Source organism: Sminthopsis crassicaudata, chromosome 3 (assembly GCF_048593235.1).
Source record: "Sminthopsis crassicaudata isolate SCR6 chromosome 3, ASM4859323v1, whole genome shotgun sequence".
NCBI lineage: Eukaryota > Metazoa > Chordata > Mammalia > Dasyuromorphia > Dasyuridae > Sminthopsis > Sminthopsis crassicaudata.
The window spans coordinates 6,269,134-6,845,849 of NC_133619.1; the positions used below are offsets into that span (position 1 = coordinate 6,269,134).

At 37.7% G+C, this 576,716-nt stretch overlaps 1 protein-coding gene across 12 annotated transcripts; it reads right to left on the reverse strand.

Annotated features, from left to right (window-relative positions):
• Positions 1-229,096: 229,096 nt before the first annotated feature.
• On the reverse strand, positions 229,097-471,130 carry TPRG1 (tumor protein p63 regulated 1). 12 transcript variants are annotated; one of them, XM_074297889.1, is made up of 8 exons: positions 471,058-471,090; positions 423,972-424,110; positions 372,761-372,832; positions 349,138-349,367; positions 337,779-337,870; positions 300,169-300,345; positions 242,513-242,666; positions 229,097-232,077 (listed from the first exon to the last, which is right to left on the reverse strand). In XM_074297889.1, exons 4-8 carry the CDS (start codon positions 349,357-349,359, stop codon positions 231,883-231,885), a joined length of 840 nt encoding a protein of 279 aa, XP_074153990.1. In that variant the 5' UTR covers positions 349,360-349,367; positions 372,761-372,832; positions 423,972-424,110; positions 471,058-471,090; the 3' UTR covers positions 229,097-231,882. The 12 variants fall into 12 exon arrangements, with proteins under 12 accessions (XP_074153990.1, XP_074153989.1, XP_074153992.1 ...); XM_074297888.1 differs by lacking the exon at positions 471,058-471,090 and adding an exon at positions 433,929-433,983; XM_074297891.1 differs by lacking the exon at positions 423,972-424,110 and having other exon boundaries at positions 471,058-471,130.
• Positions 471,131-576,716: the final 105,586 nt, after the last annotated feature.

Consider the following 576,716-nt stretch of genomic DNA (forward strand, 5'->3'; position numbering starts at 1 on the left):
GAAAAATTACTTCAACCAATGAACTTGCTCCTCCTAAGCATGCAAGCTCTTCCCCAGAAATTCACAAGTAAAACTCCCAGTAAAGGCCTGAACTAGAGAATTGTCAAGTACCGACTTAGCACTTAGTAAGAACCTAACAGGAATAATGGGTTTACCTTCTATTCAACAGCCATGAAGAAAGAGGCCAAAATGAAACCAAATTAACTGAATTTAAAAGTTTAAACCATCAGCTCTTCTTTTACATTTTGTTACAAATCAGTTGTTTAAATGAATTCAAATGTCAAGTCCGCCCTTGCATCTTCATTTTTTGAAACAGATTTTACTTGTATGAGGCACCTTACAGTCAAGGTCGAGAAGGAAATTAGATATTACTAAAATATCTGATGGGCTTGAAAACAATATTAAGGCACGTTGGTCATGTCAAGTGTCTAAGAAACTATTTCTACTGGAAGGAGGAGTAAAAACCATTGTCTGTTTTGTGTTTGCACTATGTGAGATTTCTGAAATCCTTTCTCAGAGAATGCCACTGAAAAGCCATTTTTTTCACTTTGTTTTTTTCTTCTAAATGTCTAAATCTGACTGGAATGGGATGTCTGCTTTCATAGAGCACCTGTTTGGGGGATCAAGGTTCATCCCTTCCCCATCAGACCATTCAACTTGTGGCTAATTGTAAGCTGTAGATGTTGGTCATTTTTTTTTTTTCCCCCCCCTGAGGCTGGGGTTAAGTGACTTACCCAGGGTCACACAGCTAGGAAGTGTTAAGTATCTGAGATCAGATTTGAACTCAGGTCCTCCTGAATTCAGGGCTGGTGCTCTATCCACTGCGCCACCTAGCTGCCCCCTGTAGATGGTTTTTTGTAGTATTTGTTTTTCTGTAGTATTGACAGCATCTCACATAGCCTGACACAATATCGACTTGTGGAATAAATAAAGGAATGAATGAGTGATTAACTATGAGATTATGTCCTAATGGAGGATCAGAGGTATCATGTCTATACCCAGCAATGAGGATTACACTAGCATTTCAGTTTTTGCATTATAGGCCTGGGGCTGACCTTAGAGATTATTGGTTCTAACATCCCTCATTTTATAGAAGGAGAAACTGATTCTGAGGAAAAAAATAGTTTCTCAATTAGTTCTGCATTTCAGAACTGCAGCCTAGATTCTTCTGATTACTAGTAACACACCATTCTTCCATTAAAACCATAGTAAGACTTTATCCATTTATCCATTTATCCAAGTGGGAAGGGGTAAGTTCATTCCATGGTATTTGGATTTCAAGGGCTTGGTTTCAGATTGGATCAAGGACTCTATAATACCTTGTGATACTGAATAATTAACTTAAACTCTCACAGATTTATTTCCCTCTTCTGAAAGAAGGGATTCAAATGGATGGTCCTTTATGATGCCTTTGTTCTCTAAATTCCAAGATGTAGTCTATTGCAAAGATATGATGTGGGGGGCATGAGATATAGTTGATACTAGAGGATCAAATTTCTAATTCCACTTCTTCTTACTGACTGGTTGATATCAGGAAAGTTCCTTAACCTCTCTGACACTCTATTTTTGACATAAAAAGTGAGGGGAGTGAATCAGGTGATATCTAAGTTCCCTATTAGGTTGCCTCCTGTGACCAATCATCTAACTAAGCATCTCTTACTTTCTCATGTCAAAAGAAGCATGATGGATGGCAAGAGAAGAATATATATTTTTTTTTTATGAAGTAATGAAGCAGTCACCAAGTGATGAGCAGGTAAGTGTTTTTTCCAAGATCCAGTGATGAGTTGAATTCATATTAATAACAATCAAAGGGAAGAGAAGCTACAGTAATAGGATGACCAGATAGAAAGATAGAATGGCACATTGGTTAGAGACTTAGAATTGGATTTAAGAAGCATTTAGGTCCCACATCTGACACTTCACATCTGTGTGACACTGAAAAAGTCAGTTATGTTTTTGAGCTTTGGGCAATCCCCAAGGTCAAAGAAATTCTAGCTCCCCATGGGGTGGGATGTGGGTAGTTCAACATTCATCATCTACATAGGGTCCCTCCCTAGCTGCTGCTGCTACTACTACTATTACTACTACTACTACTACTACTACTACTACTACTACTACTACTACTACTACTACTACTACTACTTCTGCTGCTGCTGCCACTAATGCTACTGCTACTGTTATTGCTGCTGCTAATATTTTTGCTTCTGCTACTGTTGCTATTGCTACTATTGCTATTGCTACTATTATGTGCTGCTGCTGCTAATATTTTTACTGCTGCTACTGCTACTTTTGCTGCTACTATTGCTATCATGCTGCTATTATTGCTGCTACTGATATTGCTGTTAATCTTTTTTGCTTCTGCAACTATTGCTACTGCTACTCTTGCTGTTACTACTATTGCCACTCTTACTCCTGCTGTTACAATTATTGCTGCTGCTGTTGCTACTATTTTTGCTGCTGCTAGTGCTACTTTTGCTGCTACTGTTGTTACCTCTGTTGTTACTATTGCTGCTACTGGTGTTAATATTTTTGCTGCTGCTACTATTACTGCTGTTGCTAATGTTGTTATTACTATTGCTTCTGTTGCTACTTTTTTTTTTTTTTTTGCTGCTGCTACTACTACTATCATTGCTGCTACCTCTGCTCCTCTTCCTTATGCTGCTGATATTGCTACTTCTATAACTGTTGCTGCTGCTATTGTTACTTCTAATGCTACTCTCACTGTTACTTCTGCTACTATTATTACTATTGAGTTGCTACTGTTGCCATTCTTGCTCTGATGGTGGTTGCTGATGGACACAGTCCATAATAATGATAGCAAAAACCTTGGGAATAGCCAGGATTCTGACCCCATATCCTCAACCATTGTCCTGGGAAGCACAGCCTTTGGAACTGTATCGTGGACTTGCTTGTGTATGTGCCAGACTACACTACTCAAGACCCAGAAAAGAAAGTTCCTGCCACAAAAATTACTGGCCCCATCAAAGAAGTCTACATCTCGACTTGATTTGATTTTAACAAAGGAAATGGAGAGGCTTGGCCAGCTTGGCCATCTGCTTTCCCACAATACCCCAAGCACCATGGAACCTTTCCTCTAACTTATAGCTGAACTTTCCTTACGAGTTGTCTCTCCCACCAGAACGTGAGTTCCTTGGGATCACAGACTCCCTTCTTTCAGTACTTATATCCTTGTAACTTAGCACAGTGCTTTGTCCCACAGTGAGCTCTCCATAAATGCTTCATTCATTCATGTTTTTATGTTTCATGAGTTACCATACCTGAGAACCAAAACTCAGAGGCCATGCAATACTATTTCATTCACAGTACAGGGTTTTCATATTGAAGAAAATCAGAAAGAAGTAAGGGAGGAAGATATGGTGTGGTAGAAAAATAATAAATAAGAAACCAGGGACCTTACATCCATTTCCGACTTGGAAGTCTATCTGCTGCAGGATTTGGAATAATTTGCCTCCTCTCTAGACCTCGGTTTTCTGATATATAAAATGAGGGGTCCAAAAGGAGACAATGCCATTTCCAAGTCTCTCCCTTATTTCACTAACATTACAAGTACTGGTTTTACTGGTTGGAGCTTGCAGGTTCTCATTTTCTTCGGCCCAGTGTTCATATAGCTGGAGTTTGTCCACTGATGCAAAATTGAAACTATTATGTAGTGTGACAATTGGCTTGAGAGAGATTTACTCAAGAATCTGCTTTTTATATGGTGTGAATTGATTTCCATAGAAGGAATAAGAAAGCAAACAATAAGACAAAGTTTCAATTTGCCTTTCCTCATTTGAAAGAGGCAACAGTTCCTACAATCCCAGGAACACAGGAAACCACACGACACCCTCCCCAATGTGGAGACTCAATTCTCACAGCCACTCATTGGCCCAGCATGCTCTTCGTTCCACAAACAAGTTCTATTTGTTGTTTGACAAAGAAACACACTGGCCATTGAAGTGTAAGCTGATTTGTTGACAAGTTGTAAAAGAAATCAGTAATCTCTGAGTCAACAATTAATGGAACACTGTCATCTCTTACTAAAAAATAGAGACAGTCTTTCTTTGTCAATAGATTTGGAGCCAGGTCAATATAATATGAGATGGAGCACTCTGATAAAAATACTGTTTTCTGCCAAGTCAGAAAGAAAACAAACAAGCTGAAAAGTGTTTACTTTATTGAGAGCAAGCGGATATGGTAAAGCAGCAGGAGGAAATAGTGGAGGAGTCTGAGGAAGGCCTTCCTTACTTTTACCTTCAAGGGTGGAGAATGATAGGGATAGGGTGAAAACACAGACTCTCCCCCACCCCAGGCCTTGGTATACAACTAAATTAATAAACTAAGAGTAAACAGAGGGAATCCTCATTTTGCAAAATAATCTTTGTCTTTTCAAGAGGGTTCATTAGAAAATCCCATCATCCACTGCTTCCCTGGTTTTTGTTTGTACTATTGGGCTAAATACTATTGAATAGGCAAAAATCAATTTAAGACTGTCTTCATTCTGGTCCTCAGGAAGCTTAGAAGCTAAGGAATAATGACCTGCTTCTCATCAGGAAGTAAGGATACAGTGTACAAGCTCACATGGCTTTATGCCTTTGGGGTTCTTAGGTAAACCCTCTTGTACATTCCCCATGTAATCTGTACTCCCGTATAAAGCAGGCCTTTCTTTCTTTATTTTTGACACACCTGGATTATTAATCTATTTGTGTGTATTTGTTACAATGCATTTAAAGAGGAAACGTTAATGTAATCATGATAACCTAGAGGAAAATAAAGTGGTAAAAATATGTAACATTAAGTCATAGAAGGTTGAGCTCAGTATGGAGTAAACCATAGGAAGTATCTGAACCATGTTCAGATTTGGGTTGGTCAGAAATAGTAAAGAAGAACAATGTCCAAAGAAATGCAAAAGAATGGATAAGTGACTTCAGTTCATATTATAAGGAAGAATTGGAGGCAGCTGAGATGTCTGGTACAAGGAAGAAATTGGAAAATGGATGAGACTTCCTCTAGTAGGCCTCATGAGGCAGAATTAGGAGTCATGGGAAAATTTGTTAGGTTTCCAATTGAGGCTTTAAAGCCTTCCCAACATTTCAGCACTTGTTCCTTTGGTTCAACCTCCCTGGAACTTTGTAAACAAAATAGATGTTCTTTGGTTGCTTCAGTCATGTCCAGCTCATTGTCACCCCATTTATGGTTTTCTTGTCAGTGGTTTTCTTGGAATGGTATTCCATTTCTTCTCTGATTCATTTTACAGATGAGGAAACTGAGTCAAACAGTATTAAATGACTTGTTCAGGATTATACAGTTAGTAAATGTCAAAGGATAGATTTGAATCAAGGAAGATTAAATATCTAGTTGAGTCTAGGCAAGTTAAACAGGTATAGAGGTGAAAATGGAAACTGGGTGAATATTGAGATTAGATATGAAATATAATTTAATATACACAAGTTGATTTTATATATAGTTTGGGGATGATTTTTTTTTCCCTAATAAGGTGTCAGAATTATCAGGAAATTCTAAAACTTACTTGTTGCCATCTAAATGAAGCAGATCTGTTCTTCTAGATCTTTCATTCTTCTGAAAGAGAGAAGAGACTGACCCTCAAGAGATTTCACTTTCAACATAACATCCTTGGCTGAACTGTGACTCAATGTAAACATCCATCTTGCCTCATTTGGCCCAGGAAAGTTCTCTGGCCTTCTCTTATCCCCACAGGCACACCATGATGAAATTCAGGGGGTGATGCAGGAAGCAAAAGTTTGATTGTCCAGATCTCTGTGGTGGAAAGAAATCTTGCTGTGACTCACAAAATGTCCTGACTTGAGAGGGAAATGAGTGACAAACATCACCTCATGTCCCAGGGTCTTGTAATGTGACTCTGGGATTCTACTCCAAGATCCCAGTTTGAATGTATCCCAAGTAGGTAGAGACACAAAGCTTCTGTTTCTGATATGACAGAAATTGGCAAGAGATCCCGAATCTGATCCCAACGGACAGGTGTCCTGGTCATCAAATCTCTCTTGATATTTGAACCAAGAAATCAAGGCCTGAGTAAATCAGTAGATGGACCAGTAATGACCCTCAGGGCAAGTGGTTTAGAAGCAATATATCCCTACTGGGCCAAATGCCAGAGAAATCTAAAACTTGCAACGAAATGTATTCTATTCAACTTTATAGTGTTCAGTGAATTTTAAATTTGGCTCTGTTTATAGGATAAAAGATTATCATATGGAAAATGAGGATTTGTACATACCAATGTCAAGAATGAATTAAAATTTGCTCTGCTTGATTTGGGAATTGGGAGAGATCCACAAATTAGAAGACTTGGTTGAATTCATTCCACAGAAGCATGGAATTTCAGAGCTGGAAAGGAGAACATTAAGTAACCAGGAAAATATATTCCCAAACACCACACCCAGGAAATGGCAATTCATTTTTCTGGTCAATATTTCCATTGAAGAAAACATGATGTATCCTAAGCAGGCCATTCTATTACTATGAAGCTCTCAATTAAAAAAAAAAAAAATCTCCTTGTAGAAAAGATAAATTTGCCTCATTTTAATTTATGTCTATTGTTCCTAGTTCTAAGCTTTCAGGCCAAAGATAATAGGTTTTATCCATTTTCCATATGAAGGCCCTTAGAATTTTTTTTAATTTTCTTTTTTTTTAAAAGCTTTTTATTTTCAAGCTATATGTATAGATAATTTTCAACATTCACCTTTGCAAAACCTTGTGCTCCAAAAATTATTCCCTCCCTTTCCCTCTCCTCCTCTCCTAAAAAGCAAGTAATCAGATATATGTTAAACATATGCAATTCTTCTATACATATTTCTGCATTTATCATGCTGTACAAGAAAAATAAGATCAAAAAAGGAAAAAAATGAGAAAACAAAATAAAATACAAGAACCAACAACAAAAAGTTGAAAATGCTATGGTGTGATTCATACTCACTTTTCTCTTTTCTCTGGGTTCAGATAGCTCTCTGAATCACAATATCTTTGGAACTGGCCTGAATTACTTTGCAGTTGGAAAGAGCCATATCCATCCATCATCATATAATCTTGTTATTGCCCTGACCAATGATCTCCTGATTCTGCTCATTTTACTCAGCATCAGGATGCTCTGAAATTATCCTGCTGATTGTGTCTTATAAAACAATAATATTCCCCAACATTCATATACCATAATTTATTCAGCCATTCTGCAACTGAGGGGCATCTCATTCAGTTTCCAGTTTCTTGCTACTACAAAAAGGACTGCCACAAACAAAAGGACTGCTACAAACATTTTTGCACATGTTGGTCTCTTTCCCTCCTTTAAGTTATTTTTGGGATATAAGCCCAGTAGAAGAAACATTTAAAGAACAATTAATCCAATATTATGCAAACTATTTCAAAAATATAGCAAAAATAGGGAGATTTTTTTTTTAGTTAGCTTTTTAAAATCTCCTTTTGCATCTGTTCAGTAGAACTTTTAAATAAGAACTTTGTTTGTTCAATTTCTTTTCCATTTCACAAATTCTGTTTTTTCAGGGGATTGCTCTCTTTTTCCATATAGTCAAATCTATTTTATAAGGAGTTATAGGCTTTTTCCATTTTGCTAAACCTATATTTTAGGAGTTTTCTTTTTTTTTCAGATAACTTCTGTTTGCTTTTCCAAAACTGTCCTACAAAGTTATCATTTTCTTTCCCCCTTTTTCCTCTCTCTTTTAATATCCTTATTAAATTCTTCCAAGAAAGCCTTGTGAGATGGAAACAAAATTATATCACTCTTTGGAAGCTTCATCTGGAGGTGATTTACCTTTAGTGTCCTCAGGGTTTGAAGTCTGTTTTTCTCTGGTTCCACAAAAGCTGTCTATGGCCAAAGCTCTTTTTGGGGGGGCTCATTTTTAAAAGTTGAAGCCTGCTAATCTTAGGGCAGAGGGGAGATTGTCTCAATTTTCCACAAGTGACAGTGGCTTCACCTTATCCTGAGGCTAGGCTTCTTTCATATGCTGTGTGGGACCAAGTCCCACATTGTTTTGGAGTTCCAGGGCTCTCTATTTGCCTTTTATATTTTCATTGGATGTCTCACAGTTAGTCTGCTGATCCACTGATTTCTGAATAAGGACAAAGCAGCCAGCACTGCTGTATTTTGGTTGCGTCTCCCTGTAGATTCCTGCATTGTGGCCTGAGTCCCTATGCTGAGTCTGTGTTTGGCAGTCACCCCCATTCTCCCCATCTCCTCTGTCTGATTGAACCAGACATTTTTCTAAAGTTCTTTCAAAATGTCTTCTGCTGGAAATTTGTTGCACTCCAAATATTTATAGATACTGTCACTCCAAAATCAGTTCAGAAGCTTGATATGACATTGAACTGAAAGAGCTCAGACAAAGACCTGTCTACTCTCTGCCATTTTGCCTCTGGCCCAATATTTAGAATTCTTAGATATAGCTAGAATATACTCCTTACAGACACATATACATAAACACAAACATAGAAATTCACAACCCAAATCTTCTCTTCATTACATTAAAGATTCCCATTCATTTCCATCTCTAATGAAGCATTCAACAAGCATTTGTTACATGTTTATTAGGCATCAGGCATTGGGTTAAAAGTTGAAGATGCAGAGAAATCAATGGCAGTAGATCCTTAGGTTGTTTGGTTAAATCTGAGATGAAATGAACTGAACATTTCTCCACCCTGATCACCATACTCAAGGGACTTTCCAGAAAATCCATATTATTCTTCAGTTGTGATATCCATTAGTAAATCTACTCTAGTTAAATCCAATCCAAAAATATACATTAAAGGTTTTATTTAGGATTATATTAAATATAGCCTCAGTTTCTGTGAAGTCATAAGATTGGCCCAGATGATTTTTTCTGGCCTGTACAACTCAAGATTGATGATCTAATGAGCATATGAGAAATAACATATTCCCTGTCCTGAAGGCTGGACACAAATTTGCATTATACTTGGTAGGATGAGATAAGGACAAGCAAGAAGAAGATTCAGGGAGTGTTCACTAGAAAACATGAGAGTCATTTAGTTGTAGGGATCATAGAAGCATCTACAGCACAAAGGAAGAAGACTCCAACAAGTACAGTTGAGGAAGGAAGAAGTTCCAAAGAATGGCAGGAGAAGATATTCTTTGTGGTTGTACAGAGAGAGGAGAAATGGCAGAACAAGGTGAGTGGAAATCATCATTACCGACCTCCATCTTCTGAGCTTATCTGCTAAGAGATAGTGAACTGTATGTGTGTATATATGTAAACCCATAGTAATTTCCATAGAAGAAGCTTTCTATAAAGAATATTTTGTTAAAGATTGAAAAAATAATTGAAGAAGGATGGTAGAAGGAGGTAGAAAAATAAGAAAAAAACATGACATTTTAAGACTGTCACGTAGATAGATTGATGACAGAATGTAGGAAGAGAAATTGGTCTCCAAAAAGGAATCTCTCAACTATGAAGAACTGTAGTTGGAAATGTTAAGAATTTCCATTTCAGGCAAGTGGCAAAAGATTGTCACAATATTCAGATGAGCAGTAGCAATCTTCACTGGATTGTCAATTCCTGAGAAAAGGGTAGGAAAAAATAATGCTAAGTAAGAACCCTATCATGTTATTAAGCTCCCTTGTGAGATCTCATGGAAAAAATGGACAAGAGTGGGATGAGATGTGGCATGTATCACTTAAATGGTAGAATGGAGATTAGAATCCACACTAATAAGTTTACAGATTCATCAAAGGATCATGGGATGGTGGAACTTAAACAAAATTTGTCTCCAAAGTAGTCCTGTAGCCTACCACCTATAGATTTATATAACACCTCTCCCTTTTTTATTTTATATTATTTTATTTTATTTTATTTTTGTGGTGATCAAAAAGCCTGAAGGTTTATGAGGAATGGTTTTCCCAATTGGGGAATGAATGAACAAATTGTGTTTAACTATATATTAGTGATTACAGATACATAGTATTTGACTATGCTATAAAATGAAGAAAAATATATTTCAAAAAAACATGGAAAGACTTGGTCAAAATAGGACAACAATTTATATCATAACAACAGGAAAAATAAAACATTTTGAACTACCTAAGGACTTTGATCAACCGAATCTTCAATTGTGGTGCCAGACAACTGATACTTATCTCAAGATAGAGAGATGATAAAATAACTATGTAGAATAAGAAATGTGTTTGCATTCAACTAATGTGGAGATTTGTTCTGCTTGACTTCGTTTATGTGATAATGTGGCTTTATATCTCTTTCTATCTCTCCTTTCCCCTTACCCAAGTAGATAGGGGATATGGGAAGGAGGAAATAAATGAATGCTAGTATTTGAAAAAGAAAACGTGTTAGGTTCAAATTTCAAAGGTATGCTGCTTCTATGACCTTGGATAAATAGTTTCAATTCTCTGAATCTCCTCTTCCTAAAATTAGAGCATTGAACTCCAACTCCTTCTAGCATTCTACTAAAATTATAAAAAATCTCCTTCACTTTCAACATTCTCAGATGTAAACTGACAAGTATGTTTTCTGGAGATCCTTTACAGATACATATATGAAATATATTTCTTCATTTGGGCCATAGTATCTGTATACATATAGACATGTATACATATAAACATACATATATGTATATAATATAAGGGTCAAACTATGAAACTAGTCTTTATAAAGTGTATTAAACTTTTTGAATCCCTTTTGCAAACACATCCTCTTATTTGATCTTCACAATACCATTGTATGGTAAGGGCTATAGGTGAGGAAAACAAATCTCTAAAAAGATAGGGGACTTGCTCACAATCAGGAAGATAGGATTTAAGGTTAATTTGAACCCAAGTGTTTCTTGTAATCCACTACACCATGTCTTATATTATATACTATTACATGATTACAGGAGTGGAATGGAGATAGATTCTTTCCTCCCAGATGAAATGGTGAGAAGGTGGGGATGGAACCAGGTTACAACAAACAACTCTTCAGGTACAAATTACAAAGTGGACATGGGGAAAGTGGCTATATTATAGCCAAGAACAGCTCACACATACCCTGGAACATCACTCAATTCCTGTGAGAAATTGATTGAAAGAGAAAGTGAGAGAGAACCCTGACTTTCCTCATAAGATTGAGTCATCAAGTCTAGCCTAGGATATAAAATGTTGAGCAATAACGCTGATTGATCCTGGAATTCTCAATGAACCATTTTATTTTTGGTGTTTGAAATTGCAAAGAAAAAGAAATCTTTGTGCTCTGGGGCAGGCTTAAAAATCTGGAAAAAATATTTACCCAGGTGAATAACTCAAAGAAAGCACAGAATTGGGATGCTCAGCCAGTTTTTTGGGAGAGGAACCTCTATCCTGTTTCACTACCATTAAACTTTGTTGAAAACAAACAAATAAATTTACAAACTTCAGTCTATAATATTTCTCTTTTTCTTCTTCCTTTTCTACCAAAAAGCATCAGAAAGAAAGTATCCAATTCCACATCTCAAAAAAGCAAATAAACAAACAAACCTTCAACAACCAAAAGAAAAAAAAAAAAAGAAAAGAAAAGAAAACTCCAACCCTAAGACAGAATCAATCTATAACCCAAACACACTCCCATAAACCATAATAATACCAAGGTGGTCCAGTGGTTTAACCACAGAGTTACTGGCTGCTCATAATAGGGCTCTCAGTTTACAGTGCTGTTATGGAATATCTTGGCTCTTGGAAGCCAAAAAGGGGAAGGAAATTCTGGTAGTTGAAATCCTGATGTGACCAAATCTGAGGGTACACTTTGGACTGAAACACTGGCTATTAAGAACATGATTTACAAATTATTGGGGGAAAGAGACAAGGGATAGCTATTGGTTTAGGTTTGAATACAAAAACAGGTGTATGGAAAGACCAAGGAAGGAGCAGAAATATGTCTGGTTGCATTAGCAATTTTGGGTAAACTAATTTTGATCCCATGAAGTAAATATTGTATCCACTAATATAGTTTGAGTGGTCTTTTCTTTGTGTTTCATATAGTAAACTGTTTCTCCTCTTATGAAAACATTTGGAGAAAATAGCCATCCTTCCTCAACTCTGAAACCATTAGAACTTGTTCCAAGGCAAAAATCCCCTTTTTCTAAAATGAGAAGTTTGCTTCTACATTAGGGGGTCAAAGCCCGAGTTTGGTAGATTTATTCTATAAAAGCACTAAAATTCTCTGAGTCTACCCTACTTTCCTTCCTATGCACTTTACCTCCTGTTGGTCAGACCTGCCATATTCACATCTCAGAAACTCCCTTTACTCTTTAAGGTCTAAGAGAGTACTGCTTTTTCAAAGCATTATATTTTATTCCTACAAAGAAGTGACCTCTTCTTCTTTGAAGTACTCAGTATCCCTTATTTTTACTTCTCTAAAATTTATTTTTTGTACATTGTTCCATATTTGCATAAATGAGAAACATTTGAGGATGGTGGAATTGGGATTCTCTAAGGAGTTTTTAAATGCTGATTTGCAAAGCACTATTGTTAGATGCTGGCAATATAAATACAGAAATGAGAAAAACATTACCTTCAAGCAGCATATATCTTACTTCATGGATATAACATGTTTGGAAGTGGAGGAAAAATGGAAGGAAAAAGCCAGAAAGTTGACTGAGCTTTCTCTAATTTTCCTCAGAAACAACTTTAAATCAAGCCTTTAAATATACTCTGAAATAACTCAGGAACTATGTGAACATAATCACAAAACACTTTTCACTCAAATAAAGTCAGATCTAATCAACTGGGAAAAAATATCAAGTGTTCATGGTAGGCTGAACTAATGTAATAAAAATGACAATATTACCTAAATTAATCTTCTTATTCAGTGCTATACCAATCAAACTCCCAAGAAATTATTTTACAGAGCTAGAAAAATGAAAACAAAATTCACCTGGGAGAACAAAAGGTCAAGAATTTCAAGGGAATTAATGAAAAACAATGCAAATGAAGGTGGCCCAGCTATAGCAGACCTAAAACTATATTATAAAGCAGCAGCCATCAAAGCTATTAGGTATTGACTAAGAAATCGAGCAATTGAGCAATGGAATAGCTTAGATTTATAGGACAAAATTACTATAGTATTCTAGTGTTTGACAAATCCAAAGACCTCAGCTCTTGGGATAAAAGCTCACTATTTGACAAAAACTGCTAGGAAAAGTGTAAATTAGTATGGAAGAAACTAGGCATTGACCCACACCTAACATCCTATACAAAGATAAGGTAAAATGGGTGCATGATTTAGATATAAAGAGTGCTATTAGAAGCAAATTTGAAGAAGGATATTTTACCTCTCAGGTCTTTGGAAAAGGAAGGAATTTGTGGCCAAAGAACTAGAATCAAATAGCAAATATCGGATAATCAAAATAAACAACAAATTAAAAAAGTGAAAAGTACTTTAGAAAAAAATAGATATGATAGACATCTAGAGAAAATTGAATGAGGATAAAAAGAAAAATCCTTTTCTTCAATTCAATTCAAAAATTGACTATGCATTAGGACATTAAAAACTGACAATCAAATGCAGAAAAGAAGAAATATTTAATGTATCTTTTTCAGATCATGATATAATGGAAATTATGTATAATAAAGGGACATGGAAAAAAATTAAAAATGAATTGGAAAGTAAATAATCTTAAGAATGAGTGGGTCAAACAATAAATCATATAAATGACTAATGTCTTTAAAGAAAACAACAATAATGAGACAATATACCAAAATACATGAGATGAATCTAAAATCGTATATAAGGCAAATTTTATAACTTTAAATGCTTACATGATCCAACTAGAGAAAAAAATCAATTAATTAGCTATGATAGTTCTAAAAAAGCTAGGGAAAATTAAAATCTTCAATTAAATACTAAAGTAGACATGAAAATCAATAAAGAGATTAACAAAATTGAAAGATATAGTATGTTTACAAATAAGTATTTGGCTATCGAAACAATAATGGGAATGAATTGAATACTGACTTGCAGGTATGACCAAAGGTTTCTTTAATTGAGGACTGAAAAGAGTGAGGCATTAACAGAAATTGATGTAGGGTAGGTGGATATTACATTATGCAGAAAAGCCTGTTCAAAAGCTCTGAGACAAGAGATGTAAGATTGACTTACAAGTGTTCCAGTTGCTTGAGGAGCAAACTAAGGAATGGGTTGTAAAATAAAGTTGAATCAAGGTGTGAAAAACTTTAGATGTTAAAAAAAAGGACTTATTATTTCATGAAAGACACAGGGAGCCACTGAAGATCCTTGAACAAGAAAGTCACATGCTTGAATTTATACTTTAGGAATATAAACTTGGCAGTGCTGCATGCAAGACAACTATTAAGAGGATATTGGAATAATCCAAGCAATATGTAATGAATTTCTGAAAGAAGATGCCTAATTTGGCTCGAAGAAATGGAAAAGATTTGAAAATAGGTGAGGACTTAGACAAAAATTGTCAATTTTGTGCGTTTGTGTGTGTGTGTGTGTGTGTGTGTGTGTGTGTGTGTGTGTGTAGATTGATTTTCTGGATGCAAACTTGGGTTCTTAAAAGAATGATGGCAATCTCAATAGAAACAGGTAAGGTCAATAAAAGGATGGGTATTAGGGAAAGATGAGTTTGGTTTTAGATGTGTAAAGCAGATTTGTCTATGGTACCTCCATTGGGAAGATGGAAATCTAAGACTGAAATTGAGGGAAAAGAGAAGGACTGGAGATGGAGATCTTTAGGGAAATGATAGTTGAGCTCAAAGAACTTGATCAAGACATAAAATAGAAAGGTGTCTTGGTACAGAGTTTTTGGATCCACTCATGGATGTTGTAGGAACATGAAAGATCACAGTACTGTCAAGGAAACTGAGAAGTGTTAGACATGTAAATAGGGAAGCAAAATGTGATAACATTACGGAACAAAGGAGTAAAAAAGAATAATCAGGGGGAATAGATCAATATCATCAAAAGCTAGAGGGAGGACAGAAAAGATGAGAACTGAGAAACCATCATAAGACTTAGTATTAACAAATCATTTATGACATTGAAACATTTCAGTTGTGTACTGAAAATGAAAGCCAGATTATATGTAAGTTACTGATGAATGAGTAGGAAGCAAAGTGAAGGCAATGACTACAATATAGATAACATTTTTGAGGAGCTTGACTATGAAAGGAAAGAAATGTTGGATAATAACTTGAGGGTTATGAATTGAATGTTTTTTCTCTTAATAATATCTATAGGTATCAGAGAAGTAGCTAGTTGATATGGAAAAATTGACAATTAAGCAGAGGGGAATGAAAGAAGAAACACTCTCAAAACAGGTGGAAAAGGATGGAATCAAAGACACAAAGAGTGGAATTGGTCTCAGCAAAGAAAAGCATAATGATCCCCAAAGCCCTTTCCAGCTCTAATTATCAGAGAGTGAAGTGAGGTATTATCATAAAGGAATGAAAATCTGGAAGCAATATAAATGAAATAAAAAGTCAGCAAGTAGTCATGATTTAATTAAGGAGTCATATTAATGAAGGAGAAATGAGAAGTATATAAAATCCATGAGTTGGCAAAGATTCTGACAATTACTGATCTTCCACAACTACTCCAGTATTGACTCAGAATATACGTTTTAAGAAATCAAACAAGCAGCAAAATTTTCCCAATATATTTTTATTTTGGTAAAAATTTCCAAATTACATGTAAACAATTAACATTCATTTTTAATTTGAATTTTAAAATAGCTTTCTTTCCTGTCTCCCTTTGAGAAAATGAGTAATTTGAAATCAATTATACAAAACAGACATTTTTTTCTGATAATGTACTCTATACAGGATACAGTGTTAGGGTCTGCAGATAAGAGAATAAAAGAACAGGATAGTTTCTAACATCAAATGATATATTTTATCTCAGGTGGAATAATACTTACACATATATAAGAATAAGCAAAATCAATATGAGGTTGTTTAAAGATGGAAGGTCTCACAATGGGACAGGGTGCAGAGGGGATCAGAGAAGATTTCATGTAGATGTTTGAGTTTCAATCAAGTTTTAAAAATAAGGAATGATAAGAGGTATAGATGAGGAGGGAGTTCTAAGGAGGGTGGGAGGGATTGGGGATAACCAGGACAAAACAATAGAGACAAGCAAGAAAAAAAAAATATTGAATGGGCTGTTGAATGAGAAGGGAAAATATATACAATGAGGCTGGAAAGACAGGTTGAGGCCAGGTTGTGAAGGGTTTCAAAGAAAAAGATTAGATTTAATTCCATAGGCAATAGGGAGCACAGTGTTTCCCAAGCTGAGAAGTGATGTAGTCAGATCAGCATTTAGAGGAAATGATTGAAAAGAAATGAAGGGAAATTACTGTGGAGGCTTCAATAGAGAAAGTGCTTATTCTGGACAGATAGGATATATTGCTTAGTCATGTAATAGACCAACACTCCAATCTTGGTCAATCCTCAAAGTGATAACATGCAGAATTGTGAGCTCTCTCTCTTTCTCTTTTAATCCACTTTGGCTCCACCTTTCAGTTTTCTGACCTGGGATCATGGTGTACCCTCCACTCTGCCAGGGTCTATCTGCCTGGGAGATGATATGCATGGCTGATCTGGGCTTTGCATCCTCTTACTATCTTTTACCCTGGATCCCCTCAGGCTCACCACCTGCCACAGATGCTCAAATAATCTCTTCCCACCCTGCCTGTACCTTGGCCCACTCCCCAAAGCAGTTTTGCCTGTGTAAGTGGACCAGCACCTGTTCTAATTCTCACCTTCCTAGCTGCTGGGCCAAGCCTTGTTGCTGCCTTCCTGCTGTCTATCTGTCATCTGCTGTGCTGCCAGTGGTGATTCAACTGGAGTTGTGACTACTTTTGCTGCCTTTCTTTTCTGAATCCTTTTTCGTTGCCATGCAGAGAAGTAGAATAAAAACAAAGAAAAATCTGCCTAGCCGGTGTTGGGATGATCTACTTGAATGTGGCCAAAGGAGGAAGCCTGAATTCTGCACATACTATTAAATTTACAGAAATAGAGTAAGGGATTCATTAAAAAAAACTCTCAGCATATTCTGGTTTCCCCCATTACCCATGTTAATCTAGAGAATTTTGGACCCCAAAGTCATATATACTAGACTTAATGAGCACAATTTCCTTGGCATGAGCCATTCATCAGAATCCTATTGTGTCCTTCAAAGAAATGTTTCTGGAAGGCCTGCAAAAAGACCATGGGAATTTATCCCAGATTGTTAAATTAAAAAAGAAAATCCAACTCAAACCCCAATTGGTTTAGGAAGCCCTTTCCCTCCCTGTTTCTTCCTCTCTTTCTTAATGGATAATAACCTTCACTTTAAGTTCTTACAAAGAGTACTTTCTTCTTAGTTGATTTAATTTATCGTGTAGTTATATGCATTAAAGTTATCTGTGTGTAATTCCTGTCACACTTTTGGAGGTCAGCAAACAGTTCAAATATCCCAAAATCACTGAATGGGAGAGTTAGATAACCTAATGGTCATCTGTTTCTTTTTTAAATTTAATATTTTATTTTTACCCAGTTACACATAAATCACTTTTTACATTTTCTTTTAAAACGTTGAGCTTCAGATTCTTTCATTTTCTCCTTCCCCATAATCCCATTGAGAAGAAACATGTAAAGTTTTGCAAAATTTTCCATATAAGTCATTTCAAGAAAAGAAAACATAAATTTTCCCCTAAAAATATCCTTTAAAAAGTATGCTACAATCTGCATTCAGACACAATCAGTTCTTTCTCTGGGTATAGAAAACAATTTTTATCAGTAATCCTTCATAGTCTTAGGCTGATCCTCGAAGAACATTGATATTCCTTTGCACACATGACCTCATGGATGACTTTCCAAATTTTTCTGAGAGCATCCTGCTCATCATTTCTTATAGAACAATAATATTCCACCAAAATCCCATACCACAATTTATTCAGCCATTCCCCAATTGATCCTCTCAATTTCCAATTCTTTACACTAAGAGGTACTATAAATACATATAAGTCCTTTTCCTTTAAAAAATATATCTTTTGGGAAACAGGCCTAATGGTGATATTGTTAGGCCAAAGGGTATGCATGATTTTATAGTCCTTTGGGCATAGATCATATCTTTTGATCATTTATAAATTGGGCAATGGCTCTTAGGTTGGTTATTTTGTCGTGTTATTCTGTTATATATATATATTTGATTCAGTTACCTATACATTTGAGAAATGAAGTCTTTATTTTTTTATTAAAGTTTTTTTTTGTTTTCAAAACATATGAATGTATAATTTTTCAATACTGACCTTTGCAAAACCTTGTATTTCAATTTTCCCTTTCCTTATCCCAACCCCATCCTCTAGATGGCAAGTGATCCAATATATTCATACATATTTATAAAATTATTTTGCCACACACACATACACACAAAATCAGATCAAAAAGGAAAAAAAATGAGAAAAAATAAAATTGAAGCAAACAACAGAAAGAGTATAAATGCTATGTTGTGATCTATACTCAGTTACCATAATTATCTCTCTGCGTGTAGATGGCTCTTTCATCACAAGGTAATTGGAACTGGCCTGAATTATCTCATTATTGAAAAGGGCCAGAGCCATCAGAATTGATCATTGTATAATCTTGCTGTTGAAATGTACAATAATCTTCTGGTTCTGCTCATTTAATTTAGCATCAGTGCATTTAAGTCTCTCTAGGCTTTTTTGAAATCATCCTGCTGCTAATTTCTTATAGAAAACTAATATTCCATAACATTCATAGACTATAACTTTTTCAACCATTCTCCCAAGGTTTTTGTTTGTTTGTTTGTTTGTTTTCATTTTGCATTTGGCCAATTGAACTTTTACATGAAGTGTTTTGTTCATTGCATTTTTTTCCATTTAACAGATTTTGTTTTTTACTGAATTGATTTATTTTTCATATTTAAGGATTTTTTCAGATAATTTCTGATCTTCCTTTTCCATACCCTCTTGCAAAGATCTCATTTCCTTTCCGCAGTTTTCTTCTCTCTTTTAAGATCCTTTTTGAATTCTTCCAAGAGAGCTTTGTGAAATGGGGACCAACTCATATCACCCTTTTGGGTTTCATGTAGAGCTGATTTGCCTTTAGGAATCTCAGGGTTTGAGGTCTGTTCTCTCTCTCCATGAAAGCCTTTTGCTTTTTGGCTCATTTTAAAAAGGGCTCAGGTCTGCTCTTAAGGCACTTTAGTTTGCCCTGGAGTAGTTCTGCTAACTGACTTCCATGCTGGGTAATGACACCCAGGTCCCACATTCTTCCTTGACTCAGTGGCTTACAATTTGCATTTCGTATTTGCTTTGTGGTATCTCACAGTAAATCTGTTCCAACCACTGACTTGCAATCAGAACAGAGAAGCCTAAGAGCTTCATTTTAGATTTCCCAGTGTTTAAAGTTCACAGGCTTAACCTACTACCATTGATCTGAGGGAAGCTTGAAGGAGGTCAGTTAGAGATATATCTACTCTCTGCCATATTGGCTCCATCCCCAAGTAATGAAGTCTTTCAAAGAAACTTGCTTCAAAATAATTTTTGCAATCACCATTGCTAACTGTATTTCCTGCTTGCCCATTCATTCTATTCTCTCTGTTCTTTCACCCTGTCTCTCCTCAAACGTGTTTTGCTTCTGACTAACTTCTTCCTCATTATCCACTTTCCCTCCTACTTTCCTGTAGAGCAAAGATATATATCTACACTTGTATTGATTGTGTGTTATTTTCTCTTTGAGCCAATTCTGATAAAAGTAAGGTTCACTCATTCCCCCTTCCCCTCCCTTACTCCCCTCCACTATAAAAGCTTTTTTCTTACCTTTGTGTGTGTGTGTGTGTGTGTGTGTGTGTGTGTGTGTGTGTGTGGCAGATAATTTGTACTACTCCACCTCCACCTTTCCCTTTCTCCCAATTCTTTGATCTCTTATCCCTTAATTTTACTTTTTAGATATTATCCCTTCTTATTAAACTCACAACTGTGCTCTTTGCTTTTATTTACTCAATCTAATTGCCCAAATAATGAGAATGTTCTTATGAGTTATAAGTAACATTATCACATGTAGAAATATAAACAGATTAACTTAAGTGCCTTATGATTTCCTTTTCATTATTATCCCCCTCTTCCCTTTATTCTTCTTCTGTGGCCTATATGTGAAAGTCAAATTTTCTATTCAGCTCTGGTCTTTTCATCACAAATGCTTAAAAGTTTTCTGTTTTATTGAATGTCCACCTTTTCCCCAAAGGATTATACCGAATTTTGCTGAATAGGTAATTCTTGATGCTAACTGCATTGCTCTCCAGAATATTTTATTCCAAGCCTTCTGATTCTTTTTACAGAGAAGCTGCTAAATCTTGTGTTATCCTGAATGTGACTCCATTATACTTGAATTATCTCTTTCTGGGATGCTTATAATATTTTCTCCTTGAAAATATTCTGGGAGTTACAGAACTTAGCTATAATATTCCTGCGGGTTTCCATCTTGTGATTTCTTTGAAGACATGATCAGTAAATTATTTCACTTTCTATGTTGCCACCTGGTTCTAGAATATTAGGACTGTTTTATTTGATTATTTCTTTAAAAAAACAATGTCCAGGCTCTTTTTTGGATCATGGCTTTCAAGTAGACCAATAATTTTAAAACTATATCTCCTGCATCTATTTCCAGATCAGTTGTTTTTCCAATGAGATATTTCATGTTATTTTCTATTTTTTATTCTTTTAGTTTAGTTTTATTAGATTCCATTTGCTCAATTTTAATTTCCTCAGTGACTTTTGTAATTCCTTTCTCATTGGGACAATTTTGCTTCTTAAGGCATTCTTTTCCTTACTGGCTTTTTGAATTTTCTTTCATCACACATTTCTCTTCCCATTTTTTCCATCTAATTCTTTCAAAATCCTTTTTGAGTTCTCCCATGGACTAAGACCAAGTTTTATTTTTCTTGGAGGCTTTGGATATAGCTGCTTTGACTTTGTTATTTTCTTCTGAGTATGTAATTTGAGCTTCCTTGTCAGTATAATAATGTTCTGTGGTCAGAATCTGTTTGCTCATTTTCCCAGTGTATTACCTGGCTTTTGACTCTGTTAAATTAGGACTATGCTTCCTGGATAGAGGATACAATGTCCCAAACTTCGGGGATTTTGTGTAGCTATTTTCAGACTTGTACTGTGAGCCAACCCTGCAATCCAGCTCTAAGGATGGACAAAGCAACATAATCCTGCTTCAGAACTAACAAAGGGACTGCCAATGATTTACTTATGAACAATTTTTCTTTTTCTTTCTTTTTTTATTATAGCTTTTTATTTACAAGATATATGCATGGGTAATTTTTCAGCATTGACAATTGCAAAACTTTTTGTTCCGATTTTCCCCTCTTTCCCCCTACCTCCTCCCCCACGTGGCAGGTTGACCAATACATGTTAAATATGTTAAATTATATATTAAATACAATATATGTCTACATGTCCATACAGTTATTTTGCTGCACAAGAAGAATTTGGACTTTGAAATACTTTGCAATTGACCTGTGAAGAAAATCAAAAATGCAGGCGGACAAAAACAGAGGGATTGGAAATGCTATGTAGTGGTTCACACTCATTTCCCAGAGTTCTTTTGCTGGCTATGGCTGGCTCTATTCATTATTGAGCAAATGGAACTAATTTGGTTCATCTCATTGTTGAAGAGAGTCACATCCATCAGAATTGATCATCATATGGTATTGTTGCTGAAGTATATAATGATCTCCTGGTCCTGCTCCTTTCACTCAGTATCAGTTCATATAAGTCTCTCCAGGCCTTTCTGAAATCATCCTGTTTGTCCTTATGACCAATTTTTCTTGACCATCTGACCAATGCTGCCCATAGACTGAGACTTCTAGAAGCTATCACTGTTGCTGCTATTGCTGCTGCTCTCACTACCACCATTGTTGTTGATTCAGTGGCTCCCACTACTATGCTCTTAATTTGTGGCACATGTGCTATTACCAGCTATCTCTGGACTCTCTCCTGGGGGCTGTATTATAGTATCTCTCCAGAGGAAGATGATTAACACTATCAGAAAGTTTGAGACCACTTTATAGAAAGACTGATATAAATCTTAGAAAATATATATACCTTGGAGAGGAGAAACCTGGGTTTGGGGTAGGAGGAGCACCTTTACAGTCATCTTCAAGTCTTTAAGGGACTTCCACATGAATGGAGGTGGCTTGGGCATGTTCTGATTCACTTGTGAGAGCAGAATGGGGAGAAATAGGGAGGAGTTTCAGAGAAACACATAGAATAAAGGCTTTTGCACTCAGAATTCATTAGTTCTCTCTCTCTCTCTCTCTCTCTCTCTCTCTCTCTCTCTCTCTCTCTCTCTGTGTGTGTGTGTCTCTGTCTCTCTGTCTCTGTCTCTGTCTCTCTCTCTCTCTGTGTGTGTGTGTGTCTCTCTCTGTCTCTCTGTCTCTGTCTCTGTCTCTCTGTCTGTGTGTGTGTGTGTGTGTGTGTGTGTCTCTGTCTCTGTCTCTCTGCCTCTCTGTCTCTGTGTGTGTGTGTGTGTGTGTCTCTCTGTCTCTGTGTGTGTGTGTGTGTGTCTCTCTGTCTCTCTGTCTGTGTGTGTGTGTGTGTGTCTCTCTGTCTCTCTCTCTGTCTCTGTCTCTGTCTCTCTCTCTCTCTCTCTCTCTCTCTCTCTCTCTCTCTCTCTCTCTCTCTCTCTCTTTCTCTCTCAGTGAATTAGCACTTTTTAATCATGGATTCTTTGGAGTTATCATGGATCATTGTATTGATCAAAATAACTAAGTCTTTCACAGTTGATCATCTTTTTAACAATCTGGGATAAATTTCCATGGTCATTTTGGAAATCTTCCAGAAGCATTTCTTTGAAGGACACAATAATAAGATTCTGCATATGATGAATGGCCCATGCCAAGGAAATTGTTGTGCTTATTAAGTCTAATATAAATCTTTTCAGACTAACATGGGTAATGGGGGAGACTGGAATATGCTGTTTTTTGTTTGTTTGTTTGTTTGTTTTTTGTTGTTTTTTGTTTTTTTGATGACTCCCTTACTCTATGTCTGTAAATCTAATAGTATCTGCAGAATCCAGGCCTGCTCCTCTGGATGCATTCAAGTAGATCATCCCAATGGCTAGCTGTTACTGAGTCTAATGATCTGGTTTTACTCATTTCATATAGGTTTTGTTAGTTTTCCCCCCCCTGAAACCACACCTTTCCTGGTCGTTTTTTAATAGCAAGGTTTTTGCACTTCCAAGGTGGTGTGATCCTGGGGAAGGAACTGAGACAGGGCACCTGCTTTAATGGGGAGATGTGAAAGAAGAATGAAGATAAGCATCTTATAAGATGGAAAGACATTGATGAGTAGTGAGGGTCATCAAAGGAAATAATATCAAAATGGATTCCATCACAAGTCCATTGGGGTATTTGAATATTTGTGCAAGGGAGTACTTCCTAACTATGTGGGCTCAGCCAACATGAAAGCCATGGCTTGGAGAACTGGTGGGTTTTCCCCTTCTGAGAGGGCATAGGGTAAAACCTGATGCCCACTTGCCTGGGGATGTTACAGAAAGAACTCATTGCTCATTTTTCTAGCTAGACACAGAGGTCATCTCTGCATTGGCACTCTTTGGGCTCAACCTGGCACCAGCCTCAGAAACAAGGATGGTCCTTGAGCAATTCCTAGGCATCCAAAGCAGAAGGGAATCACTACCAGAGTTCATTTCATTAGTGATCCCCATGTCATGTGATTGAAGTTTGTATTTTGTGAATACTAAAGCTTCACTTCCAGTTTTCCTCAGTGCTCATTAACCCAAGCAAGGATTTCTCCTTATTTAGAAAAGGCCCAGGCACACTCTCCATTCTAATTCTCTAGGAGAAAGAGGTTGACTTCCCTCCAGCTTCATTTGCAGCCTCTGCTTTTTTCTTGTCCCTTAAATGGATTACTTCCCTTGACTGTCTGCATTGGACCTCAGAAGATATCCAATGTTGCTCCCATTGTGATGGTTATTTCCCAGAACTCACTTATATAGCCACAGATACAAGGATTTTAGGCCTGGGCTTTAAGTTTAAGGAACTTTTTTTTTTTTTTTTTTGAGAGGGTAGAAGGGGGGAGATTTCAACATCCACAGGTTGGGTAGACAGACATATTTGTGGAGAAGCTTCAGAACTCACTCTTCTCCTCTTCTTTCTCCCTAAGGGAAATCCCAGCTGGGATGTGATAACATCTTTTATCTTGGGTCTAAGAGGCCTATAGTCCTGTTACCTCATCACACCTTCACAATACCTTATTGAGACAGAGGAAGCATCTATCTGGCCTGTGTTATATGCGTGGGCTATTCCTTATCAGAAGTACTTGCTGGAGGACTTAGCTACTGGTAGGCAGTATCAAACTACCTACACCACTTTCTTTGTATATTGTTTTCTGATCTGGAGAGGTAGAGGGAGGTGATACTTCCATTGAACTCTGTCTAGAACACATTTGAATTTGTGTTTCTTTGTTTTCTGGTAAAGATTCTGCAGAAAAAGACACTTCTTTGTGTTAATCTTATATTCCATAGCTAAGAGAATTAAATATTTAGAATTATAAGGAACCTTAGAGTTTAACTACAACTAGTAGTAGTAGTAGTACTACTACTACTACTATTACTACTACTACCATTACTACTACTACTATTATACATTTATATAGCACTTTAAAGCTTGTAAAGACTTTTTAAAAATGTTTAAAATATTTATTTATTTTAAATATTCTTTTCTTTTAAAATTTTGATTTCCAAACTCTCTTCCTCCCACTCAGGTCATCTATCATCCATTGAAAAGCACTATGACATCAATTATACATGTGCCATGATACAAAACACATCTTCATATTAGCCATTTTTTAAAAGAAAGAATATTATACTCAATTTATACTCAGAATTCATAAGTTCTCTCTCTCTCTCTGGAGGTGAATAGCACTTTTTATCATGACTTCTTTGGAGTTATCATGGATCATTATATTGATCAAAATAACTAAGTCATAGTTGATCATCTTTATAACATTGCTGTTACTGAGTCTTCTTATTTCACTTTGGATCAGTTCATATAGAGTCTGTTATTATTTTTTTTTTCACTGAAACCATGCCCCTCCTGCTCATTTCTTATAGCAAGTTTTTTTTTTCTTGTTCTTTTTTTTGTTTTGTTTTGTTTTGTTTTGTTTTTTGCATTTCTAAGGTGTTGTAATCCTGTGAAAGGAACTGTGACAGGGGCCCTATTCCCTTGTCACTGGCCCACAGTACTGAGCTAAGTACTTTTCTGTCCTCAAACTCAGAATGTGTACGGGAAATAAAATGGTTAATCATTGTCCAGGATATTGCATGCAAGTCCCTTATATTGTTGTTTCTGATTAGTTATCTGACCCACCAAAAACTAAGACCAGTAACCTTACTCAGTTTTTACAATAGATCCTGAATACAAGAGGAAACATTTTATGTATTAAAAAAATTAATCAAATGAGACCAATTAATTAAAAAATTAACTAGGGTAATATGATTTTTAATTGGAAAAAAGACAGGGACTTTCTAAATTGGAAGGGTGAGAGTGAACAGGTACAATTCCCTGAAATGGGGTGGGGGGAACATCTGTAAAGAATCAAAATAATATGGCAACACAAATTGACTGATGAGCAATGGATGCATTTTCAGATAAGACATATGAACTGTTTTATTTTTTATTTTTTAATTTTTTTTATTTTATTTTATAATTATAAAATTTTTTGACAGTATATATGCATGAGTAATTTTTTATAACATTATCCCTTGTATTCGTTTTTCCAAATTATCCCCTCCCTCTCTCTACTCCTTCCCCTAGATGACAGGCAATCCCATACATTTTATATGTGTTACAATATAACCTAGATACAACATATGTGTGTAAATCCAATTTTCTTGTTGCACGTTAAGTATTAGATTCTGAAGGTATATGTAACCTGGGTAGATAGACAGTAGTGCTAACAATTTACATTCGCTTCCCAGTGTTCCTTCTCTGGGTGTAGTTGTTTCTGTGCATCATTGATCAACTGGAAGTGAGTTGGATCTTCTTTATGTTGAAGATATCCACTTCCATCAGAATACATCTTCATACAGCATTGAAGTGTACAGCGATCTTCTGGTTCTATTCATTTCACTCAGCATCAGTTGATATAAGTCATTCCAAACCTCTCTGTATTCGTCCTGCTGGTCATTTCTTACAAAGCAATAATATTCCATAACCTTAATATAGCATAATTTACCCAACCATTCTCCAATGGATGGACATCCTTTCATCTTCCACTTTCTAGCCACTACAAAAAGAGCTGCCACAAACATTTTGGCACATACATGTCCCTTTCCCCTCTTTAGTATTTTTTGGGGGGATATAAGCCCAATAGCAGCAATGCTGGATCAAAGGGTATGCACAGTTTGATAACTTTTTGGGCATAGTTCCAGATTGCTCTCCAGAATGGTTGGATTTTTTCACAACTCCACCAACAATGTATTAGTGTCCCAGTTTTCCCACATCCCCTCCAACATTCATCCATATGAACTGTTTTAAATACAATTTAGGAAAATTCCTTGCATCAAAATGATCTGTTTTTTTTTTTTTTTGCCCATATGGGGCTAAGTTCAAACAATTGCAATAAGATTTTTCTCTCCATTCTACAAATGAATAAAGTTTTTCACAAGATGAATATTGGAATGGATCTATAATTGAATAGAAAGAATTGAGTCACAAGATGGAATTAGTGTGGTTCGCTCAATTCTCACAATTAACCATTTTATATCCATTAATTCTGCAAAGGAATTACTCTAAGTTGTTTAAAGTGGCATTGTGAGAAAGTTTAGTTGGATTACCTGCCATCTTCTTGGTTTCTATTTCTCTGGTCATCTTCAGAAAAATCATAGAAGATATATGCTATTATCATTCCCATTTTATAGAAGATGAGCTGAGGTAAATAGAGGAAAAGTAACTTGCCATGAATCACACACTAGTAAGTATCTGAGGCTGTATTTGAACTCAGATGTTTCTGACAGTGAGTGTAACACTATGAATGGTGTCACCGGACTGCCTCAACTAGTTTAAACTTTATTTTACAGAAAAGGAAATTAAGGCTCTGGAAGATCAAAATGATATAGGATTGTCAATTTAAAATTGGAAGAGACTTAAGGATTCATTCACATGATCCAATCTCCTCATTTTACAGATAAATTAAATCTTAGAGCAGTATAGTGATGTGCAAAATTTTGATTTGAACACAGAGCCTCAAAGTCAAACTCATTCCATAGCATCCTACTTCTTCCACTGATTATGTCACTCCTCTACTCAAAAATACTCTTCTGTGGCTCCTCAATGCTTAATAAGGAAAATGTAAGTCTTGACTGACATTCAAAAGCCTTGACAATGTGGTCCCAGTCTTTCATCTTTTTCTTATATCACCCCTTTCCTCTTCATTTGCTCTGTGTTCCAGCCAAGCCAGTCTCTTCTTTAGATTCCCATTCTTGGTTGACATCTCCCGGTGACAGACCTTTGCCAATATCTTCCTGATTTCTGATTTGAAATTTTCCTCATGTCCCCTTTCTGTTAAAGATTCTCCTTTCCTTCAAGAACTCACCTGAGTGGCAGTTCCTCACATGAAGCCACTGTTGATTGACTCAGGGGTAATTATCTCTTCAGCTCTCTCTCTCTCTCTCTCTCTCTCTCTCTCTCTCTCTCTCTCTCTCTCTCTCTCTCTCTCTCTCTATATATATATATATATATATATATATATATATATATATATTTCTTTATCTGCTCTAACTTATTCACATCATGAAGATTTAGGGATTGATGTCACTTTCTCCAAAATAGTTCCTTCATTTTTCAATATTCCAGACAGCTCCCTAAACCACTAAGAAAAAAAAAATCCAATCTATATTAATGGAAGAAGGGTTTGCTTAATCTGGGAAACTCCTATGCCAGTAAAATCACAGTCCTCTGAGAAATGAGTCCACAGCATATGAGTGGTAGTATTTCCAGAATTTATTAACAAAGTCCACAAGGAAAAGATGCTGGTAATTTGAAGAGGAAATTTGAGAGAAATTCTGGGATAGTAAAGGAGAATAAACTCTGGCAAATAAAGATCCCATCCTGGACATGGAGATTATTCTATAAAATCATAAGATACAGCTTTCTAGCTTTCTCTTCTCTCCCAATCTGCATTTTACTCCAGAACCATAGAAAGGGATGGGAAGGTGGGAGGAAGGATGGCTCAGTGGAAAGAATGTTGGCCTTGGAGTCAAAGAAACTGAGGTCAGATATTATCTCTGTCACTGGCTACCTGTCACCCAAGGCAAGTCACTTCTTCTACCAAGTTCTCTTTATTCTTATCTAGAACATGTAGGAGTATGATAAGTTGACTTTGAGATTGTCTGCTGCTTTAGGCCATGATCCTATTCACTAATGATTGGAGATTATTTTGGAATATTCAAGGATTGTACATGTCTCTACATGACTTTTTGTCACCCTACAAGCTCAATGAAAATATGGGATAAGAAACAATACCAGTAGATGTTGACCAAATCCTATGGCCCTATTCCATTTAAAACAGGGAAATGTGACAAAGATTTTCTTTGCTTGCATCTGCCCATATTCTTAGATCATCTCCCTGATGCATGGGTAGGAAGCCACACTTGTTCAGTAGCAAAGAAAAAAAAATCAAATAAAACAGGTAATCCTTGAGAAGGAGACTTCAGTCTTTAGATCTGATATTTGAGATTTCAAAAATTATTCACCAAAATGTGAGGTGCTGTGGTTGAACTGTCTAACCTTCATTAGTCAGGAAATGAAGGAGTTTAAACACCTGGAAACACATGTGTCTCTACATTGAAAGAAATGGATCCTATTCCTGTGGTCTTTCCCTACCTGTACACTTTGGGGAATTTAGATTGTAGAAGAGAAAAAAGCCTACAGACAAGAGGTTATTTGTGATACTGGTCAGGTTTTCTAGACTCCAGAGCAAACATTTGTTAATTGCAAAACTTGTTCATAAACACATAAACTTCCTGAAGGGCTGAGATGAGTCCTACTTATGATCATAAAGATGGAAAAAAAAAGAATCTGGCTTCCTTGTCCCAAATATCTTCTGCATTATTATTATTTTTTAGATTATTCCAGTGCTAACTAGTTCCATTTGTCAGTAATTTTCAACAAGATAAGAAATAAATCCTAGTAATGGTAGTCTGAACGACTTCCATGAAATGGAGACAGATTGATATAGACATATATACATATATATGTATATATACATGTGAATATATTCATATGTAGATTAATTGGACTATCTATCTAATCTATCTAGTTTAGACCAGTTATTTCATCAATGTAGAGATTTGATGATGTGGGTATGTCCTCTACCCATGCAAATAAACTTGAATATGACTTATGACTAAGAATTGCTTGGGTCTTTGATAAGTTAGATGATTTCCATATGATGACTGGTACGCATCAGAATCAGTCCCCATGGCCCATCCTATATCCACTGTATAGCTGCTTTTTAGAAAGACTTTGAATGAAAAACTAAATGAATAGGAAAATACTTATTAAGGAGATACCATATGTAAATCACTGCATTAAGTGCTGAAGACATACATTTAAAAGGAATACAGTTCCTGATCTCAAGGAGCTTATATCTGAATGCAGAAAAATAGTTCATATAAGATATTTCAGCATCCAGAAATACGCAGGGTTCCTTAAAATACAATGACAAAGCAAGTGTTAATCCATCTTCTTTAATGAAATGGGATATGTTGGAACTTTAAAATACCATAGAAGTAGCAATTATTAAACTCTGAGCTCTTTGAAAGTTGGGTATTTTTTTGGCCTTTGTTTTTTTTGTTTGTTTGTTTTTCATATCCAACACTTAGTAGAGTGTCTGACTTAGCAGGAACTTAATGTAAACTGGTTCACTTGATGTAATACATTTGTTATAATTTTATTTAATGTCTTCTTTACTGATAAACCCATAGCTTTATTTGACACTAGACTGTTTGAAAGTCCCAATGGCTTCAATGGTGGGAATTTTCTTTACCAGGTCTGTTTTTGTTAGTGTTGCTAGAGAGGTAGGGCTGAAACATCTGAAAAGGGAGGTATCAAGTCACAGCTCCAGATGATTTATTACTTTGGATGGTTTATGATTTTGGATGTTATGAGATCAATTCTTTGAGGAACATGGGTAACTACTTTGGCAATGCACAGAAGTGGAAAATCAAAGGTCACATAAAGGAAACAGCTAATAAGCTTGTTGAACTTGAAAGGAGAGTGCATGACAGAATAATTTGAAATCTATATAAAAATAGCCATGAATCATATTTTAAAATGCTTTAGAGAGAAAGCTCACTATTCTGCATTATATACAGCATTCTGTATATAATATATCCGAGTGAGCAGAGATGGGAAGAGGAAGAACAAATAGGAGGTCATTACAGTTAAGCTGAGAGGTGATGAGTGTGTGTGAATAGAGAGAAAAAGATAAATGTGAGAGTTCATAAAGGCAGAATCAGCAAGATTTGGCAAGTGACTGGGTGTAGAAATATGGGGAAAGAGGAAAGAAGAACTAAAATTCTACAAATTTGCCAGACTTTGCCAGATGGTGATATTCTGGCCAGAAATGAAAAAGTCTAAAGGTTTGGGGCATGAGTGGAGGCGCAATAATAGATTCCATTATGGACATACTGAGTTTAAGATGCATCATTGACTCACAAGTGAAGATATCTAACAGGCAATTGTTGACATGGGAGAGAGATTTTGGGTACATATTTAGACTATTTGTATTGAAGTGATTAATGATCCCTTGGAAGCTAAAGAGGAAACCAAAGAAGAATGTGCAAAGACTGAAGAAAAAAGAGTAGAGTATAAAGCCTTGAAGGTAATACCCAAAGTTGCTGGTGGACACAGTTCTAACATAGAAATTGAGAAGTGGTAACAAAAGAAAGGGGAGAAAGGGACAAATTTGGCCTCAAGGACAACTTTCAAATGGCCTTTCCCAAGGTCTAAGGGATTTTTGATCTCTCTCTCTGAGTTAGTAGAGAGAATATCCCTGCAATAAAATCATGAATCCAGAAAATATTTCAGTCTTGGTCTTCAAATTAATAAGCCACTGATCTCTACAGACCCATGGAACCCTACTTGCACCTAGGGAGACTAGAATATCTCTTCATCTGTTTGAACCACTATGGGGCCTCCAGCCCACCAGTGTTATGCAGAAATTTTAAATACAAGTCTTTAATTTAGCACATCCACCCACAAGGTTCCAGAAACTTAAGTCAGCATGAGCCTTTGGGAAAATATCACTCTGGAAAAAAATAGTTCATGTGCGAAAAACACTGTGAATTTAGAAGCATTTGTTTTACAAACTACAGCTGCAGAGTGAAGGAAAATGCCAGCCAAGCTGGAGCTGAAGCATTCCGACATCACACATTGGCTTGTCAACATGTTGCACAGTCATTTCCAGCTCACCCTTACAGCACCCTCAGCAGCAGATGGAGAGTTGATCCAGCTGTGCCCATTTTACAGATGGTAGAAGTGAAAACACCCTGAAATAAAAGCACTTTCTTAAGTGGGCAAATGAGTTCATAGAGCTTGACTACTCCCCTGGGATGTGCCTGTTTGATGTGCTGCTTACCAGATGCAAACAAATAAACAAAAACCATAGTTATGTTTGCCAACAACTTAGGGTCTTCCAAACAATAATTCTAATAGTCATCAACCAAATAAGAGTATGTCTTTATTAAAAAAAAAATAAAGAATGGAAGAAAGGCAATTGAATGACATTATAAATCCTTGTTATGTTCGGTTTGCTTTGTTAAAAATTTATCTTAAAAAACATTGCTTAATTTGTTTTGTTTTGTTTTGTTTTTATCAAAAAAGAAAACCAAATTACCAGTATCAAAAATGAAAGGGATTAATTCATCACAAATGAAAAGGAAATTAAAGCAATTATTAGGAGGTATTTTAATCAATCGAAAGTCAAATCTGACATTTGAAATTAAATGAGGGAATATTTACAAAACTATAAATTACCCAGATTAACAAAAGAAGATAAAGAATATTTAAATAACCTCATCTTAGAAAAATAAATCCAAAAAGGGATTAATTAATTCTCTAAGGAGAAGATCTCCAGGATCAGATGGATTCACAAGTGAATGCTACACAAAATTTAAAGAACAATTACTTCCAATATATATATAACCTATTTGGAAAACTAGAACAAGAAGGAGTTCTACCAAATTCCTTTATTATCCAAATATAATGCAGATTCCTAAATCAGGAAGAGCAAAAAAAGAAAAAGATAGACCAGTTTCCCTGATGAATATCAATTCAGTGGAAAAAAATAAAATACTACCAAGAGGATTACATTATTATGTCACAAGGACCAAACACTATCTTTAGGTTGGTTCATATCAGGAATGCAGAGTTAGATCAACATTTAAAAGAATTCACAGAATTGACCATATCAATAACAAATCCAACAGAAATCATATTATTATCTTAATGGATGTGGAAAAAAGCCTTTGACAAATTACAGCACTCACTCCTATTAAAAACTCAAGAACGCATAGAAACAAATGGAACTTGCCTTAATATGATAAATTATATCTACATAAAATCATTAGTAAGCATTATATATAAAAAGAATAAGTTTTCCCTATAAAATTGGGGTAATAAATCATCTGGAGGTGTGACTTGATACCTCCTTCTTCAGGTGCCCCTTATCACTATCATTATTTAATATTTCACTAGAAATGCTACAATAGTTACAGTTACAAGATAAGAAGAAATTCAAAGGATTAAAATAAATAAACAAAGAAACAAAATTATCACTCTTTGCAGATGATATGATGGTACACTTAGAGAATTCCAGAGAATCAACTAAAAACCTACTTGAAATAATTTGCAATGGGGGCAGCTAGGTGGCGCAGTGATAGAGCACCAGCCTTGAATTCAGGAGGACCAGAGTTCAAATTTGATCTCAGACACTTAATACTTCCTAGCTGTGTGACCCTGGTCAAGTCATTTAACCCCAGCCTCAGGGGGGGAAAAAAAATTTGCAACTTTAGCAAAGCTCCAGGAAATAAAATAAACCACATAAATCATTAGCTTTTCTGCATATTACTAACAAAGTCAAGAGGCAACAGATAGAAAGAAAAAAAAATCTTTTAAAATATTTGTATATGATACAAAATACTTGTGAGTCCATCTGCTAAGAGAAAGCAAGAACTTTAGGAACATAATGACAAAAAACAAAAACACACACACACATATACACACACAAAACCAAAATCAAAAGCAAGTAAACAAAAACTTCACATAAATAAAGTAAGATGTAAACAACTGGAAAATTATTAATTACTCATAAGTAGGCCAAGGAAATATAATGAAATGACAATTCTATCTAAGTTGATGATATTCAGTGTCATAGCAATGATATTACAAAAAAACATTATAGAGCTAGAAAAAAATATTAACAAAATTCATCTGGAAGAAGAAAAAGTCAAAAGTATTAAGAGAATGAATGAAAAAAATATAAATGAAGATATTCTAGTGTACCAAATCTCCATTCTGTACTAAAAAACAATCTGCCTCTGGATAAGAAACAGAGTGGTGGGCCAGTGGAGTAATTTAAGTACACAAATACATTGTTATAAATGATTGTAGTAATTTAGTGTTGGATAAACCAAAGATCTAAGTTTTGATGACAAAAACTCACAATTTGACAAGAATTTCTGGGAAAACTGGAAAACAGCATGGGGGAAACTAAGCATAGACCAACATCTCACACCATATACTAAGATTAATTCCAAATGGGTACATCTTTTAAAAGTAAAGAGCAATACCATAAGCAAAATAAAGGAGCATGGAAAAATTTATCGGTCATATTGATGGACAAAAGAAGAATTTAGTACCAAACAAGAGATAGAGAGATTACAATGTATAAAATAGATCCTTTTGCTAATATTTAAAAGGTTTTGCATAACAAAATCAATTCAAACAAAAATAAAAGGAAAAAAAAAACCTGGGTGGGGAGGGGGTAATTTGCCTCAAATATCTCTGATAAAGGTGTTATTTCTCCAATATATAAAGAATTTAATCAAATTTGTAAGAATGCAATTATTCCCAAATTAATAAAAGATCAAAGGATTTGATAGGGTAATTTTTAAATGAAGACATTAAAGCTATCTATAGTCATATAAAAGTGCCTGCCAAAGTTTATATGTCACTTAAATGCCAACCAAATCCAAAGTAACTTGTAGGGGCAAAGAGGGAACTAGACCATGTTAGTGAACAGAAATAGAATGAATTGGTATCTAAATGAGAGGATATCTCTAGAGAGAATAGTATCTTTGACCAAGAGTTTATGGAAATCCTACCTACCAAAGATCAGAATTAGGTACATAGCTCTCTACTAAGCTCTCTAAACCTCAGTTTCCTCATCCTTAAAATGGGAATGACCATATAGATAGTCATCACTTCGTAGGGCTATTGTGAGTGAGACTTAGATGAGGTGACATAAATAAGGCTATTTGTAAACCTTAAAGCCTCCACACGTCATCAATTGTTGCCATTTGTCTATAATATGTTTTAAGAATCCCTGTCTCCAAGACTGAAATTTAGCAGACACTGGGTCTAAAATTAATCCCCACCCATTCACCTTGGTCTTCTCTTTGAAAGAGGAAAATAGCAGTTCCCTAGACGTCTCATCAGGAGTGTGATGAGGACAAATGAGGTAATTTCTCCATGTAAGCCTGAGAAGGTCCCTGGGAAACCTTAAAATGATTCAAAAGATTTCTTGCTCTAGAACTCTCCTAGGGCTTGTTTCTCTGTGAAAAAGAAAAAAAAAATAGAGAAGGGAATGATTCCCTTGAGGCTTGGGTTTGTGTGTTTGAAGGCCCCAGGGTGCTTTGGGTCGCTCTATAAAAGAAGGTTAACTCCCGGGTTCATCTGGTTCCATTTCCAGAACCAGAATAGTGATATTAAGGACTATAAATAGTATATTCTTCTCATGCCCAGGGGAAATAATTTGGTCCGCCACAGAAATGATTAATGAAAAGGGGAACGTAATACCCCAAGGAACTGAGTGGAGCAACTTTAGAGACCTTTTCCATCTCTTTCAACTTGGGGGGTTCAACCAGTTACTGAAAGCAGTCAATCCCCAGCTGACTGGCGGCTTTGACAGCTGCTGTTATCAGGGTGTCAGCATGTAATCTGTTATCCCATTTACCAATTTAAAAATGAACTGAGACATATGTACTGTCAATCTCTCACTTTGGCTCCTGCCTTCAGCTCCATGCTCCCATCCCCATCTTCCTCTTCTGTGTTCCAAGGCCCTTCTTCCCTGTCCCATGTTGAAAGGTTCTGTATCCATGTAGATATTAACTCCCTGGCCTCCAGCTAGAAGCTAGACCAGAACTTCTTGAAAGAGTCTTTGCTTTTCCAAGGAAAAAGACAGGATCAAATTGAGGATGGCTTTTCTTTTTTCCCTTTTAAATGACAAATGCATCTTTTCTCTCAACTTTGCCAATGGAAAGTGATATTAAAGGGAAAAGAATAATAAAAGGAAGGCTCAGAGCATGGGTGTAATTAAACTGAAGAGATCACACACGGAGAGAAGAAAAAAAAAACCCTTTGCAAAGACTTCCTCTCTGGCACGCCCCTGTACACCCAGACCTCACCTTGGAAAGGTATGTACGCTTGTCATTGTATCAGAGGGCAAACACCTACTCTTTCTTCCATCTGTATCAGGGAAAGGAGCCTTACCTCAGAGAGTCTCCCACTCTTTCAGAGCACATGTTACTTCAGGGGAGACACAATATTACTGACTCTGTCTACACATGTTAGTTACTAGGCTGGGGGGGAGGGGAAGGCAAATGATTAAAAAAATAATAATAATGAATTAATGTAAAGGATGCCAACGATTTGGATGAGATGCCAGTGAGGTTATGTCTGATCATGGCTCACTTACAATTTTAATTTATGCGAGGAAGACCTAGAGATACAGTTAGATAAAATTTGATATTTTGAAGGATTCTCAACTCTACCCCTGGTGGATGGACCAGAGAGCTAGCTCAAACCTTCTCATTCTGCAGGACTTTGGGCATCTTGTAAATCCTCCTGGGGAGAGAGGGGTATTTATTAGAAATAGAAACATTATCAAAGCTAAATCTAGAATTCCCCTCTTCCAATCCTAGCACATTTGGAAAATTTGTGTCGGGTACCTGAGATAGAAGCTTAGAATTGTGTAGCTTGCTCCAGGAGACCTCTCTCATATATAGACACTGTCAGTCATGTAGGAGCAGGCACAAAACTAAGCATCTTTTTCCAGGTGAGATGGTTTCAAGCTTTCCCTTCCCCCTCTCATCCCAGTTGTGTTGTTTTTCTTCTCATTGTTGAAAGTTGTTCTAGTTGGTATCTTGAGTAACTCCCAAAATCCTATCTAGAGTTTCTTGCTATAGCCATCTAACTTTGCTTAATGACCTCCAGTGAGAGGGAACCCAGTACTTCCCAAAGCAATCCATTCTGCTTTGCTTCCTTTTGATGTTTTTATTTCTTTTCCCAACTTTGAGTATAAATGGATCTGTCTTCAACTTCCCCTAATCAGTTTTTAGTTTTGCTCTCGGAGACCATGTGATGTGATCCCTCTTTCATGTGATGTGACAGCCTTTCACATTAAGTCTTTCTTAATTAAGTCTTCTCATTTTGTACACTTCACTTCTAATTTCTTTAACTAACACTCCTCTGCAGAGACTCTACCATTCTGCTGCCCCAATCCTACCCCTCCCCACATATCAGTGTCCATCCTCAACTAGGAAGCCTATTACTATATCCAGAATTATAGGGAAAAGAACAACAGTAGCCTGAAATCAGCCTAAAGAAGTGGAAGCAGACTCTTGGTGAATTCTTACAATGCATGGAGCCCTGTGCATGCAAGGGGCTGTTTACTTTATCATCTCTTCCAGCCTCAGTATCTCTGTTTTATATCTCTCTGGGTATCTCTCTCTATCTGCCTCTCTCTGTTTGTCTCTATTTCTGTCTATGCGTCTTTTTTCTCTCTTTTCCCTCTCCCTCTCCCTCTTTTTCTCTTTCTCCTTCTTCCTCTATCTTTCCCACTTCTCTCTCTGTCTGTTTCTTTCTCTGTGTCTCCTCCCACTTTCTCTCTCTCTCTCTGTGTCTCTGTCTCTCTCTATGTCTCTGTCTATGTTTCTCTCTATCTCTCTGCATCTTTGTCTCTCTGCTTCTGTCTCTATCTCTCTCCTCTTTAATCCTGTGGCTAAAAAAAAAAATAAATAAATCAATTTCCTCTCTCTAGATGGGCCAGGATTGTCAGAGAAATATATACTCATCTAAAACATTACCCAGATTTAATATAGTACTCAGTGGGTCAGCAGTTAATAAGTGTATATTAAGTATTTAGTATAATATGGACACTGTACGAAGCATTAAAGGTCCAAAAAAGGGTCAAAAAAAGGTTGTCCCTATCTGAAGGAGCTCACATGGCAATGTGGCAGACAACATGCAAACACTTTTGCATATAGCAGATATGGGGAGAGCAGATGGAATGTGTTATCCTTGGGAAAGCACCAGCAGTGGGGAACAGGGGCAGGGAGAGACATCCTGCAGAAGATCAGATAATTCTTGAGCCTTGAGCTCAAAGATGATGAAACCTGCCTTTCTCAATTTTTCCATACAAGAACTTTTCAACCTGCTTCTTAATGAGTAAATCAAAGCTTGATTTGCTAGTTAATAGTCACTCCATAGTTAATCCTCTTGACTATAAACTAAATTTCCTCCAACTTTTAGAGTGTTTATACCAGGTAGGAGATGGGAAATATTAGTTACTGCCTGACATAGATTTTTTTTTTTTAGTTCAGAATGTCTTAACGAAGGTTCCACAATGGCTAGATTAGGTACTGAAAATTGACCATAAGAAGAAGAATCTTTCTTACTTTTACTGCCCTGACTCTAGTCTCAAAACTCCATTATCCCAAATCTTGCCATCTTTTGAATTTCTTGGGAATGAAAAAAAGAAATCCTTGTTTGAAAGTTTAGGACTTCTGGCGGAATGGCAGCCTACAGGAAACTAAATAATTTGTATTTTGTTCCTGACCCTAGCATACAAGGGAGACAAGTGATTTCTACTGAAGATCACAAGAGACAACTTTTCATTTAATCTCTCTAGCCCCAAGTGGGCTCTACTGAGTGGCCCACTCCTAAACCACACCCAAACACACACTGGTGAGAAACACAATAGAATGCTTCCTTTAAAAGTACTCAGACCCACCCCTGCCTGGACAAAACCTGCTTGTCCTTGCCTGAAGCTATGGGACTCTTCCAAGTCCAACCCTTCCACCCAGATCATAACTTTTGATTATCCTTCATGCTATACTTTAAGTTCTGTGTCTCAATCTCAGCCTTTCTCTTTTCTCTCTCTCTCTTTTTTTTTTCCATGTATTTTCTCTTTTTATCTCTCCAAATTTTGTTCTTTACTTGATTGATAAATTCCAGGCTCAATCCATGATTCCATGGTGGGATGCTAGTGGGACCCTCTCAATAACCCTTTCCTTTTCAACTCATTTTTATGTGTTGTCTCCCTCTCTATTATAACATAAGATCCTTGAAAGTAAGAACTGTCTTTGTATGTGTGTGTGTTATGTGTGTGTGTGCAATATTTAATACGCATTTTATCAATATTTCATCATTCCTTCCCACCTCCCCGTCCTCCTTCTCTGTGTCTCTCTGTCTTTCTATCTCTGCCTCTTTGTCTCTGTTTCTCTCATTATTATATGTTATATTATTATTTATGATTATATAGCATGTATTACATTATACATTATTTTATGTAATATTAACATATTATATTATATATTATAATAATATAATTAACTACTTTGTATTTATGACCTCCATTCCAGAATTCAATATTGCAACAAAGTCATTTACCAAACTTAAAGATCTACCTTTGATCTTGTAGAAGGCATCTGAAGTCTCTGCCAAGAACTTGAACTTTCTTCCTCTCTGATTTTTAGGACTCTCATCTCCTCTTAAGGGTCAACTCAAGTGCAGCCTCCTACAAAAATCTTGCCCTATTTATTTATTTTAAAATTTTCCTCATTTTTTCCTTATTGGAGATTTATCTGTACCCATGCTATATTTCCACCTCTACTGTTCCCCACCTCAACTTTAAATATATATATATATATATATATATATATGTATATATATATATATATGTATACATATATATATGTATGTATACATATATATACCTATATATGTATATATATGTATACATACATACATACATATATATATATATATATGTATATGTATATGTTTCTTGAGATCAAGGTCATTATTCCTAGCACATTGCTTGGCACAAAGTAGTTGCTGAATACATGTAACTTAAATTAGAAAAACATTTTGTACACTTCACATAATAATTTAGGCCACGAAGGCGGGGTTCTCCTTGCAGTGAACCCACAAGAAGCACTGGGTGCTTGGTTCTCATGATTGAATTGTTGGAACTAAGAAATACAAGAAAAGCTTCCTCAGTTCACAAAAAAAAAACAAAACAATTAATCCTCAAAGAGTTTAGCAGATGATAATATTGCCAAATGTAGCTAAGGGGTAGAATTTGACTCATTATTCCAAATCTTTGAGGGATAAAGATGTATAATGCTCTATTTTAACAGTCAACTGATAAATGTCGGTTGCAAAGTCTTCATGCCAATGTGATTTCCTTCTAGCTTCCCAGTATGCTTTGAGCTTGGCTCTAACTAGTCTTCAGTAAGTCAATTGTTATCCACATCAATGTTCTCCCTCTTTGGTACAGATAACTGAGCCAAATGTAGGAAGTAGAACCAACATATAATTGAAGAAAGGACAGACCTGTTGACTCATGGTATAACCTATAAATCCTAATGTTTTCATGTGAATGGAATCTGGTACCTTAAATATTACTGAATGCCTAGTGATAAGGAGAAGATCTGGGATCGGAAATGACAAAATGTTATTATTTGTGGATCCAGCAAAGGGAAGGAACTAACTCTATAAACATGGAACTAGCTGCTTCACAAGGGAGTTGGATCCTCCTTCAAAGTATTTGGACAGAGGCTAGACCATTTATCTACTATATTAGAGTATTAATTCTTTTGTATTTGGGTTGGATTAGGTAACCAATAAGTCCCTTCCAGTTCACAAAATCCCCTATGATTGTTTTAGTTTAATAAGAAGTGCTAAGGATGTGGTTTCATAGGAAAGCAAGTTATATAAGCTGCTTTTCTTCTGGATGATTGATCATTTCCTTCTCCTTCTCTTCTGGAGCTATTCTGATTGGACAGTTCTAGCACCCTGATTTATAAAGCAATGAAAAGTCTTGCCGACATGGGATCCAGGGAAACGGTGCTGATTTTCTGCATTCTGGGGTCAACCTAGACACCTATAAATATAAACAAGCTACAATGAACGTGGAATAATTGGGACCCATTTCCTGACAGATGCTGAAGTATATTCACCCTTGAAGTCAATTTTTTTTTAGTTCCTCTACCCTTATCACACATCTTATTAAAAAAGAGAAAGAAAGAAAGAAAGAAAGAAAGAAAGAAAGAAAGAAAGAAAGAAAGAAAGAAAGAAAGAAAGAAAGAAAGAAAGAAAGAAAGAAAGAAAAAGAAAGGAAGGAAAAGAAAGGAAGGAAGGAAGGAAGGAAGGAAGGAAGGAAGGAAGGAAGGAAGGAAGGAAGGAAGGAAGGAAGGAAGGAAGGAAGGAAGGAAAGATAAGGTAGAGAAAATACAAAATTCTCTAAATTAAGGAATATAAAGGGATAACAATTTGGTGCCATGGCAGACACTGGTTATATTCATATTTTGCAAAAACTGAAGCATGATCAGGGAAAATCATTTTCCACAAGTTCTCTCACTTTCCACAAATTGAGGCTGAAAACTGTTTCTTGTGCTAACATTCTGACCCCATGGTCTCACTGTTAATTAATTTTTTCTTACTCCCCAATGATTCTTTATCAAGAAGGCACAAAGCACCCCCAAGCATAGCTCCCAAGCTGTGCTGCTGCTCTATTCTAGCCTGGAGCACATTGTCTCCTCCCCTAAGCTCCACCTTGCTACTATGGGAAGTTTGCTTTATTGGGATGCCAGAACAAACAGGCTCCAAAACCACCCCTAACATCACTAATGGGGATGCCCATAAATCAAAGAGCACCCTGGGGTCAGAGGCACTCAAACGCACACACAAACACACACACACACACACACACACACGCACACACACACACAAACACAGACACACACGCATTCCCCAAAAATTTATTACAAAGGGGAAGGTGTGTCAGAGAACTGCAGATAAAATTACTGTGTGTATATAATAACACCTGACATTTATGGGTCCCTTTCATCCAGCACAGTCCTCAGAAGGGCCAGAAAGTGCTATCTTTTGAAAGCAAGCCAATGTTTTGGGGGAGAGAAGGAATGGCTGCTTATAGAGTCTTGGAGAAGTCATCTTATTCAAATTCATTCTTTTACCTTCAGGAAAACCTTGCTTCCTTATCATTTATTGTTCCCATGAATCATATACTATTATAGGCCAGGTCCTCATGGACTTACTACTGGATTATTGCAGTTAATTACCAAATATATTTATCCCCCCCCCCCCCCATTACTCCTCTTTTTAAGCTAGTGTCTACATACAGGTTAAAACCGTTTTCCTAAATCATAAGCCTTACAAGCTTATTCATCTCCTCAAGAATCTTCAGTAGCTTCTGATGCCTCTGAAAGTTGCCACTGAAAGTTCTCTATAACGTGGCTCCGATCTCCTTTGGAAGAGTACCTTCCCAACCACCCTTTCCATGCACACTTCCTCAAATTATTCATTGGAAATTCTGTCCTTTCCCAATCTCAGATTTCTCTTTTTTACCTCTATATTTTTCCACTGGCATTTCCATGCTTGGAAAACCCATTCCTGAATCTTTTACTTCTGAACATTGTTACTGAAGCTTTATGTAAGGCTCAGCTCAGGAGGACCCTCAAAAAAAAAGGCACAGCCTTGATTTTATGACCTTCCTAGTTTTTTATGCTTTCTTCATTCTCCCCAAATAAATAAATTTTAAACGATTAGTATATGCCTTCTTTTGGAAATTTAATCTCCTTCAAAACAAGATCCATCTTTTTGTTTGTTTGCTATGCCCTTGTATCCCAGTGCCTAGCGTGGTGCTTTTTCCATTTAAAAAAAAAAAAAAATCACAGAAACTAAGATTTCATTGGTGTGGATTTCCGATCAGAAAATTCTCTCAATGTAGGTCAGTAGCTATTCTAAATCTCAGTGTCTTGGAGACTTGCCTGGGGCTTTGAGTGCTTTAGTAACTTGCTCAATTTCACACATTCGTATATCTTTGAGGTGGAATTCGCACCCGGTTTTTCCAAGTTCCATTCCTTCCTTTTCACCCATTACTTCGCACCATCTTTCATTTAATAAATGATAAGTAACTAAAATACCCCTAAATGGATTGAATGAAACTGAATTGAATTGAACAGATACCCGCATCTTAGGTGTGTTCTATTATGACTTTTCAGGATTGAATGGTTTGGTCTCATGGGCTATAGAGGTCCCTTCGAGCTCTGAAATTTTAATTCTAGAATCCTCCTTTTAAAGACTGTCAATATCTCCTTAGCTGTCCATCAGTGACCTCTATTATTTGGGGATTATAAGCAATACCTTTTCTGGAATCTGCATTTGGAAGTTCAAACCCACATAGGCTACTCTCTTCTTCCTTGGTTGAAAAACTGAAAAACGGAACTTGATGCTCTCTTAGAACCATTTGCTAGGACTTAATTCAATGGTTCATGGGTTCTTATTTTAAACTCTTGGTCTTTGTTCCAAGGTTTTTAAGGGAATACTTTATCAATTCAATATAGATTTAAAGCACCCATTGTATTCTAAAAACTATGCTAGACACTAGGGATACAAGTATATAGCCAATAATAAAAGTCTTTGTTGTCAAGGAGTTTACATTCTGTATGATCAAGGATTGGGCAGGGATATATGGACCCAGATACCTGAATCTAAAATATGCACCCAAAAAGGTAGTTTATGAGAAGAGATTGAACATCAAAAGTGAGAGAATTCTGGGAGAGCTTTTAGTAGGAGATGGACCTCAGCTGAGACTTAATGGACCTGAATATTACATGAAGTGGTAGACTATGCTTGACATGGAGGATAATCTGGTAAAAGGCATATAAAACCTGTCAAATACAATGACAATCATAACAGCAGCAGTGGCAGCAGCAACAACAACAATGATGATGATAATAATAGTAGGATTGTAGGGTGAGAAGAACTCCTTGACTACAGAACATTATACAGGAAGGTCTGATAATAATGATCTTAAGTTACTTAGTCAGTCAAATAGTGCTTATGAAGTGCTTCCTGTGAAACAGGCACTGCACTCAGCTCTGAGAATACAAGGAAAGGCTAAAACGGAAGTTCTGCCTTCAAGGACCTTGTGGTCTAATGGGAGAGACAGCATGCCTTAAACTATATATGTGAGAGTTAGACACTGTTAATGGGAGATAGTTTCCAAGGAAAGGCAGTAGGAGTTTAGGGAAGGGACAGAAAAGGCCTCCTGCAGGACATGGGATTGGGGAAGAGTCTTGGCAAAAACTAGAAGGCAGTGTACTGGGTGCATTATTCTGGGCAAGGATAAGAGACAAGGAAAAGGAATGGAGATGGAGGATTGAATGTCATATTCAAGGAACAATAATGAGGTCAAAAGTTGGATCATAAAGAATTCAGGCTGGGTCACAAAGTCTAAAAGGACTTGAAAGGTAAGAGTTTGTTGAGTAAGAGAGTGATCTATTCAGACTTAAACTTTCTGGAAATCAGCTTGGCTGCAGGGATGGAGTAGAGAGAGATGAATCAAAGACAAATTCTTAGGAAGTTATTTCAGTAGTTCAGGTGCAAAGTAAGGAGGAACTCAGGATGTTGGCAAGCAGGGTAAAGAGAAAAGCACATAAATGAGATGCTGGGAAAGTATAAAACTGACTTTGAGAAGTGCTTATATATATAGGATGAATAAGAATAAAAACTAAAGAATGGCACTTCATTTTAGCATAATTAAAGAGACAAACAGTAGTAATTTTGTATTTCTTCAGCTCCATTGGTCAATGTCTTCACTCTAAGGATCCCTTTCAGTCTTCCAGAATTCTATCTCATCCCTCATTGCCCTTTTACTTTCCCTGGACACCAACTCAGACACTTTAGAATCATCAAAAGTTCTAAATAAAAAGCAACTTTAAAAGTTGTTTAGACTCAAAATCCTATAACTTTTGAATTAGAATTGTTTATATCTTTTAGTATTTTCCCATAATTATATTTTTATTTATAAATTGTTATTAATAACCTTCATAGAACTCTCTCTCCTGTCATTGCCCCTTGTCAAAATTATATGTCTAATATTCCTGCCGGTGGGATTGGAATTACTCTGAGGACAAGTACCAAATATTGTTGGTTTTTCTTTTTTTACTTATTTAATTTCTCCTTTTGCCTCTACCCAGAGCTTGGCTTGTGGCAGGTGCTAAATAATCATCAGTCAAGTAAAATAATGAATGAAAGAATGAATTAATGATTTCATAGATGAATGCTCTATTTTCCCTAATTAATAATTGATATCCATTCCCTGTAATGTATATGGTCAATATTGGTCTTTACAGGAATGATTGCTTTTGATTCCATTTTGGTGTTTTTCCTTGAGTAGCATACAAATATTGAACATATGACATATTGTTCCCATGCCTAGCTTCCTGATTGCAGTAGCTCTTTTCTCCATCAACTGGCACTTCTGAATGTGAACATGAGATTGTAAATAGAGGATGCTGAGCTGTGGTTCAGTCATTCTAGTCAAAAAAGACTATTCATGACCCAATTTGGAATTTTTTTCAGCAAAGATACTGGAGTTGCTTAACATTATTCTAGTTCATTTTATAAATGAGGAAACTATAACAAAAAGGGATAAATTACTTTCCCAGGGTCACTCAGCTTGTAAGAGAACTCAGGTCCTCCTGACTCCAGATCTGACACTTTATCTACTGTGCCATCTCACTGTCCAATAAATTGAGGAGTCCATGTGGAGAGGCCCAAACTGGTTGACTGAGGGATTGACTTGAGACCCTTTTTTGAGATGCTTTAGGCAAAAATGGAGAGCCCTGATCAGCCCATCTGCACAAAGAGGCCAATTTCATTCTAAAAAAGATAAGGTGGGTGGAATGAGAAGTCCCATTTGTAGATAATTCTCAGGTCCCTGAAGCCAAAACTACACTTCAAAGAAACTGCCAAGAGTCTGAGCTTCAAAGGATCCCTGCAGGGTCAATTAGCAAGCAGAAAGGGTTATCTAAGTAGTCACTAATGGCAGTTAAACTCCTGTATAGTGTAATGAGAACTGACAGTCCCAAAGCATTCTGGCTGTTTAAATAAGGAGTAGGGTTTACAAAGCAGACTGTGGGTGCCACTGAGGTGTAAATTCAGAAGCAGAAGCTTAGGGCACCAGGACAAATTTCCATCAGTGAGAAATGTTGTCTTATGAGAGTGACAACAGAGCCACGGTCCCAATTTTACAAGTAGCATAGTATGATGAAATGATATTGGGTCAGGGCTCACTGAAGGCCTTTTGGCAAATACTGGATGAACATTTGTCAGTTAAAAAATAGAAGACTTTCTTGGAGATTCCAGAATAGACTAAATTGCTGCATTAGGACCTAGAATTTCAGATTCTAAAATTCTGTTTTGTCTTAAATGTCCTAAGTCTTTCTTTCCCATATTAGAATGCAACTCAAAACATATCTTGGAAATCAGGGGCAAAATCAAATGAAATATTTTTTGTTTTTCTTTTGTTTACCACTTTGGTAAGTCCCAAGTAGTCATAACAATGGACATTGACACAGAGCTCTTTAATGTGCCAAGGGTTTCATAAATGCTATCTCATTTGATCCTCACAGCAATCGTGGAAAATGGATCCTATTATTTTCCCTCTTTTAACAGATGAGGAAACTGAGACAAATAGGGTTTAAGTAACTTTCTCAGGGTCACATAGAAGGGAAGTATCTGAAACAAGATTTGACTCAAGACTTCATCACACCAACACTAAAACTCCATGTCCTCTACCATCTGCTATTTACCTCAGAGATTATAATATCAATCTTTGTGTATATATACATTTTATATATTTAAATATATCATATAGCATATATGCACACATAGTTATATATATTATATATATGTGCACACACAGACATATATATGTCATATATGTTTGTGTGTGTGTGTGTGTGTGTGTGTGTGTGTGTGTGTGAATTTGGGGGAAAATAGTCCAATAAAGGTTTGGGTTTTTTTGTTTGTTTTATTTGTTTTTTTCTTTTGCTATTGAATCCATTGTTCTTTTATTTCCCTTAGAGAAGTTTAATAAAAAGAGAGACAGAAGTTCCTAGTGATTCTTTGAAACATCATTCCTGAGTCCAACATATAATTCTGGATAATCAGTCAGCTAGTCAATAGTTATTAAGTGCTTTCCAATGTTTCTGGCTCTGTGTTAAGCATTGGAGATACAAAAAAAGGCAAAAGACAGCTCCTGTGCTCAGAGAGCTCATAATCTACTGAGGGAAACAATGTGGGAAAAATTATGAACAAACAAGCTGTAGACAAGAAACAATGGATAGAATTAAAATAGAAAAATTACAAGTCAGGTTAGAAATGCAGAAGGTCTTTGTTTGGGATGCATGTGAATAAAACAGACTTCTGAGGGTCCTCCCTCATTTGAGATTGCATTATTAAACAAAACAAAACAAAAATGGACAAAATCCCAGGGTTCTTACCTGGGAATTCTTAGCTGGTAGATCTGGTTAGATTAGAGATCGACATCATTTATTTCTCTGTTCTTGTTAAGAAAACTTTACCTATGAAAACATTTATTTTGAGTTTGGTTAAGCCCTTAAAAAAAACCTGATTATGGGATCATAAGAGGAAAGCTCTGGATAATCCCTAAAATAGTTGGTCTGTCAGTGTTGAATAAATGCACAAAAAAATATGCAGAAATGAACCAACTTGGTCTTTCTTTATTCAAGGGAAAAGTCAGTTCCAACTTCCGCCTTTTGTGGCTTTCAGAGTGCTGAAATAGATGACTGGGAACCAGGAACTAAATGCTGGATAATAATATTTAATAGCAATTTTTAAGAGACCTAGGGTGCATTGAGTTTGTGACTGTCTGCAGTTGAGATTTAACAACTGGGTCATTCTTTTTTCATGGACATCTCAAGACCTTTTGGAGAGATTCTGGAGGGGGTCAAATGGCATTGTGAAGGGCATCTAGTTTATGACTTATAAAGGGTAGTGGAAGAAACTAAGAGCATTTAGATGGGAGAAGAAAAACTCAGGGCTACAGGAGAGCTGGTTTCAAAAACTTAAAAGACAGATATGAACAAGATTTGCTCTACTTGGTTCTCAAATAGAGAATAGACCAATTTAAACTTGATTTAGGCAGGGAGAAGGCTGGTCATACTGATTAGAACTGAAAATAGAATGGGCCAGATATTTGGATCTTCCCTTACCTGGAGGACTTTAAGCAAAGGCTGAATGTTGGATGTTGTGGATGATTTTATTTCGAATATACATTGGGTTCAGTGATCACTGAGATGTGTTATAATTCTGAAATTCTATAAAGTAATAAGGGCAGAGACTAAGGCTTGGCACAAGGTCATGCAGGGGTAGGCTGGTGGCAAAGTTATAATTAGGGATTGACTGGAGATCCGGTAAACCTCTCTCTAAGCTAGGATATTCCAGCCCATTTAAATAATGATAGTGTTCGCACTGGTTTTTTGGCTCTGGGTCAGAAGGTCACAGTTTCATCAAATGTAAAGCATGAAAGGATCTCAGAGATCATCCAAGATCTTTGACACCATCTAATCCTTCATCTTCTATCTCCAACCCAGCTTTGAGAAAAACAAAAACAAAACAAAACAAAACAAAAACTCTAAGGAAAACATGGAGTCCCTTATCAAGGTGAATAATTCACTATTTTTTTTTTCCAACTGAGTTGAACAAGGTGGCCCCACTGGGAAAATTTAATGGGTTGCATTTTCAAATGGCCAGTACATTTTCTCTTTTTAATTATAGAAAATAACAAACAATTGTTTATATTTGTAAGATCAACACTGTGTTTCAGAGTAAACGCAATAACAAAACATTTGGAAATCCATCTCTACAAAGTAACCGACTAGAAGTAACAATACAAGCCATCATGTTGGAGACTAGGCAAGGACTCTGAGTCATCATGTCCTCACTTTCACTCTGGCTTAGCTGACCCTTTCAGGGCATATATTGTCAAGAGTTCCCAAAGCACATGTATTGGACTGGAGTCAAGGTCATGTAGGAGCACAATCTTTGAAACATCCTTCTTGGAATGGAGAGTTGCCCTTTAGCGCATTTCATTATTGACTCAGGAAGGTGTCAGTCACTCTTGCCTACAAGAGTACCACTCAAGACAGACCTGACCTGTTTGTGGGACAGTCACATAATATTTACTTTCTTAATCTCAATTCAATTTAATGGCCTGGGGGAATGCATCAGGAATTGCAGTTAGGCTGGGAGTAAATTCAAACCTTTCCCAAAGTGATGAGAATTCTCCAATTGTAGGACACCATAAAACTCTGCTGATGGACACTAAAATATTTATCTATGCTGTACTCTCCCTATAAGAAGCGAGACAGAGAGAGAGGGAGAAAGAAAAAGAGACAGAGACAGACAGACAGACAAAGAAATAATGTCTGTCCCAGCAGAGAACTCAATTTCTTTGGGGAAGCATTTCAAAGCAGTAAAAACAATAGAACTAGGACTACCCGATAGTTCAACCCAAATTTGAATTCTCTCTCTCTCTCTCTCTCTCTCTCTCTCTCTCTCTCTCTCTCTCTCTCTCTCTCTCTCTCTCTCTCTCTGTCTGTCTCTCCTTCCTTCCCTCACTTTCTCTTTTCTTTCTTTCTTTCTTTCTTTCTTTCTTTCTTTCTTTCTTTCTTTCTTTCTTTCTTTCTTTCTTTCTTTCTTTCTTTCTTTCTTTCTTTCTTTCCTTCTTTCCTTCTTTCCTTCTTTCCTTCTTTCCTTCTTTCCTTCTTTCCTTCTTTCCTTCTTTCCTTCTTTCCTTCTTTCCTTCTTTCCTTCTTTCCTTCTTTCCTTCTTTCTTTCTTTCTTTCTTTCTTTCTTTCTTTCTTTCTTTCTTTCTTTCTTTCTTTCTTTCTTTCTTTCTTTCTTTCTTTCTTTCTTTCTTTCTTTCTTTCTTTCTTTCTTTCTTTCTTTCTTTCTTTTCTCTTCTTTCTTTCTCTTCTTTCTTTCTTTCTTTCTTTCTTTCTTTCTTTCTTTCTTTCTTTCTTTCTTTCTTTCTTTCTTTCTTTCTTTCTTTCTTTCTTTCTTTCTTTCTTTCTTTCTTTCTTTCTTTCTTTCTTTCTTTTCATTTTCCCTTTTTCCCTTGTTCCTTCCAGCTTTCCTTCCTTCCTACCTTCCTTTCCCCCTCTTTCCTTCCATTTTTCCTTCCCCCCTCCTTTATTCTCTTTGCTTCTCTTTCTTTGTCTCTCTGCCCCTGTTTCTGTCTCTCTGAATGCAAGCATCAGGCAGCTAGCTCAACCACTGTAGAATCAGTGAAAACATCTCCACTACATCAATATTAGCCTAAAAGATGACAAGGATGAAATTTGTCTTACACTATTCCTACAGGACATTGATGTGTTTGGTGAGGTCACAATATTTTGTAATGATATTCTTTCTTTGCCTCTGGAGATTCTGAGAACTCAGTCTGGTGACATTGATTAAAAACAGTTCTTAAATCTGTTTTATGAATCAATCATATGCTTGAGTAATTTTACCTGTGATTGCAATGTATTTGTTCCATTCTTAAGGAAAGTTTGAGGTCCGGGATTGTTTACACAAAACAGTAAACTTTTGACATGGAATTCTAATCAGGTCATGTATTGCTTGTATTCAGTAGGTGATGCATGTTTACAACCTGCCAAAATGTTTTATGTCGTTTCTTTGATTCTTTGCATAATCTATATCTGGGGGTGCTTAAGGATAATTTTCTCCAAATTCTAGTGGCTATGCTGCTATGATAATTATTACAATGTTTTATCTCCTCATATTTTAAAAGGGAATTAAATAGAAATGGCTTGGTACAAATCATTCTTCTTTATACTTGATGTTTTGTAGCCTACTGTACAAAAGGGTCATTATTCTGAGCTTGGAATTAGGAGGACTTCAGGACAATCCAACCTCAGATACTTAGCAGATGTATGAGCTGGAATAATTTTGTTTACCTTATTTCCTCATTTGCAAAATGAGGGGAAAAAATGGAAAATCATTCCATTATCTTTGCCAAGCTTGAAAACATCCTTGCTAGAATTCCAGAAGCAGATAGAATGATGAAGATGGGATGGACCTTAAAATAATTCCACATGATTTTGATTTGTTCTGAATTATTTGATATTGTTCTGTTTTTTGGACAATTTGTTGTTGTTCTGTGCAGCTCAGAGAGTTAAAATACTGTCAAATTGTATTTCTCTTCTCTTGAATGGGGGCAATATTTTTGACTGTGATAATCAAGTTTGTCATTTCAGTTTTGGGGGTTATTTTAGTCTATATATTCAGTATGTAACTTATTGGAAGAGTATGATCTTCCTGTGTTCCTGACTTTAAAATTACAACTACAATTACAATTGCAATTGTGCAGTTATAAGATATGGAAGTTATAGAGGTTCTTAACTGATGTTTACCTTGAATTGCATGAAGTAGGCATAAAATCATCATAATTAATATCTTCCCTTCGGAATCAATAAGGTTTATCGCTGCTCCAGAAAAGTTGGCCCAGGCAGAACCATTAGACTAATAGAATGTACAATTCCAGGGATTACCAAAGAGAGATTTTTTTTTCTTCAAAACATCTCTATAAAATTTATTTTGCAAAAGAAAGCATAGCTTTCCCACCCAACAACAACAACAACCAAAAATCAAATCAAATAAAGTAAAAAAAAATGCTTCAATTTGTATTTAGACACAATCAGTTCTTTCTCTAGGACAGAATCTTTCATCATAAGTCTTTCAGAATAGTTTTAGATTATTGTATTGCTGAGAATAGCACAGTCATTCTTAGCTGATCCTCCCACAGAATTGTTATTACTTTGTAAACAGTCCATTTCATTTTCCATTAAGTCATGGAGGACTTCCCAGATATTTCTGAGAGTATTCTGTTCATCATGTCTTATAGAACAATATATTACATCATAATCCTATACCACAATTTATTCAGTCATTCCCCAACAGATGAGCATCCCTGCAATTTCTTGTATAGTCTATTATTTTAATTCCTACCATTTTTGTCTTTTCTCATTCCCATTTTTGCATGAAACATTTCCTTGATAGCTTTAATTTTTAAGAGAGATACATTGTCTTTCCTATTCTATTGTGTTCTTCTATGTCTTGATTTGCTCATTAAAAAAAAAAAAAAAAAAAACTTTTTATAGGTTTTTCATAGGAGGGAATGAGGGGGAAGGAGAGTGAATAAACTTGATTCTCATCAGAATACATACACATTCAATATGGATATAGAAATCTATTTTGCCCTCCAGGAGAGTAGGAGAGGGAGGGGATATGAGAAGGGAGAAAGGTGAAAAAAGACAGGACATATCAGGGGAGCAGGTGGTCGAAGCAAAACACTTTTGAGGACAGACAGGGTGAAAGGAAAGAGGAATAAACAGAAGGGAAATACTTTTAGAGATAATAATTGTGAAAAGAAAAGAATTTTGAAGCAATTTTGATTGGGCCTTATTTCTCAAATGTACAGGGAACTGAGTCAAATTTATATGTGTCTCACACACACACATATATCCATACATATCTATAATGATAATATGATTAGTGATCTAGAGCCAGATATCATAGAGAATGAAGTAAAGTGGGTCTTAGCAAGCATTTCTAACAATATAGCTAGTGGAGATGATACAAGTCCAGCTGAATTAGTTAAAATTCTAAAAGACGGTGTTGATAAAGTGCTGCAATCAATTTGCCAAAAAATTTTGAAAACTCAACAGTGGCTGATTTTTTGAAAAATACCAATTTGCATCCCAATCAAAAAGACAATGCCAAAGAATGTTCCAATTAGCAAACAATTGTGCTCTTTTCACATACAAGCAAAGTTTTGTACTTAAGATTCTTCAAGTGAAGCTTTGGCAATAGGCGAACAAAAATTACCAGAAGTGAAGGTTGACTTGTGATGAGACAGAGGAACTAGAGAACTAGGCCAAATTACCTGTATTATGGAGAAAGAAAGGAAGTTCCAAAAAATATACCAAACAAATAAACAAAAAAACACTTCTGCATCAACTACACTAAGCCTTTTTACTGTGTGGATCACATCAGAAGGTAATAAGTCCTCAAAGACACACAAGTACCAGATAATCTTTCTTGTTTCTTATGGAACTAGTATATGGGTCAAGAAGCAAGTTTGAAATAAACATGAAATAACTTATTGGTTTATGATTGGGAAAGGAATACAAGAAAGGGTGTGAATTGTCACCTTGGTTATTTGACTTATGTGCAGAATCATGTGAAATGTCAAGTTGAATGAATCAAAAGAAAAAATTAAGTGGGACAGGAGAATTATAAACAATTTTAGATATGCAAATGATATTCTGATGGTAGAAAGTGAAAAAGGATTAAGAAAGCACTTAATAAAAGTAAAACTGGTTAGAAGCTTAAGACTAAAAAAAAAAAAAAAAAAGATAATGGCAACTTGTTCCAAAACTTCCTTATAAAAAAAGAGAGAAAAAATGAAACCAGTGTCAGATTACTGCAGATGTTGATTGTAACCATGAAATTAAGAGATTCTTGCTTCTTGGAGGGAAAGCTATCACAGAGGAGCATTATACTAAAAAGCAGAGATAATGCATTTTGAACAAGGGTCCATATAGTGCAAACTATGATTGTACCAGTTGTAATGTATGGCTTTGAAAGTTGGACTACAAGGACAGTTGAGTGCCACAGAATCTACACTTTTGAATTAAGGTGATGGAGAAGACTTTTAGAAGCCTTCCCTGGATAGCAAGGATTTCATTAGGAATTGTTTAAATAAATTAATTCAGACTCTTTCTTGGAAGAACAACTACCAAAGTTGAGACATAAAGATTTTGGCCATTAATGAAAAAAAACAGGACTCATTAGATACTTGTTTCTACATTAGTACATTAGTAATATATTACTAATATACATTAGTAATGATTGAAAGCAAAAGGGAAAAAATGGCACATGATGAGATAGACAAGATTGTGTCATACAAATAATGAGCAAAATCTTGAACTGACATCAGGAAACAGTGAAGGATAGAAGGGCCTGATGTGTGATGGTCCATAGGTTCATGACAAATTGGACATGATTGAATGGCTGAACAACAATAACATGTAGAAAGAAAGAAAGAAAGAAAGAAAGAAAGAAAGAAAGAAAGAAAGAAAGAAAGAAAGAAAGAAAGAAAGAAAGAAAGAAAGAAAGAAAAAAAGAAAAAAGAAAGATAGATGTGATTAAAAAAAAACATGACTGAAAGAGAAATAGATACATGATAGAAAAATGGATGACAAGTAAATGATAAAGGATAGATAGTCAATAAACAGTATTTTCTTTTTTGTTTTTAGCTTTTTGTTTTGAAAATACTTGCATAAATAATTTTCAACATTCACCCCTGCAAAATGCCGTGTTTCAAATTTCATTCTCCTTTCCTTCCCCTACTTCCTCCCCTAGATAGTAAACAATTCAATATATGTCCAACACACAATTCCTCTATACATATTTCCATAATTACCATGCTGCACAAGGAAAATAAATCAAAAAAGAAAAAAAAATGAGAAAGAAAACAAAAAGCAAGTAAACAACAACAAAAATGTTCCCTTGATTCTATTCACTTCACTTAGCATCAGTTCAAGTAATTCTCTCCAGGACTTTCAGAAATCATCCTACTGATCATTTCTTATAGAACAATACTATTTTATAGCAATGTATTTTATATACAGAATAACTTATTCAAGCATTTTCAAATGATGGACATCCACTCAGTTTCCAGTTCCTTGCCACTACAAAAAGGGTTGCTACAACCATTTTTTGCACATGTGGGTCATCTTCCCTTTTTTATGATAAAAGGGTATGCACATTTGATGGCTCTTTGGGCATAGTACCATATTACTCTCCGGAATAGTTGGATCAGTTCACAACTCCACCAACAATGTATTAGTGTTCCAGTTTTCCCACATCCCCTCCAACATTCATCATTATCTTTTCCTATCATCTTAGCCAATCTGAGAGGTGTGTAGTGGTACCTCAGAGTTGTCTTAATTTGTATTCCTCTCATCAATAGTGATTTAGAGCACATTTTCAAATGACTAGAAATAGCTTTAATTGCTTCATCTAAAAATTGCCTGAAAAACACTTATCAATTGGAGAATGGTTTGAATTCTTATAAATTTGATTCAATTCTCTATATAATTTAGAAATGAGACTTTTGTCAGAACCCTTGGATGTAAAAATTTTTTCCCAGTTTTTGCTTCCCTTCTAATCTTGTCTGCATTGGTTTTGATTATACAAGAACTTTATAGCTTAATATAATCAAAATGATCAAATCTGTATTTCATAAAGATTCTGTTTCTTCTTTGGCCACAACTTCCTTCCTCCTCTAGAAATCTGAGAGGTAAGATATCTTTTATTCTTCTAATTTGCTTATAGACTCTTTATGTCTAAATCATGAATCCATTTCAACTTTATCTTGTTATAGGGTGTTAGGTATTAGTCAATGCTTAGTTTCTACCATATTATTTTCCAATTTTCTCAGCAATTTTTATCAAATAGTAAGTTATTATCCTAGAAACTGAGGTCTTTCTATTTATCAAAAACTAGATTGCTATATAGCCATTGAATATTGTGTTTTGTGAACCTAATCTGTTCCACAAATCAACTATTCTGTGGTGACCGCATTAGCACCTTGGTTACCTTAGAATCAGCAGGAGTTAGGATAAGCAAAAGTCTTTATTCTAGGTCTTTAGCAGTAGAAGTGAAGAGAGTGGCCGGGTAGGATCTCTATGACCTCACTGCTCTCTTGCAGTCTCCCTGCACCTCCTAGTCCCTCTCAAAATTCTCTGTATACACCAAATGATTGGGCCAGCACAGGATAATGGGAAGGGCAATTTTCCAAGCATATTCTTACAAAGTATTGTCCAATCAGTAATTAGCCTCAAGTGCTCGATTATCCAACCTTAGTGCATTAACTCAAGAGTTTCAGCCCCTTACACTACTCTATTTCTTATCCAGCACGAAATGGTTTTAATGACCACTGCTTTATAATATAATTTTAGATCTGGCACAGTTAAAATACCTTCATTTGCATTTTTTCATTAATTCCCTTGAAATAATAGAGAATATTTTCTTTTTTTTTTTTTTTTTTTTTTTTAAATTTTTTATTTTATTTTATAATTATAACATTTTTTGACTGTACATATGCATGGGTAATTTTTTACAACATTATCCCTTGCACTTACTTCTATTCAGATTTTTTCCCTTCCTCCCCCAACCCCCTCCCCCTGATGGCAAGCAGTCTTATATATGTTAAATATATTACAGTATAATTTAGATACAATATATGTGTGTAGAACCGAATTTTTTGTTGCACAGGAAGAATTGGATTCAGAAGGTAAAAATAACAGTTTACATTCATTTCCCAGTCCTTTTCTGGATGTAGCTGGTTCTGTCCATCATTAATCAATTGGAATTGGATTAGCTTTTCTCTATGTTGAAGAAATCCACTTCCATCAGCATACATCCTCGTACAGTATCATTGTTGAAGTGTATAATGATCTTCTGGTTCTGCTCGTTTCACTCAGCATCAGTTGATGTAAGTCTCTCCAAGCCTCTCTGTATTTCTCCTGTTGGTCATTTCTTATAGAACAGTAATATTCCATAACATTCATATACCATAGTTTACCCAACCATTCTCCAATTGATGGACATCCATTCATCTTCCAGCTTCTAGCCACTATGAAAAGGGCTGCCACAATAGAGAATATTTTCAAGAATTTTTCTGGCTTCAGATATTGTGCTAAGTGTTGGAGGTGCAAACAAAAGCAAGAAAACACTCTGCCCCCAAGAAATTTCTGTGCAACAGAGGGAAAGTAATACATACCAGTATGCTAAGAAAGGATGGGAATGCAGCCGTGTGACATGTAGAATAAGTAACAAAGAAATATAGAGAAGTTGTCCTCAGCAAAATAAATAAAAAGCTAACCTCTCAGAACTGAGGGAGCCACATTTAGAGCTCATATTCTAGGAAGGTAAGTCATGTATTTTTAAAACAATTCTCCCACTTTGGTCAAGCTTCACAAACTGAAATCACAAGTAACTTGGAATGGAAAATTCATTAGGGACAGAAATAATCCACAGAGGGTATTAAAAAGTAAAATTTCTAGGGCAGATTAGAAAGGAAGTTAGTAGGCTTATATTAGAAAAAATATAATAGTTACTGAAATATTGTGAATGTTGGAAGTGTTCTCTAAATCCCCATATTTGGAGGTAAAGGATTGGTTGGACCACCTTAGTTAATGCTCTTGACCTCATGCTCATTCTGGTTCATCTTCACTTGAAGTCTTCCCTGCAATTTTCTAGACAAAGTCTGAAAGACCTAGCTCTTCTTAGACTTCCTCTCTTTGTCATGGCAATATCTCCCCCCACAACAGTTTCACATTGGAAAGATTTAGGTGGATTTGACCCATAATTTCAAACCATTCACTCAACAAATTTTTAGTTCTCAAAGAACTTTTGAAAATTCCAATTGTCTTGAATTGGTCATTTGTGTTGTTTTTTGATACAATATCTTCTTTAAGATTCTAATACAAACTCTTCTGTGTAGAAAGGTTCCTCTTATTAGACTCACTTAGCTCTTGACATTGTAATTATTTATAACAATGAAGAGCAGATACAGGGCAAGTATGATTGAGAAAAAGGACTCCCTTTAGAATTAGAGTACTTGCATTGGAATTGAAATTCCATCTGGCCCTGGAGATTTTTTCTTAGGTAGTTCATTGATAACTTGTTCAATTTTTTTCTTCTTTTCTTCTACCTCTTTTATATGATTTTTTTATTATTCAAGAATACACTTTATATTTAATCTGCATATTAACATTTGCTACACTACTTTCATAAGCTTATAATATCAACAAAACAGTAAATCCAATCCTAACTTGTGACATTTCTTGAGTTTCGAGGTAGAAATACTCACATTGAAAATTTAACAGTTGGTTCTACTCTCAGTAACCTATCAAGAGTTTGCTCCAGTACACCTTAGACCAAGAGTCTAATTTTAAAAGTGACCGAACTGTTATAAAAAAAATATATATTTTTTTGTTCAGTCATTTTTCAGTCTGATTCTTTGGGATTCCATTTGGAGATTTCTTGGCAAAGATATTGTATTGCTCTATCATTTCCTTCTCCAGCTCATTTTTTCAGATGAAGAAGGGTTAAATGATTTGTACAGAGTTATACAACTACTATGTTTCTTTCTTTTTTTTTTTTTTTGAGAATGTTTTGATCCATATTCAGACTCAATCAGTTTCTTCCCTGGGTATGGATAGTAATTTTTATCATAAATACGTGAGAGTAGTCATGGATGATTGTACTACTGAGAATATCAAAGTCATTTACTGCTGGACATCCTAGAACATTACTATTACTTTGTATACAGTATGTTTCATTTTGTTCAAGAAGGACTTTCCAGATTTTTTTTTCCTTATAGCATCCTGCTCATCATTTCCCAGAGAACAATAATATTCCATTAGAGAAACTTGCTTTGAATTTTTTTTTACAATGACTATTGCTAATTATATTTCCCCCCATTTATTCTCTCTCCCCTTTCACCCTGTCCCTTCTGAAAAGTGTTTTGCTACTAATTACTCTCTCCTCCAAAATGTCCTCTCTTTTATTACTTTCCCTCCTTCCCATCCATGTCCCATTCCCCTCCTATTTTCCTGCAGGATAAGATAGATTTCTACATCTCTATTGAGTATGTATATTATTTTTTATTTGAGCAATTCACTCACTCCTCCTCTCTTCCTCTTCTTGCCCTCCATTGTAATCTTTTTCTTATCTCTTTTTTTATGGCAGGTAATTTGCTTCATTCCACTTATCCCTTTCCTTTTCTCCCAGTATATTCTTCTCTCAGCCCTTAATTTCATCATTAAAAAAAAAAAAAAGTTATTATCCCTTCATATTCAAATCACATCCATGCCTTCTGTTATATATATACTTTCTAATTGTCATAATTATGAGAACATTCTAATGAGTTACAAAGTATCATCCTCCCATGTAGGAATGTAAATAGATAAACTTTATTAAGTCCCTTATAATATAACTTTCCTGATTATCTCCTTATGCTTTTCCAGAGCCTTGTATTAGAAAATCAAATTTTCCATTCAAATGAAATTTCCATTTCATTTCCATTTCAATTCTATTCTTTCATCATGAATGCTTGAAAATCTTCTGTATCATTGAATCAGTTTTGCTAGGTAGGTGATTTTTGGTTGTAATCCTAACTCCATTGACCTTCAGAATATCATATTCCAAACCCTATGATGCTTTAATGTAAAAGCTGCTAAATCTTGTGTTATTCTGACTGTGGCTCTACTATACTTGAATTGTTTCTTTCTGTATGTTTGCAATATTTTCTCCTTGATCAGGGAGTTCAAAATTTTGGCTATAATGTTCTTGGGGGTTTTTTTTGGGGGGATCTCTTTCAGGAGGTAATCACTCAAATCTTTCAATTTCTATTTTACTCTCTGCTTCTAGAATACAGGACAGTTTTCTTTGATAATTTCTTGAAAAATGATTTTCAGGCTCTTTTTTTAAATTATGGCTTTAAGGTAGACCAATAATTTTAAAATTATCTCTCCTGGATCTATTTTCCAGGTCAGTTCTTTTTCCAATGAGATATTTCACATTTTTTTTCTATTTTTGGATTTGTTTTATTTTATCTTGATTTATCATAAAAGCATTCACTTTCATTTGTTCAATTCTAATTTTTAAGGATTCCTCACTGAGTTTTTGTACTTCTTTTCCCAACTGACCATTTTTGCTTTTTAAGTCATTCTTCTCCTCATTAGCTTTTTGCATTTCCTTTTGTACCTCTTTCAATTCTTTCCCTAATTTCCCCTCTCTCTCTTACTTTATTTTAAAAGTCCTTTTGAGCTCTTATGTGGTCTGAACCCAAGTCTTATTTTTTCTTGGAGGCTTTGGATGTAGGAGCTTTGACTTTCTTATCATCTTCTGATACTTCTTGTGGCCATATTAACTTTCAATCATCAGAAACTTTTTTTGTTGTTGTTGTTTTCTGCTCATTTTCCTAATTCTTTGTTAAAGTACATCTTTGTTTTCAGGGTTAAGAGTGAACTGTCCTAAGCTTCAAGGGTTCTGTACAGCAATTTTTCAGAAATCTTTCTATGAATCTGACCACAAGCACTCCTTTTTTTTTTTTTTTTTTTTTGCCCTGGAGCTGTTAGGTGTGTATCTACTACTACTATAATTTTAAGATCTAGTGGGCTTGTCCTGGGTTAAAGATCTGCTGATGGGGTCTATGTTGGGATTACACACTAGAATCCCACCTCATTGCCACAGCTCCTCTTCACTGACCTTCTAAGTCCTCCCTGGTGTCCCTGAGCCAAGAGGTCCAGAAGCCTCTAGCACTACTGCTGATTCAGAGATCCCACCTCACTGATGCTGGGGTCTAGGAGGGAGTTGCCATTGGCTGGAAAATTTCTACTTCATTTTTTAGGGAATATTTTGATGCTCTAATGTTTGTTTAGCATCATTATTTAAAGGAATTTGCACCAGTCTGGGCTAGACATTGGGCAAATTCCTGCCTTTACTCTGCCATCTTGGCTCCCCTTCTTATATGATTCTAAAAAAAAAATTTGAGATCATCCAAATATTTTTTTTGTTATCCTCTTTCGAGTTTCTGTTTTGATTTTCCTTATCACTATAATTTTCTATGATCACAGTTCTATTTTCTGTTTTTTTTTTTTTTTAATTCATTTTAGCCTATTTTATGACTTGAAGTTGAGCTGTGCTCCTGGGTCACAGGGAACAATGTCCCAAGCTTTTTGCACTGGTGGAGCTAGGGGTCTGAACACTGACTTTTTGTGTTGAGACTTCAGGTTCTGGAGGCTTGCCCATTGTGTTGAGGTTACCCAGCCTAGTTGGGTTATTTCCACATTGGGGCTGTAGGTTTCATAGCTGGCCTGCTGTGCCATTGACCTGCCCACTGAGCCAGGACTGAGTAGTCTCAATTGCTGATCTGTGCTAAGGCTAAGGGTTTCCCACTAACTTGTCCAGAAACTCTCTTGATTGTTTGTGCTTCCCTTTTACCTTTCTTGAAGTCATCCTAAGTTATCTTTAGCTAGAAAATTATTTCCCTCCATCCTTTTCTGGGTTCTATCACATCAGAATCTGTTTAATAATTTGATTTAGCATTGTTCCTGAGGAAAACTGGGGAGAGCTCAGGCAATTTTCTGCCTTCTCTCTCCATCTTGGTTCCATCACCTTGAAATTATCATTTATATCCCCTTTTTATTATGAAAAAAAAAGAGATCTTTAAAGGTGAAGATGCTGGCCCAAGGTGACCTGTCTATATAAAAGGTCAGAGCCAATACTAGATCAGAGGATAAGATAGTTTCTGGCTTTCAGCCTACCATTTTTCACACACTTATTTCTACATGCTCTGATTACCATTAAACTATTTCTCTCAAGGAAGTGTGAAGAAGCTCCGACTTATTTTAAACCTGTGTTGAATGGAAAGAAACCTTTGCAAAAGCAGCTGGTACGGTAGGTATGACACTGCCTCAGCAGCCGGCCTCCAAGTCCATGATGTTTTTGACATTCTGTAACCAGAAATATAGGGATGATGTAAACCTCCCATGATGCATTCTCAAGCACTGAGATACTGTTAATTCCAGGAGTGAGGGAATATCATTGGCTGGGGTGGGGAAAACTCAGGGCCAATGGGCTGCCTCAGAGTCAGCAGAGATGCTTAGTTACTGCCCTTAAAGTGTCCGCATGCTTGGATCCCCATCCTGTTTGCAGTAACACTAGAAAGGCAGTTTGAATTTGCCACTAGATACTTTACTAAAATATCCCACATGACCAAGAGTGAGCTGTGAATCCAAGAAAGAAGGATATGCTTTAAAGTGATTTATAACCCTTGTGTCTTTTTATTCTGGGAAATGGGTTCTGTGTCTTATAGACCAAAAAATAAGAGACAGATTAATATAGTGGACAGAGCTTTGTCTTTAGAGACCAAATCAACTGATAATCTAATTCTGTGATTTTCTATCAGATTTACCTCAAGTTAATTCATCTCCTTTAGTTTTTGGTTCCTCCCCACAATGTGAAAGTTGATTGAATAGTATCTTAGAACTCTTGAAGGTTTAAATCTATGAGTCTGTGGCCCACAGACCATAGACAGGAATATAGAAAATACTGTTTGCATCCAATATGATTTTCAATATATATACATACCAGCACAAACATACACACACATTCTCATTACATATATACATGTACATACATATATACATATACTTATATGCATGTGTTTTATATCTAAGATGGGAATTTGGTTTTAGTTTTTCAGGATGGTTTCTTTTTTTAATTTTGACAATAGTTTTTTATTTTTTTTTTAATTTTCAAAGTTCTTGCAAAGATAGTTTTCAACATTCACCCTTATAAAACTTTGTGTTCCAACTTTTTCTCCCTCCATTCCCCTACCCCTTCCCCTAAGCAGCAAATAATCTAATAGCTATTTAACATATGCAATTCTTGGAAATATATTTCCACATTTAGTATACTACACATGAAAAATCAGATCAAAAAGGGAAAAATGAGAAAGGAAAAAAGCAAGCAAACAGCAACAAAAAAGGTGAAAATACTATGTTGTTATCCACATGACAGATGGCTTCCTGCATCATAAGTCTATTGGAATTGGCTTAAATCATCTCATTGTTGAAAAGAGCCAAGTTTCAGGATGCTTTCTGTAACTAACTCTATGATCTTAAGACTTTTTCAATGTTAAGGAATTTCCAGATCTAAAGTCCTATTTCTGTTCTTATCATGATCACTGGGGTTAGTCTATTTTGGGTAAGACAAGAAGGATTTCTAAGAATTATTTTGTCTTCTTTTACATGGGGAAAAAATGAAAATAGTTGTATATAAAAGAGAAAGTTTCATTTACCTGGAAAATAACTTTATATGGAAGAGCTACACTCTTCCCCCATCCTCTATTCAGACTTGCTCTGTAGGGCAGGGAATTTCATGTTTAGAGCTTTACAGAACAGTCCCCTTTGACATTGTGTTTATGATTCCATTTTTAATTTTTTTCATTTTGCATTGGATCTCTATCCTCCAATGAAGTCCATATCTCATCCAAGTTCCTCCAAATTGTAATATATTATTTCATTAAAAGAATTTTAAATTCTTAATCAAAGCTAAAATCATTGGCAAGTTCATGTTGTAAATGTCTTATTGCAAAGTAAAAGTAGAGCTTTTGAATTTTTTTCCCTCTGTATTTTCCACAGATTTTCTCTTCCACATCAAGTTGACCTTCATTTAGAAAAGGTGCCTACAATCACAGTCCTTAGATCCTCTTCTCTGTCACCACAATATAAGATGTCAGTGATCTCTAAACAAACTTTTAGTACTTGGAAGTATCATGGTTCCCAAAGGAAATTCCCCCTAATATTTTTCCCACTTGAATCATCATCTCATAATGTATACTATGATCTGTTCAGATTTTATTACATTGCTTTTTGTGACATTGAAGTTTACAATTTAAATAAATTTAAAGGTTTTTACATTTGGAAGATCCAAATATATGCATACATATATAAGAATAAATACACCTCTCTCTCTCTGTCTGTCTCTCTCTCACTCTCTCTCTCCTTCTCTTCCTCCCTTTCTCTATCTGTCTCTGTCTCTCTGCCTGTCTAGTTCTCTTTTAGTTGCTTTCTCTCTTTGCATTTTCTCTCTCTGTGTCTCTGATTCTCTGTTTCTCTTTGCATCTCTCTATCTTTTCATCTGTCTGTTCGTGTCTCTGTCTTTCTCTGTGTCTGTCTCTTTCTCTGACTCTCTCTCTCTCTCAGTTAAATAGAACAACTTATGAAAGCACAATATACAACAAAAAAATCTTGCTATTGAAGTCTTCCAAGCAACCTTAATAATATGAACAGACTGAAAGCATAGAAGTTGTTGCCATAGTCAAGATTTAAGGCTGTATGGATTGAATCACATAACGACTTGTGGGTTTACTAAAGGGACACAAGATCAATTGAATCTCTCAGTTTCCTTGACTAAATTACAATATAGCAGATTTCATGTTGTCCAGCTAAGGTGTGTGATCATATCAGATTTTGAGTAGTCACCTTTGCATGTGAAAGGAGTTGAAAACTACCACTGAGAAGGACAACTAAGAATAGATTATCTGTGCTTTTTCTCTTTGGAGTTTTATTTTTGTTTTTGTTTGCATATTCTTGTTTTGTTTTGTGTGTGTGTTTTTTTTTTTTCAAATGGGGTAACTAATTCTCAGTTAGTAGAGAAAGCAATGAGATCAAAGTCAAAAGAATTTGCTTCTACCTTTTGCAGAATGCAAAGGGGTGGTGGTGGGGAATTTATTTATTTTTTTTTCTCCTACCCTGGCAATAATCTTATAGTAGAAACATGGTTATAAGCATAGGTATGCATATAGAATATAGCATTGGGAAGGATTAAAGCTTCCTGTTGCTAGAGATTACATGTACTTGCATGTAGCCTAAGAGGAATTCAGAGCCATCATTTCAAGAACCCTGATCTTCTTCAAAGAGAGTCAGACTAAGGAATATTTGGAGCTGGACTCCTGAGGCTGAGAAGATGATAGTCCTGGGAAAGCATCCTTGTTCCTCAGTTAAAGAACATGACTATTCTCTGGCTTATCCTTTTTAAGGTTTTCTGCTAATGCAAAAGCTTGAGGCAACAGACATCAATAACAACCAGCAGAGCTTCAGGTCCTTTAGAGAGTGACCCTGGTAGAACAATATGTATGCAGCTAAGTTGTCTCACCCTAGGAGCAGTTGCTCAGGGGAAGATGCAAAAGTTCAGCCATCGCAAATATCTTGTGTGTGGGTCCCATTATGCATGTTCCAATCATTAATCAATTAACATTTATTCAGAAAATATTATGGGCCAGGAACAAAAAGAAGCATTAGACTGTCCCTGTTTTCAAAGAACTTATAATAGAATAGACAACATGCAAATAAATACATGTGAATCAAGTTATAAAAAGAATATACAGGAAATATCGAAGAGAATGAAGGTTCCACATTTGATAACTATCCCCAGTGAAGGTATTGGTGATGGGTGTTTACATTTCTGTAAAGGAAAAAAAATATATAGATAACCCAATGGGGCATGTAGAAGCATATTGGAGGCAGGGAGGGAAGATTAAGGAATTTGCAATCTATTTCCTAGGATGGGATATGGGTGGGAAGTGGCAAAACAAGAAATCATCCATAAGATGAGCAAGAGAGATTCACCTGATGGTTGCCATCCCTGATGTGTCCTATAGGAATACCCTATAGTATCGAGTTGCTTCTTTGTGCAGAAACATAAAGAGGAACTACATAGAATGACAAGCCAAAACCAGGGTATTTTCATTCGTAAATAGTGAGAAAATAGGCAAATCCATGAGATTATGGGTTTGTTAAAACTCTGAAACTTTTCTGCAAACACTTGCATATCAATGAATCTGATAATATCAAAAATCCTCAGGTTGCTTCATCCTATTTAAATACAAAACTAGGGATGAGGTAAACTTGTGAAAGTAAATGAAAGTCATCAGGAAAAACAAGAAGGGATTTGAAAAGGGAACCTCTGATTTTGTTCCCAAGGATGGAGCCAGGATTCATTAGCATAGGGAACACCCAAGTGAGAGCATTTCCCTTTTCAAGAAGGATTGACCAGTCTGATCTTAGATTGCTGCTTAGAGCACCAAAGGTGTAAGTCACTCATCCAGTCTCATATAGTCAATATTGTTAAAAAAAAAAAAAAAAAAAAAAAAACTGAAATCAGATCCATCAGGCTGCAAACTTGACTGCCATTCTGTTTCTATTCATAGTTCTCAAGAAGAAAAAAATAACTTAAATACAAAGTAAGAAAGTGAAAATAAAATGTTTTTATGTGCCCAGCAGATCACAAGAAACATTCAAAATAAGAAGCCATAAATTTCAATTTCAAGAAAGCTTTTGTAATAAATACCTCACATTGTGTTCAGAGCTGGCCATCTTTGCTTTGCTTTATCATAGATTTCTTCTCTACTGTGAACTTTTTACTTATTTTTTCTCCTTTCTCCCCTACCAATTAAATTACAATTAAGCATAGATGTAGACAGAGAATCACACAAATATATGTTTATATACATGCACATAAATATACACATACATCATTATCTTTACCTATCGTCATATGCATATACATAAGAGTAGATTATGCTCACTTCTACTTTGTTTCTCTTAAGGAAAATAGCATTTTCCTTCATGACTCTAAGTCTTTCCATATTTTTTCTATATACTCCAGTTCTTCATTTCCTAAAAACAGCAATTTTCCAATGTGATACTATCTAGTTATTTTAAATAGTCCAAAAATATTTATTAATACGCCTGACAAAGAGTGTAGTTTTCTTATTTTTCTATTTCAATTACCTTTATTTTAATTTTGTCTGAGATCAAGATTACCATCTCTGCTTTTTAACATAATAAATTGTAATTCTGATCTTTATTTTATGTGTGTATCTCATTTTTATAACATTTCCTGAAAACAATATATTGTTGAGTTAAATTTTTTTTAAAATCTATTTTCATTTTATAGGTGAATTCATCCAATTCGCACGGTAAGCTACAATTACTTGCTGTTCATTTTCCTCCTTCCTATTTTCCTCACATTCTCCCCCATTCTTAACTCTCATTACGCCTCTACTTAGTTTCCACTGACTACCTTGCCATCTTGTTACTTAATTTGTCTATCCCTCCAAGAATCCCTCCCTTTTCATTTCCCCCAGTCCTATTGCCCTCTTATTTCTCTCTGCCTCTATAAGACTTTTATATATACATTATTTATATCTATTATATTATATATATATATTATATCATATATGTATTCTTCTTTTTTAACCCATTCTAATGATAAGTTTTTATCACCACCTTCCTTTTCTCCACTAGCCTTATTTTCATGCTTTTTTTACATTGTTTTACATGTTAAAGATTCTCTTAAATTATGCTATTTCTGTCATTAATCTTTCAGTTCACTACATCTCTTTTTTTCCCTTTCCGAATTATACTTAACTCTGCTAGGCAAGTAATCATTGATTGTAACTGCAGAATATATTATAGTATGGAATTTAGTATACCAAGAAAAGGTCCTTCAATGTAATAGCTACTAAGTCTTATGTAATTCTTAATTGCAGCTCTGCAAAATTCAAGTTGTTGTTTTTTTTTTTTTTCTTTCCTTTTGCTTCCAATATTTTTTTAACTTGTTTGTTTTTCCTTGTTCTTCCAATATATATATTTTTAACTTGGGACCTTTGAAACTTGGCTGTGGTATTCTCAGTTTTTCCCTTGGGATTTCTTTCAGGTGGTTATTAGTGGATTTTTTTTTTTTCTGCTTTACTCTTTTGTCCTAGAAATTTGGGGCAATTTTCTTTATAATTTCTTTTAATATTGTATCAATTTTATTTTATTAACTATTAATTTTTGGTTAAATCATAATTTTTGGTTAGTTTGACTATTCTTACATTATTTCTTCTTGATCTGTTTTCCAGATCAGTTGTTTATCTGTTATTTCACATTTTTTAATTTTAAAAAAATTATTATGATTTAGTTTTATTATTTCTCTGTGTCCCAGAATATCATTAGCTTCTCTTTGCCCAATTTTATTTTCAATGAATTATTTTCTTCCTTGTAATGTCTGAGCTAGCTCCCTGAAGGGCTCAGAATCAGCCAGAGTCAGGATAAGCAAAAGTCCTTGCCCCATGTTGGGCGCCAAAATGTAAAGTTCTGTTTTCTCTAGATTGTAATCCTTCTCTAGGAGGAGATCTCTTGAAGAGCTTTTGGGGAGGCAGCCTTAGCTTTAGTTCCTGTCAGAATGTCTCCAGCCAGTTTCAGTCTCTAGCTCCCTCTGAATCCCAAACCTCCAGTCAGCATGAAGTTAGACGTGGGAATGAAATCTTGACTCTATCCAGACTGCCCTTCCCCACTCAATTTTGGCTCCTTATATCCTCCCAGAGAATTGGCTTGTGGGTACTCCATGGCCTTGTGGGAACTCCTTAAGGGGCTAATGAGTCAACTCCTTTAAAGGTGTGAACTCTGAACTAGAGAATTGTTAAATAGACTTAGCACTTAGTAAGGATCCTAACACTTCCTTAAATTTTTGATTCTCTATTTCAAGTTGGTTGACTTTCTTTTCATGATATTCTTGGATTGCTCTTTTTTAAAAATGTGTCATCAGGTAGCAAGGTAGCTTAGTTGCTAGTTAGTTGGTACCTTAATTGCTAGTTAGGTAGCAAGTTGATCTCCCTCATTTGATTTTTAAAGTTCTTTGAAAATTCTTTTAATATATAAATAGAAAGTTACCTATAGATATAGATATTGTGCTTCAGATCTTTTAATGTTTCTCATTCAAAAGGGATATATTTTTTATTGATTCCCCAGAGCTGGCCTGAAGGTTTTTGCACTTCACTCAGATCAAACCTTTATCCTTATAGATCAGTTCCTTCCTGGAGTCTTTTTAAGTTATCTTATGAAAGCAACTGTTTTACCTTGACTTTTGCTTCCTTCTGTTGCTCCACAGTCTTTCTGAGGCAATATTTCATCATTTTCAGTGGAAGAAATTTGGGGAACTTAAATTTTCCCAGAATCCTCTCCCCTCAAGAATGTTTAAATGACTAAATGATTCACTGAGCCTGCATGCTGCTGCCTTTCAGGGCTGTCCTATTGTAAATTTAGTCTAGACAACTTTAGAGGCATCCAAGCAAGGAAAATATTTTGAAGGACACAGAAATCAAAATCCATACTGGCAGCTCTATCTGGGCATAGGAGAATATGGTGTAAAAAAATACTGTTTAAAAATTGTGGTTCAGAGTTGGAAATGGGATTAATACATGAAATATTTATGAATCACTCAATATCCTAACTGAAGAATCAAAAATTATTTCTTTAACAGGATAATGAACAAGATAACAAGAAAGAGAAATTGACTACTCCTTGACAAGAATCCATCCTCCTATAGCCACTGTCACAGCAATTGTTTCAGAGTAAGCTGTCTGAGAGCAGTTAATTGATTATTGGGAGAAAAACCAGAAAGCCAACATCAAATGAGAAGAAGGGATATGGATGAGAGGGCTGTGGATCATATCAACAACTCCAAAGGGATCCAGGTGTTCAGAATCTTGATGCTGAATAACATGAAATGGATCAAGATAAAACTGATATGGATGGTCATTTCTAAAAAAATATTAATACAATGCCTCTGCTAGGAAAAAGCCAAAAGAACTCAGTGATCAAGCAATCAAATACATGTTTATTTACATTTATTACAAACATGTCAGTGCTATTGACTATAAGCTCCTTGAAGGAAACAACTCTGACATGTTTTTGTCTTTTCACTCCCAATATGATCCCTACCACATAGAAGACATTCTTGTTGAACTGAATTGTGAGAGCCTTTTAGCAGAAGTCACAGAAGGGCATGGACAGGAACTGATAAGGCTGAGATGAGATCTATTTGTCCCATTTTTTCTCCACATCCCTACAAAGCACATATATTTGGAAAAGAGGGGTGTTCAAGAAGCTCTGATGGCCAAAAGCCTGTGGTCAAAATTTTGAGTTACAGAGTGCCATCTCCAAAGGCCATAGAGCTACAGAAACCATGGGCAGGAAAAACAGGATTTACTAGATGGGAAGCATTATATGTAACATTTGGTTCTTTTCTAAGAGCCGGTGATAATTGCAGAGGACAAAATTTTACTAGGTAGCAAGTATCCCCATCCTTTTTATCAGCTTGTAAAACTTAGAAGCCCATCTGGAGGATTTGTGTAGGTGGAAGCTCTGCCACAGGCCAAAGGTTTTGTCCCATTTCTAAGAGGGAGTAATCCATCACCTCCCTGTTGTGTTGCCACCATGGGTTAAGTGTCTGTGTTCCCTTTCCCTCCCCCTTCAGCAAGGTCTCTTGGTAAACTGGGATAGCAGCGGATGAAAAGTAAGAGGGAGCATGTGTGCAGGTTGCTGGGTTTCACCCATCATGCTAACAGCTGCCAAGTCCCAGAATGGGCAAGAGAGCGTAGGCGAAGACATTTGTTTGCCTTGGGCCACATTCCCCAGGCACAGTGTCATGGGCCTAGGATGGTGACCCTCTCTCATCTCCGCTGAGATCATACATCGGCCAGGTTAATGCTGAGCCCGCTCTTCCAAGGCAGCCAGATCCCCTTTCATCCTAGGAACGATTACTCATTTGTGCATTGACACCGGGGAGACATTGCTTCCCTCTTTTTCCCAGGAAGCACTGAGCTTAGAGCAGTTTAAAGGAGACATGAACCTAGACCAAATTACCTTAACACTGAGGCCATGTAGCATGGCCCTGGCACTGACCATATCTCTGAACCTGACTTTGATTGTTCTGTGACTAAAGTAGAGTATTTGATGAGATTTTATTAGAAGCTGTTTGTTATACTGGACACAGAGATGACCTTAAAACCAGGAAGAGCTGGATTCAAATTCTGCATCTGACCTACTGACTGTCTGCCAGTGGGCAAGTCTGCCTTGGTTATGTCAACTTATCCTGTCTCAGAGAAAGTGAGATTGGCAGATAAGCAATTAATTGGAACCCAGAAGGTATCTGCTTTTAAACTTGAATCTCAATAGGTTCCTTCATCTCCCTGAGCCTGAATTTGTTCATCTATAAAATGAGGGGGTAAAAATCAGTGACTGCAAAGATCTCTCCTTTTTTTGAGAATCAGGTGCTACAATTAGCCTATTTTAGCTCAAGTAGGTATACTTATTATATTAGGTAACCTTTATAAAAAGGAAAAGTACAGACAGAGAGAGATCTAGGACTCGTCTTCATAGAGATGACAGTTGATTCCATAAATCTGATGAAATTATGAGGAGGGGAGAGAAGAGCCGTGAGGTTCTTCCACATAAATGAATGACACATACAAGATCCAGAAGAGAAAACTGCAATGGAAATCAATAGATACTATATGGACACATTAGCATACATATGCATATATGCACAGAAATTTAGTTTATATATATATATGAATACATATAAGTCTATAGATATATATATATACACATGGGGTATATTTTATGTGTGCCTATATGTATATTCATGTCAAAGATGAGGCATATTGATCATATCTATACTACCAGGGCTTTATTATTTTCATTGCCCTGGACATTGCACTGTCTTTCCAAATTTTTCTTTGGATCTCCTCAAGTGTTTAAAATTAACATATTTTTAATTTGATTTCTTGGATTTTGTGACACTTCTGTCTCTTAGTTTTTCTACCAGACATTTTGTCTCTTCCATTGGCATGACATCATACATATTAGATATATTTTATATATTTCCTTATTTAAGGTATATGTTTATATTAGTGATAGTGGATTCCTATGAGCATCACAGAATACATATTAAACATATTTTATATGTTTACTTATTTAATGTATATGTTACTTGTTACTGTTTTATATATATACATACAGATAGAAACATAGATATATATGAATGTACATACATTACATACATATCTACATGTGAAACAAGTTTCACAACAAGCCTATTCTCCTAAGATATAAACTACTGGTATTATTATCTACATTTGAGGTTAAATTAATCATCAAGGGTCACAATCCAGTTTTTAATCAAAGGCAGGATTTGGATTGAACATTTCCTGACACCAAGAGTATAGAACTCATGTCCCAAGTTAGTAGTAAGTAGCAAATGAGACACATATAAAGTTGTTTTTTTTTTCCCCCAAATCATTAAGTACAATGAAATGTTTTCTATTTTATTATCCAACTGAGAGTTTGTCCCAAAGTCAAAATTTCTTCTTTCTTTAACTGATAGTCTTAGGAGAATAACACTATCTTTTAACAGTGTTATGTGAAAAAGTTTTGGGGATGGACTCAAATATGTTGTGAATGTAGAATTCCTCGATAGATGGTAAATCCACTTTCTTTGGATCCCATTGTAGACCCAATTCCCTGTACTACCGTGTTTCCCCGATAATAAGACCTATCCTGAAAATAAGACACCCACATACTCTTTAATATTCCGCTAAAATAAGCCCTCCCCCGAAAATAAGCCCTATCGAACTTACTATGAAAACGGTCATCATGGTGATCCCCTGCGCTATATGCTGCGTAGCGGTACCTTCAGTAAGCAGCGCCGCCCTCCCCTCCCGGGTGAAACGCACGTCGCGCTCCGAGCTGCATCCAATCAGAGCTGCAGCAGTGAGCGCGTCATCCTCTTCTTCCCTGGTGATTTGCTTGCTGGCGCTACTGAGAGCAGCGCCACGGAGTAGAGCTGAGACAGGACCATCTAAAAACTCGGTAAGTTCAGTAAGCGATGGAGAATAAAATAAGCACTCAGGGGGCATGATGGAGGCTAAAAGGGGCATGATGGAGGCTAAAATGGGCATGATGGAGGATAAAAGGGGCATGATGGAGGCTAAAATGGGCATGATGGAGGATAAAAGGGGCATGATGGAGGATAAAATAAGCCCTCCCCTGAAAATAAGCCCTCTGGTGTTTTTTAGTCCCAAAAAAATAATAAGACAGTGTCTTATTATCGGGGAAACACGGGTATTAGGGGAATATGTTTTTCTTTATTTCACAAAGCAACCAATCAATTAGTTAACCCATTATTATTCTCAGTATGTTCGAAGAATCTATAGTGTACTACGAATGGTCCTAGAGATTGGAGATAAAAAGAAAAGTATGCAAAAGCCTCGGATTTCAAAGAATTTATTCCATTGGGAAAATAAGGAAAACCAAGAGGGGGAAATCTCATGGAAACTCAGAAATGAAATAGAAAAGGTGAAACTTTTAAATTTATAAAAAGAGCCAAATAAGCATTTGGAGAACAAGTAGAATTCCTAAAAAGTATGAATCAAATGAAGTTTCAGTATCAAAGGTACAGTTAGTAGTAGAGCTCTTGTTACTTTTCTTGTTTCCCCTCCCATTTATTGAATCATTCTGTAATTCCCTTTTTTTGATCAACTCTACTCCACCCCTTTCTCTGGAAGGATTCCAGGAATTTTCTCTTCCCTCTTGGTTATTTCATCAGATCTCATGAAATTAACTTATATCTCTACATCAGTGTCTCATCTCTGTCTCTGTTTCTCTGACTCTTGTCTTTCTGTCTCTTTGTCTCTCTCTCTCTCTTTCCCCAAATCCATTTTTTTATCTTTCTCTGTTTTACTCTTTGTCTTTTTGTTTCTCTTTCTCGCTCTCTTTGTCTTACTTTCTCCCTTATTTCTCTTCTTTTTTCCATCATCTTTTTTTTCTTCAGTTTCTTTATCTTTTTACTTTTTATCATCTTTCATCATCTTTTTCTTTCTTTCATTACTCCCTTTCTCTTTCACATTTTCTTCTCTCACATTTCCCTTTTATCTCTTATCATTATTACTTTCTCTTTCTTTCCTTCCTTCTCTTTTTCTTTCTTTCCTTCCTTCTCTTTTTCTTTCTTTCCTTCTCTTTTTCTTTCTTTCTTCTCTTTCTCTCTCTCTTTCTTTCTCTCTCTTTCTTTCTTTCTTTCTTTCTTTCTTTCTTTCTTTCTTTCTTTCTTTCTTTCTTTCTTTCTTTCTTTCTTTCTTTCTTTCTTTCTTTCTTTCTTTCTTTCTTTCTTTCTTTCTTTCTTTTCTTTTTTCTCCCCCTTTAACTTCCTCTTTCCCCCTTCCCTCTCTTTTTCCTTCTTTCCAACAGTACAACTCCTAGCATAAAAAGTATATTTTCTGATGTAGGGAAAGCACATTTGTATTTCCTGGAGTCTTTGCTTTTTTTAGGCTAAAGAGATATAAGATTGTCAAACAATTCTTATATGGAAGTGATCTATCACCTCATCACTTTCTTGATTGTCATACTCTATCTCTAGCTTGCCAATATCCTCCCTACAATATTTGATACAGAATTGGACTAAATATTCTACATTTAATCTGACAAGTACCGAGGAGAGTAGGATAATAATTTCCTTATTCATGTGCATTGTAGCTCTCAATGAAACCCAAGGTGACATTTGCTTTTTTTAAAATTCCCATTTCATGCTGTTTAAATTAAATTAAACTTAGAATCCATGGAAATCCCACATTACACAATGCAGACATCTATACACACATACATACATGTATGCATGTATATATATATATATATATATGTATATGTGTGTACATATGTATGCACACACATGCACAAAAATTAATGTAGAGCAATGATTTCTTCATTTTGTCACTGTGAAATTCATTTTTTTCCATGCAAGTATTATACTTTACATTAACTCCTTTTCAGTGTTCTCTTATTAGATTTAATACAGTTCAAGAGCTTTTTAAGATCGTACTGGATTTTGATTCTGCCAATCAGTATGTCAATGATTCTTTCCAGACTTGCTCAATCTATAACTCTCATACTAATTTCACATATGCTTTGATCACAGTCATTGTGATCAAACTTTTAGGACTGTATAGTTTCTAGAACTGTTCAAGTACCTCCATCCATTGAATTAATGGCCTATTTTCTAATGTTCTCAGTGGAACCCCAAATTGTCTTTCCTCATGTATTTTCTCTTGAGTTTTAATGTAGGTTATCTCCTTAATTCTACTGCGAAGATCTGATGACACAATGTAACCTACTATATCAATTTTTCTCTTTTAAAGAAAAAAAATATGGAATTTTAAACAGCATCCTATCTCTAGTGACATTTTTTATGTTAGTTTTATTCAAAGGATAGAAAAAAAATTACATTGCCTCTTAAAACATCAACCTATCCCTCCAAATGATGAATGGCAAAACCCTTAAAGCTCTTCTTGGAATTTACATGCCCTGGTACTTACTATATCCTGTAAATTGGAACAAGTATCAGCACTAGTTCCTTGGTAACTAAGGTTTGGAAAGTTTTGTTTGCTAAACAGTGATGACAGAACAGGAAATTAATGTAAAAAGTCACAGAATAGGGTGTACAATTTGGATTATGAGATGCCCCTATTATCAGCCTGGAATTAAAGGTAGTTTCAAAAAAAAAAAAACAACACTCAGTTTTGTGATTGAAATATAAAAAGTGATGGAGGGTTGCAGTTCCTGGGACCACCAAGAATTCTTGGCATTAAACTAATACAGGGAAAAAAGGCAGAGTGGCCTGAGAATAGAATGCCCATTTATGGAGTTCAGATTCCTGACCCATGATGATTCACCTTTAGCCATACTAAAGGAAATCAATGTAAAGTGAAAGAAAAGGGAAATGACAGGGATGGGGGTGGGAAGCTGGGTTGATGGTGAGAGTAATCTGAATAAAAGGCATTTTTCTAGTTTATTAGTCAGAAAGCATTGAGTAAGAGCTCCTTAGACCCAGAAAGGACTTCAGAGGCTATTTGATCCTATCTTTTTATTTCATAGGTAAGGAAATTGAGACTTAGAGCTGTAAAGGGGAATAGGAGGGACTGAGAGAAACCAGAGACAGGAAATGATCTGCACAAAGTTTACTCTTGACAAAATCAAGAGTAAAATTCAGACTTTCTACTTCATCTCAATAACATTACTAACTGAACAGAAAGTGAGCTAAGAGGCCTTCAAGCCAAGAGAAGTAAGGCAGGAATTGTTTTATTTTTGTTTCTGTATAACAGTACATATTTCAGTATAATTCATGATAAATAATCAGTCCCTAAGATGCTTTTTGAATGAGAAATGGCACTGTGACAAAAAAAGACTTCCCCAGTGCAATTGCCTTCCCAGGAGATTTCAAAGTAAAATTGAAACAAGAGCTATTAAGTATCATCTCTTGACTAGGAAAAGAAATGAGTCAAATAACCCCTAGAACAACCCTCTGGTCCTTTAAGTCTGTTCTATATCATAAACCAGTTATTTATTCACTTGTGTAATTTACTTAAGGGTTAATTATGCAATGATTACAAAGCTTCTAATGCTTCTGCAGAAACACATTTGTCATTTGCAATCCTTACCATATTTTCTACTATGAGAACACTTACTATGAATCCTTACCACCTTTTCTTACTACGAGAACACTTACTATGAATCCTTACCATATTTTCTTACTATGAGAACATAAAAGACCACAAGTCTTAGGACATTATATTTTGAAGAACAAAGAAGCTGAAGTTGTATCCAAGAATAACTTATCCAGCAAAATTGATTATAATCCTGTAAGAGAGAGGAAGATATCCGATGAACTAAAAGACTTCTGGGTATTTGTTACTCCCCAAAACAAACAAACAAACAAACAAACCAAAAAACAAAAATCAAACCAAAATAATAACAGCAATCCAAACTAAATAGAAAATCTGATATAAAAAAGCCAGAAGAAATATAGGGAAATCATTAAAGACAAATTATCAGGCAATAATTAAGATCAACTTGTTAACCTAGAATATATGAAAATGTTATTAATATTAGTAATTATTAGTTATCAATAGTAACAATAATGCTCTTAATGCCAATATCATCTAGTTTGAAAGAATGGTATGTGTTGAGTTGTATAGGATGAGGTGATTCTGAAAAAGAAAATTGGGTAGGAAAAGATTAAAGGGAGAAAATATCTCATGAAAATGGAGTGTGAAAGGAAAAACAAATATAGGAGTAAATGAGAGTAGGAGCCTGGCAATATTGGAACCTAATTCTTATCTGGGTTGAAAAGGAACTATATCTCTGAAGAAGTTTAGAAGCCTCCTAAAAGCTTTATTTTTTTATTTTACTTTATTTTTAGAAGATTATATAGATTAAGATTAAAAAGGTGAGGTTAGTAGATAAGGGAAGGACCTTTTGAAGGGTGGCTAAAATAAGGGATAAAAGAGGAAGGTAAAACTTAAATTTCCAGAGATAAGTTAAAAAGCAATTAACAAGGAAAATTGTGAATAAAAAATAAGATGAAGAAAATTCATGAATATTAACTATAACTTTAAATGTGAATTATAAAGCAGTAATAAAAAAATTCATTTAAAAAATACAAAAAGTCAAGAATATAGAAAGAAATAATGGAAAAGGTATAAATAAAGAAAGGAGTACTAGCAGTACTAGATATTAACATATGTTAAACTTGACTTTTTGTTTTTGTTTTTGCAATATGGAACACCATGCAATTTCCTGGCAATATAGAAATATGTTTTTCATGATTCCAAATGTATGCTTAATATTACATTCTCTCCCTTCTCAATGTGTGAAGGAGAAGCATAAGAGGAGAGAATTCAGAACTCAAAATTTTTTTGACAAAATGAAGTCATATGAAAAAGTGTTCTAAATCACTATTTATCAGAGAAATGCAAATTAAGACAACTTTGAGATACCACTATACACCTCTCAGATTGGCTAAGATGACAGGAAAAGACGGGCAAATATTGGAGGGGATATGGGGAAATTGGGACAGGTTGCTGGTGGAGTTATGAATTGATCCAACAATTCTGGAGAACAATTTGGAAGTATGCCCAAAGTGATATCAAACTGTGTATTCCCTTTGATCCAGCAGTGTTTGTACTGGATTTATATCCCAAAGACATCTTAAAGGAGGGAAAGGGACCCACAAGTGCAAAAAATGTTTGTGGCGCCCTCTTTGTAGTAGCAAGGAACTGAAAATGAGTAGATGCCCATGAGTTGGAGAATGGCTAAGTTATGGTATATGAATGTGATGGGAATATTATTGTTCTATAAGAAATGAAAAGCAGGATAATTTCAGAGAAGCTTAGAGAGACTTACATGAATTGATGCTAAGTGAAATGAGTGGAACCAGGAGATAATTGTACACAGCAACAACAAGATTATACAATGATCTATTCTGATGGATGTGGCTCTTTTCAACAATGAAATGATTCAGGCCAGTTCCAATGATCTTTCAATGAAGAGAGACATCTGCACCCAGAAAGAGGACTGTGGGAATTGAATGGGGATCACAACATAGTATTTTCATTCTTTAGGTTGCTGTTTGCTTCCATTTTGTTTTCTTTCTCATTTATTTTTTTCCCTTTTTATTCTGATTTTTCTGTACAGCACAATAGTTATAGAAATATATTTAGAAGAATTGTATGTGTTTGACATATATTGGGATTACTTTTCATCTAGCTGAGGAGATGGGGGAAAGGAGGAGGAAATTTGAAAAACAAGTTTTTGCAAGAGTGAATGTTGAAAATGATCATGTTTTGAAAATAAAAAAGCTTTAATAAAAATAAGGTTAATATAAATGATTTAAAAAATAAATGTTGGTCAAAAAACTTACTTTCTGCCAAGACAAACCCAAGTATTATGTGAACATTATCAGAAAATATTTTGCACACAAATTAAATCAGATCTAAACAATTGGGAAAATGTCAGTTGCTCAGAGGCAGGATGAGCTAATATAATAAAAATGACAATTCACCCTAAATTAGTCTTATTGTTCAGTGCCATACCAGTCAAACTGCCAAAATTATTTTACAAAACTAAAAAAAATTAATAAAATTCATCTGGAAAAATAAAAGATCAAGAATAGCTTTTTTTCCCTCTAAACCTTTTTATTTTCAAAACATATGCATGGATAATTTTACAATATTGACCCTTGAATAACCTTGTGTTTCATATTCTCTCCTTCTTCCCCTTACCCCCTCCCCTAGATGTCAGCAATCCAATATATGTTAAACAGGTTACAATTTATGTTAAATCCAATATGTAGAGACATATTTATACAATTCTCTTGCTGCACAAGAGAAATCAGATCAAAAAAGAGAAAGTAAATGAGTAAGAAAACAAAATGTAAGTGAATAAAGACAAAAAGAGTGAGAATGTTACATTGAGATCCACACTCAGTTCCCACAGTCCTCTCTCTGGGTGTAGATGGTCTCTTCATCCCAAGATCATTGGAACTGACATCAGTTATCTCATTGATGGAAAAAGTCACATTTATCAGAATTGATCATCATATAATATTGATGTTGTTGTGTATGATGATCTCCTGATTCTATTGGATCTTCCTGGTTCTTCACTCAGCATCAGTTCATGTAAGTCTCTCCAGGCTTCTCTAAAATCATCCTCCTGATCATTTCTTTTAGAACAATAATGTTCCATCACATTCATATACCATAACTTATTCAGCTGTTCTCCAACTGATGGGCAACCACTCAGTTTCCAGTTCCTTTCCACTACAAAAAGAGCTGCCACAAACATTTTTGCACATGTGGGTCCCTTTCCTTACTTTAAGATCTCTGTGGTATAAAGGCCCAATAAAAACACTGCTGGGTCAAAGAATATGCTCAGTTTGATAACTTTTTGAATGTAGTTCCAAATTGCCAATATGTCCACAACTTCACCAACAATGCATCAATATCCCAGTTTTCCCACATCCCCTCCAGCATTCATTTTTGTCTTTTCCTGTCATCTTAGCCTATCTGAGAAGTGTATAGTGGTATCCTAGATTTGTGTAAATTTGCATTTCTCTGATAAATAGCAATCCAGAGCACCTTCTCATATGATTAGAAATAATTTTAATTTCATCAATTGAAAATTGTCTCTTCATATCCTTTGACCATTTATCAATTAAAGAATGGCTTGAATTCTTATAAATTTGAGTCAATTGTCTATATATTTTAGAAATGAGGCCTTTATCAGAACCTTTAAGTGTAAAAATGATTTCCTAATTTATTGCTTCCCTTCTGAAGATCAAGAATATCAAGGGGATTAATAAAAAACAAAATACAAAGGATGATGACTTAGCAGTACCAAACCTAAAACTACATTATAAAATACCAGTCATCAAAATCAAATGGTACTGGCTAAGAAATAGAATGATGAATCAGTGGAATAGATTATATATACATGACAATAATCAAAGCCTACAGCAATCTAGAATTTAATAAACCCCCATACTACAGCTTCTGGAGTAACTCCCTATTTGACAAAAATTGCTTGGAAAAATGGAAAATAATATGTCATAAACTCAGAATATACCTATATCTCATACCCTATATCAAAATAAGAGTCAAAATGGGTACATGGTTTAGGTATAAAGTATGATACCATAAATAAATTAGGAAAGCAAGGGATAATTTACATATTGAATCTTTGGAGAAGGCAGGTATTTATGACCAAAAAGCAAAACAAACAAACAAACAAAAAAATTAGGGAACACTATGAAAGGCAAAAGAGGCAACTTTGATTACATTAAATTAAAAAAAGGTTTTAATTTAATGTAATCAAAGTTGCCTCTTTTGACTTTCATAGTGTTTCTTAATTTTTTTTGTTTGTTTGTTTTGCTTTTTTATAAACAAAACCCAGAGAAACAAAATGAAAAGAGAAATATAAGTCTGAGAAAAAAATCTTTAGAGCCAATGTTTCTGATAAAAGTCTAATTTCTAAAAATATATAAAGAATTGTATCAAGTTTATAAGAATACAAGTTATCCCCCAATTGACAAATGGTCAAAGAATGTGAACAGATAATTTTCAGATGATGAAATTAAATCCATCTATAGTTATATGAAAAAATGTTATATATCACTAATGAATAGAGAAATGCAAAGTAAAACACTTCTCAGATTGTCTAAGATGACAGGAAAAATCTAATGATAAATGTTGGAGGGGATATGTGAAAACTGGGACACTAATGCATTGTTGGTGGAACTATGAAATGATCCAACCATTCTGCAGTGTAATCTGGAACTATGTGCATATCCTTTCACCCAGAAGTGCCTCTACTGGGTCTCTATCACAAGGAAATCATAAAGGATGGAAAAGGACCCACGGGTGCAAAAATGTTTGTAGCAGCTCTTTTTGTGGTAGCAAAGAATTGGAAAATGAGTAGATGCCCATCAATTGAGGAATAATTGAATAAATTGTGGTATATGAAAGTAATGGATTATTATTATTCTTTAATAAATGAACAAGCTGATTTTAGAAAGATTTACATGAATGGAAGATGAGCTAAACAAGCAGAATTGGAAATATATTGTACACAATAAAAAGTATGTGTGATTATCAACTATGAAAGACTTGGTTCTTCTCAGTGGTTCAGTGATCCAAAGCAATCCCAATAAATTTTGGACACAAAATGCCATCTGCATCCAGAAAAAGAACTATGGAGAACTACAAGTCCCTTAAATCTTACATCTAAACAATATCAGCTAGCTCCAATACAACATGCCTAAAATAGAATTCAATGTCTCCTTCTCAAAACACCTCTCTTCTTATTTTCTCTAGTTCTGTGAAGGATTTCATTATGTTCCTTGATTTCTCACTCTTACACATTCCAATCTTAGGATCCACTGAAAAATCATGTTGTTGTTGTTTTTTTTTTTTGTTTGTTTGTTTGTTTTTTGTTTGTTTTGTTTTGTTGTTTTGTTTTTTGTTTTGTTTTGTTTTTGCATTTGCAAATCTCTTTCTACTTACTCCTTGTCTCCATTCACTTAGCAAACCATGGTTACCTCTCAACAGGGTAATTGCAATAAATTTTGGATAAGCCACCCTCTATGAAGGTCCATTCATATGTAAGAATTACTTTCTTAAACCCAGAATGATTTTTTTTTTTTTAAACAACACTATACACAATCTTATCACTCCCTTATTCAATAAATCCCCTTGGCTTGCTTTTGCTTCTCAAGAGCCTAATTTTTATTCTCCTGTACAGCATTTAAAATCCCTCATATGTAATTCATTTTCTACATTTCCAGTCATGTTATGCATTAGTCACTTTCATGTTCACTATGTTGTAATTAAATTGTCTTTCTTACCATTCCTCGTGCATGCTACTTCGTCTCTCATCCTCTATTAATATAATGAATCCCTTTAGCTACAATCTTTATCTTTCAGGCTGTAGCTCAAGCCCTTACCCTTTTACCAAGTCATTCCTAATTTCCCCAATGTCTCATGACCCTCCCCACATCCCTTCAGATTGATTTGGCTTTTTCCCCCATTTTGGGAGTTATCAAAGGTTTTTTCCCCCACATCCTAGTGTGTTTGGAGTTTTGCTAAGTTTGCCTCAGATTCAGTAGAGTTTACTCTGGTGATTGTCTGGAGAAAAGCATCATCTGTTGCTGTGACAAGGTTTCTTATTCTTCACAAATAATAATACTATTCCATAACCCAAACAGTTTGAGACCTTATGTCGTCTCCTCCGGTACAATGCAGACTCTCCAAGGGCAATTTGTTGTTGCCTTTGTAGGCCCATTGCCAAGCACGGTGGCCGGTACACAGTCAGACCCTAATAAATGCTTGTTAATTAAACGATTGATTAAGTAAACAACTCTAGGAATTGTGATAATATGGATCCATCTTTGGAACCCTGTTTGAACATGAATTCTTGCAAAGGGCTCTCAGATTCTTTCTCAGCACATTCTCTCATGTCCTTTGCCCTATCCAATAAGTGCCGAAACCATTCGGAGCATTTTGTACTTAACCCTGAGGAATGCCTGACCCATCACCAAGCCTGGGAGAGGCCCCATGCCCAGCACACACTCTTCATTTCTTCTGACATTAATTACAGTGACATGATTGACAGGTTTGCACGCTATTGGGTTTGGGGGGAAAATCTGGACTTGTAATGATTCTAAAAATTGAACCGTTAATACGCTGGCATCTTGCTATAATGCTGTCCCTGCCTCCTACATGGAGCTTGTTATGATGCTGCCCATTCCTCGTGCAAAGATAGATTGCACTCCTCAGATAGCTGACGGGCTTTAGTACAAGAGAGAGATAACTTCTGCTTGACCCCATGGCACAGAACTGGAACACATAGATGGGACTTGGAAGGAGAAAGATTTTTTTTTTTAATTGAGGGAAGGTTGGAAGTGATTGAGACCTCTGATTCATTGATAGAGAACCTTTCTTTCCATTTATGTAGATAACTCCTTGTGAGAAAATTTTCTTTCTATATATCTCAACATCTCACTCCCACACACATTTTTACTTTTAAAATTATGTTTATTTATCTATATTCACATGATTAGCTTCCTGTCGGAATCAGGGTTTTAACTGATAACTTCTTGCTTCCAAAATTGATGCTTTATTATCTCTATTGTATCTCAAATAAATATAATGTTTTATTGTTTTACAAAGGAATCTTTACACCTGTTTTGTGACTTAGCATTTCCCCCATGCTTCTCTCTCTAAAGTTAATAATGATCTCTTAATTGCCATATCCAATGGTCTTTTCTCAAACCTCATTCTCTTATATCTCTCTGCAGCCTTAGGCAATTGATCACCCTCTCTTCCTTCATATTCTCTTCTTTCTGGGTTTTTGGGATGTCATTCTTTATCAGTTTTCCTCCTACCTATCTGATCATTGTTCGACAATCTGTCTCCTTTGGTGGATCCTCTTCCAGATCATACAATCTAAGCATAACTATTTCTCAGGTCTGCCTGAACCTTCTCTTCTTTTTCTCTACTTCAATGAGTGATCTCATCAGCTCTCATAGATTTAATGATCATCTCCATGTTGCTGATTCTCAAATCTACCTAACTCACTCCAAGGTCTCTGGTATCTACCTGCCTTTCAAACATCTCCAACCTGAATGTCCAAATATTTTTTTTGCCATGAATTTACATCAAATTTATTAGTTTATACTTTGCACAACTTACTTGTGTTTTATGTATACATATTTAAACAATTATCATGCTGCACAAGAAAAATCAGATCAAAAAGGAAAAAAATGAGAAAGAAAACAAAATTCAAGCAAACAACAAAAAGTGAAAATTCTATGTTATGATCCATATTTAGTTCCCAAAATTCTCTCTGTGAATGCAGATGGTTTTCTTCATCACAAAATCATTGGAAATGGCCTCCATCATCTCATTGTTGAAAAGAGCATTATCCATCAGTATTGATCATCATATAATTGTGTTGTTGCCAGGTATGATGATCTCCTGGTTCTGCTCACTTCACTTAGCATCAGTTCGTGTAAGTCTCTCCAGGCCTCTCTGAAATCATCCTGCTGATCATTTCTTATAGAAAAATCATGTTCCATCACATTCACTTACCATAACGTATTCAGCCATTCTCCCATTGATGGCCATCCACTCAGTTTCCAGTTCCTTGAAACTACAAAAAAGGCTGCCACAAACATTTTGGCACATGTGAATGAATGTTCAATTCTTACAATAAATAAATCCAAAACAAAACTCATTTTCTTTCCCCCTGAAGCTTCTCTTTCTCCTAACTTCTTTGTTACTATAGAGGACATTATTATCCTTCTGGTCCTTCAGAATCACAACCAAGTAATCATCCTGGATTTCTCACTATCTCTTGCCACCTATATTCAAGTTGTTGTAAAGACTTGGTGATTTCACTTTTTGAAAAATCTCTTGAATGTCATCTTCTCTCTTTTGATATTTTCACCACTCAGTTACAAATCCTCATCATTTCAGACCTGGATAACTGCAATAGCATATCAATAGGTCAGCCAGTCCACCTTCTCTTCAGCCATTAAAGTGATTTTCCTCAAAAGTAGGTATGATTATGCTATTCATGCCTTACTCTCCCCCCCCAAAATACTTTAAACTCCATGGGCTCCCATTGTCTCCAAGAGCAAATAAAAATGCTCTGGTATATTCCAAGGTGTTCATAAGCCATCCCTCTCTTACTTTCCCAAGTCTTCTGACACCTTACTCACTAGCACATGCTCTTCTGTTTGCTGACACTAACCTCTCAGTTGCTCCAGGAAGAAGAAACTCCATCTCTTGGCTCTAGACATTTTCTTTAGCTATCCCTCATGTCTAGAATTACTTTCCTTCCTCCTCTCCTTAACTCACTTCCTTAACTTTCTTTAAGATTCAACTAAAATTCAATTTTCTATAGGAAGTTTTCCCTAAATCCTCTTAGTTGCAATTACTTTGCCTTTTTTGGATTCTTTCCTATGTATTTTGTATAAAGCTTTCTTTGTGAATATTTGTTTGCATGTTGTCTCCCCCATTAAACTGTAAATTCTGTGAAAGAAAGGAATTGTCTTTTGCCTATTTTTTATCCCTAGCACTTAGCATAATACCTGAAATGTAGAAATTAAATGGAAAATTAATTTGATCTTTTATATATTAATTTCATATGATCCTCATATTAATATTGTAAGTACTTCAAACAGTTTGAATTCCTTTTATATAGGAGGAAACTGAGGTTCAGAGGTGTCACATGGTCCCATAATCACTAAGTGTCAGAGGTGGGCCTGGAAGCATTAATCCTGATTGGAAGCCCGACTTTCCCTCTTCTTTACCACAATCCTCTTCACTTTAGTCTTAGAGAATATTTAATATACCTTCAGAACTCAGGTCATGCATTACCTTTGACCTGAAGCATTCCCTATACCCCTAGACATTAGCGTCCTTCTAATAATCTTGCATTTCTTTTGGGGAAAGAATGTACATATGTATATACACATTCATACATACAAATATACATAGGCATATATATATTTATATGTGTGTATATATATACATATTATATATATATATATATATATATATATATGTGTATGTGTGTATATATATGAGACGACAGACACACGAAGATTGACAGAGAGATGTAATAAGAGATATGGAGGGAAAGAACAGAGAAAGAGATAGACTTATATATACATATATATATATATATATATAATGTGTATTAATACACGTGTGTGTGTAATTTATATTAAAGTTTGTGAAACACTTTTGTTTCCATTGCTTAGTCATTGCCAGTTTTGTTCAATTCTCTATGACCCCATTTGGAGTTTTCTTGGTGAAGATACTAGTGGTTTGTCATTTCCTTTTCCTAGCTCATTTTACCAATGAGGGAAATGAGGCAAACACAGTTTAGTGCCTTCCCTGGCATTACACAGTTTGTAAGTGTCTGGGGTTAGAGTTAAAAAATGCAAGTCTTCCTGACTCCAGATCTGGAACTCTACCAACTATGCTACCTAACTACTCTTTATTTACATTATCTGATTTGGTTCTATGTTTTTTTTTTTTTTTATTACAACTTTTTACTTACAAAACATATGTATGGGTAATTTTTCATCACTGACCCTTGCAAAACCTTCTGTTTCAAGTTTTCCCCTCCTTCCCCCCATCCCCTCCCCTATATGACAGGCAGTGCCATATATGATAAATATGTTAAAGTATATGTTAAATCCTATATATATATATATATATATCTACATATATATATATATATGTAGATATATATATATATATATATATATATATATATATATCTCCAATATATGTTGCCATGTACAATGATCTCTCTGGTCCTGCTCATTTCCCTCAGCATCAGTTCCTGTCAGTCTCTCCAGGCCTTTCTGAAATCATCCTGTTGGTCATTTCTTACAGAATAATAATATTCTCTAACATTCATATATTAAAATTTATTCAGCCATTCTCCAACTGATGGGCATCCATTCATTTTCCAGTTTCTAGCCACTACAAAAAGGGCTGCCACAAACATTTTGGCACATACAGGTCCCTTTCCCTTCTCTAAGATCTCTTTGGGCTATAAGCCCTGTAGTAACACTACTGGGAAAAAGGGTATGCACAGTTTAATAACTTTTTGAGCATAGTTCCACATTGCTCTCCAGAATGGTTAGATCCATTCACAATTCCACCAATAATGTACGAGTCCCAGTTTTCCCACAACTCCTCCAAGATTTGTCATTATCTTTTCCTGTCACCTTGTTGGTTCTAGGTTTTATCTCACATAGGAAGTTTTTAGTATGTGTATGTGTATGTCTGTACATACACATTTGTATGTATTTGTAGAATTTAAATATGTATCGATAGACATATAACATGCATGTAAGTATATGTATGTATAGAGTGTGTAATGTTTCCCACTCTAGTTTTACCCCCATCCTATAATTTGATGAAAGCTCCCTGAGGGCAGTAATATTTTTATATTCTCATACCTAGGATATGGCAGATGCTCAGTAGAAGCTTGTGGATTGGCTGGTTGACTGAAGGAAATTATTCCTAAGAGTTGGAAGGGAGAATGAACTTTTGCCTATGTTTATAGATGTCAAGCTACACGATCCCCTATATACATCATGTATGTCCAGCATCCTCATTTTAGAGACGTTGACCATAATGCTCAGAATGGTTTAGTGCTTTGTCTACTGTCAGCCAGCTAAAATCCTGCGGCAGGATTTTTTAATGAGGCTTCCCTGATTCCCCAGTTCCCCAAGCCAGAAGTCTGCCTGCTGAGTTCTCTGCCACTGGAGGTGTTTAAGAAGCCAGCCGCCCACTTGCCAGAAATCTTCTTCTAGGGATTCTTTCTTACATAGGACATGAACCATAATGGTTTTTGAGACTGCTGAACATTTTCTTCAGGATTTAATGATGTTATGACTACTATATGGATGAATGCTTTAGAATAAGCAGTTAAACTTTTCAGGGACAGAATACCCCAAATGGAGTCCAAAATTAGCCCTCCTTGGGCTAACTGTTATGTAACAGTTAGGTTTCAGTGTAGTGGTTTAAAATGATGAAACCCTACAAGGATAAGATTTCACTTCAGGGAAAAATCAAGCCATCGGACATATATCATAGGTTGGCCATTTCAGGGAAGTGAGCAGTGGAATGTAGACATCTATTTTAATAATGTAAACCTTCATGTAATCACGGACATGGGACAGATAAGAACTGGCCCATGGAAAAATTACATGCTGGGGGTGAGTAGGTGGGACTATACCCAAAGGCTAATATTTAGCATCCCTTTATAGACTGGTTAACCTCACACTGTTACATTACCACAGATCTCAGTCCTAATCCCAGACAGCTGTCTCAAAAGCTAATGGTCCCAAAGGAGACTAGGAAAGAGGATATGAATGATGCATTGCCAATCCATCACCACTGTTGGAGAAGAAGAAAGTACCTGGGAATGTGCACACTGAGTATGGGAAAAGACAGCATCTTGGGAGAAGGGAATCCATGTGTAGGAATGGTCAATGAGGTCTTATTTTAACCGAAAGGTGAGATTCTGAAGTAGACATATTCTTGTAGTAATCATGTTAACTGGATATAGAATTGGAAGGAATTTTAAGCAACATGAAGTCCAAATGTCAATTTTTACACATGAGAAAACAATTTTAAGTCACCCAACATCACAGAGCCTATAAGTGATAGAACTAGGTTTGGAAGCTTTGAACTCCAAAATCAAAGTCCCTAATCTATCAGAAATACCACTAGGTTAGTTCTCTGCCTCTCTCTCTCTCTCTCTCTCTCTCTCTCTCTCTCTCTCTCTCTCTCTCTCTCTCTCTCTCTCTCTCTCTTTCTCTCTCTCTCTCTCTCTTTCTCTCTCTCTCTCTCTCTTTCTCTCTCTCTTTCTCTCTTTCTCTCTCTTTCTCTCTCTCTCTCTCTCTCTTTCTGCCTCTCTCTGTCTCTGTCTCTTTCTCTGTCTCTCTCTCCCTGTCTCTTTCTGTCTCTCTCTGTCTCTTTCTCTCTCTCTCTCTGTCTCTGTCTGTCTGTCTGTCTCTGTCTGTCTTTCTGTCTCTCTCTCTGTATCTCTCTCTGTCTTTCTCTCTGTCTCTCTATCTCTATCTTTCTCTCTCTCTCTCTCTTCCCCTCTTTCTCTCTCTCTCCCTCTCTCTATATATTTCTCTGTGTGTCTCTCTTTCTCTGTTTCTTGCTCTCTCTCTGTCTCTCTCTCATCCTTTCCTCTCCTCCTCTCATGTTCTTTTCATAGATCCAAACAGTAGCATATGGATATATTATTGTATATGAATCTATATGTCTACATAAGCACACATATGTTATTGTTGCTCACTTGTTTCAGTCATATCTTACCCTTCGTGACACCTTTTCAAGTTTTCTTGGCAAAGAAATTTGAGTGATTTGCCATTTCCTTCTCCAGATGATTTTTACAGATGAGGAGACTGAGGCAAACAAAACTAAGTGACTTGCCCAGTATGACACACCTAGTAGGTGTCTGAAACAAGATTTGAAATCATGAAGAAAAGTCTCCCTGACTCTATGAGCTCTTTGCACTGTGTGGCACACATATATGTATATATCCATTAAGAAAATTATGAGGAATATAGCCAGGATGTGTATGTATATATATATATATATATGTATATATATATATATGTACACACATACATATATGTATACATACATATATGTATATATACACATACATATGTCTATATACATATATATGCATATAATAATATACATACACACAAATATGTATATGAATATATATCTTCACATACACACCTGTAGATAGATAGATAGATAGATAGATAGATAGATAGATATTGATATAAATATATAAATTCTGGATATGTTATTTCTCTACTCATAAAGTAGAAGCGTCTTCTGATCCTTCTAGTACAAAGTCCTAGGAGCCTGGATCCACTAGCATTTGAGGTTCTGTTCTTCTCTTCCCTGATCTTCTTCCCAGCTTTTTTTGATTTATCTCCCATGACCCTGATAAACCATAGTGTCCTATTTGTGTTTTCTTATTCAGTCTAACTTTCACTTAAGCCCATCACATAATTATATAGATGTCACAGTGGGAAGGGCACCAGAAGAACTCTCTCACAGACTCTCTCAGGATTCCTAAAATCCCCACATTGTTCAGAAATTGTGGTTAAGGCTTTGAAGGCCGTTGTTAAAATAAAAATGCTGCCTGGAAGTGGTAACTCACGGAGTTGTTATCAGTCCTCACAACTTTAGCTCAAATGAATTCATATTTCTAATGGAACCCATGTCCGGGAATTAAGGAAGAGAGCAGAGAAGTACATTTTGACAAGGTGCAATAAGTTTGGGATCAGGATACTTTCTGATTCAGCCCCAGTAGAGAGGCAAAGGTTTGCCATGGCATCCAGGCACAGGATGCCTATGGGTCAGTACTAAACAAAAAGAGGGCATAGAAAAGGGAGAGAGGGGTGCTGAAGATAGGAAGGCAGGGGACTTCTTGTTCTGTCAACTTGCCCCTAGATCACGAAGATGGAAGCAGCTGTCCCTCAGTCCAGTCCTGGCTGGTAACAGACATACCTAAGTGAATGGTAGGTCAAGAAGCACAGGAAAGAATGAAAGACATTCAGTGGGGCCCGAATTTAAAATGTTTTAGGGGACTTCTTCAGAGTGCCAAATCCACATGACACTAAGTGACCAGCAAGCAGCAGAGTCTATTGGACACAAGAGGGGTCACCGTAGCTCAGGCCCCTTCTCACCCCCCACTGATAAATGTCAGAACATCCTATGCTTGACTGTGGAAAGTCCCCTGAAGTCACTGTGACACACACAGGAGCATGTGTCTGTGAGTATAAATATAAAATACCTCATTGAGCTTTTGCAGCAACTTGGTCCTAATCTGTCAAAAGCTACCTCAGCTGAGTCCTTCCACATGACCTAGAGGTCAGCAGGGGGAGGGAGAGCAAGAATACACCTCCGTTCCATCAAATGGTCCAGACAAAAGCACACGGTCATTTATAGAAGAGAACTTGACCCTGCAAGCCCTCTTTTCCAGACCTTACCATGGCCATCCACCTATCCCTACTCTGAGGGAGCTCAAAGCACTGCAGAGTTTAAGACTCCTTGATTTCAAGGGAATGTCTCCATGATGACCCAAGTATGGCTCTTAATCTTCTGGTTTGACTCAAATAGAATGAAAGAGTGCCAGGTTCTCTAATAAAAATAAACAGGAAAAAAACCAAACATTCTGGTCCTGGGATCTAGGCTCCAGAATCAAGTTCTGCTTTTGAGTGATCATGGCTTGCCATGACTGGAGAGGCCATTCGAGTTCATTTAGTTCAAAGCTCTTATTTGACACAGGACTAAGCTGAGGCTTAGAGACAAGAAGGTGTTTGTACAAGGTCACACAACTAGTAAAAGTTGGAGTCCAAATCCTTTTTCATTTCCTTTGAAACTCAACAAAGGTTATGTTGATATTATTACAACATTCACAGGTTTATCTTCCAAGCTTTACCAGTTACATTATCACAATTAGCTTGGTAGCTCACTCCAATGATGAAGCATGACTCTTCACTACCCATCCCACAAAAATCAGGGAAAAGCCATCAATACATCGATACATTGCATCCCCAAGGGGTCATGATGTTCTAGGGGCAGATGGAAGGGAGCTAAGAAGGTCTGTGTTAAAATAAGAGTTCAGACAACTCTGAGATGTGGGAACCAGAGCAGGTCACTTAACCTGCCCCTCAGCCAACTGCTGAAGACTGTACATGGCAGAAAAGGCAATGATCTGCCCCTATAGAGGAATGTCATCATTGGGGTTATCCTATAGTTCACAGGTCAATCCGATCTAATGCAACAAACATTTGAAAAGTGCCAACAATATCTCAGGAACTGTGCTGAACACGGGAGGTATAAATAATAGAAAGAAAGACAGTTCTTGCCCACAAGAAGCTTACAGTCTAGTAGGGAGATACACATATAAGGAAACAGAAAAAGGGGGAATCCAGAGAAGCACAGGGACAGCTGGTTAAGTACGGTTGAAACCAGACAGAACAGCAAATGCAAAATGAGCCAAGCCGTCCATTTTCTGTCTTCTGTAAAGGAAGACACTGTACACCTCCCGTTAGCTTTCCAGAGGGAAGAGGAGGTTGAGAGTGATAGTATCAATCGAGACTTGATGAGATTTGAGAGAATGAGCTTAATATGGAATGGACATCTGGAACTGAAACTAGAACAGCAGAAGATTGATTGAGCAAATCTAAGTGCCCAGCCATGTGAATATAACACAAAAGAGTCCTAGCCTCTGCCTTCAAGGAAATAATATTCTCTAAGGGGTGACAATGTAAGCATATAAATATAAGCCAAATAAACCCAAGGTATCTTGAGAGTAAGATAATAGCAGCCAGGTCTCCTAAAGGATGGGGATATTTCAAGTGAACTTTGAGGAAAACTAGAGATTCGAAGAGACTGAGGTGAGAAGGAAGGACCTTTCAAAGCTAGAATCCACCCTGTGTAAAAACAACAAACCATTAATATTTCATATGCTCAAGATCCTGGTTTGGTCACCGAGGATAGTATTTTTAAGAGATTTAGAGTTGTGTCCAGTGTGTAGCAACTGCAACCCAATCTATAGATGAGGAAACTAAATTTCAGAGATATGAAGTAACTTAAAATAACATGGATGGTAAAGGGGAGATTTGAACTCAGGTCCTAATATTTCCAATATGTATATATTCTCTAAAGGAAAATTTTAAATAGAGTGATGAATGTCAAGTTCATGATCACATTAGTTAGACTATAAATGATCTTTGGGGACCTTGGGGATGTCCCCATATTAGTGGGTCTACCAGTAAAAGTCAAACATTCAGATCAGCACAGACAGATCCTCAATCTGGGGAGATAGAGATGATCTGAAGAATTTCAGCAAAATTCAAGGTCATAAAGAAGCAAAAAAAAAAAAAATCAAGAGCAATGAAGAATGAGAAGAAATGAAGCTGGGCATGATAACATTCTTTTTGTTTTCTTATTAATTTTCTTTTATGTTTCTCTGTTTTTTATTTTTTAGTAAACATTTTTTTAAAGTGCTAGGTAGGACACTGCAAAATGAAGTGAGAACAAAATTTTGGGGACTCTTCAATCCTAAAATCAAATAAAATCCAAGAGGAAACATGACAAAAATAATAATGCATGTGATTCCCAGGAAGAGATGCATTCCTCCTTTGTTACACAGACTTTTATCCACCAATCCAGAATATTTGGTTGGTGTTCATCTTATCCCATGTTTTGGGGTTCCTTTGTCCCGCACTTTCCTTTAAGTATAGGTTTCAAAACATAACAAAGGAACTGAGTAAAGTGATCTGGAGAAAAGGAGGCTTCTGGATGACATAACAGCTTGCTTCAAATGCTTGAGAGGCTGTCATATGGGAGAGAGAATAGAACTGTTCAGTTTGGTCTGAAAGCAGAACCAGGAATGATGAGTAGAAGCCACCAAGAGGAAAATTTGTATTTGATGAAGGACAAATTTCCTAACAAAGCTTTCCTAAAGGTCATGGCCTGCCTAGGAAGTGGTAAATCCTCCTTCCTGGAAAACCAGTGACTCAATGACCAGTTAAAGATCATATATAGGAGATTCCTATTAAGTTATGAAGGTGGTACTTGGTGCCCTTGGGAGTCCATTCCAAAAGTGAATTCTATGATTCTGTGACTACAATTACAATGCTGGTCTTTGAACTTGACAGGAACTGATCATTCTCAGGATGGTATTGCAAAGCACAGCCCAGTTTAGTTCTCAGTAAGATGAGTCTAAACAAGCATCATGATGGCAAACTTGTTGCTTACCTTTGTATCTAAGAAAGCCCATGACCTCTTTGAGGAGAAACCAGAGAGTTCAGGAGAGGTTGCCTATTAAAACATGGGATATCTTGGAAAAATAAGGATTAAATCAGATAGAAATAAATCCTCCTCCCTCCTCAAAGCTGCTTTGTCTAGGGCCAAACTCATCCTTTCAGACACCGGGAAATTGGAGAATAGAGTACATGTGTCCCAGAGTCTGAAAGGGCAAGAAACCACAAGGCTGGTTCAAAAAAAAATTCTGAGCTGAGAAATGAACCTGAGTTGGGGATAAATCTCGCTCTGACATCATCCCGTGATACTAACATCATGCTATTCCAGGCGTGTGATCTGCCTGGTCCATGGACCTCGCCAAGGCTTGGCTTCTTATCCAAAGAGCCCATAGCTTATCTATCCTCATTTGATCTGAGCTCATCTACAGACCACAAGGATTTATTTTTGGTCATAAAAATGATGCTTCAGTGGGATGCTGATGATTGTCTTTTCAATGACTTCTCTGTGATAACCAGTATAATAGGAATTCAACAAATGCTTGTTGGTTGGTTAACATTTTATTATATTTGATTTATAAACTCCATATAAGAAGTGTGTAAGGGAGAGGGAAAAATGAAGAAAAACTCTTAGGAGCATGAGCAGATTGATGAGTACGAGAATATGATAGAAAGATCTCAGAATTCTTCCCTTCAGCTCCCAAATATAGAAGACCATGAGCAGTACTACATTTGCAGTCAGGGACCAATAACAATAACAATAACAATAAATTATTTTAATTAACTAGAAAAGGAGATACACCATCTTAAAGATGAAAATAACTTTGAAAGTTATAAATATAACAATAAATTATTTTAATTTTTTATTAATTAAATTTTTTAATATCTCTGATATTGGCCTTTATGTGTTAAATTTTCTACTGAGTTTGGGTTTGGCTGAAAGAAAATCTGCAAATTCATTGAATGTCCACTTTTTTCCTTTAATAATATGCATAATTTTGCTGGATATGATATTCTTGGCCACAGGCCTATTTCTTTTGATTGCTGGTATATATGATTCAAGGACTTGCAGCCTTTTATTATGGCTGTTACTAAATCTTGTACAACTCTAATTGTAGTACCAGCATATTTGAATTGTATTCTTTTTCTTTTTTTCTTGAAAATTTTTCTCTTTGATCTGTAGGTTTCGGTATTTGGCAATAATATTCCTATGTGTTTTCCACAAAGGATCTCTTTGAGATGGTGATCATTGGATTTTTTTTTTTAATTTCTACTTTTCCCTCATATTCTACCAGTCCAACAAAATATATTTTGGATTATTTCTTGCATTATTGTGTGAAGGTTTTTTTTGTTTTGTTTTGCTTTGTTTTGTTTGGGAGGGAGGTTTGGTCATAGCTTTAAGGTAGCCCGAATATTCTTATACTTTCTCAATCTGTTCTCCAGATCAGTTATTTTTTTTATAACATGTTTTGAATTCTGTTTTATTTTTTTTTTCATTCTTTAAATTCTGTTATTTCTTGATCCCGTAAATTTACTGACTTCTCCTTGCTTAATTATAATTTTCAAAGTTATTTTCATCTTTAAGATGTTGTATCTTCTTTTATAATTAATTATTTTTTTCATAATCTTGTTATTCCTACATAGTTTTTATATTATTTTCTTCCCTCATTTTTTCTCATTTGATTTATTTTTTTTTTTTTTCAGTTCTGTCTGGCTAGGGAGCCATTACTTTTTCGAAGTAGAAGCTTTTTATTTTATTTATTTATTTATTTTTCTTCTGTGTCCTCCTCTTCAGATAAACCCCAGCCTTCCCTATCCCCCTAGTAGGTTTCTATGGCTGGGATCTTTCTCCTTTGCAGGTTATTTTTTGTAATGAAAAGTATTAGGGGTGAGGGGATGGTGCCTCTACCTTCACTTCAGCTCTCCTCTCTGACCTGGAACCTCAAACCAAGAGCTCCCTCTTCTTGCAAGTGCCTGCAGCCAATGGCTTTCCTGTTCCACTGACTCTGCACTGACAGTGTGCTGGTTCCTTATCTCCTAGAGCAGTGTCTCTATAGCAGAGCTGGTCCTAAGATTCCTGATCATCCAAGGTTTCCTCAGTCTTCCCCCAGACTAGGATCTCTAACTACTCAAACTGTCCATGAGGTAAATGTTTTTTGTGATTCCTGCTTAGGTTTTAGTCACTCCCAACTCACCCAGAAGTTATTACTTGGTGTTTGTACAAAGCTAGCCCAAAGATGTTTGTTCTTCACATTGGTTAATCTGAGTTCTGGGAGAAAGAAAGTAAAAAAGAAAGCTTCAACATATTCTTGAGTTATACCCTTCTTCCCAAGTCTTCTTTGTGTTTCACCAGTCTATTTTTGCCCTGAAATGAAAATTTGTACTGCTTGTGAGGGAAATCTGGAGAGTTTGAAATTTACTGACCTACTCTGCCATCTTCCCAGAAGCCTCCCCACGCATATTTATTATTGAAGACTGTCTCCAAGGTATAATCAGCCCATCTGATTTCATTGATGGCAGAGCAAAGAGGGACTCCTGAGCCAGGACAGGAATTAAAGGGACACGGGTAGTGAAAATGGAAAGGAAGTGCTGGAATACATCAGGAAATCCTAGAATAAATTTCTTGGATACAACAGAAAAGTTATTGGCCCATGCTGACTTCCTGAATCATTCCCAGAGAAACATTTGGCATCAAACTTCCTAGAACCAAGGGAAATATTTGAAGATAATCAGGAGGGAAAAAGACAGAGAAAGTGAGAGACAAAGAGAGACAGAGAGACAAAGAAAGAGACACAGTGAAAAGTGTCTGCGCACAGACACTAAGATTTGGATCTCTGAAGAGAAAGCATGTGTAACAAGCCCCTCCAGGGAACCATGAAATTGCAGAAACAGAAGATTAGGAGTTCTGGGGTCATGTCAGACACTCAAGAAATGCCAACTAGCAGCAGGGAATTTCTGTAACCAGAAGAAGAATTATTAGACCAAACATAAGTAAGGTTACTTAACTCTAGAGAATGCCACAAAGAACAGAGATACTGAGACCAATAATCAGTCTGAATTTCCTGGAGACAAAACCTTCATATCTTTGAGGAAGTGGTAAACAGTGGCAGCAACTGAGCAAAAAGGAAATTCTTGACCAGGCTGGGAATGACATAACAGGTATAACGATGGAGTTAGAGTAAAAGAAAAATGGAGAGGTTCAGGTCTAACCCTCATTAAATTAGAGGAAGAGTTTCTGGACCAAACCGTAAATGCCAAGGAACAGTATAGGAGACAGAGCTATGATACAGAGTAGGTCACCTTGTGCTACAATGGCACTGTGAGTTATATGAACTTTACAGTCCTGTGAAAGGGGTCACAAGAAATTTATTAAAGGGAAGGGGCTCTGACTACTGAGGAATGCTATTCTGGGAGGATTGTAGAAGTCTCTGGAGGACTCCAGAGCTCTAGAGGACTCAAGCTCCAGGAAAATGGGTTGCTTGCCCAATATATTTTGCTCTTGCAAGTTACAGTGTTGGAATTCACAGAACTAAACTGTAAGTAGAGGCCTGAATATAACCATGGAGCTCAAAGGAAAAGGAAGGGGACTTTCCAGGCTTGGCTGCAAGTTTTTTGCATTTTTACCAAGAACACTTGTCTCTATTCAATGTCATGTTAGTCTGAATACTTGTCGCATGACATTTCCCACCCTATTCACCACCATTTAGACAAATTCTGATGTTTCTGGGGAAAAGCCTAGATGGCAGCAAAATCCAAAGTAAGATCCTTGGAAAGCAAACCAGAATCCTCTAAATTGACCCTGGTTCTGGAGCCACAAATGTCTGCCGCTCCAGACTTAGTATCATGTCTGCCACATAGTAGGCACTTTCTCATGTTTTATGTTGGCTAATTGTTCGAACTGGAACACAATTCATATGGAGACCCAAAACCTAAACAGAGTTTAGCATAACAGCCTTACAGGCCTAGACATCAACTAAGGCTACAAAGATCACCCCAGAGGCCTTCTGCCTTAGATCCATACACAGTGACCCAAAGAGAGTAGCATTTGCTTCCCTCCTTTTTCTGGTTCTCTTGAACCCTTACCCAGTAACTATGCAATTCTTCTGATAAATTAGAACTTCCTATATGAGGATCTTAATGAAATCAGTGGGCTTTTTTTTTTTAATTTCTTATTGAAGATACCTCAATTTCCTCCATGAAAGAACCCATGATCCCAAAGAAGGATGGAAGGAGGGGAGGGAGGGAGAGAGAGAGAAAGGGAGGAAGGAAATTAGGAAGGATAGAAAGGAGGGAAGGAAGGAAAGAAAGAAAGAAGGGAAGAAAGAAAAAAGAAAAAAAAAGAAGCTGTAATTATTTTAAATTTTAATTATTATAAGTTCTTCCCATATGTGAAACATTATTCTGAGAACTGGTTATACTAATAGAAAGTTCAATAATGACTGCAATAGACCTTAATTCAAATAGAGGGAAGGGTCCTACATTGTGGAATAGTGCTGTTACTGGTGGTAATAGTATTCCTGGAGCTGCTGGTGTTGCTAGTGCTAGTAGTACTGATGGTGGTGGTAACAAACACATACACCACACACACACACACATATGCACCCATAATCACACTCATTTGTGCACATTCACCACATTTAGACACTTATTTCCACAAACACTTGAACTTTTGCAATCACATTTATAGACAAACCTTCATCCTCACATTACCACTCACAGATCTTTCTCACACTTACACACTCACACATATCCAACACACTCCAATACAGTCAAACAAGATTTGCTCTAGGGACACATGCACACACAAATACACACACACACACACACATATCTAACACACTCCAACAGTCACACACAGTTCGGTCTAGACCCAAGGCCAAGGCCAAGCTTAGTGGGAGCATAATAACTTTGGTCACCACTCATTGCTGTCTTGGACCGGGTCAGGCTAAAGGTGCCCAGCACTTGTCAAAGGGTCCCACCTTCAGGAAAATAGTTTGCGATTGTCCCTTACACAATGGTCTGGCTGTTAGCAGGGAGGCAGACCAAAAGAATTGGGGAGAGGGGGCGACTATTTCCTCAGGCCCAGGGCTATTGCTGCTGCTGAAAGAAAGCTGTTGCTGGCAGCTCCTTCTGACAAGCTCAGGCAGGCTCCCTTGAACAGGACATCTGAACAGACGTAGGTTGACTCCTTCCAGTCCCTCCCCCCAACTCCTTGCTCCTGCTTCAGACAAGATTTTTTTTTTTTTTGAGGAGAATGGATATTAAAAGATATGGTTAAAATACTTAATGTTCAGACACTCAGTATTTCTCTTGGTGGCTTCCTGGGATTCCTATCTGTGTATGCCCCCATTGAAGAGACATCTCCAACTTGAACCAGGGCTTATTTAGGGGGCAGACTGGGAATGGCCCTCAGGGACTGTGGATTTTAACCTCCTCATCTAATGATGAAAGACCTGAGACTTAGCATGACTAAAGTCATTTTATGGCAAGGCTGGGGCTCATATCCAAGTTCTCTAACTTTAAAAGCAGCACTAAGATTGTACTTGACATTTAGGGCCAGGGTTTTTCCACAGCTTTGATATTAACAAGAGTTGCATTTATATGGCATTTTAAGGTTTGCAAAGTACTTTACAAATGTTATCTCATCTTATGATCTTATGCTCATAACAACCCTGGGAGTTGTGTGTATGTTTTTTTTTTTTTTTTTTTTTTTTTTTTTAAGATTTTACATCTAAGAAAACTGAGGCACAAAGAGATTAAATGTGTTCCAGGATACCAGAAATAATAAATGTTTGAGGCTGAAGTTGAACTTATGTTTTTCTTTCTTTTTTTTTTTCTTTCTGACTCCATTTCTAAAGCTCTATTTCCTGAGACACCAAACTCTTTAATAAGAACTAAGTTTCCTAGGATTCTGGGAAAAGAAACTAGAGACTGTATTTTCTTTGAAGGCTATTTATTGCTGCTTTCTTTTACTTGTATTCACAATACTTAGCTGTGCTCAGCACAAAGTAAGCACTTAATAAAGTCATCTCTCTCTAAGTCTCTCTGTCTCTGTTTCTGTCTCTGTCTCTCTGTTTCCCCCCTTCTTATTTATGAAAATAAAATAGAAATCAAATACTTGCAGGCGTTTATCAAGTAGCTATTGTATTCAGGACATTGTGTTGGCTATGAAGGTAGGGAATTAGAATACAATGATGAATATAAAACAATTTCTAACTTCTAGAGATTTAAGCCAATGCAAAATAGAAAAGTAGAAACGTAGAAAAATGTCTATGTCTATGTCTGATTACATACGTATATAATACAAGTTTAATAGCAGCATCTATAGATAATTTGGATAATTATACTTTGTTTTGAATGGGAACAGACTCTTAGGGACAGCATTATTTTAACTGAAGGAAATAACTTTTCATGAGAGAAACTGAGACACTGAGAGAAATGATTTAAGAGGTTTTCCTTCCGAAAAGTGGTATTATCAAAGAAAAATAATCTAAAGATGCATGTTCTGAGAAAACTAAATTTCACTTGTATTCTATGAAGAAGATATTCTGAAGAAAATTCTTGATTAAGGAAACTAAAATATTGGCTTGTGGAGTAAATGTTCTAAATGGTTAGAGGCTCATCTTGGTTAAGCTCTTTCTTACACATAATACATTGTGGAAAACTTAAGTATGCTTTTGTGTTGTTTATTAGGCTGTTAGGATATGATATAACTACTGAGGCAAATATTTGAGGAAGCATTTCAGCCTGGGTTTTGATATTGAAGAGGGGACCCCAAAAACTCTAAAAAATCCTTAAAGGAGAAAATCTTCTTCGACTCTGCCTCAGTGAGGGGACTCCACCCCATAAACAGTTTCATCTAAAACCCATAGAATACAATTTAAATTCTAACCCTGAACATGCATGTGCATATGCAGCCAGGAGCCAACCTGGGACTCCTCCCACAAGCCCCCTTCAGCTTGTAGCCAAAACCCCCATTATAAAAGAGCCGGACTGGAGCCCTCTCTTTGCAGAGGTTCCAAACATGCTAGCTACCATGCTTGGAGCCCCAAGAGCCTCTGCCCACTGGAATACTGTTTCTGGTGCCCTCTTCTCTTTACCTAACACCTTTTACTAACTAAACTTTAACCTTACTTCCAGTCCCCATAATAAACCTATTTTATTAACCTAGGTTTTCTGGTCTGTAAATTCTTTTACAGAGAACTGCTTGCACCACCACAGGACTTCATCAATATCGAGAAAGGGGAATGAAAACTTTCAAGAAAAGAGATTTCTTTGGTTTCTTTATAACTGAACTGATGGCAGAAATAATAGAGTAACTGCTGGGCACCAGTGTTAATATATTAGAAATTATCAAGATATATTTATTCCTTGAATGTCTCAAAACAAAGTCAGAGAATTATGAATTAGCAGCAGAGAGAGTAAGGTCTTTTTTGGTGGTCAATGAGCACAGTCCCACAGAAACTATACACGATCTGTCATCCCTAAAGTTCTGATATAAAAATAAATACAAATATTTACAAATTGAATACAAATCAATTTTGGGAAGAAGGGTACCGACAACTCTGTGGTATGTGTGTATACGTGTGTGTGTATATGTATGCATATGCATGCGTATGTATGTAAGAGTACTTTTATTGTCTCCCTTATACAGATGGGGTAAGACTTAAATGGGATCCAATATACAAATGTTCATATATGGCAGTGATCATTGTCAAGGTCACATCAAGAGAGATTCAATGGATTTCAGAAAGACAGCACCCAAATTTCTGGCCTATGACAAGCTCAAGAAATTGGAAGTTTTTCTGTTAATCCAGAATAGAGTTTAGAGTTTATAGGAAATTAACATATCTTATTTATCTGACAGGAATCATTAATTAGAGATTTTTCAAGAATTATAATTCAATAAAATAAACAGACAACACTAAAAGAACCCTGAGCCCGTAGTCATTCAATCACTCTTTCTTTTGATGATTCAAAAAAAAAAAATCTTGGAAGGATAAAATTTCCCCCTTCTTCCCTATATCTCCAAGGGCTATTTAAGTCAAATTAGCTTCAGTACTTTTTAATCCTTCTGTTTTGGAAAGGATGGAAATCTTCTAAAGAATAATAAAAAAATATGCTAAACATTGCCAGAATTTGTTATATAAAGTGGGTGGGGAAAAAAGGAGACTGCAAAGTTGATGTATTCCAAATTCTCCCTTTCTATTAGGGTTTTCTTGGCTGAGAAAACCACCCAAATATTCTGACGCACTCTCACCACCCAACTTAGCCTCCTGTCACTTCTTACTTGGACTATCATAGAAAAGTGGATTTGCTTTCCCTACTTCCAGTATTTTTACCTTTCTAACCCGTTCTTCACACAGCTGCCAAAAAGATACAAATAAAGCATGTCTGACCATGCTTTCCCCCCTTCCAGCATCATCACTGGTTCTTTATTGCCTCTATAACAGAATAAAGATTTTTCATCTTGGCATTTAAATCCCTATACAACTTGCCTTGAGGCAGATAAGTGGTACAGTAGGTAAAGTGCTAGATGGCCTCAGAAAGACCTGAGTTCAAATCTGCCCTCAGAGACTAGCTATGTGACCATGGGCAAGTTTGCCTCAGTTTCCTGACCTGTAAAATGAGGTAGAGAAGAAAATAACAAAAAATATTCCATTGTCTCTGCCAAAAAAAAAACAAAAAAACACAAAATATGATCACAAATAGTCAGACACAATTGAATAAGAACAACAACAACCTGCTTCCCACTAACCCTGGATTTGGGGTCAGAGGAATTTAGTTTCTGCCAATTCTGCCTTTCCCGATGTAGTGTCCCTATCAGCATGCCACTGATGGCACAATTCCTACAGCCTGGTGGTTTGATAAAGAATGCTGGACTCAACTTTGCCCCTGTTTTAACTCAACCACTTAGCAGCTGTGTGATCCTTTTATTATTCACTTTTGACCTAGACCAGTCTTTTAGCCTCAGTTTCCTAATCTTTTTTCATCATTAATCCATAGACATCACTAAATTTAGATATAATTTTGTTATGCCTCAGTTTCCCTGAATTGCTCTGCCTCAGTTTCACTCTTGGCAATTCCATTTCCTGGCCATTAGGACTGAGATAATCAGGGCTGTGGAGCTCTGTCCACTCTACCATTCCAAAGAATCAGAAAACTCCAGATGGCTTATCTCAAATGTTTGGGCATTTCCTGGGTCCAGACTTCCTGTCTCCTAGCTACTTTACTTCCAACTTATGAGAATTGATGATCCTTCCTTCTTCACCTTCAATCTGTCAGAACTGAATTTATGGTCCTTTCCTAGAGTTCCCACTCACAGTGCTCTCCCCCACCTTGCCTTTGTATCCCTGATTGCTGGAGCCCTATAAAAATCTCTAGAATCCCTTGGTCATGGTTGGATGCTTTGAGACAAGAGTCCCATCCACATAACTGGGTGTCAGACATGGATCCTGTTTGGCTGCCAGTCCAAACTCTCCACTATTAAAATATTAAAAACCCTCTAATCTCTATCTAGCCTTAGTTTCTCCAGCATTTCACTTATTTGTTAAGCACATACTACGAGCCAATACTAAGACGGATCCAGCTCTCCAGGCACTCACATCGTGATATTCATGTTGGGTTTTAATATTTGCAAAACACTTTGCATACATTGTCTCATGTAATCCTCATAGCAACTGTGAATGACAATAGTAATGGGGACATAGGAGTGTTCAGGGATCTGTAGCACCTTTGGTGAGAGAGCTGCTGAGCCCTTCGTGGGGATATTCATTGATTTTTGTATCTATCTTTCATTCAACTCTCACCTATGGATTCAACAAGCTGCAGCATGCAAAGTCATTATGTCACAACAAACCATGTCATGAAACTCTACCTTATTTAAATCCAATTTACAGCAAATCAAGACATTACCTGTAATGTGATTGTTCTTAAAAAATTGAGGATGAACAAAATAATAACCCTTATTCCACTGTATTTATAAAGATCACATGAGAAAATAGGTAGAGTGTTTTGTAAACTTTAAAGTATTATGCAAATGATACTGTGTATAAGTATGTTTATATATATTCATGTATTATTATATCATCATCATGATTAGCAATCATTATAGCTAATAATGTATATAAAGTATATATATATATATATATATATATATATACAAGTATTGTATGTATAAATAAGCATTTTAAATATTAAAATAAAATGTGTGTGGGGGGGGCTTCTCATCTCTAAAAAGAAAAGATTGGATTAGATGACTTTGGATCACCAACTCCAAGTGCATTATTTGGAGTTTTAGATTTCCTATGACTTCCTTTTGTATTTTGTTGTTGTTGTTGTTGTTGTTGTTTTATCTGGTTGTTTTTGTTGTTTTGTTGTTGTGCTGTTGTTTTTATTATTGCAAAGCAACTGGACTATAAGGTTGTTCTCTTTTTACTCATCTCAGTCAAGTCAAACTTTTTGCATTTACTCATCTCTATACATGCTGCCTCCATCCTTTCTCTATGCAAGAAGAGTGAAGTCCAAGCCATACCCAAATGGGAATCCTTATCACTATATCAGATCCAAATGTTTATGCAAGCATTGTTTGATCAATTGAAATAAGAAAAGGGGAAATGCCACCAGCTCCCAGAGGAGGGATCTCAGCAGCTCTGGAGTAAGCCATTCCTCTTTAAGATAAATGTTATTGAAATTCTTATCTTAGTTAATGGGCATCTAGAATAAAAAGCAATTCAGGACTCTTATTATGGCCACATTTGACAATGTATCTGATAATCTTTATTTTTTAATGGAAAAAAAATACTTTAGAACTTGTGTTGCCTGTCTTGCAAAATATTCAGCAAAAAATGTGCTAAAGAATTCATATGTTATTGATTTATTTGTTTTTACTATGGCTTACATTCTCCAGTATGGTCCCCATCATTCACACACCCAAAGAACAATCTCTTGTTAAAAAAAAATCTGGGGAGGGAGAACATCCAGTAAACCTACTGAACATATCCACAGAACCTTACCTTATGTGCAGTTTCACATCCATGCTTCCCCATCTCAGAAAAGAAGCATAGCAACCACCTCCTTGAACTTCATGAGGAAGCATGGGCACTATGATTTGAGAACATTTCAGTTCTTTTCTCAGGCTTGGTCTTTCTATTGCTATTGTTATCATCCATGTGTCTGTTATTTCCTTGGTTCTATTATTTTTAGTTTTCGACTGGAAAATAGAAAATTTCCAATATATATTCAAAGTTTTCTAACATTTTGTTCATAGATTTGCTTAAAGTTACTTGTTTGGGATCAGAAAGATGACTGGGGAATCAAACAATCCAATTTTGTGTTGAATGGTAGACTTCCTGCTGCAACACTTCCAATGAATGTGAATTAAGGTTCTTTTGGGCTATTTCCAGAGTTCCTCCAGTGAAATTACTCAGTAATGAAAGAGAAAATCCATTTCCTTTATTAGAGAGGTGCAAATACTAGTAAATTCTTACAAGGACTTACCCAGGTTCTTCACAATGTATCTGATAATTTTTTTTTTAATGGTAAAAATACTTTTCCCAACTTTTCCTTTGGGTACAAATCACTCAGTGATTTGCCCAATACAGGGAATGGGATCTCACTTTAATAATCACTCAAAAAATCCTTTCCAATAGCTTTCTCTCGCACCTGGAACCCCTAATACACCTTTAAGAAGTAAGGATCTCATTTTAGCATTTCTCTGTACCTCTAGGGCTTAGCACTTTGTCTGACCCAGAGAAGTCATTTATTCAAAGCTTGTTGACTTGACTTGGTTTGACTTGACTTACATGTTGGTCCATCCATCAGGAGACAACTTTCTGGCTCACACATAGGTCCTATATCCACAAATCTCTGGTGCTATTTCTAGATGCTTAACTGCAACATCTGCCCCTCTTTTCATTCCCCTTCCTCCATACTTCAAGTACGAATGAACTTTAGAAGAGTTTGTTCACACAGAAAAATCAGTTATTACTTGCATATGCATAGATATGCAAATTAGTGTGTCTAAATGTGTGAAGAAGAATACATACTTATAAGACACAAAACATGGCAAATGGATACTTAGATCACAGAAATAAATTGATCATTGTGCATAGGAATATTTGGGAAGCTCCAAACCAGCAAAGCCTGCCTATTTTTAAAATCAGCATTCCCCCATGACCAGGTTGTATGTCTATGGGAAAGGCACAGCACCTCTTAGAACCTCACTTTTCTCATTTGTAAAAAAAAATAAAAAAAAAAAAGAAAGGCAGGGGGGATTATAGTACTTACATCATACAGTTGCTGTGAGGCTTAAATGAGAAAATGCACTTACTTTGCTTATATTAAAATGCTATTGGATATCACCTTGTGAGCTCCTGGAAAGCAGGGTCTGTCTGAACACAATGTTTGACACATAGTAGATGCTTAATGCATGTTTCTTGACTGAATGAAATGAAATATAAGTTTAGTGAATTGTGTGAATCAGTAATGATGATAAAAGTTTAATCATTTCATTTATACCATTTCCTTGGTCATATATGGACCAAAATCAAAATATACTTAATTGTAGTTCCAACAATGGGTGAGCTGACAGTTTTTACATAACAGAAATGTTTACAGAGCACAGTAACTTGTGCCCTTTCTCACTACCAGTACCATGGCACCAAATCTGGTTTTCCTCATGCTTCAAAAATGGGTGACAATCTTCAGATTGAAGATGATTGTCATTTTTTCCTAAAGTTTTTTTTTTATTTTCAAAACACATGCACAGATAATTTGACAATATTGATTACCTTGTATTTCAGGTTTTCTCCTCTTTTCCTCCACCCCCTCCCCTAGATGGTAAGCAATTCAATATATGTTAAACATGTTAAAATTTTTGTTAAATCCAATATCTATAAACATATTTATACAATTCTCTTGCTGCACAAGAGAAACCAGATCAAAAAAAGAAAGTAAATGAGTGAGAAAACAAAATGCAAGCGAACAACAGCAAAAAGAGTGAAAATTCTATGTTATGATCCAAACTCAATTCCCACAGTCTTCTCTTTGGGTGTAGATGACTAGATGCTTTTCAGTTCATCAATTATCTTTTTTTTTTAAATGGGGCACTCAGGTAGGAACACAATATTACAGATATGATCTGAATGATGAAGACATTGCTGTCCTGTGCTAGCATCTCTCTCAGAAGAGAAGTCATGCTTCTTTTGATGAAGCCCAGGATAGAATGGCATTCATCTAAAGGGTCACCATGTCATTGTGCTCATATGAATGAAGGACAATCATGATTTATAGCATTAATATATTCCAGAAACTGTCCTGAATAGTGGGGACATAAAGACACAAGTTAATCAATCTGCTCTCAAAAAGCCTACAACCCATAAATGGGGGCTGCTGCCCAATGGAAGGAAAATTGAGTCTCAGATGATCACGATGATGAGTGGAAAAACTGAACTATCAAACAAGATACTCTTTCCATAAGCAATGGTCATAATGACTGTTTTACTGTCCTCAGAGAAAGAAGTGGAAAATAAGGGTGAAGGAAAGAAGCATGCATAGAGTTCCAGGACAGAAGCTGTAAAGATGGCCAGGATGGAGCATAGTTGGGTTTGGAGGGTGTCCCATCAATCATAAAAAACAAAACAAAACGAAAACAAAACAAACAAACAAAAAACCACCAGGATGGAGCTTCTAAATCTCATTGTTTCAACTGTCTGGACTGTTATCTCTGGAGGTCATGTTCTAAAAAACTAGTAAGTGGCAAGGTCGATTATGAGAAATGACCAGTGATCTTGCTCTTCTCCAACATTCCCAGGTATTTGTCATAATCACATAAACTGTTGTCTAACTATCTCATCTCTTCCTCATCTATGGAGTTGGATTTTAAATCCAAATGCATTTTTTTTCATTTATCCCCATTAAATTTTGTCATATTAGACTTGGCACATCATTCTATTCTGTCAAGATCTTTTTGGAGGCAGACTCTGCCAGTCAACATATTAGCCATCCCTTCCAGCTTTGTGTCATCTGAAAAGTGAATAAGCATGCCATATAAGTCCTTATCCAAGTCATTGGCGGCAGTTACAGTGGAGGAGAGCTTGCTGCTTTGTGAGGCAGTCTGTTCTTTTTCTGGACAGCTCTAAGTTAACACGCTCTACAATCTGGCTCCAATCTCTCTGTCTAGTCTTATTTCACATTATTTACATTCACATAGTCTGCCTTGCAGTTAAAATGGGCCATTAGCTGATGCTATAAGTCATTCTGTGTTTCTGTGTTCATACAAATCATCCCCAGTGCTGATTACATACTGTCTTTTCATTTCTGTCTTTTGGAATCCTGCTCTGCTTTCAAGGCTAAGTTCAGGTGACCCTTCATTTGGAAAACTCCTTCTGATTACCTGCTAAGTTGCTCTCTCCCTTCTCAAATAATCCTAGAGACATCTCCCTTTTGTTTCTTTCTTATTTAAAGTGATATTATACTTCGCAATGTACATATTGTATCCCTCAATAGAATATTAGTTCTTAGTAAATAATTTCATTCATTTATTTTTCCTATCTATTTACTCACTCATGAATTTATTTATTCATTCATTTATTCATTTGTGTTTTTTTTATACCTCTGTCTATCTACTATCTGTGTTCATTTAGATGTGAGAACTAGAACTGGTTATAATTAATATAAGCTTTCCTTCATATGACAGCAGGAAAACAAAGAAGACTGGAGTTTGCTCCATTTCTCCTCTTCTTCAATGCTCTCTCTAGTATGTTTATATACATTGTTTAAGATAACATTCAGGACTCAGAGTCAGGAAGATTTGAATTCAAATCCTGTCCTAGAATTGGCTAGCTGTGACCTTGGTCAAGTGATTTCATTTCATTTCTCTGTATCTGAATTACCTCATCTCTTAAATAGGAAAAACAATATTATTTCATGGCATTTTTTTTTCAAATGAAGATCGAATTTAAAACACACATATAAATATATCTATATCCCCCCACACACAGATTAGACCAGTGTCACTGGGAGCTGCCATTGTTCTGGTCATCACTATTCACATCACACTTTTTAATTGGATCAGTCCTGTAACTTTTCATTCAAAATTCTGAAGAGCAGTGCTCCAGGACTGCTTTCCCTCCACCTATATTCCTATTTGATCCAAACTTTTTGGCTCTGATTCTTTACAGTGATGAGCCTCAGCCAGACCGCAGAAATTTCTTGGAAATGGGAGTGTTTCAGAATAGAGAGAGGGAAGATTGAATATCTCAGTTAGCTGCCACAGGGCTACCAGTGTTCTTTTCATAGAGCAGTGATCTAAGGAAAAGCACACATGAGAAGGGGTTAGATATTTACTAAGGATACCAATACTAAAGCCTCATTAGGGCATGGAGGTGACCTTCACCATCCAACCAAGCTGGAAAATCTCACTTAAAATAAATTATCTTCCTAGCCTCCCCAATCAAACTTGGAAAAAAATCTACCACAGATCTGAGGCACTTTGTGCTTTGGTATATACCCCCAAAACAGCTCATGGCCTTAAGGACATCCATTCTTTTTATATGAGGACAATTGGAGGGGATAATAGTTTAGAGCAGGACATTAAAGCAATACAATCACAAACAAGTGACAAGGATAGTTCCTATGTACATGAACAGGTACCTATAGGTCATCAAGACAATTGGAGAATAGGATCCATACAGGAAGAAAATTAACTGACAAAAACATATGAAGGGTCTCTCTGTATACATATAAATATACATGGAATATGGAGAAGGCAGTATGTAATCAGCGCTGGGGATGACTTGTATGAACCAGAATCATGAAATGACTTATAGCATTGGCTAATGGCACATTTTAACTGCAAGGCAGATTATGTGAATGTAAATAATGTGAAATAAGACAAGACAGAAAGATTGGAGCCATATTGTAGAGCGTGTTAACTTAGAGCTGTCTAGAAAAAACATATATATATATAATATGAAAAATATTTAGGCAGGAGGCATGCAAAATAAGTCAAATTCACTGTCCCAATGCTGCCAAGTCCCTCAGGTACTCTGGGGATGGGATCATGCTCCGTTCTTCTCTGTGTCTCTAATTGTACCTGTGCATATCTGCTGAACATTCTCTGATCTTTATGAAAATCTTCTGATCATTAGCTGGCATCTAGTTATTTTTTAGATGATGTTTATTCATTACCTCCTATGTGCCAAACACTGGTTTATTTGCTGAATTGCTAGAGCAGCTGCTAGGATTTCAGCTCTGAAAAGTTAGTACTTTAGACAAGTTTGGCTCCTTTGATATATAGAGTCTTTTCATTCCTATCAATCAGAGAGGCCAAAATCCAGAGAAAACAATGTCCCTATGGATGTGTCTATCATTACGATCTCTTCCATCCACTCCTATAACTTTGTAATTTCTCTAGTCATTGGCTAATTCGATGCTGTCTCCACATACTCCCACATTGCGCCCGTTTTTATTTTTGAACATTTTATTGGATCTACCGTTCTGTCTAAATATCACCCCATATCTTTCCTCTCTTTTTTCAGTTCAATCGGATGCCCTCTACTCTCATTCCAATCCCTGCATTCTGACTTCCAGATTCATCATTTGACTAAGACAACTGTCCCAAAGTACTGGTGATTTCTTAAACACTGAATAGAATGATTTGCCTTTTCTAAATCATCACTATTCTTGACCTCTCTGCATCATTTTACATTACTGATAAAATCTTTTCCTTGATATTCTCTCCTTCCAAAGTTTTCACCCTGCAATTCTCTCCTGTTTTCCCCTCTGTCTGACCATTCCCAGTTCTCCCTTTTTAGCTCCTCATCTACATCATACCCACTAACCAAAGCTCTATCCTGAGACCTCTCTTTCCTCTCATGTGTGGAAATATCATGTTTCCATGGATACAATTATAATTTCCATGCAGATGCTTTCTAATTAAATAAAGCCTCATTCTTTGACTGGTTATGGCACAAATGATATTGATGGACTGAGGCACCTCCTAGATCTAGGACATATATAATACGCTTTTATGTCCCCGCCACAATGGTGACTCTTGGTTATTCACCATTGTGGAACTATTCCTTCTTATTATTTCTCCAGCCATTCTTCATGCTTTTAAAATGATTTATGCCTTTAGTTCTTTTTTTTTATTCATGGCAAACTTGTAATATATCTTTTAATGCACACACATACACACATATGTATGTATATATCTATATGTATATGTATTCTATGTATACAAAAAAGCCAATTATATTGAAAAAACAGTCATCAAAATAGATATTTTGCTTAATCTTTAAATAAACTTTTACTTAATAATTCATATGTTATAACAGGATGCCTCTAGAGCTGTTGCCAAGTTCTACTGATAACTGTTTCCACAATATCCCACATGAATGGTCTTTACTGCTTCTCAGGTTCTGGTGCTGGAGTAGAAGTTCATCATTTTTCATCTAATATAATAGCAATGACCAGTCTTATTGCCTGAAGCCTGAATATTTTTCCAGTATTTCCTTTCTATTGGAAAGTGGTACAATGGGTAGTGTTAGACTTCAAATAGAATAATGTGATTTCAAATCTGTCACAACTTTTCTTTGCCTTAGTTTCCACAGATGCAAAATAAGGATAATAGCACCTACCTCCCAGGATTGTTGGAAGGATCAATTGAGATAATTTTAGTAAAATGATTTGCAAATTTTAACTCACTGTACACCACTATTACAACCACTACTACCCCACCAGTACTACTCTTTGCTGAAAATCATACAGTGGCTTCCAAGCACCTCTACGACAAAAGATGAGCTCGTTAGGCTGTCTCATTCCATAAGGATAGCATTGTATCCCATCATGCTGACCTTTTTTCTACCATTCTTTCTCTCCTTCATATACCCTACATTCTAGACATAAAAGATGGCTGCATTTCCTCCACATCTATTATGCCATCACCCACTGCCCTGTGTTCACATGGTCAATCCCCTAGATTAGAAATGTTCTTTACCCACTTCTTTTTCAGCATCCACATCATTCTCCAAGATTTCATTCAGTTGGCACCTTGAAATTAAGCTTTTCCTTGTTACTAATTATCCTTTTCCTTTATTTTTCATTCAGTTCTCCTTATTTTTCCTCTTCCTATTATTCCTAAATTCTTTGAAACTCTTCTTTTCCTCCAGGTCTACAGAACATTGTGGGTGGATCCCTTATACTGACCCTTTGGAGGGATAGATAGTTATATGGACAAGAGTTGCCTAAAGTGGGCAGGTCTGGATAAGTTGCAATATTTCTCACTAGAGAAAATACTTTTGTCAGTGACAATAAAGATACTGAGAATTTTTGTTCCCATATTATCTATAAGCTCCCTTTTTTATTTTTATTTTTTAGTTACACCCCCACAGAATCCAGGCTGTGTCATTTTTTGGTTTTGTATCCCTAGTACTAAGAACAGAACCTCCCCTATAATAAGTGCTTTAAATAATATTTGTAGAATAAAAAAGAAACAAACATTTGAATTCCTGTCGCACATTGAAGGCAGTAGCCAACTCAGTTGTTAGTTAACATGCATTTGTATCTTTTTTTGGTGAAGATTTGGGAAGGAGTGTAGTTTGAACACAAGACCACAACCTAGAACTTAGAGTGTCTTTTGTAGAAACTTTTAAAGCAGGCTTTAATAACAACAAATGCAAAAGACTATTGTCTTTTATTATTTTTGTACCCGGCCAGACTATTGGGAACAGAAATATTTCATTTAGGATATCATTCAATAGTTGCTGAATTGGATGATTTCAGAAGCTTTTGCAGTTTGTAATCTTGGAAGGTTTACTTAACTTGATGATGTTTATCTAATCCCCATGAAGGACAGTAGGTTTGGTTTATTCATGACCCAAACCTCTGCCACTCTATAGACAACCATGAATCTTCCCATTGCTCATGATCTGGAAGCTGTTGCAAATCTATTGCTGTGAATCAATGTCAATAAAAACTCATGGCGACTGACGAACTACAGAGTAAAATTGGAGAATCTCAGAAGTGAAAGGGATCTCAGGGAATAACAAGTCTAAGCCTACTATCCATGAATATCTGGAACAAAATTTTAAAGAAAATAAAAACCTTTACTTGAGGATCTCAAATGAGTGATATTTTGATGATTTTGAATTTGAGGAAAGGCTCTCTTACATTGAGTCTAAGTTGGACTTTCCCCCCTCCCATTTTCACCTAAAGTTCCTAGTCTTGTCCTTTGGGTCAAGGAGCACAAGGCTCTTATACATAAGAACCCTAAATTTCCTTTAAGCTACATATTGTTCCCTTCTTATTTAAGAATAATCTATCTGTTAAATAACCACAGATCCTCTAATTAGTATGTGTGTGTGTGTGTGTGTGTGTGTGTGTGTGTGTGTGTGTGTGTATCATGTTTTCCAAGACTTTCGTAATTTTGGTCCTAGAATTGCTGTAGTACGACCCACACGGAGTGTAGTGGAATCATAAGTTCCTTTGCTGTGGATACTATGGAATGGAACTACCTTTGGGGTCTACCATGTTCTATTGAATCAAAGTGAACCATATTCTTCATATCTGCTGTTCATCCATAACTTTATTCACCTTTATGATAATGACACTGATTTTGAAACCCAAACATAAATATTTATATTTATTCCATTTAAAGGTTATCTTATTAGATCCAGTTCATTATTTCAAACTGTCAAAATGGTTTTTTGTTTTTGTTTTTGTTTTTAGTCCAGGTATGTCATCAAGCATCTTAGTTATTTCTTTAACTATTTGGTATTCTAAAACGTTGATTTGTACAATATCCTGAATCTAAAACATGGCTAAAAATGACAAAATGCAAGGCCAGGGGCAGATTCCCGAAGCATTTTTGTAGAAGACATTCATAATTTGAAATCTGTCCATCAATGCTGACTTTTTATATCCATTTCTTCCATTTTATATACCATTTCTTCCAAATCCTCCTAATTGCAGTAGTTTACATCTCTCCAACATGGCTCTGAGGAAAGCAACAATGATTTTGCCAACTGCTTTATCAACTCTATGCCATTAGAAAGGAATTTAATCTAAATTCCCTCTGTGGTTCCTTACATCTCTGAAGTGATATGATTCTATAATTTATACCTAATTCATATGCCATTAACATTTTCATTTTTTTTAGTAGCACGCATTTATTTAATGCATTAAGGTACACAGCTCTCATCATTTTCATTTTTTCAAATACAATTGGTTGTATATATGCTGTATCCATTATCAAGAGCCCAAATACATTGTAAATACTGAAAGGGAAAAGATCATACTGTTATTGTTGTGATAGTAACAATAACCAGAACAACAATAACCAATCAGCCCTTCTACTCAGCAGAGGACTATGAGGATATTTTAACATGTTTAAGATCAGTGTGGGTACTTACTCCCTTCACTGATGATGGCAAGCTCTGTAGACTGGTCCTAGAATAAATTATGAATAATTCATCATTAGACCCATGTCCATAGCCTTTCCGGCATAACAGGACTTCATAGGCTCATAGATTCATAAGATTAAAGGGAAATTTTAGATCATCTAGTCCAAGCTTCTCATGATACAGATGGGCAAGCTGAGTTACAAAAAATTAGAGTGACTTGTCATAGGTCACACAAGTCACCAGAGATGGAAGTTGAATTCCAGTTCTGTAACCTTAGACCCATTGCTCTGAGTCTACATTTGCAATGCCCTGAGTCCATTTCATTTCTTAAGCAGTCTTGGAGAATGATTTTAATGTTCAGCAGTGCACATTTGTCAAAGTGACTTTGCTGTACAATCCATTTGTCGAGCATTAGGAAAATGAGTCTACTTTGTCCAAATGCTAGCGTGACATTTAATATGGCCATTCTTTATTTTACAAAGAAAGGACTGCTTCTCTGATCACACACACACACACACACATACACAGATGGATGCACATCTATGCACATGTACAAATACATACACACATACAAACATACATACATAGACCTTTTTTGCAATTCCTTTTGGAGAATGTCTCAGCACTCTGAAGCTGAGAGAACTGCTGGCATGATTCCTTACTTCCCACCCCACCCACAAGCAATCAATCAATAAACATTTATTTAGTACCCACAATATCCCATTTAGAATCTCATATGCTCTGGATCTAAAGACTAGAATCAAATGAGCCATAAACTCACACAGGCACTTATACATATACAAATATTTATTGACACAAAGATATACTCAGGGAACAGGCATGCAGAGAAACACACACACACACACACACACACACACACACACACACACACTTATTTGGAGGGGAAAATGGAGCCTTGAAGCCTCATCCAGGAGGAGGAGTGCCCCTGGAAGAATCAGTGTGGCAGAAGACAGGAATGATAATTCTCTCAATGAATTTAATTTACAATTCCACTGAGTTCATATGGAGAGAGACCAAATGCTTATATTTTTGGAGCACATAAAAATGCTTGTGAGCAACCTTGAGAAAGGAAGGAAAAGAAAGGGAGAAAGGAAGGAAAGGAAAGGAAAGAAGGAAGGAAAAAGAGAAAAGGAAAGGAAGAAGAGAAGAAAGAAGGAGGAAGGAAGGAAGGAAGGAAGGAAGGAAGGAAGGAAGGAAGGAAGGAAGGAAGGAAGGAAGGAAGGAAGGAAGGAAGGAAGGAGGGAAGGAGGGAGGGAGGGAGGGAGGGAAGGAAGGAAGAAGGGAGGGAGGGAGGGAAGGAAGGAAGGAAGGAAGGAAGGAAGGAAGGAAGGAAGGAAGGAAGGAAGGAGGGAAGGAGGGAAGGAGGGAAGGAGGGAAGGAGGGAAGGAGGGAAGGAGGGAAGGAGGGAAGGAGGGAAGGAGGGAAGGAGGGAAGGAGGGAAGGAGGGAAGGAAGGAAGGAAGGAAGGAAGGAAGGAAGGAAGGAAGGAAGGAAGGAAGGAAGGAAGGAAGGAAGGAAACGAGGACAAGAGGAAAAGTGAATTTCTATATTGTGATTTGATTTTTAGACAAAGCTTGTGATAGTTTGGTCTTCTCCAATAGAGTTGGCCTGCTAGGGAAAGGTGACAGCCAGGATATTTAGCCTGAATTGGTTTACCCATCTTTTCTGGGACTCATTTTCTCTTTGTATCCCACTGGTTCAGAGCAGGTCTCTTAGAGGAACAATGGAAAACCTGAGTCAAGGAGATAAACCAGGAGAAGGTTTAGGCTGTAGAGAAGAGGGAATGAAGAAGTGGTTGGACACACACCATGTCCTTGCCTAACCAGATGCAGAAATTTTAAAAGTGCTAAGAGTTTTACTGTGGTTATAAGAATCGGTTGGAGGAACATTCATGTTTTGGATAATTGGGCATCTAGTTTCTACTTCCTAAGTACTTGAGTAATTCTTGTTTGTCTTCAGTTTGTAGTTTTCCTTCCTAGAAATGGCTAGGATGACTTGAAGGGCCATTTCAGGCCACTGAGGCATCACCAAGCAGCAATTAGTAAAAACCTCTACAATTAGACAGGCAAAAATGCTTTGGGTAAGTGTCCAGGCCTCTCTCTTCAGCAATAACTGATCTCTTCCAGAGCTTTCTTCCCCTTTGATTTCTGTAGGCCTTCTATTCTTCCTCAGTCACTAATCAAGACAGCTCTAGAGAGAAAAAGAGTTTTGTGGTTTGTGAGACTGTCCCCTAAGCAGAGGAGGGAAGCTAAAGGTCTTCCTCCAACTCATGATGATAAAGAATAGATACACCATATGAAAGTTTCTTTAACCTCTGGCCCACATGGAAGAGACAAATCCTCTGGTTGCCTTTATGTATGTAAATAATAAGAAATTAAATAGGAATTATTGTAAAACTTGATAGTTGGGTTAAAAATTTTCAGCCCAACAAATATGAAATAAAGGAAGCTTTCTAGACGAAAGTTTTATAAATGCATGTCCCAGCCCCATATGGACTCTCATAATTGAATGTGGGGTTCATGAAATTATGGTTTATTAACAGCAAACATTTGGTTTCTATACCTATTTTATATATATATATATGTATATATATATGTATGTATGTATGTATATATGTATGTATGTATGTATATCTGGGGTCAGAAATTTCTCAGCTGAAAAGGGGTCCCAAGTGGACCATTCTAGATGACAACATTTTTTTGGGGGGGACGATTTGGATATCTTAGTGACTGGCAAGCTCAATATGAATTAACAGTGTGATAGGGAAGCCTACCACACAGGTGGTCCTATTTTTTCCAGGAGGTGATAAGCCTATTGTTTTCCTCCATGTCTACTATGTCTCGATCACACAGATAGTATTAGGCTTGATTCTGAGAATGATATTTTAAGAAGGATGGTGAAAGACCTCCTGATAAATGAGTCTTGATTGAAGGAAGTAGTTATATGTATAGAGAAGAGAAGACCTAGGGGAGGTTGGACATAATCATTGTTTTCAGAGATTAAGGGGAAGAAGAGGAAGTAACATAATCTAGTTGGCCCCAGAAGACAAAACTAAAGAATGGGAGAAAATTACAATAAAGACAATTGAGTCTGGATGAAAGAAAATCTTAACCATCAGTCATCCTAAAGGAGATGATGTTGCCTCTGGGGGGATCAGATTTCCCCTCACTGGAGGTCTTCAAGCCAAAGATGGCGCCTTGTCAGAGATTCTGGTTAAGGATTAGTAGCGAGCACTCTTGAGAACCCTTACAATTCTGTGATTCTATAGGGTTTTTTAAGCATCAAGGGTGTTCATCTATAAACCCGAAAGTCCATATATAAACAACATCTGGATGTAGCTACTTCAGTGGCCCTGATACTCAAAGTCCCATTTCCTAATTGGAAAAGACACAAAAAGCTGCAGGCCCATTGCTGTATATCTCATCCTCCAAACACCCATCCGGGGAATAGAATTCTGCTTTTTTGGCAACAAACCTCCATCCCAGCACAATGTCTGGAGCACTCTCAGAGTGAAAACCCCAAGTTCAGAACAACTTGTGCTTTGAGAAAATGTCTAGCACTGCTTGAGGGGGTGGATGAGAGGGTTTTGTATTTTTTTAGGAGAGACAATTTTAGAATTTTAGAAAATTGGGCTCTGATTACAGAGGCAGAGGACATAATTACTTCACTAATGAGTTCTCTTTAAAATGAGAATTATCATTAAGAAGAGGGAGAAAAAATACACTGGGTAGAAATCACTCTGCATAGGAATGGTCATCAGTTCTACTGCAATTTGCTAAGAGACACTTGTCTGGAGAAGTCCATTAGTTGACTGGATCATCTCTGAAAGAAAAGCTGTTCTATCATTGGAAATGATCACATTGAGCTTTTAATAGTATTGTCTTGATATCATTTGGGTTTATGATTCTTTTGCTAAAGTTATACCATTTCTGGACAGTCCCTTGAGGTCTTGAGACTATAAAGCCCTGAATTTAGAGTCAATAAAATTAAATTCAAAAACCTCCTTAAAATACTTATTAGCTATGTGATCTAGGTCACTAATAAAACTTCTCTCAATCTCAGTTTCCTCATCTGCAAAATGGGTCTTATAATAGTACCTAGCTCACAGAATTATTGGGATAATCGAGTAAGATAACATAAGTAAAAAACTGGGAAAATGTTGAAGAACTATATGAGTTCTAGCTATTATTGGAACCTTGTTTCCATGATAGAGAGGAGACCTTGGATTTAAGAGAACCAAGTCTTGCCTCTGACACAGCCTCATCATATTATATAAAGTCAAAAATCACTGAACTTAAAAATTGGAAAGGAACTCAAAAGTCAAGAAATTGAAACCATTTCTCTAAAGATCTCTTTCCCTACCTTTGCTGAGAAATCTCTAAGGAGAGAGGCCTATCATGTTTCTCTGTGGCTCATTTCACATTGGGACAACTCTCAATGAGACAAAATACTTCTTGACATCCAAACTAGATTGGTCTCTGTAACTTCCACCAATGGCTTCTGACAACATGGCCTTGGTGAATGGGAGCTGGGGTAAGGTAGCACGCAAACACAAGGTCAGGTCTCCCTTCCTAGTAGATGCTCAAACCTGACAATCAAGCTTCCCTTCCCATGAGTCTCATCTTCTCCAAAAGAGATGCCTTTTGTTTTGACTAGCAGTCCTCTTAAGCTATGGATTCAATGCCTTCGGCCATTCTGACCACCCTTTTCTAGACAAGTTCAGCAGTATCACTGTCTTTCTTCAACCACCTGATAGAAAACTCTCCATGTTGTGTGATCAGGACAAGCTAATAAAACTATCTGCTTCCTCTTTATGGAAGCTGGAGGCCTCTTAATGGAATCAAAGATAACAATAATGTTGATTGCCATATCACTCTGCTTGTATTGCTCTTCTAAAAATCTCAGTCTCTAAGATCTTTTCATGCTCATTTTTCTCTCTCCAAGACTTCCCTAACTTATATTTGGAAAATTGCTACTTTTTGGTACCCAAGTTGAAGACTTTATAATTCTCCTTTTTGATGTTTATCTTCCCAGATTCAGCCCTAAGTTCTAGTCTGTAAAAATGTCAGAGCTGAACTCTTTCTTTCAGCTTGGTTTCAGATTATATTTCCCAAGCTTGCCATCTTTGCCATTTTCCCAGTCGTGAATGTAAGTGATAAATAGCATACAACCAAGCACAGATCTCTGTGGTAATCCAGTGGAGATATGCTGCCACATTGGCTTTAGCCCATAAAGCCATTTTCTGAATCTGGCCTTTCAACCAGTTTTGAATGCATCTTATTTTATTCTCATCTGATCTCTCTCACTCCTTGTCCACCAGAATAGTATTAGATACTTTATCAAATGCTCTGCTTTAGCTATCTATAGGTTTACTGACCTTACTGAATAGGCTAGCAATTAGAAGAACAAGGAGAAGGAAGAAAAAATGGATAAAGAGGAGGAGAGGAGGAAAGAAATTAATTTAATCCAATCAGCTCTCTTCCTAATGAACTCAAGCTGACTCTTTTTAATTATAGATTTCCTTTATCCTATATTATAAGGGTTGATAATTCAGTCTTATCATTCACTCAAATATTTTTCAATTAGTAAGATTTTATTGGCTAGAAACAGTGTGTGTATGTGTCATCACAAATTAAAAGCTCCACCCTCCCGCAAGTGCCCACAGACAGCAGTGTCCTGTCCTACTGCTTTTGTATTCACAGGCTATGCTGGTTCCTTATCCAGAGACACTTCTTTGAAGCACAGCTGGGCCTGGAGTTCTTAATAAGCAAGCATTTGCTCACTTTAATTCAGATTCAAACCCCTACATATACTATCTGAGAGGTGAAAGTTCCTGTAGTTCTGGCTGATACTTTCTCTGAACCTAACTAGACCCAGGGATCCCCATTTGTTTCTGGAGGTGTTTACACTTTATACTGTTTAAACTCCAGTCTTAGGGTATTTCTTTAGGTCTTTTCTGGTTGTCCTAGGAGGACCTTTGTATTGCCTAATTTGTTTTTCACTGGTTTGTGTTTACTGGGAACACAATTTTCTTTTGTTTGTGGGAAAAAATATGGGAAACATGAAATTTTCCTGACTTACTGTACCATCTTTCCAGAATCCTTTGAAGCTTTTACATTTAAAACTATAGAGCTTACATTTTCCCTGGAGTCCAAAGGAAGTGATTGAAGATTTTTGAGAAGAATAAGTATTGATGATTCAGAAGTATGTTTTGAGAATATATATTTGTCAATTCCATGGAGGATGTATTAGAGAAGGAGAAGGTTAGAAATAAGAAATAGAATAAGGCCTATAACTAGCGAGTGGCCACAGAAACAGAGAGAAGGGAATAAATGGAATGGATTTGGCAACAGAATCAATAAAATTTGACAAATAATGGGATTTTGAGAGAGGAAAGAGACAAGCAGACAGACAGAGAGATAGAGATCGAGACAAATATACAGAGAGAAATAGAGACATATTCAGAGAGAGATAGAAAGACAGAAAATAAGAACAAGGAAAGGAGAAACAGGATGTGGAAGAAGAGAAGAAAGAAGAGGAGGAGGAGGAAGAATATGAGAAGAAAGAAGAAGAAATAAAAGACAACAAGAAGAAATAGAACAACAAGAAGAAGAAATAGAAGAAGAAAAAGAAGAAGAAATAGAAGAACAACAAGAACAACAAGAAAAAGAAAAGTAAAAGGAGGAAATGGATGAGGTGGAGAAAGAAGAGAAAGAAGAGGCAAAGAAAGAGAAGAAAGAGGAGAAGCAGCAAGAATGACATTGAGGTGGTAAATGTGGGTGACTACATAGATGGTAGTGTCCTTGACCAAAAAAGGAAATGTGGGGGAAGAAGAGATTTTAAGGAATCAAGCAATTGTTCCTTTTTGGACCTGGTGATTTTGAAATACTGAAGAGGTATAGATGTCCATCCAGAAGTTGTCAATGTGAAGTGAGAAATTATGACTGGCTCCATGGCTTTGGTAATCATTTATGTAGGGATGATTATTGAATCCATGAGACCTAATCAATGGGATCACCAAATGAGATACTTTAGAGAGAGAAAAGAAGAGGCACAGAGCAGAGACTTAAGGGGCACTTCTCTTTTTAGCAGTGGGAGACAAATGAAGTCCCAGCAAAGCATCTGAAATGGAGGAATCAGACAAATTGAATGAAAAATAAGAGAAATATTTAACATGAAAACCAACGATAATAGATTTAAGAAGTAGTAGTGGCCAACATTGCCAAACCCTTCAAGAAAATCATGAAAGATATGGCCAGTAAAAAAAGGAAGTAGATTTGGCAGCTGGTAGATAATTGATACTTTTGAAGAGAGTATTTTCAGTCAAGTTTTAGTGTTGAAAACCAGATGACAAGGAGATGAGCAAGGGGAATAATTGATGGCAATCAGTATAATTGGCTTTTTCCAGGGGCTTTGCAATGAAAAAAACGTCAAGGAAAAGTAATTGAAGGGTGTAGAAAACCTAAGCATGTCTGTGGGCATCAAGGAAGGAGCCAGAATATGGAGCTAGAAGAAATTGAGATATATAGAGAATAATCAGTGAGGGGGATTTATTGGGGAATAGAAAGGGATGAGATTATGGGAACAAATAAAAGAACTGAATTTGACAAAGGTAATAGAGGAAGTTCGGTGACAATAGGAAATGGTTTAGATGGTTTATGATATGGGGAATAAAGAAGAGGAACTTCATAATGGATGGTTTAAAGTGTCAAATTCTCAGGAAAAGGAATGACATCAAAAACTTGAGAACAGGACAAACAAGCATTGGGTAGCTACTACAGATCCCATGATCAGTGACATGGGAAGAATAGTGCCCTTGCCAGAAAGCAGTGAAATCCCAGGGGAGACCACGTGGCTTACATTTGTAATGTACCCAGGTGTGTACCTTTCTCTATCAGCGTTTGATAGTACGTCAATAGGAAGAGAGAAAGGCAGATGGTGGGGATGACCTAGGATTAGACAACACAAATCAGGAATTCAAGGTTAGAAAAATACAGCTCCTCACCAACAAGAAGGTAAAAAAGTTAAGCCAGAATTAAGGAGATAGAGAACTAACAAATGGGCAGAGATCAGAGGTCACTTGGTTGAAGAGAAGAAAGGCAGAAAGATCTATGGAAAGAGAATAAGAGAAAAATGTGGTATGCCTGTGTGTGTGTGTGTGTGTGTGTGTGTGTGTGTGTGTGTGTACACATGTGAAATCAACAAGAACAATTTCAGGGCTTGAAGTAGCCTTCTACAATGCAGAAATTATATTAGGTACTGGAAACACAAATATATGAAAGAAAAGTGGTCCTTGCCATCTCTGAGCTCACAACCTAATGAGGGAAGGGGATATGGTACCCTCCTGGGGGCATGATGAAGAAGTCCATAGCAATGCAATTTGGTGGGAAATGAAGGTGCAAGGAAAGGTCTAAGCCAATGATGGATGGAGAAGGCACAGGTTTTGAGGAGATATCAAAGTCCTACTAATCACAAATAGAGTCCAGTTTATTTACATTTTGGTTCCCTCTCATAAATCTAAGCTTTGATCCTCAATTATTAGGTCAAAAAAATCCTGGGTAACTTGAACATACATATTAGCAATCTTTGTGGGGGAGGCAAGAAGATTCATAAAAGATATTTTTGATTTTATTAACTGGAAACTATCATTGCTTAGATTTTTAATAAAGCTTCAAAGATTGAAATAATTCACTTCATGACAAGCCTATGTAATCTGTAGTATTTTCTTATTTTTGCTTGACATAGGAGGTTAAATGAAGCATAAAGAGCCTGATATTACTAAGTAGAAGAATTAGAGATATGAATAGACATCTCCTGGCTCCAGAATAAGTCTTTAATTAATATTAGGGAATTGTGTATGTTAAAAAAAGGCATTTTCCTTGGGGAATGCCAATTTTATGCCAATATCTTAGGGTAAGGAAAAGAACAATTTGCTAATTTATTTAAATCACAGTATAAATGTCATTTAATCATGAATGTCTATGCAGGTACATGGTATACTACCATAATAAGATCACTCAATGAAAATGCATAGGAGTGAATACTGACAGTAACTCTAAGGAATGGAATTCAAATTTAACTGATCTGTCTATGTGGGTCTTCATGTACTCTTTATTCTGTGTCTATATGTGTCTCTTATCTTGTCCATTAAATATGAACACTTTGTAAACAGAAATTGTTGGGTTTTTAACTTTGATCTCTAAGCACCATCTCATAGGAGAGGGGCAAAAAAAGCCAATTGGTTGATCGATTGATAGGTTCATGTCTTGGAATCCAAATTTTGTAATTTTATAGATTAGGAAAATGAATCTTAGAAAGGTGAAGTTAGTGGCCTGAGATCACAAAGGCAGTGACAAGCAGAACCAGAATTTACTCTCCTGTCCTCTTCATCCCACTTCAGTCTTCAGGAAAAAACAAACAAACAAAACACAAACAAAACAACTCACAAAACAATAACAATTTAAAAAGAATCACAAAAATTTCTCTTGAGACAAACATTTCCACACTTCCATTTATCCTCTCTTCTCTGGGAAACTTTTTTTTTTTAAATAACATTATCCCTTGTATTCATTTTTCCAGATTTTCCCCTCCCTCCCTTTACTGCCTCCCCTAGATGACAGGCAATCCCATACATTTTACATGTGTTACAGTATAACCTAGACATAATATATGTGTGTAAATCTAATTTTCTTGTTGCACGTTAAGTATTGGATTCCGAAGGTATAAATAACCTGGGTAGATAGACAGTAGTGCTAACAATTTACATTCAATTCTCTGGGAAACTTCTAATCTAGATTTAAGAATCTGCCCTCACTGTTCCCAGCAGCTCTCTATTGTCTCATTCAAGGCCCTACCACTCATAGGCAAATGTCTCTCCTCCACATCAATAACAACTTTCTGGCAGATAAATCCAATATTCTACTTTTCCACAGACCTCTTTCTCATCCTTTTTGATCTCTTTGATATATTTGATATTACTACTTCACTAGCACTGTGGATAATACCCTTCTCTAATGTCAGGTACCATTCCTTGGTTCTGTTCTCACATTTTTCATTTTCTGCTTCATCCTTTTGATTGCAGCCTCAGATCCCCTTAAATATGAATGTTGCCAATCAAGGTTCCATTTGAGGATCTCTTTTCCTTGATGTTGGTTCCCACTCTCTTAGTTCTTTCCACCTTTTCCATGGCTTTGTTTTCCTTTCTCTGTAGATGACTCTTAAATCCCTCTCTCCAATTGTAGCTTCTTCATCCAGTGCTCCAATACAGCTTTTCACTAGTCTTGATCTAAATGTATTGCCACCTTGAATGTAGCATACCCTAACTTTTTCACCCAATGATCATCCTGCCCCCATAAAGCTTGACTCTCAGACCTCTAATGTTCTACTTTTACCTCCTATTATCCAACCCCTAACTCAAAGTTCCTTCTTTCTTTTCTCCCTCTGTCTCTTTCTGTCTCTTCTTATAAAGCCCCTTCAAATGTATAAATCGATGCCTAGCTGTACCTGCCCATCCTGTTTGACTCTTGCCCATCCTTTGCCATCAGTATGTCAAAGGTGGTACGTCCATTGCCTTCCTCCATATTGTCTAATATTAAGAAAGGTGAGTGTTCTGGCAGTCTACATTTTGTCCTAAGTAAACCAGATGGTATAGTGGATAGGGTGCTTAACCTGGTGTCAGGGGGATTTGAGTTCAAATCCAGCCTCAGGTATTTACTAGCTGTGTAACCCTGGGAAAGTCACTTAAACATTTTTTTTGACTCAGTTTCCAATGAAGACATAATAGCACCAACTTCATGCACCATAGAAAACCCTTAAAGAGCCATCTACTAAACAAGACATCATCCCTAATTTGCTCTTCTGGAGCTGCTTACAGCTTTTACCTTTTATTTTTGTTCCATTCATGTGCTCTACATTCCACTCAAACTGGACTATTGTTCTTTATTACCTCCCTTCCAATTATTTATCATCTCTGTGGTTTTTGCTTGTTTGTTTCTTTGGTTTTATTATTGCACAATTCCTTATTCCTACAGTGGATTCCCACCTTCTTATACTACTCTTCCATCTAACTAGGTTATTCCCCTTTCTTCCTTCTTATCATCCTGGAAATGAGTTCAGGAAATGATTCCTTATTTGGATTCAGAAGACTTGGGGCTGAATTCTGGGTTTGCTAGATTCTAACTAGACCTTTAGCTTTTTTGAGCCTTATTTTTTCTCACTTGTGAAATGTTTTCAAAGGAAGGTAGGGTCCCTTTCAAAAGCAAACCTAGTGTTGCTATGACCTCTTTCAAGAAACATTCTCTAACTCCCACCCCCACCCCCAGGTGAAAATGATCTCACCCTTCTCAGATTGCTCACTGCCCTGAACTGGGTCTCTTCTTTGTACTTATCTCCTTGTCAATTGTATCATAGTTATTTATATGCATATCTTCCTCCTCTTTAGCACCCTAGCAAATTCTTCTGAAAGCAGTTTCTATCTTACTTCTAAACTTACATCGCTAGTGCCAAGCACATAGTAGGTACAGAAAAGCTGCTTTTGAATATTTCATTGAATTGACCATATGGTCCAAATCCTAATTTTTAAAAGAAATTGAGAAAGTTAGAACTTAAAAAGCTAAAATAGCTTGACCAAGTCATTCAGGAAATTAGAGGGAGGGATGGAGTGGAAGGGTGGGAGGATGGAAAAAGAAAAAAACACATATTTCTTTTGCTTTAAAAAAAGTAAAATGTTAAGAGCAGTCGTGAGAAAAAAGAAATTAGATGATTTTTTGCTTTCTAATTCAGTCTAGTGCTCTTTCTACAGATAAGTTTAATCAAATGAGATAATTCATAAGTTTTCTAAGTCTTTATTTAGGAAAATGTAAAGTTCAGAATTCCTTCTGTCTTTGTTTCTGTCTTTCTCACACATATATGTAGTAGCGAGAACTCATGGTTAAAATTTCTGTGAGCGTAATTACACTTTAGAAATCAGCAAACAACAAAACGGGGCTTGATTTATTGTTTTGTTCATTTGTTGATTTTCTGGATAGAAGAGAGTGCTGGGGAAAAATGATAAAATTTAGATTAACCTACAAGTATATTGTGGCATGTATAACCTATAACAGATTGCTTGCTGTTTTGGGTTGGGGGGTGGATTTGGAACTCAAAAATCTTATAAAAATAATGTGGAAAACTATATATGTACATAATTGGGAAAAAACACAATTTACCCCCCAAAAGTGTGTTGTGTACATATTACTACTCTACCCCCTCATTCCAGTCTTTTGTTAAATATTTGCCACAGTTCATAATGTCTCCCTCTATTCCCAGTAGGGACAGTCTGGTAATAAAATAAAAACTGGAAATAAAATGTTAGAAGCAAGCCATATCTGGAATTCCTAAATAATTCATGCTAGAGGTTTTGGCAGATATTTCATGTATAGGATGAGCATGAGCAAATTTTAAGCTTTTGTAAACATATGGGGCAATTGAAGAGAACACCACGGTGCCTTTATCACCCCCATCTTGTCAGAACTCTTGGTTTTCCATTGGCCGAGGAGGGAAGTAGGCAAGTTGAGACAGCTGGCATTATTGAGATTGCACCAGTGCATATAGCACTGGAGACAGGATACCTTAGTTCTCGTCTCAGCCCTATGGCTCGGTGGGGTCATTTAGGCTTGGGTTATCACCAAGGTATGACCCATGTGTGAAAATCACTGAACTTTCCTATGCTTCAGATTACTCATCTGGAAAATGAGGGTCAGGAGATCACTTTTCCTTCCTTGCCTGCACTTCAGGTCATCAGACTGTTAAGCTCACATGACCTACAATATTTTCCCAGCCACCCACAGGATATTCATAGACTAAATCTACCCATAATCCTCTTTGGGAGCTTGAGTTGTAAAATGCTTTGCTCTTATTGATGGCTTCCTGTACTTCCTGTCTCCTTCTACCTCGTGCCTTCCAAATGGTTAACAATCACAGAGAAGATGAGATACAAAAGTCTCAGAACCACAGAATCCTAAGAAATTTGAACAACCATTTAGTACAACACTTTCACTTTACAGGGGAAAAATTGAGGTTTAGGAAGATGTGAGAGTGGAAAGAAAGTTGGGAGATAGAGGACAGAAATTTGTATCCTAGATATGGCACTTACTACCTAGGGAAATACAATTGACCATATCCGTAAAAGGAGAAGAGTACATCAAATGACCTGGAAAGTAACTTTGGGCTCTGGATCTATGCTCAGTGACTATGTCATGTCACTAGTTGTTGGTTTACCTGGAGCTTCAATCAAGGTCTCCTGCCTTCTAGTTCAAGGTGCATTTTACATTTGAGTTTCTTCACACAAATAAGACATTTGTTATTATTAATAACCACCGAATATACTTTTCACAATTGGCAATATTCCAACTAATCATCTCAAAACACATGAAGGGTTAAAAGCTTGGCCATCTGGTGAAACACTAGACCAGACTCAGCTGTTCTTCAAGTGATATCGCCTTGGGTCATATTTATCTCTTCTCCCCAGCCCATCTGCTCCCAGCTTGTCATGGTACACACTTGTGAGCAGCAAAGCGAAGGGGACACAGAAACAGAGGAGGAGCATCTTGGAGGTAAACTCAACAATGATATCAGAGCAAAAACAGTCCCGGCCTCCCCCCTTCACCCAATGCTCAGCACCTGACACCCGATGGCCTCCCAATCCTTCCCTTCTGTTCTCCACTCCTTATGGTCATATTCCAGCACAAAGGTCAGGCAGAGGGTACACAAGGAAATCAGGCAGTAGGAATAATGACAGACAGACAGAAGAGGCAGGGGGAGAAAGATAGAGAGACAGAGAAACAGATAAACAGACATACAGAGACTGAGACAAAAAGACAGATAGAGAGTTGGAGAAAGGAAGAGAATAGAAGAGAAAATGAGAGATGGGAACAGACAGAGATAGAGAAAGGCAAAAAGAAGTGCAGGACAAATTCCTGGTGACATATCCACATGTCCATAGGTTTTAGTTCCCTGCTTATTTCCATCTCCTCATTTTCCTGGTCTCCTTAAGTTCCCACTAAAATGTTGTCTTTTATAGGAACCCTTCCCAAGTTCTCTTCATTCCAGTGCCTTTCCTCTGTTCAGTATTTCCTATTTAGAGTTTATTTTGCATCGGCATGTTTACATTTGACCCATTAGACTGTATGCTTCTCAAGAGCAGGAACTTCCTTTTGTCTCTTTTTGTATCCCCACCACCTGGCACGTTTGTCTGATAGATAATAGGTATTTAAATTATTTTCTTGATTGATTGGTTGATTTTAGCTGATTTCATCTAAGCTGATCCCTGAATGAAAGTAACCCAGAAGAAAGAAAGAAAGAAAGAAAGAAAGAAAGAAAGAAAGAAAGAAAGAAAGAAAGAAAGAAAGAAAGAAAGAAAGAAAGAAAGAAAGAAAGAAAGAAAGAAAGAAAGAAAGAAAGAAAGAAAGAAAGGAAGGAAGGAAGGAAGGAAGGAAGGAAGGAAGGAAGGAAGGAAGGAAGGAAGGAAGGAAGGAAGGAAGGAAGGAAGGAAGGAAGGAAGGAAGGAAGGAAGGAAGGAAGGAAGGAAGGAAGGAAGAAAGGAAGAAAGAAAGAAAGAAAGAAAGAAAGAAAGAAAGAAAGAAAGAAAGAAAGAAAGAAAGAAAGAAAGAAAGAAAGAAAGAAAGAAAGAAAGAAAGAAAGAAAGAAAGAAAAGAAAAGAAAAGAAAAGAAAAGAAAAGAAAAGAAAAGAAAAGAAGCAAGGAAGGAAGATAGAAAGAAAAAAAGAAAAGAAAAGAAAGGAAGAAAGAAAGGAAGAAAGAAAGAAAGAAAGAAAGAAAAAAAGAAAGAAAGAAAGAAAGAAAGAAAGAAAGAAAGAAAGAAAGAAAGAAAGAAAGAAAGAAAGAAAGAAAGAAAGAAAGAAAGAAAGAAAGAAAGAAAGGGATGGCATTCAGAAGGATTCATGGAAATCATGATTGGATATCCACAGTCTAGTTCATTCCAACCCAAAATTAATGTCTCAAGAATGGTTCAAAGAAAACCATTGACCATCCTGACCTCGCTCTGAGCTGTGCTTCTCATATTCGGTCATGTTCTTCTCTTCATAAGATATGAGACATTATGACATCAGCAATGACAGACAGTTATAGAAATTTTCAGATAATTTCCAAGTCTCATCTACTTGACATTAAAAATAGCTGACATGTGTCCATCTTTTAAATATGTGAACGGGGATTTAACAACTTTACCTCATTTGACTCACAACCACTACCTCAGAGGCATTGTTATCTCCATCTTATCAATATAGAAACTGCAGCCCAAAGATATGATGTTCTTTGTGTATGGGCACACAGCTGACAAGTGTCAGGGGTGAGATTTAGATCCAGATCTTCCTTAGTCCAGATCTAGAATTCTCTCTGTCTCTGTCACTTTTCTTCCCATGTATTTGAACAGCAAGGCATTGTTTCTTTCTCCTTTCATGCTTCAAGGATAGGTGATTTCTACGTCATAGGCCCTCCGTCTCCCAACAGGGATCCCAACCTCCCATTGCCTTAGGAAATGGTGGCTGTGAGTTGTTGTAGGGCAAAGAACATAATTACTTGGAGCCCTATCCTCCAGGCCACAAGTAGCAGTGAATGAAGATGTTTGTCCTCTGGCTGATCTCCAGAGAACATATGGTCTGTTCTATAGCCACAGTGGTTTCTAGACTGGCATGAAGACAATAAATCTATTCAAATTATTTCTCACTTCCAATTACCATCTCCTGATTGATGCACATCACTAGGAATCTCACTGGCAAACTGATTTTCTCCATACTGTCCTCTGTTGAAAGTGATCTCTTCTTCCCCTGCCCTGTCATCACATTTTAGAACATATCTATAACATTGTGTTTTAAATTGTACTTGTGTTTCTACTGGACCTTAAGTTCCTTGAAGGTAAGAATATTGTCCTCTTCTGGTATGTATCTCCTATACAACATAAATTGGTTTGTCCATGGTAGGTGAACTACCAATATATTTCCCATTGAATTGAATAAATTGAATTACTACCAAAAAATGCTACCAAAAATCCCTGCTTCCTTCTTTCCCTCCTTCCCTTTTTCCTTCCCTCCTTCTCTCCTTCCCTCCTTTCCTCCTTCCTTCTCTCCTTCCCTCCTTCCCTCCTTCCTTCCCTTCTACCTTCCATTCTTTCCTTCTTTTCCTTCTTCCTTCTTTCCTTCTCTCCTTCCTTTTTTCTTCCTTCCTTCCTTCTCTCTTCCCTTCCTTCCTTCTCTCTTCCCTTCCTTCCTTCCTTCCTTCCTTCCTTCCTTCCTTCCTTCCTTCCTTCCTTCCTTCCTTCCTTCCTTCCTTCCTTCCTTCCTTCCTTCCTTCCTTCCTTCTTTTCTTCCTTCCCTTCTTCCTTCCTTCCCTCTTCCCTTCCTTCCTTCCTTGCTTCCTTGCTTCCTTCCTTCCTCCCTCCCTCCCTTCCTTCCCCTCCCTCTTTTCTTCCTTTTTTCCTTCCTTCCTTCTTCTCTTATACATTATGAGCAAAAAGAATACTAGAGGTATTTTAGTATTGTAGAATACTAGAATAATATTCTGGGGGGGGGGTACAATACAGAAACAAAACAACACTTGTCCTTAAAGTGATTACATGCGTTTTGAAGGGAAAAAGGAACATGAAGACAGAAAAATAAATATAAAGTACAAGTAAGTAGATACAGCATCATTTCCTGGGCTGTATATTTAGAGGCTGTATATTTAGATGAAGACATCACAAAGAAGCAAAACAAATGATAGACATTATTTTAGTCGCATTTGATTAAAGTTGTGAAAGCAGTTAGGGAGTCTATTAATGGAGGATTCTGAAAAGGGAGGAGAGAGGACATTTCTGTCATGGGAGACAGCCTAGGCAAAGGCATAGTCCATAAGAGTTAGAAGACTATGTACAAGGAACAAGGAGGAGGCAAGCTTGATTAGAATATTGAATATAGGAAATAGAAAAATGGTTGATAAGCCTGGAAAATTTGGCTGGAGCCTAACATATAACCTCCAAGAGCAAGTATAAAATCCTTGGGTTGGCATTCAAAGCTCTTCATAGCCTGATCCTTTCCCCCATTTTACCCTGGTGGTTCATGTGCTCTGCAATGCAGATCAGTGACTCGGCCTTCTTCACGTTGCCCCTCTTGACTCTTATCAATATGCTCTGCTGTCTCACCCCTACTCCCTGCTTGGAATCCTTCTCCCCTCATCTCTTCTACCTGGCCCCCTTGGATTCCTTCAGTTCTTAATTACAATACTATCAAGAAACCATTTCCTTAATACACAATCTTCTTCCTATTCCTTCTTTCCAATTCATCCTGTATTGAGCTCATTTGTACATGGCACTTACATAACATCACCCCCATTTTGATTATGAGTTGTTACTGGTCCAAACCCTTAATTTACAGATCAGGGAAATTGAGGCTTAGGAAATTAATAGACTGACCAAGATTCTGTAGGAAATTAGAAGAAAGTGTGTGGGTGCATTGCTGACACTAGTAAAATCATACACAGCTGATCATCCCACAACATTTCTATTACTCTGTACACCAGTACATTTCACTTTAGTTGAGCTCAGGGAAGATTTGCCAGGTTTTTCTTTGAGCATCCTGCTCATCATTTCCCATGGAACAATAATAGAATAAGATCTTTTGGGGAGGATATGTTGAGTATGATATGTTATGATATATTTTGTCCTAGACAAGATGGAGCTTTGCAGTGAGGACTTCTTAAGTCCCTGTTCCAAAGTGGTTGCTCCTACCTAATGTACATAGACTTAACGTTTGGAGTTTAAAGAAACTCAAAACTCAGCTCCAAGACCTCCTTTTGTGAGAGATGGGTCATGACCCTCTCCTTTCTCCCTTTTCCATCTCCTTTTGTGTACATAAAAATGAGTTGTTGCAAAATGTCCTTTATATTTTTAAAGAAATATTCATTAAATCTCTTCTACCTCAGGGAAACGCCTTGAAGACAATCTCTACTGAATGTTTTTCCTCTTCTAGCACCCAGCATTGTGTCTTATTTTGAGTAGTTGCTCAATGATTTTTTTGTTGAACTGAATGACTCCAGCATAAATCACAATTAAAGTTCCATCACCTTCAGGGATCCTGACTTGCACTCTCCATGAAGGTCAGCTCATCTTTGCATCTCTTCTGAGTCCAGCTGCTAATAGAATCTGTCAGCTGTCTCCCTCTAGTGACCAAAGGTCTCTGGGGTAAGTTGTCCTAGAGCTCATGGGAGGAAAACAGTGGGTGGAATTCTGATCAAAGCCAGGAAGACACTTTGTTCTAGGACTAACAGATGGGGTATTTGCCTTTTCCACTCAATGGTCTCCTTTGGTTTTCTCAGCATTTTCAATATTTCCATAGGACATGCAATAGATTTGGATATATTGAAAAGAGAGCTGGATTTGGCTTTAAGAGAGATCTGAGTTCTAATCTCTACTTTAACACATTGGCTCTGACCATGCTTAATTTACTTTCCCCTTCTTAGTCTCAGTTTACAAATCTGCCAATTGAAAGTAATAAACCTTCTAATACTCAGCTCAGAAGATTTTGTTTTTAATAAGAATGAAACTAGGTAATGTTTTTGACAGTGCTTTGTGAACCTTAAGGTGATATATGAATGAAATTATTATTTTCACTCACTTCTCAGATAAAGATGCCAAGGGTAAAAAGGATCTTGGGGTTTGCAGTAAAAAAAAAAAGGGCAAAACATAACCCTATCAATTTAGAAGCTGCACCTCTCCTTTGATTTGTACCAACATCAGAAAATCTCTGGAGTGACACTGTCAAATATTCAAGTTTGAAGCCTCATTCATCCCCCACCAATTCAATACTTCAATAAAACCATAAGCATTTATTAATCTCTAACTGTGTTTGAGGCACCACGTTGGTCCTGAGGATACAAATTGAAAGAAAGATATTCTCTACGATCAAGGAGCTAGATGTTCACAAACAAATAAGTACAGGTGCTCGTGGCAGTTGGAACACTATGGAAAGGCTGTCACTCTAGGAAATAATATGTCAATTCAGACTTGAAAGAAGCTAGTTCTGAAGGCTCCATATATAAAAAAAAAAAACAACAGGATATTCCCAGCCTATTGAATAGCCATCACAAAAGTATGGGGGAAAAGACATGGAATATTAGATACAGAGCTTGGCAAATGGGCCACTTTGTCTGGAGGGTAAATTCCTATATATTCCATGTGGAATGATAGATTGTTACCCAGAGTTCCTTGCATCTGTGATGCCATGAATGCCAATACTGTCTTCACTGGTCCAAATCATAGACCATCTGTTCTTTCCCATCTAAGGCCTCCCATAAACCCAATCCACTGAGAGCCAGCCCTGGTTCTCTGGGCATTATGTGTGCAGCACTGGAACACAGAGATATCCCAGCAGTCATGGCTTGCTTCTGCTGTATAACTGGCCTATATTATCTTGTGATCATTCATAGCATCCTTTAAATCACTTTTGGCACATGATTCCCCTCCTCCCCAGGTGTAATCTTTTCTCAAGGGTTTGACTGATAGAAATGGACATTGTGTAGCTTCTACTAGTGATGGAAAACTGCCAAAAAAGAGATTTCTTTTCATTGTATACTTTTAAAGAAATGGGCTAATATTTAGCACGGGGTCTCAGATAAAATTGAACCTAAGAAAATTCTGAGTTAAGGCATTAGCAAGACCTTCCTAAATGACAACAATAACAACAGCAATGCTGTCTTAAGGCATTTCTATGAGGGAATTACCCACCCCCGGGGCAAAGTCAGCCACAAGGTAAAAAGAAGATGGAAAGAGACATTTAGCTGGTCTTTGAGCCCAAGAAATCATGTCTAGACTGAGACCTACCAGGACTTAATCATTAAAACCCCATCAATACTAGAGTATCAGCGTGTCTTTTTGGAAAATTACCAAATTTCAGATATTTATCCATATGCTCCTATGTCTATAAAACATATTTATTTGATTTTTCTATATTTACAATTCCTGGTCTAATTAGGTGACTGGCAAATGACAACTCTTGTTGATTGATTCAGTGACTGATGAGTTGAACCACTATAAACAGAGGATGTGAATAAGGAGAGATGTGCCAGTGTGCTGTGCACTAAATGGAAATTGTGAAAAGCCCCAGCAGACCTGAGGCAGGAACAGAACTAAGAACAGACCACATTGGGCAACCGCCTTAGAGATGTGGAACCTGGCACAGAAATGCCCTACCCCTTTCTCTCTCTAACACAGAGGTAAACTTGGAAAATATGATCTCTTGTGGCTAAACGGGAGGACTGAGCCAACCACCATGCTTAATCCCAATAGCATCCTTTTCCCCTAACATGGTATTGAAGATGAGAACAAGAAGCCGGGCTTAGAGAACGGATTAATTTTCACCTTCTGCCTGGGAAGTCCCTCCAGTCTCCGGCTTCCATTTCTCAGGTCATTTTACCCAGCTCTCAATGCAGCTGCTCTCATCATTCCAGACCCGCAAGCTTTCTGTGAACAGCTTGTTTAGCCATAGTGGTTGTAAGCAGACATCCAGACATCAGGATCTGACCACTTTTATGTAACCCCAAGACAGAGACCACAAAAAAGAAAGATTTTAAAGCAGATGGTCTTCAGCCTGTCTTTGGATTTCCATCAATGGCCAAAGCAGGATCTCTAAGAGGCTGAGATTTCAAGCAACACAAAGAAATGTCCACTGACTAAAATTGGAGTCCTTCCCAGGACTTGTGGATGAAGCCCCATAGAGGAACAATTCTTAATCTGGGAGTCATGAATCCCTGATCGAGTTCAGGGAGGTCTATGAACTTGGATGGGGAAAGATATATCTTTTTGCTCAGCTCTAATTGAAATTTAGCATTGAATATAGCCACCAAACTTTTCTGCTGAGATGGGGTCCATGGGCTTTTCTTGGTTGTCAAAGGGATCCTCAACCTAAAAAGGTGAGATCCCTGTTGTAGTCCAGCCCCTTAATTACAGATGATAAAACCAAGGCCCCTCCAGATAGGGGAAGGAAATTGTCACAAGTGCCAAGGTCACAAAGGAGATGAGAGGCAGTATTGGATTTGTAACCAGAGTTCTCTAGATTCAACTCCAGGGGATTTTCTCCTGGACCACCTCCCTTTGGGGACAAAATGAGCCTTTTCAAAAATCAAAACATCCTAAGCTATGTCCGGATGATGAGCAGGGAGAAAAATTGGAAAATATTGTTTTTCATTTTCAGTATTTGCTTGTTTTCTTAAAGATGACAAAATTCAAGATTTAACCCTAAAATTGCTCAATGGATTTTCTGGTGGGAGGATGGAAGTTTCAAATCAGGACAGATGGCATTTGGGGAGCACTCAACAATTATGACAAAAAATTTCCCATTCAGTATTTTAATGTATTTCCCTTCCAGGGCCAGGGGAGGGGTGCATGCAAAAAAGCCCAGGAGGGAGAAACTGGATTTGGAAGAAATAAGCATCATCATGTCCATTTTCCAAAAAAGATCTCAAATTTCCATCTCTACCTAGGAATTCTCTCCCCAGATGAACTCAAAGGCCATCTCAATATTAGCCTGATAGAGTGCAATGGGGAGGTGGGGCCCAGTTTAAATCATAGCCCTGCCAGGGATGACCTTTGAGACACTGAGTAAATCAACCTTTCTGAGTCTCAATATCCTTCATCTGAAAAGGAGGAAGTTGGAGCAGATGCCCTTGAGGCTCCATTTCACTTCTAATCTATGATGGTGTGCTCTACAAAGCTCAGAGTGATTAACTAACTTACCCAGAATCACACAGATCTGACAGGCTGAGTGAGGAACAGGGAAGGTTCAGCTCTTCAGTGCTAACTTTCTACTATACCACTTGACACACACACACACACACACACACACACACACACACACACTTGTATATGTGTGCACATATGTGTTTATATATTATATTTAATAATTTTAGTTTATTTTATTTTTTAATTTATGGGATAAAACAAGTATTTTTCTAATAGTACAAATAAAAATGATTACACATAAAACTGCAAATCTATCATGTACCAACTTGCTATTCCTTTCAAATAGACAACAAAATTATGGTATAAATTTCCATTTTTTTCTTTTCTCCCTCTTCCTCTCCCTTAGAGATGTCTACCATTAGACACAACTAGGTATATAAATGTAAAATTATCCCATCAATTAATCAGTTCCTTCTCTGGGTGAACATAAGGTCTTTCTCCATTTGTCCTTTATATTTAATTTCAGTATTTATTATAGACAAAGTGACATATTCATTCAAAGTTATTTTTAAAACAATATTGCTATTATCATAGACTATATTCCCTTGGTTCTGTTCATTTGCCTCCCCATTATTATGTGCAAATCTTTCCATGTCTTTCCTAAGATGATTGAACTCATCATTTCTTATAGTACGATAGTATTCTAAAACAATCATATACCACAACTTGTTCAGCCATTCCCCAATTGATGGGGGAATCCCTATATTTTCTAGTTCTTGGTCACTACAAAGAGAGTTGCAATAAACATTTTAGAACATACAGATTATTTTCAATTTCCCTTAAGTATCTTTGAAAATAGGCAAAGTAGTGGTATTTTGCATCATAGTGTATATGGAGTTGAATAATTCTTTGGGCATAATCCCAGATTGATCTTTCAAATTTTTCAATCAGTTCACAATTCCACCAACAATGAATTAGTGTCTGAATTTTTCCCACATCCTTACCAATATTTGTCACTCTCTCTTTTTATCATTTTATCCAATCTGGTAGGTGTAAATGACATCTCAAAATTGTTTTAATTTGCCTTCCTTTGATCAATAATGATTTAGAGAGCTTTAATGTGACTATACATTGTTTTGATTTCTTATTCATAGTACTGCATGTTCATATCATTTGACTTTTCATCAATTGAGAAATTAATCATAGTCGTATAAATTTAACATGTTTTTTAATGTATTTTGAAAATGAGACCTTTAGGGGCAGCTAGATGATGCAGTGGAGAGAGAACCAACCCTGAAGTCAGGAGCACATGAGTTCAAATCTGGTCTCAGATACTTAACACTAACTAGCCGTGTGACCCTGGGCAAGTCACTTAACTCCAGATGTCTCAGCCAAAAGAAAAAAAAAGAGAGAGAGAGATTTTTATCTGATAACCTATCAATAAAATCATTCTGCTCCCCCTAAGCTTGGTGCTTTTCTTTTGACTTTGGCTACATTTATTTTATTTGTAAAAACCTTTTTAAATTTAGTGTGATGAAAATTATACATTTTATATCTAACTTTGCTTTCTATCTCTTGTTTATTTCTAAATTGCTTGCCTATCCATGAATCTGATAAGTAAAATCTTCCATCTTATCTTGTAATATCTCTTTTTATATCTACCCATGTATAGAAGATATTATTCTATTTCCAGGTCCCACCATATTATTATTGTGTTTAAACGGGGCTTCCCATGTTTCCAATGATCAGAATCTGGGGTTCAGGGTAACACTTGACTTATGAACCTATTAATTTAGGGACTGAAATATCTGCCTTCTTCAGTCCAGGAAGATGAATGACATCTGCTCCTATACAGTCCCTTCTTTCTCCTCCTTGGAATCTCTTTGTTTTTATTTTTGGTTTTTGTTTTCCTTCAAGACTTAGCTCAAATGACATTTTCTTTTTGAGGCTTTTGTTTGTCGTTACATTCCCCCTCTCAGGGGCTAATACCTCCTTCTCCCTCCTTTATCTACATCTACACAGTTAGGTAGAACAGTGGATAGAGACTCAGATTTGGAATAAGGGGTTCCTAAGTTCAAACGTGCTCTCAGACACTTACCAGTCATGTCATCTTGGGCTAGTCACTTAATTCTGTTTGTCTGCTCCTCATCTGCAAAATGAAATGGAAAAGGAAATGGCAAACCACTCTAGTATCTTGGTCAAGAAAACCCCCAAAAAGGGGCACAGAAAATTGGATATGACCAAAATGACTCAACAACAAATTTATATATGTATAGTTATAGTTGTATATATTGTTTTTATTGTATGTATTGTATATAGTGTATATATAGTTGTATATATAATTGTATATATTTATTTCTTTATAAGTATATATTTATATATAGTTATATATACTTTTATATAAAATTATACATAGTTTTGTATACAATTATATAGTTGTAATTATATATCATTTTATAATATAGTTATTATCCTCTCCTCCATTAGAATATAACCCCATTTTTGTGTCTATATACAAGTTTCATTCTTAGTATAACATAACAGAGTAACTGGCACATCATAGGTACTTAAATAATGTTTGTTGTTGGATGGATTGATAAGTTATATAATCCCTCCACCCAGAACATACGGTTTTTGTTCTTAGGGAGTCCCTGACTTTTGTTTTCATTCACGCCTAGCACATAGTAGGCATTTCATAAATTCTTATTTATTTGCTCCAATGGAGAAAGAAGAAGTTGCCTGGATGAACAGTCTAGTTGTGGTCATGGGACCTAACAAAGAATTGTAGAAGGCACTTTAATGGATGGGAAATAATGCTAGTTAAATTATTACCACTGGCCTAACCCTCACCACCTGCTTTGAACTGTTAGCCGGGACAGACGTGCCTCCTTCAGATGATGACACTTCCAACTGTGCTGGCCCATAGCAACCCCTGACCTGCCAAATACTCAGTCTGATCTTGAGCATCAGGTTGTCTGAACAGAGACTACGTGCTTCTCCTTAGCATGGACATGTCTGCTTGTACTTTGCACCATTTATTTGCTGTATCCCCAGGATAAACACTAGACCTGTTTTATCCATTTGTGTAGGAGGAGCAGATAGAGCCCATGTAGTGGAAACTGGAGATCTTGCTACTGTCTCCTGCTTGGTTGACTAGGTTACTCAATAAACATCTAGTAAGGGCTTATTATGTGCTGCTCACTTGGCTAATTTCTGGGGCTATGAAAAGATGCAAGAGATGGTCCCCACATTTAAAGGGCTCCTGATCTAAGCACTGGTACATGGATTCCCATTGATTCCAGTGTGTTTGAGACTTTGAGCACTGAGACACTGTCATCTGTGAAATAATGAGTCATGAGAGGATTCCATGGGGAAACCATAACAGGATTGAAGTCGTCCAAGCGTTCCGATGAAAGATCTGGTGAGATGTACGAGGGTGCTCTGAGGACTCGATGGGTACTGGGGCTCTCGAGCCCTAGGTTCGGGATTGGGGTTGTTGCCATTTCTATTAGCATGTTCTAATGAGAAAAAGGAGGACATTATTATAATTGCTGTTTGTGAAGTTTTGCCATATGTGACACTAGTGGTAAATTAAAGTGAGAGGAGTAGAAAGGATATTTGGTGAATTCGGGGCTTGGAGACCCTACTGAATTTAATTAACAAGATCTGAGTCATTAAAAAACTTTGGTGGTGGAACGATGGTATGGTTGTAAGTATTTGACAATCAGGTCTCTGAGGCTGGAAAATGTCCAGAGGACACACTTTAAAGTTAAAAGTACATTAGTAACATTTTCTCCATTAAATGTTCAGTTCTAGACAATGGACAAACCAAGTCCACATTTATAGTCTTTGATGATTTCTGAGATAAACATAACAATATTGAAAAAATTTAAAATTTAGCTTGTCAGTGAGTATAGAACCATGGCCAAATTGATCTCGGCACATCTCTGAATTATAGAAGCTACCAAACTGAGATTATATGGAGCTACTGAGGCTCAAAACTAAAAGTGTCATCAGAAAAGTTTAGTTTTCTTTCATAACCAAAAACCATTTCTCCTAAAATGACAAATAACATTTATAAATACCTATTCCTAGAAATACCATGACCCTATGGCACATTTTATCATGTATGTGGACATATGCCAAGGGATATGGAAGAAATCTCATCCATGAATGGAGATTGGCCTCTTGCATCTCACCTATCTTAGTGAGAGTAGTGGGGTGTGGTGAGCAGTTGGCTAATTTGTCCCTGGCCATTGTCAGGAGTTGGGGCAGCAGGGCTGCAGACCAACTCTTCCCAGATCTGAAGCCACATTGTCATCCATCATGACGCAACCCTTCTCATCAACACCCACAGATTCACGGAATGGAACACTCCCAAAGACCATCTCTTCAGTCCTCTATAGGAGCTGGTTATGTCAACTAGTAATAGATTTGAATCAGGATTTGAACTGATAACTTCCAATTCTATATCCAAAACTCCTTCCCCTACAGCACGTTGCCCTTTCACCAGGGCCATCTCTGTCTGGAAGCCCTGCTTTTAATAGGTAGCCCAAGGAGATGCCATTTCCCCAGGTCATTATGGATTAAGACAAGGGATTCCTTCCTAAACTTTGCCTATGATTCATGTCCTCTGTATGCTCCATTGAAACAGACAGGTAATGAGAAAGCACCACCCAGCAGACGCAGCCAGGGTCAAATGAATGGCTCCGTTTCTCCCCAGCTGCTGTTGCCCTCCCAGGATTTTCTGGAGTTTCTTGTTGAATAAGCACAAATTCCCCTGAAAAGAGGAAAATGCCTTCCTCCAGCCCGGAATAGATTTCTTTCTTTCTACAGATTAAGAGCATATGCTCTACTGCTAAAAATAAGCTAGTCACATTCATTTTGTGCATTATGTGTGTATTGGAAAGTGGGGAATGGAGACAAATTCTTTCCTGACCACTGTTACCACACTGCAGAATTACTCAGTGCCCCACCTTCTCTTCCTGTTAAGATACATAAAAACCCAGTGGCTTCTGGGTCCACTCGATTGTCTCATCTCTCTTCACTTCAGTTTAATTCAAAGAACCTTTGCTAATGTATGTAGTAAGTAAAATGCTGAGAAGACTCAGGCAGGGACACATCTAAACAAAAAAGAAGTGGCTCCTCCCACAAAAGCACTGGGATATTTTAGTTTTGATGGTAGAATGAATCCAGGTAACTTAGTACAAGTTCTGGGCAAAGTAAATATAAAGTCATAGAAACTAGTGAAAATGAGAGCAGGAAAAGACAAATGGAAAGGCTGATAGGAAGTTAGGGAAATGAAAGGAAGGATAAAAGAGGATTTTATTGGTAGTGGTGGTTTGGTGGTGGTTTTCCCTGTTAATTTAAAAATGTGAGGTCAGGAAATGGATACTAGGGGAAGCAGCAAATAGGGCAGTGTTGGTTGTAAAAAATACCTGAAGGACCATAAGAAAATACAGACAAGAAGTCAGAAAGGAAGTCTAGAGGGAGATTGATTTCAAGTCTTAACAGAGGTATTCATTTTTTGTCAAATTTTTACTTATTCTATATTTATGCGAAGTAGATTCTAAAAGATATTTACCTCTCTCTCTCTCTGTGACTCTCTCATTCTCTCTCTTCTATCCATCCATCCATCCATCTGTCTATTTTCTTTCTTTTTTCTTCCTTCCTTCCTTCTCTTCCTTCCTTCTTTCCTTCCTTTCTTCCTTCCTTCCTTCCTTCCTTCCTTCCTTCCTTTTCTCTTTCTTTCTTTCTTCTTTCTTTCTTTCTTTCTTTCTTTCTTTCTTTCTTTCTTTCTTTCTTTCTTTCTTTCTTTCTTTCTTTCTTTCTTTCTTTCTTTCTTTCTTTCTTTCTTTCTTTCTTTCTTTCTTCCTTCCTTCCTTCCTTCCTTCCTTCCTTCCTTCCTTCCTTCCTTCCTTCCTTCCTTCCTTCCTTCCTTCCTTCCTTCCTTCCTTCCTTCCTTCCTTCCTTCCTTCCTTCCTTCCCTTCCTTCCTTCCTTCCTTCCTTCCTTTCCTTTCTTTCTTTCTTTCTTTCTTTCTTTCTTTCTTTCTTTCTTTCTTTCTTTCTTTCTTCTTTCTTTCTTCTCTTTCTTTCTTTGTTTTTTTCTTCCTTTCAAGTGGCCACAGTTCTGATTTAAATCTGATCTCAAACACTAGCTGACCCCTGAGCAAGTCATTAAGAATTTTTGCCTCAGTTTTCTCATCTATAAAAATAACCTGAAGAAGAAAATGGCAAACCATTCCAGAATCTTTGCACAAAAAATACTAAATGGGCTCATGGAGAGTCAGACCTCACTGAAAAAATGACTGAAAAATATGAAAGGATAACTACTATGATATGAAATCCCCCTACCTAAATTTCTGTTTACAAGCCCATCTCATTATTGTTGCTGTTCTCATTATTGCTATTGTCATCATGGCTGTCATCTTCATTATCATCATAGTTGTTGGGGTTTTCTTGGCATGGGGACCCCCTGCTTAGGACACTTTCTCAATCAGTGGTACTGCTCTGTGAGCTAGTGGGTTCATCCAGTGATACTGCTCATAGAGAAGTGCCTTGGGGTCAATCATGATCAGGTCTATGACATCACAATGGCCAAGAACCCAATGTCTCATTCCTCTTCCCCCTACTGTGTCATTCTGAAGCTGGACTGAGCTGCCTGGGCTCAAAGCAATGAGGGGATATGTTTCTCGGAGACCTGTTGCTGTTAGCTCTGCAAATATGATTATTTTCTTGGTCCATTGCCTTTTTCCCCAGAATCCCCATACCCCTCCTGAACCTGATTAATAAGCTAGCTTCTTCTCAATAAGTACCATTTAATTGATGACCTCCTCTTTTTCAAAAGGCAGATCTCTTTGGGTACCCATAAAAAGCATATTGCCTTCTGCACACAGTATGGCCTTCCCATACTTTCTTCAGCTCTATACCAAACTTTTTTTTTTTAGTTGTTTTCAAATTCAGTCACAGCAACTATATTACCATACCAAAAAAAAAGTGTTTAATGACCACATGGTTTTCATGGTCCAGTCCTTGAATGTTCTATCAAAGAATAAAAATTAAACAAAAATAGCTGACACAGTGGCCACATCTGAGAAATGATGCAACCTTCTGCGCCCATCATTCCATGCCTCTGAGCTGTAGAAGGGACATAGGTTCCATTATCTCCCCCCAACCAAAACTGATTGTGAGAATTACCCAGAATATGGCATCCTTTTAGTGAGTTTTTCATTTGTGTAATGACAAGTACCGTCAGCTTTGTTTTGTTGTTGTTGCTGGTTTTTTTCCCCTTCAGCTTATTTAAATCTGTGTCAGTTCATTTTAAAACTTTCTATGTTTCTTTGAATTCCTCATCCTCTGTCTTCATTTCTTCGTGTGCAGGAACGCTGCACTGTATTTATGTAAAAGGTTATCCTTTAATCAGCAGCCAGTCACATTTTTAGGTTTTTTTCTTCCCATAAGAAGGATTTTGATGGATATTTTGGTGTATATTGAAATGTTTTATCTTTAAATTCCTTGAGATTTTCTAGATCAATGTGTGTGATCAGGTTAATCCCTCCCTCCTTTTTTTTTTTTTTTTTTTTGTATAATCTTTCAACTGTTTTCAAGAATGGTTGAAGTAAATTATTTGTGGCCCTGTGACTTATTTTCGTCCAGCACCCATTTCCTTGGCCCGGTCTGTACTTGGGCTCCAGTGCTCAAGACCACCTTCCTAGTTTCTTGAGCTCAGAACCAGGGTGGATTCCTGCCTGAGCTTTGGATACCAGCCAGTCTCCCGAGATGTATTGGGTGCTTATGAGTAAGTCTTTGGAACACCTTCTGCCTGAGGGGTAGAGGGGCAGGCTGAAAGCAGGGTGTGGATCAGAGGTACTTCAGTGCAAATCACGAAGATTTGTTCAGCATGACAGCTTGATTGAAAGAAAGGGAAATCTGGAGACCCATTGTCAAGGCCATTGCCAATGGGTGGTGCTCAGGGGAAAGGCTTTGATCACTCAACCAAGTCAGCTTAGGGAGAGCAAAACTCCAGTAGGCAGGTAAAGACCTCAAAGGAACCTGGGTAGACTACCAGCATGGAGAAGAGAAAATGAAAGAGACATCCAATGACACACTGATGGCCCTTTAGAGGCTTTGTTGTCTCAGACAAAGAGCTTGGCAATGAGGCCGCCTCACTAATGATTCAGGCGATTGTTGGTATTTATCCCCACTGTACAGATGAGCAAAAGAGAGTTTTGAGAGATTAAGCTACTTCCCTCAAATACTAGTGCCTACTGTTTACCATATTCAGACCAGTATGAGTGCTCATTCCCCCATTTCTGAGCTCATCAGTGCTACTTCTGGGCCCTGGGAGGCAACAAATAGATCCCCATAAATCTGTATGAAGTGTCAACACTTTAATGACTTTTTATTGTGACAGATTGTGTACTTGCTCTTCCTACAGAGCTGTCACTTCTTCTATGACTTTGTAGCTATAGGATTATGGATGATAGAGCTGGATCTGGGGAAAAAAAAACCTCAGAGGGCAGAGATTCCAATCCCTCAATTGGCTGATGATTGACTAGCCTGTGGAGCCCAAATGCTAAGTGGCTTTTAGGGCCATCTCAGGCTAAAATAAGAGTTTAGTCTGAAAAGATGGTCAGAGTTAGTGCCAGTAAATTGTAAACCCTTTCTCCAGTTATTGGGCTATTGGGTGAACAGAGATTAAAGGATAAATAGACTTCCCAATCCTTGTGGGGTTGTAAAGTGAAGAGTGGTTATAAAGAGCTCTCCCTCTCCAACTCCTAAGTGTTTTCTCCCATGTTTCATCTTTCCTTGATCTATAGACATTTAAAAATAAGAATAAACTTATCTCTATTACCATCAAAACATAAAATATAATAATTATTTTTATATGTATTTATATGCATATGTGTACACAATATGTATTATAATTTTTACTTGTAATTTTTTTTCTCCTTCAATAGGATTTGAGATCATTGAGGGTGGAAGTATTTTCATTTTTTTTTTCCTGAGGCTGGGGTTAGGTGACTTGCCCAGGGTCACACAGCTAGGAAGTGTTAAGTGTCTCAGATCAGATTTGAACTCAGGTTCTCCTGAATTCAGGGCTGGTGCTCTATCCACTGTGCCATCTAGCTGCCCCATTTTCATTATTTTTAATGTAAAAGCAGTTTTCTTTGGATCACCTAATGGGATTTTTTGGGCCACTATAGAAATTAAAGACATTCTTGATTTCAGAGCGCATGGGGTTTTGAGATCCCATAAATAATTCATTATATTAATATCACAGACTAGCAATTAGAGATAAATTGGATTTTTTTATTTTTTTTATCATCCATTAGCTTCTTATCTCTGGTAGTTTGGAGTAAAACATCCGGGGTTCAATTAGGGATAAAAAAAAAAAACAAAACAAACCTGTACTTGTCCATCCCTTATCATCCCAAATATTACTGATCTGAACTCCCCTTAAAGTAGTGTTCTTGTATCTTTTATTAGAGGAAACTTATGTGAGGGGGAAAGCCTTAGTTAAAAGGCAAACATTCTATGGATAGTGAATCATCAATCATGGAGTCAGAAAGCCAATGGACCCAATGATCTTGATCATTATCAATAACCTTCACCAACTCCCACTAAATTTGGCCAGTCCTGGAAACTTCACTTCAGTATTATGTCTTATCATTTAAAAAAAAATAGTTTGGAATACTTGGAATAAGCTTATTATGACATCTCTGTATGATTTTGGCTTTACATTTGGCAGATTCATACCACGTCAGTGCTTTTAAGTTTTTTCTACCTAAGGCTCAGAAAACTGCCATTATAGGGATGCTGAGCTATTTATTTAAACACTGTTTTCTTCCTATATCTTAGAAATTATTTTTTCTTATTCTGTAGAAAAATAAAATTTAGGATCTGAGATAAATTTAATGGAATATAGGACAAGGCTTTTTTTTTTCCCCCTGAGGCAATTGGGGTTAAGTGACTTGCCCAGGGTCACACAGCTAGGAAGTATTGTATCTGAGATCTGATTTGAACTTAGGTCCTCCTGACTTTAGGGCTGGTGCTCTATCCACTGCACTAATTCACCAACTAGCTGCCCCTGATAAGGCATTTTTAATGCAAATGAAAAATTTGGGAAATACTTCTTGAGCCTAGAACAGAAGCACATACAATTTCATGATTGTGAATGGTCTCAATGGCATCCAGACTTAACCCCCAAAGGATGTCTTCTACAACATACCCAAATGGGTATCCAACTCTTTGGTAGAAGACTTTCAAGAAAGGGTATCCCCCAACTTCTTTTGAAAATCTCAAATAATTAGGAAGTGTGTTTTTGTTTGTGTGTGATGCTTTCCTTACATCAAAACTTTCTTATTGATAGTTTTGAATCATTTCCCTTTTAGATACAAACAGAACATATGTATTATTGTCTTATTTGTTCATAACAGCCTTTGAAAATCTCTTCTTCTCCATGTGAAATTCAATTTAATTCAGTGAGCATGTATTAGGAAGGAAGGGAATTTGCATTTATTAAGCACTGACTATGTGCCCGGCAGTATACTAAAGCTCGTTGTAATTATCATTCCATTGTATCCTCCCCAAAACCCTGGGAAAGGTAGATACTATCATTTCACAATTGATGAAATGGAGGCACACTAGCTAAGTGACTTGCTCAGGATCACACAGTTAGCGTCTGAAGCTGGATTTGTCAGTTTTTTCTGACTTGATAACTGGACCCCCTCACTTCTTCTTTTGTGCCTTCCATGATTAGTGCAATGGATCATACAATCCCTGATTTTTTTTTTTTAATCAAGCTAAGTGGGAGATCCTATGAAGCTTGGGGTAGACTAAAGTCCTTGGGCACCAATGGTGGGTCACTCAGAAGGATTTCAAAGAAAAGAGAGGGACAAGATTCTGAAGACAAATGCTCTCAACTCCCTTCTTTTATGGCTTTTTTTCTGGCTTCTTTTATGATGAAGAGAGCTCAGAAATCCAGTCGAATTGGGATCTTTTGGCAATGTTCCTTGCAGCCAGGAGGTGAAGAGAGGCTTTCCCCACCTTGTATTGCTTTACTGGCCCTCCCCTTTGGAGTGAGTCAATCTAATCCCATTAAGTTCAGAATCCAGCACACTCTTTTGAGCCTTTAAGCTCAATCCATTATCAATAGACTATATTTGAACCTGGCTGGGCTCAATTCATGGAAAACCACAGCTGCTCAGACAACCGTTCTCTGTGGTTCTCTGTGGAGAGCCACAAGATTCTGCCCCTGTCCCCAGGGACAACTCACCTGGGGCGGGGGGGAAATCATCCTCTGCTTTGGCTGGCAGACTCAGCAAAATCAGAGACATCACTTTCTTGGCCCAATTTTGAACAGGAAATACAGAGCAATGCCTAAGCAACTATGCTGCTGACAAGGTGACTATTTGGCACTGGAGGCCAAATACAATTAAGCAGTTTGGAATCTGGATCTTGAGCTCAAGAAAGACTTTTATTTTAGCCCTAGGGGGTGGGGGAAAGGGAAAAAACCAGATTATGAAAGCCATTTCTCTTTAGAGATTTCCCAGTATCCCCATGAGGTCATTCTGGGGACCCCACCCTGGCCCATCCTACTGGATAATACCATAGACTCAACCTCTTTAAATTGTTGGTATTAAGGGTTACTAAAGTAGAAATGAACAAAATTCAGTGAAAGCAATTTCATTTTGGCTTGTCGCCTGATGGGACCCCTTTCAATTAGAATTGCCAATTCTTCTTGAGTATTACTAACTGTATGACCCTGAGCAAATGATTTTACCTTTCTATGTCTTAGCTTCCTCTTTCATAAAATGAACATAATTATTGCAATGCTTATTAGATAAGTTTGTTCACTGATTTTACATATATATATATATATATATATATATATATATATGTGTGTGTGTGTGTATATGTGTGTGTATGTGTGTATGTGTATATATGTGAGTATGTGTGTGTGTATGTAGTAAGAAATCCTTTGTAATCTTGCAACAACTATCCAAGTTTTAATTATCATTACTATTGGAAGAAGTCTTATTGTGCTGTTCTCCCATCATCCCTTTCTGAAAAATTGAGAAGGACAGAAAAATGATCACGTTCTATTGGGTTCCCATCTCTCCATCTGCAAATACAGCTCTCTTCTGCAGTTTTTTAGTTGAACACAAGAGCTAAGCCCCTCAAATGTGTGGAACATTGCCCTCACTTCTGGTAAAGGAAGAAGACATTGTCAAAGAATCACATAGCATTAGAGCTGTCATCATCTTTCCTGCAAGAAAGCTGAAGTGCTCAGAGGTTCTAAGATTATCCCAAATGGCATAGTTAATGGCAGGACTAGTCCTCCAATTTAGGCATCTGACCTTCTGCAAAAGTGTTCTTTCAATGGGATCCTGGGACAGTTTCCTAAAGCCTGCCTACCCACTCATGGTCCAGTTAGATTCACTTTCATTCCATTAACTTCAAGGAAGAGGTAAACATTTGTGAGCTAAAGGATGACAACAAATCATTTCCATTTTGGACTGACTCGAACTGCAAAAAGTTCCCCAGGATCAACCTGGAAATTAATTTCATCATCTAGGATACGAGAGACCCATTTTAATGCATCATTGACTTTTTCTTTCTGTTGTGGTGATGATGGTGGATACCCAATTTTGGGTACCAAATTGCACCAAATTTGGGGGTCTGATCACTTGAAGAATTCACAATGGCCATTCTTCTTCGCAAAAGGTGAGAGGTTACTGATACAATACAATAGATACCAGGAATGGCAAATATGAAATAGAGTACCAATGGAAAAAGGAAAAATGGCAAGTTCCTCATTGGAACTAGCTAGCTGGCAGGCTAAATCTTGAAAGGGACTTAGCAGCCCAAAAGAGCTAACTATAAGGAGAAGAAGTGGGGTCAGGAGAGACACCACAAGACATACTGGGGTTGGGGGGATTCCTCACCTAGTAGGATAAGGGGAGAAACCATGTGCCATGGAGGAAGGGAAAGGGAAAAACAAAACAAAACAAAACAAAAACAGCAGAGTGCTAGTGGCTGACTGATCCAAAGGAGGGCAGTAGTGAAAATATGGACCATGAATTGGGGAAAATTTATCCTTAGAGATTATGTCCAGAGGGTGGAACCATATGTTAATATCCACTTAAGAAACTCTTAACCAGAGACCCTAGCTATGAACCATTCCCAATGGGTCATTATTCAAGCAGAGTGTGTGACTATTTCACTGCAAAAGATCTTTTAGAACAAAAAAAGTCACACTTAAGTCTTTCCCAAAGTGGAAAGTCAGGAATTATCACTGAGGGACTGTTGTAAGCTTCTCATACAAAGAACAAAGGAACACATTTACAATCCATGTTCTCTTGTTTTCTTCTACTTTTGCATCTTTAGTGATATTTACTGAACTACCCCGTAGATTTAAGCTCCCTAAGGTAGGGTGGGATGATTCCATTTTTGTCTTTAGATGTTTTATTATGTAAGATACAACAATTTCATGAAAGAAATGTCCCAAGTATAATTGTTTCTATTTTACAGACATAAGATCATAGATATTGAGCTGGCAGAAAATTCAGAGGCCATTGAGTCTAGTTCTCCCATTTTATAGAAGAGGAAACTGAAGTACAGAGATTTAAGTGACTTGTCTAGAGTACCCAGATTATAATTGACCAAGGCACTATTTTAACTTAGGTCTTCCTGATTCCAGGATCAAGATGTCACCCCACTATACCACTTAAGGATGAACAAAACAAACAAAAAGCCACCAAAAACATTTAAGATTTTCCTAGGTTCCCAAAACTACTAAATATTAGGTGGGTATTTAAACTTAGACCTCTCCTAACCATAATTCCTGGGGTTTTTTTTTTCCCTCTTAAGAATTATAGAAAGGACCTAATAAGGTTACCAAGATTTCAGTCACACAAATCTATAAGAGAATGGATGGAGTGAAATCTAGAAAATAACAACAACAAGAAGAATTGTAGCCTTTTTTTGGAGGGGGAGAATATACTTCTATTATTTGAAATACTATTGAATGGAAGTTCCATTGGACTTATTCTGCTTGACCTCATGGGTTAAGTTAATAGTAATGGCAACACATTATGAGGTAAGTAGAGCCTCAACCTAAACATAACTTGGAATTAGAGCCTTCCCAAATTATAGTTTTTTGTTTTTTTTCAGTTAATAAACACCTCAGTTATTGGAAGATTAAGAATAAGAGCAGCATGAAGGCAACTTCTCAAACTTGTAAACCTGAAGGTAAATTCCAATCTCATTTCCACAGGAACTCTCACAACCTCTTCTCTCATTTCTCATTCACTTATTCATTTATTCATAAATTCAATAATCCCTCAAAAATAATCATTCTTCTTTGACACTGTTAATCTTGTCTTTTTGATAGATAGTATCTCTTCCTACCTAAGCTGTGTTTCTCCATGTTACTGATTTCTTTTTTTCTACAACCACTTAATATTGATCAAAGGAAGATCCTTCCTTTGACTTCTTTTCTCTCCTCTCCTCTCCTTTCCTCTCCTCTCCTTTCCTCTCCTCTCCTTTTCTCTCCTCTTTTCTTCTCTTTTCTCTTTTCCTTTCTTCTCTTTTCTTCTCTTCTCTTCTTTCTTTTCTTCTGTGCCCAATTGACAACAAAATGATCATGTGCATTTTCTCTTCCCTTTCCTAGAGTTGGCTACCACTAGATACAAATTGTGTGTGTGTGTGTGTGTGTGTGTGTGTGTGTGTGTTGTGTGTGTGTGTGAGAGAGAGAGAGAGAGAGAGACAGAGACAGAGAGAGACAGAGACAGAGAGAGACAGAGAGAGACACAGAGAGAGAGATTGAGAGAGAGAGAGACTGAGAGAGATTGAGAGAGAGAGAGAGAGAGAGAGAGAGAGAGAGAGAGAGAGAGAGAGAGAGAGAGAGAGAGATTGAGAGAGAGAGAATTCCTTGAGAGAAAGGATGGAAATTCATCTAAACTTTGCATCTCCCACAACACATTTTTCTGTACACATTGAGTTTTTACTTGAATCTGAAGACTCTAGAATGATTTTTTCCCCACATCAGATATGATTCCATTAAATTTAGAAACTCCTGTTGAGAAAACTATCTTTCCCAGTACAGATCATCATTTGTGCTGTCCCTTATAACCAGAGATGAGTTTCTTGGAGGTTCTGAGAGTTGCCTAAAGATTCTCAGGTCAATAGGGTGCTTGCCCAGTGTCCTCTAGTCAGCATATGTCATAGAAAGGATATGTACTCACATCTTCCTGAGTTCAAATCCCCAACACTACATCCACTCTAACATAATGCTGCTTAAGAAACTTTTATTGAATGATCTCCCTTTGATGTGGTTTCTAGTTTTTAGAGTCTAGAATTCTCTATGGCTGTATTTCTGGGTTTTTCCCCCTTCAGTTCATTTCTAAAAGAATAGAAGACTGAAATGATAAAGCAAAGTCACACATCCCCAGGTAATGCTCTCAAATTATAATTTTGTACCCAGTAGTCATCATTATGAAGAACATAGCTAGGAAACTGTGTTCTCAATAGCAGGGAACAAACGTTGAAAGCAGAAGACTGATATGAAGGGAATTTGACAATTACAATTTAAATAGCACATGGGAATGAGCAAGTGGGTGGTGATGAGGATCAATGAGCATTATTCATGGGAAGCTCGGGAAAACTGAAAGATGCTATGGTGATCAATCAGCCAAGTGCTTACTATGTGTCAGCAATTGGGAATCCAGATCCAGACAGGAAAGAGGCTTGCACTCAAGGAATTCACATTGGAAAGAAGGAGTGTTAGTAGAATCACACACACACACACACACACACACACACACACACACACACACACACACACACGCATAAAACCACAATTGAAATAAAAAGAATGCACAATTATTATGATAAAGAAGATACTAGTAGACGAAATAACCAGTACAACGACATAGACATGAGAGATGAAATTCCATGTGTGAGGAAGAGCAAAAAAGAAGAAAAAAAAAGCCATTGTGCCTAGATGAAAGACCATATGGGGATGAATAATATGAAAGAAGATCAGAAAGACAGAGAGGGGATAGGCTGTGAAAAGGCTTAAATACCAGACAGAGGAATTTGTATTTTAATCTTTGGGATAATAGAGAGCCAGTGCATAAACTGAGTATTGCTAGGGATGTGTGACATTTCTCACTCTTCACAAGATCTCTCTTTTTCACAAGAAATGGATCCCTTCTTCATGAGCAGTGGTTTAGAAAATCATTGTTGTGCTCACATGGAACATGGATTGGAATGGGCAGAGGCTGGAGACGGAGAGATCAGCTGGGGGTCCATCACAATAATCCAGGTGAGAAAGATGAGCGCTTGAGTTAAGGTGACGGCTGGGTGATTATAGAAAAGGGGTTGTATGAAAGGTCTCCTGTTCATGGGACCGGGTTAACATTTCAGATAACAATGTTTTGTATAAAGTTTATATTAAAGGAAGATCCCTTTCTGTACCTTAATGTAACATCAAGACTCTGGGGATAAAGAAGAGGAGGGACTGACAGCAGAAAGAGCTTCACTAAGCTCTTCTCCAGTTGGCCAGAAGCAGAAAATAGCATGGGAACCTGTCATTTTCCAGAATAAAGCCAGCAGGAGTCAGATGAGTCACAAGCTGAGGGGCAGGAGGGTATTAAAGGTCAGGGCAAGCCAAAAGCCCCAAATCCAGACAGGTAAGTGGGAAGGAATAAGACACCAACAAAGAGAGTATTGTGTTGTGAACCTTCATCTGAGGTCACACCTTCATCAGAAGGTCCTAATATACACATTCCTTCCATGTGATCTTGGGCTTGAACACACAGGTATAAGCAATTGACGCCTGTAGGTTTAGGTCTAACTGGCAAAGGAGGAGATAAGAAAGTGAACATTCTGGAGCTGGGTTACTGAACAGCTGGGTTCATTTAAAATAGAGAGTGGCTTCATATTTTGAGGGATCTTGGGTGCCATTAATATCATTTCAACATCTGTCAAAGCTCATTGTCTATCCATCCACAGCTAGCCTCCATCTGATTTTATCCATAAATCCCTCCATAGAAGAACTACCCAATGGAGTCATGGATCTTTAAAAATCCTATAGGCAGGGGACAGCTAGGTGGCACAGTGGATAGAGCATCAGCCTTGAATTCAGGAGGACCCGAGTTCAAATCTGGTCTCAGACACTTACATTTCCTAGCTGTGTGACTCTGGGCAAGTCACTTAACCCCAGCCTCAAAAAAAATAATAATAATAATAAAAAATCCTATAGGCAACCTTTCTGTGATTCCTCTTTCTGGCTGCGAAACTGAATCATATCATTTCTCACACGGCCTCTATGGTTACTTTTGAAACAATGAAATGAAAGGGGGGGGGGGAAGTATCATCAATAATGATTGTTGATATATAATACAGCTAGATCATCCTTGGATAGCTGAGTCAGTAAGACATCTTTCTGAGTTCAGATCTATCTTCATATACTTACTGTGTGACCCTAGGCAAGTCAGTTAACCCTGTTTGCCTCAGTTTCCCTTCTGTAATATGACTTGGAAAAGGAAATAGCAAACTGATCCACTATTTTAGACAAGAAAACCCAAAAAATGGTCATGAAGAGTTACTCATGATCAAAACACCTCAACCACATGAGCTTATTACAGATGTGTTATATGTAAATACATTGCATTGCATCCTTCATACATGTATGTATGTAAGTGTTTATATACACACACCAGAGTGGAGAGCCACCATCTTGAATTTTTTGAAAAGCAGACTTGAACCAATCACAATGATGACTATCTACCACCACCTAGTGACACTCTCTCTGAAGAGCAGGGAAAATAACCAAAAAACAAAACCAACTTTTGGCACTCATCTTGGCAATGAAAGGAGCTTTGTGACAAATACATTAGATAATCATAAAGAAAACAAGCTAAGTTAACATTTTATTTGAAAATTTAAGAGTCTTAAAATCAACATCATTAAGGGTCAACTGAAATCAAGAGAAACATTAAAAGTTGTTTTCTTTTAAAAAAATTTAATTCTTGCCATTTTGTTTTCTGACAATGGGAAACAAAGGATATGAAAAATCTATCAGTTCTTAAATTAAATAAATTATGAAATTAAATACTGGAGGAGGTACCTCTGAAGTTTTTTTTTCTCTTTCAAAAAATACATACATAAGTGATTTTATCACTTGCTTAGATTTGTTAATTATAATTCAAAGTATTATTTAGCATTTCAACATCAACAGTCATCAAATCCTCATAATTAAATTGAACTCATGCTCTTACTCAATTTAATCTCCCTGGGTAAATGTTACCATACTAAGAATTCTGATTACTTTTTTTTTTGAAAGACCATTCAATTTGAGTTGTATTTTTTTTTTTTTTTAACTCTGGGCATCATTGAGACAGTATATTTGTCCATATTCCTTTGTTTCTAGGTTGCTCTTGATGCTGGATATGTAGAAATACTGAACTTCTTGATATAAAATTAAGGTTTTGCTGCAATCCCTCCAATGTATGTCTAGATTCTTGAAACATGGATTGGCAGAATATAAAAAACTAACAGTTTTTGCCAAATTAGAAAAGCTCTAAGGACAATCCTAGTAGTGGCAGCTGTGTACTCTTCAAGTACTTGACTAGCTAAGCAGCCAGAATTTTGTTTAGCCAAAAAAAAAAAAAAAAACAAAACAAAAAAAACCCAACACACATGAAGCAGCTGTAAGTATATCTGGAGATAATAGATAGATAGATAGATAGATAGATAGATAGATAGATAGATAGATAGATAGATAGATAGATGATAGATAGATAGATGCATGGATAGATGGATAGATTTAGAATATACAATGAAATATACAATTTTGCATAGAAATATATGTTTATAGGCATTCTCTGACATCACCATCACAATTGCTACTTAATTTATCAAGTTGGGTCTCCTCTAGTTGGACTCCTCTGGATTACATTCCCTTAGTTCTCTTGTGTTTAGCTTGAAGATCCAAAGGGCAAGGTTAACAAGGAACAGTAGGGGTGTTTTTGAGCCTCAGCCAATATGATTCCTATGAATATTGTTTCTATCAATTAATGTCATGCTTAACTTTTATAACAATATTTTCTACAGCCATTTTATAATAAGAATAATTGTTACAAAGCAACCCACTGAAATTGTGGGATACACTCTCCCACTTGTATAAAAGAGTCCAGAGGAAAATGGGATCAAATCCAGATAGCACTTGTGATGAAGAGGTAACTCAAGAGGTCCTTGGAGTATTTTTTCTGGTGTCCTCAAAATGTTTAAATGTGGTGAAGATTTTTGCTTAGATTCCTCTTAGAACCTTGAATCTTTCTTTCCAGTTAATTTATAGTCTCTTATAAGCTCACAATTACTATTGTTATCCTGGGTATGATGTAAAAATGTATCTCCAACCTCACATCTCTAATTACATTTCAGACATTTTGAACTCAAAGTTCAATAGACATCTTAAATTCAAAGATCCCAAATTAACCTTGTTATTTTTTTATTTTTATAATTTTTTTTGTATTTTTAAAATATATACATAGTTTTCAACAATCACCTTTGTAAAACCTCTCCAAATTATTTTTCTCCCTGCCTTTCCTCACTCCCTTCCCTAGCTGTCAAATATATATTGATGCATATATGATGCATCATATGATATATGATAAACTATATGATATGCATATGATGCATATGTTAAACATGTGCAAATTTCTATACATATTTCCCCAATTATGCTGCACAAGAAAAATCAGATCAAAAAGGGAAAAAAAGGAAAAAAGAAACAAAAAACAATCAAACAACAAAAAAGGTGAAAATGCTATGTGAGATCCACACTCAGTCCCAATAATCCTCTCTCTGGATGCAGATGGCTCTCTTCATCACAAGTCTACTAGAATTGGCCTGAATCATCTCATTGTTGAAAAGAGCCAAGTTCATCAGAATTGATCTTTGTATAGGCTTGTCATGCATAATGACTTCCTGGTTCTACTCACTTCACTTACCATCAGTTCTTGTAAGTCTCTCCAGGCCTCTCTAAAATCATCATTTGTTGTTTCTTACAGAACAATAATATTCCATATATTTATATACCAGAGTTATTCAGCCATTCTTCAATTGCTGGGCATCCACTCAGTTTCCCGTTTCTTGCCACTACAAAAAGGACTGTTACAAATATTTTTGCGCATGTGGGTCACTTTCCCTCCTTAAGATCACTTTGGGATACAGGCTCAGTAGAAACACTGATGGATCCAAGAGTATGCACAATTTTGATAGCCCTTTGGACATAGATATATATTGCTCTCCAGAATGGTTGGATCAGTTCACAACTGCACCAACAATGTATCAGTGTCCCAATTTTCCCTCATCCTCTCCAACATTCATCATCATCTTTTCCTGTCATCTTAGCCAATCTGAGAGGTGTGTAGTTGACTCCATTATTTTGAAACATCTCTCTAGTATGCATCTTCTTTTCTCTGACATTACCCCACTAAGTCCTTATCATTTTATATTTGGACTATTTCAGTACCTTACTAGTGTGGTCTGTCTGCTCCAAATTTCTCCCCATTCTAGTCTATTCTTCATTCAGCCACCAAAGTAATTTTCCTAAAGCAAAATTCTGACCGTTTTATTCCCTTATTCAATAATAAATAGTCCTCTGCTTGTACTTCAAAGTCCCTCCTCCTTTGCCAGTCTCATGTTCTTCTCACTATTATTCTTCCACCCATGACACTGCCCTCTTTCTCTTCCATGAGCAATATACTCTAGACCTTCCCTCTGGCATTCTCTAGAATGCTTTCCTTCCTTATCTCTCCCTAGTGGATACTATGACTTCATTTAAGTCCTGACTAAAATCCTCTCCTCCACAGGAAGCCTTTCCCAACATCACTTAATTCTAATTTTTCTGTTAATTATTTTCCATTCATACTTGCCCATTTGTACTCTCCCCCATTAGATTGCAAAGTTCTTGAGGCCAGGGACTATCATTTGCCTCATTTTATATTTCTAGTGCCATAAGACAGTGCCTTACACAAAGTAAGCACTTGATAAATGTTTATTGACTAATTTATTGAAAAAATGTTCATGGGAAAATCAGGACTTGAAAATCCCTCTGCTCCTTCAAACATTATACTCCAGCCAAAGTGTAAGTGGGGAGAACAGTTAGCTGATATTGAGGCATTCATCTCTCTCCTCTCCTCCCTCCCTCCCTCCTTCCTTCTCTCTCTCTCTCTCTCTCTCTCTCTCTCTCTCTCTCTCTCTCTCTGTCTCTCTCTCTCTCTCTCTCTCTCTCTCTCTCTTTCTCTCTCTCCTTTCAGCAGCTTTTCTTGAATGTTTTCTCTTATTTTTTTTCCCTAATTCAAATCTCTTGTGTTCTGACCCAGCTCTCTAGTTTTATGTAAACTGCATAAGGATGTTCCCTAGCAACCTAAACATGTCTCCTGTCACACCTGGGGAGCTATCTAGGCCATCTTAATACCTAATGAATAATTAACTAATAAGTGGATCTAATTCAAATGAGGTATGGTGATTTTAACCCTGCCCTATCGTACGGAAACTACATATATATATATATATATATATATATATATATATATATATATATATATATATATATATATATATATATATATATATATATATATTTGTATATATATATTTGTATATATATATATATATATATATTTGTATATATATATATATATATATATACAAAAAAATTTAGATATAATAGTATACATATTCTTGTAGAAATTTATGTTTATATAGTTTGTTACTCAAGCCCTGAAATGCTATCTGCAATCATGATGTATACTATTTTTCCTATAGTATAAATTAGTAAACTGAGGCTTAGAAAAATGAAGTGACCTAGACAAATCTTGAAACTCATTCCCTCAGCTTAAAATCAAATGATTTCTCTATTTTATTGAAATGTATGGGGACCTCAGCATTCATTTTTCTGGACACTATATCCCTTAAACGTTTCTCTGTTCACTAGTCCCTATATCATAAGCTGAAAAAAAAAGTCTCTCCCTTCACATAAGGCTTAGAATGTAAAGAAAACTTCCATGGAAAGTCTAAGAAAAAAGATTTATGAAGGCCAAGGCTGTCCCATAGTCATCCAATTTTAGGCAAGCTTTCAGAATTTCAGTAAGCCTGTCCTGGTGATTTTTAATGCCATACCATGTAGCCCATAAAAGTTTGCATGCTTATGTATTTGAAGATATGTGTAGAGTCAATAAGGCATAGTGCCGAGAGAGATGGTTTAAGACTCAAAAAGGCCTTTGTCAAGTCTCATCTTAACCCCTATTCAGTTGGGACCTTAAATCTCAAGTCATGGACATTTTTAGTGATCCATGGGAAATAATAAGTTGAAGGGAAGATGCCAGTTTTCACTGGTGGGGATAAATACTCTGCCAATGAAATCAAGGCCCAATCTCTATCCTTGTCCCTTAGTATTGATATGGAATATTGAACTTAGAAGCAAAAGCTGACCTACAGCGTGAATGAAAGAGGCATGACCTCATGAGACAAATCTCCAGAAGCCCCTCTTGCTGCCCCCCAGCTGCCAGGGCTCTTCTCCCTCCTCAAATTATAGGACGGGCAGACACCAGGAGCATGGAAACTCCTCAAGGGCTGAGTGTTGTTGTTGTTTTTTTTCAGGTTACCCTTTATATTCCTAGGGTCTTCTAAATCCCCATTAAACTAAACAAAACAAAACAAAACAAAACAACAACAACAACAAAAAAAAACAGGCTATGGTTGCTCCTACACATGACTCCTCTACAGGTGGGAGTTCATGACAGTTGTAACTCAAAAAAATTTTTTTTTTACTTAAGTGACTGATTTCTTTAATGCACACTATAAAATTTCCCTAATTACGAGTAATTACAGGCAAAATGAATCTAAAATGACCTGCTCTCTATCAGAAAATGGCTGTGGGAAATAGAGCTTTTAAAATCTATAGAGATCATTTTCTTTTCTTCCTTCCTTCCTTCCTTCCTTCCTTCCTTCCTTCCTTCCTTCCTTCCTTCCTTCCTTCCTTCCTTCCTTCCTTCCTTCCTTCCTTTCTTCCTTCCTTTTTTTTTTTTTTTTTAACATGTTGAGCATTCTTTCTTGGATCTTTCATTTGTTCAACAAATCTCCCTGCATCATTATGGCAAATACAAACCCTCAGAACTGCCCAAACTCTATCATTTGGAAAAAGCCACTCTACAAGGCTCAGAGTTTTGATTTATTCTGTGGCTAGCCAAGCTGTCGTGCTAAAGAGATATTTCATTAAATTGTACAGTGGCCCCAGATTTGTTGTTTGCTTTCCCCCAGATTGTCTATATTTCACTGTTCCCTTTGGTAGACTTCCTCCAGGTGGGTATTTCTTTTTTGACCCACCCATGTTGAAATGTTTATCTAGAAATTTAGATGGCGACTAGACATTCACATAATGAACCAGCATCCATTGGCTACTAGACTAGAAAGCTCAAGTTCCATTTCTTGGTGTTGGATATTAATCTTTATTAAGAGGAATCCACCCTTTATGGAACAGAAGGAGGATTGTGTTAAAATAAACTCTCTAGAGAGAAGCTATCATTGGCAACATCAGTTACTTCCGTCCCTGTCAGAAGTTTGTATTCTGCCTCATCCTAAGTCACCAAATATCCTCAGAGATTCTTCCAATGAGGAGATTTATTTAAAGGCCACTGAAAGGGATTTCAGTTAATTTGATGTTGCATTTCTGGGTGATGGCTGGGAGCCAGGATATCTTTAAGGCACCTTTCTTCACCCATGGTTCCAGTTCTAATTTGGTCCCCCGGTTGCTATGTTAAGCACCAAGTCCCAGATGAGAAACTCTTTATGTTTCCCGATGTCCTCTCACTTACCCAACATGTTCCCCACTCTAAAGAAAGGACCAATGCACAAGAACTTTCCAAAACAGGTACTCCAAAGAGTCTAATCCAATATTCTTAAAATTGCTGCTTTTAATAAATCAATGTATTTTAGTAAGATCTTTTAATTTTGTATCACTTACATTTCCTCATATGCTCCCCATGGAGTCATTCTTTATAATAAAGAATTGAAAAGAGAAAAAAAAGTTCAAGAAATCTAACCAAATCTTCATAAGGCAAAACACCGTATGTCCTGTTCTAATTCCATATTCCGTCTACCTCTGTGGAAAAGGAAAGTACCTTCTCATATTCTCTTTTTTAAAGCCAGAAGTAGTTATTATAATTTCATAATCTATTTTTATTGTCTTTTTGTTCTTGTTTTTTTTTTTCTTTTTTCTTTTACATTATGGATGTCATTGCATATATCATTTTCCTGGCTTTTTTTTACTTAGCTTCATAATAATTCACAAGTTTATAAGTAATATATAATCAAAGAAGCAGTACATACATGAAAGAGTTTCTACCAGCATACTGTATTGTGATCAGTTCTATGACAAGAGTATGGTGGGATGGTTTTTGGGTGTTAATCAAAAAAAAAAAAAGTCTGCTATTAATGCTAATTAATTAATTAACTTTGGCCAACTTTTGTTTGTGCCCTCAAGCACTTTCAATTGTTTAAAAAAAAAAAAAAAAAGAAGAGCTCTCCCTCAGACTCCAGATCACAAGGACAATTATTTCAATATATTGAAGAAGAATTTCTGTAGTGTGGGTATGTATTTAGGTTATATCCATTCTGCACTGAGTGGCAATCAACTGAAGTGACTACATGGGCCAACAGATCCCTTCCATAGATGTTTATGATAGCACTAAAAGGTTTTCATGTGGCTCACTATTCCTTTCAGTGCTGAGATTGTATGGAGAAGGCCCTTCTCAGTAAATCCATCGCTGCATTTCCGATATTGTGTTGGTTTGTTATCTATATGACTAAATGGGGATATCCCCAAAAGTCTTCACCTTAGACTTTCTCCTCAAATTACTATTATTTCATTTCATGATTTTATCAGTTTCCTTCAGTTTGGCTATTAATTTCTCTGCAGGGAATTCTCACATTTCACATATGTAGGATCATCTTCATCCTCAACTCCTTCCACTCATTTGCCCTATGTATCCAATCCATTGCTAGGTCCTGCCATTTTTGTCCTTATATGTCTCATAGATCTTAGTCAACAAGCATTTATTAATCCCCTACTATGTGCCAGCCCATGTGCTGAGCTCTAGTGATAATAAGAAGAGCAAAAAATAGATCTTGCTTCCAAGAGTTCATCGTTATACCCAGTTGAGAAGGACCTGAGTTCAGGCTGTGCCTCCTGGCAGCTATTGCCATCTCAGTCTCTCCCCATTGCAACCCATCATTTATTAGACTTCCAAGTCTAATTTATCACAATCTGACTGTGTCATTCCATTCTTAAGAACTTTCAATGGCTCCCAATATTTCTAGGACAAAACATAAAATACAAGTACAGGTTTGGCACCGGAAGCTCTATAATCGGATTTCTTCTTATCTGAATAATCTTATACTTTGTGTTCTCCCTCCACTTTATGATCAAACACTCCTGGGACTGATTGAATTGCCTTCAACACAACACTGTAGATAGCTTTTTTGTGCCTTTGTACTAGCTTTCTTTTATGCCAACGTTCCCCGTCAGTTCTGTTCTGTTTCCTGCTCTTCTTTAAGATTCACCTCAAGTTCCACCTTCTACAAAAGGCCTTTCCAGCCCAGTAGCTGCTAGAATCAGACCACCTTCCATACTCTGAATATTCTTGTATGAATTAGGTTCTTTACATCTTCTCTCTTGACAGAATGTGTGCTCCCCAAGAACAAGGGCTGCATTAGGGGACCTCTCCTTAGGGATTTATTATTATTAACTTTGTGATCCCATTGTATAGTGCATGTCACATAGCAGGAGAATGCTTACGGTTTGCTGATCAACTGACTGACCATCCTACAGAGCTGCTTATGCGGAAAGTACCAAGCCCCGACCTTGATGGCGATCAAAAGAGAGAGACAAAAACTAAAAGCAACTTTCTCCATTAGCTTCCCCATAGAGAAGTGTTTACAAAGTCATAGAATGGGAGGAATGAATTGAAAGTGATTCCAGTAGCCATTGGTATCAACCTGAAACTGACAAGAACACGTCTGAAGACATATCTAGTAAGTAAACCCACATATGTGTGTGTATGTATGTGCACATGCATAGTAGTGGTAGTAGTAGTAGTGGTGGTAATAGTGGTGGTAGTAGGAGTGTAATGGTAGTAGTAGTAATTGTAATAATAGTAATGGTAGAGTAGTGGTATTAGTACTAGTGGTAGTAGTAGTAGTAGTGATGATAGTGGTGGGAGTAGAAGGAGGAGGAGTAATAGTGGTAGTGGTAAGTTAATTGTAGTAATAGTAGTGGTGGTGGTGGTGGTGGTAGTAGTAACTACAGGAATAGTAATATTGGTAATAGTAGTAGTAGTGGTAGTAGTTAAGGTAGTAATGGTTAGTGGAATGCTTGTTAGTCTAGTAGAGAAATGCTGTTGTTCTCGAAGAGGACCATGACATCAGGGAGCTGCTGCCATGCCATGCAAGTCGGATTTAAGTGAGGGAGAGTTTTTCAAGGTCATCTGCCTTACCCTCCTCTCCAGAGTGATCTGGGCCCAGTGGCAAGATATAAATCAGAATAACTGGAGATGGATGTGGTTGCAATGGGAGACTTTGGTCTTTTTAAGCCAAGGTCTTCAATAGGTCTCAGATTAAATGAGTGGTTAAGGCTAGGTAGCAACTGAGGCAAAGAATCTCCTCCAAAAATGACCAAATGAAGACTTGGCCTGGGTGTGGAAAGATGGAGACTGAGAAAGAGAGAGATGACAGTGAAAGACAGAGACAGAGACAGAGAGGGACAGAGAGTGAGAGAGGGAGAGAGAGAGAGAGAGAGAGAGAGAGAGAGAGAGAGAGAGAGAGAGAGAGAGAGAGAGACAGAGAGAGAGAGACAGAGAGAGACACAGAGAGAGAGACAGAGAGAGAGAGAGACAGAGAGACAGAGACAGATAGAGACAGAGACAGACAGGGATAGAGAGAAAGATGAAGACTGAGACTTAGTTTTGTTTTATAAGTTTGGTATTTAATATACTTAGGAGAAAGGAAGATGTTTAACGAAGTGAGGGCTGACAAGGGAATAGGCGAATATCATGAAAGGCTCATGGGACATGCTAATGAGGAATGGGATGGATTGGATGGCATCCCCCCAGGAATAGGAAAAAGGTGAGAGTACTCTCATCCTCAACATAGCCAAGCCGCATTCAAGTCGGTGATAAAATATGCAGAATTTCAATATATCTTTATATCTTTTCTTTCTTCAAGTCAGTGAGAAACCAAACAAAGCTGACATGGTTTGTACTTTTAGATAAGAAGACTGTGTTTATTCAAGGCTCCAGAGGCCACATCTCCTTCTCAGACAGAGCATAGGGTAACTTAAATATCCATATGAGCTCCTGGAATATTAAAAAGGCCATGGAAAACCCAGTTCTTATGAATAATTCAAGTGACCTACAGGGTATGTAACATTTTTTTTCTGCCCGTAAGTTTTTAAGTATCTAGCCCATTTCTATAACCAGCCAGTCACTTTTTTAAAATCAAGTTTTGCTTTGTTTTTCCATAGGCTCTCAGTAACAATCTTTTGTCTGAGGGAACCCTGTCCAGCTACATCCCCAATCTCTAGAAATTGGAGACTTTTAAAGATATAAATCTGACCATTCACCCCACAAAGAATAGCACACCTGAAAACAGGACAGAATGCAAAGCTTCTCTGATTGCCCTTTCTTCACTTTTTAAAACACAACTTTGATTTTATCCCTATATGAGTGCAGACATCCCAAAATTAATAAGAGGAGGCTATTGAATGTTTTTAAATATAGCTATTTTGTATATTTAAGCTAGGGATTGAGTACTCCAAGGTAGTCAGGCCAATCACATCTTCAATTGGTTTGTTTTGTGCCCTTTTTATCCCTTTTAATTTTGCCATCGTATGCATTGCTTTCAAAAATCTGAAGGATTCAGGAAAAAGGAGAACAGGGTCAGGAACTGGCCTTTTTGGATCTCTCAATGAGTCAGTCCGCAGTGAGGTACAAGTGAGGATGGAGAGGAAGCTGTTCTTAACCTCTTTGGTGAAACTATTTTATGTTTATAAAAAACAACAACAAAACAGATTTGTTGGGAAATCATGTGAATTAAAGAACTCAAGAATCTATTCAGCTGAAAAATGCAACAACAGCAGTTCCTGATGAAGGATGTTTGCTTTTTCCTTTCCTGGAATCAGTACCGTGAAAATGGGCAAAGTGGGTGCTGTCTTTATTGCAACCAATGCAAGGATTTCCCGACCTTTTATAATAGATGTGATGAAAGGAAAGGAGAAGTTTTGGCAGGAGTCTTAAGATTTTCCATGATTTTTTTTTAAATTGTAAATGACAAATGCTGGAGGGAATGTGAAAAAAAATGTAGGTACACTAATGCACTCTTGGAGGATGTGTCAACTAGTCCAACCATTCTGGGGGGAAAAAATGGAGCTTTGACTAAAGGACTATCAAACTGTTCATCCAGAGGCCTCAGAGATACTGCTGCCAGGTCTATATCCTAAAAAGATCAAACAAAAAGTGAAAAGGCCCATATGTACAACATTTTTGGCATCTCTTTTTGTAGTAGCAAAGCTTTGGGAACTGTGGTTATTGATCAGTTAGGGAATGACTGAATAGGTATGATGGAATATTATTTTGCTGCGAGGAAAAATGAAAGAAATGATTTCAGAAAATCTTAGGAAGATTTGTATGAAATGAAGAATGTGAAACTAAGAGAACCTAGAGAAAAATTTACAACAGTAATATTTTTAAGATAACCAACTGGGAAAGGCTTAGAAATGCTGGCCAACAATATAACTAACCACAGTTCCAAAAGACTCAAGGAAACATGATATCCATCTCTAGATGAAGTACTAAAGAGCTCAAACTGAATACTGAAACACTTTTTCTACTTCTTTTTTCTTGATTTCCTTTTTTTTTTCTAGGAGGAGGAGAGTATAGTTAATGTGGAAATGTGATTTATGTAACTAGACATATCATGATGAGTTTCTTCTTCTTACTTTCCCAGTGGCTAGCTAGGGGAGGAGGAAGAAGAGAATTTGAATTTAAAATAAAACTAAATGTAAAAACAAAATTATTTTTGGGTGAACTTTGTTGTTGCTGTTAAATCAGTCATATCCAATTTTTTTGTGACCTCATTTAGGATTTTCTTGGAGTGGTTTTTCATTTCCTTCTCCAGCTCCTTTTATACATTAGGAATAAATAAACAAGGCTGAGTGATTTTGCCAGGGTCAAACAGATAATTAGTTTCTGAAGATGGATTTGATCTCATGAAAATAAGTCTTCTTGATTCCTAGCTCAGTGTTCAACCCACTTTATCACCTAGCTGGCCAGTTTTTAGTGAATTAGAGTTATTTAATTGGTCCATCATGATTTTAATTGGTTATCCAATCATGATTGACCTTATACATTGCTCATTTATTTTTTGGTTGATGGATACTAGTTAATTTAATCCATTTGTTTTGTCCTGGTGAGCAAAGTCTCTGAGTTTTTGTCCCATTGATGAGAATATGAAAGAATTAGGATTAGGGATACAGAGGAAAACATTTGTATATCTCATTTAACTTAATCAACCATCAGACACAAAGACACAAAGAGACACAGAGAGAGAGAGAGAGAGAGAGAGAGAGAGAGAGAGAGAGAGAGAGAGAGAGAGAGAGAGAGAGAGAAAGAGAGAGAGAGAGAGAGAAAGAGAGAAACAGAGAGAGAGAGAAGAGAGGAGAGAGAGAGAGAGAGAAAGAGAGAGAGAGAGAGAGAGAGAGAGAGAGAGAGAGGAGAGAGAGAGAGAGAGAGAGAGAGAGAGAGAGAGAGAGAGAGAGAGAGAGAGGGAGAGAGGGAGGGAGGGAGATTATTTGATTATTTTCCTCATGGAACCATTTAGATAGGATGCTCTGCTCCATTTAAACAGTTTAAGTCACATTTCCCTCATCTTTTCCTTCCAAATACAATTAATCCTTACTGTTAGAAGATACACTCAGATACTTAGACTAATATTTTCCCTTTCTTGACTTTATCCCATTACTCTCCTGTACCATGGTAAATAATTCCTCTCCCTCCTTGGTATTTACATCAGCCTACAAGTATCTGAATGGCATCATTGCCCCCAATTAGTCATTGCTTAGCTAAGCTGCCTACATTTAGCCTGAAGGACTTACATGCTTTTTCTCCTTCAAGCCCATATAATTTATTTAACTTCATCTTAAACTAGTGTCTCCTCTTTTTGTCTACTGCCTCTCTTCTCTTTCTGGTCCTTGAGTATCCAGAAGGAAATCAGGACTAGCGACCTGGCTGGACCATGATAGATATGGCCTAATATATGGCTTATAGTTACAGATTTGACACCTGTTTAGTAGGACTTGTCTTTTAGGCTGGCTATCTTGTTTCAGATCCTTGTAGGATTTGTTCCCCACTGTCATTCACAGATCTATTTCATCATAGTTGCATAACTTTGCAAATAGCCACTGGACACTCGCAAAGGGTGATTGATGATTTGGACAGATGACTGGCAGAGAACACTGATTGTGGGTTTATTTTCAAATAAAAGCTATCCACGAATTGGGTAAATCTACATTTCTGTATGTCTACGTGTTGCATTTATATACAGGGGAATGGTAGGTGGCAAAGAGAAAATAAAGGTTTCCTCAGAAGAAAATGGCCTCATCATCTGAGAGTTTACAGTAGTCAAGGAAGAGACTGTATAATTTTTGGAAAGGCGGTTTTGAAAGGTTCCTAGGAATAATTAAAAGCAGCCTAGCCCAGAGATTCTAAAAAAGCACAGAGGAGTCTTAAATATGAAATTCTGACAGAGAACAATCTATATCTATGATGATAAAAAAGAAAACAGGGTGCCTGGGACATTGTGATGGTTGTTCAGGAACCTTTAGATGAGGTGGAAATGGACTGCATGAGAGAGATGAAGAAGGAGAATAAGAGGACTTCCAAAGCTATATTCAAACAAATATGCACAATGAAGGGATGGGCCCTTTGGCTTTGGGCACATACTGTCATGGCTTTTTTCCCCCTCATTTTTTTGTAAATAAGCATTTTTAAACAACTTTCATGTATCAAGTACTATACTTTGAATGACAAAAATGCAAAACTAAACAGAAACAAACTTGAAGGAACTTACTTTTTTTCAATTATCAAAAATTCTTTTTCTCTGAGTCTCTTCAGAGATGGAAGAAACCTTTCTGTGAATATGCAGAGTGAAACAAACTAAATCCCTGTTTTGGCCATATCCTAAAATACATGTCTCATCCTGTATCATAAGCCAACATCTTTCTGTCAGGAGGTGGGGAGCATGATTCTTCACTGTTTTTCTTAAGGGGAAAAAAAGAATTTTTGTTAATTAAAAAGAGAATGTAAGCATTTTAAAGAAGAGTTTGATTCTTCTTCAAGAAGAGTCAGAAGGGAAGGGAATAAGTATTTATTAAGTACCATTTATGTGTCATGAACTGTGTTAAGTGCTTTGTAAATGTAATTATTTTAATTAGTCCCCATAACAACTCTGTGAGTCAGATATTATTATTATCGTTCTCATTTTACATTGAGGAAACTGTGATGAAAGAAGATGTGACTTTCTTAGTAGTACACACATAATGGCTGAGGAACGATTTGAACTCAAGTCTTTCTGACTCCAGAATCAGCATTCCATCCAATGTGTCACCTAGAATCCTTTAGTCTTTTGTTTTATCAGTTAGTTCTGTGAAACGGAATTCTAAGGGGCTTACCAGAATGGAAAAGCAAGTCCCAGCTTCGCCAATATGAATGTCTTTTGTTTTTGTTTTTGTTTTTTTTTTTGGTCAACCTCAAATTTGCCCCAATTTTCATTTATCTATTAATAATTTAGGATATTTTCATTCAGTTGTTGAAACTATGTATATCTCTGTTTGATAAATGCCTATTCATATCCTTTGTGGATGTTTCAACTAATGAATAATTATTTTTAAATCTACAGCAAGCAGTTCCATAAATACCTTGAAAATAAGATTCTTATTAGAGATTTATTTTTCTCAGTTAATGGTTTCCTTTCTAATTTTAGCTTCATTGGTTTTAAGTCATTAAAATCTATCAAATTTTTTTTCATAATATCTTCTCTGATTGTCTCTAACTCATATCTGTTTATGAACTCTCCACTTAGCAATAATTCTGACAGGAAATTTCTTCGTAACTACTCTAATTTGTTTAATATATTAACCTTTTATGCATGTCATCTATCCATTTAGGGCTAATCTTGGTAAAAGGTAGGAAGTCTGGCTTAAAACTAATTTCTTTAGATATTTTCCCTAAAGGTTTGTTAATTAGTGAGTTCTTATAACTTACTTTAGTAGTTTTTGAATTCATTAAAAATAAAAGACTTCAGATGTTGCTTTTTTAATGTTATATAAATTATTTCTCTGATTAGACTCTATATTTTTAATCAGTACCGTTACAAATGATTACTGTTTTATAACATTGATTGAAATCAGATACAGTCAGAACAACTGCATATTCACTTTAGATTCTCTCTTTCCTTTCTCTCCCTCCTTCCTCCCTTCTTTTCTCCTTCTCCTCCCTCCTCCTCTTCCTCCTCCTCCTCCTCCTCTTCCTCTGCTCCTCCTCCTCTCCTCCTCTTCCCTCTTCCTCTCTCTCTCAAATGCATTTAATTCTCTTAAACATATTTCCTTCCACCACCACCATAACCACCAAAAAACAAAAGAAAATGGTAAATATATTATGTTTTGATTCAGTCTCCATTCCCTGGAGATTGATGGTATTTTCTATCCATGTCTATTGAATTGTCTTGAATCACCACATCATTGAAAAGAGCCAAGTCCATTACAGTTGATCATCACAGAATCTTGTTGTTGCTGTGTACCATGTTCTCTTGGTTCTGCTCATTTTATTTTTCAAGTTTTTCTGAAATTAGCCTGCTCATCATTTCTTATAGAACAGTAATAATTCATGACATTCATAGGCCATAATTTATTCAGCCATTCCTCAACTGATGGGCATCCACTAATAAAGATGAAGAAGTTTTTCATATAGAAATGTCCTGATTCAGCATTGTAGTATAGTTAGATATGCTTAGATATATCTCAGTTCAATGTCATTTTTGGAAGAAAATCTCCAGTGGAGCACTTGTCAGTGCTTGACCCTATATTTTTAAAAACAAAATCAGTGAGTTGAATAATTGTGTAGATGCCATTCTTATGAAATTTTTTGATAACATGAAGCAGGAATGGAGAGCAAGTACTTTGGATGCCAGAGTTAGGATGTAAAAAGGTTTTGGCAGACTATAAAATTAAGTGAAGTTTAATAACATAGTCTAATAAAGAATTATTAAGTGCTGACAAGTATTATGATAAGCACTGGGGATACAAATAAATACAAATGAAAGAGTTCCTAGTCTCAAGGTCTCCAGTCCTAATAAAGGAAGCTAACTTAAAAAAAAAAAAAAAACAACCAGTTAAGAGAAGATACGGGATGTAGATGGCAGTCAGTAAAGAACTGGAGAAGCATGAATGGTGAAAAGGAACAGATAAAGGAATGGAGTAAGCATGGCTTGGGCCTCTCATGAAATGGTAGTACTCAGATTAAAAACAAAAGCAAAGATTGAGTTTGAATGTATAATATAGATGAGACATGATGGAAATAAATTTCTTTGAAAAAAAGCATATAGTTTTTAGAGACTGGGATTATAAATGAGTCAATGGTATGTCCAGAAAAAAAAAAACTAATAAAATGAAAAATTGTATTTTTGTAGGCATTGGATCCAGGGCTAAATGCACTACCAGAATAATCCTATGCTCTAGCTGGGCAGATTATTATCTGGAAGACCATATTGAATTGTAGGTGAGCCTACAATATGGAAATAACATTATCAAACTATAGTTTCCAGACAAGGACATTTGTGGTGATTAAGGACCACTAGATTATTGTTATTGTTCTCTGTCTTTCATTTTCAGAGAATACCAACGGCATCATAGGTGATGACTTGCACTTGAATTGGGGTTAAATGAGGCAGGATTGCAGAAAATTGTAGCCTCCCTCTTCCAGTCCACAAAGTCTATTTTTTAAATTTTTTTTAAAAATTTTTAAATTTTTTAAATTTTATAATTATAAAATTTTTGACAGTAGTATGAGTAATTTTTTTATAACATTATCCCTTGTAATCATTTTTCCAAATTTTCCCCTCCCTCCCTTTACTCCCTCCCCTAGATGACAGGCAACTCTATACATTTTACATGTGTTACAATATAACCTAGATACAATATATGTGTGTAAATCCCATTTTCTTATTGCCCGTTAAGTATTAGATTCCAAAGGTATAAGTAACCTGGGTAGATAGACAGCAGTGCTAACAATTTACATTCACTTCCCAGTGTTCCTTCTCTGGGTGTAGTTGTTTCTGTCCATCATTGATCAACTAGTCCTCAAAGTCTAAAGGCAAAAATCAAAATGGCTGACGATGGCCCAGGATGCAATGGATGATCTTGGTGTCTCTGAGTGCTCCTTGTCAACTACTTCAGCTACTTTCATGGCCATTGCAACAAATCGTTTTCCCTGCCCATTCAGCCAGGAGAAGTCTTCACATACCTGGTCTCCTCCATTCAAGATGGTTTTGAGGTCTGGTGGTACCCCTCAACCTGATGTAGTTCATTTGCTGAGACTGGAGCATGGTTGCTACATCTACTACGGCTTCTTGGAGCCCTAATGTGATAGGACATGTTGAAGGAAATGGTTATATTGAGTCGGAGGACAAAATATTGGGGACAAGAAAGCTAAAGAGCCACTATGGCATAAAGGGAAAGTCAGAGGATCTGGTATCTCTGATATCTGATAGCTATGTGATCTCAAATTTCCATAAGGGCAATGAACTCTTTGGCCACTGAGACATGTTTTGGATTTAGATTCAAAATCCTATGATGCCATAATCAAGCTTTCTTAAACTAATAGAAGGATGTGGATGAGAGCCAACATTATAGATAGAAAACATCCAAGTCAAAACTCTCATTTGGTGGCATTTTCATTGATTCTAAAAATAGTTGAAATACATCATGTACAAAAGGTTGTACAAGGAAGATTTAAAAAAAAAATAATAACACTTTGTCTTTGTTTTGGGGATCTTACAATCTAAGACTCAAACATACTTAAACCACAATGTCTAAATAAGCAGTATAGACTGGACTGAAACTTTTATAGGATTTCTGAGAATGTAAAGTGGAGAAAGGTATAGAAACTATAGAGGCAGAGAAGGGAAATGAAAGGGACCTCTTGGCCAGGAGATATGATATGAAAAGTCTTAGAATCTAGAATGGATTTGGAATGTTTAATTAATAGGACAATCATGGGACCATCTAGAACTTTATTGTAAGCAATCATTGATAAGATTAAAGTCCCACCTATGGGCAAGTACAAGACTGAAGAGGAATTGAAGGCTGGGGGCTTTATCCTGTAAGTAATAAGGAGCAATAGAAGGTTTTTGCCTGGAATAGTTACTGCACATTGAACAGTGAAAATTTGTTACAGCCATTGTTAATACCTTTATTATGTGACAAAAGATGGCACTAGTTTTGTTTGTTTGTTTGAAGCTTCATAAAGTTGTATTTTAGAAAGTTTTACTTCTTCAAGATGAATTAGAGAAAAATATTACCATAGTCAAGAAGGTCAATTAAGGTACCCTTGCCCTAGTCCACATATCAGATGATCAGGCCCTGAACTGGGCTTGTGGAAATGGAATTTGTTCAAGAAAGATGGACGAGACATTTCAAAATCTCCAAGCTTCAATGACTTATTGTATTTAAGGGAGAAGAGAGAAAATTTTCAAAGGACAAAAGGGAACTCGAGAGATGAAAATATTAGTGAAGCAAATAAGGACTTGGAGCAATTGTTTTAGAAACATGATGGGATTGTTTGGGGATATATGAAAGAAAAGGGCAATCCCTAAATGGAGAATTTCCACTGGGAGCTGAAGATAATAAGAATGGAGGTCAAGGCTAGATATCAAGGCTGTTATTTTAACAGTCATCAACACAAAAGTTGAAACCTTGGGCCAGAATTAATTTGCAAGTGGAAAAGAAAGAAAGAAACAGAGATAAAAGAGCTAAAACCTCTGCAGTCCCAACATTGGACTCACAACTATTGCTTTTGGAAGAGGAACTCTGTCTCCAGTAAAGGAGACAAAGTGTCAGCAGCTATCAAGAGCTGGACTAGAAAACTGAAGCATGATGGAATATAGGGAAATGAGGGCTTTCAAGAGAAGATTGTAGTCAATAGCATGGAATGAGGCAAAGGCAGCCAGGAGGGTAGAGAGCTGATGCTGGATGTCGCAATGGGGCAATAGTATTGACTTTTTGGCCAAAGGACAGAGCGTGCTGTTTGCATCAGCATGCTGCATTCTGGATTTTAAATTCCAAAGGATTAGGTACCCTGTCTGTCCAGTGGAGTGTCCAGATGGCCATCCCTCTGCCTCCTGTCTTTACTACATGCTACTCCTTTGTGTGGTAAACAAGGACAGATGACAAAAGATCACCAAGGACACAAATGCCGTCTGAATCTTTCCCCATTAAGATATTGATCCTAAGTCAGGCCATTGTCTGCTCTTTCTATCATAATTGTCTAATTGCTCTCCTCTTTTTGGTTTCTTCCCTCTCTATTTAGTCTTCCACAGTGATAACAAGATAATTCTCTTCCTCTTTTTAGTTTCCTTCCTCTCTACTTCCACAATGATTCCAAGACAATTCTTTGAAAGTCCAGAGCTGTCTGTATCATCCTATTGTTCAAGAACCTTCAATAGATCTCTATTGCCTTTTGGGATAAAATTTCACATCCTCAGCTTTGTATTTCAAGTTTCTTTCTTTCTTTCTTTCTTTCTTTCTTTCTTTCTTTCTTTCTTTCTTTCTTTCTTTCTTTCTTTCTTTCTTTCTTTCTTTCTTTCTTTCTTTCTTTCTTTCTTTCTTTTCTTTCTTTTTTTTCTTTCTTTCTTTCTTTCTTTCTTTCTTTCTTTCTTTCTTTCTTTCTTTCTTTCTTTCTTTCTTTTTCTTTCTTTTTTTTCTTTCTTTTTTTCTTTCTTTCTTTCTTTCTTTCTTTCTTTCTTTCTTTCTTTCTTTCTTTCTTTCTTTCTTTCTTTTTCTTTCTTTCCTTTCTTTCTTTCTTCCTTCCTTCCTTCCTTCCTTCCTTCCTTCCTTCCTTCCTTCCTTCCTTCCTTCCTTCCTTCCTTCCTTCCTTCCTTCCTTCCTTCCTTCCTTCCTTCCTTCCTTCCTTCCTTCCTTCCTTCTTTCTTTCTTTCTTTCTTTCTTTCTTTCTTTCTTTCTTTCTTTCTTTCTTTCTTTCTTTCTTTCTTTCTTTCTTTCTTTCTTTCTTTCTTTCTTTCTTTCTTTCTTTCTTTCTTTCTTTCTTTCTTTCTTTCACAGTCTGGTCCTTATCTCTGCCTCTAGATGGAGTCTTCCTTATTTCCCTTCAAGTGTTCTGAATTGGAGTTCTATTGAGAGATCTGCTTTTCCATTTCCTGCTTCTGTTTCCATATCTTTCAGCAGCCTGACTCCCATGTCTGCAAGGTAGTTCTCATTTCTACTTCTTAGAAGATGCAGATCTTAGAAGAAATATACTCACAGAATTTTAGAGCATTTCCTCAAGATCCAACAGATTTTGTGGATTACTGTCACTCAGGTCAAGAAAGCTTAGGTCAGCTCCAGCACTTGTTCCACCATTCTCTCCAAGCTTCAGTCACAGAGATCCCCATATTTCTCTCTGTACTTAAGTTGTGAGATGCTTCAGCCTCCCTATTGTCAGCTATGGGAATGTCTGAGGCACAACATTAATTCAGCAAGCTCTGGAGGGCACTGCTTGAGAAAGTGGAGCTTGACAATTGCTGAATACCCTAGGACTGCCTCCTTAAAGGAAGGGCCTTTTGCATTTGTGTTTTTAAATTTTCAGCATCTTGAGTGATCAGAGGGAAAAGGAGGAAGGGAGAAAGGAAAAAAAGGCCAGGGAAAGAAGTCAGGGATAACGTTCTATGTTTCAGCATTGTCCACTTCTGGTACACTTAAGCCAACAAATTAAATTCCAAGGTTTTTGCAATCAATCTGGAGCTGACTTTTCCCCCTTTTCCCCAGGACAGTGAAATGGTCTTTCAATTTCCATACAAACTGCCCAAGTTGGAGGGAATCTATAATTATTTCCCTTAGCTTGCATTAAGCCTCTGCTGGCTACCAGGCCGGAGGCAGCATTTTACAGTGATTGTCTGAGATCAAATGCTATCATTCAAATCTTGATCCTCTAGGCAACGATCTGAGACTGTCCATTAGTGATGAGCCACTCATCTGAATGGGCAACACAGTTCCTACCTCAGTAATTACCCTCTGCTTTTAAGGTCATAGGCCCAGATCCCTCTCCATTTCTATAAAAAAATGGAAATGAGATGGGGAAAGAATTAGGTATTCAATGACAAAATGAAAAGCGATACCCTTTGAAGTAATAACTTCCCTGCAGAGTCTTAGACTAGAGAGATGAATAGGAGTTACCAATTCAGTTATCCATTAAGTACTCATTCACTATCTATTCTGATCCAGGAGCTCCCAAAGAAACAATAGCTTGAATTGCGAGGCAGAAGAAATCGAGCTTTACATTATGTCTACAATATTTAATCATTGGTCTCCGTGATCAAATTTCTTACCATATCAGAGCTTCAGTTTCTCAGAGAGTTGGCACTCTAGGTTGTCTTAAGAATAAAAGGAAGCAATAGTTGCAATTAAGTCTCGTCAACCCGAGAGTGCGTTCTAAATGTCAGTTCCTATTTTATGGAAAATTTCATCAGAGGGGACAAGTTTGGGCGCAAAGGTTTCGCTCCCCATGGAAGTATGAGTCAATGAATTCCCTTTCCCCAAGTGTTTTTGTCCAGTGTTTAGACACAGCCTTAGTGATTTCCAGCTTGGAAAAGATGTGAGCTTTGAAACAGGTGTTCATGGCCTGGCCATCTCCCTGGATACTCTATGGACACCCAAGCTCCTTAGCCTATTTCTTTGATCCTTTTCTTCACATGTGGATCAGAGCAATTAAGAATCCTTATTAGATTGTTCACTTTCTGGAACGTGGGGCAGTCTTGTGGGGGCGGTGAAATTTAGGGCAAAGGATGAAATTCGGCATGTTCTTGGAGAGGGTCCCGTGGGTCACTCTGACACCTCCAGGTCCAAGATTAGTACCTTTCTGATGGAAACGGATCCTGGGCTCTGTTGATGGTGTGTATGTTGGTTACTACAAGTATTGACAGTTTTGAGGCCTTTCCACAGCTCACATTTCCCTGGGAGCTGCCCCACAGTGACCCAGACACAACACTGACAGCTGGGGAGTAAATAAATAAAAACAGAGTATTTTGATCCTGATGGTGGGGAGGGAGGGAAAGTGATGAGGCAGGGAGGGAGGGAGGGAGGTTGGAAGGAGGCAGAGGCGGCCAGAGCAGACTAGCCGCAGCTGTGAAAAGAACAGATGCTCTGTTGGATGAGGCTGAGAACAAGGGGAGGAGGATAAAGAACAGAAGCTGGCCAGTGTGAGAAAACTTGGAAGCCAAGGTGGTGCTGATGGCTAGGGAGGAGCTGCACATGGTGCAGACAGGTGAGGATTGTTTACTTTAAATTAGAAGGGCCATTTACCCTGTGACCCAAACTGACCCGAGCCCGGGGCCCCTTCTAGGGCTCTGGAAATTGTGATGGATTCAAGAGTCTTCACAAAGAATCGGGATGAGATGGCTCACGGGGACTCATCAGCATGCTGGGATTTAACATCCCCTTCAAGGCTTCACGTCTCCCGTAAGAGAGCAAGTGACTTCCTTAAGTCCCTCAGAAAGTGCTCACACTTGCTAAACAGATTGCATCCTAAGTTCACCCTTGCGCCATCTGCTTGGGGCTGGCACCCCAGCTATCCCCAAGTGCTCTGGTTACCTAAGCCACTTCATGGATGCTGCAACACAGAGGATTGTGTACAAACTGTCCCTCTGGGAGCTGTGGCAACAGATGGGCACAGAGTCTTGGCACTCTTAAGTTGAGATTTCGTTCTGGAATGACTTTGCTCTCCCTCCTCTGCCTCCCTTCGGCATCCGAGCTGCCCGGAGCCAAGGCAGGAGCGGGATTCTTGGGGCAACTTCACAGAATCACAGAATGTCAGAGCCAGAAAGGACCTCAGAGAGCCAGGAGCTCCCCCCGGAGCATTGTAACACAGCTCAACAAACAGCTTTTCAACTGTGTTCCAGGCAGGGTGCTAGGGCCTGAGGATACACAGAGAAAAGGAGAGGGGCTCTATCCTGAAAGAACGGCCATTCCACTGGGAAATGACTTCTCTGTCAAGAGAGGGGCCCTGGTTTAGCCTAAGTCCTCGGGAGTCCTGCTTGAGTCTTCCGTTGAGCACAAGTTTTAAATCCGGTCATGATGTCCCTTGCAATGTCAATGCCATGTTCAAGAAATCATGGAAGGGAATTGTCTAAGCTTTTTAGAAAAGGTGAGGAAAGTGAAAATAGAAAGAATTCATTGTTTATTTCCTGAATGACACCCTAAAATGACAAATGCCTGAAATGCCATAGGCCGTGTTCAGAGCTTCTAATTTAAGGGGAAAAAATTACCTTGAGGAGCTAATCATCACCATAATCATAATTGTGATAAATCAGAATTTACAATTATATGTTCTATCCTCATAATAGACTTCTGAGAGCCTTCAATACAGCATTTCACATGGGGAAAATAAAGGATTATAATGAAGAATAACTCAACAAGGAAAAGTGATTATAATCTATAAGGGAAAAATGAAATAAATGATATCCAAGCTTTCATAAGGGAAAGACAGAACTGAGTAGAAACTCTGAAATACAAATGCAGAAGGTAAGAGAAGTGTGTGTGTGTGTGTGTGTGTGTGTGTGTGTGTGTGTGTGAGAGAGAGAGAGAGAGAGAGAGAGAGAGAGAGAGAGAGAGAGAGAGAGAGAGAGAGAGAGAGAGAGACAGAGAGAGAGACAGAGAGAGAGAGACAGAGACAGACAGAGACAGAGAGATAGAGAGACAGAGACAGAGAGAGAGAGAGAGAGAAAGAGAGAGAAAGAGACACACAGAGACAGAGAGAGAGAGAGAGAGAAGAGAGAGAGAAGAGAGAGAGGCGAGAGAGAAGCGAGAGAGAAGAGAGAGAGGAGAGAGAGAGAGAAAGAGAGAGAGAGAGAGAGAGAGAGAGAGAGAGAGAGAGAGAGAGAGAGAGCAAGACTCTATACATCTTTAAATTTTGCAGAAAGTCACATACAAAGAGAGTTCAGACTTTGAAATCATATTAATATTCAGAGTCTGTGATTTCATGGGGGTGATGAGTTCTGGAGGAAGAAACTTCCTGCACCCATGGCTACTCACCATCTCTACCACTGAAAGCTGAAGATTTGTGTCCAGGGTCATGCAGTCATGAAGTCGGCAGGGTTGAGACTGGAACCTGTTTCTTTCAGCCTTTGAAGCTTCCTTTCTCTGGCTCTACGCATCCTCTCAGAAGTCATTAACAGGACTTACATCATGTGGTTCTTTACATGTTTCTCAAAGGTTTCACTCCATATCATTTCATTTGATCTTCAAATACCACTATGAGGAACAATACTAGAGAGCTGGGTTTCCAGCTGATGTACAGACCCCGCAAGTAGTAATAGATGAATTCAAATCCTTTCTCAAATACTAACAGTGTGACCCTGAGCCAGACATTGTACCCTTTTGTCATAGCTTCTTCATCACTAGAATGAGGATAATAAAAGCATTTACCTCATAGGGTTGCTGTGATGAACAAATGAGATGATGTGTGTCCACAAAGCACTTTCCAAAACTTAAGATGTTATAAAATGTATTGTTCCTCTTAGGATTCTCATCATTATAAATTAACAGGACAGGTATTCTTCACAATTAAAAAATGACTTAATGTTCTTTGATTTATTCACTTGCTCTGTTTACTGATCCCAACATTCCTTTGCATTGAGTGATTATTGCCAACATCCCCATATGGTCACCGGAAACCATGAAGTTGAGGCCCGACCTATAGAATCAGAGGTTTCCCATTGGGAAACCAGCCATTGGGCTGGGCTGTCCATTGAGGATGAGGATGAGAGTTGGAAATGGTATTCAGCTTCATCTCTCTGCTAACCTCATAACAAGAAGGCCTTCTTATTGGTCTTTTTTCTCCCAAATACTTGACTTCTTGACTCAAAGAAATGACTTAACCTTTTAGTGGCCCAGGCAACTGTCTAATGATTTAAGATTCAGAAAAGTTGCCAATCTACAGTGAGAGTAGAATTCCTTCACATGGAATTTCTGATGTCAGTTTATAACTATTTGAGTATTTTTATTTGAAAATCTGTTTTCCCTCAGGTGTTCAGATCTCTCTGGGTTTCTCCTCAAACTACTTTTCTCTATGTTTCTCCCATAAATGCTCTTTTCCTGTCATATTAGAAAGGGGACAATACATTACATTTTCGAGCTGGAAGGCCCAAAGAATCATAAATTAAAAGTTAAAAATGTCTTTAGAAACTACCCAATATCACCTTCTCTCTTATCAATGAGAAAAAAAGAGAGAAAAGAGGAGAAACAACTTATTCATTGTCATGTAGAACAGGAAAAAGCCTCAATTTAAGACTTAGGGCTTGGATAGCAATTTGACATTTTTATATCCACAAACTGATTATTATTAGAGTCTTTGAAATATAGACAAAAGCCGTGGGGCAGAGAAATGATGAGTTATAGAATAAGTTCATCCAGTATATTCATTCTTTCAGTTCCTTGATTCTCCAGTGCAACCCTCGGCCTATATATATATATATATATATATATATATACTAGTCTCTCACTCTGCTTTATATCCAGTGGGTGATAAATAAATAAATGTGGTTTGAAACAATGCTTCGTATGCAGTTGGTGCTCAGTGTCTGATCATGAGATCATAGAATTTCAGAGTTCAAATTCTATCTAGGCCAGCCTGGGTTTCTGCAGGAATGTTTCCCATAAGATTTCCAAGGCAGGCAACCCTCATCTGAAAACCGGAATATTAGAACACATTAACTAATAATTCCAGCCATCTTCTTTTTAAATAGTCCCAGTTGGAAAGATGTTCTTTTCCCTTATATTGAGCTGAGATAATCTTTCATTGTCAGCCATTGCTTCTATTTCAGTTCTGTGTATCTAATCAGAAGCAGCTCATTCTTGCTACTACATGAGATCCTTTCAAGTACACAATCCAAGCTCACATGTCCCCTTAGATAATGATCTTCCTCAGGAAAAAACAAAAAACAAAAAAAAAACATCCTCAACCCCTTCAAAGCCTATGGGCTCATTTCCATTCCCCTCTCTAACACCAAGCACTTTAAAATTTCTCTAAAATGGGGGCCCTGTAATTAAAGGACTGGCTCCAGATGAGGGCTGGTCAGGGCCCAGTACGATAGCTCTGTCATCTCCTTAAGATCCCATGAGCTTACTACTGGGCTTATATCCCAAAGAAATACTAAAGAAGGGAAAGGGACCTGTATGTGCCAAAATGTTTGTGGCAGCCCTTTTCATAGTGGCTAGAAACTGGAAGATGAATGGATGTCCATCAATTGGAGAATGGTTGGGTAAATTATGGTATATGAAGGTTATGGAATATTATTGTTTTGTAAGAAATGACCAGCAGGAGGAATACAGAGAGGCTTGGAGAGACTTACATCAACTGATGCTGAGTGAAATGAGCAGCGGAGATCATTATACACTTCAACAATGATACTGTACGAGGATGTATGCTGATGGAAGTGGATTTCTTCAACATAGAGAAGAGCTAATCCAATTCCAATTGATCAATGATGGACAGAATCAGCTACACCCAGAGAAGGAACACTGGGAAATGAGGGTAAACTGTGAACATTGTTTTTTGTTTTGTTTTGTTTTGTTTTATTTTGTTTCTCTTCCCAGATTATTTTTACCTTGCGAATACAATCCTTTCTTTGCAACAACAACAACAAAATTCAGTTCTGCACATATATATTGTACCTAGGATATACTATAAGATATTTAATATGTATGGGAATGCCTGCCATCCAGGGGAGGGGGTGGAGGGAAGGAGGGGAAAAATTCAGAACAGAAGGGAGTACAAGGGATAATGTTGTAAAAAAAAATCTACCTATGCATGTTTGTCAAAGAAAATGTTATAATTATAAAAATTAATAAAAAATTAAAAAAAAATAAAATTAAAACAAAAAAAAAAAGATCCCATGAGCTTTTTGGCCACCATCTTTTCTGTTGATTCAAGTAATCCTTCAATGACTTGTAATCCCCACATTTTTATCTTGATTACTATCTATCTATATACAAGTCTCCACCTCCAACTTCTCTAGATTCTACTATTTATATGCTACTAAATCTATCTTTAAAACCCAAATCTTGCGTTTCATGCTGATTACATGTAAATTTCAATTTATTAGCCAAGTAATTTCTTCCAATCCACTGAACACTTATTGGATGAATAGTGTGATGAACTGGGAGTTAGGAAGAACTGAGTTAAAATTCGGCTTGAGCTACTATCGCCTAACTGTATGATTCTGGAAAAGTCAGAAGTCAATTAACTTATTTCACTCTTAATTTCCTCATTTGTAAAATGAGAATAATAACAGCATCTACCTTCTATGACTGTTGTGAGGATTAAATGATCTTCATGTCATTATATTACTATATAAATATCAGTTATTGTTGCTAACATTATTGGATGTCATTACATCTCTTCAACAACAGCAGCAGCAGCAGCAGCAGCAATAGCTCCAGAAAATACTTTACCACAGCCACCTCTGAAAGCCATACTGAAGCTTTGTGAAGAGACAGCTGTTCTTTCTGAACTGATTTGGGGCTTTGGAAGAAGGTGTAGACAGGCTAGACATCCCCTGTCCATCCACCCCTCTCTGAGCCCTCAGGCAGAAATGGAACAACCTTGTCATGCTTCTCCATGTTCTTATTGGGCCAGGGAGGGATGCTGGCTAGAAATTGTAAGGGAGGACCCAGCAGCCCCTTGGGCAGCTCAGTATTTTCTTTTACAAGGAGCACAATCTGTTTTCTTTGACAAGCTGCATCTGATTTTCAAACTTGTCCTTAAATCACCCTACTGAGAACTGGTTCAGCATGGAAAAGAATGAGAGAACAGATAGACAGACAGATGTAGAAAGCTAGAAAGACTGAGAGCCACAATCTGGACATGGGGTTCATTCTCAACTACCAATAAAACAGAGAGAAAGCTCAATCCCCCAAGTGATACTGCATGATCGATAGTACAACTCCATGCATACCCATGATCATTAGTTCCCAGAACACTCCATGAGACTCCATGAGTTTGTGGGCCTTGAGTGCCACAGCCAGCAATGGAGCCATCCAAGACTTGGAGGAATTTTTAAAAGTCCAGGCCCTGTGTCAGCCCTCAGGGGGAACTGCTGGAATGTTGTTTGTTCTCAGACGGTAACAACTGGTCCAGTGTTTCCCAACAGAAAGGCCCTTCCTAGATCTCAGACACAGAAGGCTCAGAGCGACGATTCCTGAAATAACTTTGGCTCCTGCCTCCTCCTCCCTCCTCGCCTCTGATCCTGCCCCCTCACACCCTCAAGCCCTCCTATTTTCCACAAGGAATCATGATGCTGTCAGGGCCGTGACCTTGAAGGAGACCTATAACTGTTCTTTGTATCCCCTGCCAATACCTGACACACACTAGGTGCCTCAGCCATTGCTAGGCTGAGATGAGAGCAAATGGACCCCCATTCACTTCTGGAGGGAGTGGGGAGTATTGAGTTGCTTTTTTCTGTGAGTTTTACTCACTATGTTCATGAAGATTGCCTTATGAGGTGACTGAGTGACTCATTTCATGGAACTCAAATACATTTTCTGATTATCTCAGAATTCTTCAGTGAGCGAGGAAAGAAAGGGCTGATGTTCCAGAAACCCAGTCTTAGAATGGAGGGCAGAGGATTGTTCCTGGAAGGGCAGGCTTCTCTTCTCTTGTTGGTGTTCTCAGCCCTCTCCAAAAACCAGCTTGAATGATTGAGTCTAATTTCTACATGAAGAATTCTTTCTTATTATACCCACCCAACTTGTACTTGAAGCACTCCAATCAGGTGAAACCCACTATTTCTGGAGGCAGCTCATGCCTTTTGTGTGTGTATAGTTTTCTGATGTTACAACCACATTTCCTTTATGTTTTTAACTGTTTAACCCAGTTCTCCTAGTCCTGTCTTCTGGGGCCAAAAAGACTAAACTTTATTCTTTGTTGATATAGTATCCTTTCAAAAACTTAAGACAACTATCAGGTTCCCCCTAAATCGTTTTTTGGAGACTTCTTAAATATATCCTCATAGAGCCTGAACGTGGGGCTCTTGACCCTACTGGTTTCATGACTATGAGTGTTCTCCAGTCATTTTCCAGTTTCCCAATGTTCTCTAGTCTTTTAAAATAAACTATAGTTCCAAGAACTGAGCAAGTTGTTCCATATGTAATCTATCAAGAGAAGACAATGTAGAGATACTGCCTTTTCATTCCCTGAGTTTGTGACTTTATATACCCTGGAAATGTCACGGGCTTCCTTGACCAACCTAGCACCCATAAGCTTCTCTCCTTTCAATAGAGCCAGAAGCATGGGGATTGTCACTCTCACAGACATGGTAGAAGACAAATTTAAATATTTGGTCCTGTAATTAGAAAGGAAAGATCCTGTTGCTCTATCTCTATAGAGATGAAGCCAGAAGCTACCCCCAAGGATTGGGCTCAAAGTTGAACCGAACTGGTAGAAACAGAAAACACAGGACTGCCCCTTGTACCTCCTTTCCCCTTTAGAGAATTAGATTTTCTATGTGCACAGTCTTAGATTTGCTTTCTCCAAGTGGGGGATAAATGGCAAGCCAAAAAAATGAAAAAAAAAAAAGCTTTCCAAGAAAAATGACTTCTTCACACTGAGCCAGAATGCAGGATCTCTGGTCCTCAAATCAGCCCAAACTAATTCCTTATTTGATTTGGTCAGTCTTGCTTTCTCCTCTCACCTCTGGGGCAGAAAAAGAGCAACAGCTCAGAAGTCTGAAGAGTTGGGTTTGGGTTCCAGTTCAATCTTGCTCTAAGCTGGTGGACTCTGGATCACTTTATTGCTTTGAGCTCCCTTTTCCTTCTCTGTACATTAAGTAGCAGCCCTGCCTCTCAGGGATAATGCAAGGAATGATGGGTGAGATAGCAGGGCAGGACTCTTACTAGAAGGCATCAAACATCATGGAGTCGCTTAATCACTTCTTTTCCCAGTTTTGTTCCCTTTGTATCCTCAGCACCTAGCATGGCGTCTGTTATACAGAACCCTGGAGAAGAACCTGCTAGATTTAATTGAATCCTGTTGTATTTGCAGGTCCATATCCATCAGTCTGATCAATTCACTGACTAGATTAAACACATCATTTTGGTTTCTTCAGTTGGTTTTGTTCTATTGAACTATCTCTTGAGAGACAACTAATTGAACAGGAAGAACTTTGTACTGACCAATCTGCCAGTTACTCAGGAAATCAAGAGAAAAATACAACCTTCAGTATTCTCACAATTGTATCCTGGTGCAGTGGAATCAAACTCAAAGAGAAAAAGGCAGTTCAGCATGATCCCTGTCAAAAGCACATTGACCACGAAAGCCACATTTGACAGTGTCTATGTTCTATTGTATTGTAGGGAAGGAAAGAGGAAAGAGAAGGAAGGAAGGAGGGAAGAGAAGAAAGGAAGGAAGGAAGGGAAGGAAGGAGGGAAGGAAGGAAGGAAGGAGGGAAGGAAGAAAGGAAGGAGGGAAGGAAGGAAAGAAGGAGGGAAGGAAGGAAAAAAGAAGGGAAGGAAGGAAGGAAGGAAAGAAGGAAGGAAGAAAGGAAGGAAGGAAGCAAAGAAGGAAGGAAGGAAGGAAGGAAGGAAGGAAGGAAGGAAGGAAGGAAGGAAGGAAGGAAGGAAGGAAGGAAGGAAAGAAGAAGGGAGGGAAGGAAGGAGGGAGGGAAGGAAGGAGGAAAGGAAGGAAGGTAGATATTTCTCAGTTGCACATCAATCTGGTTTGGCTGCACTATGTTTAACAGGTCCTACAGAGTGGCTAGCATTGGACTTGTGAGTAAGGGAATAATGGGTTCAAAGCACACTTGGGAATTTAATAGTTGTGTGAGTCTCAGCAAGTAACTTGTTCCTTCTGTACCTTATTTTACTCATTTGTCCAATGCAACAGCTAGACTTTATGAACTTTCTCTTCCATTCCAGCTCTAAATCTGTGAACCTATCACTGTGGTCTAGTGAGCAGATTGCTGCATTCAGGCCCAGGAAGACTGGAGTTCATATTCAGCCTGGAAACTCATTCTAGGCCACATATCTTCTCTAAAGCTAAGTTTCCTATTGTTGAAAATAGTACTTTCCTAACAAGACTGCTCAAATTAGAACATCTATGTCTTGTGAGTTTTAGAACAACATGTCTCATGAAGACAATAATTTATTATTCATCCATTTTCTATTCTTTCCCGAAGCCTTGTCTCACTTGGGCTCTGCCATCTACGGATAGAATTCTTTTGACCAGGTGCATTTTCTGAGGGCAGTGTGTTGGCCAACGATCCTGTTAAAAGAAATCTTAGTTCATGTCTTATGCCAGTCAATAACTCCTGCACATCAAAGTATCAAAAATTGGCATTGTATATTGGGTCATAATACAGCTGGATCTCCCCAGATTACAAGCCTAGATTTCACAAGGAGGAACTTCATTTATTCGTTGAACTTGCTCACCACCAAGATTCCTCCTCCTCTGGATTCCTGGAACAAGAGTTCAAAACTGATAAACCTGAAGACTCTGCATGTTGACATAAGAACTCATTATTTGACAAAAAAAAAAAAAATGCTGGGAAAGCTGGGAAAATGGAAGAAACTAGGCATAGAAAAATATTGCACCCTCTACACTAAGATAAGGTCAAAATGAATACTTGATTTAGACATAAAGAGTAAGATCACAAACAAATAAGGAGAGAGGAATAGTTAACCTCTCCTATCTATGGAACAGGGAAAAAGACCAAACAAGAGAGAGAACATTATGGAATGTGAAGTAAAACATTTATTACATTAAATGTAAAAGGTTTTACACAGACAAAGTAAATGTAACCAAGATTAGTAGGAAAGAACAAACCTGGGACACAAATGTTCAAAAGTCAGTGTATCTGACAAAGGCCTCATTTCTCAAATATATAGAAAAATCAATCAAATTTATGAGAATACAAGTCATTCTTCAATTGAGAAATTGATTAAAGGTTATAGTCACATAAAAATGTTCTTAATCAATGACCAACAGGAGGAATACAGAGAGGCTTGGAGAGACTTACATCAACTGATGCTGAGTGAAATGAGCAGAACTAGGGGATCATTATACATTTCAACAATGATACTGTATGAGGATGGATTCTGATGGAAGTGGATATCTTCAACATAGAGAAGAGCTAATCCAATTCCAATTGATCAATGATGGACAGAATCAGCTACACCCAGAAAAGGGACACTGGGAAATGAGTATAAACTGAGAGCATTGTTTTTTTGTTTTGTTTTGTTTTGTTTTGTTTTGTTTTGTTTTGTTTTGTTTTGTTTTGTTTTGTTTTGTTTTGTTTCTCTTCCCAGATTATTTTTACCTTCCGAATACAATCCTTCCTTTGCAACAACAACAACAACAAAATTCCACATATATATTGTACCTAGGAGATACTATAAGATATTTAATATGTATGGGAATGCCTGCCGTCTAGGAGAGGGGGTGGAGGGAAGGAGGGGAAAAACTCGGAACAGAAGGGAGTACAAGGTATAATGTTGTAAAAAAAAAATTTACCTATGCATATGTACTGTCAAAGAAAATGTTATAATTATAAAAATTAATAAAAAAATATTCTTAATCACTATTGACTTGGATAATGCAACTTATATTATCTCATGCCTATCAGATTGCTAAAATTAAAGAAAATTAAAGAAAAGGAAAATGAGAAATGAAAAGGTGTAGGAGAATTGCAACACTAATATATTGTTGGTGGAATTGTGAACTGATCTAACCATGCCAGAGAACAATTTATAACTATATTCAAAGGGCAACAAAACTGTACACCTTTAATCTATTAATATCACTACAAGTTTGTAGCCCAAAATGATAAAAAATGGGGTAGAGGATCCACATATACAAAAATACTTATAGCTGTTCTTTTGGTAATGGTAAAGAATCGGAAATTGTAGGGATCCCCAGCAATAGGGGAAGAGTTGTACAAACCGTGCTATATCGATGTAATGGAGTACTATTGTTCACTCAGAAATGATGAACAGCTAGATTTCAGAAAAAATCTGGAAAGATTTACATGAACTGATACTAAATGAAGTGAACAGAACCAAGAGAACACTGTACACAGTAATAACAACATTGTGTGATAATCAACTATAATAGACTTAGCTCTTCTCAGCAATACAGTGATCTAAGACAAGTCCAAAGGACTTTCCATGGAAAATAATATCTGCTCCCAGAGAAAGAACCATATATTCTGAATGCAGATTAAAGCATATTATTTTTGTTTGTTTTGGTCTTCCCTTTTGTTTTGATTCTTCTTTCACAATGAGAATAATGTGGAAACATTTGACGTGATTGTACATGTATAGCATATATCAGATTGACTGCTGAGAATAGTGAGGTAACAAGGGAAAAATGTGAAACTCAAAATTTTACCAAAATTAATGTTGAAAACTATCTTTACATGTAATTGGAAATAAAATAAAATAATATACTATTAATTGCAAAAAAAAAAAAAAGTCTAATGGCTTGCCCAATGGTCATACTATTAGAGGAAGAACCATGCCCTCCTGGCAGTTACAATACTAGTCTATCCTAGGCCCAACAGAGTACCTTTGACCACTGACCTTTGCAGTGTGAACTCTACCCGGCTCGTCTCCTCTGAGGCCTTCAAAGGTCTCTGGCCCAATCTCTTGAATCTATAGTTTATAACCGGTAGCGCGCTCAAGAACAGCCACGTGTAATCTAAAAGCTTTTATTATACATACTCACATAATGCCCTGACTGATGCCCTGACTTGTTGGTTCCCTAGTGAATACCTGGTCAGAAAACCCACGTGTTCACTACCAAAATCTACTCTCTTGGATCTCCTTCCACTCCATCTAAGTCTCCATCATTTGATTGTCATCCATTTTATACTCTCTAAATGTAGGTACCCCCCAAGACTCTATCTATCCTGAGCCCTTTTTTTTTCTTTCTTGGTGATTTCATAAGCTCCCAAGGATTCAGATATCACCTCTATTTAGATGATTCCCCAGAACTCTGCCTCATGCCTTATTCTCTTTCTTATGCTCCCACCTCCCATTAAATATTGTCTTTTGAATTATTTGGAGATGTTCGCACGTCCATCCCAATACATCCAAAACAGACCTCATTATCTTTCCCCTGAAACTTACTCTTTTTGTAAATTCATCCATCAAGGTTGCCCTCACCCCTTTTAGTTATGGAGATTCACAGCCTTTGTCAATAGGTGATCCATGTATTGTGGGGAACCTGTTCAAGGATTTTTCTCTTCCTGACCCCTGTCAACTTCCAGGCAGCAGATCCCAGAGTTTGTGATATTCCTATCTCATCAGCCTTTGAATAATGCTTATTGTCTGGATGCAGATACTTGATTCCCATGCCTGCAGGAAATCCAGAACTCAGATTCATTCTGAGATCATAATCTCATTCCTATTAGCTATTGTCTGAAGAAAATTGTGATTCATTAAAATCCTCCCAGAAATATGACAGACTACAGGAACTCATCACCTGTTTTAGGGCACCCAGGGAATAGAGTACAGGATCTGGAGTCAGGGAAATCTACCTTCAAATTTAGACTCACATACTAGCTAAGTAACCTTGAACTAGTTACTTAATCTTTTTTATTTTTACCTCAGTATTCTCATCTGCAAAATGGAGATGATAATAACACTTTCCCTTCAAGGCTGTTGTGAGGAGCAGATGAGTTAATCATATTAAAGCACTTAGTTGAATGCTTGAGATCTACAAAGTATTATACACATTTGGCTGCTGCTACTCTTCCTCCTCCTCCTTCTCTTCCTATTATTCCTCCTTCTCCTACTACTCCTACCTTTTCTTATTCTTATTTTTCTTTTCTCTCTAAGAACCACTGGAAGTTGAAACCTATGGACTTGTTGGCTTTGAAATCTCCCTGCAGCTGCATCCTCCTTTATGTGGTCTCACCACTACTTAGAACATGACCTCCTTGAAAAAAAGACTATCTCATTTTTTCTATTTTTCCCCCAATTTCCCATTGCTTAACACAGGGCTGGGCATATACAGCACTTTATAAATGCTTTTCTATCTATCATATCCTCAAAACCTTCATCTTCCTCAGTGTACATGGCTAAACTGTTGTGATAGGTCACTGCTTCTTCCTCCAGTCAGTCATTAAACAAACATTAAGTCTCCAAAAAAGCCCTACCTAAGTAAGCACCTCTCTATTCCCACAGACAGTAGTACCCTAATTTAAAACCTCTCAGCTGGTCTATTAAAATAACTTCCTATTTATCTCCTTGCCTCAATTCTCTTTTCTTTCCAATTCATCTTCCACTCAACATCAAAGGGATTTTTCTAAAATGATCTCTGTGTCTAGTGACTCCCTGTACCTTCTGAGATGAATCTTAATCCTTTATGTTTGGTATTTAAAAACCTTTACCACTTGAATCTAATATGGTTTCCCAGCATTTTGATATATCGCTTTTTTCTATATGCCTACGGTCCAATTAGATTGGTGCTATTCCTGTTTTTCATACACAACAAGCCCTTCCCTGTCTGGGACTATTTTTCTCTCTTCCCTTCAATATTCTTAAAATGTTTGTTTCCTTCAAGTGTTAGCTCAAATCGCATCTTCTTCAAGAGCCCTTAATTATCTCCCCAGATGTTAAACCTCCTTCCCCATCACCTTGTATTTTACAGACATTTCACATACATTCATTATATGTATCTGCTATTTCCCCTGTGTGAATGTAACGCTAAGGGCAGAGATTTCCCATATCTGCTGTTAAATCCCCAGAGCACTAGGCATCTAATAGGTGCTTAATAAATATTTAGTGATTTAATGTTCAGACCTAGAAGGCAAGTCTCTTGACTTGAGCCACAGCTTGTGTTATTTGAGCCTCTTCAAAGTCAGTCCAGCTTGTTGGCTTTTCCCTCTGGGATTTGGGTAACTGCTATCTTGTGATTTTTTTTTTTCTTTTTCCTTCTCCCTGGTCTTCTTTTGAATTCAGTTCATAACAAATTCAAGAATTCAAAAAGAATTCATTAAACATCTAGTATGCACCATGTACTGTGCTAGGTACTAAGGAGAGACATGTAAAGCCATCCCTGCTTTCAGGGAGTTTATTTCCTACTCAGTAGAAAAGCATATGTACTGACTTAAGGGAATATGAAGCAAATAGGAAGTAAGGGGGGGAAGGGAGAGAGAGGAAAGGGTACTAGGGGCAAAGATAGGAAATGGCATATTCCATCTTCAATTTGAAGGGACATTCTAGATAACTGGGGGCACTCCTCTCGTTTCACAGATAAGGAAGCTGAAATCCAAAGAAGATATAAGAGGTTACTGTCAAAGGAGATGTACCTATATAACCTATGTCAGATTTCTTGCCCTCTTGGGGAATAGAGGAGAAAAAATGGGAATCTTATAAAAGTAAAATATATCTTTATATGCAGTTGGAAAAATAAAATGGAAAATAAAAATAAATTAAAAAAAAAAAAAAGCAAAGAACATGTGCCATTCAGTCCTGGTCTAGTTTCCAAACTCTTGGCGTTTGCCTGTTTAAAAGAGCAATTTAGGGAAATGACAATAGGCCCACTTTCAGAACCACAGAGCCAATGAGCTCACAAAGTTCAGTGGAAATGGTCAGGACATGGGGACAATTTTGGTTTCTATTGAACTTTCTGTATGCTGATGAAAGAGGAGAACCATCATAATGATACCAATTCTGATGGATTAGCTTTTCTTTGAAAACTATAAAGTGATCAGAAGACACTGGAAAAATAGCCGTTTTCTAGATTGTTTTTAAAAAGCTTCCTGGTCATTGCTTTGATTGGAGGTTTCATTTTTCTTTTTTTCTTTTTTTTTTTCTTTCCTTGTTTTTTTTTGTTTGTTTGTTTGTTTGTTTTTTTTGCTGAGGTAATTGGGGTTAAGTGACTTGGCCAGGGTCACACAGATAAGAAGTATTAAGTGTCTGAGGTCAAATCTGGCCTCGTAGTTTTAAGAAGTGGTTCAGGGCTGGTGCTCTATCCACTGTGCCATCTAGCTACTGCTAGAGCTTTTGATTTTCAAAATATATGCATAGTTTTCAACATTCATCTTTGCAAAAGCTTGTGTTCAAATTTGTTTTTTCCTTCCCTTTCCCCCACTCCCTCCCCATATGGCAAGTAATCCGATATATGTTAAACATGTATAATTTTTCTATACATATTTCCACAAGTATCATACTATACAAAAAAAAATCAAAAAGAAAAAAAAATGAGAAAAAAAAAAAACAAAAAGCAAGCAAACAACAACAAAAAATAAAAATACTACCTTGTAATTCACATTCAGTCCCCACAGCCCTCTCTCTGGATGTAGATAGCTTTCTCCATCACAAGATTTTTGGAACTGGTCTGAATCACCTCCCTGTTTAAAAGAGCCACGTTCATCACAGTTGATCATCATATAATCTTGTTGCTATGTACAATGTTCTCCTGGTTCTGCTCATTTCACTCTGCATCAGTTCATGTAAGTCTCTCCAGGCTTTTCTGAAATCCTCCTGCTGGTCGTTTCTTACGGAATAATACTATTCCACAACATTCATAAACCATAACTTATTCAGTCATTGTCCAATCGATGGTCATCCATTCAGTTTCCAGTTTCTGGCCACTACAAAAAAAGGCTGCCACAAAGATTTTTGCACATGTGGGTCCCTTTCCTTTTTTTATTTTCTCTTTGGGATACAGACCCAGTAGAGACACCTGCTGGATCAAAGGATAGGTAGTTTGATAGCCATTTAGGCAGAGCTTCTTATTGTTCATTAAAATAGTTGGATCAGTTCACAACTACACCAATTATGTATTAATGCCCTAGATTTCCCACATCCCCTCTAGCATTTAACATTGTCTTTTCCTGTCTCGACTGGAATTTTTAAACTTTACACTAGCACTATTTGTTTTTCCTGAATAAGGAGATAAATAGATGCCTTATAGAAAGATAGATGAATTAAAGAGTAGATAGCTAAATAGATAGTAATATAGATAAGTAAATAGATGATAGATAGGCTGGACAGCTAAGTGACATAGAAGATAACATAATGAGCTTAGAGTCAGGAAGACTCATCTTCCTGAGTTCAAATGTGGCCTCAGACACTTATTCACTGGTGACCCTGGTCACTTAACAGTGTTTGCCTGGGTTTCTCTCAGCTGTAAAATGAGCTGAACAAAGAAATGATAAATCTCTCCAGTATTTATGCCAAGAAAACATCAAATAGGGTCATAGAGTCAGTTGCAACCGAAAAAACACAACTAATTTGACAGAGTAGACAAATAGGAGATAGATTGGGAATATTATCCTGGTTTCTCTTTTTACCTTTATTCTTTTCTCTTCCTAGGTGCATGGAACAGAAAAAACTTTTAGGCCATGAATTTGGGTGATCTCCAAATATCTCAACACTGGTATCCATCCTGGAGGCCATTAGCAACTGAGGCCAGGGTGGTATGACCTGCTTGATCCAACAGGGATATAAATTGGATTCAATGGTCAAGTTGTTGTTTTCAGGTGTACCTTCCTACATTTGTTGGGTTGCCCATGGTAGTGAACTTGGTAGGGTGAATGCTATGTAGCCATTGATCTAAAATTGAGCCTACCCTTACCAGGTAGAAAGGGGGCAGAGGGGACAGTGTACCCCTGATTCAGTGGAAAACATTTGTAATTCTTGCTTTAACTTGTCAGTAAATATTTCTTTTGTAAAACCAACAACTCTTTGTAAGTTAAAAAAAAAATCAATGTCAATAAGTTAAATAATATTAGATCACTAGTCAATGAAATACTCTATTATGTAGGTAGAAGAGATATTAATTATAAGTAGAGATAGTAAGGAGAACGTACTAGAATGCAGATATGAGCTGATGGGATTAGAGAAAGTTGATGGTGAAATATCCTTAAATGCTTAAGCGTAAATCTTGTCTCTGTTTCACATTGGTTTTACGACTCTGAGCAAGTCAGTCATTCTTTCATTGTATCAATCAACTCTCAATATTATAGGCTGTAGAAAAGATGCAGCCTCATCATTTCTCATCAACGTCAACCATTCCTCGGCGATTAATATCTTCTCCATTTCCACTATCTCCCCACCATACCTTTGGTGTATTTCCAGAAAGTGGAAAGTCATTTTCTTATAAGCAAAAGCAAAACAATTATTTAGCTTAATCTCCTGAAAGAAAGGAAAAATGCAGACAGATCTAGTACAGCATTTTTCTCTTAATCTATTGCTTTGGCTATAAGGACGCCTCATTCCTCTCTACAGCTAGAGATAAGTGAGGAATGTATGGAACAAACATTCAACTGGCTTCTCAGACCAGCACCAAGCCAGCCTCTGATAACTGACTGCAATACCTGTTGGATTGGCAAGTGTTTAAATGGGACAGGCAGTTGGCAACAAACAAGCAAGGAAGATGTGGGATAAATAACATAAATAAGTGGTTTTCCTTCTCAAAAATGAAAAAAAATGAAGGCATTAGTAGGCTGAATACTTATCATAAGCCACTGGTATTATCAAATAACTAAAGCAGTTGGTGTGATGTATAAACCTCATTAAGAGTCATTAAGAACCTGGTAAAACACAGTAATAAACATCCCACTATGCTCTGTGTTGGCCCAAACCAAGCAGTTAATGTTGTTGGGTACTGGGGCAGTTAAATGGCATTAAAAGGTAGGAAAATATTCTGATTGTGAGGGTCCTCATGTCACATGGTACCTTTTAGAGGAACTGGGAATAAGAACTCTCCCCAGTGAGAGACCTTAGAAGGTCAGGGGGTTCCTTTCACTAGTCTTCCATGCTCAAAAAATGATCTCTTGAGATGTGTGTGTGTGTGTGTGTGTGTGTGTGAGAGAGAGAGAGAGAGAGAGAGAGAGAGAGAGAGAGAGAGAGAGAGAGAGAGAGAGAGAGAAAGAAAGAAAGAAAGAAAGAAAGAAAGAAATAGAAAGAAAGAAAGAGAAAGAGAGAGAGAGAGAGAGAGACAGAGAGAGAAAGAGACAGAGAGAGAGAGAGAGAGAGAGAGAGAGAGAGAGAGACTCTTTCAATTTTACATATAGGCTAGACAAATTGGTTATTAGAGCCTGTTTTAATGATCCAAACATCGGAAAGCCAGACAGACAGAGGCAGATAGACAGAGACACACACAGAGATAGAGTAAAAAAAGAGAGGAAGGAACAATAGCAAAAGAGTCCCTCCCCAAGAAAAAGAGAAAGGAGAAGAAAGAAAAGAAAACAATAGGAGAGACAGAAGATGAAAGAGAGAAAGAAGGCAAAAAGTAAAGAAAAAGAAGGAGAAAGCAAAGGCAGAGTAATAGAGAAATAGAGAGATAGAGGGAGAGGAAGAGGGAAACAGAGACTGAGAAAGAGAAGTAGGGAGGGAGAGGAGAAAAATTGAGACAGAAGATGCAAGAGAGAAAGAAAGCAAAAAATAAAGAAAAGAGAAGGAAAAAGCAAAGGCAGAGTAATAGAGAAATAGAGGGAGAGGAAATAGGAAACAGAGAGAGACAGAGGGAGGGAGGGAGAGAAGGAGAGAGAGAATACTATACTGTGTTCATCTTTATGCCTCAGGCTGTGCTTTTATTTATTTTTCAGACTGGCACACGTCTCCTTCATTTTGAATAATGGAGATAATTATACATTGATGGGATAACACTTTAAGCCCACTGTGCAATTAAAGAACTCTTATTGCATGCAATCATGAGAAAATGTAAGAGGGATTATCTCAGAGACAATGGAAATCACAAGTCTTTTTGTCCCTTGTTAAGCTTAGAGACCTAAGCAGACTTTTCCTTTCTTTCCCAGGGTTTGATTGTTGATAGTTTCACCTTCTCTCCCAGCAGGGAGGCTGTGGTCTCTACTAAATCCCAGTCTTCTAACATTCCCTTGAAACCAGAGATTTGACTAAACTCCTGTCTGATGACACTTTGATGGTCTCTTTTGTTTTTGTCTAGGTTCTTTTGGCATCTCCTCTCACAGTGGTGGCCAATCACATATGCAAGCAGCTTCTTTGGGGAAAGACAAGAGACCCCAGTGACTCACCAGCCTCAGTCCTTGTCCCCTTTCATCTCCAATCTCCCTTCAAACTTGCAAATCCTTAGACACTCCTCTCCTCCAGCTGCCTGCCTCTGACTTCCACACAGGGAGAGGATAGGCAGGAAGAATGGGGAGGGAGCCTTTGGGTTCTCGTCATTGGATGATGTTAGGAACTTCAGAGACAGAGTGTAAGAGGGTCTTTGTGAGGGTTGTGAGGGTCTGTCTGAGCCCCTTCTCTTTCCTTCACTCCCAACTATTATTGGTGTTTGTCCTTTATTCTCAGAGAGTACCATGATATCAAGAAGATGATGCAAGTAGGTTGCAATATACAAGTGCCATGGATTTGGGTGAGGGAGGGTTATACAAGAGTCATCTGCCTCACTTTCCCATCCAGAGCCCTCCGGGTCCATGGCCAGAGAGAAATCAGGATGGCTGGAGATGACCCTGGATGTAGTGGGAGACACTGACCTTTTTAAGCTAGGGTCTTCAATAGGCCTTGGTTTAACTAGGGTGGCACCTATTCAATGATTGAGGTTAGGAAGCAATTGAGGTTAGGAAGCAATTGAGACACAGATTCTCACATAGACAAAAAAGCAAAAAACAAAAAACAAAACAAAACAAAAAAACAAAAAACAAATAACAAAAAACAACCCTATATAAATAAATAAATATATCTAAGGGAAGTCCCTCAGGGTTTCTTGCCAAAACAGAGATGATTGCTACTTACATTCAAACTGAGCCACTCACGACCCAAAAAAGAGAATCAAAGTGGTTTTGATTTAAGCTATGGTCCTTAAGAAAGGAATCTAGCCAGTAAACCCCAAGATATGTTGGGGTGAGGAGAAGGTTCAGTGATCCAGAAGGGGAAAAAAAAAAAGCTTTTAATAGCATCTTTAGGTAAGGGTATTATACTCTATATGGACAGCTACTTAAATGATGGTGGCTGAGAAGTCATGAATGAGATAGGGGTGTGTGTGTGTGTGTGTGTGTGTGTGTGTGTGTGTGCCTGTGTGTGCCTGTGTGTGCCTGTGTGTGTATGAAGATTAGGATCAGATGAAAGTCAGAAGTCCAGTAGTATTCCAGCTGTAGACAACATGAGGAAAGCTGAAAACAGAATCAAGGAAGTAGGCAATTCTAATGTGCTTAGCCCCAAGGGCACACATATCAACCAAGAGGAAGAAAGCTTCAATCTTCAAGAATCCAGTGGGAGAAAACCATACAAAAAGGGAGCTGAAAATGAGAGGAGTGTCCAAGTAGGTGAGTACAAAGGTGGGCTGAGGATGCCCATGGGGAACTGTAGTGGCCAAGGTTGGGGTAACTGAGGCAGAGCTAGGAGGAAAACAAAGCTGGATCCATCACTCCATGAAAAACAGAGCTTGTGGGTGCCCATCCTTCCCACCTATCAACGCTGCACTCCTTCCACAATCTATTTTTTAGCTTCTAGTCTCTTGTAATTACATCCAGGGTGGAGACATGTATGGAACCTAAATTGGATGGATTGAACATGTCATCAGGTAAGAGGGAATAATAATGCAGTTCTCTCTAACTTTCAATCTTGTGAAGTGGTTTCCATTGGCTAGCTCATTTGGTACTCACCACAAACGAAGGATGTTGATGCTTTTGATAACTTCATTTCTCAGAGGAGGAGAAGTGAAGTGAAGAAAGATTCGATGACTTATACAGGGTTCCATACCAAGTGAGTGCCTCAGGATTTGGCACATTCTAGTCACTTAGACATCTAGCTCCCTCAAAGGAACATTCAGTCACAAACCCGATCATCCTTGGGATAAAGATTTGTTGTTGCTATTGAGTCATTTTTCAGTCATGTCCAAGTCTTTATGACCCTATCTGAGGCTTTCTTGGCAGAGATACCAGAGTGCTTTGTCATTTCCTTCTCAATCTCATTTACATATGAGGAAACAGGGAAATAGGGTTAAGTGACTTGCCCAGGGTCACATAACTAGTAAGCATCGGTGACCAGATGTGAATTCAGGATGATGAGAATCCCTAAATCAGGTCTGGTCTGCTATCTGCTGTGCTGTCATGTCTGGGCTAGCTTTCTGGTGGCTCTCTGGCCGGGCTGTGGTTTTTAGGTGGAGAACTGATGAAGGCAAGGAGAGCCCCCACAAGGCTGGTCAAGTCTTCTCTGTCTGTGGCTGACATTCTTCTGTGATTGTTCCCAGTCCTTTCAGCCCTTAAACATTTCAGTACGATTACATCACTACAGCAACTGAGCATGTGCAACCATTACATCACCATATTACATTAAGTATATGTTTATAGAGAACCATTATCTCACACCCAGTAAGTGCTTAAGTATAAGCACCCTGCTGTCCTGATTCAAGAACACCTTTTCCGAGTTCCAGCCCTCTACACTGAACCACATAGCTGCTTACTAGCTAGCTAGAAGTGGAGATTAGAGGCAGTAACACACCTTTATTGATTGATTTATTGATTCATAACAATGAATGACAACAGTAAGGATTCCAATTCCAAGCCACCTCTCTTTTCTCCCCCCCCCCGTTTTTTTCCTAGATTTTCCCAAACAGGACTGATTTCAAATGATTTTCTCCAACACAAATCAGAAAAAAAAGAATCTTTTGTCAGATAACATATTATTTTTTTTTATCCTTTAAAACCTATATTCACTGTCTTGATCTGAATTGGATCTGGGCAGAACTGGGAAGAAAATATGGAGAAATGAGTCTTCTTGGCTACTTATATGTCAAACTTTTCCCTGAGTCTTCTGGAGACTTGCCTCACCTCAAAAAAATAAGGTGCTAGAAGAATGTTTGTGGCAACTCTTTTTGTGGTGGCCAGAAACTGGAAACTGAGTGGATACTCATCCATTGGAGAATGGCTGAATAAATTGTGGTATATGAATATTATGGAATATTATTGTTCTGTAAGAAATGACCAACAGGATGATTTCAGAAAAGCTGACGAGACTTACAGGAACTGATGCTGAGTGAAATGAGCAGGACCAGGAGATCGTTATATACTTCAACAACGATATTGTATGATGATCAATTCTGATGGATGAGTTCATTTTCAACAATGAGATGAGCCAAATCAGTTCTAATAGAGCAGTAATGAACTGAACCAGTTACACCCAGTGAAAGAACTCTGGGAGATGACTATGAACCACTACATAGAATTCCCAATCCCTTTAATTTTGTCTGCCTGCATTTTGGATTTCCTTCACAAGCTAATTGTACACTATTTCAAAGTCTGATTCTTTTTATACGGCAAAACAACTGTTTGACATGTATACATATATTGTATTTAATTCATATGCTAACATATTTAACATGTATTGGTAAACCTGCCATCTGGGGGGGGGGGAAGGAGGGGAAAAATTAGAACAAAAGGTTTGGCAATTGTCAATATTGTAAAATTACCCATGCATATATCTGCTAAATAAAAACTATTAAAAAAAAAAGTAAGTGATACATTTGGTGGCCTGTGCCAAGTGTTAATTTTAGATAATTTTTGTTTTAATTACCCAGGCATATATCTGGTAAATAAAAATTATTAAAAATTTAAAAATTAAAAAAAAAAAACAAAACAAGGTGCTGGGAACTAGCAATCAGAAGATTCAAAAATATTTAGTTAACCAATAGGCATTCAGACACAAGGTCAATGTTTGTTGACAATTGATAGTTTGAAATTCAGCATTTCCATAAAATCCTTACCTCCCTTGACAACTTCTTATATGAGTGCTTTGTGCTCTTTCCCGACCCACAGAAACCATCCTTTCCCCTTCTTTGTTTTATTGCTGCCAATTACCGAGAGCACGATCAAGAGGAAATCTACCTTGGAACTCACTGTAGGCAGAAATGTCATTCTGGCTTGTATTGGGTTCCATTAGAGACAATCAGCCACTTGGATAAGCTCGGTGGGAGCAGCTGTATTGTTCTCCAGCAATCACTCAAGGTCTAATAGTAACACTTTCCTGTTTTTCACTGAGCTAAGAAAGACACTTTAGAGGACAGAACAACAACAAAAAATGTCCTCAGACAATAGTTGAGCACATGATGCCTGTGGTCAGGTTGGTATTTAGTTCTTATTCTCTTACATAAAGGCTTCATTACATAAGCGAAAGACTCCGCTTTCATGGCATGTGTTCATGGTTTGCTGCTGATTTGTAATTCTTCCTTGATCCTCAGGCAGAAGCACTTATTTCCCTTTTTGAATGATCTAAGTTATATGTAAAGTAACCCCACAGCAATCAATGGATTAATGATTAATTGGCTTTGACCAGCACGTGATGAATGTTCTGTATTAAGTTCTACTCACAATCACTGGGATCCCTTGTTGAAACCTTTTTATGGCCTTTTATATCAGTATTGTCAAGATTCTCATCAGGATCCAGCCAGGAACAGCTGGAAAATGTGTGTGTGTGTGTATGTGTGAACATACAACCTCTCCCTCACTGAGTCCTTTCAGGTTGCTTCACCATGCTGGAAGAATAATGAGGTAGTCTCGGCTTGAAAGTCCTTAGACTCCCTAATTTCAAGTTTAAAAGTATTGGGAGGAAGGTATAAATGTTCAGCCTCATTCTCTGAGAAAGGAAAGGGTATGGCATCAGGACATTTCTTGTGACTCCCAAATGTCGACTCCAAATTAAGGCTCTTAATGAATATGCTCACAGATGCCTTTAAAGCAAGCTCCTAACTCCGATCTCTCAGTATGACTTTCAGAAGATGGACAGATGTTAGCCAAGGAATATTGGGTTACATAAGCCCTGAAGTTATTTCCAGGAGAGTCTATTGAGTCACAAGCAACTAGGACTTAGGGTCACTTCCAACACCTTGAACTAAGAATAAAGAACACAAAAGATGATACTGAAAAGATCAAATGCCACTAATTTGTTCCGCTTCAATTAAATAAAGTTTTTATTTCCTTTTTTTAGACAAAATTATCTTTTATCTATTGAGAACAATCTTCGGTGGAGAGAATTATGATGAGAACTGTTTCTAGTTACATACGGGAAGAAATATTTACAGTAGGGATAACATATGCTTAGGCTTTATTTTACTTTCTTGCCAAAATGACCTTTTTGTGCCATTTCCTGTTTATGATCTTCTGCCTCTAAGTATTTGCTTAGGATACATAATCATCCTGAAAGTTTGGGATCCTCTCCCTCAAGATCTCTTCTTGAGAGAATTAGATCACTCCATTTGACTTATTCCCTAAGACCTTTCCTAATTCCTCCCATTGTTAGTGATCTTTGCTATCCATGTCCTCAAATTACTTCATATTTACTCTGCATGTATTACTTGTTTATCACTCTACATTTTTTCTTTTACACCAATATAAAAATAAATCACCTATCATCCATCCATCTATTCATCCATCCAGTCATCTATGTATCCATCCATCCATCCATCCATCCAGTCATCTATGTATCCATCCATCCATCCATCCATCCATCCATTTTTCTATCATCTTGGGTAATGATACTTTGTCTTTCCCCTGAGAAATCCGATAGCCAGGAAAAATCTCTCCAGGAGGTGCTAGGATAACCTTTCACCTTCTAGCAAAGGCATTTATTCCATCTCTAATGATCAAAACATCTTCCTCCCTATTTGGTTATTTTTTCCACTTTAATTAAATTTCCCTGTCATAAAGACACAACACACACACACACACACACACACACACACACACACACACACGCACGCACGCACACACGCACGCACACACACAGCCCATAGTGAAATTCTGACACCATTTGATTATAGTTCACTGCTTGAGAGGATTACAGAGAGTCCTATTCAAGTTCAGCTTGGGAGGTATGTTTTCACAGACACCAGAGCTGAGCTGAGGATGAAGCAAGAAAATTCCAGAGAGTCAAAGAGAATATTTAACATTTCTGTTGAATGTTACAGATTCATTTAGGACCCATACATTTCTTGATCTGGGAAATGTGACCTGGGACAGCTCCAGGAATGAGTGGACCTGGTGGGTAGCCACATCGCCTCCTATCTGTGAAGGTAGAACATACTGCGATTTGCTAGGACCCACAAGGGGAGTTGCCAGGGAATTTCCACCCACATCATGAGGATAAGGTTCTGACATATGGGAAAGATGGTCCCCTGCCTTAGGGAAGACTGACAGTTTGTCCTGTTTTGTGCACTGTCACCATTGTGTTGTTATGTCTGCAGATGCGGTATCCCCACAAGAGAATTAAAACCTTTTATGGAAGATTATTGTTGTTATATACTTGGTGTCTCACAGTGGTTTAATAAATGGTTATTGAATGGATGAACAAAAACAGCCTGAATCTCTGGGTAAAGACCTAGACATGACCACAGAGGCCATTTAGTCCCACTCCCTCATTTTGCAAATGAGAAAACCAGTCCACAGAGGGTTTCAAAGTCATATCTTGTGACTTCACATCCAGATGACTGATGACTTTTTTTCAGAACAATTTGACATCATCTCAGAGAGACCTTTGACATCATTAATGCTGACCCTTATTTTATGGGTTTGAGGAGATGAGAAGATATCACCTGGGATATTGGCAGCAAATCCCAGAGTGGAATCCAGGTTTCCTTCTCCCCCATCTCAGGCTATTTTATTTTTACACTTCGTCTCAATAGACCCAACAGCCACATCCTTTGTCCTTTCACATTATGTACTGATTTCTCCAATCCATATTTTAAAATAATTCTCCCTCTTTTCCCAGTGCAGGACTGCCACAATCCCAGGACAGAGAGATCTGATAGAAGCAATGTCCCCAGCTCCTGAAAACTGCACTGCAGCAGAATCAGCCTGCCATGTGGGATCCGTCAGTGATTAGAATTCTAACCTTGACTGGCTTTCAGTCAGCCTGTCACTGCAGCAGGGATTATCTGCTTTTTCAACATAAACATCAACAGCATCAATGTGATGGCTCATGTCCTTGGCTGGGAAGTACTATATAGAATGTTAAACATCACACCGTGCAGACAGGAAGGATCTGAGGGCTTAAGGTGCCATAATTACAGAAGGCATCTTAGCTTCTGTCTAAACCTCCAGGACCAAGTGCCTGAAAGCTTGGAGAAATGTGGTTTAGTTTCAAGAAAACAGCTGCCTGCCTCCACATTTTTTTTCAAATTATTATTTTTCTAATTATCAAGTGTTTTTTTTTCTTCCTATCTTTCCTTCCAAACAAACAACAAAAACTTGTTTAAAAAAATATTCAAATTCTCTGATTTGATGAACTGCATGTCTTAGCAAGGCAGATGAGAAAGCATGGGTCATCCCTCAATTCCCCAGCCAGCATTGAATTGTGATTATAGTGTTCAGGTTCTAATCCTCCCTCTAATACTTGCTACCAAGAGGATCTCCCTTTCCTTCTCTGGCTCCCTCTCTACTCCTTTGTAAAAGTAAGGGGTTTATTCAGTAGATTGTTAACATCCCTTCTAGTGCTATAATCATGGAACTTTGGAAAGGATTAGAATCAAAGGCATTGGAGCTTCGAGAGACTGTTGAAATCACCTAGTTCTAGACCACTCTTATGCCAATTAAAATTATAACAACTAGAGGAATTTCATAAGAGACAAACACAAGTTGAACACAAGAGGGTTTTATTTGCTTCTTCTTCTTGTTGTTGTTGATGTTGCTTGTTTGGTTTTTTTTTTTTATGAAAACAGTTTTATAAACGATCCCTGGTCAGTGTAGAATAATCCACAAAAAAGAATCAATTTATCATGATGACTCATTGTTCCAGGGAGATACTGAAAGAGTAAAAGAAGATTTGCCTATAGGAGAACAGAAGGAAAGAATAAAAAAAGCAAAAAGGAAGGAGAGAAGGAAGGAAGGCAGGAAGGAAGGAACGCAGGAAGGAAGGAAGGAAGGAAGGAAGGAAGGAAGGAAGGAAGGAAGGAAGGAAGGAAGGAAGGAAGGAAGGAAGGAAGGAAGGAAGGAAGGAAGGAACAAGAAGGAAGAAGGAAGGAGGGAAGGAGGGAAGGAAGAAAGGAAGGAACAAGAAGGAAGAAGGAAGGAGGGAAGGAAGGAAGGAAGGAGGGAAGGAAGGAAGGAAGGAACAAGAAGGAAGGAGGGAAGGAAGAAAGGAGAAGGAAGGAAAGAAGGAAACAAAACATTTATTAAACACTTAATATGTGACAGGCACTGTGCTAATAAATGGATCACCCAGCATTTTTTGTTTTTCCTTCCAAATCACCTATTATTTAACCACTTTGTCTTTTTGTACATATTCAAATATATGAGCTTTTTATGTATATTAAGTATATATATATATATATATATATTTGTTTGAGTGATATATGTTTTTATATGTACTTCTGTCTCTTCTATTAAATATAAACTCCTTGAAAGTAAGATTTTTTTTTCCCCTTCTTTCCTCCCCTCCCTCCCCTACTCGCTTCTTGATCCCTTCAAATCTAGTTTGATACCCAGCAACCCAGCAAAGTTAGTTGATCCAAAGTTACCACCTTGGAAGTGATGGTTATTTTTCAGTCCTCAATCTTGGCAGCTTTTTATTTTGTCAAGTGTTCAATCACACTAATAATCTTATCAAAACAAAAATAAGGTTAGTCTGGATTAATTTGTTCTTGACAAAGCTAGTTGGGTTTCTGTATTCATTACTTCTATTTCTAAATGTCCATAAACCATCTCCTCAAATGCAAGGATTTTGCCAAAAGGAAAACTTTGCCTTTAATTAGCAGATTCAATATTCTAAAAATGCTGACAAACATTGAGGAATCCATTGAACTGAATTTCAAAAATCCAATGAAAAGAATTATATCCATAAAGAAATCAAATATGCCTGCATACAATATACCCGAGGCACATACATTCACTTTGGAGTTTGAAAAATCAGTGGAATTTATTCTTCAAGAGAGTTTATATGAGAAAAATTTAAAAAGAAAAAAAAAGGAAAATATCCTATGAAAAAAGGTAGAAAGTTTTGTGTTTATATTATAACAAAATCATGAATTCTTACAATTGAAAAAAAAAGTCTTCTAAAGCCATTTTAAAGCAATTTTGGTAAGTATCCCAGTAGATAAACTTCTAGTCCTGGGGTTAGGAAGACAAGATTAAATCCAATCTGAGACATTAGCGATATGATCCTCAGCAAGTCACTTAAACTCTCTGCCTCAATTTCCTCCACTGTAAAATAGGGATAATGCAACACTTTATTCAGGATTTTTGTAAAGATTTGATGAGATAATATTTGGAAAAACATTTATCACAATGCCCAGCATATTGTTCATAATACAGATTGTTTTCAATTCTCCCCATTGCCATATATCTAAGTGGTTAAAGTACTTGACAAAAGAGTTCTACAAAAAAACTACAAAGAAAGAAAGAAAGAAAGAAAGAAAGAAAGAAAGAAAGAAAGAAAGAAAGAAAGAAAGAAAGAAAGAAAGAAAGAAAGAAAGAAAGATAAAAAGAAAAGAAAAGAAAAAAAGTAGAAAAAAATGCAAGCTATTATCAACTATGTGAAAATGTTTCACATCACTAATAAGAACAATCACAATAATTTTGAGGTTTGAGAAAAAATATTTATCTCCTATATTATTAACCAATTATTAAAACTTTGATCCAGCAGTGTCTCCACTATGCCTGTATCCAAATCAATTATATAAAAGGGGAAAGAACCCACATGTGCAAAAATGTTTGTAGCAGTTCTTTTTGTAGTAGTAAGGAAGTGGAAACTGAGTGGATGCCCATTATTTGGAGAATAGCTGAATAAGTGATAGTATATGAATGTTATGGAATGTTATTGTTCTATAGGAAATGATCAAGAGGATGATTTCAGAGAAGACTGGAGAGACTTCCTTGAATTGATGCTAAATGAAATGAGTAGAACATTGTACACAGCAACAGTAAGATTATGTGATATTCAATTTTGAAGGACTTTGCTCTTTTCAATGATGTGGTGATACAGAACAATTCCAAGAGACTTAAGATGGAAAGAGCCATTTGCATCCAGAAAGAGGATTATGTGGACTGAATGGAGATCATAACAGTATTTTCACCTTTTTTTTTTTTTTTTATTGTGCTCATTTACTTTTGTTCTTTCTCATTTTTTTCCCTTTTGATTTTTTTTTAATTTTGTGCAACATGATAAATATGGAAGCGTTTGGAAGAATTACACATTTAACATAAAAAATAATCAATCATTAAATTGGAATTAAGCTTTTCCTTTCTATGTTCTCATTTAAAGCCCAGTCCTTATGAAAGAAATTGCTAATGAAACTGTCCAAATTCGTTGAGTACATGCTTATCAAACTTGAGTGGGATCCCACCCAACTAGAAAACCTTACAATGATTGTTATGTAGATGGAAGTTTTACTCTACAATTGTTCATCATGGAGATGGATGCTTTTGTCCAGATAGCTGGAGACTATCTCATCACATCCTCAGCATAAGGATCTGAAGGCTTTCAGTCTACCTCCTTGTCCATGATGTCATTAATTGTTAACCAATCAGAGTTGATTTCTACTCTTAGATACAATACCTTTCTCAAGGGATTTTTAATCATTGAATATTCTCCAGGGGACATGCTAGGTTTATGACCTCATTTTATTAATTATTTGCTAGTCCTACCTATTTAATAAAATTGATTATTAATTACCCAAAAATTATGTCTTGGGCTTTTTACTCGTTACAAGTTTCATTCTCACCAGCCTTGAATTCAGGAGGACCGGAGTTTAAATCTGGTCACAGACACTTAACACTTCCTAGCTGTGTGACTCTGGGCAAGTCACTTAACCCCAGCCTCAGAAAAAGGGAAAAAAAAAAAAAAAAGAACAAGTTTTATCCTTTCCCCAACAAAATTGTCAAAGAAGACATAAGCAATCCATGTTGGAGGGATCATGGAAAGATTGACTCACGTCTGCATTGTTAATGGAGCCATGAATTAGTTACTATCATTTGAGAAAGAAATTTATAATTATGCAATTAAAGTGACTAAAATAATCAGGTCCCTTGACCCAGAGAGTCCATTACTAGGCATATGTCATTCAGAGATCATTAATACAAAGATACCCCCCAATACTCCTTCCTATAGCAAAAAAATTAAAATAAAATAAAATAAAACCACCTGGAAACAAAGTAGGTCTTTATCAATTGAGGTATGACTAATGAAACTCTGGCACATGAACATAATAGAAAGTTAGTGAGCTGTGACAAATGATGGATATAATGAATACAGACAAGCATGGAAAGAATTACATGAACTGATGCAAAGTTAAGTAAGCTGAGTCAAGAAAACAATATATACAATAAAGCAAATGAAGGGAACAACTACCACATAAAAAAGGGGGAAAACATGAATCTTGCCAAGTTACAAAGCACTAACATGACTTCAAAGAAGAAACATGAGAAGGTACCTTCTCCTAGTCCCTTGAAGAAGTGGGAGGTCCACAGGTGCAGGACATAACATGGATTTTCAGATTTTTCCATTGTGTTTCTTGGTTTTGCGGCTTTTTCATCTTCTTTCTCATTTGTTTTTCTCTTTAAAAATGTCTTCTTCTGTAGAATGGCTCTCTGGGAGGTGAGGAGAGGGGAAAACTTAGGTTATTAAAAAGAAAATATTTTACTAAGCATTTCTTTTTTAGAAGGTATAGCACCAATCACTACACACACACACACATATATATATACATATATGTATATATATATATTCTAAGATCTGCAAAGTATTTTACATACTTTTAAACTTTATATTCCTACAATAGATATTCAAATATTATTTCCATTTTAAGAAAACTGAAATTTAACGTGCTTTAATCTCATGATCATAAAGTTTATAACTGTCTAAGGCAAGATTTAGACTCAGATCTTCTTGATTCCAAATTTAGCATTTCATCTACTATGTCATATTCATTCTACATGAACATAAAAAAGGCATTATGGGATAGTAGAAAGATGAACAGATTTAATAACAGAGGACTGGGATTTATATTCTCTCTGATACTTAAGATAAATGACAGAGTGGGCAAGTGGCTCTATCTCTAAGAACCTACATACTAAGTTTTATCTCCATCTCTGGATCTTTTCATTGTCTCTTCTCCCATATCTAATATTGACCTCAGAAAAGGCTTCCTTAAGCCTTGAGCTCAACTGCTACTTCTCCTAAATAGCTTTTCCAATTCTTCAAGCTCTCTTCTCCAAGAGAGAGAGAGAGAGAGAGAGAGAGAGAGGGAGAGAGAGAGAGAGAGAGAGAGAGAGAGAGAGAGAGAGAGACAGAGACAGAGGCAGAGAGACAGAGAGACAGAGAAAGAGAGAGAGAGATTCATTGTATATACTATTTAGTGTCTATCAGATATAGAATCACAGATTTAGATCTTAAAGGGTGTTAGATGGCTTCTAATCCCTCCTTTTAAATATGAGAATAATGAGGCAGAGCATCATTCAGTGACACAGCTAGTAAGAATTTGAAGCAGAAATTGAGCTTATATTTTTCTGACCATTATTGCAAATGTTGTGTCCTTCTTTAGAATGTAAGTTCTCTGAAGGAAGAAGCTATTTTTTTTTCCTTTGTATACTCACTGCTTACTTCAATAGCCTACAAATAGACAGGACTTAATAAATGCTTGTTGAATGACTGATTGAGATTGAGAATTCTAAGACTTGATGACCATGAATATGAATGAAAACCTCAATGCACTAGAAAAATGATTCTTATTCTCCAGAGTTGAGAAGATCCTAGAAAACATCTTAAAATATCAATGATTTTCCCAACCAAAGCCAGTTTTTTATCCCAACAAAAGCTAGTTATGTTTTATTTTTTCCTCCCGGGAAATTGCATCCTTCTATTTCTTTACAATGGCAACTACTGATCAGCTGTGAAGTTCAAGTTTCTCACTGTCTCTTTCTCCATCTCCCTTTTTCTCTGTACACACACACACACACACACACACACACACACACACACACACATATATGACTATATTTTAAAAAGGAAATATGTATCATATATATGTATATATGTGTATGTGTGTGTTTCTTGGAAACCATCTCTATTGTGAAATAAAAACAGAAAAAAACAATCATTTACTTAAAGACTGACTCAGTTCTCCACCTCAACACTAAAGATTTAACATTCTTTTCCTAGGAGACTTATACATGACTCAACTCTTCAGTATTTTGAATAAAATGCCCGGCAATATAACTTCAAAAGTTGAAGATGGGGCTTTAACTTGACAACAATTTGAGAGTTTTAAGGAACTATAAGCTGAAGATAAGTTAACAATGTGATGCGATGGTTTTCCCAATCGTTGGTCCAATCAAGTGAGAGACTATGTTTAGTATTGAGAGTTGATACATCTGAGGTATTGTTTTTATGTATGAATATCCCATTTTAGGAAAGATAGAGATGACCTCATATGTGCTCAGAGGGCAACCATTTTGGTCAATAGTTCTAGAGATCATGTCATATTAAGTTTGATGAAAAGAACTGAGTATTTCTACCTTCAGTAAGAGAATTGGGGTAGACTTGGTCAGGAAAATTTAAGTTCAGTTTCTGTTTCCTTCTTCCTTTCCTTCCATCACTTTCTTCCTCCCTTCCTTTTATTTGTCCCTCCTTTCCTTTCCTTCCTTCCTTCCTTCCTTCCTTCCTTCCTTCCTTCCTTCCTTCCTTCCTTCCTTCCTTCCTTCCTTCCTTCCTTCCTTCTTTTTTATCTGGATTAAGAATACAATTTAACTGATACAAGAGACTTCTTGGTAAACTAATAATGCAAATGCCACCTCTTTTATGTCTTATAGTCTTAGAGAGAAACCTAGAGTACTGAAGTTAATTGATTTACCCAGGGACATACAGTCAGGGTGGATGAGAGTGGGAATAAACCCAGATCTTCTGGACTTTCAGGCCAGCTTTCCATTTTGAGTGTTTAGTGTCTAAGCCACCTGGGATAGTGAAATGAGTACTGAACTAAGAATCTGAGTGCCTACATTCTAGTGATGGCTCTACCACTAAACTTCACCTTCCTCATCTGTCAGACGTGGAAGCAAGAACAGATGTTCCTTCCAATTCTCAGGGCTATGTGGTGCAGTGCAGAAAGCACCAGGTGTATGGTCAGGAAAACTCATCTTCCTGAGTTCAAAGCTATCCTCAATCATGTGACACTGGGCAGGTTGTTTAACCCTTTTTATCTTAGTTTCTTCATCTATAAAGTGAGCTGTAAAAGGAAATGGCAAATTACTCTAATATTTTTTGCCAAGAAAACCACAAATGGATTCACAAAGTATTAGACATGACTGAAAAGGGACTAAACCAGCTCCAAAAGCCAAGGATTCGAGCAATCTATTTGAAAAGAAAATAGAAAATTAAAAAGAAGAGGGAAAAATTATCACCCAATGGCTAAGTCTATGTGACATTGATATTAAAGAGTCAATTAACGTACCCATATTACCATGTGGCTATAGAACCTGAAGGACAAAAGGTGGGGTGGAAGGGGTGTTATTAGAAGGAAGGAAACCATAGACTCTGGAGGAAACAGCACCATGAAATGTGACCTGCAGACTTGGGGTTTAATTAATAGGAGGCGTGAAAAGCCAAGTATCAGACTCACATTCTCTGGATGCCTGCTGTGGCACGCTAAGGCCGTGGCCTGTTTGTATGTCCTCCAACTGTGGTGGGGGGGGAAGCATCTATTTTAGAATGTACTCATTGTTAGGATGCTTTATCACAGCTGTGGCAGCTCATTAAGCCACCGAATGTCACTCCATTGAAGCAAATGGTGCTTTTCTTTACATTGAAAAGATCCAAGATGACTCCTCTACTAGATACTCAGAGGAAAATCAAAATAGGGTGGGCCTGTGGATATGTGGAGATGATTGGGGATCAATAGCATGGGAAGGGGACCTTTGTCTGAGCAAGGTCATTGGAAATCAGAAGAAAAAACCCAGGCTAACAAGCAGAGGAGAAAAAGGTTTCCGTGGCAGCTCCACCCACTTAAATAGTCATTCAGGACCTGGTTCCATCCATCAACGTTCTTTCATGGCTAGAAAATAACCCTAGAGGTCCAGACCCATGGAAAAAATTTGAGGAAGAATGAGGCAAGTCAATGCACCAAGATCACACCCTTTTCCTTGTGGAATCTTTTACTGTTAGACGTTTGTCCAGGGCCCCACCATGAAGTGCTGTTACTGTCTTGCTCCAAATGGTTTTGAATGCCCTGCCCTTCTTCCCTGGAAGATCTGTCTGAGTTAAATTGAGCCCCTAGGCTCTTGGAAGAAGGCCATCATCATGGAAATGGAAGTCATGTCCTAGAGTATCCGTGTTGTGACTCACAAGGAAATCACTGAAATATAGAGGGAAACGAAGCACCTGTGAAGTCCTAGTCAGTCCCTCCCTTGAAGAGAATTGGAAGATAAAGCAAATGCGACTCCAGGAGAAAATGAAAGGGGATGCTCAAGAATGTGTTCACCTGCTTTCAGAGCTAGGGGAGGCAAAGTTAATTCCAAGTGAATTGCCTGTGATGCTATTACCCGTCTTGCCTTTCACTGGGTTCAATTTGATCCCATGATTATGGGACATCAAGGAAATACTCCTGTGTGTAATATTTCTCCTGTATCCTTCCTATGTCTCCCTCCCAGAGAAGCTTGGACTTTTGGTTCCTGACTCTGTAGCAGAAGCACTTCCACAGCACCGAGCTAATTCATAGGGAGGTGCAACCCCCTTGATCCTGTTGACTGAGTAATCCATTGCCATTCCACCTGTATTATCCCTAGTTATGGTTAAGAATGGCTCTATTTTGATATCACCCATCAAAATTATCTCTTGGACCAGTAGAGGAACAGGCTACTACAATGGATAGAAGTCTGGACTCGAGTTCAAACCCAGCCTCAGATATTTACTAGTTGGATGAACTTGGGCAAGACACTTAATTTCCGTCTTTTCTCACTGTAAACCAGGAGTGGTAAATGGAGAAACCTCCCAGGGTTGTAAGGAGCAAGTAAAAGGTTTCTTGAAGTGTCAAGTCCACCTTGAAGTGACATGCTCAGACTCATCAAGCCAGATATGTCAGGGGACAGAGCTGCAGCCTGATCTTCCTTGCACTTGGGTTCTCCCCTTCTGTCCATGATGTAATACTTCCTCTCTGCCACTTGAGATGATTGATTTAAATGGATCTCCCTAACAAGCACTTATGAAATATGGATAGAACCCATTACTTTTATCAATTCATAAATCATCAGCTTATTGGCACATAGATTTAGAACTGCAAAGGATTTTAGAGATCATTGCGGCCAGTCTGCACAGAGGAGAACCACTTGAGAAACTTGGTGGTGACACAATTTGGCCAGGATCACACAGGTCCTGTTACAGGCAGAATTTGAAATCTGCTATTCTTTTTATCTCTTTTTTACTCTTCCTATGAGTGTCACTGATGCAATCAGGAGAAAATTCACAAAATTTCTTTATTAGACAGAATCTAAAAGACCTTTGGGCAGCTAGGTCGCTTAGTGGATAGACCACCTGAACTGAAATCAAGAAGACTTATCTTCTTGAGTTCAAATCTGGCCTCAGACACTTACTAGTGTGTGATGCTAATAATTTTTTAACTATTTGCCACAATTTAATCTGTATATATGTACAGTATATCTGTAAAATAAGCTAAAGAAGGAAAAGGCAAACCATTCCAGTATCTTTGCCAAGAAAAGCCCCAAAAGGATCATAAAACATCAGACAAACTGAAACAAATGACTAAGCAGGGGCTGTCCTGTCCAGCTTATACCTGGGCAAGAATCTTTTCTTTCCATCTCTAATTAATGGCCATCAAGCTTCCAACTTAAGAGTTAGAGGGTGGAAACTCACTACTACCTAAGAAAGACCATCCCACATGTCTTCATCTCTCCTTGGAGAGGGTTTTTTAATTATTAAAATAAATCAGAACTGAACAAGCTTTCATTATAGTAGGTAGACTGTGAGGATGAATGTTCTCATTCTTTCCCCTAACTAAACCAATGGGACAAAAGCTTATGTGAGGGTTCTGGTTGGTTAGTGTAGAGAGCTCTGGGTGGAGGACCTCTTTCCACCAATCTGATCACCACCAGCCCATGATTTTTCAGAAGTCATGGGGGATGGGGTTAGGTAACTTGCCTAAAGTCATGCCGGTGGGAAACACCTTGGTGTGGATACAGAACAAAGCTCTCCTGTGTTGTGCTGGCCCTTTATAAGAGCATCCACTTTCCTACCAAAGACCCTGCTATCATTGATCATGAGCCCGGGTCCCTGAGGTGTACATGTCATCAGAGAGGGCTACACAGGTGCCAGTTTCTTGTCTTTTCTCACTGGAATCAATGGCTGATTCATAGGGAAGGGTAATGGTCAAGGAAGCAAGAGATAACTAAATGTAAAACCCTCTGATTCGAAGCACTTTCACCACAAGGGCTATGAGCAATAACCATGACTAAAACCACTTCTGATATTGTCTCAGCTCATATTTACACAAAGGACCTCATTTGAGCCACAATAACTTTATAAAATTGGTAACGATATTCTCATTCAGATGAAGAAAGTGATACTCAGAGAGATTGAATGATTTACCCAGAATCACCAGCAAGTATCTGAGGGACTGAGGCCATGTCCAGTGTTAAAGCCTCTGGGTGACCTTGGGTCTGTTTACTTATGTTTACAGTGTAAAAAGGTAAATTAGTTCATCTCCAGCTCCAAACACACTGCATGGTTTGATAAAGACTGAGTCTGAGAGGAGTGGGATTAAGCATAAATGATGCCCCTCTCTGGATGTACAACATATATCTGTGACCCTGTGAAGTGCCGATATGGCAACCTCCAATTTTTCCACTTTGGACAGACCTCCTCATCTTAAACATGCTCTCCCCCCAACACATGCATCCCTCACTCTCTGCAGACAAGACACAGCCTGGACATAGCCCCATGTTGCTATGTTCTCAGGCTGTAACCAAAACAAAGTTTCAGTGGAAGAAACATTTGAGGAAACCATTGCATCTTCCCGATGACAGGACCAGAAGTGAAATTTGTCAGCTCAGCTGTGAACCAGATCACCTGAAAGGCTCTGGGTTATCAGCAACAGAGACATATGCTACTAAAATAGGAATGGGTTCAACCAATCTGCATTGACCCTAGTCAATAAATCACAGGCCACCGAGGCCCTCAGTGGTAGCATGTCTGAGTTCAGTGACTAAAAGAAAGCAGAATGTCCAGATCAGCTGGATTCCTTAAGAACAAGAGGCCAGAAAGGTCATCCATCTAAGAGATTTCAGAACAACTGTTCCCAGTCCCCAAGAGTCCAATCCCCTCTGAGCACTCCAACTTCATATCACATTTCTCCTTAATAAGGTCTCCCCGATTCAGCCTAAATGAATCTATTTACTGGTCTCCATGGGCAAGGCAGTAGTTACCATATCAGAACATTACAAATGATAATCCTTATGCTTAGAATTCCCCATAACGCCAGCCACCCATCCACGGCATCTTGCTTCAAAGCTCTTTCTGGGAAGCTTTCCCCAACTAAGAAATGCTATCTGATTCCTCCTTTCCCGTATCTCCTCAGCAAATAATTCCATCCAATTCACTCTTATCTCATTCAATTTAGCATCTGTTATTCACATATAATGTATAAGCCATTTTGCTAGACACTAGGGAGAGAATCAGAATTAAAGGGTTAGCTACTTCTTATTATTATTGAAATGGCTTTGCTTTAAGAAGTCTCAGCTCCAGATTCAAGTGTGTAGATTCTATTCAGCCTTTGGAAAGCTTGTATTCTAAAGAAATGGAGTTGAATTTCTTCATCACGTTTTCAGGATCCTTATAATCTATCCCATAGCTCCATATGCAAATAAAATTACATAAGACTTAAGTTTAGTTCTTGTCAAGGATTTCCACAAAGGGTAAAAGGAAGTTGGCGTTAAAATGTATTTATTGAGCAATAGCATCAGATGTAAGACACCTATTTATTTCCTCCACATACTCCAGAAGTACCATTTAACAGGGGGGAAAAAAAAAAAACCTTGAAAAAAAAAAGATAGCTCAAAGACAATTATTTTATACTCGCCCAGAAAGTTGAGGCATTTTGCATGTCAACTCGACTCTGCAAAGTCCAAATACTGATTTCCAGGACCATGGGCTGGGCTCATCCTGCTATCGATAATCTTCTCCCTTAAGAAACACTGATTCTTCCAAGAGTACTTCCTACACTGCATACTAGCTCTCCTGATCTCCCAAACCCAATGAGTTCCCTCTAAACTTGGATACTTCCCATGTCAAGACTGACATTTAATCATCCTACTGGAAACTCTAATAGTGAATTTCAGGTTCATGTAGATAGAACATGTACTGTAACTGTCACATGCTCATAACTGTTATGAATTTAGAGTAGAGAAAAGCATCATCCACTGACCTCAGGAATAGTCCTGATGTGACCCGAATAGAGGAAGAAATGAGAATTCTGGGGATCCGTTTACTTTTCAAAAGATAAACTGAGTTAATGAAACTTTCTATTCATTGTTCCAAATTACAAATCCTTTTCAGTGGTAATATATATGTATGTATGTATATATATATATATATACATATATGTATATATATATATATACATACATACATATATATGTAAAATCAAAATAATAATATATGCATATTACATATAATTGATATTGATATTGATATATATTAATATATCTTTAGAGTCTGCAGAAGTTTCCAATGGAGCTGATCTATCTTCCCTTCCAAGCTTCTTTAAAAAAAATAATTTTGACTTATTCCCTTCTCATCTTTGTTATTTTTTAAAAATCCCTTTTGATTTATAAAATACAGAGGCAGCCTGATAAGTAACAGTACAGCTATGCTATTTTCTCTCGTGTCAGTTTTCATCTGTTTGTTGTCTTCCTGTGTACGCTATTAATGCTTTGAAAATAAACTTGTTAGTAGTGATGTTATATTTGTCTTTTACCACAGATTCTCAGAAAAGACCTCAGTCATCATACAGTTCAACACATTCCCAAAGCTGGATTTTGCATCACATTTTTTGGCAGAATTATTTACCCTTTGACTACTTCTTAATGTTCTTACAAGGTGATGTTGATCATAATTTTCTACTCAAAGTATTCTGTAATAATTTGAAATGTAATTTACATTTTGAATCGGTGCTGCCATCAACCATGATATCTCTATGCTTGGGCACTTTCTGAGTTCTCTTGACTTTTCCTCCCAAATTTTCCCATTTTGGAGATTGGTTTATGTCAGTTCAAAAGGTAGTAGTCTGTGTTTATATAAGTTCCTTTGTTGATTTCTCATTTTGACATCAACAGCATTTTTTGATTAGGCTTTTGCTATTGCATATAGTCTCTCTTTATAGTTATTCTTTTTATTTGTTATTTTGGTTTTTAAGTTTAATGATCTGTGTTATTCACCATTTCCCTCTTTGGAATTTAGGGTTTTGGTTGTGTTTTGTTGTATCATTTGTCATTTACTTTATCCTATGTCCTTCAAACTTCTTGAAGAAAGGGTTTATGCTTTATATGTAAGCACATTCTTTGTAGTCTGAGAACTTTGAACCTCTTTAATGTCTTAGTTTTGGACAACATATATATATATATATATTTTATTTTTAAAGCTTTTTTATTTTTAAAACATATGCATCAATATTTTACAACATTCATCCTTGAAAAACCTTGTGTTCCAATTTTTTTTTCTCCCTTCGTTCCTCCTAACCTCCTCCCCTAGATGGCAAGTAATACAATATATACTAAACATGCAATTCTTCTATACATTACTTCCACAATTACCATACTGCACAAGAAAATTCAGGTCAAAAAGGAAAAAAATGAGAAAGGAAACAAAATGCAAGCAAATAATAACAATAAAAGTGAAAATACTATGTTGAATCCATAATTAGTACCCAAAATGCTCTCTCTGGGTGAAGATGGCTGTGTTCATCACAAGATCATTGGAACTGGCTTGAATCCCCTCACCACTGAAAAGGGTCACATCCATCAGGATTGATCTTCATATAAAGTTGTTGTTGTCATGTATAATGATCTCCTGATTCTGCTCACTTCCCTCAGCATCAGTTCCTGTAAGTCTCTCCAGGCCTCTCTGAAATCCTCCTGCTGATCATTTCTTATAGAACAATAATATTCCATAACATTCCCATACCATAATTTGTTCGACCATTCCCTAGCCAATGGGCATTCATTCAGTTTCCAGTTATTTGCCTCTACACAAAAGGGCTGCCACAAACATTTTTGCATATATAGGTCCCCTTTCCTCCTTTATGATCTCTTTTGAATACAAGCCCAATAGAGACACTGCTGGATCAAAAGGTATGTGAGTTTGATAGCCCTTTGGGCATAGTTCGATATTACTCTCCAGAATGGTTGGATTACTTTACAACTCCACCAACAACATATAAGTTTTGGACTATTTTTTTTACAATAAGTTTTTTACTGATGTCTTGTGCTTTACATTAATTTTCCTGATACCCCTCCCATTCCCAAAGAGACATTCAACATTAGAGATACAATAAAAAAAAAAAAAAAAAAAAAAAAAAAACAAGAAAAAGAGGGAAAAAAAAGTCAGCAGAACTGCTCAGTACATTGAAGAAAGTCCCAATGATGTACAATATGCAACATTCATGGGTGTCCTTCCTCCAAGAATGGGAAAGTCAGGGGTGTCCTCTCATACATCTCCAACCTCACCACCCCCACACCCCACACACTTAAGATCCCTTATATGTTGCCTCTCTAAGGAAAAATTCATAATAGCTTCTATTTGTATAGTACTTACCATGTGCCAAACACTGTACTGTTTATACTTATTGTCTCATTAATACTCTTGTGATAGACATACTATAGTTGTACCCATTTTACAGATGGTAAAATTAAGACAAACAAATTAAGTGACTTTTCCAGGATTCCACAGCTTGTAATTTTCTAAGAATAGATTTAAACTCCAATCTTCCTGACTCCAGGCCTGGACACCCTACATATTGCACAATCGTGGCTGTCCCTTCTATTTAACTAAAACTGTTTTTTATCTTCCAGTTCCCTTCAAATACAAATCTGGTATTGATATGATTTCTTCTTGCAACAAACTGTTGGACATTGGGCAAGAATCTCATATTTAGAGTATTTCAAAAGGTCAAATGTTTTAAGATCTGTGCTTCTGTCAAAGTATAATCATTCTCTGACTGTAGCCTCTAAGTGACCTTAACAAATAACTCATTCCATTGAGATAAGCCTGTCAGGAACCCTTGCTTGCATAGTGGATTGGTCTCAGAGTACAGGAAGGCTCTCAGATAATGGCTATACAACCTCGCACTGGGCTCCACTACTAGGACCAACAGAGTTTTTGCTCCATAGGCCTAGTTTTCAGGAACACTAGTTCCTTGCTCTTGCTCGAAAGCCACAGAAAGAGAATTTCCCTGCCGAAGACTTGGAGACCCAGGGCTGAGCTGATTTTGATGTATGGCCTGAGGATTATGTGATTATTGGTTGCTCTTCTGCCTTTTTGCTGCTGTGCAGCCACCAACCCTAGAAAGGACTGCTTAGATCATTTGTCTTTGTTTCACTTGTTGAAATGGCCACAGATTTGTCACCTACTGGGCCAATGCTGGCGAAGAGTCCCTCTGCGTTTAACTAGGCCAAAGATACACTCAAAGCCTTTCCAACTTGGTAGAACTTGCCAGAGAATCTGTTTAGTTTTTTTGGACTTTGAAGACCAAGGGTCACCCCCAGTGGGATGAGAAAGCAGCTAAAATTCTGCAAGGAGTGAAAATGTACATTTTTCCATATATTTGAGAGAGCAGTCCAATTACTAAGGAGAAAAGGAGGGATCACAAATAGAAATAAAAGGACCCACAAGACCATTGTTATTACCAACCCATCTGCCTTCTCTCAGCTCTATAAAGACTTTATGTGGATCATCTCCACAAATTCTTGAGATATAATTGATGAGAATGGAAGTGAGATTAGGCAAACTTTTAAAAGAGGAGAGATAATAAGAGAGAAGAATCCATTTCAATTAGAGAGACAGAAGGAGAGACAAAGACAGACACAGAGAGCAATCAGACAGATAGGACGAAAGAAAGAGAGAGAGAGAGAGAGAGAGAGAGAGAGAGAGAGAGAGAGAGAGAGAGAGAGAAAGGAAGGAAGGAAGGAAGGAAGGAAGGAAGGAAGGAAGGAAGGAAGGAAGGAAGGAAGGAAGGAAGGAAGGAAGGAAGGAAGGAAGGAAGGAAGGAAGGAAGGAAGGAAGGAAGGAAGGAAGGAAGGAAGGAAGGAAGGAAGGAAGGGAGGGAGGGAGAAAGGGAGGAAGAAAGGAAGGGAGGGAGGGAGGGAGAAAGGGAGGAAGGAAGGAAGGGAGGGAGGGAGGGAGAAAGGGAGGAAGGAAGGAAAGAAGGAAGGAAGGAAGGGAGGGAGGGAGGGAGAAAGGGAGGAAGGAAGGAAAGAAGGAAGGAAGGAAGGAAGGAAGGAAGGAAGGAAAGAAGGAAGGAAGGAAGGAAGGAAGGAAGGAAAGAAGGAAGGAAGGAAGGAAGGAAAGAAGGAAGGAAGGAAGGAAGGAAAGAAGGAAGGAAGGAAGGAAGGAAAGAAGGAAGGAAGGAATGAAGGAAGGAAGGAAGGAAAAGACAAAGACACCTAGAGAGTGAGAGAGAGAGAGAGAGAGAGAGAGAGAGAGAGAGAGAGAGAAAGAAAAGGAGAAAGGAAGGAAGAGGGAGGGAGGAAGTCAGGGAAGGAGGAAGGGAGAGAGAATAGTGATTATAAAATAGTTAAATGACCTTGACTTTGATTTTTGGCAAAATTTTAGAATGTATTATCAAAAGGAAGATAAGCAAATAACTTGAAAGGAAGCAGGAGGTAATGTAGCTTCATCAGGACCAGGTCATGCGAGACCAACCTATTTCCTTTTAGAAAGTTATTAAGAGACAGTCCTAGTATACTGAGATTTTAGCCTGTTTTCAACAAATTACCTTCTGTGAGGCTTTTGGACAAAATGGAGAGCTCTGGGCAGAAGGATAATATAGTTGCTTGATTTTTTTCTTGCTCTTGTTCAGTTATTCACTCATGTCTGAGTGTTTGGAATCTCCTGACTAATTAAGTGAACACTTATAATTTTTCCTTTCCACAGAAATATTTAGTAAAGGACTGATATGATCTAAAAAGAAACTAGAATATGAAAGAACTTGGAACTGGTTAAATACTGAACTCTGAGTAATCATTAAGGAGGTAACTTTATAGAAAGAAGGAGAAATTAGGTAGAAGCTCCAAGGATGTGGAATTGTGTAAGGGCAGCATATTTATCACAATCCCATGTTAGAAAGTTGGGACATTCAGGTAAAACAATGGATGTCAGAGATAGGATCTAAATATACACATATACACTTATACAGACAGATAGGGATCAATGGACAGATGATAGACAGATAGATAGATAGATAGATCAATAGATAGATAAATAGATAGTCCTAAGACAAATTTAAGAAATATAACTCAATAGGATCGAATTTAAAGTTTCACACAGGGTTAAAAATAAATTTCACACAGCATTAAAAAAAAAAGTCTTTTTCACATGTATCACTTGGGGGAGGTTGGGTAGAAAGCCAATTTGTGGGATTTGAGAAATGAGTGGGATGTGAGGAAGTTGAGGCAAAGAATGTAGCTGATGACTACTCTTCAGGTATGCTATAGATGAATATAGATTTGGACTAAATAGGTTATGTAAATAATATGGTGTTATGAAAAGAGTATTGGACTGAAGTTAGAGAGATGTACATTGAAATTCATCTCAGATACTTATTAGTGTGTGACCCTAGACAAGTCATATAATCTCCATTTCCTTTTATGTCAAATGGGTTTAATAATAAAATCAATCTGTGACGGGTATTGAAAAATCATGTAAAGTGTTTTGCAAATCTTAAAGCTCTCTATAAATGTCAACCATTATGTATTCCAAAGTCTAATTTATCTTTGAGATTTTGGGTTTTTTAAAAAGAAGATGTTTTTTGGATGAAATCTGCAGGGATTAAGGAAATCTTCTTGGAGGAGGTCGTGCCTGATTAATATTTAAAAGGAAAATCAAATTATACCTCAAAATCAACAGTTTCCATATCATATTCTAGAAGCCCCATAAAGATAAAAGGATGAAATATTCAGGAAATGTTGAAAGTCTAGGAACAAGAGATGAAGAGTAATGGTGGGTAAACTTCTGTAATCAGTCTTCCCTTGGCTTCCAAATGGTTCTTTAGTATGCTTCAGACTTGCTTTCAATACCAGTTTTGAGATTCTTATACCCTCTATTCCTTCTGGACAAAGCCGAGATGATGTGGACATCAGTGGCTTCCCGGTGATAAATAACTGCACCTCAAAAGTGTTGATTAAGGATAGTAGTAAGAAAATGAAAAATGAAAGAATTCTGTAATGTCACTTGACATACCGAAGAATGATAAACGTGAACAATCATTGTGAAAAGGGTTATGAGGAGATGGGTCTTCAAGCACAGTCAATGAGGCTCAGATAACAATTTGTGTATCAATGTGTTATTCTGAAAGACAAGTGACTAAGCTCTCCATATACTCTGACCCAAGTATCCCCGTATGCCCCTGGTCCCCCACTTTGGAAACCATTGCACTCCTCTCCCGTTTGTTGGCAATGTTGTAAAAAGAATTCCTAACATGGGTGGGAGGTTGGACTAGATTACCTCGACCATCCCTTCCAAATCCAAGATTCTCTGAAAAGGGAGTGGGGAATTGAAGGGAAAGGAATTATTGAAATGTAGGGGAAATACAATATGGCCTTGGACTTAAAAGACCTTATCTTCCCTGATCCGAGCTGTCAACATGAGTGTCATTCCGTCTCCATCTATCTGTAAGAGCGTACTGTTAACCCCCACAGACATAGAAGGGCCCAAGCCAATCGGAGGAATTCATGAGCCCGGACCTCTGCATTCCACCGAGCTTTTCTGAAAAGATGTCTCGGGTTTTTGTTTATTCTCCGAGCATCTTCCTCATCTTTCCCCAGTGACATACGGACACTCCGCGTTTCCTTAAAAAACAAATTCTTGAATTTCTGACAATTTAGGCAGGTCTGAGTTCTGTCTCAGGAGGGTAGTAATGACTTCCCTCCTCAGATTTCACATTGGCTGGGGACCTGAAATATTGTACAACTCAAAGCTTGAGGCTTTGGTTTCTGGGCTGGAGAGAGGATTGTGCAAAAGGTATCTTAATTCCTCCTTGTAGCTCAGAGTTATCCTAAGGGCACATGTTGGCCAGAACAGGGCAGTTTCAGAATTCAGGGTGGACCTCTTTCTAAGCCCTTCGACAGCTGGTCCCCAGAGCCTGAGAGGTTATGGAAGCCAATGGCCTGAAGGGTCAAACCTTCACCACGCCACAGGGTGGGCACTCACAAAAGGGCAGTTTACACCTCACTGATTGCAGCTTCCTGTCGCCCAAAGTAAGAAGTCACTCATGAGCAGCGTCCTTAAAAACCACAGCTCACAGGATGTGGCTCCAAGCCTTGTGTAACTCCTGGCACGCTGACAATGGGCCTTCATCCTTCTTCAAATACATGTTGTTTGTTGGGTTTTTTTAGGTTTTTTTAATATATAAATATTTGAAAACCACAGGTATTAGTCTCACTCGAACTTCCCTTTGGCACGCGGCAGGCTCTGCTCTCCGACCAGGGACCGGAGTTGGAAAGAATCTCTGATGAGCGTTCGGCCCCGAACTTAATACAGAGTCCCTCCTCTTTGCCAGTACAGAGAGCCAGACAGAGGTCAGGCTTTAGGACAAAGGATGAGGGCCAACCACGGCTCTTGCACATTCCCCCGCTTGCTTTGGCTTCTTTAATCAAACAAAACCAGAGTGGTGGATGGGAGACCTTAAGCTTTTAAGAAAATAAAAGGCATTTTGGGAAATTCCCTCAATTCACTGCAACATTTCTCCCCTTCACTTCTGAAAAAAAAACAAAACAACTAGTGACTCTTTTAAAACAAAGTTAAGAGCAAACAATACAACAATGTGAAAAGAAAGTTCTTTTTCTCTGTGATCAGGAACAGGCTGATGCTGGGTTGGAATGACCTCCAGAAGAGAGGGTGAAGAAATTCCCCTGAGAATAAAAGTTTCTAGGTTTTGTTGTTTCCCTCTTCTATGCAAAGTGTTAGAAGGGATCCAAAGACACCCCTGAGCAGGAGTAGCACCCCTTCATCTTTTCCCACAGGAGAGGGCAGTGGGAACCACCATCTGCATCCATGTCAGGCTTTATACCACTTCAGTCCTTGTGCTACTTGGTGACCAAGGCGGGGGAAAGATAGGACTCTGTGGATAGACAGACATTCAAATAGATAGGTAGATAGATGATAGATGACAGATAGAATGATCGAGGATAGATAATTGATAGATAGTTGTTAGATAGATGATAGATTGGTAGATTGTAGATAAATAAATGAGAGATGATGGAGAAATAGATAAAATAGATGATAGGCTGATGGATAGAAAGATAAACAGAGAGATTGATAGATGAGAGATACATAGATAGATGATAGATAGGAATAGATAGATGATAGACAGGTGGATAATAAATAAATGGTAGATAGATAATAGAAACATAGATTATAAATAGATGACATAGATTGATTGATAGATAGATAGATGGTAGATACATAGATGAAAAAGAGATGATAGATCAATGGAAAGGTAGAATATTTATTAAGTACTTACTTTATGCTAGGTAATATACTAAGCTTTGGGTATTCAAATGTGCAACATGATGTCTATCATCAAAGAGCCTTTAAATCCAATAAAAATAATTCATAAAGGGATAATGAATAGAGAGGGAGAGGAGATGGGATTTATATGTCATAGCTTGGAAATGGAAGAGGAGAAGAAACATGGAGACCTGGTATTAGGAAACAGAAGGACACAATCAGAGTTCATCAATAAAATGGCATGGCCTAAGTCTTTACCAAGGCATAGATTAGGATAATGGTCAGAATATGATGCTTTCTCATCTGTCATCAATTGAAAAAAGCTAATGTCCCAAAATCTCTCAATGGGCCGTGCCAGATTTAAAGAGATAAAAATTAAGAGAAAATATGAAGCATGACACTTAGATTCTTTTAAAACGAGTTCCTTAGGTCTACAATTAAGGGAGATTCATGGTCCACTGTCCATCTGAAAAGAAAGGGTTGTATTAGGATTTTTACAAGGTGCTGTTGGTTGTTTAATTTAGCATGGTACTTAACTGTTCTCTAGTTCAGAGTTCACACCTTTCACACCTTTAAAAGAGCATATAAAAGGACAAACCCACTGGAAGCTCAAGGAGATTCAGAGTCAAGATTCATTCCCACTTCCACCTTTGTGCTGGCTGGAGACATTCGGACAAGAGCTCACGGGAACCAAGGAGAGGGAAAGGCCTCCAGAAAACTAGCCGAACCCCAAGTGAAGGAGATAAGATTTTGGAAGAGACAATAAAGGATTTGGACTTTAACTCCTGGCTGCATTTGAGGTGATTATTGAAAATGAACTGAAAGGAAGGCTGCCTCCAGAAGCTCCCCAAGAGATCTGCTCCCAGAGAACGATTATAATTTAGAGAAGAGAACATTACAGGTCGCAAGTTTTAGAGGTTTGTAAGTTCATTGTGAAATAATCATGTGATATGGCCATCTAAAGATGCAATCCTCTCATTGGCTGCAAGATGAGACATAATTTGCAGGAATCCAGAGTTACATCTTGGATGTTCCCTGTCCTGGTCAGATTACACCTGTTACATTATGTTCCGCTCTGGGACATTTTAGAAAGAACCCTGACAATTGAGAATGTTTAGTTAGAGAGCTAAGGTGGCGAAGGACTTCAAATTGTGCTCATATAAGGCCTAGTTAAAGGCATCAAAGCTCAGAGACAGCATAATATGTCTCTTTGTATTCTTAAAGGGATGCCATATAAGAGACAGATTAGATCTGTGCTGTTGGCCCTAGAGGGAAGAAATGATGAGATGGGTAAAATTTGGAGAGGTAACGTGATTAGTTGCAGTCCACTTTCAGGGAAGAAAATTCAAATCCGTGAGGGGACACTGTTAGGATTACAAGGTGATAACTCGGGTTGTCTAAACAATTCTCTAGCTCAGAGTTCACACCTTTAGTTCACACGTTTAAAAGGAGTTTACACATTTAGGCTTCTGAAAGGAGTTTACACAACCTTTAAAAGGAGCAAGTTCATTGGTTGAAGTATTTTCCCCCCAAGCCCCTGAGTTCTCACACGCCCTTATTCTCTGGGAGGATAAAAGAGGAGGGCAGTCAGGCAAGGAAGGAGTCTAGACTGGGAGATTGAGTTTAGACGGCAGTCTAGAAGGAGAGAGTCTGGATTGGGGAAGGACAAGAGCTGGAGGAGATTCAGAGTCAGGACTCAGGAAGAAGAAGAAGAGGCTGGCTGGAGGCTCCAGAAGCCTCCCAAGAAACCTGCACACAGAGAAAAGGATTCACAGAGAAAAGAAACCTCCTCCCAGAGAAGGATTACAACTGAGAGATGATAATCATTTGAAAAGAAAGAATAATCTCCTGACACTAATATAATATAATAATAATATATATTAATATATTATAATGATATATATATATATTATATTATATATAATAATAATACTATATAATATATAATATAATATAATAATAATCTCAAATTTCAATGAGGTGCCTTGGAAGATAATGTTCTTCCTCTAAAAGGAATTAGCCTAGTAAGGCCTGGGATGACCCCTTTTCAACTCATTAATAACCCTCTGTTTAGGGACTGCTCTGTGAGGTTCTTTTGTTTCTGGTGAGGGTAAAATTAGATGGCTACTGAAGTGCCTTCTAATGTCACCCTCAGTTCAAGGGCCTCATACCCTTCCCATCATTTGGGATGAAATATTAGTGACTATTAATTCATGGGGAACAGGAAATTAAAAGGGTCTTAAGGAGCCCCTGTTTTTTTTTTTTTTTTCCTTTATCATGCACAAAAAGACCAATAATATCGTATCTAGATGTGGCTTTTTTATCATTTGGAGACTCCACATGTGTAGCATTTCCTTGGATCTCAGAAGGGCTCTGATATCATTTCCCTGTTCCTCGGGCTAGCAGATTAGAAAGAGTAAAAACCATGTAGAGGAGAGTGGCTTCCATGGGATGAACTAAGCCTCATCCAGATGTTACCACATAGTATCACTACCTGTCCTACCAAAAAGGGTTTCCTTATATCATGTGGGACACAATGCAACTCAAAGATGGGTCATTTCAGAGATTCTGGGGAGGGGGGGATGTGGAGTAAGATTGATACCCTCCCTTTGACCCAGTAGTGTAGTAGTTGTGGAATGCATCCTTGTCAGGGCTATGAGGATTTGGTATCTGCCTGTCACTTACCTCTCACATGTGGCTCCAAGAAGCTGCAGTAGCCATAACAGCCAAACCCTGGTAAAACCAGCTTGACAGATGGCTCTCCTGGGCTGAGGGCAACCAATGGTCTCATACTCAGTGGTAACTCAGTGGAAGGTCTACCTCAAACACACAGAGGCTTCCCTTGGTAGAATGGGCAGAGGAGAATCATTTCTTCCAACAGTCATGAAGGCTGCTGAAGCAGGCTCTGAGGAGTGCTAAGATCTAGGTTACACACCCACTTCCGTTCCAGGATTTTTTCACTTAGCTTTATTGGTTCTGCTGTTGGATTTCACTGACTGCCAGTAGAAAGAGTGAGGCTGACAAGTGTCTACACTTAAATACAATTCAAATTCAAATCTAAGACCATCATCCACTATTTTACCTTAACATCATAATACAGTGTTCCTTTTGAGAAAAAAAAAAAAAAAAATTGAAGCTAAAGTCTATGCCATACCTAGATGAGTCTTATTTAAATTTAATGCTTCCTTCCTTCTTTCTTTCTTTCTTTCTTTCTTTCTTTCTTTCTTTCTTTCTTTCTTTCTTCTTTCTTTCTTCTTTCTTTCTTTCTTTCTTTCTTTCTTTCTTTCTTCTTTCTTTCTTTCTTCTTCCTTCCTTCCTTCCTTCCTTCCTTCCTTCCTTCCTCCTCCTTCCTTCCTTCCTTCCTTCCTTCCTTCCTTCCTTCCTTCCTTCCTTCCTTCCTTCCTTCCTTCTTCTTTCTTTCTTTCGTCTTTCTTTCTTTCTTCCTTCCTTCCTTCCTTCCTTCCTTCCTTCCTTCCTCCTTCCTTCCTTCCTTCCTTTTCTCTTTCTTTATTTCTCTTTCTTTCTTTCTTTCTTTCTTTCTCTTTCTTTTCTTTCTTTCTTTCTTCCTTCCTTCCTTCCTTCCTTCCTTCCTTCCTTCCTTCCTTCCTTCCTTCCTTCCTTCCTTCCTTCCTTCCTTCCTTCCTTCCTTCCTTCCTTCCTTCCTTCCTTCCTTTCTTTCTTTCTTTCTTTCTTTTCTTTCTTTCTTTCTTTCTTTCTTTCTTTCTTTCTTTTCTTTCTTCTTCTTTCTTCTTTCTTTCTTTCTTTCTTTCTTTCTTCTTTCTCTCCCTCCCTCCCTCCCTTCCGTTCTTCTTTCTTCCTTTCTTTCTTTTTTTTCTTTCTCTCTCTCCTTTCCTTCCTTCCTTCCTTCCTTTTCTCTTTCTTTCTTTCTTTCTTTCTTTCTTTCTTTCTTTCTTTTCTTTCTTTCTTTCTTTCTCTTTCTTTCTTTCTTTCTTTCTTTCTTTCTTTCTTTCTTTCTTTCTTTCTTTCTTTCTTTCTTTCTTTCTTTCTTTCTTCTTTCTTTCTTTCTTTCTTTCTTTCTTTCTTTCTTTCTTTCTTTCTTTCTTTCTTTCTTTCTTTCTTTCTTTCTTTCTTTCTTTCTTTCTTTCTTTCTTTCTTTCTGATAACCTTGTGAGGAAGATACACCTGAACATAGCTAATTATTAGCAACTATTCTAGCACATTTGGGAGAAAATGAGGAGCAATGAAAACGGATATCCTACACCATGGTTGGCTCTAAAGAAAATACAGACCTGGAGAGACAGTGAAGATATGCAAAGAGAAGGGGAAAGCTAGTACTGAAATCTCACAAATTGCTTTATGTTTGATGATTTTTGAGGCATAATATAAAGTGATTCCAGCTGGGAATCTTAATGCAATCATCTCCTCCCATGGAGATTTAAGGTAAGAGACTCAAAAACTTTTGTGATGAAAAATATATTCATGAAAATTTTCATAAGTGTCTTCCAATTGAGTTTTCTACATTGAGATCTTTTGAAATATTTGGAGACCATTCATACTTACTTTAAAATGGGCAGGCTTGGAGAGAAATGCCAATGAGAGAGATGTTGAGCTTTGAATGGGAACTTAGGGAGGTCTGGTTGGCCTTTCATAACTCGCTCCCAGCAAATTCCACTTTCTTGGGGCAAAGGGATGGGGGAGGATGTTCATGCTGCGTTATTACAATAATCTGCCAATTTTGCCTGTATGTGAACTGCTGCCAAAACAACGCAACAACATTTCATTCCATCCTTATTGACAGGACAGCTAAGTATTTCAACATTTCCTTTTGCCATCTCAATAGAAGTTCATTGCCCTGGGGACCATAACAATATTTGACACAGTAAGAAAAGATTTGGGGGTTGGGAAAGAGGAAAAAAAGGGGATTTAGGGTCGGGTAGATTTGTTCCAGAGTGGGGATTTGTATTTCTATCCAAATATGATATTTTGTATATGGAACATTGAGGGATAAATCTGAAGGAAAAACAAAATAAGTAAACAAATATTTTCAGAACAAACTTTTAAATTCCTTTAGAAGAGCCAAAAGGAAGTTAGCCAAAGTCTGCTTTTTTTGTTTTCTTTCTGAAAATCAACCAAGTTTTCCCAACCTCAAGAGGAGAGATGGACAAGAAAATTATGCTGTAATTCTTTGTGGTCTATGTCCCATATTTATGGTTTCTGCAAAAATAAACAAAACCCAATCTAAAAAAATAATTTGGATCTTCAAAGATTGGCAGAATCTCCTAAGGACATAGTTCCCCTTCACTGGAAACCCAGTTTGATGGCATTAATCCTGCAGAGTAGCAGGCATCTGGAATCTGTTGGGGACCATGAGTATATCTTCCAGCAGTTGTTATGTTCTGTCCCAGCCACTTCCAAGGATCCACAGCCTGGGAGCCTGGGTCACAATATCAGACAGCACCTAAACAGGAAGGCCCCTCTATACATCCTTCCTGAAAAGCACATATCTCTAACTTGTTCATACCTACTGAACCAGATCCCAGCCATGGAGAAAGGTGTAGATTTGTTATGACCCTCTCATCAATTCAGTTGCCAGACAGTACACTGAGATAATCAGAAAAGCAGACAAGGAACCTCATGACTGTTTTAGGGGCAATAGATGACTCCCATCAGGTGAATGTGAGGCAGAAAACTGATTATCTCCTCCAAAAAATACCAGACAATTTTTTTTTTGTTGTTGTTGAAGGTTCTATGATTCTACCAATTATTTTCAGTACTAATTTCAGTTCCTCATTTTTACTCATCCGACAGATACAGTCACTTGCTAAATTCCATCATTCCACACATCTCTTTACATAGTCACTTCTATGCACTCACACATTCCCACTGATCCATAGCCCATCACCTGGACTAGTGTAACAGTCTCATAATTGACTTAATTTTTTTCCAAGTCTCACTCTAATCCCATCCACTCTGCACTTAGTTACCATTCCTCAAGCACAACCCTTTTTCAGCAGCCTCTGGCATTACAAATGGAATGGGCTGAATCTTCTTTGTATCACAGTTTCCAGATGTTTGAACTTTCAGAGACCTGATTTTGCCCATAGTATGTCCCTGGCCATGCTTTCTTGTTGTGTTTCTTGGGACCAGACTTCGTTTTAGTAGAGTAATCACCACGAGGATGATGAAGATGGAATGAATGTCTCTCCTTGGCTCTGAGAGCTTGAGCTCCCATCTCCAGTCCTCTGTCTTCTCTGACTCTGACCCTGGCTGAGTTTGTCCCAGCTTATATGCTCTATTATAGTTAGATCATTTACAGTATACTGAGTATAAACTAATCATTATATCATTAGAGAACCATTATTTGTGGAAAGATTAAATCAATCATACTGAACTAGAGAACTATTAATCACCATGCTAAACTAGATAACGATTATCTTATCAATTTCTACACCTTGTTAGAATCCTTGTTTCAGAGTTCTAGCCCATAACACTTTCTAGACTTAATTTTCTAGCTCTGTCTTTTTGAAGCGACACTCAATTAAAAACAGTTATACCAGACAGACAATGAAATCTGTTGTCTACAGTCCTTCCTTACTTTCAGCCAACTCTCTCCATTTTCAAGAAATTTAGTCCCTGGATCACTGTCCATTACCCTTGCCCTTACTTTTTGGAGGATTTCAGCCTTCATGCTTCTACTTAATCAAACATTTCAACCTCCCAGTTCCTCAGTTTCTCAAATCCTATGACCTACATTTCCAGTGGGAAGGGGTGATCCCAGCCTGGATCTCAATTCCCCCACAAGTAGATAACTCATAGGACACAAGTTTCTGTTAATGCTCTGTATGAGCATATGGCCTCCTATCCCCAAAGTCAAAGCATCATAGTTCTAGAGCTAGAAAGAATGCTTATGTTTTTCTTTGTACCTTAGAGATTCACATAATACCTGGAATTTAATGAGTATTTCTATGAATGAGAAATGTTATAGAAGAGTAGAAAAGGGATATAGATGGTTAGAAAATTAGTAATGATATGTTACTGTAGTATGAAAATGGAAATCTAAGAAATTATTTTTAAATATTAATTTGGAATTTCAGAAATCAACAGGGGTCCCTGAGTAAAAATGTGAATGATTACAGAATAGAAAAGTAGGAAAACTGACATACTCACAAAACTTGATTTTCAATCTTCATTAACTGGTCTTAAGGTGAGAATATCATTCAACATTACCCAAAAAACTAAAACAAAAGTTGTATTTAAAGTAAGAAGAGGCTTAAACATCATTCTAACAAAGCCGTTATTGCAATTTTTATTTTTCCTCCTGGGCTCCCCTGTTGGGGAATTAGAAAAGCTAGCAGCTTTGTTCAATTTTTAATGGAATAATCCTCCCTGAAGACAATATTTAAAGATACTCTCTCAATCCCATCCAAGTCATGCAAACTATTGGCAGAGACACATGCTATGGCTATTTTCTTATTCTTTATAAAATGATTTAACCACTAAAAATAGGATATCATAGGGCTTAAAGTAAAATAAAATAAAACAATTAAAATAATAAAATAAAAATAAAATAATTAATAATAAAATAATTAAAATAAAATAGGGAATATCATAGGATATTCATGTGGCAGGCTTGAGGAGAGGCATCCATGATGAGTAGTCCGGTGATAAATTAAGTCTTTATCAAAACTACCCAATGAGCGCTTGGGGTTTGTATAATCTCCTATTTTGTGACCTATTTCCACCTTTCTTCCATCATGGACAGACATAGTGCCTTCATGTTGCTAATAAATGCCTAGCATTCTCATTAGAATGCCCCACTTAGAACTGATTCTCCAGGACTTGATTATTTGTTTAGTTTCCTTTCTTAATCCAAATAGACACATCATTTGTTTCATTGATTCAGGACCCACTTTTCCACCATGCTGATTGGTTAAATGAATCCATGTGATTGGAGATTCACAGCTTTTATGTATTTATTTCCTTTCTGAAACATATATATGAATAGCAACTTTCTGTAGACGATGCCCAATAGCCAGCAATGTTTTTTTAATTTAAATAGCTTTTTGTTTTTCAAAATAAATACAAATATCTTTATATTTATATATATATATTATGTAAATATACATACATATCTTTAAGTATTCACTCTTGCAAAGGCTTGTGTTTCATTTTTTCTCCCTCCCTCCCTTAGCTTCCTCCTCCCTTAGATAGCAAGCAATCCAAAATAAACTAAACATGTGTGATTCTTTGGAACATTTTCCCACATTTATCATGCTGCACAAGAAAAATCTGATCAAAAAGGAAAAGAAAAAAATGAAACAATGAAAAAACAAAAAAGGTGAAAATAATATGTTGTGATTTATTCATTCCCCATGTTCTCACTCTGGATGCAAATGGCTTTCTCCATCATGAGTCTATTGAAAGTGGCCTGAATCACCTCATTGTTGAAAAACACATGTATCAGAGTTGATCATCACATAATCTTATTATAACTGGGTACAATGTTCTTTTGATTCTACTCACTTCACTTAGCATCAGTTCATGTAAGTCTCTCCAGGCCTTTCTGAAATCATCCTGTTGGTCATTTTTTATAGAAAAATCATATTCCATAGCAATCATATGCCATAAATTATTCAGCCTACTGATGGGCATCCATTCAATTTCTAGTTCTTTGCCACTACACAAGGGGCTTCCACTAACATTTTTGCACATGTGGGTCCCTTTCCCTCCTTTAAGATCTCTTTGGGATATAAGCCCAGTAAAAACACTTCTGGATCCAAGGTTATGCACAGTGTGATAGCCCTTTGGGCATACTTCCAAATTATTATCCAGATTTGTTGGTACAGTTCACAACTCCACCAACAATGCATTAGTGTACCAGTATTCCCAAAATCATCTCCAACATTTATCATTATCTTTTCCTGTCATTTTAACTAATCTGAGAGGTATATGTGTTACCTCAGAGTTGTCTTAACTTGCATTTCTCTAATCAATAGTGATTTAGAGCATTTTTTTCATTTGCCTAGAAATTATTCAGCAAGTTTTTAGAAACTTGGCAACAAATGTCTCATGGTGGGCAGACACTAATAGGGATACAGAAAAACTTATATGCAACTATAAATTCTTCTACTCATTGTGTTTTGCTTGAAATTATAATGTCTTTAGGAAGATCCCTGAGATTTTATTCACCTAACCTAGATATAGGATAAAAAGTCTTGGTGGCTTTGGTTTTGCAGCACTCCTCAACTTCTTGCTGCATTCACTATCTTTATCACCATCACTCCACTCTAACTGCATCATCAGTTATCCACTATCAGTGCCAATCAGGATTGGTATATTTCCATTTGCTGGTAGCTGATGTTTACCCAGTGCTTTATAAATGACATCATTTATGGGCTTTATGAGTCTTTATAGCAATGTGATGAGAAAGTCAGAATAGGTACCCTTGTCTCTCCCTTTTTACAAATGGGAAAAGTGAGGCACAGAAAGTATGATGCACTTGCCTCAAATCATATGACTATTAAAAAGCAGACAAAATCCCAAGGTTTCCTGATTTAATTCTTAATGTTCTGAACTATGCAATACCTTTTGAGATGACTAATGTAAATAAGACACTAAGCTGCGGGGATAAGAGGAAGTGCAATTTCTGATACCTACTCTTAAGGGCTTATTTACATTCTTTTTGAAGAGATAGAATACATACATAAAAATGCAAAATGCCAGCACAAAGGGCTATGGCAAGGATGAAATGACTTACATAGGGAATCAAGGCAGAAACAGTTGAAATGAAGCTGTTCTGCTCAAACATGAAGCTATTGGTGAGTGGTCCTAGAGAGGAGCCATTGTGGCTGAGCTGTACTTTAAAATGCAGGGTTCAGACAAGTGGGAAAAAACACAGGGAGTCCCTCCAGGGAGGAAGAAGGGCACAAGCAAAGGCAAAATCATGGGAACATGCATGTGCTTCTGACACTGTAATGTCAGGAGAGCATTTGTGAAGAGGAAGAATGTTATGAGAAACTGGAGATAATATTATGTCTTCAAATGCTCAAAGTTTTCTGAGCAAGGAGTTTCAAATTCTGAGACATTTATTAACTGTCTGATCCTGGGAAAATCATTATCCTCTCTCTGGCTCAGTCTCATCATTTATAAAATATGGATAATAACAGGGTTGTTGTGCAGAACAAATAAGATAACATAAATTGCCTCATTTATCTTAAGTTACTATATAATAATTATCATCATCATCATCACCACCACCATCATCATTTGCAAAGGGAATGCCTTGGGAAGATTAATGAAGTGACCATATAATGATAGGCTTACATGGGATCAGTGAGTATCAGATGGACAATCAGTAAGATGGCCATTAAAATAATTTAGATGGGAAATAATAAAAATATATATTAAGATCATAAAATTATAAATTGGAATAATTTTAGAATTTATCAAATTTCAAACTATCATATTCATATGAACATATTGAGGTACAGAAATGAGAAAGAACTTGCCCAAAGTCACAAGTAAAGTTTGAATTAGAATCAATTCTAGAATTCAGATACATCGATTCTGACTCCAGTGGCCTTGCCACTAAACAACAGTGCTGTGGAAACACTATATTTTCTTTGCAGAACATGTTGAGTTTGAGGTGATCTGGATATCCAGGTGGAAATATCTATCAGACATTGGGAGATGGGGTAGAAGAGAGAAGTAAGGATGGAGGCCATCAATTTGGAAGCCGATTACTAGAGCCTTGGGAGATGACTGAGATCCGGAGAATGGATATACCTGCACAAAAAGTTAAGACTGGAAGAGAATGTATTTGTACATAGAACTCACTTCGTATTCGGACACTAATTTGATGATGAATTTCTACTTTAATTATGTGTTATCTCAAATTTTGTATAAAGGTCTAAAACACTATTTTAGTTTATGCTACTTTCATTCTTCTTGGTAAAAATTAAGCAGCCCAGAAAATATGTCTGTATGTCATAAATCTTATTGGATGGGGAAGAGGGAGGGGCGACTGTAAGGAAAAGTGACTTACAGAGCTGCAAAGGAAAATAGCCCAGGAACCCTAAAATGACTTCATGTCTTTGGATAGCCCTCATTATACAGGAATGGGATTCTAAAATCCTACACTGCCCCGGGCCAAGGAATAACCCAGTTTGTTGCGATTCCCAATGAATGACATCAGACCAGTGTAGGTCTCAATGAGAATTGGTTCTGCTGAGACCAGGACTCCTTTTCCTCTTCCAGGTCCTGAGGAGGTCTTGTGAGCGTTCTGAACAGCAGGAACAAGTTTAGCTGTAAATGCAGACATCTGGGGAAACAAAATAGAAAAGACTAGAGTTGAGAGAGAACAATAGAAATGTTCTTAGTGTATAATAAGAAAGGGTTTGCCCAGGACACCAGAATTCAGAGGGTACTTAGAACACTAAATGAGTCCAGAGAGCATAGTTGCTGCCCAAGGTTTTTATGGTAATTATCTAATTAAGGCACTAAAATGTGCGTCATTGGACAATCTGAACCACCGAAGAATGAAGACTGTCTCTCAGGACTTCTTTGGCAACTATGCAGTGCTGTAGATAGAGCACCAGACCTGCAGTCAGAAAGAACCAAGTTCAAATCTAGCCTTAGACTCTTACAAGTTGTATGACCCTGGACAAGTCACTTAACTCCTATTTGTCTCTGTTCCTCATTTATAAAATGGTGAAACCCTGAAGAAAGAAATGGTAAGTCACTCCAGTATCTTTGCTAAGAAAACTCCGTGGAAAAATCCATAAGTCTTAAAGAGTTTGATTACATTGGCAATAGCAACTAGAACATTTACACTCTTTTAGGAGAGTAGAAACAATAGAGTTTAGGATTTGGTTAGTAACAATAATTCATTAAAATAGGAAGCACACAATAGTTTGCCTAGCTGCGGAAGCCCAGGGGAACCCATCCCTTGTCCCCTCCTCTCCTGCAACAACTTCTCCTCAGGTGATACTAGGTTTAGCTGGAAAGCCCAGTGATCTCTGGCTCCTGGCAAGACATCCTATTGGTGTCTGGGTTCCCTGGGATCTCTTATTTTATCCAATTCAATTTAGCTTGCAAGGACAGCTTGCGGCCATTTGCTGTGCCTATTCTTTCAAAGTTCATTTGTGATGTTCATCTCACTTGTTAAGTTTGCCGGTTCTGCCACAAATCTATCCCACCCCATATCTGCCCATCTCAGCATTGTTGTTGTTAATTTTATGGAATAAAAGAAGCAGTTCAATAACAGCGGCAGCAGAAGCAGAAACAGAAACAGAAGAAGAAAAAAATGATGATGATGATGATGATTGTACATGAAATTGTAAATCTATTATGTACAACTTGCTATTTCTTTTAAATATATTTAATTTCTTTTTTCCCATTTTCCTTCCCTTCTTCCCCTCTCCCACTCTAGAGATGACTTCCATTAGATGCAAACGTGTATATATATTCTCCACATACTTCTATTTGTCAGTTCTTTCTCTGAATGTAGATAACACCTCTCTTTCTATTGCCTTTCTGGTTAATTCCAGGATTTATAACAGTCAAAATGACTTAGATGCTCAAACATTTTTTAGAACAATATTGTTTACTGTATACAATGTTCTCTTGGTTCTGATCATTTTACTCTTCATTATTTTGAGCAAGTCTATCCAGACTTTTCTAAGCTCATTGAGCCCATTATTCCTTACAACACAATAATTTTCTATCACAATCACATACCATGACTTGCTCAATCATTTAAATTGCCAGCAGGTGAGTAGTACTTTGCCACTTCTATGAACTCGTGTATCTCATTGTCTCCAAAGTAACCAAGAAGATATCACTCAAGGTAGAGATACTATTGGGCAAAAGGAAGTGGATGTTGATCTGAACAAAGAGCTTTGATTTCTGGTTCTGATCCTACTGTTTGTTAGATGTGGGATCTTGTAGCTGTATAAATATGTATGTGTATATGTTGAATTTAACATATATTTAACATATTCAACATGTATTGGACTACCTGCCATCTAGGGGAGGGGATGGAGGGAAGGAGGGGAAAATTTGGAATAGAAGGCTTTGCAAAGGTCAATGTTGAAAAATTACCCGTGCATATGTTTAGCAAATAAAAAGCTTTAATTAAAAAAATTGTGGGATCTTGTAATCAACCATTTTGTGCCAAATGTCTTCATCTCTAAAATGGGGATCATGAAGCCTGCTCAACTAACCATGAAGTATTCTAACAAAAATCCCATAGGATAATAAATGTGAAGCTATAAAACATAGTACAAGGCTTTAAAAACACATTTGCTTGTGGCTGGGGTTTTATCTTAGTTCTCTCCTGGATGATTGTATTTCATGTTCTTATTTTTACCCATCATTCCTATGCTTACACAATGGCTGAGCTAATGCAACTTGATAGGTAAGTCCTAAAGGGCTTCATCCTTCAGTCAGTTAAGATCCTTTTGATAAGTTAATTAATTAAAACATTCAATTAGCACCAAATCCTAATTAAAACACTTTTTAAAAACCCAACAGTTATGTGACAGGTACTCTGCTAAGCCCTAGAAATCCAAACAAAAGCAAAATCCTAAACCAGTAGCTACCCCATGGAGTTCACAGTGTAAAGACAGAAACAACATGCAAACAAGATTTATAGAGGATCAGTTAGTGATTATTAACAAGAGGAAGCACTAACAGTGGAGGAAGGGAATTGGCAAAGTCTAGTACAAGATGGGACTCATGACTTGAGGGAAGTTTGGAAGACTTGTTTTGGAGATGGGAAGAGAATCAAATTCAGGTATAGGAATGACTGGAATTTGAAAATGTCTGGAGTGAGGAAATGGAAGGCCTTTCTGATGGAAAAACCCGGAGGTCAATGTCACTTGATCAAAGAGTATATGAAGAGAAGTAAGGTATGAAGACTGGAAAGGTTAGAGAGAGAACATTATGAAGGTCTTTGAATATTAAATAGATGATTTTGTATTTAATTCTGGAAGTGAGAGATTATCTTTTTTTTTTCTTATAGTATATGGATTTGATGCCCGGAACATAATAGACATATAATAAGTGAATAAGTACTTGCATTTGACTGACTGACTGGAATAGCACCCCCAAAATAGTGTGAGCATTGCTAATTCCTCCAGATTCTCTACCCAAAACTCTCGAAATGCTATTATTATATCTTTTATATTATATCTTATATTATATTATATCTTTTATTTTTTATAATATTTTATATTATATCTTATATTATATTATATCTTTTATTTTTTATAAACATGCATTGGCAAAGCCTTCCTGTCACCCATGGACATTCTTCTATTTGACACCAGTAGTAAATTTTCAGCCCAATAGCATTCAGAAGTCAAGAATCAGAGAATCTCAGAGTTGATTTCAACATCCGAAAAAGAATTCTCTCTGCCACATCTGTGACAGTATTTTAGGACTTTCCTTTCACTGGCCAAGATGTTAGATTAGCAAATTTTGAAATTTCCTCTGAATTCAAGACCAGGTACAATAATGGGAAGAATGATGGGATCTGTGGCCAGCGATCTGGATTCAAACCCTATGTGAATTTGGGCATTCCCTTCTCTGGGTCCAGTATCTTTCTAAATAATATAAGAGAGATGAACCTGATGACCTCAAGGGTCCCATTCAGCTATAAAACTATCTTTCTAAGATCTGAATCTTTCCGATGTAAATAACATTACAACAACATGCTCCAACAATGAGGAACGCAAGAGTTGAGTGGTTGTGTAATGATACTGAAATAATAAACTTAAGAAAGAGTGAGAAGTGAAAAGGGGGAAAAGAGAAAAAAAGAGACAGTTATAGAGAAGCATATTGGGAATAAATTCTTTCTTATAATGAGCTCTCAGTATTTTTTCTTCAGCAACAGTCTCCATAACCTGGATTAAATTGTGGGTTACAGTTCATTCGGAGTTCATTCAAGCTTAACAAGCACGCTCTAAAAAGACCCATTGTTCTGTCCAACCACCCAGAAAGAAGCTGGTTCTGGTTTTCAGAGCTGAACCAGAAGTGTGAGCATCTGATGAATCAGAGAGCTCCAGGTGGATCCATCTTGTGACCCTTGCCACAGTCCAAATTTTCATCCAGATTAAGTTTTGGCTCTTGTATTTCGTCCTCAACTGATTTATTACTATTCCCTGTTATTATCTGGGTATTATCATGATTCACAATATTCAGAATTTGAAAAATCACTGAGACGCTTTTGGCTCAACTCATTTTTTTTTCCTGTGAGTCTTATCCTAAGGGAGAGACGCCCTCAATCAATCACTCAACAAGTGCTTAGTAATCATCTACTTTGTGCTAAGCACTTTGTGAGATTCTGGGGATAATAATATATAAATAAGGAATCTCTTGCCTTAAGAAGATTACCTTCTAATGGGTAAGACAATTCTACACATGTGTATAAAGAGTAAATGTAAACATAATCAATAAAACTAAAGTAGATAGATAAAAGGCAGTTGTGAGGGGAGGGCACTGATAGTTTGGGGCAGGTCGTGATAGATTTTATGTATAAGATGGTAGCTAATTTAGGTCTTGAAGGAAGAAAGGGAATTGATGAATTGTAGGTGAGAATAGAGTATAATAAGAATTGGAAACATATCTTAGATACTGTTATTTTCAGAAACTGGGAGTGTGTTCACGATGGTGAGATTTGCTTGCCATTAAGAGTTTTCACAGCAGAAGAAGTCAAGATGTGTCTCCAGCCCTGCCCCCTCCCTGGTCCCCATTCTAGGACAAACCTACATTCTGAGTGGCTGGCAGGAAGCTATCTTGTCCCAAAGCCAACGGAAACCAGTGATGCTCATGTGGGCTGGGGGAATCCTGTGAGCTAAATATTTGTGGTATACAGACTACAGAATGACTTCCTGTCTTCCAGCCACAACTGAGCTTGCCAGTCTAAGAAATCCTTCTATTTGGAATGCCAGATGAAGTGTGTTTTTGTTTTAGCGTCCTAGAAGAATAGATGTCGAGATGAAAGGGATCTGGGATTCATCTCATCTGACTCTCAATTTACAGAAGAGTAAACTGAGGTACAGGGATGCTAAATGACTTGGCCAAGCTTCCATAGGTAATAGGGGACAGAGTTGGGTTATTTGATGCTATTTCTTCTGACTCCAAAGCCAATGATCTCCATTTACAGTACAGTACAGTACAGTACAGTACAGTACATACTACTGTTTATCCTATAAAGAATGCCTCTACAAAGTCTCATGCAGAGTTGTCCTGACCTGAATAAAGTTGGCTAAGTGATGGATCAGGAGTGAGGAACATGTGGGTTCCTGACATGTACAGACAATGAGCATGGGCATATCACTTCAGATCTCTAAGACTAGGTCCTCATATGTAAAATGAGATTGTTAAACTAGATGGTCTCTGAGGACCCTTCCAGCTCTAAATCTGTGATGCTATGACAGGATGAGAAGGATATAACCATATATGATTTGCAAAAACTACAGAACCAATGGGAAAAATCCAATAGAGTTTGTTTTCATACTTAAAGTGTTTAGTGAAAACATGAATGAATTAATGAATAACTGAGTGACTGATTCATGGAATAAGAGAAAAATCAGAGATGAAATGGTCCACCATGTGATAGAGTGGCTGGGGGCAGGGAGTAGCTGAAGAATTTGTAGAAGTTATCAAAAGTGAATTATCTTGCAGAGTGATTTCTGAAAAGCCTAGAGAGACTCACAGGAGCTGATGCTTAGTGAAATGAACAGAACCAACAGAACATTGTATACAGCAACAGCTAGATTATGTAATGATCAACTCTGAGGGATGTGGCTCTTTTCAACAATTCAGGTCAATTCCAATAGACGTGATGGAGAGGCATTGGCAACCAGAGAAGGGATTGTAGGGACTGAATGTAGATCACAATATAGTGTTTTCACCTTTTGGTTGTTTGCTTGCTTTTTATTTTCTTTTCTTTTTTTTTCTTTTTGATTTGACTTTTTTTGTGCAACATGCTAAATGTGGAAATATGTACAAAAGAATTATATATATATATATTTGACATATATTGGATTATTTGTCTAAGGGAGAGGGGAGAGAGGAAGAAAAATTCAGAACACAAGATTTTGCAAAGGTAAAGGTTGAAAACCATCTTTGCATATATTTTGAAAACAAAAAAGCTATTATTTAAAAAAACTAAAAATTACTCTTGAAAAAAGAAAAAAAAAGAGTGAATGATTTTCTCTCAGACAATGGGTACATCAAACTCCACGTGCAGACTTCACTGGGCACCAAATAATTTCCTCCAAAAGGAGGATCTAACTCCTCTAAATATAATGTGCTTATGTTAATAATCAGTCTTCTTTGCTTGTGTGAAGCCCTGAATTCGATCCTCGGCATCTCCACCAAAAAAAAAAAAAAAAATCAGTCTTGACCCAGAAGTAAAGACATGTTGACATGGATATGTAATCGAGTGAATATAGAAAGCCGATTGAGTGGGGGCAAAACTTGGGGCTGGAACTAAAATCATACAAACTTCCAATATAATTCTCAGTACTTGACATTTATTTATTTTGTTTTGTTTTGTTCCTGCAAGGTGTTATGAGAAGCTATTCTGAATACTAAAGGCAATGCTATAACATTATTGTTAACTGTAGAAGAGATGGAGAGACTTAGTGGACAAAGAACTGGAATTCAAGTCAGGAAGACTTGGGTTCGATTAGGGGCCTCTGTATATTTACGTGAGTCTGGATATGTAAATTAACTTTTCAGTTCCCTGAGAAGCTCTTGAAGATTTTAAGTTGCATAGAAAATGCTGATCTGCCTTGGTAGATAGAGTTTCCTCTTCAGGGAGTTCCCTTTATTAATGATATTAGAGTCACAGACCTTTCAAAGAAGGCAGAAGGTCACAAGTTCTTTGGAGGCAGAGTATGATGAAAAATAATGATTAACACCCTAATGAATCTCACTGTTTCAAGCCTCTTCCCTCTCTACTTCAGCCTCCATTCAACTACCAAAGGAATTTCCCTCAAGTGCAGATATGATCATGTTATTTCTCTATTAAATAAACTTCAAGGGTTCCTGTTTAGCTCTGAGATCAAATGAAATTCTTTGGGAGTCCTTTATGAGCTGTCAGAAATGGGTCAAGTGAACAACAACAAAAAGATCAGATAGTTGAATGTCAATGATTGTTTAGAGTTTCCATTGAGAAAAACAGTGGTCCAATGGAAAGTGGTCTAGTAGGCAGAAACCTTTCTCTGTAAAGTTATTGTATATTGAATATATCTATTTGTTTCCTTGTTATCTCCCATTCAAATGCAAACTCTTTGAAGGCTGATAATCCTCAAGCTTTTTCTGTTTATCTCCAGGAACTAGCATAGTATTGAAAAATAATAAGTGTTCTATGAGAGCTCATTGATTTAGTTTGATTACTCACTCATTATCAATGGATCTACCAAGTGGATATTTGTTTTTCTCAAGCAATGAATATTTCCCTCAATAAAAGCCAAGTAATCTCAAGATCTGAGAACAAAAACATCAAGATCAGCTGCTACATTGACAATTAATTATTTCATTTGAAAAGGCTTCAAGCCCAGACTAAAATCAGGAGAGAATTGGTGCATGGCTTTTTATTTACAGAGGATTGTGCACTTAATGAAGTCTCTGAGACTGAGATGCAACCAGATATGAACCAATTCTCTGCTGTTCGTACTTAATTTGGTCTAACAAGAAACACCAAGAAAATTGAGGTTCTCCACAAGCCAGCACTATCCATGCATCCATAGATGCATCCACTACAGCAAATGGAGAAATTTTGAATAGTGTGGATAAGTTCAATTACTCTGGCAATTTCTTTCTAGAGATACCTACATAAACACACAAACACATAGCGTTTTCTGGACAAGGACATTGTAGTGTTTTATCTATTTTCTTCTCTGCCTCATTTTATAGATAAGGAAGCTGAGACAAAAAAAAAAAAAAAAAAAAAAAAAAAAAGGATCAGATGACTTGACCTGTCTCAGGCCAGATTTGAATTATAAAAATGAGTTTTCCTGACACTATATGCAATGTGCTATATACTGAACCACCCAGCTGCTCATCTCCATTTATCTAAATATATAGATCTATGTAGATGAAGAGGATGAAACATTTGGCATTTTTGAGGAACAAAATATAATGTTAAATTCATTCAACTGAAGACCTGTAAGAATCTAAGGCTGTGTTTTCCCCTGAAATTTAGGCTTCATTATAATGTGCCATCATCTCTGAATAGGAGATCAAAAAAGAAGATAGATACACTTTCTCCTGCATCAACTTTGGCACTTCCTCAGAGGTCAAATATATTTAATTTTGAGCAATTCAGCTTTGCCAATTATGCACAAGGAAGTTAATGGGAAGGAGGAGAGAAGGGGCTCATGTGGATTGTGAAGAGGGGAGACAAAAGCTCTCATTTGGAGAATTTCAGGCAGCTGCACTCAGTCTGGGTGACAGGAAAGTCATGTAACCTGACATTAATGCCACTAGCAGCATTTTTGTCTGAAATCCTGCCCCCTTCCCCTCTTTCAACAAAAGGGGATCAAGTTATAACAACTCCGGCTGCATGCAAGCTGCTGGGTGGTTTGGGCCTTTTGTTTCTGTACGTCTCCCGTCCATAACCTCCATTGTTGCTGGGCCCTCCACAGGGGCTCACTTCAAATGCCAACAAAGCTCCGAACGCGCCGTCTCCCCTTTCACGGGCAAAGCCACCCCTTACTTCCTGTTGACACAGGGTGACAAGAACAGGTTTTATGCCCAGGGGTCCAAATTCCCTTGTTGGGTGAGTCCTTCCAACCCTCTGGCCACAGGCTGCTGCCACGTGCAGGTTGCACAATAGGAAACATTACCAGGACCTGTATCTCCAATGAGTCAGGCCTTCACAGTCTAGACTTGAATAGCTCTTATTCCCTGTGTGATTATTTCCTGTGATTTTTATTATAGAAAGGAGGACCTTCAGGCACATGGGCCAAAGAAGAGAAGAGATAGCAGGAAGACAAGCAAGTGCTATGGAATCTAAATTGAAATTGAAAATTAGTGTGTTATTGTAGAGAGAGCACATAGCTTTAGAATCAGAACTATGCTTCTACTCTCCCATCTGAAAAATGGGAATGGTGACATTTATCCTATGCCCTTTAAAGGGTAACAGTGAGGATCCATGGGAAATATGGAAGTGAAGAATGACATTTGCTCCAGATGTAGGATTATATCAAGGTGAGGAAACACCTATAATAGAAAGTGCTTCCACCAGAGCAGATCATCAGCTTTTTAGCATTATCAGTAACACCAATGGAGTGTTTCTTGGAGAGCTTTCTAGGGTTTGGAAATCCTAAGCTGATTATTAACAATCACTTAGCTAGCATGTATCAAAGGCAGAATTGTTTGAACCCAAATCTTCTTGATTTCAATGGACAGATAGGCTTTGATGCATCCCGTATTCATTCATAACATCCTTCTCCCATGAGAAGCCCCTAGAAGTGTATCAAATAAGCTAAAAAGAAAATAAGGATCAGAAATATTTAGGTGTCATTGGTCATTTATAAAATCCATAAAGAAAGATTAATGGCCCAAAAGAAAGAATACTGAACTGCGCGGAGGGGAGTGAAGGAGTGAGGGAATGAGAGGAGAGAGATTGTGAAGAGAGAGAGAGAGAGAGAGAGAGAGAGAGAGAGAGAGAGAGAGAGAGAGAGAGAGAGAGAGAGAGAGAGAGAGAGAGAGAGAGAGAGAGAGAGAGACAAACAGAGACAGACTTGGATACTAGCCCTGGACATTTTGCTTTGGATGAGTGAGTAGAAGGATAGGTATTTTCATACATTGTTAGGGAAGCTGTGAAAAGGCATAACCATTTTTAGAAAATAGCTTGTAATTATGCAAATTAAATGATCAATATGTCCATGCACTTTGAATAATGATTCCATTATTATGGTTATACCCCAAGGAAAGTCTTGCTTAGGAAAAAAAAAATTCTTCATACACTCCAAAATATTCATTGCAATGCTTTTTATGAAAACAAATAACTAGAAACAAAGTAGATGCCCAGTGCTTGAGAAATAAAAGAAAAAAAATGTGTATGTGAATATAATGAAATGTTATTGTGCTTAAAAATATGCATATGATAAATACAGAGAAGCCTAGAAAGATTTATTGAGCTGATGCAGAGTAAACTGAACAGAACCAAGAAAACAGCATACACAATAGCTATAATTGTGTAAACAAAAAGAACAATATAATAGCAAATCAAAAGTAAATGTAACAAAAGTGTAGAAGTCAAAGAGGCAAGAGAAGAAATCATCAACTTTCCTCTTTGTGAGGGTGGAAAGTTGATATTTCTGAATTTTTTGAATGTACTGATCAGTTCTAACTGTTTTTTCCCTCTCTAAACAAATATTTCCCATATAGCAAAATTCTCTGGAAGGGGGAAAAGTGGGATATGTGTTGGAATAAGTATGTTGATGTAAAAAACAGAAAATATTGATAAAATATTTTTAGAAGTGCAGACATCAGGTTAAGTAGTCATGATCCAATTCAACTCTTCGTTCCACTGTTGTGGAAACTGAGACTCACATAAAAGAAAGAGTATTTCTAAGGTCAAACAGGCATTAAGTAGCACACTGAAGGTAGGATAAAGTTAAATAATCTGAGTATATTCCTTGATCATCTACTGTTTCTAGCATCTATGTCTTTGGACATGTTTGGTTTTTGAGATTGTCTTTCCCAAGAGAACCATCCAAAGTGATACCTACCTTGCAAATTTCTTTGAACTTTTCACTGCTATTCTTCATGGGGTGCTCTGTAAAAGTAGCATAAGGAACTTCTGTGGACCAAGGATTCCAGCGGGACCAGAGGGACTGATCCTCACTCTTTCCCCAAAAGATGCGGATGCCTTCCCCCTGCCTCCTGAAAAATGAACGGTTCAGCATCAGATTTAGAAGGCTAAAGGCCAAAGGAAGATATTTCAAAGTGAAGTTTCTATAACTTAAATGTCCTTTGTTAGGGATAAGTTCCTCCAGTTACAAATAATAATTCTGTGAATATTTAATATAATAACAGTTGTAAAGGATTTGATGGACATTGTCTTGCAAAGTAACTGATATCACAGCCCTCGTTTTACCAGTACGAAAACCGAACTGGAAGAGATTTAGCTACTTGTCCAGAGTTACATAGTGAGGAGTATCAAAAGCAGGATTCAAACTCAAATTTCTGACTTTAAGTCCAGTTATCTGTCCATGACATTGCCAACTTCTACCCTTTTCACCAAAACAAATAAATGAAGGAACAACTAAACGAATGAATAAATGAATAAAAACATTTTCCAACCTAGGGACATTTTGTTAAAAGCACAAATGGCATCAAGAACAAGCTCCTAATGAATTCAATCTTCTTAAAATCTTAGAAATGGAATGTTCCCAATGTGAATTTAAGAAAAGTCCCTGAATTTGGAATAGTGATACACATCTATAAACTCAGATCAAGGAGAAATAAAGTCAAAGAAAGCTAAGCCTGAACTAGACACTTTGAGTTGTTTCAAATAAATATTGAACAAGTCTTTCTTGCATGACAACTCTCATTAAATGGCTACCCCAATACAACTATGTGCCTTTTTACATACAGAGAAACTGATGCACAGGGAAATGAAGTGCTTGGTTAAGAGTCATGCAAGTAGTTGGCAGCAGTTCAAATACAGTGCTGACGTCAAGTATGGGGATTTTTCCATGGCATGACTCTTCTTTCTTTTTGATCTTCTATAACTCTATGTGTTTTGTCCCCAATGCAAGAATGAACATCTTAATTCATACATTCTAAGTAATATTTATTCGAAGCATGCTATTCACAAGGTCAAAGGAGCCAAATGGACAGAATAGAAAAGTATGGTTGTTGGTGAATGATCCTAGACCAAATGTTCAAAAATACTTAGACTCCTTCCAAACCATTGGGAAGATTGGGAAGCAGAACTAGTGGAGTCTGGTAAAAAAAAAAAATAAAAAAAAAAGAGAGAGAGAGAGAGAGAGAGAGAGAGAGAGAGAGAGAGAGAGAGAGAGAGAGAGAGAGAGAGAGAGCGCCCAGCTTTCTTCCCTCTTTCTTTATAATCCTTCAGTCACTGTAAATAAACTCAGAGACAAGCTTGGATCCTACAAAGGAGGAAAGAAGAAGCTGGGAATGTTTTACTTGGAGACAAAATGATTTAGATTAATTGCCTCCAAATATTTGGAGGCTGTCTTGAGGAGATATTAGAGCCATTCTATTTAGCCACAGGATACAGAACTGGTGTCAGTGGGCAGAAGTTAGAAAGATTTGGGGTCAAATTTAAGGACCCTTTTTTCCACAATTACAATGGAGATTTCGAAAGATGAGTGGGCAGCTTCAGGGTAGGAGTGTGAAGAAATATGTTGCTTTAGGACAAGTACTATGAAGGCAAAAGACACAGATTCAAAACTTGGCTTTTTACCATGACTTTGGGTAAATCCTACCTCTGGTCATCAGTTTTCTTAGTTTCCTCATTCTGCAAAGGAGTTATCGATGTTTTTCAAATTCCTTCTCAATTCTATTTCTGTTAATATAATCATTCAAGTTGCTATTAGATGTCCAACCACTTCTCAGCAAGAGTTGAGAAGGAAATCCAGTTCATAGTGACCTAAGAAGTCCCTTCCAACTCTGAGATATTGGTTCTACAGGATCTCCTGGTGTACAAAGTTTATGATCAACTCAGTTTTAGGACTCGTTCCACAGTTATTTTTAATCCCTTTTTTAGGAAAGGGAACGGAATTGTACTATTGCAACAGATATTTGAAGTAGAGTATAGTGGATCAAAAGCCTGCCCTGAAGGAAAGAAGATTTGGCTTCCAGTGTTATCTCTAACACATTCTGATTATGTGATGCCAGACAAGTCACTGACACTTTCACTGAGAGATGATGGGGACTAAAAAGATAAATTTGTGACCAACAACATTTCCCACATTTTCTAAGAGCAAGATATTCTTGGATTTGCTGCAGCTGTTATATGCAAAGTGCTTTGTCTTTTTTTCTGCCCCAGATACAATTCAAAATCCATTTCTATTCTTGATGGATGCGATTGGCCTGGTCTTTCCACTTTTGGCATTCCCCATTGCCTACAGATGAGACCCGTGCATAAAAGCCATCTGTATTGACTTCTTTAACTGACATCAGCTTTCTCTGCTGTGGTTGTAGTATTTCATCTACGTATCAAAGACGCCGCAAAGGAATAAGAGGGAGCTTTAAATTATTGGACAAATTGGAAAACAGAGAGGGAAAAAATAAGGAATCCAAATGTCAGAAAAGATAAGATGATCCTTACTGAAAGTGGGAATACCAGGAAGGATAGTGAGGTTTCTGCTACTAGGACATGGTTTTTCATAGATTTTGAGTTTCAGATGATGGCAAGACTTGTAGGTAGAAACACTCAATAGTCTTTTGGAATATGGAGACTGGTGCTTGGAAGAGGAAGCAGAACTAGAGATAACTATTTAGCAATTATCTGCATTAGATGAGAGTTGAAATTTTAGCAAAATATGAGATCTTAGAGAGGAAAGTGTAGAAAGGGTACAGAAGAACACAAATGTGATGAATGCACTTTGAAAAAAATCCCCATCCCCACATGGAAAGTAAGAGGAAAAAGAGCTCAAGAAAGAAGGCAGAGTAGAGATACTTGACGAGGATATAAGGGGTATTAGATACACAAGGGACGAACAAAGTTGCGAGTTTGTGTCAGTTGTCCTCCAGAGATGTGCACTAGGATGGAGATCTATTGAGGGAAGACAGCTGGGTTTGGCGATGAATTTGGCATTGGTGACCTTCCAGAATCACTGTTGATTCATCTTGCTTCATGACAGCTACTTTGGTACTCTGCTCTGATTTCTCCTTTAAATAAATCCAGCTTGATAAGATTCCATCCCTTTTTGTTAAGTGTCTACTTCATGCCAAGTGCCATGCTTACTTGGCACTGGGGATACCAAACCATAGATGAAACAGCACTTGTACCCAAGAAGCTTGCGTTTTATTGGGAAGTGAGCTGGGTAATGTAGGACAAATACACTGAAGGAGTAGAATATAGTCTAAGAAAAGTAACAGACGTGAGAGAGAACACTTAAAATTAGGGAATTCAGGGAAAGTTTCAAAAAGGAGGAGGAAATATAGCTGAGGCCTGAAAGAAATAAGGGGTTTGAAAGCTGGAGAGAAGGAGTGATTATAGTTCAGGTAGGGAGGTCAGCTTGTATGAATGAATGCACAGATGTGGGTGAAGGAATGAATGGCAATCCATTCCATTGGTGACAAAACTATTGTATTTCCCCCTTTCCCCCCCCAACTTTGATTCTGATTCTGATTCCATACCCAGCACAGGACGGTCCATCTCCCTCTAGCACAGATCTCAAAGACCCAGGTGCACTGGGCGTGGTGCATTCAGCATTGCCAGAAAGATTCCATTGATAAAAGGGAGCTGGATTCGTGGCAGGCTTGTGGGGAGTGGAGGTGGGGGGGCACTGAGTAATCTGACTAGAATGTCCGTGGGTTTTACTCTTGGCATGCATCTGGCAGAAGCTGTGGTCTGCGGTTTCAGCCCTCTTGGATGCAGAAATGCCTGAAGGTTAATCCAAGCTCAGGGGCTTTGCACCCAATTGGGGCTAAAACAAAAAGCCTGAAATTCTAGCCATCCAAACCAAGTACCATGGAGGTCTCATTTCTCTTGGAAACCAAATCCTGGGATTTCTGGAGTGAAAAACTGAAGCTTAATGGTGATGCCATCCCAAAGCTGTCACTTCCTGAGTTTGTCAATTTGGGGAAGGGAGACTGTTCTGGTTGCTGAAAATGCAAGCCACTTTCTGCATGTGTGCATGAATACACAAACTTACACATACATACACATACACACACTGAATACGCACTTCAGTGGGTGCAACACAAAAATTTGGCTACTTTGTTCAATAAAGAATGAAGGAGAGCATTTGGCACAGGCTCCCACCCTGTTCTCAGATTTTGACAATTATTTTTGAAAGCTGAAACCTAATCATTTTTGTACTTAATCCTTTGGGGGAAAAGAAAGAAGCAAAAGAAAAAAGTTCTTAAAAAAAAATCTTGCATACCTCTAAAGTCTCCTTCCTCCCTCCCACCTCCTCAGGTGTTGCAGACATTTCTAAACCTCCCTGCATTATGCTGTTTTTCCCCCCTTCTTGCTTCTCCCTTCTTTCTTCCTTCCTTCCTTCGTTCCTTCCTTCCTTCCTTTCTTCCTTCCTTCCTTCCTTCCTTCCTTCCTTCCTTCCTTCCTTCCTTCCTTCCTTCCTTCCTTCCTTCCTTCCTTTCCTTTCCTTTCCTTTCCTTTCCTCCTTCCTTTCCTTCTTTCCTTCCTTCCTTTCTTCCCTCATTCCCTCCTTCCTTCCTTTCTCTTCCTTCTTTCCCTTTTTTCTTTTTCTTTCTTTCTTCCTCCATCCCTTCCTTCTTTCCTTTTCCTTTTTTCCCCACTTTTCTTTCTCTTATTTCTTCTTTCCTTCCTTCTTTCCTTTCTTTCTTTCTTATTTCTTTCTTTTCTTTTTTCTTTCTTTCCTTTTTCTTTCTTTATTCCTCTCTTTTTCTTTCTTTCCTTCCTTCTTTCCTCCTTTTCTTTCCTTCTCTTTTTCTCTCTATGCCATTTTTCTGTCTCTGTTGCTGTTTTGCTGTCTCTCTGTCTCTGTTGCTATCTCTCTCTTTCTCTCTCCCTCTCCCTCTCTTTCTCTCTGTCTCTGTCTGTCTCTCTCTTTCTCTCACCTTCTTTTTCTTATAACAGAATGCAAACTCAATGAATATTCTATGGATATGTGGTTAATGGAGCATTTTGGCTCGAGTCCATTAAAACATCTTGCACAATGGAATTATTTACTGCTTCATATGTCAATTTATGTGCTGTGTGCAAATTTGCTTCTATCCAAAGGGGATGAAAATTTGCCAAGCTGGCTGAAGTAATTACACATTCTTTATTACCCCCCTCCATAGTTGCCCCAAAAGAAAGTATAAGGATGAATGCCTAGGGATATAATAGAGCTAATGGTCTGTTTGTCTTTCTGATGCTCTCTACCTAAATGACAGAATCTACCAACAACTTCTGTTTTCTAAACTGCAGTAGTGGGATGACGAGGAAAAAGGTCATTCTGAGGTCTTTGGACATAGCATTGAATCATTCATTGTATATATTGTGCTTTTATTACTTTTGGCAATTCACCACCTCCTTGGGTCTCAGTTTCCTCATCTATAGAATGAAAGCTTTGAATTACATGATTGTTAAGATCCTTTTTTTATTTCTAGATCTGTGGTTTTCAAGGAACCCTGTCTTTGAAGGCTGTCATGGACACTGGTGGGAAGTCAGTTCCTGTGTGACCAAACAATTCACTTTATGTCTACCATTAGTATTTATGAAGATGCTCTTGGGAATGGGTTAGACTGACAGACAACTCATACACTATAAGTGCAAGAGACAAGGTTTACTATGATGTCCATGGGGTACAGATTTGGTAGGAGGGGCTACATCTATTTAGAGATTTAGATTTGAACACAGTTGAACTGAGAAGACTTTTCAGTAAAGCAGAAAGACTGAGGATCTTTTCCAGAGCCCTGATTCTAATGCTATGATGGACCTTAAAGATCCTTTCATCGAGGAAGTGGATATCTTCAACATAAAGAAGATCCAACTCACTTCCAGTTGATCAATGATGGACAGAAACAACTACACCCAGAGAAGGAACACCAGGAAGTGATTGTAAATTGTTAGCACTACTGTCTATCTACCCAGGTTACTTATACCTTCAGAATCTAATACTTAACATGCAACAAGAAAATTGGATTTACACACATATATTGTATCTAGGTTATATTGTAACAGATGTAAAATATATGGGATTGCCTGTCATCGGGGGAAGGGAATGGAAGGAGGGGGAGATAATTTGGAAAAATGAATACAAGGGATAATATTATAAAAAAAATTACTCATGCATATATACTGTGGGAAAAAATTCTAAAAAAAAAAAAGATCCTTTCATCGAACCCCTATTTTTCACAGATGAATAAATTGACCAAATAGACAAGCAGAGTCAGGTCAGCTTATTTGGACCTGAATCTAAAGGCAAACTCCTATGTGGGGGAGGCAAAGTGGGACCATTATAGAGAAAATCAATCCAGGAAAACCACACCAAACCACAATGGAGACATGGAATGATGTGAAATGAGTATGTGGAAGCATTATGGTTGGGAGTCAAGGGTTGGACTAGACCAAGACCAAGGAATAGATTGGAAGAAGTAGTCATGAATGCTGGAATTCTTTCTTCCCTTTGACCTTAGTTCTTGGCAGCCTACCTCACCCACAGATCCTGATTGTGGACGTCTATTTCAATATCAATGCCTTTGAAAGATCTTTGGTCTATAGGATGAGGCTAGAAGAGCATGTTGCATAAGTCATAAGAGGGATTTTTTGTTTTGTAGGGGAAGGGTGAGTGATGTGAGATGAATCAGATTATTACTGAATCCTCTTCCTCTTCTCAAATGATGGGATTTTGTGAGTTCTGGGATCAGAAATATAGAATAAGAGCTAGAAGGAAAATCAGAATGCAACTAGGCAGACAGAAGACAGATATAGAGATATACACATACAAATATACATTTATATATGTTTTTATAGATAGACATAGATATAATCATACATATATGTGTCTAGATGTGTGAAATATATTTATATATGTGTTCACACATAGATGTGTTTTATATATATATGTATTTACATACATATATATATATATTGAATATATATGTATATATATATATATATATTGCGGATGGAATTAAGATAATATATATTTCACTGCTAGGGTAGTGTATGCGTGTATGTGTATCTTCAGTAAGTAGTCACCTAACAGAAAGTCACTATTTCTGAGTTCAAATCCCTATTTGGCCATGCATCTGGCTTTAAAGTACTAGAGTGATTTTTCTAAAGTATCATCAGAATCAACTCCCCTGTTATTTTTCTATTTTTTGTATACTTGGGCCATGGCCAGAAGAGCCATGAGCTCCACATACTCATTTCACATCATCCCATGTCTCCATTTTGGTTTGATGTGGTTTTCCTGGATTGATTTTCTCTATAATGGTCCCACTTTGCCTTATTGCATCTCCAGGATTTGTTATACACTAGAAACAAGAGAAAAAGATGAGTATAATTCCTAACTTAACAAGAATTCAGAACCAGTTCAGAAAGATGTGTGAATAAGGAAAGCAAAGATTAAGCAATAAATTCTGAAGCATAATGGCATTAAAATATCTAGTATTTTATCAGTCCTTAGGGATTAATTGAGTGATTGATTAAAAAGAGCTCTTTCTGGTCTGTTTTCTCATCTCAACATTCAAGGAGAAGTCTAGAGCATAATTGATGCTCCATTAGGTGCTGGCTCTTACTTTTTCTTATAACAGGATATAATGAGCTTTCTTCCCCCTCCCCATTCCACTTCCATTGTAGCCTTCACTGAATCTCTTCCCTCAAACACTGTAAGTGGGAGAAAAAATGACTCAAAATCTCAGCTCTCCAGGAAGAATGGCAGCCTCCATTATCTCAGCGGACTACACCTCCTTTCTACTCATCTCAAATCTCGAAACTCAACAATAGAATTAAAAAAACATAGCTTAAGGCACCAGATCCCAATTTATGAGGAAGCACAGACATTAACTTCTGCTCTAAATGTTGGGTGTGTGCTTGTAAGTCAGAGTGAGCAAACAGTGTGTGTGTGTGTGTGTGTGTGTGTGTGTGTGTGTGTGTGTGTGTGTGTGTGTATGGGCTAAGAGAAGGAAGAAAGAAACAGCTCAGAGGGGACACGCTATTTTTTCTCCATTCTTTTACAACTCATGCTTATTGAAAGACAGGCTTCTGGGACTTCATGAAATGTTAGCCCCTTGTTAATTTAATTAGCACAAAAGAGGGCACTGAGTTGGCACCTCAGAGGGTATTAAATGCTGCTTTGCTGACTATATGACCTCAGACGAAATATTTTCCATGACAGGAACCCCAAAGACGCTGGCACCGAGTCAGAAAAGAAGGTTTTCAGAACGTGTTTACATTCTGTCCATGGCCCCCGGCTGTTCCAAACCCATCAGCAGGTGCTGCCTTTCTCTGTTCTTTGCTCACCTGGCTCAGGACCAGAAGGTTCCAGGGCCTTGGGCTCAGCAAGCTTAACCATTTATTGACATGGGTGGCCCAGAAATTCAATAGACTGATTTATTCCACACTGGAAGCAAGAGAGAAAATCTAGCACAATTTCAGGATTTGGAAAGGATCCACAGGAAATCTATAAAGAAGACTTAAGGTGGGAGGAATAACCTAAATAAAAAGATCCAAGGGCCTTGGAGTATTCACATTGATCACAAAAGTATAATTTAAAGTCTTTATAATGTTCTCAGAGGATATGAAAATCATATAAAATCCTAGAATCTCAGAGTTGGAATAGGATTCAGAAGTCAATATGGTGGACCTCTGTTTGAATTGAAACTGTCTCCAAAAGACTGATGAAATATAATTATGTCATGTCTTCTTGAATATCTTCAGTGATGAGGAACTCACTACCAGATCCATTTCCTTTGGGGATCAGACAATCATTGGGCAGTAGTATTTTACATCAAGCCATCCCAGCTAGGCTGCCTTTCTCATGATCATCCTCAGCAGAAATAGATCCAAGCCCCCCTTCTACTTGATAGCGGCCCTTGATCTTTCCTTCTTCCCAAGAGGAACCATGAATGGTTCCGTGAGACTTGGGAAACCTTCCAAAGTCTATTGGATCTGCTTGTCCTTGCCAAGGAAGAGGTGCTGCTCATTATGATTCAATAGAGCAATCTGTGATTTTTATAGGAGAAAATGCATTAGAGAAGTCACCTGAAGAATCTACAGGGCAAAACCTTCCCAGAAAAGGGGCCCAAACCTATAGTGAGAGGGAGAGAAGACCAGCCCCAAGACGACCCAGCTGCTACCTGTGGCTTCCTCATCACCCGCATCCAGAACCAGCTGGGAACTAATGTTTCAAGGATTGCAGGTGAATCCACAAAAAAAAGGGGGAGGCTCTATGGCCTGACACGTGGGGAGAACGGCACAGAGGCTGTGATGGCATGATATACCCAGAGGGCAATCACGGAGCCACAGAAGCATTTCCTGAGTGTTGAATAAATGATAGAAGAGACCCATTCTCTGCCCAGTGTCTTAAATAAATACAATTCACAAGTGTATGACTTTAATGAAAAGAAAGCACTTCCACCTACTTGAGCATTCCAAGAACTGGGGGAGAGGCAGGATGTTTCTTGGGAGGGGGGAGCAGTGTAATGACTAATGGGTAGAGAAGGTGCAGCAAGGCAATGTAATAGATATTCCATTGGCCCAGAGTCTGAAGGTTTAGACACTTACTAATTGTGTGATCCTGGGCAAGTCACTTAACCCCTGCCTACATAAAAGTGGAAAAGAAATAGCAAATAAGTAAGTGCCAAGAAAACCCCACAGTTGGTCCACAGTATCACGAAGAGGTGGTTACAAAGGATCTATAATTGATAAAGACCTGCCCTCAAAGTCCTGGAAATCAAGTCAACAAGCCTTTATTGAACACCTTCTATGTTCCGATCACTATGCTAAACACTGGGGATACAAAGATAACTTGTCATCTACATTGGACAAGTGAGTCAGGAAGACTTTTTATTTTTTACTACTTCCTTTGTGTGCAATCTGCGATGTCACTTCTCTGGGGCTCTCCCAGGGCAAAAATCCATCCACTGAGGCAGAGAAGCAATCCGCTTTCACCGTACAGACTCTGAGAGTTACCTGTGGTCCTAACATAAAGAGATCTGTCCAGGATCTCCTGGCCAGTGCATGTCAGTGGTGAGTCTTGAACCATATTTTCCTGACTGACTTTCCACAAGCTCTCTACTTGGCCTGACATCCTGTTTCCTCAGGAAGACTTGATTGGTTTTTCATCAACGGCAAGTCCTTTCATCATTGGCTTTCAGAGTGATATCTCAAGTATGAGATAACTACATTTCCAAAGTTTATTGAGCTAGAAACAGCCTGTCATGGAAATCAGGGCTCTGTGTATGCACTCTAAATGTGGGGCAGAGATCTGTGTTGGAGGCCACTGAGACCACTGATTTCCACGTTGTACAGTATAGTTCTCTGCCTTTCCCGCATATTTCCCTGCATCCGTATTCCCCACTGAGAACTCATCCATCAGCCATGAATACAGGCTTCTGGAGAGGAAGCCTAATTTTCTTTCTCACACTTCTCTACATACTCCAGACAAACCCCTTTAGGCTGTACTTCCTCTCTATACACTCAAGGATGTGCTAGAAAATTCGTTTCATCAGTCTGACTACTTAGGCAATGGGACCTTAGGGATTGTGTACTAGATCCAGAGGGAGAAAATGGTGTTTGAAATTCTACTTCTCTGCTAAGAGACCATTGTGAGCTTGGGCAAATCCTGGCACTTTTTAGCTGCCATCTCTTCATGTAAGAAATGAGGAAGTTGTGATCCAGATTTTCCAACTCTGAATCAGTGATCTATTGGGATAACTTTCACATTCAAAGATGCCGTCTCTCTTCAGGTGTCTAAGCAAATTCTCTAAATTATAAAATGAGAGATTTGAAATTGAGGTCTTTAAGACTTTATTTCATCTCTGAATTTATAAATCTATATTCTAGATAGTTAGTCTTTCCAGAACATATGGTGACTATCCAGATCGGGGAGCGCGTACTCAACGATCCTCCATTGAATGAATCCATGTAATAATTGATTCGTTGATGTCTGCTTTTCTGAGACCAACCTCGACTATTTTTGCCATTGCTGTCTATTAGAACATAAGCTCCATGGGATGAGACTTTATGATTCCAGAAGGCAGTGTGGTAGAGCCCAAAGAGTTCCATATCTGGAATTAGAAGACCTGAGCCTACCTTCTGTCTACACTTCCTGTCAGACTTTAGAAATTCAATTTGTCTTCATGTGCCTTAGTTTTCTCAGTCACAAAATGATTAAGTCCAATGGCTCCAAATGGTCCCTTTTAGTACATTCTCTCTGTGGTTATGATTTTGCATGAAAATCAAAGATGGCCCTGGTTACCCTCTGGATCACCATGAGAGGACCTGGCCAATAATTCTTGAAATGGAGTCATATGAAACTGGCATCACAGCCAATCCCGGCCCTCCTTGCCCTCATCTAATTTATAAGATCCATGGATGTAGGGCCTTTTCTGCTAATCTGCCTCAGTGCACTGCACACTACAGGTGGCTTTTCATGGTCTTTGAATTGGCCAAGTTATCATAATAATTGTCTTTAGAGAAGCCCTCTGACATCAAATGGGCCAATCCTATTGCCACAGGTGGCTGCTGTTCTTGCCCTGAGTTCATTTTGCTGCAGACACCATTTGCCAAGCACAGGTTGGGTCACCGAAATGCCAACTGCTGTGGACTGGGCTTGGAGAAGGCAGCCAAGCAAGCTCCCTAAGGAAAACAAAGCAAGCTCCCTAAGGAAAACATGCTTTCATAAAGAAAACATTTTAGGGCCTACCCTTTAAGTAAAATAAATCAATGGAAACATTCAGCAATTGGTGTAGCCTCCAGGGCTTTGCTTTCAGTGTTGTTATTATTATTTTTGCTCTAAGCATGGAAGAACCAAGCCTGAACATGTTTGACATCTCTAAGGAGAGGGAAGAAAGATTAAGTTCTAAGAAATATTGTTGTTCCCCCTCTTTGCTCCCCAAATTTAAAATGGAGCAGTAAAAAAGGAGATTATCTCACTCACTGTCTTCTCCTGTACTTCCCAGAAACAGCTGGAGAGTGACATTGCCTTAATAGGCCACTTGGGATTTTGCAACAAGTGCCTTTAGTGGTAAATAAATAAATTCCCTGAAGACAAGCCACTGATTGTTCTGGTGTTCTGTTTCCCCATTGTTTCTCCAGTAGGGAGCCAGTCTCACCACCCCTCCTCGTTTTTTATTCGTTTTTTATTTGAAGAACCTGAGGCATTAAGGTGAGAAGTGACTTTTTTTAATGTCACACACATTAAAGTGGCAAAGGCAGGATTCGAATCCAAGATCTCAAGCTTCAAATCCAAATCCACTCCCTTCCAATGTTTTTCAGGAATTACTTAGCCATGAGGTGACAGAAGGACATTGATCTTGGAGGACAGCTAGCCCAACTTCTCATTATACAAGAATCCTACCTGCCACAGAAGAGGCACTAGGGGGCACCGTAGGGCAAGAGCGCTGGAGTCACCAACACTCATCTCCCTGAGTTCAAATCCAGTCTCAGACACAGGCAAGGCAGGGACCTGCTTTTTCTATTAATTTAGATTCACAGAGCTTAGCATGTAGTAGGTGCTTAATTATTACTTAGTTGACTGATAAACAGATGAGCAAAGGCCCATGAAGGATAATCGGCAGACTAAGGGTCATCTAGGTAGTGAGATTGGCAGCCCGGCCCCTTGACATCACAGTCCTTAATCTTTGCAATGTTATCTCAGATCAGAGACAGACAGTTCTGCTCTGATCTCTATTTGGAAAATATGAATTTGTTCCAAAATGATCGCTCTATTAAAGAGTAGCCTGAGCAGAGAATTTTGTATTTGTCTACTCTTCATTTGATTTTCATGAAAATGGAGGGACTTGCATAGACTAGTTTGGAGAATGGGAGGATAAGCCCCTCAACATACAGAGGAGCCTGCAAGAAAACTTGATGTCTCATTCCATCAGGGGCTTCCTTCATCCCGGATGTGGTGAGAGCTGTTGGGGGAAGGATGTAACCCTCAGAGGAGTGAGAGATGGGGGCCTAAAATAGGAGATACAGGAAGGAAGACGGATGCTCTACAGTGGGGAATAAAGGGGTCAGGTAATCTAGGAATGCTGTGGCATATTAGCTCCACAAAATGAGCACAGCTCTGTCAGGGTGTCCCAAGGGCATTGGTGGCAACCCAACAAAGATCCAAAGGTTGCAGTCCAAATTTGAGTAGTGCCATTAACTTCATCCTCCACCCCACCCCAAACCCTATGATTTTGAGTGTAGGACTTTATAAATGCAGGTATTCTTTCTTCCCTCCCTCCCTCCCTCCCCCCTCCTTCCTTCCTTCCTTCCTTCCTTCCTTCCTTCCTTCCTTCCTTCCTTCCTTCCTTCCTTCCTTCCTTCCTTCCTTCCTTCCTTCCTTCCTTCCTTCCTCCCTCCCTCCCTCCCTCCCTTCCTTCCTTCCTTCCTTCCTTCCTTCCTTCCTTCCTTCCTTCCTTCCTTCCTTCCTTCCTTCCTTCCTTCCTTCCTTCCTTCCTTCCTTCCTTCCTTCCTTCCTTCCTTCCTTCCTTCCTTCCTTCTCTCTCTTTTTCTCTTTTTCTCTTCCTCTCTTTCTGTCTTTTTCCCTCCCTCCCTCCCTCCTTCCTTCCTTCCTTCCTTCCTTCCTTCCTTCCTTCCTTCCTTCCTTCCTTCCTTCCTTCCTTCCTTCCTTCCTTCCTTCCTTCCTTCCTTCCTTCCTTCCTTCCTTCTTCCCTTCATTCCTCCCTCTCTCTACCTATTTATCTATTTATATATGCATACAAGTATCTACCTATATATCTCTCCACCTATGTATCATTGTACTATGTATATATACACATACATTTATTTCTATATCCAGTTTCATTGAGCATATTATTTGAATGCCTGTCCTGTACAGAAGAGAGAGACAATGAGCCATGATGCTGAAAGGAACCTAAGACAAATCAGACTGCTTACGAAAAGCAGGCTCATAACTCTGCAAGGAGACTCTGATAATTGATGGATTTGTTAAGATTGTAGTATTCCATTACTTGTGCTCATAGCAAATTATTGGGAGAATACTGGTGGTAAAAATAGATGAGCCCTTGTTTCCCAAAGAAAAGAGGTCATTAAAATAAGTTTTCAATTTCTCAAAGACAAACTGACCCATTTTCTCTCCCTAATTCAATCATGGGTCTCATTATTTGTGTATTTGCAGCCCAGAAACTGACATTCCCATAGCACATTAAAGTTTCCGAGACCATTTGCCTCTCAGGGGCATCACTTGGGGCTTGTTGTTGTTCATTGCTGTCCAATTCTTCTTGACCTCATTTGGTGTTTTCAATTGGGATTTTCTTGACAGAGATACCGAAGGGTTTTGGCATTTCCTTTACCAGCTCATATTACCGATGAGGGAATCTAAGACAAACAGGGTTAAGTGACATGACTTGGCCAGAGTCACCTAGCTAATAAATATCTGAGGCCAGATTTGAACTCAAGAAGATGATGAGTCTTCAAGCATGGTACTCTGTCCATTGTGCCACCTGGCAGCCTCTACTGAGCAACAGTTGGATATAATGAAATATATCTGTTTTATAAAAAATGTTAAATATAAAAAAAATCATCCTTCCAAGGGAAGGTCTTCCTGAAGTGATAGAAAATCAAGGAGTGAACCAAAACAATAGCACCCAACACCAAGTAAAACCCAAGGTAAGTAACTCTGTAAATACAAGACTCGGGTCAACTTCGATGGTCATCGAGGTCAGAATCATGTTGTTTCTGTCCAAAGACAGCTCCCCTTTCTGTAAGCTTCTGCTGTACTGCTTTAAGGGAATGTAATATGGAGTGTGTTTGTGTAGGCATTTGCTGGGAAATGTTATTCACTCCAAAACAAAACATATCCATAAGTTAACAGCAGAAACAAAGCTATGAGTCGACAAGGAACAGAAAAATAAACAAACAACAATAACGAAGCATGTTGTCTTGTCAGATATCAGCCCTCAGACTCCCTGATCAAATAATAATAATAATTTCATATTTACTTTAATTAATTCTGTCTTTGCACAAGGGTCCTCATCATCATTGAGTTTGAAACCAAGAGAGGAGTGAAACAAAACAAACAAACCCCCTCCTCGAGCCTTCTGGGACTTAGCGGAAGAGAACACTCCAATCTTTCTCCCAGCACATCCCCAAATATCTCTTCGCTGGCCCGCAGGGAAAAAGACTCTGCTTTCAGTCTCTGTTTCAGAGACTGTGCCATTCTCTTCTCACAGTCGCTTACAGATCAGTGGGCCAAGGTGCGTTCTGAGATCTGGGCTGTGCCTACTCCTGTTCCAAGTTCAACAAGCTCCAAAAGGTAACTTAAAACTGCTTCCAACTGAAAAGGATGAAGAGGTTTTAGTCTCAGGACAAAAGAACTAAACTGGATGCTGGCAGGAACGCCCACCCTCGAGCCTTACTTTGCTCCCTTCCCAATTATTCTTTTCCTCATGTTTACTCTCTCAAAACCTCTCCAGAGGTTACCTAGCTTTTAATTACCCCAGCCCCCAAATCCTGATGAGCTCCCTGAAACAGTTGTCTGAAAGAATGCTGCAGTTACCACCCCACCCTGGCAGGGCTCCAGCACCAATTCTGGGGAACGAGAAGGGGGCAAGGGGGCCAGGAGGCTTAGCAAAACACTGACCAGGCCCCTGCTCTGTTTACATTGGGAGCTGTTCTGAGAAACCTGGCCCACTGGCGTCATCTCATTTAACACAGGGGAGACAATAGGGAAGTCATGGGTGGTACGGGAATCTCTCCCTGCAATCTGGCTTCCAATCACTGTCTTACAGACTTTAAATTCCTGATGAATGACATGGAACAATTAGGAACCTGCTTGTAAAAGCCCACCATTAAGGGGGGGAGGGAGACAGGCGTGGGGTGGAGATCTCCAAACCAGGATCACGACAAGGGGGACCACCGCCATCAGAAACAGGATACTCCGGCGGCTGGCTGAGTCTGGGGTCGTCCTGGAAGCCAGCTGCCTTCCCTCCATATCACACCCCCCTCCCCTCCAGGAGACCTGGCGCTGGGCCACCCCACCCTCAAGGATGCTCTTGCAGACAATGCTTCAAAGTCCCCTTTCCCTGATAATCCAGTGGGGCTTTGCAGCTCAGTGCTGGCTAGCATTTTAATTACCAACTCCTGCAGGAGTCATCCACTAAAGGAGAGAAGGAGGAGAGAAATTGTCTCCCTGGAGATCCTGCTCCATTTTTTTTTCCAGGATTGGGTTAGCTTGTCACCTCAAAGCTTGCTTGCTCAGGTGGGTTTGAGAATATGCATGTTTTATACCCAGGAGAATTTAGAAACAACAGCCCCGACATTTTTCAGCTTGAAACAACTTGGTTTTAAAAGGTGTTAGAGCAGGAAGTGCAAGAGCATTGCTGACCTCACACACTGCTACAGAGAGATAGACATTTACACATATTCAGTCTCTCTGTCTCTCTCTGTATCTTTGTGTCTCTGTCTTTGTCTCTCTGTCTCTGTCTCTCTGCCTCTCTTTCTCTATATTTGTCTCTTTCTCTCTGCCTCTCTCTGTCTCTGTTTCTCTCTATCTCTCTCTGTCTCTCTCATTGTACCTCCCTCTATCTTTCTCTCTGTCTCTCTCATTGTACCTCCCTCTATCTTTCTCTCTGTCTCTCTCATTGTACCTCCCTCTATCTTTCTCTCTGTCTTGCCTCTCTTTCTTACTATATCTCCTTCTGTCTCTCTCTCTCTCTGTCTCTGTCTCTTCCTTCCTCTCTTTTTTCCTCCCTCTGTCTGTCTATCTCTTTGTTTCTCTTCTTCTCTCTCCCTCCCTCTCTTTTTTCTTCCTACTTCCTCTGTCTATATGTCTCTAGCTCTGTCTCTCTCTGTTTGTCTCTTTGTTTCTGTCTCTGTCTCTCTCTGTATCTTTGTGTCTCTGTCTTTGTCTCTCTGTCTCTGTCTCTCTGCCTCTGTCTCTTTCTCTATATTTGTCTCTTTCTCTCTATCTCTCTCTGTCTCTCTCACTGTACTTCCCTCTATCTTTCTCTCTGTCTTGCCTCTCTTTCTTACTATATCTCCTTCTGTCTCTCTCTCTGTGTCTCTGTCTCTCTCTCCCTCTCTTTCTTCCTCCCTCTGTCTGTCTATGTCTTTGTCTCTCTTCTTCTCTCTTCCTCCCTCTCTTTTTTCTTCCTACTTCCTCTGTCTATATGTCTCTAGCTCTGTCTCTCTCTGTCTCTTTGTTTCTGTTTCTGTCTCTGTGTCTCACTGACTCTGTCTCTCTGTGCCTCACTCTTTCTGTCTCTCTGTCTTTGTGTCTCTCATTTTTCTTTGTCTCTGACTCATTTTTCTCAGTCTCTGTCTCTCTCTTGCTGTCTATTTCTCTGTCTCTATCTCTGTCTTTTTTCTTCTGTCTCTATCTCTTTCTTACACACACACACACACACACACACACACACACACATTCCAGAGTTAATCATAACTAATGCTCCTTTAGTGGAAAAATGATGACATCTCTAGCCAATCACTCTCTCTGTCTCTGATTTTCTCATTTGGCTTCTATCCCACGCCTTCATTCACTCACAAACCACAAAACTCTCCCATCTCAAGCTTGTCTTTGGGCTTGTCTCCTGGACATGCTTACATTATCAAGGACCAGTGGTCACTTTAGAGTCCAGAGGCTTATCTTATCTGCCAGGCAGGGATATGGTATCCTTTCCTTATTGTCAATCCTATGAAAAAGGTGATACTTAAACATCTGAGTTAACATTCAATAAATGCAGATTTTCTGATGATAAATATAGTGCTTTAAAAAAAATTACCTCTTGTCAACACAACTAAGAAGTTTACTTATTAAGCTTCTACCATGTTTTAAAAATGCTACTGATTCCACAGAATTAAAAGATATGATCCCTCTCGTAGACCATGAGGTTAACCCTATCACCTCTATGAACAGTCTAGAAGGAACTCAGACCGGTTAAGCTCAAGTCACAGAAAAATGGCCAGTCCGGCAGATTCGAAGTAGACAAAAAGAAGAGCTGGTGAGAAAAAGGAAGAGTTGGTACGAAACTTCTCCCCAAAAGTGTGTGGAGTCCAAGGCAATGGAGTCCAAGGGAAAAGAGACTTGATCGTATGAATATGGCAAAGGAATATTCAAGGTACTTGAACTTTGAAGTTTTTTTTGTTGTTTTTGTTTTTTTGTCATAATCATGGAATATCCAAAAAATGACCCATAAACTTGGCTTGGTTTCCTTGCTATGAATCTACTTATAATCCTGCCTTGATCCCAATATAAATGCTGCTATTAGGTGATCTTGGGATGCATCAAAAACACCAGTGGAACCCTGGGAAATACTACACCCACGATTCATCCCATTCAAGCTTGCAACGTCTTTCTTTGGTCAAGGGAATGTGCTAGTGGGAGTTGGGGAGCAATGGAAATCTAAGCCTAGGGCATTCTTCTAAGATGCTTCTTCCTCCGGAGTTTGCTGGAATATTCTTTGCTGGAATATTCTTTCCCCTGGTTGACTACACTATAAATCTCCTTAATGACCACTAATTCAATGCTTCATTTTCCACCACTCTGTAATCCTTTAGAATTCTCCATCTTGCACCATATATATATTTCCTCTCATCCCTTTCTCCTTGCTTTCATGTATTCTCTTCCCACATTCCCACACAATGTTAAGATCGTAAACTCCTTGGGAACAAGAACTATTTTCCTTTTAAATATTTGTAGCACCGGATTTTAGCAGAGTGGACCTTAGTAGCTAGGGAACTCTTAGTAAATGTTCATTGAGTGATTGACCTTTATACAGGGTCCATTGCATGTGACATAAATCTCTCAGTCAATTGAACACACTTCTGTCAGTGTCATTCCGTTACATTCAAAAGGTCTTTAAAGACATTTCCAATCTTGTGTGTAATATTTTTGAGATGGATTGTTCATCTTCTCACCTGCTTTAAAGGGGACAGAAATGACTTGATTGACTTATTTCTTCATTTCACCTCAATTTTCTTAAAAATAAGAACTTGATAACATATAAAGTCCTTCTGAATATGAGTATTCCATGATCCTATAATGGGAAGCTGAGATGATCCCTCGTGCTTTAGGATTCTCTTCTAACACACCTATAGATTCCCATAAATTGCTTTATCATGTTCCCCATATTTTTTCAAGGGTCGGAGTTGTATTCTTTTAGCACAGAGATCAAGAAGCCGAGCATGGTGGGTAAAAGAGGATCCTTCTTCTTTTGGGAGACAGATTTCCAATCCTGCTTCTGATCACTTATCCATGGATTCTCTTGGGCTAGTCCCTCCTCTATACTGACCTCTCATTATATCTAAAGTGAGGGAGTAAGACTAGAATGAATTACCTGAAAGTCCCTTCCAACTCCAAATGTATGACTTTATGGTTAATGACCTGTCACACAAAAAATGAGAAACCCATGAACCCATTTGAGCTGATTAGGCAGCCAATTCATATTTCCTCAAATCCCCACAGGATGGGGATGCTGGAAGGCTTTCTTGTACCCCAATCTCCCTTTACTAAGCTCAGAGTGTCAGCCCCTCATATCCCTCCCTCAGAGAAAGATAGGAACAGTGAAAACAGGGCAATTTCTCCTCAAGATCAAACTAATCGTGTAAAGGTTACACACTCCAGTATGCTAAGGAAGCACCTTTATGATTTTCGAAACTCTAATTTGGTTCCTGGTTATTTTCTCGACATATGATTTGGAGGCTCCTGATCCACTTAAGGTAGAAGAGGGAAAGCTTCCTGTTATCACCAGGAATGGAAGTGCAATGGCTCAGAACTCTCTAAAAATCAAATGCACACACACACATAAGACACACAAACACACACAGACACACACCCACACACACCTCCCATTGCCCGTAAAATATGTGATATTTCCATTTTAAATGTTTATGCTGTTTACCTAGTGTAGAATTCTTTCCAACAACTCCTCCACCCTCATTCAAATTCTGACCTTTAAAAAATTTGCTCCTACTTTCTCAGTAATAACATGTGACATTTATATGATATTTTGTTTTGAAAAGTAGTCATCTTATCCATAGGTAGAAGGAAAGACAGATAGAAAGAAAGATACATAGACAGATAGCTTGTTATCTAACCATCTACTAATTACCTCACAGGAATCTCACATAAAAAGGTACAGAAAATATCATTAGACCCATTTTCCACATAGGATGCTGAATTTCAATGGATAAAGTGATAACTTCCCCACCTGATAGATTTTAGTGAATTGATTAAAAATTGAATAAATCTCTGGAATCTTTTTTTGAATTCCTGCTAGAACTACACCTGCATATATGTATGCAGGTGCCGGCATCATGGTAAAGTTCAAGCAAACTCCAATCCAATCCAAACTAACCTAGTGGAGTTAACTAGTCTCTTATTTAGAACCTTCTGCAAGCCAGGAACAGGGCTTGATATTGGCAAGGAAATTAGGATAAGTCATTTGGGTATAAAACCGGTGAGAAGTGGAAGGCTTCCTAAGGAAAGAAGTATGAGGAAGATAATGATGGTCGTTGGTGTTGGTTTGTTCCAAAAGCCAACAAGGGATTTTACTTTGGTGATGTTTGAAAGGCTGAGGGTTAGAAATATAATTAGGGTCGTTATGATATTGATGATGAGGTTCAGTATTCAAACAGTCCCTCCCCTTAAGGAGCTTACATTCCACTGAAGCCATCCCATTTGTGGACTAATTGTTTCCCTTGTGCACACAAGGATCCACAAAATGTGTCTACCCTTCACAAATGGGAAGAAGAAAATGATCCCAAATTTATACTGAATACTAGAATTCAAATGAATTAAATAAGGCTCTTCACCATGTAATGCTAGTGACAAATTCCATGCGAGCAGACAGAAAGGTAAAGTGACATTTCATCCTGCTTAAATCATCAGTTAACTGAGAATTGTCCCCCTGTGAATTTCTTCCTGTCTCCCTGCAATTTCCCCACTTGGGATATATTTTGAAGCTTGACAGCACTTGGGCATCATTTTTCTAGGGAACAAAGACAAATAATAATCCCCTGTGAGTGAGGCTTGAAGGATTGACCTTTCCCTGGCAGGACTGAGTTGTGAAAGGATCACCAAGAGACAGATGAGTGACCCTCCTTCCAAACAACTGCCCAGAATCCAGTGCAGTGACACACACTGATCCCTGACTGACACTTGGGGAAGTGAGGCTTTCCGGCACGAGTAGATATGACATGTTAGGGATTAATCATAGCCAAAGTGGATTGTGGACATTCGGAAGGAGCTTTGAGATAAAAGATCGGTGCCTTCTGTACCCATCCCTCAAAGGTCAGCCTGGTGCTTCATTACAACAACTCTCTTAATTCCATCAGCAATTTCTTCTCCCATGATCTCATACTTAACATAATCACTCAGCCCAATATTGAATATATGGTTATGGAAATGGTGTGACCTTTTAGAAGCCAAGATCCTTTGAAAGCTCCCTAAGGTTCAAAAGGTGAGATCTTGAAATTATCCTAGGTTTCCAAAATATATTCTTCTTGAGGTGGAAAATGTGTGTGTGCCATAAACATGAGCTTCTCCACAGAAATGAATGCTGTGGCTCACCCAAGGGCACAGCAAAAGTGAGCAGGCTGCAAGGCATTGCCAATGAGAAATTGGAAGAAATTACATAAAATGTATATAAAAATATATGACCATAGGAAGAAGGGAGTTGATCCAATAGCAAGGATAGGAGACAACCTATGGACAACATTGTGCTATACATATTCATATAAACACATCACCAAACAAAACAAAATCTCAAGGGAATCCACCAGATCAATGGGTGATGTTCAGGAGCACAGAATGCCAAAGTAGGTATGTGTAGGCTGCTATCTACACCATTGCTGGGAGTACTCAGAGCAGTAAAGACTATATGTCCATTGCAGCTTCACAGAGTGTCTAGAAATTGAATGAAATCAGCTAAAATATATGGAGAAATATTCCTACTTATGCGTTTCTAATTCTTAGATCTCCAGCTAAATATAGTTATCCAACCAAACCAGTAAATATATCTCAGCAGACAGAACTTTAAATCCTCTAGTTAATTAATACATTAACAAGATCAAATGGTATTTTTAGCAACTATTTTAGACACAGCAACAAACAAGTGGCTAGAGGCGGTGCAGGAGATGGGCAAAACAACTCAGCTCTTGAGGAGTTTACGATCTGTTATGGAAGACAAAACATTTGCTGCCTAAAGGGCATCATGGTCATTGTCAGCATCTGAGAGGGTGGAACTGGAATTGGAACTGGAATTGGAAGGAACCTCAGTAGCCCGGTTATACAACCCATTCCCCCATGATCCCTTAGCCAACACAGCTGCTATTCTTTCCTTAGTGGCCTAGCTTAGAGATGTCCTCATTTTCTCTTGAGGCAGCCCGCTCTTCCTTTTGATCGCTCTACTAGAGAAGACATTTGTCTTGACAGTGAGTCTCCATCTTGCTCTCTCGGCAGCTTCTTCTCGATCCTAGCTTTGCCTTTTAGGGCCTAGCAGAATAATTTTCTTTCATAGGAAGGCAATGAAAATATTTAAAGACAACTTTCATGTCCCTTTGAGCTTGCTTCATTAGATTCAAAAATGGGCTCAAAAACCCACTCTTAGATATAAAAGTGGAAGCACTTTGTCAAACCCACTCTCTCCCTGCCTTTTAAAACAATAACAACCATAACACAACACAAAACAGAACTATTACAACGAAACTAAGACTTAGAATGATTGATGATTTACTCAATTTCACACACATTAATGGGGTCATAGATTCGGAGCTGGAAATGGATTTTGGAACCACTGAGACCCAACTCCCTTCAGAAAAGTAAGGCCCTCCCCAGGGACATACAACTAAGAAGACTTTGAGTTGAGATGGGAATCCATGTCTCCTGCCTCTCAAGCTAATAGCTCATCTTTTTAGCCACTGTAGAGCTGGGATTTGAACTCAGGTCAACTGAGTCTCCTAATTCATCACGTTTCAAGTAGTCCTCATTTTCTTTCTCAACATATGGCAGAAGGTAGAGTAGAAGGCAGAGAAGATCACTGAGAAAAATGGAAATATCTGAGTAGAAAATACATTGTTTCAGCCCCCAAAAGGGCATTCTCCCTTTGCAGCCAAGGACTAAAGAATGAGAGCAGAACAAGAACTCTGGGTTACAGATGACATTCGCTCCAATGTTTTTCTTCAACTCTGCTGAGACAACATTTTTTCCACCTTAAACTGTGTAACCCATCCTGGCAGTGTCATAATCATGCAATTAAACCCCCAAAGGAATGGAAGGGGAACAAAATCAATTCTGTCCATTTCACCAGACTCGAATGGGAAAGGCAATGGATAATGTTTAATTAAGTGAGGTACGAACACATTTAATTCCACTGGGGAAGAGATTCTTTAAGAGCTTCCTTTTAAAATATGCATGGTTTCTCACTAATAATAACGAGAAAAGAAGCCCAAGATTCCCCAGACACAGCCTCACCCTCCCTCAACCAGCCCTGGCATGCCAGCCTTCCCAGGATTAACCCACACACCAAGATCCTAACTTGAGGTTGTGGGGGGAGGAAGGGCTGGGGCAGGGCTTTCACTCTTCAGAGGCAGAAAATCTTATATATCATCCAAGCTGTCATTATTCTTTCTTGCCCCTTTTCCTCTTTCTGCCCAATCTTCCTCCCCTCCTCCCCCAGCAGGCCAAGAGAAAGGTAACGATTTGCTGAGTGGATCATGATTTGGGGTACAAAAGGAAGCCAGGCATGTGTGCTCCTTCTGAGTGATCAAAATAGTGAGTTAGGAAAGTCGCCCAAGGCACTTATGTAGAAATTCCAGAAAATATTCTTCCATTAAAGAAGATGTTTTACACACAAAACACACACACACATACACACACACACACACACACACACACGCACACACACACAATATGGAGTGCATTTTGAAATGAATTGAATAAGGCTCAAAATAGGCTGAACCATGTCCTATTTTGCCTTTTAATAATAAGCATAAAGAGGCAGTCCGAGAATATTGAATAAGAAAGTTGCGATGGAGCTGAAGGCACAGAAGGCTATCCCTTAGATGGCGGGATGAACCATGGATCCTGGATGGCCCTCCAAGTAGCTCCTTCCTCCATCCATTTGCTAAAAGCTGGAAATCCTTTGTTAGGACTTCTTTTATTTTGCTAGATCTTCATCACTTATAATAAAGTTAGAAAAATGTATCCTGGAAAAGTGGCCCCGTTTCGGGTTCCAAATGTCAGTAGGGGAGTAGAAATCTTATTTGGCTGGGATGGGAAGATGCTTCCTTAGGATTTTGAGTAGCGGGATTAGGTTTAGGTACAAGATGATCCTAACAGAGAAAAGTCTTTCTTGCCTTGGCAGATTGAGAGATGAAGAATCCTTGGATCTGGGTTCTAGTGGACAAGCTCAAGGTTATCTTCACCACAGATCCTGGGAGGAGGATAGCCACTGAGGGGAGGATGCTATAGATGAAAGGAAGAAGAAAGCCTAAGCCAAGGAAAGGCATGAGAGAAGATCCAGACAGGAGCTGAGTAGCCAGCAGATAGAATTGAAAGGGATATACATGCGACAATTCAACAAAATATTTCAGGATATTTTATTTTAAATATCAAACTCCTAGAAAAGGATATTGAGTGACTCTGATTTGTTTTAAATACTCTGGGTTTTTATACATTTAGTTCTTTAAGCTGACCTTTGAGGCTCTTCGTCCTCCTGGTTATCCCACTCAGAAAACTCTTGGCTTGAAGTGATTTTCTAATTATGTTTCCAGAAAGGAAGAGTCTAGATATACTCTGCTCAGGATGGAGTACAAATCACAAACCTGGCACAAGATCATGGTATAATAATGATGAAAGATCTCTCTGTCTCTCTCTCTCTCTCTCTCTCTGTCTCTCTGTCTCTCTCTCTCTCTCTCTCTCTCTCTCTCTCTCTCTCTCTCTCTCTCTCTGTCTCTCTCTCTCTCTCTCTGCATCTCTCTGTTTCCTTTTCCTATTTTTCTCTTTCTCTTCCTCTCAAAGACATTTCCTTAGAGGAAGTCAGGTCAGGTGGAATAAGTTGTCAAAAAAACAGATTTTGGGAGTCATAAAGGAAAAAAAAATAAAAAGGAAACATTAGAGAGCCTGATATGGATGCAAAGGGTACTCACCAGTCAACACAGAGAAGATGGAAGCAAGGGCAGCTAAAGGACGTTGGATACAAAAGCATTCTACTGTATTGTCAGAGTTCTTTCAAGACCACTAATTCTCAGAATGAGCTGAGGCTGATGGGAAATGTTAAAGAGGATATTTATTTTTTCAAATGTTATTAGAGTAACATGAGATCCCTGGCTGGGGTGGCCTGTATGGCCTGTAGGGGAAATCTATATGCATGCATATAATCACTACAAATGATAATGAATCATGGAGAAAAGGTACAGCGATTTATCTTATATTTAGTTTCTATTTTCTCTTCTGAGGAACCTTAGCTTAAAAATAAGAATAAAAGCATGCCTACAAGACAGCTGATAACCAAATGATTAATGAAGATGTAGTAAGAAAGCCTAATGAGAGATAGTAAACAGAGACAGAAGAGATTACGGAGATATAAAAAGAGAGCATCTAAGTACCTTGGATGACTTTAAGGGATTGGGACGGGGGTGGGGGGATAAATATAGATATAGATATAGATATATACATATATGCATGTATATAGACATATATGTATATATATTCAGGGATTCTGAAGGAGTTTGATAGGCGTGATTGCTTCGCCATTGTCCTTGATATTTGGAGACTCATAAACATTCAGAAAAGCACTACATGGCTGTAGGCAAAAGTTGTCCACATTTTCAACAAAAAGGAGAAAAATAGAGGCTTCACATTATAAGTTCAATAAGTTTGAATTTGACTCTTATGTAATGAAATTTCCAGATATATGTAGGGGCAATTAGATGGTACAGTGGATAAAGTACCAGATATGGAGTCAGGAAGTCCTTCTAGCTAAGTGACCCTGAGCAAGTCATTTAATCCTATTTACCTCAGTTTTTACCTGGGGATTTTTGAATAGACAGGACTAAGAAGTGATCAAAGGATCAACAAAGGTTGGAGGATATTGGAAAAATCTTTCTGTTCTAGAACTGGTTAACCAAATATGACAAGCTGGTCAGTCCTCTGATTTATTCAATATGAATTTTGGATTGAAGTTGTGGTAGATTATGTTTTAAAGGTTACATACGAGTGTGGAAACATTGTGTTGTCTCTAAGTTTCTCATTTCTAATTTAATGAATTAGCTAATTAATTAAATTAGTTTAAATCCAAAATTGGTTATTTTAAGCTTCTGGTTTGTTATTTCCGATAATATTCTAAAGCTAACTTTCCTCTAGATAAAGCAAAGATCTCTATCGGTTGTTTGAGTCATGTAGATTGTTAATGCATTTAGAGAGTAATGCAATAGAGTATCAATGTCTAGCCTCAAAGATCAAGAATTTAAATAGGTCAAGAACTGAACCTATAGTGATCATCAGGTTTTGCTACTTCTCAGCTGTATGATTTTAAAAAATGATATAATATGTAAAAAAGATCAGAATAAGGATTTAAGTGGATCCGAGGCCCATTATCCGAAAACTAATATTGGGAGTCTTTCATTTGCTGAATCCAGATCAGTTCAAATGTTGGCACCTTAGGCAAGAATTGCTAGCTTTTGATAGGAAGTAGGATGAAGAGGATGGTAACCAAAGAGCCCATTGTGAGGATGGCCAGTGGGAAGAGAGCGGTCCCTTCCTCTTTTCCTATGGGAGAGCATGAATCAAGATTCATTCACTGTACTAGAGATGACGAATAAATACCCAGTTTTGGCCATTGTGAATATATGGGTTTGTTTTGTTCAACTGTTTATTGGTTACAAGGTAAGATTTTATGTTTTGTTTTGTTTGAGAACAAGACTCAAGGAGGAGATGGGGCAATGTCAGAGATGTAAAACAACGATAAGCCCATGAATGAATCATTTTTTCAAAGTGCACAAAACAGTCAAAAAGAAAGTTTAGAAAGAAACACAGATAAATAGCAGCATTGCAACTCGGGTAAGGAATGCATTATAAAGGTAACAAAAACAAAGAAGAAAAAAAGTTATGAATAAGACAGTTAATGGGGATTCATCGCGTCGCTTTTTTGTGCTTTCCTTTTGTGTTTCTTTGTGTCTGTCACATTCAAAATAAGACAAAACATTTATGTTACCAAATTCAATCCCTGTCATGGTCTTTAGAAAAATAAGGATCCCTAAGCATGCAACTCAGAGAGATTAGGCTAACACCACCAAGTTCTAGATGTTGTCCCCTGTACAAGCAAACATTTGGTATCTCAGGGAGTTACTTGTACTATTTATATTTAATGGATTTATACACACTCACAACACAAATACATGGAGAGACAGAAACACTCTTCAGGTAGTATTCGTGGCACAGACTCAGATATACATAGGGACACTACACGGGGATACACAAAGCCCCCTTATCTCTTGGAGCCAAATCCATATAGACACATAATTCTTGCCTCATATTTTGTTAGTTCCTACACAATCTACTTTAATCACTACTCCAGGCAAACCACAATATTTAATATAAATTCCAGCCAAAGATGGCTTTGGGCAAAATCTTGAAGTGTACAAGGCTCATCTTCGGGTCTTCCTTTTTTGGTTTTCCTCTTTCATGTTAAGACCTCCAGTTAGAGGCCTAGTTAGCCCATCATCAATGACCTTTCCTCCCTAGCCCAGGGCTAGCCAAACACATTGGAGCAGACACTCACCTTTCCTGTTTCTCATATCTACCAGACCGAAGTTCTCAATGGGATAATCTGGCAAATCAGCCAGTGCAAAGTAAGGAAGGCTAAAGGGCATCTGCATTTTAATTATTATTTTCTGGAGAGACTATGAGCCCCAGTGGAACACTTATTAGAACTGTTACAAAGAAACTCAAATCCCAACTACAGAATCATAGAATTTCAGTCAACAAGAATGCCCGCAGCCATCAAGTCCAGACCATACCTGAAGTGGGTTTCCATCTCCAAAATTTCCAATTAGAAGGATTATCTAACTATTACTTGATGATTTTCAGAAGCACTTCTTCAGTTTTAGTATTTTCCAGACACACTCCTCAGTTATTAAATAATCTGGTCGCTAAAGTAGCCTGCTGTGAGCCCTGGGAACGTATGTACAGCAGCTACCCAAGAGAGACTGAGGGAAGAAGCCAATAGAATGAGGAGTCCTTAAACTTTGGACTAAAGAAGTTCTGTTTTAAAATCTCCCTTAGACACTGGAAAATCACTTCATATTTCAGTTTCCTCATCTGTAAAATGGGGTTGATACTAATAGAGTCTTTCTCACAGATCAAATGAATTAATATATGTAAAAATCACTTTACAAATCTAAAAGCATCATATATATGTTAGTGATTATTATTAATTAAATTTGACAATCTATACATTTCACTTGTTAAAACTATAATAAATGATTCTGCCAAAAACCTTGCTGAAATCAGTGTACTCTCTGATGATCCCATCAACCTGATCCTACACCCCAATAAGTTTCTCACCAAAGGAGATGGAGCCAGTTTAGTTCGGTTTGTTCTTACCCTCTGCATAATGATTCCTGGTGGTATTCAGTCCCTTCTTTAAGTATTCGTTCCCATGCTGGGAACATTTAATGACCTAGGAGGGAATTTTGTTGGGATCATCATTAATCCTATTGATCTGGAGTTTCAAGGATTTACTAAAGATCTACTTATAGTTTTACTATGTTTGATTGAAGTTATTATATTTATTTTCTTTTGAAGAATTAAGTTCTGCATTAAAGAATCAGGAGGTTATGCTATCTCATACTTATTTAAATAAAGTAAATCAACCACATCCACCACACCAGCAGTCAAAATTGGCTATTCAAGGTACTAAGAAGAACCATCTGAGGTAGCCATCATGCTAGCCTTTCTTTCAGAAGATTTTTATATATGCAAATATATGTACATATATGCACAAAATCACAAGTACATAGATGGCAGAATCAAAGTCACACAAGAAATTTCCCCAAACTTCCAGCCCTAATTTACATTTAAAATAAATTCAGGGAATAGTTATTAAGGTCCTACTGCCTGCTAGGTATTTTACTAGGTGTTGGGGGAAGATAGAACACTTGAAAAAGACATAATCCCTGTTTTCATATCAATATAACAAATAATTTATTTGTTTATATATATGTATATATGTATTTTTTTCTTTTAACATCTCAATTCCAAATATAATCTTCTTTATCTCCTATCTAGACAATCACATCTTTTAACAATAACAACAAAAGAATAGCGGGTCAGCCAACCTACCAACACATCCACCAAATGTGCTGATCTATGAACCATTCCATATTTGTAGATCAACCCCTGCTGAGAAAAGAAGGACGTCTTCTCCTCTCTTTTTGGGGGACCAAGCCTCAACAGGCATCTATGGAATTCTGACTGTATACAGAGAGCTACAGTAGAAACTGGAGATGCAATGGCCAGAATGAAATGTTGCCTATTTCATTATTTCCAGATATTCATAAAGCCAGTCAGAAGTCACTGAGTTTCTATGAATGGCACCAATAGGAGAGAATCACAGAGGAAGGGTGTTGGGTTTGTGTAGGGTTAAGGTAAGTCACTTGTTCAAAGCCACACGAGCATGAGGCCAGAACCTAGCCCCGAACTCCCAGACTCTTTCCTTTACCCTACAGGTTCAGTCATTCTTCAATCACATCTGATGCTTTGGGAGTCCATTTGTTGCTTTCTTGGAAAAGTTGCTATTTGCCCCTTGATCTCAACTATGACATCAGGGAAATGATGTTAATCTGAGAGTGAATTGGATTGAGGGAGGGAGGACTGGGCAAGGTCACCGGGCTCACTTCCCCTGCAGAGCCCTCTGGGGCCAGTGGCCAGATATAGATCAGAATAACTGGAGATGGCCCTGGATGCAATGGGAGACCTCCGCCTTTTTAAGCTCAGGTCTTCAACAAGTCTCAGTCTGATTGAGGCAACACCCATTCAGTGATTAATGCTGAGACAAAGAATCTCCTCTTTTACCCAATCTCCCAAAAATCTGAATAAATAAATGAATAATCAATGAATGAATAAATCTGGGAGAAAAAGATTCTTAGGATTTCTGGCCAAAGAAGAAATGATTGCTGTTTTATCATTTGTCTCCAGCTCATTTTATATTTGAGCGAACTGAGGCAAACAGGATTAAGTGACTTGCCCAGGGTCACCCCAGTGGTGAGTATCTGAAGCCAGATTTGAACACAGTAAGATGTCTTCTTGACTCCAAACAAGACTCTGTGCAACCTCGCTGCCCAGCTCATACGATTCCCATTCATGAAATCAGAGTATGAACCTATGTTCAGTTAACCAACCTGCTTTATTTGGGATAGGGGATGATGGAATTGATATTTATTAGGGAGGTCTATTAAGATTGTAATCAATCAATGTTTTACAATGAACTCTAACAAATGTCATAGAGGGGAGATTTGTTTTGACATCTGGGTGGAGGAGATTGTGTCCAGGAGCTCTACTCTACTCCTTTGACCTCAATCTGTCCTCAATTGAGCCCCAGCTGACCAGCAGTGGACATGATCAACAAGCTTTGCCAGGTTCATTTGAATGCTAAGACATTCTGATTTATTGCTAAGCTGCTAAGTAAAGTGAATAGAACCAAGAGATCATTGTACATTATGATGTTGAAAACTTTTTGCATGTATTTGGAAAAATAAAAAGCTATTTTTAAAAATTAAATTAAATTTAAAAAAGAAATCTGGTCTGTTACCTGTCAAGCAGACATTTTTATAGAGCACAGTAAAAAAAAAGGAGAGGATTTTGTAAAGGAGATGCTGTAGGACTTGGGTTGAGGGGGAGGAGAATAAGAAATCACTGGGATAGGGAGGTCTGATGGGCTGGAAAAATAATAATCCTTGCAGAATGAGTCCAGGTAGGTTATCATTGACCAAAGCCATTTGGCCTCCAGCAGCATTGTCCTGCTGTCCACCACACCTTACAAGCTCCTGGGATCACCTTTGTCCAATGTTTTTGTCCTATCCGGTCCTTTGGGTTTTGCACATTTATCCACATAGAGTGTATCTGTGAAAGCCCAGCCAGGTTTCAGTGCCCTTGATTCAAAGACAGGGCAATTCCAGGGAATGATACTGAAGCAATAATGATATCGACACAGAATTATGTTCAGATTGATTGGAGATGTGCAAAGCATATTGTTTCTTAGATTAACAAGTCATAGAATTTGCTTGTTCACGGACTCAGAAACCATATTCTCTGTCTAAAGTTGATTAATGACAATTCCTCCCGCTACCCCCATCAAGTGGTAAGCCATACGGCTAATCTCGATTTATTTTTGTCTTTTTTGCAACCTGAGGAATTGCTAGAAGCCTCACAGTAGGTCACAGAAACTCCTGCTTTCCTGCCAAAGGCTTTCACAGAATCCTGAGTACCTCTCCTCCCCTGATCAATTCCAATTAGTAAACATGATCCCTAGATGGTAGGGACCTGAGAACCAAAGCCCGCTCAGTAGGAAGGAGGCTGGGATGGGAGAAAACAGGTCACTTGGCCATGTTCAATGTACATTCCGAATTGGCTTTAAGACAAGCAAAATAGCAATTCTACCTGGGAACATGCAGATCTTGGCTAAATTAGCCATTTATTTGTACTGGTCAACGGGAAGAGCTTGGGGGCTGCTTCCAATATGTCTAGGCATGTTTTAGAATGAAGTGAGCAGGCAGAAATGCATTTTTCATAACTGGACTCCAATTTCATGTTAGAGTGAAGCAAATGAGAAGCTCAGAACCGAGTTAAAACATTGTGTTCCATCCTTTTCCAATGAGGTCTGATTTCCTGCTCCAGATTGCTGGAAAGGAACAATTTTTGACCAGCTCAGTTAGGGAAATGTTGAAAGTTCAGGAGAGCCCTCAGAAAAACCTGAGAAAAGTCTTTTCTAATAATTCTTCTGCCCCAGGGTCAAAATTCCTGCTGAATCCAAAGAAAAAGTCATTAATTCGTTGTCCTTACCATCCTATAATTGGTGCCAAGGGAAACTAAAAGATACAATGGATAAAGTGCTAGGTCTGAGGTCAGAAATGCCTAAGTTTAAATGGGGTCTCAGAAACTTACTAGCTCTATGACTCTGGGCAAGTCATTTAATCCTGTTTATCTCGGTTTCTTGATATGGAGAAGGAAATGGCAAGCCATTCTAATATCTTTGCCAAGAAAACCTCAAATAGAATCACAAAGAGTCTGCCATGACACAAATAACTGGACAACTTGGTTAATAGATAGAGCTATCATTTGAGGACTGTGCCTTAGCAGCAATTACACAGAGAAAGCAATTTCCTTAGTCCTTCACCAATGACCAGCCATTTCAAGGGCCCTTTCTATGACTAATGGACACGACTATGGGCTTGAGGGGTGTTTACAAAAGAATAACAACACACCACTTGATGTTCTTAAATTTAAAGATGGAAGAGGTCAAGACCAGTGGCTTTTTTTTTATGTTTCCTTCTCACCCTGGAATACCTCCTCTGCCTCAGGCTTCCATTTTGAGGAAGTACCAGGGCAATAAGGCTTATTCCTTTGTCCCCTTCCAGCTTTCATCTATCTGTTTTGTGTTGTTTGCTCTCATTAGCTCCTTAAATATAGGACTTTCTATCTTTTCCCACCTACTTCAATGGATTGTTGTAAAAACCAAATGAGATCATATTTGTAAGATGTCCCTAGCACAGGACCCGGCCCCCAGTAGCTACTATATAAATGCTTAATCTCTTTCTTTCTTTCCCCTTATATTTGCATGATCTGAATTTAGCAAAGTGCCTGGCCCAGAGTAAATGATTTAAAAAGGATTGCTGACTTCATTTGAGCATATGAGACTAAAGAAAATTGTAACCCTCTGAGGATTAGAGAAAGAAAATCATTTTTTTCAATCTGGTTTTGCCTTAATATTTGCTCAGGCATTCTGCTCTAATTAAATTACTTGCCCTTTCATTTATTATTTCTATGTATTTTATGATGAATATGACACTGAATGTGGACTCAGCTATTATTTCCCAATTATTATTATCCCCACATATTTCTACACTGAACCTATGATCGATTTGTAAAAAAATTAAAATTAGAAGACACTATAAAGGAGCATAGGATAGAATTTAGAAGTGGGAAGGCCCTTGGAGATAAAACTTGTCCAAAGACTTTATCTTCCAGGCAAGTAAATAAAGTTCAAAGATAAAAAAAAAAAAAAAAAAAAAAAAAAAAAAAAAAAAAAGGCTTGCCTCTGCTCCCTCAGATTATACGGACTATAGTTGGCATTTGAACCCATCTTTTTTGTTTTGAAATTGTCTTTTAATACATAATGCTGTGGTCATCATTGGGGCTGTTTTTACAAAAGTTAATTTATCCATAGAATACTCTAGGGCTTGAAAATGGATGGGACCTGTCAGATCGAATGTGATTTTAAAAGTCTGGGGATTGGTTATATCCAAAGGAGAGTCAAGGACATTTTGTACAACAAATAAAGGGAAAAATAACTCCATAAAAACTATGATATCCAATAAAGTTGATATCTACATAATTTAAAATTTTAGAGGAACAATATGGTATCATTATCAAAATTTCCTCAAGGAATTCTCATTTTTGCTACATGATAGACCAGGGCACTGGGGAAGACTGTGTAGAAAATACTATTTTAGTCTAACCCCTGATAAAGCATTATATGAGTGAGGGTTGTTATTAACATAATTGTTGTCATTATCATTGTTTTCATCACCAGCATAATTTCCCAGACTGGGAAGCTAAGGCTAAAAGTTGAGAGAACTCACTCCAGGATTCACAAACAACCAATCAGTAATCACTGAACGTTAGCTTTTTTAAGAAGCATAGTAGTGACTTGAAAAGAGAATGTTCTTGGAATTAAAAAATCTAGGTGTGAAATTCTGTCTCCTCCCTTTCTTAGAAATATCACCTTGACTAAGTAATTCTACTTTATGGGACTCAATCTCCTCAAACATTAAACAACAACAACAACAAAAACAAAACAAAACAAAAAAATAAAAAACAAGCAAACAAACAAAAACGATAAATGTCCTTCAAGATTCTTCTCAGCTCTAAATCTGTGACCCTATGTCACAGTAAAAGGGACTTTTCCATTCTGCTGTTTGACCTCTATTACTAATGGCATGATCATGGGCAAATCATTCTTTGTTCCTGGAAGATGACTCTAAGCCATTATCTCTAACGTCCTTTCCAATCCTAAAAAAAAACCATCACTTTATAGACCAAAACTAAGACATCCTGCTTTTAATCGAAGAGCTCTTTTGACCACATCAATGGTTAAACAACTCTAGTCAAATCTGTGACTATAGGCCTTTAGACATATCAAAGCATCAACCGCCCTCATCCCTTAAAGAGTATGCCATATTGTTAGATGATATATTGGATCTGAACTCAAGGGCATGGCCAGCCTATGGCTGAGGTAAACCCCTGACAGAGGGCTCCTCTGCTTTTTCTCAACTAGACCAATGACTTATTGGTACTGACAAATTGCCATTGTATTATCTCACTCGAACCCAGGCTGAGACATTTTTCAAAGTATGTTTTCAAATATATAAATGCCATGTTGACTCAATGTAAGAAAATGTTTCCAATTTAATGTGTCTCAGTGTGAGGAATCTAGCACCATCCTAGAATATCATAGATTCGGAGATCTTTGCGGTTTTCCTGAGCCATATTTTTCTACACATTAGAGAATTGAAGCCCAAAGAAGATCCCCAGCTCTCTGAATGCCATAGAACACAACTGAGACTCTATCACAGATTTAGTAGCAGTCAGAACAACACACATTCATTTTGTGACATTTCTTCAGTAATGCTCCATCATAAAATATTGATGGGTATGAAGGAATAAATCTGGTGCTTCAGTGGATAGAGGACTGGACTTGGAGTTAGGGATGGTCATCAGCTTTTGTCCAAATCTGGTTTCAAACACTTACTATCTGTGTGATCAGACAACTCACTTAACCCTTTTTATCTCAGTTCCCTCAGCTGTAAAAAACGATCTGGAGAAGGAAATGACAAAGCAAAGAAATATCACTTTTTTGGCTAAAAAAACCTTCCAAAGAGGGCATGAAGATTCAGACATGATTGAAATGACAGAACATCAATAATATGGAGTAAAGCCACAGCAGTGTCTCTATGAGTCAGTGGGGTATTGTGCAAAGATTGCCAGATTTTGTGTCAGAGGGCCTAGGTTTTCTATAGAACCATCTGACCACGGACAGAGCACTTGCTCTCTGACCTGTTCCCTCAACTACACAAGAAGCTTTAATGATCTGCTTTCTCTGAGGTTCCTGTTGTCTCTGAGGTTCCTACCCTATCTGAGGTTCAGGCTAGGCCTGAATACATGCCATTGTGATTCTATCAAGTGTATCCACGTGATGGCTTTCTGCTTCCAGCAGCTAAGATACCATTCTTCTAAATGGGACTTCAGGCTGGGCTTTGGCCACCGGCCCAAATAAGAAAGCAACCACATCACAAGAACTCAGTGACAGAAGGAACAGGTAACCATATGCAGAAAAGGCATGTTCAAGGCAGCTTTCAATGAGGAAATTCCCTCCTGACCTGCACGAACCATGTCAATCTGACCACAAGAAAGGAGCCGGGCATTCAAGGCCCTTCGCAATACGGGTCCCAACACACTTCTCCTTAATCCCCATCCCTCACTCCTAATGGGTCTGCTCGCTTCAAGCATTCACTGTTGGATGTCTCATCTCTGAGCATTTGCAGAGGATTCTCTCCTCATCTTTAACTCTTAGAAGCCCTGATTTCCTGCTAAATTCAGTTTATTTGCCAATCCTTTGCTCATCCCTGATTTGCTGTTTCCCCACTCTGCTCTTTGCCACTGAAATCCCTTTGTAAATAGCTATTCTATCTTATATTTGCTCATACATAGACATGTTTCTTTCTCCAAACCGAATATAAACTCCTTGAGGGGAGGGCGCTTTGTCTGTGGAACCCCATTATCTACCATGGGATTGAACATAGAGTGCTTAAGAAATGCTTGTGGGATAAATAAATGTCTCCCTGGGAGACTCTGAGTGATTATTCAAGAGATAGTTCAGTTAAGGCCACATTGGAGGGGCCATTCCACTTTTCAATGAACTGACCAGAAAGGGTTGTTGTAAAAAAAAAAAAATCCAAAATTATCTCCTCTTTCCAGCTAGAATGATGCAGACTAGCTCATTTACAGATTGGAAGGAGATTTCACTCTGCCTTTTCTAATTCCTAAGGGCTCCTCACCTTTAAAGGACTGATGACTTGTTAGGGAGTGAGGCTAGGAGTCCCACCTACCAGCACAGAGACCCATGTCTCTCCACACAACTTGTGAGAGTTGTTCTGGTTAAAAAGGTCACCATTCTCCTCTGGCCGAGCTGGTGATGAACCTTCTCCAAACAGAGTTGGGTTGGACCTCGGGCCATAGACACATAGTCTCATGCTCGGCACGTCCTTGAAACCCTGCCAGACTGCTGGGAGCTGTTGGTACTTGTGCCTCCTGGAATGGCCTCTTGGGATGCAGGGAGCACCTCTGGACCCCAGGGACGAATTCAGGGAGAAGTTTAGAGGGACCTAGTAAGGAAGGAAGTGCCCCCTTACTGCCCTCCCAGGCTTAAAGGGCAGTTCTTTCCCTCTTTCTGGGAGACAGGAAGAACACTCAAGGACTATCTGAATGCTGGGCTTGGACCAGCTTCATCAGGAAGGGTTGGCAGGACTAAATACCGGGGCACTGGTTTGAGCACATCTGCTGCCATCCAGCAGCTGCCCAGGGAACTGCATGGATACCATTGAGGTGTCATTTAAACAGAGAAAGTTGATGGGAAGAAGTAGTTCTCTGAGAGAGGCAGACAGACACAGAGATGGAGAAAGAGAGAGAGAGACAGAGACAGACAGAAAAACACAGAGACAGAACAGAAAGAGACAGACAGACAGATACAGTGACAGAGAAATGGAGAAAGTTACAGAGACAGAGAGAAATAGAAAGAAGCAGACAAACCAGAGATGAAGGGAAACAGAGACTGAGAAAGACAAACATAGAGACCGAGAAAAAAGAGAAACAGATACAGATAAAAACAGACAGACAAACAAAGAGTATTAAAGAGAGAAGGGGAGAGAGAGAAGAAGAGGGAGAAGGAGAGAAAGAGGGAGAGGGAGAAGGTGAGGGAGAGGAAGAAGGAGAGGGAGAAGGAGAGGGAGAGGGAAAGAGAGAGGTCAATGATGCTGCAAGTTAGCCCAGACTGTTCCATGCTGTGTATCCAGATCCCTGAGACCTCTTTCCTCTCCCAGTGCTTGAGGAAGCTGGTTAGCCACTACTTGCCCAACATGAATCATTGATTGTGAATATATCAAACATTAGCATGTAGCTACTCCTGTGGAAGTGCAGTACAAGAGGAGGAGTGTGGAAATTTTCACTTCTGGGCTGTGTGGACTTTGCTAACAATTCTGTATGATCTTAGGCAACTAGCTTAGCCTCTGTGGGGTTCAGTTCACTCCCAAAAGAGTCCAGTAAGAGGCTGTGTGGTACAGAAGAATCTAGAACACAAATATACATAATGTGGGTATTTTAGAGCACAAAGACATGTAATCTGGGATAGCTAATCTGGGTGATCTAGAACACAAAGACATATAATCCAGGATGGCTAATCTGAGTGATCTAGAACACAAAAGCATGTAATTGGGTTGCTAATCTGGATAATCCAGAACACAAAAACCATGTACTTTGAGTCCTCTAGAACCTAAAATACATAATCTGGTTGATCTAGAATGCAAAGATACATATTTCAGGTGACCTCGGATGCAAAGGCATGATATCTGGGATGGCTGAGTGATCTAGAATACAAAGATATATATTCCAAGTGATCTAGGTTATCTAGAATAATCTGGGTTATCTAGAATGCAATAAAGCATATATTTTTGGTGATCTAGAAAGGAAAGACGTATAATCCAGGATGGCTCATCTGGGATGATCTAGAACACAAAATACCTCACCTGGGTAATCTAGAACATAAAATACATCTATTACATGTGATCTACAACACAAAACACGTGAGCCAAGATGGTTGATCTGGGTGATCTAGAACATAGGGGACATGTATTTTGTGTAATCTAGAACACAGATATGTTTTGGAGTGGTATATATCCCTACTAGTATTTTGGGTGATCTACCATGCAAAGACAGATAATGCAAGATAGATAATCCAGGTGAACTAGAACACAATTCCATGTATTTTTGGTGAACTAGAACACAAAATGTCACCTGGGTGATCTAGAATGCAAAGATCTGTATTCCAGGAGATCTAGAACACATAGACACATAATCCTGGCATAGCTAATCCCAGGTGATCTAGAACACAAAGACATTTATTTTAGGTGATCTAGAACATAGAAACCATGTGCAGATATAGAAAGTAAAGGCATGTATTTTGAGGTGATCTAGACCACAAAGATGTGTTTTTGGGATATCTAGATCCCCACCAGTATTTTGGGGTGACCTGGAACACAGACATGTAGTCCGGGATTAGCTATCCCGGTTGATCTAGAACACAGAGGTGTGGTTCATGTGATTTAGAACACAAAACACATAATTTGAGATGGCTGATCCAGGTGATCTGGAACACAATGGCATGTGTTTTGGGGTGATCTAGAACTCAAGCAATGTAATCTGGGATGGCTAATCCAAATAGTCTAGAATGCAAAGACATATAATCCAGTTTAGCTGACCCAGGTGATCTAGAACACAAAATACTTAATCTGGCTGCAAAGGTATGTATTCTAGGTGATCTAGAAAAAAACACAAACCAGGCTGGCTAATCCTGGTTGATCTAGAACATGAAGTCATGCATTTTGGGTGATCTAGAACACAAAGACATATTTTGGGTGATCTATATCCCCACTAATATTTTTGGAGTGATCTAAAACTCAAAGACAGGTAATACAGGAAAGCTAATCCAGGCAATCTAGAACACAATTATATGTATTTTCGGTGATCTAGAATGCAAACCACATAATTTGAGCAATCTATAATGCAAAGACATGTATTTTGGGTGATATAGAATGCAAAGACATGTGTCTTGGGTTAGCTAATCTTGGTGTTCAGGAATAGAAATACGTTATCTCAAGTGATCTAGAACACACACCCACATAATCTGAGCAATCTAGAATGCAAACATATGTATTTTGGTTGATCTAGACCATAAAGACATATAGAGCTCTAGAATGTAAAGACATGCATTTTGGAGTGGTCTAGAATACAAATGCATATATTTTGGGTGGTCTAGAATGGATTACCCAGATTAGCCATCCCAAATTATCTGTCTTTGCATTCTAGAAGAATGTCTGCTGTTTTGGGAATCAGGAAAAATGAGTTGAAATCCACCTCCATCATTATGTGACCTTGTACAGATCACAACTTCTCAGGGCCTCAGTTTATCATCTGATAAATGAGGATCTTTCCAGCTTGAAATTTGTGGAAATGAAAGAATTATTTTGGATAATTGCAAAGTCCATTGGGGGCCAAGTCGATTACTAAAGATCACACAGGTAGGAAGGAAGGGTCAGAGGCAGCTCTCTTTCTCTCTTTCTCTCTTTCTTTCTTTAAAGCTTTGTTTTATGTGTCAAGTCTAGAGAGTTAGGATCCAAAGACCAAAAGGAAATGGTTTCTGCCACGTGGGATAAGAGTATATAAGATGTACACTTGTCAATAAATCCTATAAATGGAGTGAAGGTGGGGAGCATCAGGGAATTGCAAGAAATTTAGCACAGAGGTGAAGGCTCCCAAGAATTCTGAAATTCTCAGTGGTCCAGACAATTCTCTAAGAGGGTAAGTTACAGAGAGTTACTGTTCTGCATCGGTGGAGAGAACTACCACACTGGGATGCCTCCATACAGATTAGCAGCACAGGTGAGGAGCCAACTCCAAATTCAGAAAATCCCAATGACCATGGCCAAGTCTTTAAGACACTGGAAGGCTAGTCTGTCATCTGCCCGAAATCTCCCCAGAATTATCCATTCAGACACAAGCTCCTAGTAACCAAATATTTATGCGATGGAAATGGGAGCCGCCGTGTGCAATCTGGCACCCGGGGTCAGTCCTTTGCCCAAATATAACAGGACTGTGGAATGTGGGATGCGCCCTGAGAGAGAGCTGCCAGGAAATAACTCCACAACACTCCTCTTGTCCACACCCCACCCCCACTGGAGGTCCAGTCATCACACCCTGCTGGCCATTAATAGGGAACCGCACCCCACCCAAACAAAATTAAGGGAATTCTTGGCACAGACCCCCCCCCCAAGCAAGGTTACGAATCCTGTACCCAGTCCTGCTGGGTTGGTGCTATGTCCACTGTGGCATGTGATGGAACACGATTCCCCGCTTGGCAAGGGGGAAGATTGGCTTCCCATCCCCTCCCCCTCTGCCCAAGTCTAAAGCCACCTCCCTCCACAAAAGTCTGAAGTTATTAATTAAAGTTAAACTTTAGAGACTTGAATCTGTCCCTGAAGCAAAGACTCATGGGATCACGTATCTATGGCTCTAAGGAATCTCAGTGGATGACCATACTAATTCCTCATGTTATAGATGAAGATCCTGAGAACTGAAGGCAAATTAGATCTGGGGAGTGGAGTCAGAGAATTCATCAAGAACACAGGGCAATTAAAGACAGAGGTAGAGATTTGAACTCAGGTCCTTCAGCTGAGTCTGGAACTTTAAATGAAAAAATTGCTCTCAAAGGGGGGAGGGCAGTTCTCTAAAGGTGAGAAGGGAACTAGAGGCATGTGATTCTGTGTCTCCTAATGAGAGTCTGGGAGCCACTCTCAGTCATGCTCTGTGTCTGTATAAGGAAAATACAACAAAGGACTCTGGAATCACTCAATTCACTGCTTCTGAGTGTGGTGAGGGGAACAACCCCCCCCCCCCGTCCTGGGTCTTCACGTCTGCCTTTACTAGATCCAATTTCTCAAGTCTTGGGGGTCTGGTTGTCACCCAAGGCCTCTGACTTGCTCACACCTTCCTTCTGGAAGCCACAGGTTGGAGAGGCTGACACACCAGCACCAACACCCAGCCTGTAGGTGTCCTAGATGATTACTTAATACCCATGATTCTTTCCTAAAGCAAAAGGGAGCTTTGAGACATCTATTCACCATCTCCCGGGCTTGGAGATCTCCATGGTCCTTTTGTTTCATCTCTGGGCTACTCTTCTACGGAATGGGTTCCTTGTGCCCAGTAAACAATATGAAAAATAGGGATTCCCTGTTGGACGTGTACTTGTGCAACATCTATGCAGATCACATTCTCTTTCCAACGTACATCTTCTCTGATCTTTCTGTCATTATGAATACATTGGGAAAGATGCTTATGGTTGGCACCACCATCTTGGATCGGGTCCTTTTGTTTTTGTTTTAATTAAATTCAAAGAGCACTGCTCATATATTACTCACATCCCAGTCATTGTCTAGAAGCTGAGCTTATAAAGACAAAAAATAATTCATTCTTGTTCACCCGGGGCTTATCTGCCACCAATGTTGATGACATCACTAGGAGTGCAGGGGAGGATAAGAGCCCAGGGCTTGGTGGGGGGGGATTTTCCTTGCTTCTAACTCCACATCTTCCTCACTTGTCATTGTCTACACTTTCTCTGATAAAAGGAACCTGGAGAGAGGCTCAGGGGCCTGGATTCAAATCTCTTCTGCTACATGTGTCCATGTGGCCTCAAGTTAAGTCACATAAGCTTTTGGGGACTCAAACTTTCTTATCAAAAAAAGTGAAGGGTTTTTTTAAATGCCTCTTCTAGTTGAAAATTTATTTTTAATATTTTGATTTTATAGATAAAGACACTGAGATTGAAAATCATAAATCTAAATCTAAGAGGGAAGATGAAATGAGATATGATATTTTAAAGCATCTTGCAGACCTAAAAGTTTATATAATAGCAAATTATTATTATTATTGCTGATGATGAGAGTAACTTAGATGTGATCCCATCAAATGCCTTCATTTCACAAACGAGGAAACTAAGGTTCAAGAGGTAGAAAGTGACTTGCCCCATGGGATGCATCTGTAAAGAGCCTGGCTGGGATTTTTACCCATTCTCCCAACATCAAGCCTAGGCAGGGTTCTTTCCTCTGCGCCAGACAGCATCTTACATGGCCTAAAGGTTTACAAAGTTCTCTTCTCTCCAAGTTTTGTGAGCCTCATTTTATAGATGACAACACTATAGCCCAAAGACATGAAGTCACCTGCTCAAGGTGCCATAACTTCCAGATGTCAGAGTCTGATTTCTGAGCTGTGTTTTTCTTTTCTCCAAATGCAAGGCTCTTCTCATGTACCACCCTGCCTCCAAGGCCCTTCTCCACTCCCCACGGGTGCAGGTGCAAGGTGCTATTTGTGGCGCTCCTGAGTCAAGGGGACCTCAGGAATGAGTGCTTCCCTCCAAGGAAGAAAGTCACACATGAGAGTATCCAAGAGGCATCTGGGCTGCCTCTTGGTCCTGACATTGGGAGGTAGTGGAGCACACTACAAAATCAGAGAGTTTGAGATGAAAGGATGAGAACTCTTCCCTACCTCTGTGACCATTAACCTTTAACTTAATTTTCGCAGTGCTTACCCACATCCTTATCTGTAAAAGTGGGTACTGGACTTAGCCCCCAAATACCTTCCAGTTCCCAATACAGAACAAGTTCTCATCTAAGGAACATCCTGGAGCTCACGGATCACTTCTTTCTGACTAACAGGAACTTGTTCCCAACCGCTGGTTCCAATGACCAGCTCAGCCCTTTCCATTTCCTCTTCCCAACTTACCTATTTTCTAGACATTCCTGCACCTGACTACCCTAATATTTAAAATACATGAAAATAAATGTGAATAAGATCTAATTTTCATGATAGAAGGAGATGGCATTTTAGTTTACTAGTACTGTCGAGGCTGGAGGAAATTTTTTCACCTTTTTTGTGGATATTTAGTCAGATAGATACTGTGTAAAGAACTGCAGAAAGGACCCTAGCTTGACAGATTAGAACCTGGTCAGTAAGATACTCCTTCCTCCTGAAAAGTTCAATACTTTGGATCTCTTGGAGTCAGATATCTCTCCCCCGACACCCTGTGATACAGAGCACAGATATACGAGCCTACCTATCCTGAATGATGCTTGTTATTTTCCTATGAGTTTGTGAGAGGAAACCATTGCAACGCAGACCAGTGGGCTGGGAACTTTCCTTTTTCTGGATTTGCAAGAACACAAGTAGAAGAGGCAAATTGTTCCTCAGTAATTATTCTTGTTCTGTATCAAATCCAATCTGAAATAGCTTTTAAAACATGTTCTTCTTCTCCCTTTTTCATACCTCTCTTCTTCTCTTTCCCTTTCCCTTTTATTCTTTTTCCTTCTTTCCTTTTTTCTTCCGTCTTTCCTTTGTTCCTTTGTTCCCTTCTTCCTTCCTTCCCTCCTACCTTAATTCCTTCCCTACTTCCTTATTTCCTTCTCTCCCACCTTTCTTCCTTGCCTTCCTTCCTTCCTTCTTTCCTTCCTACCTTCCTTCCTTCCTTCTTCCCTTCTCTTCTTTTCTCCCTCCCTTTTTTCCTTCTCCTCCTCCTCTTCCTTCTTCTTCTTCCTCCTCTCTCTTCTTTTCTCCCTCTCCCTCTCTCCTTCCCTTCCTCCCTCCCCTTTCTCATGAACACATATATAATTTCTTTATCTCCTCCTTCCATTTCCCCCCAAAACATGACAAATTCAGTTCAAATTCCTCCCCCCACAAAGTTAAGTTTAAAAGCAATGTTTTCTCATTTTGTAGACTATGTTCAAATTCTAAGGTGCTTATAACTTAATTTTTCTTACATCTTCCACATGAGGGGTCAGTCACACAAAGAGAAGAAAAAGAAAAGGAAAGCAGATTACTTTTCTGGACAAGATTATAATCTTACACTGTGATATTCTTGAGGGCAGGGACTCTATCTTCCTTAGTGATGCACATATAGGAGATGTTCCATGAATGTATGAAATAGTGAATAAGCCAACACATGTTTCTTTTCTTAAAAGCTCCTTCTCGGATTCCTGTGGCCCTGAGGGGTCAGCATTACCCAGAGATCCCTTGTTCAAAAACTTTTATCAAACCTCTTTTTACTTCCACTTCACTAATAGAAGATATGTTTGCACTAGCAAGTTACTATGGGGAGAAACTTTTTGGAAGACCAGAGGCTAATAATAGCAATAACATTTATACAACACTTCAAGTTTTACAAAGTGACTTCCAAACTTTTGTATTCATAGATACATTAAATCATCACAAAAACCTTATGTGGTAAAGGCTATTTATTATTATCCCCATTTTACAGGTAAAAAAAATTGAAGCTTAGAGACTGGTTAAGTGACTGCCCAGGATCACACAGCTAGAAGTCTGAAGTAGAATTCTGACTCTGACCTCAATCACTCTTACTTTAAAGTAAGTTGTTTTAATAAAAGTAATAATTAGCTTGTCAGATATAGTAGAGGGCTGTTTTGACCAGCAAAGAGAAATGATATATAATTTATTTCCTTTGCAATTAGTGGGGACCAATTGATAAATGGTCAGAGGATATGAACAGACAATTTTCAGATGAAGAAATTAAAGCCATTTCAAATCACATGAAAAAATGCTCTAAATCACTATTGATTGGAGAAATGCAAATTAAGACAACTCTGAAGTACCACTTCACACCTCTCAGAATAAGGAGGACAGATGTGGTAAGAGATTGGGAAAACTGGGACACTAATGCATTGTTGTGAAATGTTCCAATGTGGAGAGCAATTTGGAACTCAGCCCAAAAAGCCATCCAACTTTGCATATCTTTTGACCCAGGAGTGTTTCTATAGGGTTTATATCCCAAAGAGATCCCAAAGAAGGGAAAGGGATCCACATGTGCAAAATGTTTGTGGCAGCCCTTGTTGTAGTGGTAAGAAACTGGAAACTGAGTGGGTGCCCATCAGTTGGGGAATGATTGAAGAAGTTATGGGATGGAATGTTATGGAATATTATTGTTTTATAAAAAATGATGGACAAGATGACTTCAGAAAAACCTGAGAAGACCTACATGAACTTATGTTAAGGGAGATGATCAGAACCAAGAGAATATTGTACACAGTAAGAACAAGATTATGTGATCATCAACTGTGATGGATTTGGTTCTTTTCAACAATGAGGTGATTCAAGGCAATTCCAATAGATTTGTGATGGAAAAACCCATTTGCATCTAGAAAGAGAAATATGGAGACTGAATATGGGTCAAAACATAGTGTTTTCACCTTTTTTGTTGTTTGTTTTTTCCCTTTTGATTAAATTTTCTTGTGCAGCATGAGGAGAATGCAAATATTCTTAGAAGAATTGCACTTAGGGAGGGTGGAGGAAAGAAGAGAGGGAGAAAATTTGGAATACAAGGTTTTACAAAGATGAATGTTGAAAACTATCTTTGCATATATTTAAAAATTCCTATTTATATTTAAAAATATATATTTTACTACAATGTTTTACCTTATCAAAAGATACACTATTTAAAAATGGAAATTAGTGGGGAGAAGATAACCGCATTGATTATAGGATCAGAAATTTAAGGTGAAAAGAAGCCTTTTCGTGTCTAATCTACCCCTTTTTTGCAGCTGGAGAAAGTAATGTCAAGATTGAAGAGGGGAGCTGGGCTCCTGACCCTCTTATGCCTTTTCTCATCTTGAAGATAAAACTCTCATCACAGGCAGACTCCCATGGGAGAAAGTTCTTTGGAGTAGCTCTAGGAAGGGAAATGAAGAAAGTTCCCCTCCTCCCTTTTTATTTGCTTCATCTTCCCTTAGTAAAGGCAGTCACATTTCTCTACCTTTTGTAATCCTACAGTTCCCAAAATGACTAGAGAGAAGACCAAGGTGATTCCTGACAATAATGGCCCAACTTTCTCTGTCATTATCTATAAAGCCCAGGATCTCTTGTGCTTCTTTCTCTTGAGAGTTGACGTGTGTGTGTGTGTGTGTGTGTGTGTGTGTGTGTGTGTGTGGCTCCAATGTTGTTTCATTGCCTATTTTCTCATCATACATGGCATTTATTTCCCACAACCAACGAGGTAGGGTAGTACCAAGATTAGTGGGGGTGTGTACATTTTTAAATCTAGAATTCAAGCAGACAGTGAGGCTGCAAGCATCATCACCATATTATAACCATTTCCCTTCCCCTTTCCCCTTTCACACAGACTCAGGGTCAAGCTCTGAGCTCATCTAGGGGGACCATGAGAAAACTCAGTCCTATTAGGAGTGCGGCACAATGCTAAGCGCACTGGGAATGCAAGACTTCCTTCTTCCCTTGAAACAAAAATAAACAAACAAAATGGCCTTTATTCTCTAGAAACTTACAGTTTTTATTCAGAGGAAGAAAACATGAAACAAACTCTGTACCAACTGTCTCTGGATGGGATAGACCAGGGGCAATGAACAGAGAAAAACACCAACATGAAGGGCAGGCAGCAAAGGCTGCTTGCAGGAGGTGGGGATTTAACTGGGGCTTAAGGGAGGTCTGGGAAGTCAGGAGACAGAGCGGCACAGTGAGACGGTTCCAGGAATGGGGACAGCAATGAAAATTCCAGGCTCAAGAAATGGAATGTCTTGTGGGAGGAAGAACAAAGAGCCCAGTGTCACGGGAGCTTGGAGTTCATGGAAGGTCATAAGGCAGAAGAGTGGAAATGCAGGAAGCAGCCAAGCATTGAGTCCATGAAAAGGCAAACAGGAATGGATTTACACGTGATCTTGAAAGGAATGGGAAGACACTGGAGTCTATTCACTAGAGGGGTGGACTTGTGGTTATTAAGTGGAGAGGACAGGACCATGATGGGTCCTGCTCAAGGAAGACCAGTGGATCTGACAGCTGAGGGAAAGACAGACTAGACTGAGGAGATACTGGAAGTAGGGAGCTATTGGCATTGCCCATCCTTGAGGTAATGATACACCAGGGGGATGGGAGTGCCAGAAGAAATGAGGGGTATAAAGGAGAGGTGATAGGAAGGGAGAATTGAAAGGATTTGACAACTGATTGGATATGTGGGTGTGAGTCGAGTCAATAAGGAGTCAAGAATGATACTGGGTAAATGGAAGGATGGTACATGCCAGTGGCAGAGAAGTGTAGAGGAGGGGAGGGCTTTTGAAGAAAAGAAAAGGCCTTGGACATGTTAAATCAAGACTGAGATTGGAGAACAGTCATCTGTATAGAGATCCTAATGAATTTATTGATTGATCATGTACAATTTTGTAGAAGGAGAAAAGAAAAAAAGTATAGAACATGGGGACACCCAGAGTTGATGAGTAGATAAAGATAATGAGGAGCCATATGATGTATTACTAGAAAATAATAGTGTCATAAAAACCTGCAGAGAAAAGAGGATCATGGAGAACAAAGGGATAGTGTCATAGGTTACAGATAGATTAAGAAGGATATCTTGAATAATTAAGGTACTTGTCCAAGGTTATATGTGTACTATATATGGGTCAAAAATAGGATTTGAATCCAGATCTTCAGATGCAAAATCCTGCAATCCTTATTCATTTTACTGCACCATTGTGATGCATTTAATTTCAGAAACATCCCTAAAAGATCACTTTGTCCACTTAGGCTCCCACACAGAAGTGTCTCCCCCATCCCTTGTGAAATAATCAAGATTGTGTTCCATTCCCCCTGTTTATACCTTTCCTCTGGCTATTGTCCCACCTGGTGTTTTCTGCCTCATCAATTCTGTTTCCCTTCTTCCTTCAAGACTCAGCTCAAAACCCATCTGGTGTAAAGAAGCAGGAGCTCGAGATCTTTTATTTACATCTCTTCTCCCCCATTAGAATAGGAGCTCTTCTAGAGAAGGGCTGTGGTTTTTGTTTGCTTGATTATTATTTGGACTTCTTTCTTATACCATGGTACTCAGCCTTGTGCCAGGAATATATTAAGCATTTAAGAAATGTTGATTAAAGGACTGACAAATATAATCCTATCTTGTTTTTTTTGAAAAATATAGGTAACAGTTGGCAAATCCCTGGCAAATCTTCCTCATTTGCTAGCTCTGAACTGTGGAGTTTGGTAGGATGCCCTTACAATCTCTCCCAGTTCTAAATCTTCACTCTGATAATTCTCTGACATAAATTACACCTAACTTGAGACATGGAGTCAGGAACATCTGAGTTTGAATTCTGCCTTAGAGATTAGATTTTTAATCTACTGCCTCAGTTTCCTCACCTGTAAAATGAGATTAATAATAGCATTTACCTCCCAGGTTACTTATGAAAATAAAATGAGATGAAATTTATTAGGAGCTTTGCAAATTTTAAAGCACTGTGTAAAGGCTCGGTGTATTTTTCAAGGACAAAACGCTTCCATGGTGTCTAGTGATCTGCACCTCTGGTGTGGAAAATATTCTTTGGGGTTAAAAAAAAAAGGAACCAAAACTCTAATTGTGACTCTTTTTTGCCAGATTGACTATATATCTAAGGAAATTCCAAGTCCTAAAGTTTGCAAAATATGCCTAAAAAGTTCAAACCTCCTTCAAAGCAAACAGCAAAATGGGAGATTGTGAGGATGGGTGATGCAGAAGGGGTTGGAGAACCCAGCTCAATTCCAAGATCTGTTGGATAAATACTCTTAATCAAAATGCCCATAGCCCTCCAGCAAAGGGCAACTTCCTAGAGCCAGCCACCTGGTAGGAATCCAGTGGGAGTCTCTTCTAATCTCTCCCTTCAACTTCTCCTTCCCCCAACCCCAGTTAGGCAACATTTGGGGATTGCCCACAACAGCTTCAGCTGTGTGCTCTGGGCTCTCCTCATTAGGTTGTCTAGACAAGAGGTGGGGTTGTGGCAGGAGGGAAATCTTTTACAAGAGTTTCCACAGCACATCAGCCCTCCTGGGGATCATGGCGTGCTGACAGATGTCTGTGAGCATAGTGGGATGAGACTTGATGAGAGGCTGCATTACCTGGAGCAGCAGGTCTTTGAAAGCTCCTCCCTCTGAGCCAGGGCTGTGCCAACGGAGGGCAATGAGGGCTCTGATGCAGGAGAGGCAAGGGGAAGAAGATGGATCCCATCTCATCCTACCATGACTCCGACAAGCTCTGGGCAACCCATGGGAAGAGGCAAGTGTTGATGGTGGTGCTTACGAGAAGGATGAAGGATCAACAGAAGAATATTGATTAAAGGCTTCCTATGTGTGTTGAGTGTTAATGATTCAAAGAGAAATTGAAACAATCCCAGCCCTCAAAAAGCCTACATACGAATGATGATCATGTTGATGCTCAGAAGATGGATATTATCTCCCCCGGAAAATAATAAGCTTTCTGAAGGCAAGGATAAGTTTGCTTTCATCTTTATAATTCAAAAACTTAGCACAATGCCTGGCCCATAATAAATGTTATATGCACACACATGGGGAGGAGACAGACAGATAGACATAGACATACATAGGGACCACAGGATAATATAATATAACATTATGCTATGTTACATCATATACTTTAAATAAATTGACCTGAATTGAATTGAATTAAAAAAAAAAAGACTGAGCTTATGGAAGCCACATGAACAAGAATTAAATAAGAAGACCATAGATCATTGGCTTTTTTTTTCTATTGCAAAACCTTAACATATACTAGACAGAAAAAGACAGGCATCTCTCAGATTCATATTCAATATGGCCCCACCATTCCCACATGACTTGTCTAGATGTCTCTATACAACAACTATGGCTGTTTTCAGGTCATAATTTCTTGACTCCTTTTTGTGGTAGGAACAGAATGGGCAAAATATGCAATTTAATTCATTAAATAGCATTTCTTCTGGAAAATGAAAAAAAAAAGTCAAGTATCCTATGACCAGACATTTCAAGACTTCCACTGCAAAAGGCGAAATCTAAATGAAAGCCATACTGGCTTTTTTATGATGCACATATGGACATGCATGTGTATTTTGATGGACATTTTTTTCAGAGCAAGGAACTCTATGGATTCCCTCTTAGAAGTGAATTTTTAAAAATAATTAAATAGCATGCTAAATTTCAGATAGAATTAAGTGGGAAAAACATAATTTTCCCATTGAAGTTCAAAAATTCACGGAATTGTACCCATGGAAACCGTGATGATCCATAAATTTCAAGTTAAGAAGACCTCTTCAGTCTTAAATTTGTTCAGTGAGCTTACTTGAAATAGTTGATTAAGCATCACTAAAATTATGGTTCCAGATGTGTTAGGCAAATATCAGAAAGAATCAGTAAAACTGATTGAGTCAAAGAAATTAGTAAGTCATTAAATAAGTAATTAAGTTTCTAAAATATTCAAGATTGTGCTAGATACTGTGCTCACAAAGACAAAATGAAAACCAGTGCCCACTTTTAAGGAGTTTATATCAAAATCACAGACAAAAAAAATAACTATTAAATGCCTCCTAGGTATAAAACATTGTACCAAGTGACAGGGAAAAGAAAAACAAAAGAAAGATGGAAGTCAACAACAACAACAAACAAAACATAGGGGATCTTTGGGATACCTGATATGAGAATCCTTCCAATAGTTCACAGTATTTGTCCAACTCCTCCCTGAACCTTCTCTGGACTACGTAGCCCTACAGATCCACATCCAACATGGTTTTAAGTTTTATCCTGATCTCTACACCCGACTTTGGGCCAACTCCAGATGACCAGATGCTCATTCTACAATGCCCAGAAAGAAGCAATATGCTCTAGATGTGGCCTGAAGAGGACAGAGGACAACAGAATTACAATCCCACATTTTCTGCTTTAATACAAGGATTTTCATTTCCATCAATGAGGGCCCTCCATTCATTCCCTCCTATGGGAGTGGGTAAAGCCCACCATACTTTAGATTAGAAGATGGTCTTTAAGAGGTATTGTCCTAGAATTCCATGGCCTCAGATCCAGCCTGGAGATGTTGCTTTGCACTTGTCCTGGTTGGTCATCAAGGCTTAAAGATGCATATAATTCATAATTGCACAGTCTTCTCAATCAGCACTAATGCACTTGTACTATTTTAGAGTTGGTACAGAATTTTCCTCATTGTTCCTTTATGAAATTGAAAGAACTAGTTCTGTTAAGCCTCCTCTCCTCCATTTCTTTATTCAGGAAAAATAATTCATTCCATGAGTATTGGGAACTCCTTGTGTGAGATGGATATTCACCAATATAGATTACCATCCCTGTATAATTAGTCTTAGAGAGCCTGTGTTCATACTGCTAATGGGAGTCAGAGGTAGGACTTGAATTCAGAGCTCCCCAATTCCTAAGGCATCTCTATATTCATTTCACCAGACTGGCCTTTTAAACTCACAAATAACAACCATCTATCTTCAAAATCCTTTATAAAGGAGGAATCTGTACCTCAGAGAGGTGAAAGAACAGTGGTTGTCTCCTCAAAAAGGACACACACACACACACACACACACACACACACACACACACATATACACATATACCAATCACGCAAATATACCAAGAGCTTAAAGGGTTCTCCTTGCTTCTTCCATTTTTCTGGAACTTTAAAAGGAGAGGAGAGAAAGGAGAAATCAATTCATGATTTGGATTAAATATCCTAACTGTGTCTTATAATCCTACAATTCAAAACAGCCTCTCCTATGAAGCCTTTTCACCTTTGGAAGACTTGCCAAAGATTGTGCTCCATGGTGAGTGCCTTCAGGATCACTCCACATGAGGAGCCACCAAGGAAGGGCCAACGGAAGCTCTGCGCACTATCGTCCATCAAGGAAGCCTAGGTGATGCTAGCTTTTTGTTCACTGCCATAGGACATTCATTATTGATGTATCTACATTCTCTTCATGTGAGTTACTATTCAATATGATCTTATTCATCCTATACCTGGGCTATTGATTTTTTAAAAAATGCAAAGATATTCCATCCTGGAGTATTCGCTTAACAGGCCTAGAATATGGGGATGATTTTTATATCAAAATTCTATCATGCAGTGTCCTAGCTGTCTCTTTTCTCTGTGTGATATCAATCAATTGCCGAGCCAATTAAAGAACCCCTGAAATGTGCCAGGAACTTTCAAAGAGCTTTATATACCATCTATTCCTTTGTGTGGGACAAGACCACTGGCTCAAATTAATCAAGGAGATTTCTCAAGGCAAAAGCAGAAGAGACTATTACTTTAAAGCTCATAAGAAAGGACGTCTCCCTCCCCACAAGTCCAGGCAGACAATTCTTCAAAGCTTATTAATCAGAGAGATAAATAAATAAATAAATAAATATATATATATATATATATATATATATGTAATGCTCATAGACTTGATACAAAGGACACTCTTTGAAGTGCCTATAGTTTTCTCCAACAAGATCTACTGAGATATAAATGATTAAAACCTGGATCTTGGTTAATTAATCAGTGATGCAAATAGTTGAGATACCCAGTAAGGTTTATCATATCAATGTCTCAAGTATCTTTCTCCCAAATGCTTTTAGTCTCTATTGCGGGCTTTTTTTTTTTCCTGTCCTAAGTTCAAAGTTCGCCTTTAATCCAAAAAGTAGTTGCATTTTGCTTGAGGTGTTAGATGATTAATTTATTCTATTGACAAGCAGTCTCTGCTATTTCAATAAGGGACTTTTGGTGAGTCAAGTTATTGTGAGATTCAAGACTTGGAATGGATTCTTACCTCCTGCCCCTCAAAATGGCATAACCCTCCCCATGGGCTGGATCTTGGCCCTGATTAGCCAGGACAAATGACCTCACATTCTAAGTCATAAATGAGGAAAAACTTTCAACCCAACCAATGTTTAGAATTACTAAATTACCTGATGGGGGAGTTTCAGTGCCAAGGTGGCCCCAACTTAATCTCACATAGAAAAGGGCCCACTCCTTGTAAACCATGTGATTTCTGGGGAAAGAAACCTGGCCCTGGCACCCAACCGACTTTCATTCAGTCTTTAGAGCACTGTCTCCATCTTGTGAGTGAGCTTTCACAGTTCACTTCATTCACCTTCATCCAAATCATTGGTAAAATGTTGGAACAACATAGGGCTAAGCTATAATATGGTCATAGGGTCTATATCTACTTTTAGAGCAATCAATTCATGTCCTTTATGAGGAGGCCAGATTATTCCACAGTCTCTGGACCTTCCTATTTAAACTTATCCAACAACTCATATCTTTCTACCTTCTTTGTATGGATTATGGATTGTCATATGTCTTACTGAAAACCAAGTATTTCAACACTATGCTATTATTTCCATCTCTCTACTAGTCTAATTAACTGTAGTTGAAGTAACTATGCAAACTTCATGGCTGCAAACCAAAAGCTCTTTTTCATTAGTAAGCATGACTAATGAAACATGGCCATCCACCGGAATGAGCTGGTGGCCCATCTATTATGTTAACTCATGATGGAAAAGCCACACCTTGGGAGGGTCCAGTCTGACTCATGTCCTAGTGTCTTTAGCCTTGAAGGAATAAGCATGCTACTCTGCTAGAAAAGACTCAGATGTCAAGGAAGGATGCAAAGTATCTCTCATTTTTTCCTTCAGTCTGATTCCAAGGTCTGCATCCTCAGGCTAGTATGGATGGAGAGCTTTCTTTTCAAAACTCTCTAAAAGGATTGGGTGAGAGACACAAATGGATGATAAGGAAAGACTTAATTAAAGGCTGGGAAGGTTTCCAATTATGCTAAGCAGAAGAGAGAGGGCTTGTATCCCATTTGCAACCAGATAAACTAGAACTCTAAAGCTATGTTCTCCTAGCATGGAGGCAGGGAGGGACCCAGCAGGAATAAAGGCACCCATTCACTAGTTCCTTGTTCCTCCTCTTGTAGAAGCCTTTTATCTAAAGAGGATCTGCCAGAATCACACTCAAGTAAATGAGGCAGAGTCTTTCCTTATTTCTACCCCTCCACATACACGCCCCATTTCCTTTAAGCCAAAGGCAAGTGATGATTAAAACAAAACATCTCTGTTTCCTAAGCACCAGGTACGTGGGATGTGCTGAAGCTTGTCTTTGGCACAGCTCAGATCAGACAGCAGTTCCTAAGAGGAACAGTGGCTGCCTCCTCAGGAAGGTACTAAAAGTGCACACACACACACACACACACACACACACACACACACACACACACACACTCAACACAAACATACAAATACCACCAAGGACTTGAGAAAGGCTTGTCCTTACTTCTTCCATTTTTCCAGAGCTCTAAAAGGAGAGAGGGGAAAGGAGGACAAACTATTCTGCTGGAAAGTTTTCCTCTTGCTTTCCCTTAAATGAGGTTTAAATCTAAATAAACATCAGACTCTTACTTGATAGACACTGAAGCGTAGCTTAGAAACTAGGTCTGTGGTTCAGGAAATCAAAGCATTTTAACTCTGGAGTTCGAAGAAACCTCAGAAGAAACATGAGCAAACAGAGACTGAGAGGTTAGGTGTCTGGTCTAAGTAAATGACAGAAGGAAGGAAGGATTGGAAGAGATCCTTTCCTTCTCAGGGCAGCTTTCTCAATCACCGTACTCCACTCCTGTTTAAAACCAATGCTTCCTTTCCATATTTTCCAGTATCATATCACATTCATCATGAAAGTTAATGGGCTGATAGAATAAGAGAGAATCTCTACTAAAACATAAAACTGAAACTCTTTGAACAGGGTCAGACCCTGTTCATTCAGAAATCATTTATTAAGCCAGATGTTTAAGAGACCTTGTATTGTACTGTTAGTTTTTTAAACACTGATCATAACAAAGGAAAGAAAAATCAGCCCCTGGTCTCAAGGAACCTAGATTTGATTGGCAGCAGGGGGTTGGAATAATGAGAAAAAACAATATATATTCAAAAAAGTCAACATAAAATATGACCATTAAAATATATTTTGTTCTAGTAATTTCCTAAGGTTTTTTTAAGGTTATCTATTGAAGACATTCCAAATTAATCTTCATAGATTGACTTTACAGTTTCTATGTGGGATCTCATCACCCTATTTATATGTTTATATTTCACTTATAACACATGACATGTAATATATGCAAGACAAGGAAAAAATATGGCTGGCTCTATGTCCAGCTATCACCATAATAGGAAGGAGATGGCATACAGAAGTGAAAGGGAAGTCAGTTTTATGTACAAAGAACATTCATTCCAGGATAATTTATACATCTCTGTGTAGGTATATATGTATATACATAAAAGCTAGGTGATGTAGTTGATATATCCTTGGGTTTGGAGTCAGGAAGACTCATTTTCCTAAATTCAAATCTAATCTCAGGCACTTGCTATGTGACCCTGGGCAAATCACTTAAGCCAATTTGCCTCAGTTTCCTCATATGTAAAATGAACTAGAGAAGCAAATAGCAAACCACCTCAATATATTTGCCAAAAAAATAACAAAACAAAATGGAATCCTGAAAAGTTGGTCATGACTGAAACCACAGAACATTTTTAACACCTTTGGTAAAATACTACCTCTTTACCCTCACTGATTATATGAGTCTGGGGAAAGTGATTTTAAATTTGAGTTCTCCAAACAACTCTCTAAGACCAAAAGTTACAAAGAACCCAAGAACCTGCTTTGGTAAAGGGGGTTTTCTTAACTGGAAGTTACTTCAATAGAATGGAAAATTTTCTATTTCCTATTCTTAATCCTATAGATGAGTGGAACATAAGATGGCATCCCACTCTTATGAGGATGGTTGCTTTAACTCTAACAGGATTTCTGTCTATGGGTGCTATAATGGCTCCTGCCCTTATATAATTTGTTCTGGATTGCTCCAGGACTGATCTTCTATTTTGTGAGTTGCCATGGAGTAATACTTTCTCCTTTTTCCTGCTGTTAGCTTCTCTGTGAGCATCCTTGATTCACCAAATATTTCAATGAGGAGGTTGAATCAAGATAAAATCATAAAACAACAATAACTACCAAACTCTAATTGTTTTACCCGTTAATTTATTCATAGATATAGGGAATATGAAGTAATACATGGTTAAACTAAAATCATTTGATTAATGCCTATACTTCAATATCCCAGGCGTTGCCCAGAAATGATGGTGCTTTGCTTTAATAATAAAAAAAATAAGACTCAGGACTCTGACCCATAAGCAGACTCCAAAAAACAAAGCCCAAGCTGTCTGTCTGCTTCTCCACCAGCGCCTTCCGAACCAAAATAGTTTTGGGGGACAAGGAAGAAATAGTAACAAGGCACTAATTCTCACAAAAATCTTAGGAATTTCATTTTTCCTTCTCAACCATAATCCTCTTCTCCAGTACAATATTCAGAAATGGAAAAGCAGCAGGAACACAACACCACTGGGTCCATGAAGTCATTAAATGGTCTAGACTGAGAGTAATGACCCTTTATGGGTTGTGCAGAGTGTTACAGACCCTTTTGGCAAGCTGGTAAAGGCTATGAGCTAATCATGCTCCCCAATATGGGTTTTTGTGTATAAAGCAAAATTTGCAGGAATAAAAAGGAAATAAGTTATACTGAAATGTGAATATCTATGTGTATACATGTGTGTATATAGATATATATGCTTATACATACATATATTTATACACACATGAATATGGATATATTTAGATATATTTTTATGTATGAAGCAAAAAAAAATTAAGCTCACAAACTCTCAGAAGAAAACCCCTGGAGAACGTCAGAGCTCAGAGTAACCTTAGAATGTAGAATCAGAGAAAAGAATCTTAGGCATCAGATGTTAGCTCTAGAAGTCAATTTAAAACACGGAACACAGATATAAGAGCTAAATATTAGGTCATAAAATTAGAATGCTGGCATAGAAAACTTAGTTCAAAAATGAGACTATCATAGCTTAGGAAGTTCTTTAGAACACACAATGTACACACACACACACACACACACACATACACACACACACACACACAAAACGTCAGAATTAAAAGTGGTCTTAGAATATAGAACATAGAATGAAAGTACTGGTTTTGACCAGAGCATAAATCATGTCAGATTACAAGGGGCCTTAGAATATCGAATTTGGAAAGTCAGAGCCAAAAGAGAATTTCTATTGTGAAGTACACTTCTACAGAATATTGGAATTCTACAGAATATCAGAATTCTTAGAACCTAGAACCCAGGGCATTTGTGCTGAAAAGGACACTAGAGATAATGTCTCATCCCTCACTTACTGGCTCAGTATTCACCCTTGAAAGGGCTTGTAATACCCATGGTACCATTGCAAGTCACCTAAGCCCCTACCACATCCAGGTTGAGTCAAAGGTACTAGAAAGAAAAGGGGTACAAGACATGGTCTTCCCTTTGGGGGTCCACAAGGGAGGAAGGACAATTCCTTTAGAAGACAGACACTGGCAACAATTAGCACATAACCATGACTTCAGCAAACCAGAATTAGTTCATGAGAAGAAAGGGTTTAGTCTGAAGGTTTTCTGATTCTTGGTATCCTTGTCTTTTTCACTAGTTCATTTTGTTTCTCTCTGGGCTCCCATGCAAGGTCTGGCCATTTCCCTCACAATCCCCAAGCCTGCAGGGGCAGAGCAGAGTACTTACTTAACCAAGGATGTCCCAGGGAAGGCAAAATTGCCCAGACAGATGTGACAGATGCTACTCAGGGGGATGCGTTGAAATTGGACACAGCTAAGCATGATGAAATCATATTTGCAGATCAGCAAGGTGTTGTCAGTGATTGCCACCACCTTTTCCTTCTCGTTGTTCCAATGGTCCACTCTGCAGGAAACAATGGGATGTAATGAGAATTAATGTAGCTCATCTTGTCCAAATAGAGAAGGAGAGTAAGTAGCACAGAGGGGATCCAGGATCTACAGATGCTGGGGAAACCTTGAGCATCATATGCATGGTTACAAGATGAATTATTTTTATGGCTTTTTCTGGTTTGAAAACTACTTGATGAGCATTATCATGTTGGGTCCTTGCAACAATCCTGTGATGTAGCTACAATGCTTATAATTATTGCCACTTAGCAACCTAAGAAATAGAAGTTCAGAGACCATACGACTTGTTCATTGATTACACACAAATCAGTGGTGTAGGGGGGATTTGAACTTGGGTCATCTTGAACCTAATGCAATATTGACCTAAGAGAGGAAGAAAGTAGAGATGAGTTCCAATGAAGCTCCGAAAGGAAGGACCACAGCTGGGTATGAAGTCTTAAATACCCCAAGTTTTGCAGATCAATATGCTCCTAGAAAAGGCTGTCTTTGTATAGTGTATTTTGCACAAGGGTTTAAGCTCTTTGTTAGGCAAAGGGTTAGTCTTTGTGGGTTCCCTTGTCTATCTACTTCATACTCAGTGTGGAGAAGCATGCAGAGGCATTGTAGTTGAGTGAGAATCAGTAAGCTTTCATTAAGAACTAGCTGGCATTCTGCTTGGCACTGAGGGTACCAATATGGAGGCAGAAGGGAGTCTACCATCAAGCAGCTTCCACTCTTCTCAGAGAGACAGCATGCATGTATATAGAATACATGAAATATAAAATAGGCTCAAAATAACTTTTGGGGGAAAAGCCACCAGTAACTGGGGGACACAGAAGGATCTCTTACAGAAAATAGCTCTAGATCTGAGTTGTCAATGAATTTAAAAGGGGTAGAGAAGAGGGAGCTGATTCCAGTTATGGAGGCCAACCAGCACAAAGCCACAGAGTCAGAAAATGAAGTGTCCCGAGGACCAGTGAGGAGGACACTTTGGTTCATCTAGAGCATGACTTTATGGGACCAAAGAGGATTATGGCTGAAAAAGTAGGATATGAGCAATTAGAAAAGAAATATAAAGGTAAAAATTAAATAATCATTTGGGGACACTGCAATCTATTAATGGATAGGAAGGTAACAAAGTCAGCTCTTTGTTTTAGGAAATCACTTCGAGATCTTGGAAGATAAAGTGGAGTAAAGAGAAATTTAAGATAGGGAAACTAAATATTAGGATATTTCAAAATGGAAATGGAAATATTTCAAAATTTGGAAATGAAGAGATGAGGATCTGTTCTTGGATAATGGCTGTGTGAGGAGTGAGCAGAGAGAAGAAGCAAGAAATAGTGAGATAAAAGTCACATGATTTGTTATTCATGTAAGAGTAAGAAGGAGGGATTGACTAAGACCATGTATATTCTGAGCATGTATATTCAACAGTGATAATTCCAAAAGTCTACATCGAGGTTGTAGCAGCCCAGCCCTCCGTACATGCTCTGAAGGGCTGATTTCATTGGCCAGGCTCCCATTATATATCAAATAAGTCAGATTGAAGAATTAAATACAATAATAAGTTCAAGAACCTATGGGCTTGCAAAGAGGATTGAATGTTAATCTTGAAAGAGGATTTGTAAGGAACCATAATAGTCTCTCTTCTGGATGTGACGAAATCTAGATGTTCTGGGGACATCCAGTTTGAAATTGCCCAAGACAATTAGGGAGGTGAAACTGGAGCTAAATAAACTGACTAGAACTTAGTATTCATATGTGAATGTCTTTCACATATAGATGATAATTGAACAGATGCTGGAATGATGAGATCCCCAAGCCAGATAATATAGAGGGAAAGGGGAAAAAATGGTGCTAGAGAGAATACTGGGATCTTCCCATAGTTAAAGCCATGGTAACATGGTAGGGAAAGAAAAAACAAAGGTTTGAGCTTCTAATCATATCAATTTTTTAAACAGTGAATGCCAATTAGTGATAAATCAGGAGCAGGTTTCCTTAGCTGAGGACTAGATTCCAAATGTAGGAGACAGATGTTCACTCATTAAAACAATTAATCAAATAAAAGCAATCAATAGAAAGAAAATAATTGAACAGATGTGAAATTAGATAATTTTGATTTCTAATTGGAGGAAAGATTAGGGACTTTTCAAGTTCAGATAAAAAGAATGAACTGCTGCAATTACCTGAAACAAATCTAAATAATAAATGAACAAACAAATGAATGGATAGATAGATAGATAAAAGTGTTTCACTCTTTGCAAATTACTATATAATAATAAATAATAACAATAATAAGTGGGAACAATAACTGATTAACCAATATGGAGGCAGCTTCAAGAAAAGACATAGGAGTTGCTTGGCATATATTATTGTGTGAAAATTCCTTGTATCTGTCTTCAGACCTGATTGAGTTTGTGGTTAGCATAATAAGGTTTTTAGTTGAGAGTCTCTAAGCAGCAGATAGAGGGGGCCCAGATTCCCAGTCATGTAGGGCTAGGATCAAACAATAAATTAAAGTTCTCTCACAATTCCCACAATTAAATAAAAGTTTCTCAGAAGACAGAAATTGAACTAGATCTATAACTGAATAGAAAGATAGCTGAGCTAGCTCCAGAATTGTCATAAAATGGGATTAGAGTGGTTCACTCAATTCTAATCCCCTCAATTGCCTTGATAGTTATAAAATTTCAGCAAAGGAACTTGAAAAAGAGTGAATAGACATATTAAAGAAGAAACAAGGGAGATAAGTGAGTGTCTCAAAAATTGTGAAAGAATAGAGTTTCAAAGAACAAATGGTAATCAGTAGCATAAGATTTTTGAATGGTTGAAAAGCATGAAAATAGAATAAAAGTCATCCATTTAGCCATTAAAACCCTTGGTAATTTTCCAAGAAAGAAATTTCGACTATTGGTTCAGAAATAAGAATTAAAATGGTTTAGAAAACTGAAAGGAAAGGAAATGGAGGAAATATGTGCAGACATGGTTCAAGTTGGCGTCAGAGGGTTGTAAGATGAAAAGAAGAAAAGAAGCCTCTCCTTAGAGAGAGGCTTCCATTTTCTCAGTAAAGTGTTAACAAAAGGTTTTTATCTCAGAATATGGAGAGGGAGAAATCCCTGGAGAGATTCTGATTCTTTTAGGAGCGAAGACCTAGAAATGCGAGCCACAATTTTGTTTGCTTGGGTTCTTTTTGCAGTTCTATTAAAATACTACCTTCTTCCTAAAGTCTACCTTCATTCTTAAAATTCTCACTCATCTTTCCTTTACTAAATCCTTTTTGTTTTTGTTTGAGATCATATGACCATCTAATTGTGGACGGTGTTATTCTTTGGTTATCCACACTCCACATAGAATTATATATAGGGAACTATATCCATATAGACACAATGACACTGGATTCTTTCACTGCCTTGTCTTCCAAGTTACTGGCTAGCTCCCTGGAAGGCAGGAACCCTGTTTCTGGCTTCTGTCACAGCCAACACAAAGACAGACTAATAAGATTTTATCTTTGTTTCATGAGGTCTAACATCAGCTGTCATTTGGTATAGGGCTAAGATTTCCTTCATGCTGAAATTTTCTTCTGCTGCCTCGCAGGTTGGGCTGGGACCATCATCTCCTGAGAGCCCAGTCAGGAACCCACTAGTCTTGGCAATTGCAGCCCATTATGAATGAGTTTGGGTATGGCTGCAGTTGGACCAACCTCACCAAGGTCACAAAGACTACTGGGAGGATGAACTGCAGTCTGTGTCACAGGAAGTACTAGCTACCCACAGCAACAAAAACACATGTCTTTCAGCATTTATTAATCTACAAGACAAGCACTGTCTCCCACATTGAAATTTATGCTCCTTGAGCACAAGGAATAGTTTCTTTGTTTTGTCTCTTTTAGTGTCGTTGCATCTGGAACAGAGTAAGCACTTTTTAAATAAATATTGACACATATAAATGTGTGCAGTCCAATGGACAGAATGACAGGCCTGAAGGCAAGAAGATTCATCTTCTTGAGTTTAAAAGAGGCTTTGGATTCTTACTAGCTGTGTGATCCTGAGCAAGTCACTTAACCTTGTTTGCTTCAATTTCCTTATCTGTAAAATGATGTAGATGCTGGTATAACAGCAACCATTCCAGTATCTTTGTCATAGGCACACACATATAAAGAAAGAAAAAAAAAGAGAAGAGAAGAGAAGAGAAGAGAAGAGAAGAGAAGAGAAGAGAAGAGAAGAGAAGAGAAGAGAAGAGAAAAGAAAAGAAAAGAAAAGAAAAGAAAAGAAAAGAAAAGAAAAGAAAAGAAAAGAAAAGAGAAAAGAAAAGAAAAGAGAAAAGAAAAGAAAGAGGGAGGGAGGGAGGGAGGGAGGGAGGGAGGAAGGAAGGAAGGAAGGAAGGAAGGAAGGAAGGAAGGAAGGAAGGAAGGAAGGAAGGAAGGAAGGAAGGAAGGAAGGAAGGAAGGAAGGAAGGAAAGAGGGAAGGAAAGAATAGAAAGCAAGCCCTCTTGGTTTTTCTGAACTTTACATGTCCTATCAAATGGCTCCCCGAGTCACCCAAAATAGATTGTATCTACTTAGCAACAAGTTGAAAGCAACAGCCTGGTAAACCAGACTTCTTTTCCATCCAAAAGAAAGTCAATCATAAGTTAAAAGGGCTGCACAGAACATTTCCTTGATTCATAATGAGATTTATTTCCAAAAGGTAAAGATTCAGAAAAGAAAGAATTCTTTTTAGGAACACGGGGGCTCTGTTTTGACACAGACTCTGTCTAATTTCCATATGAGGAATGTGGGAATCAGATTAAGCCACTAGCTTATAAATAGCTGTGAGTCTGCAGCCTGAGTCTCTGGGTTGTTTGTTTATTGATGCATTTAGACTTCAGTCACCCCATTTCCCCCTCACCCCCAAAGCTTAGGGTGAAACCATTTCTTATACAGTCTTACTACTTGGCACTAGGAGTGAGCAGGAGCAAATATGGTTGTACAGTGGAAAGGCTTAGATTTGTAGTCCACAAACCTGGGTTCAATTCCTGGCTTTCCCATTCACTGTGTCCCTAAATCTTTTTGGACTTTACCATCAAAGCTGCCTCTATCATCTTATCTGTTAATGCAACCCCCAGGCCTTACAGTGCACACCACCTCTGCTCCATTAGGACTCCTGGGCTTTTACATCAATCTGACAAATGAACTTTCTTTATATGTATATCTCCCCAACTACATAGAGAGGAAGAGTAGAGGGAGGGAGGAGGGTTCTTTGAACACTGAAACCATCCCACGTTCTCATATTTCTATTCTCAGAACTTAGCAGAGTACTTGCAACAGCTAAGAACTTAATATTTTCTGCATTCATCTGCAAACTGGGAATATTGACCTGGATACTTTAAAATCCTCCTCCAAATTAAAATCTTTGATCCAAGGATGCCAGAAGGAGCAATGAACAGAGTACTTAACTTTGAATCTTCCTGATTATAATCTTAGCTTAGAATCAAAAAGATTCATTTTCTTGAGTTCAAATCTGGCCTTAGAAATGTACAAGTTATATAATCATAAGCATGTCACTTAATCCTATTTATCTCAGTTCCTCATCTCTAAAAAGAGATGGAGAAGGAAAAGATAAACCACTCCAGTATCTTTTCCCCCAGTGGGAATATGAAGAATTAAAGAGTAGGGCATGACTAGAATGAATGAGCAACAACAATAAAAAGACCCCTCTGTCCTATAACTGATTATTTTTTATTATTTCATCTTTAAGCCCCCTGGTAAAATGTAATTTGGTGAAATAATTCACTAAAAATTAGAATTTAACAAATGGAAGTGAATGACTCAATGGGATATCAAGGATCAGTGAAACAAAACCAGTTCCTGATATAGATTATATCCCTTTGTGAAAGAAGGCTACACACTTCATAATCATTTCTTGGTAAACTGGGAGGAGTCTTAAAAACATTTCATCTTATTTAAATTCTTTCTTTGATAATGAAAATTTAGGCCTACAGAGTTGGAATAAAAAACCATAAGGAAATTTGTAAAGAGGCACCCATTGATTAGACAAAAATCTGCAACTCTTACAATTCCAGGCTGCAAAATATCTAAGGGAAGAGGTTTTAATTGTTCATATCCTATTATAGGGGATAGTATTGTGTGTTACAAATGAGCCAGTATATGTATATATATATATATATATATATATATATATATATATATATATATATATATATATATATATATATATATGATATAAGAAAGAAACAAGAGGAAAAATATCTCCAGATGAAGTCTCAAAGGATGATTATAAATTGGTCTCCATCTCATAAGACAATCTTGGAAAAATTAAAAAAGGATCTTATAAGACAGTTAGAAGGAAAATGGGAAAAGGAAATGATAGCTCTGGAAAAGGAAACACAGAAATAGTCTGAAGAAAATCATTCCTTAAAATAATTTTCATGAAATGAAAAAAAAAAAACAACAACTTGAAAAACAATTTGTTAAAGGGAAAAAATCCAATTAATAAAACATTTAAAAGTTCAATTAGCTACATAAAAAAGATAAAAAGCTAACTGAAGAAAATAATTCACTAAAAATTAGAATTGAATAAATAAAGTGAATGATTCAATGAAACATCAAGAATCAGCAAAACAAAGCAAAAAAAAAGAAAAAAGAGAGAAAGAAAGAAAGAAAGAAAAGAAAAGAAAAGAAAAGGAAGGAAGGAAGGAAGGAAGAAAGAAAGAAACAAACAAACAAACAAAAAGAAAAGAAAAGAAGAAAGAAAGAGAAAAGGAAGGAAGGAAGGAAGGAAGGAAGGAAGGAAGGAAGGAAGGAAGAAAGAAAGAAAGAAAGAAAGAAAGAAAGAAAGAACGAAAGAAAGAAAGAAAGAAAGAAAGAAAGAAAGAAAGAAAGAAAGAAAGAAAGAGAAAGAAAGAGAGAGAGAGAGAAAGAAAGAGAGAGAGAGAGAAAGAAAGAAAGAACGAAAGAAAGAAAGAAAGAAAGAAAGAAAGAAAGAAAGAAAGAAAGAAAGAAAGAAAGAAAGAAAGAAAGAAAGAAAGAAAGAAAGAAAGAAAGAAAGAAAGAAAGAAGTTAGAAGAAAATAAAAAACGCTTCATAGGAAAAACAACCAACCTGGAAAATAGATCCAAGACAATCTAAGCATTATTAGACTACCTGAAAACCACAATGAAAAAAGAGCTAGACAACATCCATCAAGAAATCAAGGAAAACTGCCCTGATGTTGAACCTGAGGGTAAAATAGGCATTGAAAGACTCCACCAATCACCTCCTGAAAGAGACTCCAAAATGAAAATTCTAAGGAATAGTATAGCTAAATTCTAAAATTATCAGATCAAGGAGAAAATACTGCAACAGGCAGAATGAAACATTTCAAATATAGAGGAGCAATAATCAGGACCTAGCACCTTCCACTTTAAAGGATTGAAGGAATATGATATTCCAGAGTATAAAGGTCCAGCAAAATTAAACATTATCTTTCAAAGATGGACATTCAATGAAATAGGGGATTTTCATTTATTTTCGATGTTAAAACCTGAACAGAAAATTTGATCTTCAAATCCATAATGCAAAAGAAGAATAAAAAGGTAAAAATTGAAGGAAACAAACTATAATTTTAAAGTTTAAAATGTTTATATATCTATATGGGAAGATGTTGTATTTAACTCTTGAGTATTGTATCTTTATTAGGGATATACTTGGAGAACATAGGTATAATTCGACTTCAGTGTGATGATATAAGAAAGAAACTAGGGATTATAAAGAAATTTAGTAGAAGAAGAGGAAAGGGGAGGTTAAAATGGGGTAAACTGCATAATATGGAAAGGCAAAAAAGACCTATTACAATTGAGAGAAAGAATGGAGGAGGATGAGCATTGTGTAAACTTTAATTTCATCAGAATTGGCTCAAAGAGAGAAAATCAGACATATTTACTTTAATATAGAAACTTGTCTCATTCTATAGGGAAATAGGAGAAAGAAGTGAGGAAAGGGAGAGGTAAAACAAGGAGAATAGAAAAAGAAGAGGAAAGGGATGAGAAAGGGGAAAGGGACTGTAAAAGAAGAGAGAAGACTGAGTCAGAAACAAAACATTAGAGAGGAGGAAAAGGGGGAAAATAAAGAAAAAATATAATTTGGGGAAAATAAGATGACAGGAAACACAGAGTAATTTTAACTGTGAATGTAAATGAGATGAACTCTTCCATAAAACAGAAGTGAAGAGCAGACTGGATTAAAAGCTAGACTCCTACAATATGCTATTTACAAGAAACATTTTTAAAGCAGAGTGATACATACAGAGCAAAGGTAAAATGATGGAACAGAATGTATTATGCTGCAGTGAAGTTAAAACAAAAAAGCAGGGGTAGTGATCCTGATCTCAGATCAAGCAAAAGTAAAATAGATCTAAATAAAAGAGATAAGGAAGGAAACTATATCTTGTTAAGAGTATAATTGATAATGAAGTAGTATCATTATTAAACATATATGCACCAAGTGTTATAGCATCCAAGTTCCTAGAAGAAAAGGTAAGAGATCTGCAAAATGAAATAGGTTGCTCATCAGAACTACATAAATCAAACCACAAAACAAACAATAAAGAACTTAAGGAGATAAATTGAATTTTGGAAAAGTTAGGAATGATAAACCTTAGAGAAAATTGAATGGGGACGGAAAGGAATATATATATATATATATTTTTTTTTTTTCTCTGTAGTACATTGAACCTACACAAATATTGACCATATATCGGGGCATAAAAACCTCAAAATCAAATGCAGAAAGGCAAAAAGAGTAAATGCATATTTTCTAGATCATGATGCATATATATATATATATATATATATATATATATATGTAATAAAGAGTCAGAGAAAAATAGAGCAAAAATAAATTGGAAATTAAATAATGTAATCATGAAGAATGAGTGAGTAAAACAACAATATAGAAATAATCAATAATCTTATCCAAGAGAATATCAATAATGAGACAATATACCAAAATGTACCGGATATGGCCAAAGCAGTTCTTAGGAGAAGTTTAATATCTCTAGAAGCTTATTTGAATAAAATAGAGAAAGAGAAGATGAATGAATTGTGCATGCAATGAAAAAAGTTAGTAAAAACAAAAAAAAAATTAAACCCAATTAAATAACAAATTTGAAATTCTGAAAATAAAATGGGAGATTAATAAAATTGAATTTAAGAAAATTATTTAATAAAGAAAACTAAGAGTTGGTTTTATGTGAAAAAACAACAAAATAGATAAATCTTTATTTGATTAGAAAAAGGAAAGAAGAAAATTAAACTGCAGTATCAAAAATGAAAAGAGTGAACTTTCCACTAATGAAGAGGAAATTAGCCCCATAATTAGGAGTTATTTTGCTTAACTGGAAGCCAATAAATCTTATAATCTGAATGAAATGGATTAATACTTACAAAAATATGGATTGCTTAGACTAACAGAGGAGAAAATAACTATTTAAACAGTTCCATTTTAGAAAAAATAAATTGAGCATGTTTTTAATCAATTCCCTTTAAAAAAAGTCTCCAGGATTAGGTGGATTTACAAGTGAATTCTACCAAACATTTAAAGAACAATTAATTCCAATAAAATGCAAACTATTTGGAAAAATATGGAAAGCAGTCCTACCAAATTCCTTTTATGACATAGATATAATGCTAATATCTAAACTAGGTAGCGTCAAAACAGAGAAAGAAAATTATAGACCAATTCCTCTTATGAATATTGACACAATAATCTTAAATAAAATATAAGCAAAGAAATTACAGCAAGTTATCCCCAGGATAATCCACCATGACCAAGTAGGATTTATACCAGAAATGTATGGCTGATTCAATATTATTAAAAGTATTAGCACTATATCACTATATTCACTATGTAAGTAAACAAATAAAAATCTAACAAAATCATATGATTATCTCAATAGATGGAGAAAATATTATTTGACAAACTCTATCACACATTTTATTAAAAAACTAGATAACATAGGACTAAATGAAATTTTCCTTAAAATGATCAGTAGTATATATCTAAAACCATTAGCAAGCATTATATGTAATGGAGATAAAATAGAAAAATTCCTAAAAAGATCAGAGGAGAAACAAGGTTGCCTACTATCACATTGCTTTTCAATATTGCATTAGAAATGCTAGCTTATCAAAATGTGCTTACCCTTTGACCTAGCAATGTTTCTACTGGGCTTATATCCCAAAGAAATCTTAAAGGAGAAAAAGGAACCACAAGTGCAAAAATGTTTGTGGCAGCCCTTTTTGCAGTGCCTAGAAACTGGAAAGTGAATGGATGCCCATCATTTGGAGAAATTGTTATCATCTTCTGCTGTGCTACTTGGCAGATGATCCAGGACATTGTAGCCTCTATTGCTGATCTGTGCATTAACTAAGATCCTTCTATAGGCTTGCCCAGACACTGTATGAGCTGGACCGCACTCCCCTTTTATACTAGTGAGACAGATGTTTCCTGAAGTCTTTATAAGTAAGTTTCACTACATATTTTTGCGTGCTGTTTTTTTTTTTTTTTTTCAGAATCCATTTAGTGCTTTAATTTAAAATTGTTGAGGAAAACTGGGGAAAGATCAGGCAACTTCCTACTTTTTCTCTGCTATCTTGATTCTACCTCCTAACCCTTACTCTTTAGCCTTCTTTACCACTTTTCATCAAATCCATTTTTCTTTGCAAATGGCGAAGGAATATGTGGGACCCTTTCACCATGGTAACTATCATAACATGAATAGGGCAATACCTATGGCAACTGTATTCCCTTTAGAAAAACATCCACCTGGCTCCAGGGACATAATTCTGAACTTTATTTTAACAGTATTTTATTTTTTCTAATTGTATGTAAAACAGTCTCCAACATTCACTTTTATAAGATTTTGAGTTCCATATGTTATCCCTTCTTCCCTCCCCTTCCCTCCTCTCCAAGATAGTAAATAATCTGATATATTTCCTACTTGTAACCTTAATATGATTAAGCATATTTCTACATTAGCCATTTTGTGAAAGAAGAATAAGAACAAAAGGGGAAAATCACAAGAAAGAAAGAAAAAAAGCAATACTAGTATATTTCAATCTGAATTCAGACTCCATCGTTCTCTCTGTGGATGTGGATAAACATCTCCTGCTTCTGCCCACTTCACTTAGCACCTGATTCTCAATTTTAAGTCTTTAAACAGAAGTTCTACAAAGGATACCGTGGATCCAGCATATTCACAGGGCCACAATCCAGAAAAGCTGCTACTGATGTTCATCTGTGGATACAGTTTTTACACCAGAAATTGCCAGCATCTGCCTGTGAAATCTGTTTGGGTCACCAATAATCAAAGCCACATTGCTGTAGGATTTTCTATTTTACTAATGATTCCTCAACAAGTTCTATTATATAACCAGCCCCAAGTGCCTTTTAAATAGCTGCTGATTCAGGGAAAGATGCTTCACAGAGGGCTTGTCAAGGACCCCTTCATTATATAAGGGAAGGTCTGTGATACTTTGTCTTCCTGGCAATCACTTCTCTTCTGGCTATCTCTGGCATACCCCAATCTATTCTTTTCCTTAATAAGGAGATTTCAAAAGCTGTTGACCACCATTTTTGTTCTTAAGTCTTCTCTCTTTCCTTGGTTTCCATGTGGAAACTTTCAGGGTTCTCCCTCTGTTTACTCCTGCCCAGAATCCTCCTCCCACCCCTAAAACATGCAAGTTCCACCTTGAGCCTTCTTCCCATCTGTCTCTTTCCTCTTGTTGGGGAGCTCATTGATTGCCTTAAAATTGATTGGACCTTTCAGTTGACTCCCAGAGCTCCACTGCTCACCCTGCCCCTAGTTCTTCCTAGAGTTCCATATTTCTATCACTGCCTACACATCCGTGATGGCTTCCCAATCTCAACACGTTTAAATCTGGATGCCTCCCGCCCTTGAATCTTGCTATACCCAATACCCTCTTCTCCTTCTACTGTTGTGCCTCCTCTTCCTTTCCAAATACACAAGCTAGTAAACTGGGAGTCCCTGGGAGTTTTATTCTTTGCACGTCACCCCCTCAATAGTTATACTTTAAATCAGTTACCAGTTCTCATCTTGTCTACTTCCACTTTTTTTTTCTTAACTAGCCCTTCTACTTAACTAAATCAAAAGAGCCATCCCCTTGATACAGATCCTCTTCTATCTAAATTGTTTTCTGTTACATATGCCAATAATTGGAATTGGTCCTTCTTCCTCCAGTTTCTCCCCTCTCCAAATTATGCTTCTTGCAATGACAAGTCTTATGATAGCCTGTTTGGATCGCATCCCTTCTTAGGGAAACATCATCGCACACATAAAACACACACACACACACACACACACACACACACACACACACACACACTCTTCCAGTTCCTACTGAATAAAAGACTGATTCCTTATACTGGTATTCAAAGTCTTTCATATTTAGGAGCCAATATTCTTTCCCCACAACATCAGTTAAAGTTAAATATATAGAGAGGAGCTTCAGATCTATAATCTACCCGATTTCACTCCAGAGATTCTTCCCCACATTTCTAATTTCATCAAATGAGGCAATGCTAACATTGGATGCTCTGTCCCAGGAGGCAGTAGGTTGTTTCTCACGGATGAGGTAGAGGGCATCCCTGTTCAGGTCCAAGTTAGCACAGCTGCCTCTTTGGGTCCCTTCCTAGGCCGAACTTATGGGATACTGTAGCCTGGGGGATTCTCTCCTGTATATGTGCAGCTCTGCACTGATTAGAATTGGAATCCCCTTCCTTTCCTCTTGAAAGGGAGAGTTCTCATGAGTCTCTGGCTCTTTTAGCATCAGACTCACACATACCAGGAGGAAAAACAAACTCTTAATAGTGCTGAAGCTCCATGGCTTCAATGGGAATACAGATCTTTTACCAGCAGAGGGCAACAGCTGACAGGATATGGCTGATGGAGTTTCAGGCAGCTTGCTTGTAGCCTCCCCTCTGGACAGTTCAGGTAGCCAGCCTAAACCCTGCTCTCTCTCCTCTTCAAGTACAACAGGGAAGATATCAAAGGCTTGAAAGAGGACCCTATTATTGAAATGAACAAGCCTTGTGCATTTTCAATCAGTTGTATGTGAATAGTAAACTCAATTGCTTTAATTTAGTAATTTTCATATTTTATATAAATTGTATTTTATATAATTTATATGTATTTCTATATCTGATCTATTTACGTGAATTATATGATGATTTGTATATTCATTTATATGTTTGAAATGGGTAAGAAATCACAACTATTTCTCCATTCACACAAATGTAAGGATTTGGAGATTTCACCCTTTCTTAGCCCCATGGGTAATGCCACAAATTAGAATGACACTTGGAGTCATTTTGCCGAAGGGTAGTGATGTAGGAGGCCTTCGAGGTCATCTTGTCCAGTAGATAGATGGCCCCCAGTTCTGCACAAGATTAACAATGATGCAGCGAGAAGGGGAATTTGCCAGAGTGATATAGTAATTGCCATCTCTGATGCCATTTACTGAGACATTGATAATCTATTGCTTGAAAAAGGATTTTTTTTGTTTGTGCCCTCCTAATAATCCTTTCTTCAGTATTTCAAACTCGCAATGAACCATCTTTATTTCCCTATGATGTGGAGCATGCAATGTTTATAAATTCTATTTTAAAAAGTGAAAGATGATTTCAAAGTCCGATTCTTTTTATACAGCAAAACAACTGTTTGGACATGTACACATATATTGTATTTAATTTATACTCTAACATATTGAACATGTATTGGTCAACCTGCCATCTGGGGACGGGGGAAGGAGGGGAAAATTAGAACAAAAGGTTTGGCAATTGTCAATGTTGTAAAATTACTCATGCATATATCTGGTAAATAAAAACTATTAATAAAAAAGTGAAAGGTGATTAGGCAACAGGATGCTGATGGAAGAACCCCAGAGTTATTGTGACACAGTCTGCTTCAGTCACCAGAGGATTTCAAGGCAGGATGGGAGACTATTAGCCACATTGGAGAAGAAATGAATTTGCTGCTGTGGGAGTGGGAGTCCACAAGGAGGGGAAGCATATTTTGTATTCCTCCATCACGGTTTCCTAGAGAATAGTCCCATTCACCTGCCAGTTACACCTCTGAATGCTGTTGATCCAACCAAGCTAATAATACATTATATTGAAGAGCATCAACTTCAAACAAAATAAATAGAGAGAGCCTGAATAAGCAGAATCTTCTTCAAGATTCACTTTGTAAACAGGAAAATCAGTCTCTACATTAATACCCCTTAATCTCCCCTTCATATTTCATACAGTACAATCAAACTGACCTTATTCACTGTTCCTCAGATAGAACATTTCCCACCTCATGTCTTTGTGAGGGGTATTCACTATTTTTTTATGCAATGGCAAGATACAGGTAATAAACAACATATCTGAGATCCCATGTTAGGTACATTGATCCCCAAATCTTGGCTCTTTCTACTATGTGCTCAAGTTAGTTTTCATTTATAAGAGTGAAGGGAGTCATAACTATTCTGTTCAGATATACAAATCTGATGCCTCAAATTAATTTAATTAGTTAATTCAATTTGGTTTGCTTCACAAACAGAGAAAATTAAAAATGTATGAACCTTTTTGCTTTAATAGAGTCTTCTATAAAACCCATGACAACCTTCTCAATTGAGATAATCCAATATTCTTCAAACTCTTCTCTTGAATTACATTTTCTAGTCCTTTGGTTAAACTGTCCCTTGACCCTCATCATCTTTTTAAATGTCGAGACCCTAAATTAAACCTACTAACAGTGTCTCTTATGGATTTAGAGTAGAGCTGTCTAGGTGAGCAACAACAGGATGGCAGACAAAACATTATCTCCAATTCCCACAACTTTTGAAACCTCTTCAAAACAAAAATTATGAACCACAGATAAAGCCACTTCAGTTGTTTCCATAGTCCAGGATAGCCAAAATCCAAAATTAAGTTAAAAAATATTCTCCAAAGAACAGGAACTGAAGCTCACTGATGTGTGCTCACTCACCTCCCCTCATCCTCCTCCTATTATTGGCAGTGAGGCCCAAGGACACACACCTGGTTACATAAAAACCCACTCCTGCATCCTTTCATCCCTCTTTCTCCACCCCTCTTTCCAGTACCTTTGAGATTTTGGCTCCAGGCTATGGAAGTTTTCTCAGGCCTTTACAATCAAACAGATTTTCTGGAGCAAAAGCATATTAAAGATTGCAAACTAAGGCATCCATCCCAGAGAAAGCAGGCTTGGCAAGTGCTAGAGAAAGAAGGCTCTGTAATGCTATTGTTAGAGCAGAGAACTAAGGAATAGTGGTATTGGTACAGGTCATCAGAATAGGACATTATGCTGTGGGGAGTTGCATAACACCCTACCAAGCTTGAAGGGGAAAGAAGAACATCCAGTCAGGGTTAGTTCTGACCATCCCACTGTCATTTGTGGTGTGTGTGAAATTCCCATTGTGGTAGGAGGCTAGGATAATTTGAGATCCAGGCTCTAAAGAAATGACAATTAGAAGGGAATGAGTCAGGAAGTGAATGATAAAAGGGAGGAGTGCTCAATTTCAGGAAGAATAAAATCCAAGGACTTTGAACAAAACCAGATAAATCAGCAGGAAAAATAATGACAAATAAAGGAAGTGTGGCCTCCAGACCTAGTAAAGGAGTTCAAGCATCTATGAATAAATACTGAAAGAAAAAGAAAATGTTTTACAATACTTGATGAATGCCTGTGAAATTTGGGGAAACTGTGCATTCTCAATATTCTGTTTCTGAGTGTTTAAAAGATAAATTTAGAATTATGCGAACAGAAATTATATCTGGAATTATGAAAATAATGAGAATAGGCAAAAATGAATTTGCAAAGGAAAGTCTCATCAAAGTAACAAAAAAAAAAAAAGAGAAAATAATAATTTGGTAATGCACATTCATAAAACTGAAGAACAACCAGAAGAAGAGAAGCAGAAAAGCAATTAACATTAAATAAAAATATGGTTATTGTACAAGCAAAGACAGGATACACAGAGACAATGAAAGGCTTCTCCCAGAAGGTCAAGACAGGAATAAAAAATTAAAAAATAAAATAAAATAAAAAATTTCAACATTATAAATAAGAAAATAATAGAAAGAGAGCTGCCCAGAACTCCTAAGCATAGAAAATGAAATTCCAATTGAAATAATCCACAGATAAACTTCAGAAAAGAAATTAACAAACAAAAACAGGGCTGCAAACTCTAAGACTCACAGTGGTTAAATTTAGCGATTAATTGGAAACAACAAGTTTGACAATCCGTCAGAAGAAAATTATCAAATACAAAGGAAAGAACATTTAAAACAACAGCCACCACAAAAGAATATTATTAACCCATTAAAAAAATTAAGAGAGAATGGAATGATGTTTTCCAAAAAGCAATGGAGCTTAAGATATAGCCCAGGATTACCTATCTTGCAAGTCTGAGTTTAAATAGTATAACACATGAGTGTTCAATAGGAATATAGGGTTTAAGATATTTTCAGGTTAAAAAAAAAGCTAATAATGACAGAAATGCAAGTCAAAACAATTCAAAACCCTCATCTCATACTCTGCAAAGATGACCCCCAAAATAGTAATACTTAATGTTGGAAAGGTTGGAAAGGTGGAACAATAAGCACACCAATACTTTGTTGATGGAGCTGCAAAATGGTTTTTAAAAAGGGAAAATCACTTTGGAAAATAATTTTGAATTATGCAAATAAAGTGACTAAAATGCCCATACCCTTTGAATCAGAGATTCCATTACTGAGCTTATGTGCCAAGAAAGCCAATGTTAAGGAAAAGAAACCCAAAATTTTCATATGTAGAGGAACAAGGAACCTGAGACATCTTTAAGTCCTACTAGCTCCATTTCTAACTCAACAAGGTGAGGTTTAGAAAAATGAAGTGATTTCTCCATGGTTTCAGAGCCCAAGTTTTCACATAATTCTTCTGATTCCAAATGTAGAACTTTTTCCACTGTAGCATATTGTCTACGAATTTTTACCTATAATCACCACCCATTTACAATGAATGAGTGTTTTCCTTTCCTTGGACCTTGGTTTCCTTACCATAAAACATCTAGAGTAGGGGTTCTTTCCTTTTGTATATATCTTAGATTCCTTTGGCAATCTGGTAAAGATGATGGACCCACTTTAGAATGATATTTTCACATACACAGGATGTTGAAGTTATCAGAGCTAAGATAGGATCTATAAAGAGAAGAAATAATATCAATGGGGAAAGAAAATGTGGCCTGAAATGAAATGTTTAAACAAGATATGGAATTTTATTTTTAAAAAAGGAAATGAACAACAAAACCGATGCTGGTATATAAATTAATGCTATGAGACTAAAAGAATCCAGACAGGACCATAATCAGCAAAAATGTGAATTGATAAACAAAGAGATATCTGTGAAACACAAGATTAGGTAAGGTTATAACTGTTATTTTAACTTCTTTTGAAGAAAAAATTAGGGACAATTATGAGCAGTATCATCTCACAAAGAAAAAAAAATGAATGTAGGATAAAATCACTCCATAGAAAGTTCTGTAAGATATACAACTACTCAAAATTAACCAAGAGTCAGTATCCAAGAATGAAAATGGAAAGAAAAGTAAGTGGAAAAGATTCACCAGAAAAGGAATTTTTCTCCCATCAAGGATAGTGGAACCACCTCATTTGACTTTATGATTCCTGAATTCTTATAAAAAGAAGTAGAATTATCCCTAAACATAACAAAGTAGCCAAATTAGATAAAATAGAAAAATTCTATGCTGAAGGTAATAAAATTGATTGTCTCATCTGAAAGTTTCTTAAGACAGGAGTAAAAACCAAAGGCACAGAAATAATACAATTTTGATAACAACAATGGTAACTGTAAAAATATCAAAAATGGCTAGCCTATATGCCTATGCAAAAATAACATTTATTATCAAAGTAATCTTTATGATACAGAAAAGGAGAGTATCCTTAAGGAAGATACCCAATAGGATGTTCACAAAGAATATTCAACAGTGGGAAATATAGTTAGTAATTATCTAAAAATATAGAGAATATAAGATCCTGTTGTAATCGTTGTTGATTATTAAGAAAAAAATTAATAAAGATTATTCATCCATACATCAAGTTCATTTAGGTTTCCTTGGAAGAAGTACAAAATAAATAACCCTTTGCTAATAACCATAAAAAATTAAAAGGGAGATCCATGCTTGTCAAAGATATCCACTATTGTAAAGGATGACACCTAGCTAGAGAACAGATTGAAAATGGATTTCCTGTGGTTTCAAATAATCCTATTTGTGGATGATATTTTCTTGATTGAATTAAGCCTCCAACATTATGCAGCCTCCTGAAGGAAATATGTAATCATTTCAAAGAGTCTGTTTATCCTCCACATAGGAAAGCCAAGTTAATAAAGAATGTCAATTAATAGTATAGATATAAGGACAGATATAGATATGGATGAGGATGTGAAGATAGATGGATGGATCGAACTCTATCCATCTATGTATTTCAGGTCAACAATGGGCATTATAGATTAAAAATGAGCCAAACTAAAAGCTGAAAAGGAAGAACACAACAGACTGAATTGATTTAGAAAATGGCAAAGTATTTTTTTCCTCTGAAAGCAGACTTCTCATAACATCAAAGGTTTATGTTTGCAAAACAAATATCATTTTGGTGTTGCTACTATATAGCATCGAGACCTAAAATAACATTGCCTGTGAATAATTAAATATGAGTCTCCCCCAGAGGGCAGTGGTGAAGTATATGGTCAGGGTGAGCAGGTTACAGTGGATTGCCTGTGAAAAATCTTGAGGAAAAACAGGAAAAAAGAACTGCATCAAAGTATTAAATGGTGGAAGAGAATATGGGCTGGTGAAATGACTAAAGCAAAAAAGATTCAAATTTTTCTATTGGCCTCGTAATATTTGGGGAAATAGAACAAAGCAAGTCTTCAATATATTGGGCAATTCCCCCATGGCAAAATTTGAGGAGAGCAACGGCAAGAGTTGCACAACATGGGATGTAATCTGCAACAAATTTGGGAACACAATCTTAAGTTGATGAGACCAGAGATTCATTTGAAAGTCATTGGGCAATGTCTACATTTGCTTGGTGCTGGGACATAAGGGACAGAAAGATAATTAAGACAGTGACTCTTCCATCAGAGAGATTGCTGAGTAAAAAAGCAGGAAGGAGAAGTTTTATGACAAGGCAGCAGGTGGTGAGTACATTGAGAATATGTAGTTGTATGTCTCAGAGTCCTACTGACACAACACAGATAGAGAGAATCCTCTCACTGACAGACTTTCTGCCAAGCCAGCTGGGCAAACCTAATCCCAGAAAAGAGTGGGAAAAAATAAGTCTTTCCTTCTTTTGTTAGAATAGGGAGCTATATAGAATGATTTCATAAAGGCCTGGAGAGACTTACATGAACTGATGCTGAGGGAAGTGAATAGAACCAAGAGAACATTGCACACAGCAACAACATTATATCATGATCAATTCTGATAGTGAATGAGATGGCAGGCCAGCTCCAATGGTCTTGTGATGGAAAGAGCCATCTGCTCCCAGTTGTGGGAAGTACATCGCCACATAGTATTTTCAGTTTTTTGTTATTTGCTTGCTTTTTGTTTTCTTTCTCACTTTTCCCTTTTGATTTGATTTTTCCTGCAGCATAATATTTGTGGAAATATGTATAGAAGCATGGCACACATTTAACATATATTAGATTACTTGCTGTCTGGGGGAGGAGTGAGGGGAAGGAAGGGAGAAAAAGAAAATTTGAAAATAAGATTTTGCAAGGATAAATGTTGAGAACTATCTATGCATGTGTTTTGAAAATAAAAAGCTTCTTTTAAAAAAGGAGTGGGGGCTATGGATATTCACAATTCCATATATTTCTGGACCCAGTTGTTGAGCTGATTAGTCTTACTAAAATGCCATTTCCCCTTTCATTTTTATCAATTAAAAATATTCTCTTCCTTATTTTATTCAATACAAGAAGTGATTACTTTTCAACTATGGAAATAGAAAGGATATATTTCTAAAAATATATAATTTTTAAGTGAAATGTTATTTATCCATTGTTTGATGGTGATAGTGTTGTAACAAATATCTTTTAAGGTATCTCTGCCATACCCTGATTTCTGCAATGCTTTAGAAGCTTTGGAGATTTCCAGATGTGGTTGAAGCACAGCTGAATTGTATCTGGGAACTGAAAGTCATCAAATAGGGTCTTCACTGGGCCTGAATTTTCAGTGACACTCAAGTATTATTCCAGGGAGTAGGCAGATGGGATGGATAGATACTCTTTGAATGATCTATGACTGAAAACTATCAAATGCTTTTAACTGAGGTTGCTAAACCAGAAAACATGCTGATGTCCTCCTCCCCAGTAGCATTTTCCAGATTTTGGGTGTAAGCCCCTTCTTGTCCTTGAAGAACTCATAAAGTGAATGAGGCTTACCATTCTTCTGAGTTTTAGCATTTGTGAATCTACTCTCCAAGTCTGGCAGGAGCCAGCCAGTGTTCCCACTGTCACTGTCCTAGAATCCACACTGCAGCTTGGGTTAAGTCTTCTATCTTTTAGGGTTGGTCAAATGACTAAAGCAAAGAAGATGCAGAGTTTTCTCTTGGTACCCTCATAATATTGGGGGAAAGAAAAAAAAACTAAGTCTTCAATACATTAAGCAATCCCCCTATGGCAAAATTTGGGGAGAACATGTGTAAGAGTTCCACAAAGAAAATCTAATCTGTCACCCATTTGGGAGCCGAATGTTAGTTTGAAAGTCGTTGAGCAATGTCTCCATATGCTTGGTGCTAGGACATAAGGGAGACAGAAAGATAACGAATTTCCTTGTACTTCAGGAAAATACATTCCTTCTCTCCCAATAGCACATCACTAAATGACAGGAAATCTTGGAGAACCGTCCTAAAGCTATTGATGGAGAAAGGTTTGTGGCAATGGAAGTGCAAGGCTCAACCAGGAGTGGCAGAGGGCCTGCTTGTCTACCTAGGAGTTAATCTAATTTGTCTCCAGACTTTGTGCCCCACAATGAAGTTCCTTGGCAGATCTGAAGAATGTTTCCATTGCAGGGCCCAACCAACCCTGCCCTCAGTGAATTGGGAAGCAGCCAGAAGCTTCTCCTTCTCCACTGCACTACTATTAACTAGTAGAAAGTTAAGTTGGTACTTGTTTGTTTGTTTTTAAAACCCTAAAATAATACATGCCTCTGGAACCACCCCTCTGCTCTATAAACAACCAAGGAAAATATGTTTCTGCAAGTCCATCCAAAGCGAGCAGACCAAGAAACTCTAGCTGAGGGTTAAGGGAGCAACAGTGGGATCTGAAGTCTCTAATGAGGTACTCATCTTGTCATGATTTCAGAGGATTCAGTTCAGTGTCTGGCACAGCAATCAGAACTATCTGGAGATAAATGGAGAGAGGGTGGAGGGAAGGAGGAGACCAAGCATACACAGCAACCACCCTTGCACTTTTATTTTTAATTTTTCAAAAGCCGGGGCTGGGTATTTGCAATAAAAACCCAGGGCTGAAGATCTAGGAGTGTGGATATTAATAGTTCTGCTCTTTCTGACCCATGAAAGCTCGAGTTAATCCTTGCATCTGAGGTGCCAGTGTCTGTGTTGGTTGAGAGACTGGTTGCTAAGCTTTGGGAGGAAAAAAAAAAGCCTGCTGGGTGCTTTTCCAGGCTGACTTCAAGGGCTGGTTGAGTTCAAGGGGAAGTTTCATGCAGACAACCACAAATATTCATTTAACTAGGAGCAACTGAAGCCAGATCGGAGTGCTGGGAGTACCTGCCTGTGATCTCCCATCATGCCCCTATCACAAGTCCCTGCGGTTTGGAACTTTGGAGACAGTTCTGTCTGCCTTAGTTCTTGTTCACCCCTACCTTTCTCTAGAGACCCGAATCCCAGATTCTATTCCTAGCATGACTACTGGTTTGAAAGATAACCTTTAGCATTCCTCAATCTTTCTATTTGTCAAAAGAAGATAGGATGACTTGCCCTCCATACATTAAAGAATAGAATAAAAAGCAAATCTTATATAAAAGCCTTTTGAGTTTCAAAAGGACAATACTAGTTGACATTTTATAGTAGTTACAAAGTCCACTCAGATAATCTTCAAAACAACTCTTTGGCCCAGGTAAGCACTATCCTTATGCCAGGGGGAAACTGAGTCCAGAACGTTGTTTAAAGTTACAGAGCTAATAAAGTCTACATCTGACCTAAAGATGTCTACTCTCCTGCATTTTATCCAAAAATAGGATTACTGTGATTTCCACAACAAATTATATAATTCCCCATTAAGTAAAAATAGATTTTTATGATATAGTAGGTAAGGGAAGGAGGAAGAGGAAGAGGCCCTAGCACTTTCTTCCATGCACACTGCTCCAAAACAAATGGCCACAGTGGATTCGAGGATTAGCCACTGAACCACAATCTAGCATTTTTGCCTATGCCCTAAAGAAAGCCAGATGGATGTGTTGACTTCATTTTGGTTTTATATTTATCCCCTAACATAATCTTATAATCACAAATATGAACAAGGTCTCAGTAGCCTGAATCTGCTTCTCATTTTGGACATATTTCAGTACATAGTTTTTATATTTTATGTTTTGCTGTGTTTGGAGAGAGAACTGGCTTCAAACTGCAGAAGAGAGGTTCAAATCCTGACTCTGACATATATTAGCAATGTGATGCTGAACAAATAACTGAACTCACCAGAACTCTAAGACATTTTGTCAGGTTACTAGTTATAAAGACAATGATGACCTTGGATGGTGACTTCGTTATCTGAGAATTCCTTCCAATCATTAATTGGCTCAATCCTTCCTCCATGAGATTTCCCATTGGGCATGTCACTTTAAATATCAAAGATGGTAGTTCAGATCCCTTCCTTTTTTCAAATATCTTTGATCCTTAAATTGTTTAGGAAATCCCAGTCTAAATATCAGCTGACAAAGTTATGGTTGGATTCAGAAGTCACAATAGATGACCACACTCAAAGTTGAAATATAATATTGTTTGTTCACATGTATTTGAAAGCACATCCCCCATATTCCCACATTTCCCTGGATCCACCCAAAGACAATGGTGTATAAATGATTAGCGTTACAGAAGGATGGAGAAGGGAACAGAATACAGAACTAGATTCTCATGATTTTTATCACCATACATCTTAGGGAAGGAGTAATAAGAAAAAGTCGGCCCAGGATAGGAGCCATTAAAGCTACTCCAAAGCTACCCCAGACACTCAAAGCCTTGAGTACTTGACCCAAGAAGGGAAAAGTGGCTCTTTGGTATGGATAACCTTGGCTTGTCAAGTTCACCTTCTGCCCCTAGGTGGCAAACTTTTAGCTTCATCAATTCTTGGCCTATGTTCCTGGGGACAGAAAGACAATATGAAGGAGTTTGGGAAATTTAAGGATTTCTATACATGGTCACCTCTCTCTATGAAAACATTAATAATATTGATTCGGGTATAGTATCTGCTCTGATCACCCTAATTCCAAACGTACCCTCAGTGGCTAGATACTATAGGTGGTAGTTATTATCCCCATTTTAAAGCATCACCTTCTCAAGCTATATTCCTAAAACTGTAATTGATGAGCTTCCCTTTAACAGCCATTACTTACAATGAACTCAAATGCAGCCATAATAAAAACAGTAGCTTTAAAAAAATTCCCTCTTATGTTTGGGGTACCCTCTCCCCACAAACTCATAGAGTATTCCTGAAAAAATAAGGTGACCTTACAGAACAGCAGCATCAATACAAACATGGAAGGTCCACATGTGTCCAAGTCAACTAACGCTTGTGATACTACAGGGCCCTGATGTCCTCCTTCTTGTTGCCTGGCCAATTCTTGGCTAAATTCTCAATGTTTATCTCAACACCAACTTTGTCTGTTTACTTCCTAATGAATATTTCTCAACAGTATTTTAAATTGGCAAATTAACAGGCTATCACATTACCAGATGGGAAGATTACCTATTTGTAGGATCTCTTTTTCATATTGTTCTAGATTATGTGGTGGGGAAGGTTAAGAATGAAGAGTAATTCCTTCTCAGAGGCTGGGTTTTGCTTGACTGCTTCCCTCTGCCTACACTGGAATACGGCACTGGAGCATTCAACTTTTTAAAGGTTATTGGCAGTATAGTTCATCTTTTCCGGGCCAATAATCTGACTCTGCTTCTAATAAAATCACCATTTCATATTTTCACATTTTCAAAGGGATGGCAGGATTCAGCTATGTCACATGTTCCTCTAATCCCATCCAGTAGGCCTTTTTTTTTTTTTTTTTTTTTTTTTTACATCTTAAAGGGATAGAGGAAATTGATGCATTTTTACACTTGCTTTAATACCTCATTATTGGCTTTCTGAATTTGCATACTGAGTTTCCTTGGTTAGAAGTTGATTAAGACCAACTCTCCATCACAAGAAAAAATGTACAGATTTTTACTGTGTGTGTGTGTGTGTGTGTGTGTGTGTGTGTGTGTGTGTGTGTAGGCATTTGGGGTAAAGTGACTTGCCCAAGGTCCCATAGCTAATTAGTGTTAAGTGTCTGAGGCTGGATTTGAACTTAGATCCTCCAGAGCTGATAATTGATCCACTGCTCCATCTAGCTGCCCCTCCCTTGTTCAACCCAGCTTCTGAAGTCAAGAAAACTGATGATCTTGGTAGGATTCCTATCTGCCCACCAGGAATTCTCACCTCCCAGTTCTAGGTCTCAAATCTTAATCCTATGTAGAAGTCGGATGATGCTAGAGACAGTAATCCAAGTGATTAAAATAATTCTAACATAAATGTTTAGAAGGAAGGTTAAATGATGGGTATGAATATCTTCAATATCTATAGTTCTATTAAGATATAAAATCAGATGAAGCTTGGTACAATTCTTTATAATATTCATATTGTGTATCTTCTTCCAGAAAAGATAGTATCGACCAATTCTTTATTTGTAGCCTTAGTAGATTATTTTTGTTCTTTCCATTTAGAGGCTTCATCTAGAATATTGTCTTGTAAATTTGATATCACCATAACATATATAAAAAGAAAGGACCTTAGAGATCATCTGATATAATTCCTTACCTTCTAAAAGTGGGAACAATAAAGCCAAGAGAGAGGAAGTGACTGTATTAAGATCTTTACAAAATCTTTACAAAATTTAAATTTATTATACATCAATTTTTAAGACTGAAGATTATATTTGTTGTAGGGACTTATTAGACATCTACTAGATTGACTTTGCTGTGACAAAGAAACTCATCCCCTTGATGGCTCCCCAGTCATGAGGCCTTCCAAACTGAATTGAGCTGTTCTTTTAACTAGAGATGTGTGGTTTAGAACCAGAATAATTAATTAATTAAAAGTGGTAATTAAAAGTGGTCCATGATCATAGGACCTGTCAGAAATTTAGTCCTGTTTATTCAGCCTTTGAGAATCAAAGGTCAATTACATTCCATGATGACAACTAGAGAGTAGATCCTAGGAATATTAGCAACCTCAAAAACTCATATGAATAATGCTGCCCTATAGAGTTTGGCTGCTCTGTTGAAAAGAAATAGTACAGGCTTTCAGAATATCACAGGACAACAAGAACGATGGCTTGACAAACAAAGACATGGCATATACCCTGCTGCCCCATTGAGTCACATTGAAAGGAATACTGATTGCAGTGACATTCTGTAATGGTTAGGAAGGACTGACAAAATTCACTGTTAATCTTTTTGCAAATGCGAAGTTTCAAAGAAATGCTAAACAGTATATTTGATGAAATGTCACATTGAAGGCTTCACTAACATTAATAATTCAGATCCATTCATATTCGTTTGATTTCTGAAACATTCCCTTAATGCAGTCTCTGGTAGTTTTCTCATCATGGCATCCTTACAAGTCATTTCATGAAATACCTTATTTTCGTTATAAGATTGGGATGATGGTCCCAGGCTTCATTATGAACACTGAAACCTAGGCATGAATGGAAAATAGTGCTTTGTGGTGTTTAATACCCATCTGCAATGACCTTCTCAGAACTTTTGATCAGTGCAGAAATTAACATGGTCTGAAAGAAAGAAGAAAAAGAGATAAAAAGGAAGGAAAAAGAAGGAAGGGGGGAAAGGATGGAAAAGGAGAGAAATGGAAAAAGAACAAGCAATAAAAGAAGAAAAGAAGGGAGAGAGGGAAGAAGGAAGGAAAGAAGAGAAAGAGAGAAAGAGAGAGAAAGAGAGAAAGAGAGAAAGAAAGAAAGAAAGAAAGAAAGAAAGAAAGAAAGAAAGAAAGAAAGAAAGAAAGAAAGAAAGAAAGAGAGAGAGAGAGAGAGAGAGAGAGAAAGAAAGAAAGAAAGAGAGAGAGAGAAAGAAAGAGAGAAAGAGAGAAAGAAGGAAGGAAGGAAGGAAGGAAGGAAGGAAGGAAGGAAGGAAGGAAGGAAGGAAGGAAGGAAGGAAGGAAGGAAGGAAGGAAGGAAGGAAGGAAGGAAGGAAGGAAGGAAGGAAGGAAGGAAGGAAGGAAGGAAGGAAGGAAAGAAGGAAGGGACATTTATTAAGGTCCTATGTCCCAAATAATGTGTTAACCTGCTCTGACATCTAGGTACACCATCACTATGCAAAAATGAAAACAAATCAGCCAAAATAAAAATAAAATAAAAACCAATGGCTCTGCCACAGGACCAAAGGTAATATGGCTGTGGGAAAATGATCTTTTGCCCTTGTGAACTCTCATCAGACTTTAGACTTGACTAACACCAGAGACTTTCTCCCAGCCATTAAAGCACTTCTAACAAGATGCTTTGCATCTCTATGTAAATTGGAAGGCTTGGAAAGTATATTAACTCTTCTAAACTGCAGTCTTCTAGAGGACAGGGAAGTTTTCTTTGCTTTTAATGACTTTTTACTGTGTATCAGAGCATATTGCCCACATTAATAACATGCCTGATATTAGTATATAATCCACACCACACCTGAAACAAAATAGCCATTTGATTGAATAACAGATATGCTGGAAAATCTAGTGGAAGTCAAATCAAGTCAGCAAGTATCTGTTAAGTGCTTACTATATGCTGATCACCATACCATCTGGGAATATAAAGAAAGGCAAATGGGGGCAGCTAGGGGTATAGTGGTTAGCGCACCAGTCCTGAATTCAGAAGGACCCAAATTCAAATCTGATCTCAGACTTAACACTTCCTAGCTGTGTGACCCTGGGCAAGTCACTTAACCCCAGCCTCAGGGGGAAAAAAGGCTATAATTGACTTAAAAATGGAGATGTTGCCCCTCACAAAAAAAAAAAAAAGGCAAATATGATACTGTCCTCAAGGAGTTTACAATCTCTGAATAAGGCAAGGTGTAAACAATTATGTGAAAATCCATTATATATAGGCTTAATTGGAAGTAATCTCAGAAGGGAGCCATAGTCCATTTAGTGAGCCCCACAACTGCTGATTGCATGACTTCTTGAATTTCTGGGAGGTCATTCCTCCTCATTGGTTCCTTCCACTCAATCCAAATCAAGTCTCATGTTTTCCGATTCATTCCAAAGCTTTCCCACTATAATCATCGTAGCTCCTTTATGATTCTGCCCTTTTCCCATCTCTTGGGACATGTCCCATCTTTGGGAAATAAATATACACCAAAGCATTTTTGTAACTGCTGTCACAAAATGCCCTGACTGTCCTCGAATGCAGGTCACTCAGGGACTATTAGCTCTCTAGACAAGGTTTTGCACTGGGAATTTATAGGGAAAGCAATCCATTTAATTAAGCATTTCTCTCCAACACCCACCCAGGACAAATGGATTCTGGCAACAGAAGTGGTTTTGCAGTCACTAGAGTCCTGCCTGCCACAGGTCATTAATATCATGATGGATTGGAGGCACTGTTCAGCCTGAGTGTTCTCACCCAAGGAGAACAAGAAGACGTCATTGGAATTGGGGCTTAAAGAAATAGAAGGGAGAACTAGCAAAAAAAGGATCATTCTGAGATTCAGTCCTAGTGGGGAAAACTTTTCAAACTGAACAGGGTTTTATAATAAGTTACAGGAACTGATTTATTTTCTAGGGTGGGGGGGAGCGCTGATTTTTAAAATAGCTCTTCTCCTCCAAAAAGTCTGACCTTTGGAATTTATCTGAAATTATCTGGGCAAGATAAGAATTTTCCCAGCCCAAAATAATGCCCTCTGATACTTGTAGCACATTTTCACTTAAATAATGGCTCGTGTTTCAGAAGAACTTTAATAAAATAAAATTCATCCCTTCATTTTAACTTTTTAAGGTGCTTTCCTCACAATAGTCCTGGCAAATCATTATCCTGTTTTTCCAATGAAAAAAAGCTCTTAAAGAACTGGAGTCACTAGAATCTCAATCATATTGGTTTCTTTTTATGATTAAAGAAGTGAAGGCAGAGAAACAGAATAATCTGAAAATAGTAAAGCAAATAAGCAAGCTATATCCCCTTTCTCATATGCTGATGAGACATGCTCCATTGGGGGATTTTTCAACCAGAGGAGTGGACTTGTCCAAAATTTGTGATCAGATTATAAAGCATTTTCAGAAAAGGCTATTTCTAAATGAGAATTCTGCATGACTCCATAATAGCTATGCAGAGGAAAGACTTTGTACCTAGAAGGCTTTCTTTCTTGTAATATCTGAAATTCTGTCTTCAACTGACCATTTCCCTCTCCCCCTCCCTCTCCTCCCCTTCCCTCCCCCCCTTCTCTCTTTGTCTCTCTCTGTGTGTCTCTGTCTCTCTCTGGTGTCTCTGTCTCTGTCTCTCTCTCTCTGTCACAAACACTGTCCTAGTGTTGGATGGTTGAGGTCCTCTGAAAATGGAACCCCTGATGTTGGAATAGTGATTCATGACATTATACTTATCCATGAATAGCATTTGGAAATCTGGGTACTGCAATTAATTACTCAGGCTCCTAAGACTAGCCATAGATCAAACTAATGTGGACTTTATTTGAGAGCATGACTCTGAAGTCCATTTGACTGAATTGTTAAATGACATGACTTAGTAGTGGATATAACGAATTAAGGTGTCCCCCAACAAACTTTCAGTGGACAAAATCCTGTTGGTAAGATTTCAGAAATCCACCTATATTGATCATCAGGCAATAAACAGCACACTCTACCATTAGGTCTGTAGTCATGAAGCTCAATTTTTATGATTCTTTGTGAATTTGTAATATTCTCCAGCAAAGGAGCTGTCCTTGGCAACTTTTCCCATTCTTCTCCCAATTTTGTAGACACACAAAGAAGCAATGGAGTGGGACTGAGTTAAGGGGGCTATTAATAATCATAATGAGGATGTTGTTGATGATGATGCTGATGATATTTGTGAACACTAGTTGGGTGACAGAGAAATGCAGCCCTCTGGTACCATTTTCATTGGAAAATGAAACTCAATTTCTCCATCTGTATCAGAATTCGGTAAAGAACAGGTATTTACACCAAATTCCCACAGCCAATATTGTTAAAGAACATACAATATCCCACTCTGATGTCCGTTGGGGGCCAGTAATTTGGAAATTATCTTTTGTAATGACTTTTAAGATGAATGGAAATCTGAACCACTAGAGTACTAGATTACTAAATTACTAGAAGTAATTTTTAGAATAGGAGAGGAAGAGAAGGTAAAAGAGAAGTGGGAGGTGAGACATATACAGATAAATACAGAGAGAAAAAGACAGAAACACAGAGAGACAGAAATGGAATCAAGGAAAAAGACAGGGACAGAAAGAGAAACAAAGAGAGCCAAAGACAGAAAGAGAAACAGAGGAAGAGAGGGATTTAGATATCATATGATTGACCTTCTCCCTTTCATAGAAAAAGAAACTATAGTCAAGGGGGAAAAGTAACCTTCCAAAATTCAACACAAGAAGTAAATAGCAGGACAGGATCCAAATCCAGGTTCCCTGAATACAAAGTTAATTTACTTTGCAGAGCATCTCACTGCTTTGATAAAAGAAAGTTATAAATCAGTACAATTATGCATGGCAATAAACAATTGCTCATATAATGAAAATAGAATCTTTAACAACACGTCACCTGAAGATATGAGGAATGTTTATTTTTGAAGGAAAAATAGCTCTGGATTATCTTAACTGAGTTCAATTAGGCCCATCTCAATGAGAAGAGGCTGTGTGAATTCAATGATTCCTAATAAAGTAAGTACAGAAAGGAGAATGAACACACACACACACACACACACACACACACACACACACACAGCAGTAAGGTCAAGAGGGAGTGGTGAAGTCAAAGGGAAGGAAAGACAAAAAAAGAGGCAGGTTCTCCTGGTTGATCCTTTACCCCCATAGGACAAAGAATTATTTGAGTTCTATTAGTCACTAGGAAGAAAACACCAAGGGCATTGTCTATTCATTCATCCCCAGTTAAAAACTTCTGTTCATTGTTATCAGTCATAAAAAGGTGGGGAGTGAGAATGCTCTTTCCATTCAAGGCCTATGCTACAGCTGTTGCTTCCTTTCTTTCCCCTTAGTCCCAGATTTGATACCCATTCACCTTTCACTCATGACCAAATCTCCATTTGAAATCAATAATCCTTATTTTATTATTCCATATTCTCTAAAGCAGTCATTGGTTATTTATTTAATTATTTGCCTATTTTTTTTTTTTTAGTTTTACCCCCTAATATTTGAAAACTAATATTTGAAATATATGAAGTATAATATTTGAAATATATGAAAAATAGCTGAGGGAGCACAGTGCCCTTCAGCCTACCCTAGACATTCATCACTTCTCAGAACAGTCCTGAATCCTTGAAAATGGTCTCATAGTGATATTTTATTTGGATAAATAAAGCTAGGAACACCAATCAGCCAAATAGGACAGTCCTTGCCCTCAAAAGTTGACTTTCTAATGGAAAAGCCATGGCATACAGAGGTGCTGGAAAGCAGAAAGAACAGGGGGCAGGAAGGACTGTGTCACAAGGGACAAGAGAGTGAAGCCCAGAGAGAGTTGAGGCAAGAATCACATGAAGCTTGCCTGGGGCCCTTCCTGAAATAGTGGTCCCAGGGAGTGAGTCACCAATATGGAGAGGAGGGCTCAAGAGTGGCGGTTTCAATGCTGCAGGCTAGGAGAAGAAGAGGGCATATTGCTCCTTGTCATTTCTACCTTTTATTACATAAAAGTTTTTTTTTGCTTTTGACATTCATATAAGCTTCCAGTTCCCCTAATCAGCCCCCTTTTAGCTCCCTTTTAGATAAGTCTTCTCCCATTACACTGGAAGCTCTTTAAAAATAGGAACTTTTTTTTCTTTTTCTTTGCACTGTATTCTGAGTATTTAGTAGGAAGCATTTAATCATCACTTGTTGCCTTGCCTTGCTTTGCTTCAACATCACTATCACCGCCATCACAACCCCAGTCCGCGTAAATGGGCAACATTTCAAATGGACAGTAAGTTATAATAAAAAGACTGCTCTCCAATAGGGCAAAGAACTGCCTTTGTTGTTGTTGAGTTGTTTCAGTTGTATGTGACTCTCTGTGACTCCATTTGGGTCTTCTCAGAAAAGACGCTGGAGTAGTGAGACATTGTCTTCTTTAGTTCATTTTACAGATGAGGAACAAAGGGAATTAGGGTGAAGTCACTTACCCAGGGTGACACAGCTAGGATGCATCTGAGGTCCCATTGGAACTGAGCCTGATTTAGTCTTCTTGACTCTACACTGGCACTCTGTGCACTAGGGTGCCCTCTAGCTGCCGACTCTAACCCTTAGACCAAGCTTCCTAATTTTTTCCCATGTACCAGCTGTTTTTCCTCGAGAAATTTCTATGTGACCCAGGTACATAGGTATACAAATCAAACTTTACTGAGGATCAATCACAATTTCACTACTTCCACATTCAGTTACATGAGCCCATATATCATGATGGCCTGCAGTTTAAGGAGCTTTGCCTTCGAGGTGATCAATTCTCCCTCACTGGAGGAGGCCCTCAAGCAGAGGCTGGAGTCCCCAAATGGGGAGGCTGAGGTCATTTCCAACCCAAGAATGGTATGACTTGGATTCATTTAGAGATAAAAGAAATTGAAAGATCATTCACCTATTTATGCCATAGATAAGGAATCTATTATAATTTATTTTTAAAAAAATCTAAAAATCTATTAAATCTATTAAAATAGATAAGAAAATTCTCAGAAAAAAGTAGGTGATCTCTTAAGATCTAGAGGATCCAGAATCTTGCCTTTCAGGACAGCTCCAGACTAAAGATTCTATCACCTCCGACACATGTGCTATCTTTCTTAGCAATAGCCCTTTGAAACATATCTATTAAAAGCAGATAAGAGAGTTATACAATATGAAACCCAAATAATGGGGATGTGTGAAATTTAGAGGAGTAATTGTTTTTATTGATAAAGAAAACCCAATTAAAAACAACTGCAAGGAGTTTTCCCTACCATATCATTCCTTGCAAATAAACAGTCATATGATCATCCATGATGAATGACTAGCTTTTCTATAATACTTCAAAGTACCATGATTTGAACTCAGGTCCTCCTGAGTGGTGCTCTAGTGAGCCACCTAGCTGCCCATGTGATTATTGTTTATGCTTGGAATGCTCTCTCAGCTACTTTGAATATTGACTTCTCTGGCCTCCTCTAAATGGCAACTAGAATCTGATCTCTTACTGGAAGTCTTCTCCAACTTCTTTATTTCTAGTGCCTCCGTTTATTATTATCTGTTCATTATTTTCTTTTGATCATATACGTAGTTTGTTTTGTACATGTTTGTTTCCATCTAATGTTCACTATTAAATTGTAAGCTCTTTGGAATCCAAGAATGTTTTTGCCTCTTTTTATATCTTTAGTATGTAGCATAGTGTTTGGTACATAGTAGAAAATCAATTGTTTATTAATTTATTAATAGCACAGTACCTGGATCACAGCACTATAATGGATAATTAATCCATTTAAATATGGATAATATTAGCTTATTATTAATAAGAATAGTATCTTATAAATAACGGATAATAAAAGCTTATTACTTTTTTCTCTTATTCAAACTTACACAGATAAGTAGTAAAATAGTTTGGATATTTCTTATTATCTTCATGCTTTTTCTCCCCAACCACATATGTATATGAATGCTGTCACCAACCTTTCTATCCCTCTCTCTTTTAGTTTATTTATTGTTTAGTTTGCAGCTCTTTTGTTTAATGGGCACCAACACATATGTCTTCAGTAACATGTTTCTGTTCCACCACAATGACTGACTCCAAAGGCACTATTTATACCATTTTTAACTTAGGGGATTGTGCAGTGATTCAATCATTTTTTGCTTTCTTATCCTTTCTGGAAGAAGTAGAAATGAATCTCACCAAAGTATGGCCTAACTTTTCTTCACTTTCTTTTTTCCCTTATGCTTCAAACCAAAGATTTAATCAAGCATACAAAGGGTTTGCTCTGATTTTTTAGGTCAAGAGTAATATAATAGCCCCAAGGTCCACAAAGTCTCTTTCTTTTATTTTATAGAATTTATACCAGAATAAAAGTTACTAATAAGATTGCAATAGTTCAGAGCCTCCAGATAGGAAAATTGCTAATATTGAGAAGATGGGTTCTCTAATTTAAGCACAGAAACTAACACTTGATTTAATTTTTCAAAATTCATTCATTCTTCTAAACTTCTTGAGCTTGAATTATTTCACTTCCCAAGGATCTCTTTCTGTTGTTTATCCTTCACAATCGGCATAATGCTGTGGGTAAAACAGCTTTCTTACTATCTGTATCGTCTTTACATGAGTTTCTCAATTCAATTCAATTAAACAGATATTTAATATGTTGTTAGTAGATTCAAAACAATGTGTATTATTATGCAGATCTAAAAACAAGGATGGAATAATCCTTGTTCTCAAATAACTTACTTTCTGCTGGGTGGAGATCGAACATAATGCAGAGAAACAGAATGGAAATCAAAATTTGGAGCAGAATTACTATAAATGGTTGACCCATTCTGCAGCACTCTGGCCTTCTCAGATGCTCACTTTCTCCATTTGTAAAGTAGGGAGAATAATATTTACATCACTCTGTACAGGGTTGTTAGAGGTAAATACTTTGGGAATCATTAAGCATTCTGTCTAAATGTGAGTTGTAAAAACTAAAATGAAGTTAATGGAAAAAAGTATAACTCAAAGACCCATGTTACATAATAATGTACCATAATCATAAAAGTCTTTTAGTATGCAATACTAAGCTGCTGGCTCCAGCTGGTAAAATCATCCTTAATGCTTTGAACACTTAATTTGAAAATATTACTTATTTCAGGTAAAATTCTTCTTACTTGTAAGTAATTCACAGAGAAAAATCTTTCTTTGGTCTCCTACTCAGATGAAATCCACAGGTACTTGACATATTGACATATTCAATAAGGTTCATCCCACCATATCTGGATTTTCGTAATCACATCTTTGGAATTAGAGGGATTAGAATTAGTGTTCCATTATCATTTTCTCATTTGTCTCATCTTTGCATTGTCTTTTTGCTTTGCCATAAAGTCGAGTTGACCAAAGCATGAGAGAACCAAAGACACCATCCAAGTAATTGATGAACAACTGAATTAGGTTTGGAAAAGATATAAATTCTAAAATTTAAAAATCACAAATTCTAATTCTCTGTAGTAAGGTTAGTGCTTAGACATTAGATAGCAAAATTTCCCTACCGATCAATGATCTGGGCCCAGTGAGGAGAAATGACTTGTCTGCAATCACAAGTCAGATTTTCACAGAGTTAAGGATAGAAGTAATTAAGAGTTTTGAAACTTGATCAAGTCCATTCCTTTCTCTATGCTTTGGTTTGTTCAACTGGCAAATGAGGTGGCAGGAGTAGGTAGTTTCTAGGGTATACTCCAAGTTTAGAACTCTAAGCAAGAGAATTTGGTAGGTTCCAGACTGCTCTAATCTCAGAGTAGTCAATGGATATCAATTCTCTGTGACATCTCTGTAGATAATTTTTTTTGTAAAGCCAGATATTTGAAAGAAAAAAGGCCAAATATTATGATAATCCTTTCTTTACACAAGTGTCCCTTCTGAATCATTCATTTCTGTGACTTGCCACATGCTGAGCCATGTTCATCTTATGACCCAAGCTCCTGGAATATGATTAATCCCAGAACTATAGAGAAGGAGACCATAGTCTATCTCCTACAAGGACCATTTCGAAAAGGAGAATGCTTTGTCCATTTTTTTTAAATTTCTTGAATTAGTCTGCCTCTCTGATGATTGAAAATTATCCATCTCATCACCATTTCTACCCATGATCCATTTCTCAAAAATACTGAAGAGCAAAAATACTTGGATTGATCATAAATCCCTCTTCCTCAAAAGAAAACCTGTTAAAATAACTAACTCATGTTAAATTTAATGGCAATAAGATGGTGTCTGAAATTCATATGATTCATTCATCTACTGCTTTAGAGAGTTTAGAATTAAAAAAGACTTTCAGGGAGTATCATGAAAATTGTTGAGGATCAACTCACTTCCAGTTGATCAATGATGGACAGAAATAACTACACCCAGAGAAGGAACACTGGGAAGTGAATGTAAACTGTTAGCACTACTGTCTGTCTACCTAGGTTACTTATACCTTCGGAATCTAATACTTAACGTGCCACAAGAAAATGGGATTTACACACATATATTGTATCTGGGTTATATTGTAACATACGTAAAATGTATGGGATTGCCTGTCATTGGGGGGGAGGAAGGGAATAGAGGGAAGGAGGGGGATAATTTGGAAAAATGAATACAAGGGATAATATTATAAAAAATTACTCATGCATAAATACTGTGGAAAAAATTCTAAATAAAATGAAAAAAAAATGAAAAAAAAAAAGAAAATTGTTGAGGATCCATTTTGAAAATTTCTGACATTTGGACAGAGGGTTGATTCTCTCTCTTCCTCAATTTTTATTATATTTTTCTCTAATCCTTGGTTTGTGGTTGAAGAAAAATTCAGATTGCCAGGAATGTTATAATAAAGAAGAAGTAAAACATATTACTATGTCTAGTAGTATACATTAAGGGGAAGCTGGAGGAAAAAAACAAACACGTTTTCTTGGGATGTTCCTCAGTCTGGAGGAGGTGAATGCAACTGGAGGCATTCATTCACCCATCTTCAGCCTAGAGTTGTCTGTAAAACTGATGACTTTCATCCATACCTCAAGCCATACCTCAGTCCTTCCCTGTCTTTCTCTTTCATGATTGTCCTGAGTTACTAAATCTTTCTGGCTTAGCTCTTGATGCCCTCAAACTTCATACCCATTTTTCCTCAGACCTTTGGAATTTCTTATCAATTATGAACCTGAGTTCACACCTAGATCTGATCTAGATCTGACCCAAAATTTATGTTTTTTTTAACTAAATAAAGAAAATTGATTTTCAATAGAATGGCATTAACTGAGCCTTATATAGCTTACCCTGACATTAGCCTTGAAATCAAGGAAGCCAACATTCAAATTCTATCTTAGACACTGGTACTGCTTGACCATGGGTGGGCAAATTATTTAATACCTCTGGTTCTCAATTTTCTTACCTATAAAATAAACTTAATAATAGCACCCTTCAAGGTTAAAGGTTAAGGGTTAAACAAGACAATGTCTGCAAAGTAACTTTAAACCATCAGGACATCATTATTATAATAATGACTATTAGTAACAATATTAATATTCATTGTTGTTGCTCTTTCCCAATCAATGCTGATATTTATTTCAGATTCCTTGACATACAATCCTAGCCAATGCGATCAGCATTAGTTCAAAATCTACTATGGTCCATGACCCATTTGGGGATCTAAGTGTGCAAATAAAATATGTACATTTCCCTATACAAAGAGTTTCCAGGAAGGGCTTGTAAACAGAGAATATATATGATAATTGATAATTTGAGGAGATAAAGGAAGAGAAAGAAGGAGAGGGGAAAGAAAGGAGAAGGGAAAAATGGAAGAAAGAGGAAAAAAGTGAGGGAGAAAGAAGGGGGAAGGACTGTTGGGCAATGAGATCAGAAAAGCCGGCTTGGAGGAGTTCTACCTTAGGCACTTAGGTAATTTACACAGTAAGTCAAAACCAAGGGCAGTACCATGTTTATCAGAACTTTAAAACTTTTACTATTCATTTACTCATTGTGAAATATGGTTGTGTTGCAAGTATTTGTTAGATAGTCAAGCCTGTGCACCAGAGGCTTGGGTAATACTTCCTTAAAAAACCTGATGTAGTTGATTCTCAGTCACACAGCTGCAATGAACTTCTGACCTCTAATTACATCTTTAATTGTGGCTAATATTTGCCAGAAATGGCCTCTTTTTCTTTCCCTTTCAATACTTTAACATAAGCTAATCATGAAAACCCCAAAAACTACCCACGATTGATCCAAGCAGCTACTCACTCTGTTAAGAGCCAGAAACCTTGAATGACTTCATCCATTGTCTCTGCAACATGGGCCTTTAAATCTTCTATGGCTGTCTCCATAGCCCCTGGCTGAAAGGAGAAACATTCAGACATTATGGACACAGTACAATGGATCACTACATTAGTAGGCTCTTCTCAAGCAGTCTGCACAAATAGCATCATATCTTGCCTCATAGAAATTGATGGTGTGTTCAAGCCTAAAAGAAATTCTTGGACTTTGAAGCTAAACTGGGGTGTTGTCAACTTCAAAGAAGAAAATGGGCATAAAGCAATTTGCTTATTTTAAAGCATTTTATTATTATTATTATTATTGCTTTGCTTTCAATTTTTTCTTAACATTATCATATTTTATCAAATTATTGTTATTGTTATTATTATCACTTTAAAAGTCACCTTGTGTGACTGAAGTGAACCAAATGTCCCCTGTGATAAAGCAGTAGTTTTTCACCATTGTGATGAATGCATCCTGTTAAAACACATACTAACTTGTGATGACAGTCGTCTTCCTATTTTTATCACATTCACCTCTCAGTCCCATGTTTTGTAAAATCCCGTCACCTCTACTCCAACAGTGGGAGACTGTGTGGTACATTGGAGAGCTCCCTGACTCTAGAGTTAAATAATCTGTGTTCAAAATTCCAGCCTAATGATAATCATCTGTGTGACATTGGGCAATTCATTTAATCTCTCTGAGTGCTTCCTTATCTGCAAAAATAAGACTGGACTTAGGACATTTAAGGACTCTTTGAGAGCTAGATTGATAATAGATATAATGCCTTTGCTTTTCACTCCAAACATAGTCCCCACATTGCTGTGGACAGGATCACTTTTTTTCCAGGATTATTTCTTTTTTTATTTTTTAATTTATATAATAGTTTTATTTACCAGATATGTGCATGGGTACAGGATTATTTCAATACCCTCCTCATTTGAGTTGCTGCTCTAATTCTTCCCCTCTTCTAAGTCATTCTCCACATGCCTATCAAAAAAGGTTTCCTAAGAGATACTAAGACGAGTCTTCCTAAGGCTTCTTTATTCTGATTCCCAAATTTGCATGGCCTTTCTTGCTCCCATACTGAAATACAGATATAAACACCATAGCTTGACATTAAAGTCTTTCAGCAATCTGTTTCCTATTTTCTGCTTTTGTATCACATTTTCCTTCAAACTCTACAAGTTCCTATTAGGCCAAACATGTATTTCTTACCAGAAGCTGATTTTGTCTCTTCTATCTCCAAGCCTTCATAGGTACCATTTCACTTCCTGTCTGAAATGCTCTCCCTTCTCATCCCTGAATGTCTGAATGACTATTTCCTCAAGGCTTAGCTCTGCTGCCCCCTCTTTCGCAAAACCTTTCTTGATCCACCCTCTCACAGCCTTCAGGAGCAAGTTCTTATTGCTGCAATTCTCTTCTAATGATCTGTGCTGTATTCATGTTAGTTTATAAGATTCTTTGGATCAGGAGAGGTTTTATCTTTGCATCCTTAGCACCCAACACTGTGGATGATATAAGGCAGGTGATTAATAGGGATTTGTTTAATTGAATTGATTTATTTTGGCTAATAAGTATCAGGGATCACATAGTGTGAAAAGAGAGTTAACATAAAACAGGAGAAACAGAGAAGTAGTGAGATAGAGAGAAATAGAGACAGAACCAGATAAAGTTACAGAAAGAGAAAGGAGGAGGAGTGGAAGAAGAAAAAAGAAAAAGAAGAAGAGGAAGAAGAAGAAACAGAAGGAGAGGAGGGAGCAGAGGAGGAGGAGAACAACAATAATGAGAAGGAAGCAAAGAGAAAGAAAAAGAAGAATAGATACAGTAGGGGAGGGAAGTCATTCTAGATGTGAAGAGTCAGTGGGCCATCATATATATATATATATATATATATATATATATATATATATATATATATATATATACACACACTGATTAATTTGAAATGAGTCTGGAAAAGCCTGTTTCACACTGCCCCTTTTAATGGTGTGAGCCAGGGTAAGCTGCTTAACTTCTTCATCCCAGACCGCCCCTTAGGACTAATCTAATAAAAACAAAGAACAGTTCATAAAATAAATCCCTGCACACTTGGATGGGTGCCCTTCTTTCCTACTCTTAGAGTTACTAAAATCCAACTACGTGATCTATTGTCTACTGACTACTGCCTTTCTTTCTGTTCCATCTTCCTCCTCCAGACCACATCTGGATGATCAGCTTGATGATGGCTCTAATAAATGCATGGGAAAACTTCTTGCTGCAGCCATCAAAGTTTGTTTTGAATATTTCCAGTGGCAGGGAGCTCACTACCTTTTGACACAAAACATTTCATGCAAAGAACATTTAAATCATTAGAAAGATTTTTAAAAATTGGATATAATTTAGCCTCTTCACAATCAGAATTCTGTCCTCTGTGACCAAGCAGAACAATTAGAATCTCTGCTTAATATAAGACCTTCTCTCAAAGACTTAAATCAGCTTTCTCTACCCTTAGAACAAATGCCCCAAATCTTCTCTTCTTTAACTTAGACATCCCCTTTAGTCGATTGCTTCTGGCAAGATCTCTTCCTCTGGACTTTTTTCTTGAGTCCCTCTGACTCTCTGGGTTCCTGACTATTGCCTAAGATTTTTGATGACTTGGTTTGTACTTGGTTGCCAAATATGTGGCTCATTTTCTTCCAGGGCCCAATAAAAGGCTTTTGAAATATAATCTAACTCTGGCCTCCCAGCCATGTCTGTGTGTGCTTCCTCCTACTACAATCTGTCTTGACCACTAGCTTGTTGGTCATTCCTTAAATCTGACCCATTATATTTCTTGCTCCTCAGATTTCTTCCCCTTTCCTTGTCCTGGTTCAGACTTTAACTAATCCCCCAGACTCACGTCGTCCATTGTCCTGACACTGCAGCTGGATTAAATTAATCAATTCCAGACAGGCACACCATGTCCTCATATAATTCATTGTTTGTAGCAAAGTCAGACCGGTTACAAAATACAAAAGTCACTCCCATCTCCCAGGCTGCATCTCTCCTCTTAGACATGGAAGTATTAGTTAGCTTGGGGATGGAGCCTGTCACTAACTCCTAGAAAACCACCTGAAGAGAATACATCAGCATTTCTTAATGAAAATAAACATCTTTTGGGATGTATCCTTGACCATTAGTGAAATTAAATAAGAATCAGAAGACATGGATTTTCGCGCCGTACCATTTCCACCATTTAGCTCTGTGACTAGAGGGAAGATTCTTTGTATATGTGTTCATTCACACAAACATACATACATACACACACATATGTGTGTTATATATAAATATATGTAGAAGGAGAGAGAAAACTATATTTAAAAAATTAAAATAGCTAACATTTATACAACATGTACTATGTGTAAGGAGGAAGTATACTGAACACTTTTTAAATATCTCATAATTCTACCCCCCAAAAAAATCCTTTTTTTTAACAGGTGAGGAAATTGAGGCAAACAGAAGTTAGGTAACTTTTCCAAGTTCATACAGTCAATAGATGCCTGAGAAAAACTTAAAAGACCTTCAACCTTCAAAAATTAGGTCTTCTTGATTCCAAGTCCATCACTCTATCCATCCTGCCATCTACATGCACTAATTCTTTGAATTTGTTTTCCTTTGTAATCCTTAATATTTTATTTTGTGCCTTTAAAAACCTTCTTCTACAAAGGGCTCTATAGACTCCACCAGACTGCCAAAGTGGACCAGGACACACGTACACAAGCTTGGGGACCATTTGCCTGGTGGAATTCTAAAATTATGTTCAGCCATAGAACTTGATGTTTCATTCTTTCCCCATCACCTAGGTAGGTGAAATCTATAGCTTAGCTCATAAGTCCTAAAGTGTCATACTAGACATAGAGAGGTTTTGGGCTTTGAATATAGATCTTCCTAACTCTAAGCCTAGCACTTCTCCCAGAGTTAAGCTGTCTCATTTACAGACGTACTCCAGAATGGAAATCTCCCTGTGAGTCCATAAATAATAAGACCTTTTAATAAGCAATATCTTTGAAATAACAGCAGCAATTTTAAGGACGACCATAATATGAGTCAACGAGATCTCATGAAAATAAGTTATGATTAGAAAAGTCTATTAAAACTTTTATTTTCTAGGGTGAGGGTAGGAGGGAAAAGATCATTTCTCTTTTAAGGAGGAACCTTGCTGACCCTGCTGAGTATCTGTTCTCAGAAGGATCAACAGCCATCATCATGTTATCACACCATATAGGATGGATAAAGGAGTAGGAAAACCACCTACCCTCTCAATTGTCAGAGGTTTAGACCAAGGAGATACCTGTGTAGACAGTTGCAAGTAGGGGGGCTCAGAGAAAGAAGTGGAGAGAGAAAGAGGGGAAGTACTCCAGCCAAATCAGTGTCATGGCGGCAGAGCTATCTCACAGCACAATGGGGAGCCCCAAACCTGCTTATTAAACTCTCCCAACTCACAATGGCACATGAGCTATAAAAAGGCCATGGGGAACCGTTAATTAAATATTAAAAGATCAAATAGTTTTAGTCCCATTAGTTTGTATGTAATTTACATTCTTAAGTATAAATTTAGAGATAATTCTCCATCCCCAATCTCTTTCAATTTTCTGATAAGGTATCTTACGAATATAGAGTCCTACAGGGAGTTTAAAAATATCTTTCCCCATGTGGCTCGAGTATTGTTCCTTTCATAAGACGTTGCTTTGGAATATCAGTCTCCACAAGAAAAGCGATTATCATAATATACCTTGAGTCGTTAGCCTTGAGTGGTACTTTTGTTCGAAAAAAGACATGAGGCTTGCATTAGCTTTATTTAAGCTTTAATAGCAAATGAGCTAAAACAGTAAGAAAGGGCTGTCCAAACAGATTTGTGGCACATATGGGATGCCCTTGTTAGTTTGTCCTCACATCCATTAAGTGTGTGATTTTGGCCAAGTGGCCCGTCACACAATCAGCATTTGGCACTGTCCAAAGTTTGCCAATATGATCTCATCTCAGTCTTGAAAGTCTCATTGTAGCTTTTCCATGATGACCTTTCCGGGCTATGAATCCTATTATCTAAGTGTTCTCGGTCACTTCATGAGTTTATTTCCCTGTCATTTAAAAGACAACCTTTGGCTGTCTTTGGAGAACTCGAACAAGACTTGCCTTGATCTATAGTTCTTACCTCACTGTCTTAAAAACCTTTGGTTTTGTCTATCAAATCTGAATCATGATCATGAAGGGTTGGACTTCTTTCTTAAGAAGTACTCTGAGCCAATTCCAACTCCTTCCAGTGAGTTAGGGAAGCAAGCTTTGGGGAACAAAATAAAGGCCCATGATGGAAGCCAGTCAACAGATTTACTTCTCAACATTGAAGGGGCAGATTTAATGAAATAGATGAGAATCTGTCTGACTTGATGCCCAAATCTTACTTTCTCAGAAATCTACTTGATTTACCTTGTTGTAATATTTTGTTGATAAATGTGTTCTTGAATCTCATATATCTCTTCCATGACATTGACTTCTGTGTTCCCAAGACTGATAAAGACTTTGGCCATTTACTGCTCTTTACTGTTTATTGACAAATGGGTGGTTTTAGTTCCCAATGTAATCTTTTTCAATTGTGAGAGGAGCAGACAGACCAAGCCAGACACTACTATCAAATTAATATCAATTCTTCACACCCATTCAGATTTCATTGCTACTTTCAGAGTCCCTGGTGAGTCTCTAGGTACATTCTCCCCTTTCTCCCACACTAAATATAGAAGTAGAATAATCAAAAAGGAAGAAAATGAAAAAGGGTAGGTTAAGGAAAAGTAGAAGTAAAAAGAAATTCAGAGCTGCCACTAATAGCGTATCCCACCTTCCCTTGCTACTTTCAGACTATAAAACTGACTCTGAGTAATTATCCTAAACTATGAATAAGGATACTTCTCCTTAAGAATCTAAATCAACCTCAGTATTTTCATCTGGCTTAAGGGGAGATCAACATTTTGATTAGAACTAAGTTTTAGACACGTGGCCGATCAAACCCCAATTTTAGAATATTCTTTTTTTTTCTGAATTTTCCATTGTGTTTAGTTCCTCCTTGACCATGGCATAGATCCCAACTTCTTAAACTGGGGATCTCATAAGTGAATGTGGAGGTCATAAAATTATGATTTATAATCAGCAAATGTTTGATTTGTATTCCTAGTATATACCTATACCTTTTGTCACATAAAATTTTCTCTAGGGAAAAGGGTCATGAGTGGAAAAAAGTTTAAGAGGCCCTAGTGTAGTAGATAGAACATAACTTGGAGTCAGGACTCAAATCCTGGCTAAATTGCCTACTATCTCTGTGATCCTAGTATAGTCAATTAATTTCTTCATCTATACTGTGGACAGCTGGACTTAATAGTCTCTTCATGTCTGATCACGTGATTCTCAATTTCTGATTGGTTTTCTGCGTCTCATCTAAAGTAGGAAGTTCATTAACTTCCTATTTTTCTTATTAGAGTTCTGTGTGCTTATGACTTGAGTCTCTCCTTACTGTGTGTACCCCCCAAATTACTGCTTTTGTAATCTTTATAGAAATTTCTTACTTGCTTATAACATTTTGATTACATAATGTTTCTACTGTAAAGAAGAATCCATATTGTCCTTGTATTTTTATATTCTGCACTCTGCCTAAGCTTGATCTTTATTTATCTAGCTCTTTTCCCTAATACGAGGCACTCATAACCACCTCAACTCACCGGGAAAATAGGAAGGGATTTTCCAAAAGGCATGTAGTCAGCAAACAGCAGATTTGAACCAGTCATAGAATAATAGATTTAGGGCTGGGAAAAGGTGGTTTTAGAACTTTAATCAACCACTATTCTTTTTTTATTCACAATAAAGAATAAATCTAAAAACCAGATATCAAGATCAGAAAGCAACTCTCTTGAATTTGAAATAGAAAGGAATACAGTGCAGTGGATAGTGATGGACTTGGAATCAGAAAAACCTGCATTCAAAATCCTGATCCAACTGCCTACAAATGGACACTGAACAAGTCACATGTCTGCTATCAGTCTCAATTTCTTTATCTACAAAATGTATGTAATAGCAATTACCTCACAGAATTGTTGCAAGGATTAAAGGAATGAAGTATAAAATATTGTGTGAAAAAGTGCTTTACAAATGCTAGTTGTTGCTATCATTGTTGCTTATTTGAATTTTCTTTAGAGCTATAATTCATGCAACTATTTGTTGACCTTCTTCATATAAAATTATGAAGTGATTGTCAATGTTGTAAAATTACCCATGCATCTATCTGGAAAATAAAAACTATTAAAAATAAATAAATGAATAAATAAGTAAATTAGTCACCACCACCACCACCCCCAAAAAATAAAATAAAATAAAATTATGAAGTGGACTTGGCTCTAGTGGAATGACCAGGTCCAAAAAAAATACCACTAATTGTTTTAAGTCAAATTGGAAGGAAGAAGTCTCCAATGGAGTTTCACACTTGATTTCAAAGAAGTCATCTTTTAAATCCAATGTGGGGGAAGCGTGGCTAGACAACTATTTGCTTTAAAAAGAGCTGGGAGTTTTATCCAACAACAAACTCCCTATGAAGTAGGAATGTGATTATGGCAGTCAGTGATGCTCAGGAAAATCTCAGGCTTCATTGAGGGAGGAGTAATTCCCAGAACTTCACAGATGACAGCTCCAGCATACTCTGATCTCAACAGCCCCCATTTGTGCTCGGTTCTAGATGCCATATTTTAGGAAGGACATTAATAAGTTCTACAGTGAAAAAAAGGAATATAAGTCAAATGGTGAAGGATACTGACTGACAGCATGTGAGGATTAGCTGAAAGAATAAAAACTGTTTGGTCTAGAGTGGCTGCTATCATGGTGGTCTGTTGCAGAAGAGAGCTGATTTATTCTACTTGTCTCCCAGGTGATAGAATCAGCAGTAAGAGATGGATATCAGGAAAACAGCTCCTCCATTTTGAATTGTCTGATGTGGACTGAGCATTCTGAAGAAGAAGTGGGCAGCCCCCTTGCTGAATATCTTGCAGAAAAAAAACAACTGAAAGACCACTTAGTGGGCATGATGGATGGGGATTCTTGGCTAGGTATGGGCTGCCCTATACGGTTTTGAGTTCCTTTCCAATTGTGAGATGCTATGATTCATTTTGTCAAAATAAATCTGCGTGGGTGTGCAGCGTAGTGTCCTACAAAATAGTAGGTGTTGATGATCCACTTGTACCTACACAGACACAATTACAATTCCTTGCAATATTGGTGCAGGCAATTATGTATATTCAGGTAACTTGTTTTAAACACTCTTCCCCAAGTACATATGAAAATTAAAATAAACAAACTGATGTTCTTTCTGCTGCCACAGAATCCAGGCAGAGGTAGATTGGAGTGTTTGCTTCTGCCCCTATGTGACTGATTCAACCTTGGAGGATGACACATGGATCATAAGAGGCCTCCCTTAAGGGAGAAGGACTGGTTCTGCTGATTCTCATTACCATTACACAGTTTTTCAGGGATGGAAGAAATATCTCTTTGCTATTGCTGTCATTAGTTTCCTGTGATTTTTGCACTATGCCCTTTCTTTAGCCTTGCAACAGCATTTGAATAAATCCCTTCTTCTTGATTTCTGCTGCTTTAGCTTGAGAGAAAGCCGATTTTGGGGTCCTTCTTACTCTTGTTCTACTTTTTATGAAGTCTGAGAGCTTTAGAGACTTTGTGGAGGGACTTTTTTAAGTAACAGGGAGAGCCTATGTTAGAGATAGGACTTGACCAATGTCTGCCTAACTCTAAGGCTTGTTTTCTTCATTTTCCATACCACACTGCTTTCACAGTGTGTGTGTGTGTGTGTGTGTGTGTGTGTGTGTGTGTGTGTGTGTGTGTGTGTGTGTGTGAAGAACCACTGGGCTCAGTTTCCCTTATTGACATGTTGTATTCTTTCCAACTCTTTCAATTTGAGTATCTATGAGCTTCTGACTTTGACCCTCTTCTCTTCCTTCTTTTAAACATCTTCTTCTATGATTCCATTTATCATCTCAGTAGATGTCTCTGGATTTCTAACTTTTTGTTGGATAGCTCTCCTTTATGTCCCAATGGCACCTCAAACTTAATATATCCAAACATGAATGCATAATCATTCTGAAAAAAACCTAGAATACTCTATTTTTATACTTGAATTTTTTGTTATCATTTCCCCCTCTATACTAGAGAACACAAACCAGGGAACTGAAAAATGAATTAATATAGCTATCTATCTATCTATCTATCTATCTATCTATACATCTTAACATATACATATATTAATACAATGCATACATACAAGCACATATGCCTGAACACATAAGAAATGCACATATATGCAAATATATGCATCTAAATATACATAAATATAAAAACATAAATAAAACTGTATATATCTTCAAATATACCCACATATATATGTGTACACACATCTATTATATGTACATATAATATATATATTTATGTGCATACATAATATAATTGGGTGTGAATGAAGGCAGTGTAGTATGGAAAATAAAGAAAATAAGCTTCAGAGGCAGAAAGCTATAGGGTCAAATCCTGTCTCTAATATCCTGTCTATGTTACTTATGGAAGTCACCTAATCTCTTAGTACTGCACACACGTCTCAAAGGCTATTAAATCCCATTAGGATGCAATGCATGGTTTTATTCTCCATACTTGTATTCCCAATGGTTAGCCAGTGCCTAGAACATAGTAAGTGCTTAATAAATATTTTTAATCAGTGGATTTATTGAATGGTTGATTCATCTGGATAGAGGAAGTTTCATTTGGAGGAGTTTCCTATAGCAATATGTATCCAGACTTGGTCCAGTCCAAATCTATCTACACACACACACACACACACACACACACACACACACACACACACGGCATATGTTTGCATATGTGCATATAGTAAATGTACATATGCGCAAAGAGAAGACTTCACAATTTTCACAGTGATTTGCAGAATTCATCTCTTTTAAAACTCCAGCACTATTCAATATCTTCAGCCATGTTTTAAAAATGAGGAAACTAAGTATCAGCACAGTTATCTAATGCTCTCCACTAGGAAGGGCTGATAATCTGAGCTTTTTCCTTTTGTTTTTAATATTTAGGAAGTTTCTTTAGGTCCTTCACTCAATGTCTATTCTTTTGAAAGAAGTATTTAACTTTGAAAAAAAGGCAATGAAAGTAACCATGTGGTTTAATGACAAAATTCAAATATAGTGCTTTAGGAGCACACAAGGAGGAAGAAAAACATATCAGTTTAGGATTTGGAAAATGAAATCAGGTCCAGCACCTTATCCACTCATCCAGACATTTGCTTTTGATATAGACCAAGTTCTAATCCAATGACTAATTTTTTTTTTCTGCTCCTTCCCTCTTCATCTTTGTATTTCCAGTCACTCCTTACACGACTAATTAACCACTACCCTCCTCAATATCTCCATGGTAGGCAATCAGGTTCCTTGTGGCAAGTTGAGGACTTGCCATTATTCAGAGAGGCTTCAAGGCCCATTCTCGGTGTCTGTTTCATACAACTCTCTCTCCTCTTCTTCTCTTCTTCCTTCTCTGCTGAGAGAGACCTTTTGTCTTTTCTCAGAATAATCCTCCTGTGCTTTGTCTATTATAATCACTGATGTGTATAGCCTGCCTCCCTGCAGTTAGAGTTTAAAATGCTCTCTGTCATATTGTATTTTTTCCCGACTTGCATACCTGCTCATAGCAGACACTTGATAAATGTAAGATAAAGGAATTAATGAATGAATGAGTGCTGTCATTGTAGTTGTTTTTGGTCCCTTGTTCTCCAAGAGGGCTAAGACATCAGAGAGGTGATGCTATAACATGGACATGGATTGGATTTAAGTAAGGGAGGTCTGGGCATGGTCACCTGCCTCACTTTCCCTTCCAGAGCCAGTGGCTAGATATAGCTCAGGATGACTGGAGATGGCCCTGGATGCAATATTATGAGTCAGTGAATCATTGAATGAAATTAAGAACTCATTATAGGGTCTAGACTTGAGAAATATAAGAAATTCAATGAATTTAACATTGCAAAGTCAGAATCTGAATGATGGTTTTACTACTTTAGCTGTGTGATGAGACATGGCCTCAGTTCCACTCCTATAAAATGTGTAGTTTGGGTTTAAACAGTCTCTGAGGCTCTTTTAATTCAAGATATAGACTCCTATGTTGATCCAGTCACCCTTCCTCTTTAGATGAGAGTATATCCCTTTTTCAGATCTGCCAGCCTAGGCCTTCTGCCCATTTCCATGAAATCTCAAGTGCGGTTTAAGAAATAGAAACAAGGATACATTACCCGAGTAACAAAGTATTTGCGGGTGACATGTGGCTTAGAATATGGATTTGGGTAGAGAACTGACTCAGTCACACTAGGCTGCCTTGCAATTCTGCTGGGTGCTGAATTTCTGCCTGAACTCCCCTCTTCAGTTGGTAGACTGTCTCTTTCTGAGGGCTGATCATCTCCATCTGGCTTCAGTGACACAGGCAGGAACCCTTCGAAGCTGCCAATGGTCGACATTCTACAGCCTGAAAGAAGGATGGGAGGATATTGGATGAGAGGGAAGCACGTATGTTTTGGCTGCTGCAAAACAGGCCAAGTTTAGCAGTTTGGAATTCTTAAAAATTAACAAACAATCCCCTGAGATGACTAACTAGAGGTCTGAGTAGATTTAGTCTAATGACACAGACTCCCAAAATACCATCTGCATCTTTTCATGGCTACTCTGGGGAGAGGGAATTAGAGACCATCTGTGACAGAGTGAAGACAGGGGGCTGGATGGCAGACAGCAATCACTGCTTCAAAAAGGGAAAGGGAGTGAGATGGGAGTTATTTCTAACCATCCTCATCAAAGGGGGACAAGGAACTGAACAAGAGATGAGGAGGAAAGTTTGAGCTGATAGTCCCTGCCTAAGAGTTTTCAAAAAATAAACTTGAAAATGCCCAGAAAACACATTTTAGACTCCATAGAAATCCTGTTCTTCTCAAATTCATGCCAGAACATTGATAAATGAAGCATATAAGGGCTGTATGCTAAATTGCTTCTTTATATGCACTCATGGCCACACAAAAACATATATTTTAAAATATCTTCTAGGGATTGGGGATCCACTCTACAATGTATTGCTTTGTGAATAATCTGAGCTTTTTCCTTTTGTTTTTAATATCTAGGGAGTTTCTTTAGGTTCTTTACCCAGTGTCTATTCTTTTGAAAAAAAAAGTATTTAACTTTGAAAGAAAGGCAATGAAAGTAACAGTGTGGGATAATGACAAAATTCAAAAATAGTGCTTTAGGAGCACACAAGGAAGAAGAAAATATCAGTTTAGAACATGCAATGTGCAGTTATCTTTAAGGGCTTTCTATCTTAAGGACTCTTTCCCTCATGTGGATAAAAGTTCTTATCCTTCCCTCTCAATCCTAGACTTCAGTTATAGCCCTCACTCCCTAGAAAAATGTTATAAAGTGAATGGTTTTATATAAAAAACAAACAAAAAAAACAGGAGAATAATTTTAATTAAGAAAATGTTCCCTTTCTTCCTCTAACTGGCTTCCTTCAAAACAAAGAGGGAAGCAGGGAGGCACAGATAAGGAATCCTTGGGATTCAGGGGAAGAGATCTCTCATAGAGTTTTCTACAGGTTATGGCTGTAAGTCTCACAGAAACAGAGAAATTTGAACTAGATTCTAGATACCTGAGGATCATATCAAAGAAACAGGGGAGGTTCCCTCCTCCACGTTATTGCCATTTATACTAGAGTCTGAGATGCTCTCCTTCTCCATATCCTCCAGCCACTCGTTGATTACTCATTGAGTAGATCTTTAGCTTATGTATCAGAAACATGAGACTTTGCCCAATTCACAGTGGCAACAAATCTAGCCTAGATACTATGTTCCCAACTTACCTACTCTTCTTTATTCAAGCCTTTCCCCAAAATCAGATGGGGTGTAGATAAGTTAATGTTTTACTAATTCATGAGTATCTTGCACAGCTAGCTGATCTTGGGGTTTCTCAGCAACTGGTGGGAATATTTTTGGGGTACTAGCTATTTTTAGGAGTCTTACCTTCAGCTACTTATTTACTGAAAGTGAGTTTTCACAGCAGTGAAATGAAGGAAGTTTTATTTTTTTTTCCCTTAAGACAATGTCACAGTTACTTAAATTCAAAGGTAAAAGATAAAACAAATGTAACAGTGCCAGAATATATATTTTTTCCCTATAGAGGTTGTTGTTGCAAAAGAATCATATGCTAAATTGTTGCCCGAAAGCCTAGAAGGAAATTGAGGGACAAAATGATGAAGTCTGCTGAGGCTGGGTCTCCACAGAAAGTGTTCACTTGAGTGGGAGGGGCACTGTCTGGCTAGCAGGGCAGTAACGACATTATTATCCATACTGGCAATAAGGAAGAACTCTGCCAGAATGGTCTCTTGGGTGGTTTTCCTTGATTAACCCTTCAAAAACATCCATTAACTGTTTGTTATATGTCAGGCTCTGTGGTAAGAGCTGCTAAGAACTTAAAATAGTCAAAATCCAACCAAAGAAACAAATAACAGCAACAACAAAGTTCCTGCTTCAATAATGTAGATGCTTCCAGAGAAGATGGAAAGCAATCCAGCCATTATCCTCTGATGCAGTGGCTGAGAACAGGATCTACATTAAGGAGACCGAAGCAAGACTTGAAAGAGAACCACAAGAGGAAAATGGACACCAATGAGGACAATGATCCTGGAATTGTGCCTAAGAGACAGAGGGCTACATAAGCTTAATTTTAGGGAGAAGGAAGAGTGTGGTTTCTAAATGAGCTCTTCTATGAGTTCAAGCAGGAGCTCTATGTATTTTCTTTGGCCTGGAAATTAATTATTCCTCCCTTCTTTGACTCTTGTGACTCATGTGCTTGCAAGGAGAATTTATATCAATGCCTTTGAATATCTTGTGTGGGCTCCAAAAACCCTTCCTCACACCTCATGCCCACCTTTGCTGGCTTCTTATATCTTACCCTCCTTAATGTACTCTTTGATCCCATAACATTGATTTCCATGCTTTTCCTTACACAATGCACTCAGTCTCCCAGCTCTGTGAATTTCCACTAGTTCTGTTCAGTATCTAGGATGTTCTTCCCACACGCCTCTGCTTCCTGGGTTCCCTCGCTTCCTTCAAGTCCCATCTCAAACTCCTACTTTGTCTGAGACGTCTTTCCCAGCTCCCCTTTAATACAATTCCTTCCCTTTGGCACTGACTTTGGTACCCTGTACAGAACTCATTTGTATTTAGTTGTTTGCCAGTTTCTATTAGAAGGTGAGCTCTTTGAAAGCAGGCTCAATGTGTTTCACTTCCTTCACATTCCCAGCACCCCGAAGAATGTCTGCCACATAGAAGGGGCTTAATAATGGTAGTTGGCTGATCAACTGACAGACAGTGACAGATAATGGATTTTACAGCATAACGAGGCAGAAGAGTGAAATCTGACCTCTAAAAAGTATCTTCTAAGCCCTTGGTGTACCCTAAAAGCTTCTTCCTCTTCATGATCATCTCTGCAACTGCTAATTTCCTTTAAGGCTCAGCTCAGCCTTCTTTTAGCAAACCTCAGACCAAGACGTGGAAATACCGAGGCAAAAATGGAGTCGTGTCCATCTTCAAGGACATTCTATTGCAGGAAGCCAATATGCACATGAGGCAGCTAGATGACTCAGCGGAGAGAACACTGGGCTGAAGCAGGAAGAAGTGACTTCAAATCTGCCCTCAGAAATGTATTTGCGGTCCAGTATCTCTGTCAAGAAAATCCCATGGATAGTACTGCGGTGTGATTTCATGAAGTTTTAAATGACTGAATGACTAAGCAGGACGCATGGATATATTGAAATATAAGTTTTATATATACATATATATATATATATATATATATATATATATATATATATATATATATATATATATATATGTATATGAATATGTATATATACGTATATACGTATATATATGCATATATACGTATATATGTGTATGTATATATACACGTATATATGCATACGTATATACATATATATATGCATATATACATATATATGTATATGTATATATACACGTATATATGCATACGTATATATGTATATATATGCATATATACGTATATATGGATATGTATATATATATGTTAGTATATAATATATTGTCTTTAGGCTTCATATTTCTTTTTTGGTTTTCTGTGGATATGAGCATAAATAAGGGTAAAATAGCAAAGATTCTATGGAGATGGTTGGGCTTGAACCTCATTTTGAAGGTAAATCATAGTCTAGAGTGAAAAATAGTCCTTTCTAGAAATGGGGGAAAAAAACCAGTGCAAAGACTTAGAGCAGAAGAGAAAGTGCTTTGGGGGAGGTACCCTCTGGCTCAGTCTCCTTCCTTGGTACTAGTTTGTTTTGAAGGAAAAAGGTGTGGATGAAGGTAGAAAGATAGATTGGAACCCAATTTTGAAGGTCTTTAGATGTCAGAGAAGTTTCTGTTGAATAAGGAGCCACTGGAGGTTATTGGACAATGAAAATCACTGTCATTTTAAGAGGATGAACTGAAAAGGAAAGAGACTGGAGGCAGAGAGGCTGATTCAGAGGCCATTGTAATAGTTCAAGTGAAAAGTACTGATGGTCTGCAGTAGGCTTTTACCTCTATGAGTGGGGAGACGTGTGATAATAGACCTTATCATAATCGGTTACTGAGTGGACAGGAGAGGTGACAGAGACTGAGAATAAGGAAACATAATGAACCTAAAAACTAGAATGGCCCCTTCACAGAAGTCTGGATGTTTGGAATTGAGCTACTTATGGAAGATAAGATAGAGAGTTAAAGTTTGAAAGATCTGGGCTATCCCCCATTCTCAATGAATAAATGAATGTGAAAACCAACATTAAGCTCTTCTGATATACCAAGCATTATCCTAAGTGCTGCCAATACAAATACAAATATGAGAGTCCTGAATTTTAAATCACTTAGAAACTAATGGGAGAAGAAGACAAATGAAGAAGTAAGGATATACGTTCAGTTTGGAAATATCCATGGCTTGGTTTCACATGTCAGAACCAGGGTTCCAGCAGCAGGGTTTAAGCTCCTTGGTGGAGAGGGGATGGAGAATACAGGTGGCAGGGTTTGAATTGCCCAATAGGGAATTGGAAATGCAAAATTAAATCTCTGTAGGGCTGGGATATGGAGCCAGGCATGGACTGGGGTTGGGAATGTTCATCTGGGGATGAAAAAGAAGACTAAACCCATGACATTTGGCAAGTTCAACAAATGGGAGAGTGTTGACCGAGGATGAGATCTAACACCCACAGTGAGGGGAATTGATATGGATGATGATTCAGCAAATAAGATTCAGAAAGAATGGTGAAGTATCTAAGAAGAGGACCAAGAGAGCACAGAAAGCTTTTTTAAAGAACACACTTCATAACAGACACTGTGCCAAGAGCTGAGGATGGAAGTATAAGTCAAAAAGAAAACCAACTCCTGCCCTCAAGGATCTAATCCTCTACTAAAGGAAAACAACACTGAAATCTAGAAATCTGGGTACAGTTTCAGAAGTAATATGAAGGCAGGCCATCCCACACCTGTCTACCAGGTGAAGGCTCCAGGAAGAATTCATCAATAGGAAAGGAGGAAGTGGGCTTCGCATATTTATGTCAGGGGTTCTAAGCTGTTGGAAGGATCTGAGTTGATTTGGCCCTTTGGAAGTAACTACTAACTGGCTGCTGGTTGATTGGTAGGAAGCCTTGCTGTTCTTCTCCACTAATCATCTTGGAAGCACCAGTGAATCCTGGAGCTGGGCTGTGAGCTATTCTAGACTCAGGGATGCTGTGAATGTGTTTTTGGATACAGAGATTTTCACTCATTCCCTTCCACTGGGGGAAGGGTGGGTGTTAATACACTCAAGGCATATCATAAAAATAAGGATCAGCTTCTTATTTTGACATTTAAGAGAGGTAATTTATGGCAATTTATGTGTGGAGTCTTTCCACAAGAACTCACTTTTTCTCTCTATCTCATTTTGTCTCTTCTGTCTCTCTCTATGTCTTTTTTTCTCTTTCTGTATTTCTTTGTGTGTCTGTCTCTCAGTTTGTGTCTCTGTATCTCTGTGGGTCTTTGTCTCTGTCTCTCTATCTCTCTCTCTGTGTCTGTCTCTGTCTTTCTCTCTGTGTCTCCGTCTCTCTCTGAAACAGCATAATTCCAAACAGCGGACTTCAGTGGTCCAACTTTTCAGTTCTCTGACAAGCCATGTCTCTATGCCAATTGAAATAGGGGACTTGGCAAACAGCTCTTTACATTTTCACATTTTGCAAAGTGGAACAGTAATATGCCAGGCTGCTATTTCATCCCCTAAATAAAAATGGTGAGTTCATACTGTATCTTTCCATTCCCTGGCACTTCCCATCCTCTTAAAGTGGACCCTACATCAGACTGCTTCTGATGCCGAGATTGAGTGAAGAGAGAACAAAGGTCATGACACTGGGAGTCAGTAAGACCGTTCCTCCTACCCAACTCAGACGCTACTTACTGTGTGACCTGAAACCAATCTCTTTGCTTCAATGCCCACTTTGGAAAAATGAAGAGGTGGGAATCATCTCTTCTGAGTCCCTTCCCACTTTGCCTTAAATGATCCTGGATTCTAGGAGATGCTTTATATGATGAGCATATAGGTTCAGACACATTTATCCTTTTACCAATAAGAAAGTATGTCCACTAAGAGCACCTCCCATAGGGAGGACCACGCCAGGATCAGTGATTTTAAACGCTAAATGCCTTAGAGGTGGTGGTTTGCCAAAAGAATGAGGAAGACTAAGAGGCTGAATTTGAATCCAGATTCTTTCAGATGTATTTTCTAACCAGGCCAATACAGAAAACTGCCTTTTACTTTCCTAATATCCCTTGTCTCTTTTGTCTCTTTTCATATTTAGTAAAAATAATATGCAAGCCAAATATGCACAATGTGGTCTTTCTTAATATGTTCCCTTGAAGGCTCTACCTTCCCACTCCCCTGCCAAAAAAACAAAACAAAACAAAACAAAAAAATAGCCATATTGTCAATAATCCAGGAAATGTTCCAGCTCTCTAGATGAAAGCACATTTCCACAGTGCTCCCAAGAAGTTCTTCCTTAAATCAAATAATAATGTACACTCATGACTGAAGGTCCCTCCTCAGAATTCTGGGAATGTTTCCTTCCATAGGGCAGCTTCAAGGATGTGAAATCACTCACCGATTGGGAAAAAAAAATGGTAGCCAGCTCTGGAGCCAGGAAGACATGCAGTTTCTCCAGCCCCTAGGCAGATGACTGGATACCTGTATGACTTGAAGCAAGATGCTTTCCTTCTCTGACTGGCAATTTCCTCATCTGTAGATTTACAGATAGGACCGGGCTCAATGGCCTCTGAGGTGCCTTTCAGCACCAGGGATAGGATCCTATGATTCATCCTCCTAAGCCAGAACCACTCCCCATTTAATATCCTAGATCAGGACTGATTTCCTGAAAATGCCAACAGTCAGCTATGAGGGAGTGTCTGGGGAGGGAACAGATCAAGGATTGTCCTGGATTTCCCCACACTGCCAGAGCCCAGCACTGTCACCCAAAGGGGCATATTGACTCTGATTCTCCATTATTGCCTGAGCTTTGTCTGAGGAATATTATGCACTCCAAAAAGCAGGGCAGCCTCTCAGGTCTGTTTGGTTTTTGTTTATTTGTTTTTATTTAAATCAGGGATTGATGTGATTAGAGCCATGCTTTAGAACGATTGTTGCAGTATTTATATGGAAGATGAATTGTAGAGGAAGTATAGGCTTGAATGTATTGAGACCAATTTGAAACCAATGGAATATTCTAGATGAGGTACTGAACTAGGGTCTTCACTATGCAAATGGCAAGAAGGGAAAGGCAGCTATGAAAGTAGAATTGAAAAGACTTGGGCAACAAAAAGAAAGAGAAAGAAAGAAAGGGAAGGAGAGAGAGAGGGAGAAAGGGAGGGATGGAGGAAAGAAGGAAGGAAAGAAGGAAGGAAGGAAGGAAGGAAGGAAGGAAGGAAGGAAGGAAGGAAGGAAGGAAGGAAGGAAGGAAGGAAGGAAGGAAGGAAGGAAGGAAGGAAGGAAGGAAGGAAGGAAGGAAGGAAGGAAGGAAGGAAGGAAGGAAGGAAAGAGAAGGGGAAGGAGGGAAGGAAGAAAGAAAAAAAGGAAGGAAGGAAAGAGAAGGGAGGAAGAAGGAAAGGAAGGGAGAGAGGGATGAAAGAGGAAGGAAGGAAGGAAGGAAGGAAGGAAGGAAGGAAGGAAGGAAGGAAGGAAGGAAGGAAGGAAGGAAGGAAGGAAGGAAGGAAGGAAGGAAGGAAGGAAGGAAGGAAGGAAGGAAGGAAAATCAATAACTGAATGGATCTGGAAGAACCATGTCTCTCAAGAATAGTCAATTTAACTGAATAATGTCCAGCCTTGCACAGTCTCCTATCAATCATTTGCTAAAGACATCCTGGCTTGCTTTAAGAAAATGGTAGGGCTAGGGTAGTCCAGATATATCTTGTTTCAAAGGGCTAAAATATATAAGACAGAAAGAACAATCTCTCTTGGGGAATTGAAGTATCTTTAAAGGATCAATAGATATTCAAATATGGCTCCAGAGAGCCACATCCTTGAATATGGTTTAGGAACTCAGGAAGCTACCACTCCATTCCAGGTAAAGATGGATGCAGAGGAGGAAAAATAAACAAAGAAGTGAAAGGAATATATATAGAAGTCCAATTGGAAGATAAGACTGTTGAAGGTTGACTGTAGCACTTTTAAAACATTATATTTTGCTTTTTCATCATCTTCACACACGCGCGCACACACACACACACACACACACACACACAGAGTAATATAGAGTTTTTAAAAAAGAGAATGAAAAATGATTCCTGAAAATTAACCAATACATCGACCAAGTCTGAGAGTACACATGGTGCTGAAAAAAAACCACAGCCCCCCAGTCTCCAAAGAAAATGAGAGTACTCTTGTACCATAAGAACTCCTGGATTAAAGCAGTAGCCTCATTGGCAAGCAGCCAGGTGGGACTGGTAGACAAAAAGAGAGAAATTCAGAGTAAGAAAATCAGAGCAGCTGTTTTTTGTAGGACTCCAACATCCTAAAGATAATTTGTCTTTTCAGGACACATGTGTGGCTCAATTTTTTAAAATGCTTGGGCATTCAATTTGAATAAATTCTCTTAACAATGGGAGGGTTGGATTTGCTGCCAGTCAGGGATGGGAGCTTTCAGCAATCAACCTCATGACTGGAACTAAGTGATGGCACTAAATAGAGAGAATGCAGGTACCTCTACCCCACTCCAGGATTCCACACTTGCACACCCAACTACCAAGCCCCCATCTTATAAGATATTTTCTGAGCTGGGCAATGCCTTGTAGCAGGAGATAATCAGCATGAAATATCTGCCGGTGCTGCCAGTGAATAGAGCAACTTTGGAGAGAGAGAATTAGCATCATAGAGAGAGCCATAGAGAAAAATCTAGTCAGGGCATGTCATTTTTCAGAGAAGGAAACCAATGGTTACCACCACTGACAATCTTATGAGAGGATCCAATCAGGAAGTCAAGAGCTAAAAGGGCTAGAGCTAGCCCAAGGTGAGCCAGTCAATGTGTCCATGGGGTGGAGGAGTGGGATTCCTGGATCTCAGTCTATTCTATTTTACCAAACAAGGATTGCTACTTCCTGACTTGGGGTTCTGCCTTTTAAGGATAATCGTATCATTCTAAAGAACACAAAACATTTACCATATACTATCTTGCTTGATTCTCATAGCAACCCTGAATGTATAAAAGAACAGATGAATTAATAAATGAGTAGATGCATAGATAGTTGAATGAATGGATGAATGAGTGAATGAATGAAAAATAATTTATTAAAACTAGATTCAGAAAAGTAAACTAGTCTCTTCTCCAAAGAAACTCATTCTGATGAGGAAAAGAGTCATTAATGAGACGCATATGGAAAGATACACTGACAAGGTTAATGGCAAAGTGCAGAGGACTTGATCACATTGATAAGTCAGAAGATAATGACCAGCAAGCTGAAGGGTATAACATCAAAGCAGATAGTTAGGTCTGATCATCTTTTGTGAAAAAAAAGATTGAAGCTGGGGACTTGTACGTCACCAAAATGATGTTACCTGCCATTTTGTTCTTCCCACATAGCTACAACAGAGACTATCTTCATGGCTATTGTTATTTTACAGATGATCAAATTGAAAGTGTGAAAAGATCAATGACTTCCCCATCTAATAAATGTCTAGAGAAAGGATTTGGTCTGAATATTTCCATCCTCAAGATCCAGTATTATGTCCACCAACTTACATGAGAGAGAAAAAAGCTATGGGCTTTATTGAGGATAAGATCACTGAGACGGTAAAGAGGAGAATATGAGAGAAGGATCAATCCAAGGGGAAAAGAGGTGTTTTCCAAAGATTTTCTGTGTCAACAGTGGAAAAGTCAGATTTTTAGGGTCAAAAGGCCCCTAATACATTTTTGTTTCATTGATTGATTTTGTTTTGTATAAATAGGACATAGCCCAGTGCTCTGCAAAAAGGAATACTCAATAAATGTTTGATGACTGATTGATGTGAAGGATGGTTTTCATTTTTGGTTTTGTTTACTGGCAACTACCATAGTTTAGGCCCTAATTATAATAGACTTTTGTTAAATTGCATTGACCCAGGAAGGCAAGGCAAGAAGAGGAAAAAATATGTCCCAAACCTAGTCCAATAATTGCTCAAATAAATCTTCAAGCCTCTTACCCAGGCTCTGCCCAAATAAATAAGACAGAAGGGGTGTGGGGGTAAAATTAAGCACATCCCAAAACAGCTTAGAAGAATCCCCACCCCACCCACAGAAAGAAGGTGAGAATCTTCCTAGAGATTCAGTTTATCCCACAAGATGCCAATGAAACCTAAGGTAGACAAGCAAGATCCACCTGAGGAGGCTCTCAGGAAAATAATGAGAGAGGTGGACATAAATAAGGAGAGAGGAGGACATCCTTGGTCTCAGGACTGAGGGATGCTGGAGCTTAGAGCCCAAAGTCAAGCTCTGATTTATCTGGATCTCGAACGGCTTTGGAGCCCCCTGAGCACCTGGAGTAGAGGGGGCCAAGCTAAGTAAGAAAGGCAGTGAGAGAGAACAATGCAAGAAAAACAATAGCTTCTCCCTTTTCATTTATAGAATGGAAGAATAAATATGAAGAAAAAAAAGAAATGATTATAAAAGGTTCATAGAATATGATATTATTTTTAATCTATTATTATAAAATACATTTTGAATCTAATATTATATAATATATAAAATCTGAATTTATATCATGTATGATTAAAATTATAAAAACAGTAAGAAGTCAGAATACATTCTCAGTGCCTGGCACTTAACTCAGTGGCTGCCTTAGAGGAATTGCTTAATCAATGCTTGTTGACTGACTGGCAGTCAAGATTCTCTCCTAAAAATTCATTAGGCATTTGTCTTTTGAGGATCAGACTAAGCCCAATCTTGACAATCCAAGGTCAAGCAATTCTAAGGGGCTCCATTTAAAACTGCACCAAAAGAAATAGTGAAGGGACTTTGCCTTTAGTGGGCAATCCACACTATTAAACCTCACTCACCACAGGCCTTGAGAAAGTAGAAATCCTGAGGGTCTTCCCCTCCCAGATTGGTTTTTTTCACCAAGTAAAAGAGGTCATCCTTTGTGGAATTTCTTACCTAAGGTCAATCATTGAATGGGTAATCCTGAGTCAAACTATAACCTGGGAAAGACTTTAATTTAAAAAACCAAGACCTCCCACTGTATCTGGGGCTATCTTCAGGAACACTGATGCACATCTTGTCATTGGAACCAGATGGCTCCAGAGGAGAGAGTGAGGCTGTGACTTTGCACAGTCTTCAATCATGTGAATCCAATTCACTTGCAAGTCATGGCATCACCTTCCTGATGTCATGGTGCTCTTCCAGAATGAAGAACAAAACAGCAACATGATCATTTGATGGAAAGAACAGTATGGCAAAAGCAAAGGAGTGCCTAATTTTTCCATGCCTACAGGGAAGCTGAACTACTGGGCAATGACTTCTTTTTCCTCAGTCATAAAAACCCTTTGTCAGGAAGTGTAGGGAATATAAATAAATGTGAGCAGGAAGGAGTGATGACTTTTCCTGCCCCACCAGGGACTAAGATTAACACATGGGAAAGCCCTAAGAGTCCCTCAATTAATTCTGCTCTCTTCCAATAAAATATTATCTCTCCTATCCAAAAGAATAATGTTAAATGGTCTCCTACCCCTCAAAAAATTCCACAGAAAAACTCAAAAATACTTTAAAAATCAGATGAAAGAGATTGAAGAAAAACAAATCAAAAACAAAACAACAATCCAAGAAAAAACAAGAAGATTATGAAAAGAAAGTTAACTAAAAAAGGAGATTCAGAAACTTAAGGAAGAAAATGACTCTTTGAAAACTAGAATTGGACAAGTGAAAATCAGCAAAGCTATAAGAAAACAAGAAATAATAAAACAAAATATAAAGAATGAAATCATGAAAGAAAACAGACTGCAGGGAAAACAGGTCAAAAAGAGAAAACATAAGAATAATCGGACTACCTGAAAGATACAACCAAAAATAGAATCTCAATAGAATAAGATGAGACTTATTTTTAAAAATTGTCCTGAAATGTTAGAATAAGAAGAAAAAAGTAGACATAGAAAAAAATCCACCAATCACCACATGAAAAAGATCCTATGGGAAAAAAAACCTACAGGAACATCATAGTCAAATTCTAAAACTCCCAAGCCAAGGAGAAAATATATCAAGGAACAAGAAAAATTAATAAATCAAATGCTGTGCAGCCACAATTAGAATCATATAGCAAGTAGCAGCATTTACATTAAATTAAAAAACTGCAGGCCTTGGAACACTATACATCAAAGAACTAGGATTGAGGCCAAAATATCATAACCAGAAATATTAAGCATAATTCTGAATTGAAAAAAAATGGCCATTCAATGAACTGCCAGGTTTGGGGATTTTGTCACAAAAATTCCTGAACTTAATAGAAAATTTGACAGAAAAGATCCAAGTGAAATATAAAGTAAATATCAAAGACTAATTTCAATGGATGCAATATGGACAAACTGGTAATGTTTTATATACATGGAAATGTAAAGCATGTCTAAGACTGTCATTAGTAATTGGGTAGTTAGAAAGAAAGATTGGGGTAGAGCTGAATAAGATGTGTTTCGAACAAGGAACATGTCATAGGAAAATTTAAAACTGTAAATATGTTATATGAATGAGGTATGAAACCAAAAACCACTAAAGAAAATTTAGATGATAGAGAAAGGCTAGTAGTTCATAATCCTACTCACATTAGGATTGGGTTATGCATAAATATGCACACATATGTATATGTACACATATATGTGTATACGTGTATAAATGTCTTCTACATTTATAAAGAAATGAGGGAGCGGGAATAGGATAAGGGCATGTGTAGAAGGGTGTGTAAATTAACAGGAAAGGGATAAGGTGTGTAGGTTAATTGGAATGAAATTAAGCAAGAATGAGAGAGGTTAAGAGAAGGATCTTTAAAGGGAGGGTAAGTCAAATAATAACAAGGCAAGGTAGCTAATAGCAGTCAAGCAGAGACATCAGCATGGATAGGAAATAAGAAATATATACCCAAACATAATAATAATGATCAGGAGTCAAATTTATTGAGGGAAAAGGCAGGGTTATTAATCATTGATCTCAAAGTTAAAGCTAAATAGATTTATTCAAAAGACAAAACAGGGAAACTGCAATATATGTCAGCCATATTAATCAATATAATTTTAGAATTTTTAAGCCAACTAGATAGACTGGGATATTGCTGGGGTGTAGGAAAGGATGAATAGATGGTTTTAGGAAAAAAAACATTATGGAAAGATTTGGATCTAGGAAGGATGATGCTATCCACTTTCTGAGAAACAGAGGACAAATGAGCATAGGGCAGCTTTACATAGATGTATATGAATATATGTGTGTATATGCTTATATTTATGTATTTGTATGTATGCGTGTATGTCCATGCTTAATTGTAGCCTTCTTGCAGAGTGGGAGAGGAGAAAAGGAGGAAAAAGAACAAAGTAAAAATGCACTCTGAAGAACAAAAACAAACCTACGAGAAAGCAAAGATGGCCAGCTCTGAACACAATGTGTAATATTTATTACATAGGTTTTCTTGAAAAATAAATTTGTTGCTTCATATTTTGAATCCCCTCTTTTGTTCTGCTATGCACCTGGCTTTTTTTCTTTCTTTCTCTTTTTTTTTTCTTTTCCTCTTTTGTATTTAAATTTATTTTTTTAAAAGAAAGAACAGAAAGGAATGTCTGAGACATTAGATTAAGAGGCTTCCCTGTGATGCACTATAGTAGCACAGATTTGATCACCTTGACAGAAAAGAAGCTGTAAGTTTGAGTCTTTTCTCTGGTACATTTAGGTTGGGTGACTTTGGTCAAGTCCCTTATCTTCTCATTATTTCAGGAAAAGAAACAGTGTACATCAGATACAGTGCTGCAAGTGACTAGAGGATTGTTGAAAAGACAAACAAGACTATTCAAGGGAATAGAGGAACAGGAAAGTCTAATAGAGTATCTAAGTTGTCAAAGAGTCACCTATTTGCATCAAAGGAGGAAGTTTCCAAACATTGAACTACCTACACAAATAAAACCATTGGCTTCTTGCCACAACCTTTCTCTATCCTCAGAATAAAACCAAACCGCCAGCTTTGACTTTTATATTGGGGAAGATCAGGAAAGAATGCTTTCTGATGGGATCCTTTTCCTCAAGAGTTCAGTACTTGCTCTTCTTGGCTGTTCTTAATTGCTTTGTTGACATTTGGTTGGTAGTTCAGCCCACCAATGCCATAGAAGTGGCCCAGCCAGTCAGCTCTGCCCCATCCAAGCTACTCAGACCCTCAAGATGGCCCTCCACCCTTGATCATCCTCACTACCATCACTATGGAACACCTGTGCCTGTGACATTCAAGGAAGAGACACTTGTGCTTGTAGTATCTAAGAAGGTCTTAATATCTAGTTCAATAATAGAAATGAATATGTACTCTACAAAGAGCAAAGAAGAATAAAACTAAAATCTATTCACTTAACCCTATCAGCTTGTGATAAACATTCTCCAAGAGAGGATGTTTGGGAAGAATTTTTGAATCATTGACAAAAAAGGAGGATCAGTGATCATGAATAACCAAGACCTGTCCAGTCCGGGGCTACAAACAGAGAACCAAGGGTTAATAGAAAAAGTGTCTCATACTAATCATACCAGCAAGGAAAAGAGTCAAGGGAAAGAGTCCATTTATCTTCCCAATAAACCCTTCTTCACCTTTTGCATTGTATCTGATATGTATCATACCCTTAAGAGGTTAGGAAAATTCAGGCAGGTAGGAGAGCCAGCTGTCATGCCCTGGTGAGGCAAGAAAGACCTGATTCTTTGTGGAGACTTATTGCTCAGTGTCACTAGCTTTGCCTTGGTACTGATAAGAGATTTACTTCAGAAATTAACCCAGCCCATTTAACAGACATTTTCCAGTTCTACCTAGGGGATTTTGCTTCTTACATTACTAGGCAACATGATACCTCATATCTCAAGTCACGAGGTCCCTGACCTTCTCCCTACCTTTTAGAATGGAAGATAATCAAAGAAAGGGCAATACCGCATAAAGCCACCAAACTGGATATATAACCCACATCAGAGGAGATGCTGAAAGAAATCAGACTTCATAAATGTTCAGAATTGAAAGAGACCTAGAGGATAATTGACCCATTCTTGTTCTACCTGCAAATGACACTGAGTTTCTCAATGCTCTACTCCCCACTAAAACCTCAAGTGACTGGATTTGAGGATTACATGTCATTTTAAGCAGATTTACTAGCTAACTTCTCATAATGTCATTTAATCTTCCAACCTAATTCAAGCTATATATGAACAAGAAAGTCTTCTATATCATATCCAACAAGGCCACTTAGCCTTTCCTATATGGCTAAAGATTTCTCACCTGATCAAGTAAAATGAACAAAACTAATAACAGGGGCAAGTAGGTGGTGCAGTAGATAGAGTATAAGCCCTAAAGTCAGGAGGACCTGACTCACATACTTAAAACTTCCTAGCTTTGTGACCCTGAGCAAGTCACTTGGCCCCTATTGCCTTACAAAAAAAAATAATAATAAAGGGGCATATTGAGAAGAATAGATTAAAATTATATATATATGCATATATATATATATATACACTCTGTTATAATTTTAAATTTATTGAGCAATCAACTGAGGAATAGTTATTGAGAAAGTATTGCATGTAAAATACCACCAGATACCAGAAATGTAATATTGTCATTGTTATTATTATTATAAGGAAAGAAAGAAAGAAGAGAGAGAGAGATAAAGGAAGAAAGGAAGAAAGAAAAGAAAGAAAGAAAGAGAAAAAGATGGAGAGAAAGAAATAGAGACAAAGAGAGAGAAAGAAAGAAACAAAGAAATAGAAAGGATGAAGGAAGGGAGGAAGAAACAAAGGAAGATAGTCTATGTCCTCAATTAGCTGATACTCAGATAGAAAAAATAACACATTATAGAGCTGAACATATGTTGCGGAAAAGAAAAGTGGACATGGATAAAATGTCCAGAGAGACATCTTGGAGCTAGCTTGGATATTGTTTCAAAATGAAGCTTCAGAAAGAAACTTACCAATCAGAGTAGAGAATTGCAGAAACACAAAGATTTTCCAGAATAAGAAGGTCATAGAGGAGGTGGCATCTTCCAGGATACTAAGATGGTAAGGCATGGGTATGTGTATGGGAATTCTGAAAAATCCAGAGTTCAGGAATGTGGTCATTGGCTGGGAAGAGGGAGCTTCTAACCAAAGTTTGACTAGGACAATTAAGCTGGCAACCAACCAGGTTGAACTTCTGCTGAAAGCTACCAGTCTAGAGGCTGTTGGACTCCCCTGTTCATCATGATAGCTGCTTGGTAATTTGCGAGGTCAATCAAGGTAGGTTCATTCTGTATAAAAACTGTTCCCTCAAGGGTGGCTTCATAAGCCATCACTAAAGCAATAGTTTGTCTGAGGATCACTGCTCTTCCTGGCACTCTGAATCTGACTCCTAGTCTGACTCCAAAGAATAACTTCAGGCAATGAAAATATAAATTTACATTTGGAAGGACTCAAAGATCATCTAATCTAATTTCCTTAGTTTGCCAATTAGTGAAACATGGACTAAATCTGGAAAGAGTCTTCTCTACCGATTTTGATCTTCAAATTCTCTTAAAAATAAGTAAATAAATTCAAAATCATATTTCAAATACTCCAGGTGTTATCCTTGTGGCTTCAACCTTCTCCAATATATTCACCCATTCCTACCTTGATAGTCAATGGAATGAATCGACACGGTGAAAAAAAGAAGTCATTCAATGACCAATCTTTTGGATATTGGTTGAAATTAACTCAGATGGCCATTAGATAATATCTAATTCATGACCAGATCCACATTTGAAACTTTTTTAAAAATGGCAAGGCATTGTAGATTTTGCACTCTAGCCAGTGAAAATCCAAAGGCAATTATATGACATGGGAAAACACCGGAGGACTCTCCAACTCTTTTTTACTCTCTATTTTTCCACTGCCCCTCTTTGACAAAGCCAAATCCTAAATTTATCTTATTGAAAGTATTTAAGGAGACATAATGTTAAGGAAATAGAAGAAATAATATGGAATTTGAAAAAATATATACAGCTATAGCATCCTATTACTGAGTAGTTTAATGGAGAAAGGATAATGTTTGGAGTGGAAGTCAGATCCTACACAGCAAAAATAATAAGCAGAATAGAATCAGGTGGAGGAACTTAGGCATTTCAGTCTCAAGAAGGGAAGAATGAAAATAGGGAATATAGTTCTTTTCAAATATTGCACAAGAGAGCAGAACTAGGAGCAATAGGTAGAATTTGAAAATAAATATTTGATCCATAGAATTATTTCCTGGCAATTAGAGCTATCCTAAAGTAGAACATGTTTATAAGATTTAACAACTTCTTGTGTGTTGAGGGAAAGGACAAATAGTCATTTTGGAAATATTATAAATGGAATCCATTTATAATATTTCCAAAATGACTATTTGAATATTTCCAACTTAAGAATTTGGTTGGAATAGATAGCCAGCGTGGGGATCTTCCAACTCTACCATCTCTACTCGGTGAGATATTGTTTTTCCAAGAAAGAACTTCACCTTATTCTTCCTGATGACTTCAGAAACTACCGGAACAGCATTGATGCAGACTCTTGATTGATCACAGACAATGCACTAATGAAATGATCAAGAATGAGCCAGCCAGCTGGATCAATGTTGTAGCAGCTTAGTGCAGACATTGGAAATGACCTCAAGAAATACTGAGTGAGTTGGATATCCATTAGCCACGCCAAACACTGATGTATTCTTAATATGGTTACATTTTGTAATTACCTCAATTATGATAGCAATTGTCAGGTAGTGTTAAATCAGCTACTGTTTTTTAGATGCCTTCTATGTGCTATATACTATACTTAAGTTCTGGATATAAAAAGAAAATCAAAAAGAAAAGAAAAAGAAATCATCCTTGATCTCAAGAAGATCACACAAAAAGTTCACAGGTTAATGGAAGAGATAATTTGCAAACAACTATGGACAGTGAAGATAAATAACAAGTGGGTGATCAGTGCCGCAGAAATAATCCTTCTCTACTCTGATTTCCTTAAAATTTCAATTCCCACAGTAATTAGCCCAATCTTTCTCTTTTCCTTGAATGTCAACTTCACATGATTGCTCACACTTAGAGTGGGAGACAGATTTCTCTCTTGGTAAAAAACCCAAGGTCATAGAAAGAGAACTTTCTCACCCAAGTTATTTTCTTTAATATGTTCATAGCATAATTACTATCTCTTTTCTCCAGTCAAGAAGAAGTAGCTATCCCTGTTCCTAGGGCTGGTACTTCAGAGGTCATAGAATACAGTCTATAATTGATCAAGAACCTATTTTACAACACAGCCAAACAAAAGAAGGCACTATCACCAAAGAAAGCCTAGTCTCTCTTTCACCAACTCCAACTGAAGACATTTATTCTTATATCAAACATAAACTTGGCTCTTTGCAGTTTCTGACCACTAATCCAGTTCCTTCTTCATTTAGACAAAGTCTTATACCTCTTCTTCATGGCAGTCCTTCAGATTCCAGAAATCAATCATGAAAATACATATCTCTTATTCAGATATTCCAGTTCATTTAATGGTTTCATACATGGCATAAATTCTCACCCTCCCTCTAAACAGTTCTCAATTTATCAGTATCTTTTGAAAAAAAAATATGGTGGGGGAGCTAGATGGTATAGTGGATAGAGTGCCATCCCTGAAGTCAGGAAGACCTGAGTTCAAATCTGGCCTCAGTCATTTAACACTTCCTAGCTGCATGACCCTGGGCAAGTCACTTAACCCCAGACTCAGGAAAAAAAAAAAAAAAGGAAAGAAAAGAAAAAAGAAAGAAAAAAAAATGATGATGACAACTCCATAAAATATTCCAAAAGTATGTTAATTAGGGCAGCATGTACTTTATTCTAGGACATTCTGGGACTCTGTGCCTCTCTTAATCAGCCTAAGGCTACATAAACTTTTTGGCTTCCATGTCTGTTCCATTGTCTACCATGTTGTTGTCTTATCATGACTTGGTAGGTCATTCAAACCCCAGAACCTTTCTGGATAAACTGCCATGTCTATGCTTTCTCCATTTTGTTTTTCTGAAGTATTTTCCCTCCATTGACACAAGCATAAAGACGTTGCATTTACACCTATTATATTTGATCTATTTATATCACCGGTATCATTTTCTCCACTTGTGTGTGTGTGGGGGGATTTTGATACAACGTCAATTTATTAGCATAATCAATCTCTTCTTTGTTGTGAACTTCTCTCACTTCTGAAGCATGGTCATGTGCTCTAGATGGTAAAAATAAAAAAGCCTCCCTTGATTTTTTTGCCTAATCATCTCCCATCTAACCTTAGTTAATGTTAATTTCTCTGAAAACAGTTATATGTACTTGATTCATCACTCATCCCCCCCCTCCCCCCGCATTGATGATATCCCAAAACTTCTGTTTCAAAGTTCATTGAACTGAATTGTAAACTCCAATGGCTTTTGCTTGGATCTCTTGGCTGTTGATTTTCTCCTGGCTTTGATCCTACCTCTTTAATTCCTCTGTTTTAATAATATGTCTTCAAAAATAATAATAATAATAATACGTCTTCATCTTATCCCAAACTTAAGGAGATGACATCAAGGTCTTTGGTGCTTTTCTCTTCTATGAGTAATGTCTTTCATTATAGGGCATCCAACTACCATATTTAGAGAGCTGACTCTTAAGTGTACATTTCCAGTATGTGTACACATACACAGAAACACATGAACAAATGTGTTTGGATATGTCATATGCGTTAATTTGGATATACATGCGTGTATATGTACACATCCATATATGTTATGTGAGAATACCTGTGTACATATATAATGTATACACATGCATATATATGTGTATATATCTCACAATAGTTTCTCAGACCTTATTTTCTATTGTGGGGATGCCATATATCCAAAAATTAGGCAGAATACAGGATAAAGTGAGATGGGAGCAAAAATGAAATCCAAACAAAGGCTCTAAGGCTATGTGAGAAGGAAGTGCCTTTATCTAGAGTCTTAGGAGATGCTCCAGGCAGGAAGCTCTGCCCGAGCAGAACTCTGAAAGAATGGAAGTTCTGAATATGAAGGTATGTGCATACCAGGTAAGGGTCCTGGCATTCACAAGTGCTTAGAGATTAGCTGGAGCTGCTATCAAGGTCACTGAGGTCCTCTTCAAAGGGACATCAGAGGTCAAATAGGTAGGAGAGCAAAGGGCCACAGACTTAGAATTGGAAGGACCTTAAGGATTATCAAATCTAACTCTCTCTGGTTATGGAGAAGTTCAGGCTTAGAGATGTCTAGAGGTATAATAAAAGTGGTCAAGGCAGGATTTTACACTCAGGTCTTATGAAACAAAATCTGATCCTTTAACATGTTCGTGCTGTCTCTTAGGGATTTGGGATTTTGAAAGGAAAAAGGTTAAAGGATGTCATAATAATTATGGTCTAGGCATTTCCTGACTTAGCAGCTGTTTGACACCCCCCCAACTTGAACTTTGGCATCTCTGAGCTGCCCTGTGACTCTGAGATACTGATTGTCTGTGAGAATGCCCAAGGCAAAAGTTAGCATCAGCCTCAAGACATGAAGATGGTCCTAGATGTGCTCAGGAATAGTGAACTTCCTCACCCTGCAAACATACTATTTCAACTATAGTGTGGGGTGAAAGTATGATTTTGCTGGCAAATGAAATGACTTAGGGCAATGGGCCCATCTAAATCCTAAGCATCCTGTCAGTCCCTTCAGGCCTCACTTATGACTTTACAAAGCTTTTCTTCACATCCAAATCAGGGTGATGACATCATCTCTCTTACCTCCATTTTACAGATAAGGTCCTGAAAGTTTAGTGACTTATCTAGCAGGACAGAACCAATAAGTAGCTAAGGCAGAATACATCTTGAAGCTTCATGACTCTGCGTCTAGTCCACATGACTTTCCCCAGGATTTAGTCAATCAGCAAAGTGTTCTTTCAATCCCTTAATGATTTCTCTAGACCCTGAAAATGTCTGAGCCCATCTGGTCCCATTTCCTCTTCTGGAAGCCAGAAATAATAGTTTTCCTATGAGTTAGGCAGGAACCCCTAGAAAATACCATCGATAAACCATTCATTTGTAAGACCAGCTTGGAGATTACCTAAAGTTGAATCAAAACAGGAATTTTAATCCCTCAATTTAGTCTGGCCAAGCCTCAAGAGATACTTTCAAGTCATTCAACAAATTGTTGTTAAAGTGGATCTATATAAATGTTTATTAATTGACTGACAAAAGACATGACCAAACTTTTGTCCAATACCCTCATAATAATCCTACTCAGTAAACTGCAGGGGCAACTTAGTATTTAAAGATCTTCAGAATCTCAAGCTCTTCTACCTTTCCGGTAGGTAATAGTTCTACCTAATTCTCCCCTGTATTCCAATTGTGGTGGACACATTTTTTTTCCTCATTCCAAAACAAGGACACTCCATTTTCCATTACTTGGCCTTTGCAGTAGATTTCCCCATGGCCTGGAATGAATTAACTCCAAGGTTAACTCCAATTTTAGAATCTCCATCTCCTTTTAGGAGCAATGAAAGCTCTACTTTCTATCTAACGACTTTAAGATACAGAAAAATTAAAAATAACCACTGTCTTCTAGGGGCTAATCTAATACTTGGCCACAGATCAGTAAAAAAAAAAAGTATATAGAAAGTGATTCCATGGCAGACAAATTGGGACCAGAGTGTTCAGAAGAGACCTTACACAGGAGGAGGTGGCCCATGAGCTTCACTTTGAAGAAAGTTCAGGATTGTAAGAAGCTGCAGCAAAGTGGGAAAGAATTTTAGCCATAGTGATTACTTTGTGCCAACATCTGGATGTGAGGGCATCCATCCTGTGTATAGGGGATGGGCAAAGAGATGACTTGTTTTTAGTGGCCCTAGTAAAGGGAAAAGAGCACAATGACAATAATTACAATGAGATCCTACTGTGCAGGGGCCTTGGTAAGTATCTGGTGAGTTCATGGAAATGACTTTTAATCCTACCACTGCATATAACAGGAGAGTAATCCAAAAGAACTATAGGATGACTTATGAGAGTACACACACACACACACACACACACACACACACACACACACACACACACACATTCCAGGAAGTATTCTTTTTCACAACTAAAGAGGATGAAACCTTTTTTGGCAGAAGAAAAAAAAAATGTGGCTAAAATTAGCATCTTCAGAAAAACCCCCGCAGTAACTGAGAATGAGATTATCTTAAAAGTGTAAAACAATACAGATATAATGACAGCTCTCACAAGAGAGGAAATTAGGGGAGTCAATTTGGGAGAAGCTTGTATAGAGATAGAGATGGAATTTTCCTTCCCCCACAGTGGGATGAGGAAACTAAAAATTTTCCTTATAGCCATTAGCATTCAGGTTTTTAAAAATATTGACCGAACCCCTATGACACTATCAGAGTGTGCTTAGAAATATAGCTTTCTTCTAGTGGAACCCAGGAGAGTTGATAAGGAAGTACATATATGTATATATGCATAAATATATATGCATTTATGTAGACATATGTAAATATATAAACATATGACCTGAATAAAGAAGTGATTATGACTGGAAGGAAGGAAGAGAGGAAGGAAGAAAGGAAGGAAGGAAGGGAGGGAGGGAGGAAAGAAGGAGAGAGAAAAATAAAAAGAAACAAAGAAAGGAAGGAAGAGAGAAAGAGAAAGAGAAAAAGAAAAGAAAAAAAGAAAGAAAAGAAAGGAAGAAAAAAGGAAGGAAGGGGGGAAGGAAAGAAAGAAAAGGAGGGAGAGATAGAGGGCTAGAGGAGCAAAGAAACTTTGAACCCTGGCATCCATGCATCTCTGTAGGTTAGGTAAGGTAGGTTACGTTGTGTACCACCAGTGTTATCATCATCCCTTTCCAATTTAAAAGGCATGAGATATAAATAGTTGTCTCTAGTCAAATGGGATGTCAGTGATGAAGACTGGACAAAAGAATATGAGTTAGCTGGCTTGTCATCACAAGTACATGCTACCTTTGTAGGTAGCTGGGGGAGGATTTCCTTGTCTCCTTGAACCTTTACACAACTGCTCTGTCCTTGTACCTGTACTCAAAATCAATTCAACAGCTACAGAAACAAGTCAATTGGCCTTACCTGTTTAGATGTGCTTTCTTGTGGTGGAAGTAGAAAGGCTCTGTGGTGAGCAGTTTTCTCTCTGCCTCCAACCTGTCAGAATCAAGTAACAATAGCAGAGAACTTTAACTGTTGGACAGATAGGATGTATCTTCTGATTCTCACCTTTTCCTCAGTCTAAATTTCCTCAGTCTTCTAGGGGCCCAAGATCCTGCTGAAGTTATTTGTTCTTTTAAAGTAATGAAAGTATTAAGTCAACATAGTTTGTACGGGTGGGACTGAACCAGTCAGACACCAGAAGCCTGCCTCTCTGGTTATACCTTGCCTCTGTTGGAACACACCCTTTCATGTTCTCCATCATTGTCACCTGACTGGTTTTTTACTCTGCAGCCCTGGATCATCAACAACTTATCAATCAACAAGCATTTATCAAACTCGTACTCTGCATTGGAAAATGACTTATTTAGAGACAATCCTTGGGAGTTTTCATTGTACCATGAGTAATACAAAATGAAAACACCTTTTTGTACATATGTGACCCCTTAATTAGTAGCCAGTTTATGTCCTCAAGGAACAATTTCTAAATGATGATTAGGGAAAGGGAATGAGAAGTACAACTATGGTAGGAATGGGGAAGGGAAGAAAGAGGAAGCCCATGACAAAGGGTAGCCTTTTGTTTGATCCAAGTTTCCATTTTGTATTAAAAATTATCCTTTCCAATGAACAGATATTGGTTGATATTTATTGGTTCTATAACATAGATGTGAAAAAAAGAGGAGAAATATTCATGAGTACTGGCCTGGCTATAGGATCAGCTTATCTTTTTGGAGAAAGAAAGAACAAGAAACACAGCAACTCATGAAGTTACATAATGTAATGGAGAGAGCATAGGCAAGGACAGAGAAGTCCTAGAATGAGGTCTAGTGGGATAATTTCTTCATTTCTCTGAGACTCAGTTTCTTCATCTATAAAAAGAGGCATCTGGACTAGATAATCTTGAACCTAACTTTCAATTCTAACACCCTGTAATTCTGTTTCAATACAGATGATGTAAACCCTTTGAATATATTATTGACATTAAAATCACTGTAAGGGTTGACAATTGTTAACTCAATTGCTTCTCACAACAAAACTGTGAGTGCTTAATGTAGGCACAATTGCCCCACCTTATAGACAAGGAAAATGAGAATCAGAACATTTAAGTGATTTGCTATGATCACATAACTAATCAATTCCACATCTAAGATTTGAATCAATTGTTTCTTGACTACAATTTCCCTGTTTTCTGCAACTTTTTACTGGCTCTCTATGAAGATTTCAGAAGTTTGGGGCAGCAATTTGGCATCTGAAGATTAATTCAAACCTTGGCTCTGCCAATTAATATGTCACCCTGGGTCATATTTTTACCTCTCTGAGTCAGATTATTCAACCACAAAGTCAGGGAATTGTAGATGGTAGCTGATACTTCAAACAACTCTAAATCTATGATTTACTAAAACATAACGGACTAGAGCCTCAATTTCAAATTATTATAATATTTAATTTATAGGCAGGAGAATTCTTTGGCTTCACTCCTATCTCTGTGAATAATTGTGTAGTTCTCAGCAAGTCATTTTCATGGCATTCAGTTTCTTTATCTGCAAAAAGAAAAGGTTGGAAAATCAATCCCTACCAATCCATATAGCACCTACCCACGTGGCAAGTTTCTCCTGAGGAACAAAGGAGAAAGTATGTGCTAATTACTGCTCTATAGTAAAATTTGAGCTCTGGTGGGGCTAGGTCACTTTCCTTAGTATTTTTTCCCCATTATTACCCTTGACAGTCTAGAACTTTTGTTCTTCCAGATGAATTTTGTCATTACTTTTCTAGCTTTATGAAATATTTTTTGTTAATTATGTTGGCATGTCCCTGAAACAAATTAATCTAGGTAGAATTTTTATTTTTGCTATAATTAATCAGCTTACTCATAAGCAATGATTTTTGCCCAATTCTATATATCTGACTTTACTTGCATGAAATGTGTTTTATAATTGTGTTTATATTGTCCATGGATTTGTCTTGGTAGATAGACTTCTAAATGGTTTATATTGTCTACAATTATTCTAAATGGAATTTCTCTCTGTCTCCTGCTGCTGGTAATTGAGATGTCCATTATTTATGTTAGTTTAGTTTATGTCTTTCAACTTTGCTATGGTTTTTATTTCAAGTTTTATTAGTCAAGTCTCTGGGAGTCTTCAAATATACCACTATATTATCTGCAGAGGCTAGTTTAATTTCCTCAATGCCAATTCTAATTTCTTCAATCTAGTTTATTGTTTTAGTTAACATTTTTAGTACAATATTGAATAATGGTGTTGATAATGAATATTCTTACTTAACTATGCATCTTATTAAGAAGGTTTCTAGCTTATTGCCATTACAGATACAGCTTGCTGATGGTTTTAGATAGTTATTACTTATCAGTTTAAAGAATTTTGATTTTGATCTCATTTTTTAATAGGAATAGGTGCTGAATTTTGTCAAAAACTATTTCTGCATCTATTGAGATATAATCATATGATTTCTATTGGCTTTGCTATTGATAAGTTCTTTTGTGCTTATGGTTTTCATAATATTAAATCAGTTCTGCATTTCTGCTATAAAGCCCAGTGGGTCATAACATATGAACCTTTTGACATAGTGTTCTTAATTAGTATTCACTGGGGAAATAGATCCATAGTTCTCTTTGTGTTGGTTCTTCAATATTTATACATAGCACTATTTAAGTGATGTAAAATGAATTTGGTAGGATTCTGTCAATTGTTTCCAATAATTTATAAAAAAAATTTTTATAATTTTTTTTAATTTTTAATAATTTTTATTAATTATTTTATATGTTTGGTAGAATTTGCAATGATAATTCATTCAATTTCTTATTCTAAGTTTTGGTTATTTAAATATTTGAGTTCCTCTTCTATTAATATGGTGAAAAACATCCATTTCATTTAGATTGTCAGATTCAAAGATGTATATAATTCAGCAAAATATCTTCCAATAATTACTTTAATTTCATCTTCACTGGTGATGAATTAACTTTTTTTATTGTTATTAGTGATGTTTTTCTTATTTTTAATCAAATTAAACAATCACTTATCTATTTCATTGATTTTTCCCATAAAATCAAAGATTTTCTTTCTTGTAATTTTACTAATCTCTCCTTTGATCTTTGGAATTTCCAATCTGATTTTTTTTTTAATTGGAGAGTTTTAATTTGTTCTTTTTGTAGTACTTTTCAGTTAAATGTCCAATCCATTGCTCTATTATTTTCTCTATTTTATTTATGTAAGAGTTTAAAGTTATTTTCCCCCTAAGCTGCATCTCAAATTTTGGTATGTTGTCTCTGTCATTTCCTTTAATAAAATTGTTTCTATGACTTTCTTTGGTCCACTCATTCTTTAGGACTATATTATTTAGTTTCTAATTAATTTTTAACTTATTTTCCACTGTTCTTTATTGAATATAATTTTATTGTATCATGATCTGAAAAGGATACATTTTAAACTTCTGCCTTTTTGCATTTGATTGTGAGGTTTTTATGCCAAATAAAATGGTGAGTTTTTGTATAGATGTCATGTAACTGCTGGAAAAGTGTGTGTGTGTGTGTGTGTGTGTGTGTGTGTGTGTGTGTGTGTGTGTGTGTAAAATATTTTCACTTTTTAATTTCTTTCTCATTTATTTTGTGGTTTGATTTATCTAATTACAAGAGAATAGTTGAGATATCCTACTATACAAATGTATTTTTACTATTTCCTCATGTAGCTCATTTAACTTCTTTAAGAATTTGCATGCTATACTATTTGGCACATATCTGCTTAAAATTACTATTACTTCATTGTGTATGATACCTTTAGCAATATGTAGTTTTCTTCATTCTCTCTTAACTAAATCTATTTTTTGTTTTCACTTTGTCTGAGATCATGATTGCTGCTGTTTTTTTTTTAACCTCGACTGAAATAATAGTTTTTACTCTATCCTACACCTTTACTTTGTGTGTGTCTCTGCTTCAAATATGTTTCTTCTAAACAATATATTGTAGGATTATGGTTTTTAATTCATTCTGCTAGTTTTCTCTCTCTCCTTCCCTCTCCCCTTGTGTCCTATTTCTCCTCACCACTGTTTTACTTATCATGACAACTTTTCCCCAATTATCTCTTATCAATTTTTATGTCTTTACTCTTCTACTTCCCTTTAGGATAGAATACATTTCTATGCCTAACTGATTGAGCATGTCATTCCTTCTTTGAGACAATTTCATTGAGAGTAAGGATGATGTTTATCTACTTTTTCACATCTTTTACTCTATTGTAGTAGTATGGTAGTATGCTTCTTCATATGAAATGGTTTATCCCATTTTACTTCTCCTTTCTCTTTTCTCCCAATGTAATCTTTCTTACCCTTTTTTTTTTTTTTAAAGAAACCATTCCATTGAAATCAACTTATACTTACATCATGGCCTGTAATTTCTAATTGTTTTAATTGTGACACATATCTTAAGAGTTATAATTAATATCTTCCTATATAGAGATGTTAGTAATGTAATCTTTCTGAATTTTTTTTTTGTTTTCACTCTCCTACTTACCTTTTTATCTTACTATTGAATTTTATAATTGAAATTTTCTGTTCAGTTCAGGTCTTATCAGTAATTCTTAAACGTTTGTCTGGTTTTCCCCTTGAATGATAATGCTCAGTTTTCCCAAGTAGGTGATTTTTGTTGCAATCTTAGCTCTTTTCCTTTTAGAACATCACATTCTAAGCCGCCCAATACTTTAACATAGAAGCTATAAAATGCTATGCAATTCTTACTGTGATTCTACATTTTAATTTTCTTTTTGATTATCTACAGTTCTTTCACCTTGACCTGGGAATTTCAGGATTTGGCTATAATATTTCTGGGAGTTTTCACAATAGCTTATGGATAATTGTTTTTGTTTTTGTTTTGTTTTGTTTTTTTCATTTTCTATTATGCTTTTCAGTTTTAGGACATCAAGGCAGTTTTCTTTGATAATTTCTTGAGATATGATGTCCAGGTTCCCTTTTGATCATGATATCCAAGCCAATGATTTTTAAAATTATCTCTCCTAGATTTATTTACAAGGTCAGCTTTTTAATGACATAATTCACATTTTCTTCTATTTTAAAAATTATTTTATTTTTTGGCTTGATTATTGATGTCTCATGTAGTTAACTTTTGCCATTCAATTCTAATGTTTTCTTCAGTTAGCATTGTTTATCTTTTCATTTGGTCATTCTATTTTAAGGAGCTTGTTTCTTCATTAAAGTTTTTTTTTTTTTTTTAGATATTTTGTTTCCCCATTCATTTTGTGCTTCTTTTATTATACTCTTGATTCATTTCCCATTATTCTCTTAACATAGCTATCACTTATTTTCCCAAATTTTTTCTAACTCTTATTTAATTTTAAAAAATAATTTTAATTTTTTAATTTAATTATTATTTTGTATTGAGCTATTCCAGGATTTTTATTTGGGGAGGGGGGGCTGAGAAAAGCTTACTTTTTTTTTTTTTTTGAGGTTTTGAATGAAAGTGTTTTGACATTGTTTTCTGAGTTTGTGTTTTGACCTTTCCTGTTAGTATAGTAACTTTCTATGATCAGCTCCTTCTCCTCTTCTAATTTTTCCCATCTATTTCTTGACTTTTATTGTTGAAATATGCTCCTGGGGTGACAGTAGCACTATTCTATGTTTCTTAGAGCAGGGCTGAAGGGCCCGATGCACTGGCCACTTCCTGTTGCTTTGCCGGGGCCTAGGAGCTTAGTTGTTTCCTACTGCTGTGTTTGGGCTACACGATAGAGAATGGAGGAGGAAAAATGATAAATGATGGAGAATAGAAGGGGGAATGGGAGGGATGTGGGGATACAAGCCAGAGTAAAAGAGCACCTTACTGCTGCCACACTAGAGCCATGGTGCCTCAGTCACTGACAACCTAAAACTTAAGGCTCCCAGGAGAGATGTGGTCTGCTGCTGGCTTGCCCTGACACTGTTTGCACTACACTATGCTCCCTTTTTACCTTAATTAGACAGATCTTTTCTGCTGACTTAAGTTATCTTGGGCTGGAAAACTTTCATCAGGTCATTTTGTTAGTTCTGTCACTTCAGAATTCATTTTGAGGTGTGATTTTATAGTTTAAAGTTGAATTGGAGAGAAGTCATTATTTCCTGCTTTATTCTGCTATCTTGGTTCCCAGAAATATCCCCCACTTTATATTTCAGTGTTCTTATGAGTCAGCCTCGCCTTCTCTGAACCTGTTGTCTCATCTCCTTTCATTTTTTCTGGAATCTTGTTCTAGTAGTCTCATGTATACACACATATTTCTGTGCCTCCTTTTCTTTTTCTTTGTTTTCCTCTTGGTAAAGTTCTAGTTATATGCATATAGGTTTAGGGTATCTTGATCCTTTAAAACAAAATTTCCCTTTCACTTTCCAGCCTTACTTTTCTATGGCCCTGCATCTTGTTTCATTCTCTGACCACTTAAAATTTGATACTATCTCCATTTCTCTTCTATTCAATGTTTCCTCAATTTCTTTCACTCTGGATTGTATCCCCACATCCCTCCCATTCCCCCTCTCATTCTCCATCATTAATTATTTTTCCCTCCTCCATTCTCTCTCCTTTATCCTATCACTTTACCAAATTCCATTATCAGTGATCAAACATTTATTAGCAGTGACAAATCTAGGATTCTTTTTTCCCCATTCCTCATGTTCCTTTTTTCTCTATCATGTTTTTGACACAGTTAACTTCTTCTAAATAATTTCTCCTCCATTAGCTTCAGAGATGCCCAACTCTTCTATTTCTCCTCCAAGTGCTATAACATTCCTCCCTGTTTACAGACTTTGTTTTCCCTTCCAGATTTCTTGACAAGTGTGTTCTCCAAAGATCTGCCCTAATTCTTTCTTTTTCTACATTCTCTTCTTTTGTCATCCTTGTTCACTCCTATGTAGGGATCTCTTCAACGCCCTTTGCTTCAGTCCCAGTTGTTATGGGCTGGGCATTGCCATTTGGCCCAACTTTATGATCTAGGACCTAAAACCAAAATCATTAGAGAAAAGATAAAACAGGAAGTGATCAGCATCTGCACCAAGGCCAAGCCTCTTCGGCATATTTCATTTCTCTGATGTGCTGAGGAAAGACACTATTCACTGGATATATACATAATTTGGTATTGGTATAGCAAGTGAGCATTGACCTTTGTTAATAGAGTCAACCATAACTCAAATTCTGAAATAAAGATCTTAGTATTTGTGTTTTGAGAGAGAAAGACATAAAAACAGAGAGAAACAGAGAAGAAAGAGATTCCACTTTCCTATGATGTCATTCTCAATAGTCAGGGAGCAATTCAGCCATTTGCTTAGACAACAATCATTTATTAATTACTTTCTGTGGGCCAGATATTATGCTGAGCACTGGAGATGAACAGAAAGTCAGCAAAAACCTCCAACCTCACTGAATTCACAGAGCCAATATGCAAACAACTAAGTATATCCACGATATATAAAAAGTAGATAGAAAGTTGACGGGGACTGGGAAAGACTCCTTGCTGAAGGTGTGGTTTAAAATGACACTTAAGAGAAACCATGAGGTAGAGGGGAAGATAGAGAGCATTCCAGGCATGGGCAAGAGCCTTTGCAAATGAGTGTTAGAAGCTGAACTATTCTGTGTGAGATAACTCAAGGCAAAAAAAGTCATTGGGTGAAGAGGACATGAGGGAGAATGAGGTTCAAGAAAGGTAGAAAGATAGGAAAGGGACCAATCATGGAAGACTTCAAAAAGAAGAAACTTTTCATTTGATCCTTGAGATAAGAGGGAGATATAGAAGCTCCTTTGTTCTCCCATTTATTCTTTCATTCATACTTTTATTCATTCACTCCTTCTAGCATTCATTTATTCAATAAATATTTATGAAACACGAGTTCTTGGCAAGATGACCCATCAATAAATCATTTTGGAAGTATCTGTTGAGAGCCAGGTTCTGTGCTAAATATGGGAGATACAAAAGAGAGTCTCCGCCTTCAAGAAACACAAATATCAATGGGACTGTAAGTACACACAAGCTATGTAAACAATATAGCCACAGTGAGCTTTCTGTTCTCTTTTTGGGGGTGGGGAAGAACTCTCAACTGATAAAATTAGTGTACCAACCTAAGAATTATGGATTTTTGATACTGGAAAGACCTAGAGGCCATCTAGAGCCACCCATACAGCAGAGGACTCATTATAACATCCCCAGCAAATGGCTATCCAGCCTCTGCTTCATGGCAACCAGTGGGGGAGGACATTTCCAAAAAGCCCTTTCACCTGAGGGGCTTCAGATTGTTGGAAATCGTTTCCCTAACATCCAAGTCTAATTTTGTCTTTTTGCAATGTCTACCCATTGCTTTTGTTCTGCCCACTGGAACCAAAGATGAATACCTCCTTCACATGACAGCTATCCAAATACTTAAATAACAATAACTAATAATAGTTAGCATTTTTAACACTTTAACATTTGTAAAACACTTTTCAAATATTATCTCATTTTATCTTGGCAACAGCCCAAGGAAGGAGGTGCTGTTATTATCCTCATTTTCCAGAAGAGAATACTGAACAAACAGACTTTCTCAGTCACACATATAGTAAGCACCTAAATTGTGATTCTAACTCAGTTCTTCCTGGCCCATTATTCCATCAAATCTTCTATTCCTGAGACTAAGAATTTCCAGTTCTTTCAACCAATAAAGAGGCTCTTTATATCTAATAGCCAGCTGTGCTCAGTCTTCTTCCCTTCTTCTCTTTCCTTTTGCCTCATATATCTTTTCCAAATAAAGCAACCATTGAGGTAAGGATTCTCTCTTAATATTCACAAGTGTCTCCTGATTCCCATTTCCATATATACAATGAATGAACAGAGAAATGATTTTACAATCAGAAGATTTAATGTTAAATCCCAGATCTGCTAAAGACTTTCAGGATTACCGTGGTCACATTCTCTGCTCTCTCAAGTTCATTTCCTCACTTTTAAAACAAGGCTATATCTACCTTACTGTAAAGAAAACTGTAAAGAAGTCATTTTCTGTAGCCAGCCTATAGAATGGGAACAGTGAAGATGAGCCATTTTTTGTTCTCTCTACAACCATCAAGATGTCCCAAGGCATTTTAAACTTGACAAGATACTTGCTTTTTCTGTAAATTTTCCATTTTTTCTATACATTTTCTACTTATGTTATCATTCATGTCATATCCTTTCCTTCTCCAGTCCGATGCTCCCAATTTAACCTATAAGAAAAGAGAGCTTTTCGAGAGCTATTCAAGGCTGAAAATGCAACAACTAGCCTAAGAATCTCCACACCCCAACATGATTTTATTACAATTTTATTATCTGGCTGGAAGAAGCTAGTAACAATCTATGGCTTCTATTGGCCTAGGTCAAGGACAGTTAGTGGGGGGAAAGATAAGCTCAGTTTTAGTCCAGTACTTGCTCACTTCTGAGAGAGAATAAAATCACCAGGAAAATAAATGCACTAGGTAAGGCAGCTGTGCCAGTCAATAAAGGAGTTAGTCCAGGACAATCGGATCAAGGCAGAGATGCTCCAAGAATCAGTACCAGTCCCCTTTCTGCCTTTGATGCATTCACACTCCGAACTAGGCCCATTGAACACCGATACAATTTCAAAGCCAGCCAAAGTCGGATCAGGTGCCAGGGACAAAGCAGGAGAACTGGAAACTGCAGCTTGCCCCACCTCTTATCTGGTTTCCCCACCTTGGATGGCTTTTTAGCAGTGAATCATCCCCAGGGTGGAGTCCATCCTTCCATCCAGTAAACTGAGCTCCTCCCTGCTTGTGGGCTATCAGAGAGGACTAGGTTTACTAAGGAATAAAACAATGTCTTTGGTGACAAACTCCCCCCTTCAGCCCTTGCTGCTGAGAGAATTTACTCCCTTATTATGTAAATATTGCCTCTGCTATTTTAAACTCCCACTCCCCCAAAAAGTCAATTTATATATGCTTTACAGGTTATCTTCTAGATCTGCATCTTTGTAGACAAATGCTCTTTCACTGGACTACATTTCCCAGAAGATTTGGGAATTAATGCACCATTTATTGGAAAAGCATCTTAGAGACTTCCTGATGACTTCCTAAACAGCTTACAATAGATTTTTCTTAAAGGCTACTAGAGACACAAAGATGGGAGTAGATAGAAATGCAAGATCATCCCTTGTTATCTTTGTTATCTGGCTGTGTCTGACGCTCAGTGACCTTATTTGGAGTTTTCTTGGCAAAGATACTGGTTGGGGTTCGCCATTCCCTTCTCTAGATCATTTTACTGATGAGGAAACTGGGCAAACAGGGTTAAGTGACTTGCACAGGGTCACAAAACGAGTAAGAGTCTCATATGAGTCTTCCTGACTGCAGTTCCTTCACTGTGCTACTAATTGTCTCTAAGATTACAACTCCTATGTGGCCATATGAGTAACATCATGGAAAATAAGACATTTATGAAACAAGATGCTTTCTTTCCTTCTGGTTTAGGTCAGCCTTTGGGAACTGCTAAAGCTCTACTACTTGTTCCAAGAGATTTCATTGCTCCTAGTGACTTTAGGTTGTCTTCTCTCAGATGCTAGATAAGCCCAGTCTCCACCAGGAAACAGAATGCCAGAGTCTAGATAACTTCCTGGTGGTCCACCCTACCTTCCTTATACGGATGGCTCTCTGCTACTGTGCTTAACAGACAAGTTAGTATCTAAATACTTCTAGATTCTTTCAATTGATTCCTGATTTCAAGAAGTTAATATTCTAGTAGGGAAGCCAGCATGTAAACAATTACATTCAAAGACAATATTGGCAGAAATCAGGTGGGGAGACTCTTGAGGGAAGATGTTACCCTGGAAGTGGGTTGGCAGTTACAGAAGGGCAGGGGTGGGATCCAATTTATCAACTGTCCAATACACAGTTCTTCAGGCAAGAAGAGCCTTCATATTTTGTCACACATTCACCCACCCCCCCATACATGATGACACACATGTGACTCCAACACCCTGTACTCCCTGCTGGTAGCTCCAGCCACCTATCTGCCCCTACCTTCCTCTCTCCGGATTCTTCTCTCACCCTCTCCCCTAGAGCCCATGCTGTGAGGAGGGGCAGGGGGCCCGTTCCACAACATGCCAAATCCTTTCTTAGAGGGTGTCATGTCAACGCCTTCTTTCCCACACCTGCTGTTCCCAAATATCACAACCTGATTTCTCTTCAGCCTCCTGTTCTTCTGATGATGATTAAATATTCATGGGATGCTGTGATACTGATGGAGTTTATGAAAATGTCGATCTTTTTTAAAAAATGAAACTTATTTTTCCCCTTTTAGTCCATTTCAAGAGGATTTTAGGAGGTAGGAAGATAATTGTGGGTTATGGATTGCTGGAAGGGCAGATCTGTAGAGCAGGATGACAGCAACCTAATGCTTTTTTTTTCCTATAAGAAGGTTGAAAAGTGGCTGATCCCCACTTTTAAAAAATGGAAAATATTACATTTACACAACAGATTTGGGTGATTTTTCACATCATGTTTGGGGTACGGCTTCATTTCCCCAGAGGATCTGGATTTAAATAGAGGAATTCCCAAGCTCATTTAAGATCAAATTTCATCAATTTGCTCCTTTTTGAGACTATAAGTGGTCTAACTGCTTGTAGACTCTGGGTTATCTTCATCATCATCATCACTTGCCTTTATATAGAGCATGACATTTGCAAAATGCTACACATTTACATATGGATTCTATATATCATTATATATGTGTATATATGTCCATCTATATGATCTCATTTGCTCAATGTGCCTGGAAAATGCCTGGGTTCACAAGAAAGAAAGGCCTTTAAGTTCTGCTTGCATGACATGGTAAGGGTGAGATCTTGGATACATCATTTTCTTTGGACAGCTCTCTAATGCTACAAGTTTCCTAGCAGGTATAAATCTTCATTGGCAGCAAATTGGCTTTAGAAATAGTATGTAGGAGTCTCAGACAGCACTAGATTTGGAGTTCAGAATGGGTTCAGTTCTTGTCCCAGACATTCTCTGTATTCCCTGGGTAAGTCACTTAGATTTCCTGTACCTCAGTTTCCTCATCTGTAAAATAAGAGATTGAGACCTGATGGTGTCAAAGACCTTTTCCATCTTTAGCTCTATCAGACTCTGTTAAAACTAGTTAGATGGTATAATGGAAGTTGGCTGAGTTCACATCCTGCCTCAGACACTTCCTTAACTATGTGATCCCCAACAAAACTTATTAGCATCTTGAAGTCTCACTTAACTCAACTGTAAAAGAGAAGGGAATAAGTATTTATTAATGGGCACTTATCAGTTTCTTTGATCACCACAACAGTTCCATGAGGTACTTGCTATTATCATTATCATCACTTTCTTGCAATTAAAGAAACTGAGGCAGGAAAGGTTAAGTGACCTACCCAAGGTAACATAACCAGTAAAAGTGTTTTGAGGCTGAATTGAAACTCAAGGGAACTCAAGCCTTCCAAAATCCAACACCAGGCTTCTTCTATTCAACACACCCCCTGATACCTCATAAAACACATCACAAAATAGGGATAATAACAGCATATCATAACAGAATCCTTACTTCACAGGGATTTGTGAAGATCAAATTGGATAAAGTATGTACTTTGCAAACCTTAATGAGCTCTTTAAATAATTATTAATACAATATCTTCATTTTCATCATCATCTTCATCCTCATCGTCATCGTCATCATCATCATTTTTCTGATCCTAGAGCAGAGGAGAAATTCCATGGATCTCTACAAACCAATGACTTCTCAGGAGTATATTTAAAAGAGTGGGGGGAACTACACTGTAGGAAGAGAAACAGCTGCGTTTGAAATATTGTGTTATTATCTCAGTTGTAGTGAAAAGGAAGGCTATGAAATGAACTGGGCCAACCCAGTTCATTCAAAAGTCGCAAAGACATGCCTTGTGTGGACAAGAGTCCCACTGACTGGGAGGGTAGCCATATCTGGGCTTTGGTAGTCTCTGATGAATAGAATATTTGCTTCAAGGAGAACACCAGTCCATCCATATTTAGAAGAATTCTGTTTGGAAATATAAAGAAACTCTATTTTTTTAATGGACCTGGAGCCAGGGGCAAAGATCTAGATTGAAATCCCAGCTCAGACACTGCCTGATTTTTTTTTACCACAATCAGGTCAATTCACTTTCCAGAGCTCCAGTTTTCTCTTAAAAATAGGAACAATTTACCTGTAGTTCCTTTTCATCAAATTATGAGAGAGAATGGAAAGAAATCTGGCCTTTGATTATATTGACATGAGAACAAGCCAGTGAGGAAACTCTTGGGCAAGCCAAGGAAACATGGCCTCCAAAATTATAGAGGTCACCTTAGAGTTTTGAGAGGTTAATGGACTTGCTCAGGATGACATAGTCAGGATCTGTTAGGGGGAGGACAACCACTCTGTCTTCTTGGACCTCCATCTACTCTGCCCAACTGTCTCTAATAATTATGAAAATCAGATGGCATCATACATGGCTAACACTGGACATATTGGCTCCTTATTTCCTGAAGGGTAGCTCTGCTCTTCCCCTTTTCCACAGGTTCTCTGGTATCCTTAGGTGAGCTTTGGCTGTCTACATTCCCTAAAAGTGGCAGCACTCCCCATCAGTGTAGGGGATTTGATTCATTGTTGTTCGCTTGTTTCAATCATGTTTGACTCTTCATCATCCCATTTGGAGTTTTCTTGGTAAGGTTGTAGGTTAGGGTTTGCCATTTCCTTCTCCAGCTCATTTTACAGATATGGAAACTGAGGTAAAGAGTTTCTCTTGGATGCCAGGTCCGTTCAGCTACTAACAGAGTAAAGTTGCTTTCATAAAGGATTATTTACCTCAAATGGTACAATAACAAATGTATTTTGTCAATATGTGTGAGCCATAATTACCCTCTTCCTTGTATCACCTCAGTATCTGGAAAGGGGAAAGGGATTGAGTTCATAGTTGAACTCAGATTTTCAAGAATACACAGTCCCAGTCCCAAATCCAAACTGTTCCTGTGGCTAAGGCACCTGGCTTCCAAGAGCTTTCCCTCCTAGATTGGTTAGTTTCAGAATCTTGTCTAGAACCTTGGTTCTAAGGTTTCCATGGCTCAAGTTCTTTTCCTGGTGGAGATGACTAAGCAATATCTAGAACTGAGAAAGACAAACCACACAGAACACAAACACAAACCCTCAGAGCTGGGGGGGGGGTAAAAGAGGGAGATCTGGGAAGGAGCTTCTTCCCCTCTCACTCTGTTCATGCTGCCTATGCTGTGGGGAAAATGTAATCATCACTCTAAGGATGGGCTAGGGATAAACGGAGAGATAGAGACAGAGAGACAAAAACAAACATACAGATAGACATAGAAACAGAAACAGAGGCAAAGAGAGCATCAGAAAGAGAAACAAAAATAGAGATTGAGACAGAGACAGAAAGGAAAAGGCAGAGAATGAGAAACAGAGACAGAGATAGAGCAACCATCTCATTCTTGCTCATGTTAAAGACACAGCCAATTCTATTGTACAGCCCAATAAAGGAGATTATACTCATCCATGTGGTAGGTAACACAGAGTGCCTCCATAGTAAAAGATCTGGACATGGCCCAGCAAGTTCCTCAGGGAGCCTTTTAGACAATCCCAGCATGTTTCAAAGGCCCCATTACCTATGTAAAGTAGAATATAAGGGAATTATCATAATTTCTATTATTGATTTGGTAGATGTCAAAAGATGCTGCTCTGCATTGGACAGGGCGTTATTGAATGAAGGGTCTTCTATTGATAGAATTCGTCAAGGATCCAACAGGAGAAAGAACATTATTCATCAGTTGCCTCTTAATTAATACATATGCATTTGTTGAATACCAACTATGGAATGATGTTACTTATGCAACGATGCTGGGTACCGAAGATTGTAAAGACAATACAGCAAAGTCTACCTTCAAGGAGGTGACACTCTCTCCTGGGAGACAATGTTCCCAGCAGACTGATTGTATCAAGAATATTTAAAAAATACAATCTAATGTTGGGAGAGAGGGCTCTAGGAGTTGGAGCAGAGAGACTTCATTGGAAGGGGTACTGGAGTAAATAAGAACTCTTGAGGATGAGGATGATCCAGACCAAGGACACGGAGAAGGGAAATGAAATGTGTGAAGAATGGTAAGATTGTGAAATAGAGCACAAGGAAGTTTTACAAGCTTTACAGCAGGGTATGATTGGGTTTAAAAGAGAATTTCAGATTTGATTCCAGAATTTATAAGGGATTATTGTAGTTTATTGAAGGAGACTGACTGGTAACACTTTGGCAGTTTAGGGCAGATGCGTCAGAGAGAGCAGAGCCAGTGGGCAGGAAGGCCCATTAAAGATTCTTATATTATTTCAGAGGAACCATGGTGAGAGTCAAACTAAAGTCTGGGCTGAGTCCAGAGAAAGGGGCCAATGGAGAGATGCTGTGGAAGTATTCGTGACAAAATCTGTCATTCGATTGGATGTGTGGCAGAGTGAGATTACTGAGGTGACCAACCAGAAAAAAAAAATCTGTAGGAGAGGTGGGAGTTGAAAGGATTAGAGGCTTGTTGGAGTGGGTTTGGGGGCTTCTCCATCCCTTATCATTGTCTCCTGATGTTCAGGCCAATGTACTGGATCCAGTAAAGTTTTCTGACCATTTTTGCAATGCTTATGAAAAAGGAGGGATCCCTCCTCCCAGGGTCATTATTTCCTAAGTAAACTTATCAGGTGCCATATTCCATTAGCTGATTGTTTTACTCCACTCAGTTTTATCTCCAAAACACTTTCCCCAGAAATGTTTGTGGAATGGAATTGAATCTCTCCTGTCCACTCAAATCAGCTTCCTCCCCACCCCAGAGACTTCTCAGTTCTCCTCAGCAAAAGCCCCCTACCTGCTCTTTGCTTCCAACTGCTCCCCTCACTAGGCAATCCTCCACTAAACTGCCAAAATAGTTTTTGAAAGATACATGTCACTACCTCCCTCCCGTTCCTCCTTTCCTCCCTCCCAACACATTTATTAGTTCTCTATTACATCTAGGTTAAATTGCAAACTCCCTAGCCTGGCAATTAACAGCCTTCACAGTCTGATTCCATTATCATTTCCCAGCCTTCCCTTCGCCCCCACATCCCTTGCCTTCATTCACTCTATGTTCCAGCCAAACATATCCAGGGATGCAATATGGCTTCTCTTGCTAGATACTGATACACAGCCTCCCCTTTCCCACATCCCTACCCCAATCTCACCTTTGGAAAAACCATCTTCCTCATCTTTGCTTTATCAATCACTTAAAAGATACATTACCTGAGGATAACTTGTACCTACCAAGAATGGGTACAATTTCACCTGGAGAAGCAAAAGGGACTTAAAAGGGAGATAAAACGGGGAAGGAGAAACCTGTCTATGTCTATTCAGCAAGTGAGAAACAGAAAGAGTACAATGAGACTAAGAAAGAGAAGAACAGTACTTTAGATAACCAAAGGTCCCAGAACACAAAATTCAAGATAAGAGTGAGTAACAACAGCCAGTTCAGCGCAGAAAGCATGGCGAATAAATGCACTGGGAATCCCAAGCCAAGGGCCAGATTTGGTCACTTAGGTATCACTGAGAGTGGGAAGGATGTGATGGAGGTTTGCTACACAGCCAATAAAGGCCTGCCTTATTGTAAAGGAACAGTACCCAGAAAATAGGAGGAAACTTTTTTGAAACAACCAGTAGGCATAACCTTATTTCCCTCAGTTTACTCATCTGCAGAATTAGAGAGAAAAAGAAATGGCAAACCATTCTGGTATCTCCGCCAATAAAATCCCAGATATAAAATACAAAACTACTACTCTTCCTGCTCCTCTGACTCCTCCACCTCCTCCCAGACACTAGGGTAGACATCTGAGTTAAAAAACAAAACAAAACAAAACAAAAGAATGGGACATTCCTAGCCCTGGAGGATTTTTCATTCTATTTGGGGTGAAAAACAGCTCAATAGACAAGCCAATACAAATGCATACAATGTAGAGAGAAAGTAATGGGGCAATAACAATGAGAATGGAAAAGGCTTAGTGGAGGAAATGATAGCTGAGCTGGGCTTGGAAGAAAGCTAGGCACTCCACTAGCTGATGTTGAAAAGGGAGAGTGAGTGCAGCTAGGTGAAAGCCATACTTCTTACTTTCTCTGTGAGCTCTCTGTCACTTACTGAATACACACAGACGGTTTTCTCCTTTCCCCTTCCATTTTCCTTTAAAGCCCCTTTTGTTTATATTTACCAGACTCCAGACCTGGACTGAGAAAGGCCTGTTTTTCAATTAGCCCAGACACATACTAGTGATATATGAGACCCTGAGCAACTCAATTAAGCCCTGTCTTCCTTAGTATACCCTTCTATAAAATATAAAACTCAACCTTTCCAGGGTTGCTGAAACGACCGAATGAGATGCAATTTATAAAGAGGTGTGTAAAACTTAAAGTTGTATATAAATTCCAGCTGTTGCCATTGTTCTATTGTTGTTGCCAACCACCACCACCAACTCCACCACTACCACTTTGAGTACTATTACTAGCACTACTAATCCTATTACTACTCCTGCTCCACCTCCTCCAATTACTACTATTCCTCTTTCTATTCCTCCTTTTGCTATGAGTACTACTACTACTACTACTATTACCACTACTAGTCCTACTATTACTAGTCCTTTTCTGCCTCCTCTTCCTGTTACTACTATTCCTGCAACTACTACTATTGCTTTCTCCTCCCCCTTTTACTAGGAGTACTACTACTATTACCACTACTAGTCCTACTATGACTCATCCTTTTCTGCCTCCTACTCTTGTTACTACCATTTCTGCAACTACTACTATTCCTTTCTCCTCCCCCTTTTACTAGGAGTACTACTACTACTATTACCACTACTAATTCTACTATTACTAGTCCTGTTCTGCCTCCTCCTCTTGTTACTATTATTCCTAGAACTACTACTATTCCTCTTTCTCCTTTTCCTTTTACTATGAATACTACCATTACCACTATTACCACTACTAGTCCTACTATTACAAATCCTGTTCTGCCTCCTCTTCCTGTTACTACTATTCTGCAACTACTACTATTCCTCTTTCTTCTTTTCATTACCACTACTAGTTCTACTATTACTAGTCCTTTTCTGCCTCCTTCTCTTGTTACAACTATTCCTGGAACTACTACTATTCCTCTTTCTCCTTTTCCTTTTACTATGAGTACTGTCACTACTACTATTACCACTACTAGTCCAACTATTACTAGTCCTGTTCTGCCTCTTCCTCCTGTTGCTACTATTCCTGCAACTACCACTATTCTTCCTTCTTCTCCTCCTTTTACTACTACTACTACTGCTACTGCTATTAAGGCATGAAGGACAGGCTATGTAAAGGGACAGAGACAAGGTATGGACTGCAGTGTATAGAGAGCACTGTTTTATTCTCTTGAGTTTCTCATCCCCTTGTTCTATCTCTGATATTGCCCTGCCAAGCTTCAGATTTGGATCACTCCCACCATTTGCTGTCTTCACCCCTACATATAGGTTGCTGAATGAAGATGGAGAAAATCACAAAATCATGCTGAATGGGTCTATAAGAAATTTATCTTGCAAAACCTCAACAGGGCACTCACTGACTCAAAACAATATTTTTATACTTCCCTAAGTAATACACTGCCCTACTTACCAAGGGGGCACTTTGAAATCTATTTATTCCTTCTCCAAATCTCCTAGGGCACCCAATCCTTCCATCTACTTGGCAGAGAATGGTGCCTTGTACCACTGTTAGAGATCAAGCATAATGAGGAAAGGAAAAAGATGCCCCTCCTCTTTCCTTGTTGACCTTGGGTCCAAGTGTCCTACCCCACACTACTGCTCTCAGTTTAGACTTAGGGCTGGAAAATTCACCCTGGCCAAAAGGGGCATAGAGTACTTTGATCTAACCAGTGTATTGTATTTCAATCAAAGAAATGTCTTTTCAAACATCATAAGTTGATGTTTGATATACTGAATGGTTACAGCTGTTTTACAACCTCATTATCTGCTTCTCACTTTCTGTGACCACAAAAAATAGAAAAGGCAGGATGGAGGAATCAACTGATCAAAGACCAGCTGCTGACACATATTCCCATAAATGTGTGTGCATACACACACATATTCACTCATACACACGAAGATAAGTAAAACTAAGAAAATAAATTTGTAAGACTACACCGAGCTGCCTTTAATGAGTTCAAGGAACCAAACCTATATTAACTAATCCCAGGTTTACTGAAAGAACTCACAGATCTGTCTGCTGAGGCATAGCAAGTGGCCTTTGAAAGATTTCTGGGAATGAGGAGTTTTCTGTAGAGCTGGAGAAAGGGCAAGTTTAATCAATTTTGAAAAAAAAAGGAGGGGAGTGGAGGCTATATATTAGAAGCTAGGGACTTGATTTCAAGTCAAATTCTGATATGTATTTTAAGTGATGGTTACAGAGCAAAGTTTAAAACAATCTGAAGTGATTATAAAGAACCAACATGCTTTTTCAAGAACAGGTCATGTCACACTAACCTCCTTTCCCATGTTGGCAGGGTGACTGGTCCAGGGGATGATGTAAATGGAGCATTTTTCTGTGGCACTAAAACATTCAGCAATATTTTGTAACTCTTTTGTACAAAATGGGGCTATGTGAGCTAGACATTGGAACTGCAGGGGAGATTCAGACCTTGCTTGATGACTGAAATAAAAAAGCATCATTAATGATCCAACATCATTTTGGAAGGAGGGCTCCAGAATTCCTGTGAAGTGGAGACTTTGTTCATTTTCCTGACTGTTTTTGTCTCCGGGGGTGTCAGTATATGAAATACATACACACACACACACACACACACACACACACATATATATATATATACATATATATATGTATATATATATACACACACATATAAATACACACATACAACTTGAGGACACCCTGCTGATAGAAAACTAGATAGCTAGATGATATAGCTTTATATACATATACCCACACAAATAAATATTCTTACATACATATACACATTTATGTTGATACATACTGGATTTGTACAAGACATACATTAATATGGTCTCTGTATGTTATGAATATATGTGTATAAATTTATGTGTACATGTATATTTGTGTATGTTTGTTTATGTGTATACACATCTCATGAAAAAGGGGTTTTGGTTTTCTGTTATACTTTCTTCTAGGTAAAGTTCAGCACCATGGACGTCAGGATTCATCCCTTTGCTTTGACAACCCATCCAGAGAATAAAAAAGTCAAATGAGGGAAACTAAGAAATAGAACAAAATAGTCCTGGGATTCTTCTTCAGGGCTTAAAGAAGGGCTATGTGAACAAGCATGGGTGTTATAGAGTCACAGATTTTTAATTCAATGGGATATAAGAAATTGCCAAGTCCAATATCCTCATTTAACAGGAAAGGAAACTGTGGCCCAAAGAAAGGAATTACCAAGTAACTGATTACATCATTTGTATATAGCCCTTTACCATGACATATTTTTTTCAAATGAGAAATTTGACCAGGATCACACAACTTGTCTGAGGTACTACATAAGCTATATAGAGTTTTGGATTGGTTTTGGTTTGGTTTTTCATTATTCTTAATCTAACCTCCTACCCATCCATCATGCCATATTATTTTTCGACATCACTGGTCTAGAGTGTCAAGCAGCACATATCAAGGCAAATGAAATCTAGGGCTCTGCAGAGAACTCTCCCCTCCTATTTATCATTTTATATTATGATTCTGAGAAATATGGTCCATCTTTTGTACAATTAATACCATTGATGAGACATCACCTGTTAAAAAGCCAGAATTCTAGTTCATTCCAGCAAAGAAGGAACACTATCAGTGCTTAAATATAAATAGCTTAGCTTTCTAAAGAACCTAATAGTTGACAAAGCTTTTTCCTTGTAAGGAAGGAAAGTAGGAAGTTTATTTATGATCATTTTACAGATAAATGATAGTCTGACAGATTCTGATAGTCTTTATCCAAAGAGCTGAAGTTGAACCCAGAAAGACCTGGATTATGTTTGCCTCTAATACATTCTGACTTTGAGACTCTAGGCAATCCTCAGTGGTTTAAGCAACTCCTAAGACTATGGTTCTTCACAAAGTATGTTGGAGCAGATAGGCTGTGCAGTGGCTAGAGCACTGAACTTGGAGTCAGGAAGGTTAATCTTGTTGAATTCAAATCTGGCCTCGTGCACTAAGCTGTGGGACCCCGAGAAAGTCATTTAACCTCATTTGCCTCAGTTTCCTTATCTCAAAAATGATCTGGAGAAGAAAATAACAAACCACTCCAATATCTTTGCCAAGAAAAACCCCAAATGAGGTCATGTAGAATTAGATATACGTGAAAACACACATGTTGACCTATTCTAATAGAAGGAGTTAATCTCACCTGGGGAAGTAACTATTCTAGAAATCTGGGAGCTGCCTATTCTGATGAATTTAAAGTTCTATCTTTATCCTCATTTTACCAATGATGAAATAGATTTGGCGACCTCATCAAGACCACACAAGTACAGTACCACATTTGAGGGTTCGCCCTGATAACAGGTATGTCCTTAAGACACCTACCAGCTTTGCCCAAATAATGCCTTTTCCTGGTTGGCTTTGCAGACGGGTTTTTGTCCCAAAGCTCCCAATAAATGGCTCTACTATATATATATATATATATATATATATATATATATATATATATATATATATATATATATAACTTTAATCCTTGCTTATGCCCTTAGGAAAGAAAAAAAGAAAAAAGAAAAAAAAATCTCCATGTTCCCCACGTATAAAAGAAGAGCATTGGTCTTTATGATCCTCAAAGTCTTTATCCTGGCATCCTAGAAGTACAACGCATCTTCCAGGATGCAGGTTGGTCCTGGCCCCGCTAGCTGGTGTGTGGCAATTACATTTCCTGGGTAAACATCTTAGATAAAGGAAAGCACTTGTTGGAAGGGCTTGATAGTCTAGTGAAACCAAGGTCAAAAAGCATTTATTAAGCACCTTATATGTGCCAGACACTCTAAAACACTGGGGATATAAAGAAAGGCAAATTCAGTTCTTGTTTTGAGAATTGTCATGCTCTTTAGAACAAGTCTAACCATTGGTTAAGTAGAATCCCCTTCATCCTCAGAGGCCCTGAATTTTTACCCCCACATGCACAAGTCTGCCCTCATTCCCACAGCTTCCAGTTATGAGCAAAGTGCCAGTGGAAAACAGGATCCAAAACGCATCACAGAGAACCACAGAAAACTTGGGATAAGAAAGGAATAGTTGTTGCTGTACACTTATTTCTGAGTTGTATCTAACTCTTTATGATTATATCATGGTTATTGTTTTGTGAAGACACTGGGGTTATTTGTCATTTCCTTCTACAGATCATTTTACAGATGAGGAAACTGAGGCAAACTAGCTCAGGATTACACAGCTAGCAAGTTTCCTAGGCAGGATGTAACCTCCCAGGAATGACACTCTATCCTCTGTACCACCTGATGCCTTAAGGAAAGGAATAAGTATTTATTAAGCTTTTATTCCATCCCACAGCCCTGTAGAGTGATATGAAAACCTTCCTGTAGCATCAACCTCAGTGTCTTTTCCTATAAAAGAGGGCCTAGAGGGAATAGTTGACGCAACTGGGGCACTTTAGCCTGGAGAAGAGAAGATTGGAGGGGGGCAGGGCTAGGATATGATGCTAAGCTTTTTATGGAAGTCATCTCTACTTCCAAGGGCTGTGGGTGTGGAACACTCCTACCTCCTGGGTGACATTCTGGGGCCTATTCTTTTTGTATCCCTATTATGAGTTATACATTGCATGACCCAACTTCACCCTCTTCAGGACCTTATAAATAATTCTCTCCAGTCCTTCCGATTCTTGAAAGAGGATCAGAGATTCAGAAATGGAAGACAGCTAAAAGGTTAGAGGAGCCATTCCTCTTGTTTAATAGATGAAAAACGTGGAGGTCCAGATTCCATTCTGTGGCCTGCCTCTGGTCACATAGGAACAAGTGGCAGATAAATTCACGTCCTCAGAGGCTCCATCGATCACTTTTTCCACTGCAGATTAGAAATTCATTTAATATCATGGTGCTACCATTGGCAACAGTCAGCATTGTCTCGGGGAATAAAAAGCTTCCATTCCTCCTCCTCCTCATCAGTCACTTGTTCATTAGAGGACTCTATTTGGAGACACTGATGAAAGCATCCTCTGGAGAAGCTGGAGGTCCCATGGAGCCATCAAAATAGGACTGGGGGAAGCAGCCCTATAAGGCAATATTCCAGGAACTGGTTTTATTTAGCCTTCAGCAAGTGGCGGGGGTGGACACTCAATTATTGTCCTGATGTATATGAAGGGATATTGTAGGAGTGACAGTGAACAGCTGGTCCCTGTTTCCATTGTGAACAGGGGAAAAGACTTGTAGTAGGAGGATTTGGGGTAAGATGACAGAGGGCTGTGAGACACTGTGACAGCCCAAGGAACCTTGACCTTGCGGGGAAGGGAGGAGGTGGGTTTGCTTAAGGCCCACATGAAGGTCACTAACATTAAGTTAATCATCAAAGGAGGCCATTGAATCTTTTTTGAAAGGGAAGGTGAGGATAGAAAGTCCATTTTTGAGACTGATTGAGGAACCCCTTAGATGAAAGCTTTATATTCTTTTGAGGATAATAAACATTGGTTTTGATAAGAATTTTTTTAAGTGAGGTAAACAGAGCAGGATTAGATAAGATATATTTCTAAAAAGGTGCCATAGTGAGCAGTAGAGTAGAAATAAATATTGACTATCAAATCCTTCCTTCTTTCTTTCCCTTCCTGCACATCACTCTCCCTTCTCCCACCTTTCTTTCCCTCCCTCCTGCTCTTTTCTCTCACATATGTTAAGATCTATCTTAGACCCATCCCTGTTCAGCTATCTTCATCAAAGTGAATGCTCTCATAATAAATCCTCTAGGGCAGGGTAAGGATCAAAACACAAAGATGCATCAAACCTCACCTGCCACCCCCTGACAAGGTTTACTTCATTACCAGGAGGACCTGAAAATGAAGCAAAAGTGTCACAAAACTTCAAGGAGGGCAACTGAGTCATTTTGATTTTGTCTTGGTTTTTATTGTGTAACATGCGATTGTGTCGGTGGAATGGGAGATAAGGCATAAATAATATCCTCTAAAGATATACCTTTATCCTTCTGTAACCCAGAACAGAAGTTCTCAATGTTTATATGCGCCTTGGACTTCTTTGGCAACCCAGAGAAGCTTGTTTGGTTTTTTTTTTCTTGTTTAATAGGAAGAATAAAGGAACATTTATTAGGTACCGATTATATACTGGATTGGACTAAGCACTTTACAAATATTCTTTCATTTGTTCTTCTGGTGACTGTGTAGGAGTACAAAATAAATTATATTGAAATACAGTTATCTAAAAATTAGGGGAAATTCTATATTCACAAGATTTTGAACCTTTGATATATTCAACAGTAGCAAATCACAGAACAAAGGAAGTATCCAACTCAAGTGTCCTTTCATAGTTGAAGAAACTGGGTTAAATGATTTGCCCAATATCACATAGTAAGATTCTGAAGCCAAATTTGAATTCAGGACTTCAAGCCTGGTGCTCTACCCCCTGTACCATTTCTCTGCTTTTATGTCTACAACATGTTGCTAAAGGGTTTATTCAAAGCCCCTGGTTACCAAAAGTCTCCTTTCTCCCTCTGTAGAGTCTTCACAAAGGTGAAGTTTTATTCTTTGCTCTAAGGAATCTTTCTAGAATCTTTAGCTAGCATTTGTCTTTGCCTTCAAGGATTTCTTTCTTTTAAACTGTCACCAGCCTCTGGAGGATGCTTTTCACATCCAATTTAAGATCCTTCCTCATCATTGGCCACTTCTTTGGCTATTATTACATTGGCTACCACCATTCTGGAAACATTTCTATGTGGTCAACTGTAGAAACTCTTCTGGCTTTTTATTGCTTGGGGTGTTGGGGGAAAGGGAAGAAAAAAAGTCTTTCCATCTGCCATATGATTCTCCATTAAGGCCATGACTATTGCTGTTCCACCATAACACAGTCTTGACACTTGCCTGGGTGACCTGGGAGAATCAGCTACTGCTTTATACATCACCCAGGAAATATGATGGACTTTCTTTTCTTCAATCAACCATCCTGGGTGATGTCATATGCTTCTAACCAATGACCCCAATCCCCTGAGATGCTTTCAAATGGATGGAAAGCCTCGCCATGTGCATTTTACTTTGACTGCTTGATTCATTCATCTGTCTGGGCCTTCTGTCATTAATTAATGGCAGGGGGTCCCATCTCTTATAGAGTCTCCCAATTTAGAAGCATTTACTCAAACCTGACCACAAATGCTCAGAATTCTAAGACAAAAAATGATCTAATCTCTACCCTGAATGTGTGTATGCAAGTTATGCATATATAAAAATGTAAGATACTCCCACAAATATTAATATGTATGCATGCACAAACATTCACTTATGTATAGATGTACACATATGGACACAAGATTGGACAAAATAAATGCAATGGAATGGGGGCAGGAACAAACTTGGGAGCCATAGAAGGTGATCAGTGCCGGACACATGTTCAGATGAAATACTCAAACAAAAGCATCGAAGTAAATATGGGGCCAGGGAGTTCAGTGTGTGTGGCACTCGGTCCAAATACCCAGAGCTCGTGGGATGAGAGATTCAGAGTCAGAAGGGAACATGGAGCTTTTACCACAATCATTGATGGATGGATATATGAGACTCCAAGACAGACTGAGCACAAGGCTCTTGGAGGGAGCTGATCTTCCCTGCTGCTTTTGTATGCTTCCTGGGAGCATGGCACCATAGGAAGATCACTGGGCCTAGAGCCAGAAGACCCAATTTCTATTTCAGGCTTTGTCAATAACTAGCAGCATGAGCTTGGACAAATCCTTTTATCTCTCAAGCTTGTCATCTGTGAAAAAAAGAGGCTGCATGATGAGATCACTGAGATGCTCTAATGTTCTAAGATTCTCGGTACCTTTGGTGGCAGAAGACTTTAATTGAATTCAGAGCTGAAAGGGACCTTTGTCAAATAATACAATCTCCATGTCTTACACAGGAAACAGCTCCCGAAAGGATTAAGTTACACAGCTAGTAAGCTGCACAAAAGGGATCCAAAATCTGATTACAAATCTATGGTTCAAACCCTTCGTGTTACATATAAAGAAACTGAGGTCCAACAGCAATAAGTAATTGGCTGAGATGTCAATGATGTCACAGGTCGAATTTGAATGCTGGTTCTGATGCCAGGTCAAGAATTCTTCTCTCTGTATCACTGTCCCATAAGATTGCATCAACTGCATTCAGAAACCTAATTATCTTATTGGAATAAATTAATCAAGTGGCATTATTAAGCACCTACTGTGTTCTATGACTAATGTAAAACACAGATGAAAATGTTTTTTTTTTGTCCTCAAGAAGCTTACATTCAACTATGGAAGAGAGGAGTTAGCAGTCTGGGGAACTTGGGAACTAAAACTAAAAAGATCCTTATGGGAAATGGTTATTCTGACTCTATGGCCTAAGGTTCTGCCAGGGAGAAAGAGAAAAGGGAAGTTCTTTCTACCAAAAGATGCAATGATCACCCATGTCCACCAGATGGCAGTAAATGGTTGATTATCACCTTACACAAGGGCAGCTGGGAATGAAATCTATAGCAAGACATTTCTTCTCCTTCCTTAAGCAGACATTCACAGATCCAAGCATGGGATTGTGCAAAAGCTATATGCCCCTAAAGCACAATTCAAGACCTCTCCTAGATCCTTTGGGTAGTGGAACCCTTAGAACTGTCTAGTCCAGTTGTCAGAACGGAGGATTCAGATCATCCTCTGGATGGATAAATATGGTTACAGGCTAAGTGTTATTATTGATTATTGCTGTGGAAAGGAGTAGAGAAGGAAAAGGGGCTAGAACAGGGAAGAAAACCCAGAGAAGAAGCTGTTAAAGTGGAGGGCACTCCAGAGAACAAAGTCACTTTAGGCTTGATTTTTTTGGAGACATTTGTCTCAAGAAGTTGAATTCCCTTCCCTTGAAGTGTTAAATCAGAGATGGAATGACCATTGTTGGGTATATCATAGGGTGACTATTTTTGATTCTGAAGAAGCCTAGATTCAAAACTAGTCTTGCACACTTAGTAGCTATGGGAATTTAGACAAATTACTTGACTTCTGCCTCAGTTTCCTTATCTGTTAAAAGCTATGATAATAATAGCACCACCTCCCAGAATTGTTATGAGCATAAAATAAGACAATATTTGTAAAGCACTTTGATTTTTTGAGATATCTATCTCAAAAAGTTGAATTCCCTTCCCTTGAAGTCTTGAATCAGGGACTGAATGACCATTATCGGGTATATCATAGGGATACTATTTTTGGCTTTGAAAATAACTAGAGTTCAAAACCAGTCTTGGACATTTAGTCGCTGTGTGACCTTAGACAAATCACTTGACCTCTGCCTCAGTTTCCTCATCTGTTAAAATTGTGATAATAATAACGCCACCTTCCAGATTGTTACAAGGATAAAATATGATAAAATCTGTAAAGTATTTTGTAAATCTTAAAGCACTCTGTAAATTCTAGCCATCTTCATCATCGATTGACAGCTGCTCCAAAATCTACAATTTTGTAATTCTCCAGGAAACTGGAAGAGTCTGAACTAAGATCCCAAAGTTAAACTGCTGAAACTGAGAACAGCCCTGCCCTCGTTCTTCTAAATGAAGGACGCCATGTATTTATACCTGGGGACAGATAAATGTTGAATGATGGAAAGAATCAAGGAAATATGGTGGAATTTCAAGGACCAGAGTAATGTGAATCATAAATGAATAGAAACTCAGCTCAGTGCAACACAACCATTTCCCAGAAACTCAAAAGGAGTGATCATGTCTGTCACTAAGTACACGTATGGTTCAAAGGAATGAGCTCACTAATGAAGTTGGCTCAAACTCTATGAGAATGAACAACATGATATGGCAACAAAAAAAAATCTTATGTGCTCTTTTGCTGAACCAAAATAATCAGCTCCAGGATAAAGGAGATGATTGTCCCATGATACTATGCTCTGCTCAAATATGTTTTATAATTTTGAGGGGGGTAGGGAGGAAGAAGCATACATTTTAGGAAGGGTGATGAAAAGCTGAAGAGCTTCCAAGACAATTGGGTTCTTAAGAGGTTGGAAATCCACATTATATGGTGCCTGGGAATATAATATAAGGGAATCAGTTCATTGAGCTTGAAGGGAAGGTGGACTGGGGTATGTTTAAGTATTATAAGGTCTTTACAGTAGGGGGGAAAGGAATGAGGTGGTTCTGATTCACCCAGGAGGACAAACGAAGGCATGGCATGGAGAGTAACAAGGTAAATTTAGGTCTGATATTAGGAAAAACTTACAGCTCATTCGACTCCAATTTTTGATCTAGTAGATGGAGTCCTAGTGCGTGACCTAGTGGAGTCCAGGACTGGAAACCAGCAAGAAATAGATTCAAATCCTATCTCAAACATTTATTACTTGTGTGAGTCTCTGCAAGTTATTGAATCTCAATCTTAGTTTCCTATCAGTAAAAATAATAACACCTACTTTGCTGTCCATATGAAGATCAGATGAGAATCTCTATAAAGTGCTTTGCAAATGTTAAAGTGTTGTATAAATTTTATTCTTCATAATTACAGTTTTCCAAGGAAGCATGGAATACCTTAGGAGACAGTGAGCTTGCCATTAATGGTAGAGTGCCAGCAAAGGAAGGTGAACCTGTACGGAGATTGATGTAGTGGAGATATGTAAGCAGCTAGTATTTGGTCTAGATATCAGTCAGTTAATAAATATTTAAGTGCCTACTGTGTGCCAGGATAAGTGCTGGGGATACAAAGAAAGGCAAAAGACAGTTCTCATTCCCAAAGATCTCACAATCTGAGGAGAGGGACAACATGCAAATAACTGTGTACAGAATGAACAGAAAATCATCCCAGAGGGAAGGCACTCTGAGGTTCTTCCCAGCTCTTAAATTCTATGATTTTTTTTGCATGAGTAATTTTTTTATAATATTATCCCTTGTATTCATTTTTCCAAATCATCCCCCCTTCCTCCACACCCTCCCCCCGATGACAGGCAATCCCATACATGTTACATGTGTTACAATATAACCCAGATACAATATATGTGTGTAAATACCATTTTCTTGTTGCACGTTAAGTATAAGGTATAAGTAACCTGGGTAGATAGACAGTAGTGCTAACATAAATTCTATGATTTTATGCCTTAAGGTTCTTACCAAGCTTTACTTAATATCATTTAAGCCTACAAACACGCTCACATATATACACACAGAGATACACACACATGCTCATAAATACATATATACATACATACACTGATATACATACACATTTACTTTACTGGTCAAAAGATTTAGTAGGAAAAGGAATTCTCATTGCATGATTCCCACTTCTTTCAAACCCAAGGGATTATTTGAAAAAGCCATCGAGAGGAAATGGGCCATATCTTTGAGAAAGGTTGATCAATGTCTATCAAAAACCCTGTCATGTTACCTAAATGATGTGGGATGCATGAGGCTTAATGGGCAGGTCTAGATAGTATGCTCCTTGACAGCTTTGTAATAGGTCACATTCTCCCTAAACATGGAGGCTTCCAAGCCTCTGTGACCTCTTGCTGATGGGACTCCATGTTGAATGAAAGAACTATAGCTGAAATCATCTTTTTGGCCTCCCTTCCCTTCCTAATGGCGATGGAGGAACAGGGAAGATAATGAATTGAGGGGAAGTGTTTCAGATTCTTCAGGGAGTTGCCTACAATGCATCTCAGAGGAAGCACTGAGCAATCACTGAAATTAGGAATGAGGTAATGGATTGGCTCTTCTCAGCACTACCTTTCCTTTTCTGCTCCCTCATTATTCTGAGCTAATGAAGACATTTCACTGTTATATACAATGCAGCAGAGTATTATATAAAACTCCTAGGAATAAGAGTCAAAAGACCTGAGAGAGATCCTTGGTTCTTCCAGTATGACCTTGAGCGAGTAACTTTCCCTTGATGAGCCTCAGTTTCCCCTTTTGTAAAGAAGGGAGGTTGAATTGCATAATCTCTTAAAAATATGAAATGTTGGAGTCTGAAGAGGCCTTAGAGGTCACCTAGTCCATGCTGCTGATCATCTAGATGAAGTCTTGACAAGAGACTATTTCTAAAGTATTACAGTAGGAGATAGGAGACACCTCAGGTCTAAGATTCTAAGTCCTGCTATCTCTTCTAATTTTGAGGTAATTTTTTGATATTGGAAATAATCACCCAACAAGTATTTATGTGCCACCCAGTGTACCAGGTGCTAGAGATACACGTGACAAAAAGAGAAACAATCTCTCCTTTCCTGAAAGCTGTTTACCATCAAATGGGGAAGCCAGAAAATCTAAATGAGAGCAGACAGCAAATCCATTTAAAGTAGAATAGAGAGTATTTAGGAAGGGGGTGATACTAGCAGTTGGGAGAATCAGAAAAATCTTCATGTTGAGGTGCTATTTGCTCTATACTAATGAGATTTGTGGTTTGTTTGAATCCCCTCACCTTTCTGGATGGCACATCTTTACTCACTCTAAGAAAAGCCATGCTACAAATCTGAGATCTCCTAAAGCCAGCACCAGGAAGGGGTGGTTGCCCTCACATGGGAGCTCTGGGAGGAGTGGCTGGACGACCACCTGTCCAGGGTGCTGCTTGTTTGGTCAAGGGAAGAACAGACAGTCACTAATGTCATTCCCAACCACCTAAGAGAATCTCTTCTCTGCCCTTCAGAAGGGATTTTCAGAAAAGTACTTTATGTGAGTGTGTATTTGTCGCACTACTCCACTTACATAGCAGTATAAATCATAGTCACACACACAAGATGGGTGGAATGCAAAAATGGCTTCTTGGAACGAGCAGAATACACAATGAAGTGAGTCCTGGAATTTAAACTGACATCATCAACCCATCGGATTTAGAAACAGCAGAGAGTAAGTGACGGTAAAATCTGGCATTGCAAGCTACATTCTGATCCTTTTCCTATAGATTTAAAAGCATTGTTTTCATTTTTTGAAGGCAAACAACAAATAGCATTAGATCAAGGAAAAAAAATCTTAAAAGTCTCAGCTCCACCGACTGAATAGATGAGTACTGGAGGAATCAAAACAAGAAGAGCTGGTCATACCCACTGGGGGTCACAAGCAATTCATAAACCCTTGTTGTGTACCCCCAACCAAAAAAAAATTGAAAATATCAAGTTGTACAGGCAAAGGAAAGTGTTCATCTTCAATACCTTGTCCTTGGTGCAATCACATGAGTCTAAGCAAATTACCATTTAATACATGTTTCACACATGAATACATATGTGTATACATCTATCTTTAAAAAAAAAAAGAAAGAAAAAAATAACTGTTTACCAACACATATATCATTCCAACATCTGCTGTGAGTGTTCTGATAATCATCTGCTAGTTTAAAGCAAAGGTTAAAAATCTAGACTAAATTAGAGGAAAATATCAAAATGAGAAGCATCCGTAATAGGCAATCTCAACCCAACTTATTCAAACAAACCCTTGTTCATGCACTATTGATTCAGAGGGACAGATAATACACAAATCTCACTGTATTAACTCTCTGCTTACTACTAGCAAAATATGAACACATTAGATTTGATAAAAGAAATCAAAAACTACAAAGCTATTCTCAAAAATGGTATATCTCATGGACATTTTAATAATGTAGAAGATTCCTTAAGATGGAACATCCTTTGTTCAAACATCCTTTAAATATCAATGTCAAGTACTATAAAGCAGAAAAACATACAATAAATCATCTTTGTTATGGTGATGGAAGATTTTCTATTCCATCCGATTGTCTACAGATAATATGATTTCTTTATACTTATGCTCTGTATATTTGTACCTCTATAGGTTTGTTTCCTATGTGTAGATAAATTATAATGGCTGTATCATCCAAATTACTAATGAGACTTGCAACTAAAAGTTTCAGGTACTCTAAAGAGAATAGCGTAATAATACATGCAGAATTTAAAAAAAATTTATTAAAGCTTTTTAATTACAAAACATATGCATGGGTAATTTTTCCAACATTGACCCTTGCTAAACCTTATGTTCCAAATTTTCCCCTCCTTCCTCCCATCCTGCCTCTAACTGGCAAGTAGTCCAATACATGTTAAGTATATTAAAATGCATGTTAAATCCATTATATGTATACATATTTATACAGTTATCTTGTTGCAAAAGAAAAATCAGACCAAGAAAGAAGAAAAAGAAAAACAGAAAGAAAACAAAATGCAAACAAATAACAGAGATTGAGAATGCTATGTTGTGGTCCACACTCTGTTCCCATGGTTCTCTTTCTGGGTGTAGATGGCTCTCTTTTTACTGAACAAGTGGAACTGATTTGAATCATCTCATTATTGAGGAGAGGCCATCAGAATTGATCCAGGCCTAACAAGATCTTGCGGAATAAAAAGTTTTCTGAGGCTAGCTCGAGGATTCTGGAATTGATCCTAATGATAAATATAGGTATTATATCTGTACTCCAAATTAAATAGCAGAGAGAAGGGGAATAAACTGGATTGTATTTTGAAGATTGTGTAACAATGCCAAGTTTTTTATTGAATGTTCAAGAGTGATATTTTATTGATAATGAAATATGGATATGAATCACAAGTTGCATGATTGCCAGATTTAAAAGTGTCAGTGATTCAAAAACAATGCAAGGACATGGATCAGTCCAATGGGACAGCATCATTTGATGATGAAATACTCTATATGAGAAATTATTAAGCGACATCATTAATGATATACTTAGATTGTGCAATACTTAGATATACAATCTAAGTATTATGTGAACTGATCATAGAATAAGGAGTCATGACCAAAAGAGAGCCAGACCAAAGCTGGTAACTATAAAACACTGAAAGACCTGGAAATAAGTTGATAGCCCATCAATTAGCTCCCCTATGAAGAACATGTGATGCATGGTGGGAATCCTTAAAACAGATTGCAATAAATGCCAAAGAAGGTAGTGGCCATGCTGATAAACTCAAGTATCCATTCAAGTGGCACAATGTGTTATAACTTTTTATACCTTTATGTTCTTGCATCTCCACTCAAAACTTTTCTTTAAAATTTCACTATTATAGGCCCCAGGTAATAAAGAAATAGCACAAATAATCAAAGAAAAGAACTAATTTCAAATCAAATGTTCACAAAACGTAAAGCAGGAATATCTGATCCTTCAATCTGTAGAAAGTGAAGGTGTCAGATTTGTATTTGAATTTGGAATTTATTATTTGATTTTTTAATTAAAGAATTTCCATTATTATAGAATTTATAGCTCCCTAAAAATACGGATATATCTTTACTAGAAAATAAATACTTATATAATGCTTACTATGTGTCAAGTGGCAAGCAAAGCACTTATATAATTATTATATTATTTAATCCTTACATTTACTCTGATAGGTATATAGTAATATTATCTCCATATTACAGTTGAGAAACCTGAAAACAAAGTTTACATAATTTACTGAAAGTCACACAGGTAGTAAGTTTCTGAAGCTAATTGTGATCTTGTCTTTCTGAACCCAAGGCCAGTGCCTATCCACTGGACCAATGGCTATCTTTTCTTTTCTTTTCTTTTTTTTTTTAATTTTTTATTATATATATATTTTTATAATATTATCCCTTGTATTCATTTTTCCAAATTATCCCTCCCTCCCTCTATTCCCTCCCCCCAATGACAGGCAATCCCATACATTTTACATGTGTTACAATATAGTCTAGGTACAATACATGTGTGTGAATATCATTTTCTTGTTGCACAATAAACATTAGAATCCGAAGGTACATGCAACCTGGGCAGACAGATATTAGTGCTAACAATTTACATTTACTTCCCAGTGTTTCTTCTCTGGGTGTAGCGACCTCTGTCCATCATTGATCAACTGGAAGTGAGTTGGATCTTCTTTATGTTGAAGATTTCCACTTCCATCAGAATCCATCCTCATACAGTATTGTTGTTGAAGTGTACAGCGATCTTCTGGTTCTGCTCATTTCACTCAGCATCAGTTGATGTAAGTCTCTCCAAGCCTCTCTGTATTCCTCCTGCTGGTCATTTCTTACCGAGCAATAATATTCCATAACCTTCATATACCACAATTTACCCAACCATTCTCCAACTGATGGACATCCATTCATTTTCCAGTTTCTAGCTACAACAAAAAGAGCTGCCACAAACATTTTGGCACATATATGTCTCTTTCCGCTCTTTAGTATTTCTTTGGGATATAATCCCAGTAGTAGCGCTGCTGGGTCAAAGGGTATGCACAGTTTGATAACTTTTTGGGCATAATTCCAGATTGCTCTCCAGAATGGCTGGATTCTTTTGCAACTCCACCAGCAATGTATTAGTGTCCCAGTTTCCCCACATCCCCTCCTGGCTATCTTTTCTTAACTCTTAATTTTGGAGAGAGACGTTGAGAGAGTACCAGATAGCTGTCCTTGATGAATTGATGTCACCAAGATGAGATGAATTTCAACCCAAAAAATGAGTAAATTTGACTTTAATTTTGTGGTATGAAGTCTGAGCAAGACATATGGTTCTAGATGTGTATACTTCATTAGATAGGTAGATAGACTGACTGCCCTTTTAAAAGAGGATCAAATCGTTTTTTAAAAAAGGAATAGGTGTAGGGAATATGTCATATTAAATTTGCATATTAAAATGTGCCTTCTGATGGCAGTGATATATTTACACATAAATCAATGGAGTCAGATAAAGAGAAAGAAAAATTTCACTTTATTCATAGCTGACATGAGCATCTACTTAGAGAACCCTAGTGAGTCAATAACAACAAAAGCTTTGGTTAAGTAACAGGACAGAAGGCAAAAGTATTTTTAAATTTGTCTTTTCTGGAGAATTTGATTTTATCTGTAGTTTTTATTTATGAGAAAAACAAAGAAAAACAAGAAGGAAGTATAAGAAATATGAACAGACAAGTTCACAGACAAGTATAGCAGTAGAAGAATGAACACGATTAACTCGAAAAAATGCTAACAAAATTAAAAACCAACTTCATAGTGGAGATTTGTGGTTTTATATGAACTCCTTGTTTTTGTCCTTCTTTGAAGAGAGAAACATTCATGTTTATTGATATTTGGCAAGTTCATGATAAGTGACATTTTAAAAAATCCATTGAGATAGAAACAAAGATGATACTGATGTCAGAATATACTGCATACAACCTATGTAGAGTAAGGAAACAGACAAGGAGTTCAGCAAATATCAAGGAAAATTGACATTCAGGGATAACAGAATAAATACTGGAATTTCAATTATCTGTACATCTGTTGGAACTCTCTATTAGCCAAAAGAACATCTAATAATATCAGTTTGGATTCAAGGCAGCAGTGTCTGAAATGGGGACAAACAAATGAAAGTAACTTTTAATAAAGACCATTCTCATCCACAAGAATCGATCTCTATGGATGGAAATGATGAAAACATTTGCAAAGAAGATGAAGGTGATATGTAGGAATTTGTAATATACTTGAAGAAAATAAGGAATACTCATCATAAATTCTAATTTTAGGGAGAATATATTTAACAGGCTTGAAAGAAGGAATAAACTGTGTCATTTAGTACTATATTCTATAGTACTAATACAGTACTAAATGACACAGTTTATTCCTTCTTTCAAGCCTATAGTATTAGCCTTTCCAAGAAAATGGGCTACTCTCAACAATGATATTGTAAAGATACAAGAGAACCAAATCTCCAAGCCAAGAAAAAAGGAAGAATTTGAGTAAGAGACCATTTTGACTGCACGGGGAAATGAATTATCCACTATTTAATTTTTTTAGAAATAAACTTAAGATAGAAATAAGGTAAGTAATACATGAAAACAAAAGCACGTCATAGTCTTATAACAGCCCTGGAGAATCTAAAGCTCAAAATGAACAGACTGACTAGGAAAATAAAGACAAAGAAAAGGGCTGGCATTTTGCAAAGTGATAGTCTGAAGAAAAATAAAGGAAGCTCAAGGAAAAGAAAGAACCACTATTCAGGGTAGTTGGAATTATAATAATGAATAGCTAAGAGAACTATTGAACACTTATTTTTCCTCTTTCTTTCAAGGAGAATGAGGCTTTAACTTAAAAAGAAGAGACAAAAATTATTATCAGGTAATTAATATCCACCACTAGTAGTTAGATAGTAAAGATTCTTAGCTCTCTTAATGATCTTTAAGTAACTCGAGCAAACTGATCTTCATTGCTATCTCCATCTCCATCTAAGCAAGGTGAAAGTATTTATCAGATTATAATGGAGAAGACCAAAAATTAACAGAAGTAAAAGGACATTACCAAAAGGAGTGTTTAGTTAACCTATAAAGGAATAAACAGACAAAAAATATGATCTCATGTAACTTTATCAAGAATAGGTGATAACAACCAATTTGATTTACCTTTTGATGTATGGGCTTTCGAAAGGAAAGATACAGGATATATGCAAGTAGAAATAAAAAAAATTGGGAGTAACTTGAATAGCCCAAAGTACAATCATTAGTGATGGAATGTCATCTTGATGATAACTACTCAAATATCCTAAGAATATATCAGTGGCCAGCTCTGTCTTGTCAAACACAAAGGCCTAAATGACATGCTTCTCAAATTTGGGAACCTGATACCAAGCTAGGAGTAAGAACTAACTGTTGAATGGCAGAATCAGGCTCAGAAAAACTCTATGAGCAAGAATATATGAAACCAAATATAACTGGTGGGAAATTATTAGGAATAAATGTAAAGTATAACACAAAGGTTCAAAAAATCAGCAAAGCAATGTAAGCCAAAGGTTTGTGTAGATTGTCTGAAAAAAGATGATTGAGTTTTATAGTACTACAAACCAATATGAGTCAATAGTGCATTGAGGAAGTTAAATAAAGTTCATTTAATATGGAGCAGAATTGAGAGTCCCAGCAAGGACTTGGAGAAGGGGGTAATAGTGCCCCTGAGCTCTTACTTGGCTACACCATATCTAGGCCAAAGTATTAAGCTGTAAATACTACAATTTAGGGAAAATGTTCATCATCTAGAGAAGATTCAGGATGCTGAATGTTCTCTAACTTCTTACTTCCTTTTTCCCTTGTGATAGGTTTTGTTACATAACATAACAACAAGAAGATGCAGACACAAACATGTGTATGTGTGTACGTATATATGTATAGCACTTTAAGTCTTGAAAAATGCTTACAGATTTTGTCCCCACGATAACTACTGAATGTAGTTGCTATTTTTTATCCTCATTTTTCCTCATTTTAAAAATTCTAAATCAGAAGCCACATTTGAAGTCAGGTCTTCCTGATTCCAGGTCTGGTGCTCTCTCCTTTGCATGAACTAATGGTATTAAAATAGTAGAAAACAGATAGCAGGCAGTACTTCCCACCAGCAATTCTCTTTTTCAGGCTAATTATCATTTTGTTCAGTCATCTCACTCTTCATGACCCCATTTTGGGGTTTTCTTGGCAAAGTTTTTGGAATAGTTTACTATTTTCTAGTATTTTCTTCTCATTTTCTCATTTTCTTCTCATTTTCATATCACTTTCATTTTGCAGATAAGAAAAGTGAGGCAAATAGGGTTAGGTGACTTGTCCAGGATCACACACCTAGTAAGTGTGTGAGGTCAGATTTGAACTTTTGAAGATGAGGCTTACTGATTTCCAGCCTAGTTTTCCATCTATTGCACAATCTTCCAATTAAATTATGGCTCTCTATTCAACAAAGCTCTATCAGACGTGGGAATTCCATCAGATAGTAGTAGCTGTATAGAAGTGCCTTCCCATTCCCCAAACCAGTGAAATATTGCTCTTGTGATCAATCAAAACCATAAGATCTTTTTTTCATGTGAATGGATACCAAGCCAAGTCTCTTTTATTTTGTTCTTGTTCTTGTTTCTGCTTTTTGGTTTTCTTTCCAATTTTTAACTATTCCAATTATTAACTATTTTCATTTAAATATTTTCATGCCAAATTCTATCCCTTCCTCCTTTGTCCCCTCCCTGAGTTTGTAAGCAAAAACAAATAGTTTACAAAAACATTGGAAAATAGGTGAAAGAAAGTGAAAAATAACATGCTTTAGTTACATTAAAACTATCAGTTATTTCTCTGGAGGAAGATAATATGCTTCATCATTCGTCCTTTGGGATTTTCTTGGATTATTGTCTTGCTGAGAATAACCAAGTCATTCCTAGATATTAATCATACATGACTGTTTACAATATTCTCTTGATTCTGTTCACCTCATTATGTATCAGCTCATGGAAATCTTTCCAAGTTTTTTTTTTTCTGAAATCATCCTGCTTCTCATTTATTATAACAAAACAATCTTCCACTATAATCATATATCACAGTTTGTTTAGCCTTCCACAACTGATGGACATTCCTTTGATTTCCAATTCATTGCCACCACAAAAAGGATACACACACACATAGAAACAGATAAACAATATTTATGTGTCTGTGTATGTATATAAATATATATATAAATATATATACTCACATGTGCATATATGTACATATCTCACAAATAGATCTTTCTCCCCCCATTGTTGATGTCTTTGAGATGGAAACCTTGCAGTGATATTGCTGAATCAAAGGTTTTCACAGTTATATACCTCTTTGTGCACAGTTTCAAATTGCTCGTCAGAATGTTTGTATCAGTCTACAACTCCACCAATTGTGCATTAGTGTCTCAGTTTTGCCACCACATCCAACATTTTATTTGTTTGTCAATTTGTGTTTAGATCCATAAAATTTGTTCTTGTTTGTTTTGACCCAGATTTTGATGCTGTCAAGACTATTTTGACTTTTGATTCTGTCATCTAAAGTTATTCTTCCAAGATTTGTCAGTTCAAATTTGATAAGCATCTTTGCTCTGCTTTCAATCAAGTAATTGATGATGTGAGTGACAGAGTGAGAGAGGAAGAAGAAGGAGGAAGAGGAGGTGGAAGAAGAGGAGGGGGGGAGGGAGGGAAGAAGAGGGAGTCACATTTTGGAAAATGTCATTTAATATATTGGATATGACTTTTTTTTTTCTTTTTAATCACCCAACATTAGTTCCTAATGATCAGTGACTTCTTTCAAAGTGATCATAATCTTTCTAGTTTTCAGAAAAATAAAACAGCCAGTTTCATTTTTTTTCTTTGTTTTTTTTTTTCTCTATGATTGATTATACCTACTTGAGCTCTGGAATCTCCAGATATTTGGGGGCAAGCTAACATCATTCATGAATGATCCACTCTATGACCTTATATTTGTAATCAACAGTTCCCCAAACCCTAAGACATGTATGGGGACTGGTAAGAATAATAGAAAACCCTAAGAAATGTATGGGGACTGGTAAGAATAATAGAATAATACATATAAGATATAATATGGTAAGCCAGCTGTTATGAAGCACTAAAAACTGAAAAGGAAACAAAGACATATTTTCTCCTCTTGCTTTCTGTATGGAAATTTTGTTAAAATATTAATAATTATAATGCTCAAGAATTAGGTGAGCAATTTAGAACATTCTTTCCTGAATCATGGCTCTCTAAAAAAGAGAATACATATATAATGATCAACTCTGATGGACTTAACTCTTTTCAACAATGAGATGATTCAGGCCAATACCAATAGACATGATGCAGAGAGCCATTTGCATCTAGAAAGAGGACTATGGGAACTTAATGTGGATATTTTTTCACCTTTTTATTATTGTTTGCTTGCTTTTTTTCTTTCTCATGTTTTCCCTTTTTGATTTGATTTTTCTTGTGCAATATGATAAATGTGGAAATATGAATAAAAGAATTGCATGCTTAATATAAATCTGATTACTTTTTGTCTAGGAGAATGGGTAGGTAGGGAGAAAAATTTAGAATCCAAAATTTTGCAAAGTTGAATGTTGAAAACTTGTATATATTTTGAAAATAAAAAGCTATTATTTAAAAAAGGAGAAGGGAATGCACAGCTATAGACTGAAAGAAATTAGACTTGGCACTGGGGACACTAAAATGATAAGGATGCATTGGGGTCTATGATTTGGTATTCTTCACCTTGAAATTCTCTTGACTAAACTTCCTGGTAAAGTAATTAAAGCTCTGAAGAATATTTCACAGAGTTGAAAATTGTGGCTGAATTTTATGATGTTGTATTCCTCTACACCTAAAGCAAAGTATATAGAGTATTTAAAATCTGTTGGCCATTACTCAGAAGGTTCTAATAAATAAGTGGAGAAAGGATATAAGCTAACAGTTTTGAAAATTAAAAACTGAAAACAGTGAACAACTACTTGGGGAAAATAATGCTCTAAGTCACTAATAAAAAGAGAAATTTAAAAAAATTACTAGTCTTCACACTATATGTTTATCAAAGATGATAAAATGCAGATACAGTCAATGTTGGAGGCAGACTTGAGGGACTATATGAAGATTAGTATCCTAAAATACTGATCAAAAAATTGCAGGCTCCATCAGACACCCTGAAAATGGATTCTTCTGTTACCTCCATCTTCTGATTTAGCTGAATTTTTAATCTATTTTTAAGGGAAGAGTGAATAAGGTCTCTGTCTCCCTCTGTGCATCTCTGTATGTGCACTTCTCTCTCTCTCTCTCTCTCTCTCTCTCTCTCTCTCTCTCTCTGTGTGTGTGTGTGTGTGTGTGTGTGTCTCCGACTCTCTCCCTCCTTTTGTTGTCTTAAAAAACTGTTCTATTCTGAGCTTATAAAATAAAGAAAAAAATTCCATAACATAGTAGAATAGAAATAATAAAAACAAAAAGATAATTGTACATGAAACTTCAAATCTATTATGTACAACTTGCTATTCTTTTTAAATATGCAATAGTTATCCTATAACTTTGTTTCTTTTTTTTTCCTTTTTCTTGTTTTATGCAAATCTATCCTATTTTTTCTAAGATGGTCAAGCTCATTATTTCTTAAAGTAAATCTCATTGCAATCATATACCACAACTTATTTTACACAATTGATAAATTTCCCTATAACTTCTAGTTCTTTACCACCAGAAAAAAAAGAGCTATTACAAACATTTGAAAATATATAAGTCCTAATCATCTTTGTAAACAGACCTAGTAGTGGTATTGATGGATCAAATAGCATCGGTAGCTTAATAAATCCTTGCACATAATTCCAGATTGTTCTTCAAAGTGGTTGAATAATTTCACTATTCCATAAACAGTGAATTAGTGTCCCAATTTCTCCACATCCCCTCCAACATTTTCCCTTCAACTATGTTAAGGCAATCTGATAGATGTAAAATTTTATCTCAAGATTGTTTTAATTTCTCTATCAATTTCTCTAATGAAGAATAATTTGGAACATTTTTATGACTAGAAATTGTTTTGATTTCTTCATTGGAAAACTGCCTGTTCATATTGTTTGATCTCTTAGTAATTGGGGAATGATTCATATTCTTATAGATTTGGCAATTCTTTATATTTTTAAGATGAGACCTATATCTAAAATAGTTTACCTTCCAATTTTCTGCTTTGGCTATATCTGTTTTATTTGTTCAAAGCCTTTCTTAATTTAACATAATTAAAGCTATTCATTTTATACCTCCTGCTGCTTTCTATCTCATTTTTATTCATAAATTATTTTCCCTTTCTTCAGTCTGATAGATAATAAAGAACATTCATGTTCTCTCCCTTCATATCTTGGGTTATGCATCTCTTTTGACTTTAAGAATATTCTTAAATTAAAGCTTATAGGCTTTTCATAATGTGGATGTAACCTGGTGGAATTCACTCTGTTGTATGTGCTTCATTTTTGAAAACAAACAATGATATCATAGATGATGAATTGACTCTGGCCTGGATTGGAATTGTCAATCAAAGTTGTACAAAGTCATCAGTCTCATTCTCTCTTCCAGGGTCACCAAAGTCCAGTAGCAAGATAAAAGTCAAGATGGCTGGCAATGGCCATGAATTCAATGAGTGACTTTGGAGTCTTCATTGCCTAACTAATCTCTAAGCTGCACAATACATGCTTCAGCCTTCATGGACCTTAGAACAAATTGTTCATTTGTCCATCCTGCTGGGAGCAATCATCATATGCTTGAGGTAGATACCCTTCCCTGTAACTCAATAGTGGGTTTGAGGCCTGTTGGCTACCCTCATCCTAGTTTAGCCCATCTGCCAAGATGCTTTACTGGGATGTGGCTGATTCACACACTGTCGCTTCTTGGAACATAGGTGAGAATTAGGTGAAGGGGCATTCTTTGGAGTGGATGAGCATATCTGATAAAGGCACAATAAGCCATTATAATGGAGGTGTAAGTCCTCCCTGAATACCCCATATTCTCCAATATGCCCCATATATTCAGACTACTTGGAGAACTTAGGTTACATTGACTATAGAAGACACAATCAAAAAACATACTTACTCCCCTAACATATGGGGAAAATAATCTTCCTCTTCCCTTGTTCTACTTCAATCTTTAAGGATTAGAAGGGGACTACTTTCCTGGTTCAGCACAATTCTTATAGGGATCTGTCCCATTTCCAAATACAAACTCCCCATCAGGCTCAAGTCCTAGTCACCCTGTATTCTTAGGGTTTCCTTGACAATTTGGCTGACTGTTCTTGACTGCCATTCGGGGTTCAAAGGGACCATGGATGAAACTTCTATTATTTTCATCCAATAAGCATAATCCCTAGCCCTTCAAAGTGAGGAAAGAACAAAACAAAGGGGGGAAAACACCTCCAATCCATTTCTCAGAGCTAAAGTAAAATAAAGGTGGCAGGGAAAGGAAAATCCTCTCCCTCTCACATTCATGGAATCCACATGGGGAAGAACAGAAAAATGTGATGGAAAAGGAGTGTGGGAGTATAGCCCAAAAGGAAGTCAAAGGGTCAGGCTCACTGTTTTTATAGATTATTGGTCTTCTCAAGTGACTTGAGTATAGTTCATAAAAAAAATTCTATATATTTCCTAGGTTTAATCTCTGAAGACTCAACTAAGCAATAGTAATTTGTCTAATAACCTAAATATTCCGATCCTGAACTTATTCTGTTCTTCCATATACATATGTGGGCAGGGAAAGGATGGAAAACAAAGTTAAAGAATCTTCTACTGACCTGTCCATATCCCTAACTTTTCATATGCAACCAGGGCCAGTTAAAACTTCACTAAACTCTGATGATGCTGAAGACCTCTTAAAGATGTTAAAGATAGAAATTACACTGTGTCTTTGGGCACAAAAATAATCACAAGGGTGTTTTTGCAACACTGTGCAGGGAAATCGGGATTACCCTAGATTTCCTCAATTTTTAATGGTCCAGAACACTCAGATAAGTTCTCTTTACTGGTTTTACTAGTGAGAGGGAAGGGGAAGAAAAAGCTGCATCTTTCTTTACAACAACAGCAATGACAACAATAAATGGTATATCTATAATGTTTTATAATTAGCAAAATACTCTTCTCACACTTCATTGGTTTCTTGCAACAACCCTTGGAGATAGAATCTAATAAAGGTTGGGCTTAGGATGGTTGTAGTGTAGAACAGTGGTATCAAACAGTCACAATTCTCAGTGTTCCAAACAGGTGAAATATAATTAGGACCTTTTAAGAAACTGGATAAAATTACAATAGAATATAGATAATATTAATGTGTTTTTTTCTAAGTCAATATATACCCTGACTCATAAGTATCCTTCTGTACTATAATGTAAACTTTTGATTTTTTAAAATTTCCTTTCATTAATTTTTATTATTTGTAAATCAGTCAATTCCTCTTGCAAGTTTTGGTTAACTAAAAGCTTTCTTCTGTTAATATTACTCTCACCTGAGAAAAACTTAAGTCATGGAATAAAAATTTTAAGGAAAGACTATTTGACTTTCCTCAGATAAAATCCAAAATTCAATCTTCCCCAAGTACTATGTTATTTGAAATAGAATCCTAACTTTCCTCACATCTTGGTGACATGAAAGTCCCTCTCCCCTCAATCAACTCATTTTGAACACTCTAAGTGCAGTTTAATCTGTAGCCTGGCTTAGTTTACCTATAGAATTCTTTTAACCAGGTTTGTTTTCTTCAGGAATATATGAAATCATGAGTCTATGTAACTGTTTTTTCCAACTTTTATGTCATTGAAGTAAGCATAGGATCATGAATTTGTCCCTTTTAATTTTTATAGATGATCTTAGGCTATAAAAGTTAAAAGGAACAAATTCATAAATTTTTCTATAAACTTTGTCAGAAAATCCTGATCTTTGTTCTATTTTTTTCTGAAGTCTGAACCTGTGCTTAAGTCTAATAAAGCTTGGATTTTTACCTCTACAATTTCTGTTTTGTGAAACATTTATTTTAGCAACAGTTATCTATTTCACAAACTAGAAAAAGAGCTAATTTCCCCATAATAGTAACATTTATTAGCCCTTGTTTTTATTTGAATTTTATACTCCTTGTGCAAGAGATTTAGGATGAAGAACATTGGATCCACACAGGGATGGCAATGATTGACATGGAAGATCCCTTTAGCATTGAAAGCAGAATGGAGGTGTGTAATTTGGAGTAGTTAGACAGCCAATCAATTCTTATTAAATGCCAAATGTATGCTAACTATTGTACTATACTGGGGAAAGAAATAGAAAAAAAAGAAAGATAATCTCTGTCCCCAAGGATTCTATAACTATCTCTAAATATGAAACTGAGAGCAGCTAGAATCAGGGAAACTTATATTCAAATCCAACTCCAGACAATTACTAGCATTGTAATTTTGAATGAATCAACCTTATTTGCTTCTGTTTTCTCTGTAAAATAAGCTGGAGAAGGAAATGGTAAAGGAGTCCAACATCTTTGGCAAAGGAACTCCAAATGAAATCACAAAGAGCTAGATAAAACTAAACAACAACAATGACAACAAAAAATGACAAAAAAAAATTGAGAATGAGAGTGGGGAAAGTATCCTATTCAAAGTTATGGTAGAGTGAACAAAAAGTAATGGTAAAGGTGAGGGTAACCTCTCTAAAGGAAGGCTTTGGGAAGAGAGAGATGGTCAATCACCTTCCACTCTGGGGGGCAGTAGGTACTAAGGATACTTCTGAGGTATGAGGACCAGTAAAAATAAGCTTATTTTCTCATACACTTAATAAAAGAGTGATGAATAAGATTCAGGTATGTCAGGGACTTGACTTTAGTGGGGCCAGCTAGGATGATTAGAGGAAGCAGGGAAAGCCCAGGCTGCCTTTATTAGCCTTAGTGGGTTTAGGACATGATTAGTCAAACTTGTTTTCACCTGGTTCTTACAGATAAAATGGTTCCCTTATGATGTTTGCGCAGCTAGAAATTAGCAAAGACAGAACTTGAACTCAAGACTTCTTAACAAATTGTCTTCTTTCTATACTCTGCCATGGGCTTTACTTGGGTCAATAAGCTGAACCTGTATTTCTCACTTAGTTTCTTCAGAAACAATGGACTCAATAATCTCTGGGGATACAAAGTGCTAGTGAATTTTAGGGAATGTTTTCTCTCCTCTACTGTTAAATACCTAATAAAAGTCAATATTTTATGAGACTAAAAAAAAAAGTATTAATCACATTAAAGGTGTAAAGTAAAAACCACCTTTCTGAAGTGATGGGAAACCAGTTGAGTTTGAAAGTATTAGATTTACTCAATTAAATAAGTTAATGAGTTTCTTCACAAAGACAATATAAATGAGTTATCAAACCTTGCCTTTCCCTGAGATTAATAAAGAACAAACAGCTGACTACTTCCAAGATTCCACTCAAGCATTTTCCTCTGCCACATAATCTCACCAAATGATAATAAAAGAATCTCAGTCCTTCCTAGTTTAACTTCTCAAAGATACGGCCAATAATGATGGAGACCTTTTGATGTGTTATTGTAGCTATTCAACCAATGGAAACTGCCTCCTTCCAACCAGGTGATAGATCAACACAGAATGTCCCCACATGCTCCTGTACTTCATCCTCTTATTCTCTGAGAAGTTACTCCTTTCATCCTCAATAAGAATGATATCTTTGGGCAAACTGATCCTGCATAGATGCTAAACTCCTATAATACTGAGGACCTAAGGCAGGTATTTTTAACTAGAGTAAAGAGTATATAAGGAGGTATAACATTGGAAATTTTCACTGGAGTCAGAGCATGAAGGACTTTAAATGCTAATTTGAAAAGTTTATATTTTATCCTAGAGATAAAAAGATGTCTTTGAATTCTCTTGATCTAGAGAGTGACATGGATAAATTTGATGGGTTTTTTTTGTTGTTTTTTTTTTTTTTTTTTTTTTTGCAAATAACTGCAGGATGGATTGGAGAAGGAGAGGACTTGAGGCCGAGAAAACACATTTTCAAGCTGCTACAATAGTCCAGGTAAGATAACAAGGCCTGATGTACTGATGAGAAAAAGAGACAGAATGGACAGATATGGCAAAATGGAAAGACTTGACAATTGATTTAACAATGAGGGGAACACAGAAAGAGAAGAGATTGGTACCAAGGGTAAAAAGCTTAATGATGGGAAGATGGTAAGTTTGTTTAGAAATAAGAATGGTAGAAGAAAGGATGACTTAAGGCAAGAAATATAAGCAATGGTATTTGATATTTTTCAGCTTGGTTCTAATAGAGTCATTATATGGAATTAACTTCCTCTCACATTCTTATTCAAATCCTTATATCATGAGACTTCCTCCTACTTTTCTAGTCTTCTTACTCTTTATTCCCCCACACATACACTTCACACACTCTGAAATCCACTACCCTGATCTTTTTACTCTCTCACACAATGTTCTTCATCCTTTGGTTCTGTGCATTTTCCTGGACTCCTCCACCCCACATTTGGGGTGTTCTCCTTCCCAGTTTAGGCTCTAGGCTTCCCTTGTTTGTCTCAAATCTAAGCTAAAACTCTACTTTCCATAAAAAGCCTTAGCAGTCTTTCTTAATGCTAACATCTTCCCTCTGATAATGATCTCCAGTTTATAGTGTACATGTATTATGTATTTCCATATTGTTTACATAATTAGACTCTCGAGAGCAGGAGGTTTTTGTCTTTTTTTTTTTTTTTTTTTTTTTGTATCATCAGAGTTTAGCACAGTGCCTAGCACACACAACCAATGCTTCACAAATGCTTGGTGATTGAATTTAAATTTAAAATTTAAAATTTAAATTTAAATTGAAAAAAAGAAAAAAAGGAGGAAAGGAAAGGGAAAGGAAAGGGAAAGGAAAGGGAAAGGAAAGGGAAAGGAAAGGGAAAGGGAAAGGAAAGGGAAAGGAAAGGGAAAGGAAAGGGAAAGGAAAGGGAAAGGAAAGGGAAAGGAAAGGGAAAGGAAAGGGAAGGGAAAGGGAAAGGAAAGGGAAGGGAAAGGGAAAGGAAAGGGAAGGGAAAGGGAAAGGAAAGGGAAAGGAAAGGGAAAGGAAAGGGAAAGGAAAGGGAAAGGAAAGAAAAAAGAAAAATGACAAAGTTGACCTTTAGGGCAATAATCTTTTCTTTCCAATCTCAGATTAGATTGGACTTTCTCTAAATACATACCTTCCTTTTAGAATGAGATTTACATATGCAATAAGAGTGTTATTTCCTTTACATAAGAGTGTGCTAAGAAATTTCTTCAAGTGGTCACATTGAATGGTAGAATCTAAAGTTGTCTCAGCCAACTGAGTTCAATTCCCATCTACATCATGCACCTTTCTCTGCAGCCCTCATAATGAGCCTTCCTCTTTGAATATTTCCAATGATGGCATCCTTATTATCTATAGAAGCAGCCAATGTCTCATCCCACCTTGGTCCAACTTTGATCATTGGGCAAGTGTAATTAGGTGATACAATAGATAGATACTATATCTAGGCTCAGAAAGATATGAGTTCAAATCTTCTGTAAGACACTTACAAACTTTGTGATCCTGGATAAGTCACCTTATAACACGTCTTAGTTTCCTTATCCCTAAAATGAGCTGGAAAAGAAAATGACAAACCACTACACTATCTTTGCCAAGAAAACCCCAAAAGGGATCATGAAGAGTTAGACATATTTTTTAAAAGACTAAGCATTTGTTGAAAAGGTGTTTTTTGTTGTTCACTTCTTTGTTTTTCTTTACATTAAACCTTACACAACTTCCTTCCATTGATCCTGGTTCTGCTGTGTGGGGTTTTCAGATGAATTTGATGTCTGGATTCCTATATCCCAGATGTGTCATGTCTTCTCTAGGATAGACATTTTCCATTTCTTCAACTGATCATTATGCGGCATACTCTCAAACTCTTCAACGATCTGCCTGTTCTCATCTGGATACTCTCTGAACTGTCCAAATTATTTCTAAACATGTATTTAAGAAATTGACCCAATATTGTGCATCTGTAATATCAGATTAGCCCAGGATAGAGGAAGGCAAGATGGCAGCCTTCCCATTCAGGATTTGTCGGTGCAGCCCAAGGGGGCGGGAGCCAGACTGATGTCTTCTATTGAGCTCATCATGCTGTCAATTACAACTGATAATTAGCCATCAAATTCAAGAAATTTCTTCTCATTTGAGTTTCATAACAACTTGAGAGGTAGCTACTTCTGATATAATTAATCCAATTTTGCAGATGAAGAAATGGACGTTCAGAGATTAATGAATGCACAGAAGTATTTGAAGTGGAAGGTAAACTTAGACATCTGGGAGTATCAACTTAGGTGTGCCTTTGAGTAGCTATGATTTTATCACTCCGGGGATGTCTTTCCATGAGTGTATGCTGGTAACTTTCTCATAACTTTTTCATGGTTTAAGCAAGTTGTCTAAATTCCTGAGACAAATTAAGCACAGTCAGAGATGAGATCTGAACCCAGGACACCCTCAGTACAAGACCTATCATACCTTCTCCCTGGAACCAATCTGTTTCTGCGTTCTTCATATAGACTTTGCCATATAAAGACAGGATTTAGCACCTGCTGTTTCCCAAACATTGTCCAGGTCAGCCTTGTGCCTGGCTTAGAGTTCAAAGCTTTAAGGGTAAGGTGTCTCTAGAAAAGCACTGGGTCTGGCTTATATTCTTTTTTTTATTAATATAGCTTTTTATTGACAGAGCATATGCATGGGTAATTTTTCAACATTGACCCTTGCACTCACTTCTGTTCCAATTTTTCCCTTCCTTCCCTCCACCCCCTCCCCTAGCTGGCAGGCAGTCTCATACATGTTAAACATGTTAAAGTATATCTAAAATACAATATATGTGTACATATGTATACAGTTCTCTTGTTGCACACACACAAAAAAAATCAGATTTAGAAAGGTAAAAATAACCTGGGAAGAAAAACAAAACTGCATGGCTTATATTCTTTATGGTTCAATCCCAGAAGCATATAACCAAAGGGACCTGAGTGGCCGTCTCATCCTGCCAGTACGACTTGATCTTATGGATATGTTTACCTTGCTTTAAGCCTCACATCCCTTGAGTCGCATTGTACAAAATAGGACACCAACTCCTCATCTTAAGATGCTTCCTAAGCATGAGCTGATACCACAGGGCATTAATAGACTCCATTCTCCCAGCATCCCCTCCTCAGTACCCTTTTTATCCTAGCATGACTTCCTATTCTGGAAGAACAGGGCGTTCATTTCGATGTTCCTATTTCCCATTGTGTGTATGGATATGTGTGCGAGCACACACGTGCCTACGTGCATGTAGTTGACAGGGCTAGTTCATTTCAAGTAACCAAGTGTGCCTTTGGACAGCTCTCATCAAGCATGGACCACAGGAGCCAATTCCAAAAATACATCCCTTTAGTGGTTTTTTAGGGTTCTCTGCTCGCCGAGGATTGACAACGTGGTAACAAGAGACATTCTGGAGACTGGATTTAATGCAACCATATGCTAGACAGAATGAGGCCCCAGATTGCAGGAGAGCAGCCGGTACATTTCCATGTTAACAGAAGCTGGATTGCAAATTACATTGAGTCTCAACAGCTCGGTTCACCGCACACAGATGCCACGGGGGCCTGTAAAGTTAGTGAGATGTGGGGGAGGACGACGGCGGCGGCGGCGCGAAGGTTGGTGGGTTTATTTTTTTTTCCCCAAAAAACTCTTCAGCTGATGGAATGCCAAGAAGCATCAGCACTGATGCTGAAAGGAAGGCTTTGCTATATTTGTTTTGCCAGGGAAGAAAAAAAATTAATAATCGTTGAGAGTTGTTAGTCAAATGATGAATACGAGCTCTGCTGGTAATTGTCTGATAATGCAAACAGTGATATTAGGACTGTCAAACACCCCAACATTCGCTGGCTGACAGCATGCATAGGAGCCATCCTGAGAGAAGAGGGAGCAAGGGGGCCGGGGCAAACTTGCCTAGACCTTCCATGTCTTCTCAGAGATTGGTCTTCAGTCAGTCTTCTCAGGCTGGAGTCCCTCTGAAATGGAACTCAATGCCCATCTTTATGAGTTAAATCAGGCCTTCTGCCCAGTTCTTTGCACCTAATGTACAAGGCAGGCCTAGATCCTAGCTAGATCTGAAGGACATCGATCTGAAGGACATCTAGCCCAATCCCTTTCATTTGCAGAAGAGGAAAATGAGACTCAGGGAACTTAATGGTTAATTTAAGGAACCAAATAGACACCTAAGTGGACCTTGCACTCATGCTTGTTGGCTCTTCCATTGAGAGTCTAAGACCAGCTGTTTTGCCATTCTCTCATCTTTTGCCCCGTGTGTTAGACTTTGGAGGAGTCCTAATGAACATAAAAGAACTGGTGAAAAAGATGCCATTGTGAAAATGCATGAACAAAAAAATTAGATTTGGAATTACATGGCACCGTACTGAAGTAATGCCAGGCTGGCATCAGGAAGATTTCAGTTTAAATGTGACCACAGACACTTACAAGTTCTGTGACCCTGACAAAATCACTTATGTCTATTTCAGTTTCCTCAACTGTACCATGGGGATAAAATTACTATTTATTCATTTAGTAAGATCCTACTATGTGCTAAAATTCACTGTGTGCTAGATGAGATATGGATTTGAGGCAAGGGCTGAATTGTGTTAGGTCTTCAATGAACTTACAATTTGTGGGCTGCACCAAACACCAAGTTTTTAGATGGCAGTAGAAAATCCTTCAGAGCTATCAAGACTAGTGCAGAAGACAGGCCCAGATCCTTAGCTAGAAGGCACTGCTGAGGACATCTTGCCCAACCCCTTCCACCTGCAAAAGAGGGAAATGAGACTCAGGGAATTTAAGGGACTTGGTTCACTCTCCTACTTTATTTTAAATAATTGCATGAGGCTTGACCTGAGGAACTCCCTGATATCATGAGGAGGAAACTAGTAACTACTATGTGCCAGGTGAATGTTAAATATTTTGCAAATATCTCATTTGATATGACCTTAGGAAGTAGGTGCTATTATTAGTCTACATCCTACAGTTGAGGAAACTGAGGCAGAGAAAAGTGAAGGGACTTAGTCAAAGTCATAAAACTTGCAAGTGTTTGAGACCCAATTTAAAGTCCAATCTTCCTGTCTCCAAGCTAAATGTGCTTGTAACAAATGTGCACTGTAACACTAACAACAGGTAGAGTGCTTTGCTCAGGAAGACCTGGATTCTTAACCTTCTTTAGATTCTAGCTGTGTGATCCTGAGCAAGATTCCCCATTTCTCTATGACTCAGGGAACTCCCTAAGATTTGCTCAATCTACCAAGTGAAAGATGGTTGTAACTGACACTAATGAAGTAAGTTGTCGTGCCAGAAATTCTCTGTACAAGAAATAGGGAAATGCAGCAAATAAAAGTTATCTAGATTTTCAGCAAAGCATTTTGTAAAGGTACAGTCTTCCTGTGGAAAAAAGGGGGGCCTAAGACAGTAGATTATAATAGAATTGAATGGCTTCAGAAATTCTTAGACCAAGCCCAAAGAGAAGTCATATATGGTTTGTAGATTAGATTCCATGAGTGATTTGGAGAATGGAACAGGTGTTCTACCTTTCCAATTTTAAGGTAATGTAAGAAAACTATAAGGGATGACTGATAAGATAGATGATGGAGCCAATTTGCAAAAGGAGCAAGACTACGCAGAAAATCACACTGAAACTAATGAGGCAAAAAATCAAGAGGGATAAATGTAAATGGTATGAATGAATGCAAAAATCAATTTCACAAATCTCAGATGGGAGAAGTAGAGTCAAGTAGCAGTTAGTAGGGAAAGTAGGGGAAAAGAAGAGTGAGTTTTAGTGGATGTCAAGAGATCAATATAAGTCAATATTCTATAAATTGCAGTAAACAATGAATCACTTTAAGATATAGGGAAACTATATAGAGAACAACAGTTCTCTGCCCTCAAGAGGCCTTATTTAGAGTATTGTGTTCATTTCTGATCATTCTAATCTAAAAAGGACATTGATAGATTGGGCAAAAGTCAAGAAGATGTCAGCTAAACTAGGAAAAAGGCATGAGTTCCTGTGAAATGAATATCCATTTGATCAACTCTGATGGATGTGGCTCTTTTCAACAACGAGGTGATTCGAGCCATTTCCAATAGACTTGTGATACAGAGAGCCATCTGCATCCAGAGAGAACTATGGGGATTGAATGTGGATCACAGCATAGTATTTACACCTTTTTTTCTTTGCTTGCTTTTTTTCCTTTCTCACTTTTTTCCCTTTTTGATCTGATTTTTTTTGGTATAAAATATGTGTGGAAGAATTACACATGTTTAACATAGAAGGGAAGATAGGGAGCAAGATTTGGAACATGGGATTTTGTGGGTGTGAATGCTAAAAACTATCTTTGCATATATTTTGAAAATAAAGAGCTATTATTTAAAAAAAAAGAAATGAGTATCCATTGAAAACCTCTCTGGGAAAATTTATCCTGGAGAAAGAGAGTCTTGTGTTGGGGATTGAAGACAAAAAGCAAAAGAAAAAGGAAGGAATATCTTTTCTTTGTTCAAATACTTAAACCATGGAAATGGTTGTTCTACTTTGCCGTAGAGAGAAGACACAGGAGCAATGGATAGATGACATAGGAACAAATGTATGTTCCATGTAAGAAAAAAAATAAAGATTTTAAGACCTAGAGCTCCATGAATCCCCAGTGGGCTACCTTGAGCCATAATGATTTTCACCTTCCTTGATGTCTTTAAAAACCTAGAACAAAACACCATTTGTTCCACAAAGTAAAGGCTATTCATGTCCCAATTGAAATCTTACTTTCTCCTCCTACTCTCTTTTTTATCCATTACTTATGAGATTATCATCTATCTACTCTGTATATATTGTGTGTGCATTTGATTTTGTACATGGGTCTCCCCTATTAGAATGGAAGTGCCTTCAGAGGAGGGTATGGTTTTTGCCTTTCTTTGTATCTTTAGTACTTAGTACAGTGCCTGGCATGTAAGTCTGTTTATTGTTTATTGACTTATTTATTTATTTAATGGATTTCTTGACTGATGATATCCTAGTTTGGATCAAAGAGCTACTATGGACCCTTTCAACCCTGGAATTTGTTGTCTTCCTGGGACCTCCCTTTGAGGAGCCTTAGAGTCCCCATCTAGATAGAACAATGCTTGGGTTTGTTTGTTTGTTTTTTTTTTTGTGGCAAGTGTTTTGTAATTTTGCTCATATAATTCCTGACTTTTCTTTGGTAGATGGATTCCCAAATATTTTATACTCTCAACATTTGTTTGGAATGGAATTTCTCTTTGTATCCCTTGCTGTTGCATTTTGTTGGTGATGTATAAAAATGCTGAGGATTTATGTGGATTTATTTTGTATCCAGCAACTTTGCTAAAGTTGTGAATTATTTCTAATAACTTTTTATTAGAATCTCTGGGGTTTTCTAAGTATACCATCATATCATATGCAAAGAGTGACAGTTTGATTTCCTCATTACCTACTCTTATACCTTTAATCTCTTTCTCGATTCTTATTGCCGAGGCTAACATTTCTAATACAATATTGAATAGTAATGGTGATAGTGGGCAACCTTGTTTCACTCCTGATCTTACTGGGAAAGGTTCCAGTTTATCTCCATTGCATATTATGCTTACTGACAATCGAAAATATATAATGCTTGGGTTTGTAATACGCATCAATGGTCCTGTCAAGTGTCAGTGATGATAATCAGTATATGAAAAAAAAAAAAAAAGCTTTGTGAGAAATAAACCTTCTGTAACTATCCCACCTCTTACCTCAGCCTTCATTGCCTCCTGCCCCCCTCAAACACATAACCATAGCAGACGCCATGGATGCTGTTGCCTCAGGCAAGAGACATTACCATTTCTTGGTCACCAATCCATTCAAGGACAGCTTTTCAAATGTAAAGAGCATGGCAGACAGGCCAGATCAGAGCCTTTCTGGGGTTTGGAGCTCTCACATCACAGACTGTGTGGTGCAACCCAAGAATAGATGTGCTGCTGGGATCATGCTGTGTGATAGAGAAGGCTATCTGGGGTAGGGCCAAGTTAGAGAATCTCTTCAATGTACACTGTTTCTTTTCATGCTGCTCTAAGTTGTCTTGTTTATCACCTCAGTTTCTTCCTCAGATTTTCAGGAGATTTTGTTTGCTTTGGGTTTTGTATAGTTTTATTGGTTTGGGTATTATTATTATGGTGGTGTTGTTCATATTTTCTACTTGCTTGGTGGGAGCTCTATTGAAGCTATTTATATATTTAGCTCCTATCCCATTGAGGGGTGGCTGTGATTTCCTGAGAAATCAAATAAAAAACATCCTCCTGATTTATTTTGTCTTGTATCCACAGGACCAAGAACAGTGTCTATAAAATAGTAGGCACTTAATAAATATGTATGGATTTGAACTGGTCTGGATCTTTTTTTTGTGCTGAATATAAGTTGATGAACACTACTAGACAGATCCATACCATTCTGGACTTATTTTAGTCCAAAGGCCTTGTTTCCTCTTTATTATTATCTTCATCTTCCCCGACTCACACTCCATTTTGTTATCCTGGGAAGGGGTTCTTTTTGGCCTTCCCTTATTTCCACAAGTTTCCTATTTAGACTTCATTCCCCACTTGATTTACACAGATCTCCCATTGTAAGTTCTCAGTCGTCTCTCTAAATACAGAGGTATAGAAAAGAAAGACAGATATTTAAATAGATAGATGGACCAATGGATGGACAGACAGACAGAAAGGGAGAGTGGGAGGGAACAAGCATTTATATGACATTATGTGCCAAGTGGTTTGCTTTACAAATATATCTCACTTAATACTCACAACTATGCAACGGTGTTGTTATTAGGCTCATTTTACAGTTGAAAAAACCGAGGCAAACAAAATTAAATGTAATTTCCAGGGTCACACAAATAGTGAGCAGATTTAAACTCAGGTCCTCCTGACTCTAGACTCAGCACTTTATCCACTGATCTACCTAAAAGCCATTGAAAGAGAGAAATAGTCGAAGACAGAGAGAGAGAGAGAGAAATACAGAGAGAGAGATACACACACATGGACACACACACACACAGAAAGAGAGAGACAGAGACTTAAAGACAGAGAATGAAATACAGAAAGACAGAGAGACAATAAGAAAGAGACTCCAAAATAAGAAAACTTACTCTATACATGATCTTTTGACTGAACTGGAACTGTGGTCCATGAGCTCTGGTAAGACAAGACAGAGCCATTATCTGGGACCAGAGCTCCTCATTTTTCATGTGAGGATCTGTTTTATTGGACACGTTAGCTGCATACCATTGGGATTTGTGTTGTATATTCTGTCCTTTTCCTGTATTTGGATGGAAAGCCATGGAAGGGATAAACAGAACTAAGGCTTCTCCAGAATTCTTGGGCTAAGTTGGGCTCATATATCATCTAGAGGATCCTGGAGTCTATAAGCGACCTAATGTCAATACCCAGCATAATTCCTGGTACTTAGTAGGTGCTTTATGAATGCTGTTGAACTTATGTAAATTAAAATGCTGCAGCCCTACAGTAGAACAGTAGGTGTTCTCATTTATGTGGTCTTTTTGTCAGGTTTCTTTCTAGGCAAAGAATCAAACACTGTCTACCGTTTGGTGTAGTCTGTTCCTTTAGAGAGCCAACTCCATTATGGCTACATCTTGTGAGCTTAATGAAATATAACAAGTCAGTGCAGAAATAGGAGCTTGCCTTTTGGTGGGGATTTAGAGCTGATTCTAGCTGGGGAAATGAACTCTATGCATGTCCACCAGAATGATGGGATGGCGTAATGAACCAGAGAGAATCACATACGGGGATAAAAGGCCTTCCACTTTCTGAGAAGCAGATAGCACTCCATGTAACCACATTATCTGTTTATCAGCTGATGAATAACCACCAAGATTAAGTGTAGGACTCCTCACCCTCCTGAATCTTGAATAGGATGAAGTTATAGACTACTAACCATCTTGTGGTCAGACCTTGAAGTTCTACATTATTTCCCCATCTTTCCTCTTTGCTCCAGTATCTGACAGAAAAGTGGCCCTCCTCCTTGCCAAGACACTTACTCCATTTCACTCTAGAAGTAAACTCCCATTTTCTTGAGAACTAAAACTTTCAGTGATCTTCAGGGCAATACCAATCTTTCCAGATCTCTTTATTTGTTTCCTGCTACTTATAACCATACCCAGATTTCTCCCATGCCTAAAAAAAAGTTTTCACTTGATACTGCTATCCATTCAGACTATCATCATATATCTCATCCTTTTTACAGTCAAACTCCTAGAAAAAGCTCTCTATACTCATTGCCTCCAGTTCCTCACCTCCCACTCACTTCTCAGCTCTTTTGCAATCTGGCTACAACCCCACCATTTGAATCAAACTGCTCTCTCCAATGATCTTTTAAATGCCAAATCCATGGGCCGTTTTTTATTTTAAATTTTTCTTGCCATTTCACAATATTTGACACTGCTAATGACCGGTTCCCTGTGGATATTACCTCTTCTTTTAAGCTGAGTGATACTATTAAATCTTGGTATCTACCTGACATTCCCTTTTCAGTGTCCTTTGCTTAATTGTAGGCTAAATCCTTCTTCCTAAATGTGAGCCCTCTTCTAGGCTCTTTTCTCTCTCTTTAGATGTAATCATCAGCTCCCATGGAATCAATGATCATTTTCTAGGAGGTGACTCAAACTTATCTATTTCTATTTCATCTCTCCCAACTCTCAATCCTTCATTGCCTTCTAACTGCCAGGCAGCTCCACTTAGGTGAGCCCCTCACACTTAAGATGTCCACTTAGGTGATGTCCAAAAGGAGCTGATCTTCTTCCTTTTTGGCCACAACTCCTCCATTTTAACTGGCTAATGATGCTTGTTTGAATGGCATTTAAACCCTTTCTCTGACTAGTTTATAATATTTGAAGTGTCTGTCTGCATTACTGAGGGAACTTTCCCATTTTAACGACAGGTACCACCATCTTTCCTGGCCTCATATATATATATATATATATATATATATATATATATATATATCTTTAACTTCTTGCTCTTCCTTATTTCCTGAATATAGACAGCTGAAGTCTCAGAAGTTACTCGACAATTGGACTATTTATTATCATTCTTATTCTTTTTTGTACATCTTCCCATAATTCTCTTGTTATTCAATTCATTTTAAAAAAAATAATTATTAAAAAAAAAAAAAAACATAAGTCCTTGTGCCCTAAGCACAATGTTAATCATACAAAAATCACAAAAGAAAACGTCTCCTTGCTCTCATGGAATTTGTTTTCTGCAAAGGAGACACAATCTCACAAATATATAAATGCAAATGATGTAGAACATAATCAAAGTAGTTTTGACAGGGCAGGAGAATAGCCAGAACTCCAGGAATGAGGATTGTAGACAGCTGTAGTACTTGGAATAGCATTTAGAGGGAGCTGGGAAGGGTCAAGGGAATACATTCTGGGCATTGGGAGGAGGGAGAGATGAATGGGGAACTTGGAACCAATGTATTAAGGACATATATATGAGTGTGAATGTGGAGGAAATGTTTGAGGAGAATACCTGCCTTGGAATGGAGGGCATTAGGAGTAAAAGGCTGGACTAGATTAAGGCTATGCATTTAACTGCTATTTTGTCTCTCTGAGCCTTAGTTCCCTCGGTAATGCAGACAGACACTTCAAATATTATAAACTAGTCAGAGAAAGGGTTTAAATGTCATTCAAACAACCATCATTAGCCAGGTCCTTTGTCTTGACTTCAGCACCCTTGTCAAATTAACCTGCCATCCTCTTTGTTCAAAGTACGATACTACAGTGAAGTCTCAGGTAATACCAATCCTGATATACCATTACTCGCTGTTAGTGACATGGTGATGGAGGACTGCACACGAACCACACTGATGCTCATTCCAGGATTTAACCTGACAGGATTAATTTAAATCAGGGTCATTGATTCTGGGGAAGGAAAGGGAGGTAAAGAATAAGAACTTAGATGACAAATATGATCTTGGTCATCCCTAAACAATCTTGAGAGGTTGAAAAGAAATATCTAAATCTTGAGCTACCTCTCAAGCTGCTGTTATTATCTTCATTTGAAAAAACAGAAACAGAGGTTCAGTGGTTTTCCCAAGAGCATATAGCTAATAGATATTTGAGGTGTCTGGGATTTTCATCTGTGGAGACACCAGATTCCTCAATTCAGAACTAGACAAAAACTGAAAGTTCATCTATCTTGACCAAATCTCTCATTTTACAGGTAAGGAAACAAAGGTCCATAGAGAAAATGTCACTTGCCCAAGAGTCACACAGAACAGCAGCTTCTCCTTCTCTAAAGACTGAACCCCTTGCTTTATCCTCATTGAACCATACTAGGAAATGTCCTGTTATTCCCCTGCCTCTTTCTCTTCCATGTTTGTAGGGATCCCAAAGTTTGGTGGATTTGCTATTTGAATTAATCACTTAGAACAGGACTCCAATTTTGGAGATGAGAAATCTGAAACCCAATTAAGCAAAGAGATTTCCTCAGGGTTATGCAATTAGTTATGAGCAGAGCTTGGATATTTATTTTCTTGACTCTTATCCTAGGTCACTTAGTGTTACAGCATTCACCCAAATCCCTGACTTGATCCTTGCATCCTTGCTAAACATCCTGCTATATCTCTTCTGCTTTTTGTGATGAAATTATTTTTAAAAAGGTCCTCTACAACATGTGCCTCCACTTTTTCTCTTCTTGGTCCAGCTTCAAATCTTATTATTCCATCAAATGTGTTTGCTCCAACATTTGCCAAATGCAATGGTCCTTTTTTGATCCTCATTCTCCTTTATTCTCTCCAGTCTTTGACATTATTGATCAGCCTTTCCTTCTTGATATTCTCTTCTCTCTAGGATTTTAGGACACTCCTCTTTTCTGATTCTCCTTTTTCTCCTTTGCCAGATCCTGAACCAAAACACGTCCTTAACTATTGGTGTCCAATAGGCATGACCTTTTCCCATCCTGTCTCCCTCTTTGCTCCTTCTTTTGGTGAGCTCATCAACTTGTGAATTTAATTAATATCAAACACTTCTCAAATCTACCTATTCTAACCCAAAACCTCAGCTCACCTCCAATTCCCATTTTCAGTTGCCTTTTAGTCATCTCAAATTGGTTGTTCAGTAGACATCCTAAACTCGAGATGTCCAAAATGGAACTCATCATTGTTCTCCCAAACCATCCACACTCCAACCTTTCCTATTACTGTTTAGGGTAGCACCATCCTCCAGTCCCTTAAGGGACTGTTGATTTAATCTTTTTAACATCTCTCTAATGCATTCCCTTCTCTCCTCTGATACTGCCATCACTATATCACAGGCACTCACCACATTATACCTGGACTACTGAAGCAGGCTTCTGGAAGATCTTCTGCCTCAAATCTCTTCCCACTTCAATCCAGTCGCCTTTTGGTCACTCCACTACAGATCCAATCTGTCACTTCTACTCAGTAAACTCTAGCAGCTCACTATTACCTCCAGGATCAAATGCAGGATCCTTTTTGGCATTCAAAGCCCTTCATCATCTGCCCACCTTCAATCTTTGCAAGCTTCTTACATCTTACTCCCAGATACATATTCTTTAATTCAGTGGCAATAGCCTTCTGGCTGTTCCACAAACAAAATACTCTATTTCTTAGCTGTGGACATTATTTCTGATTGTTCCACAAGCCTCCTTATCTCTACACAGGTTTCCTTTTAAACCCCAACTAAAATCCTTCCTTCTACAGGAAGCCTTTCCCAACCTTCTCAATTCTAAATCTCCCCTCTCTTAATTACTTCTTATTTGTTATATATATAGATTGTACACGGTGGTTTGTTTGTTGAGCTACTTTGTCAGCTCTTGAGGGAGGAAACTGTTCTTTTCCTCTTTGTGTATCCCTAATGCTTAGCTGAGTGCCCAACATGTATCAGTCATTTCATACATGTTTATTTATCATTTACTTATTGAGAGATTAAGGGGATTTTGAACCAAGCCTTGAAGGCCTGTACTTGTTTGTTTGTGTCAATGATGCTATTGCTGAAACCCAGAAAAGTGTTCCATGTAGTAATCTCCACTTTCTATTTAACTTCATCTCAATCTTATAAGCATTCTCAAGTACCTCCAATGCATCAAACATTGTGAATGGCCATAAGGATAGAAATGAACTAGCCCCAAGCCCCCAAGGAACTGACACTGCATTTGGAAGAAACAAAATATGAATAATTATAGCTGTATGTACATGTTTTTATATGTGTATATATATCCCTGCAATACATATGTGTATACACACACACACACACACACACACACACACACACACACACACTTAGATAGAATTAAGTCTATATACACACAATAAATACCACGGCAACAAGGCAAAGAATTTATGAAGCACTCACCGTGTGCTAGTCACTAAGCTAAGCACTGGAAAAAGAACTCTGAGTGGCCCAGACCTCAAGGACTTTTTATTTCAAAGGAGAAATACAATCCATAAAAGGAAGCTAAAGGCAGGGGGAGGGGGATGCATGGGTCAAAATTCAGAATGTCAGACACAAAGCAAAGAGGGCATTGGAGGGTGTCCTGTCTGGAGAGGAACTTACCCCTGGGAAAAAGGGCCTTCCTAAGGTGGAGGGAAGTTCCAGGATGGAGAGGCTGCTGGAGTGTATGACTGTTCTAAGGGAAGTTCCAAAGTGAGATAGTATTTGGGCCATGGTTGGGGAATTTGGGAACTAAGGGAATTGTAAACAACAAAGAAAAAAAATTGAGTGGAAAAATACTGCTTGTCCCAGCTTGTGAAACTAAAGCTATTCTCTTTGATTTGCTGCTTCCTCTTCCACATAAGGAGGTCAACCAGGTAAGCCATGTCTTTGTTCCTTATGAGGCTGTGTACCCCACACTTCTCTGCCTCATTGCCACGGGCACAATCTTATGTTTTTAGCTGCCTTTTTCATGGCCTTTCACTATCAGAATATTAGCTCATTGAAGATGGGTTTTGTTCTTTTTTATTTACATGTGTATTCCCCAGTGCTTAGCACAATGTCTGGTACATAATAAGTTTGTTTGTTTGTTTGTTTTCTACCCATGTCTTTATTCCTCATGAGGCTGTACCCTACACTTCTCTGCCTCATTTCCATGGGTATAATTTTATGTTTTTGGCTGCCTTTTTCATGTGGTCTTTCACCATCAGAATATTAGCTCATTATGAACTGATGCTGAGTGAAATGAGCAGAACCAGGAGATCATTATACACTTCAACAACAATACTGTATGAGGATGGATTCTGATGGAAGTGGAAATCTTCAACATAAAGAAGAGCCAACTCACTTCCAGTTGATCAGTGATGGACAGAGACAGCTACACCCAGAGAAGGAACACTGGGAAATGAATGTAACTGTTAGCACTACTGTCTGTCTGCCCAGGTTACTTATACCTTCGGAATCTAATACTTAACATGCAACAAGAAAATTGGATTTACACACATATTGTATCTAGGTTATACTGTAACACATGTAAAATGTATGAGATTGCCTGTCATCAAGGCGAGGGAGTAAAGGGAGGGAGGGGAAAATTTGGAAAAATGAATACAAGGGATAATGTTATAAAAAATTACTCATGCATATATACTGTCAAAAATTATAATTATAAAATTAATTTTAAAAAAGAATATTAGCTCATTGAAGACAGGTTTAGTTCTTTTTCGTTTATATGTGTATTTCCCAGTGCTTAGCACAATGTCTGGTACATAGTAAGTTTGTTTGCTTTTTACAAATGATTATTGATTTTCTAACAGCTGGGATCAATAGGAAAAGCTTCATAATGGAAATTAAGACTTGCAAGACCCAGGGGAACATTCCGGGGATATAATGTAAAGACCTGGCAAAGGGAAAGAATGTCATTTTAGACAAGAAACATTATTTATTCCAATATGATGAATCCAGAGTAGGGGAGGTGAGCATAATCTGGGATCAGCATGGAAATCGAGATCAGAACATGTTTGTGGACTAGTAAGGGCCAGAAAGAGCCATTTGTATTTTTAGCCAAGGATGTCAATCAACTGAAGTTTAGGAATATTAATTAGATGGGTTTTGAAAGATAGATTGGAGAGGAGAAAGGCTGAGGCAGGAAGACAAATCTTATTTTTCTTCCAGTTGAGTTCAGATTTTGTGTGGATTCCTGTCTAGACCCCAATTTTATTGACACAATTTGAGGAAAGTTAAGTGAGAAGTGAACATTCTAACAACAAACTCATGTGACCACACCCAAGGGCATCCCAGCTCAGCTCAAGGTCTGAGTGAAATGACTCAGGGCCATTGGTTACCCAGACCACCCCTTTGGAAAGCCCCTTGGTCTTTATGGTGGGCCCAACTGGGCATTCAGTTCCTTCGACAGCAATAATATGATTCCTTTTTCCCTCCTGAGAAGCTTTCCTCTCCAGACAAGAGGACACGTGCTAATAAGGGAGACCATGCTTCCTTGTGTTGCCTTTGGCTGAAACGGTGACTCACCCAGAGGAGCCAGTGCCTGGTTATTTGGATCTTTTGCTATTCTGAACCTATTTACAACTCCAATTTCCTCCCTTTTTTCTGACTTCTCAGAAGTGTCACATGCATCAAGTCAAAGGAATCACGGAAAGAAAAAAGAGAGGAAGAAAGAAAAACATCATTTGCTTTTGAGATCCTTCTCCAGGTACTGGGATGCCCTCACCTCCCTCACCACCCTGGAATGGGGCAGCTGGATGACTCTGCTTTTTTTTTTCTTTGATTCAATGTTCCTCTCTGTCTGCCAATCTTGGCTCCTGTCAATAAATGAGGATATTAGAATTAAGCCTTAAAATGTCTGTTAAAATGACCTTTCCGTTGGGCTTTTTCAATCAGCAGAGGAAAACACTGGATGACGCCCGGTTGTCGCCTGGCATTCGTTCATCCTTCCCTTATGCTGACTAGAATAATAGAAGCAGGAAGCAAGAAGAGGTGGTAGAAACCATTTCATTCAGCCTTGCCCAATCCCCTTTTACAGATGAGAGATACATGAGGGATTGCTCAAGATCACACAGTTTATTGATAATAGAACAAACTCTAGACCTCAGACGCCTTTCTCTGTCCCAGACCCACTCTAGTTTGCTCCTTTTGTACTTACACAATTGATAGAGGAGGCAACTAGTTGGCATTGTGGATAGAGTATTAGGTCTAGACTCAAGGAGAGGCAAGTTCAATTCTGGCCTCAGGAATATACTAGCTGGGTGACCTTGGGAAAATCACCCTGTTTGCCTCAGTTCCCTCATCTATAAAATGACCTGGAGAAAGAATGGCAAACCATTCTGACATCTTTCCCAAGAAAATCAGAAAATAGGGTCATGAACAGTTAGATAGGATTGAAGCAATTGATCAAGTCTGTGTTGCATTTTGGGAATTTATGTGTGTATATATAGATATAGGGATATTCTTATGCCATTAAAATATGGTGAAATGGACAATTTCCGATGAAACCATAATAGTCTTTATAAATAGATACATAGAAAAGTGAGAAGGAGGAGAATTTAAAGGATAAAAACACTGGAGAGAGAAAATATTTTGAAAAAGTCATTATCTATGTCTATATTCCTCTCAAGGGCCATCATGGAGCTGTCCATGGACATTAGGCTATTCATAGTAAGTAAATAGCTGATTCAGGAGGCATAGATTTGTCAGGGATTAAGACCAACCAATAAGATTAGCCAATTAATTAAATATATAGTAAATATATAATAATAGATTTTAAAGCATTTACATGAGGCACTGCATAGGATGCTGGCCAAAAGTTACATTCAAATATAGCCTTAAACATATGCTAGCTATGTGACCCTGGGCAAGTCATTGAATCTCTGATTGCTTCAACATCTTCATCTATAAAATGGGCATAATAATAGCATATACCTCCAAAGAATGTTGTGAGGATAAAAATGAGAAAATGTTTGTAAAATGCTTTTCAAACTGTAAAGGACTATGTAAATGCCAGCTATTATATTCTCAATAATGACTATTGCTATCCTTTTTATTATATGCCGAGAGCTCTGAATGAATTATCTCATTTGCCCTTCACAGAAATCTTGTGAGGCAAATGCTATTATCACTATTTTAACAATAGAAAGGCAAGTTAAGGCTAACTCTGCTCCAAAAAGCGGAAAGAAAGAGAAAAGAGATGTATTGATACAAAAATAGTGATAGCAGCTCTTTTGGTGGAAATAAAAAACAAAAAACCGGAAAGCAAGAAAGCATCCTGCTACCAGTCTTCAGCAGCAAATTGTAGCACATCAATCGAATGGGATAGTCTTATGCCATTAAAATATGGTGAAATGGACAATTTCTGATAAAACCATGATATTCTTTATAAATAGATACAGAGAAAATTGAGAAGTAGGAAAATTTAAAGGATGAAAACAGTGGTGAGAAAAAATATTTTGAAAAAGTCAATGCAATGTTAAAGAGTGAGACCATAAATAATAGGGAGCATTTATATGATATGTGGAAAGAGATTCTTTTTGTAACTATTATTTCATTTGTTCCTTAATATTACTAGCTAGTTAGCATTTATATAGATTCTACCATGTGTCAGGCACTATGCTAAGTTCTTGACAATTATTATCTCATAAGGTCATCACAGCATCCCTGAGAATAGGTGCAATTATTATCCTCATTTTACAGATGTGATAACTGAGGCAAAGAAAAGTTCATTGACTTGCCCATTGTCAAATAGGCAGTAAATGCCTGAGACTAGATATGAACTCTTTCTGAGAAAAAAAGGAAAAGAAAGAGGAGAGAAAGAAAAAGAAAGAGGGGAGAAAAAAGGAGAGAAAAAGAGAGAGAGGGAAGGAGAAACAAAGAAGGAGAGAGAGGGGGAAGAAGAGAGAGAGAGGGAAGGAGAGAGAGAGAGGAAAGGAGAGAGAAAGGAGAGAGAGAGAGGAAGGAGAGAGAGAGAGGAAGGAGAGAGAGAGAGGGAGGAGAGAGAGAGAGGGAAGGAGAGAGAGAGAGGGAAGGAGAGAGAGAGAGGGAAGGAGAGAGAGAGAGGGGAGGAGAGAGAGAGAGGGAAAGAGAGAGAGAGAGGGAAGGAGAGAGAGAGAGGGAAGGAGAGAGAGAGAGGGAAGGAGAGAGAGGGAATGAAAGAGAGAGAGAGGGAAGGAGAGAGAGAGGGGGAAGGAGAGAGAGAGGGGGAAGGAGAGAGAGAGGGGGAAGGAGAGAGAGAGGGGGGGAAGGAGAGAGAGAGAGAGGGAAGGAGAGAGAGAGTGAGGGGGAAGGAGAGAGAGAGAGGGAAGGAGAGAGGGGGGAAGGAGAGAGAGAGGGGGAAGGAGAGCGAAAGGGAAGAAGAGAGAGAGGGAAGGAGAGAGAAGCAGAGGGAGAGAAGCAAAGAGAAAAGGAGGAGGGAGAACAAGAAAGGGGAGAAAAGAGAAGAGAAAGAAGGGAAGGAAAGAGAAAAGGAAGGGAAGGGGGAAGGAGAGAAGGAAGGGAAGGGGGAAGGAGAGAAGAAAGGGAAGGGGGAAGGAGAGAAGAAAGGGAAGGGGGAAGGAGAGAAGAAAGGGAAGGGGGAAGGAGAGAAGGAAGGGAAGGGGGAAGGAGAGAAGGAAGGGAAGGGGGAAGGAGAGAAGGAAGGGAAGGGGGAAGGAGAGAAGGAAGGGAAGGGGGAAGGAGAGAAGGAAGGGAAGGGAGAAGGAGAGAAGGAAGGGAAGGGGGAAGGAGAGAAGGAAGGGAAGGGGGAAGGAGAGAAGGAAGGGAAGGGGGAAGGAGAGAAGGAAGGGAAGGGGGAAGGAGAGAAGGAAGGGAAGGGAGAAGGAGAGAAGGAAGGGAAGGGGGAAGGAGAGAAGGAAGGGAAGGGGGAAGGAGAGAAGGAAGGGAAGGGGGAAGGAAAGATAGATTGGAGTTTTGAGACGTTAGATCAATTGCATTGCATCACACAGCTCATAATTATATAAGAGGATTTCAACCTTCATCTTCTTGGCTTCAAGTCAAGCACGTCATCCACTACACTAGGCTGCCTCTCCAACCTCCACAAGAAAAAATAATTCTTCATTTAAAAGGTCAAATGATCATCATTCAACCTTTACTTGAATCCCTGCAATAAAAGCGACCCCGCTATCTCCAAGGCAGCCCATCGCACTTTTGGAACATAAACTGTTTACCCATAAGACAAACATTTGCACTGAGTTAAGCCAGTTTCAACAACTGCTCTTTTGTAATATAAGGAATTGTTCTTCTAGGCCATTCATTGTAATAAGTTGTCTTCAGTTAGGGCAGGGCGTCTTTTTGTTAAACAGATCTTTTCTTTATAAGGGTATCTGTTACATTAAAATGTCTTCTGTTCCCACAAAAGTACAGTGTGTGTTCCTCATGTTCTCTGCTTTGGGGATTTGGAACAGTGTGTTTAGATGTCATTGAAGTTTAATGATGATGGCTATTGAGAAGTAGACAGCACTGAGTGTTGCAAGATGCTGACAGGAATGAGGAAAGGTATGTGCTGGCTGAGGACTCCCACAAATCAGCTTGCAAGGGAATGGCCATGGAGTGATCAACCACATGGAACTTTGAGACGCATCATTCCATCCCTCTTAAATGGCTAGGGAGCCTTGTGCTCTACAATGCTGAGTTTCCTTGGGGTGTTTAATGAATAAATTTCAAGTTATTGTTCTGTTGAGAAGCTCCCCAATTCTGTCTTAATGTAACTTTTTAGCCATGATTTTTTTTTTTTTTTTGGTCCATGAGATCCTTGGACTTTTTAAGAGTTTTTGCAAGGCAGACAGCATGGAGCCCTGCGTCTCCTATGTAAGAGGCGTTCAGTGAATTTGGTGAATGAACGCCAAAAATGGCTTCTCCCTCACCAGTCCATTCAGAAAAGGAAGGTAATGAGTCAGCGCCACCCACAGCACAGGCTCATTTAGTGGATTGGGTAGGCGGTCCCAGTGCCTGTCACCTCAGCTTAAAAGCCAGCAAATGCTTTCATCTAAGAGAAGCAAATGCCCCTCTGCTTCCCCAGAGTGCTCTACACCATGTCCCTTGGCTTTGATGCTTAATTTATTGGTCTGTGACTTTGGCTCAGAGATTTCATTTTGACTCTGCCCCTGGGTCCTGTGGCTGCTCTGCCATTTTAGTCAAGTCTCCATGGATTTAGAGTCTCTGCCTTATGAGATCAAGGAAGCGTATTGGATTCTGACTAAATTTATTCCCAAAACACAGCCATTTAGTCCCAACTACTCTGAGAAAAGAGTCCCCTTGACCTCATCCTTCACAAGTGGTCATTTAGCCAGTGCCTGAAGATATCCTACGAGAAGGAACTGGTTAGCCCACAGAGAAGCCCATTCTGCTTTGGAATAACTGCCATCGTTATTTACTTTACTCCCCATAACAGAAAATTATAGATTTTTTGTTTGTTTGTTGCAACCTTTGCCATTGTTCCTAATTCTGTACTTTGGGTTCAAGACATTGAATTCCATTTCCACATAATGATCTTTCCGGTAGGATGCGAAGTTACAGACTTGGAGTTTTCTCCCAGATCATCCAATTCCTTAGCTTCTTTTTAAAAATTAGAATTTGAAAAAAGATCACTCTCCTATCCCCAGGAAGTAATTTGAGACTCTTCTCCTTTCTCATTGCTTTCTTCCAAACCATAGCACTGTGTGCTATTTACAGCACTCTTGCTTCAAGTCCTCAACAACTGTCCATCATTGGACATACAAGCAAGTCTAATCAATTGAAAATTCTTAGAACATGCTCTCTTCTGCTTAGATCCAAGCCCACAATGGTTGTACAGGTCATTCCCTGATGAGTCAGGGAATACAAGCACACACCTCCTTGAGTGTACATCCTCCTTGCCACCACACTTGTCATTCCAGCATTCTCTCATCCGTATGCTTCCATCATTACACATCGCTCACCCGCTCTCCTTTCTTCTCAGGATATAGCTTCCCCATCGCCAAACATCTTCTCTTTTTTTGGTTTTGTACAAACCCTAAAGTCTCTGACCTTTACTCTAGCCCCAACTGTTCTGATTCTGTATTTGTGAACTATAGCAAATAAGCTCCTCCTAGAAAATACAGAGAAAGTCTCATCCTACCAGATCATCCAACTATTCCTAAGAAATGTCACTATTGCCCTGGCCCAGTCAACAAAGTACGGATCTGGCAAACCATTTACTATCACAGTAATGTTTTATTGGGGCTCACCATTCATCATTTAGTTACTGGGCCTTGTGAGACCACACATGACATGCTGATCACCTCACTAAAAAGAAAAGTCATTACCAAGAAACTATGTATATGGATGGCAGCCATTGGAACCAGAAGGGGGGAAATGTTTTTGGCCTGAGAGATAGAAACCAGTTGGATTCTGTCAATCCAACAACCATATTTTTTTAAAAATGCCTTCAGTATTTCAGGTACAAGGATGTGTGTGTGTGTGTGTGTGTGTGTGTGTGTGTGTGTACACACATGCTGAATGAGATCTGTGACTCTAGTGTAATACAATCTGCATTTTATCACAATTACATCTACTATGCAACTTTTCTTCTTGGAGAATTTTCTGGAGTATTAAGAGATTAAATGACTAGCCCAGAGTCACACATTTAGGAAGTATCAGAAGTGAACCATGAATCCAGCATTTTCTGACTTCAGGGCCAGTTCTACAAAATGCTGAGTTGGTCTTCCATTCCCAAAGCTCCATGAATAGAGAGAGGGGAAAGAACACACACACACACACACACACACACACACACACACACACACACACACACAAATAAACGAACAAACAACAGTATATCTTTGCCCTCCTCGATCATCTATTTTATTAAATAGTAACCACCAAATTCACAGATAAGTCACTACAAAATGTATGCCCAGTACTATGGAATGCTTTCAGGAGGGAGAGTGAATGAACAATTGGGAAAGGGGGAATTTCTGGCAATAGCTCATGTAAGACACGGTCTCTGAGTTGTACCTTGAATTAAGCTAAAGATTAAAGGTATCTGATGCTAAAAGGAATTATATTTCAGACATGGGAGATAGTCCTTGCAGAAGAATAGAAATGAGATATTGGCTGTCACAGAAAATTTCTCTTGTTCCCTAATTTATCCTCCGAGCTACATTTTCTGCCACAAAGAGGTTGTTAGCTCCAGAAGACCTGTTAGCCATGCCTGATATTTGTTTTATATCTGTCTAGGAATAAGTGGAGCCCTGGCAACATTGGTAGTTAGTCAAAAATATTTGTTTCTGAATAAAGCCAAGATAGTTCACCCAGTTTGTTGCCTTTATGCTATTTTCTCAACACTCCCCTTCAAACAACTTTAAAATAACACAAATCAGATTCTGGAGCAGCCTGGCTAGCAGAAGGATGAAGTGAAATGCTTTTTCCCAGCTCATGACAGCCTAGAAGGTCAGGAGGAGAGATCTAACACCAGGGTTGGAGCGAGGTTGGAACACATGCAAAAGCAACACAAGTTGTGGACCTTGTAGGTAATTGTGACAATAACAGCTACAACAGCCTCAGGACCCTTCAGGCCAGAAATCACGGAAGGTGCATGTATAAGGGGATTGGCTGATTGGAGAGAAAGGGAGAAAGAGGGAGAGAGAGAGGGAGAGGGAGGGAGAGAGAGAGAGAGAGAGAGAGAGAGAGAGAGAGAGAGAGAGAGAGAGAGAGAGAGAGAGAGAGAGAGAGAATGAGAATACAGAGAACCATAAACTGACACTGGTTACAGGATTGGACAGTATTTGTAACCTCATTTTCCATATATTGTTCTGGGGTTACAATTGCAGGGCAGAGAATAACATTTGTGATTGATTACGGGAGCAATGGGAGCAATGATTGTGATTCCAGGGTAGAAAGGAACATCAGCACTTGTGACTGTAATTAGCTAGGAATCTTATTAAGGTTCATGGGCAGAGAGAGGCACTAGAGAGGAGAAGGTATCCTCCCTGGGTGAGGATAACAGCAAAGACTAGGAGAGAAATAACCTATATCTCTCCCATAATAACACCATCTTGGAAGCAGTGAAAACTTACCGACTCTCAGAACTAGATCTGAAAATAATAGCATGAAAAATCCTGAAGCTTGAAATAATGATTCTCTGACTCTAGGTCAGCAGAATAAAACCTTAAACAGAAAGTTCAAAATCAAGAAATGAGTTTTAAAAATAAGCAAACAACAACAAAAGAACATGATCATAAAAAAGTTACTAAGGTAAAAGGAAAGATCAAAGCAAAAACCCAGAAAAAGACAATAATTTGAAATGGCTTTAAAGTTTCAAAGAAAAAATACAAATTGGACATAAACACAAGAACTCCTCAAAGAATTATTTTTTGAAAAAATAAAAATGTTAGAGAGAAAATTGGAAAAAAGATAGAATGATAAAAGAAAAGAATTAGCTTGGTAAATAAAGCAGAAAACATATCAAAGAAAATAACAACAAAATCAAAATTGAACAAATTGGTATGAAAAAAATTAAAATGTTTATGTGATTTAAACATAAAGGGTTATAAGGAAATTAGGGGAGCAAAAAAAATTGTCTACAAGATATATGGATAAAGGAAGATTTTATAATCATGTAAAAGAAAGAATTAGAAAAAGTCTAATGGATGATTTTGATTATATTAAATTAAAAGCTATGTGCCTCAATGTAAGATATATTGTCCTAAACAAAGGGACTCAGAACACGGATAAAGAGGTAAAAATGCCTAACAAATTAATAGCATCAGTTAAGACTCTGATTTCCTACCCCACAAAGGACAAGTATTTGTAAATAAACACTTAAATGTATCCATGATGCTAACTCTAAACGAAGCCCTTCTTAGCCCTCTTTGATTCACTTACAATGCCTCTACACTGATTAGGGAAACCCTGGTTATTTCCTTGAATTGACAAGGGTGTTTCCTAAATCCCTGCTTTGGGTCTTACTGTTTCTCCTACCAGAAAAGACCTGTCTTTACCACCTCTGCTTATCCATTTGCTACCAATGTTTCAAGGCCCAATTCCAATGCCAACACTTCATTCATGGTGTCTTCCATGAGTCCCATAAGGAACTAACTTTTCCCTTTCTGTCTGTGAAGCATTCTAGCTCTGATCTTATACTTTCCCATTTTATCTTGTAGTAAAGTAGTTTGTATCAGATGGCAGCATGTTTTGTATCCTTGCTTTGTTTGCACTTTCTTTTTTTACTTCTCTCCACATAAGTTACATTTTTGTAGCAAAAACTAAGTTTCTTGAGGGTAGAGACTGTTTCATTTTTTATCTTTTCACTCAGCTTTGAGTGATATAGATCACAATCCCTCTGTGCCTGTCCTTTCTGTGGAATGGGCAATTCTAGGGAAGGGAATAAAGTAAACTCAAAGGACTTGCTTTTCAATCCTGAATAGATGATTACTACTTCTGTGGCCAAAGTAGGTCATTTAACTTCTTTTCTCTTCTGCTCTTTTCATTTGTGAAATGGATGATCTCTAAATTGCTTCTGCATCTTCTAGCTCTACATCTCATAACATCTCCAAACATCCTGGGGATTTCCTTGTTTTCTCCTGATTTTCTGAGGATAGCAGTAGAAATTGTGCAGCTATCGTCTTATGATCTCCTCATGTGACTAGACTCTCTTTGTCACTTGGATATTTTTCCTGATGGTCTATATTATTGCAGTCTATCCCATATTGCCCATTTTGCAATGTATCATATCCTCCTCACATCATTCTGGAATTTGGATTTGCAGTTCTTCCAATACCACTGTGTCCCTTGTTTCAAAACCTTTCAACACTGGAAAAATATTGGCATTTTTAAAATGGGCTTTCCCCAACAGGGAAATGCTTAAAGGATATAAACAAAGAGTTCTCAGAAGAATTTCAAACTATTAAGAACCACTTGAAAGAATGCAATTATCTAATAACAGGAGAAATTAAAAACACAACCATGAGGTTTCACCTCATAGCCAGAAAATTGGCAAAGATGAAAAATATGGGGATAGACAATCCTGGAGGACTTATAGAAAGACAGGGATCATTATGTGGTGGAGCTGGGGACTGACTTTTGTTTCTGGGAGAAACTTGGGTTCATTGAAGGAAGGCTTTTTGCCATTCCCCAAAGACAATCCATTTTTTCTCCTCCTCCTCCTGTTTAAATTTAGGTACAAGTTTTTTCTTCACTTGTCCTGTGCCCTAACTATAAATAATAATGGACGCTTTCTAAAAGTTGTCCAGCAAAGTGAGTGTCCTAACCGTATGACTTAGCATTCTTCCTCTGCTTGGTTTCCGCTGGGTAGATGGTTAGTACAAAGTCTTCTCAATGTTCTTCCAAGAAGCTCTGCACTGTGCACAGGCTTGATGCCAAGAGAACAATTCCTTGTGGAACAGGAGCTTTTTGTTATCCCTTTTCAACTTTGACTTCATACTAGCTCTCACTCTTCAAATCAAGCCAAATAAACACAGTAAGACCATATATTTTAATTGAATCAAAATGTATATGTATGGATCCCATGAAAGCAGGTACTGCATCACTGTTTGGTACTACGCCCTTATGCCTTGGACGTAATAGGCTCTTAATAAATGATCATTGAATTTCACATGCCCTAATGAATGATAGGAAATTTGACAGAAGGCAGGATGACAATATATTTAGGAGGTATAAGATTATACTCTTTGGTGATTAGAATTGCCTGGGATTTCAAAAAGAATTTGGTAAGATAGATAGATAGATAGATAGATAGATAGATAGATAGATAGATGTGTGTATATATGTATGTATATATATGTGTGTGTGTACATACACACACACACACACAGACTCATTACTCTGATTCACAGATTGAACAATCAATTGACAAGCATTTATTAAATGCTTATTTTGGACCAATCACTATACCAGGTAAGGATGATGTGAAAAAAAATATGATGATCTTCACTGTGCTCAAGGAGCTTACCTTTCATTGTGGAACACAGAAGTCCCTGAAGAGAAGAGTAGAAGGGAAAGGACCTTTGGGAATATGCAGCAATTCAGCCCCTATATTTTAGAAGTGGGGGAATAAGGTCCGGAAAGGTGAAGTGACTTCATTAAAGTCATTCATTCATGCCTATAAAATGAACCAGTGCCAGCCTCTCCTTCTCCTGCTGTCTCTATGGAAAAATCCACTTGCTGCATTTTCATTGAGGGAGAAGACATTTTAAAAGATCATTTTCAGTTCCTGGCATTTACCACCCTGCCAAGAAATAATGAATGCTTAGAGAAAATAAACAGCAAAGATTCACAGTCTCTAAAGAGGTGAGGCTTTGGGGAGAAAAAGCATACACACACAACAAAGCAAACTAAGACAGTATTGCACAGTTCTCTGGTACCTTTCACCCAACTCTAGAATTTCTAGGCAAGATATAACCAACCCAATATGCAGATGGAGAAATTGATGCATGACTCTTATCAGAGACACTGAGTCAGAGTCAAAACTAAAAGCATCCTGGAGTTCTGAACCTTAGTTTCATGCTTTTAGTGCCCTCAGACATGACTCCTCAAGCTAAGTCCACTGCAATCTTCTGATGGCCAGAGGTCAATGGCGAATATGAGAAAGCAATTCTCCCTGACCTTAGTCCAAAGAGGAGAAAGCCTAGAGTATTGAGAAGCATAAATGAGATTTTGCCTTAGAGATGGGCAGGAGTGGACCAACAGACAGTGTCTTCCCCTGTTTGGTAATTGCTTCATTCAAAAGAATACATTTAAAATTGTTGCCTGGTCTTTTTCTTTTTCCTCTTGATGAGCAATTTCAGGCTTTGAATAAAAGCTTTTGTTTGTTGGGAAGAGAGAGAGCGAGTTCATTTTGGGAAGGCATTTTAATTTTCATATTTAATGGAACAGATTGAACAGCAGGGTCTCCTCACTTGATTTTTCAGCTCTGAATGCCTTCGTGTCCATTTCCCCTTCTGTTGGGCTCCTTCGAGGACTTGCTGGACTTCCTGAATTATGCCAGAGAAAGCGATGTTGGAATCGGACATTCCTAGTGCCGAGATGGGGTTATTATTGCGGTGACCAGCCAATTGTCAATCTCCAAGCAGGAAAGCCTGAGCTTTTTGCCCATTCTATCAAGCTCTAAATTGTATGTAATTCTGCAGTTCCCTTATCCTGCAGCTGAGACCACATGCCTATGCATTCTTGAAAGACCACGGTGGTGATAGCAGGGAGAGATTTTTCTTCAATACAAAATCTCAGAGAATCTTAATGATAGAAAAAACTTACTGACAGGAGGATCACAGATTTAGAACTAATGGCTCTAATCTAATATTAATTCTCATTTTACAGATGAGGAAACTGAGACTCAGTGAAATTAGCAATTTATCACAACCAGGGACAGAAGGAAGAAATAAAGCTAGTACTTCTGACTCTAAGCTCTAAGCTTTCTAATCCAAATACCCCATTTTAGAGATGAGAAAATTGAGGTCCACAGAAGTATAAATTCAACCAATACCACAGAAGTATAAATTCAACCAATACCACACAGTCTAAAAGGAGGCAAAGTAAGGATTATAATCTCATTTTATACAGATTAAAACTCCGAGCTTAAGGCCACAAAGGCAGTAAGTATGAGAATTCTTTGAAAAATCTGGCACTTAGCTCCAAATCCCAGGTATATTCCATTGTGCCATGAAGCTGCCACATGAATCATATATTTCCCTGGTTTAGAATAGGTCACACTTGCAAAGTTAAGTTCTTTATATAAATCATTTCACTAAGATGAAGAAATGTGGGTTTGGGGGAGAGGCTACAACTTGTCCAAGATCTCTCAGCTAGAAAAAGGAGCAGTCTCATTTCAAACAAGCTGTATGATGAAGAGATACTTGGTTTCTCTTGATTTTAGTTTATACAACTATAAAATGAGAGTCAGTAAAGGTCAGTAAATAAATCAATAAACATTTATTAAGTACCTACTAAGTGCTGGCCATAGTACTAAATTCTGGGAGTGCAAAAAGAGGAAACGATAATGTTTTCTCTCAAAGAGCTCACAATCTAATGCAGAAGACATTAAGCAAAGAAACATGTACAAATTATATTTATCCTGTTAAAAAAAATAAGGAAGGTAAGTGCCCCAGTATGGAAAAGGAGCTAGAAGGAAGTGGGAGAGATGATGTCAGGTCCAGTCTTCCTCAACTGTGGAAACTTGAGCCTCCTCCCACCCCTCAACCAAAGGAACAAATTGATGCTGAACAAAGAGACTGGCAGCTCCACTTTGAGTACAAAGGTTCTTTAATGATTATCTGGTTATTTGTATAGGGTCTAAATAGGGCAGTTGTTAGGATTACTAAGTGAGAACTCGGGTTGTCTGGATAGTGACAAGGTGAGAATTCAGGTTGGACATTTACAAGGTGAGAACTCAGGTTGACTTGATGGAAGGAGCAGGCCCACTGTTCTCTCTTTTATTCTCCCAGAGAATGGGCGTGGGATAATGCAAGGGCTTCTGGGAAGAACCACCTCAGCCAATGAGCCTGCTCCTTCCATCAAGTCAACCTGAGTTCTCACCTTGTAATTGTCCTGAATTCTCACCTTGTCACTGTCCAGACAACCTGAGTTCTCACTTAGTAATCCTAACAGGCAGTTGCCAAACTAGTCAGTGGATCTCAGATCCCAACATGCAGTCTAGGGCGGCAGCCAGACTTCCACATCTGCAAACCCCCAAAAGTCCAATGGCAATTTTAGAAATCTGACAAAGAAAGGAGAAATTATAGAGTATCATGCATATATTAAAGCAGTTGTGCTAATGTTTTGATTTATTGCTTGATAACTGGACGTGGTTCTAGAATCCAGGTGCTAGACCAGTGCAATGGTTATATGTTCAGATACTCAAGGCTATGTACTGGCCAGTTTGGGTAAGTTCCAGACACACACCAGATTATGTTCTGAATAGTTGCTTTTGATGACCTCCCTCTTGGTATGGCTTTCACCCCAATTGGGATCCAACAAACCCTTATAGGACCCCAACATTCTAACCCTGAAACCTCTGTTATGGCTTTCATCAATCCGGATCCTAAAGGTGGAAACACAATAGAGTGTGGTCAAATAAGAGGGGCTTGAAATTCTTGAATATGGATGGAGGTATTACCATTGTGAGTGAAGGCAAAGTCAAGGGTATAATGATCTTTGTATATGGTTAAGGTGAGGTGGAAAAGTAGCACATGAGAACTAAATCAATGGAACAATTGAGTGGTTAGGATTTAAAGGGAAAATCAATACAATATGTCGAGTAAAAGGACTAGAATTGTGGAACACAGGGAAAAAATGTGAATGATATTACACACTCATTGAAAATAGGCAATAATCTGGGGGTCTGTAGATATCAACTACCAAATGATTTTGAAGAGCATTTCTAAGTCTGAAATTCTATGAAACACATTTATAGTTAATCTGTTCATAATTATTAAATGCTTACTATAGTTATTTGTTTTGGAGTGTAATCATCTGGATTAGGATTTCTTAAACTTTTCCAACTCATGACCCCTTTTTGTCAAGAAAATTTTTATGAAACCCTGAGTTTATAGGTCTATAAAAGAGGCACACTGATAATAAATCATATTCTATGACCTCCTCACGCTCAGTTATGTGACCTCATATGTGGTTGAAACCCACAGTTTAAGAAACTTTGATCTAGATGTCACAAGAAAGTCAAGATTAGGTCTATTACCCCCAAAAAAATAGTTAATAAAGGAAAAGAAAAAAAAGAGTTAGGGGAGAGAAGAAGGGAGAAAGAAGGGAAAAAGGAAAGAGGGGTAGGGATAAGGGGAGGGAGTAAGGGAAAGAGGTAAAGTAAGGGAGTGAAGGGAGGGGGAAACAGAAGAGGAAGGAAGGAGGGGAGGAAAAAAAATAGGAAGGAAAGAATAGCCCTCTAACCAGGGCTATTTCAGCAACTATCACTCCTATTGGCAAAGAAGATCCTCATAGAGTTGACTTACAACTTCTGCTTAGGATGCAAGGGCTGTCCTTGAGGTGTTTTAGCATGTCCTGTAATATATTTCCTGAATCCCCATCACTGCATGTCCCATTTTTTTAAAGAAATAAATTAAATAAGGTTTTAGAAAGGGCATTTACTAAGTAGATGTAGTAAATGGACTTGTCATTAAAATATATATATTCCCAAATTGTCAGCATGCTATTTTTTGAACCTATAAGTTTCCTCAGCAGTGGGACTTGTAATAAAATTATATATATATATATTTAAATTGTAATGACGCATACATGTAGCAAACAATGTGACAAAGGGATTCTTTCAATCAATTGGTCACTAAAACTTTTTTTTTTCCCTTTCTAAAGTCCTTATGAATTTCCAAAGTACATCTCTCATGGGACATTAAGAACTGATGTCCCTATAGAATTTATGGATGATATTTCTCTCAATCTCAAATTAAAACAATCTACAGGTTATCTATTTTTACTGTGCCTACTTTGTCCTTGCTACGCCATTAAAGTCCCATGAAGATACTGCTATCAGCCACTAATGCTCCAGAGATAGACTCCAATGGACACAACTACTCTTGCTCATGAGAATTCTAGATATTATGACTCTCTTCTGCAAAGGGGACGGATAACAGATTTCTCCCTTCATCTCTACAAGGGCAATTTAGTTTCAAGAGTTTCTCAACATTAGATTTAAAGATTTCTCATCAAGAATAATTCACTACAAATTTTCATGGTACACTCTTTCCCTACCTATGAACAGTACCTGGTGCGAAGGCTCAAAAATAAAGTATAATGTTAGTGACTCAAAATACATTAAGTGCAGGTAACAAAAAGAAAAATTCATAATCCCTGTCTGCTACAAGTCCTTTCTTGAATCCTTTTGTAGAGGACTTATGAGGTTGTCTATAGTTGTGGCTCTGCTGAGCTCTGAGGATTGGTGACTTGAATGAGTACAGCTGCTAAGCTCTAAGGATTGGTGACTTGAATGAATACAGATTCACCTTCCATTCATCACAAATAGTCATGCTCTCTGAAGTTGCCATCATTCTATGATGACCACCTTTTCTCATCTCTTTTGAGATTTTTTTTTCCCTGAGGCTGGGGTTAAATGACTTGCCCAGGGTCACACAGCTAGGAAGTGGTAAGTGTCTGAGACCAGATCTGAACTCGGATCCTCTTGAATTCAGGGCTGGTGCTCTATCCACTGTGCCACCTTGCTGCCCCCTTCTCATCTTTTTTGAATTGAATAGGAAGGAAAAATATTTATTTAGAATCTACTATATACTGAGTAGTATCCTAAGTCCTTTAATTTTATTATCCCATTTGATCCTCACAACAATCTTGCTAGATAGTGCTATTACACATACACAAAGATTTTATGATGATTGAAATGTCTCGTGCTAAGAGTCTCACAGATGTATCATGATGAAAGTGCTTTATCCATCTCAAGTTTATGTAGAAATGAGTTATTATTGGTGTTTTATTTTTGTCATTATTGGGAGTTGGTTGTTATATGGGCCCTACCAAGCATGATTGAGATTAGACAGGCAGAGCTGATGGGTAACTGCAGCGTGCCTCCGCAGCAGACTATCTTAGAATTGTCAGACAGTCAGCAGCATCAGTAGGTCCCAGGTAGGCAGGTGATCCTTTGCCAAAAAGACAGTTATGGAAGTAGATATGAAGGACACCATTCCAAGAATCAGCACTATGAAAGGAGATTTCTGCTATCCAGCCAGTCTAATGGACTATGGCTTGGGGAAGGATGCAGATCATTACATAGATGAAGATGTCTCATTGAGCAGGAGATATTTATTGTCAAATGATAAGATTAGAATCCCCCAATGTGCTTAGTTGCTCAACTCCAATACCATCTCCTATCTTTTTAGATCTTTCATGTACTAATGCTTTTCCCATCCCTACTCTCACTTAAAACTATATATTTGTTTTCTATGTGGCCTAAGGGAGAGAGTCCCAGCTTCAGAGCCTGGATAGTCTGACTTTGGTCTTGCTTTGTATAGGGCTGAACTTTGGAGAAGTATACTTGAAACACAGTGTTAACTCAAAGGACTTGATGAGATCATGGTTCTCTAGTTCACATATATAGTTTCAAATATAGTTCTCCAAAGTTCCAGCTCTCTACATTGTTTGACATTTATTGGCTAACTTTATCTGTGCTTTGACTGTGACTCTAGATTTAACTTTGACTCTAGAATCTCTGACTCTAGATTGATCTATTCTGAATTCCTAGAGGTCATTTTCTTATCAGGGAATCGCCTGGGGAAATCACTGATGTCAATCCATTGTCAACCACTCTTGCCTTCTTTTAGAATTATTTCTCCTTTGTCACTCTTGATACTCTTCCAAACTCCAATAAAATGTAAGCTTCTTGAATGCAGCAACTAGTTTATTTTTGCCTTGAGGACTTCATTATTTGATGTAATGTCCAGTAAACAATAAGTGCTTAATAAATGTTAGCTAAATAAATGGAGTCATATTGAGAAGAGACTCCTAAATTAGGCAGATAATTGTCTATTCCAGGATTTCTCTAGCCAAGTATGAGAATCTGCCTGTCCTGAACCCTTTGGGTAACAGTCTAGGAGAGCCAATGGATCTCTTATCAAAAATGTGTTTAAGGTCATAAAAAAAAAAAAAAAAAAACAAAGAATCATGAAGGAAACTAAGAACTGTGAAATCATTATCAAAACAATATGCATATGCTATATATACATGCATGACATATATGCAAATATATTATGTGTATATATACATAAACTCCAAGTTAAGAATCCTTATCCATTTTGGATGAATCTATCTGCATATCTATATCAATCTATCTATAAATTACAGGTATTGAGACCACATATCCCTTTATATTGACTTATTGGCCATCTGGTCATCAAGAAATACTTCTTCTTATCTACCCAACACAGACCAAGTTAAGTGTCATTATTATGTAGAAGTGGACACGAACCGACCAAGAGTCTTTTTCATAATAGTATCTTATTCTAGAAGACAGAAGTTGTCCTTCAGCCTTACCTTCTGCATTCCAAGCAATAACCCTGCAATATTTCCCCATGTGATCTTCTCCCCCTAAATAGGACCAAATAAAATATTCTTTTGTTTTGTTTTGTTTTTGTACTTATCTAATGTCTTCAGTTACTCTAAATCCCAATTTAAGATCAGAAACCCAAACTGGGACGCCATTGGGAATGAGCACAGTCCATATTAAGCATTTTAGGGGAAACACTTTTACTTAAAGCCAGGAAAAACTAAAACTTAACCATGCCACTCCCAGTGGTATCCAGGACTTACCTCTCAGCTCTAGAGCGATATTCATTATGTTATATAGTTAACAAGCATTTATTAAGTAATTATGTCCAGTCTTTGTCCTGAGCACTAAGGATAATGAGCAAAACAAGATTCTTCATCCTAGAACTTGCATTCTAATGAAGGAGAGAACATAGAATACATATATCTAGAGTAAGTAGGAGATATTTGCAGAGGGAAGATACCAGTGTCTGAAAGGACCAGAAATGACTTTCTGGTGATGGAATTTTAGTTGAGCTTTGAAGGAAACAAGGAAATTTTGAGATTATAGAATATCCCTGGTATGAGGACAAAGTCATGAAGACAGGAGACGGGACGCCTCAAGAGAGCAACAGTTCAAATGAAGTGCATTCTGAGTCATGTTGGAACAAAAATCTATTTTTTAGCTTGAAAAAGAAATGAAGATCTGACTTTTCCAGGAAAGCCTCCCTCATCCTACTACTCAGATGTACCCTTGCCTTCTCCATCTTTTAGGACTCCCAATTTGCATCTCAGTTATACTGGATAAAGCAAGGGCTTTGGAGCCAAGTCTTGGATCTATAATTCCAACAGCCTATGGAACTCCCAGGTGAAGAAACCCCATCTACCAATATATGTCAACACCTTCTCTGCATCATCTAGTCTTAGAGAGTTGACAAGAGTAATGATGGTTAAATGAACTGGCTAAGGACCCACAACCAAAAGGTGTTGGAAGGGAGTCTGGACCCAAGTTCTTCCTGACTTTAAGAAGCTTTTTCTTTTAATTTCTTGTACTGCACCTACCCAAGTCAAGAAAAAGTGACAACTATGTTTCCTCTGCCATAACTCACTGTTTATCTTTGTTTACCATCACTAACCTTCATTTTAGCCTGTATCCAAGAGGAAACCAACTTAGGTGACTTCTAAGGCATTTTTTAAACTCTAGAATTATTTTCCCAGGTTTCTTTAAACCTTGAACATATTTATGAATCTGAGATAAACAAGTAACTGGTGGGGACTTGAATAGTCACTTGTAAGAAGAAAAGAGCACTGTGGGGAGAATAATTAGAGCCAAGTAAAAGAGTTAGCTGGGCCACTTAGGATATAGCAACTCAATTCAATTCAATCCCTCCAGTATTTGGGCATTATATGCTATGGGCCCAGCATTTTGATTGATCTGGGCAAACAAAAATACACATTCTGTCATCCAAAAGTTATACACTATAAGAGAAGGGATCATATATGTACACAGAGTGGGGCTAAGTGTTTGCTAGATTAAATTAGTCCCCATTAACAAGGCCTTCCTCTTTCTCTCTGTCCAGGTCATCTCCAACCTCCTTCCTCTAGCCAATATGGCCGTCAGAAGTACTTTTTCTTCACCAAACTGCTCCCCAGCCTGCCCTTTCATCTGGCACCAATAAAGTCTGGCCCTCCATGCTACTATACTGCTTAAGTAATTCCAGATTGGTGCAAAGGCAGAACACATTCTCCAGATGTCCTATGACTGTGGAAGCCAGGACATATTGTTCAGAAAATTGAGTAGCATATTTCATAAGCCAGGACAAACTGCTGGCACTGGAGCCCAAGAATGGCTCATGCCGATGGGGCAGATTGTGGCCATGAGCACATACAGATCCCGCACAATGAGGGGATGGACCCGGAATGGAGGGAACTCAAGGTCCATCTCAATATGCCAAAATTCAACAGCATGACTTAAAAATTACTGCAATGTAGGATCCACAAGTCAGAGTGATCACACAATTGTAAACAAGATAGGGAACACACTACAAAGATACAACTAGCTGCTAATAAAGTGGGAGATATTTCCTATCCATGCATTATATTTATTGCATATTACATAGAAGTATAACAGAAAAATAAAAAAAAGTCCCAGAAAGATGAGAAATCATTTCTGGAAGCAGTGGTTGAAGGCATGCTTAAGGAATTTGTAATTTATTAAGTTGTTGGTTTGGAAAACACACATACACACTACTTATTGCATTTCCTTTTGACAAATTACTTTTTTTTCTAAAAATGGGACTTTTCAATTTTGCTCCAATGGTGATCACATACCCCAACATTACTGGAATATCCAAAGTAAGGGTGCCCGATTGAAGCCAGCCTTTGTGTCTTACTCCAGATCTGGACATGAATAACAAGAACCAAGAACAAACTAGGCCAAATAGAATTCCCTACAAGGGGGAAAAAGCATTTTTCTCAATAACAGGGTGACACAAGGTGACTGAACATTAAACATGTTTGAATTATTTTTAAATTTTTTAAAATTAAGCTATTTTACCAGAAGTCTAGAGGGGTAAAATCTCACCTCAAAACTGAAACGCACATTCTATCAACTGGGTAATTTCAGTCATCTGTAAACTAGTACATTGGGCTCTTGTTGGAGCTTTCGCCATCTAAACAGATTGTTTACTCTTTATAATCTGCCAGAAACTAGTTAGCCTTGAATGGAAGAATAAACATTTGAAAAATTCACCCATCTTCCAGGCTCAAAACCTGCCTTGGAGATCAACATTTAAAGGAAGAAACAAGTCATCATATTGGAAACAGAAATGCCAAGAGAGGCACAGTTCACTCATCTATGGTTCATTGATAAATCCTGGACAAATACCATGAAAGGTCTATAATCAATTTAATTTTTTAAAAATCATCTATGGGGCATCTAGGTGGCACAGTGGATAGAGCACTAGCCTTGAATTCAGAAGGACCCAAGTTCAAATCTGATCTCAGACACTTAACACTTCCTAGCTGTGTGACCCTGGGCAAGTCACTTAACCCCAGCCTCCCAAAAAAAAAAAAAAAATCTATGTCCTACTGTGTGCTATACACTTTGTTAATTGCTGGAGATACAAATAAGCAAAACAAATACTGTCCCTGACCTTAAGGAATTTATAGTCTAACAGAATAAGCCATCACACAAAAAGAACCCGAAAAGGGGGTGTTGGGTATTTCTGGGGCTATGATGTTCTGTGGAGTGAAAAATCAAACAGAGCAACTAGTAAAATATGGAGAGTTAACTGAAAAGTGCTGAGCCCTTTATAAACGAAGGCATTAGAAGGAGTTAATTGTTCCATCCTCCAGCCCAGTCATCAAAGGGTACAAACAACTTGAGAAGAGACTGGGAATCAAAACCTGAGCCTCAGGGATCAGCTTATCCTGGAGCAAGCAAGATGTTCTGTGGATCAGAAACATTTTTTTTTTCAATATGGTGTTAGGATTACCAAGTGAGAACTCAGGTTGTCTGGTGCTGCAAAAAGAGTTGGAGTTGGAATTATGGAACTTAACTTCAAGTTTTGGATCTATTATTTTCATCTTTCATCTCTATGGTTTTCCACAAGTTCCTCATCCCACCCAGCCATGATACACACCATCCTTGTGGCTGAAATGAGCTCCCTCCTCATTTCTGTGTCTTAGAATTCCTTATTTACTTCCATGTTCAACTCAAGTGTGACCTACACTAATCTTTGATGATTCTCCTCCCCCTTCAGCCATTAGTACCTTTTTAGGCAGATTAAGAAAGAAAAAGTAGCATTTTCCTCCATATATTTATTTTTAATACACATTGCTTTATGAGTCATGTAGGGAGAGAAAAATCAGAACAAAAGGGAATGATTTGTATTCTTATAAATTTGACACAGTGCTTTATGTATTTTAGAAATGAGACCTTTTTCAGAAATACTGGCTGTAAACATTTTCCCCAGTTTTGTACTTCCCTTTTAATCTTGTTTCTGTTGGTTTTGTTTGTGCAGAACATTTTTATTTTAATGTAATCAAAGTTGTCCATTTTGTCTTTCATAATGTTCTCTAGTTCTGCAAAGATAGTTTTCAAGTGATAAACACAAAGGAGTTTCCAGAATGCTCAGCTTTGGTGATAGTTAATTGTGAGTGAAAGAAAAAAAAATGACTTGAATATCCCAGGGTGCCCTAGACCCCTTAGCACCTAATCTATAACAATTGTAACTCTCCAAAAAATCTTTTCCTAGAATTTAAAAAATCAAGAATATGGACACTCCATTTGGGCATAGGATAGAATATGGAACCTGTAATCAAAAATACTTTCCTGTAGTCTGGAATAGTTGAATTCAAATCCTACCTCTTGCATTCACTAGCTTATGTGACCATGGACAAGTCATTTAAACTCTGTTTGCTTTTTCAATTGTAATGTGGGGGTTATAATAGCACTTACCTCCCAGAATTGTCAGATTCAAACAATAAAATACTTGTAAAGTATTTGACATATGGTAGACACTTATGAAGTGTTTGTTTCCCTCCCTCTGATCTCTTAGGTACCATTTAACTTTACACTTTTCCCAGACTATATGGACAGAGATAAATCTTTAAATAGAAGGACTCTGGAGTACAAGTTCTTTCTTTGAATGAATCAGAATTTCTTTGGGCTTTCAAGACTAGAAAATAACAATTAAATAGCATCATTTTCTGTATCTGTGAAATATCCCTGCAGAACCCCCTTCACAGGTTTATTGGGAGGCTCATCTGACATGTGAAAAAAAACACATTATTGCCAACTCTAAAGCCCTGCATAAATGACAGCTACTGTGGAGGAAATTTGGCTTATTGTGCATCAGGATCCGCTCAAGTTTTTAAAACATTCAAATGTACATACAGAGCCTCACTATCCAAAGAGGATTGCTAGATCTTCAAATGTCCAGCAACAGACTGCTTGAAAATTTACTAAAAGCTCCTCTGAGGGGGTATCATGGGAACAAAGTACTCAAAGGTCAGGATGCCCTTGAGAATAAGAACCCCGGGCCCTCCCCTTCCTCCAATGGACAGGTGGCACTTTACAAATATCATTTTTTTTATGTCAAGTCATGGGGGAGGAAAAACATCTTATGATTGCAAGGAGAGTAATGGTTAGAAATACACTACCAATGAGGGAACTTTTTCATGCAATCATATTTAATTTTTAACATAAGGCACAGCAATGTTGGAATAGAATTAAGGTCAACAACTTTTCCCAAAGGGCAGAAGCTCTAAGATGAGCTAGACAAAAATAATCCACTGGAAGCTGTGAAAGGGGCAGGCTCCTGCAAGTTTCCTGTCCACAGTGAACTTCCACTCCTACATTCAAATAGCAGCATGCTCTTCTGGGTTCACCCAGATACACCCAAATGAGGCAGGGACATATTAATTAATGAATTTACAAATGATACAGACTGAGTCTCTTTTACCTCAGAATTGTTCAAAACTGAGCAGTTATATATAATATTGTTTCTACTTCTGTAGAATTTAGAATACCTCATCCCTCATTTAAAGTGAAATAAAGTTGGAATGCAAGATGGATCTTTATTAGATGCTTTTTTTTTTTTATTTCCATGCTCTCGCTTTCCTTCTTCCTCTCCCTCTTCCCCTTTCTTCTCCTATCCCTCTCCCCTTTTTCTCTTCCTCTGTCTTTCTCCTTGTCTTTCCTTCTCCCTTTCTCTTCCCTTCTCCTTCACCCTCTTGCTCTCTCTCTCCTTTCCTTTCTCTTCTCTCTTTATTTATTTCTCTCTGACTCTGTCTCTATGTCTATCTGTCCTTCTTTTCCCTCCCCATTTTAAGCCTTCACTAATTACTTTCAAGCCATGGTACCAGCTTTTCGCACAGTGTCCCTGCCTAGCTTCCTTCTGGAAATGTTCAGAATATTTTATAATCACTGAGCCTCAGAATAGCCCTGTAGCATAATAATTACATCACATTTAGAGAGCAAGAGTGCTTTCTTCACAATCACAAGGCAAGGCAGCATTTCTGCCATTTGGCAGGTGAGGAGCTGAGGTCCATAGACTGACTTGCCAAGGTTACCCAGCTCAGGAGTGGAAAGGTTGGACCTGGAAACCTGGGGTTTGAACCCCCAGCTCCAGGATTCGGGTGGTGTGCAACACTAATCTGAGACTACTAGTGAAACAGATGGAGTTTGCACCAAAAAACTGCCCTAAAGTTCCATGTCTTATGAAAGCAGCCAGGATTAGTATTCTTGAAAGTATTTGGTTAATTCCTCTTCCCTATCCCATTTCTCTTGATAGGGAGTAATCAATATTACGTTGTTTAGACTCAGATAAAAACTGAAACAAGGAAAGGAAAAAGGCTGATGAGAATTGAGTCATACAGGGAAAAACTTTACTTGTGAATATGTTCATTTTTAAGTTCAGTAATGCAGTATTGATCCTGGAGTTAGACCAGGAAATTTCAAAATTTAAAAAACAATCATAGGTCGATCATCTTTATGCCCTCCACAAAAGGATAGACATAACTACCCCAGATGCTCACCCATATGCTGGGTGAAAATACTATTCACGTATTCAGTCATTGAACAACAAAGATGTCTTGAACAACTGCTTGTGCAAAGGTTGAAAGAAAAAGGTTGCTCTCAAGGGGGAAATACTGCAAGGGATGGCAGGAAAAGAAAGATATTTGAAAGAAGAAGATCTAGGCTCAAAAGTAAAGAGTTTTTCCTCTCTTTGTTTCCTTCTTTGTCAGTCAGTCATAAATCAAATCTATTCAATGTCTACACTAAACACTATGGAGAAAGAAGGAAGGAAGCAAGGAAAATAGGAAAATAAGCTGCCTAGCTTACAGTCTGACGGAGAAGTCACCAGGCAAACAACTATATGCCAACAAGATATAGGCAACAATAATTACAAAGAATATCAGAAGGGAGGCAAGAAGATTAAGAAGGGCTGGGAAAGGCTTCTTGCTTGAGACGTGAAGGAAGCAAGGTAAGCTAGAAGGCTAAGGTAAGAAGGGGAAACATTCCAGGAATCTAGGACAAAGTGGAAAAAAAATAGGAGTTGAGAGTTTGAGTGTTGTGTGAAAGGAAGAGAGAGAAGTTGCATGTCACAGAAATAGCATTTCAGTGAATTGAGTGGTGTTCAGATATAGAACTGGAAAGATCTTATTGAAAAATAAGATTAGGACTATTTAACTTTTTTGTGTGCAACATGGAACCCATTGAGGTTCTGCTTACCTTATTCATTTTTTTTTTAATTCACAAAATGAAATAGCTGGTCTTAGAAACTATTTATATAGAAACAAAGTTATATATTTTTTTCTCACTCCAGCTCATGGACCCCCTTGAAAACTATTCATGTGTTCTTTGATTTGGTTGATCCACACATAGCTGACTGAGTGAAATCCCCAAAATATTCCTGTGTTTAGTGAACTCCAATGATTTCTACTACTCCCAGAGTCAAATACACAATAAAACATTTCACACTTAGAGTCCTTTACAATCTGGTCATTTCCTTCATCTTTCAATTTTGCCAAATTGTCATTCCTACCTCTGCACAGGCTCTGGGCAAACTCCCTGTTCTTCTCCACCTCTGAATCTCTAACTAATTTTCAAGACTCAACTTACATTATTCTTCCCACAAGTGCTACTTCGTGATCACTTCTTTAATTGTGCCTTTGCCAAAAATTCATCTGGCATGAATTTTGTGTCCATTTATGAATTAAAACACAGAATTCTCCAATAGACTAAATGTTTCTTGATTGTCAAGAATTGTCTTCTTTCTCTCTTACTTTTATAGGTTTTGTTCAGCCCCTGACAAGTTTTCTTGTCATAAATGATTGTTGATTGGTTGATTAGGACAGTGACAGATAACAAGTTGTAGCTGACCAAAAAAACAAAAAACAAAAAACAAAACAAAACAAAACAAAACAAAAAAAAAAAAAAAAAAAAAAAAAAAAAAAAAAAAAACAAGGGGGGAAGGACAAGAAATAAAAGAAATAAAAAAGCAAAGGTTAGAGAAGATTTTGAGAGATGATGCGACATAGTTATACAGGACAGAATCTTACAAGTTACTACCTGAAAACTGCCCTTGGAATCCCTATCAAACAAATCATTTCTCCTCTCTAATTCTAAGTATTTTTGACCTAGAAACTGGAAGTGACACTTAGTATTAGCTACTTAAAAATTGGCTGTGAGGAAAGGCTTTTGTAAAGTACTTTTGCAAGAGGAATTTTAGGGGGATTCTGTGTTCTTGTTTTATCCAGGGCAGAGGAAAATAAGTCTATAAAACACAATAGGCCCCTAAAGCATCATAAGACACACAGAGTAATGGATATTCATTAGTGATGATCTTGAATCAACATGAAAATAATAAGCTATGTTCATTATACTTTGTTTAATAAGGCAGAGAAGAATGTCATTCTGTTTAGAAAGCATATCTTAAAATCATTAAAATTAAGAAAACCACAACTATCTTGGCAATTAGGGAACGTCAGTTTCCAGGAATCTACTCATGTAGAATATTTCCCTGCATGTTAAGATATGTGAACAACATTTCTTGTCAAATAGTTAAGATTGAGTAAAAGAAAAATACAAATAATGGGCAAGAAGATTCACATGAAAGCCAAAGTAATAATCCCTTTCCTCAATAGCTATATAATTATAAGCATTTTTTTTCTCTCTAGGCCCTCTGTTCTCTCATTTGAAAAGTAAGGAGGGTGATCTAGATGACCTATTTTAGGGCCCTCCCATCTCTCAGTCTGATTTGCAGATTTACCTCACCAGATCTATTTTAAAGATGAAACCAAGAGAGAGACGGTAATGAACCATGATTGTTCCAAAAATTAAAAAAAAAAAAAAACTGACATTTTATATACTCTGTGTGATTTAATCCACCAATGAATTATTTGATCCCTTTTGTTAAAAATCCCTAACATTCATGTCAGAGATTAAAGCAGATTAAAATTTTCTTCTCATTCATCATCCACCAGGGTTTTGAAGGGAGACTTAGGAACTCTATAAAGCATATTTGATCTCTTACTAGCCCACCTTTGATGGCACTATCAGAAAGTTATAAGAAGTTAAGGAATTGCTCAGTAAGTTCCTTGAAAGCTGGAATTCTCTGTGTGTGTGTGTGTCCTTTCTCTTCCCTCTTTCTCCTCTCTCTTTTTTTCCTTTTTCCACTTTCTCTTCCCTTCTTTCCTCTTCTCTTCCTTTCTTTCCCCCTTTCTCCCTCTTTGCCCCCCATGTCCTTCTCTCTCTCCTGCTCTCTTTCTATCCTTCCTCCCTGCCCCTGTCCCTCTCCCTGCCCCTGTCTCTCTCCCTGCCCCTGTCTCTCTCCCTGCCCCTGTCTCTCTCCCTGCCCCTGTCTCTCTCCCTGCCCCTGTCTCTCTCCCTGCCCCTGTCTCTCTCCCTGCCCCTGTCTCTCTCCCTGCCCCTGTCTCTCTCCCTGCCCCTGTCGATGCTTTGTATCTCAGAAACTAACATTATGCCTGGCACAATTTCTAGAATGAAATACGAAAGGTAGGTCAAGAAGATTTCCATTAAAAAGAGGAAGAGCAGAGCACTGGGAGGGGGGCAAAAATCAGATCTCTTGCCACAAGGAAGACTAATTTTGCCCCTACCCAAAATAGGATTGTTTGGATTAGGAAATTGCCCTTGTGGCCAGATGTGTCTGCTTGCGAAACAAAATGCCTTGTCATTTTTTTTTGAAAAGAAAATATATTCACCCCCTAAAATTTCTCAGTACAAGGGAAAAGCACTCAATATATCTATAATTTTTATTGATTTGTCATCTTGGAATTCCATCCAGTTTCCATTTAGTTAATTATTTTATACCATCTATGTAGAAGAGAAGACATCCATCATTTTAAAACTAAAAGAAAAGTTAAAGTTGACCTTGGACAAGTCATTAACCTCTACAATAAAATATCTCATAAATAAACTCAAAATGACATTTTATTACCTACAGAAGACCCCAAAATGGACCAGATCATGAGATCTCAGAAGTGGAAAGAATCCCAGAACTCCAACCTCTACCTGAACAAGTATTCTTTGTTGTCAATCAACTATCATTGTTAAGTATCTACTATCCCCCAAATCATATCCTGAGTTAAAGATTTCTAGTGTTATATCTTTGAATATCTCTACAGAAAGGAAACCTATTTTCTACTCAGATCATTTCTCTGGTGGATGATGAAGGGTATTTTTCCTGAAATTTAGTCCAAATTGGCCTCTTTGCATTTTCCATCCAGTTTTTCCTAGTTCTATTTTGTTTTTTTGTTTTTTTTTTAGTTCAAACAAAATAATTTCTATTTCAGCAAATAATCAATTCATTAGAAAGCATTATTGAGCTCACAATTGACAGTAAGTTCTCTCTTACATTGAGCCAAAAACTACCTCTACTAGATTTAATCACAGAATCATGGTTTTAGAGGTCAAGTAATACAAACCCTCATTTTAAAAAGAAGAAAAGGGAATCAAATGAACTGACTGATTGACTGAAGTCATTATGTATGTAAGTGGCAAAGCCAAGATTTCAACTCCCTAGAATTCCTAACCCAGAACCTTTCCCATTGTCTTCTGTAGCACTCTCAGAACCTCTCACAGCCCTTTTCAGCACTCATATTTAAGAAACACTATGATCCTCAAAAGGGTAAAATCAATTTAATTTTATGAAGACCCTAAGGAAAACTTACATGTATCCCTTTTCAGTTTGAAATTTTAAATCATCTAGCTCCTCATCAGTTCCCTAGCTAAGAGTAGTTCTGTGTAAATGTTCTAGATCAGGGTTTCTCAGATTGAAGGCCTGAGTATTTTATTAGGTCCGTTGTCACTGACTTTTTTCACTTTCCCCCACAATTCTTTATACTTGGAATGGCTCTGCAAATGAGGCTTTTCTCCCTGCCATTACTATTTATTCAGCCAGGTCTTGTTTTTACTGCCTAGGTCAGCTATGGCTCTATGAGTGAAGATAATTTGCCAGGATAACTGGGATGATGAACCAGACCAAAGCAAGGAGGGAGAAAAAAAAAAGGAGGAGGGATCCTTAGACCAGGAACACAGTAACAAGCTTCATCAAATTAAGGATGCTCATTGTAGCTCCAGGATTATAGGCAAAAGCTTTCTTAATAGTGTTTCCAACACCTTTGTTGATAACTCTTCAGAGATTTGCTACTTAATTATCTTGAGTTATTATGGATTGTTGTTTCATTATCTATCTGTAAGTTGCATCATAAACATGTGCCACATCTTAATCCCCTTAGCTGCTAGTGAGAAATCATGATGGAGGGATATCCGTATGTGTGTGTTTATAAGATTGAAACAAGATCTAGCTAATCAAAATCACCTTTAAGGCATTAAAAATAAAAGGAAGACAAGAAAATGAAAAATGGAAAAGATCTGCAAAGATTAACGTAATAACTTACTATCATTATTTTTCAGGCATGATATTTTGCAAGTATAATCTGCATTATTAACATTTTGTCCATTATTTTAGTTCAGACAATCAATAACAAAAAATTTCCCACTTTCTCGTATTGTGGATTTCGGAGGTATTTCTGCTCACAGTGAAATTTGTTATTGTTATAGTTACTCAGTCGTGTCTGACTCCTGATGACCCCATTTGGGATTTTTTGGAGTAGTTTGCCATTTCCTTCTCCTATTCATTTAACAAATGAGGAAACTGAGGCAAACAAGGTTAAGTGAGTTGCCCAGAGTCACATAGCTAGTGTTTGAGGACAGATTTTTAACTGGGGAAGATGAGTCTTCCCAACTCCAGGCCTGGTACTCTATCCTCTGTACCACCTAGATGTTTTAATTTGCATTTTTCTAAACATTAGTGATTGAGAACAGTTGATCATATCATTGATAGCACTGATTTCTTCCGTACTGTTAATATCTTTGACCACTTATCATCTGAAGAATGACATTTATTCTTTTAAATTTGCCCGAGTTCCCTATATATTTAAGAAATGAAACCTATATCAGAGAAATTTCCCAAGTTTTTTTTTCTTCTAATTTCCTAGTTTCCTTCTAATTTTGACTGCATTTTTAGAGGAAAATTAATTTAAAATCATCAAAATTATTCATCCTATTTTCCACAGTTCTCTCTATCACATAGTTGGTCATGCCCTCTTTTATCTATACATCTGATAAGGTTTTTTTTTTTGTTTTTTTTTTGTTTTTAACTTTCCCTTACTTTGTATAGGGTATTTATCCTTTATATCTAAATCATGTAAGCATTTTAAGCTTATCTTGGTATATGCGGTGAGATGTTGCTCTGTGCCTAGTTTCTTCCATATTGTTTTCCAGTTTCCTCAGCAAATTTTGTCAAACAGTAAGGTCTTGACTCCATTGCTTAGATCTTAGTGTTATAAGATGCTAGATTATTGTAGTAAGCTAATATTTTTACTATATTAAAATAAGTACTATGAAAATTATATACTAAATACTATACCCACTTATTTCTTATGCTGTATCAGATTGTTTTAACAATTACTCCATTTTAGTATAATTTGAAATCTAGTACTGCTAGATCATTTTTCTTCATGTTTTAAATTTTTATTACCTTGATATTCTTGACCTTTGTTCCTCCAGATGAATTTTGTTATTTGTCTTTAGTACAAAAAACAAATGATTTCTTGATCATTATGATATTGGAATTAGCAAATTAATGGAGTTAGAATTATTATTGGTATTATATTGACTCAGCCTACACATGAACCATGCATACTTCTCCAATTGCTTTTGTACTGAAAGTGTTTTGCAATTCTGTACATAAAGTTCCCATGTATATCTTTGCAGACAAACACTTCACTTTTTAGTGTTGTCTGCAGTTATTCAAAAGGAAATTGCTCTTTCTATCTTTTTGCTGGGCTTGCATGGTAACAGACTAGTAATGGTATTGCTAGGTCAAAGGTATGCTTGTTTTTTTAGTCCTTTTGGACATAGTTCCAAAGTGATCTCCAGAATATTGAATTAGTTCACAATTCCACTAATGGTTCATTAATGGCTCATTTTTCCCCCTCAGTTCCCCTCCAACATTGGCTAATAGGACAGAAAAGAAAAATGACCAATTTAAAAGAAATGAAGTAGTATCTCAGAATTGTTTTAATCAATAATCAATTAGAGTTTTTTTATGTAGATTACTTCATGTAAAAACTGTTTATATCTTTGAATCATGTAACAATTGGGGTATCACTCATTTTTATAAATTTGAGTTTTCCATTTCAGAAATTTCCTTCAAATTTGTTTTCACAGTTACTATTGTTAAGTGTATTTCCCTCCATCATCCCTCTCTCTCTTTCTCCTTTCTCCCTGTCTCTCCCAAAAGTATTATGCTTCTACCTACCTTCTCACTGCTTATTCAATGGCTCACAAGGCCTGTTTCTGGTTTGCTGGGTCTATGCTTGCACAAATTGCACTGGATTGTGCTCCATTCTCCTCTGAGTATGACAGACTTCTTGCTGACCTTTTAAGTTGTCTTTGGCTGAAAGATTATCTCATCCAATCTTTTATGGGCTTTATTGATCCATAAATTGTCTTATGGAATTATTTAAAGAGGTTTGGTGGAAAGTTCAGGCAAGTATATGCTTTTTCTCCACCATCTTGGCTCTTCCCTCTATCTTGGACTTTCCTTGAAGCAGCTAGCAGCCTCAGGGCTAGGCCTGGATTCAGGAAAACTTGGGTTTGAATAGAGCATCAGATGACTTGTTTGCTGTATGATCATTGTCATATAACATTGCTTTGTCTTAATTCATCGGAGAAGGAAATGGAAAACAATTATAGTATCTGCAAAAATACAAAAACAAAAGCAAAATAAAAAACATGGACAACATGAAGTGCTATGGTCCATAGACCCAGGAAGAGTTGGACATAATGGAACAGTACATTCCCAAGGAATGTATCAATTTCCATAGGCTTAATTATCATATTTTTTTTGGGGGGGGAAACATTCTAGAGCTACATGTCTAAGCTAAATCTTTTTTCCTCATTCTCTATTTCCACAATACCAATCATTTATACTTTTCTATTTGAATGTTCCAGAGGCATCTCTAACTCAACATAGACAAAGCAGAGCTCTTTATTCACGCTATCTAATCTTACACTCTGCCAACCACCCCTATTTCTCCCAAGTGTGCCATCACTTTTCTAGTCTCTGAGGTTCATAAGTTAAATATAAATTTTGGCTCCTCAGTCTCCCTCACACTCTTGTACAATCATTTGGAAAAACCCCACAAATCTCTCAGATATAATCTCCAAACCCTTCTAACATGGCCACACCTTAATTAAATCTCTAATCATCACTCACCTGCTTAGAACAATCTCCTAATTGGTCTTTCTTCATTCCCCATAGCTGTCAAAATTGTTTTCCTTAAGAGGAGACCTGATTTGATCTTGTCATTCCCCTACTTAATCAATTCCAGTAGCTTCCTATTGCCTCTAGGGCACAATATAAACTATTCTGGTTTTAAACCCTGTCATAACTTGACCACATCCTATCTTTCTGGTCTCATTAATCATCAGTTGTTTTCCACACTTCATAGTTTTGCCAAAGAGGGTTTTTCTCCATTCCTCACACATAATACTCCCCCACGTATCATGGTGCCTTTACCCCAGTCATCCCTCATACTTGCAATGTAATTGTTCCTCTCCCTGACCCTCATTTCTTTTAATACTCAATTTAAGCACCTATTTCTAGATGATTACCATCTTTAGGTTTAGCTACAGTATCTTTATTGGGTGTACCTTTATCTTTCATATATATATATATATATATATATATATATATATATATATATATATATATATATATATATATACACACATACATATGAGGTATATGGGTATACACACACATATACATATATATATATACATATGCACATACACATATATATATGATATATAAGATATAGATGGGATATAGATATGGGACATATAAATACATACACACATACACAGTATATATATGGGATAATAATTGGGGATCTAGATATAGGATATATAAATACATACACATACACAGGATTGTATGTATAGACAAATATATCTGATATATAAATACAAGATATGGGATATATATATATGTATACACATACATATATATGAGGTATATGGGAGACATACACATGTACATATATTTGTGTATATGTGTATATATACACATATATATACATATTATATATGTGTGTGTGTGCATATATGTGTGTGTGTATATATATATATATACATATTATATATATACATATTATATATATATATGTATATATATATATATATATATATATATATATATATATATATATATATATATATATATATATGTATGTATGTATGTATGTATGTAGCATGCCCTCCTGGCAGTTACAATTACTAGTCTGCCCTAGGCCCAACAGAGTACCTTTCTCCACTGACTTTTGCAGTGTGAACTCTACCCAGCTCTCCTCTTCTGAGGCCTTCAAAGGTCTCTGGCCACAATCTCTTGAATCTATAGCTTAATAACCAGTAGTGCACTCAAGAACAGCCACGTGTAATCTTAAAAGCCTTTATTATACCTACTCACATAATGCCCTGACTTGTTGGTTCCCTAGTGAACACCTGGTCAGAAGACCCACGTGTTCACTACCAAAATCCTTACCTCTCTGGCCTATCCATCTGCTTGGCTCAGGGAGATAGGTTAAAGAGGGTGACTGCTGTCTGCAGTAGGCTTATAGAGGGCCTGTGAGGTCATACACACAGCCAATCAGCAAGAGAGTCACCCATTATGAAGCTATCTCAATGTGGCTAAGATCCCATCTACAGGGCAGTCCTAATATCCACAGAGAATACTTCTTGGGGCACTCAATGTCCCGTTGTGTTGTGGCGCCGCCCATTTAAAGATATATATATGACATTTTAGAATTATTGAAACCTAGTGGTAAATCTTACTTTTCTGAAGTAGCTAATGATAAAAAGAGCCTTTGGCTAAAGAGAACTTCAGAATCACTGACAAAAGTCCTTAGTTCCCCATCATCATTGTGCATGAGTACACACATGCAGGCAGCAAACACACACACATACATATACATATATACTTATGTGTGTATATATAACATACATATGTGTGTGTCTGTATACACTTGTGTATAGAGTGCTAGGTCTCCAATAAAGAAGATGATATAAAAAATTCCACAAGATACTTGGAAGATCCCTGCACAAAGATGAGGAGAAAAGCTCTAAATCACTATTATTTTAATAAATGCAAATTAAAAACAATTCTAAGGAACCACCTCATATCTATCAGATTGGCCAATATGATAGAAAAGGAAATAACAAATGTTGGAAGGGGTATGAGAACACTGGGATACTATTGTCCTAAGGGTGAAGCTATGAACTGATCCAATCATTTTGAAGAACAATTTCAAACTATGTCCAAAGGACTATAAAACTGTATAGTTTTTGATCCAGCAATACTATTTCTAGATCTGCATCCCAAAAAGATTTAAAAAGGCAGGGAGACCTATTTGTAGGAAAATATTTATAACATCTCTTTTGTGATGATTTGTAAAGAATCGGAAATTGAGACAGCAATCAATTAAGGAATGGCTAAACAAGTTGTGGTGTAGGCGATGAAATATTACTGTGTTAAAACAAATGACCAACAAGTTGACTTCAAAAAAATCTGGAAAGACTTCTTTATGAACTGATACAAAGTGAACAGAACCAGGAAAACACTGTACACAGTAACTAAGCAATATTATACAATAAAGAACTGTGAATGACTTAGCTATTCTCAGCAATATAATGATCGGAGACAATTTTAAAGGACTCATGATGAAAAAATACTGTCTACATACAGAAAAATGGCTTTTGGAATTTGAAATGTAAATCAAAGTATACATTTTTTCTTTTTTGGTGATTTTTCTTTCTTTTAATCTGTTTCTTCTTTTATAACCTAATATGGAAATTAGTTTTACACATATATCACTTATATCAAATTGCTTGTCTTCTCAATGAGGGGAGGGGAAGGAGAATAGAACATTTGTAACTTGTTTTTTTTAATATGAAAGATAAAAATTCTTCTTATATGTAAGTGGAGGAAAATAAAATATTATTGATTTTTTTAAAAGATGAGCTATCTTTGTTCTAGTCCCTGTTTTGCCACTTAGTACCTGTATGATCTACATCAGGCCAGGACACTCCATATGGGGAAAGAAACACAGATTGGTTTCTTTCTAACCAGAATCCCTCTATCCCAATTCTATTCTTGCCACTCACTCCCTGTGTTCCCTTTCCTTCTATGGACCTAAACTTCTTCCTCTGTAAAAGGAGGGTGCTTTACTAGATGGCCTCTGCCTTCTCTATGCCTTCCTTTTCTATGCCCATGATACTATGATTAGATACTGTCTGAAATTCCTTCCACTCTTTGCAGTCTAATCCCAGAATAGCACCAGATTCCAGTCAGCCAAGTATGGTTGGCTACTAGGCCACCCATGCCCTCTCCTGTACTTTATTATTAATGGCCAGCCACAGTCATTGGAAAGCCCCGACTGGGTTAGAAATCTACAGAATATTTTTATGTTCTACTTACCGCTCATACACAGTCACCACAGACCTGAGGTAAAGTTAAGGATTTATTTTTCCTTACCAAATAGGCCTTTCCTCCAAATTCCCAGACACACCCCAGTTATCCCTGCTTCAACCAAATGGAAAACAGAATGATTATATCAAGGGGTTACTCCAAGTCTGAAGCCAAATGTGAACAGAATTGTAGGTACTCCTTTTGTACCTACCTACCTTCTTTCCTTCCTTCTCTCCTTCCTTTCTTTCTTCCCTTGACCAAGCTCCTTCTTCCCTACTACTGCACCCAGTCAGTCATGGGCCTGACCTGCTTTCACAACTATGGTCAGCCTACTTATCTGGTTTGATGTCTTCCAGCTGGGCCTTGGTTTTTCTTGGCCTCTTGTTTCTCAGCTGTTTCCACTTTAGTCCCCAAGTTTACAGGGAGTGTGGTGGATCCCTCACTCCTTGTTCCTCATGCCAAGTCACAGGGAGAGGATGAAAAATCAGTGGGACAAATATGGTTCTTTCTGGAACATCTTCACCTCTGGACCAGAGGTTAGGATAGGGAGCTACAGAAATCCTTCTAGACTGAGAAAAAATGACATTTAAGTCTTCTGGATTATTCTCCCTGGCTTCTCTTGTAGAAACTGACAAGTATAGAAATGCACAAATTATCACAGAAGCTCAGAATTGGAGGGGAAGTTTAGGCCATCTAGACCAATCCATAATTAAGCAATAAATCAACAAAAATCTATTAAGAACTTTTGGTGCGCCAGTCCCTATGCTTGGCCCTGAGGATATAAAGTAAAAATAAACTGGTCCCTGCCCTCAGAGAGCCTTTATTCTCAATACATTGAACTTCTGTTTGCAGAACTTCAAAGACATAAAACATATACTTGATGAGAACCCCCATTCTCTTCTGGTTCTTAGGGCTAACATTTTTTTTAATTTGGCTAACATTAATTTAATTCTACCTCGTTGTAAGTCCCCAAAACTGTCTCTAGGTCTGTCTTCGAAGTCTTTTTTTTTCCTATGACATCCCTCTAAATGTTCAAGAGCTCCCATAGACTGTTCTCACCCAAGTCTTTTCTCCTACATGCTAAATGTCCCAGTATATGATTGTCTTCATGTTCAGAGAACATAGAACCTGAGTTTTGGAAGACTTTAGTTGGAGTCTTGTGGGAGATAGGTAGGTAGAAAGATAAATAAGTAGGTAGGTAGGTAAATAGACAGACAGAAAGAATAGATGATAGATAGATAGATAGATAGATAGATAGATAGATAGATAGATAGATAGATAGATAGATAGATAGATAGATAGATAGATAGATAGATAGATAGATAGATAGATAGATAGGTGATAGATAGAGGTAAATAGGTGGATAGGTAGAAGTAAATAGATGGCTAAATAGAGGTAAATAGATGGATAGATAGAGGTAAAAAGATGGCTAGATAGTGGTAAATGGATGGATAGATAAAAATAGGTAGATAGATAGAAGTAAATATGTTGATAGAAGTAAATAGATGGATAGATTGGTAGAGGTAAATAGGTGGATAGATAAATAGAAGTAAATAGATGGATAGCTAGCTAGCAAGATAGATAGAGGTAAAAAGATGGATAGAGGTAAATAGATGAATAGATAAATGATAGATAAATAGCAAGATAGATAGAGGTAAATGGATGGATAGATAGGCAGACAGATAGATAGATAGATAGATAGATAGATAGATAGATAGATAGATAGATAGATAGATAGATAGATAGATAGATGGATAGATAGATAGATGGATGGATAGAATGAGCATTCATTAAGAGCTCACTACCTACTAAGGACTGTGCCCAGTGCCTGGAGATACAAATGTGAATAAGCAAGCCATGTCCTAACAAGCTTACATTCCAGTTGGGGAAAGATAACATTCATTGAATTAAACATGTCTTGAGAGCCTTCTGAAATGATGATCAGGGGTGGAGGCTCACCAATAAAGAGAGTGGGACTCAAGAGTGAAAGCATCTCTATAGTGCAATCTTTGTCTGTGAAGAAATTGAGAAATCTCTAGAATGATGAGTAGGACTGGAGTGGTTCTAGGCAAATCATTTCTTCTCTCTTTTCAGTTTCCTCCTTTGTAAAATCATGAGCCTATCCTTGTTTGTCCCCAAGATCACTTTCAGCCCCAAATCTAAAGATGCTATGAATCTATGGCCCTATGAAACAACCTAACATGATTTGGAATAAAAGGGAAATTTTGTCAAGGGGAAAAGGGGGAAATCCTGGTTTCTTGGATTCTACTGAAGGTCAATTCTGATCTGGCTATGGCTCACATACACCAAAGAGATTTACCTCTTATCTCCCCTCCTCTTTGTCCTTTTTTTAAATTTTGGCTCCTACCTAAACCTTCATACCTTGACTAAAAAACCTTTTCTTTAAAAACAACAGATTACTTTAGTAAAGAGGTATGTGAAGGTTGATGTTCATGCAGGCATGTGTGTGTGCTTGTTTCAATTTGTATGGTGTGTGTGTGTGTGTGTGTGTGTGTGTGTGTGTGTGTGTGTGTGTGTATAGGAGGAAGAAAAGGAAAAGAAAGCGGAGAAGGAGGAGGAGAGAAGAGGGAAGGATGAGAAGAGGGGATCTGCTGGTGCATGACCGTAAATCATTCTCATTCATTCTGAAAAGGCGTATTTTTCCTTCCAGCCTCAAGGCCCAGTAGTCCTGAGAAGAAGCAATCTGTTTGTTTCCTCCCCCATACAGAACAGAAAATATTAAAGTCGACCCACAAAACAAAACAGAAATCTCCCCCCCCCATTTCTAGATTATGCTTAAATTTCTGCCTTCTGATTCCTGAAAGGGGGAGTATTGGGTGAGAGCCAAGCATAAAGGACAAGAGCTGTTCTGCTCCTCCTGTAGCCCCAAAGTAGACCCCCCCTTCCATAGCCAAAGGATGTGAAACTGAGTCCAGAATCTCCTGTCAGCACGGGAGTAGCTTCTGCCTTCTCTTGCTCCATCATCCATGTGACCCTGGAGAAACTCCAGGGCTTATTACATCTGGCACCAGCCTCTCAGGTCACCCTGACCCAGAACTTCCTGCATTCCCCAGGCTTGGCAGCTGGACCAGCCCTGGCAGGGGGAGGGGGAAAGGGGAAGCTTGGAAGAGAGCTGACAAAGTCTTCATGGCTCAGCCCCCACAGAATCCCTGCCAGCAGACAGGACTATGTGTTTCCCATGCTGGTCATTCATTCTCCTCAGCCAAGCTCGCCCCTTTTCCCTGACCCAAGTCAATGAGCCGAAAGCAGGAGAGTTGCCAGTGCGCACTCCCAGGTTAAAATGATTTCTCTTTGTATCCATCTCACAAACAGCTACATTCCGGGAGAGCAGACACACTTTGCTCATTCTTCCTGTTGCCCAAAGACTGATGCTTTGCCTGGATGCTCAGCAAAGGGGCAAATATTCAGGATGTAGAGAAGATTTTATTCCTTCCCAGAAATGCAAGGTCCCCACCGTGAACTAGAAAAATGATAGTAAAATCCCAAGGAAAGGAACAAATTCTGCTTTTGTTCTGTAAGTGACCTTGGTTACTACCCTTGGAGGTAGCCATGATTTTGCATATGAGAATTTACTCTTCTGATTTCTGCAGGAATCAGTCTTCTCTTGCATCCTCATCTTCTATGATTCTGGATCAAGTGGTTTCCAGAGACTCTTTGCAGAAGAATCCCCAAGTCTCTGAGGAAGAACCTATAGAGAGACTAATAAGGTCAGGCCATACTGAACCATAATTTTGTTTCCCAGTTCCCCAACAAGTATTCCTATAACCCTTTGCTTATAGCTCTTGAAGGTAAAAAATCATACTCCCTTTAAGTTAGGCCCCTCCACCTTGGGACATCTAAATGGTTAAGTAGTTTGCTTCTTGGTCAATAACTGGACAAACAGAACAAGTCCAAGGTTTTTCCAATTTTCATTTTTTCATTCTTTTAGGTTCCTGAAGATAGTGGCCATAGACCCTACTGAGTTTTTTCTTCTTCAGATGAAATAATTCCACAAAATATAGTGAATATACTTGAATGAATGAATGAAAATGCATTTATCAAATGTTTACTATGAGCTGATCTCTGAGTTAGGTGCTAAAGATACAAATAAGCAAGGTTATCCGTGTCCTCAAGGAGCTTACATTTTAATGGAGTAGTCAACAAATCCAGTGAAATCCTGTGATGAGCAGGAAGGAATATTTTAGGTCATGAAATCAAGGAATATTCTGATTCTTTTAATATTTCTGAAATCCCCAACTACTATTGTTCTGCTCATCTGCCAATCTCCATTTTCTCTCTTTCTCCATTGGTCTCTCAGCCACTTGGGATTTTGATTCTTTGACAATGCTGCTTCTCCATTCTCCCCCCAAAACATCACAAGCAGAATCTTGTCATTTAAAAGATGGGAGTTTGTAGCTGTGAGCAGTCAGAAATTCTGAACACTCAGCATAATTAACAAAAGAGAATCCAACTTGCCTTCTACCTCCTTTCCAACAGAGGGACCAGTTCACTGTGCTTTAATAATGCCTGTTCTGAGTCACTATACTAACGTTAATGAACTCTCCATTTAGCCATACTTCATAAGTGAAGCAATAGGTATTTTTCTTTTTTCTCCCCCAGAAGACTATTAAACCCATTTCTTCTGAGATTCACCCCATTTAAAGAGGAGTTCAAAAATGGTTCTAGGTAAGATGTTGTCTCTTCAATAGCATCCACCAAAAGCACTTAAATAGCTTCAAGAGAATCCTTCATCCATTTAGAACTTGTTCATGATATCCTTAATAGCACAAACAAATACCATGGGTGAGTGTAAGTTTTTCTGTTTTAATTTGCTTTTGAAACTGGCTCTGTCTCACAAAATCCACAACTTCCTTTAAATATCATCCTCCGTACCCCTTTTGACACATAGACCTCTGCCAAGTACCAAGTTACTGGTACTTGTCCTCATAATAAGCTTCCTAAATGTCCTGATAGAGACAGTTTATCTATTTTCATATTTACTCATCTGTGAGCATCACAGCCTTCCTCCATAGAATTTAAGCTTGTAGAAGGCAGACAATGCTTCCTTCTTGACTGGGCTTTCAGGGCCTCCAGCAGTGGCAGTTGCTTCACAAATGTTTGCTGACTGAGAATAGAAAGCTAAAAAGACCAATGATCACTGCCTTCTGGGAATTTAGCAAATACTGGTTAACACTGATGATCAAAGACCTATGGAAAAAGGTTCTTTCAAGAATTTCATTGCTCACATGATCTTGAATAATCACACTATAGGCTTGAGGGACACCTTGATAGGCTTCCCCTTCTATTGTACCATATCATCCAATCCTTTGAGTTCTCTTGTTTCTTGCTGAACCACATATTTCAACCTATTTAGTTTGGAGTTCTGTCTATAAGGGGACATCACTCCAGGTTGCATTTGCCATCCCTACTCTAGTACCCTAACACATGAGTAAGACAGTGGGCTGGATTATGAAAAATAGTCCCTATCATAGGATCCTAGATTTACAACTGTTAGGGATCTTAGAGGCCATTACCAGATCCTTCATTTTACAGATTTCAAGAATTAAATATTTTTAATTAATTTTTTTAATTTTATAATTATAAAAATTTTATGACCATATATATGCATGAGTAATTTTTTTATAACATTATCCCTTGTATTCATTTTTCCAAATTTTCCCCTCCCTCCCTCTACTCCCTTCCCTAGATGACAGGCAATCCCATACATTTTACATGTGTTACAATAAAACCCAGATACAATATATGTGTGTAAAGCCCATTTTCTTGTTGCACATTAAGTATTAGATTCCAACGGTATAAGTAACTTGGGTAGATAGACAATAGTGCTAGCAATTTACATTCACTTCCCAGTGTTCCTTCTCTGGGTGTAGTTGTTTCTGTCCATCATTGATCACCTGGAAGTGAGTTGGATCTTCTTTATGTTGAAGATATCCAATTCCATCAGAATACATCCTCGTACAGTATTGTTGTTGAAGTGTACAGTGATCTTCTGGTTCTGCTCATTTCACTCAGCATCAGTTGATGTAAGTCTCTCCAGGCCTCTCTGTATTCCTCCTGCTGGTCATTTCCTACAGAGCAGTAATATTTCATAACCTTCATATACCACAATTTACCCAACCATTCTCCAATTGATGGACATCCATTCATCTTCCAGTTCAAGAATTAAATCTAATGAAGGAAATGAGACGGCCAAGATCATATATACCAGCACACCTTGCTTCACTATGGCTCACTTGAAAATAATCAGAGATTTATTTTTCCTTTAAAAAAACAACAGCAACAAAACAAATTGAAGGTTTATGACAATTGCCTTCAGCAAGTCTTTCAGGGTTATTTTCCCATCATGTGCTCATAATTTATCTGTTACATTTTTGTAATTCTTGCAATATTTCAAACTTTTTTTTCATTATTATTATATCTTTTATGGTAATCTGAGATCAATGTTTTTTGACTCTGCTATTATACTTATTTGGGGGCTTCAAGAACAGCACCCATATAAGATGGTGAACTTGATTGACAATTGTTGTATGTGTTCTAACTACTCCACCAATATCTGTCCTCCATCTTTCTTTCTCTCTGTAAGTTCCCTGGGACACAACAATATTGTAATTAGACCACTGAATAATCTTAGAATGATCTCTAAGTGTTTAAATGAAAGGAAAAATTGATTGTTGAGGCAAACTTCATTGTTTTATCTTAAGAAATTACCACAGACACCCCACCCTTCAGTAATCAACATCCACATCAGTCACTGGGCATCAACATTAAGGCCAGAAAGAACAAAAAACAGGAAAAAAAATATTCACTGAAGGCTCAGAGGATAGCACATTTTTGTAATAAAATATTTTTATTAAGGTTGTATTTTTAGGCACAGCACTATCACATGTTTAATAGACTATAATATAGTATAAACACAATTTCTATGCACTGGGAAACTGGAATCTTCATGTGGCTCTACATTGCAATATCTGCTTTATTGCCATGGCCTGGAACTGAAACCTAATATCTCAGAGCCATACCTGTATTGTAAATGGAGCAAATAGAATTCAATCCTGGGACATGTGATACCAATTGCTCCATTCTTTCCCATTTACCATGATTTCACTCAGTACTCTATAATTTCAAACAGAGGCATAAAGAAAGAAATGTTCCTCTTGGCTTTCTAAACACTAGCTTTTAGATGAAGCCTTTTCCAATCCCTCTTAATTCTAGGGCCTTCCTTCTGTCAATTATCTCCAATTTATTGAGCATATATCTTTGTTGGTACATAGTCATTTCCATTTTGTCTTCCCTATTGAACTGTGGACTCTTTGAAAATGATTGCTTTTACATTTTCTCCAGTGCTTAGCACAGTGACTGGACTAGACTAAGTGTTTACTAAATGTTTGTTGATTAATAAATGGCTTGCCCAGGGTCACACAACAAAAGAAACATTTCAATTAAAGTCTTCCTGACTTTAAGGCCTCCACTCAGTCCACCACACCATGCTCCCTCTGGATCAGTCCCTAAGCATTTAGTAAGCACTTAGTATGTGCTTCTTAGGCACTGGGAATATATAGATATAGATATAGATATAGATATAGATATAGATATAGATATAGATATAGATATAGATAGATATAGATATAGATATAGATATAGATATAGATATAGATATAGATAGATATAGATATAGATATAGATAGATATAGATATAAATATAAATATAGATATTGATATAAATATAGATGTAGATATAAATATAGATATAAATATAGATATAGATATAGATAGATAGATATTTATATCTATCTATCGTTATCTATATCTGTATATATATATATACATGTACATATATATGTATACATATATTATATATATTTATTAAACTATCCTTTCATTCAACAAGGTTATATCTTGTTACAAGATAAAAGGACTTGTATCAATATAGATAGAATAAGTAAAAAACAAATATAAGGGAGTTCAGAATAAAGAGGTTAGAAGGTGGGGCACTAGCAATTGAAGGAAGGTGATCAGAAAAAGCACCAAGTAGAATGTGGCCTCTGAAAGGGTCTGGAAGGAACAGAAGAAATGCATCAGAGAAGATGAATTTGTTCACATCAGACACTATTCAAATAGGTAGAACAGGGAAGAGTGAAAACTAGGAACATTGTCTAGTGCAGTGTGTCTGAGACATTGAATATATAAGAAAGAACAAGAAATAAGGCTCAATGAGTAGTAGCTTAGAGCCAGACTGTGAGGACTTGAAATGGCAAAATCAAAAGAGCCCATCTTGTAGAAGATAATTAAAGAGACTCTTGAAGGCCTTTGAGTAGCCAAGTGACAAAATGACATCCTAATAATAAGGAGTATTTGACAGAAAGGAGATATAGAAGCAGAAAGACCACTAGAGTTGGTAAGAAATGATGAGAGTCTGACAGGCAGACAGCAGTAGAGGAAATGAAGGAATAGAGTGAAAAGAAGTGGGAGAAATCAAATGATTGTAAATGAGAAAGGGAGAAAGGGGGAAGTCAATTATGGAAACTGAAAAAAGGCATATTTCAACTTGCTATAGAAGAACGTCAGGACTTACTAGTCATTAAAGCCTTGCATAAAAGGAATGGCCTGCCTCTGGAGAGCATGGGATCTCCCTTGGTGAACACATTTTTATTTTTTTTAAAGTGAGAGGACCATGTCCTACCCATGCTATATTTCATGATACGGTGGGATGTCAGTGTAGAACCAAATATACATTGTTAGACAATAATGTGATGATTTGTTCTACTTAATTGTTCTTCTTCCAAAAGAAACTGTTATTGAGGGGAATGGGATGAAGAATCAGATTTATTTTTTAATTTTAAAGTCATCAATAAAACTCTTTTTAAAGTATCCTTTTTTCTATCAGAGACAAAGACTATGGGAGATAGCAAGACAAATGTAGTAAATAAATTGTTTTAGCAAAAACAGAAAGATCTGAAGACAAGCATGCCATCCCTACTTGTTGCTCTCATCTTGCCCATTCTAGGTCCATACTAACCTTCCTCCATAACCAATTGTCTAATCCTGATTAAGGCAATTAGAAATTTCCCTCAGTGCATTAGAAATATGAAACAACTCTGAAGAAATACTTCTTTAAAAACTATGTCAGTTCAGGGATGGACCATTTGTTTCCTTTTTGAAACAAAGGACTTTGGAGAATATAGCTAAAACATGCTTGACAAGATGGTTTTCCAGTTGTCCTGGACTCAACGTTGCTGTGAAGTAGTATGGGCTAGGGTATCAACCCCTAGCCAGAGGAAGAGGGTCTCACCTGCTTTTCTATAGCTACATCCAGAATGGAAAATGAAAAGTCTCTCTGATGAAAGATTCTCTTGTGCTAATAATCCAGAGCCCATTGAGACCTTGGATTTCAAAGGCTTCCTTTTGGGAGTCTGAGTCAATGTTACCGATGACATCCTTGAAAGCCCTCAGGATCCTGCAGAGGGTTCTTTAGCTCAAACACACAATTCATCTGGCAAAAAACAAGATGTTTCTCCAATAAAGTTATGAAAAGCTGCCTCTTTAGAAGCCAAAATTAATATTCCTCCTGTTCTTAGTTATGGCCTGTAAGGTCACTGGACTTAAAGGGCTAATTCTCAATGATGAAAGCTTTGCAATTCATCTTTTGGTCTGCACAGAATTTTAGTCCAGTGAAGTCAGGTCAGAAAATAATAAAAAACAACAACTCAAAGGGAGTTTGATTTCTGAAAAAAAAATTAATATGTTTAGATAGAAATAAATGTAAACAGATGAGATTAGCTCTGCATCTATAGAAACAGCTAGCAACAGAGTATTGATCAGGACCTCTGATTTTCTCAGAGTGGGGAGACTTAACTGATGGTGAAGACTGGCAGTTTGCTTCTAACTTCTGCTTTCAGGAAGTTGCCTCAAAGCAGAGATAGGGCATGTGACTTAGGCAGGTACACAAGGTCAGTATGTATCAGAGGTACATTCTGCACTCCTATGTCACTGTGCTTTCTTTATTGTCTTTGTTGATATACTTCTACTTACAGGAATCTCACTACCTCAAAAAGCACTAATTTTAGGATAGCTCTGAAAGTTAAAAATTCTTTGTTCCATTAATTAATGAGATATTTCTTAAATTATTTTTCCTGCAACTTCCATTCCTTTCCTATCTGTACTTCTCTCTTATAGAACTAGACCAAATAGGGATGTTCTAGTTTCCACCTACAATCAAAAGTCAGAAAATAATAAAATTTTTGAATTGGAAACAATGTTAGTCATGCAACTCAGTCTCCATGTGAAGAGCTCCATAACGTGAACTTACTACCTCCTACACAGCCCATTCCCTTTTTTGATAGCTCTGTTAAAAATGATTTCTTTATATCAAGATGAAATCTGTCTCTGTTCACTTTAGTTTTCCCATGTTTTGCCCTGCAGAAACAAAATGAAAAAAAAAAGTCTTCTACATAAGAGATGTTCAAATAATTTAAGACAACTAGCATGGTACCCCCTAAAACTTATCTTCCTAAGGGTGAACATCCCCAGCTTTTTCAACTATTCATGCATTCAAGATTGTAAGCTTACACGATCACCCATCCCTAGACAGGAACCAGTTTATCATTTCTTTCTAAAATGCCCTTTCAACTCTTGAGGAGATTTATTATGTCCTATCTCATCCCAGTCCATCTTCTCTTTTCAAAACTAGGCGTCCTTTTGTTGTTTCAAACACTGCTCTGTCTATACAGTCCTAGCCTTGACTATCTCGATTGTGCTCCTCAGTTTTCTGGGATTCTAATTTAAAATAAAATAAACTGCACTATCTAAAACAGAGAATAAACATCCAGATACTGCAAAATATTCACAACCTTGTAACATATAAAAAGTTCTAGAGACATTGTTTCTGGACAATGAATCTTGTTATCAATAATGCTAATGGATAATTAATAAAAGGGCTCAATAGAACTCTTGAATGCCAAAGACCCCTCATAGAACCCACTCAATACTCATGTACCCTCAGAAAAGGAGTAATTCCTAAAGGTGGTAATCTTCACTGACTGATTAGCAATTAATAAGAAAAAATGGATTTTATAATAAGAGGTGGGCTTATTTGAATGAGGGGTTTGGAGCTCCAATCACTTAGTCTTGAACAAGAGAGCTATCTCTTATCTAGATTACCCTGGACTACAGCAAACAAGACAAAAGGCGATCCACCTTTATTGAGACCTGGCTGACTTAAACAAAGAAGATCAGATTTTACAATAGATTAGAATCTCTTGTAAGGTTTTCCTAGCTGGGTTTCAGCTCAACCAAGATAAAATGGTCTAAGTGGGGTAAATTTGGGGGCAAGATCAGAAATCTCCCTAATAATCACTTCTCTCATGAAAGAATACTCCAAATTATTAATAAGAGAAATGCAAATTCAAAAAACCTGGAGACTTCATAGCACACTCTGAAAACTAGCAAAAATTATGAAAGACGGCAAGAGAAAAGGTTGGAGTGTTGTGGGATTGTTGATGGAGCTGTGAAATAAAACAGTTCATAGATTAATTTTGAATTATTTCAATAAAGTGATTTAAATGTCCACATCCTTTGAACCAGAGATTCCACTCTCTTTAGGACACGTATCCCAAGGAATACATTATGAAGAAGCTATCCTCTATATGAACCCCTATTTTTAAATAATTTAAAATGGCGCTTTTGAAATAGCAAAAAAAAAAAAAAAAAAAAATGGAAACCAAATAAATGCCCACCCATAGGAAAATGGTTAAACAAATCATAGTACATGAATGGAATGGAATACAACTGTTCTGGAAGGAATGATGTTTGCTGAATACAGAAAATTATGGGAAAAACTCATGAATTGATGAAAAATGAAGTCAGCAGAGTCAAGGGAGAGGGAGGAATATGCCCAGTGATTATAATGAAGATGTTCCAAAATTATAAAGATTAAGCAGGATTCTAAGGAAGAGATGTGAAGTGACATTCTCAGCCTATTCTTTCTTAGAGGTAAGAGAATCAGAGATGGTACACATTGCATATTTTGGGAGGATTTTTCAATGCATTAATTGGTTGTGCTGTTTTTTGTTTGTTTTTTTCCTTCTTTAAAAATGTTATGTTTTTTAAGCAGGATGGATCCTGGGTGGAAGGTGATACTGGGTAAAACTATGGTGATATTAAAAAAAAATGAAAAACTCATTAAACACACAGTTTAAAAAATCATCCTGATAGTCCCCTTAGTACAACAACTAATCAACAGGCATTAATTAAATCATAGTGTAAGACATTGAGAACAAGGGGGGGCGAGGAATGTACTATGTTTTTGTCTCTGTTTATCTCAAGGTAGATATCATCATCTGTTATAAATCTAAGTTTTCCAATTTGTTTTAAGTTCACAAACTCATCATTTCCTACATCTTAGCAATTTTCAAACCTTTTATTATGAAGTTCTTTTTGATAATCTAAAACAATATTGATTGATAAATATACAGTGTAGTTGCCCTAGTTTTTCTCTTTTGAGTAAATCAATTTTAACTTTAACTTTGCCTGAGATCAATGATTATTACCCCTACTTTTCCCCTAATAAATTCTATACCTGCTCATTATTCTTATATTTATACACAATTTTTATTTCCTATCCCTTCCGACTCTTCTGTTTTACTTCTACCTACTATCTGACCTTGTTATTTTTTAACCTATTCTGCTTCCAAAGATCCCTCCCTTATCCTCCCCTTTTACCCTTTCCTTCCCTCTTTATCCCATTTCTGTTCATCTACACACCTTATCACAAACCCAATCATCTACACACCTTTCTATCTTCCTATTCCTATTCCCTCCCCCTCTTATTTCTTTATGAATTTAGAAGATTTTTATACATATATATAGCTATAGCTATATGTATGTATTATTCCCTCTTCAACCCATTCCCAAAATGAGTAGGAGTGCAGAATTCCTAGTCCTCCTCCCACATCTAATTCCTCTGTGTCAATTCATCTTCTCTCACCTCATTTGTATAACAAGTTTTCTTTTTAGCTTTTTCTGCACAGTTTCACTGTTTAGACCCACATCATATTCAGTTCTACCCCATTCTTTTTTTTTGAACTATCCAATTACTGGTTGACAATCTTAGACACATAGTTTACTTTTCAACAAATAAAACATGGATTGTCTTAATGAGTCCATTGAAATTTGTCCTTGATGTTTATAAGATATTTTTCTTGGATCTTATATGTCAAATTTTCTGTTAAATTCAGGTCTTTTTGCCAAAAAAAAAATCCCGAAATTATGGCAATTCCTTGAATGTTCTTTTTTCCCCCATTCATTATTATGCTTACCTTTGCTGGCTATAATATCATTGCCAAAATCATAGTTTTTATTTGTTGATATATAGTGGTCCAAGACCTATGAGCTTTTAATGCAATCCCAGCTATATCTTGGGTTATTCTAATTGGGCCTAATCTTTTAATTATGTTGTGCATGTGTGAGTTTTTTTTTCTTTCTTTCTTGTTGCTTATATTTTCTCCTTGACCTGAGGGTTTTAGAATTTGGCTCTTGATGTTTCTGTAAGTTTCCTTTGTAGGATCTCTTTCAAGTAGTGATAGGTGGATTTCATCTATTTCTAGTTCTCCATCTTTTTCTAACACTTCTAGATAATTTCCTTTAGTTATTTCTTGTATTATGATATAGTTTATTTTTTTTTTATCATAGCTTTCAGGTAGTCCAATTATCCTTATATTTTCTCTTCTTGTTCTGTTTTCCAGATCAGTTGTTTTTCTCATGAGATGTCTAACATTCTCTTCTATTTTTTCATTCTTTATATTTTATTTTATTCTTTCTTGGTCTCATAGCTTTACTGGCTTCCCCTTGCCCAATTCGAGTTGTCAAGGAGTAGTTTTCTCTCTTAAAATTCTGGATCTCCTTTTTCTAAGCCTCCTGCATCATGCTATCTTTCCCCTCTTTTTTTCTTTCTTCTTTCCTTCCCTCTTTCACTCTTTTTCTCTTTCCCTCCTCTCCTTTTCTCCTTCCTTCTTTCCTTCCTTCCTCTCTTCCTTCCCTCTTTCTTTACTTCTTTCCTTTTCCATTTCCCTCTTTCATTCCCTTCTTCCTTCCTTTCTGCCTTCCCTCATTGCTTCTAATCTTCCTTGCTTTTTTCTTTCCTTTTTCCCTCCTTTGTTCCTTCCTTACTCCCCTCTTTCCCTCCTCTCTTCCCCTTCTTCTCTTTTTCCCTTCTCTATTTCTCTCCTTTTTTTCCTTCCTTCCTTCCTTTTTTAATTTTCTTTTTGAGTCCTTTTTAAAAATAAAATTGCCCATCAAATCACTCTGAAAAGGTTTCATATGAAATGTGATAATAATAGGAGATTTGCAGTCGATGAAATTCATTCTTTGAAAGCCCATAATTCATGTTATTTCCTTGCCTTTCCCAGTGGGGAGTCTTTTAGTTATGCTTGCATTACATTGTAAACAAAATAAATCTTCATATCTACATTCCTTGAAAATATTTGATAATGACTGGTGACAATTTTATTTCTTTTTCTTAATTAGATAACTAAGGATTATACTTGTTTATTTCTAGTGGAAAATGAATATTCATTTAGCTTCAGGATTTTGAATTGACAGGGATTGTCCAAGACATCTAGCCCAAACCTCTCATTTTGTAAATGAGGAAATGGAGGCTCAGAGGAATGAAGGTCTTTCCCCATGGGTACATAGTTAAATAGTACCAGAGTAGGGATTCAAATCTAGATCCTGTGACCTCCAATTTCAATGTTATTTCCACTGTGTATGTATGTATATATATATATATATATATATATATATATATATATATATATATATATATATATATATATATATATATGTATGTATGTATACTTTCTTCCTTGACTTCAAGAAGATGTTTCACCACCTCTTCAAACTCAATATTTTCAACAACAAAACTTCTCATATTTCCCTGAATCCTGCTTATACGTATAAATTCATCTTTAGCCAACTCTCAGATTAGGGCCTTAATGCTCCCTTTAACTCTCACCTTTCCTCCTCTCAATTGCTGCCAACTCAGAACAGGTCAAAATGAACATCCATATACCCTAACTGAAATAATTCATTAGCCTCTTGTCAGGTGGGGCCACCCCCCAACTCTTTCTCTTTACAAATCCATTTATGGCTGCCAGATTAATCTTTAGACATGACAATTAAGTGGCCCAGAGATAGAGTGCTGGGGCTGAAAGCAGTAAGACTTATCTTCCTAAATTCAAAACTGACCTCAGATACATATTAACTGTATGACCCTACTCATATATGCTCTTTGCCTCAATTTCTCTTCTATAAAATGAGCTGAAGAAAGACATGACAAATCACTCCAGTATTTTTGCCAAGAAAACCTCAAATGGCATCACAAAGAGTTAAAACCGACTAAAATGAATGAATACCAAAAATCTAGTCATATCACTCCTTTTGCTCAATATCCTATAAACATTTTATCTGTATGTACCACTAAGCTCAAACTCTTTATTCTGGCATTCAAAGGCCCTCACAATGTAAGACATGCTCCTCTCTCTTACCAGCATGTGTCATGCTATATTTTTCTATGTATTCCAAACTCTAATTAAACTGCTCTAACCTTTTGTATTTTATACAAAAGTGCTATTTTTTTCTATCTAGATCCTTTGACACCCATGATCCCCTGGCCTTGAAATTCCTATTATGTTCTTTCAGATTTGGAATTCCTAAATATTCTATAAAGCCTACCACAAATTTTATTTTCTCCATTTATCTTTTGTTGATTGTCCCAGCTGATAGTGATCTCCTCTTCTCTTCCCCAAGTCAAAGGGTAAATAGCCCTTTTTTTCTGTACATGGTTCTGCATGTTTTTGCCTTTCCCCTATTAGGTTGTAAGCTTCTTGAAGGCAGATGTTTCTCTCTTTTTTGTATCTCTGGCGATTAATATAGTTACATGTTAATAGGAAGTATAAAAAAAAAAGCTCATTGCCTTAACTCTGATGGCATCTCTCTTTGTTAATTTTAGCCATGATTTTTTGTAATAGTTCTTTGTTTCCAAGTTATTATTTTTGTTTGTTTTTGCTGAGGTATTTGGAGTTAAGTGACTTGCCCAGGGTCACACAGCTAGGAAGTGTTAAATGTCTGAGGCCAGATTTGAACTCAGGTCTTCCTGACTTCAGGGCCAGAACTCTATCCACTGCACCATGTAAATTATTTTTAAAGATCACAAGAAGTCTAAAGAAAATCAGGATTCTCAATCAAAGGAAAGTTGGCTGAGTATTTATATCCTAATCATATCTAACAATAACAAATGTATAGTTTGGAATATCAATCACTTGTATGCAGTTCCATGGGCAAGTCATTGAATTAGTTTTTTCTGTAGTTATCCCTTGAGCAGATGCTAGATGTGAACAATAATGAAATGAAACCAAAATTACTCATCAGAGGAAAGAAGTCTCCATATTATTAGGGAAATTGAGTAGTTCCTTCAGTGATCTTGAAGAACTGCTACAATCATTCACTCTTCAATAAGATTAAACCTTCAATGAGGCTGCCTTTTTCCAAGGAGAGAACATTGAAGTCAGTCAAAGAGAGTGATCTGTGCAACCCTGAGCCCTTACTAAAAAGAATAGAACACAATTCCTGACCCCAATTTTCTCATTCCTTTACTTCTGCTCCCACCAATGTTTTCAGGTTCCCCCAAGTTTCCCAAGTCCTCAATGACAAATAGAAGAGCCTATCTTCTCTATTTATACTCTTGGAATGACATCATCTAATGGAGCCCTCCTCTTTGCTATTCCCTCCTTCCATTGTTTCTGATATTACTGTCCTCTCCTTGGGGCTCTTCCTAAAGTGAAGAGTATTTGACTATATTCATACAACTAGAAATTTGTGAGACATAATCTAAGATCTTTCTTTATGGAATATTGTTTGTGGGTGAGGAGGTGGTACAATGGATATAGGGTGCTAGAGTCAGGAAGGCCTGAGTTCAAATTCATTCTCATACATTTATTAACTATGGGATTACTAGGAATATCACTTAACATCTCTCATCTTTGGGTTCCATATCTGTAGGAAGTTAATGGCACCTATCTCACAACGTTGTTGTGAGAAATGAGATAGTTTGTACAATATGCTTCATAGACCTTAGAATATTACATAAATGCCTATTGTTATTATTAATTATTGATTATCTGCTTTGAGTTCCTATCATAGATTTCCAAATGCCAACTGAATGTCACTCACATTCCAAGGTCAACATGTCCTAAACAGAACTCTTCTTAGTGCTTGAACTTGTCCTTCCTCCCTTCCTTCTTAAGTCTGTTGATGGCTCATTGGCTATAGGCATTAGTGAATATTTCATCCATCTGTTCTTTTTTACAAATGAAAAACATAATCTTAGAGAGGGAAGGTGACTTTTACAAAGTCACATATCCAATAGAACCTATTTTCAGCTCTGTTTTGCCTCCGTCTCCAGATATAAACTTTCCACTAACACACAACAATCTCTTACATAATTATTTTCTAAGTTACTCAAGGTAGATCTTTTCAATTCATTTTTGATTCCAACTCTTGCTCATTTCCAACATTCAGTTATGGATTAAACTGCTGAGATTTCACGGTCACATTGAGAGCATCCTCATTCTCTTGATTAGTACCACTTCCATGGATTAATGTAACATTCCATTAATATTTTGCTTTCTTCAAGTCACCACCCATAGGTCATTCAACAAATTGCCAAATAATCTTAATATATTAGGCGATGTCCTGATTCCCTCCAAAGGAGGGTCAAACAGTCAGCAAGTCCATGAGCATTTAAGTGTTTCTCATGTGTCAGACACTGTGGTCTGGGCTGGGGATACAAAGAAAGACAAAAAATAAAAACAAAACAAAACAAAAAAATGAGAAAAACATGGACTTTGCCTTCAAGGACTTCATAATTTAATAGAGAAAGCAAAATGTAAATATTTACGTGCTATAATCCATACACTGAGATAGAGATGATGAAAGAGATATATTTATTGTACATTTTGCAAAACACTTTATAAGATTTATTTAATGTGATAATCAACATAACTTTGGGAGGCAGGGAATATTATAATTCCCATTTTAGAGATGGAAAAATTGAGGATAAGTGACTTTTCCAGGAACACACAAAAATAAGTTAACAAGTATCTAAGACTGGATTTGAGCTCAGGTCTTTCAGAGAGAGAGAGAAAGAGAGAGAGACAGAGAGAGAGAGAGAGAGAGAGAGAGAGAGAGAGAGAGAGAGAGAGAGAGAGAGAGAGAGAGAGAGAGAGAGAGAGAGAGATGGATGGATAGATTTACACAATATAATCACTTAAAATTTTCAAAGTGCTAAACAAGTATTTATATCTTTTGTATAATTTATATAGCATCTGTTTACACATACACATACACACACATATTTGTTTGTTTATAAATATCTACATCCATCTCTCCCTCTATTACATAGTATTTCTCCTCTAGGGAACTTTCTTTCTTTCTCCTATCAGACCCTATTTTGTATCATAATGATTTGTGCACACAATCTTTCCTATTTTCACTATAGATTACAAGGACTTAAGAACAAGAACTATGTGGTTATTTTGTTGTTGTTTTGGTGGTTGTTAATATTTTATTTTCCCAATCCCCAACTTGGTAATGTTCAGAGCTTAAGAATTAATAGTTGAGCAAATGTGAATGTCGAAAACTATCTTTGCATGCATTTGGAAAAATAAAAAGCTATTAAAAAGAGTAATAGTTGAGAAATCAGGATGTTTATAAAAGACAAAATCCAAAAAAAAATGCAGTAGGAAAAATAAAAGTCTATACACAAATTCTGGTGTTTCAGCAACAAGAAAGTTGAACTAGAGATTCTCATGTGAGTTGAATGAATTATTGCAATTATATGGAATATACATAGGAAGAATGTAGACATTGCTCCTGTCTCGTTTTTCATCATTCTGGGTTATGTGACAGCATCTTGCCGATTCAAAGCAAATCATAATGAGTATGGAAAGTGAAGTGCCCCCCCTTCAGACCTCACATCACATAATTAACATAATCTCCATGTTTTGTGATTAGAGTCCCCATGCTAACAATACCACTCATGCCTCATTCTTATCATAAACGATTGCACTAAGATAATGAATGATTACAATTATAATCCCATCATGATTTCAAAATAATATCCTGATTAGTGAGAACAGGCTTACCAAAGCAGCTTCAATGAGGAATCCACCCAAACTATTCTCTGTTCTTTACCCTGCTTAATTGGCTAAGTGTCCATGTCTCTATAATTACTATTGTGTGATATGGTTTATCCTAGCCTCATCTTTCCAAAAAGATCAGGCTGGCTTCTGTTCTTCCAGCAGCGTCAGCCTGGCCCATCTAGCAGAAATTGTCAACAGAAAACAGGATTTAATGGAAAAAAGTTAGATGAAGCAAGCTGGAAAGACTACTGAGACTTAACAATTTGACTCTGGGCAAGTTTCTTCCTGGCTTTGGGTTCCCATGTTGACACAAAACTTGATGATTTGATTAATTGGTCTCTAAATCCTAAAATTTGAGGGGTCACAGGTATGTCTAGAGTGTAAAACTCAGAGTGTTAGCACACCCTTGTGGAATATTCCCTTTGCAGCCTCCCAGAATGGACTAGAGGAGTAGAAATAGCAATGTATCACAATAGTGTGTGCCAACATTCACAATCCATGTTTTCTGTGTTCCTCAACTGATAATAGATAATTTAGAACCTAGAGAGGAAGACTCAGCCATATGTTTTTGGACTGAAACATCACTGACAACATGGATTTTTTTGTTTATGGTTTTAAATGATCAAGAAAGGGATTTTTAAAGGAGGAAAAGTATAAGGATTAGATTGTGAGGGAAAAAAAGGAATGATAAAGGTGTCATGGAAGCATATTTTTCAGTGTACAAAATAGAACAAAAGGAGAGTCAGAAGGCAATATTTTTAAAGGAAACTGATATGCTGAATTAATGTTACGAAAAAAAAAAACAATAACTAACAACCCTCATGAAAATGTGTAATCATGGATATAATACATTTTCAGTTCTTCTGTATATGGAAATATATACATTGGCTCTTTCTCAAGGTCAGAACACCCAAAGCTTTTTTATTAAGTAATAAAAATAAAGCTGGACTAACCCTTCAACTTCAGAAGATGTGAGAAGGTGGCTCTAAAATTGACAAGTTTAGCATCTAGTCAGTGAAGACAGAGAAAAATTATCACTTCCTTCATGCAAAAATAGGAGTCCTTCCTCTCAGGAATCCTTCACTACTAGATTCCAAGATAGCTTGACTGTATGCCTCTTGGAGTTGTTGATGATACTATTTCTACAACTCCTTCAGGGCAAGGCTAATGTTTGTTAACCAATCACAGCGTGTTTCCCATTATGTATGATTGACTTTCATTCAATGACCGAAAGCCCCTTTGAGTCTCTAAAATTTATTAACGACCTGTTCCTATATAGTCTGATTTTGATTTATTCTTTAATTCATTCATGATACCTGGAGGTGCTGTGATTAATTTGTATAGGAGGAACATACACCTTTGTACTTTTATGGAAAAGTACAGGGTGCACTTAGGAAATGATGAATTGGTCAATTTGGCTAGAGTTTTGGTTATATTAAAGAGATATGAAAATTATAAGTTGAAAGGTAGCCTTGGATGCCAAAATGAGAAGTTTTCTCCTTATTGTTCGGGTAATGGAAAGGGGTGTGTGTGTGTGTGTGTGTGTGTGTGTGTGTGTGTGTGTGTGTGTGTATGTGTGTGTGTGTGTGTGTGTGTGTGTGTGTGTGTGTGTGTGTGTGTGTAGGTTGAGCTGTGCTTTTGGAAGATACTGTCATTAGTGCATAATGAAATAATTTTTCAAGAGGACAAAAATCGAGATCAATAGAAAAGCAATTGAAACAATTGAGCTACAAGGAGACTAAGGTAGTGCCCACAAGAATATAAAGGAACAAAGCATATCATAGGATAATAGATTTACAACTGGAATAAATCTTAGGGACCATCTGATCCCTCTAACTCATTTTGCAAGTGGGAGAAAGTAAGACCTAGAGAGATTAAGTGATTTTCCCAAAGTACAATAGGGAAGAACAACAATTTGGACCCAGATTCTCTGACTGCACAATAAGGCCTCTTTCTATTGGCCTATGATGCCTTGATAAAAAGAGGGACAATTTAGCAACAGATTTGAGAATCATCTCTGATGTATGAGAGAGGGAATGGGAGAAAAAAGATGACTCCACTGTTTGAAGGCTTTGTGCCACATCTTGAAATGCTCTAGCAAGATATGAGAATGGAAGAGCTTTAGTTTTCACAGCAACTGTAGGCCATAGAGCAAATTCAGTTAAAGTGGCTTATGAATCAATTAAGCATTCTTAGACATTTAATATTTGCTGAGCGCATATGTAGGGCCAAAGTGTTTCTTTTCCATTTTATATTCACTTTGGGATACAGGTCTATTAGTAATATTGCTTGATCAAAAAGCATTCAATTTGATTCTCTTTGGGCACAGTTAAGAATTGAATTTAAGAGTGAGAACAACACAAGGAAGAACAAAAGGAAACTAGGGGGCAAGCTTTGTAAGGAAATAATATTAAATTTTCTTTCTTTCTTTTCTTTTATTTTTTTTAAGGAAGTGGATAGAATGTCAGGATTGGAATCAAGACAATTCACTTCTATCAATCAAGATTCCAATCTATCATCAGGCACTTACTAGATGAGTGATCTTGCACAAGTCACTTAACCTTGTTTTCCTCAATTTCCTCATCTATAAAATAAGCTGAAGAAGAAAATGGTAAAAGATTCCAGTATTTTTTGCCAAGAAAACCCCAAATGGGATAATAAAGAGTTTGATATGAGTGAACAGCAAAAAGAAAAAAAAAAACAGCACATGTTTCTTGATTAGATATAGTTCATGACTTAGACATAAAGGGTGATATTATAAGCAAATTAGAAGAACAAGAGATAATCTACCTCTCAGATCTATGGAGAAGGGGGGAATGTCAAAAGAAGAATGAAAGAACATTATGAAATGCAAAATAGGTAATTTTACATTACATTAAATTGAGAAGGTTTTGCACTCACACACATACACACACAGACACACAGATACACACATACATGCACACATGATGATCAATTGCAATGGACTTGGCTCTTTTCAACAATGAGTCGATTCAAGGCAATTCTGTAATAGAAAGTGCCACCTGCATCCAGAAAGAGAAGTATGAAGACTGAATGTAGATCAGAGCCTTGTATTTTACCTTTGTTGTTGTTGTTTGTTTTCTTGCTTGTTTTTTTTTATCTGATTTTTCTTGTGCAGCATGAAAAATATGGAAATATTTGACCTATATTGAATTTCTTGCTATCTTAAGGAAGTACAAGGAGGGAGAAAAATTTAGAACACAATGTTTTCCCAAGGTGAATGTTGAAATGTAACATGCCCTCCTGGCAGTTACAATTACTAGTCTGCCCTAGGCCTAACAGAGTACCTTTGACCACTGACCTTTGCAGTGTCAACTCTACCCGGCTTGCCTCCTCTGAGGCCTTCAAAGGTCTCTGGCCACGATCTCTGGAATCTATAGTTTAATAACCGGTAGCGTGCTCAAGAACAGCCACGTGTAATCTTAAAAGCCTTTATTATACCTACTCACATAATGCCCTGACTTGTCAGCTCCCTAGTGAACACCTGGTCAGAAGACCCACGTGTTCTCTACCAAACTCCTTACCTCTCGGCTATCCATCTCGGCTTGGCTATCCAGGCTAGGGAGGCAGGTTAAAGAGAGTGACTGCTGTCTGCAGTGGGCTTATAAAGGGCCTGTGAGGTCACACACACAGCCAATCATTGAGAGAGCCATCACCCTTGATGAAGCTATTTCATTATGGCTAAGATCCCACCCACAGGGCAGTCCTATATCCACAGAGAATACTTCCAGGCCTCAATCTCCTGTTGCGCTGTGGCGCCGCCCATTTAAAGGACCCTTACATTGAAAACTATCTTTTAAAAAAAGAAAATTATCTTTACATATATTTAGAAAAAATACTATTAAAAAAATACCTTAAAAATTTTACTCTGATGAAGAATACCAAGAATCAAGGTCTCAAAAAGTAAAAAGTGTCTTGAATAAATAAATAAATAAATAAATAAATAAATAAATAAATAAATAAAAGTATAAAGTAGTCAGAAGGGAAAACAAATCATGAAATAAGTAAAGGAAATAAATATTTTTTTAAAAAAAATGCAGAAAATGAAATTTTAAAAACTGTCAAGCAAAATTGGTTGGAAAAAAAGTAAAAGAAATGGGATCTTACTTCACTTTAACTGAAAGGATAAAAGAGAGGAAAATTAAATAATTAGATAAAAAGGAGGAGGAAAAGTAACAAGTTAAGCAAAACTTGTACTAGAGAAAAGCTTCACAAATGGAAAAAATAGGGCAAGTCTGGAGGATGAAAAGAAGAGAATCAGAAGGACTGAGGCTGTCTTAAACTATATTAAGCTAAAATACCTGAAACAATAAAGTACTATGTTTCCTTATACAGAAATGCATAACATTAATATGTTATAATATCAATTTATTGCATATAATATATTAATGCAATTATATATGTACTCTATCTTTCATAATTTTTAATGTAAATGGATTAAACAATCCAATAAAATGAAACAAGAATAATAATACAAAGGATGAGAAATTAAAATTCCTGTCTATTTCATGCAAAAACCTGAGTTAAAAAAAAAAAAAAACATTGAAGGTATAAAAATGAGAATCTGAAATACAATCTGTTACGAAACAGGTGAATTAAAAAAAAAACAGGAATTTGAACATATTATAAGATATAATGAAAGCAAAAATAGGTAAAAAGAGACAAATAACATAATAACAAATTAATAACATATTCAACTTATAGATTTCAAATCTATTAACATCTAAAATCATAAAAGAAAAAAATGTAAGAAGCCATAGCCAGCAGTACATTAGTAACAGAAGAATTCATTGTCCTCTATGTTTTATAAAAGTTTAATATGATATAAACAAAAATAAAATGCAGACTTGAATTGATAGTAGAGAAACTTAAACTAAAAGGATTGATATCACCTTTTAAAAAACTATATTAAAAATATATGTACTTCTCACCACTACATGGAGCTCTAAGAAAAACTGACATTCTACTAATACATGACATTGTAACAACTCTAAAAAGAAATAATAAAAATCCTCTTTTATAGACTATAAGGAATTTTTAAAAATTAATCATTTCAGAGTAAACACAAGACAAAAATCTTAATGATATTATAAATAATGAGAAGGTCAATGAACAAATCATAAGAACTATTACTACTTATATGAAGTAAAACTACAATTGTGAAAGAACATACCAAAATTTCTGAGGTGCAGTTAAAAATGTATTCCTAAAACTATATATTGAAATAGAGGATTTAAAATGAATAAACATTAAAATTAAAAATCTAAAATAAGCAAAATAGAGGAAATTTTAAAGGGAGAGGCAGTACCAACAGGAAATTTTTTTGAAAACTGTAGAAATTGCAATCAAAAACTGAAACTTTTTAAAAGTCATAAAACTGATCATTTTATACCAATCTGATTTAAAAGAAGAGGGCACTAAACCAAATTATTAAAATAGATAGTGAAGAAAATGTATTGAATTGCACATGTTTAATATATATTGAATTATTTGCTGTATAAAGGAGGGAGTGGGTTGAAGAGAGGGAAAAATTTGGATAACAAGATTTTGTAAGGGTGAATGTTGAAAATTATTCATGTATGTATTTTGAAAATGAAAAGTTACAATTGAAAAAAATAGAAAAGAAAGTTAACTCTGTGAATCAGAACTGCCATTTTGGAAAGTAATTCAGAATTACACAATAAAGATCCTCAAAAACCTCCCTTTTTACCTAAAGATTCTATTACTAGGTTTGTATCTTCAGATACATCAAAATATGTATAATTGCAATTTGTGTGTATGTGTGTGAGATTGTGATAGCAAAGAATTGCAATTAAAGTAGGTGTTTATCACTTAGGAAATGACTAAACAAGTTGCAGAACACGAATGAATCAAATATTACCAGGTTGTAAGAAATGATAAATGTTAAGAATATAGAAAAGCATAGAAAGAACTGTATCAGCTGATGCAGAGTATGCAGAGCCAATAATAAAATTATTATTCATTCAATGAATACAACAATGTAAAGTGAAGATTACAAAAATCCCTAAGAATAAATGTGTGAAGATCTACCTCTTCAACCTGTGAGGACATGAGAGATACATTAGTATACTTTGGACACATTTTCAGACTTTTTTGACTATATTTATCAATTTTGTTCAATATTCCTCTTCTTTTCCTTTTTTTTCTTTTGTCTTTAAAAAGTGTTATCCTGTAGGATTTTTTTCTGAGAGAAGAATTTGAAATAGAATAATTATGGTGGCACTTTAAAAAAGACAATCTTTTAAAAATCATAGACTTAAATCAAAAAAAAATTGAGGCAACTGGTGTTATATTAATTAGATGGGGCTGAGATGAGAAACTAATTATAAGAATATAACAGGTGTTCAGAGAGCAGGTGATAGTGATCTAAGCATAGGTAGTGGCAAATAAAAGCTTATTGAGAGCATGAGAGTGATTGAAAGAATAAGGAAGGATTCTGGAGTAAATTAAACACACACACACACTCTCACACACACACACACACACACACACACACACAAGAAATTTTAAGTGTTTTATTATTGTTTTTGTACAATTGAATGTCTCTTGTGATGAAAAGCACTGTGAAGTGTATGTGCCAAGTTATTTGTTTATCTTATCATTTATTATTCATTTAATAATTCTTATTTCATAAATAATTTGGAGTTTATGAATTAAAGGTTATAAATAAATATTGCTTTGGGTCTCCTTTTCATTCTTTCTAGAAATCTAGTACATCCAGATTTCTATGTGATTAGGGACCTTTATATCATTGCTGCCAAGAGCCCTGGCACTAGGACATCCTGGCCCACCTCCAAGCTACTATTTATCTACTCATTCATTCTTGTCCTAAATAATTAATGTGTACCTACTATGTGTAAGGTGTGGGGAAGTTAGAAAAAAAGCTTGAGATAGCCTATCTGAGTCCAATTTTTAATTAGCGACTGGAAGTTGTCAAATGATTCTCATGAAACATAAAAAGTAAAGTCTCCCACTCAAGTCCTTTCCAGTTTTCTCAGTGTCATGACTTTAAAATTTGGTTCAGGACCTTCCTGCTTAGCCATCCTTGCAATTTAGTTGTCATGCTCTTACCTTTACTTGCTTGGTATGGGATCATAAGGCATCGCCCTTCCCCTATTCTGTCTATTGACAGAACATAGATGTGTCATGAAATGTGCAACCTGGATTTCTGTAATCGGAATCAGGAGACAATTTTCTCTTATGATTTGAAACAGATCAGAGGGTTAGCCATCTCTCCATTTATTGGCGTTGCTCATCTCTTGGACTAGACCACCTTTGAAGTAAATGGAAATGTGGAAACTGTCCTGATCCAGCCTGTTCTTCCTTCAAGAAGCATGCTAGTCACATCCAGCAAAGGTAATAGACTAACCCTTAGAACTTGCAGACCTGGGGAGAGTTCTGAGTTCAGGACTCATCTTATCTCCACTACAATTTAAAAACAATCCTAGCAATAGGAAGTAAATCTAGTATAAGCATAGATAGCCACAGGATCATTAGGAGTGAAAGCTTTTTCAGAAGTGAACCTAATGAGGCTGAGAGTGGCCTCCTACTCAGGCTCAAGGGAGCTGCTCGACACTCCTCACTACCTTTGATGTGGAATGAGATCTGCTTTGCTCACAGATACACTGCATTAAGTTTGGGCCACAGTCCATTTAGTCCCATTCAGAAGGAAAACCAACAACCTCGTTTCTCAGTTCCATGATTCTCAGCAAGTGTGTGGGTGGGGGGATTATTTTTTTAACAGTTAAATAATGATTACCTGATTTCCCTCGAAAAGTAACATCAAATCTTAAGATCTCAGAATTGTACAAGAACTTGAGGATGATACAGTCTGACCTGGAGCTAAGCAGGTATCCTCTCTGTATTTACTTTAACTGGAGTCCTGTGGTCTGTTCTTATCTTAAAATAGGGAACTCATCAACTCACCAGGCAAGACCTTTCTCCATAGTTCTAATTGTTAGGAAAGCTTCTTTCTTTTTTCCTTCTTATCTTTTCTTCTCTCTCTCTCTCTCTCTCTCTCTCTCTCTCTCTCTCTCTCTCTCTCTCTCTCTCTCTCTCTCTCTCTCTCTCTCTCTCTCTTCTCCCTCCCTCTCCTCTCTCTCTCTCTCTCTCTCTCTCTCTCTCTCTCTCTCTCTCTCTCTCTCTCTCTCTCTCTCTCTCTCTCTCTCTCTCTTTCTCTCTCTCGTCTTTGAGGTCATCAGGATCTTCTCAGAAATTTGGAAGATTGCTCGTGTATATCTGGGAGGCTATGTGAAAACTGACATTCTCGCAAAAACAAACTAGTTGTCTAATCCAAAGCTTCCCTGACTGATTGGCTAAGATGACAGGAAAAGATAATGATGAATGTTGGAGGGAATGTGGGAAAAGTGAGTCACTGATACATTGTTGGTGGAGTTGTGAAATGATCCAACCATTCTAGAGAGCAATTTAGAACTATACTCAAAGGGGCATCAAACTGTGCATACCCTTTGATCCAGCAATGTTTCTACTGGGATTATATCCCAAAGAGATCTTAAAGGAGGGAAAGGGACCCACATGGGCAAAAATGTTTGTGGCAGCCCTTTTTGTAGTGGCAAGAAACTCAAAACTGAGTGGATGCCCATCAGTGGGAAAATGATTAAATAAGTTATGATAAATGGATGTTATGTTATATTATTGTTCTATAAGAAATGATCAACAGGATGATTTCAGAGAGAACTGGAGAGACTTACATGAACTGTTCCTGAGTGAAATGAGCAGAACCAGGAGATCATTGTACATAGTAATAACAAGATTGTACAATGACCAATTCTGATGGGCATGGCTCTTTTCAACAATGAGGTGGGGTTCAGGCCAGGTCCAGTGGACTTGTGATGGAGAGAGCCATCTGAACCCAGAGAGAGAACTGTGGAAACTGAGTCTGGATCACAACAAAGTATTTTCATCTTTTTTTGCTTTGCTTGCTTTTTGTTTTCTTTCTCATTTTTTTTTCCTTTTTGATCTGATATTTCTTATGCAGCATGGTAATTGTAGAAAAATATATATAGAAGAATTGAACATGTTTAACATATATTGGATTACTTGCTGTCTAGGGGAAGGGTTGGAGAGAAAAGAGGGAAAAAATTGGAACACAAAGTTTTGTAAGGGTGAATGTTGAAAAGTATCTATGCCTGTGTTTTGAGAATTAAAAGCATTAAAAAACAAATAAAAAATCAAAGTTGCCCTGAGTAAGAGTCCTCCCCAGAAAATGATTCTCCCAATAAGGATCCTCCCATCTTGGCATGAGGAGAATAACTAGTCATTTTTATTCATTAATTTCCAGAAAATTAGAGGGAGGGAGCTGAACTCTCTCAAAGAAACAGAAGGTTTTGTCCCCTATCTTTTCCTTGGGGCCAAAATTCCTCATTATTTTTTCATTATGTATTCAGATTTAATAGGTTTTTGGTTGTTCCTTGGGTTTACATTGAGTCATTGTCTAAATTGTGTCCCTGCTTTTGTTTATTTTCCTCCTGTAGCTATTCCTTCAGATCTCTCCCTGCCCTTCTGAATTTGTCATTTATCATTGCTCATAGCACAGTAAGATCCAGTTATATACAAAGACTATAATTGCCCAGAAATCCCCCCATTTATTTCACTTCTAGTCTGTTCTATCATGAAAAGCACTACTCGCAGTGTTTTGGTGCCTATGGTTCCTTACATTTTGTCATTGACTGAGGACTTCTTGAAATAGCAGAAGTTTTCCACACTGAGTGAAATCTTGGATATCCCTTCTGTATGTCTGGGGGAAATGTGAGACAAAGCTTTACCCTACAGAGAGCCCGGGCAGGTCAAATATGGCTTATTTTCATCAAAAGACTATTTGCTGTATTTCTCTACAAAAAGAACTGAGGCTCTGAATTCTTCTGAATCAAAAGTAAATTTGTGTTTGTCTACAGTATGTATCAATCTTCTTGCATGCAGAACATAAGAGTAGGTGGTATCAATTGGAGAATGGTTGGGTAAATTATGGTATATGAATGTTATGGAATATTATTGCTCTGTAAGAAATGACCAGCAGGAGGAATACAGAGAGGCCTGGAGAGACTTACATCAACTGTTGCTGAGTGAAATGAGCAGAACTAGGAGATCATTAGACATTTCAACAATGATACTGTATGAGGATGGATTCTGATGAAAGAGGATATCTTCAACATAGGGAAGAGCTAATCCAATTCCAATTGATCAGTGATGGACAGAATCAGCTACACCCAGAGAAGGAACACTGGGAAATGAGTGTAAACTCTGAGCATTGTTTTTTTGTTTTGTTTTGTTTTGTTTCTCTTCCCAGATTATTTTTACCTTGCGAATACAATCCTTTCTTTGCAACAACAACAACAAAATTCGGTTCTGCACACATATATTGTACCTAAGATATACTATAAGATATTTAATATGTATGGGAATGCCTGCCATCTAGGGGAGGGGGTGGAGGGAAGGAGGGGAAAAACTCAGAACAGAAGGGAGTACAAGGGATAATGTTGTAAAAAAAAAAAAATTACCTATGCATATGTACTGTCAAAGAAAATGTTATAATTATAAAAATTAATAAAAAATAAAATTAAAAAATAAGAGTAGGTGTTTTGGAAAGAGTTATACAGTGTAATACAAAAATGCCTGGCCAAAATAAAGGTCCAAAAACCTGAGCTATAGTCCCAGAAATATCATTTCCTCTTTCTTCATATGTCCCTGGCCTAGTCACTTCCTGCATTGAGCCACAAAAATAAAGTATGAGTTGAAAACTCCTTGAAATTTCACCAACTTATGCCTCAGCCCAGTCAAAGACATAGAAGGGATTTGAAAATTGTGAGAAAGCATCTGAAAGTATATCATGAGAAGAGGGATGACTAGACAAATTCTGCTTGGCCACAGAGAGCTGAACTAGGAGGATTACATGGTCTCAGAAGATCCTTCCAACTGTCATTCTGATTCCATGAATTTCTTTGTTTCACAACCCTCTGTCTTGCTTAAGAGAGACAGGTCACAAATTCATGTATATCTGATTCCAAGTCCAATGCTCCACTCACTCCTGCACTCTGCCTGCCTCATAGGCTTAGAAAGTTACTTGGAGGATGTAGAACCAAGATGGTAGAGTAAAGGCGGGGACTTGTCTGAACTTTCCCAATTTCTTGTCCAGACAACTTTAAAAGGATGCCCCCAAATAAATTCTAGAACGGTAGAAGCAACAAAAATGGTGGAGTGAAATAAGTATCTGGCCCAAGACAACTTAGAGGGTCAAAAGGATGGGTCACACTTACTGGGGTGAGACTAGAAGGCCTTGACAATTCAACAGTATGATATCTATCAAGCCAGTAGAAGGCCTTGAAGGTAACTAAATCAAGGTGGCAACTTCTGGAGCTCTCAGTCCAGATACAGGAAGGGGCTCAGACAACTGATCAGGAGAAGAGTCCAGAGTACCCTTTGCCAGAACTGAGTATCAGATTTTGTTGCATTGTCTTTATGGGGATATGAGAGTCAGACTGGGGTATACTCCCACTATAAGGAAGGATACTAACACACTAGATCTCACAGCCACAGGGGAACAAGGTCATTGGCCGGAGTATCAGGAAAAATAAAAGAGTGCTTGGGGTCACTCACAGACCAGAGTGTAAGCTAGGAGAGGGGTAACTTCACCTTTTCTCAGGTCACATCACCTTGGAAGAACTGAAAGCTTCCATACCTCCAGAACTAGCTTTGAAAAAAGCAGCACAAAAAACCTGAAGCTTGGGACAATGCCCTTTCCACCCCAGCTGCAGAATTTTAACATAAGTTTAAATTTAATAAAAAGCTGAAGATCAAGAAATAGGGCAGAAAAATGAGCAAACAATAGCAACAACAGCCACAAGAACAAAGCACCTAAGCATAGCAAGTTACTGTAGTGATAAAGTAGAGAAAAACCACAAACTTAAAAGAATGCATGATGTCAAAACGACTACATGCAACATCTCAAAATGTTTGTTATGGGTCAATCTTCTCCTTCCTCTTTAAGGTCATGGCCTCCCCTCACTCAACAAGACTCAAGAGCCAGCCAGGAAAATACAATTTCTCCCCCACTGTCCTAGGAGAGACTCCCCCAAAACTTGAAAATACAAGAGTCCAAGCAGTAGGAGTCCCAAAACGTACAGAAAGCTGCCTGAAACACATCCTGTCAGGAAAACAGGACATTTCCACAAGTTGCCAACTAAATCATCACCTTTTTTTCCTGCATTTATTAAACATCCAATGTGTGGAAGTCCTGCCAGTCACTAGACACACATGCGCGCACACACATATACACATATACAGATGTACACGCCTGCATATACACATACAGAGCTTCACCATGGTGGGGGGCGGAATACAACAGACACTGGGCATGGTACATATGAAATAGATTTGGGAGAGCATATAGATAAAGTGAAAAACAATTAATCAGGAGAAAGAGAATACACCATGAGGTTAGAGTATACCCTTAACTGGCAGGCTAAATATCGAGATTATTATATGTCATTATGTAACCAGTGCAGCTCCTTTTCAGGTCTCCTGTGCCCCTGATGATGTCCTTGCTGATTCTTCTCAAGAGCAAGTCAGTCACTTGAAGAACATTTATAAAATCCCCATTATTTGTTGGATACTTTACTACTAAACCCTAAAGATATAAAAAGAGGCAAACCAAAGTATCTGACCATAAGGAGCTCACAGCCTAATAGAGATTTCCTTGATAGTACTCTACTGTTTCCTTATGTACACCTGCGCCTTGCTGTGACTCTTCAGCCCTAGCATTTATTTTTCAATCACGTCATTATTTTTTTTTGTTTTCAAATCTAATATTTTTTTCTCTCCTTCCCTCTTTCCTTCATCAATTAGGGAGATAAGAAATACCATATTCTCTATAGCCACATAGCTTTAGTATATGCACAAAGTCATATAAATTTTCTGTATTAACTATGTTCTGGAAAAACTGGCCACTGAAGCTAGGTGGTTCTTGAAGAGAGAGTGAGGCTGGTGGCTTTGCACAGCCTTGCCTCATTTAAATCCAGTTCACTTCCTAGCTGTGAAATCGCCCTCCTCACATCATGGTCCTCTTTGAGACTAAAAGACAAACAATGAAAAAATGAAAGGATTCACTGCATTGATTTTGCTTATGTATTTTAAAATATATACACTAAAATTATCTATTTTAATTTCCTTATAAAACCACTCTTCATCTCTAAAACAAATAAACATGTTGAACTTATTTTGGTAGATAGTGTGAGATTGCTGGTATTGTCCTAGTTTCTGTGAAACAAATTTCCAATTTTCCTAGTAGTCTTTATTTTATTATTTCCAATTCTTTGTAACCCCTTTTGGCTTTTCCTGGCAAAGATACTGGAGTGGTTTGCAATTTCCTTTTCTAGTTAATTTGCAGATGAGAAACTGAGGCAAAACAAATTAAATAATTCTCCATGGTCACACAGTTGGTAAGTGTTTGAGACCAGATTTGAACTCAAGAAGATGAGTCTTTCTGACTTCTGACCCAGCGCTATATTCGGCCAGCCATCTAACTGCCTGATAGATTTTGTCGAATAATGAATTCTTGCACCACTAATTAGGATTTTTGAGTTTATAAAACAATTTACTTTAAATTTGTATAACTAATTTGTTCTGTTGATCAATTTCTCTCTTTCTTATATAGTATCAAATTGCTTTGATAACGAGAGTTCTGCACTATGTTTGAGATCTCTGGTAATGGTAGTCCCCCTTCTCTGATTTTCTCTCAGTGATTCCCTGGATATTCTTGACATTTTGTTATTATTTTTCTAGCTCTCTTTTTTTTAAGGGGAGGATAGCTTAATGGGTATGACACAAGAAGTAAATTAATTTAAGAGCATTTTCTTTTATTATTATTATGTCAGTTCAGATGACTCATGGCAATTAATATTTCTCTAATGATTTAGATCTGTCTTTATTTGTATGAAGAGTGGTTTATAATTATGTTCGTACAGTTCCCTTATGTGTCTTAACAGGTAGACTCCCAAGGATTATGTAATAACTGCAATTATATTAAATGGACATTTTTATTTTCTGTTTTCTTGGGGGCTTTGTTGTTGTTTGTTTTTGGCAATATATAGAAATTCTAATAATATATGTAGATTTGTCTTATAGCATGCAATTTTGTTGAAGCTGTTAATTAGCTGTAAGTTTTTTATTTGTTTTTTTGTTTACTCTCTAGGGTTCTCTAAGTAAATCCTCATTCAAAAGAGTGATAATCGGACTTTGTCAATGTCTATATTATTCCTTCAATTTCTTTTTTTTCTTGTCTTATCGATATAATAATAAATATTCTTAGTACAAAATTGAACAGTAATGACAAAAATGTTTGACTTTAGGTCTTTGAAAGGCTTTTAATTTATCTTCATTACAATGCTTGTCTTTGATTTTAGATGGACACCATGTACATATGTATGTGTATGCACACATATATACATCTCATTTATTCTTATGCTTTCTACTATATTTAACAGGAATGGGGATTATATTTTGTCAAAAAGCTTTTTTTGCCTGTATCTATTTAAGTAATTTTTATTGGTTTTGGTGTTGACTCAGCTAATTATGCTCATAGTTTTCCTAACATTGAATCAATTATACATTCCCTGATATAATCTTTGTGATATACTGTTCTTATCTCTTTGCTCACATTTTATTTATTTATTTTTGCATTGATTTTCACTAGGGAAATAGTTACACTTGGTCTATAGGTTTCCTTTCTCTCTTTTATGTATGAAAATCATATTTTTGTCATAGAAAGAACTTTTCCATCCTATTCATCTGGATGGTTACAGGGTGAAATGCTATAGCAGGTGTTGAATCTTGTGAGATGTCACGGAGGCAAACTTCCTGACAAATGGAGAAGTAGGATTGTAGTCAGAGTAGGCATGTCTCATAAGTCCCTCATCAGTCTCCTAGCTCAACCCTTTGATGTGTTGGCCCATTTTGCCCCATTAATTACCCCAATTGAAAAAAAGTCTTACTAGATCTCTTCTTCCTTTCCTTCCATGCTGGATAACGAAGGAATGCTCCTGGGAGGACTCTACTCACAAACAGCTCTCGAGGGCTGCTGCTTCTTTGTTTTTTGTGCCCCATGTTGGGCACCATCTGTTATGGGAGCCACCTGCTAGAGGTTGCTGGGTGTTATAAGAGTTACCAGCTAGCAGCTACTGGAGATCTAATTCTGACCAGCAGAATAGATCCCTTCATGTAAGAGGATGATTATGATACAAGGAGACTGAGAGGCAGGTGCACTCTCTGACCTCTCTCCTCTTCACTCTTGCCTCTAATTTATTTCATTTTCAATTCACAAGCAACATCTGCACCAGTAAAAGCTGATTTGCAATTCATTCAAGTGTGTCACTGTTAACAGCTGTGAGGGCTTTCAGAGAATCAATCTGCCCCTTCACATTTAGGCATGTTCCTTAACAGGTTTGTAATTCATTTTGCAATTCTATTTTGTTTCACAAGTGAGTTTATTCCATTGACGTTTACGGTCATGATTTCTGTATATTTTCCTTCATCCTATTTTCTTATATGTATTCCTCTTTTTTTTTTTCTCTCTTCTCCTTAAGAGTTTTTTTTTTTTTTTGCTTCTAAACACTACTTCCTCTAACCTATGCCCCTTTTCATCTTAAGCATCTCTTTTTCTTAGTCCTTTCCCCTCTTACTTTTCTGTTGAGTAAGATATGTCCAACTATATATATGTTTATTTTGTTTCTTCCTTTAATCCAGTTGCAGTGATAGTGAGGTTCATGTGTTCCCTGATTTTGCCATCATTCTTCTCTGTAAAATTGAAAATTGATTTTTAATTCTATTTTGTTAAGATTTAATCAAGCTAGATTTACTATACCATTCCATAACTCCATTGTCTCTTACCCTTGAAAATTTACTTAGTTAACCTAAAGACATTTGGGTCTCAAATCTATTCTTGCAACTTGTACCTTGCATATCTACCATCACCTGCACACACCCTCCCCCCCCAAAAAAAAGAAAAGAAAAGTTCTCCCTTCAAGGAGATTACATTTTAGTGAGAGGGAAAACCTAGGGATTTTCTGTCAATAAAATTAGTTTTACTGATACAGATCAGTAGTACCACTTTGCAATTTCTGGTTTTCGAGAGATGATTACTTACTAACCAAATCACACAGCTAGTATGTGTCAAATAAAAGAATTGAATCTAATTCCCAATGGTCCTGCAGCCAAGGTGAGATTTCTATCCACTGTGCCAAACTAAACTCAGATTATGAATTATAAGTTTATAAAAGAAGTTATAAATTCCCAAATGTTATATCATTTGATCAGTCAGTCCATAGGAGACCATTTTTTCTTTATTCCATTTGCCAAAAAAAAAAAAAAAAAAGATATACATTACTTAGGCAACTGAGTTCACAAAAAAAATCCTCTCTTCTTGTTCTTCCATCTTGTTAAAGTAAAGTTGTTAGGATTACAAGGGTGAGAACTCAGGTTGTCTGGACAGTGACAAGGTGAGAACTTAGATTGTCTGGACAATGACAAGGTGAGAACTCAGGTTGACTTGACAGTTCTCTGGCTCAGATCTTTGATTCTGGCCTTTAAAGGGAGTTTACACCTTAGGAATTCCAAGAGGAACAAGTTCGTTGGTGGAAGTATTTCCCCACACCCCGTTGAGTTCTCACCTGCCTATTCTGTGAGGATTAAAGAAGGGCAGCATTGGGTCTGAGAGAATCTACTCTGATATAGAGTTGTGACGTGAGGCAGGCTGAAAGGAGACCAGTCTGATTTGAGGAAGGACAAGAGTTGGAGGAGATTCAGAGCTCCCAAGAAACCTGCACACAGAGGAAAAGATTTTACAGATCTCCTCCCAGAGAAGGATTATAATTGAGCAGACAGACCCTCACAATTCAAGAACTTGTACACCAAGATAAGATCAAAATGGGTTCAAGATTTAGGCATAAAGAATGACATTATAAATAAATTCGAAGAACATAGGCTAGTTTACCTCTCAAACCTGTGGAGGAGGAAGGAATCTGTTACCAAAGAAGAACTAAAGATCATTATTGATCACAAAATAGAAAATGTTGATTATGTCAAATTGAAAAGCTTTTATACAAACAAAACTATTACAGACAAGATTAGAAGGGAAACAATAAACTGGGAAAACATTTTTACAGTCAAAGGTTCTGATAAAGTCCTCATTTCCAAAATATATAGAGAATTGACTCAATTTATAAGAAATCAAACCATTCTCCAATTGATAAAGGGTCAAAGGATATGAACAGACAATTTTCAGATGAAGAAATTGAAACTATTTCTAGCAATATTAAAAGATGCTGTCATTATTAATCAGAGAAATGCAAATTAAGACAGCTCTGAGATACCACTTCACACCTGTCAGATTGGCTAGAATGACAGGGAAAGATAATGCGGAATGTTGGAGGGGATGTGGGAAAACTGGGACACTGATACATTGTTGGTGGAATTGTGAATATATCCAACCATTCTGGAGAACGATTTGGAACTGTGCTCAAAAAGTTATCAAACTGTGCATACCCTTTGAACCAGCAGTGTTACTACTGGGCTTATATCCCTAAGAGATCTTAAGGAAGGGAAAGGGACCTGTATGTGCAAGAATGTTTGTGGCAGCCCTCTTTGTAGTGGCCAGAAACTGGAAACTGAGGAGATGCCCATCAATTGGAGAATGGCTGAATACATTGTGGTATATGAATGTTATAGAATATTATTATTCTGTAAGAAATGACCAGCAGAATGATTTCAGAAAGGCCTGGAGAGACTTACATGAACTGATGCTGAGTGAAATGAGCAGGACCAGAAGATAATTATATACTTCAACAACAATACTATATAATGGTCAATTCCTGATGGAAGTGGCTCTCTTCAACAATGAGATGAACCAAATCAGTTCCATTTGTTCAATAATTAATAGAATCAACTACACCCAGTGAAAGAACTCTGGGAAATGAGTGTCAACCACTGCATAGCATTTCCAATCCCTCTGTTTTTGTCCGTCTGCATTTTTTATTTCCTTCATAGGTTAATTGTACTTTATTTCAAAGTCTGATTCTTCTTGTGCAGCAAAATAACTGTATGGATATGTATACACATATTGTATTTAGCATACACTTTTACATATTTAACATGTATTGCTCTACCTGCCATATGGGGGAAGGGGTGGCAGGAAGAAGGGGAAAAATTGGAACACAAGGTTTTGCAATTGTCAGTGCTGAAAAATTACCTATGCATATATCTTGTAAATAAAAAGCTATTATAAAAAAATTAAATAAAATAAAGTTAAATTTGTTAAACTTGTTAAACTATAGTTTTTTTTTTCTTTATCCAAGCAAATGGGATATTATTTACTGAGGTGGGTAATTAGCTTCTTTTCTTAAGATATGAAAACCACTATATCTGAAATGGTCTGATTATATTCCCTGTGCTTCCTGATTTCCAGTACATAAATCCAAGAAGTCTAAGGAATTTTCAGGACAATTAGAAACTCTTGTGTGAGTCCCTTTCAGCGCTCCTCATCTATCTTTTGTGTTTAATTGATTCACTGAACTCTCACCTGTGATTCCAAGAAATTATTGTGAGTGCTTTGGCCATGGGCTGGCAAACCATGGACTAAAACAGAGTGAGGGCAATTGACAGACCTTAAATCTCTTGATGACTTAGGAGAACGTCTACCTTAAATGTGTGAAGATTTCCTTTTGGAAAAAGGAATGGATAAAAACAATTTGTCCCAAGGGTCATGAAGGCACTGTGGAGTGCTTAGAACTTGGTCAGGCTTCAAAGATGCCAAGGTCATCTACTGCATCCTGGATTGTTGCCAGTTTTTTTGACTTTTATCCTGACACTGGACTTAAATGACTCAGAAAAGAGAATGACCCTGATGACTTTACGTAATTCTTCCATAATCCAATTTAAGTGGCAATTCTGCCATTTATAGACAATTCCCACCCAAGTCAAAACATTACCTGTGATGTCATTTTCTTTTCATGAAGGACAAACAGCAACATAAATTCCAATAGAGGAAAAAGAAAATAGGGAATCCTGAACTGTGGAATTTAATCCAAATGGCAAGCAGAAAACCCAAGTTAGAATTATTCCCATGGCTCCATTCTTGTTTAATTGAGTATATATAGGGTCTATGACCCAAAAAAAAAATGCTGGAAGTAAAATGTGGAATATCACCAACATGCCAAGGTGCAGTAACATTCAGGTCCATGACACTTTACTTGGTCCTTGTCAAGTTTAGCCTTATTTGAAGAAATGGAAACTAAGTCCTCAAAGGAGGTAATCTGATTGGAAAGAAAGCTAAGGGCTATGCCTGTTCCAAAGTTACTTTCTTTTGCCTCCTGGCTCCTATGAATTCTAGAGACCTCCCCTATCTGGGGATTCTGGGAAGACTAACACTCCAAATCAATAAGTAAAACCCAAATTCAGTGGCAGAGCAGGAAAACTCCCAAGAGTGATTCAGTTCCAAATAGCAAACTGTGATCAAATACTTTGAGGGCAAGGACTGTCTCTTATTGTATCCTTAAGGCCTTAGTGCCTAGAACACCTAAGGTGCTTAATGAATGTTTGCTGATTAATCACAAGGGACTGAGAATACAATTTCCACTAACACAGTGCCTGGCACATAGTAACTACTTAATAAACATCTGTTGATAGATGTGCAAAGGACTAAGAATAAAAATTCAATTTTTTTTCAGTTAATCATTTATTGAATATTTACTCTGTGCCAGGCATTGTTCTAGGTTCTGGAGATACAAAATTTAAGAAAAAAAAAGAAAAGGAAACAAAAGACAAATAAACAAAATTTCTCTGTTCTTAACTTCTAGTAGCCTTCTTTTTACCAAAAGAAAATCACATATTTACAAATCCATATATATAAATTATATTTAAAGTAATTTTGGAAAAGGAGAAAAGAGATCAAGAACAATGAACAGAACATCTCTCTTATAGGCAGTTAGGTGGATGAAGATCTGGGGTTAAATATTACTTCAGATAATTATCACCTTTTGGATGCTGGACAAGACCTTAATCTGGCTGTGTCTCAGTTTTCTCATTTGTAAAATTAGTATATAATAATAGCTTTTAATTCCCAAGGTTATTAAGAAAGATAGATATGATAGATAAGATAGGTAGGTAAGTTAGCTAGCTTGCTAACTATCTGGATAAGTAAACAGACAATCAAACAAACAAATAGGTAGACAGATAGATAAGATAAATGGATGGGTAGATGGATTCATAGATATGTAGATAAGATAGGTGACATAGATATGATAGATAAGATAGATGGATGAATGGATGGATGGGGAAGTGGATGGATGGATGGATGGATGGATGGATGGATGGATGGATGGATAGTCAGACACAGTTTTGTGAAGATCAAATATACTAATATATAATAAAATAATCATGAGCCCTCAACTTCTCAGGAAACAACAGATATTATTGTTTTCCTTTCTTCAGAGGATAGAGAAATATATATATATATATATATATATATATATATATATATATATATGTGTGTGTGTGTATTTGTGCACGCGCATGTATGTGTATTTTTTTTCCCTTCACTTTGAACTCATTTGAATTATTCTCATGAAACCTGGAGCCCTTGATGTTCTTTCAAAATGAGAGAGGTCCTTGTTCTATCTGTAAGAATGATAACATTTCCAGGTAGATGATGTGGGCTAATTAATAGAACTTGAACTCTCGAACCTTTCATTATATTAGAATTTCACACCATTTTTTCTGAAGGAAAAAAACCAGCTCCCCCATTCATTATTTGGCTGCAGTTAAACTTCTTTGCCTTTGAACACACAGAAGGTGACAGTATTCTCAGAAGGAAGGAGAAAAAGATGAATCACTAGACTATTTTTCTAGAGTGGTTGTACTGTGTGTGTGTGTGTGTGTGTGTGTGTGTGTGTGTGTGTGTGTGTGTGTGGTTTGTTTGGTCTCTTGTCTCCACATTGTGAATTGTTTGATCTCTTGTCTCCACATTGTGAATGTGTGTGTCTGTGTTTATGCTTGTATCTTTTTGTGTGTTATGTGTAAGGAGCAGTGGGGGATTATAGACTGTAAATTTAGTATTAGAAGGAACCTTAGAAATCATGTAATTCAATCTTATATACATGGAGATACTGAGTCTAAAAGGTAATTATTTACTTGGGATCACCTAAGTGCTGAGAGACCGAGATGATAGACAAAAAAGTTCCCTTGACTTTTGTCTGAGTTATATGTGTTGAGAGAGGAAGGGATCAGGAGAAGGAGGAGGAAGAGAAGGAAGAAGAGAAGGAAAAGGAAAAGGAAAAAGAGAAGGAGGAAGGGAGGGACTTAATATTGTTTGTGTGATGCAGTAGTAAAATTCATGATCTCAAATGCACAAACCATGACCAACAATGAAGAATAAAAGTCCTAATACTTTTAAAGTGGCCAATTAACCCTCTGAGAAATTGGGCTCAAAAGTATCCTTCTGCCTGGAGGGTTGCAAACCATGATTGGGATAGGACTCTGCATGGGTATAGCCTGTTCAATGGTTGAGACTGTTAGGATTCTTACAAGGTGCTAAGTCACTGGAATGGATATAATTATCTAATTTGGCACGGTTCAGTATGATTGATCTGACCCTACAAGGAGATGTTATGGGCCAGAACTTGAAACAAGGTACTGAGTGGAATTGAGGAGACAATAGTTAAATCTAATGTAGCACTGATTTAATCCTACAACAAATAATGGTTTCTTAGTGATGAAATGATTGGTGTGCAGCATATAAGCAAGAAGCTCTCAGGGTCAGGGAGGACTTTGGGAGAACTTCAGGAGAGGATTTCAGGAGGACTTTCGGGAGATTCAGAGGCAAGATTCGTTCCCACTTCCACCTTTGTGCTGGCTGGAGACATTGGGAAGATGAGAGGCAGAAGCTGGCAGAGACAAAGGAGTAGCAGCAAGAGCTCTTGGGAAAACAAAGAAAGAGGAAGGCCTCCAGAAAACTAGTTGAGCCCCAAGTGAAGGAGATAAGATTTTGGAAGAGACAATAAAGGGTTTGGACTTTAACTCCTGGCTGCATTTGGGATTATTGAACTGAACTGAAACTAAGACTGCCTCCAGAAGCCCTCCAAGAAATCTGCTGCAAGAGAACAATGACTATTTTAGAGAAAAGAACATTACATGAGACAGAGTGCATAAAGTGGTGATGGATGAGAGTATTGACAAACAGTTCTCTTATGGGTAAGTCCAGGGACAAGAGGGAAAAAAGCAAAAACAAAAAAACATGGTGATGAACAATTTAGTAGAGACCAATGGAGAGAGAAGTAGAATTGGTAATTGTTTATTTGTATGTTTTGTTTTGTTACAGGAGTATTATATGAACTACCTGAACAAAAACAGAATTGCTGGAACTCTGTCTTCCCAGAAATCAGCCGGAGTCTGGATCACTAATGTCTTTATTCTTGATCTTTTATGGCCAAGGTCAGGGGATTAAATCTAGCGATCTCCACACACACCTTCCTAGAGACAGAGAGAGCATCTCAATTTCCTCTTCCTCCTTCTACTCCCCCCCACACGTCACTTCCCCAACTTTGTCCCACCAATCAAGTCAGCACAGAATAGCTGGGGAGGGTCAACCTTCAAACAAGTTAATAGAGAACCGTCCAATTGGCCATTAGTCTCACGTGTTCCATTATCCGAGTGCATTTGCTCAGTTCTAGCCCTTTACACAGAATCAATGAGGACTATGGGGAATTTTAACAAGCATAGTACCCAGTGAGATAGTGATGGGGCACATCAGTTGAAGCTCTCTCAGTGATAAGTTTCATGACTCACCTGCTTTCTCTGTGTATCTGTAAAAGAGAATGAGATATGGATAGATAGAGAGATAGATAGTGAGACAGAGACAGACAGACAGATAGATATAGATATTATATAGAGAGATACATAGACACACATATAAATACACACACAAATACACATATTTATAGATATCCATCTATAGATCCATATGTGTGTATGAGTATATTAACTAAATATAGACATATATTAAAATATGTAGACATATTATATATATTTAGACATATGTTAAATATAGACAGCTACAAATAGATATTTATACACACACACACACATATATAGCTCTAGCCATATATAGATATAAATATCTGTATACAGATCTATCTCTCTATGGGGGGACAAGTGTTTTGCACCAGTTTTGTTCGACTGTCTTGGCAAATATCTCTTTCTAAAAGTTAAATAACTCAGGATGTCTAGCTGGTATGTAATTGAGAACAAGTCAGATGGAGAGTCATGTGCAGTTGTCTTAGAAACACCAGCTCCTCAGGGTTACTCCTAATTTTCTGAGAAGGGTCATCAGCATCTGGAGAGCCGAATGCAAGTGAAGTTGGGAAATGGAGGGATGGAGTGTTATAATTTGATCAATAATTTCATATGATTTTTTTCAAAACAAATGAAGATATAGGGAGTCAATAGAATTAGATCAATTCCAAAGTGTTTGAATTACTAGATTCAGAATTGTTATCAATGGTTCATCGTCAAGTTGTCAGGATGTTTCATCTAATGCTCCAGTGGTCTGTGTTTGGCCTGAGGTGACCAATGTTTTTGTCAATGACCATGCACACAGAGGGAGAATATTTTTCAGATTTGCAGGTGACCCCAAACTAGGAGAGCTACCTAATAAAATGGATGACACAGTGAGGATCCAAAGAGATTTTGACAGGCTCACAGCATTTGCCTGGTTCTGAGTTACAATCGAATAGGGACAAACATCAAGTCAAAATTTTAAAAATCAACTTCAGCAGATTGAAGCAGACTTTTTTTTTCACTTCCTTTTTTTTCTCCTTTTGGCAACATGGCTAACATGGAAATATGTTTCACATGACTTCACATGTATAATTGATGTCAAATGCTTGCCTTCTCAATAAATGTGGGAGAGAAAAATTGCAACTCAAAAATTTTAAAATTGAAAGTTAAAAATAAATAAATGAAAAAAATGAACTTTATAATTAGAAAAGAGGGGGAGAGTCATTAGACCAGGGTGTCTGAAAACTATCTGAGCTTTTACTGGACAGCAAGTGTCATCCTGGTTATCAGCATAAAGTTCTAATTGGCCAAAGCTCAAATGATGGTTGGTAGCATGGAGGTAAAGATTCCCAGGATGGGAATCCTTTTGGCTTCTACCCAGAACAGATGCTGTCTAAATCCTTTTATTCAATCCTGATCGCATTATTTAGGAAGGATTGGAAATGGGAGACATGAAAGGAAGGAAAACCAGGAGAGTGCAGGAACAAAAGTTCATAAAAATTAAGGGCATTTAGGCTGGAGAAGAATACAGTCAGTCTTAAGACAGTATCTTTCTTCAAATGACTAAAAGGCTAGCATAGAGACTTGTTCTGTGGCACTCTGGAAGTCAAAATCAGAAACAATGGGTGATAAACTTATGCTCAATAAATAGTAGGAAAGGAAGATGAAGGGAATAATTCTTTGTGTGCCAGTTATTGGGGTAAGTGCTTTGTTTCTTTGACAAATATTCTCTGTCATTTCATCCACACCATAATCTTGTAAAGTAAGTGATGTTATAATCTCCATTTTACAGCTGAGAAAACTGAGGTAAGCAGATATTAATGAGTTGCAGAGTCATAGAATTAGTAAACATCTGAGGCTTATTTTGAATTCAGGTGCTCCTGATTCCAGATCCAGAGAGCTAGCTCAGGCACCACCAGCTACCTCTCTCTATAAAAGATTTCTCTCTACAAATAGCTCCTAAAAAGGACAACTGCTCAGACACAAGGGTTTCCACTAGCTGGAAGTGTTTGAGCAGAGGCTAAATAACCACTTGATGAACTGTGTAAGAGTGGAGATTCCTTTTGTTCATGATTTATACTTGGAGGCTGCTAAAGTTCATTCCAAGTCTCTAACACTGATTCAGCGTGTGTGTTTCTCGGTGTGCAGATGCATGTGCACACTTGTGAACTTGTGAATGCTCTAGGATGCTTGTTCTTCAGTGATTTCAGTCACGTTCCCTACTTTTCATGTTCCCATTTGGGATTTTCTTGGCAAAGATACTTGGAATGGTGTCTTTTCCTTCTCCAGTTCTTTGACATTTGACTGAGGCAAATGACATTAAATGACGCCCATGGTCACACAGCTAGTCAGTGTGTGGGGCTAGATTTGAATTTTTAAAAAAATGAGTCTTCCTGACTCCATGCCAAGCACTCTATCCAATATGGCAGCTGCCTGCCCCAAGATATTCAGGAGGCCATTAAATCTGGTTTCTACAAGCAAATCATGAATCTTTCCCCTCTCCCTCAGGCTTAGAACATCAGCTCTATTACTTCAAGCCTGGTATACAGTTAGCAGCTCCCGCCAGGTCGCCAAGCCTCAGATAAGCTCCATCACTGGACAGACCCTAACTGCTTCCCTATGAAGTCTCATGATTAATGATCTATTTTAGACCAGGATTACTTTCTTTTTTTTTCTGTCCAACTTGGGATGCCTTTTTGTTGTTGTTGTTTTTTTCCAAATACACATAAAGATAGTTTCCAATGTTTATTTTTGTAAGATTTTGTGTTCCAAATTTTTCTCCCTTCCTCCTTTACCTCCTCCCTCTCCAGGACAGTAAACAACCTGGTTTCAATAGGTTAAACATGGACAGTGGGATTATTTTCTGCAAGGAAATTTCCTAGGCAGTCAAGGAGTCTGAGAAGTGTCTCTGCTCTGCTGGAAGTGGCTTGTTTCTCAAAAATTCTCAAGGGCATTCTCTCTCTCTCTCTCTCTCTCTCTCTCTCTTTCTCTCTCTCTCTCTCTCTCTCTCTCTCTCTCTCTCTCTCTCTCTTTCTCTCTCTCTCTCTCTCTCTCTCTCTCTCTCTCTGTCTCTCTCTCTCTCTGTCTCTCTCTCTCTGTCTCTCTCTCTGTCTCTCTCTCTCTTTCTCTCTCTCTCTCTCTCTCTCTCTCTCTCTCTCTCTGTCTCTCTCTCTCTCTCTCTTTCTCTCTCTCTCTCTCTCTCTCTGTCTCTGTCTCTGTCTCTCTCTGTCTCTCTCTCTCTGTCTCTGTCTCTCTGTCTTTCTGTCTCTCTCTCTCTTTCTCTCACACTCTCTGTCTCTCTGTCTCTCTCTTTCTCTTACACTGTCTCTCTCTGTGTCTCTGTCTCTATCTCTCTCTTTCTCTGTCTCTGACTCTATCTCTCTCTCCCCCTTCCTCCTTCCCTCCCTCCTTCCCAAGCCTCCTTCTCTCTATTCCCCTCATGGACTCTGACCATAGAACTCTTAGTCATCAGTATAAGTCTTTAAGATTTGGAATGGATGGCCACTATGTGGAAGCAATGGGAGAAAAATTTAGGCTTTGTGTTTGGGGAAGGAGGAGACCCTGAAAATTAGGGTAATAAAAGAAAAATATAATTGGTTATTTCAAGCCATAATTGGGTTCCTTTCACTGAAGGTCTTCTACTTGTCAGGCAAATTTCATTTGGTAGCAAAAGATTTGTTCAGGTTTGGTTCAGAGCAGCCAGGCTCTGAATCATCTCATTCAACCCTTTTTATTTTAAAGAAAAAACTGAGACCTGTGGAAGTGAAGTGATCCACCCAGGATAACACAGATGGTCAATTTCAGAAGCAATATTGTTTTCCCAGAAGCTCTAGAGTCCATGCTGTATTCACTGTATCAGGAGCCTCCCTCTCCCTCCTGAAACTCGATTTCTGGGGTTCAAAGTCTTGCTCACCATCAGACCATATGACTCAGGGCAGCATGCTAGTGTCAGGAGTGCCAGGAAATCCTTACTTTGAATCCTTAGATATGTTCTAGCTCTCTAAGTCTCAATTTCCTCATCCTGGGGATAGAAATAGTGAGAATTAAATGTGATAATGTTTATAAAGTACTTTGCCAACATGATTTTAGGGGCTCCTAGATCTAGAGATGAAAGCAAACTTAGAGCCCGTCAAACTTATAAAATCTGTCCATTTTATAATTTGCACATCAGAAAAAGGAGACACATTAGGTCCTTTGCTTGGGTAAAGTGACTTGCCCATGCTCACACTCAGCACAATAGACCTAGAGCAGGGGGCACATTGGAGGCCCCCAACTCCAAGCTCCTGGTTCTGTAGGTAAAGGAACTGAAATAGGGAAGTTCAGATTATTTCCCCAGAGACAAATTGCCCTGACTTGGAGTTCAGAATCGTATATCCATTCCACAGACCGCCTCTGAAAGTGACTTCAAAACCCAAGCAATCACCATTCTCATCATCCTCATTTTCAGTGGAAGAGCAAAGAATCAGAGCCAGGCTCATTAAAGTGAATTGTGGTTGGAGACTGTTCTAATCATTCCTTGACATACTTGGAAATACCCTGAGATCTTGCAAAATAAAGTCTGGGAACCACTCTTGTGAAGGTTTTATGATCTTACATACATTCAGGATTCCACTCAATTTGAGGCTTTAGGTACCCAGTAGCTGTGATTATGAAACTATCCACTAGTCAAAAGGTTCGTTCAACTCAATAAAGGCCCCTAGCACTAGCTGTTATGCCAGACACTGTGCTAAGTGCTCTGAATACAAAGGCAAGGACAAAAAAATATATTTTCTGCTTTCAAGAAACTTCCCTGTTAATGGAGGAGGGAAAAAGAGTAAGCAGGTGCCTAGGTTGGAGCTGATGTTGAAACCCAGCTGAGAAGAGAATGAAAGTTGGCCAAAGTGAGTATTAGAAGGAACTAAACAATGGGAAAAGGGGGAAGGCTTGAGGGATGGAGAAAGATTCCAAGGTGCAAAGATGGCTGACTATTCCAGAGTGAGGAAGTCTCAAATACTGAGAGAACTTCCTGAGGAAATCTTCTGCTAAGCCATGTTAGAAGTCCCAAGATTCAGAAGCACAAAGGATTTGGCCAAGCAGCTAATTCAGCCAGAGTGTTCCCCAATTTTTCACCTGATTGTTAGGTGTCCTAGAGACATCATCAAGACTTGTTCTTTAGGGGATGGCAAAAGTTTTTGAATTTCCCATCAGTGAAAGCCATGCATTTCTTGCATTTTGGTTTCTGAAAGTGATAGCAGTTTGACATTTGGCTTTCACTTCCCCAAATCTGCATTGACATGAGCAAAAACCCACCCCTTCATCTGAAAGGTCTGTAGTCCTTTGGGGGAGGGGGGAGAGAGAGAGAGAGAGAGAGAGAGAGAGAGAGAGAGAGAGAGAGAGAGAGAGAGAGAGAGAGAGAGAGAGAGAGAGAGAGAGAGAGAGAGAGAGACACAGAGAGAGAGAGACACAGAGAGACACAGAGACAGAGAGAGAGAGACACACAGAGAGAGAGAGAGAGAGAGAGAGAGAGACAAAGGAGACACAGAGAGACACAGAGAGAGACACAGAGACAGAGAGAGAGAGACAGAGACAGAGAGAGAGAGACAGAGAGAGAGAGACAGAGAGAGACAGAGAGAGAGACAGAGAGAGAGACAGAGAGACAGAGAGAGAGACGAGAGAGAGAGAGAGAGAGAGAGAGAGAGAGAGAGAGAGAGAGAGAGAGAGAGAGAATGTTGTTTAAAATGTTGTTTTTCTTCACAGCAAAGACCTGAGCCTGGCCCCAGCTATCTCCCATACTCCCCCAGTCTTAAGGTGGCTTATCCAGGTGCAGAAGAAAGATTAAGGGAGAGGAGAGTCAAGGCATCAGCTAAGTTAAAACAACAGCAGCCAGTATCTCCAAACGGAGCTCATCTTCTCCCAAGAGCCTGTGGGATGATCATTGCTGATCATTTCTTCCCTTTATGGCTCATGTCTAGACAAAATAAAACTCTTGGATGTTTATAAAAATACGTCTAAGCTGAAAATATTTCCCCCCCTGTTACAGCCTGAAGGAAATGATTTCTACTTAAGTGATTTAAATTTGGAGAGACATGAGAAAAGTGTCGTGTGGCTGGAGATCTACAACATGCTGGTGAGTTTATCCGAAGTCACACAAATGGCTCAAGCACCATCCTTCTAGGGCACTTGTGTATTCCCCCGGTGCTTCCCAAGGAAAATGATCTTGCTCTTCCCTTTATTCTCTATCACTAGCCACTCCCCAACACTAACAGACCTAAAAGATCTTTGAGAAAGAATGTGCTGCCTGAGGTGCCAAACTGTGAATTCAAGGATGTTTCAGGAAGGGAAGAAAAGTAATTGATTCTTACATTTCAGAAATTAGCCCCGTGGAAAAGGATCCCATCATGGGAGTATTTTTCAACTTTAAGCCTTAATGTGGCATTTTTGTTTTTCAAAGGTGTTGGATCATTTCGGTAAACATCCCCGGCGGGTGAGTCAAGCTTCAGTAAGTCGTTAGGGGTAAACAGACTTTTGTCTGATGGTCCTTTTATTGCTATAAACTCCTGTGAGCTAATTCTGTCCTAGAAGTCATTGTAGCTGACAGAATATTTTTGTTCCAGACTTGTGATTTAATTAGTATAGGAAATGTTGAGCCAAGTCATTCACTTTACCAATGCAGATCAGCAACTCTTAAGAAGCTCTGGGCTGCTGCCTGGGACACTGAGGGTTTGTACGGGGTCACAGAGCCAAGAAGAAGTACACGATGGGATTAGAATCCAGGGCTTCCTGACAGCTCTCTTCATACCAGTCAGCTATCAAGAGGCCAGGTTGCTTCAAAATAAACAAAAGACTATCAGGGTCATGAAAGGATGGATGAGGGGAAACACCATCAACTAATCAATAAATAAAGATTTATTAAGCACCTAATAGGTGATATTGGGCTAGACACTGGGGATACATCTACAGAATCCACTATGATGACACAGTATATATGCTTCTGAGGATCAGTGTGGGCAAGAACAGATTGGAATAAACTTGACAAAATCAGCTTTCACTAGAAGTCTGCCCTTACATGATCTAAGGCCCCTAAAGCAGAGGTATTCTCCTTGTCAATGTTGCCTGGAGTTAACTATAATCTTGGCAATAATATATATCATCAGGGCAAGAAGACGAGAGCGTTGGACAAGATAGCCTCTTATAACTTGAGATCTAAGATTTCAGGAGTCAAGATCTTTTAGGTTGGATTAGAGCTCCGAGTCTCTGATTGTGGAATGAGATAAGAATAGAAAATAACATCCATGTATTCTTTTTTTTTTTTTTTTTTTTTTTTTTTTTTTAATTTATTTTTATTTTATTTTATAATTATAACATTTTTTGACAATACATATGCATGGGTAATTTTTTATAACATTATCCCTTGCACTTACTTCTATTCAGATTTTTTCCCTTCCTCCCCCAAACCCCTCCCCCAGATGGCAAGCAGTCTTATATATGTTAAATATATTACAGTATAATTTAGATACAATATATGTGTGTAGAACCGAATTTTTTGTTGCACAGGAAGAATTGGATTCAGAAGGTAAAAATAACAGTTTACATTCATTTCCCATTGTTCCTTTTCTGGATGTAGCTGGTTCTTTCCATCATTAATCAATTGGAATTGGATTAGCTCTTCTCTATGTTGAAGAAATCCACTTCCATCAGCATACATCCTCGTACAGTATCATTGTTGAAGTGTATAATGATCTTCTGGTTCTGCTCGTTTCACTCAGCATCAGTTGATGTAAGTCTCTCCAAGCCTCTCTATATTTCTCCTGTTGGTCATTTCTTATAGAACAGTAATATTCCATAACATTCATATACCATAGTTTACCCAACCATTCTCCAATTGATGGACATCCATTCATCTTCCAGCTTCTAGCCACTATGAAAAGGGCTGCCACAAACATTTTGGCACATACAGGACCCTTTCCCTTCTCTAGTAGTTCCTTGGGGTATAAGCCCAGTAGTAGTATGGCTGGGTCAAAGGGTATGCACATTTTGATAACTTTTTGGGCATAATTCCAGATTGCTCTCCAGAATGGTTGGATTCTTTCACAACTCCACCAACAATGCATCAGTGTCCCAGTTTTCCCACAGCCCCTCCAACATTCATCGTTATTTGTTCCTGTCATCTTAGCCAATCTGACAGGTGTGTAATGATACCTCAGAGTTGTCTTAATTTGCATTTCTCTGATCAATAGTGATTTGGAACACTCTTTCATATGAGTGGAAATAGTTTTAATTTCATCATCTGAAAATTGTCTGTTCATATCCTTTGACCATTTATCAATTGGAGAATGGCTTGATTTCTTATAGATTAAAGTCAATTCTCTGTATATTTTGGAGATGAGGCCTTTATCAGAACCTTTAACTGTAAAAATTTTTTCCCAATTTGTTACTTCCCTTCTAATCTTGTTTGCATTAGTTTTGTTTGTGCAGAAACTTTTTAATTTGGTGTAATCAAAATGTTCTATTTTGTGATCAATAATGGTCTCTAGTTCTCCCTTGGACAAAAACTCCTTCCTCCTCCACAAGTCTGAGAGGTGAACCATCCCATGTTCCTCCAATTTATTTATGATTTCGTTCTTTATGCCTAAATCTTGGACCCATTTTGATCTAATCTTAGTATGTGGTGTTAAATGTGGGTCCATGCCTAGTTTCTGCCATACTAATTTCCAGTTTTCCCAGCAGTTTTTGTCAAATAATGAATTTTTATCCCAAAATTTGGGATCTTTGGGTTTGTCAAAGATTAGATTGCTATTTTTATTCACTATCTTGTCCTGTGAACCTAACCTATGCCACTGATCAACTAGTCTATTTCTTAGCCAATACCAAATGGTTTTGGTGACTGTTGCTTTATAATATAGCTTTAAATCAGGTACACTTAGACCACCTTCCTCTGACTTTTTTTTCATTAGTTCCCTTGCAATTCTCGACCTTTTATTCTTCCATATGAATTTTGTTGTTATTTTTTCTAGGTCATTACATCCATGTATTCTAATGGAAGTTCTTTATAAGGGAAGGTGTAAAAGTGATGATGATGATGATGATGATGATGATGATGATGATGATGATGATAACAATAACACTTATATTTCATCTCTACTTCCTGGCCTCCTGTATTCATGCCAGAAGCTATGCTGGGAGATTTTTATATTTCCTTTTTCAAGATATAGGTTTAGTATGTAAAATGTATGGGATTGCCTGTCATCGGGGGGAGAGAGTGGAGGGAGGGGGGGATAATTTGGAAAAATGAATACAAGGGATAATATTATAAAAAATTACTCATGCATATATACTGTGAAAAAAAATTCTAAATAATAAAAAAAAAGATATAGGTTTAGTTCATCCTATTTTTTGTTTGGATGTTTGTTTTTATTGTTGTTTTGTTTTGTTGTTGTTATTGTTGTTGTTGTTTGTTGTTTGTTTTTTGCATCTGTTTGCCCAGAATTTAGCAAAGACTCCAGTCATACTTCACTTGATCTTTTATTCCCCCATGGTCCTATTCAACAGCCTAGCCAAACATCTTGTGATTGGCTCATACCATTTCTAACCCCATCACTCCTCTAGTTCTGGAGTCAAATCATCTTTGCCATCATCTGGGAATAGATGTGCCAACATCTGTCTCCATCTATGCCCTTAGGTGTTCCTTCTCCTACTGGTAACCTCCCTGGAATCTCCATTGGGAGAGAGTGCCTCCAAGAGTCACCTCATCTAGACTTAACCCATTTCCTTAACCCCAGCTTTTCAGCTCTCCCTTTTTGTTTTATCTTTTTACATTAGGATGAAGCCTCCTAGCTGACAGGAGTTCTCCTTCAGGACAGTACTTGGGGTAGAAGAAATGCTTTGAAATTTCTTTTTGACTCACAGTTGACTATGACTCGCTCTTCACACTCTCCATTCTTTCAATATCATAACTACTCTGGATATCCTTCCACTACTATTCATGTGCTGTTTACCCCCAATAAAATGCTAGTTATTCATGGGTAGGGATCTTATTTTGTTTTAGCACTTGTTTCCCTAAGTTTAGAATATTATTTGATACATGGTAACTGCCTAGTGTTTTTCATCCACCCACTTGTTTATTCATTCATTCATAATGATTGACACTTTGAAGTGGCCAAAGACTTTCCATCATTATCTCAATAATGGCCCACAACAATCCCTTAAGGTAGGTGCTACAGGTATCAACATTCCCGTTTTACAGATGATATGACTGAGGTTCAGAGATAAGAATTGTATCATCATCACATAGCTGGCACATGTAGTAAGTAGCAAAGACAGGACTTGAACTCACAGCTTTCTGACCGCCATTTCCTTACCATATCCATTGGTATATGGATACCATATACTATGAAAGTTTGCCTTATTTTATCTGTTCAGCAGTGCAGCTGTCAAAGGAACTTGGGGGGAGGGCTCTCTTATAATCTTATAGTAAATTTTCAAAGGGACCCAATTCCCTTGTTCATGGCAGTCTAAACTTGTGCAGCATCCAACAGCTAAAGATCACCCACCACAGAGAGAGTGCGTGACCTCAATTAGATTTAACAACTATTATTTTATGTACCCAAATCAGAAGGAAGCAGGGACTGGAGACAGAAGGGAGTCAAGTCAATATGCTTCCTACCTTTCTCTTATGAGCAAGCCCACGAAACTATGTGTATATCATCGATAAACTCGATAGTCTGACTATGAGACGTTTTATCTATTTCTTTTTGGATCTTGTGACTGATGAGCCCAAACCCCCAAAAGGGAGGATCATCTTTAGCATCTGTCCATAAGTAGAAATGGCAAGTGCCTAAATGATATAACTGGAGGGACGACAGCAAACGCCTATGCCTTAAAACCTAATTTGACATCCCAGCCAATCAACCAACTAATAAACATTTATTAAGCTCCTACTATATACCAGGCACTGTGCTAAGCTGCCACAATGCCCCAAAGTTCCATGTTATTCCTTTTGTTGCAATTTTAGAGAATCCATCCTTATCCCTTAACAATTACTTTCAGATTAGTTGACCATCTTATCTTTTGTCCTTTAGAAAGGTCCTAAGGGGAAAAAAAGATTCAGAATAATTAAAATGGAGTAAAGAAAAATCCAGTCTATTGGCAATCCATAGGAGGCCAAGTTCTAAAAAGTTAGAGGGTAGCATGAGGGTATCAGATGTCCTGTAAGGTTTGATGGGGAGAAAACACTGGAAGGGAGATGTGAGAGAGAAAGGGAACTTGAACTATTTCTCAATTTTAGCTAAGATCAATTTGTCTCCAACAAGCCAGTGATTCAAATAGTAAAACTTTTGTTATAGTCTTTTATTATATGTTACTTTTTTACTCACAAACTAATTTCGCACCCATTCAAACACCCCCAAAGTCAGCAGGTGTCCAAGAACTTTATGATCTCTGTTCATTTCTTAGAAGAGTTTCCTATTTGAGAAAGCAATAGAGGAATACTCCATGTTACAAGATTTCCCTGAAAGAGACCTATAAGTCCTCCAAGTCTAAAAATATTCCTATTCTTCATCTAAGTCTGAGACATGCTGGTCATATTTTCCTTAAATTGAAATCTCCTGGAGATATGATTTGGAAAATAATGGGCTTGTACCTCTGAAGATGATTCAATCTAAAAGATAACAGCATAATTGCTAATTCCTTGCCAAGAATTACTTTCCATATCACCATATCACCCAGGCACCTTATTCAATCACCTTCCAGCTCACTCTCCAGTCTCTTACAACCTGGGATCCCTAGGGATAGCTAGCAATCCTTTATATCTTGTCTTCTCCCATTAGATGTCAGCTCCTAGGGGACAGGGACTGTAATATATTGGGGGTTTTCTATCCCAAAACTTTGGTGTCTGACCTATGAAAATGATTAGTCAAGGTTCCCTGACTTTTGAGATCTCCTGAAAGAATCCTGGCATCTTTGACACTTCACAGGGTGCAACTTAGCCTTAGCCATGTCTGGGCCAATGAATCATGAAGTCTTTGAAAGCACCTGAGTAACAACCCTGCATTTTGTTTTCCCAAATCTGCTCCTAGTATGTCAGGGAGCTATTATTGAGATGCCCTTCTCTCATGACCTTCAACCCTGACCAGCCCATCACAACAGCATCTTGGCTAGATCTTGGAGGACAAGTATTTAAACCGCTGAACCTGTACCTGGAAACAGAAGTCATATTTATCAGTGCTTCCATCTGAGGCCCTACCAGAGATAATTAAGCTGTGTTAATTCTGAGAAACAAGCCAGCTTTCAATTTGGAAATCTCTCAGGACATTAGTGTGGCAACATCTTTTTTTATAGAGGTTTTGATCCTCAGGGTGTTTCTCTGAATTTAAAAGAAAAAAAAAAAACTTGTGAGACTTAATTAATAACAGCCCTAGTGGATGAGGGCCAAGGTTAAGCAAACTCTGTTCTGACTACACTTCTGCTGATGTCAGGTAAATCACATCTTTTTCAGGGCAGCAGGGGGCTGCTTGATAAGTTACACTAAGAAATTGCTCAGCATCTTGGGTAATACTTAGGTGTCTTGCAAGAATTCATTTTCTTTTCATCAAAGGAAGACTTTGCCCACCTACTGTGGGTCAGTCCTCTCAGTTCAACTCCAAAACATCCTTCTCTTCATGTCCCACTGAGAGAAAATAGGCTCTGTGGTCACGGGATGGGAAGGGCGAAGCCCTCTGCTCTCATCTGTTTCCTCATCCCCATTACCTTAGGATCATAAGATGAAGGATTTAAAGGTAGAAAGACCCTTCAATGGCATCCAGTCTAGCTTTCTCATTCTCCCAATGAGGAAACTGAGACTAAGGCAGAAGACATTCAGCAAAGTCTTTACACTATTGTCAAATATTGTGTCCCCATATCTATTCTTTGCCTTCTCCAGTCCATTCTTCACATAGCTGACAATGACAATTTTCTAATACACATGCTGCTCCCCTCTCCTAACCTACACACACACACACACACACACACACACACACACACACACACACATACACACACACACACATACACACACACACATACACACACACACACATACACACACACACATACACACACACACACATACACACACACACACACACACACACACACACACACACACACGAATGGCAATAGACTCTAATGACCCATTGCTTTTAAGATCAAATATAAACTCTTTTCTGAAACATGGAGAGCTCTATATAACACCCTTTCTTATCTTTCCAGTTTTCTTCCATGTTACTCCCCTTAAAGAACTGCAGTCCAGACATACTGAAGGACATGCCCTTCTTCACATATGATACTCCATCTTGGATCTCCATGTCTTCACGGCTTTCTCCCATATTTAGAATATGCTTCTTTCTCTCCACTATTACACACATTCTCTAGCTCGATCTTCCAAGTCTTTTACTGTTACATCTTAATTATTATGATAGCCATACAAATAGATCTCACCTTCAGGTTTCTTTCCACACAAAGATATATTCCCATAAAACAATCAACAAATATTTATTGTGTCTTTACTCTGTGCCAGTCACTATATAAAGCACTGGAGAAATACAGGGGGAAAAAAGCAAAAAAAAAAAATTCCTTGTCTTCAATGAGCTTAAAATCCAATGGGGAAAACAACATACAAATGAATATATACCAAAAAAGCTGAGCACAAAATAAGTAGTATAAAACTGATAGAGTGAAGTCACTAGAGTTAAGAGGGGTAAATGCCTTTTCTTAAAGGTAAAATTTTTATAATTAAGAGAGTGAAGTCACTAGCCTTAAGAAGGGTAAATACTTTTTCTAAAACTTGAATTTTACTTGGGACTTAAAGAGAGCTGAATAATTCAGTACATAGCAATGAGGAGGGAAAACATTTATGTCATGGGGGACAATCACAAAAAAATGAGAGAACCAAGAAATGAAGTATCTTCTTCATGGAGCAGCCAGGAGTAAAGTCCTGGAGAGATGAGTAAATGGTGGGAAATAAGATTAAAGAATACTGGAAAAGCAGCAAAGGAATAAGTTATGAAGGGCTTTGAATGCCAAACAGATTATTTTCTTAATTTTTTTAGTCCTGGAAACAATATGGAACCACTGTAACTTATTGAGAAGAAGCTGATGATGTGGTTGGACCTGTTGTTGTTCATCCTTTATTTTTGAAGAAGACCAATGACATCATGGATCTGAGTCTTCACTCACACATGAATTGGACTTATGTTGCACGTCAGCAACAGCCTCATTCTCCCTTCCAGAGTCACTGAAGTACAGAGGCAGGAGAGATGTCAGAATCATTGGTAATGGTCTGGGATGGCGTAGATGACCTTGGTGTCTTCAATGTCTGGCCAAGCTCTAAATAGGCCAAATTGCCTCTTTCAGCCATTTTCGTGGTCTCTGTCCACTCATTCCTCCAGACAAAGTCTCTAGGGAGAGACACCCTGCTAAGTTACCCATAAGCTTGCAGCCTATTGGTTACCCTCAACCTCTCTAAGCATATTTGAAGCTACTCTTTAGAACAATCCCTTTGGTGGCTGAGTGTTTGGACTGAAGCAAGGAGAGGCTTGAGGCAGGCACCTTCGTGAACAAGCTGTGAAAGGAAGATGAGGGTAGAGGCAGTGGCAGAGGAGAAAATGTAGCATCTACGAATGATGTTGCAAAGGGGAAAATCAATTAGAGACTTAGGAAACAGACAAGGAGGAGTGAATGAGGCAGGGGAATGGAATATGGTGGAGGCCTCCATTAGGAGAGGTAGAGAGGGCACAAGGGGGAAACGATGAGTCCCATTTTGGACATTTTTAGTTTAAGATCTTTACTGGTCTTTCAGAGAACACCTGCAAGCACAAGAGTGTTTGTTCAAGAGTGTGATCTGGATGAGGATCCAGCAAAAGAAATTGAGGAGCAGTCAGATAGTTAGGACAAAAAAATTCAGAAGAAACAGCTGAGCAACAAGCCTAGAAAGAAAAGAGTATTGAGGAGGAGATGAACAAGAGTGTCAAGAAGTCAAGAAGAATGAGGATTTGCCAATGTGGAGATCATTGGTAATTATGGAGTTTGGATGAATTATATAATATTATATATAATATATAATATAATAATTGGTAATTATTAGTTTTGGATGAAATGATGGGATCAGACTCAGGATTATAAAGTACTAAGAAGAGAGAGAAGAGAATGTGTTGTAAATGATTCTTGGAAGAGTTTAGCCACAAAGAGTAAAAGAGCTGGCAGGGATGGAAGATCAAGTTGTTGTTTTTAAGATAAGGAAGACTTGGGAAGGATGGAATGAACGAATAAACAGTGAGCAATTGAAGATAAATTATTGGATTGCATTAACAGGGTTGGTGCTCTATTCGGATGGAATGGAATCACTTGAAAAGGTAGAGGAGTAACCTTGGAAAGGAGTCAGATCTCTTTATCATGTGAAACAGAGGTAAAAGAGAAGGAACTGACGGGAGGGATTTGAATGATGTAGATAGGGAAGAAGGATAAGGGAGAACTGACAACAAATAGCTTCAATTTCAATCTGTAAAACATGAGGCAAAGTTCTCAGCTGAGAGCGTGAGGGGGAGGGAAACCATGAGAGTTTTGAGGACACTGGCAAAGTTTGGAACAGCTGCTGTGGAAAGTGAAATAGTGAATTGCAAAGGATTGACTACAAGCGTGAGGAGCCAGTTTGAGGTTATTCACTATACATTTATAGTGGACTAATCAGAACAATTACATCATTTTCTCCACTTTATTTGGGAAAAAAAGTAGGTAGAAGTGAAAGTGGTCAATGATACAAGGGTGAAGCTTGGATGATCATATTTGGCAAAAGGATAACTGGCTAGGGATTCAAAAAAAGGAAGACTGGAGAGAGAGAGAGAGAGAGAGAGAGAGAGAGAGAGAGAGAGAGAGAGAGAGAGAGAGAAGAGAGAGAGAGAGAGAGAGAGAGAGAGAGAGAGAGAGAGAGAAGAGAGAGGAGAGAAGAGAGAGAGAGAGAAAGGAGAGAGAGAGAAAGGAGAGAAGAGAGAGAGAAAAGGAGAGAGAGAGACAGAGAGACAGAGAGAGAGAGAGAGAGAGAGAGAGAGAGAAAGAGACAGAGACAGAGAGAGAAGAGAGAGACAGAGAGAGAAGAGAGAGGAGAGAAGAGAGAGAAGAGAGAGAAGAGAGAGAGACAGAGAGAAAGGAGAGAGAGAGGAGAGAAGAGAGAGAGAGAAAGGAGAGAAGAGAGAGAGAAAAGGAGAGAGACAGAGAGAAAGGGAGAGAGACAGAGAGAGAAGAGAGAGGAGAGAGGAGAGAGAGAAGAGAGAGAGAGAGAGAGGAGAGAGAGAGAGAGAGAGAGAGAGAGAGAGAGAGAGAGAAAGAGAGAGAGAGAGAGAGAGGAGAGAAGAGAGAGAAAGGGAGAGAGAGAGAAAGGAGAGAGAGAGAGAAAGGAGAGAGAGAGAGAGGAGAGAAGAGAGAGAAATAGAGAGAGACAGAGAGAAAGGAGAGAGAGAGAAAGGAGAGAAGAGAGAGAAAGGAGAGAAGAAAGAGAGAAAAGGAGAGAGAGAGACAGAGAGAGAGAGAAAGGGAGAGAGACAGAGAGAGAGAAAGGAGAGAAGAGAGAGAGAGAGGACAGACAGAGAGAGAGAGAGAGAGAGAGAGAGACACAGAGAGAGAGAGAGAGAGAGAGAGAGAGAGAGAGAGAGAGAGAGAGAGAGAGAGAGAGAGAGAGAGAGTATGTGTCAATATAGGAGGAAGTGGAAAGAGTGACTAGTGAAAGGGAGATGGCCTGGGAGAGAAATGAGTAGTCAAGTGATTGGAGATCATGGTGCAGATAAAAGGAAAGCTGATAGATTGTGGTTGAATGTTGAAGTAATACATTTGTAGGTCATGGCAAGATCAAAGTTATAGCAAGTTTTGCGTGGGACTGAGGTGGAATGGAAAAATCACAGAAATTGAATGGGTTGGCATAATGAGTGGTAATAATATTTGTGGAAGAGTAAATATGTATGTTGAAGTCCCTTAGTAGGAAAGCAGAAGAGTAAAATTGTGAGTTATATACAGAATTCATCAAGAAAGGAAGGGAGTTCTCTAGGGATCATAGATCCTATTATCTATAAGACAACAGCTAGTAACAGTAGGCTTTTGATCGGTAAATATGAACTCCATGAGCCTCGGAGGAAGAGTAGTTGCTGAATGATGGAGCTAGGAAAAGAAACTGGAAGTGTCAATGAGGAGCAAAGAAAATTTAAAACTTGTGTCTTGACCAGTGAACTGAGGAGAGGAGGTGCAGGTGCAAACAGTACTGGAAAGGGTGGCCAGGGAAGTGGTATCATCAGGAAAGTCAAGTTTAAATAATGCCTAATAGATAGAAGAAGTCAGCGATGGAAAGATTTAAGCTAAAGGGAACTTTGAAGCCAATGGAACAATTATTCCATATGGACCCAGGCATTCCTCTGTTTGTTTGTCATTCTGAAAGCATAGGTGTGACCATGTCATTCATTGACTCTATAAACTCCAGTGGCTCCCTATTACCTCCAAGATCAAATATGATCCTTTGGCTTTTAAAGCCCTTTACAACCAGATCCTGCCTAGTTTCCCAATTGTATTGCACCAAACTCCCACATATTCTATGCTTCAGGGCTGTTAGCCTCCTTGTTCTTTCTAATATGTAATGCTCTGCCTTCTGGCTGTATTTTTGCTGGCTCTCCTCCATGCCTAGAATGTTCTCACTTATTGTTTATGCCTCCTGGCTTTCTTCAAGTCATACCTAAAACCCTACCTCGTACAAACAGGTTTCCCGTTGTTCCTTTTAAAACTAATTTTTCTTCTCTCAGAGTGATGGCCCCTATTTTCTTCCATATGGATCTTGTCTGTAAAGAGTTATTTGTACTGCCTTTTCCCTTAGACTCTGAGACTGTGTTCTTGCCTTTCTTTTTATCCCAGTGTCTATCACGAAGCCTAGCACATATTAGGTGCTTAATAAATGGCTTGCTGACTGTCTGTTGGTTTGGATATAAATGGATATCTCAATCTGGACCTATCATAGACCACAGAGGAACTGGCCCCGGCATGACACGGGTCTTGGAATATGGAAAATGCTATTAAGTTTAGGAATATAAATACAAACAGAAAGAAGACAGTGTCTGTGCTCAAGAAGCTTCCAGTCTAATTCAGAAGACAACTTGTAAAAAGAAGCTTCAAATGACAAGAGGGAGGAATAAAAGTACCAGCAAAGAATAAAGGTAGAGAAAGACACAAATGTAACCTGGAGACCAATAAGACTTCTCCATTAGCTGTGATGACTGTGTTAGCACCCTGGATACCTTGGAATCAGCCAGAGTCAGGGTAAGCAAAAGTCCTTGGTCTTTATTCTTGGTCTTTAGCTGTAGAAGTGAAGGGGATGGACACAGGATCTCCATGACTTTACCTCTTTGTCTCCCGCCCATAAAAGACTGTGGCTAGTCTTACTCCACATGATTGGGCCAACACAGGATAATGGGGAGGGCCATTTTCCAAGCATATTCTTATAGAATATTGTCCAATAGGTAATTAGACTTAAGTGCTCGATTGTTCCAACCTTAGCCCATTAACTCAAGAGTTTCAGCCCTTTACATCTAGCTCTTTGAGATCATAAATTGCTTCATGTTTTCTTTGGGAATCCCCAATGTCTAATATAGTGCCTGGCACGTAATAAATGTTTTTGATTATAGTCATGGAACCTAGATTTACAAGTGGCAGAGGGAAGTTGAGCATGTAGTCAATTTTAGACATTTTACAAATGAGGAAACTGAGGCCCAGTAACTGGAAATGACTTAAATAGTATCAGATGGATCATAGCTTTCAGAGACAACATTTGAATTCACATGATCAGTCTCCAAATCTAACATTTCTCTTCATCATGCTCTATCTCACCTCAATAAGTTCCTTCTCTCTGAGTCTCAGTTTCCTCATTTGTGATTTGAGATTATAAGACCTGATAGTCTCTGAGAATCCTTCTATCTCTAAAGTATGTCTTCATTATGTTTTTTTCCCCCTAGCTCCCTTTGACTCCCAGGAAGATTGAATTCACTCTCATCCATATTGATGTGAGAGTTCACTGCTGTCTTGGTTCAGTGTACAGGTGAAGACAGGCAGACATTTTTGTTAATTGATGGAATCCCTACATCCAGGACCTAGCTATGTCAAATAGAAAAAGAGGAGAAGCTCTCTCTATGCAGAATCTGAGAGCCTCGGGCCACCCAGTTTTGGCTTTTTTGATCACAGACAGAGCTTTTCCTAACTGCATTGGAAAGTTTCATCTCTGGCTGGAAAGCTGTCATAAGGCATTAGTCCAATGTTTAGTTTTGTTCAGAACATTCCAACCAGAAGCCTCAAGCAGGCAGGCATGTCACCGTGACCTCTTCTGCCTTGAAAGAGTGGAGTCATCGAATGCTGAATCCACAGAGCCGAGTTCTAAGCCGAGGCGGGGTGTGGCACACAATCAATATCCACAAGGCAGTTTCTGGAGACAGTCAGGGCCCAGAACCTTTTGGCAGAGCCAAGTCTGGGCACTGGCTGTGGAATGGAAGAAAGGTGAAATCGTCATTGGCTGATCTGCAGGAACGTTGCAGTTCTTTAAAAGCCCCTAGGCCCTGGGAGCTTCCTTCATTTTTGCCCCTAATTGGCAAAGGAGCGGGGAGCATGCATAGAACAGCCCTTTCACTTTCTTGAGGATGCTATCCATCAATCATTTCCAAGGCTTACTCTTCTGCCTCATTCTCTCTCTCACCCTTGCTCTCTTAGCTCACATTTCTACTTTTCATGGGTACCGTCACCGCTACAGCCAAATCTAATGATGTGCTTGACTGGCAAGGGCACCAATGTGCTCTTCTCCCCTGTTTTCTAAAATATTTAAAGAATCAACAGATAAACAGAAAGTCTTCATGTCACAGTTTGCCAGGGACAATACTGATTGATGAACTCCTCATGGGGGTTACTGGAGATCAGAGTCTGGAAGCTGGAGACTTGATCTCTCATTCTGGTTCTGCTGCTACATAGCTAAGTGGCCCTCACTAAATCATTGAGCCATTCTGAGACCATGAAGGCTGGCTAAAATTATCTCTAAGATCCCTTCTATAGGAAATGTTTGAAAAGCCCAGGATCCAATGATCTTCCCAGTTACATGAAAGGAAACGTCACTAAGTAGGTTTCCAAGATTTCTCTTCTGACAATGTCTGCTGTGTATGAAGCTTGTCATCATCATCATCATCATCATCATCATCATCATCATCATCATTCTCATTATTGTCAGATCATAGAACTAGCATTGGAAGGGACCTGGTTGATGATCAAATCTAGACTTCAGCTTCTTAAACTGTAGTTTGTGGCCCTATATGGGGTCTCCTAACTAAATTTGGGGGTCACAAAATTATGATTTGTTATGAGCAAATGTTCAATTTTTATTTCTATTTTATATGCTTACATTGCAGGATCACATAATTTCTCGGTGAAAAGAGATCTGGAGTGGAAAAACTTTAAGAAACTCTGGTCTACCCCCTTTTTTTCAGATGAGAAAGATAAAGGTCAGAAAAGTTAAATGACCTCCTTAGAGTCACACAGCTGGTAATGGTCTTGAAGCAGAATCCAGATCTTCTTGATCTAACTCTAGTGCCTAATCCAGGGAGAGAGTTAACCTTCTACTAAATGCAATTTGTCTCCCCAGCACACAGCACAGTGATGGCAGACACTTAATAGGTGCTAAATATATGCTTCCTGATTACTTGAGTCCACATTCAGCAAACATTCATGGAGTACATATGGTGCTGAAGGGATTGAGAGATCTATAGCAGGGAAGAGAAGGTATATAGATAACCTTTGTTTGTTTGCTTTTAATAGATTGTAAGTACATGGAAGAGCTGAAATTATAATTTATTGAAGTTCAATGGAGAAAAAAAAAAAGATCATTTCTACCTGGGAGACATCAAGAAAACTTTCAAGAATAAGTAGCATATGAACTGGATTTTAGAAGATAGAAACAATTTCCATGTGAGGGAGTGAGGGAATAGGGGGTTAGAACATTCAGTGATATTAAAAATAAAAAAAAATTTAAAAAAAAACCAAGGATCACATCCAGAACTTTAAATCATCCCATTTGGCTGCAAAGTAGAGAATATGAAGGGCTATTGGATGAGATAATGCAAAGAAAGTACAGATTGGAGCCACATAATGAGGAGGCTTGACCCTCCAATGAAGAGTTGCATCATCTTTCCTTAAGAAGATAATAGGGAGCCACTGAAGATTTTTTTAGCACTCAGCAGGCTGTAGAGCTCAGAATAGTTGGAGGGAAGAGAGGCGAGAGGCTGAGAGACTAGGATGATGGGTATGTCAGTAATGAAAGGACAGGATTTAAGATAGTGGAGAGAAGGAAAATGGATGGAAGGGGAAGGAGAATTGCAGATGTCAGTGAGGGATAGATAGCCAGAAACCAAAGGGAATTTTAAGGAGTTAAAGATGACTCTAGTCATCTCCAGAAGTGTGTTGGAAAGTCAAGTCTTGCATCCTGTCCCTTTAAGTGGTTGATTCCAATTCTAACTCCTAATACTGGCTTGAGGAAACATAGCCCTGGAAGACATTCACAGAAAGAGCCTTGTTTTCCACATACTTACCACTTCATCCGCCTCCTTAAAAAAAAAAAAAAAAAATTAAAAATGGGGGTTGAGTTTGGAATTTGTTGATTTATCGTATTTTCTTTTTCTTTTTTTCTAAAAAAGAAAAAAAAAATTTCAACATACTTGAAGACCAAAACAGTTTTGCAGTTGAGGGGCCAAGTTCTGCGTGCTGGGGTTAGGCGGTGCCGGATCATAGGAATTCTGGGCCCCGCAGTCAATTTCTCTGCCAATAGGAGGCAGGCCATGCTACCAGGTCATCCTCTGGCTGACCAGTGCCTACTCTAGGCTGCCAGGGCCAGTGAGAGAAAAGGAAGAGGGCAGGGGGCCTTGGTACCCTGTCATTCCCCCACCCTCTCCAGCTTCTGCTTTTCTCTTTGCTCCCTCCTCAACATCCCCCTCTCCGTGTCTATCCAACAGCCTGCCATTTATCATCCTACATCTGCCATCTGGGCTGCACCCAGCTCAGGCGCCTGACACTGTACCATGACCTACTTAAGGCTGATTGCTGCAGGCCAGCCTGTCCTGCTGCTCCCACAGCAAGGTTAAGTAAGAGAGGGAGACTGGAAAACACAGAGGCCCATTGGGAAGGGTGAGGCCAGTATAAGTCACCCGTGAAAAGATGCAAGAGGAGGGAAAAGGGAAGGGCGACTTCCCTATTGATCAAACTCAGGGATGCAATCTAGAAAGGGCCAAGACATTTGCAAGCAAGGTTGGGGCCTCCCCAACTCCTCAGAATCTGATTCCAAGCTAGTCTCGATATGTGGGTCAGGCTTTCTGGAATGGACAAAGGCGTTGCCTTTTGATCTATCCCCATTGCCGCAGCTGAGCTGGAACCCTAGCCTGCTTCATCTCCTGCCTTTAGGGAGAATATGTTGATCCCCAAGCAGAATTCATCAGCAGAAGAAGCCCTCAGGCTAGGACTTGGATGAAGAAGAGCCACATCTGGCTGTCCTGGCTATTGCTACAAAGACCAATAAGAGGCTGAAAGCATAAAGCCTATTTATTCCAGGGCAAAAAGTAAGACCGAATCCTCAAGAATATGGAGGCTAGTTGTGGGTGTGAATGCTTTGGGTGAGCAGGCTCGGCAAAATGACAAAATAACAACCATCACCAAACAAAAGCAGCAGCAACAACATAACAATCTCAATAGTTTGAGATTTACAAAGTACTTTGTGGCCATTCCTTCGTTTTATCTCCCTTTGCCCCTAAAAAATGAGGGACACTTCCCTTTAACTTGGTACGATAGGTACCATAAGTCTTATACAGACCCTCTTATTAATATGGAAGGAAACTGAAATCCAGAGAAGGGAAGCAGTATCTCCATGCTGGAAGGAGTTGATCTTGGGTTTTGCTATCACTGCAATTCAGCATGTTTTGCTCTATACTATGCTGACTGTCCTTAAACCCATTCATGTCACAACCACAATGCAGCCTACCTTAGTGTAGCAAGCACAGGATATAGTCAAAAAGACCTGAGTTCAAATCCAGCTGGAGATTTCCTAGCCACATCTCCCTGACCAGTTGCAGCCTACCTTAGTGTAGCAAACACGGGATATAGTCAAAAAGACCTGAGTTCAAATCCAGCTGGAGATTTCCTAGCCACATCTCCCTGACCAGTTGCAGCCTACCTTAGTGTAGCAAGCACAGGATATAGTCAAAAAGACCTGAGTTCAAATCCAGCTGGAGATTTCCTAGCCACATCTCCCTGACCAGTTGCAGCCTACCTTAGTGTAGCAAACACGGGATATAGTCAAAAAGACCTGAGTTCAAATCCAGCTGGAGATTTCCTAGCCACATCTCCCTGACCAGTTGCAGCCTACCTTAATGTAGCAAGCATGGGATATAGTCAAAAAGACCTGAGTTCAAATCCAGCTGGAGATTTCCTAGCCACATCTCCCTGACCAGTTGCAGCCTACCTTAGTGTAGCAAGCACAAGATATAGTCAAAAAGACCTGAGTTCAAATCCAGCTGGAGATTTCCTAGCCACATCTCCCTGACCAGTTGCAGCCTACCTTAGTGTAGCAAGCACAAGATATAGTCAAAAAGACCTGAGTTCAAATCCAGCTGGAGATTTCCTAGCCACCTCCCTGAACAGTCATTAATCTTTCTCAGCATCAGTTTTTCCATCTGTAAAATATAGATAATAACACCACCTTCCCACAGATTGGTGTCAGGATCAGCCAGGATATTTTCTGTAGACCAAGTCACCCAGTAGAGGGATAACATTCAAGACCTCGGGGTCACTGATACAACAGGACAGTTCTTCCCTGAGGTTCTGCCCCTGCTGTACAAAGTTACCAAGTTCAGGTAGAAGAGGTAATGCCATCTAGTGGTCAGACACTGGCACTGACAGAAAGTTCTATCATTCAAGTTAAGAGTTAAGAGTTAGCTCCTCTCTCTGGGTCTCAATTTGCCTCCCACAAAATTTGAGTTAGATAAAAATTAATGAAAATAAAATAATGGGGGACAGGAAGAAGTAGACTACTGGAGTCTTCCTCCAATCTCTTATCCAGGAATGATTCATGATGATGATGCTAGCGGGGCACACAACCTCATAGAAAATCCCCAGGAGGTCATCTACAGTCTCTCAACCATCTGACCAAGAATTAGCAATAAAGCACTCCCACCAAGTTGTCATCCAGCCTTTGGGAGCTCTCCAACAAACACGACAAGCACTTCCCCATTTGGACAGCTCTCATTGGTAGGAAGCTTCTCAAGACTCCATCCTAGATTTGTCTCTTTGCAATATCAACTTTTTGCTCCTGATTTTACTCCCTGAGAATAAACAATATTCTCTCTCCCTCTCACCTTCCAATTCTCAGAATCTCTGTCTTTAAGACTCAGATCAAAATCCCCTTTTAAAAGATGTCTTCCCATTCTCCATACTCCCTCATATTAGTGCCTTCTCTCTGAAATTATCTCTCATTTATTCTTTCATTTATACTCTATATATCTTATATTGACATAGGTGTTTGCATGTTTTCTTTCCTGATTAAAATTAAAACTCCTTGGAGGCTGGAACCTTGTTTTTGTTATTTGGCACTAAGGGCTTAATAGGTGTTTAGTGATGATAGTGAAGTCGAATTCCTTCTCCCAGAGACTGTCTTCCTTCAAATACCTGAAGATCACTGTCAGGCTCAGGCTCACCTCACCCTGATCCTTCTTTTCTCCCTACTAAAAAACCCTAATTCTGTCCATCCATTCATTAATACATATTTATTAAGGCCCTTGCAGATCCCAAAAGCCTGCCTTTGAATTCCTTCTAGTTTTTCAAAGTCTTTCCTAAAATGTTCCACTCAGAAGTGAGCCCACTCTACTCCAGAGCTTGTCTGCCCAGAGCCCAGGTGATCACCATCTAATAGGCGGGCATTCGGCCTTTTTGAACAGAGGAAAGATCATTTTCACTTTCCTGAATACTATAGGAGCCAAAAGCTTGGGCCCAGACCGGGGCTGCATGTGATTTGACCAATGTTTAGCCTATGGGGACTATGTTCACTGAGGCTTTTAACTAACTGAGTTACAGAAGGAAGAATGTCTCAGACAATAGTGACTGTTTTTGAAGGGTTATGGGCTATGTTGGGAATGATCTCTGACTTACTGAAGAAGTAAGCTGAAAAGGCCCAACAACCTTTGCTTTGGAGACAAGGAACTGGCCAAGCAATACCCACAGAGGCCCATGACCTATGCAGTGTGGTATCCTGTGTAATGTGCATGGATATAGGAACATGGATTTGGGCCCACCTCAGAGCCAGAAGAGTCTAGATATTACATTTATTAAACTCCAGCTTCTCCTTGATGAAGAACCGAACTTCCTGATGATTAGAACCCTGAACCAGCTAACTACTTCAATACACACACATACAAGGAGGTTTTCAAAACTAGAAACCCTCTACTAGCAAGCTACCTTGATGCACACGTACGAGAACATTTGCATGAATGTTACTTCCAAATAAATATAAAATAAAAACCAAGGAAGTCAGTGGGTGGTGGATGGGGAGAAGGTAAGGAAAGGAAGGGGGCAATAACAGAAGAAAGGAGCAGGTTCTTGGTGTAAGCCGTGAAGGGATCTAGGGTTCCCAAGAGGATCACTGCTGAAGAACAGTTCTGGAAAAGGGGGGGTATACAGGGCAAAGGCATGTAAGCCAGAAATGGAATGGTGGTTTTGGGGAACATCAAAGTAGCCATTTTGGCCTGGAATGTGAGGTGGGAGGCAGATTTTTGAAGAGCTTTGAATGACAAGATATCCAAAGGGCTGTTGACAGATAAGACAAGAGATAAATCCCAAGATTCTTCTCGGGTTCCAGTTGGGATATCTTTCAGTCTGGAATTCTGGAAATGAAATGGGGGATAGGATCTTGTAACTCACTGGGCCACTTGTTTTCCTGGCTGTTTGGACTCCTCTAAACAAGCCCAGGGCAAGAACCTCCCAGGCACCTGTGACATGGGGAGATTCAGAGGACTCACTGCAAGGGCTTGTAGGAGATTTCACCTTTTGGACTCCAGATATCTGCTACAAAAGAGAAACTCCTGGCTCACTCTAGCCCTGCTCATCCTTGTGGATTCCTAAGCCTCTCCTTGAGTGGAGAGGGAAAGTTGGGAGACTGCCACTCAGGCACAGGGGGCTAGCAGGATAGGGATGCCCTCCTGAAGATTTCCCCCCCACATGTTTAGCTAATGAATGGCAAATGGCTCCCAGGACATGCCAAGGCAGGGTCTTAGGGAATGAGAACAGGAGATTGCGGGCACTTGTTTCCCCAGATGAGTGTCACGCTCCCAGTGCCAGCAGGTACACAAAATAATGAAGAGTACATCTCCAGGAGAGGCAGAGAAGGGTGACCCCAAAAAAGTCCAACCAGTTCTCAAAAAACAATATTCCACCTAGAGAGAAAAGCCAATGCAGAACCCATTTCATCTGGAAATTTCACAAAATAAAACTTTAAGTACTATCTGAAAATATACTAAGTCAGTTTCTGAAATGCAATCCAGCTCTCACCCAGACCCATTTCCATCTGAATTTGGCTTTGAATGAGTTTGGACCTTGATTTCCCAGCCTACTCCAACATGATGCTGTCACAGACCCCACACAGGAAGCAGTAGTTGTGCTAACCATGAACATGGGGTGAGAACATGTATGATGACAAAAAGTGACAGGAAATGCTCTCCTATTCTTAAATGTGTTTCCACCTCCATCCCCCATCCATCATTTCCAATAGAATGTCATCAGGGCAAAGACAAAGTGTATTCATTTCTGCCTTTGACTCCCCAGAGGCTGACATAGTGCTTGGCACATAGTAGGAATTTAATAAATGCTTATTGAATTTAATTGAAAGCTGAATCAAAACTCATCTCCATATGTTTTAAAAGTCTATGTGTGAGGAGTGCTATTTATCCAGGCTGCAGAATGTGTGGTGGCTGTTTTTAGGGATTTGCATATGGATTTGTGGACCCCTTGAAATAGCTCTGCTTTTCCCCAGAGTGCTAGAGCTCCAAAGATGGAATCTTCTCAGTTGAATGGAAATGCAACTGCAAAGGCTCTTACAAGTCACCTAGGTCACGGTTCCTCAAACATGTTTGCTGCCTATAACCTTGGACTTCTGGGAAATCTTTCCACATACCCTTTTCAAAATGAAAGCGAGTGGGTGCCATACATAGGCATATAATAAAAATCTTCCATTCCCTTATTTGATATGAAAGGAAATACATTTGAGATCTCACTCTGCATATTCCCAGAAGAATTCAAATAAAGAGAATGGCTTCAATAGCACAATGTTATTGTTTAGAAAATATTCTCTTTGTTCACTAGGCAAGCTCTCTTGGCAATATCCCCTGGAACTTTATTTCTCCACTAAGAACCTTTACCTGGATAGTTGTTTGTTTCTCTCCTTTACTTCAAATTCTCATTGTCTTTCTTACATCAAGGGATGTTGTCAAGGGGATTTCTTGTTCAAGTTCGGCTTTGACCAGATCACCACTGAAGTTTACAAATTTTTTTTGAAAAATGTATAATTTAGGTGCTAGGTCATCCTTTAGGAGCCTTACCATTGGTTTAATTTGGCTCAGCTGAGATTGCTTAGGCTTCCGAGAATTTATGTTCTTGCCAAAGTGCTAGTCCCAAAGCTGTGGCAGACACCTGATTCCTATTCTTCAATCCTGATTCCTCCTGTCAGAGAAGCTTTCAGTATCACTAATTAATTATAGATATTGTTTTGAGCATGAACTTAAAGTGGAAGGAGGTCAAAGCACTCCCTTTTTTAGGCCCCATCAAATCAAAGCTAGATAGTGTTCTTTTTACAACCTAACAGTACTCTGGCTCCTCAAATCCTCTAGAAGATTCCAATGGCTCCAATTCCTGAAATTTCTTTTTCTCATACTGACTCATGAGCTTTCATTGCTCTCCTAGTGTTCCTGAGGCAATGGCTTTGTTGGTTTTAATGCTTGTTTCTGTCTCAGTTGGTAGAGTGATCCCCTCTGTTACCCTAAACTTTGGGGCTTTTTCTGTTCTGTAATCCATGAGGCCTGGGATCATGACAGTAGGCCTCCAGAAATAACTGTCTCCTTAGTTTAATCCAGTGGTCCTCAAACTTTTTAAATAGGGGGCCAGTTCACTGTCCCTCAGACTGTGGGAGGGCCGGACTATAGTAAAAACAAAAGCTCCCACTCTGTCTCCACCCCTCAGCCCATTTGCCATCACCTGGCAGGCCACATAAACATCCTCAGCGGCTGCCTCTGGCCCACAGGGCCATAGTTTGAGAACCCCTGGTTTAATCACTAGATTTGCTTCTGACCCTGTGATAGTTGGTTTTCTGATCCTGGTCTTTTGCTTGGATGGCCTGATGCCCTGATTCACCTTCCTTATATCCAGGCTCTGCCCATCTGCTTTGTTGTTCTAAAAACTTCCAATCTCCTAGCCTATGGCATGAGAAAAAAAAGAAGGGAAGAAGGAAGGAAAAGATGAAGGGAGAAATGGAGAGACAAAGGGAAAAATGGAAGAAGGAAGGAATGGAGGGATGGAGGGAGGGAGGAAGATAAGGAGGTCAGTGAGAGAAAAAGGGAAGGAGGCAGGGAGAGAGAAAAGGAAAGAGGGAATAAAGGGAAAGGGGAAAAGAAAAAGAAAAAGAGAAGGAGGAAGGAAGAAAGGGAGAGAGGGAGAGAGAAAAGAGGAAACAATAAATAAAGGGAGGGAAGAAGAGAAGAAACATTCATTAAACCCTATTATAGGCCAGGCACTGCAGTTTTACAAATATCTCATTTGATCCTCATAGCAACTCTTAGAGATAGGTGCTATTATTATCCCCATCTTGATGGAACTGAGGAAAACAGATTTTAAGTGAATTGCCAAGGTCACAGAACTAGTAAGTATCTGAAACTGAATTTAAATTAAAGTCTTCTGGAATCCGGGCCCATGGCTCTATCCACTATGCCATCTGAGTTCCGAAGGTAGGAAACCAGTTGGCTGGATCTTAAACAGCACTCCTCCCACATCCTCTGTAGAAGTACCTGACCCTACCCCTTATGAATCAGAATACCTTTTTCATAGAAAAAGCCTAGGTGTCCAGACTAACAAACAGGAGTGGTCAAAAGTCATTACCTTTGGTCAAGATAGGAGAACATTTCTTTTCTTTTTATGCTAAAAATAGCTTCTTATTTTCAAAATATATGCAAAAATAGTTTTCAACATTCACTCTTGCTAAACCTTGTGTTCCAAATGTTTCTTTCTTTTTTTTTTTTTTTAGGCTAGGTTTAAGTGACTTGCCCAGGATCACACAGCTAGGAAGTGTTAAGTGTCTGAGATCAGATTTGAACTCGGGTCCTCCTGAATTCAGGGCTGGTGCTCCATCCACTGCGCCACCTAGCTGTCCCCCCCAAATGTTTCTCCCTCCCTTTTTATTCACCCACACCCCTAGATTACAAGTAATCAAATATGGATTAAACGTGCAATTCTTAACATTTCCATATTTACTATGCATAAGAAAACCATATCAAAAAGGAAAAAAAATGAGAAAGAAAAAAGAGCAAACACAACAAAAAAAATTGGAAATAATATGTTGTGATCCACACTCAGTCCCCACAGTGCTCTCTTTAAAAGGTGCAGATGGCTCTTTCCATCACTTGTCCATTGGAATTGACCTGAATCACCTCATTGTTGAAAAGAGCCATGCCCATCAGAATTGATCATTTTATAATCTTCTTGTTGTACCATATCTTGTACAATGTTCTCCTGGTTCTACTCCACTCAGTATAAGTTCATATAAGTCTCTGAAATCATCCTGCTAATTGTTTTTTGTAGAACAATAATATTCCATTATATTCATATAGCACAACTTATTCAGCCATTCCCCAACTGATGGGCATCCACTCACTTTCCAGTTTCTTGCCATTACCAAAAGGGCTGGTACAAACATTTTTGCACATGTGGGTCATTTGCCTCCTTTAACATCTCTTTGAGACACAGACCCAGTAGAGACACTGCTGGATCAAAAAGTATTCACAGCTTCATAGCCCTTTGGGCAAAGCTCTATATTGCTCTCCAAAATGGTTGTAGCAGTTTACAACCCCAGTAACAATGCATTAATTCCCAGTTTTCCCACCTCCTCTCCAATATTCATCATTATCTTTTCCTGTCATCTTAGCCAACCTGAAAGGTGTTTTGTGGTATCTCAGAATTGTCTTAATTCGCATTTAGAGGACATTTCTTGCCTGAAATATAGAGCTCTTGCTTCCCTCTGACAATCTTAAAGCTGATTGGATCACCTTCCTGTCCATCTAAGTAGCCTTTTTTTTTTTTATTGCAGGACAGAGAACCTAATATGTCCTTATTGCCTTCCAGGTTGGGTGCCTGGAGTTAAGCATATTTCTTTGAATGTGGGGAAAGGTTTCTATGTTATTATTATTAGCTTTTTGCATGACAAGCATCTTTACTTCTTTTGTGGAAATGACTTTGGCCCCTAAACAGAGTTGTGGGAAGATTTTAGTGAAGAAGGGCATCCATGCCTCCTTATCACAACAGCCTTAGGAGCTGCAGTTAATCCCAATGGACCATTTTACATTACATAGCCCTTAGAATGAGAGAAGCTTAATTTTCTTTATTAAGAAAGGATCTTTAATTGAAAAGGAGGCCAATAGAAGTAGATCCTATCTAGTTAAGAAAAAGCCTTCTCTTCTGACATCCCTTAATAAGTGCCTGTCTTAGTTAAGTTCAGAAACTACCTCCATTATTTGGAAAGTTTTATGGGGCACTTTTTCTTTCTCATTTCTTTTCTTTTTTTGCCACAGAAATCATTGACTTATTGATTAAAGCTGTGTAGGCTGATTCTGAAAAGTCCATTAAAATCATTTTATCTTTGCTACAAAGAATCACAGCCCCCAAGCAACTTTACATTAATTATATCACAGACACGCAGGTACATACCCACACCTGCAAAGACACACACATATACAGATGCACATATACACACATGCATGCACATACTCTCACACATGCATGCACACGTGCATAAATATGCCCACAGACACCTACTTGTCTCTGTTATTGTTTATTCCCATGAGATGTTTTGTAACACTGAAACTTGACCTTGGCTGCATCTTCATCCTGAGATGATGTATCACCACATCAGGTATTGCTTGGAATAAGCCGAAGTGCCACTATTTTCTTCCTACATTTTGAGGAGAAAATTCAAAAATAATTTTTTTTCAAAGTAAATCTCAAAAAATGGTAGTTTTCTTTAATTCAGTTTCCCCTGGAATAGCAATTGTTTTGTGATTTATAAGATCAAGTTGGTAAGGTCAGGGAAGAGAAAAGATCATAGACTCTCCACATTTGTCTAGTAGACTCCTAGCATTTACACACACACACACACACACACACACACACACACACACACACACACACAAAATATATGGTGCCTCCTTGTTTTGAAAACATTTTCTTCAATAATCTAGTTTATAAGAATCTAGTCTATAAGTCTAAAACACTCAAATGAGTACATGGACTTGACTTGATCATATTTGACCTTTTAAATGTCTAATCGACCTTCTCTTTGGCTCCATCTGTTGTCCTCTGGTCCCCTGGTTATATCTCCCTATGTTGTGATTCCCATCATCCTCAGTCTTCTCTGTTTGCCAAAGCAAGTAAGGTTGAAGGTACCAGGGATCTCGGTCACCACAATGTTGATGACTGTCCCTGAGAATAAATAGGAGTAGTCCAATTGTCCAGAAATAGAAGAGAGAGATTGAATGCTCAGAAATCCTGAAAAATCTGGCTTTCCTAATATTCCATCTAAGTCTGTTGGATCCTTACTCAAATTATAAAGAATGACCTACTCTACCCCAATCACAAGTTCCAATAGTTTTCTGTCTATCTTCTTATATGTATACTAGTCTTCTCCTTCACCTCCCTTCAAGGGTAGGAGGCCTTTCATTCAAGTCTCTCTATCTTCAGTGGCTAACACTGTATTTGAGAGATAATCGGCATCTGATAAATATGATTATTGATTGTAGAGTTACGTGAAGCCAGATAGAAGAGATCATTTAGTAGGAGAGGTAGTCTGCAACGTTCAGTATTATGGAGAGTTCAAAAAAGGCAAGTATTAAGAAAAGGTCATCAAATTTGATAAGTAATCATTGCCAAATATGGGGAGAACAGCTAAAGTTTAGAAGTTGACTTTTAAAAATTAATAATTTATAAGAAGAAAGGAAGTGGAAGCAAATAGTATATATAGCTTTATCCAAGACTTTGGCTTCAGAAGGGAGACTAGATATAAGATGACAGCCTGAGGGAAAGGCTGGGTCAAGAGAGGTTTTTTTTTTGTTTTGTTTTTTGTCTGTTTATGTGTTTTATTAAGGATGGGAGAGACATGAACATAATTGTAAGCAGAAGGGGAGGAGTTAGTAGCTAGAAATGAAAAAAAAAATTAAACCTAAGGGATGACTGTAAGGGCATTCTTTGCAGTTAAGACATCAGAGGATAGAATCATGGAGATGGGGAGTGGGTTGGTCTTGATAGTAGGAGGTCTAACTTTTCATAAGAAAATGTAGTCAATGGCAAAATGCAAGTTGGTGGAGAGATTCTAGGAAAGTGTCTGAGCTCTCCCAAATTTCCCAGAGAAACAACATTAAATCAAATCTCTATGTATTCTGAAGTCACAGAAGCCATGGAAACACAAAGCAAAAGAATTTTCTAGCTTAGGTTAACTTAGAAGGACTTCAGGAAAGGCAAGTATCACTTAGGTAATAGGGAAACACAGCCCACCACAGAAAATGTCTTGGCGAATCAGCAGAATGCTCATAGTCACAGCAAAATCAGCAACTGAGAGTCCTTCATCGTGGCTCAGAAGGCCAGTGGCCCAATGGACTTCTACTAGACCCAGTAAAGAAATAAACTGAAGCCCCAGAACTCTAGCACAAGAACCCTGAATAGGGTAGGCCACCCCAAGGCAGTGGGCAAGCTGTCATCAACTGAGATCTAATCATATAAAGTTAGTAATCATGACAATGACCCCAGCAGAATAAGTTTGGGATAGTGTACCCAGTGCCCAAAGATCAGAGCTTAACTTTGAAAGTCACAAAATAGGCTAAACAATGAGTAAAAAAAAACAGAACAGAGTTCTGACCATAGAAAGCTATTATGGTAACGTGGAAGATCACAACACAAACTCAGAAAAGGATGGCAATGTCAAAATACCTATATACAAAACCTCAAAAGGGAATATGAATTGGTCTCAAGCCCAAAAATCATTCCTGGAAGAGCTCAAAAAAGATTTTAAAAATCAAATAAGGGAAAATGAGAAAAATTAGAAAAAGAAATGACAGTTATGTAAGAAAACATCAGCAGCATGAAAAATAAAGGACAAAACTGACTGAAGAAAACAAGAACTGAAGAAAACAACTCCTTAAAAAGTAGAATTACCCAAATGGAAAAGGAGATACAAAATCTATCTAAAGAAAATAGTTCCTTGAAATTATAATTGAATAAGTGAAAGCTAATGACTCTAAGACCTCAAAAATCAATTCAACAAAATTAAAAGAATGAAAAAATAGAAGAAAATGTAAAATCCTTATTGTGGAAAAAAAGATTCAGGAGAGATATTTTAAGAATTATTGGATTACCTGAAAGCATGATCAAGACAAGAGCCTGGACAGCATCTTTCAAGAAATTACTAAGGAAAACTGCCCTGATATCCTAGAACCTAGAACCACTAATCACTTTTGGTAGATAAAGGGGCTTGGATAACAACAATAAATCAACTACTCAGAAAAAAATTGAGCATGATCTGTCAGTGAAAGCAATGGGCATTAAAAAAAATTAGGGGATTTTCAAACTTTCCTGAGGAAAAAAACAGAAGTAAACAGAAAATTCAATCTTCAAATAGAAGACTCAAGAGTAGTATTAAAAAGGGCAAACAAGAAAGAAAATGAAAACATTATTCAATACATCCCCACATGGGAAGATGAAACTTGTAACTCAAGAACTGCATCTCTATAAAGACAGTAAAAAGGAGTAAAAATAGACAACGAGTATGGCTATAAAATGTTGATGTGACCATATTAAAAAAGAAGAGTTGAAAAAAGAATTGTACCTGGAGGGAAGCAGAATAGCATAAATTATAACATAGGAAGAGACTCAAAATACCTATTATAGTAGAGGGAGAAAATAAAGGGACTGAGCATTGTTTCAAATTTATTCTCATAAGATTTGGCTCAAAGGGGAAATAACTTACACATTCAGTTGCATATGGAAAGTTTGAATATATAGAGAAATAGGTGGGAAAAGGGGAAAGAGTTTTGAAAGAAGGAGCAGGAGATTAAGGAAGTGGGTATTAAAAAGCAAAACACTGGGGTATAATGAGAGGGCAAAGTATAAATTGGAGTATAGGATGAAGTGAAATACAAAGTAATTATATCTGTGAATGTGAATGGTATGAACTCTCCCACAAAAGAGCAGTGGATAGCAAAGTGGATTATAAACCAGAATCCTATAATATATTGTTTGTATGAACCTCATTTGAAGTAGAGAGATACACACAGAATAAAGATGAAAGGTTAGAGCAGAATACATTATGTTTCACTTGAAGTAGAAAGTATAGAAGAAGAAAAAATAGAGGCTAGGGGGCAGCTAGGGGGCAGAGTGGATAGAGCACCAGCTTTGAATTCAGGAGGACCTGAGTTCAAATCTGATCTCAGACACTTAACACTTCCTAGCTTTGTGACCCTGGGCAAGTCACTTAATTCAGGGGGGGGGGGGGAGGAAAAAATAGAGGCTAGTAATTTTTATCTCAAATGAAGCAAAAACAAACAAACAAAAAAAGAGATAAGGAAAGAAACTACATCTTGCTAAAATGTACCATAAACAATAAAGTAATAGCAATACTAAATACACACACACACACACACACACACACACACACAGAATTCAAATTGTGAATTAAAGAGAAATTAAGTGATTTACAGGAAGAAATAGACCGCAAAACTATACTAATCAGAGGACATCAACCTCCCTCTCTTGGAACTAAATAAATCTAAACACAAAATAAACAGCAAAGAAGTTAAAAAGGTGAATAGAATTTCAGGAAAAAAGTGATATGATAGAACTCTGGAGAAAAAAAAAATAATGAGAATAGAAATTTAGCTTAGTAGTAAATGTAACCTATGCAAAAGTAGACCATATATCACAGCATAAAACCTTCATAAGCAAATGCTGAAAAGAAGAAATATTAACTGCATCCTTTTTAGTTCATGACACACTAAACATTATATGAAATAAAGGGTCATGGAAAGATAGACTAAACATTAGTTGAAAACTAAATAATCAAATCCTGAAAAATGGGTGGGTTGAACAACACATCTTGGAAATGAACCTATAATTTCAGCAAAGACAATGACAATAATGAGACAACATACCAAAATGCATGGGTTGTGGTCAAAACAGTTCTTAAGCGATGTTTGTAAATCTCTAAATGCTTACATGAATAAAATAAAAAGAAAATTGATTATTTAAGTTTGCAACTAAAAAAGCTAGAAAAAAAACAACTTAAAAATTCTCAATTAAGCACCAAATTAAAAATTCTGAAAATCAAAGGAGAAATTAATAAATTTGAAAACAAGAAAACCATTGTACTAACAAATAAAACAAAGCACTGGTTTTATGAAAAGATAAACAAACAATAAAATAGATTAACCTTTGGGTCATTTCATTAGAAAAGAAAAAGGAAGAAAACCACATAAACAATTTCAAGAATGAAAATGGTAAACTCACCATCAGTAAAGAGAAAATTAAAACAATCATTAGGAATTATTTTTCCTAATTGTATGTCGATTAATCTGACAACCTAATTAAAATGGTTGAATATTTACAAAACTATAAAGTGTCCAGATTAACAGAAGAGAAAATAAAATGGCTAAATAACCCAGTTTTAGATTTTTAAAATGAACAAGCTATTAATGAACTCCCTAAGAAAAAATCTCCAGGGCCAAATGGATTTATATGTCAAACTTAAAAAATATATTCATTATAATACTATTGAAGCTATGTGGGGGAAAATAGGCAAAGGAATTCTACCAAATTCCTTTTATGACACAAATATGGTGCCAAAACCAGGAAGGGCCAAAACAGAGAAAGAAAATGATAGACCAATTTCTCTTATGAGTATTCATGCAAAATTTTTAAATGACATAATAACAGAGAGATTACAGTATTTTATCAAGAGAATAATATACTATGACCATATGGTATTTATACCAGATTCTATATTAGGAAAACTATCATCATCATTGGCCATATCAATAACAAAACTAACAAAAATTTTATTATCTTATTAGATGCAGAAAAAGGTTGTGACAAAATATATCATCTATTCCTATTTAAAAAAAACACACTAGAAAACATAAGAATAAATGCAGTTTTCATGCAAATGATATGGAGTTTCTCTCTAAAATCATCAGCAAGTGTTATGTATAATGGGGATAAACCAGAAACTTTCTCAATAGGATCAGGGGTGAAAAAAGTGATGCCTATTATCAGCAATATTATTTAAAGTTATCCTAGGAATGTTAGTTTTAGTAGAAGAGGAAGAACAAGGAAGTAGGAAAGGAAGAGGAGGAGGAGAAAGAGAAAGAAGAAACAAAGGAATTAGAAAATTCAATGAGAGCAAATCTATCACTCTTTCCAGATGATGTGATAATATACTTAGAGAATCAACTAAAAAACTACTTGAAACAATTAACAATTTTAGCAAAAATTGCAGGATATACAATAAACCCACATAAATCATCAGCATTTCTATATATTATGAACAAAACCTAGCAGTAAGAAATAGAGAGAAAAATTGCATTTAAAATAATATAGATGATAAAAAAATAAGCTAAGATAAACCCAGGAACTGTATGAACACAATTACAAGATATTTTACACTCAAATAAAGTCAAATCTAAATGACTAGGGGAAGTAGCAATTGCTCATGAGTAGGCTTAGCTAATATAATAAAAATGATAATTTCATCTAAATTAAACTACTTATTCAGTGTCTTACCCAAATGCCAAAAACTTTTATGCAGCTAGGAAAAATATCAACAAAATTCATATGGAATAACTCAAGGGAATTTGTTAAAAAAAATTGTAAAGGAAGGTGGTCTATCCATACTATATCTAAGACTATATTGTAAAGTGACATTTATCAAGATTATTTTGTCCAGCTAAATTATAGAGTGGTGGATCAAAAGAATAGTTTAGGTACATAATATATAGTAGTACATGACTATAGTGATAAACCCAGATTCCAAGTTCAGATTTATGGAGAAGGGAAGAATTTATGACCAAACCAAAAAGAGAGAGAACATTATTTTGATTTGGATAATACTACACTTATTACCCTACATTTACATATACTACAATTACACTAATTTACAAAATTAAAAAAAAAAAGTTTTTGACAAACAAGACTGATACAATCAAAATTAAAAGGAAAACAAATATCTGGGAAATAATTTTTGCAGCCAGTGTTCTGATAAAGGCTTCATTTCTCAATTATATAGAGCACTGAATCAAATTTATATCAACACAAGTCATTCCCCAATTGAGAAATATTCAAAGGATATAAAGAGACAATTTCCAAGATTAAAAAAAAAAAAAACTATAGTCATGTGAAAAAAGTGCTCTAAATCACTGCAGATAAGAGAAATGCAAATTAAAATAACTCTGGGGCATGATCTCATATCTATCAAATTGGCTAATATGAGAGAAAAGGAAAAGTATGTATATTGAAGATGCAATTACAACACTAATGCATTTTTGGTGGAATTGTGAATTGGCCCAATCATTCTGGAGAGCAATTTCCCAAAGGACTATAACACTATGCATACACTTTGATCCAGCAATGCACTATTAGGCCTATATTCCAAAGACATCATAAAAGAAGGAAAGGACCCACATGTACAAAAAATATTTATAGTAACTCTTTTTGTGGTAGCAAAGAATTGGAAAATGAAGGGATGCCCATCAATTAGAGAATGGCTGAACAAGTTGTGGTATATGAGTGTAAAAGTATACTCTTGTGCTATAAGAAATGATGAACAGATGGATTTCAGAAAAATCTGGAAAGACTTACATGAAATAATGCTGGGTGGAGTAGAACCAGGAGAACACTGTACACGAGGAGAACATTGTACACAGTAACAGCAAGATTGTGAAATGATCTTCTCCACAATAAAATGATCCAAGACAATTCCAAAAGATTAATGATAGAAAATTTCACATCCACAGAAAGAACTATGGAGTCTGAATGCAGATCAGAGCATGCTGTTTTCAATTTACCTTCTTTCACAACATTATGTGGAAATATTTACTATGATTGTACATGTATACCCTATATCAGATTGATGCTGTCTTGGAAAGCAGGGAGAGAAGGGAGGGAGGGAGGGAGAAAAATTTGAAACCCAAAATCTTAAAAATGAATGCAAACTATCTTTACATGTAATTGGGGAAAAAAAAATACTATGTTGGGAATTTTTTTAAAAAATCTATCTGCTGCCTTAAAAAAAAAAAAAAAAGAAGTATAGTCTAGAAGGAAAGAGTAGAGGATGATGTAAAGTAATTTTGAGATATAGAGAAGGAGAAAAGGAACTCTTGGTGAGTGGATTCCATTTTGTTAATAGAGTAAGGAACAAGATCCTCAAATGGAAGAACAGGAAGTACATGAGGTGGTAAACTAGATAAGGAAATGGATGGTTTGGAGTAGTAGTTGGCAGAAATAAGACAGAGAATCAATTAGGGCAATGGTCCTCAAACTTTTAAATGGGGGCCAGTTCATTGTCCCTCAAACTGTGGGAGGGCCGGACTATAGTAAAAACAAAAGCTCACACTCTGTCTCTGCCCCCCAGCTCATTTCCCATAACCCTGCGGGCTGCATAAATGTCCTCAGCGGGCCGCATCTGGCCTGTAGGCCGCAGTTTGAGAACTCCTGAATTAGGGAGTAGTAAAACCACCCCACTACAATGGGAACTAAAATGAAATTGTATAATATGAATTTGCAGTAGAACCAATGGACAGGATATATTATTTTTCTTTCTAGATGCATTTAGCAGCATGAAGATTCAAAAATGGAAGAAGGAGATGGTGGAACTAATCCAACATTGGAGTTTAGTAAGACAAGACCTGTGATCAGAGAAGAAGGGAGACAAGAGTTTTAAAGATAGATGAGTAGGTCTTATGGAACTCTCTTACTAAAGAGTTGAGATTAAGACAAAAGGAAAGGAATCTAGTTCAGGATTAATGGACTGAAAGATCATTTAGGGATGAATGGACTGGAGATCATGATGGTAAAAATTCCTTTAACAGTGAGGCAGATAGATGCAATGATAAAAAGGATTGATTAAATTAAGGGATTTCAGAAATTGTAAGCATGGTGGAAGAGCACTTCGTGGTTGTCATAAGCTCAAGGCTGCTACATAGCTGTGTGTGGCTGAAGAAGAGTGAAAGAGTGGGCCTTATGTGTGCAGGAGATTGAACAACTGGGTGAGTGGACAGAGTGTTGGAGTTCATGTGTCTGTTGATATCCTCAAGTACTTTCAAGACAGAGATTGAGTGAAGAGGACCACCAGGACCCAGGTTTATGATAAAGGAATAAAGAAAGTGTGAGATGCAGCCCATAACAACCACCATGAGGTACATAGGGTGGTAAATTTGGATCGCATGAGCCTCTAAAGAAAAGAGGTTGATTGATTGATCGTTCTTTTCATTTTCTCAATTCAGAGCCTCAGCATTAAGCCCTGCCAACCATTGGGATTGCTTCCTTGCCCATGTTTACAAAATACATGATTGGAGCTTTTATATAACCCGGCCTAAATATAGAGCGGTGCTCACATGCAGGGCAGTGGTCCATCGGTCGGCAGCAATAACACTGCAGTGGGTATTTAAAGATGATGGCTTCCATATGTCCAGGCCAGCCTCCCATTGAACTTGAGCTCTGCAGTGTTTACATCATACTAACATTTCCAGCATTCACTATCCCTCCTGGTGGCGGTGCATGCAGCGCTTGGGTTTCCAAACAGACTCCGTGGTGTTTTGCCACATACCCCTCTGGTATGAGAGAAGAGACTTGAGGAAAGGGGAGATCGCCGGCATAGCTCCTGCTGTCTATTTACAGACTAGACTTGAAGCAAATCCAAACTTTCCAAACATCTGTATCCTGCTGTGGCCAAACCTTGAGGCCATTGCTCAGATGCCTCCTGTGTTGTTAAAGAGGTTGAGGGAGGAGGCTGTTTTTCTTTAGGGATGGGGAGAGTGGAAGAAAAAAGGGGGATAAGAGGGATGGAGGAATTTGGTTACTTGTAAAGATGGACCTCCTGAAAGATGAATGTAATTGGAGCCACAGAACTCCAAAATAGAATTAATTTTCTTCTCCCTTAAGATCCCCTCCTCTCCCAATTTCTCTCTTTCTTTTGGGGGCACCACCATGGCTCCATTTACTGGGGTTCCTAACTTCAGTCCTCTTCAACTCCTCCCTTTAGCCTCACACCACAATCACTTTGCCCACTCCCTTCCATTCCTTTATCTTTATGCATACATCTGCATCTTAGGTCAGGTTCTCTTTATTTTCTTCTTAGGATATTTCAAGAATCTCCATCTCAAGGATGTCCTCCCTGCTGCATCATGTCCCCTCTCCAATCCATCCTCTAAACAACATTCAGAACAATCTCCAGAAAGCAAAGATCTGCTCATGTCACTCAAGAGCCTTCACTGACTCCCTCTTGATTCAAGAATGAAATAGAAGTGCCCTAAGTTAACATTTCAAACCTTTTACATGCTTGCTCCTTTCTTACTTTCTAAGCTTGTTTTGACATCAGTACCCTTCAAACATAGACTGGCCAGAATGGTCTACTTGCCATTCCTACTAATCTCCTTTCTTCTTTATCTTTGTTGAGACTATCTCTCATGGCTAGAAAGACCTCCTTCCTCACTTCCACATCTCCTAAACTCTAGCTTCCTTCCAGACATATGCCATTTCCTCCACCTCCCCGTGCTTATTTCACACTCAAATTGTACTCTATCTGCTCCTTTATCTTGATGTTCTGTCTCTCCAGTATAAAATAATTCACTAAGGATAGAGAATGTTTTCTTTTTGTCTCACTAACTGCAGCACCTAGGCTAGGATCTTCTATAAAACTGTGCTGAATGAATACAGACATATTGGTTTCAATTAAATAGAAGAATCAGGTAATCATTGGTCCTCTTCTATCTCCTTTGGTGCAAAATCCTCCTTTGGGCTTCCTCTCTACCAACCATCACTGGACCTGTTTCCCTTAGATGATTTTCCATTCCAGACTGTCTCTTGAGTTCATTGGGTTAGTCCATTTGGTTATCCTACAATGAGCATAATGTCCTACACATAGTAGGTATATAATAAATATTTATTTGATTCAAATAAATTGAATCGCATATTAAGAAGCAGCATGGTTAAGTATACAGTCTTCTAGTCTTTAAATCAGGAAGACCCAGATTCATAACCCACCTCAGATGTTTAGCCTCTGGACATCACTGGGCAATTGAATTTAATTCACTGAACTTCACTTTTCTTAACTGAAAAATGAGAGAGTTAAACTAGATAGACTCTAAATGTTCTTCTGAATCTCAAGCTATAAGTAGAAAGTTACGGTCCAAAACATCAATTAATTTGTCCTGAGTTCCATTTTGTCCTCATCTCACATCCTCATACAAACACTGCCCAATCTCTACTTTCACTTCTGGTGGTCCCTTGTTTTGCCAAGGTAAGCCCCTTCACATCCAACCTTGATCTTTTCTAGAAGATTGTCCAAATCACAACCACCCACTCTTTTCCTAACCTTCAAGTTCTTCCATCTGTATGATCTTCCCTCAATGCCCTAGAGTCCCTAACTAAACATATAAACAAATTTATTTATTCCTGCCATCTTTGATAGCTAGAAATTACTATCTCTCTTTCCTTTTTTCAGCTAAAGTCCTTAAAAAATGTAGCCACACTTTGTGCGTTTTTCCCTATTCACATTGTCTTCTAATCTTACCAAATTTTGTTTCCCATCTCATCATTCAATGGAAACTTTCCAAAGTTGCTAATGTCCTCAATCAATGAATTCTCCATTGACTTTTCTTAGTCTTCAATCTCTTGGATCTCTCCATAGCTACTCTCTTTTCATGACACTTATCTCTTGGTTTTCTTACCTTTTGACCATTCTTTCTCTATTTCCTTTGCTGGCATTATATCTTGGTCACAGCTACAAAATGTGGTGTTCCCCAAGATTGTGACCAGAGCCTACGTATCATATAGAAACTTTAATTATCATCTTTGTGCAAATAAATTCATAGATCTATGTATCTCTCCTAATCTCTAGTTCCAGTACCACTTACTATTTCAAACTGAACTGCTGAAGGTATCTTAAACTCAACATAGCCAGAAGAGAATTCATTATCTTTCCCTAGAATGTTCCCCATTTCAGCTCTCTTGTTATTCTTGAGGGCACCAGCCTGCAGCTGGTCAAGTTAGCAAGTTTGGGGAGCCTTTACTCTTCATCATCACCATCCCATCTATCCAGTTCACAGGAAATGTTTTCATACTGATTTTCACATCCCCTTTCGTGAGTGTATCCTTCTCTCCACTCTTGTAGCCACCACCCAGATACAGGCCTGCATCATCCATTTTAAACTGCTACGTAGTCTTCTAAATGTTATATCAGGTTCAGTTTCCCCACAATACAATTCACTTTCAATCAAATCTTTTCACATTTCCAAGATAATTTCTTAAAGAATAGGGCTAATAGCCATGTCACTCTATTTAACAAATTCTAGTGAGTCTATATTTATGCTTCCAGGATCAAATAAAATTCTCATAACATGATAGCTAAATTTCTTCACAATTTGAAATTCAGGAACTCTTGAAGTTGGAATTTTCCAAGGAGGAGCTCTCAAAATTGGTACTTCTCAAGATATTGCTACCTTTGGTTGAATCAAACAGCAAGATGCCTAGGGAATTTGAAATACACTTTCATTGATACAGAAGGTTGGTTTTAAGAGTAATACCATTGAGATCCCATTTGTAAGCAATTTTGCAAGCTCATGTCTCCCACTGCCATGTGCTTCTGCTATAATTTACGAGTGCCACTCCTTTGGAGGAAAGAAATCCCCTTCCCTTGTCACACTTTCAAAGAACACAGACGGGAAAAACTGAAGGAGCATTCCAGATCTGAGAGCTCCAAATAGAACAATCCACTTATCTTTATAGACCAGAAAGAAAAGCAACTGTTTTTTTTTTTCCAATAAACCAATCCTGAGTCATTACAGTCATCCCAATCAATTTGATTGGAGGACTCTTCATTCTAATAAAAAAATAACCCAATGGTCAATGACTTGTAATCACATCCAGTTGATAGGAGAACTCCATCATTTGATCAGAGATGTTCATTGCTGATCAACCTCTCATCTCATACCATATACATTCATAGCTGTATTTACATGTCCTGAATACTGATTATTATGGATGAGTTAAGAAACTATGGAAACGGCCATCGAGGTCATTATGGGCTCATAAACTGCAGAGTGGAAAAGCACTTTAGAGTTAGTCCAGCTCCCTTATTTTAGAGCTACATAAAGTGAAAGGGGATTTAACTGATACAACTTTGTCCCCATTTAGTTAGGAATAGGACTGTGTTTAGGGTTTGACACCTGACTCCCAGTCTAGCGCTCTTTTATATAAGATCATATTTGCAAAGTGCCTATCATAGTATCTGGCACATAATAATTGCTCAATAAATGCCTCTTTTCTTTCTTTTCTTCTACTGGCAGCTTCATTTCACTTCTTCAAGAAGTATATGCTGTGATTGCTGTCTGTTTTCACTGAATCCAAGCTCCCCACGCCTAAGTAAATGGTTTTGTAGGTTGCTGTGGCTGACCTTCTGAGGATGAATGTTTCCCAACTGAATCTAAGTTATCCTCATATGATAAAAACAGAATCCACTGGCAGGGATGAATTCAAACTCTTTCTTGGGTTGAACCTCCCCGAGCTCTCTCCCACTGGCATAATTTTCATGAATCCCTTCAAGCACTTTTCCATCCTAGGATAAGAACTGAAGTGGAAGCAGAGTCCCTTCATCTCCATAATAGTCCTGTCCAGAATTCATGTTTTAGAATCCCATATGTACACTTCTATTTCTCATATAACAAGTCTATTTTACGATGTTTCAGTATGCAAAAGGCATTTCTATAAATAATACCATGGAGAGTTTACTCTACTCTTGTAAATTACCATATAAATTACGATGATATTTACTGCAGTGCTTCAAGAATACCTAACTTACCAATGAGTCCGGTTCACATATATCACCACCTTGATACAAACCGTTAAGCTAAAAGGTCTTCATGAGTTGCTGTGGTCTGGGACCACCTTGAGATCTCCATGGTGACGAGGGATGGACCTTGGAAGACAGACAGCCCAGCACGGATCCAGGACTCTAAGCCTTTCCATATTTTCTCAGCAATGCTCCTGTGAGAACCTAGAGTCCATCTTGACGTTAGAAGACAAAAAGTGATACTTAGGAGTAGTGGAAGAAATGATTACATGCATGCATACATAGATATGTGCATAGATATGTATGTATGTATACATTTCTTGAGATAGATACATATGTGTGTACATTATGTGGCACCTTTTTGCATATGAGTATGTATGTATATATACAAACACATATGTATTTGCATTATGTACGTGCATGTTTTTGTAAAATATACGCCTTACCAAGCTTAACCCCTCAATCTGCACAAGCATCCCCATTCCCTCTTGTATCCTCCACGAGGCTACCTCCTTTGTCAACCCCTTCGTCCCGGTCTATAAAATCCCCACGTCCACTGGCCCCTTCCCTCCCATGTCTCTTCCGCTACTTGTGACCAAATCTTTGAAAAGGCTATCAGTTATATAGGGCTTCACTTTTCTTCTCTGACTTTGTCCGCAATACCTGACAGTCTTGTTTCTGACCCCATCGTTCCACCCAAACCACTGACTCCAGAGCTCTCCCAGTGATCTCTCAGTTGTCCGATACAAAGGTCAATTTTGAATCTTCATTCTTATCTCTGCAACTTTTACCACAGCTGAGATCTCTTTCTTCCATGATATTCTCTCTAGGGTTTCAGAACAGGCTGGTTTTCCTTCTGCTTATCTCCCCCCTGACTCTCAGCCCCCTTTGCTGGAATTTCACCCAGACAGCTCCTCAAACTGCAGGAATCCCCAAGGTTTCTAACCTGGGTCTTTTTTCTCTCCTCTCCCTATCTTACATCACTTTATCAGCTCCTGTGCACTCCATCGTTATCTCTATGCCGATTCTCAGATCTACCTTCACTGGCCTCTGATCTCACATTTTCAACTGTCTTCCAGACATCTCAGATGAATGTCAAATAGACATCTTGACCTAAATATGGCCAAAATTGAAATTCTCTTTCCTTCCCCCACCTGAAGTTCTATTACTTTCAAGGGCATCAATATCCTCACAGTCCATCAGATTATAAATATTATATTTTAATAATAGAATTAGTATTAATAACAGCAACCTATCTTGTAATAAAATAGTATAATAATGGAATATTTTAATGTGATTCTTATATATACACATAGATATATATGTCTATATATTCACATATATATATACACAAACAAGTTTATGTATCTGTTATGGACAACAACCTATTTAGTGTCCTTGACTTCACCTGTTCTCTCACTGCCTCCCTCATATCTACTTTTTTGTCGTGGCCTTTGCGCCATCTCTTGAATTTGTCCCTTCTTTCCCCTAGGCTGCCCTCACCTTGGAGATGGCTCTCATCGCCTCACACCTGAACTAGTGAGTTGGCTGTTGGTGGATCTGCCTGCCTTGCATCTCTCCTCACTGCAATCCATCCTCCACTTAGTCACCAGTGATTTTCCTAAAGCACGGGTCTGATCATGTCATTCTCCCTACTCAATAAACTCTAATTGTTCTTCATCATCTCTGGGATCCAATAGAAAATACTGTTTATAGTCCAAAGCTCTTCTTAATCTATCCTCATTCTAACAATGGGCATCCTTGTCTGCAGAGAAGATACTTCATCTTTCAGTTCTGGGCATTTGCCCTGGCTTCTCCCATTCCTCAACAGAGCTAGCGCTCTCTCTCTCTCTCTCTCTCTCTCTCTCTCTCTCTCTCTCTCTCTCTCTCTCTCTCTCTCTCTCTCTCTCTCTCTCTCTCCCCCTCCTTCCCTCTCTGTCTCTCTGTTTCTCTTTTTCTCTCTTTCCTTTCTCTCTTTCTCACTCTCTTTCTCTCTCTTTCTCTCTCTCTCTCTCTCTCTCTCTCTCTCTCTCTCTCTCTCTCTCTCTCTCTCTCTCTCTCTCTGTTTCTCTTTTTCTCTCTCTGTCTCTTTCTCTCTCTCTGTCTCTCTGTTTCTCTTTTTCTCTCTCTGTCTCTCTCTCTCTGTCTCTCTCTCTTTCTGTCTCTCTCTTCTCTGTCTGTCTCTGTCTGTCTCTCTCTCTGCCCCCAACTATAATGCCACCTATTAAATGAAAGCTTCCCCAATCCCATTTAATTCTCCTGCCTTTCCTCTCTTAATTCTTTCCCATTCCACATCTATAACTTGTTTGTACACATGTGTTTACTTTTTGTTTCCCGAACTAGATTGTGAACTCCTTGGAGTCTAGGACTGACATTTGTCTTTTTGTATCCCCAGTGCTTACATACTAAGCATTTAATAACTATCTATTAGCTATTAACTATTAAAATTGTATTAAAATACCAATTTCTGCTCCCTTCAGTCTGTCTCATTTCATCTGGATAAACAGCGGTGTTTGGAGTGGGAAAAGAAGAGATTTGGCAGAATGTCATTCCATGTCCTCATTTATCTAGTAGAAACTATGTACACAACATCCCAAGGAGACACGGGTAATTGTTGGGGAAAAATTAGGCTTGATGTAAGAAAAACGTTCTTAACAATAAAAGGCTTCCTTAACTAGAATGTGCTGCTCCAGGGGACCATGGGTCCCTCCTCTCTTCCCTTTGAAGGTCATCAAGCAATAAGTCATTGCTCATTGCTTAAGAATGAAGAGGAGACTTTTGTTTACATGTTTTCATCATGAATATTAGGGACTTTTCAAATTTGCAGGTTTCTGATTCTGACCTCCATATTCTTTCTTATTACTCTCAGAAATTCTTTCTTCTTTCTTCTTTCTAAACAACAAATCCAAAACAAAATCAAATAAATAAAAAAGAAATTTCAGTCCTTGAAACACCAAGATCCTGCTTCTTTACCTGTCTTCATTTACCTCTGAGGAGCCACTTCAGCCAGTGCATGACCCTTGAGGGAGGGAAGCCAGTTACTAAAAGACAATTATTAACGTTCTTCTAAAATCATCTCAAAAGGTGGTGATTGATTGTCATTTTGGCTATTCCAGCAACCCATATTACAAAGATATCTCTTTATTTATGGCTCTCTCGGTTTCTGTCTGCCTCTCTATGTCTCTCTCTCTCTCTTTCTCTGTCTCTCTGTCTCTCTCTCTCTCTCTCACTCCTCTTTCTCTCTCTTCTCTCTGTCTCTCTCTCTCTCTTTCCCTCTCTCTGTCTCTCTCCATATCTCTCTCTCTGTCTCTCTGTCTCTCTCTGTCTCTCTCTGTCTCTCTCTCTTTCTCTGTCTGTCTCTCTCTCTGTCTCTCTCTGCCTGACCCCCCCCAACCATGTGGGAATCCATACTGAGAAATCTGGCCACCTCTTAACATCTGGTGTGAGGAGAAAAGCATACATGCTGCCTGCCAGAAAAAGCAGCGTCTCACTAGCCAGGCTCCTGGACAGTATGGGCTGGCTCAGCAGTTCTGAGTTGCTCCAGAATGGGATGGTGCTTCCAGGAGCCCCACTCTTCGTGACAAGCTGTCGTTGGATCAGCTCAGCAAATGCCAGCCAGCCTGGGGTTCTGTGGCTTCTGTTCAAGATTCCAAAGACCTCAGCCCCTCTGGGAGAAGTGGTTTTCTGGGCAAGCCCCAGGCCCTTTCTATGCTGTGTCAGGATTTGGTCAGAGGTAATCCATTCCCAGTAGTTGAAAGTTAAGAACAACGAAAGCATTGGAAAGATTTCTAGGTTCAGAATCATTGAATAAAACTTGGAGAAACTTGAATAAAAGGGCATTCAAATCTGTATGGCAAAAAGCAGTGTATGGAACACTATGTGTGTGTGTGTGTGTGTGTGTATGTGTGTGTGTGTGTGTGTATCCTCTCTGAACCTTTGAACACTATGTGTGTGTGTATGTGTATATACATACATATATATATACATATATATATACATATATATGTATATATATATATCCTTTCCTCTCTGAACCTCTGAAGCTTTTTGTTCTGATTTGGCCAAGTTATCGCCATATCTGGTGGCCAAGACACATGTCCCATGACTACACTGGCTCCCTAGTCTTTTGAGATCCTTAAAGTGAAGCTAAAGATGATTTTATTAAGATGAAATTCAGGAGGCATAAATATAAAATCTTATGCTTTGGCTCAAAAAATCAAATGAGCAGCATAAATGAGAAAATAGGATTAGTTTGTAATAATATTTCTTCTTTTTCTTCTTGTTCTTGCTCTTGTTCTTCTTCTTCTCCTTCTCCTTCTCTTTCTTCTTCTTTCCTCTGTGTTCTTCTTGTATTTAAATGTAAGAGACCACAGCAACTCTTGGAGGATTCATATAACCAGAATCTTTCACAACAGTTCAACAAAGCTACTTAAATTACACTAGTAATAATAAGGAAACAGAATAAAGCAATGGCTACATTGGAATTCTAAATGAGTGAGATGTAGATACAACACATTGAGCAGAAAGCATCTATGGACCCAATTTCAGAATTTTTTTATTAATTTTATAATTATAATTTTTGACAGTACATATGCATGGGTAATTTTTTTTACAACCTTATCCCTTGCATTCACTTTTCCAAATTTTCCCCTCCCTCCCTCTACTCCCTCCCCTAGATGACAGACAATCCCATATATATTAAATGTGTTACAGTATATCCTAGATGCAATATATGTGTGTAAAACCAAATTTCTTGTTGCATAGTAAGAATTGGATTCAGAAGGTAAAAGTAACCTGGGTAGAAAGACAATAGTGCAAACATTTTACACTCAATTCCCAGTGTTTCTTCTCAGTTGTAGCTGTTTCTGTCCATCATTGATCAACTGGAACTGCAATTCCAGAATTGTTAACAGCATGTATGGCTATGTTCTAATTAGAACTGCTGAGGGAAAAGCTCTGTATGAGCATCTCTCCTATTCAGAAAAAGGTAAAATATGAATAACTATAATCAATAACATCTCCTATGTTCCAGTTACTATACTAAATGCTAGCTAATGGACAGCCAAAAGTTACACAAGCAAAACAAAACAAAACAAACAAGAAGACCTTTGTTCTCCCTTGCTATAAGGACTTTCCCAGAGTTCTCCAAGAAGATTTAAGCAACCCAGATTCCTTTGTACTCATGCTAACTTCTAGAAGCACAAAAAAAAAATCAGGACTAGAATTAAGTGGCCCTTGATTCCTGCTCCTGAATCTCTCATTTTAAAGAAGAGAAAACTGAAGCAAAAGGAGGTTTCCTGTGTTACCAAAAGTCACAGAGACAGTGTGGCAGAAAGGTTTTTAACTCAGGCCTACTAACTGTTCAGTGCTCTTTCAACTCCATTTCCTCCAGGAAGATGACTTAGCTACCCATAAGGTGATTTGCAGAATAAAGACACGTCAAAGGTCTAGTTCTCAGCTTTGGCAGGCCACAACTGAAATATGCGAGTTCTTCACTTCTGATCCCTTTACTTTTCAAGATCCCTGATAACTTGGAGACTGCCTCCTCTAGTAGGTTGTGACTTCCTGGGGAGCAGAAACCATCCTTGCCTTTGATTCCTAGATTTCCTGGGTCCCAGATCCCCACACTGTGCTGTCTCACCCTGGAAATTCCCTCCACTCCTGAGCCTATAACAGCCTTCTCAAGCTGGAGTAGCCTTCTATAAGTCCTGCTCCCTTTGGTACCTCCTCTGGTACTTCTGGACTTAAAAATTAGATCAGAAACCTCGCCTCCCACTGCCCTCCATCTCTCTCTCAGCTTTTCAGCTCTGTTTTGTATATTCACTTTCCCCATTAGAATATAACTCTGCATTTAGAATTTAGTCTATGATCTGTGTGGAATTCTGAGGAAAAAGGCAAATAACTCACCATTATTAAAATACAATGGTGCTATTTCTCTCTTGTGGCCTTTTAGACGTTTGTTGCCCTAAAAATTCCATTTTATTGGAAAACCATATGCCACCTGTGCTTTCTTGACAGGGATTTTTCCTACTTTAAACAGTTTTTAAATAAAGCTTGGTATTTCAAGAAAAAAAAAAAAAAACAGAATATAAGCTTCAGAGGTCAGGGACTGATTTTCATTTGTATTTAAATCCCAAGTACCCACCACTGTGTGGGACACTTTTTCTTATTATTGCTCCCTTGTTTTTTAGTCCTACTCTTTATGACCCTGATTGGAGTTTTCTTGGTAAAGCTACTAGACTGGTTCGCCATTTCCTTCTCTACTCCTTATAGGAGGAGGAACTGAGGCAAACGGGGGCTAAATGATTTACTCAGGATCACAGTTCTCTTTTCTTTTCTGTTCTTTTTTTTTTGGGGGGGGGGATCACATTTCTAGCAAGCATTTGAGGTCACATTTGAACCCAAGTCCCTGAGTTTTCTTTACTTCAGGCTCAGGACTCTGTCTCCTGTACCATTTATCTGCCCATGGCACATATTAAATGCTTGTTTCTGCCCTTCTTTCTCTCATGCTTTCCTTCCTTCTTTTGTATCCCCAGTGTTTGGCACATAGTAGGTACTCAATATATGCATGTTAATTGACAGAAAAGTTCTGTGAGCACTATTTCTATACTATTGAAATAAAAAACAGAACAACACAAAAACTTCTCTGAGTCCACTGTCTGGTTGTTAAAGGAAAGCACCGAGCAGGGACCTTTTGAGCTAGTTTCTAGGAGGATGGCCACCTTCAGGGCTACACTTGCAATCCGGAAAGTCATAGCAACCAGCCCTCTTGAGGATCCAACTTGTCAGGAGCTGTTGAGCTGAATGAATTTAAGGGAGATGTTACATGGGGAAACTCACTCAAGATCTGTGTAGACCCCTTCGGCGTTTTCATTTTCAGGGACCCACTGTAGAGATTCTACAGGAAGGATACTCCTTCTTGGCTCACTTGATTAGTTCTGAGATACCTTGTGCATCAGCGAACATGTCTGCCCTGAAACCTGTTGTGTTAGAGCATATTTAGCAACATGGAGGTTCTTTTAATTGATATGGGTAATGAATTCTTAGGACACTGGTATGGCACACTGGTGGGGAGCCAGAGATAACCCAGTTAAGAGAAAGGCCCTGGAAATTAAGAAAAGAGGTTAGAGCTACTTCTTTTTTTAATAAAGATTTCAATTTTCATAACCTATGCATAGATCGTTTTTAACATTACTTTATGCAAAATCTCGTGTTCTAATTTTTTTCCTCTCCCTGATGGTAGTAACCCAATATAAATTAAACCTGTACAATTCTTCTATTTCCACAATTATGATAGGGAAGAAGAAAAATCCGATCAAAAAGGAAAAAAGTGAAAAAAAATGCAAGAAAAGAACAAAAGCAAAATAAAATGAAAATACTATATTGTAATCCGCACTCATTCCCCACAGTCCTCTCTCTGGGTGCAGATGGCTCTCTCCATCACAAGACCATGGGAACTGGCATGAATCACCTCGCTGGTGAAAAGAGCCATGGCCGTCAGACTTGATCATCACATAATCTCGTGGTAGACAATCCACTTTGTAAGATGATACTGAAACCTGGGAAGATGGTTCCAAAAGATGGACGTCTACGTGTGCCATTAGTCTTCTAGGTCACTTCGTAATACGGACCTTCCTACACAGCTGGATAGTTTCAAAAAATATAGGAAACTTGAATAACAGACTTTTCATATAAAATAAGGGAATACAGGAAGAACCACTGTGTGCTTCATGAATATTCTCTCATTTGATACAATAATCCTGTTGCTATTTTACATTTTACAGCTGAGGAAACTGATACAGAGGCGAAGTGCCTTGTCCAGGGTCCCCCAGCTACTAAATGACTGAAGGCAGGTTTTCCTAACTCCTACCCAGCATTGTATTCACTGCATCACCAGCCACCAGCTACCTCCATCCTGCTATACTCAATTAATCAATTAAAGAGTACCTGGAGACAGATTATTTGAGCGGAGCTTAAAAGGAAAGTCATCCATCATGCTTGAAATAGCTTCAGATATCACAAGCCTCCCACTCCTCACAACACACAATATGGCACCATAGTGCAACTCTAGGACTAAGAAAAAGACCATATCCCCTTTAGGAAAAAATATAAGCTACTCAGAATAGAAATGTGATTGAAGGACTACAGCACTGGGATCTAGACTGCTGGGAAACCTTGCGGGTACTGCTTTTGGAACTGTTCTGTCTGAAATCTTCAGACCTGAAAGCTCAGGCAAGGAAAGCTTCACGGAGACGAGAAGATCGATCGAGACGAGAAGTAATGATGTCGTTCCAGAAGAAATGGACGCCATCTTCATTTACCTCTGTGTAAATTCAGTGAAAGGGGGAGAGGACTTTGGAATTGGAAACCCAGGAAGAGAATAGCATAGACTTTTAAGAAGCAGAGTGATAATATTTGAAGAGGTAAATGCGACTAGATTAGAGAACCTGTTCAGGCGATAGCAGATAGGCAAATCCATTTGGTCTTCAGAAGAAACAAAAGTGGCCCAAGTGCGATTGGTTGTTAGACAAAGAAAACCAATTTCAGAGATTCCAAGCTACGAAGAAGCACATAACCAGATAAAATTCAGCTCATCCTTGCTCCAGGACACCATCTGCTTTGCGGGGCTACAGAAACCATGAAAATGCATTTCCTGTTGGTCTCTTTATGTGTGATGAAAGTCTTCGAGCCTCCCACCCTTTCCTAGAGGGGGCAAGTTTTCTTTTCCATCAGAAAGGTGTCCTCTTTTATTTAGCCATTTTTTGAAATCATTTTTTTTCAGTAATCCATTAGCTGTAACTGACATATCAATGAGCCCCCCCTCTTATCCTGTTATTCAGTGACTGGAAGTCCCTAAAGCCCTGAATGTCAGAGGCCTAGTAGGATCACAGGGTAACCGTGAAATTAACTTTAAAGGTCATTTCATGAAACCCCTTCTTTAGGTAGATAAGTGAATCCCAGAGGCATAGTGGGGCTTGCTTGATGTCCCACAAGCAGGAAGATGGAGGGTTAGAATGGCAGCCTCTGTCTGGGTCCCTCACTGAGAAGTCCTGCCACTCGCTTTACAGTTTCCCACGGGCGTGGTCGTAACTACATGCACACATCCCCATATACAAACCCCACACTCATACACCCGTGCGTACACGCTTGCAGACTACGTGAATACACACACACACACACACACACTTGGTCCAGTTACTGTATGTCCCTCTCTTTCCAGAGACCCTCAGCACTTATTATGAAAACCAAACCAAGCCAAACCTCAGAGGAGCTACACAAAGGTGGAGAAAACTTGAACTGTTTCCCAAACAAAGCAAACAAAAAGGACAGAGAAGGGAATTTCTTTCCCAAAGCAAAGCCTATCTCAGTGGCAGAGCAAGTGAGCATGGGGGAAGAAGGCAGCACTTGTGCCTCTAATTAAGAAGGCCAAGCCGTACCCACATTCTCTCTGTGTGTCTCTGTCTCTGTCTCTCTCTCTGTCTCTGTCTCCCTCTTTCTTTCTCTCTCTGTCTGTTTCTTTCTGTCTCTCTTATTGTCTCTCTCCTGTTCTCTCTGTCTCTGTCTCTCTCTGTCTGTTGTGTCTCTGTTTCTTTCTGTCTCTGTCCCTTTCTTATTCTTTGTCTCTTTCTGTCTCTGTTTCTCTCTGTCTCTCTCTGTGTCTCTGTTTCTCTCTTATTCTCTCTTTGAATCTCTCTGTCTCTATTTCTGTGTGTGTGTGTATGACTTTCTCTCAGTCTCTGTGTCTCTATTTCTCTGTCTCTGTCTTTCTCTTGTTTTCTCTCTGTATCTCTCTGTGTCTCTCTGTCTCTTGCGTGTGTGCATGCATGCACACACATACACACACATGTGCACACACACACACACACACACACACACACACACACACACACACTGATTCTGATTTCCCTGCCTTGCCTCTCATTCCTGCTTTGAAGGGAACCAAACAAAGCTGCCAGAAGGACCCTCCCCTGTCGATGTTCTCCTTTTGCCGAGTCCTCAGTGAAAATGATTAATTGTTTCTGCCTTTCAGTTTTCCTTCCCAAGTTGTCCCAGGACACTCTCAGAAAGTGTTAAAAGTTCATCTCCTTGCACTCAAGCTGTTTGGCTTTCATAACCATCATCTGTGTCCTTCTAAGCCAAAGGAAATAGGACAAACCACCCCCCCAGTATGGCCCTTGACCTTCACTTCTGGATCCAGCACTTTGCTAGGCACAAGGAGATTCATATTCTCTCTCTGTGTGTGTCTCTCTCTGTCTCTCTCTGTCTCTCTCTGTCTCTCTCTCTCTGTCTCTCTCTCTCTCTCTGTCTCTCTGTCTGTCTCTGTTTCTCTCTCTCTCTCCCTCTCTGTCTCTCTCTGTCTCTCCCCCTCCCCCCCCCCCCCCCCCCCCTCTCTCTCTCTCTCTCTCTCTCTCTCTCTCTCTCTCCTCTCTCTCTCTCTCTCTCTCTCCCTCCTCTTTCTCTCTCCCTCCTCTTTCTCTCTCTCTCTCTCTCTCTCTCTCTCTCTCTCTCTCTCTCTCTCTCTCTCTCTCTCTCTCTCTCTCTCTCTCTTACACACACACACACACACACACACACACACACACACACACACACACAGAAACACACACACACACAACTGAATGAGACTTGGCCTTTCCTTATATAATCTTGCAGGGAAGGAGGAGAAGGCTAATTGAGGATAAATCAGTCGTCACCACCCCACTTCATATAAAATATCAGGGCCCTATGAAGCCCACTTGATGAATTACAGATGTGTCACATCCTTCCTAAATCTTCTCTGTGGTGGTGAAACACAGGCTTTACTCTAGCTTGTCATGCACAGCCTTTCTGACTGTATAATATGGTTCAAGGTCGAGAGCTCTATGAACCTTCAGAGGCCAGAGTCCAACTTCTTCATTTTTGTTGTTGTTCGGTGTTTCAGTCATGTCCAGCTCTTCACGACCCCCTTTGAGTTTTTCTCAGCAAACATATTAAAGCAAGTTGCCATTTCTTCTTTCCAGCTCATTTTACAAATGAGGAAACTGAGGCAAATAAGTTAAATGACTTGCCCAGGCTAAATTAGCTAGTACTTGTCAGGCCAGATTTGAACTCAAGATGAGGAATCCTCCTGAATACAAATTCAGTTCTCTATTCACTTAATCATCTAGCTGCTCAAAGGCAACAAATCTGTGAGGGAGTCTCCTATCCAAGTACTAATTAGACCTGACCCTGCTTAGCTTCTAACTCAGTCAAGATCTGTCACATTCAAATATAACATGGCTGCAGACTTAATTTTAAATATAAGGAATTACATCCTTAGAGAGGGGGCCCAGCCTAGGCTCTCACAGCTAATAAGTACTTGAGGTTAAATTTGAAGATAGACCTCTCCACCTCCAAATACAGCTTCCTAGCCATCACAAGCTCCAGTTCTGCTTTGGTGCCTTAGTTTAATATTCTTTCCACATTTATTGTTGTCATCATTGTTTCCTTTGTTTTTCTAGCTCTGTACTTCATTCTGTGTCTATTCATATGTGTTTCCCATGTTTCTCTCAGTTCTTCATGTTTTTAATTTCTTATGGTGTGGGCAATATTCTTTTGTGTTCCTATGTCACTATTTGTTCACCCATTCTTGAAACAAATGTTAATGTAATCCCCAGTTCTTTGTTATCGTAAAAGACCGCTGCTACGAATAGTGGATTGAACATAAGAATTTTTTCTGAATTTTTCACGTTGCTGGGACATAGAACCAGCCGTGGGCCTTCTGGATCAAAGTGAGAGAATGTTCATCCTCAATCTGACATCTGTAGATGGAAGGCTAAGAGATCCATAGTGCCATATGCCCCCCCTAAGGATGATGGGAATAGGGATGGAGGATGAATATCAAGCATGAAGAAGTTGAATAGGCACAGAAAGACTTTGACCTGAGAATGGAATGAGGATTTTCTTTTAAAGCTCACCTCCTGGAATTGAGGACATCATCCAGCTGAGGATCCAAATGGGTGCTTCAGCCCATCCTAGATCGATAAAGAAGCATTCTGTCATGTTATGATATCCAGATTATCCCATCTCCAGAGATGCCATCTATAGATGAGATGATAAATAGTGAAAAGACCTGATTCTGTCAACCCTTGGGCATCAGCACATCATGCTCAGAAAACAAGCAAACAAACAAATCACTCCAAAGCAAAAGATGCACTTCAAATATAGTCACTATCTCTTTCAGACATCATGCAGCAGGCAAGGGAAAAAAATTGTTGGTCTCATATAGTCAAGAAAGACCTGAGTTCAAAATCTACTTGTGACATTTTCTAAGTATGATGTTGAGTGAATCACTTAGAGAAAGTTTCTTCATCTGGACAATGAGAATCATATTAGCTATAAAATGCATAACATGGGGTTGCTGTGAGAATTACAATCTTCCTTTCCGGAAAGTCCTTTTCTTAGTTCTCCCCATGAATTGATTAGAGCCCTGTTAGATTTTAGATGTGGTAACTAGATAGACAGGAGAGGGAGAGCAGTTAGCTTTGATAAGGTGAGAAAAGGAAAATAAACAACTGTGGGGCTTTTGATAAATGAGACAGAACCCAGTTGTCAAAGGTAAAACTGAAAAAATAAAATCCCTAGCAAATAAACCCAGGAAAAAATCTATTCCAAAGCCCTTAGAATGGATTGGAATATTCCTTGGCCCGAGAACTACAGCTGAAGGCTTGAGTTTGATAAGATGAAAGAAATAGATTCGAGTAAGCTCCTTGATGTATTCATCTATCACCAGGAAAGGCTCCAGTGAGAACAGACCTTTAGCAAACCTTTTTGCTAAGTTGAATGAGGTAGCAAAGGCCAGCATTGAGCATCCTGTATAAGTTGCAAGAGCATTTGAATCTTCAGGATAAACAGCATGAATGAATGAAAGAATAGTTTTCAGAGATAAATAGATGGAGTCAGCCAAACAGTTTGGCAAGGGCTTGCTCGAGTCAGGTGGATTGCATTTGGGAACAACACTGGCCTCACATCAAAACACTCTGAAATATGTTTACATTCTAACAATGAAGGAGAAAAGAAAGGGGAATTGTGTGTGTGTGTGTGTGTGTGTGTGTGTGTGTGTGTGTGTGTGTGTGTGTGTGTAAATACTTTGTCCCCTCCTTTTTTTTCCATCTATCCAAATCTCTACACAGCCCTGCTGATGGGATGGAAAATTAGGATTTATGTTTTGCTTGAATGATGATCTCTTGTGTCCCCAAAGGCCAGTGGTCTTTGTTTCAGGTTCCAAGGCCCAAAATTGTTACCCTTAGAAATAGTGTTCTCCATGTACAAGAGGAAGTGAAAACTAATTAGGAGATGGAGAGTCTGACCTGGACTAGGAGTCATCTAGGAGACTCAAGAGAAAGCTGCAAATGAGGCTAACCCAAAAAGTAGTCAGCCCAGTATATGATTTGATCCCAGAAGCACCCAGAAGGCTTTCTGCCCAGAAAAGTGCCTTCCACCTCCACCTTGAATTGTCTTCAGCCATCACTTGATTCCTTACTTCTTTATTCCTTTCCTGTCCATTCCTTACTCTCCAAACTTTATTCTTTATTATTATCTAGCAGTCTTCTGACTTAAAGATCTTTCTGTCCCTAAAATCTTTTTTTTTCCCCCTCAGGTGGGTCAATTCCTCCAAGACAAAGCCAAATATAGTCAGTCATTCCTCCACTGCTCAATGGAGTCCCGTCATAGACTTCTCCTTTCTCCACGTATTGTTCCATGTACCAGCAAAGAGATCTTTCTTTCATTTCTTACTTCCTTTTATGTGGCATCTGAACATTGTTCACAGCAACAATAAGAATATGCAATGATCAATTCTGATGGATGTGGCTCTTTTCAATGAAATGATTCAGGGCAATTTCAATAGACTTTTATGGAGAGAGCCATCTGCACCCAGAGACAGGACTGTGGGACTAAATATTTTCACCATTTTTGTTGTTGTTTGCTTGTTTTTTTCTCTTTCTCATTTTTTTTCCTTTTTGATCTGATTTTTCTTGAGTAGCATGGAAATGTGGAAATCTGTATAAGAAAATTGCAAATGTTTAACATATATTGGATTATTTGCTGTCTAGGGGAGGAGGTGGGAGGAAAGGAGAGAGAAAAATTTGTAACAAGATTTTGCAAGGGTGAATGCTGAAAACTATCTTTGCATGTATCTTGAAAATAAAAAAGCTATTATTTAAAAAAAAAAGAAATATAAAAAGATTTATTTAAGAAAGAACAAACAATCAGTCCCTTTGCCAGACTTATCATCCTTGTGATTGCATGGCTTCAAAGTCTAAACTTCCTCCCTCCATCCCTCTCTCCCACCCTAAGAATGTCTAGTATTTCACTAAGAAATGGGTCCTTTCTTTATTACAGCTCACATTCACACTCAAGTCCCTTTTCTGTCACGCATCTCACCTCCGCTCTTGATCCTTCTTTGGGCCACTTATGAGCATGACCCCCACCACATGCACCCTCTTTTGCTCCTCTCTCCCAGAAAATATGATTAAGGAATTTGGAATGACCTGTCTCGGTCAGCATATCCAGACAGTCTCTTAGCTGGCCCTATTGTCTGTCTGGCTCTTGCTTCTATTATCTACTGTGAATTGGAACTGGGCTCTTCAAACAGCTTTCGGGCATCATCATGACTCCCTCCCACTCATTCTGCCTGATCCCAAATCATGCTCTTGTGGGGCCACAGTTGGATAACATTTGCTTTTAGACAAGGGACAGAAAAGAACCAAGCTATGACTGACTCACTCAATGGCTTTGTGCCCTGTGTTGTGCTCATAAACATCCATCAATTTAATTTGATTATTAAAGAGAAGTTAGAGAACAGACCTCACATGGCATCTTCTGTCTCCAGGCTGAACATCCTCACTCCTCCAAAGGCTCTGGTCATCTTCTTGTCTCAGCTGTACCATTCTTGGGAAAACAGGCTTGGGAAAGTCTGGGCCATGGAGAGGTAGCCAACAGCCCAGCACAGCTGATGTCACTGATGTTCTCTTAACCCTCAAATAAGAGTGCCTTTTCTCAGTCCTCATCCTTCTTGATTGCTCTGTAGCCTTTGATACTGTTAATCACCAGACATGTCCTTTGGACATTTTAAACTCCTCATGTCAAAACTGAACTCATTATCTTTACCCTCTCTTTCTAACTCCCCTATTATTGTAGAGGACACCATCTTCCACCAATTCACCCAGGCTCAGAACAAAGGAGTCATAAATGCCCCACTCTCTCTCATCTTCCATAGTTAATCAATTATTAAATCTTTGGTTTCCACATTCTCAGCATCTCTCCTAGATGTTCCCTTCTCTCCTATGGCACTGTAATCATCTTGAAGCATAAGGGCAATAAGTCATAATTACTAAAAGGACCGTAATTTTCTTTTAGTTGTATCTAGTACTAGGAAAACAGACATGGTGGTGATAGGTGACAATAGGTATTGAATGTGACTCAGCAGAGGAAAGGATCCTGAAGAAAATACCTAGTGATTCCAGCAAATGCAGATGGAAGATCACTTTTTTCTTTCTGGGGTTTTGGTGGATACAATAATAAGCTGCTCTTACAAATTCTTGATGGGACATTCTGAGTGAAAATATAGAAAGGGAGATTTTAATTCTATTGGAATCCATTCCAGCTCCAAAAGTATAAGAATTATACAGCAATAGCCACCCACCCAATAATTTCAAGAGGAAACTATTGTTGAAAAACAGCTCTATAAATTAGCCCCTGTTGGGGGACCCATAACTTTTTTTAATTTTCATCTTTACTTTCAGACTTCTGAATCATGACTATCTCATGCTGGAACCTCCCTCTGCTCCAGAAGCCTCTTCAGCCCGAAACATTCAGCTACTGCTATGGCCTTCTTCGTCTTCAATATCACACTATAAAGCTGATCTTCCCTCATCCATTTGGCTATTTCTTTCTAAGGATAATATTTTGTGGAGGGGTCCAGGCAATCTTCAGCACCCTTCCTAGCCCAGCCCCTGACTTGTGGATTTAAAAATCATACCTCTGGACAGATTTGTCAATCTTATTCCATTGTCACTTTTTTAAGTGTAGAGATTCTCTTTCTTTTGTTTGTTTATGTGTCCTCAGAGCACAGCACAGAGCCTGATACACTATAAAAATGCCAGCAATTTTTATTTTCTTCCTCTCTTCTTTGTTTCTAGGCATACATATATATGAATATTTGTGTATATATATATACACATACACACATACATATATAATATACATATATGTGTATATATAATATGTATATACACATATAATATATAACATACATATATGTATATGTCTATATATACATATATTATATGTTTGTATATGTGTATATGCATATATATGTATATATATACACACACACATACACACACACACACATATATATATATATATAATCTAGGATTTTTACTCTAGAGCTGGAAAGGGAACTTAAAGGCTATTTAATCCAAGCCAGCCATTTGGTAGCTAGAAAAAACTAAGGCACAGGGAAATGAATTGTTCAAGGCTAGATGAATAGGGAGGATTGGGTGGCATTTTAATAAAGTTGTCTACCCTAATGCATATTCTTTATATTTCCAAATCTAGACACAACTGGCAGGACTTAAAAGAAAGTTCTTATGTCTACCAATATTTTTTGTTTCTTTGTTTATTTTTCTTAGGTTTTCTGTGAATTCACTGAGGATTGGTTGGGAAAGATGGCCTACAGAGCCCATAGTAGGAGTATGAAAATGTAGGGAGAAGCTTTGCGAAATTGGGTAGAACTTTTAAGTCACTGCTAGTATTTTCACAAAAGGAGAATGGATGGCCCTGAAGGTGGGGCACTTCCTCAGAGCACAGCATTTCTTTTTTTTTTTTTTTTTTTTTACTGACAGAGCTCTGAGGAATCTCTTCCAAAGAGAAGAGATGAGCCGGGGATTTTCATCTGGTTTGGCTTTCTATGCAGGTGGAAGTTAATCTTTGGTACCATGTTGGTGCTTTTAGCACTGTAGTTGGGAAAAGCCTGTGAAGACATGGAAAACAGGTGAGCTGTACCACAAACAATGCTGGCTATAAAAAGGAAACCTTTCCTGGAGGTGCTTGAGGAGAAGGAATTCTCAGCACTGGTGCCAGCGGATTATTAGCTTAGCCACAAGATGGGTGCCTTGGGGTAAATAGTGTTTATTCAGTGAGAATCAGAAGCAAGTCAGATTCTGAGCCTTGGGAAGGGTGTGGTTGTATTGTCTGAATGTCCTGGGAAATTTCCCTGATGTTGGAGTATGTTTTCCCAGGTGGGCGGATCATTTGGAATGGAATTTGGGAGGCAGTGAATGGTACCTTACTTTGTATCTTGATAGGATAATGCTCTTCGAGAACAAAGGACAAACAACAATACAAAATATGATCACTCTTTTCAATATGGTATATGGCTAAGTCCCACTTGGAATGAATCATGAATCTCCGCTGCATTAGTCACATTATTTGAATTTCTCCTGTACATTTCCATTAAGTTAAACCCAAAGACTATATTTTACATAATTATAATTTTCAATACTACAAATTCAAATAGACACAACAACTTCAGGAGATTCATTGCAAAGAATAATGGAATCTAGCAGTCCTGGAGAAATCCCAGGCTAGAAACCACCCTATGGTATTTTCTGAGCTACAAAGATCTAGTCGGGTTTCTTCTTTCAACCTTAAGATCAAGTGGGAAATGCAGACAGTGAAACTGCCTATCTCACACATTGTCCATGAGCATAAAATGAAATAGTGGATGTCAGCGACTTCAGACACTTTAAAGAACCAGATCTCTATTACCACCATCACCATCACCATCACCTTTCCCGGTGGTTCAGGGTCAGATTCAGAATAACAGGGAGCCAGTCAGTAATTGTGAGGCTACAGGATCCCATGGATAAACATTCTTCATATAAAATCAGCCCAGGATGAACTCACATCTCATTCTGGAAGTCATAAAGAGAAGTTACTCTAAGAAAGAGAAAAATAATAAAGCACAATGGTAATGTTGAGGGAACTCTCCAACCTTCTTAACTTGAAAAAAAGTTATTTTTTTTTGTTTTTAAGATGGTTGCAAATGCAAGTAATAGAAGATGGATAAGAAGATTTCATGATTCTCTAACAATCATATCAGAAATTCCAAGCCTTAGAATGAAGTAAGATTAGAAAGGAAGGCTAAGAACAACAAAAAGGGTGTTGAGTGATGCTTTAATGCTCAGGACAGATGAGATAAGAAGAACAGACAAAGAGAAAACAGAGTTGGTCAGTTCTGATTTTTCTTCTGTTTGATCTGCAAAGAATGAAATGGGAAATACCAGAACAAAATAAGAAAATAGAGTAGATTCCCAAGATCAAAATATAGACAAAAAAGAAAGTAATGAATTCAAGTCAACTAGCCCAGAAACCTAGATTGTTGAGTTTCGTGATATATGGTTGATGTGATTGCTAAATTGCTAGTAATGAAACACTTCAAAACTTTAGAAGTATATAGTATGTTAAGCTGTCCTTTTTTTCTCCAGAAATCTAATCATGTCTCCCCAAATCATCTCCCTATTTACTTTTTTTTTTAGTTTGATTTACTTTTTGAACCTGAGTGGATGATTTTGCATTTATCCTTCTTGATTTGGATATTACTATGGGCATTCCAATGCTCTAGCTTGTGGAGCTCTTTTTAGAGCTTGATACTTTCATTCAATATTTTAGATATCCTCTATACCTCCTATGAGCATGTGTTTTATGGCTTTAGAAAGGATCAGTTGGGCAGGAGATCCTCAGCTTCCATGACTCTGAAAACATCCCAAAAGGCTCCCAATTTCTTTAGGAGAGCAATTCAGTAGATGTTACTTTCATTCCTTGGTTGAAATAGTGTTGAAGTCAGTGGCTGGAGTAAAAAAAAGTTACTCGCAGCCCCTTTGGTCTGTCAGTAAATCATTTCCCCCCAAAATAGTAGTTATTGAGCATACCTGGATAAAGGGCTTCCATCCATGAAGACAAATAATTTGAAAGCAGGAAATGAGGGGAAATAAATGGTCTACTTTGAATTAGTTTCTCTAAGCAATTGAAAACTGGTGACTAATGTTTAGTAGTGGGCAAGAACACTACTGTTAAGTGAATCATGAGCAGAAGGCTTCTTGGAGTAAAATCAAATAGGCTTTGATACAGAGATTTGATTTGACAGAACATAAATTCAGTACTACCAAAATGGAAATATTAGTGATAGGTAGAATCAGGAAATCTCTTGCTGACATTAATCCCCTGATATAACTTCAATCTTGACCATGTCATAGGACACCAAATGGAAGGAGCTGGTACAATGTAACACCCACTATCCCCTCATGATTTATCTGTCAGCAATTTTCTTTCACTAAAAGTCCTCAAA

Coding starts and splice junctions, on each gene's coding strand:
- TPRG1 (XM_074297885.1), bottom strand. CDS start 365,759: ATGACCACATTCCTGAACTCTGGATTTTTCAGAATTCCCATACACATA. Junction 337,871..349,137: donor GCAAATACTTTGTTACTCGG/GTAATGTATCCT, acceptor TTCTCCTTTCAG/CCAGGGGCTATGGAGACAGC. Junction 242,667..300,168: donor CCTGGGACATCCTTGGTTAA/GTAAGTACTCTG, acceptor TTCATTTTTCAG/GAGGCAGGGGGAAGGCATCC.